At 41.2% G+C, this 576,716-nt stretch overlaps 1 protein-coding gene and 2 long non-coding RNA genes across 3 annotated transcripts; 2 read left to right on the top strand and 1 right to left on the bottom strand.

The window, feature by feature from the left end:
- Nucleotides 1-112,194: 112,194 nt before the first annotated feature.
- Nucleotides 112,195-119,369, top strand: OSR1 (odd-skipped related transcription factor 1). The gene is made up of 3 exons (XM_007183481.2): nt 112,195-112,482; nt 116,978-117,677; nt 118,426-119,369. The coding sequence occupies exons 2-3, from the start codon at nt 117,010-117,012 to the stop codon at nt 118,559-118,561; spliced, it is 804 nt and encodes a 267-aa protein (XP_007183543.1). The 5' UTR covers nt 112,195-112,482; nt 116,978-117,009; the 3' UTR covers nt 118,562-119,369.
- Nucleotides 119,202-120,490, bottom strand: LOC103014844 (uncharacterized). The gene is made up of 3 exons (XR_451110.2): nt 120,308-120,490; nt 119,575-119,657; nt 119,202-119,325 (listed from the first exon to the last, which is right to left on the bottom strand). It is a non-coding gene; the product is annotated as an uncharacterized LOC103014844 (long non-coding RNA).
- Nucleotides 120,491-122,739: 2,249 nt separating this feature from the next.
- LOC130709413 (uncharacterized) lies at nt 122,740-461,184 on the top strand. The gene is made up of 5 exons (XR_009009953.1): nt 122,740-123,815; nt 132,867-133,027; nt 172,122-172,228; nt 456,445-456,613; nt 459,680-461,184. It is a non-coding gene; the product is annotated as an uncharacterized LOC130709413 (long non-coding RNA).
- Nucleotides 461,185-576,716: the final 115,532 nt, after the last annotated feature.

The raw sequence follows: 576,716 nt of genomic DNA on the forward strand, positions 1-576,716 counted from the left end.
TGTTTTTAAAGGGTGTGGGTTTGGTGCACTCAAGATTCAGGCCACAGAGAGGATGGAGCATGAGTTTTCATTTCCAAAGATCTACACACCATGAGGAGGATTGGAAATTACCAGGACAATTGTTTATTCGTATAATGGTGATAAGTCTGGATTAAAAAATCCCCTAAAATCCAAATTATTTAATTAAGTAGCACATCATATTGTGTTAGTCTCTGTCTGGTTTGTACATGTACATGTAGCTTTGTACATCCACCTGCATGACATTTATATATGGGCAATTGATGTGGATTTAATGAAATGATTTATGATTTGTTTTCTTGGAGTTACCAAGTCATGTTTCTGTGAAACATCAGGAACTAACAATAGGAATTTCAACTTCTTAGGAGCAGTCCTACCACACACAGAGAAAAAGGGCTTATGGTATTGATTAGGAATACTTCTTTTTCTTGATCCAGTGGCCAAGTGCAAATTGGTGACCAGACATTATTTTCCAGAGATGATTAAGAAACTTATCGTTGAAAAACTAATCAGCCTTCTATTGAGAATTTAGACCACAGCAGCCACGTGTTTTATAAGCCTTTACTTTATTCAGGAAGGAGATTTCTTTATGCCACTAAGTCTAGGACTTGGTTAGGGATAATGCAGTTCAGGTTTTCCCATAATTGTATGAAAATGCCCTGGGTGAAATGTATGGGTCTGGAAAAGATCAGAACTGACAATGCTCAATGACTTCTGATTTTCTAACCCATCAGAATGCCCAGTGGTCTGTGCTGGATAGCTCCTCATCAAGCTTTAAGTTGGTAAAGTTCTTAGTAGATAAAACAATGCTTCTCACTATGGGCTGTCATTGAAATCTGAAAGGAATGTGTATTTGGTCAATGGAATTGTATTTGGTTCATAGAATCAAAGGAATGTGTATTTGGTCAATGGAATTGGCAAACAGAGCAGGCTTCTGGGGCATCTGGACATCGTTCATACTGAAACCTTTTATTTGTTCATTAGAAATGAACAATCAGGAAAGCTTCTGCATTTGGGGGATATTTGCAAAACAAGTTCTTTCAGGTTGGGTTTGGCTATGGTCCCGTGTGAAGCAGTCACACTTCTTACTCAAAAGATTTTGAGTAAACCAAGAGAGCTGGGCTCCTCAAATTGTTTGATCTTTGTTGCATTGCCCAGTTCTGCAGATTCTGACATCTGGAAGGTAAATTAGAACTACACATTTAATATTTCTGTTTAACGTTCATTATCGGTCTTCCCTGAAGATTGTTATTCAGAATTGGCCGCCCAGGGTCTGCTATTCTATTTGACAGAGTTCTAATCCAGCATTCTGGTTATTCCTCTCTCTCTCTAAGTAGACCAAGAAAGGGATAGTGCACTTCTTCAATTTTCATTGAAAACAGTAAATCATCAGAGCTGTGTAAGTTGATATTTGTGCTGAGCAGTTCATAAATGTTTGTTGAATGAGCCATTCTAGAGGCTTCTAGGACATATTTTTGTAGAAAAATTCTGATTACACTCTAGGAATTTTGGAGAATCAAACACTGTAAACCCCAAACACATCATGTTATGCACCTTGTTGCACTCAAATCTGTGAAGTTTAATCAACCAATACTACATATGTCTCCAGATGCTATTGAGAATACAAAGAAAAAGAAGGAATACCTTCTACTTGAGTAATTGTAGCATTTGCTAGGGCTGCCATAAGAAAATACCACAGATTGGGTAGCTTAAACAACAGAAATTTATTTTCTTGCAGTTTTGGAGGCTACAAGTCCAAGATCAAGGTGTTGGCTGGGTTGGTTAGTTTTTTTCTAAACCTCTTTCCTTGGCTTGCAGATCACTTCTCGCTGTGTTCTCTGGTCTTTCCTTTGTGCGGGTATGTCTCTGGTGTCCCTCTGTTTGTCCCCATCACCTCCTCTTATAAAGACACCAGTCATGTTGGATTAGGACCCACCCAATGGACTTACTTACCTCTTTAAAGGCCCTATCTCCAAATACAGTCACATTCTGAGGTACTGGGGGTTAGGCTTCAACATATGGCTTTTGGGAGGGGACACAATTTAGCCTATAACAGTACTTTTCAATAGTAGAGGAGAAGCTATACACATAATGACTATTATACAAACATAGAATCAGCCAAATGTAGGAGCAAAGTTCCATGAATCAGGTTTGAGAGAAGAGAGTAATATTTACATCTGTTTGCAAGAACTGGGGAAACTTTTATGATGAAATGGTTTTGAGATGGATATTGAAGATTTCAAAGAATGAACTATTTAAATTGAATTATGAAATTGTGATTTTTAAAATCAAAACAGTCAAATATCAGCGATTTCATGTTGTATAACAACTTATTTCTTTTCCTACTTCTGGTATAGGGCAGGGGCTGGCAGATTTTTCTATAAAGAGCCAGATGGTAAATGTTTTAGGCCTTGTGGGCTATGTGGTCTCCTTCATAGCTACTCAACTCTGCTATTGTAGTGGGAAAACATTTATAGAAAATATGTAAACAAATGAGTGTTTAAATAAAACTTTATTTACAAAAACAGGCAGCAGACGTGTTAGTAGCAGACTCAGGGCAATAATTCAAGTCCCCTGACTTCCAAACTAATGTCCTTTCCTCTTTGCCATGCTAATTTTATTTCCTAGTCACTGGGAAGTCTCTAAGTACATAGTAGAAGTTTTTTTCTTTTTCTTTTTTTTTAATGAGAAAAAAAGTCCATTTGGGAAAATAAAAACTTTAAAAACTGCTCCCCACCCCCACCCCTCAAAAAAGACCACTGGCTGGATTTAGCCTTGGGCCATAATTTGCTTACCTTTACATAGAGGAAACTTTAAATTTTCTAAAACTTATCTTCCCTGGTACTTTCACACCCGTGCGCCGGGCACAGAGTTCCTCTTCTCTGACACGCGGATCCCCTCTGTTCCAAAGTAGAGCCTTCCAGCATCCAGAGACTGGAGAGAAGAGAAAATGCCTTGGCTTCAACTCAGTGTTGTCATGTGGTAACAGACCACAAACCTAAGCCACTTCCGCCTTGTTGTTTAGCTCTTGGCACATGTGTGTCTTGTTTCTATTTTATTGGCTCTTTAGTGGAACTGCAGAAAGACTCGTGGCCCCCTTTCATCCAGCGAGGGCAAGCAAGCAACCACCTCTCTTTCCACAACCTTCTCGGTATCCCTGTTGGAGAAAGGGCTCTTTCACAATATCAGATCTTTCTAGATGACTGAGAATTTCCAGCAAATACAAACAATCCATGGTGGGTAGGAGATACACTAAATGTACATAATCACTCCTGTCTTTCTTTCATAGGGAGGAAACTGATGATACTGCAACTTCCTAGTGAGGACTCAGTGGTATCACTGGGGACCCCTCTCCTGTTAGTTCTTTCTTTTTTCTTTTTTTTTTTAATTTTTATTTTATACTGGAGTACAGTTGATTAACAATATTGTGTTAGTTTCAGGTGTACAGCAAAGTGATTCAGTTATACATGTACACGTATCTATTCTTTTTCAAATTCTTTTCCCATTTAGGTGATTACAGATTATTGAGCAGAGTTCCCTGTGCTCTGCAGTAGTATTTATAGAGTGGCTGTTTTGCACCTTTCAAGGACTGAAGGTAGAATGGTAACCAGGCAAGGCAAGATTCCTTTTCTCATGGAGCTTTCATTTAAGGGGGAGAAGACAGAAAATAAACAAGTAGAAAGGTATATAAATCATATCGTCTCAAATAGTAATTATCATTTATAAAGAAAATAAAACAGGGTAATGGAATGCAGATTGAGGATGGCTATTTAAGAAATGGAGAAGGGATTTGAACAGAGAAGGGGCGAGTGATGAGCTGCCTTGGAGTATTACAGGCAGAGGCTAGAGCGAGGCAGAGGCTCTGCGATGAGAACAGACTTGGTGTGGTCACACTACAGCAGGGCCAGTGGGGCCGGAGTGGAATGAACTGGGGGTAGGGGTGGGGAGCAGTAGAAAATGAGGTTGGAAATCCTCTAGGAGACAGTGAGGGCCTGGGACACACTGAGTAGTATAAGACTCTTTGTCCCAGATCCAAATAGCCTCACGCTGCTGCGCTTTTTAAAGTTCTTATGTCTTTTTTTTTTTTTTAAGTTGGAGTATAATTGCTTTACAATGTTGTGTTAGTTTCTGCTGTACAACGAAGTGAATCAGCTATATGTATACATATATCCCATCCCTCTTTGACCTCCCTCCCACCCCCCTCCCCCATCCCACCCATCTAGGTCATCACAGAGCACCAAGCTGAGCTCCCAGTGCTATACAGCAGGTTCCCACTAGCTATTTATTTTACACACGGTAGTGTATTTATGTCAAACCTAATCTCGCAATTCATCCCACCCTCCCCTTCCCACACTGTGTCCACACGTCCGTTCTCTATGTCTGCGTCTCTATTCCTGCCCTGCAAATAGGTTCATCTGCACCTTTTTTCTAGATTCCACATATATGCGTTAATATATGGTATTTATTTTTCTCTTTGACTTACTTCACTCTGTATGACAGACTCTAGGTCCATCCACATCTCTACAAATGACCCAAATTCTTTCCTTTTTATGGCTAAGTAATATTCCATTGTATATATGTACCACATCTTCTTTATCCATTCATCTGTTGCTGGACATTTAGGTTGTTTCCATGTCCTGGCTATTGTGAATAGTGCTGCAGGGACTTCCCTGGTGGCGCAGTGGTTAAGAATCCGCCTGCCAATGCAGGGGACATGGGTTCAAGCCCTGGTCCGGGAAGATCCCACATGCTGCTGAGCAACTAAGCCCATGTGCCACAGCTACTGAGCCTGTGCTCTAGAGCCCGCGAGCCACAACTACTGAGCCCACGTGCTGCAACTATTGAAGCCCGCACGCCTAGAGCCCGTGCTCCGCAACAAGAGAAGCCACCGCAACAAGAATCCTGTGCACTGCAACGAAGAGTAACCCTCACTGGCCGCAACTAGAGAAAGCCTGTGTGCAACAGCGAAGACCCAACGCAACCAAAAATAAATAAATAAATTTATTTAAAAAAAAAAATAGTGCTGCAGTGAATACTGGGGTACATGTGTCTTTTTGAATTATGGTTTTCTCAGGGTATATGCCCAGTAGTGGGATTGCTGGGTCATATGGTAGTTCTATTTTTAGTTTTTTAAGGAACCTCCATACTGTCCTCCATAGTGGCTGTATCAATTTACATTCCCACCAACAGTGCACGAGGGTTCCCTTTTCTCCACACCCTCTCCAGCATTTACTGTTTGTAGATTTTTTAATGATGGCCATCCTGACTGGTGTGAGGTGATACCTTGTTGTAGTTTTGATTTGCATTTCTCTAATAATTACTGATGTTGAGCATCATTTCATGTGCCTCTTGACCATCTGTGTGTCTTCTTTGGAGAAGTGTCTATTTAGGTCTTCTGCCCATTTTTTGCTAGGGTTGTTTGTTTTTTTGATATTGAGCTCCAAGAGCTGTTTGTATATCTTGGAGATTAATCCTTTGTCAGTTGCTTCATTGGCACATGTTTTCTCCCATTCTGAGGGTTGTCTTTCCGTCTTGTTTACGGTTTCCTTTGCTGTGCAAAAGCTTTTAAGTTTAACTAGGTCCCATTTTAACATGATTTTTGTCCTTTCCTTTTCTCTTAAGTGTTCTTAGCTTTTGCCCACTCTTTTAATGCTCTGCTTCTACTCTCTGGGATGAGAAACTAGATAATTACTCTTATTAAAATTTAATGTAGGGAATTCCCTGGCGGTCCAGTAGTTAGGACTCGGCACTTTTACTGCGGGGGCTCGGGTTCAATCCCTGGTTGGGGAGCTAAGATCCCGCAAGCTGGGCAGCACGGCCAAAAAAAAAAAACAAATGCGTCAATTAGAAAGACATCTGTGTTCATAGACTGGAAGACTTAGCCTTGTAAAAAAAAGAAAAAAAACCTTAACGTATACGATCCAGTTGAATGCCAAATGAGGACACAAAAGACTCTTCTGTGATAAAATGCATGGGCTGTTTTATAGCCTTTTAAAAGCTCACATGCCTTTTTCATACTGAACTCTCAGCTGTGTCTTGCTAGTGGAGGCTGCTTCATGGCCGACTTCCGGAAGAGAGTGGAGATGCTCTAGGAAGAGTCTCCTTCCTTTATCATCTTATCTCCACATCCTGTATCTTTAGAAAGAAATCTAGTAGATTTCTAAAGGAAAATACTGGTCACTTTCTAATAATTGTGCCTTTCCAGACTTCCAAATCAGCAGGAAAGACCGTGGTGACCGAGGGCAGAATTTAATGTCCATTTCACTCTTCCTTTGCTACAGCTCAACACTGGCCAGTCCATGTTTTTTGACTTGCCTCTCCTCTTTTTCTCCGTGAGTTCATATGAGAATTAGTTATAGATAGCATCTTTTCTCCCTACTCCTTCTACTGTTGTTGGTGACAAGAAGACGAACAAAATCACTTCCGCTCCTATCTCTATGGAAGAAGTTAACATTTGAACAGGGCAGGTTTTCAATCAGGATGATGAAGGAGGTGTTAAAGGCTAAAGGCACACATTCCTAGTCTGATGCTGAATGTTTCTGGGCCTTGGTTACTTCTTTGTCGTGCTTTTCTCCCTCATATTCTTGTACTATGTTGTCATACTATGGGGTCCTTTGGCCAGAGCTTGTCAATACTGTTTTTTTTTTTTTTTTTTCCTGGGCAAACCTAGTTTTTAAAGCTGTGTTTCCACTGATTTTATATTTTCGGAAACACCAGACCAGAATACTGTTTGTCAGGACCAACATTGATTTTACCACCAGGTGCAGGAGACCGCCACCACGAGTGACCTCTGGGACACATAATAACCCTGCTGCATCCTCCCCAAACCCTTCCTTGAAATTCCATCACAACAGTTACAATACTTAGATTTAACATTTTTGTCTCCCATTAAAATGTAAATGCCCAGAGGAAGAGTAGTGCCCTAAACTCTAGGTATTTGTCCCTTAGGGGGAGATAGACACTTAACTGACCTGAGGTTTGTGTAGGAGGGAGAGAGTGAGAACACTGGGATGCCCGAAACTCAGGAAGCTAGGGTTGATGTTGCAGCTAGGTTTTGGTGGTGGGGAAGGGAAGATTTGAGGGAGAAGACTCAAACGGAAGGGCTAGAAACACCAAAGACATGATTGGCTGACTTCACAATCATCTATAGCTCTGGCCTCAGGAAGTATCACTGGGCTACCTGTTCCATTCTTTGGTTTATTAATCCTGGTCTCTTCGGTTTGTATTATTGGTTTCCATCTCTCTGCTCAATCCACCATGTCATAGCCAAGCACGTCTACTCCCTGGGCAATATGATTTGCTAGGATTTCTGGGTCCAAGTTCCTGAATCATCTCAAGACTTGGTGCATTTGTTCTGTTGTTTGGCTCCACTTCAATGCTTATTATTTAAAAAAAAAAAACTATCCCAAAGCTGACTGACCATTTTCTCTTACTACTGTCCCTTCGTCCATTCAGGTAATCCCTTTCCAAGTCGCAAATCCCTCCCCTGCCTTTCATCCATCTCCCTTTCTCGAGCCAGTTTTTTTTATCTTCTGTGCTACATCACCCACGTTCAATGGCTCTTCTCCTTGACCATTAATCTCGGATGTGGAATCTTGTCAAATCTTATTTAAAATCAAAGTCCTCTTTATACAGCCACTAAATCTCCTTCATCTTTCATGACAGGGATATCTTCAAGAACTCCATCCGATTTGTTGAACATGACTTCCTCGGCCTGGGTCCTTGCAGCCTTCCTTCAATAAAGTGGGCTTTCCCAGGTGTTCTCCTACCAAATCTTTTAAGAATGTTTCCCAGAACTCCTCTACTATACACCCCTTCTATCCCTAAACAAACCAGATGTTACCCATGCTGATCTATCTGCCTGCTTGTCTTAAGAGGGATCTTAAAAGAAATATGAAGGATGGCTCTGGCTATTTTCAAATCCTTGGGAATTACTTCCTAATATATGAATTGCAGTTACTGCTTCTCTACCTCATCTGTTCTTCCCACGATTGCAAATTAAAAAAAAAAAACAAACAAAATAAACAACGGTAAAATGAATAGCCATGTGTTTTCTACTGCTTTATATGGTATACTTATATTATATCCTATTTTTTTTGAAGCTTGCCTCTAAGTCAGTTATCCTTAAATATAAACTTGGGATTTGAGGTGGCTCAATATATGATATTCCTTTCAATATGTAACATGCCTGAATTTAGAACCAATTGAGAAAGGGCATAGGGACATGAAGAATAAACCATCACCTTTAACCCTTTGAGTAAGGGGGTTTTCTGTTGTTTTAATCCTATACTAGATACTCTTTCCATCCAGTCTCTGGAACAGTTGGATAGTCACAAGCTTCCTTCCTCAGGGTAGAGCCCATTGGACAGAGTCAAACGGACTCTCTTGGCAGACAGGCAGTTCCCAAAGAGAGGAGAGAGATGCAGGGTCTGAAGCAAACACACCTATTTTACTTTTCCAAGTCCATCACTCAGGAAAGTTATTCCTCCTTACAGAGTGAATGTATAAGGCATGGGAGGAGGGACCAAGAGAAGAGTTCCTCTATATGGAAGTTCAAATTGTGGGGAATAGGCTCTCCAGTAATGTTAGGTTGCATAAGAATTAGTTGTTTGTTTTAAAATGCAGATTCCCAAGGCTCAGTCTGATTCAAGATCTGGGATTGGGTCAAAGGTATCCAAATACATAAAAGAACCCCCAAATGATTCTGGCACAGGCTGTTCATGAACCCCACTTTGAGTAATAACACTGTGCTAAAGTCTTGTAAGATGTTCTCCAAAAAAAGCATTAAGTAGTCAAATGTTTTGGAAAAACTGGGTTTTAAAAATGAAGCACATTTCATTTTTGATTTATAGCAGTATAAATGTTTGAGAGGAGGATACGTGGTATTTTCCATCTATTTTTTCAGAATATCTATTGACCACCTGAGGGACACTACTCCCTGTCTAACCCAGTTTGGAAAGTGCTGAGTTGAGTGTCTAAAAAAAAGAAGTAACAATTATAATCTGTACTGATTAGAACACACCTGAAATTCAGCTTGAGGTGCTATTACACTTTAAGAGAGTTGCTGAAAAACCTGGAGCATGTTGAAAGAAAAGCAGATAGGGTCTTTATGGGTTTGCAATCATCTCACCTGAACAATGGTTGAAAGAGACTAGAGAGCCTCCCAGGCTAAGATGGCAGCTCACATACACACATCTCAACTCACTCCCTGTCAAAGCCCCATGAAAGCCCCGGGAAAGAGTTTCAAAGGACTGGGAAATAAAGAGAGAAGACAGCAGTCCTATTGCGAAGCTGGAAAGCCTGCAGACCAACGGTAAATGAGTTAGTGGAAACCAAACAGCTGAATCCAAAGCCAAAGGGGAGCAAGAAAGCTGGGTGTCAACATGTTACCCATCGCAGACTCCTCAGAACGCACAGATGGACAGAACTAGTTTCTCTCAAAACTGGTCACAGAGGTGGCAACAAAAATAAATAGGGTAAAAGCTGGGTAAAAGCTGCTGGCAAAGCAGTCAGATCTCTGGATCTTCCAAAATCTATGCCACTGGGTAACTGACCCTCCCAACTCCACATAAGACTAGAGGTTTATCCTCTAAAGAGAGTAAAACAGAACTTTGGGTTGGGTGTTGGCTGGCACAGATGTTGGTGTAATTGAAGATGAAGGTATCCTACTGAAAACAAGGAGATAATCAAACTCTGTATGTATTAAATGTCCAATGCTGGGTTCTCCAGTCCTCTTAACCTCCAGACCAAGTCCCTTAGAATACAATTGTCCCAAACAGGAAATCCAAAGAATATACTTTAAGGAATCTGATTATCCCAAATGGAAAGACCAAAACCAAGGCTTCCCCACAATACAGCCAAGCCGATCACCCTACATGGAAGCTCAAAGTCATAAAGCCTCTTCACAAATGGCTACAACAAGATTCCCAGTCCCACAGGCAATTCCAGAACCTTGCAACCCCCCACTAACAGGCAGTATCTATTTCTCCTCTTCTGGAGACTGGGTGAGATTTTGTGACTCCTTCAATAAATGGACTGTGTTGTACAATTTTTTAGGCTAGGTCGTAAAAGGTGACACAGCTTCTGCCTGGCCCTTTGTCTGGGTTCTTGCCCTGAGAACCTTGCCATCATGCTGTGAGGAGGACCAAACTAGCCTATGTGGAGAGGCCCACTGAAGAGGATGAGGCCCTCAGCCAAAAGCTAACATCAACCGCAAGACTCGTGAGTGATAGATTCCAGCCCCCGGCCTTGGAACCTTTCCGCTGAGGCCTCTGTCAGTGTGAAGCAGAAAGGCCAACCTTGCTCTGCTCTGTCTGAATTCCTGACCCGCAGAATCCATGAACATAATGAATGGCTGTTTTAGATCACTACGCTTTGGACTAATTTGTTATAAAGTCATTAGTAACTGGAATAAGCATTAACTCAACAGTTTAAACTTTAATTATTTTGGCGGTCGTCTTCCCTAAACATTTCAAGATCCTTAGAAGAAGCAATTTGCCATCTTGGAATTTAAAAGAATTGCGTTTGTGTGTGTATGTGAGGAGCAGGGAGATCAGATTATGATGGACAGTAGATGGGTACAGTACTCCGTAAGATCCATAATTCTCTTAAATGCTTTTGTGGAATTTTAAACTATTTTCTTTTCTCTTTGATTAAAAAAAAAATCATAGAGGATGAGACATGAACTCATTACAAGAATAATAAGTTTCAGGATTTTGTAAAATGAAGAGAAAGTTTTGGATAGGCTGGATAGGAATTCAAAGACTACTTATAATACATTCCAGAGCTCAGCAACTTTATTCATATTGCCTGCTGTTTAGGATTATATTCATCACTGCTGCATTCAGTTACAGGTGGGGACATTATTTTGGAAACCTCTCTTTGTATTGTCTTTGTAACCTAGATCTATTACCCATGACATTTTAGCTATTTAATAACTCTGCTGTTCCAACAAAACCTCCCCAAGGAGCACTTCAAGCTCCCAGTGTCCACCAACCTAAGCTCTCCATAGGAGCAATGAAAAACCACAGGTGCGAGAAATCTGAGGATTCCTTCTCTGAGGGGTCGCTCTTCAGTCAGCTCTGTTTTTGTCTTAAAATAGATCTTAGGCTCTATGGAGTAGTTAATCTTAGAAATTCAGAAATGGAAGATTAACCCCCAAAGATTAAGTGATTTTCTAAAATATGTTAATTCCATGTGATTGTTAATTTATTACCTTCTATCCTTATGATGAATGACAGTGTATCCTGCAACCATCATATCGATTATTTTCATCAGGTGAGAACAAAAATTTCCTTGTGAGTAAGGAAAGTAGATGTCTTTCCTCCAAATGAACGGCAGAAAGGTAAAACCATGCTTACGTAGCTTATAAAAGGTGTGAAAGAGATTCTGAAGTTCCATGGCTCACTCGTCTGATGTGACATTTTTCATTTGAAAGAATACTGTTTCCAGCTTGTGCTTGTTATAAAAATAGGATTCCAAATATTTATAGGAATAAAAAATCTTTATCAGTGTCTCTCCTCCCAAAGAGATTTAGGGTTACCGAATCACTGGCAAAACCCTATCGATTCAGAAAATACTTACTGTATGTCATTTTTTGCTAGGCTTTTTGATTGGTTCTGGAGCGACAAAGTCAAGTTAATAAGACATGGAATGTGCCTTCAGAAAGCTTACAGTCTAATAGGCAGGTGGGCTGTTTATAAAAAACAATTCAAATATAAGGTAGAAAGTGAGATGGACCATATGGAAGGCAGAGACATACTGAGTGAGAGTTAGGAAGAGGGAGAGAAGTTTTGCAGTTGGTGGTGAGGAAGCAGGATGGTGGGGTAAAGGAAAGAGGAGTCAGAGAAAGGTGGTTTCATGGTGGAGGTAGGCTTTAAAAGCCCACAAAGGATTTGTTCGAGTGACCACTGAAGCTTCAGTTTGGCTGGAGCATCCAAACTAGACATATACCAGTGAGGATCTTCTAAAAGAGGAGATCCCTGGACCTTTCACCAGACTTAGAGACCCAGCCTCCATAGGGGCAGACCTGGGCAGTCATGTTTTTAACAGGTTCCTCTTGGGACTGTCCTTGTGGCTGGATTTGGGGATCTCTGGGCTGAAGCGCAGGGTTCGCAATGGGGAATGTTGGAGATGAAGTTGGGAAGGTTGGTTGGTGCCAAATACCGAAGGACATTGACTTCCAGAATGCATGTGGGCTTTATTCATTAGTTAGTGGGATGCCAGGAGAGACCCTTGAGTAATGAAGTAACAGATCATTGTGGTGCTTCAAGAACAGTGATCTGTGGTGTGTAGAAGATGGATTGGGAAGGAAAAGATCAGAGGCAGAGAAAATAATTAGGTGCTACCTATAATTTCCCATTTCTGTAATTTAATTACAAAGTAATTAAAGCATAAACTTTAGGAGTAGCTACGGCAGGGCTGGAAAGGAAAGCATGGGTGAACTTCTAATCTCACTCACTCTTGTCTTTTTTACTTTAGTTCTTGTAACGTGCCTTACTTTGATCTTGCCTCCCACTGAAGACAGTCTCAGTAAACCCTTAAACACTCCTGAGCCAAGTTTTTGCCTTTTGGTTAAAATACACTGTGTTTCAATGTATGGGATAGTATTTGCTGCCATTATTTTAAGAAAAAAAGTATGTTAAGACCGTTGAGTCCTCTGGACTGCAGGATACTTAAGAATGTCTCAACTCTGGATGCAACTGATTCTTTGCCAGGAATGGTGGAAGCTGTTGAATTTTTGTATCTGCCCAGTACACTGCATGAAAGCAGGCATATAGTAATTACCTAAAAATTTTTGATTATTGATTTGAGCTCCAATTCCAGTTTCTGAAACTTTGGATTCTATTCCTTGATTCTCTTGAGAAGTCAGGGAATGTTTTTCTGATACATTTCCTCTCTGATAATCTTTTTTTTTGCAGACCCCTCCCACTGCCCCACAGCCTATTCTCATAGACTTAATGGACTCTGATTATCCAGGTCTCCAGATCTCACAAAGGAGTCCCTTTAGAGGAGCAAGAAGAAGCCTGGTGACTTTTCATTGGAATCACCTCGCTTTTGAACACATTGCCCCTATTTGGGAAAAGGCTCAAATGTTTGGCATGTTACTGGCCTTTCATGTGAATCCTTGCATAGGTAGAAACAGGTATTCTTAGCTCTTCTGTATAAACGGACATAAATTAAAAGAAGAGAAAGGAAATGCTGTGTCCTTTTAAATGAAAAACATCAGAGGAAGAAAAATGATTACCTGTCTCAAAAATATATTGGTTTAATAAATTCACATTAAACTTAACCAAAAAAAGAAAAAAAGACTAAAATGCAAATTAATCTTGAGAAGAACTTAAATTTACCTACTGTGATCTCTACAGTGCCAGTTATGGGCTGAACTGTGTTTCCCCAAAATTCATATGTTGAAACTCTCACCCCCAGTACCTCAGAATATGACTATATGGGAGGTAGGACCTTTACAGAGATGATTAAGTTAAAGTGAGTCTGTTAGGGTGGGTTATAATCCAATATAATAGGAGAAGAATGTATAAGAAGAAGAAATGTAGACACACAGAGAAACACCAGGGATGCATGCAGAGAGAGGAATGACCATGAGAGGACACAGGGAGAAGGTAGCTGTCTGCAGGCCAAGGAGAGAGATCTCAGGGGAAATCAAACCTGCTGACACCTTGGTCTTGGACTTCCAGCCTCCAGAATTGTGATAATTGTGATTTCCGTTGTGTAAGCCATCCAGCCTGTGGTACTTTATTAGGGCAGCCCTAGCAGACTAGTCCAGTGCCCCAGGCCAAGGGGAAGTCTAAGGGCTCAGGCAGGTCTCATACCACCATCTGCAGCACAAGACCTAAGCAGTAGTACTTGTGGTGTGAATGGATCCACCACCTTCATCGCTGACAGCATCCCAGACCCACCAGCGAAAACCTACAGGCATAGGGATTTCCAGGGTCTCCCTCACTTTTATCAGAGGGGTCAGTGGTGATACACTAGAGATTGAAAAGACCAAAAGGAGAAGATGTTTTCAGTCTCTTTCCATTTGAACACTTGTATCCAAGTTGAGATGCAATGGAGATTGTTAAAAAGGAACACTCATCCAGGTCATAGCAGACTGTGGCCCCTCCCCCTCTGCTTGCATTCTGGGGGGTCTCCCTCAGTCAGCATTCTTGCTCTTACGCCCCGCCGCTTGACCTTAGATGTGGTCCCTTCATCCTGCATTTAGCTTTTATCACTCTGCCCTATTCAATCACTGCCTGTTTCCACCTCCACCATATCTTGTGTTTCAGAATGTCCCTTTGATCCCCAAACCGACCTTCCCCTGACACCATAGCTGTGAGCCAATTCCAGCTGCTCCCACAGCCAACTCCAACTTACTGAACCCCAGGATAGGCCAGAGCTCCGGGTCTGCCTGAGTCGGGGAGAGGAAACGGGGGTGAGCCCCAGCGCAGACACTGCCCCATTGGTTCAATTCACCAGGATTTCATCGCAAAGGGGAGCAGAGCTCTAGTTAGTTAACTTGCACCAGTAATACCATATTCCATCAAATCTAGGACACCATCAATTGGAACATGCAATATTATTTTATATACCAATAAAAAAGATTAAATACTGACAAATAAACTCTAACACACTATCAACTGTAAGATGCCTTAAATTACAGAGTAGTTCAAAAGTCAAAAAAATGTTTTGTCTTAAAGTGAATGACATGAGATTATATAAGCACGAAAATGACATCACTTAAAATAATGATCGAACTTTAAAAAAAAAACATATTGCAAAGCGTGGTAACCACCTGAGGTCTGCTGAAATCACGCTGCCCTTTAAGTTTATAATACATTCACTCATACTCCAAATATCGGGGTATGGATAAGGGCCAGGATGTTTAATGTTCTCCTCCAGATTTCTGGGACTTCAGGAGTACTTCCATCCCCATGGTGACTGCCCTCCCTTTTCTTCTGCTTCCCATTTGCATCTCATGCCCCATAGCTATTCTCTTTTCTGTGTCCCAAACTGACCACGGCCTCTTCTCCTCCATATTTTAAAATGTTTCTTGCATTTTGTGTGTATCCAATTTTATTGGAGGTTTGTGGCAACAGAGGTGGTGAATATTGCAGAACTGCAAAGTCTTTTGTCTCGTAACACAAAGAATTTCCTTCCAGCTGATATTTCCTTATTATATCCCTCATCCATTAGTTCCATTTTCTCTTCAACTCCTCTCCTCTCCTCTGTTCTTATACACCCTCCAATCTTGCTCTCTCTTTAACTCCCTGTCTGCTTCAGGGAGTTTATGCCTTTTTTAAAATCTAAAGCAGCTTGTCAATATATTTGCCCCAAAAAGAAATTATGGTACTCCCCCTTGGAGGCAAAAGGAGGCACATTCCCTTGTGTTTGTTGTTGTTGTTTGGTATAATAGACAGTAAAAGGCACAAATCTTAAGTATTTGACAATTGTGTATAGTCATGCAACAACCACATTAAACAAAATTTAGAGTAATTCCATCACTCAGAAAGTCCCCTGTGTCCCTTCCAATTAATTAACAGCCCTCCTCCCTGCCAGTAACCACTTCCTGATTTCTATCACCATAGATTAATTTTGTCTAATATTGAACTTCACATAAGTGGAATCATTGTGTGGTCTTTTGTGTCTGAACCCTTTTGCTTAACGTGCTTTTGAAATTCATTCCTGTCTGGCACATATTAGTAGTTCATTCATTTTTATTGCTGAGTATGATTCTGTTCCATGAATATAGCACTATTTGTTTCTCTTTTCTCCTACTGATGAACGTTTGGGTGGTTTTCTGTCTGTTGCTCTCATGAATAAGGCCACAATGAATATTCTCATCCAAGTCTTTTTGCAGACATATGATATTCTGCTGTGATTTTTAATTTGCAGTATTTTTTCTCTACTCCTCAAGAAATAAGTAAATTTTCCTAAGCTAGCATTAAAATCTACAACTAATTACCACATCTAGTTTCCCAGGATGTGGTAATGAAGCCATGAATTTAACGGTGATTTCTGTCCCAGGGATTTTCATGAATATCTAAACTTGTAATTATTGTGTATGAGACTGTTTCCAGAGGCTCTACTTTTTTCCTGAATGACATTTTCTTTTTTAAAGTATTTATTTACTTTATTTATTTTTTATTTTTGGCTGTGTTGGGTCTTAGTTGTGGCACGTGGGATCTTCATTGCGGCGTGAGGGCTTCTCTCTAGTTGTGGCATGCGGGTTTTTCTCTCCCTAGTTTTGGCGTGCGGGTTTTTCTCTCTCTAGTTGTGGTGTGCAGGCTTCAGAGCACATGTGCTCTGTAGTTGCGGCACGTGGGCTCTCTAGTTGAGGCGCCTGGGCTCGGGCTCAGTAGTTGTGGTGCAGCATGTGGGATCTTAGTTCCCGGACCAGGGATCGAACCCATGTCCCCTGTATTGGAAGGTGGATTCTTTACCACTGGACCACCAGGGAAGTCCTTGAATGATATTTCTTTGTTTTAGGTTGTCTGATGGCCTTTGCTGCCCAAATTCTCATTATCTGAACTCTTGCTGTCTAAACACGGGGACTGGATAGATGCAGATACTTCTTTTTTTTTTTTTTTTGGAAATGGTCCGACATCTCTTAATATCTCAACTCTCATTCCTGTCTATCAGAGACCCAGGAACACTCTGATTTAGATACTGAGTTTCACAATGAGATTACAAATTTCCAAACCTAAATGGAACTTTCCAGTGACAGAATTGCCAAGCTTCTGTTTAGGACTGTGCTTATTTAAGCTCTACCCATCACCTTCCAATAAAGGAGACTGGCGGTTCTGTCACTGCAAAGCTCCGTGGTCTAACCATGCAACCTTGAGTAAGTTACTGTGCTTTCCCAACCCTTACTTGCCCTTTGTGTAGGATGGAATTACAGCTGCGTGCATCAGAGTTCTGAGGAATACATGTGATTGATTGTATGTAAAAGCTCAAGAGTCCTCAGGACTTTGGGTGGGCCGCACTCTTGTTTCTGGCTTGTCTCTGTTTCCCGCTCTAGACCCTCCCCTCTTCTCCACCCACTGCACCTCCCAGAAGTTTTGACTTCTTCATTCTGCATCACCCAGGCTATCTTCCTCGACCTCTAGCTGCAGGTTGGTTTTGGCCGATGGGAGGCATGAGTGAAGGATTGGGGTCAGGGAGGAAACGGAAGTTGGGTTCTTATTCCCCTGGAATCCTTCCCCTTCAGCTATGGCTGGATCCCTTCTGGTCTAGAAGTCGTAATGGCTTCCTACTACATTTAGTCCCTGAGAGCTCCCATTCTTGGCGGGTTTCTTTACCTCTGCTTATACTGTGTTCAAAGGTATAAGAACACAGTCCCTTTGTTACAATCTTCTGAGCTACTCCTTTAAGTGTGCCTTTGGTTTTCTTCCAGGGCCCTGAGTGGTGCCCTCTCCCAGGCCTGCAGGTGGTGGTGTTTGCCCCCTGATGTAGTTTGCTGCTTAAGAGACCGTGTCTCCATGCAGCAGCACAAAGTCTGAGCCAGAAGAATCCACCTTTTGGAACCTGGCTCTGTGCAGGCTTAAACATTTTGTTTATGTGATGAAAATAAGGAGAACGTCATTCTTGAAAAGGGATTTCTTTTTTTTACTTTGGGCCAAGCACTCCTTCCCTCCCTCCCCTCCAATACACACACCTGAAAAAAAAAAGAAGATGACGCTCTGGCTTGTATTTATGAGGGAGTTAGGCATGCTGTTCTCCTTTCAAAGCTCTTCACATGGAGAGGAAACTGGCCTTGACATTTACACAATCCAGGAGAATTCCAAATAGAATTTGGACAGATTGGGAAGTTACCATCTTGGAGTGTGTGGGGAAAACAATCCTGGTGGGAAGATGTGGTGACATGTATGAGACAGTCCATAGATGTTAGGAATGTGCTGCTTTGTATGTGCCTCTCCACTTCAGAATCCGGTGGGACTGCCAAAAATATGCATATGTTCTTTATGATATCACATGAGGAGACCATCCAATTAAAGCACTGGACAATAAATGCAAGGAGTATAATTTCTGAGTATATTTATGATTACTTAATGTCAACAAAAGGGTCTTTTAAACACAGCACATTCCTTCCCCTGCACTAGCAGATCAGGCTAAACACATCCAAATGCATGAACTATAAAAGAAGGAAGAGGCAGTGCCGGCACTGAGCTCTTTGGTTTCTGCATCTGGCCAGCGTCCACTGGGAGAAATGTAAGTCATAGTTTACCACATGGATTACAAATGTGCTGAATTGCAAGAATGATTATTAAATGAAAATATCCATAGCACCTGCAGCTTGTCCTGGAAAATTCCCCCAGGGCATTGTGGGTGCTTTTTTATTTTTATTTTTTTTTTTGAGGAAAAGAAGTAAGACAGGGTGAGATGCAAATGGCAACTCCAGCTGCTTATAGTAGCAACTCCATCAATGTTCCTGAAGGGTTTGCAGAGGCCATTCAATCAATCTGAGCTGCTTCCATTCCCAGCATGAGTGTGGTGAGGGAGAGGCTTGGGGAATATCATTAGCCTCTTTCCTTTGAGGTTTGGATGATCAAGAAAATGAAAATAATAGTAATGTAAATGGCAAGTGCTTTTGAAAACAAAGCACATCAGTGCAGGAGGAAGCATGAGAATGGCCCAGCAGTAGTGTTTATTCTGTTACAAGGTCAGGGCTTCTTCTGGAAACAGAAACTGAGTGGCTATGTGGATTTTGTTGATTTAATACATGATTGTGTATATATATACAGAACATTCTGCACATATGTAATATTTGGCCATGTTTCAGTTAGCTTCCGTGTGTTATGTATTTGTGCATGCACATGCATGTGAAAACAAACAAAAAAATAAAGTTAGGAAAAGTTCAGTGAGGTGGAATTTGAAATCACAATACCTAGAATCAGTTACCACCCTAACCCTGTAAGTACCTGGGCAAGTCACTTCACCTTTCTGAGCCTCTGTTCCCTCATGTGTAAAATAGGGATGATGCTTAAAGCCACACTTATCCCACAGGTAGCTGTCAGGATCAAATGAGGTACTTTGTGTGAAAAAGCCTTGAATATGGTATATCGCTAACTAAATATTGGCCATTATTATGAGAAAGAATTTCCTGCTGCTAAAAATCTCACACATAAGTATAACTCTATCAGATGTGTCAACATAAATATGGTTCACACATATCTGGAGATTGGAATCTGAGCAGAACACTTCACCTTTAGGTAACCTCTTTTGGGTTTTCTCCTAGTAAAGACACTGCAGACATTTAAATTTCTTTTGAGGGTTGGAGAACCAAAGGTAAATTGATGGAATATGTGCTTGTACTTTTTTTTTTAAACTTAGCTTTCGTAGTACAGATATGACACATTATCTTTAAAGAGTTTTAAAATATTGGTGTTTGCACCCCTTTCCTGCCTCCACCCCCCTTTCCACTGCTGCCGACAAGTGCAGACTTCTAAAGGGGGTTTCTATGGTCTCCCCTGGGCCCTGGGGTCCATGGTGCTGATTGGGATAACTGGTGAGAAGAGGACCGAAATGAGCCAAAAAGCTGACTGGACCTGCCTTATAGAAAAGCCAGAGGAAAGGCAGAGATCTGGAAACGTGGGAGGAAGGTGACATTAGAAAAAGGTGAGAGCCTTTGGGAGTTGAGTTTTGGAACACTTGGGGCAGTTCTGAGATAGTAAGAAAAGAGATTTCGTGAAGACTGCTGTGCTGTGATGAGTGATATTTTGGAAAGATAACGGTTTAAAGAAACGGTTTTGAAGATTTTTTTTCCTGTACATTGTGCATTGCCACCCCCCACTTTGCCCTTTTCTCAGACTTAAGGAAATAAAGTTCTTTGCAATTTCTCTTGAATGCCAGTCTTAGATCTCTTCTGAATTCAATTTTATGTTGAGCTGGAACACTAGGTAGCTCAGCTTTATGTGGGTTACATAAGGATAATTTAAAAATGACCATTATAAGAATTTTAACATTTATTTTGATGCTGAATAGGTAATAAGTTCTATTTTCCGTTATGAAAAGATTCTGGCATATTTTGTTGAGGAATATGTGGTAAAGTGAGGAAAAACAAATGCACAAGACATGTATGAATCTATCTGTATCTTCATAGCAAAATGTGGAATGACAGAAGACTGAGAGAAAGCCAAAAACTCAGGTCTATTGAGAAGTTCTTTGTTTTTTTTTCCTCACCCTTGTGCCTCATATATTGGATGGCAATAGACTTAAAAAAAATCTTTTTTAGAGGGATACATACAGCTTTATTTTTTTAATATCTTTATTGGAGTATAATTGCTTTACAATGTTGTGTTAGCTTCTGCTGTACAACAAAGTGAGTCAGCTATATGCATACGTATATCCCCATATCCTCTTCCTCTTGAGCCTCCCTCCCACCCTCCCTATCCCACCCCTCTCGGTGGTCACAAAGCACCCAGCTGATCTCCCTGTGCTATGCGGCTGCTTCCCACTAGCTATCTAATTTACATTTGGTAGTGTATATATGTCCATGCCACTCTCTCACTTCGTCCCAGCTTACCCTTCCCCCTCCCCGTGTCCTCAAGTCCATTCTCTACCTCTGCATCTTTATTCCTGCCCTGCCACTAGGTTCTTCAGTACTGGTTTTTTTTTTTGGTTCCATATATATGTGTTAGCATATGGTATTTGTTTTTCTCTTTCTGACTTACTTCACTAAGTTCCTCATCACAGTGCAGACCCTCTACACAAGTAATCGGACACCTTTTCTGCTGCGCTGCATCTTTAACTGTCTACAGGGAGTCCTGAACCCCTGGTCTGTTCCAACTGGATGAGATTGTTGGGATCATCTACTCCTATCCCCTCATTTCATATAGAGAACATTCAGGCACAAACTGGCTTTGAAGGACTGACCCAAGGACAAATAATAAGCTAGAGGCATCTGATCCCACAGTTCAGTGTTCTTGGGACCACATCATGCTTTCCTGCAAAGGATCCTCATAAAGATACACAAGCTCAGAACTCTTCTAAAAGAGATGCCCCAGAGAGCTGGGTGATGGAGAGAAAATAGTCTTGCCACACACTGGAACCACGTGACAGAAGTGCCTGTTGTGTTGTCCACCGGGACCCTCCCCTACGCCAACAGCAGTAAGCTGCTGCAGGCAGGAAGCAAGCTGCTGCAGGATGCAGTGTGGGGGCCTCCTGCTGGGAAGGCTTCCTCCACCTGATGAATCCATCTTTAGGAAATGGCCATCCCTGTCTGTCTTACAAGGGGCCTGCAAAATTATGTTCATAATCTCCCTGGCTGTTAAACTGAGATTTCACACCTGTAACATTCACCTCTGCTTAATATGCACACTCAGCATTAGGCAGGAAGTAAGCCTAAGGCTCTTTCAGTGACTACATGTGATGATACATAGGATTCCATTTTCCTTCTTATAACAGATTGGCAAAGGCTTGAGATGATGTGAATGTAATGTGGCTGGAAAACCGTAGCTCGAAATTCCTAGACTACGTGAAATCTTTTTAAAATCTTCTTCCTATTCCTAAAAATTTGTTTTCCAAGTTCAGTGAGAAGAGCTTCACTCATGGAATTTGAAAGAAAAAGTACAAATGTACTATATTTCCTGACTATAATCAAACTGGAAACATCATGTAAACATGTAGCTCTTATATTTTAGTTCTTCTGGTTTAAATTGCAATCTTCCATCTCTGAGTTATGTGTAAACCAAAGTGAGGACTGTGGGAAGAAAATGCATGGCTTTGTTCAAGTTCTGAGTGTTTGAGTATTGGCAGGAATTAGAGATTGAGGGAGTCACAGGAAATCATGAAAAGTCATTTTGTATAATTGCCTCTCCTCCTGCACCCCCTCCCTGTTATGCCTCTTTAATTATTGAAGTTCCTTGGAAATTTCTTCTGGCTTTTACAGGGGACAGGAGACTACTCTTGCTTTTGATGACCCAGTAGAGAATCCAATAATACAGAAAGATACAGAAGTATTTTCCTTATGTCTAACCTAATTTCTAAGTACAGATTCCTGCTTCTGGCCGTGATGCTGTAGCTTGTGATGCACTTAACCTCCTGCGAGAACAACTACAAGCTTGATTTTAAAAACGTCTCCAAAGTCATGAGGGAGCTTCTGACACAACAAGGAGTTGAGGGAACAGATCCTCGAGGGGAAGGAAGTTCAGTGAGGTGAACACACTGATTTCCTACTCAGGGCACTTGGCAGTCTTGGGTGTGGGGTAAGAGCTTGAGAAGCCAATCAGAGAACCAGTTCTCATGGATAGGGAGGTGATAGAGTGTTAGGAAATATTAAGGCACAGAGAGCAAAAAATTGGAACTCTGGACCTTCAAGGCAGCTACAGCTTGAGGGCCAAGAAGAGAGGGAAGGTGCGGAGAAGTGAGCCTGATGTCTGGCTCACTGAAAAACTTCCAGTTTTTCCTCCAGGCATTTGACAATTAAGCCGTGTGAGGCAAGAGACTGCGAGGCTAAACAGAAAGCAACTGAAAAGAAGAACAGATTATATGATGCCAAGAAATAAAAAAATAGAGTTTAGAACTTGGAAGAGAGGAGGGACCCGTTGCAGACACCCAGGCTCTCAGTCGGGACCACTGGAGGGTGATATTCTACAAGTGGAGGCCAACCAGAGGTAGACCAAGACTTTCAATGATACAATCCAGTCTCAAATCATTTCAGTCTCAGATTGGATTGAGGCCATCTGTCTCCTGCTTTCCAAAAGAGAGGTTGAATCCTCTCTGAAAAATGACATCATCCAAAGCATGAACATTTTTAATACACAATAACTGACATTCAGTTAAAAATGATCAAGCATGTAGAGAAACAGAATCAATAAATAAATAGACAAGAGAAACAGGTAACCCAGATATTAGAATTATTAGATATGGTTTTAAAATAATTGTGATTAATATGTTCAAAACAATAGATGGCAATGTAGAGAATTTTATCATAGAACTTGGATCCATATAAAATAATCAGATGGAAAATCTAGAACTGAAAATTCTAATATCTGATATTGAAAAGTGAATAGATGAATTTAGCAGCAGACTAGACAGAGCTGAAGAAGAGCTCAGTAAGCTTGAAGGTAGGTTAGTAAAAAAATATTTAGAGTGAGGCATGGAGACAAAAAGAGGTAAGATTTTAGGGAAGAATATAGAAGACACAGATAGGGTAAAAATGTCTAATACAGGGTTTCTAAACTTCTGCACGATTGACATTTTGAGTCAAATAATTACTTGTTGTGGGGCATATTTGCCTTGGGGCAAATAAGTAAATTGTCCCCAGTTGAGAGTCACTGGTCTAACATAAGTATAATGTCAGAGAGAGAATGAGGCAGAGGCAATACTTGGAGAGAAATGGCAGAGAATTAATTGAAGAAGTGCTACAAATCGAACACCTAGGCATATCACAATAAAACTGCTCACAACCAAAAATAAGGAGAAAATCATAAAAGTAGCCAGAGGAAAAAAGATCCATTACTTTTGAAAGAGTAACTTTAAGACTATCAGCTCACTGCTCAAAAGAAATGAAGAAAACTATGTGACAATAGAATGGTATCTCTAAAGTGCTGAAAAAAAAAATGCCAACTTCGAATTCTATAGTCAGCAAAAATATCATTCAAAAATGAAGAAGAAATAAAGACATTTCTGACAAAAGATAAGAGATCTCATTTCCAGCAGAGAATAACTGACAGAAAATACTAAAGGGAAATGTAGGAAGCAAGAAAGAACAGTGGAAAGGTTAAATATGTGGGTAAATCTAAATGAATATTGACTCTAAAGAACTAACAATTATGTCTTATGAGATTTAAAGGTTATGTATAAATAAACATATATGGTAACAGTAACTCAAGATAAGGAGGGGTTGTACAGAAAAGAACTAACAGAGCAGGCCTGAAACTGCTCTCATTAGAAAGGCCTGCTTGCAAGATTGACCACCCATCTGGGAACTTGAATTTCCTGAAGTTTCCCCCATTCCCTGAACTGAGAAGAGTGGCTCTCTGTGCCCAGACTGTTTGTGCAAGCAATATGGTTTGTGCTGAACACCTGCTTTCCTTCTGGAAGTCTGGATTGTTGGTATGTATGAGACAGAGGATGTCTATATGGCTAGTACCCAATCAATATCATGGATGCTGAGTCTCTAATGAACTTCCCGAGTAGACAAGCATTTGATACATGTTGTCACAACTCGTTGCTGTGGGAATTCAGCAAATCCTGTGTGATTCCCCTAGGAGAGGACTCTTGGAAGTTTGCACCTGGTTTGTTCCAAACTCTGTGACATGTGCCTTTTCCCTTGCTGATTTTGTTTTGTATCCTTTCACTCTATCAATCAAAGCTATGAGTATAATAATATGTGGAGTCCTGTGAGTCCTCCTGGTGAATCTCTAAAACTGAGGATGGTCTTAGGGACCCCAGATAGAGGATCTATTAACCTTCAAGGTTCAAAGTTTCAAGATTTCCAAGGCTCTTTCAATGGTAGGGAGATTGTAAATGTACAAATTTGTATTAGTTTCTAATAAAATAAGAATGTGCATTGTAGTCTTCAAGATAACCACTGAAAAAGAGTAAATAAATGTTTACTTAATGAGCTAATGGAGGTGGGAGATGGGATAATAACAAATAATTAAGCCAAAGAAAGGCAAACAAGGAGAAAAAAAGAATATAATGAGTGGGGCAGATGAAAAAACAAACATTAATATGGCAAATGTAAACCCAAATATATTAGCAATTATGTTAAATGTAAATGGCCTATATATTCAAACTAAAAGATGTATCAGACTACATTTTATTAGAAGTCCAACTATACACTGCTTAAGGGAGATACACTTTATATATAAGGAGACAAAATAGGTCAAAGTAAAAGCATGAAAAAGATGTATTGGGCAAACCAGTGGCACATTGGAGCCATCTCATGAGGATTTACAAGAGAAGATTGTTAAACATTCAGGAATTCTGAAAGTCAGTTGTTTGCTTTGGTTGCTTGAGATTGGCTGTGGTAGGAGCATTCATGCCCTGGAAATCTGCAAATGCTGCAAATCAGGGATTTTCACTTCTCAGAGAGCCAGGACACCACTGATCCAACCTTAATCACAGGAAAGCTGATTTGGCTATGCTAATAGTCTTCTCCAAGGCAAGAAACATTATCAAGATAAAGAAATTCATTTCTTAATTATAAAATGATTAAGCCACTAGGAAGGTAATATAACAATTTCAAATTTGCTTATACCTAATAACATATCTTCAAAAAATAAATAGCAAAAATTAACAGAATTTAAAGGAGACATATGCAGATTCACAGTCATGATGGAAGATATCAGTACATCTTTCTCAATAAATTCTAAATCTATTGGAAGAATTGCCTGCCTCTGCTACCCTTATGACATGGAATGGAGGTATTAGAACTTCTCATCTGTAATCTTCAGATTTTTTTTTAAAGGGTAAGGTTTATGAATACTTGACTAATGTGGAAAGATGTTCTTTTTTTTTTTTTTTCTTCTAATTATTATTTATTTATTTGTTTTTGGCTGTGTTGGGTCTTCATTTCTGTGCGAGGGCTTTCTCTAGTTGCGGCAAGCGGGGGCCACTCCTCATCGCGGTGCACGGGCCTCTCACTATCGTGGCCTCTCTTGTTGCGGAGCACAGGCTCCAGACGCGCAGGCTCAGTAGTTGTGGCTCACGGACCTAGTTGCTCCGCGGCATGTGGGATCTTCCCAGACCAGGGCTCGAACCCGTGTCCCCTGCATTGGCAGGCAGATTCTCAACCACTGCGCCACCAGGGAAGCCCACTTCAGACTTTTTAAAGTCTGAAGCAAAGATTTCCCAAATAGAGGCCATCACCCTACCCACCTTTAATTGTTCAGCAAAAGAAATTTTGGATACTTGATATGCGTAATGGCTACTCATGAGTGTCTTCATAGTAAGTCAACATTTATTGAAAGCCAGTTTGCATCATTCCCTGATCCAGGTGCTGATTATACCAAGAGGAGAAAGATAACCTTGTCCTTACTCTCAAGAAATTCTCCCACAAGAGTGAGAATTCTGAACCCCACATTAGGCTCCCCAGCCTGGGGGTCTGGCATTGGGAGGAGGAGCTCCCTGAGCATTTGGCTTTGAAGGCAAGTGGGGCTTGATTGCAGGAGATCCACAGGACTGGGGGGAAAGCCTACCTAAGGAGGCAAAAGACCTATACTCCGATAACTATAAAGATGCCGATGAAAGAAATCAAAGATGACACAAACAGATGGAAAGACAGAGTGGATGGCTGCGCTTGAGGAAACAGGTTGAAAGAATCATCAGAACTGCTCTTAAACTATCAATGCCATTCTGTTTTCAAGGGGTCCCATTGTGTGGTTTCCCATATTTTTTTTCTTCTCTACAATGTCTTATGATAAATTTCTGTCATTTGAGGTAATCTTGTACCTCAAAAGAGTTTAACCCTTAAGGCAAGTAATGGAAAGGACTAGTGAAGTTGGTATTTTCCTGGGAAGGAGGAGGAAAGAAGATTCTATCTCTGTGAGAAGATGGAGGTTTTAAGATCAGCAGAGCCTCTCTGTCACGTTTAGGGTGCCGCCCATGCCTGGGAGGGTACCTTCAGAGGCATGTGAGTTAATATAAAGTACATAGTGGCCATCATCATCTGTACTGGGTTCTTTAAAAAAATATTTATTTATTTGTTTGTTTGTTTGTTGCCCCAGGTCTTTGTTGTGGCAGGTGGGCTCCTTAGTTGCAGCAAGCAGGCTCCTTAGTTGCGGCTCCAGGAATTCTTAGTTGTGGCACGCTGGCTCCTTAGTTGCAGCCTGCGGGCTCCTTAGTTGTGGCATGCAAACTCTTAGTTGCAGCATGCATGTGGGATTTAGTTCCCTGACCAGGGATTGAACCCGGGCCCCCTGCACTGGGAGCACAGAGTCTTATCCACTGCGCCACCAGGGAAGTCCCTGTAGTGTTTTAATACTTTTATTGCATTTATTTTTTATGAGGACTGAATGAGTTAACACAGGTACAGCACTATGCATGATATTCACTGGAGATTTCTTTTCCTCTTTCCTTTGAGAAAGAAGGTGAACAAGACTCATAAGTTGGCTAGAAAGGGTTAAATTGAGAATGAGTAATTTTTATTTTCTAGCTTAAAAAGTGATACAGTTCACACAATCAAAAAACAGGCATCTTTTTAAGGAACTGCATTCTCCACTCTTTGGTACAAATCCTCTATTACAGCTAAGTCAGTGCCTGCACTGGACTCCTAATAGCCACACACAATCCTTCCTCTACATCAGTGGTTCTCAAAGTGTGGTCCGTGGACCAGCAGGATGTACATCAACTGGGAACTTGTCAGAGATGAAAATTCTTGGAACCTCATCCCAGACTCATTGAATTAGCATCCCTGGCAGCCCAGGAATCAGTTTTAACCAGCCCTGCAGGTCACTGGTGTACACTCAAACTGGGGAACCACTGCTCAATCCCTTTACTAATGCAATTTCCCCAGTTTGAGATGCTCCACTGGCTTCTCTCTCCATATTCAGTGTCTGAAGCCAGCCTCTCACTCTGCTTTCTCTAGGAAGTCATCCTAAACTTCCCAAAGGCCAAAGGAAGTTGTGCTGTCTTGTGGAAATACCAACACACCAAAGCTAGTTCATATCCAGTTTTAAGTTGTTCTCTAAATGGTTTCATGCAGGTGAGACAATGAGCGGGAATGTTTCCTTAAGGTAGGATTTTTGAAACCTCGATTTCCACCCCTCTAGTAAATATACAGTAATTTTCTGCACTGAATTGAAATCACACAAAATTCCTTTATCTTTGCGTGGAAAACAACGATAATCCCCTTTAAAGTCAGGAGTAACATCCCAAGACAGACTGGCCTTTCGTCTTCTACCTGCCTGAGATGTGGACATCTAAGCCCTCAGTGAATGGACCTTGGAGGCCTCTCTCCCAACACTTAAAAATTCTCTCCTTCACTGGCAAACACGCCGGGGAAGCCAGCTTTCCTTTTCCTCTTAAGACATTGGGATATTATTGCAGTTTTGGAAGTGTGGCTGAATTTTTAAGAGAACCTCTGAGAAAAGGAGATAAGGCTTAAAAGTCTCCACCAATTTGCCTGCTCCCTTTAAGACCTTAAGAAACTCTTCGGGTCCATTAAGATGTTTTCCTTTAATTTTTAATTTTTGTTTTATGATAAGGCTAATTAAAGCAACACCTGTTTGGAATGATATAGTTGGTGCTGGGTCAACATTTCCATTGGTTTATAATCCAGCTGTGAAAACTCAGTTTGAACTAAAACTTGGGTGTATAATATCCAAACCCAGGGGGATTCAAAAGAAACACTAATATACCAGTGTGCATGTTAGGGGGCAAAACAAATAGAAGCAAAGTGGTTTCAGGTGCTCTTCAGCACTTGCATAGTGTGCAAACAGTCTTACGACCATGGTCTGTAGGCCTTCAGCTCCTCATGTAGGTAGGATACCTTTGGTTATTTCAAAGGAATGACAACAGATCAGTTAGTCCGCGTGAAATACTAGCTACCGTGCACGCGTGGTAATGAGGCTTCTCTCATCAGAGGGGTCTTACGAACTGAAATGACTGCTCTTGTGTTTCTCTGGATTTAAGACCACCTGGAGGTGTCCTCATGTGACAGATGACAGTGTGTCTTGAAGACCAATGGGCTGCTTTCTGTTCCTCTTCTTCTATTGGGAGGCTGAAGCAGAGATTTATTTGCATGTCCTGTAAAGAAACTAGAACTTGGCTTCAGGCTGGAAATGACACTACCGACTAGAACTTGCCCTACCATGGTTCCCAAACACTTTTTAATACCTACAGAGAGACCAATAAATAAAGCAGATAAAAGTGGAGCTGCTCAGATTGAATTAGTGGGAGAGCCTAGAGCGTCCACCTGACTCAGCTCAAAGATACTCAGAAGCCCGGGAGAGGCCTGGTGGAATCTCCAAGGCTGTGAGAAGCATAGTTGGAAAACTACTGTCCTGCCAATGATAATAACAGGTAACCTAACTCTAAGCTTTATTTTGATATGTTCATTTTGGGGCAGAAGTTTGGCCAGTTGATCACAGGAGGTAAAATAAGTGTTTAGCAGGCTTTGCTTGAAGATACCTTCAAGAAAGCTTTAAGCTCCAAAGAACTGGTGGAGACCAGGGTTCTGGTCCCAGCTGACCCTGTAAAGGTTTTTGTGTGTGAATCTTTTGTAAGTTCCTGAGCCCCAGGATTTTTTCCTGGGAAACAGGGATGGGAATTCCTGCCAGGTTCATAGTTTTTTTTTGTTGTTGTTTTTTGTTTTTGATGGAGGTGGGGAATCAAATAAAATGATGAATTTTAAATTATTCTGCTATTAAATTAAAGCCATTCAGAGGGTCTAAGATGAAGTAGAATGTGAGCTACTGTATCAGAAGTGTAAGGCCCAGAGGAAAGAGATTTTTCCTGAAACCATTTCGAGAAGTTGTACGGATCGCATATGGATAGCCTCACCAGCCCTACATGTCTTCGATTCCTTTTTTCTCCTCATTTTTCTCACATCCCAGACACTTATGCTACCGTGTCTGTCCTATGTTTCCTGTCACTCTGGAGAAATATTTGCCTAATCTAAACTAACCATAGGCCCTTCAAGCTGGGCAGGGTGTTAGAGATGATGCTCTCTGCCTTCCAATGTTACACTGGGAAATTCCAAGCTTAGAACTCAGGTCCCTGGATTCCCAGGCCAGGATCTTCTGAATAATGGTGGAGGTGCCCAATTACTCCCACTGCTGTGGACAAAGATGCTGCCACCCTGACACTGGCCATGGTCCCCTCGTGTCTCTTGCTCTCTGTCTGGGACCATGGGAAGCCAGAGGCTCTTACATTCCAAGGCTCCACTAGGGAGCAGCTGGCCATTTCTTAAAGAACGTGTGGCAGGCCGCAAGCAAGGGTCCTATGCCCACTCTCTCATCTCAGATGCATGATGACTTGCCACCTTCCAGCAAGCTCTCTCCTGACATCAAACCCTTCACCTAAAGGTGTCAATGACTGAAAACAACAATGGTTGTGTCTAGACACTCTTGGGGATTTCCTTTAATGATGGATATAAATTTGAGTCAAAGTTATGAATTTCTGCTGGCTGGATTTTAAGTATCAGGAGATATAACACTGTAGAAATGATAATATCTTAGTACCAAAACTGCATTTCCTGAACTGTCTTTACAGTCAGGAATAGCAAAAATACTCTATGTCAGGTTATGTGCCCTGATTGTTTTGGTTTCTGAAAAATATGATTCCCATAGATAGGCAGGGAGTGGGGAGCCCTCAGTTGGTTAAGGGCACGTCTTGTGCCTTGGAGGTTATGAAGCCAGGAAAAATTCAGGAGAGGAGCTGAGGACAATGAATGGCTTCTGTTTGCAGTTGACAACCCAGTGACGGCTGAGAGCCCTCTGGAGGCCCAAAGAGCCATCTGTCATGTGAGCTCAACAGCAAGCTAACTCCACTTGATAGGATGGGGCTGGAGGCAACTGAGGGCTGCCAAGTCTCCAGCCCCCTGGGGAGGAAGTATGCGCTGTCTCTAGAGCGGTTGGGAGCCTCTTCTTTCCACTGGACTTCCCCACGTTTATCTCACACTACTCACCAAGCTAGAATTTGACCTGTGCTGTCCTAATTCCTTTTCCATGTGACTCTTCGGAGATAGGGCAGTCACACTGTTCTGTGACTGTAACAGAGAAGCCCCAGAAATGAGATTGAGTGGTAGCTACTTCCTAGGGCAGCTGGGGTTGAACTGAATCCATTCTCATCAGCCCAAGCCCTTCGTTTCACCCATGTGAACTCAGGGTATGGAAGTCAGAATGGTTCACTCCATTAGTGGTGGAACAGATCCCGAAGTCCAGATCTCTTGCTTGTCCTTTCCTGAGACTGGACCCATCCTGCAAGCATCCTACAAGCAGAGTCATAGAGGAAAGAGAGAATTCTTGTTTGAACACATCTTCCTGGGGAGTTTCTGGATAAATGTCAAGAAAGGGACTTTTTATGAGCCATTTCTTCTGGCTGAGCTCTAAGCTTTCAAGCCAAAGCAGAGGCTTCTGGGCCCCAAGGTTGAACAGCAGTTGAGAAAGGCATACCGTAGGTCCACATGCTGCATTGTGCTTTCACCCTACATTCCTGTTTAACACTCTAGAATCTGGCAGTGGTACAGAGAAAGTTTTGTTCCCTTTGCTGCCCTTCTGTTTATATCAGGTGTCAGGGATGAGGATGAGTTACTACCTGGAGGGAAAGGTAAGGAACTTAGGAGTCAGTTGATCTGACAAAGTTTTGTCAGTGATCACCTGTGACCGAATTTAAGAGATGTTTAGTAGGTAAAAATGACAGGACATAGTAACTGAATGAGTTGAGGAAAGGGAGAAGTACAGTGTGCATCCCAGATTAGACACTGAGGCCTTTTGCCTAAGTCTTGAATAAGACGTCTGAAATAACAAGTGAACAAAATAAAATCTCATAGGATTAAGTGCTCTATTGTGTGCCAGAGACTAGAAATGTTGTAGTTTTAAGATAAAGGAGATAATAAGGAGGATTTGAGGCTGAACTGGGAAGGTCTTTCTCACTGTAAAAGGAAAACAAGAGATGGGGCATAATTCCCACCCTACACTCCCACCCTCACACCCCAGTGTGGGCTGGACTTAGTGAGTCACTTCTAAAGAATAGAGTCAGGTAAGGGAAAAGCAGAAGCTTTACAGTGGAGATGCTACATTATCCAGGTGATCAAAGTTAATATCATCAGTGTTGCCATACGGATTTCATGTACCCCCTGATACGAAGTGATGAGGAGAGTACCTCTGTGGTATTATTTCCCCGGATTACATAACCCCAGTCTAAGCATGAGAAAAACTCAGACCGGCAGACATTCTACAGGTTACCTGGCCTACTCCTCAACAGTGTCAAGGTCATTAAAAAAACAAGGACTGACCAGAAGATATCGGGAAGATATGGCAACTAAATGCAATGTGGTACCCTGGGTTGAATCTTGGGATTGAAAAGGACTTTGGTGGAAAAGCTGATGAAGTCCAAATAAATTCTGGAAGCTAGGTAATAGTAATACACCAATGTTGGTTTCTGAGTTTTGAGGAACGTACCATGGTAATGGAAGATGTTAGCAATGTGAACTGGACTGGTTTTGCGACTTCTCTGTAAATCTAAAATTGTTGCAAAACAATAAGGTTATTAAAAATAAAACAATAACCCACCCACCAGCCAGTAATGTCTTTTGGCCCTCTCTCTCTCCTTTCCTAGCTGAGCCTCCTGAAATACCACATTCACACATACTGTCCCTCCCCAGCCCTCTTCTTTCTGGTTCTGCTCTACAGGATGCCACTCTCTGTGGCATAGTTGACACAGCTGACTACTTTCTCCCCATGAAGCTCTGTCCTCCTTTGGTTGGTGAGTCCCTAGGGTCTCATGGCCGACCCTCCTGTCTGCTCATCCTACCCCTGCTCCCTGCGAGATCTTACCTTCCCTGTGTCTTCAGTTTCCACACACTGTGTATACCAGTGGCTCTCCTTTTTCCTGAAAATTCTCCTGCCTACTAGAAACTCCTACTACTGTCCCACAGGTGCTCACTCAAAGTATCCCCAGACTAAATTCTTTTTTCTCATTCCACTTCTCTGTAGAACTCCCTCTAGTTCCTACCTTGGTGAACAAAATTGCCATTCATCCAGTTGTCTGAGCCAGAATCTTGAGAGTTTACTCTGGTCATTGCTTCCCTCACACCTTGTGACGGCGTTAAAGATCCCTTAATCTCTCCTCTCCTCTCCTCTCTCCACTTTGCTGCCTTAGCATACATTCTTAGCTGCCCTAAGGATGCAGTCCCCAGCTGGATTCTTTCTCTTTATTTCTGCATCTCTTCAAACCAATCTCCACATTTCTGACAATGATCTCTCTAAAAACAAGACCTAAACACATGACTTCCCTTCTGAAAACCTTCAATGACTTCCTATTACTTTGAAAAAAATACCCAAACTTCTTTTACATGGTATTCACAGGCTCTGGTCATCTGACTCTTCGTGTCTGTTCAGTTTCATCCTTTTCTGCTCCTCCACGTGTTCCCTAGATTTTATCCACAAGCAGATTGCTTATAGTTCTTCTCTGACACGTCATACCTCTCCCTCTCTTTTGATCTTTGTGCACCTAGAGGGTCCTTTCTTTGCGACAGCCTGATGTCGCCCAGTCCATGTTTTATGGCTGAACTTCTTCATGCCTCATCCTCTGATAAACTGAAGCGCAGAGAGATTCAGTAGCACACTCACTCTTAACTGATGGGAGGTGGTCTTTCTCACTGAAGACCTTGAGCTGTTGGGAGTTTTCCAATGCTGGTTGGTTTGTTTGGCGATGACCTCCCAGAGAAATAAAAGGGGTTAGAGCATATGGTCTGTTGGTTACCAGAATTCTTTACAAAAGGAGGAAGGAAAAACTGGGGAGGAATTAGTGGGCCCTTTGTACATTTGAGGCATGTGAGATTAAGAGAAAAAAAGGCAAAACGCTCTGCAAAATGGGGGACTAGACCCCAAATTTAAAACGTTAACTTAGAATGATAATCCCCGAAGAAAAACATCCACTTTGGCAAGTGATTCCCTAATTGAAATGGCTGATGGATGGTGAGGGAGCGACTGCTGAGATGAGGTATGATGCTGTCCATGGGGAAGAGGGCCGGACGTGGCTGAGTTATGGGCTCTAGCTCCACCTGGGACTGTGAGTAAATAACAAAGTGCCAGCGTGAGGCTGCAGATGGTTTGCGTAGTGAGTGTGACCAGAGCGCCACAGAGGAATCGGAGCCTGGTAATTCAAACCGGGCCTGCCTTGTTATGTTGTAGCAATTCACGAACTTGCCAGAGAGTGTCTACTGGGTGTACCGGTGGCTCCTTGACAAAAACAGACTTCCTCGGAAACGGCTGATACAGAATTTGGAGGCCGTGTCACATCTGGCTAGGGCCCACTGCTTTCTGGAAGGTGATTATTGATCATTTCAGAGAAACCTCAGGCTCAGATCCCCAAGCCTATATGCATATCAACCTATCCTGTCTATCGCAGAGTGAATGTTCTGGGTCGGAGGAGGCGAAACTGGAATAAGACAGTGAAGTCACAATTCTTTTTAAACCCCACCGTCAGACCTCGTTTTCTCCCCCTCACTGCCGGGGCCGCCTTGATCAGAGAAACGAGGACGGGTTTTCACAGAACTGTGTGAGAAACACGCAGGGCCTCCAGAGGCCTGCACTTTCTGTCTGTGGGTCGCGGGTGCAGCTGTCCAGCTGAAACCCTAAGCAAGTGCCTCCGATCTGTAGGTCCAGGGGAGGAGAGGCGGTGTCAAGCACTTGGAGCAGGCAAGGTGGGACGGATGGAGCAGAGGAAGCCTGCAGGAGGCCGAGGAGGAGGTGCAACAGGCGGCAGCAGTGCCTTAGGCCAGGAGGGAGGGGACTCAAGTAGCAGATGCTGCCTGGGGACGCAGGGCATGATGGGCTGCTTAAAGACCAAACCCCAGGTTGACATCATTGTCCTTCTGATGCTCATATGTCTGAGGACAAAGTACAAGTTCTGTGAGTTGGGGAAATACAGCTTTTAAAATTTATTCTTCCCTTCACAAACTGCTTTTGAGCATCTATTACCTGGAGGATTGAAAAAAAGAATATAGCATATTTCCTGCCCGTAAGAACCATTGAATCAATTGAATACATTGCGTCACTGAACACATTCTATTCACTAGGTGCAGGGTGGAGGGACTCAGAGTGGAAAGTTACTGTTCCTGACAAACTGCTCACTAACTAGCCGGAGAGACAGATTTAAAAAAAAAAAAAAAAAAAGTATGTTGATAGAGGTCATTTTAAGAACCCAGTGGATCTTCCATGGAGGGACATTCAATACTCAGGGTTTGGAGGAGCCTAGGAGGGTTTTCTGAAGGACGTAGCATTTCTGCTGAGACGTAGGCTATTTGAAAGGGGGAAGAGGTTTTCTGAGAACAGGGAAATGCGTGTTCAATAATGCAGAGGTGAGAGAGAACCTGGGTTGTGCATGGCTTTGCGTGGCTGAAGCAGAGGATGGAGTGGGGAAGGGGCAGGAAGAAGCTGGTGGGGCCTTCTGAAAGTCCGTGGGGACCTTTATACTGAAGATTCCCAGGAGCCCTGGATAAGTCTTTGTAAGGGCATGATAGGCTCAGAGACGTGTTTTATGTCACTTGTCAGTCAAGTGGAAGATGGGTGAAGGAGGCTAGCCCAACAAACCAGGGGGAACCAGAGGATGAAGAAAATATGCCCCAGTGTTTCCTTAGCTTGTGTTCTAGACATCCCACCTCTCGCAATGACATAGATACCAGAATAAATTATGTTAATTTCCAACAACTGCCATAAACAGCTTAAAAGTAAAATTGCTTGTCCATCCTCGTAGATTTTCCAGGCTCATTTCTGCAGGATTGGAGGCCCATCTGCTTCTTTGGCTTAAAGAGAAGAGAGCAATGCACGATGAACCTTCCTGCGTTGTCCTACAGGCAATTTGTGGCCGGCTTCTTAGGTCCAGGGGAATGGCCTGGGTCACCGAGTCCACTCCAAGGAGGCAGGGAACCTGGGGGCTGGCTGCTCCTGAGCTGATGCAAGCTCTTATTTTTCTCATGCTGAATTGCTGGGGAAATGGTTGAAATCAGAAGCAAAATGCCACATTGTACGCCCACTGAAGTCTGGGCTCAAGGAAAAGGAAAATGATTGCCAGAGTGTTAGCTGTTCCCAATCCACTCCTGGACCTTAAGCTGTCTTCAACAGAGTTGCCAAACAGCTTGGGAGAGACTGGCCTTTGGGTGGGTGTGGGCAGGGGAGGGGGAAGGGAAGGGAACAGTTGGCTTATCTTAAGGACTGGTTCAGAAGCAGCTCCCTTCCCGCGAGGCTCCGTTACCGCTGGTCTACATACAGCAGGGTGAGTCTTTGACTTTGTATGAGAACTTGCTGTCAGATATGCCGATTTGACTGCATATGCAGGTAAAGGTTGTTTAAACTGATTTGGGGCTTTTCAGCTTCCATTTGTTATTTTAGTTAGGAATTTCTTGGTAAGATGAATATCCAGCGCTAAAGCCTTGGAAGGGGATGACCATATTGTGAAAGAATGATGCTGTCTTCCTGTGGATTTCTGGGTGGTGTTCTGGGGGTGCACGTGGAGGAGTCAGTGATGGGGAGGTGATAATTGAGACAGCTGGCAGTGATCAGGCACCGTGGGAAGAGCAACGTCCCGGGCTCAGTAGACTGGGGTTCGAGCCCCTGTTCTAATTCAGTGTGTTACCTCGTGCAGATCCCTTCACTTCCTCAGGCCTTGCTCACCCTGGGTGAGATGAGGGCGCTGGTCCTTCCCGTCATTCTGACTCTCAGATTTTACAATGTGAGGCCTGGAGAACTGACCATACAGGCCTCACGGTCAGTAGATGTCAGAGCTGTGAGCAAGCTCATTCCCCCACATTTTGTAATGAAAGCACTTCAGTCCACCACGGCATGCAGGTGCGCTCTGCCGTGGGGCAGTGGGAGTGGTCACACCAAGGTCACAGGTCACCATGGTTTCCCCTCTCATGAGGATGCTGAATTGAGGCCGGGCTATAGCTGAACAGGACAGAGAAGTACTGGGGAATAAAGCAGCAGCCTTCTAGCGTTTCCACCGTGTACTGTATCGCAGGGTTATGTTCAGGAGAAGGCACAGGGCAGAGCAGAGGGGACGGTAAGAGGGAGTCTTCTTTTGCCCTTGAAGAGCCAGTGAATGTTGATTCCTAGAATGTGTCTGCACGCTTCTTTCATTCACTTTTGAATCACAGAGAGCTCTGTCTGGGACCCTGGCAGGACAGCAAGTCTTTTCACAATAACCACAGTGATCTAGGATGCTTTACGACTTGTTGCCTTGAAAAGCACACGTGCAGAGTCAGGCTGGGTGCATCCTGGACTCTGATAGCGTGGTCTCCATCCTAGGGAGCGCCTAAGCGATGGTGTAGACCAGGGGTCCTCGGGTACCTGTTAGGAAGCGGGCCACACAGCAGGAGGTGAGCGGCAGGCAAGGGAGCAAAGCTTCATCTGCCACTGCCCATCACTCGCACTACCCCCTGAACCATGCCCCCCGGCCGTGGAAGAATTGTCTTCCCTGAAACCGGTCCCTGGTGCCAAAAAAGCTGGGGACCGCTGGTGTAGACCACTCCCTAGACACCCACTCGGGGGCATGGGGAGGAGTGCTGAGGTCGCACGCCCTCTCAGGAGTTTCTGTGTTCACTGACATTTTCTGTAGGGAAAGGAGGGGACAGAAATTGGTATATTTAGGGCAAAACTGAATATAAAATGCTGACCGTTACTGTCTATGAAGAAAGAAAGGACAGAGCCTTCAGAAGCAGAGCTTAAGGCGTAATTGTATACTCCTTTTTTCTATTTTAATTTTAATTAAAATAATAATATATATATATATAATCTAGTAATAACAGTAATAGTAAATGGTTGAAAACACTAAGTACTACTTTTCTAAGTGCTTTATGAACTGACTCAAGCCTTACAATAACATGAGGCAAGCATTATTATTCCAATTTGAAAGGGGACATCGAGGCACAGAGAGCTTAAGGATCTTATCCAAGTTTACACAGCAAGTGTCGGAGCTGAAATCCAAACCCAGGTCTGGGCTTGTGAGCACTGTACCACACTGCTTCTCTGAAAAGCAAAAGTCAAATGACATCATACATCTTATGATATAAAACAGCAGTTTCTTGTTCTACCCTCTTCTATCCCTGATTTTTATTCTTCAGAAGTAGCCGCTTTTAATCCTTACTGTTGTTTCCTCTGGCATTTACTTCTATATTTCTAAATATCATGTTTACACTTTTTCTCCACTTTTCAGTTTTAGACATTATCTATTGACTTTATTCTATGGAAGATGTGGATTTCATTCTCTTTACACCACCCCTCTGCCCCTGCCCCAGACACATACAAATCTCATCTCCCCATCCCCACTTTGTAGTTAGGGTGCCATTTTTTTTTTTTTTTAACATCTTTATTGACGTTTAATTGCCTTACAATAGTGTGTTAGCTTCTGCTTTATAACAAAGTGAATCAGTTATACATATACAATATGTTCCCATTTCTCTCCCCTCTTGCATCTCCCTCCCTCCCACCCTCCCCATCCCACCCCTCTAGGTGGTCACAAAGCACCGAGCTGATCTCCCTGTGCTATGCGGCTGCTTCCCACTAGTTATCTATTTTACATTTGGTAGTGTATATATGTCCATGACACTCTCTTACCCTGTCACATCTCACCCCACCCCCTCCCCATATCCTCAAGTCCATTCTCTAGTAGGTCTGTGTCTTTATTCCTGTCTTGCCACTATGTTCTTCATGGCCTTTTTTTTTTTTTTCCCCTTAGATTCCGTATATATGTGTTAGCATACTGTATTTGTTTTTCTCTTTCTGACTTACTTCACTCTGTATGACAGACTCTAACTCCATCCACCTCATTACAAATACCTCCATTTCATTTCTTTTTATGGCTGAGTAATATCCCATTGTATATATGTGCCACATCTTCTTCATCCATTCATCTGTCGATGGACATTTAGGTTGCTTCCATGTCCTGGCTATTGTAAATAGAGCTGCAATGAACATTTTGGTACATGACTCTTTTTGACCTATGGTTTTCTCAGGGTATATGCCCAGTAGTGGGATTGCTGGGTCATATGGTAGTTCTATTTGTAGTTTTTTAAGGAACCTCCATACTGTTCTCCATAGTGGCTGTATCAATTGACATTCCCACCAACAGTGCAAGAGTGTTCCCTTTCCTCCACACCCTCTCCAGCATTTATTGTTTCTAGATTTTTTGATGATGGCCATTCTGACCGGTGTGAGATGATATCTCATTGTAGTTTTGATTTGCATTTCTCTAATGATTAATGATGTTGAGCATTCTTTCATGTGTCTGTAGGCCATCTGTATATCTTCTTTGGAGAAATGTCTATTTAGATCTTCTGCCCATTTTTGGATTGGGTTGTTCGTTTTTTTGTTATTGAGCTGCATGAGCTGCTTGTAAATCTTGGAGATTAATCCTTTGTCAGTTGCTTCATTTGCAAATATTTTCTCCCATTCTGAGGGTTGTCTTTTGGTCTTGTTTATGGTTTCCTTTGCTGTGCAAAAGCTTTTAAGTTTCATTAGGTCCCATTTGTTTATTTGTGTTCTTATTTCCATTTCTCTGGGAGCTGGGTCAAAAATAATCTTGCTGTGATGTATGTCATAGAGTGTTCTGCCTATGTTTTCCTCTAAGAGTTTGATAGTGTCTGCCCTTACACTTAGGTCTTTAATCCATTTTGAGTTTATTTTTGAGCATGGTGTCAGGGAGTGTTCTAATTTCATACTTTTACATGTTCCTGTCCAATTTTCCCAGCACCACTTATTGAAGAGGCTGTCTTTTCTCCACTGTATATGCTTGCCTCCTTTATCAAAGATAAGTTGACCATATGTGTGTGGGTTTATCTCTGGGCTTTCTATCCTGTTCCATTGATCTATATTTCTGTTTTTCTGCCAGTACCAAACTGTCTTGATTACTGAAGCTTTGTAATATAGTCTGAAGTCAGGGAGCCTGATTCCTCCAGCTCCATTTTTCGTTCTCAAGATGGCTTTGGCTATTCGGGGCCTTTTGTGTTTCCATACAAATTGTGAAATTTTTTGTTCTAGTTCTGTGAAAAATGCCAGTGGTAGTTTGATAGGGATTGCATTGAATCTGTAGATTGCTTTGGGAAGTAGAGTCATTTTCACAATGTTGATTCTTCCAATCCAGGAACATGGTATATCTCTCCATCTATTTGTATCATCTTTAATTTCTTTCATCAGTGTCTTATAATTTTCTGCATACAGGTCTTTTGTCTCCTTAGGTAGGTTTATTCCTAGATATTTTATTCTTTTTGTTGCAATGGTAAATGGGAGTGTTTTCTTAATTTCACTTTCAGATTTTTCGTCATTAGTGTATAGAAATGCAAGAGATTTCTGTGCATTAATTTTGTATCCTGCTACTTTACCAAATTCATTGATTAGCTCTAGGAGTTTTCTGGTAGCATCTTTAGGATTCTCTATGTATAGTATCGTCATCTGCAAATAGTGACAGCTTTACTTCTTCTTTTCCGATTTGGATTCCTTTTATTTCTTTGTCTTCTCTGATTGCTGTGGCTAGGACTTCCAGAACTATGTTGAATAATAGTGGTGAGAGTGGGCAACCTTGTCTTGTTCCTGATCTTAGTGGAAATGGTTTCAGTTTTTCACCATTGAGGACAATGTTGGCTGTGGGTTTGTCATATATGGCCTTTATTATGTTGAGGAAAGTTCCCTCTATGCCTACTTTCTGCAGGGCTTTTATCATAAATGGGTGTTGAATTTTGTCGAAAGCTTTCTCTGCATCTATTGAGATGATCATATGGTTTTTCTCCTTCAATTTGTTAATATGGTGTATCACACTGATTGATTTGCGTATATTGAAGAATCCTTGCATTCCTGGGATAAACCCCACTTGATCATGGTGTATGATCCTTTTAATGTGCTGTTGGATTCTGTTTGCTAGTATTTTGTTGAGGATTTTTGCATCTATGTTCATCAGTGATATTGGCCTGTAGTTTTCTTTCTTTGTGACATCTTTGTCTGGTTTTGGTATCAGGGTGATGGTGGCCTCGTAGAATGAGTTGGGGAGTGTTCCTCCCTCTGCAATATTTTGGAAGAGTTTGAGAAGGATAGGTGTTAGCTCTTCTCTAAATGTTTGATAGAATTCACCTGTGAAGCCATCTGGTCCTGGGCTTTTGTTTGTTGGAAGGTTTTTAATCACAGTTTCAATTTCAGTGCTTGTGATTGGTCTGTTCATATTTTCTATTTCTTCCTGGTTCAGTCTTGGCAGTTTGTGCATTTCTAAGAATCTGTCCATTTCTTCCAGGTTGTCCATTTTATTGGCATAGAGTTGCTTGTAGTAATCTCTCATGATCTTTTGTATTTCTGCAGTGTCAGTGGTTACTTCTCCTTTTTCATTTCTAATTCTATTGATCTGGGTCTTCTCCCTTTTTTTCTTGATGAGTCTGGCTAATGGTTTATCAATTTTGTTTATCTTCTCAAAGAACCAGCTTTTAGTTTCATTGATTTTTGCTATTGTTTCCTTCATTTCTTTTTCATTTATTTCTGACCTGATCTTTATAATTTCTTTCCTTCTGCTGGCTTTGGGGTTTTTTTGTTCTTCTTTCTCTAATTGCTTTAGGTGCAAGGTTAGGTTGTTTATTCGAGATGTTTCCTGTTTCTTGAGGTAGGCTTGTATTGCTATAAACTTCCCTCTTAGCACTGCTTTTGCTGCGTCCCATAGGTTTTGGGTCGTCGTGTCTCCGTTGTCATTTGTTTCTAGGTATTTTTTGATTTCCCCTTTGATTTCTTCAGTAATCACTTCGTTATTAAATAATGTATTGTGTAGCCTCCATGTGTTTGTATTTTTTACAGATCTTTTCCTGTAATTGATATCTAGTCTCATAGCGTTGTGGTCGGAAAAGATACTTGATACGATTTCAATTTTCTTAAATTTACCAAGGCTTGATTTGTGACCCAAGATATGATCTATCCTGGAGAATGTTCCATGAGCACTTGAGAAAAATGTGTATTCTGTTGTTTTTGGGTGGAATGTCCTATAAATATCAATTAAGTCCATATTGTTTAATGTATCATTTAAAGCTTGTGTTTCCTTATTTATTTTCATTTTGGATGATCTGTCCATTGGTGAAAGTGGGGTGTTAAAGTCCCCTACTATGATTGTGTTGCTGTCAATTTCCCCTTTTATGGCTGTTAGTATTTGCCTTATGTATTGAGGTGCTCCTATGTTGGGTGCATAAATATTTACAATTGTTATACCTTCCTCTTGGATCGATCCCTTGATCATTATATAGTGTCCTTCTTTGTCTCTTGTAATAGTCTTTATTTTAAAGTCTATTTTGTCTGATATGAGAATTGCTACTCCAGCTTTCTTTTGATTTCCATTTGCATGGAATATCTTTTTCCATCCCCTCACTTTCAATCTGTATGTGTCTCTAGGTCTGAAGTGGGTCTCTTGTAGACAGCATATATATGGGTCTTGTTTTTGTATCCATTCAGCCAGCCTGTGTCTTTTGGTGGGAGCATTTAATCCATTTACATTCAAGGTAATTATCGATATGTATGTTCCTATTCCCATTTTCTTAAATGTATTGGGTTTGTTATTGTAGGTGTTTTCCTTCTCTTGTGTTTCTTGCCTAGAGAAGTTCCTTTAGCATTTGTTGTAAAGCTGGTTTGGTGGTGCTGAACTCTCTCAGCTTTTGCTTGTCTGTAAAGGTTTTAATTTCTCCATCAAATCTGAATGAGATCCTTGCTGGGTAGAGTAATCTTGGTTGTAGGTTTTTCTCCTTCATCACTTTAAGTATATCCTGCCACTCCCTTCTGGCTTGCAGAGTTTCTGCTGATAGGTCAGATGTTAACCTTATGGGGATTCCCTTGTGTGTTATTTGTTTTTTTTCCCTTGCTGCCTTTAATATGTTTTCCTTATATTTAATTTTTGACAGTTTGATTAATATGTGTCTTGGCGTGTTCCTCCTTGGGTTTATCCTGTATGGGACTCTCTGTGCTTCCAGGACTTGATTAACTATTTCCTTTCCCATATTAGGGAAGTTTTCAACTATAATCTCTTCAAAAATTTTCTCAGTCCCTTTCTTTTTCTCTTCTTCTTCTGGTACCCCTATAATTCGAATGTTGGAGCGTTTAATGTTGTCCCAGAGGTCCCTGAGACTGTCCTCAGTTCTTTTCATTCTTTTTTCTTTATCCTGCTCTGTAGTAGTTATTTCCACCATTTTATCTTCCAGGTCACTTATCCTTTCTTCTGCCTCAGTTATTCTACTATTGATCCCATCTAGAGTATTTTTAATTTCATTTATTGTGTTCTTCATCATTGCTTGGTTCCTCTTTAGTTCTTCTACATCCTTGTTAAATGTTTCTTGCATTTTGTCTATTCTATTTCCAAGATTTTGGATCATCCTTACTATCATTATTCTGAATTCTTTTTCAGGTAGACTACCTATTTCCTCTTCATTTGTTAAGTCCAGTGTGTTTTGAGCCTGCTCCTTCATCTGCTGTGTGTTTTTCTGTCGTCTCATTTTGCCTATCTTACTGTGTTTGGGGTCTCCTTTTCACAGGCTGCAGGTTCGTAGTTCCCGTTGTTTTTGGTATCTGTCCCCAGTGGCTAAGGTTGGTTCAGTGGGTTGTGTAGGCTTCCTGGTGGAGGGAACTAGTGCCTGAGTTCTGGTGGATGAGGCTAGATCTTGTCTTTCTGGTGGGCACGTCCACGTCTAGTGGTGTATTTTGGGATGTCTGTGGCCTTATTATGATTTTAGGCAGCCTCTCTGCTAATGGATGGGGTTGTGTTCCTGTCTAGCTAGTTGTTTGGCATAGGGTGTCCAGCACTGTAGCTTGCTGGTCGTTGGGTGAAGCTGGGTCTTGATGTTGAGATGGAGATCTCTGGGAGATTTTTGCCGTTTGGTATTACGTGGAGCTGGGAGGTCTCTTGTGGACCAGTGTTCTGAAGTTGGCTCTCCCACCTCAGAGGCACGGCCCTGATGCCTGGCTGGAGCACCAAGAGCCTTTTGTCCACACGGCTCAGAGTAAAAGGGAGAAAAAATAGAAAGAAAGAAAGAAAGAAAGAGGCTATAATATAGTGAAGTAAAATAAAGCTATTGTAAAGCAAAGCTATACAGACAAAATCTCACCCAGAAGCATATACATATACACTCACAAAAAAAAGGAAAAGGGGAAAAATTAATATCTCCTGCTCCCGAAGTCCACCTCCTGAATTTGGGCTGATTCGTTGTCTATTCAGGTGTTCAGCAGATGCAGGTACATCAAGTTGTCTGTGGAGCTTTAATCCGCTGCTTCTGAGGCTGCTGGGAGAGATTTCCCCTTCTCTTCCCTGTTCGCACAGCTCCTGGGGTTCAGCTTTGGATTTGGACCCGCCTCTGCGTGTAGGTCGCCTGAGGGCATCTGTTCCCCACCCAGACAGGACGGGTTAAAGGAGCAGCTGCCTCGGGGGCTCTGGCTCACCCAGGCCGCGGGGAGGGAGGGGTACAGAGGAGGCGGGGCGAGCCTGCAGCGTCAGAGGCCGGCGTGACGTTGCACCAGCCTGAGGCGCGCAGTGCGTTCTCCTGGGGATGTTGTCCCCGGATCCCGGGACCCTGGCAGTGGCAGGCTGCACAGGCTACCGGGAGGGGCGGTGTGGAGAGTGACCTGTGCTCACACACAGGCTTTTTGGAGGCGGCAGCAGCAGCCCCAGCGTCTCACGCCCGTCTCTGGGGTCCGTGCTGATAGCCGCGGCTCGCGCCCTTCTCTGGAGTTCATTTAGGCGGCGCTCTGAATCCCCTCTCCTTGCGCGCAGCGAAACTAAGAGGCAAGAAAAAGTCTCTTGCCTCTTCGGCAGCTGCAGACCTTTTCCCGGTCTCCCTCCCGGCTAGCTGTGGTGCGCCAACCCCTTCAGGCTGTGTTCACGCCGCCAGCCCCAGTCCTCTCCCTGCGATCCGACCGAAGCCGAGCCTCAGCTCCCAGCCCCGCCCACCCCGGCGGCTGAGCAGACAAGCCTCTCGGGCTGGTGAGCGCTGCTCGGCGCCGAGCCTCTGTGCGGGAGTCTCTCCGTTTTTCCCTCTGCGCCCCTGTTGCTGTGGGGTCAGCGCTGATAGCTGCGGCTCGCGCCAGTCTCTGAAGTTCGTTTAGGCGGTACTCTGAATCCCCTCTCCTCGCGCACCAGGAAACACAAAGGGAAGAAAAAGTCTCTTGCCTCTTAGGCAGCTGCAGACTTTTTCCCCGGACTCCCTCCCGGCTAGCTGTGGCGCACTAGCCCCCTTCAGGCTGTGTTCACGCCGCCAGCCCCAGTCCTCTCCCTGCGATCCGACCGAAGCCCGAGCCTCGGCTCCCAGCCCCGCCCGCCCCGGCGGGGGAGCAGACAAGCCTCTCGGGCTGGTGAGTGCTGCTGGGCGCCGAGCCTCTGTGCGGGAACCTCTCCGCTTTGCCCTCCGCACCTCTGTGGCTGCGCTCTCCTCCGTGGCTCCAAAGCTTCCCCCCTCCGCCACCCGCAGTCTCCGCCCGCGAAGGGGCTTCCTAGTGCGTGGAAACCTTTCCTCCTTCACAGCTCCCTCCCACTGGTGCAGGTGCCGTCCCTATTCTTTTGTCTCTGTTATTTCTTTTTTCTTTTGCTCTACCCAAGTACGGGGGGAGTTTCTTGCCTTTTTGGAGGTCGGACGTTTTCTGCCAGCGTTCAGTGGGTGTTCTGTAGGAGCAGTTCCACGTGTAGATGTATTTCTACTGTATCTGTGGGAAGGAAGGTGATCTCCGCGTCTTACTCTTCCGCCATCTTCTCCCTCCCCCTTAGGGTGCCATTTTTATGCAACTCAATATTTAGTGTCAGGCATTGTGTAATTATGTAAATATTATTCAAAGATGAGCCATGCAGTTATACCATTACTCTCTTTCTCTACAACTTTTTGTAGTCAATATTCCTTCTTTTGTTTCATATTGTTATTTGTATAACTAATTCTTCGCCAGCTTTTCTAACAGAGCTATAAAGCACTTCTCAGTATGAACGGAAACTTCAGGCAATCTTTCAGGTTTTGTTTTTTTCTTAGAGCTATTCCTCCTAGAGCCATCTGTCCTGTCCTTCTCTGCCAGTCAAGATTGTTGATGATCTCGGGCTGATGCATCATGGTATCCTAGGATTTGTCTTGATCATCATCCTGGGAATTTCCTTCGTCTGTCTCCTAAGTTAGATCCCTGGTTTCCTGGACCTCACGTCTTCTTTCTGAGTTTAGACCCTCATATTGGGAGATCATATTTTCCAAAAGCTTCCTAAGAAAAAGTACAAGGAAGAAAAAGTTTGTAAGACCTAGCATGTCTGAAAATATCTTTATTCCACTCTCCTATTTGATAGTAGTTTGGGTATAGATTTGTAGTCTGGATATAGTTTTCTGTTAGAATTTTAAGGCATTTCTCTATTGTCAAGTGGCTCCCAATGCTACTTTTTGAAGAGTATGAAGCAATTCTTTATATTCCTAAGTCTTTTTGTGAGAAAAATTTGATGATTTTTCTCTCGGGAAACTTTTAGGAGCTTCTCTTTATCCCAGATTTCATGATGACAAGCCTTGATGGGTCTTCTTTGAATTCAACATGCTGGGCATGTGATATTCTCTTTTGATCTAGAAAGCCATATCCCTTGGCTCAAAAATATTTTCTTATATTATTTTTTTTTTTACAGTTTCTTTCTCTGATCATTTCTTCAGGTCATCTCATCAGTTGAATGCCAGTTTTCATGAATTTATCTTTTAATTTTCTAATTTTATTGTTTTCCCTTTCTATCCATTTTTTTGTTATACTTTCCAGGAGAGTTCCTTCAATTTAGTCATCTATTGAATTTTTAAATGCTAATTTTAAGTGCTATAATATTTTCAGTATTTAAGGGTTTTTCTTGTTCACTGTTCTTTTATTAGCACTTATTCTTTTCTGCATAGATTTGATATCTTCTTTTTAAATTAATTTATTTATTAATTTTTTGGCTGTGTTGGGTCTTCATTGCTGTGCGTGGGCTTTCTCTAGTTGCGGCAAGCGGGGGCTTGCGGAGCACGGGCTCTAGGCGCACGGGCTTCAGTAGTTGTGGCTCGCGGGCTCTAGAGCACAGGCTCAGTAGTTGTGGCACATGGGCTTAGTTGCTGTGAGGCATGTGGGATCTTCCCAGACCAGGGCTCGAACCCGTGTCTCCTGCATTGGCAAGCGGATTCTTAACCACTGCGCCACCAGGGAAGACCCTAGATTTGATATGTCTTAATATCTTTTCTTATATCTGAGAGCATTCATTCTTTAAAATAATATTTTCTGATTCTTCAATTCTTCTGCTTCCTCTCAGTTACTTTTTCCTTTGTTTGTTTGTTTGTTTAGGCTGATATTAGAAATAGTGCAAATGTCTTAGTGCAATTCAATGGCATGGAGATTCATTTTTAAGTTGAGACCCTAAAAAGCTGATTTGAAACTGTATATATGTTTGGTAGCTGTGCTGGGAGTAAGGAAAGGGATTATTGGGCAAAGACCTGGCTTTTCACTGGGTTCCCAAGATAAGTAAGTCTCTCTTCCCTTGGGGCTGATTAGTGTCCCTGGAGAGGAGTTCTCCACCCTGCCACCCCTGCATCTGGGGAGCACATCTGGCTGCTGGTATTATGGCTGCTGCTGAGCAGGGAGAGATGGTGGGTTTCACCATTTCTCATGCAGTTGCTTACTTACATTCCCCTCCTTCTTTTTTTGTGCCTCACCCCTACCTTCAACTGGGCCTGGAGTCCTCAAGTCCAAAGTCTCTCCAGAGAGTATACCTTGGTCATTGTGCCTGGGTGGAGGAAGGGCAAATGTTTGGTTGCATGGGCTGAGGGAAGGTTCTGGGGTCTACTTCTTATATAAGCCAAACCACTCCTCCTGCTTTCAGGCTCAAGCCACACTCTGGCCTTTACAGATACCTGACAGCAGCCAATCTCTGTGCCTTTCCAGAGTTGTACTGGGTGAAGTAATTGTATCTCTTTGGCTCCTCAGTCCCTTTAGCAGCAGTTAGATCTTCATTACCACTTGTTTGTCTGCTTTTTGTTTCTTAAATTTTACTGAGCATCTTTCATCTGCTGTACTCCTCGCCTTGTCATTTGGGGTTCATATCTTTTATAGTCCTTTATTTTAATGATGTTGGATGAGGGAATGAAGTACCTACTTGACTTTTAGCAAATCTCTTCATCTACTTGTTGTTACGTCTAAAATGGCTGAAAATGTCAGCTCCATTTCCCGTGGGGGATCATTTCTATGATTCACTGTGGTGACTTATGCACGTGTTCATTGGAAAAGAATCCCTGATGTTCAGAGCTTTGGATGTTGTAAAGCATGTATAGGACCCAGTTTCGTTTCTGCCCTCGGTGGAGGAAGATCAGACCTGCAGGACCACTCTTGCAGAACAGAAGATTAGAAGACACACCACATGGGCAGGAAAGGGGAAAGTTCTAGGATGAGAGGTGATGAGGGGTCACAGAATAGATAGATTTTGAGACATAGCCTGAAGTTAAAGATGGGGTTTGTAGGTGAAGAGGTGAATAGAGTATTGTAAGGGGTAGGAGAGCTCAGCAAACACTTGGGGCAAGAATTCACACGACAATAGGGAAGAAGTAGGGAGGAGGTCAGCCTGGCTAGAGCAGAGGTCTCTTGTGAGCCTGCTTGGGAAGATAAGACAAGAAAAAACAATTCAAAACAGATGGCAAAGAAGCTTTTATGCCAGAAGAGCAAGTATAGACTTAAGTTTAGAGGCGTGGTCTTTTCAGTTTGGTAAGGAGGTGAAGGAGCTACTTACATTTTCTCACTGCTTCAACTCCAGAAGTTGGGAGATTTCAGTAATTCCGTCAAAAGGCTGGAGTCAAGAAGAAGCAGTTGCCCCAGCTGCTGTAACTTCCTGTTGGCCTTTCTGGATGGACCGAGGTGGGTTTATTGTCATGGGCTTATCCCAGGAGAGGAAGGTCACTTGTCAGCAAAATCCAGTGACGTGTGGGGACTCCTACTGGAGGTGAGCAGAGGGGCCCTTTGTGGGCTCTGGAGAGACTGAGTGAAGGGAAGCCTAGTAAGACTGAAAGAAGATCAATGGGCAGTACAGGTGTTGGTCAGAGAGGATGAGATGCTCTTCTGTGCCCTCACTGACTTGTTGATATGATGATAGTTTGGCAATGTATGCCTTAAGAGCTTTGTTGTTTTTTGTTAAAATTAATTAATTAATTTATTTATTTTTGGCTGCTTTGGGTCTTTGTTGTTGCACGTGGGCTTTCTCTAGTTGCGGCGAGCAGGGGCTACTCTTCATTGAGGTGTGCGGGCCTCTCATTGCAGTGGCTTCTCTTGTTGTGGAGCACGGGCTCTAGGCATGCGGGCTTCAGTAGTTGTGGCAGGAGGGCTCAATAGTTGTGGCTTGTGGGCTCTAGAGAGCAGGCTCAGTAGTTGTGGCACACAGGCTTAGCTGCTCTGCAGCATGTGGGATCTATCCGGACCAGGGATCGAACCCGTGTCCCCTGCGCTGGCAGGCAGACTCTTAACCACTGTGCCACCAGGGAAGTCCCAAGAGTTGTATTATTTTTCATCTTCTCAGACTACAACTTTGAGCAAGTTGCTTTCTTTGCAGAGGTTTGCTGAAAATCAAGGAAGAAACTTCTGGTTGCACTTGGTAGACCAGATACCTACATTTATCTGTGATCCCTCCCAAAACTCAGCCTGAAACCCTAGAACTTATCCTGCCCAACATCTCAGATTTCACCACGTCAGTGACAGGACTCCCCTTGTAATCGTGAGTTATTAACAGTTTAAATATTCCACATACTTTGGAGGAGGGTGTAATTAATGTTTATATTAATGGCAAAAGGAGAGAGAACTGGGTGATCTTTTCTTGTTCAAGGCATCCCAAGAACATTTGTGAGGTGGAGTGGACTGGATGAAGAGGATTATTTTCTGAATGTCTAATTTTCTAGCATGTCCAGATTCTCCTGGATTTCCAAATAACTGCTTGTAATGGCAGGCATTAGTGCCCCTATTTCACTGCTCCCTCCCACCCAAATCAGTTTTGAAGTATGGAAATGATGTCAGCTATGTTCTTGGCAATCACAAATATCTCTACACCATAGTTCATGTAGCAAGAGCTCAATTAAAAAATAACATTCTAAGTACATAATTATACAACCATGGTTTCAGAATTACGGTTAAAGCAATGGAAAATTGCTCAGATAAGTAAAAAAAGGAAGTCACAATAATGTAGCATTAGATTCTAATGCAAAGTATACAATAAATATCCATGAGTTTATACAGATAGAAATTAATGATTGAATAAAACACATAGGGGAGAGTAGACAAACCTCCCATGAAGAATTCCAAATAATTTATGTAGATACTCTGCCCTCAAGGGGGTATGTATAGTAACTTCCTTTCAAAGAGCATAGAATAGAAAGGGGGGAAAAGGGTAACTTTATAGTGGAGAGACCTGACAAACACTGCGTCAGCCAGGTGGTCAAGGACAACATCGACAGTAATAAAGCATGTTATAGTATATACCCTTGATATGACATGGTGAAATTGGCACTTTACTTCTGTGATCTTCCTCCCAACAACCCAGAACTCAGTTTAATCTTGAAAAAGGACATCAGACAAATCCCCGTAGAGGGACCTCTTACAAAGTATCTAACCAGTATCCCCAAATTGTCAAGATCATCAAAACAAGGAAAGTCTGAGGAACTGTCACAACCAAGAGGAGCCTAAGGAAACATGACAACTGAATACAATGTAGTGTCCTGGATGGGGTCCTGGAACAGACAAAGGGCAGTAGGTGAAAACTAAGGAGATATGAATAAAGTATAGACTTTAGTTTATAATGATTTATCAGTATTGGTTCATTAATTGTAACAAATGTACCATAGTAATGTAAGATGTTAATAAGAAAACTGGATGTGGGGTATATGGGAACGCTATTACCATTTTTTTCAGTTTTCCTGTAAATCTAAAAGTGTTTTAAAGCAAAAAAGTATATATTTTTTTAAAAAAGCAAGTCACAGAAAAAGATTTATTGTTCCTGCCCTTATGTTAAACTAATTTCAAACTCTGCACATACTGTATATAATACATGTTGATATAGACAGTTAGAAACATTTGAAAAATGAACATTAAATTATTGTCTAGGTTAGTTCTAGAGGAGGGGAATGAGATTTTGGAGAGGAACAACTAATGGGTTTTTCACTATTATTATACATAGTTATCTGTTTTGCAAATAAAGCACATGTATTCATGTATTACACATATAATTAAAATTAAATGGGAAAAAGGAAAAGAACTTAGTTAAAATGAATTATCCTTACTTTGGATCTTGCTTTTGCTCTCTGTGAGCCAGTTGTGATGCAGAAAGTGACCACGGTGATACAGAGAACAGGTAACTGCCGCTCCCCATGTGAAATGTCTGTCACAGTCCCCTTACTCACTCCACCAGCAGACACAGTCTTCTCTCTCCAGAGTTAGACTGGCATCCTCATAAGATCAGATTGTGTTAGAAGTATCCAAGAAAGGTAATGAGCTACTTGTTTTAGTTCTTTCGGGTGAGGATGTTTCAGCCTAAAGGGTTTCATTTCTTTAAATGAATTAGTTCTCATCTTTGAAATTAGCTCAAGTACCAGAAATGTTCCTGCCCTGGATTTTTGGTAACATTGTTGGCTTCTCCAGAGCCATTCCAAATTGGCGGTGACTTTGTGTAAGGGTCGCCGGGGCAGGCGGAGATGGGTTCAGTCATCCTCGGGGGCATGTTACCTTCTTATGCTTACATGTGTGAAGCCCAGGAAGCTGACTGCGTAAACCTGCAGTTACAACAGCCTTGGTCTTGGCCACCAGGTGTATCAGAGGTGCAGGAAGAAGAGGGTAAGTCAAACTTCCTGGCTGTGGGGCCGCCCAGAGGCAGCCAGTAGCCCATCACAGGATCTGAATGGGTGTAATGAACATGAATCCCATCTGGTCTGATATCCATATTGCAAGGGGTTCCCTCTGGGGAAGGAAGGTGGTCGCATGTAGGAATGGTATGGCAGCAGGAGTATGGAAGAGGGAGTTTTTAATTATGATGACTGCCTTGCTTGGAGGTGACCGTCCAGGTTGAAGCAGGAACCCACCCATCTCTGTTACATCTTTTCAGAGGACACAGGGAATACAGACAAAGTTCCCAACTGGGTATTCAAGGACTAGTTTTAATTTCTTTTTCTAATCTTCTTGTGTTCATTCCCTACAGCTGCTATAGCAAACTACCACAAACTTGGTTGCTTAAAACAGTACAAATTTATTCTCTTATGGTTCTGGAAGTCTGAAGTCTAAAATCAGTTTCACTGAGCTAATGTCAAGGTGTCAGCAGGGCTGGGGTCTTCTGGAGGCTCTAGGGAAGAATCTGTTTCCTTCCTTTTCCAGCTTCTAGAGGCCCCATATATTCCTTGGCTTGTGGCCCCTTCCTCCAGCTCAGGGGTTGTATGGATGCCCTGAGTCTCTGGCAAGACCACATCCAGACAAAACTTGCTGCTGGGAAGGGGCAAGTTTGGTTCATACCCTTTGGTTCAGGACTCAGCAGATCCGAGCCTGCAGGTTGGAGGTCTCCTACGTGGACAAGGTTGGGGAAGGCAAGTACTGACACAGGATGCTGCTGCTTTGCCAAAGAGAGCAGATGTCCTGTCTCATTTGCCTCTCCATCCCTGGCATCTGGCACAAGGCCCTGCATGCTATTTTAGTAGTTGTAGCTCACATTTTTAGCATGTCATTTCATTTAATCCCCCCAAATTCCTGTGTCTCAGGTACTATTACTTTTTCTTCTTCACAGATGAAGAAATTTAGACTTAGAGAGGGAAAATGACCTACCCAAGGTCACAGTGCAAGCAATTAGTGGTGCTGAGGCTTGCCTGAGTGGTGCTCTCAGATCTCAGAGTCATGTCAGTGCCAGGGCTCCCCTTCACCACCATAAGAGATGTCAACAATTAGAATACTCAGTGCATTTTGGAGAGAGGTGGAGTTATTGCTTATGTTAATGGCACAGGAAGAGTGAATGAGCCTTCTTTCCTGGATAAAAGAAAACCAAACAAATATGCCTGCATACAAAACACTCACACATGGTGACATGCATCCCATTTATCGTCACTGGAAGATGGTGGAAAGGCAGAAGCCCTTCTGAGTAGGGCACTTGCCCTGGATTGCAGCCCTGCTTCAGAATGGTATTCAGGGCATAAGCATCTCCTCCAAGTCCAGAGTGTGTTAGTGCATGTTTCATATAGCCAGCTACTGGGCTAATGTTCTAAGTGGCTCCAGTAAGCTACTTTTACCATATGTAAACTACTTTGAAAAAACAAAAACAAGAGTTATTAACAGTAACAACAGAAGTTGGTCACTTAACCCACAGAATTCTATTTCATTTAACAGAATTATAAGAGAGTAGTGTAAGGTTCAACAATCTGTTCATTATAAATTGTTGCCTTGGGTATTTTAAAATTCCTCATGGTGTCTAGCACAGGACTGTATAACAAAGTAAATTAAATGATCAATAACTGTTTATTTATTTGGCTAAATACAGTTCACAACACTTTCATTAGTAGAAATAGTAGCTAGCTTCCAAATGATACATCTTTCTAAATATGTATCATAATGTTACTTTTCATTGAGAATAGATCCAAATTGTTACCAGGGCATTCAAAAATCCTTTAACATTTAGCCCTGATGACCTTGCCAACATCATTTCCTATATACAGTGACTGTACAGTATTTACTGATCGCTCCACCATGCTAGAACTTTCTTGCCTCTACACGTTTGTTCATCTTTATTTTCTCTGCCCCAAACATTCTTTCTCACTTGTCTGTTAAAATTCCTCCAAAACCAAATTCAAAGCCAATTTTCTCTGTAGAGGTACATCCATTTGTCCCTATTTGGAATTAACTCTACCCTGTTTTTGGCAGAGATAAATTGTGTGTAGCCCTAACGTAGCACTTATAGTCTGATGCGGGCTCCAGATAGGTGTGTATGTCTTGCTCCACATTCCATGCTTCTTGAAGACATACCCTTCTACCTTTTGCTCTTTTGAATCTTCCGTTGCCTTACCAAGAGACTCACACATGTAAGTACTCAAGAAACATTTGTTTAACTCCGTGGTTCTAGAATTGGAATGCACAGAAGAACATGGGGTGTTTTTAAAAAATTCATAGACCCCACCCAGAGTAATGAAATCAGAACTTTGAGGAGTGAGGTCCAAGCACTGATATGCTAATAAGTTTCCTCCAGCTATTCTTTTTCTAAAAAATTTATTTTATTGAAGCATAGTTGATTTACAATGTTGTGGTAATTTCTGCTGTACAGCAAAGTGATTCAGTTATATATGTATATATACATTCTTTTTCATATTCTTTTCCATTATGGTTTATTACAGGATATTGAATATAGTTCCCTGTGCTATACAGTAGGACCTTGTTGTCTATCCATTCTCTATATATAATAGTTTGCATCTGCTAATCCCAAACTCCCAATCCATCCCTCCCCTCACCCTCCTTGGCAACCACAAGTCTGTTTTCTATGTCTGAGTCTGGTTCTGTTTCATAGATAAATTCACTTGTGCCATATTTTAGATTCCACATATAAGTGATATCATATGGTATTTGTCTTTCTCTTTCTGACTTACTTCACTTAGTATGATAATCTCTAGGTCTATCCGTGTCACTGCAAATGGCATTATTTCATTCTTTTTATGGCTGAATAGTATTCCACTGTATATAGGTACCACATCTTCTTTATCCATTCATCTGTCTATAGACATTTAGGTTGTTTCCATGTCTTGGCTATTGTAAGTAGTGCTGCTGTGCACATAGGGGTGCATATATCTTTTTGAATTATAGTTTTCTCTGGATATATACCCAGGAGTGGGTTTGCTGGATCTTATGACAACTCTATTTTTAGTTTATTTAAGGAACCTCCATCCTGTTCTCCATAGTGGCTGCATCCATTTGCATTCCCACCAACAGTGTAAGAAGGTTCCCTTTTCTCCACACCGTCTCTAGCATTTGTTATTTGTAAATTTTTCAATGATGACCATTCTGACCAGTGTGAGGTGGTACCGCATTGTAGTTTTGATTTGCATTTCTCTGATAATTAGCGATGTTGAGCATTCCTTCAGCTCTTCTAAGGTGCATCCGTGTGACGGATGTGGGCAGGGGTATCACAGAAGGCAGGGCAGCCCTCCCTAATCCACAGTTTCGCCTAGGCCTTGATCACCAACATCTCTGAAGGCTCATCAGTGCACCTGGAAAAGTTTTTGGCTTCACTATGACTTTGAAGTGAACTTTAACTTCCAAAAGAAATCTGCGATGACACAAAAGGCAGGTAAGATATATAGCTGAGAGGTCAGCCCCACATGTGGAAATGGTTTGTTACACTCTGGAATGTACCTGTGAAAAACGTAGCTTTGAAAATGTTAGTAGCAGATGCTTCTGTTCATCCCTCCGTGCAATTTACTGATTATGATGTGCAATCACTTCCTCTCAAATTCCAAGTCAGTCGTCTCCTGGGGGTGTTTGCCTCAATCAGGTCTGAGGTGCTAACATGTGGATTGGCCAGGCTACCCCTTTTATGCAGTGGTGTTCTCTGGAGGCACGCCCCAGGCTCTCCTGAATTGCTCCCTGCCCTGTCTTTACAAGCGTAATGGCTAAGGTGAGAGCTGTTTCTCTGAGATGCCAGGTTGCTTAGCTCCTACAAAGTGAGGCTGCTGGTACTAGGTCAGTGGTTCTCAGATTTGAGCAGAATCGCCTGGAGGGCTGGTTGAAACACACATTACTGGGCTCCAACCCCAGAGTTTCTGATTCAGTAGGTTTGGGATAAAACCTGTAAAATTAACACTCCTAAATTCCCAGGTGCTAGCAGTGCCTCTGGTCTGGGGACCATACTTTGAGAACCACTGTTCGAGGTAGACAACCAAAAAGGTAATCATAAAAGGAGTTGAAAAGAATAGAATTGATTAGGTTTTTCAAGTGATATGGATTAAGGTTATAAATTATTTTATAAAGGCCAAGAAGAGAGGGGAATGGCTGTGATTCTTGATGTTTTAAGTATTATTCTGTGGCTAACCTATGTTATCCTCTAGCAACAAGAAATAAGGAGGAAATATGTACATAATTTCAATAACAGGCTGCTCTGAGTTATCAGTATGTGGATGAAGTTACACCATAAGATGAGAATTTAGAGGGAGGTTATGTCTCCGCCACAGAGATTTTTTTTTTTTTTAAATCATAAGTGTGAAGCTCTATCACAGTAGAAAATAGACTATTCTAACAAGAAAACCAACTTTGCTGACCACGACACTTGCCAAACGCACAAAGCTCACAGCCTTTGCCTGAATCTCTAGCAGGGCAATCTTTTAACTGCCTCTAGAAGGATCAGTACAGTGATGAGAAGGGAGAACAGAGAAGAAAAAAATAAGTTGTTGTTTCTCTGATTTAAAATTTACATTTTTATCTGCTGTTTGTGTCAAGTCATAACTCTCTTTTAGGATATTAAATGGATACTGAAAAAGCCCAAAGACAAAAGATTAATCAACTCTGTGTTTTCTCAGTACCCCCGCAGAACTCATCACCTGCTGTGTACTCAGGAAGTCCTGTGTTAGGCTGTGATGGAGAAAATAAAAAATATGTCCAAGAGTTGACCCTATCCATCAAGAAGCTACAGACTATTTTGTGAATTCAGGAAAGACAGAGCTGACAAACCAAATGCTAATACAACACTAAGGGAGAGGAGGCGAGAGAAGTAGGGTGTTGGGGAATCTGATTCCCGTGCAGAGTAAACAGTTAAGTTGATGCCAACCGGAAAATCAGATAAATCTTGAGAGTTCTAGTAACTCTAGAGTTCTTGTAAAATCTCAGGATTTTACAAGGTTGGACTGAGTCTTCAAATTCCCTTTCCTGTTTTTTTCTTCCCAAGCTAATCCCCGTAAATATCTATCCCACCCTTTCCTACCCAGTGATAGCATAAGATGGGGTGGAAAAGGGCTGCAAGCTTTAACACCAAGCAGCCATGGGCTTTGTTTGGGAGAATGATCTCTACACCTTAGCTGGCCCCACCCATGCAGCCACTGGAAAAAAAAAAGTATGTTGGATGGGGAGGGGAAGGGCAGAGCCTATAAGGACTACAGGAGAAGCAGAATTTAGCTTAGAGTAGTCACGAGTATCACTAAATCCCTCAACCGTGCAGGAGTCTTGACTTTTTTGGAGTTTACTGCATGTCCGTGGAATTGGGACTGGTCCCCATCAGCTACCTCTCTTTCTTTTCTCTGCAGGTGAAAACACTCCCATGCAACCCCTATTTAGGAGTTCCTCCATATTTGTTTTTCACCCATGAAGGATACAAGATCTTTTTAAATTGTGTTTTTTAAATACTAGGGTGTCCTTTTGAGGACCCATTAGGGGAGATATTTAGATATTCTTTCCACTGGCACCTTATGATCCAAATTCTTGCCTGTTAAATGCAAAATAAATAAATAAATAAATAAATCGAAAGAATTGTGTCTTTAAAAGGACCCAACTTAAATACATCTGTGGAAACTGAGCATAATATATTTTAAAATTAGGTTAAAAATGTTTGCAGTGTATGCCCAAACTTTTCCAGATGTTAAGACAAGTAAACACCATTAGATCAAATTTAATTTGGTTTGGTGTTTTAATCAACTTTTACCTTGATTTTCTTTTGTGCCTATAACAAGGTTTACTCTGTGTTGGAGGTGGTCTTAAAAGTGTTAATTTTAGCTTTTCTTTATAATGCAAACACACTCACCAAGGCCTTTTCTTATTATAAAGTGACTTAGATAAACTTTCAGTGTAGCTCTGCTTTATTAAACCAGGAAGTTTATACACCCTAACAAAAAAAATATGTATTTCCATTTCATGTTGGCATCAATGGTGGTACTGTGTATAATGTCGTTAGTACTGGTAGCTGGAATTCTCCATGGGAGATTGATGAAAGACAGATGACAATAAAAAGAGCATCAAAAACCAAAAATAAAGTGTGAGATACGGCTGGAGAAGCAAGGGCACTATTTATGAGACAGAAGTGTTTCTTGGGATGTGGCCTTCAAAGCTTGGAGGAGATGGAGGTTGGGACTTCCTGTGTCAGAGAGCTGGACATGCCAGGGAGAGGAAAAGGCATTCCCATCTTCTGGATTTGCAGCGAGGAGAGATGCTTTATGGAGCGTGTGGTGCTTTATGTTGTTTTTCAAAAGCAGTTTTCTGAATTGCTTTGAATGTCATGAAAGGTACTGGTTAAGCTCCTGTTTAGGGGACTGAATGACACAAGCAATAGTTTAGCCAAGTTAAAATGGTGGGCCAAGGTGGCAGTTGACATTTGATCCTTATTATAAGAAGCTTTGTTTGAGCAAGATTCTTCTGGATTCTGGGTGTTAATGAAGGCGGATGGATGCGAGTACGTGTCTATGAGTGTATTTTTATCATGCATATCTGTGTGTAATTAAAAAATAATAGAAGGTGATGTTAATGGCTTCCATCTTCCTTTTCACACTAAAGATAATTTTGTCTTTGCCAGTGCTATTCCTGGCACAGATATGGATAAATGTGTGAGAAGGAGAAGTAAAAGGACCAAACCAATTTGTCTGATTTGCTTCAGAAAGGACAAAGAAGAACTTGCAAAAATGAATAGATTGGGAAGGTATGAGGAGGTGGGCAAGAATGACAAGGTCTAGCTCAGGACAAATTTGGGGACAGTTTTGGGGGTGTATTTTGAAAGAGAAGGAGAAAGACTGGAAGAAGTCATGCTAGGATGAGAAAGACCTTGAGGTATAAACAGCCAAGGGAATTATAAATAATTCTGTAGTGCGTTATAAATTGGTTTTAGAAAGACTCGCTCAGTGCTTCCAGTGAACCCACAATAACCAAGCACTATTCTTTCTTGTTTTTCTTATGAAACCCTTTTCTTTCCATGTTTTCCTATGGCATCATTGATCAGTCCTCAGTTTTGAATTATCTGTCCTTGGATTTCCAGAAACTCTACTAGATTGCAAGTTCATGAAAATCTGTAACAATTTCCCATTCCCATCAATTAGGATTGCATTTGGCTGCATGTAATAATGATAATCATGATAACTGCATGATAATAATCTTCAGTGGGTTTATTTTTTTCCCACATAACAGGCAGTCTGAAGATTGATGGTTTGGGGACAGTTCAGCTTCTCAAGGAAATATCCCTGTCTTTCCCATCCTTACAGTATTTTTTCAAAATGGCTATTTCACCTCCAGACATCAGAACTGTGTTCTAGGTGGAAGAAGGGTAAAGAGGGAAGGAAAAAAAGGCATGTGTCAGCTGTGGTTATCTATTCCCTATAAATTTCAACCACAATTGTGTCACTTGGTCAACCCCTAGCTGCAAGTGAGCCTGAGAAGCAAAGCATTTTTTCTATGTTTATTGTTTGCCACCTCCCCAAACAAAATTTGGGTTCTGTAAATAAGGAGGTGGAGAATGAATACTCAGAAGCCTACTAGACTTGTCTACCATATATCCAGTTTGTTCCATAAGACTGGATACACAGAGATTGGTAGCGATTTATTAACTGAGTGTATCCCACACCCACTTACATTTATAAACTTCTAGTCTGTGATCCTTGTTAATAGACTTCTCATGTTTTTCACAGTGTAGTAGATGATATTGCCAATTTTTTATATCCTGTGTTAATTAGATCAAACTGGAAAAGGCTGCTTTCCCTACCAACTGAGGCCTTTGTGCTAAACCAAGGAAGTGACGGGTGTTTTATTAGCGGTCTCCCTGTTTTATCAGAGCAAATAAATATGCTTATGGTCCATAACCCAGAGTACTGACTCTATAGGTAAAAGATTTGGAAGTAGTAAAAGAGATCACTCTCATGGCAGACAAGGGGAGAAGGGTATCAGGGTCAGAAACTCCTTGGGTTTCTCCAGTTACACCATGTAACTCACAATCTAGTCACATAGAAGTACCATACAATTTTTCTCATTTTTCTTTTTAAGATATGGTAGGTCTTTGCAAACCTACTTACACTTTTTTAATCAGAGTGAAAAATGCCACTTTTTTCTTGTGATAAGTAGATTCTAGTCTTATACACATATTTGACTACTTGCATTGTCTCCTTTTGTCCACTTAAATGGCTCAGGTTGCTTTGATTTTTAACAATTTCATTGATCTATTTTTTTATCTTTAGTTCATTCCTTTTTAGGAATTTACAAAATCAGAAAAATAAAAAGACTGGCAACTCCGTTCAACCCCAAATTAATAACTACTAAATGTCACTATGTTTTCTTCTATTATGATACTTTTTCACAAACTGTCATTTGAAGGGGGATGTAATCGGTCATGGCAGGCCTATGCTCTGACTGACAACACTTAGAAAAGCTAGATAAAATACAAACATCATATTTTGAAGACATTGGAAAGCTCTGGAAGCAATGAGGACTAGATGGACTGAATTTTCAGGCAGTGGAGAACCATTCAGGGGGAGCTGAGGTTCAGTGGTTGCTTTGTTCCCATGGAGAATGTATCCATTCTTGGTGTTGGCTAGAGGCTAAGGATCAGGGTACCACTTCTGGGGCAAAGAAAAACCAGCATAGCTTTTAGTGGTCTCATGGGGCTAAAGTGACGTCTTTAGAGGCTTTAAATATATGGCCATTTTCCCCCATAACACACTGGATGAATTTCAGGCCATGTGGAAAGTTTTTTTTTTTAATTTTTAAAGATTCTGGAAATTAGAAAGAAATGAATTGCAATCTCTAGTTCTTAAAAGCAAAGAGCTACTAAACGGAGTTTGCTGGAAAACAAAATCAGCAAGAGTGAACCCCCTAGAAGGAGTAGTAAATTAAGCATCCATAGGTGCTTTTTTCTTTGTAACTGTTGTCAATTCTGGGCCTAAAGAGAGGTTTGAAATCCAGGCTTGGCTTCTGGCAGAAGGCTGCTACAGGGGACAGAAAAGGCAACAAAGCTTTTGGTGGTCACCTGCTGTTGGAGTGTCAAAATTTGGAGATGAGCTTTCAGCACATGGTTCGTCACGCTTCAATATATTTGTAAAATTTTGAAGCATAGAGTGGGGGAAGGAAGCTACAGATTAACCTTTTGTCCTTCAGAGTAGAGGATGAAAAGAATTATAAATCTATCATGATTAAGACTGTGTCATTAGCATAAGCAAAGTCACATTCAACAATGAAACAGACTGGAGAATATTCTAGAATATTCTAGACTTTTACATACGGTCATGTGATACGTGACCCGTTTTTTTGTTCTATCCAAGATTCTAAATGTGTTTGTTAGATCAAGCTCAAAAATCATGTTATTCAAGAATCCTAGATGCTTGCGTTTTTGATCAAAATAGTTTGTGAGAGAAGTATATTAAAATCACCCTCTCTGATAGTGTTTTTGGTATTCTTTATAATTAGGTCATATTGAGTTTTATATATTTTGGAGATCTTTGGATAAGAATATATTAGTTCATAATTGTGCATTTCTTTATCCCTCTGTGTCATGCCCTGGTAGATTTTCTCAGTTCTATCTTCCAAGAAACTATTCTTTCTTCAGAATACCCTATTATTTTTCTAATTCTTTTATTTCAGTTCAAATTTTCTAATGGTTTTTAATGTCTACCTTTAATCTTTCGATGCTTCTAATTCTTCCATGATGTTAGTTCCTCCTTTGGCTCTTTGAGAATTTTAAACATCCAGTATTTATTTTAAAGTCTTTTCCAAATACCTCAATCATCTCTACATTGTCAGGAGTAAACAGTCCCATCTGTTGGTTCTCTTGACTTCCTTTCTTGGCACTGGAATCCTCATATACTTTTCTTCATTTTTCCTCCCTTCCCATCTACTATTGGAATGATCAAGTTTTCTTTAACAGTGTCTCATGCTCCCTTGGGTTAGAAGTTTTATATTACATTTTTATTTTTGAGATGGTTATACTTAAATTTTTAACATACATGATTAATTTTGAAATCCAAGTAGTGTCATCTCTACATCCATAGAAGATTTGCATCACTTCAAAGATACATGGGAACACTTACCCCTCCAGCCATGTTGGAAGCTTAAGTGGTAGCAAACTTTCCCTCACATCATAAATAACTAGAAAACTGGATAACCTACATGAAATAACTGCTTTCAGAACAGGACTGTGTTCCCTGAGAGAAACGAAAGAAACAAACGGAAACAAATGAGCATCTTGGCTTTCTCTCTGGAGACATTTTCTGTCCTGAGGCACAGGAGAGGAACCCAAGCAGAACATGGTGGGTTTACTGAATCGAGGGCCTGGGGATTGGAGTACTGCAAGGTGATGCAGCTGGAATTTGATGGGAGGAGTACAGCAGAAGATGAAACCACAGATGGGAAGAGTTGCAGAAATCTGCATAGGGGTTCTCTTAAATATTTTCCTCAACATACTAAGCTGCATAGATAGAGTAAGATGCCATGAGGACAGGCAAAGAGCAACTATTGGAGAGGTGTTGGTTGAATAATTCCCAGAGCTCACATGGATTTGGATTTGGGAGAATTTCAAGTTTCAACCAGCCAGAGAGGAGAGATCAGACTGATAACCCAACTCCTCAGTATATTTTTGTTTCAATAATAACTTTAAATAAAGTAGCCTACACTTACAACTTGCATAACTACAAAGGTTCCACTACCTCTCCTCTGTTCTTGTATACTGTTAATAAAATGGTGGCCATTGGTGAAAGGGCCAATTTCAAATACTTCCACTCCTCTGACCTCTGTTGTCATCTATATGTGATGGTTCCCAAATCTTGTATTCCTACCACCCAGATTCAACTATCTCTTGGACATCTTTGCTAAGGAGCATTTCAAATGGATGGAACACATTAAACCATGCAAGAATGAATTACATTAACTACAGTGCTATTTTATATAATTTACTAATTGTTTCATATGTTTATGTTTTATCTCTCTAGCTACACTGAAATATTTTGAAGTCACATACCTGGGTTGTATCCTGGCTTTGTCACTCCTGTGTCCCCTCTGAGCAATGTTCGGTTTTCTCACTTATATACTGAGGATATATACTTCTCAGATTTGTTTGAGGACCTAAGTTTAAATGAGCTAGTGTATGTTCAGTGCTTTGAAAATCTGTAAAGGATTATGAAAGTGTAAGATATTATTATATTCTGCATCCCCCGACAGCATTTTCCCCTCACCCCTCTGCATTCCCCCACACCCATGATGGCACTAGGCACAGAGAGGATGCTCAATAAAAGTGTGGGTACTGATGGACTATTTAGAGATGGCATGATGAGACTGGAGGGATACTAAGCCAAGAACAAGAGGACCTGCCTTCGCTGTCATCTGTGCCACTAACTTCACGTGTGAGCTCCGGCAATCTTCTCATCTTTTTGAGCTTTTTTGTTTAAACCCAAATAATCTCTAAGAATCCTTTCTCTCTCCATGTTAGTTCTGTTAGTCCTGCATTATAGATCTCAAAATCAGATACCAATGACTCTTCCAACCCCACATCCTACTTTTACCCCCAGATTGACATTCTCTTTACCTTGTCTGTTCTACTTTCTCTGCCATCTCAGATGAGGCTCTGGAGTGTGATAGTGGATTCTCCATTACAAAAGGAAAACAAATGTGTGATGCCCTATAATCCCACCTAATTCTCTGGCAATGCTAGTCCTGGCCTTTCAGTCTCCAATCCTCGAAATGGACAGTTGAGGAAGCATAGTCAGTTGGCTATTTTTTAAGCTAGTCAGCAAATTTCTTGACTTAGAAAGTTGCTTTTCTCTTCCTCTGTCAACAGGGAGGGGCTGGGACCTGTTTCTCCCCCAGGGATGGGGTGCTGCCCGTGTCTACCTTTACACACTAACCCCTCAAGGCTCGTATTTGGCTCCATCCAATCTTGGCTGTGTCCACCTAGATGGCCACTGACCAACTTCCTGTCTGACTTCTATTTGTACTGAAGGAGGAAATGAGGGTCCCACAGGCAAAGCCTCTTCCACTCCTGGGGCTGTTTCCAAAAATAAAGTTCCTGTAATACCCAAAACACCAGGCACGGGCCAGAGCGACCACAGTTGTTCAGTGGCCTTCCACCTCCTGGTGGCCAGCAGCCAACAGACTGCAGGGCCGCTTAAGGCTGTGATGAAATGTGGTCTCCAGGGTCCTCTCTCTGACATTTTTAGACTCACCATAAAATAAACTGCCTCAGGATGCCACCTCCCTTCAGCCCCTCCTCGGGCCTTCAGAGGGCACTGGTGACATACAGATGGCCCTTGAACTTTCCTCTCACAACTGCTGTTTCCTAGCAGTTCTGCTTTGGAACTTTTCCCATGGGCTTCAAAGGTATCCTCCTCTGCTCTGTTTTTAAATTCAAAGGCTAAAAAAATTGCAAACCATTTTTTTTTTTCCACTTAGAAGCAAAAAAGTTTTTCATGCATATAATTTCTCCTCCCCTGTGCTGTATCTTTATCATCTTTATTTCTACCTCTCTCTTTTCTCTCGCTCAAGCATTACCTGCATTCGGGGATGTGAAATTCTTTAAAGAAGGAATGGAAAGAGGGCGCAAAGTTGATTAAAAAAAAAAAGAGCACTGCATTTAGATCTTGGTCCCAAGATGCCAGCCCCCCAAGAAGCCCAGGTTCTTGGCTGCTGAGTGTCCTAATAATGACATTGACCCAAGAGTGTCTGCACCCAAACTAAGGGCCCTGCCATAATTTAAACCTGGCAGCAGCTTCTGTGCTATTCTTCAGGAGCAGAAACAGAATTCTCTTTGGGGATCTAGAGCTAGGAATTTAAAACACACATATTTCTGATGTCGATGGTAGGTTGGAGATGGCATGGGGTGGCAGGGGTTGTGGTGACAGGTGTGCAGAGAGATGGAAATTAACTAGAGCTTCCTGAAACAGAGTTGAATGTACCAGAATTAGCCAGAGGTCTGAGTGGTCTGGTGTGGCTGATATGCTGCATTAGTGGAGAGAGATGATGAAGAATTCATCCTGGTAGGGGCACTCTGTGTACCCACAGTACTCGCTACTCAGTTGTTGGATACTTTTGTGCATTGTGTTCTTTATTATATAAGAAAATTGTAACCAGAAGGTGAGCCCTTTCAGAGAAAGGGTTAGAGCTGTAGTCCCCCTGTATCCTCCTAAGCTAGACAGAGAAAATGTGCTTAGTCCTCAGCATATGACATTCTCAAATCACTTCATGAAAAAATTTACAGATGAAAGTTAAAGAGAGATTTTCTATTATAACCTTGCTCTGTTCCCAGACTCAGAGACTGAGGTTTGTGCTAATGATTTAAGGGGCAACTGTTCTTCCCCTACCTGAACCTGATATACGGAGTCGTTTTGTTGTTCTTGGTGTTTTAATATATAGCTCCTTGCAGAAACACTTGAAAATATTTTTAAATTAATTTATCAAAACTAACTCCAGATGAAGTAGAAAACCGAAATAGGCAGTAGCATTGTAATTAGCATAAAAAGTTGTTAACAAACTATACCACCTAAAAGGAAAATGGCCAGAGGTCCCGAGTGAATTCTAATATCAAACCTTCAAGAATAGATTTTTCATAGCCTATCTAAACTGTTCCAAAGGATAAAAATGAAGTTCTTAACACATTTTTAAAGACAGAAAACCTTGATACTAAAATCCAAATAGAAAAAAAAAAAGCTATAGATCAACCTTACTTGTGAATGTAGACTCACAAATAACAAATACAATATTAGCTAATTAAATTCAACTACATGTTAAAAGAACTACCTACCATCACTAGGTTAAATTTATTCCAGAAATGAAAGGATGTTTGCACATAAGAAATCAATTGATATAATACAATTTGTTATTAGGTGAAAGAAGAAAAGCCATGTGATCATTTCTTGAGATGTTGAAAAGGCATTTGTCAAAATTTCTATTTCTATAAAAAGAAATCTTTTAGAGAACTGAATGGTAGAGTGCTTCCTTAACACGATTTTTAGAGGTCTAAAAACAATAGGAATTACTATATTTTATAATGAAAATTAAAATAATGCATCTTAAACTCATAATTACCACCATGTCTTAATTACTAAGGCATTTAAATTATAGCTATATAATAAGTCATGTACCTTCTTCCGTGTTCTTTCTCCATGCTTTTTTTTTGGTTATTATTGTCTTTCCTCTTTCATGAAAACTCTATTTGAGTTGAATTTGATGTTATTGCACTAAATGTATAGATTAATTTGGGGAAGAATGGAAATATTTATATTATCTTCCTATGACTGAAATTATGTATTTTTCCATTTATTCAGGTATTTATTTCTTTCAAGAAGCTTTGCAATTTCCCCCATAAATTTCTTAAATGTGTACTGTAAGATTTATTCTTAAGTGCTTTGTAATTTTGTTGCAACTCTAAATGGGGTATTTTATTTCCTGTTATATTTTAATTAGACAGTGCTAATATACAAAACTCTATGAGTTTGCTAGGGCTGCCATAACAAAAAACCACATACTGGGTGGATTAAACAACAGAAATTTATTTTCTCACAGTTCTGGAGGCTGGAAGTCCAAGAACAAAGCGTTGGCAGGGTTGGTTTCTTCTGAGGCCTCTCTCCCTGGCTTAGAGATCGTCATCTTTCCCTGTGTCCTCATGTGGTCTTTGATGTGTGTGTGCATCTCCCTGGTGTCTCTTTGTGTGTATCCTAATCTCCTCTTTTTCTTAGGACACTGGTCCTGTTGAAGTAGGGTGCATTATAACAGCCTCATTTTAACTTAATTACCTCTTTAAAGGTCCTACCTCCAAATACAGTCACATTCTGGGTTACTGGAGGTTCAAGCTTCAATGCCTGAGTTGGGGGGTAGGTAGATACAATTCAGCTATAACAGTACTTTCTAGTAGTAGAGAAAAAGCTATACACCTAATGCCTGTTATATAAACATGGAATCAGCCCATAACAAAGATTATTATTTATTTCTGTATGTTAGCCTTTCTTATTAAAATTTAGTTTGTATTTCTGTTAGCTTTTTAAATGGACCATCACATTGTCTGAAAATAACACTTTCTCTCTTCCTTTCCACTTATTATTCCTTACATAAAAAAGTTTCTAGCCTCATTGCATTCACTACATGTTCCAGGGCAGTGATGAATAGAACCAGTGAAAGTGATCATCTTGATCTTTTCTTTGGCTTTCATAAGGGCAATTCTAAAGTCTCACATTAAATGTGTTCACTGTGCTTTGGAATAGATACTTTTCATCAAGTTAAGGCAGTTACCTTCTTTTCCTAGGGTAACCAGTTTATTGAACAGGCTGGATTCAGCACTATGCAGGCAGAGAAATAAATTTTCTTTTTTCTCCCCTCATCACTCTTGATTAATTTAGCTCTGTTAAATAGTTCTTTCCTACCTGGGATGAATTCATGGTCAGAATCCTTAGTTTTGCCAGTTGCCTCAAGTAATAAAATGTTCTGCAGCTACTTTAAGGTTATAAATATTCAAGTCCAGTTCCATAATAAAACTCCAGACTTTAATCCAATTTAAAACTCTCCTGCTTCACATGGGAACCATCTCAGGCTGCAAACATTGCAGCGAGAGAAAGGGACATAGCTGCTTCCTCACTATTTCCTCATTGCTCCTTTCCTCAGACTCACTAGTTGGTGTTTTAGCCTTTCCCGGATTAGCGTAGGGTGGGAGAAAGAAGAGGTAATGGTAGGAAATGTCTTCCTTGTCATTGCTAATCTCTGGATATGATGGATGTTGAAAAGCTGACTACACTTTCTTGGGGTGCTTTTGTGACTCTTTGACGTGGCACTGTCAGTGGGATTTCTTGCATTTAGTTTCCTTCACTCAGGCAAGGCCTTCTCCACCCAGTCTTTTATGACTCCACCCTCAGGATGCTGGCTTGCAGTGACCCACCACTCGGGAGAGGTATCCTCATCACTTCCATTGGTCCTTCCGGACAGGGTTCCTTTTAAGATGGCCCATGCTGGGTTTCCTTCTGTGGAACTGTGAGATGGCCCATAAGAAACACACACTCATCCCTACTGTCACCGAACTGGGGGAGCAGGACCTCCCCCTATGGAGTGCTGTCTCTGCCTCCCCAGGGTGCCTCCAGATAAAGCTCCTTGCTTTTACATTTCCCAAGACAAGCTCCCGAGACAGGTACCAATCCTCACTCCCCAAATCTAGGGGCACATTAGAATTTCCAAGTGGCTCTTTTGAAGGCCCCCTCATTTGGTTTGAGGTGGAGATGATCACCTTCATCCTCTCCCCAGTGCATGTGTATGAGATTGCCCTGTACAACTCTCTGACGTTTCAGCCTTCTCAGTGAAATTTTAATGTTCTTTTATATTGCCTTGAGATGGGTGATGCTAATGCTGACAGAATAGGAATTCGACTATCCCCTTTCTAAGTCCTGTGTGAGTGGTCGATTGAGCAACTTGCTTTAGGATGTGAAGATACTTAAAACATAGCTTTTTTCTATGCCTTTGAGACCTCATCCCTAATCCAGGGACAAGAGGAAAGATCTAATTTCACCTTCTGTTAGACCAACATTTTCTTGAATATTAGACTTTATCAAATGATTTGTCTATACTTATGAGACGGTCATGTAATTTTTCTCTTTAATCCCTTAATGGGATCATTTATATCAGCGGATTTTCTAATGCTGAATCATCTTGTATTTCTGGGAAAAACTCTATTTGTTTATAATGTATTATTTTTTCATATTGGTGCATTTGACTTAATATTTAATTCAGGACCATTACATTCAAATTCATAAGTTAGACTGGTCTATAATTTCATTTTCTGGTACTGTTCTTGTCAGATTTTTGTGTCTTGGTTATGCTAGGCTCAAAACAGGTCTTGGGGAAATATCTTTCTTTTTCTATATTCTGAAACAATTTGTATAATATAATAATTATCCTTTTCTTGAATATTTGGTAGTCTCACTTTAAAAATAGCCTTAGATTGATGTTTCAATGGAAGAGAGATTTCTTACTACTGGTTCATTTTCTTTAGTAGTTATTAGTCTATTGAAATGTTTGTTGTGTCTTTAGTAAATTATTTTCATTCATATTTTTTCAGAAAGTTGTTAATTTCATCTAAATTTTCAAATTAATGTTACAAAGTTATTCCTACAAATTCTCTAAGACTATTATATCTCTCCTGATTCTGTAGAAAGGTTCTTTTTTTTTTTCTGTTCTAAATACTGTTTATTTGTCCCTTCTTTCTTTTTTCCATATTCCATTTTGTTAGACACGTGCCATCTTTGTCTTTTAAAGATGAAAGCATTTTCTCTTGTTGATTATTTCTGTTATACTGAATTTGCTTTCTATTTGTTAAATTCTCTCTTATTTTAATATTTCTTTATTTCTAGTTTCTTTCAGTTTTCTGTTCTTTTTTATAGCTTCCACTTTTGAGCATCTATAATTTTTATTTTCTTGTTTTAATAACTCATTTGACTGTATAAATTTACATCTAAGTAAAACTTTACTGCAACCCACAGTAAAACCTGTGCTTTTTAGTTATTTAGTTCCAAATATTTCATTATTTACACTATTATTTTCCCCTTAAACCCATGAATTATTTAATAGTGTGTTTTTAAAATTTTAATGCATATAAATTTTAGAATTATCTTTTAAATAGTTTCAAATTCAACAGAATTATGAATAGAGAATGTGATCCTTTACGATCTTAAATTTTTATGTATTGGAGTACTTTTGGCATACTATGTGCTCAATCTTTATAAATATTTTGAGTGTACATCAAAATAATGTCTATTCTGTTTCTTTAGAAAACATTATTTCTGTGCAAGTTCTTTCTCTTACTCTTCTTGAGAAAGATCAATTACTTAGTACGAGCTAGGCGTTATGCTAGATATTGAGAAAGAAAGATGAAGACGATAAGAATGTCTATTCTTTATTTGCTGTTATGCATGATTCTATATGTACCTATCAGATGAAGTTTTTCATTTTATTGTTTACATTTCCTATGTTTTCACTAATCTTGTATCCAATTGATTTGTCTGAGTCTGAAAGAGATATGTTAAAATCAGCTGTTCTGAACAATTTAGATGGTTTGACATTGGTGTGCCTTAACATGGGCTTCTTCGGGTTTATGATTCTTGGTGTTCATTTAGCCTCTTGTTTCTGCACATTTCTGTCTTTCATCAAGTTTGTATGTTGCACTGTTTGATATTATCTAGGAGATCCCCAGGGCCCTGTTCTTTAAATTTTTTTTTTCTCTCTGTGCTTCACCTTGGATAATTTCTATTGCCCTGTCTTCAAGTTTACTTACACTTCCTTGCCCTGTCCTTTCAGCTGTTAAATCCATCTAGTGATTTTTTTTCTTAATTTCTGAAACCGTATTTTTCAGGCCTAGAATTTCCTTTTTTGTTTTGTGATTCTTATTTCTCTGCTGAGATTTTTATTCATGGAAAGCATTTTTTTTTTTTTACTTCATTGAGCATAGTTAAAATAACGACATTAAAATCCTTGTTTGTTAGTTCCAACATCTGGTTTATCTCAGAGTAGGACTCAATTGATTTTCTTTTCTCTTGAGAATGTATTCCATTTTTTTGGTTCCTTGTATGTTAGATTTTAAACATGATGCTTATATTTTGAATGGCATGCAACTTTGAGATCATGTGAAAGTAGAACATATTTACAGCTCTCATCTTGGGCTCCCCTAAGGCTATACATTCATAGAGAGATGGTACGAGGAATTTCCCCTCTAAGTAGATATAATCAAATTCATGTCAATTAGATAGGTTTATGATATGACTCCACTGCGTGTGTGTTTGTGTATAGTTATAATTTTAAAAAGCCATTTGTGTTGCTATCATCATTGAAGACTATACAGGACTTTCCAGTATTTATGTCAAAACCAACTTTAAGGTAAAATACATTCTCCAAATGTCAAAAACTTTTCCTCAAATAAGCCCAAGAGACTTTCTTTAAAATCATGAAGGAGTTCATACAGAAAGGCAGATTTGCTTTCAATTTTTGGAAATTCAGCTTATGACATTCAACTTCTAAATGTCAATTATGCACCAGAGAGGTGACGCCTAAGTCATTTTAACTTGCAGAGGATACCTCCAAACACTTCACTGTCATACCTAACTGAGTGGAAGAAAAGACTGTCCCCATGTCAATTCACTGCTTTTGTGATTTATCAAGAGGATTTATTTGTGATCCTTCAATATGGTACTTAGAGGTGACAATCCTTGGCAGAAGACACTACTTCTATGTGAAAAAATTCAATTTTCCTTCTCAGTAATTTCTTCCTTATACTGAAGTTGCTCCATTAGACTCTCTTATTTTCTCCCTTAGAAAAATGTTGGTAATTGTCTAAGCTGGATGATGATTACAGAAAATCCAGTATACTAATTCTCTGTACTTTTGTTTCTGTTTGAAAATTTCCATAATATAAAGTTAAAAAAATACTTCTTTGTGGTTAAGAGATAGAAGCACCTATTAAAAATTCCAATGAATTTCCATTGAGAGATGATTCTTGGTATAACTGTTCAGAACATAGCATTTTGGGCATAAGTATGAGCTTTGGAGACTAACTGCCAAATGTTGGCAATTTCTGGCTCTGTGTGGTCTTGGGAAAATTAATTAACCTCTCTGTGCCTTGGTTTCAGCTTTCTTCTTCCCTTCTTCTTCCCTAACCCTCTTCCCTTCCTCTTCCCCTTCCCTTTTGTTTTCTTCTCCTCTCCTTCTCATAAAAGTGCCAAAGAGCCAGGAATAGGTACTGGATAAAGCACGACATGTGGCATTAGGTAGCCTGAGTTCGATTTTTGACTCTAGTTTTGTCAGTCTCAGTGTATGAACTTGGTGGCTGAGGACCAGATTCAAGGCTTAGATTGAATAGCCTCTGAATCTGTTCTCTGGCATACAGATGGGGAGTCCTCTGTGGGGGCAACCAGTAGACGCCTTTCTTCCATGTCCAGATTTAAGTGAAACAAAAGAATCAAGAAAACAAAGTGAAACAAAAAGAATCAGCAGCTATAGAAACAAAACATTACCTGTAAAACTAATAAAGATTAAGTGGACGTGGATGGACCTAGAGTCTGTCATACAGAGTGAAGTAAGTCAGAAAGAGAAAAACAAATACCGCATGGTAACACATATATATGGAATCTAAAAAAAAAAAAAAAAAAATGGTACTGATGAACCTAGTTGCAGGGCAGGAATAAAGATGTAGACATAGAAAATGGACTTGAGGACACAGGGCAGGGAGGGGGAAGCTGGGGCGAAGTGAGAGTAGCAGCGACATAAATACACATAATACAATAATACATAAATATGTAAAATAGTTAGCTAGTGGGAAGCAGCAGCATAGCACAGGGAGATGAGCTCTGTGCTTTGCGATGACCTAGAGAGGTGGGATAAGGAGGGTGGGAGGCAGGCTCAAGAGGGAGGGGATATGGGGACATATGTATGCATATGGCTGATTCACTTTGTTGTACAACAGAAACTAGCACAGTATTGTGAAGCAATTATACTCCAATAAAGATCTATTTAAAAAAAGAGAGAAATTAAGTGGAAAGATACGATTTAGTGTGAGACTCCATTGGATTTGCTAATGATTTACCCATCCAGTCACAGGCTATGCTGGACCAGTGTATCCTCTCTATTTTTGTGAAGAACAGCAGAAAACATGTGCCATTTGACTGCATTCTGTCCAAAAAATGGTGAGCAGAAGTACACGTGTGGTCAGCCAGAAAGTCTCCATGAAATGGTGAAGTACACCTTCCTTTCCTTCCTACTTCTGCTATCCTGCAATGAACTAATGATGTTTGGGACTATTGAAGCTATTTTACAGTATGAAGTTTTTCATAGTATCCTCTGATTATCCTTTTAATAACTTAGGATCTGTAGTAATATTTCCCTTTTCATTTCTGACATAGAGTATTCACATTTTATCTTTTTAAAAGGTCTTGCTAGGACTTTCCAATTGTATCAATCTTTTCAAAAGACCTGATATCTTGATTGGTTGATTTTCTCCATTGTTATTTTCTATTTCATCGATTTCTGCACTTATCTTTATCATTTCACTTTTTATACTTTTGGGGATTACATTTGTTCACCTTTTTCTAGCTTCTTGAGATGAAATATTAGATCATTAATTATAAACCTTTCTTCTTTTCTAATATATGCATTAAAACTATAAGTCTTCCTAAGCACTGCCTTAGGTGTGTCCCACAAATTTGAATATATTGTATTTTCAACCTTACTGGGTCAACATATTTCCTAATCTTCTTCAACCCATGGACTGTTTAGAATTGTCTTAATTAATTTCCAAACATTTGTATATTTTCTGGATTTTTTTGGTTATTTATTTCTAATTTAATTTCAATGTGAGAGTGCATTCTGTGTATTTCTTGGTGAGACTTGCATAGTTTGGAGAATGTTTATTTCCTAGTGCTTGAGTGCAGTGTTCTATAAATGTCATCTGGGTCCCATTGATTAATAGTGTTGTTCAAATCTTCCAGACCCTCACTTATTTTTGTGGGCTTATTCTATCATTTACTTAGAGAAGTATGTTTACATCTGAAATTATGATTGTGAATTTTCTCTTTTTTGTTCTGGCAATTTTGTCTAATATAGTATGAAGCCATATGTTAAATGAATGTATATTTAGAATAGTTAGGCCTCTGTCTTAAATCAACCCTTTTATCATTATATAAAAGCCATTTGTAGCCCTATTAATGCTTCTTGTGTTTAAATCTTTTTAGGCATTCTAGCTTGCTTTTGGCTAGTGTCTGCAGAGAACATCTTTTTCCATTCTTTTGTGTTCAATCTATCTGTATTCTTATATCTACAGTATGTCTCCATATATATGTAACGGTATATAGTTGGGTCTTTTAAATTTTTATTCAGTATGACAATATTGCCATTGAATTAGGGTGTTTATTAATACATTTACTTTTAATGTAACTACTGATATAGTTGGGTTCAAGTCTACCACCTTGTCATTTTCCCCCTTTTTCCATCTGTTCTTTGTTCCTATTTTTTTGCCTGATGTTCCACTTTATTTTCTTTATTAACACTTTCATTGTATCATTGTGTTATTTAATAGCAACTTTGGAGTTTACAATTTACCTCCTTAACTTAATCCATTATAGTTTAAATTTGTTCTTTATTGCTTCCTACACAACACAAAAACTTTGCAACAATGCAACTCTACTTACCCCTTTCTTCACTTTTGTCCTGTGGTAGTCAAATACTGTATTTCTACATATACTTTAAAAACCACAAGACATTGTTAACCTTGTGGCATTGAAGAGTTAAAAGTCCTTTATTTATACCCAGGTAGGGACCCCTTGTGGAGATTTTCATTGCTTCTTACCATTCTGTGCTGCCTTCTAGGATCATTTTTCCTGCTGCCATAAGAGCTTCCTTTAATGTCTTATATTTTGGGTCTGTTGGCAGAAAATTCTGTGACCTCCGTTTGACTGAAAATATCTGATTTCTCATTTATTTTTGAAGGATTTCTTCCTGCTAATTGTTGAATTCTAGGCTGGCAGTCTTTTAGCTCTTTACATTATTTCATTGTCTGCTAATTTTTATTAATCCTCTAATTTATATGCATATTTATAGCAGTTATTTTCAAATCCGTGTCTGCTAGTTCCAACAAGTGAATCATCTGTAGGTCTACTTCTGTTATTTATTTTTTTCCTTGATTATCGGTCACATTTTTATTTCACATTTTGATCCTTCATATCTCTCAATTTTTAAGCATATTTTGGACATGTGTATGAAAGAACTATGAAAACTGAGTTAGTGTTATTTTTGTCTCAGAGAGGGCTTACCCATTCTTTGTTATGCAGATAAAGTGGGGAACTGATTATTCAATAAATAATTGATCTGGGTCAGGGCTGGTTTGGAGTTTTAATTAGAATCGATTTTTTTTTTTTTTTCATTTCAAATTTCATGAGTGTTAGACGTGTCAGAGTTTACTTCGGGCATCTCCCATGATTTGGGCTTCTAAGCTTCAAGAGACTATAGAAAATTTTATTTTGCCTTTTCAGTTCAGTCCTTCAACCTTCCTCACTAGCCTAGCACTTAGAAGGATTTTCATGGGTGAAAGTGGCTCTATGTTTGAAACTCCTGCAGATTCCAGCTCATATGTCCAGCCCATGCAGACATAAGAAGCTCTGCTGGTCTCTTTTTATCCAGCAGAATTCTTCTGTCTATCAAGCGTGATCTTCACCCTGTGCTCAGACTCAGTAAATTTCCCCAAGGTGGAAAACATCCCCCAATCTCTGCTCACCTAAGAAACCCTCACTGGAATTTAATTTTTGTAAATGTCTTTGCTTTCACAACTCTTTTATGTCCTTTTTTTTTTTTTTTTTGGCCATGCCACGCAGCTTGTGGGATCTCAGTTTTCTGACCAGGAATTGAACCCAGGCCACTAGGCCACCAGGGAAATCCCTCTTTTATGTCTTTTAAGGATGTCACTTTTGTAATTTATCCGATTTTCCTTGCTTTTATGAGGTGAGCAATGATCTGTCACTGCTTTCTACATACTAACCTAGAGTGCAAGCCCCCTGTCTTGCATTTTAAGTGGCTTTGAGAATGGAAATCATATGATGAGCTTGGAAAAATAGAAAGTGTGGGAGGCAAAAGAGTGTCACCCCTCCCCATAAGCAAAACCGTTATCCCTATCCCTGCAACCTGTGTACGTATTAAGTTACATGGCAAGAGATTTTGCAGATGTGATTAAGTACCTCGAGATGGGAGATTATTCTAGATTACTTGAGTGGGTCCAGTGTAATCACAAGTATCCTTAATCGTGGAAGAGGGAGGCAGAAGAGGAGGTCGGGGTGATAAGATCTGAGACATACTCAACCCACCATTGTTGGCTTTGAAGATGAGGAAGAGGGCCATGAGCTAAGAAATGCAGATGGCCTCTGGAAGAAACAGATTCTTCCCTAAAATCCTTCAGAAAGGAACACAGCCCTGCTGTCACCTCGATTTTATCCCAGTAAGCCCTTGCTGGACTTCCAAGATACAGCAAGCACTGTAGAATAAGAACTGTACTCTTCTATTGCCACTGAGTGTTTGATAAATACCATTACAGTAAGATAGGAGCCCAGGACCCTGATGACAGTCTTCCCTAGACCACCTAACCCTGGACTTCTTTTACAGGAGAGAGAAATCATCTTCTGTTTTGAGCCACTGGCATTTAGGATACTCTGTGTCAAACAACTAAAGCTAAGCCTAACTGAACAGTGGCCCCTCCTCCAATCTAGCCTGCTGTATCACCGACTCTACAGTCATCGTCTTACATTCAAACTCTCAAAAACTTCGTTCTCCATGCACTCTCATGTTATTCCAGTTTTGTCTATTCAACTTAATGACACTACACCTGTTATTCAACTACAATGTGACTTCCAGTCCCCTGAATAACTTTTCCCCCATCCACAGGCCTCTTCTTTCTTTACTTCCCTTTCTGTACAGCTTTACTTCAACATACAGACTTCTTTATCACCTCACAATATCTTAACTTTTTGCCATTATTTTCTTTGTTATTCCTTGGTAAAACCCCAACCATTGCTGAGTCCAAACTTCTCTGTTTGATCTGGGGCTCCAGAACATAGCTAGAGAAAAAAATCATACCTTAACAGATCGGGGTGTGGGGGGTGTGTGTGTGTGTGTGTGTGTGTCCATTTCTGTGGTCCAGAGCTGCATATCGATCTACCACTGTAGCATCTCCACTTCGATGTCTCCAGGTAACTCATACTCAAAATGCCCAAATTGAATTTGAATCTGTATCCCACAGACCTGCTTCTCTGCTATTGTTTCCTATGTTAGTAACTGGTACAACCGTCCACCCAATTGTTTATCTAGACACCTGGGAGTTAGTTACCTTGACACCTCCCTTTTCCTCCATAACTAATCAGTTCACCAAATGCTGTTGATTCTACTTGCTAATTGTCTTTTGCACGTATCCATATATTCCCCTCCTTATTGCAAAACCTTTAGTCGAAGATTTCCACATCCTTTGCCCATATTTCTGCTGTAGCCACTATTTCATATCTCAGTGTCCCCTCTTGCCACCCAACTGCAACCACTATTTACCCAGAACCTAGGTGGTTTTCCTTAACTTCTTACTACCAAAAAATTAAATATGGAGAAAATCAAAAAGAATAAGAAAATAAAATTAAAACCATGTATACAGGGGCTTCCCTGGTGGCGCAGTGGTTGAGAATCTGCCTGCCAATGCAGGGGACACGGGTTCGAGCCATGGTCTGGGAAGATCCCACGTGCTGCGGAGCAACTGGGCCCGTGAGCCACAATTACTGAGCCTGTGCGTCTGGAGCCTGTGCTCCACAACAAGAGAGGCCGCGATAGTGAGAGGCCCTTGCACCGCGATGAAGAGTGGCCCCGCTTGCCGCAACTAGAGAAAGCCCTCGCACAGAAACGAAGACCCCACACAGCCATAAATAAATAAATAAATAAACAAATACTTTAAAAAAAAAACATATATACAACACATAGGTGTATATGTATGTGTTACTTTGAAATTTCCAGAAGAAAAATTACAGACATCATGCTGTTTGGTCTCTAATTACATCTCCACATAACATCTCCAAAAAAATAAGGATATGCTCTTACATAACCACAATGCTATTTCCACACCTAAGAAAATTAAAAATAATACCCTAATATAATTTAGTCACAAGTCTATAGTAAAATTTCCCGTATGGTCTCTAAAATTTCTTTTATAGCTGCTCCTTATGAAGCCAAGGAACAAATCAAGGCTCATACTTTGCATTTGATTATGTCTCTTAACATTCTAAAAAAATCTAGAATGCTTTCCCCCATTCCTCCCAGCACATACACCTTTTTCGTGATGTTGAATTTCTAAAGAAAATAGACCAGTTGTGTAGTATAATGTTCCACATTCTAGATTTTCCTGTTTCCTCACGGGGATGATTTTTTAATGCAAATTCCATCTGCAGCACTCTTGCTCCAGAGGTTCCCAATTTCTCTCAAGAGGAAGTCCTCAAAACTTGGTGAAGTCTGCAGAACCCACAGTGACCTGGCTCAGGCCTTCTTCCTCCCCCATCCCAACCCCCCACCCTGGCCTTGTTCCCCTCTCTTCCTGTTTATTCTTTTCCAGACCCTCTGGCTTCCTCTCTCTTTTTTTGCAAATGCCCATGTCCTTCCATCCTCACTAAACCAAACCTCATTTCTCTGCCTAGAAAACTCTTACCACCCTTTGCCTGCTTGGATTCTATTCATACTTTGGGTCCCAAATTAAATAGTACTTCTTCAGACAAATCCTTTTTGACCCACCAAATGAGGATACACCTTCCTTTTAATGTGTTCTTAGAAATCTCAGAAGTTCCCCTCAATGGCACTTAGCACAGTTTCATTTAATTGTATGTTACTAATGATTTCACGACTATCTCCCTCACCAGACTGTATATTCGACCAGGGCTATTCCTAGCTCATTACCTTTGTAACCTCAACATTCATCACTGAGCTTAGCTCATAGTAGCTAATCAAAAATATGAGCAAGTTTTTACTCTCTCTATGCCTAAATTACTTTGCCTGTAAAACGTGAATAATAATAATAATAACAATATTTGCATTACAGGCTTTTAAGCAACAAATAAGATAAATCCTATAAAGCCTTTAACTCAGTACTTGGCAAACCAAAAGAGGCAAGGAACAGAAATTCATGATAATGAATTTAGTAATTCAGAAAAAAATGCCATTTTTCAGAATTACTAGAGGTTGAATATGTAGATATCATTTCCTTTTGTACATGAACAATTTGTAATTTAATAGAATGTTTACAATCTCTTACTCAAAGTTGCCCTTCAACTAAAACGTGTATTTCAATGTCTCTTGTTTGATAGGCTCAGCTGTCACACACTCTTTCTTTGGTCAGTGTTTCAGAAGAAATACCTGTAATTTGTGTTAGGAGAATAAGATAGAGACAGGAGAGTAGGAGATGGTTTTCCATGGCACAATTTAATTAATTTGTGTATTTATTTGATTGCCAGGAGGATTGTTTTCATGGCCATTCATCACTGATTGTATTAATTGATTATTTTGACATGTAGTTGACTTACCTTTTGGAGAAAGAGAATACATTTCAAACTTAATTTCCCACTGTGTCAAAACCTCTTTCAAACCTGGGTGCACAGGGACAAATTATCTACTTCTGAAGAGAGACATGCTCTATGGTACACAATTGCTTCCCTTGATTTGTCCCCTCCTCAGATCACAGTTTTGTAAGTAGCCTGATGCTATTGCTTGGCACCAGGGTACAGAATCCCAAACACATGGAACAGTTAAAAACCAACTCCCATTAATGATTTCATTGCCTCAACTACATTTGTAATGTAAATCCTTCAGAGGTGCTTTCTATTCTTAGAAGAAAAGTCACAAGCTGGAGGGTGTGTCACCTTCGCAATCAGCACCCTTTTAGCTTCTAATGTGGACCATCTGGTGGTTGAAGAGGTTACAGTGTTATAGAAATGTCATTACAGAATTTCTCTATGTTCATATGTATCATCTGTCACGTAATTGTTTGTTTTACAGCCCATACCTATAATGGGCTAAGTGGGGACTATTTATATCAGTTAACAATGAGTGCCTTTAATTAGTATTTCATGCAACTGGAACATGTTAAGAAAGCTGACACAAATCTGGCTGGGTTGGGAGATTCCATGTGAATTTCATTATGGAATTGCTAGGATATTACAGTTGCACAGGTACCAAGGTTTCTTCAGCTGTCAGAAATGCTACGTTCAACACGTGTGAAAATGACAAACCATCACATTGGGTCTCAGCTGATGGACAGGCAGAATTTGTCCACTTTGTACCCATACCCCAAATTCCTCATGATAGCTCACCCAGGGACCTGTGTAGGCATGCAGATGACATATCAGAGAGCCTGTGCAGACCTTGGGGAAGAATGCCGGAAAAAGAAACAATGGGCAAAGCCTTCGTGGTCCAAATGCTTAATGCTAAGTGAGAGGTTGGCAGTTGGATAAAGTATTTTTGTTAACTGGTGCAAATGGATTCATTGTCCCCATTCTCACTTTTAGACACTTTTATTGATTCAAAGACATCTCTTCAATATCCTAGCTGCACTAAAGCAAAACTGGCTTTAGTAGACAATGAAGACATAGTTACATGTCTAGACCCATAAGAAAGCGTCTCCAGTTAAAATATTGAAGATAGTCATGTCAGCAAACCATCCTTTAATTCCTTGGAAAACGAATCCCCACGTATGACTACAATAGAGGCTGGCAGTCCATTCTGAACAACCTCTGAGCAACTCCACGTGATGTACCCTCCCTCTCTTTTAGGGTTTTGTGAGGCATGCACAGTGTATTCAATCTGTCATCTTGGTTTACGGAATCAGACAACATTTTCACATGCTGGCCTCAACTTCAGAAAGAATACTAATTGCTTTGTCAAACCAAAATGAATTTTTTAAACAGTGAAGTTTTATAATTTTGTTGTGTGATTTATTACCTGCTGGAAAAACAATCCTGCATTTTTGACAATGTAGTCAGTGTTACAGAAGTTAGTAGTAGCGTTTACGATGTTTTCTGTGAAATCTTTAAAATACTGTTTAGTAACGATGTAGGGAAGTTCTGGTGGCTATATCTTGCCATCAGAGGCTGTTTGTGTATCTTTGCTTGATACCCCGGATCACCAAACATCTCTTTCCATCACAGAAAATCCTGGAATCTGAACCACTGGGAAATTACTAGCAGGTCTCTGCTTCATGTTACCTATGTTAACCCAAAGTGCATAGATTAGGACCATAGTTACTGGTGAACAGGCATCACTCTTGCCTGACAACAAACTTCAGGAAGGCTTACTTGTCACATTCCTCCTCAGTTTCATTTCCTTGTGGCAATAAGAGGACAAACTCTTAGTGCGCATGTTCTTACCATGTCTTTGGCCATGATTGTCTCTCTGCAAGTATTTTGCTATGGATTTTATTCATTCCCAGAGAAAACCATCAGCTTCTCTGTCTGTGTGAATAGCTGGATCTTTATGTGTAACTGTATCTACTTCCACACCTACCAGATCGACATCATCTACATGCACATAGTTATAACTGATCTCTGACCACACATTCACTTGGATTCTTTATAGGTCCCAGAACTCTAACTGTATCTCACATAAGCAATAGATGGTTGCTTGTGCGTTTTAAATACAACCAGCAACTTCCTTTTTCTTACAGAAGTCTTGTCCCAGTTATATTTGCTATTGAATTTGAATGATGGTTTTCATCTTTCAATGTTCTGTATTTGTATATGGCATGATTACTATTTTTCTCTTTTTACCTAAATAGTATCCATAGTAACTTTTACACTTTCCATTTCAATTGAAATCAGGTATGAATACAACCTTCCTTTATTTTTGTATTTTTAAAATATCTTTAGCGTGAACACTTTAACACAGATGCTTTAAGTATTTCCTCTATTGAGTCATACTGAAAGGTTAAGTCAGTTTTGAAGTCCTATTAAGGGAATGTATAGCATCTTGCTGCCTCCAAGTCAGGATACAGAATGTAGAAAAAAACAAGATAAAAATAAAAGAATATATTCAAGGTCTGTACTGAGCTGTTGGAGGCTCTGGGGTCACTTTAAGTCCCTACTGCTCATAAGAGTCTCTGCAGGGTTCATCTGTCCTCACTGGAAATAAGACCAGGTTTGCAGTCTGCACAGGATGTTATCTGAGTTTTATTGGGTTTCTGGGGACATCAAAATAAATGCCGCTGTCAAACTTGCTGACTGGATGCATGTAAAACAATCCAAATGAGGGAGAGGGAGCAAATAGTAACATCTCCGAGCTGGGAGTTCCTGTTCCAGTGGAGGAAAGCCCTTACTGGACAAGTGGACATTGGATTCGAATGGGAGCAGGATGCAGAAATGGAGGCTCATCCAGGAAGCAGGTCCAAACCACTAAACTGAATGGCTTATGGGAGATGAGAAGGGAGATGAGATACACAGTGGGGGCTATGGCTCAGGATGATGAGTGAGGCAGGCTAGGAAATAGGTCTTCTGCTACACTGAAATGGTCTTCTGACCAATTGAGTCCATTGTACCAAGCTAGCATCTTTACTGTATGCCAGCCCAACTCAATGAGAAAAATTATCAGGATGGTTTGTTGGGAATCCTTAGGCAAACTAGAGGATCATGGTACCATGAAATGGCCTTCAATAACTATTTGCTTAATTGAGTTTTACTCCATTACTAAGTTCTAACCAAATAAAATATCCTGGGAGAATGCTGATCGGGACAAAAATATATGTTTAAAAAGAATTTATAATAATTATAATGGCACACAGAATAACAGATCTTCTATCTAATATGTCATCTATATTAATAGAGTTCAAAGACCTTTAATTCTGGAATCACTAAGAGTTGGATAATGGACAAGTCTGTCTTATGTGTAAGTCAAGAAGGGATTAGGTTATGGCTAATCCCTTCAAAGTCTCTTACTGAATTAAAAAAATTGAACCAGGAAGAGTTTAAACGCTATGAAGATAAAACCACTCTAACTTGTCTCTTTTGCTTGGGTTTGCAAATGTGCATGCACATCAACTAAATCAAATTGGAAAGAAGACATTGTAGTAGATACCAATAAAATCCTCTGCCCCAAATAGTCACTAGAAATACAGTAGCTTGTAAACTAAATATGCTTAAAGTAGCGGAAAGCTATGACAACCAATGTATTATATGGGGTTGTGTGATTAAATCTAACTGTGTGGATTCAATTATAATTGCAGATGTAGGAGTCGGTACCTTGGCAGACAGACTTGCTAAGCTCAACTTGCAAAACAGAGTAACAAAAGCTGGGACCACACCATGAAAAGTCTCTCTATTTGATAGCGTGCTGCCCCAGGAGAATAGTTATTGGGAGGTGGACAGGGTCTAGAACAGATTAGAATATGGTTAGATGTAATGATTAAATGATTCCTTGTATAGTTAAAGGAGTGCATAACAAATACTTGAAATGCTGAGTACAGCAATGTCAATAAGTCAGTGTCTTGCAGCTTAGTTATTCATGTGCTGCCTTAGGACAGCAGAGCTCACCAACCCGCTGGAATAATTTATGACACTCCTGAGGGCAGGGAGGTGAGGGGATGCGTGTGTGCCGGCATTGATAAACGGATTCTTGGATGGTATGCCCTTTTTTGACTGGTAAAGCCAGGGACCAGTTTGGGTTATCGAAAAATTGGTTTACTTATTTGAAATCCAAAAATGCCCAAATAACTTAAATAGGCTATCAATGCAGCACCATTAAAACTCATTTTGTTTCTTGAAGTGTCAGTAGCCCACAGCTAACAGATTTTGAGTGCTTACTATGTGCCAGGCATTGAGTTAAATGTTTTACATTTTCAATTCATTTATTTCTTTCATCAACCTTAAGAAGTAGACACTGTTATTATGTACTTAATTTTGTAGATGAAGAAAATGAGGCTTAAACAAATTAACTTCCACAAGGTCACACAGCTAGTCAGGCAGAGTCAGGGCTCAAATCTAGGTCTATCAGACTCAAGTCTGAGTTCTTCCCTACACTCCTTTGCTTCCCAGTAGGGATCTAAACACTTTACCTAGATAGTCCAACAACCATGAAATTATAGAAAAAATTCATACAAAAAATATGGTAGACAGAATGATGGCCCCCAAAGATATCCACATTCTGATTCCCAGAACCTGTGAATATGTTTCCTTACATGGCAAAAGGAACTTTGCAGGTGTAACTAAATTAAGGATCTTGATATGAGGAGATTATGCTGGATTATCTGGGTGGACCCAGTGTAATCACCAGGGTCTTTATAACAGGGAAGCAAAAGCTTCAAAGTCAGAAATAGGAAATGTAAACACAAAACCAATGGCTGGAGTGATGGCTTTGAAGACAGAGTAAGGGGCCATGAGCCAAGGAATATAGGTGGCCTCTAGGATCTGAAAAAGGGAAAGAAGTGGGTTTTCTCCTGAAACCTCCAGAAGGAATGCAGCCCTATGGACACCTTGATCTTAGCCCAGTGAGACCCATGTTGAACTTTCTAATCTATATATAGAATACAGGAATGAATGTGTGTGGCTGTAAACCTCTAAATTGATGGTAGTTACACCAGCAATAGGAAGCCAATACAGGAAGCTTCACTGATGTTAAAATGTCAAAGAGTTCCATAGAACAAAGTGCAGGCTAAGTTTATGCTAATGACATTTTAGTACTGATGCATTGAGAAGAATACTCTTGGACTTCATATCCTCTGAGAAGCAGGTCAGATAGTATACAATCAAAGATCATAGCTTACCATCGCCACATGTGCCTTCCTCTGGGTTGTAGAGATTGATGTGACCAGGACAAATAAATGACTACTGAGCCAGTCCTGTGCCCTAACCTGGAACTCTAGCTCAATCAACTCTTTCCCCACATGGACTCAGTGATGATAATTACCAACTCATGACGTAATGGGGATGGTGTAGGATAGATCTCAGCACACTGTGTTCTGAGATGCTTTATTATCTAAAGAATTCAGTAAATTTCACATTTATAAATAATAACCAGCTACAAGATATAATGAAGGAGAAAACCCATTTATAATAACAGCAAAAAATACGAAATACTTAGAAATAGATTTGGGAAGAAGTGTTCAAATCATGTATTTAAAAAGCTGGAATAGTTTCTGAAAGATACAAAAGTAGTCTTGAGTAAATGGAAAGATATTGCTTGTTTTTGCTCATAACATCTCGACACCATCAAGATTTTAGTTCTTTCTAAATTAATCTATAAAATGGATGTAATCCCAATCAGCCTTGTCTAGAACTAGGCAAGTTGATACCAAAATTTGTGTGAAAAAACACACATGCAAAATAACTAGGAAAGCAGTGAAAAGGAAGAGTTATGAGAGGGGACTAGCCCTCCAGATATCTAAACATATTACAAAACCTTGATAATTAAAACAGTATGGTAATTGTGCATGACTAGACATAAAAATCAATGGCAAGAATAGAAAGTCCAGAAATAAATGGAACTACGTATTGTAATCTAGAATATGATAATGGTGGTTCCTGGAATCACTGGGGCAAAGATGAACTTTTTATATCATGTTGTTGGGAAAATTGGAGAGTCATTTATAAAAACGTAAAACGAGATCCATTTTCACCATATACACAAGTAGTTTCAAATGAATCAGAAACCTAAATGTAAAAAAATGAAACTATACAAGTATAGACAAAAACATGGGAGAATTCCTTTATAACTTGGGTGTAGTGTTTCTATACTGTGCTTTTATTTATCCTTTTACTTTTAATATTTCTGTAATCTGTTTTAGAGGCTTCTTTTGTATGCAATCTATGTTTGGATTTAGTTTTTGTGACCCAATCTATAAAACTTTAATAGATTGTTTTATTTACATGTATTAGTATAATATAAATATAATATACATACACACACATATATTTGTTTGTTTTAATTCTGTTATCTTATGTTTCTAGTTTTTAATGCTTCCATGATATCCATTACCTCAGTTGGCTATGGCATAGATTCAGTTGTTCTGTATCTGTTTTTCTTCACAGATAATGTGACTTCAGTCCATAGACTCAATATTTCCTCAATCCTTTGAATTTTTTATGTATTAGGACTTCAGTATATTGTTTTATTTATGGGATTCTTCATTTCAGAGACTCCAGTCATCTTTAAGTCAGACCATACCACCCCATTACTAATTGCTTTAGTATCTTAATCCTTTTTCCCCCTCCATATTCATTAAGATTATTTCAATCCTTTCCTATGTGCCAGCAATTCAGTTTTAAGTAGTCAACTCTGTTACAATCTGTTTCTAATTAATTATATTTTCTGTGATATAGAATATATAATTAATTGGTGTTAAGTAATGTTTTGGTCCTTGGTTTGTTTTAGCTCTAAAAACTCCCTTTTCATCTCATTCTGTTGTTTGAACATCTCATCTCTGAGATCATCTTGACTGTATCTTTTGTCTTTCTTTTGCATATGGTGTCACTTTTGTCTCTCATCTATTATCATCAACTTATCCTCATCTATTTCTACAGTGTATTTGCAAGCTTCTTCCAACCTTTCTCAGACTTAAAGTGGGCATCTTTTTCTAGCCCTTTTTTTCCTTTGTATTGATGCAATGTGAGTAAACTCACTTCAAGTCCCTTTCCATCTTGGCTGAGAATTGTCTTTGCCCTTGAAGGTACAGTCCAGATGGGGTTTTTTGTATCCCAAAGACCAGAGGAGGGAGAAAGGGGATCAGCCGTTTGAGAAAAGCCTCAGCCAGGACTATCTGTAGCCTTGGTTTTTGCAGTTGATGCTATTCTCTCATCTTGGATTTTGTTAAACTATCCAACAAATCCCACAGATAATTTTATATAGGAATATCCCCCCAGTGTTGTTTTAGCCATTAAGCGTTTCAATGCTCCTTGTAAAAGGTTGAAGCATGAAATTATTATTTGTATCCAAAGGACAAATAGAAAACTGAAAGATCAAAAGTAATGGTTTGTTAATGGATGTCTGGAAAATGTCACATGATGCCAAATGTTTTCATCGTTAAATTTGATATTAGTAAAAATAATCCTTGAAAGGAACTGTATGTTCAATTTTCTTATTTTGTAAGAATTCCTGAGCTTGCATGATGCTTGTGAATTAATCAGTATAATTTTTAAATGTAATAAACTACCTGAAACAAAAATAGTTTTAAAAGGAAAATTATGAAGGAATTTCCAAAAAATGTATGGGCAACACTTATATTTAATAGGGGATGCGGGTGAATTTTAATACATTTGTTACACTGAAGTGGAGATTCCAAAAATAAGAGTGTCTAGGAACTATAGGCATCATAAATGTCCCAGTATTCTTGGGCCGCAGATGTTTTCTCACTTCCAAGGGCCCTGGATCCTCTGCTTCAGAGAGTTGCCTGGCATCATTCTCTTACCCAACTTCACCTTTCTGGTGCCAGCAGTCATTTCAACATCTTCCCAAGCAAAGCAGGGAAAAGAGGTGGTCAATGTGGTTGTGGTGGATCCATGTCATATTTATGGTGGTCCTGAATCTTTTGAAAGTCTCTCTTGTAGTTTGGTATTTTTCCCACATTACGGGTCCTGCCTCCCCAAGGTAGGAGCTAGAAACTAATTTTTCTAGTCTTCATGCAGCCAGGGCACAGGAATGGGACCCCAGTTGCCGTCGATTGTACTCACCACCCAGGCTGCAAGAATTAGAGATGGACTTCTTCTTGAAATCTGTTTTTGCCCCATCTTTTGCATGCTGATGAAGAGGAAGTTCAGTGTGGAATCTCTTCCTGGGCTGGGAGGCTAGTAGAGCCCAGTGGAGACACAAGGCTTTCAGATGCAGTGATGGCAGAGGTCCTAGCAACAGCATCCCTGGTGCAGGGTCTGTGGGGTGCCCCACAGCACCTGGACACAGAGGTGATGAGATTCCCGTTGCAAGCTGTTCTGTGATGTGCTTGGGTGTCGTTCTAGGCTACAAAGCAGCTGGTCTGATTCTCTGGCTCTCCTAGAGTTGCTATGGGTTTCCTTTAGGAAAGAATGTTTGTCCTTAAACTAGCCAGAGTGACTGGCTGCACTTGGCTTTGGTGCCTATGATAAGAGACCCAGTGTGGTGAGGAGAAGCACCTCCAGGTTCTCCATGTGCCACTTTCCCTATCTGCTGCTGCGAATCTACTTTCCCTTTGTATTCTCTTTGGTTAAAATTACTTTTCATTGCTCTAGGCAATTGAATCTGGGCGAGGGCTGTCAGATGTAGAAAATAAAAATACAGGATGCACCGTGGATTATATGATTCAATTATATGAAATGTCCAGCTAGGCAAGTGTATAGAGACAAAACATAGATCAATGGTACAAAATGTAGATGAGTTTTTGCCTTGAGCTGGGCGCACGGATGTCAAGTAACTGCTAATAGGTACTCGTTTCCTTTTGGAGCGATGACAGTGGTCTAAACAGGGACTATGGTAATAATTGTATAACTCTGTGGATATACTAAAAACCCTTAAATTTTATACTTTAATTCGGTGAATTTCATGTCATATGAATTATTACTCAATAAAAAATAAAAACATTTAAGGCACCTAGTTAAAGTTGAATTTCAGATAAACAGAAAATATTTTTAGTATGTCCTATATAAGATTTGGAATACACTAAAAATATTTTCTGTTTATCTGAAATTCCCGTTTAACTGGTATCCTGTATTTTCTGTGGCAAACCTATTGTAGGTGTTGATGATGTCCTTGCTTTCCTCTCCACTTCAGGTAAGGATCACCAGAATGGCAAACCCCAGAAAATGTTTTATTTAGTTTTTATGATTTTTTTTTAAAATGTCAGGCTCTTAGCTGCACCAGACAAAACCATGTAGACGCTTGGAAACTTATGCCTTAATCTTTCAGTGGCCTCTAGTCTTCCTTTCTGTGATTGTTGTAATTCTCTGAAAACATCTGGTTTAAGCATACTCATCTTTTTTTTTGCATCTCCATCTTCCTCAGTGTGACTGTATGTAGGGCTAAAAAAAATTATGTTAGAGAAAATGTGCAGTTAACTTACAAAAAGTGACTAGTTACTATCAATCAGAATATTTTCTCAAGAAAACTTCCTTTCTATAAAATTAGCAATCTTTTTTTTTTTTAAAAATTTATTTATTTATTTATTTATTTTTGGCTGCGTTGGGTCTTCGTTGCTGTGCACGGGCTTTCTCTAGTTGCGGCGAGCGGGGGCTACTCTTTGTTGCTGTGTGCGGGCTTCTTATTGCAGTGGCTTCTCTTGTTGCAGAGCATGGGCTCTAGGCGCGCGGGCATCAGTAGTTGCGGCACATGGGCTCAGTAGTTGTGGCTCGCAGCCTCATTAATTGTGGCACACGGGCCTAGTTGCTCCACAGCATGTGGGATCCTTCCAGACCAGGGATAGAACCCATGTCCCTTGCATTGGCAGGCAGATTCTTAACCACTGCACCACCAGGGAAGTCCCCAAATTAGCTATCTTTATGCATGAAGTAGGGAACAATTGCAGTGATACTTCAATTACAGAATGAAAATCCTTCAGTGGAGGTCCATGAGGCAGTTGCAAAGGTCCACCCAAGTTCAAGGGGAGGGGACACAGGCTCCACTTCTTGATGGAGAAGTGACAAGGTCCTATTGTACAAAAGAGCATGTGGGATGGGAGATACTTTTGTGGTCATCTTTGGAAAACACAAGCTGACACAGTATATTTAGTCATCAGTCTTTTAATAGAAGGCCAAATCTTTTCAGTTAAAATATGGGTTCACTAATTGGAATTCCTATTGTTTCACTTAGATAAACCATGCCAATGCATGGCCTAAGATTTCAACTTAGGCAAAAGAGTTAACTATGTTAGATGATGGATGTGTCAATTAGCTTGATTGTGGAAATCATTCCACAATGTATGTGTATATCACATCATCCTGTTATACACTTTATACAATTTTATTTGTCAATTATTCCTCAATAAACCTGAAAAAATGAGAATCACTAAATTTTTTTTCTAGAACTAGATGAGTTGATTATAAAATTCACTTGGGGGAGTAAATAGGGAAGAATGTAAGGAAACCCCTAAAAAAAAGAAGCAATGCAGGAAGTTAGCCTACTAAATATTTGAAACATATTATGCAGTATAACTCTGGTGCATGAATAGGCAGACCAGTGGAAAGACATTAAAACTCCAGAAATATTTTTTTAAAAAATTAGTATATGATAGAGGTGGCATCTCAAATTGGGGAGGGGAAGGATGGACTCTTTAATAAGTGGTGGTAAGATAACTGGATAGCGACATGGTTAGAGATAAAATTGGATATATTCCTTACCCCGTATGCTAGGATAAATTATCAGGATAATATTTAAAATGACCAGGTATTTAAAATGTAAAAATTTTTTAAATGAAACCATGATAAGCACTAAAAGGAGAGAGGGTAAATTCCTTATACTAGGTCCATGGGGAAAACTTTGCTAGTGATGACTCAAAATCCAACAGCAATAAGCAATAAGGAAAAAGATTAGTTTGATTACTTAAAATTTTTAAAAATAATTTGCTTGACAAAAATAATAAGAAAAGTAAAAAAGACAGTAAACAAATATTGGCCACATATTACACAAGGATAATATACCTAATGCTTGGGTTCAACCATGCAAAACTCTTCACTTGTCAATATTCAAAAATGGCAATTTTATATTGATTAACATAATAGGAAGAACAGCTGAAAGAGAAAATAAAAATTTTAACAACCCTATAGAAAAATCATCTAGAAGTATGAGCACACAGTTCATAGAAAAAAAATACAAATGGTTCGTAACCCATACGGAAAAATGTTTAACCTCACTCATTGTAAGAAAATGCATACTCAAGCTACAGGGAGATATGCCATTTCTCACCTATTATATTGGCAAAAATCCCAATTACTGAAAACATACGCAGTTGTTGAGGCTGGGGAGATTGGCACTCTCATGTTGTTGATGGGGATGTAAATTAGCCCCGCGGAGAGGAGGAATTGGTGATATCCAGCATGATTACATGTGCATGAAACCTTTGATTCAGCAATCCTACTTCTAGGGACACTTGGGAGGTCATTATACTTTTCGGTTTGCTTTTGAATGCGTTTAACATTTTCCATAATTAAAGGTTGGTGAAAATTACAAATGAAAACAGGAAACGAAGGGTGTTCATTAAACTGGTCAATTGGTTAAAAGGACGTCAGTTAAGAGACCTTCCACTCCATTGTACTGCAGAGCCATCTGGATTTGCAGCTTCATGACAAATGTACTTTGCCAGGGTTCTTAACAAGCTAAGAGTAAAGAGGAAGGCCAATATGTACTTTTGATTACTGGAATGGAAACTAGGGTGGTGGATATCAGTGTCTGCAGTTGAAGAAGGGGCAGGCCAGTTTGGTGGGTAGAAGAGATTCTGCTGGCTCTGTCACCAAAACCATCTAGGCAATGTCCAAATGCAAGCCTTTTGCATCCACACTGGCTTTTTAAATTTTTTAATTTATTTTTGGCTGCGTTGGGTCTTCGTTGCTGCTCGCGGGCTTTCTCTAGTTGCAGCGAGTGGGGGCTACTCTTCGTTGCGGTGTGCGGGCTTCTCATTGCAGTGGCTTCTCTTGTTGCGGAGCACGGGCTCTAGGCGTGCAGGCCTCAGTAGTTGTGGCTCACGGGCCCTAGAGTGCAGGCTCAGTAGTTGTGGAGCACAGGCTTAGTTGCTCCTCAGCACGTGTGATCTTCCCGGACCAGGGCGTGAACCCGTGTCCCCTGCACTGGCAGGCGGATTCTTAACCACTGCGCCACCAGGGAAGTCCCCACACTTGCTTTTTTAATGCAAATTCAGTTATAAGGAAAACAAAAGAGAATTCACTAGAACAGAGAAAATGGGTAAGAGCATATTTATGCGCCTCTGCTACAAGTAGACAAGCAGACCTCTGTGACTGGGAACAAATCACAGCTGTGCATCTCCATTTATCTCCTATAAAGCAAAGGGTTTGGTTGACATGGTGTCTAAGGGTCCTTTCAACTGTAACATCTGCAAATTCCATGCAGCTGCATCTCTAGAGGCTTGGGCTCCAATGCATTAGCACTTGGCAGCTACAACAAAGAGGGACTCAGGATACCTACTGTTGAGACAATATTGGGTGACATGCTGTCCCTACCTAGACCCTCAGTCATTGCTCTGACCAGCTTTGATAGTCTGCCCCAACTTAGAAGTTGCCCCACTCTTGAGCTCTGCTCAGCATTTCTTTTTATGAAGACCATTTGAATGTTTCTGTTATACATCTTGGTTGCCATGCAAACTTGGCTCGCAGAAGCCTGAAACAAACCCCAAACACCTCCTTACATACTTGCTTTATGACATTTTATTTGAATGCCAATATAACAAGTTTATAGTAAATGGAGGATATGGCAGGAGACTAAAATAACACTGTAGTCTTTGAACACTCTAATCTGAGCTTAATAATTTTAAGATTTTTAGACATTTGTAACTCAACCTATGGGCATAATCTAGTAGTAATGGTACTTGGGTAAAGATGTTATGCTCAAAAAGATTGTACTGGATCAAATAACACAGTGGTTCCAAAGGAAACTAAATCTTTTTAAAACCCTCAAACATCAGTTTAAACTGTTAACTTTAATTTTATTTTAAATTCATGTTAAAGTAATTGCATCAAGCTGGGATTAGGTACCGTCTCTAACTCTCCTTCTACAGAGTTAACCGTTTCATGTATTAGAAATACAAATACAGTTGTTTAAAAGGGGGAGGAGGTGAAAAATAAGCTAGAGGTTTCTGCCTACTGTGGTTTTGCATAAGCAATACCTGTAGATGCTTCGCCCCCATCCTGGAGGTCAGTCATCCATCTCTCCATCTGTTGGAAGACAGAGCATCCCTCTGAGCAAATTACCTAGTGGAGAGACCACAGAACAGTTCTCAAGTCCTTGAGCAAAGGGACATTTCATCCAGTACCTTGCTCATTAAGAATGTGAATGTTCACAGTTGGTTTGATGATGCTTTTAAGGCAACAACTCTTTGAAGGTTCAGCCTTTGGAGTAGAGAGAACACTGGGCAGGGTGTCACCCAGACCAGGATTCCAGGGCCAGCTCAGCCAGTCTCTAGCATTCCAACTTTAGAAAATTTATCTCTCTTGGTTTCAGTATTCTAAATTATAAACTTGGAGAGTTAATAAAATCTCAAGAGTCCCATCAAAGCCTAATGTTCTGGGATTTTTCATTTAGCAGAGCTCTTTGGATGTGAGCAGCAAGAAGGGCACCAACCACAGGGAGTGCTGTAGAGTGTTATTTCATTTCTTTTTGTTTTCCTGTGACCACAAACTCAGCCACATCAAGAAGGGGCCAGGAAATGCCCAAGTGCACTGATGTGGGCAATCTCAGGCTGCTGTGGGGCAGTATCCATGTCATTATGCGGGGAAAATAGGGAAGCAAGGAAGGCCTTTAATTCAGCTTTTTCTTGACAAAACAGTACTCCAAATTCCCATCCATAGGGGGGCACTGCACTGTCAGGAAGGGCTAGGACCCTCCAGCAGAGGACCGCTGCTGAGGTCCTCAGAGCCTCCTAAGAGCAGACCATCCAGCAAGAAGAGTGTATGCAGACCAGCTTCAGGGTGGACTCACTGAGGTCAGCTCTGGGTGGACAGAGGGCGGCCAATAGAGAGTGAGGTCAGGACTGTAGGAGACCAGTCAGGGCTGATGGTCAAGGGACAGCCTGAGTCAGAAGAGAGGGACACTTTCTAACATTGGCCATTCGGGATCAGAGTCCCATTCTTCCCCATGCATGTCATCCATTGCCCAGTGATACAGTGTAGACATGATCCTGCTCCCAGAAGGGGGTCAGAACGTGATGTTTATACCCCATCGTTCCAAGTTCTTAGTAATGTCTACCTGCGCTGGACAAAGAACACTCCTTGGAAACCAAGTGTCTATGACTCCATTCAGAAGAATTTCCACATGACTTCCTTTTAAGCTCTTAAAATTTAAGTGCCCAGATGTGATTTTGGAGGCACTGAGTTACTCTGAGACTCATGCTTCACACAGAATCCAAAGTCTTTGATTTTCTTTTTTGAACATGAACATAAAGATTTCAGTTGGTAACTTCCCAAGCTGAGGGCCCTCAACGTCATTTTTCCAAATAATTTTTCTTCTGCTAAATACAGAGCAGAGTCACCTGTAGAGTAGCTTCAATACTTAATTTTTTGAATGTATAATATCTAAAAGGCATGGAATAGAAGTCTCATCTCAATGTCCTTGTTTTGTTTAGGGATTTTAAAATACAGCCATGTCAGAAATAAGATGAAAAAATTAAAGATATATGGTCATGATAATTTTTAAAATGGCATATATGCCATGCATCTACACATTTTTCCTTACTTCAGCAGGAAAAATGTAAAATTATTAAAATTAGGGTTTGTTTAGATTAATATTCAGTATAATCAAGTGTAATCATGTATTTTGGTTAAACTCTTCTTCCTTTGCTAAAATAGGTAATACTTATCTCACAAATTATGTATTTGAATTTCTTATGAGCTTGTTTGAATTTCTGCTCCTGGTGTAGCGATCCAGGTGTAGACACTATTCTGTATGAATCACTGTGATGAGATGTGAGACCTCATTTAAGGAAGGATTGCTTTTGTGATGGGTTTGTGGATTTGTTTAATTTTATTCCTTATTGTAGAAATCAGCTGTTTTAGGGTCTTTAAATATTTTGTACACCCTCTATAGAATAGAGTTCTAGACTATTCTAAAAGAAGGAAACTATTCTTCCTTAAAGAGCACAACAGATGTTTCAGGTAACAATGCTCCTGAGACCTAGGGGGATTGTCTGTGAATTATTCAGCATTTAGTCAGCTCAGCCTTGGGTGGATGGGGTGTGTGTGTGTTGGGCGGGGGAGGTATGGTTGGGGGGGGAGTTCTTGCCCTAAGAGAACTTTAAGTCCAATTGAGAAAATAAGAATCAATCAAGAAATAGTAAAAATTAGAAGAATTACTTGTGTTTGGGATACAAAACATCCCCAGAAGTTACCCCTGCTCCTACCCAGTCTTCACTATACCTACACTGATTGATACCATTCTTGTTAAAGGGTGAGACGGTATTCTCTGTTTCTCCAGGCCCTAAAAGACCAGTTTTACATTTTCCCTCATTTTCTTCTACCTGTTAACACTTTCCAGGAGATAAAACAAATAGGGGATGGAGTTGTGATAGTTATTTTTATGTGTGAATGTGACTGGGCTACAGGATGCCCAGACATTTGATCAAACAATATTCTGGTGTATCTGTGAGGCTGTTTCTGGATGAGATTAATGTTTGAATCCTTAGGCTGAGAAAGCAGAGTGCCCTCCCCAGTGTGGGTAGGCCTCATCCGGTTAGGTGAAGACTTGACTAGAAGAGAAAGGCTGAGTAAGAAGGAACTCCTCCTGCTTTGACTATTTGAGTTGGGACATTGGTCTTTTCCTGCCTTCAAACTTGAACTGAAACGTTGACTCTTCTTGGGTCTCCAGCCTGCCCGCTTTCAGACTGGCACTTATGCCATGTGTGCTCTGGTTCTCAGACCTTTGGACTGAAACTATACATCAGGTGTCTTGAGTCTTCACCTTGCCAACTGCAGATCTTGGGACTTCTCAGCCTCCATAATCCTGTGAGTCAATTTCTTATAGTAAACCTCTTTTCAGATAAATAGATGATAAAGATGATGATAGATAGCTAGGTAGATAGATACATACATAGATACATAGAGATAGATACATAGGTACATAGATACATAGAGATAGATAGATAGTCTGGAGAACCCTAACACAGGGGTCTTACCCTTTAGTTTATTAATGTCCAAAGCTCATTTTAGGTATTTGCCCAAAAAGAACAAAATTAGAGAGACAGAAGAGTATCTTTCTTTGCAAACAACCAGCCAATCCCAGTGTGAACTGAGCTTTACCGGCTCTGTCTCCCTCATTCTTTCCTGAGCTGTTGCTACCCTGGGTCTCCAACTCTAATTTCCTAGAGAATGTGACTGTTCCTCCCTCTGTGAGCCCACAGGCTGGTGTCAGGTGTTGTCTGCAGCCTCTCCAGGTGCTGCTCAGACCCCATTTCTCTGCCATCTGGGCGTGGTCTGAGGTTCTTCAAAGGCATCCTCTGCCTGATTTTGACAAGCATTTGCTCTTCTCCCACCCTTTGAGGTCCCATGCTGTCCCCATTCTATCCTAGGCTCCCTCTATGTTCTCCACTTCACTTGAGACACTTTGCCCAAACAGTTCTCCTGGCCACACCAGCTGGCACCCCAACCAGCCTTTTGGTATCTTCACCAACAAACCCTCCCAGTAGATAACATCCTTCCTGGGGACCCTAGGCTCCTCAGGCCTTTGAGGATTTCCCTCAGGGCTCAGTTCATGGGTTCAGGAAGCCAGGGGCTCTCAGCCAATGGGGTACAGCCTCCAGAAGAGATGCGAGCCTCGGGCACTGGTTTTGCACAACGATCAAGAAGTACAACCACTTATGGAGAAACTGTCAATTACAACAGAAATGAGTCCCACCAGTTCCAAGAATATACCCGGTCAACCAGGGTGGATCTAGGTTTGGAAAAGCCTGAAGCTTATGGGATTTGGGTTGCCCTCCTTAAAAGGAAGAATTCAAAATTACAAAAACAAAATTAGGTATGAAAGTGAATATCTATTTAGAAAGAGAAAAGAAATCACAAAAAAATCATGTATTTTAAAGAACTGACAAATATCATGTACCTCACAAAATTCTAAATCATAACTTAATATTTTTAATAATTAATTGCCTAATACACCTCTGTAATGGATTGTCCCTACATTTTTGGCTATGATGTCTTTGATGACCATTTCATGTAAAAATAAAATTTGGTATAGAGAGAATTAAAAGATAACTTAGTCTTTCCTCCAGTATGATTGATCAAAATTTATTTTTTACCATTTTTAGTTTCGGGAACTTTATTTCAGTTTTATAATTTGTTATTGGTAATGTAAATTTTTTAAGATTTAGGAAAACCTCTATCAGGTGTCTCATATAAGAGTGAGTAAAGTTGAAAGAATTTCGCATAGACTACCTGCTAGCTCCATCCATGTTTTTTTCCCCCCTCTACTCACATACGTCTGGTGGGGGCACCTCGGAACACATGCATATCCCTACATCACCTCCGATCTTCACCTTCAAGGTCATTTTGCAAGGTGATTGTAGGAGTCTTCCTGGAAGCCATGCTTACATGAAGGAAAGGATGACTGAAGGAAAGTCAGAGTAGAAAGAAAAGGCAGTCTTAAGTAATCTCAGTTAATATCTTACTTTTTCAAAATGTACAAAATCACATAACAATATTGTGCATTGTTAGAGGCCTGCCAGGATCTTGGAAAGGACCCGGACAAGTGAGGGGACCTGAAGCTTAGCTTTGTCAGTTTCACAGCAAAGCCCTCCCTGGACAGTCCAGTGAAGTGAGGCCTCAGGTCCTTGCTCTCAGCCTTCTTATTATTTATTCCTTATTTGCCATCTGCATCCCTGAGTCTGATGTCACCTCCTTGAACTCCCAAGACCAAGCCTGGTGCTCCCCCTGTGTCCTCCAGTAGCACCCTGTACTCCCCCTTTTTATACCTACCACTCTGCATTTCCAGGCCTGTCCACTAGTCTGTCTTCCCCAGTAGACTGGAAACTCTAGTGAGGACAAGGGCTGTGCCTTCTCCACCACCGCCTCTCTGGTGCCTTTCACAGTATATGGTACTCAGTGATGCTTGTTAAGTTAACTCTATTGGAATCAGCAATTGCTGTGGTTGTTCCTAGGGTTTGGCCACTGTATGGATGATCCGTCCTTTGGTTTCAGGCCCCCTTAATGAATGCTTTGTCAGTGACTACTCATTCAATTCAAACTTGGCCTCCATCTCTGGAATTCATTCTTCCCAAATTTGTTTGGCCTTTTGCAACCGGACTTTGCCTCCTGCTGCCGCCTTCCTCCTGAAGGCAGCCAGGGTCTATGAAATAAAAGCATCTACGTCCCCTTCTTTCCGATCACCACCCTTCGCTCTTATACACTCTGTAGTCTCCATCATGTGTTCACATACGTGTCAAGAGATCCTCCCCATAAAACTGGAGACATGGCATGACAGGGGTTATTTTGTCCCATCTCCTAGAAGAGGAGGAAGCAGGAGGAGGAAAAGAATACAGGGGAGAAGGAAAAGGATGAGGGAAAGAAAATATAGAAGGAGGAGAAAGAAGAAGGAGAAGGAGGGGGAGGAGGGAGACGAGAGGAGGAGGAGGAGGAGGTTAGAGGAGAAAAACTCAGAAATGTGAAGAGATTTAGCCAACATCACAAAGGGACCTGGACCCAGTATGTGAGCTTTATAAACCCCAGTCCAGGGCTCTTTACACTAAACTCTTTTTTTAAGACAATGCCGTGAAGCACTACACTGGGAGCCATTCATCTTTGGAGATTTAAGAGAGAATCCTAGAAGCCAAAATGGTTGATGAAGCTTTTTAGAGGAGGTGGGATTTAAATTGAGCCTTAAAGTTTGGAGAGGGTCTGCAAAGGACACATTCCTGGGGAAGCAGGGACAGCAAACACTTGGGGACCGTCAGAACGCCCACTGGGTGTCGTCTGCACCCAGAGCTCACAATCATATCAGTAGAGCAAACCAACCAGTGTGCAAAGTGCACTTTGGAGTAACAGGTTGTCTGAACTGTGTGCGACTTGTCTTTGCACAGAAACAGTGAGTAATAGTGCAGGGCATGCTGGTCATGAAGTGGGGCTATGACGAGCGATGAATATGCAGCTTGCTCCTTGCCCTTGACCCTTGCTTTCCTTTACATGTCAGTCCACAGCAGTCGCCTGCCTGCATATTTTAAAGGAAGATGGAGAAACACAATCTGCAAGGACAGTTGAGGCCCCCACGGGAGCATAGAATTGCCTCGAAGTACAAGGGCTCATGAACATTTTACATCCCCTTTGGAAATCCTCCTAAACTCTCTGCCTCACTGGTTTCCTGGTACAAGATCTAATAAATCTGTACACTCAGCTTAAACTTAGTGCCAGGCCTCATAATGGAATGATTACATGTGTTTTGTGTGTCAGAGACCTGACAGAAAGATTATACAGCACAGTGAAGCAATCGTTGGGGTTTTGGCAGGGGAAGAAGGAGATAAACATGTGTCCAGGGGAGAAAAATGGCAGCTCACGGATTTGCTGCATCGATGTCATTCAATCATTCAGCAAAAATGTATTAAGTTTAGGTCAACACACATTTATCAAGTCCCTCCTATGTGACAGGCATTATGTTACGTCCTGTGAGTACAGAGGTGCACAAGACACATCATTTATCCTTGGAGCTTATACAGAAGTCCATCAGAAGAGACAGGCATCTAAGAAGTGATTTCAGTATAATGTGGTAAGTGCAGCGCTAGGGTCTGTAACAGGGTGCGATGGTAGTAGAGAAGGAGGGGACTTAGCTCAGCCTGCAGTATTACAGGAAGCTTCTGCAGGAGGAGTCTGGAGGGATAAGTTGGGTGAAGGGGGCAAGAACTCCAAGCAGAGGAAGACGTGAACAGAAATATCCGGTGACATGTCTGAGTTTGGAAGGCGCGAGGGATGGATGTAAGGGGACTAGGTAGAAGAAGTTTCATGTTACTAGAGTGGAAGTAAAAAGACTGATCTGTGCTGTGAGGGCTTCAAAGATGAAGTATAGGCAGTTCTATCAAGGAACTTAGCATTTGATCAAATTGACATGTTAAGGATGCATTTAAAGTTATAGCAATATAAGATCCCATTGTAAGAGATACCAAGCCCAAGAAGAAGTGATAAAGTGCCAAAAGTGAGTCAGAGAATTACATGGAATGGGTTTGTAAGAGAGCAAAGACACTCGCTGGGGGGAAGGGTTCAAGGAGATGGTGATACTTGAGCAGAAGAGAGGATAATCCATGAGGAGTTTGAAAAGAAGGAGAATGTTATTCCAAGCGAAGAGAATACCTTCATCAAAGACTCAGAAACAGCGCTCATTCCAGTCATTTTAGGATTGCATAGGAAATGAGACCACAGTGTGAAAAAAATTTCAAAATAAAGTCTTTGTATATAAAGCCTTTTAAGTGGGACAGGTCACTTGCCTAGATTGGGCTGGGAAGGGAGCATGGAGATAGCCACTCATGGGCTAATTTGTAGAATTACAAGATAGAGGTAGCATGAGCAATGCTTTTGTAGCTCCAATACTAAGCTGTGTTCCAGAAGCCCCCCTTTTTAAACAGGCAATGGGAATGCTCTGTTCCAAAGTAGAGATGACAAATATGGCTCTAGATCAAAGAGAAACAATAGAAATCTGCAACAAGAAGCCTAATATATGCATGTGCTTCAAGCCCTTGCCATGTGGCCTGTTAAAGGGGACAACTATATCTCCAGTGATCTCATGGAAACCAAGACAATTGTGTTTGGGACAAATGCTAAACAAGACAAGATGGCAGGAAAACTAGTATAAATCAGGATAGTCTAGGCAAACTGGGACATGAGGTCCCTGTATCGATCAGTCTTGCAGGGAAAACAGAAATCATGTGAGGCATTTCAACAGAGAATTTAATAGAGAAAATGGGTTCAGTGGGCAGGGGTGTCTAAGAAAGCACAGTGGGAGCAGCGCAGGAACGCCAAGGGAATAGGGGGGAAGAAACAAAGGCAAAGGTTGGGGTTCTCAGGACCTACAGTCGGAGGATGGACCCTGTAGAGCTGGGGCTCAGCCCTCTGGGGAAGGAGCACTTCCCTTCTGCTTCTGGAAGGCTCAGGAGCTCAGAAGAGGAAGTCCATGGGGCAGGGGCTCAGCTATCTGAGGGGAGGGCACTTCACGGGGCCTGATGAGGCTGGTGCTGGGAGCGCTGGATGAAGCTGGCAACTGGAACCACCCGTGATGCTGAGGGAGGTGCAGCACTAGAGCAGCACTGAGAGCAGAGAGCAGACTGCCTTCCAGTACCCAGCCTCGCCCCGCCCCTACCTATTCACAGCATCTAACAGCTGCGAGAGGGAAGATGCAGTTCACAGGTCCCAGCCCCAGCTTCACAGAGCAGAGTGTGGAAAGGTGGGCTGGAACTGAGCACAAGTGGTGTAATAACTGGCACAGGCTTGGAAACAGTCCCGATTTTTGAGGTGGGAATTCTCCTAAAAGACATCTCAGCTCAAGAAGTGATGAAATCATAATCTGGTCCCAGCAGAAGAAGGAGATAACATTTGTTATTCCCTTTGTGTCAGGAGCTTTACAAATATTGGTTCATTAATTACAACAATCCCGTAGAACAGGCGTTCATCCTGTTTTTACAGATGAAGTGTCAAGCGATTAAGCAGCTTTGCCCAGAACAAATAACTAGTAAGAGGCAAGGTCAGGACTAGAAATCACTTCTGTGTGATCCCAAAGCCCAGTTCTTTCTATGGTGGGAGCTGTTCCTTCACAGGGCTGAGGCCCAGGATCCTGGCTGGGGGGCCAGTGGCTGGACCACTCCTGGAGACTGTGGACCAGATGAACTCTGCCACCACTGACCTCCTGAAAGCTCAGGCCCAGGAGGTCGTCCATCCTTTGAGTTCACATCTCGCCGGATTCTAGCAACACCAACATGATTTCGTCTTGCCCAGAGCTGGCCTCACTCCCATCCGGAGGAGCCAGAACTTTGAATGCGCTCGCCACCTCTTGGAGGAAGCATCACGCTGCAGCCACCCTTAGCTCCCTTGTGTGATGCCCGGAGAGTGTCTGTGTGCCTGTCCACGTATGTGCCTGTCTTATAAATTCAACTTTACCCAACAGGATGACATTCTTGGATAATAGGCTATTCAGCTCGAGAGCCAAAAATTGCAAAGGCAAGCGTTATTTTTTTGGCTGAGTCAAGTCCCCAGTCTTTGCTCAAGATGGAAGCAAATTGGGCCTGTATTTTCTGGAAACGCTGATGCTGAGATGGGACCTTATTGAGGAATTCACCAAGGCCCAAGGGAACTGAGGAGATAAATGCTACCAGGCGGCTGCAACTTGAGCGAAATTCAAAAACAATAGCATGTCAACTTAAGATCACAGAAGGCTATGGCGAGGGTGACAGAAAGCAGGGGAAACGACTTGGTCCTGAGACAAACGAGGACGTGGATAATGGGTGATGGCACTACAAACGCTGCTTTGAAAGGAAGCCGGAAGGGAAGGAGGCAGAGTCAGCTCTCCCCACCCGAGACTCCAGCTCGTCCCGAGGAGGAGGGAAGTGCAGCGGCGGTTTGGCACCCCGCCTGCCCGGACGCCCCGGTGCCAACCTCCACTGTGCTTTCCTGAGCCGCTCAGGAGGGCCAGGTATGGGTTTCTCCTGTCACGCCAGTGTTTGTGCAGCGGGGGCTTTGGGGTCTTTTGGAAAGTGACTTAGCTGGAGTCACACGTCTGCCAGCAGGGCAGCTGTTACCACTTATACCAGGAACATCTGGCCTGAAGATTGCAGTAAAAGTGACACTTGTCTACAGAGAGAAAATGTTGAAGTATACATTTTGGACATGAAGAAATAAGTAATGACATTTAATGTTTTCATAAAGCTGCTACATCATGAGCAGCAATCATCCAAACCCCAGGCCCAGGCATCCGTGGGGGCATCTTTATACCGCAGTGTGCCTGCGGGGTTTGTAGAGGGCCTCTTACCCAGAACATCATTCCCCCATACGGGCTTTGTCCTCTGAAGACATAGGACAAAGGGAGACCCTCGTAAGACCCCCTCCTTTCAAGACCTAACTCACAGGAAGGGGGAGCAGGGAGCAAAGTGTAAGGAGCTCCCCCCCCGCCAGATGTCAGGAAATCTAGCTCCAGGTTGCTGTTGTGTCACCGGGTAAATCGTATTTGGAGGTTCAGATTTCTTGTCTGTGAAATGGAGGTGTCAAAGATGATATGTTTAAGGTTCCTCCAAGAGTTTATACTCTGTGCTTTTTGGAATAGAGGCAATTCTACCATTTCTATGCCAATCCCGTAGGTTAAACATGATTCTTTCCAGACCCTGCTCTTAAAATGCACAGTTCCCTTGATGTGGTGATTCTTGCAACCCCTCCAATCTCAGAAGAAGAGAGAAAGTCAAACAGGGCCAGTGTGAAAGCCCTGGGCTCCTGGAGAAGAAGACAACACGTGGAGTGGGAGACCAGACCGCCGGCACGGCCCGACGTCCGCACGTGGCCCTGCGGATGCTTGCAGCACAGCTGGCCCCAGGCCACTGCGCCTCGACTCCGGCATCGTCTGTGTTGGATTTCAAAGAGGGGAGTTGAAGAGAAGATGAAGCATACTTGCTGAGACTGAGTTCCTTTTTGTTGGCAGAGTGTTGATGAAGATGGTACAATAACTACACTTGAGTTTGGCAGAGATCGGGATAATCAAACAAGAAGGCGTATTTAAGAACTTGATGGTTTGTGAGCAGTCAGCCCTTTGCATAATTTTAACATGCAGTCACTTATTACGGATGCCTTTTGAATTCAAAAATGTGACCTGTGCCAAACTGACCCAAGAGCAATGCACTATTAATGTATAAATATCCTGATTAATATGTACGCCACTGTGTAAGTTCGTGCCTCACCAGAGAAGATCCCAGGAGCCCCTTCTTATTTTCTCTTCTACTAGGAGGAGGGAGGCAGGTACTACCGCTCCCCAAACACCGTTAGGCTCTCCTGCATCCCTCATCCCCCATCTCCTAAAGCGGACTCTGAAGCCTACCCTTTCTTATGGAGAGGCTGTGCCCTGCTTACTCTTCTCAGTGGATTCTCTGCTCAGTCAGTCTAACCTCTGGAGCCAGGAGAGGAGAAGAAAGGAAAGACCAGAGTCAGGTTGCTGGCCAGTCCACACTGCTCACTCTTGGGCCAAAGCAGGGTTTGTGGGTCCCTGGGGCACATTATAGTTGGGTGATGCAGTTTTTCTAAGCTTTAGTCTGTGGGCCTTTGATTTTGTACATCTAGCAGCTTTTCCTGTCTATTCTAGAAGCTGAGATTAAATCCTGTGTTTAGGGCTAAGACCCTGAGCAGGGCTAGAGCCTGGGCCTGGGGATCAGAATGGGGTCTGCAGCTTCCAAGTCAGTAGGTCTGAGGCAGGGCCTGAGCTTCTGCATTTCTAACAAGTTCCAGGTGAGGCCGATGCCACCAGCAGACACACTTTGAGTACTGCCGAGGGAGGCTGCCTTCATCATGAACTTGGGCTTTGGAATCAAATGCATGTGGGGTTAAGTCGTGGTTCCAGACTTAGCTAGCTACATGACTTTGGGACAAGTAATGTGATATTTCTAAGCCAAATCTGCTCAGACAGAAAGTGAGAATAATCGTCTTGCTGACCTCTTGGGTTTGGTGTGAGGATTCAGGCCGATCAGGCAGGAGTGCGGGGCCCGCACGCTCAGGAGAGGAGAGGACCCTGGGAAGAACTGTGTGTGGCTCTGCCCTCGGAGGTTTCAGCCCATTTCCACTTCCAGGACTGCACTCGTGAGCCTCGGCCCAGCCACAGGGAGGCCCCTGACCTCACGTCTCTGTTAATAAAACAGGGGTGACAGGAATAATGCCGCTCTCCCGGAGGCGTCACACAACCGCTCCTTAAATCACTCCGAGGGTGTTAGTGATTGAAATCACCGTCCTTTCCATCAAGCCAGGGGCCCTGGGTGCACCTGACGCAAGGAAATCAGTATAGACACTTTCAAAGAGATGTTTACGTTACCTCATCTATACACCATAGGTGACTAAAATTGATCGTACTCATCTGGAACCCTTTACACTGCTTTTAAAATTAATAAGACATGTAAAGTGGCATGTTTATTTAGAGGAATGTAAATAGACATGTTTTTACCAAAACAAAATTGGAAAGCGCTGTCAAAATAAAAACATAAAAAATTCCCTATTGGCCGGCACCAAATGTCATGACCCCAGTAACACGGGGGAATAATCAGCCATCCTAAGGTTTCCGTTCAGCTGTCTACACTGCTTCTGTGTGAATAACCACCCGTCAAACCTATTACAAGATCCGGAATGTGCAGGGTGTGTGGGCAAACCCAAACTCACCATGTAGCCCATTTAGCACCTTCCTCCTTCTCGAAGCTTCCAGTAACACTCATATAATGAACTATGGATTGAAAAACAAGAGAGGCCCACCAAGTGATGTTAGAGGCCTCTGTTCCCTCCCTTTACCCCAAATGTGATCAGCTTCCCAGCACAGAAGCTAATTCCCATGTGCCTGAACCTACACATCCCTGTGGCCTCTGTTTGACCTAACTTCCGAGGGCAGCTTTGCTGGCTGGTTCCCTCCAGGGCCTCTGTATTCCCAAGGGAGTCCTGCAGAAATGACTTTTTTCCTCTGCCGGCTGAGAGGGGTATTTTTCTCAAGACCCAGGCTGACTCGCTCAGTTGGATAAACCCTACATGTTGGGAGCCTCCTACATGATGTGGGTGGAGGGAAACTCAAGCCCCACCCCCAGATCACTCATCATCCCACGGCACAAAGTGGATCCTACAGTTTTGGAACTGAGAGGCTTTTGATGATTATCCAGTCCAGACCTCGTCTCTTACAGAAAAAGAAAAGATAAAGAAGAAACACCTACTCAAGTGTATAAACTGCTTTAATGAAGAGCCTTTTCTTTGACTCTGGATAACTTTTCAATCCTCAGAATCCTCCTTAGCAAAACCCAGATACCACGGGGCAGAATCATTCTTTACCAACAGTTCTCACTCTGCATGGGTTCGAAAGACCACCGGCATCTGAATCATCTGTGGAGCTTTTAAAACAAGCAGACTCTCAGGGCCCCCTGCCAGCCTCCTAAATCAGAAACTCTGAGGACAGGGCCTGGGAATCTGCATTGTGAAAACTCTCGGGGTCATGCTGTGGCTGGGATTTTGGAAAGCGCTTCCTTAAACCATTAACCTGCTAACTGTCAGTTACCACTCCAGCAAGAACTAGCTGAGGACCAACTCTTAAGCTGAGGTGAGGGGTGTTTGTGGGTCCTCCCTTTCCTCAGTGGGTGGCCTTTGTACCCAGTGGCTTGAGATGGAAATGCCCTGAGGTTCTCCACGCTCCCCTGCACTTTGCTGCCCAGGCAGGACACTGGGCATTGAGGACCCAGCTTTTTCCATTCATATGGGCCCCGTGGCCTTCTGCAGCTCCCCCTGGCTATCTTCTCAGAATATTAAGAAAGCACAAGCCCCCCTACGCTACATGGCTTATCCTTTTTAAGATAAATCTCCTGAAATGTTTGTGACAGACAGAATGTTTGGCAAACCAAGCCATGATTCCAGAAATTCTTTATCTGGAAGACATTGATAATCATGCTCTAGTTTTAAGTTTTCTCTCCATTCCCTTATCGTTGACATGTGATATGCAAACGAATACCCAAATATACCGAAAGGACCCAACCATTAGTCATTTTGAAGTGAAAAATCATGTGCTAATATATGTCCCTTTTTTGTAGTTTGGATTTGCTCAGAGTGTTTCAGCAAATGCTTTTCTCTTCAGAGGAAAGGTTCTCATGTAGGGGATTGGAGACATGACCAGCAAATGGATTTGCCTGGAGTCACCTGGGAATAAGGGAGCTATGGTGAGAGCTGGCATTTTAAGTGCCAGCCGAGACCAGGGAGGAAGGGCACCTGGCCCTTGATGGTGGCTGAAATAGGGAGTGTGGTTTTCTGCTCTGTGCAGATGTTCAGCTATACTATGACATGGCTCAGATCCACGAATACCACTCCTTCTCCTCCCGAGCCGAACTTCACAGAAATCAGAGAAACGAAGGTTCTTCTAGCAGAGGGGTTGGTCCTCTCCTAGCTTGCTGGTTACTCTGGATTTTCCCAAGGGGCAAACATTATGCAGCATCCTCAATTCCAATCTCTCAGCCCACCTCACACCTCCTCAAAGCCAGTGCTTGGGTCGCAGTCACACCTGCTGGGTGGACACCACTCTTAGAGCTGCATCTGGATGCCTCCCAAGTTCCACGGGTGGTGGCTTCTCTCCCAGTTGGGCCACCACTTTGGGGACCTAGGACTTCTTCAGTGTGACAGTCTGAATGCAGGAAGACCCCAATCGTAAACACTAAAGAGGCAGAAGCCCCCATCCCCTTCCATCCGGTCAGTATCGTTATTCATGCATGGGGGAGGCATCCCAGGGCTTCACATCACATAGGGAGCTTCGGTGGCCTTAGTAGTTCTCTGGAATGTCTAAGTCAGGTCCCTTCCCTTTCCACTCCTCATTGCAAGCGCAGAATAAGGAACTGGGAAACCCTACCTCTTACTGGAGCAGAGAGTGATGGGTGGCAGGAAGCAGAGCCCTCCTCCGACAGCCTGGAGCAGGGGCAGGGAGCCTGTCTTCCCCTCGGTCCCTAGCTTGTTTTCCCTGCACATGATCTCAAGCCTTTGCTCCAAAGAGTGCTGTAAGAGTCTTGGAATAATTGGTCTTGGAAAGCAATTTCAGCCTCTGTTTTCTTCCTTATTAGAAATTGTGCAATTTCAGCTCTAAACTTCCCAGGGTGCCTGCAAGGAGTTTTGTAAGGAAGTTGGATAGAGGCCTGTGAGAGCAGCACAGCCGAAGCCCCCAAGGATCTCCTACACCCTGTTTTCTTCTGTATGCAAAAGACAGACCAAAGAGCATGTTAACAGGTATATATTTAGGACTTCTCCCTTCCGGTCTCTATCCCGAAAGCCGGAGCTTTGATAACAAGGAAAAGAGAGCATCAAAGATGCAGCTTTGCTGAACTTGTAAAACGGAAAGTAGAATGGTGGTTCCCAGGGGCTGGGCGCTGGGGATTGGGGGAATTGTGGAGATGGTGAGGGTACAAACGTGCAACTAGTAGGTAAGTTCTGGGTGCACAGCATAGCGATTATAGTCAACAATACTGTATTATAAACTCCAAAGTTGCTAAGAAAGTAGATGATAATTGTTCTCACCACAAAAAAAGAAATTATATTGCAATATATAAATGTATCAAACCAACTGGTTGTACACCTTAAACTTACACGATGTTATATGTCAATTACATCTCAATAAAATTTAAAACAACTTTTTTTTCTCTTTTAAGTTGCAGCTTTGATGCCAAGGAGTAGAGAGGGTCCAGCTAAAATATCCTGTAGGGAATTCCAGGAAGGAAAGGGAGCAGCAAAGGGCCTGGAATCCAGTGGCCTGCCTGGGAGGAAGGTGAGGGTAGGAGGAGGCATGGCGTGTTTCAGGGAATCCGATTCGAAGAAGCAGGCTCTCCTTCTCCATTCCTTTGGTTCTTCAGAAAGCCGGACTGGGAATCCTGGGAGGGGCCCGGGTCCAGATGCTCCTCCAAGCTGGGGAGGGAGGGAGGGAGAAAGTGGACGCCAGAGCCAGAGCCTCCGCATCTCCAAGGAGCCACCTAGGAGGCAGCGCTAACCCAGCTCGGAGAGTGCAGAAAACTTTCACAGTAGATCCTGGTTCATCGTTTTTCCCAGGACCAGAAACTAATGGTGGTAGAAAGTTGCCAAGGATTTCGGATTCTTAAAAACAAAACAAAACCAAAACTACCCTCACAAATCTGGAGCAGGGAAAACAGAATCCGTGTTTGTTCTTTGGAAGGGCAGTGTGTAGTTTTACATGAGTAAAGGCGAATTTCGTGACTCAGAAAAGAACATTTAAAGGAAAAAAAAAAAAAAAAAAACCCTCCCCGGAGACAACTGGATGTGAGACTTTTCGAGGAAGGGGCACCGGGAGATGTCACTTGCTCACCAGCAGGTGGCGCGTTTTCTTTAGGATTGCGTCCCCAAGTACGTCGATAAAACATCGCAGCCAGACTTGCTCCGAGTTCCCTCGCCGGAAATCGCTATGCAGATAATAACCCTCCAGTGTCTGGAAGTTAATTACCGCCAACGCTCATTCCTCCAGCGCCGACCGCCGCCTGTGTAGCCCGTCAACGACGTAGCGCCGCGGGTGTAGTAAGGTAATTCTGTCCGCAGGGCTTCCCCCTGACTATACGCGATTCAGTTAAAATAACTTTTTTTTTTCATCATCCACAGTTTGATTAGACACTGCGTCGTTTCTAATACATTTATTTCCACCTTTGAATAAAAGGAAAATTCAGTAATCTTAGAACGTAGATCCGTCGAAAATAATTTTGACAGCTCATAGTTGTACAAAAAGTAAAAACCCCACAATTTCTGCGCACATTTTACATTTTATCTTCACAATTTAAGGCGTGATTTTCGTTCCGTTTTACCGGTGCTAGTATGCCCAGAGTTCATGCAATTCCACATGATATTCGTGCTTCATACATCTCATAAACCAAGGATAGATATATGCATGCATGAATTGTTTTATTTATTAAGGTGACAAATAGTTACAAGATACTTATGTGCTCATAAAGCACTTAGGAAACGGGAACTGCCTGGAAAAACAGTTCAGTTTCCCTTTCAGTTTTGATACTGTAACTTGCCTGTCGCTGTCACAATAAACACCAGCTCTTGGGTTCACCTGTGATCTATTCGCCTAAGACCCTGGCGTTGCTTGTACCTTATCAGAGCCTGTTATCTGCGCAAGTGTGTGTGGATGTCGTGTTGCCTACCTCCCGTGCTTAAAAACTTTTCCCCAAAGCTGGATTTTGACCTGATTGATCGTGATGGTTCCAGAGGAACTATTGAGCCATTACAATCCATCATCTAAATGATTACAGAGGGATACCTAAATCTCCCGGTTATTTGAAAGCTCTGTACATGCTTAAAGGGGGGTCAAATGAGCAGACCCCCAATTGTCCACAAAGTAGTTACAGGAAAGCTTGCGTTGGAAGAAAAATCTCACCTAGTACTAAGTAAATTTCATTTTCTAAAAAAATGAGGTCACTTTTGTGTGGTTGGGAGGTGAGGAGAGGTGGGGTTCATTTTTTATCCCAAACCCCCCAAAGCAAAGTAAGCCACGTTCTAGTTAATTTTCTGGAAGCTGCTCAATTTTCACTCCGAAGGCAGGCTGGGGCACTATTCCTTCCGAGTGAGCAGGGGTCCGGAGAGGGTCTGGAGATGGGGTGGGGAGACCAGCAGAGGCTGTCACCACCCCATCGTGCCCAGGAAAGGCGGCGGCGGGCGGGGGCTCTCTGCGGGACTGAGCTCAGGGCGGTCCACGACCCAGCGCCACGGGCTGGCTTGGGTATCGCTTCCTGCTGGACCCCACCGGCACTGGCGGGGAGTAACCCGGACCTGGAGGCCTGGTCGCTACTGTGGGACCATTTCCCCAAGAGACTGCTCCGTCCCAGACTCGGGCACCCGCGGTTGCGCCGGGCGGGCGGTGGGTGGGCGAAGCAGAGGAGCAGCGGCGGAGTTTGCGCGGGGTCTGGTCCCTGGCTGGTGCCCGCGGGCTCTAAGCGAGCAGACGCTGCATCCACGGGGGCGGAGTGTGCGGGACGCCCAGGAATGGCAGGGGCGTCCAGACAGGAGTTTCTCCACCTTCACTGAGCTCTGGGGCCATAGGGTGGTTGGGTCCCCTATAGCGAGGCCGTTGACCATATTTGAACCATGATGTCCTTGCAAGTTTTAAACGAATTTGCCTTCGCTGTAAAGTAACTTGGTAGCCCTTACGTGTCCTGAGTCCTGCTCTGCTCAATCTATCCAAGCTGCAGTCCAGGCGCAGCGTGGCGACCTAGACCTAGTTTAGTCCGATCAATTTCTCTTAAATGGTGGGGGGGGGAGCCCCCCTTTATTCCCGTTGCACAGAGAAGCCGAGGGGTTCTTAGCTTCCAGGATTTCTTCCTGCGGTGGGTCCAGAGGGAACTAGGATCTGGTTGGTCTCCACTGGAGACTGAGGCCAGGGTTTGGCGGTCATCCCCTTGGGTGCTCAGATTGAGATGGAGGACTCTATGGCAGCTAGCCAATCTTGAATTTCATTATTCCAGCTTTCTGGGGGTGTTCATTGTCCAAGACCTAGAAAGAATGGCATTGAAGCCAGGTGTCTGAAACAGGTCCGGGGCTGGGCAATGCCTGTGCCAGTGTCCTGCACATCTCTCTTGCCTTGTCCTGTCCTACCTTGCAGACCAGCTCCAGAGGAGGCAGCTGGAGAGGCAAAGCCTGAGATGCTGGGCCAGGAGGGACCAGCTCCAGCCTTGCAGCCCCATCTTGCCCCACACCAGCTAAGTTACAGGATTTGACCTGAGTGGGGGTCAATTTTCCAGATAACCTGGCAAAAGCAGCATTAAACAACCGGGTTGCATGGCCCTTTCTTTAGGATCCCTAAAAACTTTCTTCAAGAGCTCTCTAGGGATCCTACTACCTGGAGATTTTCTAGAAGTCTTTGAGGCAGGTTGGCCAGGGGCCCTGATTCAGGAGAAAAAGGCAAGTGAAAGATGGAGGACGCACTGTTGCACTGGGTGGCGTTCTGAGCAAGAGATGTACATCCCCGGAGGCTCCATCCTACCTGAATGTCCTCTTCCTAGGGGACATTTCCTAAGTGGTCTGGACACCCAGATGGCCCACTGTGGAGGCCTCTATGGATTCTTTCACTGCTGGTGATAAAAGGTACCAAGCCTGGTCTCCTAGGAGAGCCTGAGCCTTGTGCACACATATTCCCTGGCCCAAGGTGGAAGGCGGTACAGTCCAGGAATGCCCTGCTGGACTTGCCCTCCCAGCCTTCCTTGCTCTTGGCACTTGCTGCCTTGGAATCTCAGGGGAGGGAGTGATCTCAGCTCCTGTTCCCAAGGGGCCTCCCAGGGGGCCCCCCAAGGGCCAGAATGTCCTCCATGCTGGAAGTTGCTAGGATTCCAGCTGCACAGACAAACTTCCGTGGATCCCTTACTCTAGCACTAACCTGCAGGGGGTGAATGCAGTCCCCTGGGGCAAAGACTGCACCCCTTTTTCCTCCTCCCTGCCCAAGACAAAGTTACCTAGGGGCTGGAGGCCAGGTTCTGTTCTAAAGGCCTGGGGGTAAGACCAGGGTGTCCTCCAATTATTCCTTTTTGGGGGGCATTTCCACTACCGTTTTCCTAGGTCCGGGGACCAAGAGCCTTTAAAAAAAAAAAAAAAAAAAGTCAGCTCAGACTTGCAGACTGAATCTGGACAAAGTGGCAGCTTCTTCCAGAGACACAATACCAATATACCAGAGACCCACTGAGGCCAGGATCCAGTCTCCAGACCTCAGAGGGGTCATTCAGCAGCAGTCTTGGGGCAAACCCCAGGAGTGCAGTGGTGTGAATCTGGACTCACCCAAGCCCCAGAAACCAGCCCCTCCTCCGGACCCAAGGCTGGCTGTTCCAGAGAGATGTCGGGGAGGGATCTGGGCTGGGGTCAGCTGGAGGTCAGCTCTTAGAGCCAGGCAGTGAAGAAGGTACAAGTACTCTCCTTTTTAAAGCATAAGCAGTGAAGACAGAATTTCTTGCAGCCAGAACCCTGACCCTCACTGAGATCACAAACTCCACCTGAACCAATCCCTTGGACTCAAAGGTCCTGGAGCTGAAGAACTTTTCAGCTTGAATCGCGTGCCTATGCAGCTTATCCTCCAAACTCTCATCCATCCTCCTAAAATAAATGAATACATGATTAGAGAGTGTGAATCCCAGAAGGTTTCGGGTCCTAGGGAAATAACTTTCTTGACTTCTTGCCCCATCCTCCGCCTCTAATCTTTTTAGCGAACTCCGTAACACAGGGATTGGGGTCACCCATAGGCACTGGGGTCTGGGTTACCGCCCTGGCGCTGAGCACTCTCGGATGTCCAGGAGATGCTCCACGCCAGAAGGGATTCTGGGAGAAGAGGCTAGTCAGCAGGGGCCAAGGTGCGCTGGAGCCCAAACTAAGGCGCCAGGATCCCGACGCACCGCCCCCGCCTACCCCGACCTTGCACAGGCTGTGTCCTAGGCTCCAAGGCAGGGGACTGCGAAATGCGCGGTTTCAGCCTGGTTTCATCTGCTAGAGGTTGTTTTTCCTCTAGCGCGCCTGGGGGGCCCTCGTGGGCCTAACAACGCAGAAAGGGTCGCACAGGACTGAAGAACAGGGGACGCAGCTCCCGGGAGGCCGGGGCCAAGCGAGCGCCGCTGCCACAGTCGGCTGCCCGGGTCAGCAAAACTTTCTCTCTCAGGGCGCATGCGCAGGGCAGGATGGTTGGGGGGCAGGGGAGGGAGGGGAGGAATCCTGAGGCAAGGGGAGGGGGGAGGGGGAGAGGGGAGGAGGAGGGGGGAGGGAGGGAGGAGGGAGGGTGGTGGATTAAAATAAGTAGGCGGCTCGGTGCTAAGGGGTGAGTGAGTCGGAGCTCGGTCTCTCCCCAGTACGTTCTCAGCCGCACCGGGTTCAGACCCAACGTAGGAGCCCCGCGAGAAGTTCACCATCCCTGGGCGGACAGGACTCCGGGGCCGCTGAGCGCTCCCGCGTGTCGGGCGCTCGGAGTCCCCGCAGCCGGAGAGGGGCCAGGACGCTGTGGAATCTAGCGCCTCTGGCTTCCCGGGTCCCCCGCAGCGGGAGCCCCAGAGACGCGCGCAGCGCCGGGACCGCCGAGGAATAAGGTAACTGCAGCCCCGGGCGCCCGGGCTCGGCGAGGGGAATGCGGGCAGGACTCCCGGGTCCCCTGTCACCGATCGGCGGGTGTCTCCTCTCTCTCTATGTCCCAGAAAGAAGCTCCTCTCGCCAAACGAAGGCTGCAGGACCATTGTGAAAGCGAGAGCAGCTTCAGCCCTGGGCGGTTGTGGGTGCTGGCTCAGGGGCTTCGCGTGAGGGGTTCTCGGCCTCTGACCCCGGGGGAGTGAGGGGGCGGGTCCCCACTACTGCCCCCAGCGCGGCCGGGCTTCGCGGAATCCCAGGCGAGGTGCCCGCGGACTTCGGAAGTCAGCCTGTGGCCCCCCCTCTAAGAAACCGAAGCAACTTCAGCGGGCACAGACTTTCCCGAGACGCGCGCCTAGCCCAACCTGACCTACCTTAAATGACGAAGAAGGAAGAGGGAGTGGATGGATGGCTACAGGCGCAGCCGCCCGCGCCAGGGACAGGTGCATGCCCCCGCCGGGTCGCGCTTTCGTGAGCGTTTGTCTTTTGCCGAGTTGCTCTCAGGTACGAGGCCGGCCCGACCCGAGAGCGCAGGGCCGCGTGCCTGACGCCGCCTCGCACTTGAGCTCTGCCTTCGGGGTGTTCTCTATCCGATGATTGCTCTGTGTGGTCAAGGCCTGGAGCGTAACCCGCGACTGTCCCGGTGCAGGGGAGCACGCAGGGGGCGAGAACACTACTTCTCAATCAGAGACCCGCACGCCGCAGTAGCGGAAACACTGTGGAGCCGCGGGTGTCCTCAGTTTCGGGCTTGGAAGGGAAGGATTCGTTTGCTCCTGTGCCTGTCTCCCTTCAGGAGAGAAGGTGGGAGCCGGAGGAGAGAGGGAAAGATGTGACGGATTGCCTGCTGAACTAATTTCTCCCCGAAAATTTCTCTGATAAGAGGAATGAAAACCCACATCCAGTCGTCTTTCAGCAGCTCGGCCAGTAGCGGGGTAGGCTCTTGGAGTATAGTGTAGCTGCGAGGGTTTCTTTGTTGCCACAATTTGGTAAATTTCACCGGGGTTAAGAGCTGCGCGCTGGCTCTTGGGAACAGAAACCACGTGCAAGGCTAGTTAATCTCTCAGGTTCATGGCCTCCTAGAGAAGAGAGGGGCTGGCAAGGACGCTGGGGGCGGGGGGAACGGATGGAGGGCGACCAGTGGGTAGATGTTCTATCCGAGGCTCCAAGAAGTAACTGCGATTTCAGTAAGACTGGGGAGCAGATCGCTGAGGACGCAGCAGGCGTTTAAATGCAGGGGTGAGGGCCGCGTAGCCGAAGGGTTCGTTCGATCTCGTTCGTTGGGAGAATTAAACAGAAGTGTCCCGTGCTGGTCAGTCCTTTCGCCAGGGGTCCGGACGCCGGTCACCACACGTGATGGGGATTCTGTGTCAAGGATGATTTTCTGGGGCTGATGCTAGACTCCTCCAGGCGCAGGCTCATGGAGCTCGCTCTGTCCTCATTAATGCAAGCAGTTAACTCGCTCACGCTCAATTAGCCCCGAATAAACTACTTTAATAGACTCTGCACACTTCATTAATGCCCAGCATAGGGTTGGCTGCAGACCCGGCACTGGCGCTCTACCGCACGAGGGAAACAGTGTCTGCACAGCGCGGGGATCCGGGCTGGGAAGCGCGAAAGGCGTTTGATGCGCGTGGTCAGCACCCTTACCCGCACCTTCCAGGTCCCGAGGTCCTAGCTCCTCGCCTAGTGGATGCCTGTCCTGGGGCCTGGGGAGAGGTGTTTCCTCTCGCTTTTAAAGATCTAAAGCGTTCACGCTGGGGTTCCGGTGTCAGGGCAACGGGAGCCAGCGGGGCCGGGCGTTTGCTCATCCTCTCTGGCGGGACGGGCGAGTGTGAGACTGTGTTTTTCTCTTAGCTGACTGCCTGAAACCGGATAGTGAATTCGGCCCATTCTTGGGACTACTAGTGTGGAGAGCCACGTTTCGAACGAATTTCGTCCCCGGGAAAATCGTTGACGAGGGCCTGGGGAGCCCTGCCCTCGGAATGTGGCAGAAAATAAACTGGCTGCGCCACTGAGGAAAAGAAATTGAGTGTTGGGGGAAACAAGATTGGGCAGATAGCCCGTTAAGGCTGGCTCCCAAGAGCAGTGTCGGCTGCAGGCGCCCGCTCCCCTTACCGAGCCCAAGGTCTCTGCTTCTGGGGGTGGGCGAGGAAAGGCCAGGTTGGTACACGAGGGATTGGTGGGATCCCCGACCCTGCACGGAGCCGGTCCGGGCTCGCGTGCAGCCCAGCGCTCTGTCGCCATCGCCGGGGATAGGCCGAGCACTAGGGGAGCAAGCGGAGGCCCCGGCGGCGCCCTGCGGGCCCCGGGGAGCCAGAGATAAGGATCTGATTTCCAGCGCATGGAGGGGAAGGAGAGGTGACAGCAAATCAAAGAGCGCTCACCTCGCCTAACTCTGGGCAGACCTTTGAAGTCGGCGAGTCGTCTCCTCTTTCTCCCCCCTCCCCCTTCCCAACCCAAACAGGCTCCAGCTTTCTCTCTGGCCCAATTCGTATTTTGCTTCGCCGTGTCTCAACGCTGTAGGAGGGTCTCGGGTTGTCCCTGGCGCGACCCGTGATCGACGCAACGGAGAACACTGCTGCGGAGGCCACGGCTCCGCGCTCCCACCCAGATTTGTGCCTCCCTGAGCCCCAGGCCGAATTAATTGCTGCGGTCCGACTTGGTTTTCATTCGATTTAACCTGCGCGAGAGGACATCTCTGCCGGCTCTCGGTGTTTTGCTCCCTCCACCCCCAGCAGAGCCTCTTTACTTAGGGCCCACCACACAGAGAGTGACCTTCCCAACAGCTTCCAGGGGGAAGGGCTTCTAGGTCAATATTGTCCTCAGTCCTCCTGGGAACAGCATGGCACTGCCCTCACATTAAAAGCTTCCCTGTAGTGAAAGGCAGCCTGAGCCTGAGGGGCCTGGGCTGAGGGTAAGCTAGTCTTCAGAAGCTGTCTGGGTGGTGTCTGTGTGCTGTGAAGGAGGGAACAGAGCAGGGGCCTGGGAAGCCCAGGGATGGGGACCTGCTGCAGGTTGGAAGAAAGATCTGAGGAAGAGGAGAGGGGAAATAAGGAGTAAAGGGAGAAGTGGGAGGCAGGGGATTGAGACAGGCAAGGAGAAGTGTGTCCCAAGCACCTTGCTCCCCAGTGACTTCTTGAGATGGAGTTCAGCACTTGAGCCTCCCAGGGTCTTCTGTGTAATTTCACCTTTCTTTCCCCCTGTTTTTGCTTCCACTGGACAGACCCGAGTTAGGAGTGTCTGGGAGGCACAGACATAAAAGGTCTGTCTGCCAAGTCTAGACCTGTCCACGGAGGCTAGGGACCCTGACCAAGAGTCAAGAAGGCCAGGAGACTGCTTGTCACATCAGCATGACTCCGCTCTGGCTTTGCTCAAGCTCCCTGGCCTTGCATTTGGAGGGTGCGTAGCCCACAGCAGCTGAGGCCCAGCCTCAATGCTCTTGCTCATAGGCAAACCCACCTGCCGGGGAGGGGGTGTTCACCACATGCACAAACATCCTGAGAGCCCCAAGACCCTGCCCCCCTTTCCTATGGGGTAGGGAGGGCACTGAAGCCCCCTCGTACATGACCGCAGATGTTTGAGTGAGTAAATAAATGTGGCTGTTAGGGTCCTTGCTGAAACAAAGGTGATCCCCAAGGGCTATGGAAGGGAGTCAGTCCGCAAGGAGCTGCAGAGAGGGTGGTGTCAAAAGGGCTCGTTAATAGTGATACAGAAAAGCAAATTTGAGGTCAATGTTGAGAGTTGTAAGGGGAAAGATGACATGGCTTCTAGAAGCCAAATTGACGATCAGCTAGTAGAGCTTAATGCACAGGAGCTGGGAGATGTGCAGATTTGTGGGCGTTTGTATGTGTGCTGTCTGTCTGTGGAGCTCTGTAGGTGCGGTGTGATCCTGTGTGTGTGCGCGCGAGCGCTCCTCCCTGCATTTTGTTTAGTAGCACAATACCGCTTGTCGCAGTTTATCTTTGCACCTTGTTGTCAACTCTGCTTCAGAATGTGTGAGTCTGTGTTTATCTGTCAGTGTGCATTTCTGTATTTGTTTATCTGCACATGAATGTGTAAGTGTGCTTCCAAGTTTCTGTTATCTTTACAGGAGAGTGTAATTCTCTGTTGACTCAGGCTTGCCTGGATGTAAGTCTTTACACGACAGTTTCCCTGTGCTTATGCCTTTCTCAGTGTCATGTACACTGTAGACTCATTTTAAGTTGGTCGCATTGCATAGGATTTAGTTTGGTTTCTGTATCAAGTTGTGTGTCTCTGCTGGAGGCCATTGGGAAGGAGTCCTGCAATTTTGAGGGTTCCTGTCTTCTTGGTGAGGGCAGTGAGCTCCATGGGTGGGGTCTTTTAGGTTCCCAGCTCTGGCTCTGGGGGACAGAGAAGGTGTGGCTGGGCTGGAACTCAGAAGGAGGGCACTTACCCTGAACTTGTCTGTTCTTCTCCCCTCCCCTCTTCTTTTCCTTGCAGATTGAGATTGAGAACATACTGCAACTACAGCCATGGGCAGCAAAACCTTGCCAGCACCGGTGCCCATCCACCCATCTCTGCAGCTCACCAACTACTCCTTTCTTCAGGCAGTGAACGGCCTGCCCACGGTGCCCTCGGACCACCTGCCCAATTTGTATGGTTTCAGTGCGCTGCATGCCGTGCACCTGCACCAGTGGACGCTGGGCTACCCCGCGATGCACTTGCCGCGGTCCTCTTTCTCCAAAGTGCCCGGCGCCGTGTCCAGCCTGGTGGACGCGCGCTTCCAGCTGCCTGCCTTCCCCTGGTTCCCTCACGTCATCCAGCCCAAGCCCGAGATCACCGCTGGAGGCAGCGGCCCCGCGGTGCTCAAGACCAAGCCGCGCTTTGATTTTGCCAACCTGGCCTTGGCGGCCACGCAAGAAGATCCGTCCAAGCTTGGCCGGGGAGAGGGTCCCGGGTCCCCCGCCGGTGGGCTGGGCGCCCTCCTGGATGTGACCAAGCTGTCCCCAGAAAAGAAGCCCACGAGGGGACGCCTGCCTTCCAAAACCAAGAAGGAGTTCGTCTGCAAATTCTGTGGCCGCCACTTCACTAAGTCCTACAACCTCCTCATCCATGAGCGGACGCACACGGACGAGCGGCCCTACACCTGCGACATCTGCCACAAAGCCTTCCGGAGGCAAGACCACCTACGAGACCACAGGTGCGGTACTGCGGGTGGCCCAGAAGAGAGCTGGCTGTCTGCTTCTCTCCTCACCAGCCTCCTCCCTAATGCCGAGTTTCACGAGACCCACCCCCTACCAACTCCAAGCCTCCTAAGTTTCTGGGATTCCCCCAAATCGGGAAGGAAACCAACAAAGCTCAGGGATGGGTTCCTGGAGCATGGGTGGAGAGAACATGCGAGGAATAGGACCCAAGCTCCTGACAGGCACGCACAGTTTCCTCCGTCTGCAGCGCTGTGCAATAGAAGTTCCTGCGATGATGAAAAGTGATACGTGGCACAAATGACAATCAAGCACTTGAAATGGCAACTAGTGTAGCTGAGAAACTAACTTTTCAGCTTTACCTAATTTGAATTCTAATAACCACATGTGGCTGGTGATTACCGTTTGCGACAGCACAGCTCCAGCAAATTGTCCCACCCAGGTCCCCTCGCTCACCTTCGGTGTTGACTCAGGCCTTATAAGGAGGCCATGCCGGCCCCTGGTCAGGAAGGCAGGGGTCGGCCTAGCTGGGCCTGTGCACGGCTCAGACGGAGGTGTCTCCTTCACCTCCCTACTCCATCCCCAAACTCGGCACTGCCCTGCCCCACACTAGGTACCCCCAAACCTCCTTTCTTCTGAGGGCAAGCTCCTCATTGCAGTGGGAGGGGACCTTGGATAACTCTTTATAATATTTATAACATTGCGTCATTTTGCAAGGATTAATTCTCGCTCTGTTTTTGCCCTCAGATATATTCACTCCAAAGAGAAGCCTTTCAAGTGTCAAGAGTGCGGGAAAGGATTCTGCCAGTCCAGGACTCTCGCTGTCCACAAGACGCTACACTCACAGGTGAAGGAGCTCAAAACCTCCAAGATCAAATGCTAAATAGAGCCTCCGGGGCACCCGGACCCTGGGTCACGCCGCCCCCTCCTCCAGAGGGACCAGAAGCCGAAGGCGACTCTGGCGGGCAGCGGGAGGGCCTCCCGGGACCTTCCCCCATCCCAAACGCGTCCCCCGGGGCCCGGGCGCACGCGGAACTCCAGAGCCCCGCCCCGGGCCGTGACCCCGGCCGCCCGGGCGGCTCCCCCAGGACGCGGCTAAACTCTTGGCCAAAAGGAGGTACTCACGTGGCGGAAGGGAAACTGCATTAAAAAAAAAGAACGAAAGCTTCGCGGAGCCGCAGCGGCGCCTCTCCCAGAAGTATTACTTTTTCTATTGTTATTTTATACGTTTTCTTTATTCTTTTTTTTTTTTTTTTTCCTTTGACCATATAAGCTTGTAACTCTGACTGCGGAGAGAGAGGGGAGAGGAAAAGAAGGGCTGTGCTCTCTCGCAGCCTCCAACCCCTCCTCCCGCCTCCAACCCCAACCCTGGGAGCCTGCAAAAAGTGTAATCCCTGTATCTGCTTCAGCCGCCGGGCCCCAGGATCGCGGGGCCGGGGAGCGCCCCTCCCAGCTCCTGCCGCTCAGCGGGCGGTGGGCTCCCGGACTCCGACGGCGGGGCGAGGGCCTCGGGCCCTGGGGCTGGAGGGGACCCGGCCTCCGGCTCCCCTGCTCCGCTGCCCCATCACCGCGAGCGAGAAGGCCAGGAGCAGGACGATGTATTGCGATTGGCACTTTATGCTGACCATCGGTAACGGACATTTATCACTGGAGTTTTTAAAAATATTAAATAAACGGTTATTTTACAGGCATTGCAGGATGGGTAATTTCCCTCCCAAACGCAGGGAACTGGGCGGCTCCTTTCTTTGAGAGGAGCGGGGTTTCGCTGCCCAAGCCGACCTGCCCCACTTCAGCAACTTTCCCCTAATTAGCGTCAGCGGTTTGGGATGGGTGGAGCAGCCCTCCTCTCTCCCGGTGTTGGTCAACCTCGGACCCCGCCCAGATTTATTTTCTTACTTTTCTCCTCCACTTTGGTCTTAGGGTCTCAGTCTCCCCAGTCCTCATCTCCGAAGGGCTCCGAGTTTACAAAGAAGCCGAGCCTGCGGCCAATACATCGGCCATGAGAAATCCCAACATCTCCGGGTGTCGGGGTCGCTTAGGGTCCACCAAGGGAAGAGAACGTCACCCACCTCCCCAACGAAAAGCCTCCCTCCTGGTCTCTTGCTGCTGCACTGGGGAGGGAAGGAAGCGCCCTCACGGGCTGCCTCAGACCAGTACCGTCCCCCGGGCCCCAATACGCGGCTACAAATACATAATCACCGCTGCCTCCCCAAAGCCCCAAAACTACATCCCTCCCTCCTTTAAGAGCCCCCTGACACAATTCTCTGGCTGGGGCCTGTCCCCTGCCCGGATCCCGGCTCCACGCCCGCAAAGATTCCTGCCGTTTTAAAGCCTTGTCAGGAATGGCGGGGGCGGGCGCCCTGGGAGGCCCGGGGAGTTTCGGAGGAGAAATCTGAGTCCGCCCTCCACAAGTTGAACCTTCCCTGGGGCGCCTAGTTTTCCCACAATTAGAGGCCAGGCCGCAGGGGGCTCTCCAGCTTGGGGTGGGGCGGGGCTCCCCCAGCCCCAGCATCCTGACCGCGCGGCGGCTCAGGCGGTGGCGCCCGCGGCCCTTCCCGAGCCGAGCGCAGCCTCTCGGGCTTCTGTGCCCGGCGCTCAGCGACCGCAGAGACAGCTGGGCCGAGCTTACCTGCAACAGGGACCACAAATCCTCGGTCTGAAAAAGTGTGCCGGGGCTGCAGGAGTTAAAACGCTCTAGCCTTTCGCTGCGCCATCCTCACCTCCTCTGGGAATGCCTCCCCGCCCTCGGCGGGCTTGAACTCGGCGGTGCGGGAACCCAACTTATCTCTGTGGCCTTGGCCGGGACGGCGTGGACGAGTCCTGCCCTCAGCATTCGGAGCCACGCTGCCCCCTGCTGGACAGGCCTGGAGGGGCGGCCCAGGAATCGGGGCACCTCGCTGTGTCCCGCCCGCAACCCCGAGTAACTTCCGCCGCAGGTCCTGTCTGCATCTGGTCTTGCCCTCCAAACCTTCTTGACTGGTCCCAGCACCCACTGAGAACGAGGGGCGGGGCGCTGCCGGTTCTGGACCGGCCTATGGGATCTCCGCTAGTCAAGCAAGAGCCCAAGCCTTCTTACTCCTCGGGTCCAAAAGAACTCGCCCCAGGAGAGCGGAGCCCATATCCCAGAGAACTGTGACCTCTGGGCATCTGGAGGGAGGGTTGGTCAGTGGGTTTTGGGCTTCGACGGCTTGGGCCCAGGCAGCGCAGGCTGTGGTATGGGTCGCGCTTCGCCGCGACTTGTGTTAGCGCCCCAGCGGAGAAGCCACATCTGTTCCTTTACTCGCCCGTTTAAGTGATTGTTCCAAGATGAGGACAGGGCGTGGGTACACACACACGCTCCACTACCGAGAGCTCTGATCACCTCTGAGGACCTGAGAGAGTGCCTCACTCGGTTCCTTTACTCTTTTTGGGAGTCCATTTTTCTCAGGGATTGACTGCTGCTGCCCCGTCCCTCACATTGCACCACCTCCCACCTCCCCAGGACACAAAGAACCTCTGCCCCAACTCAAGGAGTTAGTAAAGACTGTGAAATGGGGAGGTTTGCCAAGGAGGGTTTTCCTTTCTGGCCCACCCTCCTCTGATACCATGAATCCCCGCCCCTCCATCCCCAGGCCCTGCCACGGAGAGACTTTCAGTACCAAGTGTGCGTCCTTGGAAGAATGAATTCCTAAGCGCAGAGGTTTGGGGGATGGGGTGGGAGTGGGACAGGGCGCTGCCCAGAGACCTCCAGCCTGTTCTCAATGCCTCTATCATCTTGGTGGACGCAGAAGCCACTTATCGGCGTAGCTGGCTGCAGTCTATCCTCATGGCAGTGATTTCACAGACTGTGCAGTAACAGCGACTGCAAATGGAAGGGCAAGCCTGGGTCGCGGACCACCAGACCCCACACAGGCTACAATTCCCTGATCCTACTCTGTGGGTCGCATGAAAAGGCAACGAGACGGTCAGAAATGCTGGGTGGGTTTTATTGCCTGTCCACTCTATAGGTGGCCAATTTTTTTCCTGCTCCACCTCTGGAAGATTCTGAACCACCCCCCACTCCCCGTTTTCAGACATTAAGTTTCCTTTGGCCTCACATGCCCAGCGTGGCTCAGGCCGGTTTTTGGGAGGGAAGGAGATGAGAATTTGGCTGGGGCCCTTCCCAAAGTTGCTAGGCCTGCGATTCGTCTCTAGCGCAGGAGGTGGGGCAGCTACCCGGCTGGACTTCTCTACTGGGCGAGTAGAAGGCGCGAGAGACCCTCGGCGCAGCCTGGAGCTTCCTAGCGCTAGCTCTGGGAGGAGAACAGGAGCACCCTGGGGGAAAGAACAGCCCGCAGGGGCTTCTTCCTAGAGGAAGAGTTCAGGTTCCACCCCCTCCTTCCGGAATGTAGCTAGGGGTTTGGGGCGCACGAAGGGCCTTTTTCCCGCTTACCTCCTTGTCTCGGGATTCAGGGCTAGTATAGGGTCCTGGGGGGAGGGAGAAACGCAGTAAGATGGTCTAGGGCTCCTGGACGGCACCTCATCTGCAAGAACGTGGGACCTGTGATATCATCCCCACCCCCTCCCCTGGAACCTTGGCGTCCGTAGAACCCGGCTCAAAGGCGTCCCATCCCACCTCCCAGAACATTATGACACCGTGACGTCAGGGCATCCTCCCGGTGACACAGTGATGTCACACAGGCCTCTGGCAAGAGCGCAAGGGATCCGCGACGTCTACATCGGTATCTCATTTACGTACTTCCATGACGTCACAGATGGGCCACGCCTGGAGCAGTGACACTATTGCTCCCCCATTTCCCGGTCCCGCCCCTCAAATCCTGCCCACAGGTGCGCCAAGAATCGGTTCGTCCCCACCGACAGAATCCGCAGAACCGAAGCTTTGGCAGGTGCCCTTAGTGAAGGAGGGTGCCCAGCAGCTTCCGCCTCCGGGATCTGGTGGTTTAGAACAGCCTCCCTGCCCTAGGGTTTCAAAGCACCAGCTGCCGTGGGGTACTCGCCCCGCCCACCTGGCGCGGTCCCACCCGTCCGCCTCCCCGCCCATTGCGCAGGCCCGGCGCGCAGGCGCAGCCGGAGCTCACCACCCCGAGCAGTGGGCGCGGGGGCGCGGTGTCTCCAGGCGGTCGCGGGCTGCCGCTTCCGACTTCTGTGTCCCACCTTCAGGGATCACAAACTTGGGGTAACACTGGCCCGGCGGGCACATCCAGCTGTTGGCGTATGTGAGCGCCAGAGATGCCGACGAGAAGAGGGCAGCTCCGGGTTTAATGCGGGCTGGAGACCCTTGGAGTTTCTATGGCGTCTCGAATCCAGCGCAGCCGTGGTCCGACGGAGATCCCTGGGATTCGAGCCGGCAGGGATGGTGCGGCCGGACCCTGCCCTAGATCAGAAAGTCCCGTGCGTCCCCAGCCTTTTCGGGCAGGGTCTCTGAGACAAGAGGTCTCGAGTCCCCGGCGGGGCGGAGCTCTTAGAGGCGCAGGCTTGGTCACCCACCCTACGCGTCCAACCCGGCTTTTGGGGCCACCTCTAGGGCCACACTGATGGCTGGGCCCAGTTTGCGTGTTTCAGATGAAAAATTCACAAGGGACATGAGATTACTATCTCATGGGGATCAAACCTCATGACAGTGGCACAGGAGGAATTAGAAGCTGTGTTTCCTTTGAGACCTGAAGATCCAGTTCTAGGTTTTCTGCTGCTCACAAGCTTTGGGCAAAGTACCTACACTTCTCTGAGCCTCATAATGGTGATAATACTCCTCCCACTTACCTCATTCAGTTAATGTAGAGGTCAAAGTCATACATGTTTTCTCAGTCATTTATTAACTGCTTGAACCAAAAACTGGACCCTAATGTGTTGCAGAACAACTTGGGCATTTTTGAAGCACCGTGTAAAAGTATTATTAGAAAAGCTTCTCTCAGCCTCCTGAAGTAACCTGCCTCCCAAGCTGCCTTATTGCTAGGAGAATCTTCATCTTCACTTTATCATAGCCCAGGGATGCTGAAGTGGGATGGAAGAAGGGTATCTGACCTGGACTGGTGGTCTTGAAACCTTCTGGAAAACTGGAAAGAAGACTTTTTTTTTTTAAACTCCATGGAGACAAATGGATTAATCAGTTCACAGATTATCATTATGTTTGGTTGAGAGAGGAAGTCTGGTGACAAAATGTAAGTGCCCCATTCACACCACTCCTTTGAGGCATATGCTTAGGGAGAAAAAAAATCACCCCGGGGGCAGACTGAGGTGTGGGGCAGGGCAGGGGCCTATGTATGTGGCAGGTGACACTGAATAAGTAGCAGGGGGTCTTTCACTCTGCAGACACCTCCCTCTGTAGTCTCCTTTGGATCTGTGCTTCCTCTGACTTGTGCTAGAGTGTCCTAGCCCACAGAAAAGCTGGTCACACAATACTATCACATGGACATATTTGCAGGAATGTTTCTGTCACCCCCCAGCCGCCTAAGCCCTGGCATCTGCTGCCAATTTTTTTTTTTTACATTAAAAAAAATTGAACTATAGTTGATTTACAATGTTGTGTTAATTTCTGCTGTACAGCAAAGTGATTCAGTTATACATATGTATACATTTTAAAAAATATTCTTTTCTACTATGGTTTGTCATAAGATATTGAATATAGTTCCCTGTGCTATACAGTAGGACCCTGTTGTTTATCCATCCTGTATATAATAGCTTACATCTGCTGCCCCCAACCTCCCACTCCATCCTTGCCCCAACCCCCTCCCCCTTGGCAACCACAAGTCTGTTCTCTATATACGTGAGTCTGTTTCTGTTTCGTAGATAGGTTCGTTTTGTGTCATATTTTAGATTCCACGTATGCTTGATATCATATGGTATTTGCCTTTCTCTTTCTGACTTACTTCACATAGTATGATAATCTCTAGTTGCATCCATGTTGCTGCAAATGGCATTCTTTCTTTCTTTTTTTATGGCTGAGTAGTATTCCGTTGTATATATGTGCCACATCTTCTTCATCCATTCATCTGTTCTTCCATTCTTGGCCATTTTTCCTGGCCAGTGCTGGTTCCAGCTCCAGCAACAAGAATATAGAAGGACTAACCCAGAAAAGTGGGATGGTTTGAGATGGATGAAAGATGGGATGAATTGGCTGAGAGTTTTGTTTTTCCTTTCCAAACACTTAGCTGGCTCATTTAGCTCAGCAATCTCTCGGGAGGTATAAAGCATAATTAATTTATTTTTAATGATTGGTTTGATTGAACTCTTTTGCTGGGGAGATAAGATAAGGAGTTTTGTCATGACAGGTGCAGGGATGGATTGCTTTTTGTCATTCACAGCAGTGGGTACCACTTGGAGCCTATAGGTAGGTGGTGGCATGAGATGAGAAACTTTTCAGGGGACATGAAAGAAAACTAGAGGAAATGGGGCAGGAATGGCTAGATTCTTTGCCACTCCAAGGACCAGAGAGGGAAAATGAGCTTCCAGAGAATACGGGCCTTGCCTTAAATAATGAGATTTACTTGGAAGATTGGTTCACTTCTTATTGACCTGGGTCAGAAGCTGAGCGTCTTTGTGCAGTCAGAGTTCAAAATATCTTCAGTATCTCACAGCATACGTAGCTCCTTCTGTAGGTCTGCAGTAGGCCAAGGACCAGAGCAGGTGTGAGGCTGTAGCTGTCAGGAACAGTCTCCATGGTCTTGTCATTGGAGAGATCAGCTGACGCTGAATTTTTTTAAAAAAAATTTTATTGGGGGTATTTACAATGTTGTGTTAGTTTCAGGTGACACTGAAATACTTGAGCAGTTACTCTAAGGCGGGTGGGACGGCTTGAAGGGTTCTTGTCAAGTGTTATAGCGATCTATGTATCATAAAATCCATCTTTTTTGATGATAAGGTTCATATCTTCTATATTCTTTTTAATTTTTCCATTTCTTTGTCTATTAATTCCTAACTCTGGCACTTAATGTGTTATAAACTCCCACCATGATGGGAGTTGTTTTCTTATTGTAGTTCTAATATATATATTTCCCCTAAAAGTAAATATACCCCAAATATATTTTCAACATACATATATAACCCAAAATTCGTTTGGCTCTTCACCACCACCGACATGCTTCTCACTACTCCTGGGCCTCAGCTGCTCACATAAGGGGCATTAACTCCTTTAAATTTTGGGCACCTTCTGGGAAAACCAGATTATCTATAAGCCCAGCCTGGTCTTGTCCAGGTTTGTCTCTCCTTGACAATCAGCAGTACTCAGAGGAGACTTCTCAGTTTGATGGTGTGGACCATGGCACTGCCTGGGACTTTACCACTATGGGAAAAGTGTAAGGCATTGGTGGGGTTTCTCCAGCCAGGAAGCCAGGCAAGCTTTTTCCCATGACAAATGATAAGTTTTATTTTCATTATGATAAGTATGTATTTAACTGGGCCAGGGAGGATTGGGCGTGCTGGGGGAGGGCACTGGGTTTTGACATGTTCCCTCAGCTTCCCCGCCCCCGGCAGTATTTTAATTTAAACATTTCCAGGCATACAGAAAAACGGAAATATATTTATAATGAGCACCCAGTTACTCATCACCTAAACTTCACAATTAACATTTTACTATACTTGCTCTTTCACATATCTATCCATCAATCCATCCCTCCAACTTTTTAAAAATGAAAATCTACAAACATACCAAATCATTGAAAGAACAGTACAAGGAACACCCTCATGCCTTCCTCATAGAGTCAGCAATTGACAATGTTTTGTTTCTCACTGTCTTTCTCCTTGAACCATTTGGAAGTTAGTTTGATTATATTTCATCCCTAAATACTTCAGCACACATCTTTTAGGAATAAAAGCATTATTCTGTATAACTACAACATTACTATCACACTGAAGAAAACTAACAATAATTTTATCTAAAATCATAAAATATCCCATCTATATTAAAATTTCCCCAAACTTTCCAACCTTTTGAATTAAAAAAAAATCATAATCCAATCAAAGTAGATTTTTGTTGCATATATGTCTTTAGCATCTTTTTTTTTTTAATTAATTAATTTATTTATTTATTTTTGGCTGTGTTGGGTCTTCGTTGCTGCGCGCAGACTTTCTCTAGTTGCGGTGAGCCGGGGCTACTCTTCGTTGCGGTGCGTGGGCTTCTCATTGCAGTGGCTTCTCTTCTTGTGGAGCACGGGCTCCAGGCGCCTGGGCTTCAGTAGTTGTGGCTCACGGGCTCTAGAGCGCAGGCTCAGCAGTTGTGGCGCACAGGCTTAGTTGCTCTGCGGCATGTGGGATCTTCCCTGACCAGGGCTCGAACCCGTATCTCCTGCATTGGCAGGCGGATTCTTAACCACTGCGCCACCAGGGAAGCCCATCTTTAGCATCTTTTAATCTAGAACCATTTCCCATTTTAAAAGCACTTTTTATTTTGAAATAATTATAGATATACAGGTATTGCAAAGATAGTGCAGAGAGATTCCATACATCCTTCACCCTTTTTCTCTCAATGGTTACGTCTTGTGTAATGATTAATACAATATCATAATCAGAAAAATCAATGTTGGTACAATGTGTGTATATTCTTATGCTGTTTTTTCACAGACATAGCAATAGTAATGGGTAGATTCCTGTAACCACCACCACAATCAAGATATAGATTTATATCATCACCACAAATATCTACTGGTGTCATCATTTTACCACGTTGAGTGAATGTAGAAACCTTACACCCTGTTATGGACTGAATGTTTGTGACACCCCAAAATCCCTGGGTTGAAATCCTAATCCCCAGTGAGATGGTATTAGGAAATGGGGCCTTTGGGAGGTAATTAGGTCATGAGGCTAGAGCCCTCATGAATGGTATTGGTGCCCTTTTAAGAAGAGTCATGAGAGAGCTTGCTTCCTTCCTCCCTGTTCTCCACCGTGTGATGACACAGCAAGAAGACAAGACGGCCATCTGTAAAACAGGAAGACAACTGTCACCAGACACTGGATTTGCTGGCACCTTGATCTTGGACCTCCAGCCTGTTGTTTAAGCCAACAAGTCGATGGTATTCTGTTACAGCAGCCCAGACTAACTAAGACACCTCCTTTTAGGCTCCCTGTTTATGTCATAATAGTCTTAAATATTTACTCTATATACATTGAGATGCAGGCCAAACAATGCTATGCTTTTTGCTTTGACCATCAAGCATAATTTAGACAACTCAAGAGGAGAGGGAAGGTCTATTCTTTGTAGCCACATTTTTGCTTTTACCATTGTTCTTTCTTTCTTCCTGATGTTCCAAGTTTTCTTTTTTAAAATCATTTCCATTCTGTTTTGAGAACGTTTTAAAGCCATTATTTTGGAGTAGGTCTGGTAGTGGAAAATCCTCTTACTTTTCCTGTATCTGAGAATTTTTTTATTTCTCCTTCATTCCTGAAAAATAATTTCACAAGGTACAGAATTCTGGGTTAACAGTTCTTTCTTTTCAGCACTTGAAAAAGGTTGTGCTAGAACCATCCAGCTTCCATGGTTCTGATGAGAAATCTGCTGTCAACTGAATTATTTCTGCCCTTTATGTAAGGTGTCATTTCTCTCTTGCTGCTTTCAAGATATTTTCTTGGTCTTTAATTCTTTAATTGTCTGAAGTTTGATTAAGATGGTTCATGGTATGGATTTCTTTGGGTTTAGCCATTCGGGGTTTTGCCCAGATTTTTAAATCTATAGGTTTACATCTTTTTCCATATTTGAAAGAATTTCAGTTATTCTTTCTTTTCCATATTTGAAAAATGTTCAGCCATAATTTCTCCAAATACTTTTTTCAACACCGTTCTCTTTCTCCTCTATTTCTTAGACTCCAGTGACACAAATATTACATCTTTTGTTATCATCTCACAGCTTTTTGTGGTTCTGTTCACTTTTTTTCAGCCATTTTCTCTCTGTTGTTCAGCTCAGGTAGTTCCTATTGTCTCTTCCACTTCACTGATTCTCTCCTGTGTCCCCTATGTTATGCTGTTTTTAAAACGTTCAATGATTATATTTTTAAAAATTCTAAAATTTCCATGTGGGTTTTCTTCATATATTCTATTACTTTACTGAGACTTTCAGTTGTTTCAGGGGTTCATAATTGCCCACTGAAGTATTTTTATGATGGCTGCTTTAAAATTCTTGCCTAATTCCAACATCTGTGTCACCTTGGTGTTGATGTCTGTCAATTATCTTTTCTCTTTCAAGTGAAGATTTTCCTGGTTCTTGGTCTGACATGTAATTTCCAATTGTACCCTTGAAATTTCTGGTATTATGTCATGAGACTGGATCTTATCAAAATCTATTTTAGCAAGTCTCCTCTGACTTGCTGCGCTGGTTGGGGAAGAGGGAGGTTATGCTTTGCTACCATCACGTGGGGGTGAAGGTCCAGGCTCCCCACTTGGGCTCCCTTGGCACCCTGGGAGGACAGGGGTGCTTCCTTACTACTTGGTGGAGGTGGGATTTCAGGCTCCCTGCTAGGTCTCCACTGACGCCTCCTAGGCTGGGAGGAGCGAGGTCCAAGTCCCTTCTTGTTGCTTCTGCTGGGGGTAGGTAGAAGGCCTTGTTACCTCTGGGTAATGGTGTAAGTTTGGCTTCCCTCTCAGCCTTCTCTGATACACCCGGGTGGGGCAGGGAGGAGCACCTTTTTACAGCCAGACAAAGACGGAAGTCCAGGCTCCCCACTCAGTCTTTGCTGGCTGGTAATCGGTGGCTTTTTGGATATCGTGTTGCTTAAGTGAACCAACATTGGCCTTACAGAAGTATACACTAAGTGACAGATTTCTCCACAAATTTCCACTTCCTGGGATTGCTTCTCCATTTATTCTAAGATGATCCTGGGTTGCCACCCTAATATACTGTGTTGTTTTACACTTCCTAATGCAAAATTATCACCCTATGTTTTGACATAAAATGCTCTGGAGTGGTACTTTATTATAAAATTACAAAACTTTTGCCTGCTCTCAAATGTTGGTATGTAGGGTCTCTGTGGATAAAAAGAACAACTGATATTTTTAGATTAGCTGTAACCTCTTGAGTTTTGATCCAGTAAGACTGAGTGTTTTATTACATTGTTTATGAAAAGAAAAAAATCTAATGTATATAGTGGCTGGGAGCACGGATTTATTTTTTGCCCTACTCCCTTGTCTGGATTTCAGATCATAATTTTAAATATACGTTTGTCCATAGAATTTTAAGCCTCATTTAATTTTTGCCAATGGAATTTCAGGAATCCAAATTTTTCTAAAATATTAGGTTAGTTTTCTTCACTGTCAAAGTATTTCCTAAAGGGATAGGATTTTTTTTTTTTTCTCTTCCAAAATTGTGCCTTATAGATTTCTAACTGTTGCCTTGGTCAGGAAGAAAAATAATTATTAAAGCAAACACTTCTCTTCAGTTAATATTATTTATTGATTAAAGTCTATGACTTGCACTAGAGAATAGGCTAAGTGTGGACATTATACAAAATGAGATCAACAATCTGTGCTTTTTCCAGATATATGTGTTACAACCTGATGTTCACTTCAGTAAGTCTGGGAGATAACCCACATAAAAGGAACTGGGAAGCAGGAGACCTTAGTCTCAGCACAAGTTTATTGCTGAACTTTGCTGCGTTACCTTAGTCAAATCCCGTAGCATCCCATGGTCTCAATTTCCTAACCTGTCAATGAGAATAAAAATACTTATCGCTTCTAACTTCTACAGTTTTTGTCAGAGAAAATTTAAATTTGTGCCATAAATATAGATAATATTGCTAAAGATTATCTACCTCTTTTTATTTTTTCCTAAAAAAGTATCCGCAAATGCATCTAGCTTCTCAGCTGCTTCTGGTCTCGAAAATGTCTTAGAGCAAAGGGAATCAGAAAACTGCTAGGATAGATTAAAAAATTTTCAGACTTCACCTACAGGGTTGACTATGTCCATTTTTGCTAGGAGTGAGACCAAATTTATTTCTCTCTCCTGGATACTCTGATTCTTTAGCTGTTGGGCATCTAATTATGTCACCCATGCGGATTAAGGCAGAAGCCTTGCACATGGTTTGTAGAACTGTGTAGCAGACATACGTGGGTTGAAATAGTTGTAATTAGAAAATCAATCTCACCTTTAGGAAATATGCTGAAACTTGTGGATATTCTGACTTGTCCCAGAAGCACAATAAAAGTAAACCAAATGCTCTCCAAGTAAGAACAATTATAAAAATACGAAATTTGAAATAATGAACACAAAGGTTTGAATCATAAATATTTATTTCTAGAGAAACAATAAAGGCGAACTCATTTCCTGTTTCAGAGGAAGAGGGCTCGGTGGTAGTTGGACCATACCAACAGTATTGCTGTGTCGAAATGGGATTTTCTGCATGAGGCCATTTGTAGGGGGCAGGAAGCCCTGTCGCCACCCTCGTGGTGGACAGGATCTCTCTCCCTGCATCTCTGCACTGGTTCTTAGATGTGACAAGGAACTCACGAAACGACCTTGCAGAGTTCATCTTCTATTCATAACTTCAGAGTCTGGAATTAGGGAGTGAGCCAAAGCTAGGTATTACATGGACTTTAGCTGTGGATGTTAAGGTCATTTCACAATTGGCTGCAAAGCACATTTTTGACTGGTAGAAAAAATGCAAAGCAACGTTTAGAGTTTTCTTTACGTGTCTAATAGTGGTTTACTTCCCTGCCATGTAGATCACTCTGAGGAGTGCAGTAGGTACGGGCCAGGAGGCCATGGGGAGGGAGGATCCGCGAGGCTCTGCTGGTGTAGCCGCTGAGGAAGCCGGGTGAGATCATTCTGCCCTTCCCAGCTTGTAGGTTTCATTGTTGTACACAATGGGGTGATCGTCTGCCTGCTTGGCCAACGCCAGGCTCTTTGAGGTGCCCAGAAAACCCCCATGTAAATGCACAGCTAGACAGTTGGGTGTACAGCTGACTTTGTGCCTCATGCAGCCCTTGGGGCACGCTTCCCTCTGGCCCAGGAGGCTTGCCTCTAGGTTGTGCAAAGAAGCTGCCTTACTTGAAAGCATTCCCATGGGCAGGGTGATTTCAGAGACACCTGTGAGAGTCTCCCTCCCTTCGAAAACAAACAGACCCCCTCACCTGCTTCCCTTCCCTTCTCCCCTGGGACCTAGAATCCCTCACTTTCTCATGAAAACCCTTCATTCCTTAGAGCTCATGTTTAGAATGCAGGCCCAGGGGGAGGTGCTGCGATTGCTTGAGGCCTTATCACATAGAAAACCCTGTGCCAGGAGATTGGCATCCAGAGATGTTATTCTTATTTTTTTAGATGAAGAAACAGAGGCTCAGAAGTGTACCTTTGCACAAGGTGACAACGTATGTCATAGAACCAGCCTTCACACCCAGATTCTTCAGACTCCAACGTCCCTGCACTCTCTGGGCCCTCTCCTGTCTCCCTGGAACTGAGATTTACTGAAGTTCCCAGATTCCGATTCACCTTGCCTAGAAGGACACAGAGTGCTGGGCTTTAACCCCTCCTGGAGAGGGAGAGAGCGGCTAAGATTTGTGGGCTGAGAAAGCTTTGGGCCTCCCAAGGTGTGCTGAGTCCAGGCCCAGAAATGATGAAGGCTGGGGTCCTAGCTTTGACCTCCAGGCACAAGGCAGAGACCCTCCTCCTACTCCACAGGGCGACCTGCCGAGGTGTCTCATTCAGGCTGGAGCCCCTTGTGGGAGAAGGGGGAGCGGGTGTGTGTGGCTGCCTGCTCCCTGCACCGGGGCTCTCACGCCCCCGTTCCATCAGCAGGGCTGCAGCTTGCTTGAGAGGGCAGTGCGGGCATAAAAGGTTCCTGTGCGTTCTGTTGGTTTTACTAGGTTCCTGTGCATTCTGTTCATTTCACCAGCTTCCTGTGCATTCTGTTCGTTTCACCAGGTTCCTGTGCGTTTCTGTTCATTTCACTAGCTAGGGTATAAGCTGTGAGCCTGAGTAATGGTGGAGCACCGAAGCTGGGCTTGTCAAGGGCTGAGGGCAGAGTTGAGTATGAGGCCCCAGAGGGGTCTCTGGTGCTGTCTTGATGGGACACGCCTGCAGCTTTCCACTGCCCTTCAGAGGTTCATCTTGTAGTTGAGGCACTGATGATCAGTGTGGCTGACACAGCTGGGGAAGGCAGTCGGAGTAACTTAGGTCGCTCAGACTAGACTCCTCACCTTCACCGTCTGGTCCGGGGATCCCTCCCATGTGCTGCTGTAGAAACCTCAACCTTCTAACACTGTATCCTGATTATCTGTTTGCTTATTGATGGCAGGTTCCTTGAAGACAGAGGCCAGTTGTGCTGGTCTCAGCACGCCCCGTGTCTTTTGTGACACCTGAATGTGAGGAGATGTTCCTAGCTAATCTGGAACCGGACCACAGCTTTGGCCCAATTACAGGAACGAGGACAGTTTCGTGGGGAATGGGGAAAAGAAGGTAACTGGTTAACTGTGTTTCTGGAAGAAGTCTCCGTCTGCTCGGTGGGGCTGGGAGGGAGAACCGTGAGTGTAAACTGGAGTAGGAGGCACGGACCGCGGCTGCCTGGACCCTGGCTCCAGCCAGGGAGGTGGGGCTGGCTAGAGGGACCTCCCAGAAAAGGGAACAGCACCCTTGCTCTGGGACAAACCCTATAGTGCTTTTGCAGCTAAGTGTAACCTGCTAGCATGAAGGCTGTACGTATTATTTCCATTTTACCTGGTATTTAAAAAGAAACCCTTGAAAATTCAGAAGGCAAATAAAGCAATCCTGCCAATTTAATGAAGAAGAAGCTGTAAGAATGTCATCACTCACTGAGGAACCTGGCAGCCCGAGGGAAGGAGGGGCGGGGGTGTGACTCATCCCACGAGGCCAGGACTTTTTCTAGTTTTCTTTTAGCACGTAGGGTCTCTGAAGGGGGCGTGGGGAGCTCTGCTATGAAGGAACCATCCGGAAACCTCAGCCCTGTGAATTTTGCCTTCCACTTGCCTTGTTTTCTCTCTCCACGATGAGATGGGAGGCGTGACATGGCTGTCAGAAAACCGTCATCCCTCTGGGTTGGTGAATGGCTCCCTCTGGTACCTCTGAGCCAAGGGGTCCGCACTGAAGACAAGCCTCTGTCCGGTGCCCTCTGAGGCACGCAGCCTGTCTACAAAGCTAGTCAGAATGCAGGGGAGGGAGGCCTGTCTGTCCTCTCAGTAATCCGCTTGTCACCGCACCTCCAGAGGCTGCTCACCCTGACAGAGGGGATGTGATGGGCAGCCTGTCAAATAGATTGTGAGTGCATTAGCAGGATTAGTGGTGAAGGCGAATATTTCAGCCTTTGCAAGGTTCATTCACAGCCTCTGAGACTGGCCTGCTCAGCGTTTCTGTCTTTTCATTCCACAACAGAGTTTAATTTATAATATTGGTATAGAATGCTATCTGAAATTTCTTTTCCTTCTTACCGATAAACCAGCTGAAATACTTTAGCAGCCCCGCAAAACCAGATGCTTTGTTCTTGGCAGGGATTGAAGTATGACTGATTTTATTTTTGCTGGTTAAAGTAATATACCCTCATTGTGGAAAAATTGGATCAGAAAAGCATAAGGGAGAAATTTTAAATATTCAGTCCTTTCACCAGATATTACCTCTGATGCCATCTTGTGTTTTCATGCAGTTTTTCATCTATGCATAGATATTAAACAAAATTGCAATTATATTGTATATTGGATTTGGTTTCCTTTTTGAAAAAAACAAATATTATATCATCAACTTTTGCCAGTTTTCTTACACTTTTAATGAAAACACCTGTGAAATATTTTATGTGACTCTATTTGCAGTTCTCTATTGATGTGTAACAAATTACCACAAACTCAGCAACTTAAAGCAATACCCGTTTATTAGCACACAGTTCCGTAGATCAGAAGTTGGGGTGTCTGCACAGGTCTCAGAAGGTCAAAATCAAAGTGTCAGCTGGGCTAAGTTCTCCTCTGGAGGCTCTGGGGAGAATCACTTACAAGCTCATCCTTGTCAGCAGGTTTCAGTTCCTCGAGACGGTGCGGCTGAGGTCTTCATGTCCTTGCTGCTTGTTAGCTGGGGACTGCTTTTCGCAGCTGGAGGCCACCTGTCTTCCTTTGACATGAGGCTGCCTTGATCTGCAAGCCAGCAATGGCGCATTGACTCCTTATTGTGTTTTGAATCTCTGGCTTCTTCTCTGATCAACTGAGAAAACGCTTTGCTTTTAAAGGACCCATCTGATTAGGTCAGGCCCACCGGAATACTGTATCTCAAGGTTGACTGTGTCCTATAACAAGACCTAATCAGGGGAGTCAACTTCATCATATTGCTAATCGCCAGGATTATGCAGGGCATGTGTCTCTACTTACCACAATATTATAATTTACTTAGTAGTCTCCCTGTTTTAAAAAACTGAGTCATATGGCCACAATTTCATAGGTAAGTCTGCCAAAGCACTGCTTCCTGGATACACGAGATATATTGCCTCTTTGGAGCTTTGTTTGGGAATCCTGCTTTTGGTGAATCAGGTGTGAGAGTGGGGCTATTGCAGTCTTTTGCTGCATTGTAGTATAGTTGGTGTATTAGTTTTCTAGGATTGCCGTAACAAAGTATCATGAACTGAGTGGCTTAAAACAATAGAAGTTTATTGTTTCACAGTTCTGGAGGCTAGAAGCCTGAAGTCAAGGTGTCAGTAGAGCTATAGTCTCTCTGAAATCTGCAGAAGAATTCCTTCTTGCCTCTTCTTGGTCCCTGGTAGTTAGCCGGCAATCCTTGGGTTTCCTTGCTTTGTAGCTGCGTAACTGCAGTGTCTGCCTTCCCCATCAGTGCCATTGTTTCTGTGTGTCTGTGTCTCCACGTGGACATCTTCATATAGGGACACCAGTCACGTTGGATTAGGGACCCACCCTACACCAGTATAATCTCATTTTAACTTAACTAATTACATCTGTAACAATCCTATTTTAAGATAAGCTCACATTCTGAGGCTTTGGGTATTAGGACTTTAGTATATTTTTTGGGGGGTGGATACAATTCAACATTTAACAATTGGTATAGAATGTTAGGTGACTAGCTTAGTGGAAACTGAATGGACACCTAGAGTGGTAGGTCTTGAATCAGAAGCAGATGCCACAGGTGTAGTTATTTCAGCAAAGATTGGGCAAGCTGGCTGGGCTGTGGGGTAGCAGGTGGTGCTGGGCCAGGTTTGACTACTAATTCCTGCAGATAGGAATATAGTGATACCAATATCCTGGGGTTAAGGCCATGCGTGAAATTTCCTGTTGTAAAATCCTTTGCCCAAGCTTTGGCTAGTGGCCCCGAGGTTCAGTGAGCTGAGTGCTGTAGACAAAGGGCAGATACAGCTAAGGCTTCTCTGAGAAGTGGTCCTGGAAGCAGTGACTATGTATAATGTTGGAAAATGTATTTCCACCTCTCTTTCGCTTTCGCTGTTGACTTAAGTTTGCACAGATCTTTTTAGTTTGGAAAGTGATTTCACAGTTTATTATCTTTTGTAATTTTCACATCCACCCTGTGAAGTTGAAATGGCTATTTCCTTTTAGGTACAGTGAAATTAAGTATTATTATACAATAACTGCCAACACAATGAAAAGTAGATATTACTGTTTAATTTTACAGATGAGAAGCTAAGAAAGGTTAAGGGACTTGTCTCGTGGCACTTGTAAGCTGTAGAACTGGGACCGGGACTCATGTCTGTGTCCTTCCTAGTCTTGTGCGTTGTTCCCGCACTGTGCTACCAAGCTGACCACTAACTTGGACCTGCCTAGAGAATGTCAGCGCCAGCATAGCACAGGGATGCCAGAAGTCCCACTTGCAAAAGTATTCTCTGGACTCAACACTGTGTGACCTTGGAAACTTAGGTTAATTTTCCTTGGCTTCATTCATTCATTCATTCATTCACTCAACAATTTTTTCTTACAGTTTCTTTTTCTTTCCAGCTTTATTGAGATAAAATTGACATATAACATTTTGTAAGTCTAAGGTGTGCACTGTGATTATTTGACACGTGTATATATTGTGAAAATGATGACTACAGAAAGATTGGTTAACACCTCCATCAACTGACATAATTACCTTTTGTGTGTGTGTGGTAAGAAGATTTAACTCACTCTTTTGGCATCTTTCAAATATACAATACAGTATTGTTAACTATAGTCACCATGCTGTGCGTTAGATCCCCAGAACTTATTTATCATAGAACTAAAGTTTGTACCTCTGACCAACATCTCCCCACTTCCCCCACCCCCAGCTCCTAGCAACAACCATTCTACTCTGTTTCTACGAGTTCAGCTTTTTTTAGATTCCACAAATAAGTGAGATCATACAGTATTCTTTTCTTTGTATAATTTCTTTACTTATTTCACTTAGCGTAATGCTCTCAAGTTCCATGTATGTTTTTACAAGTGGCAAGATTTCCCTTTTTTTTAATTTATAAATTTGTTTATTTATTTTTGGCTGCGTTGGGTCTTCGTTGCTGCATGCGGGCCTTCTCCAGTTGCGGCGAGCGGGGGCTACTCTTCGTTGCAGTGCGCGGGCTTCTCATTGTGGTGGCCTCTCTTGCTGTGGAGCGCGGGCTCTAGGCACATGGGCCTCACCAGCCATGGCACGCTGGCTCAGCGTGTAGTTGTGGCTCACAGACTACAGAGCACAGGCTCAGCAGTTGTGGCACACGGACTTAGTTGCTCCATGGCATGTGGGATCTTCCCGGACCAGGGCTTGAACCCGTGTCCCCTGCATTGGCAGGCGGATTCCCAACCACTGTGCCACCAAGGAAGTCCCAAGATTTCCTTTTTTTAATGGCTAAGTAATATTCATATATTTACATTTTTATCTATCTAATGTATGTATATATAAAATGACATTTTATTTATCCATTCATCCATTGATGATCACTTTGGTTGTTTCCATATTTGATCATTGTGCACAATGTTGCAATGAACATGGAAGTGTAGGTATCTCTTCAAGATAGTAATTTCATTTCCTTCAGATACATATCCAGAAGTGGGATTGCTGGATCATATGGTAGTTCTATTTTTAATTTTTCAAGGAAACTCCTACTCTTTTCCATAACGGTTGTACCAATTTACATTTTCACTAACAGTGCACAAGGGTTCCCTTTTCTCCACATCCTAACCTACAATTGTTATCTCTTGTCTTTTTGATAATAGCTGTTCTCACAGGTGTGAGGTGATATCTCATTGTGGTTTTGATTTGCATTTCCCTGATGATGAGTGGTGTTGAGAGCCTTTTCATGAACTTGTTGGCCATTTGTATGTCTTCTTTGGAAAAATGTCTATTCAGGTCGTCTGCCCATATTTTTAATCAGACTATTTGTTTTTCTGCTATTGAGTTGTATGAGTTACTCCCCTTCATCCCTGACATTTTTTGTTTTTGATGTCACGATTTACATCTTTTTATACTGTGTGTCCATTAACAAATTATTTTAGCAATCGTCTCACTCTCTCCTGATGTGCAAAGTTTCTGCTGAGAAATCCTCTGATTAGCCTTATGGGGGTTCCCTTGTATGTGAAGAATTTTTTTTCTCTTGCTTCTTTTAAAATTCTTTCTTTGTCTTTGATTTTAGACAGTTTCATTATCATGTGTCTTAGAGAAGGTCTTCGGGGTTGAAATTATTTGGCGATGTATGAACTTCATGAACTTGGATGTCCAAATCTCTCCCCAGTGTTGGGAAGTTTCAGCCATTATTTCTTTAAATAAGCTTTTGCCCCTTTCTCCCTCTCTTCTACTTCTGGGACTCCAATAATACATGATTTTTTATCTTATAGTTCATATAGGCTTTCTTCAATCTTTTCATTCTGTTTTCTTTGTTCTCCCCTTACTGGATAATGTAAAAAGATCTGTCTTCTACCTCACAGATTCTTTCTTCTACTCGATCCAGTCTGACGCTGATGCTCTCGATTACATTTTTCATTTCATTCATTGTATTCTTCAACTCCAGGATTTCTGTGTTGTTGTTGTTGTTGTTTTTGATAATGATTTCTGTCTCCCTGATAGACTTCTCATTTTTAAAGTGTTTTCCTGATTTCATTGAATTGTCTGTGTTTTCTTGTAGTCACTGAGCTTCCTTAAAATGACTATTTCGTATTTTTTATTGGGCAGATCTCAGATCTTCATTTCTTTGAGGTTGGTTACTAGAAAATTATTGTGTTTCTTTGGTGGTGTCATGTTTCCTTAATTTTAAATTTTCCTTGAGGTTTTGTATTGCTATATTTGAAGAAGCAGTCACCTCCTCCAGTCTTTACTAACTGACTTTCAGAGAGAAATACCTTCCGTTTCGCTAAACATCATCCATGTTAGGAGTTCTGAGCTCTTCTCAGATCTTTTCTATTGATACTCCTGTTGCATAGTTCTTGTTCCCTCTTGGTGGGGGAGTTCTGAAGACTGTACACCTTCTCTCAATCCTGAAAAGCCACACCTGGTGTCAGCATCCTCCATTTTGCTTTCCGTGGGACCCTACTGAGTGCTCCCATTTGTGTGTTTTCTCACAGTTCTGCAGATTTGGGCTGGCTTTTTGCATGTGTGCACTAGCTTTCTGCAAGGGCTTGCTCTTGCTGCCACAGGGAGCATGCTCCAGGAGCTGACCACAGGGTGGGGCAAGGCTGTGGAGCATTGGGGGTGTCTGTACCAGTTGGGAGGATCTATGGGTGAGCCCAGTGGCTCATTGGTGGCCTTCCTGATGGAATGTACAACACAGTTAGTAGGGTCCATGTTCTTTTGATGCTGCCCAAGACCCCTAGCTGCTGTTCTCCAAGCCCACTCCCCAGTCATGCAGCACACCTCAGTATTCTGGGTGGGGTGGGAAAGAACTGGGTGTCTTTGGTGGTGTCCCACACAGCTGGGGAAGCTGGGTGCTCACTCACATGCTCACATTTTCCCTCATCAGAAAAATCACAGGCTGGGGAGGTCTCTCTTGGCACTGAGCTGTGCTGTCTTGGGGAGGGGTGATGTAGGTAAAATGAAACTGATCCTCTTACCCTCTTGATTGCATCCAATCTTGGAAAATTTTTTCCTCCAGCCATGTGGTGGAACTTCTCTACTAGACTTCTGGACTTCCACAAAGGCACCCTCATCTGTAGGTGATTATTTAAATAGTATTCTTTGAGAGGAAGATGGTAGAAAACTCTTATTCCACTGTGCTGATGCTGTCACTCTTCTTAACATTTATTTCTTGAGCACTTATGTGCCAGGCTGTATTCTAGGCCCTGGAATTATAGCAACGTAAGATAAAACGCTTGAGGAGTTTGTCTTCTAGAATTGCATCAGTTTCATTATTTGGAAAGTGGGGGTAAAAACAATTAATGCCTAATTAAGTTGTGAAGAAAATCATTCATGTAATGAGTTTAGCCCAGTGCCAGGCACATCATAATTTTCAATAAGTGTCAGCTATTTATATGGAGATCACACACAGTGGGAGGTGGGTCTAAGTCTTGACTCTTTGCGGACTTCAGTGCACATGGGGTGGGCACACTGAATAATCTGGGGGAAGGTGGAAGTTTGGATCCTTGGAAAGCACGCCTTTTCCAGATCTAGGATTGAAACACAAAGCTGGAATACAGTGTTGTTGTGAGGGCAGTGGCAGGGCCTTCCAAAGGGCAAGGTTTGGAGGACACGCACCAAGTTCATCTACTCATTCAACATATGCTTCTCCGCCCCAGTTGCCCAGCGCTGTGGCCAGAGGTGAAGGATTCCACACTGCAAAGGAAGAATCAGTGAGGACCAAAAGCAATGCAACACCAGTCACATTGTGTGGAGTGCGTTGCTGGTTTTACATTTTGTTTTGCCTAAGTGGCCCACTGTATTAGATGCCTGTCGTAAGTTCCTACACCTCAGTATGTGGTATTAACTCCAGTAGAAAACGTGTAACCTGCCCAAAGCTAACATAGTTTAAGAAATGTAATATTTTATATGCATCACATTTTAAAAAGCTGTTTTTTGTTGAGGAATGGGGTAACCACTACCGGACATTTTACTTTGCCTTGGGGATACAACTCTGAGAGTTGGAGTTTATACTATAATTTAGCTAATCTGCTCAGATTCAGCATCTGTATTCCTTTAAGTAGCATTTAATATTACAACAGGAAACCTTTACTGTTTTTCTATGGTAAAGAAACATTACTAGACTCTCCTGTATTATGTGCTCAAACTGGCTTGCCATCTCTAGTGAACTGTAGACAAAGTGGAAACAGATAGTGAGTGGAGAGGAGATGCTTGCATGATCAACCCACAAGGGTTGCATCCCACAAGGGTTATAGGTCTGCAGCATGCATGTCGGGCCCACAGAGCAGGGATCAGGTCTTTCTAGAGCCCCCTGAGAGGGAGAAAGTGATGTCTGTCTCTCAGGTTGGTTGTGATGCTTATATGAGATAGTATGTACAATAAACCTCATCCACTGTGGGCGTTCAGCAAAAACAGTTTACTCTCCTTTTTTTTAATCTTCTGCTTTATGAATTCAGTTTTCTTCTGTATTTTTTCAAAGCAGTTACAAATTAAACCACATTAATTTCTTATTCCTAGCTGGAGGATCTGGCACACAGAAGGGATCAGTGGGAGTTTGTGGGGTGAGTCGTTTGTGGTATTTGGTATAAAGGTGTTTCCTGTCCAGGTCCCTTGTTGGCAGCAGTGGGGGAGGGTTTGGAGATTCCGTACTGTCTCCCAGCTCTTGAGCAGCCCACACAGACAGGTTAGACTTAGCTGGTTAGGCTCTTTCCAGGTAAAGCTCATGGGAGAGTTATTCCTGTCTCCATATTTGAGCTATGTAATACATATGCCGGCACTACCTTTAAATCTGCCTTTCAAATACCTGGTCACATTCTATGCGCCTGGAACAGTACCAGAGTTTGAAAATTCAGGGAAGAACTAGACATCCCCTACCCTTAGGAAGTCAATGATTAAGTAGCAGAGAAAGTACTATACAGACAGACAGATATACACACAGGAACACACTCATGCGTACATATACATATGTGCTTGTGTGTGTGGTGGGGGTGTATTTTGGGAGGTAGTGTTCTAAAGTAAGGGGAAACACTCAATGTGAGAGATTCAAAGTTGTGAGTGTGGGGACCATGTTTATATGTCACAATTAGGATCCATCGTCTGATAAGAACGTAGGTCCATAGAAAGTCAAAGGAATAAGGCTTAAAGTTGAAGTAGTCCCAGAATAAGGCTGCCTCCTTAAGAGGTAGTTCTTGTTCTCAATAAATATACAGTCTAGTTAGAGAGACAGTCACGTGCACATCCCTGGATAAAAGGGAGTGCAGCTCGGTGAGATGTGTCATAGAGGCAAGAGGAGGACCCAGAGGGACCCATGGCTCCTCAGAGCTATGGGAGATGAGGAAGGAGAGGGAGAGAGGTTAGTGTCAGTGAGTGTCAAAGGGCTCTGGGAGAAGAGGGAGTGCTAGGTCTAGAAGGATGCTGTAAGAAGGCCTGGTTGCCGTCTTGTCTAAGCAGGGAGCTCAAAGAGCCTTTACTAGATTTAAGACAATGAGGCGCACATCCTTGGGGAGCCAGGTGCTTCTGTGGCCAAGGACTTTGCAGCTTGTCTGGCTGGCTCTCAGCAACATGGTTGAGAACAGACATGCGGGACTGATTAGAAAACTGCTATGCTCGGGAAAAAAATGTAGACATCAGAGACATGAAAATGAAAACATACAAGCAGTTGTTAAGTGGAATGTGCCTATCTTTGTGGTTTACGTGCCCAAAGACCTTGTGAGCAACCTGTAGATACGGCTGGGGAAAACATGTCTTTGGAGGCCCCTTCTTTCTCCCTTGTATACTGATGGCTCTCCTTGGATGGCACCTGAATGTCTATCATAGTTTCTTTTCTGAGGTAGGACCTTCCTCTCACTGATTGTTACCAGGAAGTGAACTGATAACCCACTAAACTGGGGCTTCATCAGATTCTCAGGAGGAAATCTGTGTGTGTGTGTGTGTGTGTGTGTGTGTGTGTATAAAACAAAGGGATGAAGGACCCACTCTGGAGACCTATTGTTGACATCTGGAAAGTTACCTAAGCTTTCTGAATCTTAGATTCTTCCTCAGTAAATGGAAATAATAATACCTATCTTGCCGAGTTCTTGAGAGGACTAAATATAGTAACAAATCAAATAGGTTAGTACAATGCGTGGCACATGTTAGGTACTCAGTAAACCTCACCTGTTGCTATTGCTGTTTTGGGGATACAAGGTGCTGTAATATGGGTACATTCTGGGTATCGTGAGAGCAGACTTAACAGTCGTTTTGGTGGGGGTGTGGGCACAGGCAGACACATTGCTGTCCATAGTGCTGAACCATCCTCGCCTAGGGCATGGCTGTGACTCCCAAACCCAGGCCACTGCGGATGCTGCTCCGTCTGTCCCAGGAATTCGGAGCCAGGAGCGCTGAATGGAGAGACCCAGATGGTCGAGAAGCAAACTAGCAGTGGCTTTTGGATAAGTCACTGAGAAACTTCTATGGAGAGAAAAGGAGACATTTTAATCCCTTTTAGATACTTATATGACCAAAAAAAAAAAACCAAAAAACCCATCACCCTAAACTGATATAGCTGAAAATGCTGACACTAGTAAGACATGCGTACTATGTGATGGAAAGCTGTGCACGTGTTAGTGTGAATGGTGAGTTTGGGTAGTTAGCAGAATCCGAGAGGGGTGGAGATTGTTTAAGTGAGGCATCATTAACAACTGGGTTAAAAGAACATTTTAATAGACATTTAAAAATTTTGGCTCAATAAAATATTTGTAATTTCCACAATGTCACAGAACAAATAAAACCAATATTTTATAACGTACCTTGTCAATTTCATGTAATGTTGAAAATTTAAGCACACTTCTGGGTGTAGTACATTTTTTTGGAGAGTGGGAAGTTTTGAAGGGCAGGTGTCTCCCTCACATTCCTTTCCTGGGGTACTCTGGTGATGATTCTGGGTGTATTGTTTTCTCTGGGGCCTCTTTCTCCATTTTCTTCCTCTTCTCACAGCAGTCCAAGCTGCTGGAGCTTGGTTAACCTGCCTCCTAATGTCTACCCGCTAGTCAGTTTATCCTTTCATTCATCCATCCACCGCCAGATAGTCAAATATGCAACTACTGAACTACTGAACTACTGCATATTACATATGCTGGCGCTTTGTTGTGTATTTCGCACCAAGAAAGTAGCTCAACTACTCTGCTTGTTATCATGACAAACCCTGACCTTGGACCCAGCCCCTCCAGAATCCACTGGTATTGTATTTATTCTTTCATTCAACAACACTCACTAAGCACTTATTATTAGCTAGCTACTGTTCTAGGTAGTGGTGATACAGCAAACAATAGTGCGATCCAGGGACTGGATTACTGAAATAGGCTTTTGATTGATTCCGTTTTTGCCATCGACCTCCTGCAGTTCACTGTCAGTACAGCCAGAGGTCCTTTTAAACCTAACTTTTGTCATCATTTCTCCGCTCAGAGTCTCCCAATAGCTTCTCATCTCACTTAGCTGGGGGGTAGTGGTAGAGGTGATGAGAAGAATTTGTATTCTCTCTCTCTGCTTTGAAGGCAGAGCCTATAGGACTCACTGACAGATCAGAAGTTGGGTATGAGCCGAAGAGTGAAGTTAAGAACATCTCCATCCTTAGCAAATGGGAAGACAGAGCTACCCGTTACTGAGCTAGAGAAGACTGACCGGAGCAGATTTGGAAGTGAAAATTCCAAATCATGTTTTGGACACAGGAAGTTTGATGTACCTATTTGAGGTTTAAATGGAGAATGAGCATGCAGTTGGATATAGAAGTCTGGATGGAGTTCAAGCTGGAGATACATATTCTGGAGCCATTAGCATGTAAAGGGCATTTCAAGGCACAAGTCTACGTGAGACTCACAGTATAGAGAAAAGTTCACAGGACTGAGTTCTGGAGCACTCATCATATAGAAGGTGGGAAGATGAGGAGAGACAGGATGGAGACTGAGTAGGGAAAGGTGAAGAATTTGGAAGGAAACTCAATTTGGAAGTGAGTTGTATCAAGGGAAAATATACTTCAATAAGGAAGGTGGGGTGAGGGCTAAAAATTGACTTCTGGAAATCACAGGAGGTCTTGATAAGAGCTGTTTTGGAGGAATAGTGGAGTAAAAAGCCTGACTAAATTGTGTTCACAAGAGAATAAGAAGAGAGGACATGAGAAAAAGTAATGACAACTCTTTTTAAAATAACTTGAAATATGTCAAGGTATCTCATGATTTTCAAAGGGCTAAACATGAATCAACCTTGAGTAGCTTTGTCATTGCTGTGTTGTTCTAACGTTTCCAAACACTGCATTGGTCTAAAGTGAGGAGGCATCAAGGTGTGAGTATCTCTGAAAACTAGCTGGGAAAGTGCCGAGTCAGCAAAAGGCTGCACCACCTATAGCTTCTCTAGAAGTCACTCAAGGCTTGTCATACAGAGTCACTTAAAACAATAACAACAGCACCAGCAATAATAGCACCAACTTGTAACAGTATGTTAGAGTTCTTACTCTGTGCTAAGCATTATACTAAGTATGTGTCATGGATTATCTCGTTTAATGCTCACAACCCAATGAGGTCGGTATTGCTGTCATTTCTCTCTCACAGACTTAGTGGCCTATAGGCAGAGCTGTAGTCCTTTGGAATATTTAGTAAGACCCTGATTTTTATTACTTTTTAAAATATAGGCATTATTTCAAGACTTTGCCAAAGAGCGATGATGTGAAATGATTTTTTCAGAAGCGATGTAGGGAATAAGTAAAGACTGTATTCCTCGAAGACTACTATGTGGATTCCTACTTCATTTCTTACTCACGTCTTTTGGAAATAAAGGTGCCTTTTTTTTTTGATTGATTGATTGATTGATTGATTGATTGCTATGTTGGGTCTTCATTTCTGTGCGAGGGCTTTCTCTAGTTGCGGCAAGCGGGGGCCACTCTTCATTGCGGTGCGCGGGCCTCTCACTATCGCAGCCTCTCTTGTTGTGGAGCACAGGCTCCAGACGCGCAGGCTCAGTAGTTGTGGCTCACGGGCCTAGTTGCTCCGCGGCATGTGGGATCTTCCCAGACCAGGGCTCGAACCCGTGTCCCCTGCATTGGCAGGCAGATTCTCAACCACTGCGCTACCAGGGAAGCCCCAAAGGTGCCTTTTTTAATGGATGCTGCCCGGCCATTAATAGACAAAGCGTGCCGTCTTCAGGGGCCTTGTGTGACTGTGAAAGCGGCCTGTCCTTCTTGCTCTGGTCCATCTCCTCTCTGATTCCTGTGCCTCTCCTCGCCCCGTGTAGAGTGAGGGGTTTGCTTCACTCAGAAGGAAGCAGAGTGCAAAGTGAGGTCACTGGTTCCCGCTAACTCCTAAGACCTTAACTTTCAGAAACATTTCAGAAATGTTTCCTAAACATTTACAAGAAACAAGAGGTATTTTGATAGGCTTATAAACTTTATTTAGTTTTAACAAATACTGAAGTTACTGGTTTACTATACCGATAGGAATTAAATGTTGTGCTATAAAATTAAAGGCCAAAATAGTTCAGATAGCTATGGCTCTAATTAAGATTTCAGTGCATGGTGGAGCGTGGGGAAAGTAACGTTACACAATCTATGGTCTATTTTTTTAAAAACAGTGTAACTACTCAAGTTCCATTTATTTAAAAGAGCCTTTTATGAAAAACTTAGAGAACATTAGATTCATTAACAGCACTTGTACGTTTCCATGAACAAATATGAATTGACCATGACCTCCAGAAATTAGGAGTCTGTTTGGAACCTATTAGTGTAACAGAGTTTTGTACAGTAGCTTTAATCTTTTTCTCCTTGGATAGAATTAAGTACTCAGTTTTTCCTTTTTCTTTTTTACTACCTCTTTCTCCTTGGTTTACTTGCACACACAATTACACAATTTCATATTGTATTCCCAAAGTATAATTTTCTCTTTACTCATATTTCAATGTATGTTTTTGTTTGCATATTTTTATCCTGTGATAATAATAATATATTTATATTATATTTATGTATTATAATTATATATAAATATATTATTAATATATACTATTATATATTAATAATATTATTATTAATGGAAATGCATTTGTAGATATTGTGCATTTTTCCCCAGCTTTACTGAGGTATAACTGACAAAGTGTACATATTTAAAGTGTACAATGTAATGATTTGATATACATATACATTGTGAAATGATTATCACATTCCAGCTAATTAACACATCCATTACCTCACTTAGTTACGTTTTTGTTTTTTTGCTGTAAGAACACTTAAGATCTACTCTTTTAGCAGATTTCAAGTATGCAATAACTATAGTCATGCTGTACATTAGATCTCCAGGATTTATTCATCTTATAACTGAAAGTTTGTACCCTTTGACTAACATCTCCCCATTTACCTACCCCCCAGCCTCTGGTAACCACCATTCTACCCTCTGCTTCTATGAATTCAGCTTTTTTAGATTCCACATATAAGTGAGATCAAACAGTGTTTGTCTTTCTGTGTCTGGCTTATTTCAGTATAATGTATTACAGTCTCATCCATGTTGTTGCAAATGGTAGGATTTCCTTCTTTTTGTGGCTGAATAATATTCCATTGTATGTGTGCGTAGTGTGTATATATATATGTGTATTGTGTGTATATATATGTATGTTGTCACACATATCACATTTCACACATACCACATTCTTTATCTATTCATCTGTTTATGGACACTTAGACTGTTTGCATATCTTGGTATTGTGAATAATGAATGCTATTGTGTGTTAACACTCCTCCAAATGATCTTCTCAGACTGCACAACCCTTACTAACCCCATAGGAACAAATCGGAAGTTAAGTAAGATATTTAAGGAGGATTTTCTTTACTTTCTTTCACTTTGAAGTTTTTGGAAATTAAAACAATGAAAAGCATCAAGGAAATAAATAAGCTCTGTGTGATTCTGGTTCCCCATTATGTAATCCTTAAGGGATTTTCAGGGGTTGTTAGATGTTTGTTATGAAAATTATGAAATGCATTTTATTTTAGCACCATTATTTTCTACTCCTCATTCTTTTCTCCTCTTCTTTTCCTTTTCCTCTTCTTTCTCCTCCTCTTCATCATCAGCATCATCATTATTATTTAATTAACTTATTTTAGATACAGCTATCCCACTTTTTAAGATTTATTTAGCAGGCCCCTGACTTCAAAGGGTCTTGGGTGAAAGTCTCTCCAGAGTTGTGAATGTCTTCACTCTTTCAGCACATTAGTGTCAGAAGTCGTTTTTGGCCCTTGATATTGATCAAACACATTTTCCACTGCATTTCACAACTATCTGAAGCCCCTTCAATTAAGGCTTACTATTTTGTGTGTGTGTGTGTGTGTGTGTGTCTGTGTGTGGGTGTGTGTGGGTGTCTCCCTGCCCAATTCCATTAGGAACGTGGATTTGAATCTCTTCTCTGCTACTTATTAAGTATTTGAACTTGGGTAAATCATTTAATCTTTCTGAGCATCTACTTCCTTATCTATAAAATCGGGATAATAATATCTACCTCATATATTTGTGCTGATTAAATGGGATAAATTTGACAGGAGAAAAGCTCATTGTAAACTGTGAAGTTCTATTTAATATTAATATATAAATTAGTAATAGTAATAATTTAATTGGAAAAAATTAGGGACTAGAGTTGAAGACTATAGTTTTTTTTTTACCATGACACAGACTATTTTAAGTGGTATGGTATAGTTAGACCACAGTTTACATAACCATCTTCTAAATTGGGCAATTAAATTGTTTCATACTATTTGGGCCTATAAAGAACACTACGTTTGCCATGCTTATGCACGAATTATTTATCTCCACTTCTGAATATTGCTTTGGAGTTTGGCTGCAGAAGGCTAGTCATTTTCTCGCAGGGCCGCCATTGCTCTGGTTTTCTGTCTTGTCAACACTGCTGCTCTGCTCTTTGGAGAGTTCCCTTTCCCTTGTGTTCTCTGGATCCTAGGAGCGACTCCAGAAAGGCCTGGACAAGAGTGGGTTTGCAAAAGGATGGGCTTTGTGGTTGTTGGATGCCGTGGCTGGACTAACGATGCCCCTTTACGCTGGGTGATCTTGGTGCTGGGGAAGAGTAGGCTCTGCCTGGCGACAGGGTGGGCACCGCAGAGAACAGGGAGAGTGAGGGCACACCAGGTCAGGCCCTGGGTGCATGTTCCTGCCTAGAGCCCTGTTGGGTCCCCAGAGCTCTCCCAGCTGGGCTTTATAGGATTACAACTGAATTCACAGCTCAGTCTCCGCCAGAGAGAGCAATGCTGTCTGCAGCAACCCCTCACCCTCACGATGTGGTATCCAAAGTGAGGGGCGTGGGGGAAAAGCCTCCAGGCTGCTCGCAGCTCTGCCTTTGAGTGAGTGGCTTGTGAAATGTTAGAGAAGACCTGAAACCCTCCTCCCTGGGTGGATATCACCTTCTTCCTTCGGATTTTGTGAAGAACCTGATCCTCTTTGCCTGGATGGAGCCAAATAAACGGGAGTCTCCGAGGAGGTTTGATGGCTCAGCCGTAGAAGTCCCCCAGCGACGTCTGGTTTTGATGTGTTGCTGATGGATACGATCATGCTCAGAAAAGGAGATCACTTGTGCCAGTTTGAGAGAAAGGTCATGTTTTTAATTTAACTTAATTTCCTACACCAAAGAGAATTTTCAATAGGATATTCGACTTTTGCACCTTTAATGAGACCAGATGCTCTGGGGCCTGCAGCCATGAAGAGAAAACACACTTTCTAGTTTACACTTCCACTCTGAACCTTTTCTAAATTGGGCATGTGCAGTTCCCTTAAGGGTGCCCCTCCTCACTGGGCTTTCTTTCTTTCTTTCTTTTCTTTTCTTTCTTTCTTTCTTTCTTTCTTTCCTTCTTTTTCTTTCTTTCTTTCTCATTTTTTCCCCTTTCTCCATTTCTCTCTCTCTGTCTTCTTTTTTCTCTTCCCATCCTTCCTTCCTTCCTCTCTCCCTTCTGTTCCTTCTCCTCCTTCTTAGAGTTATCTTTGAACACTTAGCGTGGGCTAAGCAATGTGCTTAGAGCCTTACAAATATATATTCAATTTCTATTTTACAGATGAAGAAACTGAGACTCAGCAAGGTTAAGTAAGGAGTCTGGAATATATGATGTAGTAGGATGATAGGCTGAATAACATAGTCATTACAAGCTCGGATACTGAAATTACATCCTCTGGGTTCAAGTCCAGGCTTGGCTGTTTATTTGTAGTTACTTGGGAAAGTTACTTAACCTTTTAACTACCAGTTTATGTTGATTGTCTTAAAGTTACAAGTTTAATTTTATTTTTAATGATGACAGTTAAACATACAAAAGGGCATATGTATAGTTTATAGGCTAATAAAACAAATACCTGAATACTTTTCAACTAGATTAAGAAATAGAGCGTCATCCATAATTTTGAAGTCTTACATGTGTACCTCCCCTATGCAGCCTGCATCCTCACTTAACCTCCAGAGCTAACCATGATCTTGGATTTTACTTTTGTTTTTCTCTACAGGTACTATATATATATACACATACACATGCCCCAATCAATAAACAATATATTGATTAGTGTTGGTTGTTTTTGTACTTCATTAAACTGAGAAATACTGTAATGTATTTTTCTTTGACTTGCTTTTTACACTTTTAAGTATATTTATGAGATTTAATCATGTGGTTATAGTTCATTGATTTTCAGTCCTAAGTGGAAAGCTGTTATGCGACTTCATCTCTATTTAGTCATTCTCTTCTCAGCGGGTATTTGGGTTGTTGCAGCTTTTCGGTATTACAAACAATTCTGTTATGCACATTATTAGACTTTTTTTCTGGAGCACATCTGCTGAAGTCTCTTTAGGGTGTAAAGCTAAGAATGGGACGACCAAAGTTATGTATGTCCAACGTTCTGCTCAACTGCTTTCTACATTTGTTCTAAAGCCATTTACTGACTCACAGAGTAGAGATTTTCCATTTCTCTACTTCTTCACCAGCTCTTGGTATCGTCAGATTTTAAATCTTTTGCCAATATGATGAGTGCAAAATATATCTTAATGTTGTTTTAACTAGCAACTTTCACTTCCAATGAAATGGAGCAACTTTACATATATTTATAATTATTTGCATTTTCTCTTAGGTAAAGTGCCTGTTTATGTTTGCTTGTTTATTTGTTTGTGTTTTTTGCCCGTTTGTCCTCTTAGTCTCATCTTCCCCATTTATTTAATGGGAGGACTATTCTGGAAGCTCTTTAGTAGCCCTTACAGCTCTCTGCTGTGATTCAAAGACTGATATTTTGTTGCTGCTAACTCTCTGTTTTCACATGTTGCACTCTCCTCTTTGAAACATGCTTGTATTGTATGTCTTAGGGATTGATGCCAGCTCATGGCCCTGTCTCCTAAGTCAAGGACAGTATAGAAAAAGTCTTCTGTATAATAGCCCAAGAGACTTTTCTTTCACTGATTATTTTAAAATTCCCATTGACAATTAAAAATAAGATTTATTTTTTCCTTGTTTATATTCCCTCAAATATTATAAGTTGGGCACATATGTATGACTGGCCAGAATCCAGATTTTTCTGTCAAAGACATAGTGGTGATGGCTTTCTCTTCTCTTTTCCTGCTATTCTTCCATGGTGGTAGAATTAAGAAGAAAAATTAAAGCCTATGAGATAAAGTCTTCCTGTTTCTACAAAGTTAAATACATAATCATAGCTTACTTTTAAGACAATTTATTGCATGCCTCTTCATTGGCTGTTTCTAACTCATGTTTTCCTACAGATCAGTAGTTTCAAAAGCAACAAAAAATCAAAACAAAACAATCCCCTCAAACCAGTGAACTAACTAACCAACAGAAACTTAAACCCAAACCACCACAAAAGAAACCCAACAAGCATTATCAAATCTAAAATTACCCTTTGGTTTAGATCAGGAACTGTACAGGAGCAGCTAAAATTTCTTGCACAATTGCCAATGTCTGCTCCTACCTCCCCTTATCTTTGACCAAATCAAGGATCTCTGAACCAAAGCAGAAAAATGGGATGTCAGCAAGGTGATACAATAGGAGGTTCCCTGCTTTTATTCCCCCAACAGCAAGGGTCCTGGCTGTGTACCCTGAGATAGCTGTGTGACTTGGTTTGAGCTGAACCCAATCATAGTCTAGGGTCAGTTCTGCCCACTCAGGGACCCACCCTGTGATGCAGCAGGAGCCGTCCTGGGGGCACACTGGGAACCATACCTTTCCACACACACCTGGTGTAATAGGCTCACTGTCTGAAGACCCAACTGCAGACCCTGAAGTGGACCCTGTCCCAGTGCCAGCCCTACTGACCAAGGTCCTGGAGGCAGTCCTGTTTTCCTAGGGACCAGGCAGGGTCCACACACACCTGCCTAGGCTCCTGGTAACTAGTCTACCAACTGCAGACCCCAGTGTGGACCCAGCAGCAGCCAAATGATGCAGCTCCAGTCCTGCTCAACTGCAAAACAAAACACAATCCCGTCACCCAGAGATCTGACAGTAGAAGATCTTTATCTGCCAAAACCAGTCTGTAAAGACTGGAAGAGGTGTTTGCTCCTTCAAATACACAAAGACATCAATGCAAGGCTACATGGATTAAGAAAAAACAGGTAAATATGACACCATCAAAGGAAACTAATAAAGCTCCAGTAACCGAAATGTAAATCTACAGATTGCCTTAAAAAATTAAAAATAATCATCTTAATGAAGCTCAACAACATGGAAGAGAATCAAGAAAACAGTATATGAACAAAATGAGAAATTCAATAAATAGAAACCATAAAAAAGAATCAAACAAATCCTAAAGCTGAAGAATACAATGACTGAACTGAAAAATTCAGTAGAGAGCTTCAAGCACATACTTGATTATGCAGAATGTAGAATTAGCTAACCTGAAGACAAGTCATTTGAAATCAGCATGGTGTCTATAGTTAATTATACTCTATTGTAATTAAATTTGGTAAGAGAATAGATCTTACATGTTCTCACCATATATAAAACATGGTAACTATGTGAAATGGTGGCTGTGTTAATTAGCTTATTTGTGGTGATCATTGCACAATGTGATATATATATAGATATATATAGATATATATATATCACCTATTACATTGTGCACTTTAAATATATACAATTTTATTTGTAAAATAAAATTATTTTACATTATAATAATTATACCTCAATAGAGCTGGGGAAAAAAACCAAGAAGGAAACATGTGATGTCATGGGAAATCAGAAGGTTCAGCGTTTGGCCACTTATTAAGCATCAGCATTTCTCTCATATTATCAGAGGCTCAGCTCAGTATAAAATTGCCAAGTGGCTGGGATGAGAACTTTTGCATTATAGGTGAATAATAGAGACTATTGCCTGATTGGGTGGCAGGTGGTGGTAGTTATAGAAGTCTCTTGAAAGCATGTTGCCTTCCTGGAGTTCCCATCTGACATCAGGTCCATGGTGTGGAGTGTCTTGCCTCTGCCTCTTGTAGGCCTTGGAACAGAGCTCAGGATCAGAGCAGAAAATTGGGCCCAATCTTCAGGTGACTGGATTATTGAGCTCTCTGTCCCAAGGAGGGATGTGAATGCACTGAAAATGGTGGCAGTACTTGTGAGGGTGCCTGGCTTTCCTAAGGAAGTTATAAGAGATGGTTAAAATGACTTTGGAACTAGTAGCCTCTATTTTATTTCCACAGGGCTGAGCAGCATGGAGCTGGGATGGGCAGGGAGTATGTGTCAGTTGGTTGAAGACAGTGAACTAGAATGTTTGAAGAGCATGTACAGGTTTCTTTAACTTCATTGTTTAAAATCCCTGAAAGTTTTGTTGAATCCTGTCAAAGCTGGAAATAGAAGGGTTTGCAGGCCCAGGGCATTTCTCAAGCAGCTTGCTTACCTGTCTACTATGCATTTTTCTTAACAAAGTTATATTAGTCTGGGTTCTCCAGAGAAGCAGAACCAATAGGATGTGTGTGTGTGTGTGTGTGTGTGTGTGTGTGTGTGTGTGTGTGTGTGTGTGTGTATTTACATATAAAAAGAGATTTATTATAGGTAACTGGCTTAAGTGATTATGGAGGCTGAGAAGTCCCAAGATTTGCAGTCTGCAAGCTGGGGACCCAGGAGAACTGATGGTTTAAGTTCTGAGTCTGAGTCTGAAAGCAGCAGAAGACACTGATATTCTAGCTCAAAGACAGGCAGAGAGAGACAATTATATCTTACTCTGCCTTTTTTTTCTGTTCAGGTCTTCAACAGATTGGATGAGACTCTGCCACATTGGGGAGGGCCATATGCTTTACTCAGCCTACCAATTCAACTGTTAATCTTCTCCAGAAATATCCAGAAATACCCTTATAGATATATCTAGAATAATGTTTAACCAAATATCTGGGTGCCCTGTGATGCAATCAAGTTGACATATAAAATTAAACATCACAAAAGCATTCCAGCATTTAAAAGCAAGAAAAAGTGAAAATCCATGGTTCGCAGCATAGTCAGATGGTAGTGAAGGTTGTGCGGATGTTGTGTAAATTGTGACCGAGGCCTTGTTGGCCAATTTTCCCAACCACACAGTGATAGTTTACCCTCTAATTGGTGAGAGGTCTTTGCATAACTTTATATATTAACAATGTCTAATGTTTTAGGAAAAGATCCTCACGCATCATCTCTGTGATTTTCCAAGACTTTATATCAATTCTTCCCTTTGCTGGTTTTTACTACTACTCACAAATCCTACCCCACTTCTACCACTGAATGTCATGACACTTTGCTACACTGCACTGGCAAGTCTGTCCTTTTTGCCTTTCTTCCCTGGCCCCATGGAAAAATCAGGTTGAGTTGTTTTGGGGAATTTATTTGCCTAGAATTGGTTTTTGGTTTTGTCTATATGTTAGATCATTGCTTCTTAAGGTATCACCTGGAAAGCTTTTAATACACGGACTCCTGGGCCGTATTCCCAGATGATAGATCAGGCACAGGGGTCATAGAATTTACATTTCTAGCAAGATACCAGGTGATGCTATTGTTGCTAGTTTGAGGACCTTAATTATGATGGTGCTGTTCCAGATGGTACTTGCAAAACCAGCAAAATTGTTTACATTTAGTGTAATGCATGATAGCCGTTTCACTGGTGTCTTTTGGTTTCCAAATACATAATTTTTTATTATTTGAATCATTTTTAATCATTGGTTACTTCTCACTAAGTTGTTGGCTCTTTGAAGACCAAGTTACTCAGATTTTGATCCATTGTAAAGTCAGTTCATACCATGCTCAACAAGTATATGTTGATTGAATTGAAAGGGAAGGAAGAAATGATCAGTTGATGGAAGTCCACAGCACGCAGGGCTCCAGGCTCACCCCTCACACGCTTACACTGCATTTCATCCAGACCCTGGAAACTGTGATCTCTGTCACTTCCCGTAGCAACTCACTGGCAGCCCCGAGACCACCCTGCCTCAGGCTGAGAAGTGAGAAATTCTGAAAGCATCGAACACTGTAAATTTTCACAGCAGTTCGGCTGGAAGCTGTTGGGCACAGATGTTTCTGTAATTGTGATATGCTGGGAACGTTCTCCGGGCTCCAGGCACACAGGGCCTCAGCTTCGTTCTTCCACCTGGGTGCCTCAGTAGGCGAGTCTCACTGTATGGAGGCTGTAATGGGAACCAGGTGGCAGCATGTATCTGTCTTAAAAGAGCTGAGCAAGATTCATGTCCCAATCCTAGTGACTCCTTCCCTCTCGCCCCAGCTCATTCCTCAGGGAGCTGGCTTTGGTGATGGCAGTCCTCTCTGCTCACTCCAAAGGGGGGTGGTTCTCAGCCCCTTGTCCAAGATGGGAGTGGAATCTCATGTTTGCTGTTGGGTGGAGCCCCAGAGGCCTTCCAGCTGCTCTTTGATACGCTGTAAGAAAAGAATCAGGAAAAGGCTTTGACGGCATGAAGGAATATGACTCTTCCAAACGACCACTCTGTGATCAGGATCACGTCCATCATTTTAAAATCCACAGAAGGATTTTGAAACTTGTGACATATTCCTTCCAAACTGAATTTGCTTTTAGCATATAGTATTCCTGCTTTTAATTAGAGATAGCTCTCATTTGCTTCAGGGTTCTTCCTGCTTGTGGAAACATGAAGAAGGCTATGAATAACACAGGGGAAACATCTGCCACTGCTTGAAATGTACCCAGCAAAACTGACAAAAGTTCAATGAACTGGGAGCATTCTTCAGGAATGTTTCCAGTTGGGATAACTTTAACCTCCGCATACTGTAGCCAAAAGTGTAAAGAGGACAGGGGATGAAGGATGTAGAACTGGAGACCTAGGAAGAGGAAAGAGACATTTCTTGGGAGGATCACATGCAGTAGTTAACCTCCTGCCCTGGTAACTCAGGCTAAGTGACTATCCTTGTGCTTACAACTGTCAGTGTTGCTATGTAACAAATGTTCTTCCGTTTCTTTTCACAAGACACTTTCTTAACACAGCTGTTGAAAGATGTGTTTTTATAAACCCTCGTATAACCTTTATGTCTTAATTTATCACATTATCTATACAACTGTTAAAAAAAACAAGTTTACCCTAAACAGTATTCTCAAATCTTCTAAGAACCAAGAGGAGTATTTACTTCCAGTTCTAACTTTTACGTAGAACATGTTCCATATTAAAATAGAGTTAGATCTTTCTTCTTGGTTCCCATTATTCACCATGTTGTTATTTCTTTAAAAAAGTAACTTGTTCAGCTTTTTAAAACTATAGTCTCCATATAGCTAAAACAAACAAACAAAAAGATTCCAAGCAGGAATATTTGCTGTAACTGTAGCTCAGTGAGGTAATTGGTAAGATAAAATTAAAAGAAGCTTCTGTAAAAAGAAAAAAAAAAAAAAACCATTAGAAGTAATAAGAAAGTTCAGTAAGTTTGCTGTCAGATCAGCTTACATATATATGACATTATTTTTCATCAGCAATAATCAACTATCAACTAAAAACATAGTAAGAAAAGAAGGTAACCTTCATAATGTCAATAAAAACTATAAGGTATCTAGGAGTTAAGAGTACACAAGATTTCTATGGGAAAATGTTAAATTTTATTGGAGTGCATGGAAGGTGGTTTATTTAAATGGAGAGACATTCCTTGTTCTTGTATGGAATGAGTCAATCTTATCAAGCTCTTTCGACCCAAATTAATTTACAAATTCAATACAATTTCATTTAAAATTCCAGTGAGATATCTTGAAGGACTTGATAAAAATATTCTAAAAATATATGGAAGGATTAAGATCCACGAATAGCTAAGTGAATTTTAAAAAAATAAAGAGGGAATATTTTTCTTGCCAGCTATTAAGACATGTTACAAAGAGTGATATTTGTATAAGTCTCATGCTCTGCTGGGGTAGTGTAGACTGGTGCAGACATTCTGGAGGGCAATCTGGCAGTATTTGGCTAAATTAAGTATACTCATACTCTATGATTCAGCACAAAAATGTTCACATAGGTCCATAGGCAACCTGAATGAGGGTGGACATTGCAGTGCTATTTATGGTCAAAGGCATTGGATGCAAGCTAGTGTCCATCCCTTGGGGAGTGGATCGTTAAAATGTGGGGCAGCATTTTGTGGGGTACTGTGCTATAAATCAGAAGCAATGGACTACATATGATGGACCTTAAAATATAGTTCATAATTAAAAATTAGAAAATAGAATGAGATTATACAAAACAATGCATATTTTACAGGGACAGAGAGAAACAAAAAGATGTGGATTAAACACGTGAGAATGATTAGGGTCAGGGTTAGCATTAGAAGGACAATGAGTCAGAAATGGGCTTTAAAGGGGAAAAACAATAAAAGGAGAGGGTGTACAGAATAATGATGATAACGTGCCCTAAACTGAGAAGCATGATTAATTTAAAAGTTTCGATCTTAAAAAATGAAGAAGGAAAAAGTAAAAAAGTTTCCATTTAAAGATGCCAACTTCTCTGCTTTTCTGTCTTTCTAGGTGATATCAGGAAAACATTTTGGAGCAGATCTTATTCTTTTCAGAAAAAACAATACAATAAAAAATAGCATTTGAGTGACGACTTTACATAAATGCAAGGCCAGCCTCGTGGCTGCACCAAGTCGGTCCCTCCCAGAACTGGTGGATAAGGCTAGGAGCTCCTTCCCTTAACCAGCCCCTTCTGTCCGGGGAACAATAGCTGAGCATGTGAGGGGAAAGCAAAGACCCTGGGAAGTCAAGCTGGGGACATCCTTGGCCAAACCCAACTCTTGAGTACGTTACGTGGGGTTGTTTCTCTGGAAGAAAACGCTACTGTTAGCATAGGGATCTGGACCAGGAAGTGTGTTATCACTGCTGTGTACCCAAATATATCTGTTTCTGACAGAAATCGATGTGTCAAAGACCTGGGGTTTTAGTTGTGGACAAACCTGATTCTCTACTTCTCACTTCACTTGGAATTTGAAAGTTAGACTAGCCCCTTTGGTTTGAATAAACATTGGACTCACAGGCAATTCTAGGCCAAGGAAATCCCAAGAAAGAGAAACTGGATATCCTGATAATTTGGCTAGAGATTTAAATGGTTAATTTGAATGTTAGGAAGAAAGGTGACAGTGTTTTGGTGAAGTGGGTAATACCAGTTACACAGTTACACAACCAGATTCTAGTACTTCAGTAAACAATTTAGAATACCCATTATGCGCCAGGCTTTATCCTAGAAAATGAGATGGTTTCGCTATGACTCACACATGACTTTCCTTGAGATCATAATGAAATGATTTTTTTTTTCATATAGCAAGCAATCAAGCTCCTTGGGGTTCATTGTGATGTTATTTGCCAAGTAAGGATAAGGAGTGTATTTACCTGTAGTTTATTGACCCTCAAGAAGGGTTAGCATGACCATACATTGTGCTGTGGATATCCTATAGGCAAATCAAGTACACTTTAGAAATAGTACAACCATTATACCCCAGCGTCTCATTTAATTGTGTCTATTGTGGAGCTCTGTGCTTGATGTTCTGAGATGCCTAGGAAGGTCATGTGGCCTGGCACTGCTTAGGTCCTGCTGTAGCACTGGGTCAGGGCAGTTGTTGGAAGAACATCTCTGACAGAATTATCTTAACCTTCTGGGAAAGAAAGGCTTCACCTCGCAGAGACCTCTGTGGTTCTTTTTCTCTCTGGTCTGTTTGTTCTCTCCTTGTCTGTCATAACCATGTTTACGTACCACCCAACCCTTTCCATTAAAAATGACAGAGATGATGGGGCCCTAATGAATCACTCTCTAAGCATCTAAGTCACAATAATCAATTACAGCTCCCTGTCACCAGGACAATGATCTCTGTGAATCGGTGATCTTTACGTAAGCTTGTTAAGAGATCCATTAGGAGGGGGTGTGGACTCTCTCTCCCCTTTGATATATTGTTCCAACAAGAAGCCACATGCCTGTGGGGCCCTTCACTCACAGGGCTTGAACCTTTGAGTCATAGATTGGCAGTGTGGGAATTAAGAGGACCTTTGGTATTCAACAAATTCTGCCTAAGAGAAGGTATCAGCCTACGTTTAAGGGTGTTGCTTTCTTGCACGTTGTGGGGAAGGCTGCAGTGTTTGGGGCTTTACTTCCTCTTCCTGAAGAATCTACCCTCTTATCTCATCTTGGCCCATATCTAATCAGGGATTAGATAGACTGACAGAGCTGTAGGGTGACTAAGGGAGTTGGCTAGCTATGGTGGTGGTAAATCACCCAGGGCAAAGGAAACATTAGGATCCTGTTTAAAGAGACCCCAGCGGGGTTGAATATAGGAAGAAAGTTCTCTAGAAATTATATTTGTGAATGGGGGCAGGCAGCTATTTTGGGAAGGGATCAAAGAACTCGGGACTTTGATGCCCAGAGCTTCCATTAATGAAGTGGTGAGCTCACGGTGTATGTGTATTCAGGGCACCGGGCTGGCGTTGGCATCTCCAAGTAGCATTGCCCTGGTGTGCCCCCTTTCTGCTTGATCTGCTGTAGAGTCTGGTATGGGTGCTGCCATCTCTCCTCTACAGACTTCTGGGAGGAAAGTGAGTAGGGGATATCTATTTGCAGAAATCTGCATGCAGAGGAATCCCAGAAGAGCGATCACTGGGGCACAAGGGTCCTCCTTGCATTTGCCGTGTTTATAGCTAGCATCTCCTGGTCTTCGTGTCCCTCAGCCTCTACCTTCTACAGCTCTTCATTTGGGCTCTATTCTGTCCCCTGTAACAATCCCCATGGAGGCGGGAGGAACCAAGTGAGCCCCCCTTCCCTCCCTCCCCTCTCCACCTGATGAAGGCCTGCTCCTGAGACCCTCCCAGGTCTGGATCAGGTTCCCAAGACAATCACCAGGCTTCTGGGTCCCCCTCCCTCAGGTCACTCTTGCTCCATCCTTGTTCCTAGTTACTGCGTGACTAAATGGTCAGGCTTGTACACACGGCATCTCATTTAATATTTGTAACAATCCAGTGAAAGAAAATTAGTATCCCAGTTGTATAGATAAGAACATTTAGGCTCAGAAGTTTTAAATAATTTCCCCAAAGTCACACAGCTAATAAATGATACATCTGGGGTTTTGTCTTGAGCCTGTCAAACTCTTAAATTTTTTTTTTTTTTTCCTGCTTCTAAGCTATTTGATGTTATGGACTAGGTAGTTTCCTTCTTCTTGCATTCTTGGGTTGTTCACCAGTTCCCCACCAGGGGCCTCTTTGGCTTCTATGTCCACTCCACACAGAAAGAAACTTTTAAAACAGGCCAGCCGGGCCATGTTTCCAGCCCACGCCAATCCATGAAATCAAGTGGCCAGTGTTAGTAGATGTTCTTGGCTGGGGATTTTTAAACCAACGGAACCTCACCTTTAGTGATTATGCAAATTTGAGTTGTTCTTCAAGATGTTTGGGCATTTTTTTGCAAATTTCAGAATAAAGCTTTTCCTTTTTCTGCCTAATTGAAGATTATCCTGTTGCAATGCAATTGGTTAAAAAAGAACTATTTATCATTTCCAACAACTTGTCTCTGTGACAGGAATTTATATTTTCCTTGGAAACTGTAGAACCAAGACAAAATACTGAAATAAATTAGATACTGCAGGTGAAATAAAACTGCCACTGTCATCCTCTGTTTCAAATTTTCACTCTAATAAAATTAATTCCATTGTTCTTATCAATTGTTATTATAATTAGTAAATGTATTAATTTACTAATAACTGTTTTTAAAAAAATTGTTTATGTGTTAGGGTTGCATAGCTTTCATTTTAAAAAGAGAGTTCATCACTCTGAGGGCAAAGGACTCAGGACACATACTTGAAACTAGTTTTATTAATATCATGGATTTAGGACTATGTTCATGCCATAATTTTATGTATATTTATATATAAACATATATTCATATACTGTAGTATATATAAATCCTTTACATATAATTTTTTATATTTATAAATTCTTTATATATAAAGTTTTTAGAGAAATTCTTAAATTTTAATTTCATTTAATTTTAGTTAATTCTTAAATTGCAAATTCTCTACAGAAACACTTAAAAGAAAACCAACTGCAAAATTCACAGAACTCTGAAGAATCTCGTAATGATTCAGTCTCATAGTTTTAATGTCTTTGTTCGCATATAATATTTATTTGGATAATGCCTTTTAGGTAGTTATCTTACCTTTTCAAAAGCAATAACCTTTAGCAGTCTTGAAACTCATAACAAACCAGACTCAAATTAGAAATACAAATTCTTTTATTCCAGAAAAAAAAAAAAAAAAAAAAGAGAGTTCATCTATTAAAAATGTTTGAAAACCACTGCATAGACAGTTGCTCTGCTAGCCCTCATTTCTACTTCACTTTCACCAAGCCCATCTTTGTAGACACCCCCTACCTGCTTGCGTGTGCTCCAGTCTTCATAGTTTAGCTTTGAGCCCTGGGTTTGGGGATTTCTTTGATTCCTTTCTTGCTATTTTGAAACTTGCATGAGGTTTTCAACTTTGCAAGTCTCAGCATCTGCCGTTTTCTCAGGTCAGGACTCTGCTTTTCAGTCCAGCCCTGCAGAAGCAGCTTCTTCCGAGGCTGATTCCTACACGTGGATCCTGAGCTGGACCCCCATTTGGAGGTGTAGACTAGTCTAGCTCTCTGCTCATTACTATCAGAGGGGCCATCTGGGAGTCCCAGAGATGAGAGCCTGAAGTTTACATTGTCCCTGCCCGCACGGCAAGTCTGCACATGGGCTGAGAAGCAGGATTCTTGGCAATGGGACCTACCACTCACTGCGCAATCATTTTGGGGGCCATTTAAATCACAAAAGTTTGCACACTTCCAATTAAGCAGCATTGGAGGAAACACAGAGTTCCTGAGTCCTTGCCATGCAATATGCTAGGCGGTTCCTTGTGCATTTTCTCTTGTTTACTTCTGGCTTGAACTAAGTGGAATAAACAAAACAAAGAGCCCATTAGAGAGCACTGTGAGATTGGATTGGAGAAGTTTGGCTTTATAGGGGAAGAAGTAAAGGGAAGTATTTGCCACCAGGGCAGGGATTTATTTATTCTGCTGGTGGTTCTCAGATTACACCTAAGGGCTCCAATGCCTTTGGAGAGCACCGAAGGATCCTGTGTACATGAGTGGGAGCATTGGCACTTTGAACAGAGCCAGAGGGATGATTTCTGAAAATGTTCAGGGCCCTCATTTGCCAAAGGACAAACAGCATGGGAAGGCATGATCTTTGTTTTCAAGGAGCTCATGAGCTGGCTGGGAAGAAAAGGCATGATATGTACAAAGTCATTAAAGATATTAACAGCATGTAGTCATGCATGACCCAAACCTTCAGGGCCCAGGAGAATGAGTGATTCCGACAACCCAGGGGTCTAGGCAACCACGTGGGACTAGGCTGATCTGGGCCACGTTTGATGGGATGCTTCTTCATGTCCTCTCCTTTTCCATGTCTCATGTGCAGTCTTTGTCTCCACAGTATTTTCTGCTCCTGTACTTACACAGAGAGGAGATCTACCTGTGTTACTTCAAGTAATGGGCGGTGGGCATAGGGGGTTAGAATGAGGGTTTCTTATAAGGAATTGAGGGGCCAAGAGGCAATGGGAGCTTATAGCATTTAACCGTTCTGTGACTCAGTTTCTTCTAATGGGACTTTAATAGTGACCACTCATTGGGTTTCTATAAAAAAATAAATTAGATAATCTATGTATTGCTTAGCTCAGAGGGTGGCGCTTAGTAGATCTTCAATATATGTAATTTTTATGATCACTAATAATTTCTGGCCTCTCAGAACTTTTACTTGCTGTGGGCTCCCGTGCTCCAATTCTATATTCCCCTCAATCACTCTGTCTTGATTTCAGGACTTTCAAACTCCTTTCAATTTCACCTCTCATTGGCCTTGCTGGATTTTCTTGTTTCCAACAATGTTCTTAACAGAGACTCGGACTGTCTTAGCTCCTGTTTTTGGTTGGGCCATGTCATGTGTTCCTGGCCATTTTATTAGCAGGCTTCCATTAAGTCTGTGTCCTCTTCTGGTCCAATCATCAGGGACTATTGGCAGGAAGAAAACATACTTAGAAGGGAGTATGGACATGGCATGTTGGGTGGGTGGGTCTTGGCGTTGTGCTGTTTACACTGCAGAGCCTAACTCTGTACAGATATCTGTCCCGTTCAGATCTATACACAATCTCATATGCTCAGTGTTGAGAGGACACACAGATGAGGAATATATAGTCCTTGTGAGATCTCCCCACTGGAGCGTGATTGGGGGTGAAGAAAACTAAAGTGCCCAGAAGACTGTAATGTATGTCAGCTTCTGAGAGCAGAGTGAGAGGACAGGCTGTGGAGGTCAGTGGTGAGAAAAGTGATCCTGGGTGAGGACTCTGGGAGTCGTGCAGGCAAATGGTAGCAAATATGCCAGATCTGGTGCTAAATGCTTTAGTTAGTCTTTACAGTGTTCCTACAAGTACTATCACTATTTAAATTACACATATTAAGAACAGATGTGCAGACAGTTTAAGTGATCTGCTGTAGGTCACACAGTGCTCGTAAAAGCATTGGAAAAGGAGTGATTCAGACCCAGGCATGGAGGTTCCCACAACAAGAACAAGGGCACAAGGGGAAGAAATAGTTTAAGCTCATTCTGTCAGGAAAGGCCCTTCAGTCTGTTTGGCTGGAGTTCATCATGCCTGCTGGGGAGTGTTGGGGAAAGACTGGAAAGGTGTGTTGGGAAAAGACTGTGACGGGTCCTGAATACTGAGTAGATGGGGGTCGGGACCAGAGTCTCAGTTGCAGCCGTTGGCCCTAGCCTTGCATGTTGTGGAAGATCAGCAGATGCTCTTTGAAGTGGAAAGGGACTTAACTGCCAAGCAGCATGGTTATTGGGACATTTTCTTGTCTTCCATCTTGGATACCCAAGCCTTGTTCCTCGGTCCTGCTTTCCTTCTCTCTTTAGTTCCTGCTTCACATGGACACCAAAGTGATCTTCCTAACATCTAGGCCTCTTCCTGTCACTTTTTGCTCTACATCCTCCAATGGCTCCATGGAGCTCTCAGAAGAAAGTTCAACTCCTTAGTCCATCATTCAATAAACTCCCAGTCTGGACTCATCCCACATCCTTGTCCTCTTCTTGATGTTCCTGAAGCTGCTACATTGAACTGCTCACCCTTCCCTAAACAGCCCATCTGTTTTGAAGACTCCATGTGATTGACAGGCTCTCACCCCTGTTCTGCCTGGAATGCCGTCTCTTACTAGCTAGCATTGTCTGCTCAGCTCCTTAACAGGAGCTCATTTGTTAACCTCCACGGCAACCCTGTCAAGTAGACTCTTACTTCCATTCTAAAGATGAGTAAACTGAGATTCAGAGAGGTTAAAATGCTTGTCCAGGGTCATAGAACTAGTAAGATCAGAGGCAGGATTTCAATCTGGCAGCTTGTACTCTTCCCACCATCTTATATGGTCTCCCTCCTCTATCTTTTCACTGTGTGGATTCTTTCTTATTCTACCTGGATCAGATCAGATGCCTCTTCTATGGCATTTTCCTTTATTACTCCCTCACCCCAAACCCCCTCTGTCAGATGAGTCACTCTACAGTTCTATAACAGCATTTATCACCTCTTACTAGAGTTATTTTTTAGAGCTCTGTGATGGACTGAATGTTTGTGTCCCTCCCAAAATTCATACGTTGAAGCGCCAACCCTCAATGTGACTGTATTTGGAGATAGGGCCTTTATGGAGGTAATTAAGCTTAAATGAGCTCATAAGGGTGGGGGCCCTGATCCAGTAGGATTAGTGTCCTTAGAAGAAGAGACACCAGAGAGCTCGCTCTCTTTCTCTCTGCCATGTGAGGATACAACGAGAAGGCAGCCATCTGCAAGCCACGATGAGAATTGTTATGACTTTGTTAACTTAACTTTTGTTAAGTGGAGCACAGAGTCCTGGATGGTGAGCCACAGTTCAACAGTCATCCACAAGGGAAAGTGAAATGGAGAAATTTATTCCTTATCAGTCCTGGAGGAAGTACCCAGTACACCTCAAGTGGCCATATGGGGAGGTGAAGCAGCATGCAGACAGAGGGTGGGGGGAGGACCACCTTGGGCACATGCCTTTATTAGGGACTGTGGGGTACAGGGCTTTGGGATTCCCAGGCTAGGGCTGGATTGGCTGATTCAAATGGAAAGAGCAAGGTTTCGGTGAGCCCCACAGGGGTGCAATAAGGCAAACAGGCACTGGGAGGCAGGGGGACTGTAGATCACAAGGGTTGCTGGGGAAGTCCTACTGGGAACTTACATTTGCTTGTGACTCTGGGCTGCTATCTAGGGCGTGTGCTTGCATGAGAGGGCTAGTGTCAGTTTAAGGTCCCCGAGGTCTGCTTGGCCAAGCAAAACGGATGCCAAGGCAGCAATTCCATGGGGTAGCTTAGCTCAGTTCTCCACAAGAGCCCTTATAAGAAAGTGCCCCTGTGGGATCTTGATGTGAGCCTTCCAGCCTCCAGAACTGTGGGGAAATTCATTTCTGTTGTTTAAGCCTCCAGTGTATGGTAGGTATTTTGTTATGGTACCTCGAGCAAACTAATAGAAGCTTTCTTCCCTAATTGGGTGTCCCTTCTGGAAAGCAAGCTACTAATTGGCAGGGGTCCTCTCTGTTAGTGTCTCTGCATTCCCAGCATCTGGTCTGGCGCTTACCGAGGGACAGCGCGGCCCGCTGGAGGCTCTGGGAAGTTGGTGGAATCCTGCTTCACTGCACCTCCTTACCTTGGTGCTCAGGATCCCATGGCTACAAGCGACTCAGAGCCCTCCCTCCTCTCCCGCCCGGTTCACCTGTGCTCGTGAGACTCTGCGGGCGGGGCCGTCCCTTGCGCGCGGAGCGTCCCCTGGCTGCTGATTTACTAGCTTCTTGCAGAGGGCTTGGCGGCCTGCTGTCTCCTCTGGCCCTCGTAAAGCAGCCCCCTCCCCTTCGCCCCGTGCCAGCGGCCGCCCTGCCGACGGCCTGGGCAGAATTTATGACGAGGATTCATCAGATTAGGAGGGACGGGGGACACGGGCCTTCTCCCACTGCGTGCAGAATGCGGTTGGACGGCATTGCAGGCCCCTCTGCCTGCCGAGCAAACCCACGCGGTAATGCTTGGCATTTTCCGACCTGAGGAGTCATTTGGAAACATTTTGATTTGACAAGAAATAACTTTAAAAATGTTCTGGAGCCGAAGAGAAATTTAACTCTTTGGGGCCCCGCTGATGCAACCTCCTGCCAGGCTCTGGGACCTCCCAGGGGTGCGCTCACCGTGCTTTGCTCTTTACCGGGACCCTGCGGCAGCCCCCAGCTTGAGCCCAAATTCCACTTCCTCTTGCAAGAACGGAACATTCTCCCCAAGTCCTGAAAGCCGCTCATCTGCCCTCTTGCTGGTAGAGCGTCTGTGAGGCAGGGGGCCCCACGGCTGCCTCCTGTCACCCCTATCATAGTTTGACTACTTTGCTTCATAGAAAGATCTTCAAAACTTAAAAAACGTTTCACCTGACCTCTTATTTTTTTGCATCCATTGATCTTCTGCCATTTGGGGCAACAACTAAATTAGTAAAAAGATCTGCTCCGTCTTCTACACAGCAGTTTTTCACCAAAAAAATGCTACACCTGTAGATAGCAATGGGTCTCATTCACCAAACATTTATCACGAGGCTGCTCTTCTGGGCACCGTAGAGGAGAGGTGAGCACGGGGCTTCCACGTGCGATTGTGCAGCCGTGACCCGCGCAGCTCCAGGGAACTCCATGCACGCAGTCCGCCATCACCTGCACGGTCATAGGGGGCTGTCCTGCATGGGCACTGCATGCTTCTTGCCCTTGAGACCCTCACAGGGATCTGTCAAGTCCTCTTTGCCCAGATGACCCTCTTTGGCTTTCTTTCAATGATTCCCTCTTTTTTTTTTTTTTCTTTTTTATATTTATTTATTTATTATGGCTGCGTTGGGTCTTCATTGCTGTGCGTGGGATTTCTCTAGTTGCGGTGAGCAGGAGCTACTCTTCGTTGCTGTGCGCGGGCTTCTCACTGCGGTGGCTTCTCTTGTTGCAGAGCACGGGCTCTAGGCACATGGGCTTCAGCAGTTGTGGTGCATCGGCTCAGTAGTTGTGACTCGTGGGCTCTAGAGCGCAGGCTCAGTTGTTGTGGCACACGGGCTTCGATGCTCCGCGGCATGTGGGATCTTCCTGGACCAGGGGTCGAACCTGTGTCTCCTGCATTGGCAGGCGGATTGTTAACCACTGAGCCACCAGGGAGGTCCCTCAATGATTCCCTCTTAATCATGACTTCGAGTTTTCTGCCACCTTGTTCTTCGTCTCCTGAATACGTTCTCATCTGTCAGGGTCCTTCTGCCAGTGCGGGGGGCCTCCAGGTATAGCCTGATCGTGTCAGAGTGATTTAGGACTATCACCTGCAGTTTGGACTTTGAACTCAGGAAGAGCTATTTGCTGAAGGTTTTGCTTTAGCGAGTGATTTCTAGAGGTCAATAAGACTTGGAGATCATTTGACATGGATTAAAGAAAGAGATATCAATCTTTCCGCCACATCTAACGTAACACGTGCCATTTAGGATTTTAATTATCTCTTCATATATTTGTCTCCCTTATTAGTTTCTTTGTAGGAGGGGCTACATTTTATTTCTCTGCATCTGTAGAGACAGCAGAGTGCTGGGCCCAGGCAGCTGCTTGGTAGAGTGGAACAGAAGACAGGTGCTGTGCTCAGGCCTCACGCTAGGTGTCCTGACAGAGAAAACATGGCTTCTGCTCTCGCAGAGGCTCCGACATAACCAGTGGCCAAGTGTTGCCTTTTGAGGAGCTGCCTTTGCGGGAGGCCGTGCTCTGAGTAGGCTCACCGTCTCCTGGGGTTTGCTGTGCCCCAGTGGAAGGCTCTGGCGTCTCAGCAGCATGAGTGCCCTTTTTGATCTCAACAGTGACACACAAGCAGGGGAGGCAAACTTGTAGCTGTTTCTGGGAAGTCCGGATTTTTAGGGATCATTCGAGGCTGTAAGAGGAAAAGCCTTTGCAGGACTCAGCTTTTGATTGAACCCCAGTGTTCCTAGGGACACCATCATCAGTTTTTTGAGGTTGTAAAGGTCTGTGGGGGGCAAGATGAAAGTGCGATTGGTCTTTCTTGGAGGCCACAAAGCCTGGTCCAGGTCACCCGCTCGAAGATATTTGTGTGGGCGCCTACGTGAAAAAAATTAAAAACACGTGAAAAATTAAAACACGTCAAAAATATCAGAATTAAATAATGAGACAGGAAAAGCATAGAGGGTGAGACTTTGCAGAGAAGGGAGGAAGGAGGGAGGGAGGATCAGCCCTTGAGTGAAGGAGGTGCCAATGCCGCCTGTCGGCCCTCTGTGGGGAAGGCTGACCAGGTCACTGGGTCCCACACGTGCTGTCATGATTTCTCAGTGTCAGCTACAAGCCGTAATCGCTCTCCCTCCTGCATTCCAGCTAATTCCTCCCTGGTGCTCCAGAGACCAGCAGAGCCAGGCCTTGACTTCAGCTCTCCTGACCCTCAGCCCTGTAGCTTCCCACAGCAACACATGTGGCTGCAGTTTTCACTCGTTCACTGGTGTCTATGCCACGATTTTATACAGCTCTAATCAGGTCTTCCTAATCATTGGGCCAAAGAAAGGCCACTAGACTCAACTTTAGTTTAAGACAACAAACTAAAGCAACCTCAGTTTTTGGTCGACCTCCACACCTCCCATCTCTCTGTTTTGTTCCAGAATGCCTGTAACTCATCGCTGTGACATTTTATAAATTTAGCTTGAGGTTGAATTCATAACAATATTTGGAAACTACCTTAATTTTATAATTAAAGATTAAGTGGCTCATTCAGCCTTCTCTTTCTCTCCCCACAAAATAGTCTAGTTGTAAAACAAATCTCTGCTGTTAAGTGGTATTTATTTAATTGCGATTTGCTGTAGAGCCGTTTAAGAGTGGGTCATTAGGTTAAAATCATTGTGCTTGTCCTCTGAGCAGAGGATGTCCTGCAGTGACTTACGTTTGGGTGTGCTTTCCCTGAAGCTGAGCTAACACAGCCGTGTTTACATTACACACATTCTCTAGTTGCTGACATTTTTTGTTCCTCCAGAAGGAAAAAGATGCAACATAAACAAATGACCTTATTTGATGTAATGCGTCAGGTCAAGCTGGACCAATGGTTGATACTTTCCACTTGCATTGAACTACATTTTCTTCCCATCCTTTCTAATCTTCCTCATCCCCAAATCAATATTGAAGAAGAAACCAGTAATTTCGGATGGTCTGAATCCTTCATGGCTTGTACCGAGAGTCCCTGAAGCTGAACAGAGTCTCGGGGGCTAATGACCCAGTGGGCTTCTTATGCCCAGACATAAGAAAAACACTTGAGCCCCTGGTTTTCTCCAAATGAATAGGAGTTTGGAAACCCACAGAGAACCTTTTCTTCTTCTTCTTTTTTTTTAAAAATGTGGAAATAAGGTAGAATTTACATACAATGAAAAGGATGTACAGGGAGGGCAAAGCTCACCACAACCAGCCCTGTCCCCCGCCCCGTCCCCAGGAGCCTTTCCTCTAATAGTTTTTCCAAAGTCCCTCATCTTCTTCGCATTCAGAGCCCTCTTGGCTTTGCATTTTCTAGGCAGATGTGAGAAATGTCACCACATTTCCTAAGAGGAATGGAACAAGATAGATGGGCTCTACCCCAGCGGGACACCTGGATGGCAGCCTTATCTAGAGCCGAAATGGGACCGCATGTGCCTGCTGTTTATTTTTCCTCCTCCTGTTTGGAGACTTTCCCTGATGAATTACTTTCTAGTAATCGAGGCTGCTAACTAATGTCTCATCTGATTAACCTGTAGTTTGGCCCGGGGTCCCAGAGGGTGGGCTGGTCATCCCGCCTGGGGAATGAAGGAGGTCATTGGCCAGGGGCCCCTGGGATGCCAGTTTGGGACTCGTTTATTTGCTCTAAGTCTTGTTTGCTATTCCTGCTGCAGTGACTGGCGACAGCTCCCCCCCCAAGTCCCATCCAATCTAATTGGCCTGCTGAAACAGCAGTGAACACAAGATTTAAGAAATGTTTTCTTTGAAAACTTCTGGTCGGACAGACACTTTGAGATCATATTTCACCCTGTTTCAATTGCACACCATTCCCTGGGACTTTCAGGAGAAATACTGTACGTGAGTCTTACAGGAGAACCGCTGCTTTGTGGTCTGGGAGGGGGGCTGATGAGCTGGAGGCTGGAGCGGAGGCTGAGCTGAGGCAGCCCGGCATCTTCAGAATCTAGAGACCCTGCCAACGTTAACACATCCGAGGAGGTATTCAGTATCAAAGTCTCTAATATTTGGCTCCATAAACACGATACCGGTTGCAAAAACAAAGCTAAGGAGCTCATGCTGATTACTTCAATAAAAGCTGTTTAATTATGAACGTTTGGGAAATGAAGTTACCAACAGGACCAGGAGGGCTTTGGTGTCCGGTGTCCCTGCTCCCAGCATCCCACTGTTACACCAGATTGTCCACTCAGCTGAAAAGCCTGACGTTGAGCAGGGCACACCCTCCGCCCTGTGGGATGCTACTTACTTGCCAGTAACGCTCCGTCTTTCTGCAGTGGCAAATTTAGGGGATTGATCAGTGAAAGAATTATCAGATGTTATCAGTACCATTTGCAGGCCATCCAAGGGTTACTTGGGGTGGTAGTCAAAGCTCCCAGAAGACCTGCATTTGTTTCTAGGTAGCAGGGTTCCAGGACCAGGCAAAGTAGAGGAGAATTCTGAGCAGGGAGCCAGTGGGTCATTGTGACAATACATTTTGGAGTTCTTAAATTAGTTTTCTTAATAACTGTTTAGGAAACGTGATCGTCTTAATGCTTCTGGATAATTCTTCTCTTTCTTTATGTGGTTATAGCCAGTTATTTTATGTCAAGTGTAATAGGTAGAAGTATCCTTGTAAAAGTTTAATGAACAAAAATGAGAGTTGAATCTGTGTTTGGGAGGAAAGAAATATGGGGAGATACACATTGTCAAGGAGTGAACTCTTCCTCAAAAGTGACTTTTCCCATATATGGATGATTATTTCTCAAAGAAAAAAACTTTTTATATTTTAAACATTTTTGGTAGAAATCTTTAAAACTTGTTCTCATTCATCCGCAGATATTGAGTACAAATTGACTGTGCCTGAGCAGTCCTGATGATTCCATGCTGTAATATACCGAAACATGCAGAAATTACTGAAAGACTCCTGGCTCTTGTGCCTGTGCACTGAAACATAATGACAATCGCTTCATTTCTTAAATGCAAAGCTGGGGCAGTTATAACTGCTTCGTGGTGTCATGATGATTAACAGACATGATGCATGTGAAAATAAATTAAAGAATATAATATGCAACACTAGCTATATATTTATTTTCTGTCTCGTGTATTTTAGTTGCTTCTATGCAGATGCTTTGGCTGCTACCCTTAGCTGCTTGCTTATTTTATGCTACACAATTTAGGGGAAGACTTGAGGACTCCAATCAGAGTGATTTATACAGATTTTAGGCCGCTGCCTGTCACTGGAGACATTGCATGAAACAGAGAAAAGAGCATGGAATTTTTATCCAGAGAATCCTGAGTTCAAATCCTAGGTCCATCTTTTATAAGTTATGTGTCCCCCAGCAGTATTGCTTAACATTCCTGAGCTTATATTTCTATCCTGTAAAGTAGGAATAACAATGCGTATAATGAAAGTTTTGTGAGGTCTATATTTTGCAGGTTAGGCACCCAGAAAAAAAGTTTTGTGAGGTCTATATTTTGCAGGTTAGGCACCCAGAAAAATGCCTGGTGCAACTGGGCATTTGATATTTTAAGGCCTTTTTCAGGAGAATTTTCCTCTGTTAGATTAATAGCTGTGCCCTGGATGGTTTGGGATTCCTGACATTCTGAATAACTATCCAGTAATTCATGTTTATGGCCACTTGTGTGTGTGTGTGTTGGGTCTTTGTATCATAAGGATGTTCTGTGCTCTTGTAATGACTGAATATGTTCTTGATTTTTATTTCTCTTTAAATAATATAGTAATAATTCTCTTCTTTCAGTGAACGAGACAAAGACAGTAAGTCAGGAGAGATTCTGCGTGTCGGGGCCAAGTTCTTGCTTTAAATTCAGAGTGCCTGAAGAAAGTCTGGAACCTCACAGGTGGCTGGTGAGATACAGTGAAGGGGAGGGGAGTTCGTGGGAGAGGGGGAGGGAGTAGGGAAGGGGTTACTGTGGTGTTTTGTTGGCTGTCCTGGAGTTAAACTTCAGGCCCTGGGGCATTCACCTGGAGAACATGTGCCAAAACTTTTCTTTTTCCCAACTTATATTCAAAAATTCAAGTGAAAGGGTAACTTTTTATGCATGGTATACAAAGTTAAAATAACACCTTAAATTCCTCTGTGTATGGGTTTGTTTTCTCTCCAAATGGTCAGAGTTACTGAAAGAAACTTAGAAAGAAGGTTATTTAAGGTTCACAAGACCCTCTGGGAAGAGCCCACTTAATCAGACCAGCCTTTGGGACTTTGAGAAAGACCAGTGTAATGTTGTTACCTGACATTAGTGAGAAAGGACCCTCACTAGTTCCCAGGAGCTGCCTGTGTTGTTATTAACTGCAAACACCAGAGTTTGTAGGGCAAAGAAAGGAGACCAGACTGGGGGTCAGGATGCCTAGCTCCTGGTCCTGCTATATGTGTGACTTGGGATAATTCTCTCAGTCTGGTTCCTCATTTGCTTTGTAAGGCTAATAACACCAATTCCTTAGAATCAAAGGTGAAGAAGATATAAACCATCTAGGTAATGAATTGTACAAGAATTTTGCAAAGATTACAATATGCTGTACAAATTCAAGGGCTAATTCATTCTGCATAATTTAGCCACATTTAAATCCTTCCAGACTCCATATGTGGTATAATGTGTTAGAGCAATGATGGTCTTAGAGATCATCTGCTTGAGTGCTCTGATTTTACATATAGGAAACTGAAGGAGAGAGGCAGAGAGAAAGGGACTTGCCCCCAACATAATATGGTATGTTAGTGCCAGGGCTGAAGCTGGAACTAGGAGATCTGTTTCCCTTTAGATGCTTCTTTAAAAACAGCGTCTCTTCTAGAGAAGCCACGTAATCAATAATGGTTAAGTTCAAATGAAACAACTTCGGGTGTTATGAAGCAATGAAATTCAAGGAGAATCAGGTGGGGTGTCAAGAGAAGCAATGGTGAAGCCATCCTGCCTTTCATGGCTTTGTCTCCAAATCATTATAAGCTCTGTCCCCTTAGGGAATAACACTCTTCACGTTTCCTTTTTCCATCTTCTAAACTCACACATGACTGTAAGGTTTGGGGACTCTCAGCACACAGCTGGTCACCTGGTCACTTGTAGGCAGATCCATGCCTTACCTCTTTGTTTGGGAGAAGGGAGTGTGCCTAAGATCAGGTCAGCACATGAGGAAGGACCGGCTTTCTAGGTGAGGGTCCTAGCCCAGGAGGGCTAGTGTACATATTATGTCTTTTTCCACAATAGCAAGGCCTCTGAAGAGCAAAGGTGGGACAATCTTGTGTTGATTGCCCTTCCTTTCACCCCAGATTTTGTTCTTCATAATGGATTGTGGGGTTAGCCAGCCCCAGCCCAAGAGTCCCAGATTCAGACATGCCATGAAATGTAATCAACAGGTACCGGGCAGTCAAGCTTTTACGGGGTAGCCATTAGATATTTTGAATTTTTGATGCTTTAAATTTCACTTTACACTGAAGCTTCTCCCCTTCCTCAACTCACTAATACCTCAGGCAGGGAAGCCTTCCATTGGAGGTGGGAAACGTCTCTGTTTCCCATCTTGTGCTACTCTTCCTCCCCTAATACCTGTCCCTAGTCAGCTCTGGGCCTTTAGGGCTGCAGAGGGTTTGTGGGAGAGAGTTAGGGAGCAAGAAAGGTGCAGCTTGATGGGGCCTATCATGATCAGTTATTGTTGCCCTGTGGGTTTGGTGGTAGCTCAACGCTCATACTGGGGATCGACTGCTGTTCCTTTAACACAGTCAGTGCCCTGGCCACTTCCGACTCTAGATATCAATATCTAGCCTTGCTTGGGGTTATCTAGCTGCCCAGCTCCCAGGAGGATTCCTGGGCAGAATTTTTCATAGCGTGATATATTCTCGTATCTTTATACAGGATCTTTATGGAACCCAAGGGAAACTCCAAACCCAGGCTGTTTGCGGTGCAGCCTGTTTCCTCCCTCTGCTTTTAGGGTGGCCCATCACTGCCCCCTCTCGTGGCTTTCTCCAAGCTTGGAGCCAGCACTAGTCTCTGTGCCTTTAGACCCCAGGTCGAGCTCTCCAAACTGTAATCCTGAAGCCTCCCACAGGTAAAAGGGATGCTTTCCCTTTCTTTTCCTCGTGGAATGTGTGTAGGGGTGGTGTAATTCTTAGCATTCTTGCCAAAGAAATCCTTTCTTCTTGGTCTCTTCCACCTCAAAGTTTTTCAGAGTGGATTTTGGACTAAGGATTGCAGATGTGATTTCTGAAACATTTCCTTCGCAAGCCCTGCATTGGTGGGTTAGCGTCTCATTTTATAGTGTGTTATTAGGGAGAATCTCATTTTAACTCCTGTTACCCTTCCACCTGCGGTGCAGGCAAATCACATTGGAACCTGCCTTGTCTGCCTTGAGGGCAGGTTTGAGGGATTTCAAAAGTGGTCATGGAAAGAAAGAAGTTTTGCAAACTCTAACATGCTGTAGAAATGTTGGGCATTACTCTTAACATTATCCTTTTTAATGTAAATCAGAAAATCCAAATGAGTAGATAAATCATGTTTCTATCCTTTAAAATAAATTTGCTGAATCTTTAGTAATATTGACTGGCATTTTTGGTCACTGAGGTGATTCATTAGCAAACAGTGCTATCCAAGATCAGCCAGGTTCAAACCACATGTCTCTCTCTTTAAAGGAGAAGCTATTTTTATTAATGCCTGTTTGTCCTCATGTCAGTGCAGTGGTGGCCTTTGGTTACGCAGAGGCACAGACCAAGCATATGTCACTGTAGCCTTTGGTATGAACTCTTGGTACCCCACAAAGAGGAAATATGTTTTTGCTGTTTGCAAAGGAATGCAAGACCTTTATGATTACCAAGAACTCATAAAACCAATGAGCCATATATTCGAAAATGATCCCTGGGTCTAGTCTTCAACAAGCCAGTGTCTGCTAATCAGTTTGGGAAACAAATACGAGCAACTAGGGCTTTCGAGTTGACAGTGCGTGGTGTGGGGGGTGAGCGGGATTTCTCCTGAAGGCATCTTGTCTTTCTGTATGCTTTCTCTATGGAAAAACATGAGTGTTTAAACAGGTTTATTTTATGTTTTCGTATGCTAAACAACAACTACAGCAAGTAAACAAGCAAACAAAAAATAGGTAGAGCAAAAGCAGAGACTCGAATGTATGTTTCCAATCCCCAATTTTTAAAGTTTATTTGAAGTTTTAAGTTGTAACCAAAGGATGCATCATAGCACTATGTACTTTCACTTGTACCTATCCCAGAGGTATAATCTCTCAGGAGGAGTGAAAAACAGAATCAGAAACTTGGATCTTTCCTGACCTTTCTAAATTATAATTTCCAGATATAATACCGTATCTTTTATTTCTTTATCTTTGCGTATATTAGCCTAGATGAGCTGATCACGAGTGTGTCTAAGTGTACGTGTGTGTGTTTGTGTGTGTATGGATATTGAGAGAGGGAGAGAGAGCGTGGGGTATGGGGTTTAATTCTATTCGAAAGTTGGCACACAGGATTTATTATGTAGCCCCCAACGTGGCTAAGTCTGACATTTAGTCTTTCAACAAGTATTTATTATCTCCCATGTTCCAGGAACTCTGATAGTTTCTGGGGGTACACAGTTAATTAAACCCTGTTCCCTCAAGGTGCTCACATTGGAGTTGGAACTCTTTCACTGAAGTATGTGGAGCACAGAGCTTGAAAATTGTTCACTGTGATACACCTTTATTCTTCATGTGGTACTCAAACAATGAGACAATCCTTGTTTAAATACGTTTTAGAACTTTAATTTGAAAGTGCTTTTTCCATAAAGCATCCTTGTGTGTAGAGATTGTAGTTTTATGAGGAGTGGGGATTTTTCTTAGGCAGATTTCCTTTATAAATTTGTAGTCATTGATGAAGTGGCGAGAGTGGGAGATTTAGTGGGTGGCAGAGAGATCCACATAACATCTTTGGAAGTTGCTAAAATCAACACGAACAAGATGTTCACTATCATAGCTTTCAGAATTTGGACCCATAAAGGTATTGTGGTTGTGTCTAGGACCAAGAGGCATTGATTTTTATTTTACTATAATATTGCAGATTCCACCACTGGCAACAGAACTTATCATAGCATTCTTTTGGCAAGATAAAACAAAGTGGTTACACTTCATTCTGTAGTAGGGTTGCCCATGGATCTGGAGAAAGTAACTCAGTTGATGGGAGTCTAGGGCCAATGATACTGAGCTGCTGTTCTGATTCCATTAGACATCAATCACCTTCACAGGAAAGAAAAGGGGATTCTTCTTTGCCTATGGCTGCCACGTAATGCCAGCTGCCAAAGCTAATCATATGATTATTAGAAGATATGGGGAGGGTGTGAAGACTTAGTTTCTCCAATCACGTCTCCCAAAGGAATAATTCAACATACATGACTTTATCAGTCCAGTTGCTAAGGTTTTGGCAAGCACCGCAGATTAATACCTACCAAAATGGAGCCCAGGTCCGTTGGCAACTTCTATCAGTGAAGTGAGCAAGTCTGCTTCCAGGGTCTAACTTTGCCTTGATTTTTCCTGGGATAAGAGGCCTTAGTTCTCATACTGCCAGAACTAGTTTACTCTTCAGCAAGATATGGTGCTAGTTAGTGTTTGATTCTCCTAGGTATCCTGTGTGAATTAGACCTCTTTATGTGGAGGACAGAACGGAAGTCTGCCTAAGAAGCAGGCCTCTGGCTTCTGCTTTTCCAAATGTTACTCAGCATCGTGGACATGCTCTCAGGCATTGTCTTGGGTTGAGAAAATGACATCACCCAACCACAACCAGCTTCTTGCCAAAATCTTCCCTAAAATGCACAACAAAGCAGCATTTTAAAGATGAAACATTTCTTGTTGATGGGGCAGTCACTGAAGGTCCGATTTTTCCAGGAGACAAGAGGGTAGTGGTCTAATGGCTGCACTGAATTGAGGTCGGTGGAAAGAACTAATAGATAGTAGAGATTTGCAAAAGGATGCAGTTGGCTGTTGGCACTGAAGAAGGAATAGGGGACAGATGAGAAGTTGGCATGGCATGTGTCCCTAGTCAAGGCAGTTCTACAGTCCAAAGCTGGGTGCCCTGGAGAAGAGGTTGAAGGGTGGTCCACGATCATGGAATATGCGTTGACTTAGCATGCGCCAGGCCTTCTAGGGGTACAGTGGATGATGGAATAGTGTCGGCCATGCCTCACTACAATGGCTTGATATATATGTATAATAAACTTTCCTCATTTTTCCAAACTAAATCACATGCTGTGCACTAAAGAGTAAATGTCCTTAGCTCAGACCTTTTCAGTATGAATTACTTTGCAGCCATTCTTCTGTAGCTGATTATAAATTTTTATCGTCTTCTAAAAAATAGCAATCATGCCCACATCCTTTTGAGACCAGGGTGCATCCATGGGTATCCTTCATACTGTTTTCCAGCCTGGGCTTGATCCAAGAGCACAAGCCACATTGACAATGGTATTGCTTAAGAATTACACTTGTCATATGGAAGCCCCCTCATTAATAGGTGTTCCCATTGCCCAGAATCTTAGCACAGGGGAATCCCCTGAAGGCTTTGGGCCCATTCTTTCTGATATGACCTCATAGATCCTGCTATGAATCCATTGCCTTCTCCTCCCTATCTATCTCACCGACAGGCCTGTAAATCACACACATTCAGAATGAAGGCTCTCAGGATTTGCTTGTACTAGATGTATGTGTGCTCTCGCTCTTGCTCTCTCTGTCTGTGTTTGTGTGTGTTTTTAAGTAGCTTACCATCTGGCTTAGCTGAGGCCACAGGAGAAGGAAAGAACATTATGAGGAAGCAGAGGTAAGGCATTGTCTAGAAGAGCTGTGGCCTCACAGGCAACCCCAGTTTGTCTCCTGGGCATCTGTGCACATACACATGCATGGATGTCATCAGTTTGTACTCTTGGGGCGTCCATCACTAGGTAGCCCAAAAAGAAGGTCTGAAAGTTTCTTGTCACCCTGAGGGCACATTTTGCCTTTAACTGTTAAGTCCCAATTAATCTGCCTCATTAGTACAATTGTGTTCACATGGGGTCCAGTAGGTCACTTAGCTCCTCAGCTGAGACTCAGCAGGCAGTGCTGGCTGGGCAGGAAGTCCCTGAAAAAGCATGGTGAACCAGTGTGATGAACCCCAGCCCTGAAGACATAGCTCTCAGTGCTCACTCTAAAGGCAATGGGAAGGGTAGTGTTATCTTAGTATTCGGAGGCCTGGACTTCTCGACTTTTATGTCCACGGTCCTTTGTAATCCACTGGGGAGAATGAGAAGGGACCAGTGGATACTAGGCCACTTTGGATGACACAGGTGTGTGAACTAACTCTTTTCCCCCTTCTTTCCTGACCTACCTGTGATCTTCTTGGGCATATTATGTAGGAAGACTCAAGAGGGTAAAGTGGAAAGTCCACTTTTATAGTTTAATTGCAGTTCTGGAACCTCTCCATTCTGCATTTGCTGTCACAGTTGGCGTGATTAAGACCCACTAGAGACTGCCAGTGGCCCAGTGTATAGTTTATAGTTTTTCTTGAAAGAATCTTTTTGCGTATATCATGGGCAAGCTCTTCTAGCATGGTTGCCTCGTTCATTGTTCAAGTGTTCTTTCCCTTTTGAACAGATACTGCCTGAAATACAGGCCAAGCTTCAGGAAGTCAACCTCCAAATTATAGGTCAACTTCTTATGTGAACAAAGTTGTGCTTAGGAAAAGGACCATCCTTGCCCGTCTTCTGCCCAGGTACCCACGGGGGAGAAATGGGGCCCAGTTCTCATGGGACCCAGCCCCGCCCTACCCATTCCACCAGAGCTGAGTCTACCGTGTGCACTGGTTGAAAGGGGGCGGCAGGAGTGAAGGCTGCGGCTGTGTCAGTGTTAACACACACCCACACACACGTGCACGGGGGATGCCTTGTGGACTCACATTCCAAATAACTGGGCCCTTCCTCACTCCTGACCCCAGCAGGAGTTTGGGGAAGTACGTCTTCTCTTCCCTTGGACTGTGACGTTAGGAAGCAGAAAGCGCTGCATCTGCGCAGTTGATCTTCCTGGGGTCAGAGCAGGGTGTGCTGCGTGGAAAGCGCTCATAGCTCTGGACTTGCAGGCGTGGAGGGTGACCTCATTGACCTCACTTTTTCACCACCTACCGTGCACAGAGCAGTGTGTGAGACACTGTGGGGGGCACATAGGTGTGAGGCCCGGGTCTGCCCTCCAATGGATCAGTCTGGAGAAGACACAAGTGAAGCAGAGACGTGGCGAATGACGGCATGGTCAGTGGAGACAGCAGTTGTCAGAGGAGGTTTCAGGCGGCAACTGGGTCTGCGGGTGGTGAAGATATGAAATAAGGGTGGTGGTTCCCGCCTTCCCGTGTGGCCAGGTGATGAAGGGGCATGCAGGGGGGCTGGGCTTCTCACCTGCAATCCCCACAGGCACCCAGATTTTCCAGGGAGAGTGTTCAGCTCAAGGCTACCTCCCTGCAGTGGCAGAAGGATAGAGTTTAAAGTAAACGTCCGCTGGGTGCTGGGTGCTCTGCCGCTGGGCCTAGTGGATTCTCGGAGATCTAAGACACAGGGGCCACTCTGGACTGCTCGCCCTGAATGGCCACTTTTTGATCTCCTCAGGGTTTTCTCTGACCATTTAAGTGACAAAAGGGAATTTCTTGGAGGGGGAGTGGGGAGGTATTTTTAGAATGAAGGGCATTTAAAAAAATAAGACAACTACTGCAAGATTTTGAAATTTGACAGAAGCAGACGACGTTTTCCATCCCCACCGTGAAACTTTGCCCAATTTCTTGGACCTTTAAATACCACAGATAAGCTTCAGTTTCTGGCTAGGAGGAAAGGGGCTCATGCAGAGATCTGTGGAGGCTCAAAATGACACCTGTGCAGGGGCTGCCAGTGACTCTGGTGTTTCAGGCCCAGATTTCCTTCTTTTCCCCTAATTATCTGGATGCTAACCCTCTATGTGTAGGATTTGGCTTCAGGGCGCCGAGTTTTAAATTCCAGCTTCAACCATTTACTGGCTGTGTGACTTTAGGTAAGTGAGTTCACCTCTCTGAGCCTTATTTGTAAAATCAGGACAATTCCATTCTAAAATCACATAGGTTTGGGGAGGCTTATTTGCTTTATGGGAGAGTATTGCAGGCCGAGTGCAGTGAGAGATGCTGGGCGTATAATGTAGGGCTTGCAGCTTAATACGAAGACAGATGATCAAAGCAATAATTCTAATATGACATGAAAAGTGTGACAACATGTTAAAAGTGATGTAATAGGTGTATGTGTGTGCAGAGGTCAGTGAAGGCTGAGAGAAAAGGGCGGTGGAGGCAGAGGTAATGGGTCAGGAAGAGCTGTGTGACTGGATATTTGACCTGAGACTGGAGGGTGGGAGCCCGGGAATCATGAGTGGGTGGGGCAAGGGCAGCCTAAAATAGATGATTCTGTCTGAGCGAGGGCACGGAAATGTGGAGGCGGCCTGTGGGCTCCTAGGAGTCACGATTGGGTGGGACTGAAGCCTGTGGCATGCGTCGGGGGCGGGCTGGCTGAGCGGAGAGAGCGTGCTGAGGAGATCCACCCCGTGGAGTCAGGTCTGACACTTTGGATGGAACGAGTGTCTTCTTAGTGGCATCTCTCACAACTGGCTTTTCTGAAATAGTGCTGTGGTCCTGCCCTCGGCCACTCTCTAGCCCACTCCTCTGCTTTCTTTTCTTCAGAACTCAGAGAGTTCTTCAGAACTCTCACTACCTGTAATTATCTGTCCACTTTAAAATTTAACTTTTAATTTAAATTAAATTCTTAACTACTCTATCTTCAGTGTTGATACATATAGTTGGCGTAAACTAGACACAATAAATATTTTTTCAAAAGATGAGTAAGCAGCAAATGATTCAATGCATCTGAAGACAGAATTAGCAGCAGCCTGCATCACAGAATCTAAGAGATGCCCTAAGAGACGTGGTCGATTTTGTGGATGAGAAAGGAAGAGGTCACCTTCTGTGCGGCAAAGTCCTCTGAGGCTGGGAAACTGAACATGCTTCCCATGTATTTGGGAAGGACGGAATGAGTGTCTGTGCCTCTTCTGGTTTCTGCAGAGAAGAGAGGCAGAAAGAGGCAGCGGCCGACTCAGAGAAGCTCAAGAATAGCAAGAAGGGATATGTCGCCTCCACGTTTCTGCCACAGATGCAGAAGTCTTTATGATCTTGGTCATAGGATAGATGTCTGCTTTGGGCTCCTGGTACGTTCTGAGGTTTGACACCCCCTCGGATACTCTGCCACACTGTAAAATACATGATGTATTGGGTTAATGTGGCTTCATAAAATGCAACCCAATTAAGCTCATTTCCATGATCATTCACAGTAGCTGCTACTATCACTTTTATGTTTCCCTTGAGAAAAGATTTTCTGAAGAAATCATGAGGCCATTTATGATCTCTGACTCCTCCTAAATTGGCAAGTAGTGATGAGATAAGAAGAGGAAGCGTTTGACATCTTTACTGCTCTGAGAAAGTTGGTTGCACATACTCTCGTTGAGAGCACCAGATTCAGACTATATATGCCTTTTATAACAACCATATTCCTGCAACACCTGTTAACTGAATCCTCATTTTTCCACTGACTTTTTTATTCAAAAATGCCAGAGATGCATTTTCTCTGGCCCTAATGACTCTTAAAGTCAGCTAGTACAGCCTAATATTGATTCCACTTCAGTCTGGCCAAATAGCTGATGGCTTGTGCATCAGTCCCAGGAGGAGTTTAGTGAGGAGATGACAGTCAGAGCAGGGGTGGGAGAGATGAGCAACAGGGACTGTGCACCCAGGGTCTAGCTACCACGAGAAGCCATTAGGCCTGAGGGGCAAGGCAAGGCAAGGGGCCAAGAGTGTTACTGGACCCTGGTGAGACCTGGGTCCCTGAGAGTCAGGCTGCAGCACAACAGCTGGGACTAACTAGAAAGCAGCTAAAGCCAGGACTGAGATGGGATGCAGCTGGGAATCCGATGGGGAGTAAGTACACACCCCAACCTCTCTTTCTTCCTGCCCTTTGCTTTCCTGCTGGTGCCTCCCATTGACCAAAATAAAATGGAAGCTCCAAGGCATAGAGCAGAGGGAAGGGCAGAAGACTATTGGAAGATGGTGGCAAACAGGCTAATCAGCATAGAACGTAAACAGACATAAATGTACCCAGAAGGTTCTTCTTCCCAGAATCTGGCAGTGAGTTCTTTTCTAAAGTGAAGAGTCCCAAATATCTAAATAGATAAATGTCTTCATTCAAGAAACATGCATCAAATGCCTTCTGTGGTTAAGCTCTGTATTTGGTGCTGGTGATTTTACTTTGAGTTTTCTTCAAGTGAGGTACTTCCCTACAGAGCTACCCTGGATAATTTACAAAAATAAGAGTCAGTGAGTCTTCTGGGATTTCTTTTAAAAAGTCTGGCCCCAGGTTTGAGGACTGTTTTTTAACTTCTTCCTACACCTCAGCTTGGGCCAGATCTGAGCGTTGTTTTGGTGAGTGACCAAAGTCTTGCTACATCCAACTGGGTCTTGAGTACTGGCTGTATTTGCATTCAGTTGGGCCAGTCTTTGGTTATCTGTAGAGACCTCTATTCTCTAACTGGGGAATCATGTGTAATTTCTGTGACACAAAATTGGGTTAGTGGAGAGCTGGGGAAAGGTCTGGCTAGAATGTTCCTAAGCCCACCCGTGGCCTGGGTGGAGTTGCTTGACCAGCTCCAAGGAACTGACTGAGAATTTTGAAGATTCCATGTCCCATATTGTGTGAGTCTGCTTTGGGTGCTTGTCATTTTAGGTTAAATAATTTTGATGCAGTTACTGGGTATTTCACACAAACTGCTTAACATTTCTCCATTGCTGGGCATAAGTTTCTGTAGTAATTGGTGAAGATTTCTTCACATTGGAGAGAGATTAGCCAAGTAGGCTAATCAAAAAAAAGTTTAAGCTGGAAGAGACAAAGGGATTATTTCAACCACTGTCTCTTTTTATAGGTGGAGAAACTGAGGACCCCAGAGGGCTGGGGATGTACTCAGGGTATACCATGAAGACAGGGACAGAGCCAGGGATACAAGGGGGCGGGTCAGGCACAGCTGAGAAGCAGGCTGGCCACGGCCAAAGGCTCAGCGGCATCCTCTGGGTGCCCTGCCCCTCTTCCTGGGACATTCTTACTGGCAGGTGAGGCTTCCCTAACGCAAGCAACCAAGGCAGTTGCTTGTGCTATTCTCACAGGTTCTTGAGGCTTTCCTTTGCCTGTTTCCTTCTCTGTGAATACTCAGAAAGAACAGAAAGTTTCTCTCATATAGTTTAGAAATTGGTGTTGGAAACTGATACCGTTTTTAAACCCTTAAAATGTGCAGAGCTTGGGACACGAGGGCCTGAGATTCATGCCTAGTTAGTCATGCTGCTGCGAGGTTTATAAACTCTGCCACCAAACTAGGATTCTTTGCTTGCAACACTGAAATAAGAGCTAACATGTAGTGGGTACTTACCACGCACGGGTCATTGTTTCAAGCAATTTACGTTATTAACTAATTTAGTTTTTATGAACACCCGATGAGGTAGATACTCTTTTTATTCCTAGTTTTAGATAAGGAGGCTGAGCTCAGAGGTCATATGACTCGCTCAAGGTCAGAGTCAGTCAGTGGCCACAACAGAATTTAAATCTCAGTGTTTTGACCGCTCAGCCCGTATTCTTGACCAGGGAGCTATAGAGCCTCTCTTTTTCAGTATCACCACTGCTACATCCATGAGATGTGGTTTGTTTTCTGAGGACCTTCCATCGCAGAGCCTCAAGTATTTCTGTCTGCTTCAAAAAACAACCAGAATAAGTTTTTGCATTACTTCTGACTGAGTATTCACGATTCCACAGCAGTCTCCACCGAAAAGGCTTCCAAGCCAATATACCGGCTTTCTCTGGCCCCCGAACTGGACAGCCTTATGCGGGAACAAACTGTGTGTCCGAACAGCCCAGTTCAAAGTACTCTGGTTCAGTGGCACAAGTAAAGATTACTCATAGTTCTTAGATTTCCAAGAATCTTTCCATGAGTTTTTAGGAAGAACATTATTTTGTTATTATTAAAGTTTTGAAAAACCACAGATAATAATTATAGCAAAGTTTTTTCTTACACAGCATTAATGTACAATGTTGCAAGACCACAGTGTTATTATTTACATTTTATAGCTGGAGAAACAGAGACCCAGGCTCATACTCTACAATGATATGGGCAGCAATGCACTGCAAGCACCCAGGTCCCTTCTTGACTCTGCCTCCACCTTGATGTGTGACTTTGGGCATGTCCTTTTCTCTCTCTGGGTCTCCTCTTACCACTTATTATATATGAGGCTAAATATGATTTCTGAGTTCTTTTCCATTTCTGAAATTCTATGACTTACTAAGATCAAAGCAAGTTGCTTGTTAATTGATGTGTTTTGTAGATGACACGGTTCACAAAAGGAGTTGAGGTGGCTTATGGGATTAAAATGCACTTAAACCAGGATGGTTGAAAATAACAAGAGAATTGAAAATAGTAAAAAGTGATGCAAAAGAGGTGCTTCAGGCACCGAGACTGAGTGAGTCACTGAGGGTCAATGTTATGTCTGGAGTCCCATAATCCAAGGATGTTGCTGCTGAAATTAACCCAAGAGACCGTGGCTTATCCGCATACATCCCGGCTTCTTAAGTTTCTCCTCCAGAGCATTCTGCTAGTAAGTGTATGTTATTTTCAAATGAAGCAGACTTGGAAATCTATCTTTCTGACCCACAGAACTGGTGAGTCCAGAGCCTCTTGGCTGTTACGACATGAAGAGATTTGGCAGCTCAACCAGGAGTGGACCCCAGGTCTCCTGACTTTTTCCCAGTGCTTTGTCTATGGCGGCTGCCACCTCCTCTAGTGACAATGACTCTTCACCATATGGTAATATAGTACAGGCAGGGATTTGTGGTATATACAGTTTTTCCAGAAACAGGATCTCTCTGATTCTCTTAATCTCCTAAAGGGTAGGCAGGAAGTGTTCTATAACTCCCATAGTATATCTGAGAGAACAGACTTAGAAATGTTGAGTATTTTTCCCAAGTTAATGGAGAACTGTACCACACCTTGTTGACTCTTTGAGTGTCCGTTTCTGGCTTTGTGCCATCACTGTGGCCGGGCTCCTGGGGCCTCCAAGCGTTCTATGTCGATGTGCCAACAGTACACGTCTCAGGAGGTAAAGTCAAAGCCGCTTGTCTAAGCCCAACCCACACATGGCCAAGCGACCATCAGGGAGAACCTTGGGAAGCAGAGGATGGGGGTCCCCAGCATTGAACCCTGGCCCCAGATGCCAGGGCTTAAGTTTGAACTCTGTCATCTCAGACGTTACTTTTAAGCTCTGTAAGTACATAAAACATTGTGCTATGTGTTGCACAGGTCTTGGGACTGAGACTGATGATATTGTGGGAAAGCCAGAGTTTGAAGCAGGTTAAACCTCTCTGAGCACAGCAGGGGCTTTTCATCAAATTCAGCTGCAGGAAACCCTTGAACTGGACCACATTGCTACTGAACGTGTCATCAATCAATCAACAAGTATTTCTTGAGACAGCAATGTGAGAATTCAATGAGATCACCTAAGTGACAGGTTAGGTGGGTAGCATGGTGCAGAGCAAAGACATGGGCTTTAGAGACATTCAGAAGTAGGTCTGAAGACTGGCCCTATATTTTATGAGCTATATAAGCCTGACCAAATCACCCGACCTCACTAAGCCTCAGTTTATCCATCTATAAAATGGGGAAAATACCTACCTCATTAGGCTTTTGGAAAAGCACTTATTTCCTATGAATTTCCTCTCCTTTGTCTAACATTTAAAAACTATGAAGTGACAAATCATTGATAGTTGCCAGTTAATTATTCCTAGGTACTTGACATTGTACAAGACAATAGGAGGGGTAGGAAACAGGGCGACATGGTCCCCTTTCTCCTTAGAGAGACAAGACTATCCAACAAATAAGGCAGGATGTGGGGAGGGGAGGTGATTGAGGGTTTCTGGGCTTAGCAAGAACTTCATGGACAAGGTGGAGATAGATCTTGTTGGGTGGATGAGAGCATGAAATAATGAGGGAGACAGGGATTCCAGGTGAGAGGGACAGCAGAAGCAAAGGCTGAGATGTTTGCAGGACAGTGTAAAGACTACCCTGACCAGAGTAGATAGGAAATAAGGAAAATAATGATAAATAGTGCTCAGTGGGTGAGGCAGCAAGAGAAGTTAACACATTTAGATCTATTACACTACCTGGCACAGAATGCTGTAAGCTTTTTCAGTAGAAGAGTGATTAGAACTGGAGGCTGGAACTGTCTTCTTTTTTGTATCAAATTTCCATGAAATTTTTAGCAAAGGGCTTGATGTTTAAGGATGCTCAGTAGTTATCTGCGAAGTAATAAACAGGTGTCTATGGAAAGTCAGTCTGGCAAAGATGTGTGTGATGTTGACAACCCTTTCAAATGTAGACCTTCACACCAGACACCAAATGACCGAACTCAGCCAATGGAAGGAACTACGAGGCCAAGTTGGATTTGCGTTTCCACATTGATTCGGGCTCACTGCAAATGACTCCGTTTATTTCATTTAGATTTTTATCTTGTGCTTTCTAGAATACAAGAAGTGTACATGCCGGTTGAAAAAATACTAACACTACAGAAAGTTCCCACTCATGCTGGCTTCTTCTAGGCTTCTGCTACTTTCAAAGCCTTCTTGTGTTCCTTATGGACCATTTCGTTGGCCTGAAAGTACATAACATCCACTATCATATACACATATAGTCCTTTTAATAAATTTTATTGAGGTATAATTTCCATAAAATAAAATGTACCAAATTTAAGTTTAGTGTTTCTTATGAGTTTTAACAAATATATATACCTCTGTTCTATATGAATGAGATCATACTGTACATACTATCCTGTAACTTGTTGAGGCATTCAACAGTGTCATGAACATTTTTTTCATGACACTGACTTCTTTTTAAATTATTGCACAGTTCTCTGGTATGGATACCTTTAATTCACTGAACTATTTCCTTATAGATTGATATTTATATTCCCTTCATATTTCACAGTTCAAATGGAGTAATGAGATCCTTTTACACTTGTCTTTGATACATTAACAGGTATTTCTATAGACCGGATTCCTAGAAGTGGAAATTTGGGGGCAAAATCTTTAAAACTGAAAAAAAAAAAAAAAAGAGAGAGAGATTGCAAGCATCCTTGGAGATATTGAGGGTTCAGTTCCAGACCACTGCACTATAGCAAATATTGCAATAAAGTGAGTCACACAAAGTTTTTGGCTTCCTAGTGCATGTAAAAGTTATGTTTAAAATATAGTCTATTAAGTAGACTATAGCATTATGTCTAAAAAAGTACATATCTTAATTAAAAAATACTTTATTGCTAAAAAATACTAACCATCATCTTAGCCTTCAGTGAATTGTAATCTTTTTGCAACAATAACGTCAAAGATCAGTGATCACAAGTCACCATAACAATTATAATAATGAAAAAGTTTGAAATATTGTGAGAATTACCAAAATGTGACACAGAGACATGAAGCGAGCAAATGCTGTTTGGAAAAATGGCACCTATAGACTTGTTCGATGCAGGGTTGCCACAAACCTTCAATTTGTAAAAAAATGCAGTATTTGTGAAATGCAGTAAAGCAAAATGCAATAAAACGAGGTGTGCCTGTATTACAATTTAAGCTCCCATAGGGTAAGAAAATGCCCCTTTTCCAAAGTGTTTTCGATTTGAAGATTATCACACGTTACAAATTTCAACAATCGGATAGATGAAAAATAATAATATGTTGCTGTTTTAATTTGCATTTCCTAAATTGCTGGAGAAGATGAGCATTTTATGTTTATGTTTATTTGCATTTCATCTGTGAATTCACTGTTCTTATATTTTGTCTTTTTTTTAACCTGTTTTTCTTTTTCATACTGATTTGTAGGAACTCTTTATATTAGGTCTTTTTCTCCCCTACTAAGCACTCAAGTTAACATGTTAAAGTGTATTCTAGAGCAATGTTGCTCAAAGTTTAGTGTGCTGAAGCATCACTTGGGGATCTTGCTTAAATAGAGTCTGATTCAGAGGGTCAGTGAATTGGCCTGAGAATGTGCATTCCTAACCAATTCCCAGGGGCTTCCAATGCTGCTGGTCCACATACCATACTTTGAGTAACAAAGTCTTTGGGTTTATGAGGTTTTATTTGGGGGGGGGGGTAAGAGTCCATCATACTCAAGGAACAATGTGTGGTAGGTTTTTCTTTTGTTAAATAAAAGCGCTAGGAATGATCTAATGAAAATGATCAGTGTGGAAAAAGGCAACTGTAATTGTGGAAATGATTGGCGTCATAGCCTTTCTAGGGAGCTGATGGGTGCTGACGTGGTGGGAGGTTGGCCTTTAAGGCCCACCTCTACTTACCTGTAGGCAAGTTGGCTTTCCGATTCTACATTGAGAATTAAAAAAGACAGTAATCCCTGCTCAGATTATTATACAGAGCTTTTTTGAAGTTCAAAGGAGAAATATTGATATGTTTTGTGACCTGTAAGAAGCCAGAACGTAATAGGCATTGTACCTGTCCAGGCAAAGCCTCTGGGAGCACATGAGCATCTAGTCTGGCCAGTGTCTACAGTGAAGGCAGAGTGCTTGGCAAAGTTTTTTTTTTTTTTTTTTTAACATCTTTATTGGAGTATAATTGCTTTACAATGTTGTGTTAGTTTCTGCTGTATAACAAAGTGAATCAGCTATATACATACGTATATCCCCATATCCCCTCCCTCTTGGGTCTCCCTCACCCCTCCCTATCCCACCCCTCTAGGTGGTCGCAAAGCACCGAGCTGATCTCCCTGTGCTATGCAGCTGCTTCCCACTAGCTACCTATTTTACATTTGGTAGTGTATATATGTCAGTGTTACTCTCTCACTTCCTCCCAGCTTACTCTTCCCTCTCCCTGTGTCCTCAAGTCCATTCTCTACGTCTGTGTCTTTATTCCTGTCCTGCCCCTAGGTTCATCAGAACGATTTTTCTTTTTTAAGATTCCATATATATGTGTTAGCATATAGTGTTTGTTTTTCTCTTTCTGACTTACTTCACTCTGTATGACAAACTCTAGGTCCATCCACCTCACTACAAATTACTCAATTTCATTTCTTTTTATGGCTGAGTAATATTCTATTGTATACACATGCCATAACTTCTTTACCTATTCATCTGTCGATGGACACTTAGGTTGCTTCCATGTCCTGGCTATTGTAACTAGTGCTGCAGTGAACATTGTGATACATGACTCTTTTTGAATTATGGTTTTCTCAGTGTATATGCCCAGTAGTGGGATTGCTGGGTCGTATGGTAGTTCTATTTTTAGTTTTTTAAGGAACCTCCATACTGTTCTCCATGGTGGCTGTATCAATTTACATTCCCACCAACAGGGCAAGAGGGTTCCCTTTTCTCCACACCCTCTCCAGCATTTATTGTTTGTAGATTTTTTGATGATGGCCATTCTGACTGGTGTGAGGTGATACTCATTGTACTTTTGATTTGCAATTCTCTAATGATTAGTGATGTTGATCATCCTTTCATGTGTTTGTTGGCAATCTGTATTTCTTCTTTGGAGAAGTGTCTATTTAGGTCGTCTGCCCATTTTTGGGTTGGGTTGTTTGTTTTTTTGATATTGAGCTGCATGAGCTGCTTGTATATTTTGGAGATTAATCCTCTGTCAGTTGCTTTGTTTGCAAATATTTTCTCCCATTCTGAGGGCTGTCTTTTCGTCTTTTTTTATGGTTTCCTTTGCTGTGCAAAAGCTTTTAAGTTTCATTAGGTCCCATTTGTTTATTTTTGTTTCCCTTTCTCTAGGAGGTTGGTCAAAAAGGATCTTGCTGTGATTTATGTCATAGCATGTTCTGCCTATGTTTTCCTCTAAGAGTTTTATAGTGTATGGCCTTATATTTAGGTCTTTAATCCATTTTGAGTTTATTTTTCTGTATGGTGTTAAGAAGTGTTCAAATTTCATTCTTTTACATGGAGCTGTCCAGTTTTCCCAGCACCACTTATTGAAGAGGCTGTCTTTTCTCCATTGTATACTCTTGCCTCCTTTATCAAAGATAAGGTGACCATATGTGCGTGGGTTTATCTCTGGGCTTTCTATCCTGTTCCATTGATCTGTATTTCTGTTTTGGGGCCAGTACCATACTGTCTTGATTACTGTAGCTTTGTAGTATAGTCTGAAGTCAGAGAGCCTGATTCCCCCAGCTCCCGTTTTTCTTTCTCAAGATTGCTTCGGCTACTTGGGGTCTTTTATGTTTCCATACAAATTGTGAAATTTTTTGTTCTAGGTCTGTGAAAAATGCCATTGGTAGTTTGATAGGGATTGCACTGAATCTGTAGATTGCTTTGGGTAGTATAGTCATTTCCACAATGTTGATTCTTCCAATTCAAGAACATGGTATATCTCTCCATCTGTTTGTATCACCTATAATTTCTTTCATCAGCGTCTTATAGTTTTCTGCATACAGGTCTTTTGTCTCCTTAGGTAGGTTTATTCCTAGGTATTTTATTCTTTGTGTTGCAGTGGTAAATGGGAGTGTTTCATTGATTTCTCTTTCAGATTTTTCATCATTAGTCTATAGGAATGCAAGAGATTTCTATGCATTAATTTTGTATCCTGCTACTCTACCAAATTCATTGATTAGCGCTAGTAGTTTTCTGGTGGCATCTTTAGGATTCTCTATGTATAGTATCATGTCTTCTGCAAGAGAGACAGCTTTACTTCTTCTTTTCAGATTTGGATTCCTTTTATTTCTTTTTCTTCTCTGATTGCTGTGGCTAAAACTTCCAAAACTATGTTGAATAATAGAGGTGAGAGTGGGCAACCCTGTCTTGTTCCTGGTCTTAGAGGAAATGGTTTCAGTTTTTCACCATTGAGAACGATGTTGGCTGTGGGTTTGTCATATATGGCCTTTATTATGTTGAGGTAGGTTCCCTCTATGCCTACTTTCTGGAGAGTTTTTATCATAAATAGGTGTTGAATTTTGTCGAAAGCTTTTTCTGCATCTATTGAGATGATCATATGGTTTTTATCCTTCAATTTGTTAACGTGGTGTATCACATTGATTTGCGTATATTGAAGAAACCTTGCATTCCTGGGATAAACCCCACTTGATCATGGTGTATGATCCTTTTAATGTGCTGTTGGATTCTGTTTGCTAGTATTTTGTTGAGGATTTTTGCGTCTATGTTCATCAGTGATATTGGCCTTTAGTTTTTTTTCTTTGTGACATCTTTGTCTGGTTTTGGTATCAGGGTGATGGTGGCCTTGTGGAATGAGTTTGGGAGTGTTCCTCCCTCTGCTATATTTTGGAAGAGTTTGAAAAGGATAAGTGTTAGCTCTTCTCTAAATGTTTGATCCTGTGAAGCCATCTGGCCCTGGGCTTTTGTTTGTTGGAAGATTTTTAATCCCAGTTTCAATTTCAGTGCTTGTGACTGGACTGTTTATATTTTCTATTTCTTCCTGGTTCAGCCTTGGAAGGTTGTGCTTTGGAATAATTTGTCCATTTCTTCCAGGTTGTCCATTTTATTGGCATATAGTTCCTTGTAGTATTCTCTCATGATCCTTTGTATTTCTGCGGTGTCAGTTGTTACTTCTCCTTTTTCATTTCTAATACTGATGATTTGAGTCTTCTCCCTTTTTTTCTTGATGAGTCTGGCTAATGGTTTATCAATTTTGTTATATTCTCAAAGAACCAGCTTTTAGTTTTATTTTTTGTTTCCTTCATTTCTTTTTCCTTTATTCTGATCTGATCTTTATGATTTCTTTCCCTCTGCTAACTTTGGGTTTTTTTTAAATTCTTCTTTCTCTAATCGCTTTAGGTGTAAGGTTAGGTTGTTTATTTGAGGTTTTTCTTGTTTCTTGAGGTAGGATTGTATTGCTATAAACTTCCCTGTTAGAAATGCTTTTGCTGCGTACCATAGGTTCTGAATCATCATGTTTTCATTGTCCTTTATTTCTAGGTATTTTTTGATTTCCTCAGTGATCTCTTGGTTATTTAGTAGCATATTGTTTAGCCTCTGTGTGTTTGTATTTTTTGACAGTTTTTTTCCTGTAATTGATATCTAGTCTCATAGCATTGTGGTCAGAAAAGATACGTGACATGATTTCAATATTCTTAAATTTACCAAAGCTTGATTTGTGACCCAAGATATGGTCTATCCTGGAGAATGTTCCATGAACACTTGAGAAGAAAATGTATTCTGTTGTTTTTGGGTGGAATGTCCTATAAATTTCAATTAAGTCCATCTTGTTTAATATGTCATTTAAAGCTTGTGTTTCCTTATTTATTTTCATTTTGGATGATCTATCCATTGGTGAAAGTGGGGTGTTAAAGTCCTCTACTATTATTGTGTTACTGTCAATTTCCCCTTTTATGGCTGTTAGCATTTGCCTTATGTATTGAGGTGCTCCTGTGTTGGGTGCATAAATGTTTACAATTGTTATACCTTCTTCTTGGATTGATCCCTTGATCGTTACGTAGTGTACCTCTTTGTCTCTTTAATAGTCTTTATTTTGAAGTCTATTTTGTCTGATATGAGAATTGCTACTCCAGCTTTCTTTTGATTTCCATTTGCATGGAATATCTTTTTCCATCCCCTCACTTTCAGTCTGTATGTGTCCCTAGGTCTGAAGTGGGTCTCTTGTAGACAGCATATGTACAGGTCTTGTTTTTGTATCCTTTCAGCCAGTCTATGTCTTTTGGTTGGAGCATTTAATCCATTTACATTCAAGGTAATTATCGATATGTATGTTCCTATTACCATTTTCTTAATTGTTTTGGGTTTGTTATTGTAGGTCTTTTCCTTCTCTTGTGTTTCCTGCCTAGAGAAGTTCCTTTAGCGTTTGTTGTAAAGCTGGTTTGTTGGTGCTGAATTCTCTTATCTTTTGCTTATCTGTAAAGGTTTTAATTTCTCCATGGAATCTGAATGAGATCCTTGCTGGGTAGAGTAATCTTGGTTGTAGGTTTTTCCCTTTCATCCCTTTAAATATGTCCTGCCACTCCCTTCTGGCTTGCAGAGTTTCTGCTGAAAGATCAGCTGTTAACCTTATGGGCATTCCCTTGTATGTTATTTGTTGCTTTTCCCTTGCTGCTTTTAATATTTTTTCATTGTATTTAATTTTTGATAGTTTGATTAATATGTATCTTGGCATGTTTCTCTTTGGGTTTATCCTGTATGGTACTCTCTGTGCTTCCTGGACTTGATTGACTATTTCCTTTCCCATGTTAGGGAAGTTTTTGATGATAATCTCTTCAAATATTGTCTCAGACCCTTTCTTTTTCTCTTCTTCTTCTGGGAAGCCTATGATTCGAATGTTGGTGCGTTTAGTGTTTTCCCAGAGGTCTCTGAGACTGTCCTCAATTCTTTTCATTCTTTTTTCTTTATTCTGCTCCCCGGCAGTTATTTCCACCATTTTATCTTCCAACTCACTTATCCGTTCTTCTGCCTCAGTTATTCTGCTATTGATTCCTTCTAGAGTATTTTTAATTTCAGTTATTGTGTTGTTCATCACTTTTTGTTTGCTCTTTACTTCTTCTGGATCCTTGTTAAATGTTTCTTGTGTTTTCTCCATTCTGTTTCCAAGATTTTGGATCATCTTTACTATCATTCATTACTCTAAATTCTTTTTCAGGTAGGTTGCCTATTTCATCTTCATTTATTTGGTCTTGTAGGTGTTTACCTTGCTCCTTCATCTGTAACATTTTTTTGTCATTTCAATTTTTATTTATTTTTTTGATGCATGGTGCTGTATTCCTGTCTCACTGGTTGCTTGGTCTGTGGCATCCAGCACTGGAATTTGCAGGCAGTTGGTTAGGGCCGGGTCTTGGTGCTGAGATGAGGACCTCTGGGATGCCTCACTCTGATTAATATTACCTGGGATCTGAGGTTCTCTGTTAGTCTAGTGGTTTGGACTTGGAGCTCCCACCACAGGAGCTTAGGCCGGATTCTGGCCTGGGAACCAAATCCTGAAAGCTTCGTGGCATGGTAAAAAAGAGAGAACGAAAGGAAAAAAGAAAGAAAAAATGGAGCAGTACAATATCAAAGAATAAAAAACAAAATAAAATCCGAAAGATAAAAAATGTATTACGAAAAATAAAACTATATTTGAAACAACTGCAACAAGGTAAAATAAAAGCACAACAGAAAAAAGAAAAAAAAAGGGGGGGCAGGCAACAAGCCAAAAGAAGAGAACAATAACAAAGTATAAAGAATAAAATTAGAAAAAAAAAAGACTTATTAGGAAAAGTAAAAATATAAAAGAATTAACAACGAATCAAGAAGGTAAAACAGAATCCCAATCTAAAAGAGGAAAAAAGAAAAAAAAAAAGCCTTGGCTATGGGGGCAGAGTTTAGGCACAGGTGGAACTTAGGCAGGGGTGGGCTTTAGGGTGGGGCAGGGCCTAGGCTTCGAACCCATGAGGCCGGAAAAGGCCCTGGGGTGGTTGGCCTAGGTGGGACGTTCAAGCACGGGGCGGGGCCTTTGCTTAGGTCCTGTGCAGAAGTGGGGAGGCAGTATGTGGAAAGGAGGCCCTCTGGAGCATGGAATTCCGGAGTTGGGAGGTAGGGCTCTGCGTGAGGGCATGTGGGTGGGGTTTAGGCCCAGCACGGTGGGGAGTGTCTCCGAGTGTAGAGGTGGGGCCCTGGGTAGGGGTGTAGGGGTGGGGCTTGGCCTCTGCACGGCAGGAGGGAGGCTCTGAGGGCAGAGGATTAGGCCCGGGAGCCCAACAGGCTTCCCGGTGCCTAACTGGACAGGGAAAGGCTGGCCACATTCCCTTCTGTTCCTTCGTGGCCCTCCCCCACCGTCTCCCCCAGGGCCTCCCCTGTCCCCGCTGGACCCCTAACCATGAGTGGGTCCCACTGGGTGTAGGAACTCCTCCCCTCCCCCAGCCGCCCCTCAGGGGTGCCGGTCCCCTAGGTCCGGCCTTTACTTTTGCTCCCCCTTCCCTCCCAGTCCCTCAGGACCCACATGGCTGGAGGGGGCCTTGGTGGGCAGAGGATCAGGCCTGGGATCTCAGCAGGTTCCTGGGGGCCCAAGTGGGCAGGGGAAACCTGGCTACACTCCCTTTTGGTCCTCTGCCCTCCCAGTGGTTCCCCAATTTCCCCCTTCGGGCGTGGGATCCCTTCCCCTCCCCCAGCCGCCCCTCAGGGGCGCCAGTCCCATCCCACCTCCACTTCTCCTCCCCCTTCACTCCCCCCATGCCCCACATCCTACCCGGTCACTGGGGGTTCCTCCCGTCCCCTTAGGTGTCCGTGGTCCCCCACCGGTGCCTGGCAGGTGCCCTAGTTGTGCAGAGCCGCGAATTCCACATCCTCCTAGTCTGCCATCTTGACTCTGCCCCCCTCGGTAAAGTTTTGTATCGCTCCCCAAATTCTTACTTAGACAACCTGTCTGCCTTAGAGTTTGGATCATCATAAGTGTATCTGAATCACTTTGGACTTCAATTTTTCAGTAGGGAACCATGTTAGGATTCCCTGAATGTTTATCTGTGGCAAGTGTCAGGTTTTGAATTTGGCTAGGTCATCATAGTCCAGTTATCTGGGTCACACACGTGTGTGTGCGCGCACGCACACACACACACCCTGAGCCAAGATATAGTTCCTAAATTACCATGATAATTAGAATACAATATATGTATAATATAACACAAATACAGTACAATAAAGTATGGATTACTAGAGTTGGATTGTTCCAGTTGGCTGCCTATGGCAGGCAGTGGCTAGCTTTTTATTAGAAGTGCTTTCTCTTCTTCTGAAGACGCAGCTAGACAATACTCTGACTGCCTTCTTTGCAGTTATGTGGTTAGTGTATCATGAGTGGGAATCACCTGTGTCATTCTGGGTTGAGGTTTTTAAGAAGTGGATTTAGCTTTTCCACACTCTGATATCCTGTCTGCTGGCTGAACACAGGGGATTCCATGGTCCTAGCAGAGAGTTGAGCATATGACAGAGAGATCATGGGTTCCTGAACCTCATGTGGAAGGCCTGCCACCAATCTGTACCATCTGTTTTGGACTTTATGTGAGCAGGTTATTTATTTATGGTGTTTGACACATAATATATTATGGGGCTTGTTCATAGTAGTAGTTGGAGTTACCTGTACTAATGCACTCTAATTCACGTAGATCATTGAGATACTTTTCAATCAATATCTAGCATAAACATTAATGATTACATAGGACAAATAAGTAAAAGAGAAAAGGTAAGTGCCATAACCTGATGATTATGGTCGGAGAGTCTTTGCAAGGTGGAGCATCTGATATATGGGGAAACTTCCGATTGTCCTTAATTTCAAAACTTCATTAACTTTTCATTGATAATTGTCATGAAGCTTAGAAATGAGACAGTGAGAAACAGTTAAATGCTCCATGTGACGATCCCCCGCCCCAGCTCCCTTTAATTCCTTTCTTGCTGCTCAGGCCTGGAACAAGATGGCTATTCTTTGGAGAGTGAAAACTGAGTGAAAGTCCTGTAATGTTTCTGTTTGATGTTTTTGGCAGTGATGATGAAAATTCTAGACTGAAACGATATTGTATGAAGTCTGGACCAATTGCCTTGCTAAAGTCAAATGGATTTCCTCTCTTTTTGCTGTCTGGATCAATTCTTGGAGGAGTTAGTCAGAGAATTTGGTCTCTCAGTTGAAGCAACATATTGTACTGATAACAGGCAAGAGCACAGTCTGATTGGGCTCCCCAGGTCTTTCCAACTCACTGCTCTTGTGAGCGCTAGAAGGGCTTTTGCAAAATAAATAGAGCTTGCTGAGGTCTGCTAAGAAGGGTTCCAGATTCTGTTGACCAAACGTGGAATGTTTCATACTCCACAGTAAAATTTTTAAAAAAAGAAAAAAAAAAAAGAATCATGGACTTCTGAGTTCCACCTGTTAAATTATTTGTCCTTCCAATAGAAGCAGGAATGAAAGGCGTATGTTCAACATCATTTTGGACTCGTTTTCTGTGGCAGGAAACCAAGGTAAACACATTTTTCCTGATGTAATTGTTGATGTTAGTTCAGCTCATATGATGCAGGCAGAGCTGTGTGAACCATTTTATTTGGACCCATCCTCAGCTGGAGTTGGACGTGCTGGTGGGAAGCCTGGAGTCTGGAGAACCCACAGTCTGGGGGCCTGGGCTTGTTTAGGGAGCGCCCAGGCCCAGGAATTGCTGCTGTGAAGGTGCCGTTTGGGCTCCTGGCCTCAGGCCTCATTTCTTTGCATGTGTTTGGGAGCATTCAGCTCCTCACCTGGGTTAGACCTGATTTCTTATTAGGATTATTTCAAAGAATTATCATTCCCCTTTTCTAGTTTTACTTAGATACATATACGTGGTTCTATTATAAATACTAGAGTTTTTTCTTGTAATTCTCCCTTTTTATCTTTGGCTTTCTCTTCTTGTCTCTTCTCTGCCCCTCACCCTTTGCCCCCCACCAATCTATGTTAACAGCCTAGCATGTTTTCTTTCCCATTTTCTTGCATGCTTGCGTACCTATATACAGACACATACATATTTTCATTTTTTTGTGTCATTTTTAACCCTCCTTTCTTTCTACTTCTGGTTTAACAGTAGTTCCCAGGGTAGCCTATGCTAAGGGGTTTTGTTCTCAGGCTAGCCTCCTCAAACACAGGTAGTCTATGATATGGTTTATTTCTACATTTGTTTTTCCCACAATCGTGTTTTTTTTTGTTTTCTTTTTTTGGGGGGGGGGCGGTAATGCTATGCGAAGTCCTGTGCTGGGCATTGCAGATAGAAATGTGAACTGGATACAGACCCTGACCTCAGGGAGTTCGTGCTATTAGAGGAGAACAGAGGGGCATCTAGACCAGCCTGGAGGGAGCAGACTCTGTGAAGACCCCTGAGCTCACTGCGTGTCTGGAAGAGCATGTTCTCCATCCCACTTTGGGATGATTCAAAACCCACATGTCTGCCCCCGGCTCGGTGTGGGCAGGAGCTCTGGCACGGGGGCAGGGGGAGTGGGGACAGAAATAGTGGGGCTCTCCTGCAGTGGGCGGGGCAATGGAGGAGGTCCTGCCCAAGGGATCTTGGACAGCTGTGAAGGTGAAAGAGGTTGGTCGGATGCGCAATGGCTGTTGCGTGTGAGTTGTTTACAAGTCTGTATTTGTAACTGAGGCACCGGTAATAAGGGTGATGCCTTGCTTGTGTGGTTCCTTAACATGTGTGACCTGGCCTTCCAACCAGACTATAAATGCACAGAGGGCACAACCGTGCCTCACGTTTCTTATGCTTTACCTGTGCACAAAACGCAAGGCTGGTCACGGAGGCGTCCATTTATTTTTATTTTATTTTATATGTTTTTATAACAAGATAGAAAATGAATTACCACAAAATGTTTATTGATGAAATTCAAAATATAATCAGAAGAACTGAGTACTGTGATTTTGGTTTTGGTTTTGGTTTTGGGTAACACAGGTCTACTGAGAAGAATGGAATTCTTTTAGGGGGATAACGTCAAAATTAGTGTTCCCTACCTTGGAAATGATTGCAAATGCTCTTCTGCAAAAACTATACTCGGCTAAGAGGTGGTGAGCCAGATATGGTCGTGTACTCAAATGTCACCTCCTCAGAGAGGCTCTCCCAGGACATCCTCTCAAAAAGTATGCCCCCCTACTCTGCCCTCTCGATCCCCCTTATCCTCTAATTTTCTCTGTAGCATTTCTCACAGTCGGAAACACTATACATCTTACTCATATATGAGGTGTCTTCCCCTTCCATGTGTAAACTTTCTGCGGACAGGGTTTCCGTCTATCTTGTCACTGCTGGCTTCCCAGCACCTGGAATGTGTCTGGCACGCGGTAGGAACTTCAGTGAACATCTCGGGTGGACGGTCTGGGCGGGCCTGAGGAACTGGGGGTGGGGTGGAGGTGGGATCCCAGGTTTTGTCCAGGGCACTGGTGGGAGGACCACCACCCAGCACCTGTCCGCTGAGCCACCCAGGGCGGTGGGCTGGGACCTGGAAACCGCCTGGGGGCAGGCAGGGCAGCCTTCGGAGCGGCTCACACCCGGCTCCAAACTCAGGCCTCGGAGGCATTAATGTAAATGCAGTGCTGCTGACCAGAGGAGTAAAAATAAAATTGTGAGTGAACATTTACACATGAAACTACATCTCCAGTGAGCTTTTAAATGTATTTTAACATCCTAGCTTCTAGTAACAAAAATGCCTCCATTTGTGCAGGTTTTGTAGTTCACAAAACATTGTCCAGTACTTCACTGGATCTTCAGAATGAACATGCAGGCAGACGTCTTTGTTAGTAACCCAGTTTTACATTAGTGCAGACACACGTGAAGTTTAAGCTTTTAATTCTTCGAGACAGCAAAGCTGCCCCTGGAAGGACCGAGGACTCAAGCTTGTTCTGCCCACTGTGACTTGCTAACTCACACAGAGGTGGCCCAGAGAATGAGGCATCTCTCATGGCCCTGATTCGGTACAGAGCCCCTTAAGCTTGCAGTACTCAGCCTGTGATCTCAGGGGAGCTATAGGCTTCACTGCAGTTTGAGGGGCCCTGGAAGGGACGGATGGCCCTGACACCACATACCAGTCTGGGGTCACAGTGCCAGAAATCCCACTATTAGCAAAAGCCGTCTGTTGGGTTAAACGTGGCTCGCCTCAGTCTTCTGTTTAAACCAGAGATGCCTGTAGGAGAGGAAGATACGAGGTTGAAGCCATCAATGAATATCACTGCAGTGTCTGGCTGGGTTATCAATTACTTGGGTTATCCATTACTTGGGAAAGGACCCAACCCTAAAGTGATGTAAATTTGTTGTGTTTGCTTGCTTGTTTTAGGAGGACTTTGGAGCCTACTGTGTGATTCAGGAGAGTAGATCAGTGGGCCGCATTGTGGGGAGAAGGTGTGGGGAGGGCACAGAGGAGCTTCTCCCTCTTAGATCCTTGTGCTTCTGGCCAGGAGGTGTGAATTCCCTCTGGTCATGGGCAGCTGTTCCTCGGGGCATCCCTCAGACATCACCTCCATATTTCTGAGGCTGCCCTGGGAGGAAGCAAAGCAGGGGACTTCCTTCCTGTTCACCCTCCTGAGAAGGGTGAGGAGGGCAGCAGGCAGGCGAGGGCATCCAGCCTGGGCACGTTCTGGAGAGAAGGAAGCTGGGCTGCATGGTGCGTGGTTACTTTGTGGGAAGCAGTCATGGGCTTTTGATCTTGGAAACAGGGCAGCCTCCCGTGCTGAAGTGACGGACCCGCGGCATGGCAAGGTCAGCCCAGAGCCAGCACGGTGGGTATGTGTGCGGTGTCCGCGGGGCAGGGCAGAGATCCTCAGCCCGCTGTGAACCCTATAGATACTCACAGGCTGCTTTTCCATTATTGCATGAAAGACAGTCATTAGTGCTGAAGTTCAAAGCCATGGTTCCTGTGTGTCCCTAACATGATACAGGTGGGCCTTCATTGGAAACATCTTCTGCTCCTCCAGCTCAGTTCTCATAAAAACAAACAACGGTGCCCTTTGCCCAAGTCGGAAGAGGAGGCTGTGAAATCCCCGTGAGCTTCCCGTGCGCGGCACGGCTTCAATCAGATCCTTCTGCAGGGGTGAGGACCTGCACACCCATCCCGAGCACAGCCTGGGCAGCGGGGCAGAGCCCCTCGGGCATCGCACTCGCACAGGCCCCCTGCTGTGGCCGTGCTGATGTGGGGTGAGGGGTCAGGGCCCCAGCGCAGGTCAGAGTGCAGCTACAACTGGGACGTCTCCTCATCTTTGCTGAGGAAACACTCTTCACGATCCGGGCTTTGAACGATTCCCTCCTTCCCTTTCATATTACGACTGCAATTGAGATGTGAGGGTTCAGCGTAGAGCCTTGGAGACAATGGAAGAAACTGAAGTCTGGAGCCTGACTGCCTGCATGTGAAAGCTCCAGCCACGCGGCTTTATGCCAGTCACTAAGCTGTTCTGCATCTTCACCTCCTCAACGGTGAAGTGCAGGTAGTACTAGTGCTTACCTTATAGGGCTCTTTTGAGGGTTAAGTGAATCAATACATATAAAGGACTTAGAGTAAGGTCTGGCACTGATTAAACACTCAGCATTGGCTGTTGTTATTATTAATAAAGATGTTCAAGGTCTTTTTACTAGGTTTTAGTTTTTTTTAAGAGACGTTCTAGGTTCACAGGAAAATTGAGGGGGAGGTACAGAGATTTCTCACATACCCGTGACTCCACCCATGCACAGCCTCCTCCAATCAACGTCCCACAGCACAGTGGTGCTTTTGTTACAACCGATGAAGCTGCACTGACACACCATTGTCACCCAAAGTCTATACGTTAGGGTTCACTCTTGGCATTGTATAGTCTGTGCATTTGGACAAATGTGTAATGACAGCTATCCATGCTTATAGTATCATACAGAGTAGTTTCACTGCCCTAAAAATCCTCTGTGCTTTGCCTACTCATCTCTCCTTTCCCCCCAGCATTAGGTTTTTTGTTTGTTTGTTTGTTTTTTGCTGCCCTGCACAGCATGCAAGGACCTCTTAGTTCCCCGACCAGGGATCAAACCTGCGCCCCCTGCAGTGCAAGTGCAGAGTCTTAACCACTGGACCTCCAGGGAAGCCCCTCTCCTTTCCCCTAACCCCTGGCAACTACCCATCCTTTTACCGTATCCATGTTACTTGCCTTTTCCAGGATGTCATATAGTTAGAATCAAACAGTGTATAGCCTTTTCATATTGGCTTTTCACATTTAGTAAATGCATTTAAGTTTCCTCCATGTCCTTCCATGGCTTGATAGCTCATTTCTTTTTATTGCTAAATTATATTCCATTGTCTGTATGTACAACAGTTTATTTATCCATTCACTTACTGACAGACATCTTGGTTTCTTCCATGTTTTGACAATTATGCATAAAGATGCTATAAACATCTGTGTGCTTGTTTTTGTATAGAGAAGCTTATTTTTTTATTACATTAAACATATACTGGAATTTACATATATGGAATTTACCTCTGCCATCCCAGGATTTATATAGATCAGGATTTATACTCAAATTTCAACTCTTGACTCTTCCACAAATGTCTGATGTAGGTATCTGTGCCCAGGCTGGCAGCAGTGCCATCTCTAGGGTACCCAGCTGTTGGCCTGTCCGTCACTCAGGGACAGGCCACAGGCCACACCTTGCATCACATCTCACTACTCTGCATTTGTGCCCTTAATGCCAAAATCTAAAAGCTCAGGCATAGATTGTCCCTAAATCTTTACTGATGCTTTTCATACTTTTTGCCATAGCCTTGAGTTTCAGAAAAAAAACCACCAAAACACCAGTATATCATTAAATGATTGCAATATAATGTTGTAGAGGGGTTACACAGAGTTTCTAAAGCATAAAAGCAATGTGCAATTGAAAGGGTGGTAAAATAGCTAAAGATAGAGAGTAGGCAGTACTGATAGAAATTAATTTAAATTTAGGAAAAAGGCAAAATTACTGAGGGAGTAAATAAAATTGCCTGATATTTATGACAGAATTGGCACTTTACTCATGATTTCACACAGGTTTAAAGAACGTGAAGTGATGATTACAAACATTCATTTTTGACAAATTTGTTTTAGATGATTCATTTGGAGAGGGAAGCTAAATTTTAAAAAAAGTATGCAAACAATGCTAAGCAAGAAGAGTAGGAATAAATGTTTAAAAATTTTAGAAAATAAAAGGAAAAAAGTAGGACAACCTTATCACCTCAAACCAAATATATTACATGTAAAATATATAATACTGTGTTAAAAAGTTGAAATTTGGGGAAATTGCCTATATGATGTACAAAAACTTCCAAGAAGGGAAAAACTAGTGATAAGGGTTGTTATTTTCTACCAATTTTCCTTTTGAACTACTTATTTTCAATTAAATTATTAGTAATTTTCAGTGGAAGTACTGAGTAACCACTCAAGGGAGTAACAGTGATGTTACACCTCCTACGCATCAGTCAGTCTTGGGGAAAATAGCTGTGATTTCTTCTGCTCACATGAGATGTGAGGCCAGCCTGACTCAGTGAACTCCTACCAGCTTTCTCCTTCACTTACTTTGACCTTGGGCTTTCTGAACTCTAATGCCTCTATCTAACAATTAGGAATGAAGGATTTGCACCATGCATACCATTTCTGAGTTCAAATACAACTATGCACCATAGACCCCAAAATACTCCCCCAAGATGTAGCCTTGTTTGACTGTGTTCCCTTCCCTCATCTGGATCAGTCAAGGATCATTTAAATCATGAAACCACTAATGCCCAAGCCACCAAAAGTGACAGTCAGGATTCTGGACAGGACACAGAGAGCCTTCTGATTGTGAGCCAAAGAGGTGGCCTTGTAATTAAGGTACTAAAAATAACAAAAACTCTATCCCTACAGTAATCCTATATCCTCTGATAACTCCCATGCCAAACCACAAAGACTGAGTTGTGCCATCCATGCCCTTTCATGCCCAGCCTTCAGGTTGCCATTTTCTGATTGTTTTAGTTTCCAAGGGTCTTTACTACAGCCAATTTTTTCTTAGTAATAACAATTTACCATTGTGGGTGTATGTGTCTTCCTATCTCTATATCTCTTTTTTCTAGGCAATGTTGAATTGTGTTTGTTCAAGTATAATATCATTTCCCTCTCAATGGTATGATTTAGAAAGAGCAATATGCTTGCCATCCATGGGTTGACCCACTTTATCCCTCTCTTAAAAGGTGCCAAGCATATTGGGTACATGGCTAACAATCACTTTTAATTATTTTTTCTTCTTTTTATGGCAGTATCTGGTGGTCTTCACCTGTCATTTTATGTTGCATGCTTGTGTCTGAGGAAGGGAGAAAGGGGAATTTGGGTCTGATGGGAGATATGGTCAGTGTGGTGCTCATGTTTGCAAAGAAGGCATTGCATTTGCTTCCCTTGTATCACATATTGAGTTGCTATTTGCCAATGATGTCTATTTATTTTACAGCTATCTTGTACAGTGAGTAGAGATCATTATCCATCTTGAACAGATGAGAAAAGAGAGGCTTAGAGGGTTAAATGAACACATCAAGGTCTTGCCTATATATCAGTTGTAGGCATGATTCACTCACTGAATAATTTGTCCTGAAGCACCCCCTTCCCAAGAAGTACTTCCTAATGTGATATATCCTGAAGGGCAGCCTCGAGGCTGAAGTAACTCGATAGCAGATGGCAGTCTTCCAAGGAGTTGCTGGTTTCCCTAGGTCTCAAGTTCCTTACTTGTGTGAATATTAAGGCGAATTGAGTGGATATTGCAACACTGGGTTATCACTCACTTGGTAACTTGCATGGGAAAATGTCTCCCCTGCACAGATTAATTAAGAACCAATCCCTTGGAATCCTGTGCCTTAGAGTGAATTATGGGTGGTTTCTATGAAGTTAAAGGGACAGAGACTGTTATTCATGGTTGTTAACTGGAAATGTAGAGGAGTGTAAGGGGGCGGAACAGCTGCATCTGTAAAAGCGCAGGTTGTTTTTAATTAATGCCACATCAAGCATCTGCCCACAGCATTCACCCCCAGTTCGATGATGTCTGTAGGCATTGTAGCCTAGAATTCTCCAAATTACTCCCATGTTGTGCTAGATTGAGGACTGTTTCCTGGGGGCAGTTGGGGTAATAGGAACCTCGTCAGTCAGCTGAGGACAGCAGATTGAGGTAAAAAGGTAAACTCTGATCCCAGGCTGGTTGCAGAGCCTACCTGGCAATAACCAGGGAGTAAGAATTTACTGTTTGCAACTCAGCTGACCAGTCCTCATGGCTTGGACAAACGAATGCTTCTGCGTTCATATGGCCCGGCGGTGCGGGAGCCTAGAGCCAACAGCACCAATCATCACTTCTCTTCCAGAGACCAGGAACCCACAAGGCGCGGGGACGTGATACCAGGTGTCTAAGCATTGGGGCCAAGACCTGCAGCTGCTGCTCTTGCCTCTAAGAGGACATCTCAGTTGTGCAGTGATAGTTTTACATGAATTTAAAGTAGAAAAGGGTAGTCGATTTCGATGTCAAGCAGAGGAGACTCACTTTGCATTTATCACTGAAAAGTAGAAGGTCAAAGAAAGAGGAATCGTTAGATAACCATTATACGCACAGTAAAGCTCACTGATTTGAATCCATAGAGTGGGATCGGTCTGATTATAAAATGTTTAACAAGAAGTGCATCTTGATTCACTTAAGATGCATTCAGGGTTGGATAGGTATAAGAAAAGTATATATTAAAAAGTAAACTAATTGAGTGTAAAAAGTCCTTCTCATTGCTTTAAAATGTTTATTTTTAAGTAGATAAAACATATGTCCCGCTAGCTAACTTATGCTATTAATTTACTTTACAGGTAGCTAATTTAAAGATAAACTCTAGGCTGGCTTCTGTCCAAATTATCAGAAGTTCCTGTTAGGGGAATCTGGATCAAGTACAATATGGTATATGAAGAAAGGAGGGTTTCATTTGAGTGGGTCCAGACATAGGGCTCTGGAATCAAGATAAGCATATGAGATTCAAATCAAATACTTACTGACAGCTCAGTGTCAGCCTATGAGTGGTGCAGAAATGAAGAAAACATAGACCGTGCCTTCATAGAGAATATATATAACTGTAATATAAGGCATCTGTGATTAGCATAGAAGCAATGGGAGATGAGGGTGATTTGGCCAGCCTTGGATGCTAAACTGAGGGGGTAATGAGGAGCCATGGGAAGTTTTTGAGCAGGGGACTAACATGACCAGAGCTATCTTTTAAGAGTAGCCATACAAGTAGTAATTTGAAGAGATAGTTAGGGAACTGCTGTATAGTTTGAATGAAAATTATGGTTCAGTAATTATAAACTATGACAGTTGACTGGATGTGAAGAAGAAAAAAAAAGTCTTGAGAGGGCCTCTGAGACTTCCAGCCTGCGAGACATGGAATAATCATAATAAGGTCAGTCTGGTGTGGGGGAACTACTTTGAAGACTGAGTTTTGGACGTGGTTTTGGACATTTGATTGTGAGTCCTTGTGGATTATGCAGTTGGAGATGTTGAGTCGGTATGTGGTCTTGAGCTTGATGAAGCTGGATTTAAATTACAAATTTGAATCAACTGTATGGAGGTAAGATCTGAACGTGAGGATTGGTAGAGAGTAGATAAAGGCAAATGATTTAAGCTGAACCTTGGGTAATGAATCCTGTGGTTTAGAAATTGGCCCAGGGAGGTCAGTGTGTTCTCTATACCTCCAATTCCAGGGAGTATAGCTCTTGCTGAAGTAGCTGAGAATAAAGATGGGACAACTGAGTTTTCTTGTAAAGAATTACACCATTACAGTGTGCAGCCAATAACTAGGTTTTTGCTGTGTTGACAGATTATCTTTAAATTATAATAAAAATGATCCTATTGGTCATTCCCAGTCTTTTCTTTTCTTTGCCTCTGTCATTAATGTACTTTTGGCTCTTGATTCACTGTTAGAAATTTCCTGTGTAGTTTGGGGCTGAGAGTTAGGGGGTCAGGTTTTTGGGACTTGAAGCCCAAACAAACCTTCCACTGCTTCCTACAGTAAACTTAAATTAATTTAGGGGTCAGAGGATATCCGGTGAAAGTATCAAGAGCAACCTAGCCTTTTATTTCTATGTGGATCCAAAAGGAAAGCACATTTGAACAGCAAGAAGTTCATTTCAGACTAGCCACATTCTGCTATGGATTGAGAACATTAATGTATCAACCTCAGAATCAATTTCTGAAACAAAAATCTGAAATAAAAAGAAATGAAAATTTCTGAAATAAAAATAAAGGATAAGCATGTTTAACTTTGCAAAAGTAGTCACAGAATATGAGATGCAGTACAGCAAAACCAAGAACCCAGATCAAGTATTAAAACATCAACAAAATGAGAAAGTCTTATTGACAACCAATCCAATTCAACTGATGTTTATCAAGTGCCTATTAGGGGAAAGAATAAAGCATGAGCAGGATGTGGGTGGGCATTCTAAAAAGTCAGATGTGGTTCCTGTTCTCAGGGAGAGTAGACACAAGTGGGGGAGCTTATTTATAACAACGATGACAACAATTGCAATGACAACAATAAAATGACTAAAACGCAAGTGAAGTCACTGATGCCATGAGACAAAGAAGCACTGGGTATGGGTGGGTGGTACGGTTAATTCTAACTAGAAGATCAGGAAAGTCTTCGCAGAAGGTGGGGCATTTGAACTGCACCTTTGAGGATGATGATTGTGAGCATTATGGTGGGTCGTGGTGGTGGTGATGAGGCTGAAGAGGGCAACTGCTAATCAATTGGATGGTAATCATTTACCAGCTCTATATTATTTACTGAACGGATTCTGTGTTAATGTTTCAAAAGGTAAAGTGGAAGAAGGGGATTTCACAAGACAAAAGAGAATGAGGAGAAACATGTGGTGTGTTGGTGTGTGTGAAATAGACATTAGATGTGTTCAAGGTCCAACATGGAGGGTGTATGATAAAATAAGATTGGAAGAGGAATAGTGACCAGATCAGCAAAAAGCTCCTAATACTCTGTGAATTACATGAGTCATACCTAGCTTTCTCTGGATACTTGTGTGGGAAGCTGACCCCATTAGGCTAAGCAGGATGGTCTTGTGGTGTGTGCATCTGTCCTCCAAAACCCTGGAAAGTGCTCTCTGGAATTGCATGGTCTGCAGCAGAACTTTCATCTGAGGTTTATGAAGGAAAGACCTTGAACCCAGGCTTTTGATGGCTACAGGAAAGATGGATTTGGTGAGGGCCCAGCGGACATCATTAACAGAGGATGGCCAATGCATCATGGACAAAGGAAAAGCTGGGTAATGCTTCTCAGAAGCTGTGGTATTCTTTTCCACTTTATTCCGTGCACTTTCTAAAGCATCTGGGCTTCCTCTATTTTTAAATAGGAATTTTACATATGCCTGAAATAACCTCCAAGCACTTCAGTGTTTTGCTAACAAATAAAACTTTTTATTGTTTTTAAAATTGACTGATTCTATAGCCTATAACACAGTGAAAATAAAATAGCCCATTCATGCTGAAGGTGTCTTTATGGGAAAAAATTCAGGGAATTCTGATAGTTCTGAAAGAGACAGAAAAACAGAGAAATAATGGCCCCTGGAAAGACATTATATTTTTTTAAATAAGTTGAAATATCTTAGAGATATCAGTTGTGGTCTTTTTTTTCTGTAAAATATGTGGTCATTTGGGGAATGAGGAGGGAATGGATGTGTGTGGCAGGAAAGTTTAATCAGCTTGATAAAGTTCATTACTTCATTCCAGTTGGGCTGAGTCCAGTTGAGATTAAGAAGGAACAGAAAGGTTTGTCTGTAGAACAATTAGTGGGTTATGAGGAATACTCAGTTCTGCTTTTTAGTTTTGGTAAATCTCAAGCAAAATAATGAAATAATAATGACAAAATAAACACAGCAAAACCTTAAAAGACCCATATCTGTGTTTTCATTAGATTTTAGAGGCAGTGACCTCAGATGGTTGGGACTCACTTCTCTGGACGAACAATGGTGCAAAGAACACTCGCTCTGAAATACTGACTTCAGATTTCTTCCCACTGTCCCTGGGCATCCTGAGAGCAGATGCACGTTCAGATTCAGGGACCAGACCAGCTTCCTGAGTTTCTAGGCATCCATGAAGTTTGGTTTTTAATGAAAAAGTTTATCTTAAAAATTCCAGAGATCTCTAGGCAAGCTGTTAACATGAGAAGCCAGTGTTTATTCCCTCTCAGATTCACCTTGGAACAATCAACAGAAAGTGCCAAAAAGGGAAAAGAAATCTTTATCGACATGAGTGAACAGTGACCAGTGCCATCCACACGCTAGACACTTGGGGGAATTTGGTTAGAGGCGATGTCTGTGGGACCACGTGTAGCCAGTATATGGTGAAATGACCACCGATTGTGAAATGATGAAATACTTTCACATTGATTTGTAGACAGCCACTTCCCGGAGCCTCTTGAGTGCTCTCGTGCTGTCCTTGTCATCTAGATGGTTCCCTCCTCTGGAAACCTTTTAGTCTCCCTGCAGTCCAGCAAATAACAGGCTAATACGTGGTACAATATAGAGAGGTCTCCAGAATCTGGTGTCAGTGGCCACTGTGATCGGCCAAGCTGTATTACTTGTTAAATATTTTGAATGTTAGTGCTGTTGATTCACCTGCTGAATTGGAGGATGAGGGAGGTATTTTTGTTTACTGTTTATCTTCTTAAAAGAGCATCCCCTTCTTGGTGGAACTGCTTCTTCCTTACACCAAACCTGTGGTTCTGAAGGGGGGATGACAAACACAGCTCCCCATTGCCTTGGCTATTGTGGTTGGTTCAAGGTCAGTCAGCTCATTTGTTTATTATTATTATCATCTTTATTATTTTTTTAATTTATTGACATATAGTTAACTTACAATATTAGTTTCAGGTATACAACATAGCGATTTGATAGTTTTATAGATTATCTACCATATAAAGTTATTATGAAATATTGACTATATTCCCCGTGCTGTATATTACATTCCTGTTATTTATTTTATAACTGGTAGTTAGTACCTCTTATTTCCTCTGTTTGTTATTATTATTTTTGTAACAAATGCAGGAGGCAGATGAGCCAGGCATCAGGGTTCAGATCAGAAGGGACTGGGGAGACCAGGACCCTGCTGTCACTGCAGGCTGGCCTCGGGGCTCTGTTCAAGCACCCTGGGAGAATGGTGACAAGCCCTAGAGGGAGCAGACAGAGAGAGTGGGTGGGAAGACGACTGTCCCAGCTTAGTAGCAGCACCAGTCAGCCATGTTGGGAACACTTGAGGCACCCGTATTTGGAGGCCTGGTCTCCAAGCATGGGCCCGCAGGAGGCGGGAAGGGCCAGCACAGAAGGCCCCTCTGTTTATCATTTTTATTTTTTTTAACTTTTTATTTTATATTGGAGAATAGTTAATTAATGATGTTGCGATAGTTTCAGGTGTACAGCAAAGTGATTCAGTTATGCATATACATGTATCTATTCTTTTTCAAATTCTTTTCCCATTTAGGTGTTACATAATATTGAGCAGAGTTGCCTGTGTTATATAGTAGGTCCTTCTAAGTTAAAAAAAAAAAAAAAATGGTCTTCCCGGGTGGTCCAGTGGTTAAGACTTCACCCTTCCACTGCAGGGGGCACGGATTCGATCCCTGGTCGGGGAACTAAGATCCCACATGCCGCGTGGCCTGGCCAAAAAATTTTTTTAAAAAGTCTGTTTATTATTTTTCAATGGGAGCTGCCACTCTTAGGTTACAGAGTAGACGATGTTGCCACAACAATGCCTCTGCCACCTGGGGGAGCTTGTCTAAGAGAAGAAAGGCGCACTCAAGAGGAGCAGAGAGACAGATGCTATGGAAGTCCTCAGGATACTGCGTCGCGAGGTCTAATTGCTTATGAAGCCCGCAGTCTATTCCCATCCTTTCCGCTCTTCACTATCCCCTTCATAGAGTGTGATTTGGATCATTGTTCCTTTCAACCAAAGAGCCTTGATTAAGACAAGATGTAAATGAGAGCTGATCCAGGTGGAGGGAGCACAGCGGCGCTGTTCCCCATCAGCAACAGAAGGAGGCCCAGAGCTTAGTTCCCGGTAGAAGTGGTAACACCCACCTGCGTCCCAGCCAAGGGACCCTGTGTCCCCGTCTGTGCTGAGATGAAGCTCCCAGCTGTCACTCGGGTGTCACTCTTTCTGCTTCCTGACACCATCTGCTCAGGATGCTAGTTCTCCCAATCGTCACTCCATTGTCGGGTTGAGTCGTTTTCCCTGTTTTGGTGTCTTTAATGTGCGTGGAGCGTCTTTTGTTAAAGTTTCCACCAGGAGGGTGCATACGGCGTTCTCCCAAATCCCACCTTCAATCCCACCTGAATGTGAGCCAACGTGAGGTGACATTATCACGCTTATTCTGTGCTAGATGCTGTACTAGGCTTACGTTGCCTCATTAAATCCATACAACAATTTTATGAGGTAGTTACTGTATTCCAACTATTCTATAGGTAGAGAAACCAAGGTAAGCAAAGGTCACAGAGCTAACAAGTGGTGGAGAAATACTTTGAACCCAGGCAGTCCGACTCCTAACTGTGTGCCACCCTAGGGATAAAGGACTAGACTGTGGTCCCGAGAGAGCCCTGGTTCTGGAGCCTAGTGATCACAGAGGTCTCCGGTCTAACCTGGTCGTTCTGCGGCATCCCCCACGACCCTCCTTAATCTGGTTTGAGCTGGATTTTTGGCCACTTTCCACTTTCAACCAAGAAGTCTTGACTAAGGAGTGAGTAGGAGGAGACCCTAGAAGACCTCTGCGAGTACTTACGTAGGAGACTGAGTGCTCGCTGCAGGAAGAGGGGAGATGCTGTGAGGCAACCAGACAGGGCAGCACTGCAGGCCCCCGAGAGCGTCCTCCACGTCAGCAAGCGGCTTGGCTGCCAAAGACCCTGACAATTCAGAACCACTTCTCTGGAATCACTTTGCTGTCAGAACACAAGAACATCTGAGAAAGTATTTGATGCATATTCGTAAACTCCGTAGGGAGCAGGGTCTGTGGACCACATCATTGACAAGGAGAAAATTAAGCTGAGTCCATACCTTATCCGGAAGAAGTATTTTATTAAAAAATTTAAAATCATGTTTGGAACAGTGAATGGCTGGCTGGATATTGTAGAAGAAATGAGGAGACAAGAGCGTGAAAAAGTCTTCCTGAACTCTAAGGAAAAATTAAAAGGGAAATGACAAGAGATTGATGAAGAGGTGTGGGAAATAGATCTTGGAGACCAAACAACACACAGTGAGAATTTCTAAAAGAGGAAACAGTAAAGATGCAGCAAGATAAAAATAAACGACCAATAGAAGAAACTCCCCGGCTGAAAGAAATGTCAAGAAAACAGAAAAAAAATAGTACAAAATAAGTTACATGACAGGAGCAAGATCAAATATAACAGATTTATATTGCAAGGAAAAAAAAAGCACTCAGATTGGTTTAAATTAAATTGAATGGTAATAAGAGACCAGTCGAGGCAAAATAACACCGAAGGATTACAAATAAAATGATGAGCAATAGTGTATTAGGGGAAAGAAAAAAACAGAAGAAATCAGGTGGCCGACACTGATATCAGATAAAGCAGAAATTAATGCAGTAAGGGGGCTCAAAGGGTCATTCTATATTGATCAAAGAATGGATTAATAATGAAAATATGGGATAAATTTGTATGTTATGAATAATATAGCATCTGCACAGGTAGTGCTAAAACTTAGGAGTCTGAGGAAAAATCATCAACAGTACCATTGTGCTAAATTTTAACATAGTTGAATTCTAATACTATATAATGTATAATAGTTTAAGTAGGCAATAATAAGAATGAAACAGGAAAAACGTGAATAAGGACCTAGAGTTCTGGGGTAAACAAGGTTGAATTTTTACATTAGTGATCCACTATATGTCCTTACGGATAAGCTTCCTTCTTTTCAAGTGTCCTTGGGACACTTACAACATTGAATTATTCATATTCTATGCCACAAAGAACATCTCAATAAAAAACACCTCCCAGGTCCCGAACAGAAAGTGCACTGACCACAGTGTCTGACCAAAAAGCCTTAATACAAAGTAACTACTAACGCATTCAGTCATTAGTGAGGCCCTACGTGAATTCCTGGTCCCTCTGTTTCAACCATCACGGTCCTGCCTTTAAGGACAGGTATTTTGTACTCTGTGCTGTTATAATGTTCACAACAAGGGGAACAGTACGAAATAATCTCCCCCAGGAGGGGAGCGTAGAAATTTACTGCAGGCAACCTCATGTTAGTTTTTGAAAAGAAAGAAATATATCAAATGATTTTAAAGAAACAGAATGATGGTGTTAGAAAGGTTCCTTAAGCCGTCATTCTGCCCGACGCTCTCATCTTACAGAGGAAGGGATGAAGACCAATGGAGGAGAGAGGATTTGTCCCAGGTCATGTAGCAGACAAAATCTGGCTGGTGCCCGCATCTCCTGGTGGGGTCCCAGCTCCATGCCTTTCTGCCGCTCTAGGACTTTATCCCGAATCAAGAACCGGTGCCTACATTGCACATTTGGATCATGAGCTGGTGTCCAGATTTGAAAGATTGCGGTGGGCTCATTTGCCTGGCAGAGCAGAGGCTGGCTGCTCTCCGGGGACTCCTTGGCAGCCAGGGTCTGCTCCTCTGCAAGGAGAGCCTAGGCAATGTGGTTGTCATTACCCAAACCACAGGCTTTCCACCTCTGCCAGGTAACCTGTGAAACAACCTCTGACATCATTAAACGCTGAAATCACTGAACTGTAAACGTGCGCTGGGGGGTGTTTTCTGGAACGCCCTTCTGACCTCTTTTTGTCGAGGCTCATTTTGTTTGTATTTTTCCCCAGGATGTGGCTGGTCTCCCCCCATCTCTCCTCCATCACTGGCGCCCGGGATGGGGCGCACCCTGTGCCTCCTTTCTTTGGATGGCGTCTCTAAGTCACACCAGGTGGGCACTGCTTTCCCACATCACTGGGCCAAGTTGTGTGTTCTCGACTGTTGTCCGGCTGGACTGCAGTCGCACATCAGGCCTTATTCACAGGGCGGAGAAAGCAGAGATGTGAAAGTTGCTCTGGCTTTTCAAGACTGCTGAACTTGCTGCTTCGGGGGGACCTTGTTTCCGGCCATGAACTTATGAACCGAGGATTTTATGAAATCCAATCCTCATTGTTATTACAGCATAATCCGCTTTCAGTTATCCACCCAATTTTTCTGTAACCATTTTACTTCTTCCTTCCTTTCCCTGTCTGGGGCTCTAGGCATTGAGGTTTGGGATACCCACCTCCTGACCCTCTCTTCCTGGGAGGATGCCAGGGACCGAAGCTTGGTGGAAGCCGGCTCAGCCTCTGAACTCTCCGTCATGCCTGGTGGGATAAGGGCAGAGCCCCCCTGGGGGGAGGTAGGAGGGTGTCTCCGGAAATAATGTCCTCTCAACTTATCACATCTTAGTTTTGCACTTTCAGATGAGCACTTTTTGTTGAGAAACAATGAGAAGCCAAGAATTTTAGGACAAGGGCTTCCTTGGTGGCGCAGTGGTTAAGAATCCACCTGCTAATGCTGGGGACACGGGTTCGAGCCCTGGTCCGGGAAGATCCCACATGCTGTGGAGCAACTAAGCCAGTGCACCACAACTACAGAGCCTGTGCTCTAGAGCCCACATGCCGCAACTACTGAGCCCACATGCCACAACTACTGAAGCCTGTGTGCCTAGAGCCTGTGCTCCACAACAAGAGAAGCCACCGCAATAAGAAGCCTGCACACCGCAACGAAGAGTAGCCCCCACTCGCCGCAACTAGAGTAAGCCCACGCACAGCAACGAAGAACCAACAGAGCCAAAAATAAATAAATTAAAAAAATAAATTAAGTAAAAAAAATAATTTTAGGACAAGAAGTGGTCATAGCAATCACCCACTACAGCCTCTCTGTTTCGTTTTTCTATTGTCACATGACAAATCTCCCCAAAATGTACTGGCTAAACAACCACCACCATTTCTTTGCTTCTGACTGTGCGATGGTGTCATGATGCGGGAGCTGGCAGAGTCATCTCTTTCTGGTTCTCCTCTGTGTGGCCATTTTCTCTCCATGCAGCCACTCATCATTCAGTTGTCACCCTGAGTGTCTTCACTCGGAAATTGGCTTCCGAGAGATAGAAAGCAGAAGCTACCTGGCCTCCTAGGGCCTGGCCCAGAACTGGTTTCCACCACATTCCATTGGTCAAAGCAAGTCACAGGGCAGCCCGGCATTTACAGGAGAAGAAGTAGAAGGAAGAGTGGCGTGAGCTCCCAGGACTGGGAGGGACTTTTGGCACTATCTCTGCAGACGATCCACCACACTCCGTGTTCTTCAGCCATCTTTGCAGACGATCCACCACACTCCGTGTTCTTCAGCCATCTTTGCAGACGATCCACCACACTCCGTGTTCTTCAGCCATCTTTGCAGACGATCCACCACACTCCGTGTTCTTCAGCCATCTTTGCAGACGATCCACCACACTCCGTGTTCTTCAGCCATCTTTGCAGACGATCCACCACACTCCGTGTTCTTCAGCCATCTTTGCAGACGATCCACCACACTCCGTGTTCTTCAGCCATCTTTGCAGACGATCCACCACACTCCGTGTTCTTCAGCCATCTTTGCAGACGATCCACCACACTCCGTGTTCTTCAGCCATCTTTGCAGACGATCCACCACACTCCGTGTTCTTCAACCATCTTTGCAGACGATCCACCACACTCCGTGTTCTTCAACCATCTTTGCAGACGATCCACCACACTCCATGTTCTTCAACCATCTTTGCAGATGATCCACCACACTCCATGTTTTTCAGAGAGCTGCAGTTGGGCCCCCACAACACTGAGTGACCCAATGAGTTGGCGGCATGGTTGGGGTGCTCCTGAGTCCCAAGAGAAAAGAACTCACTTTTCCTACTTTTGAGGAAAGAATTGAATTTCCCTCTTAGACTCATCTGAAGATATTAGCGAGTGAGAGGAGCAGTCATGGTGAGAAATTGGAGTGAGATAAGAAAGGGATGTGTATTTTGAGCTCTGCCAACCACAGCTCAGATCTATCAAGTAAGCCAAGTTCCTGTTTCTGTTTGGACTTTGCATAAACCCCCCAGGGCTGCTTTCTTTGTTTGTTGAGTGACTACTTTACATCACCTCACTAAATCTATTTTTGATCTGGAAATGTGTTGGTTACCCAACACAGGAGAAGTGAATCATTGAGGCTTTGCTGTCTCATACTGAAAGGCGAGAATATGGACACGATACTTTAACTGGAAAGAGTGGTAGAAAGATAGGAGAGGAAACCCCGCATTAAAACACGCCTGCAGCAGCGTGACAGTGAATTACATGAAATCTGAGATCAGTCAGAATGGCCTCGGAAGCTTCCTTGAGGAGGTGCTAAAAGTCTCTGGCCATTTCTCTTTCTGTTTTCTCTTTTTCATTGGAAAGAGGTTCAGTAGAAAGTCGATACAGTTGGCTTGAGAGTAATATTTTGTAGTGTGTATTGTGTTTTACATACTTCTTCAAGCTGCTTGCTTCTGATCCTGGAAAGAAAAGGCATCTGAAGCTGTGGGCTTAGCTTGGAGTAAGGAGGTGAGGTTGAGGCCCTGCCCCCTGGGTGGTAGCTCCAGGCATGGGTTCTCCCTGTTTACTCAGTCTGGGGATGAGGCTCTATCTGCTGCCTGCTTGGCGGTCTTTGGGGGTAGTAGCAATGCATAGTTTTGCACGTGTAATGAGTAGTTCTCCCAGATTAGATAAAACTGAGTTTGGGGCCCCGTTATACCTCTTATGCATATAATTGATGCTAAGACCTGAAGTCAGTATCTAGATGGACTCCTTTGATCTAAATACTACTCAGTGCAGTACCTTGAGGAATTATTTCACTTGGGGCTTTATATAGTAAGTATAAGGATTTATTCAGTTTATGTTAAATATTTAACAAAGTCCTTTTTGATTGTATTTATCACTCTCTTGTCTCAGTCTTTGAGTACATGAGCATCTGCTATGAGACCATACTGGCAAAACCCTTAAGGTGGCGTGCCCACAGTGAAAAAGTTTTATAATGCTTCTTCAGTTGAAAACTGGGAGGTGGTGATGGTAAATAGGATAGATGAGGTAATAAAGACTGATGTTGACCTTACTGTGGTGGGTTTACTGTCTGTATTAGTTTCTTATTGCTTCTGTAACAAATTACCACTAAGTTCGTGGCTTAAAACAACACAGATTTATTCTCGTACAATTCCGGAGGTCAGATGTCTAAAGTGGGCCAGCAGTTGCGTTCCAGCTTTCCATTGGAGGCCCTCGAGGAGAATCCGTTTCTTTGGCTTTTCCAGCTGGTAGAGTCTGCCTGCATCCCTTTGTGGCCCCACGTGACTCCCACATCTGATGCTGTCACTGTGTCTCTCTCTATGACTCTGGCACTCTGTCTCCCTCTTATAAGGACCTTGTGATTAGGTTGAACCCGCCTAGATAATCCAAGATAGTCTTCCCATCTTAATATCCTTAGCTTAATCACCTCTTCGAGGTTAAGTCCCTTTTGCTCTTTCCTATTCTGTCTACCACACAATTGATATTTGAAACACTCACATAGTATTAGTGCAAGTGCCTATACAGTCCATTCTGTTACATGTTTCTTTTAATAGGAAAAATGGTATCAGTATAATGGTGATTTTTCATAAAACTTTTTAATGTTTTTAGAAAGGAGGGCATGTTTGTTCTCAAGTAAAGAGAAAGCCTTTGTGATATATAAAGACCTTAAGAAAAAAGCTGAAAATCCTGCACGTACTTTACTTTAGAGCGAGAAGTGACTAATATGATGGGTTTAAGTACCAGTACACGTTCTTCTGTTTTAAACTATTTGGGGAAGCTATAAATGCAAAGGAAGGTGCTGCAAATACATTTCCCTTAGTGTAAAAAAAAATTAACTGATGAAGAGGGTTTACACCTTGGATTATATGTTTCATCTTGATGAAACTGATCTCTATTAGATGAAATGCCCTGCAGGACCTGTGTCTCAAAGGCAGAAATTAAAGGAATTAAATTAAAAATTAAAGAACTTAAAGATGTAAAGAATGGGGTGGCTTTGATGCCGGGAGTAAAGATCCGTGGTGATTTAACTACTTTGTTATTTGTATTACTAATTGTTACTATATTTGTTAGTGCTCTGGTTAAAATTTTGAGGGGGTCTGTTCTTAACTTTATTTTCCCCAAAGCCCTGCTGCTTTTAATGTGTGGTTTTACAAAATGTGAAGTTTATCAGGAACATATATGTGACATTATAACAAAAGTTACTTCATTTGAATTTCAAAGTCACAGTTAATTCCCCTCACAGTAATAGACAGAAACCATCTGAGCAACAATTGCTAATTTTGTTTTTCCTGAAAATCCCCATCAAAGGAGGATACTTACCCAAGCAGAATGGGAGAGCATTTGGGAAATTTGGGAACATTTAGAAAAGTTTTTTTTTTTGGAATTTCCCACTTAAGCAATAATATTTATTTATTTATTTTTTGACATCTTTATTGTATACTACCAAATGTAGAAAAGTTTTGTTGTAGATAACATTTGAGCTAATTGTAAAGAACGAATAGGCATTACTTTAGTAAGAAAGGATGAGAAGGTTCAGAAAGAGGGTCAAACACTCAACAAGTATCTGCGGCATTAGTTCATAAATTTCTTAGGAAGCCTAAGATGATTGTTTACACGTAACCTAATGGCTCTGATGCCGGCCTTGTATATTGTATTCTGTTTAGCATCTTGTTGAAAGGGGGCATTAGAGATCTCCAGGGTGACAGCAAGTCTGTTTCCTTGGGGAGAGTATGTACCAGGATTCTGACGAGGCCTGGGCCTCCCCATCCCCGTCTGGCTGTCTGGCACTCACCTGCTGGGTGATCAGAATTGATTTAGAAAAAGCCACCTTCAACACAAATGAGGTAGATCACTGGAGCTCACTGGGGCTGTCTGCATGAGACAAGCCCTGGCAAGGAGTTTAGGCTCTTTCCATTTGTGCAAGAGCAGTTCCTTTTAAGTTCAGAATTGTTTATTCATAAACTGAGACACACACACACACACACACACACACACACACACACACACACACACACACACACACACACACAGAAAGGGGAGTGGGGCGGGGTAGAGAGAAAGGAACTCTGACTCTGCCCACAGCTTGGGGGGTTTATTTGGGGTGAGGTCAGCATGAAGGCCATTTTTTTTTGCCTTGGGGGCTCAGCAGACAGGGCATAGGAAGCGATGTCGGGCATCCAGAGCCCCACACCTCAAGGTGGGAGCAGGCATCGACACAGTTCCTCCTGTTCGCCTTCGTTTTGAAAAGAGGAGGTAAGGGGGCAAGAGGAGGTGAACTCTGGCTATGCAGAGAGACAAGTCAGACAACGTGAGTTTTAATTGAAATCATATCCCGAGCATTTTACTTTTCAAAAGTTGTTAGCATGATCGAGGTTGCATTTTCTTGTGACTACTATTATTACTGTCACGCTGACTGCTCTGGGCAGGGGCTGAAGGTTACATGTGGGCTGGGAACGCTGGGCTGCATGGGAGGGGCTGGCAGATCGAGCCCCCCCCCCCCCCCCCCCCGTCTCGTCTCGGAATGCTCCTCGGGAGCCAGCTTCTGGCCTCCTTGCCTCTGGCTGTGCACTCGTGCTCTCTGGACACCGAATGGTCCTCTCAGGCCCACTATGGAGATGCTGTTGTTTGCTGCTTCTTCTTCTCTTCCAGCTCAGACCTCTTGGACCCTCAGTGTGTTTCTCCGCCATGGGAGCCGTATCGAGCCGTGCAGCTCGTGGAGCACACAGAGGACTCTGCCAGAGAGAGTGAATCCCCAGGGTTCAGCAGGGTCCCGTTCTGAGAGGGCGTGATAGCTTAACTAAGCTCCCCAGCCTTTCACGTGCATCTGAATCTCCTGAGACTCTTGCTGAAATGCAGGGGCTGATGCAGTGGGTTTAGTGTGGGGCTTAAAGAGTCTGTATTTTTAACAAGCTTCCAGGTGGTTCCGATGCTGCTGGTCTATGGACCACACTTTGACTGGCAAAGACTTAGACTATAGCTGGAAACCAAGTTAGCTGAGGGTCTCAGCTGTGTACTTTTTTAGAAAGAAAATCCAAGGAGAGTAAACCGTGAGGGGCCCTCTCTTTGCTAAGTGCCTGGGCTGTTGGAGCTAGGAGAGGCCAAACCAGGGAGGTGAGAAACGTGTCCCTTCCTGCCCTCGGGGGCTCATGCCCGCTTTAGGAAGACAAGACTCACACATGCAGCGACCAATCACATGTCATATTTTAGTGCTGCAGGAGTGCCGGATGAGGGATACGGACTCCTAGTGCTCTGAGGTGGGAAGTGGCAGGCTGCCTGAGGGAGTTGCAAATCTTGGTTCAGAGTGAGGTTTGTTCAGAGGCGAGGGCGGGGAACTCAAAGGAGGCCATGCAAAGGATGAGCCCTTTTCTGCCTCCTTCCCCTGGATACTTACTACTCTCTTATATCCTGGTCGCTGATCTTTCCAGTGGTTTCTTTATGTAGATTAAGTGACCGAGGGAAGGAAAGGACGTCCTCATGTTCACTTGGATGCCTGCTCAGCCCAGGGTGGTGCATATCATGGGAAAGGACCCTTGACCCAAGAATACATTCAGCGAACATTTCCCACTGTAATCCATGCCCGCTCTCTGCAGGTCCCAAGTCTGTGGAAATGAGCAGACACTGTCCCCAGCCTTAAGAGCTCAAGTCGGTGAAGATGAAATAACATGGCATCTCCGGTCGTAGAGAAACTTCTTGTGAAAAGCATGGAAGTAAGGGATTTCTGCGAATGATTTATTTAACTCTTACCATAGGCAGCAGTAGAATTTTTCCAAAACCAGCCTAGAAAAAAAAAAAAAAAAGAACAATTCTCAATCAAGGCTTGTTCTGGGTTGTTCGACAGACTCGCCGCGGCCTTCTTTCATTTCTTTTAGAGGTGGCCGTGTTGGAAAAAGGTATCATTACCGTCCTCCACGCATCACTGGTCTTAGGCTCGAGTGCAGGATCTTTAGGAAAATCAAGTGCCTTTGGCTTCTGAATTTCTAAATTACTTAGACGCTCTGCAGTGAGGTAGAACGAGGCGATGGGGTGGGATTATTTTCTCCCTTCAGGCATCCTTGTGGCCATGAGGCATCCTGGAGATCATCCCGTAAGAAGCCCCCTCTGACGTGTTCTGAAGCACAGGGGATCAGCGTGAGTCATCGTGTTCACTGAGTTGCTTTTGGTGGGGGAGGATTTTGCCTTACCTGTCCCTGGAAGAAAAATCCTGTTTTGTCACACTTTTCTTGTAAATATTTTCGTGCTGAAGTGACTTTGGATACAATTACTGAGCAGTTCAAAACGTTTAATGGGCTGTGTGGCAGTCAAGCTAAAGTGCCTGTCACTCTGTCTCTGTACTGTGCACGGAGCATTCCTGCCTGGAGTGAGAACCGGGAATGTTATTTTTTTGGCTTGGGTCTTGGCAGGTGTGTAACGTGACTCCTGATAGCAGGACAGCAGATTACATTCGGCTCTAAAACCATTTCTAAGGCTCTTGGCACCCAAACTGTTATTGCATGTCTGCAGGTGTTTAGTAATTGGATTAATGCAGAGCCGGAGGAATGTCTGCTCCCCGGCTCAGAGAAACACTGAGGAAAGACAAATTCATTTCAGAGAGTGACCTGGAATGCATGATGACAGGCCCGCGCTCACACATGAAGCCAGAGCTAAGCCTGCACGTTTAAAATGCAACGCTGTGAGCAGTCACCTTCCATAGGAAAGTTTATCCAAAGCTAAACACAATAACAATGGCCTTGTGAGTCAGGCGGGAAGGAGCTGCAGCTTGGGTTTTGATCCTCTTCCAGGACTCAGACGACTTGAGCTTAAGCCTTCCTATCATGCAGCTCATGAACCCTACAGTCCTAGGTGTTTAACAATAATAGTTTTTAAAAGACCATGGTAAACAGAAGAGGTTGATAAGCCTCCCAGTGGAAGTGCAGAGACTACAGTAGTATCCTGGATCACCATGATCTTGCCAATTAATTCCCACCTTGATTGTAAAGACTGTCTTCTCTGCGTTACAGACCTCCTAAAATGTGCTCATAAGGTGACGAGCAGTGGTCACCCCCCACTGCAGCTATGACCAGTGCATAGGAGAGGTAGCTGCTTTTGGCCTCATTTTGTCATTCTGGCTCATTGAAACTTAGGATCCTCTCCGAGAGCAAAAAGCCAAACTTCTCAGAGACTCCCATCTGAATAGATAAAACCTAATGGTTTGGCCTTACAAACCTAACCTCTTTCTCAGCTTTACAACTCAGGAGGGAGGCGGACCATTTGGAGAGAGTCCAAATCCAAGGAAGATAATGGTGAAAAGGCAAGTTTTGTGAAGAAAGGCAAAAGAATTGGTCCCGCTTAGTTTAAATCCTAGAGGGGTAACTTGCAGTTCACAAACCTTGGTACAGTAGGTAGTGAGAACAGAGCGTGGAGGAGGAGACACAGAGCCAGTCACGGGACGCAGAGCATGAGTTTGGAGGGCTCACCAGAATGAGAAATCTGCGTGTAGAGGAAGGAGCGTGGCCAAATGGCTACTCATTCATTTGTTCATCCAACAAGACTTGCTGACCACAGCTACATGCCAGGCCTGAATGTGTGGGGCGGGGGGCGTGACTGAGATACGGTTTTGATTTTCTGAGAGCTGGAGTCTAGGAAGCCCGGGCACGCGATGGTAACGCTCTGGGCTTGGTAACACAGAGGGCGTGGCCTGGGGTAGGAGCAGGGCAGGTGTGTCTGGGCAGGTGCTCCCCGCCTTTGGAGGACACCGGGCCTTCTTGGCTAGGTTGACGGGGCTCTAGCTGCCACGCCAGCTGACTTTCCAGCTCTCGGTCAGCAGGAAATTTGATTTAGGAGGGAGGATGCAGTTCTAATTGCACGCTTGGTTGTTTGGGTTTGTGGGTGAGTGGAAGCCTGGAAGGCAGCTATGGTTCCTTGTCTCTACACGAGGGTCTCCCAAGATCTGGAGGGCAAGGGGGAGCCAGCGGGGCATGTGAGGGAGAGCAGGGGATGGGTAGGTAGAGTGTGGAGAGGAAGGTAATAGAAGCCCACCAATAGAAAACAAACAAACAAACAAAATCAAATAGCAAGGACCGTAAGACTTTCAAACGAAAGGTCCCAGTCTTGAGGGGATGGGACAGCAGGGCCTATTTGGGAGGAAGGCGCTCACAGCCTTCATCCCACGGCTGTCAGTGCGGTAGGTGGGGGAGACGGAGGGGAGGGCGCCCTGGAGAAGGTCAGGTAAGACGAAGGGCAGAGGGCTTGGCTGGGGGTGACAGTCCTCCCAGGCCAGGGAGAAGGGAGCTCTGCATCAATCATGGTAGAAAGGGTTGGGGCAGGATGGGGAGTGGGGGAATGGTTCCTAGTGGACCACAGGATAGCACTTAGGACAGTAGTCTACATTTTTCCAGGGGCAGAAATGAACTTGGATAATCAAGAGGAAAATAAGAAGCCACAGAGCCTGAGACCGAAAAAACTTAATTTTAAATCTTCATTCAAAGGTCGAAAGTGAAATTATGAAACTGCAGCCTAAGGCACGAATGAATGACCATTTGAAAAGTCTAGTATCACATCAGTCCATCAGATTAAACCAGAGAGGCTCCTACAGACTATAAGCCCAGCCCCTTCAGCTTACAGGAAGGGCACTGATCCCTAATCACACGACTGACCCAGCAGGCCTGGTGCTACCCAGGATGGGCTACAGGATGGGGGACAAACGTGGAGATGAGAGGGAAGGAGGAGTAACTTCTGGGTGTTTATGTATTGAACTGAAATTATACACTTGACCAGAAAATCTTAACTAAGTGCCGGCTAAGTACAGGCATTGTGAAAGATAGTGAAATGTTTGATTGAGAGCTGCTAATTCTTTTGGGAGTGACAAGAAATCTCTGGCAGAGGAAATAATGAGTTCCTTGGTATTTTAGTTGATAATGAGTTCCTTGGTATTTTCGTTGATGGAGGGACCGCTATGGTGGGCTTGGTCCAGGAAGGTTTTGAAGAAGAGTTCGGACAATACAAACCTGCGTGTGTGTGTGTGTGTGTGTGTGTGTGTGTGTGTGTGTGTAAGGAGGAGAGAGGAGATGAGAGTCCCCCAGGCACTCAGAGGCTGGTGCTTTGCTACGTCATGGTACAAGTCCTATTTGTGATGTGTGAAGATGCACGATAGATTGTGATGCTCTGTGCGGATGTTTCTTCCACAAACGTGGAGGGCTGGCCAGGCCACGGAAAGCAGAGCAGAGTCACACAGATTCCTTCGGCTGAAGTGGCAGAAAACCTGAGTTCTCATCTTCCCAGCATGACTAACTTTCTGCTGGTCTCATCAGTGAACTGTCTTATTAGGCAGATATTTATATTTACACCAATGGTACTGGTGTTGCCCAGGTAACGTCTGGAGATCCTTTCAGCTCTGAGACCAGGCTTGTTTCCCAGGCCAGGAAGGAAAAGGGCCCTTGTCAGTCTCCCTCTGCTCTTTGTCAACATCTTCCTTCAGCACCGCCTCACCCTGGAAGCTCCTGAAAGCAGGGAGTCACTCTGCACTTAAAACCTCTCCTTATTTACAAGATATTTGGGCACAGATGGAATTACTGCCTCACAGGCCAATTTCTTCACCTCTTTTAACAGTTTTATCATGTAAAGGAGCATGCTGAAAGATCTCAACGCTACTGAATATCGTAACACCAGAGTGGAGATTCATCCGCTTTTGGAATTGCATCCAAAGACCTTTCTGTATACGTTCCATTTCCTTGCACAGTTTTATTTTTTTTTTTTCCTTGCACAGTTTTATCACCTTTCTCAGGCCAGGGTTGGTCTTGACAAACACTTCTCCAACAGGCCCTTCGCCTGAGACATTTTCCCAGGTAAAACCTCACGGACACAGATAATCTCTGGCAAGAGGGAGGCTAAAATCTGTTGTCAACAGTAACAAAACCCAAGAAAGGCATTTATGTAACCAAACTAGACTAATAAATGTTTCCTGATGAGTAGAAGGCCTTATGGAATATGTTTTAATAAGTAGATTGAATCGGATCACAGTTACCATTACTGATATATACAGTCAATAAAAATAGTTATTTCATTTAATCAGACAGAAATTCTACTTTCTCATCCTGTTTGTTTTGCTGATATTATTTAATCAAAACCCTTTTTATGTAAAGTTATGGCACAGGGAAATTTTCATCCAGACACTCAGTTATCTAAATCACTGACATTTTCCTATTCTGAGAAAAATGCTCTAGGAACACAGACTGCTTGTTCCTCTCCCACCTTGGCTGACAGAGCATGGCAGGGTAAAACCCAGAAAACTGGCAAAACTCCATTTTCAATCCATGTTAAAAACTGGGATGTCTTGCTTCTCTTTCTTGCTAAAATAGAAAGAAAGAATCCCTTCTTTATATAAAATTGCATCTTAACATTCTACTAAGTGGTGGCAGCTTCTGGATTGCATATGAAAAGAGCCCAGTTTTCCTAGAGAATAATCTGGAACAGGGAAGTTGAGGTGAAAGGTCTCCTCCCATAAGGGTAAGGACTCCCCTGCCACCTCCAAGACCACAGAAGGAGGTATCTGGGGGTCAGGGATCTGAGTCAGTGAGAAGTGGGAAGACACAACAGGCTTTTACTGCACGACCCCCTTCCCTTATGTCCTACCTAGCCTGGGGCTCAGCAAGGCTCCTGCTTTTCCTTCCATCTTCTCCAAATCCTAAGAACAAGTCAAAAGAGGAAGCACTAGGTTAAGAAGATACTGGAGAACTTCAAACTCAGAAGTATCTGTTGATACTGTTCACTCATTCTTTCATCATTCCAGAAGTATTAAGTATCCACTGTGCATCAAGCCCAAGGCCAAGGCTGGAGGTGCAGAGATAAATGATTCATAATTGCTGTCTCCCAGAGGCTCCCCAGTCAAAGGGCCCAAGAAAAAGCTGCATCTCGCCAAGAGTCTTAGAAATCTTAATTCATTTGTATTTAGTCTGCCTTACTCAACGTTAACTTACTGCGTCAATCTTTTCCAATAGATCAGGAACATCAGTATCTTACAAGCTGACAGAAACTGATCACAGGCATAACTAAGAGAATTGAGTTTAAGTTGAGGCTTGGTCTCAGGACGGGACCTAGGGGGATGCCTGGGGCACAGGATTTAAGGAGGCATGCCTCTCAGGGTTGGGCCAGTGGGGTCTACCTAACATTGACAGGTTAACAGATTTGTACCAATCATTTAAACTCTCTGAGCTTCAGTTTCTTGTCTGTAAAACAGGGACATGCCCACCTCGCAGAGTTGTTGAAAAATTAATCAAAATTAATATAATTGCAAAAGTGCCTTATAAGCTATAAATGACATATAGATACATGTTGGTTTTATCAATAGCAATAATAACGATTGTTTATGATCTTTCTCATTAACCACAATGACATTACTAATAACCATAATCAAAACAGACTCTGTGGTAAATGCAATACATTGTATTGGAAGTGGAATATAGAAATCAAAGGATCTGGTCCTATGCTTTGTAAGAGGCAGTGATGAAATATAACACAGTAGCTAAGTATAGCAAGATTCTGTGGACTCAGACACACTTGGATTTTAATCCCAGCTGTCACCTACAAATGTCTAAGCTCACCTCTGAAGTCTGAGTTTCCTTATTTGTGAAAAGGGAATAATAATAACGGATTCATAGGGTTGTTATTGAGGATTAAATGAGATAATGTGTGTTACACACTCGCCATATTGCAGGCGCTTAGAGAGCATGGCGTAGAGGTGAACTGCTTTTGTTACACGGGGGCAGCAGCAAAACGGTTGACGCTACAGACCAGAGTGTCTCCTGCGATCCTTTGCCTTTTCCAGTTTTCTTAGCTGAGATCATATTACACAACTGGAAATCACAGGGAGGTCTTTTCCTACAGGCTTACTTTTAGAAATAATGACACTAAACATTGTTTCCTTCTTTCCTAAGTTTCTCCAGAATTACAGCTATGGTGTTAAGTGCCCAAAACTAAAGATTTGAACTTCTTCTCAAAATTAGGACCTAGAAACATTAATGGAGTCAGGTTTTTATCTTCTTATTTTAGTGATTTCACTGTCTACCTTAAATATTATTTTAAATTGGTAATTTCAGTATTTATTTTAAAAAGCACTAAGAGTGTGGCATCACCATGACCTGACTCCTGACTACCACAGGCCAGCTTTCTGCTTTGTTCAGTGAGACCAAAGATGACTTTTGTTAACTCTCTTGTGAAGCTAAAAGTAAAAAAAAAGAAAGGCAAATTTTGCTGCCTCTTTCTTGCTTCTAGTGCCAGAAGCTTGAGGCATGAATGGGGCTGGTCTGGGAGTCTTTTATGCAGGGCATGGATGGTGCACAAGGACAGGAAAGCCACATGGGGCCCTGAGAGTCAGGCTTGGAAAAGAAGTGTTGTCTTAGCCCCACTAGGAGGAACAGGTTTGGTACTAAGGGGAGGACAACTTTCCAGGCCCCAGAAGGGGTCAGACAGATTATAGGCAGGCTTAGGGAAAACCTAATGAGGCAGACATCCATAGGCTCAGGGAGAGTCCTAAGAGCTCAGGAGAGGATATGAGCCCATCTCTCTGCAAGTATTTACTGAGCACCCAGTGGCACCATCAAAACTGCAGGTGACGCAGATACAACGTAGAGCCCCTGACCCTAAGGGAGCTTCTAGCTGGTGTAAAAGACGGTATTGCTTACAGGAGAGGGGAACTCACTTCTATAACTCAGAATTGCTGCTGGGCATATGGAGATTCACAGGTGAAAATGATTACATCTCATTAAATTGCCTCTTTCTGGCTGTAGCTCATTCTCTCATCTGTTATCTATTAGTTGCTGTTGGCCAATGCCTAATCCAACTTCTGGCATAAAACAGGCCCTTAGAAAAAATGTCTGTGAATGAATGAATGGGTAAGTATACTGGGCCTTGAGGCATGTCCTAGCCATGGTGTCCTAGGAAAGGGATTCTTAATGATGACAAGCCACAGGGTCCTTCTTACCCCGGGAGAAGGGGTTGTGGGCACCATGGGTCCTTACTTATCCTTGAAAGGTAGTTAATTAGATTATTGGAAGGATGATCTCAGTTTCCTAGATCCTTGAAGGGGATCAAAGTTGAAGACTTTGGGTTGTGTGCTATCAAGATCCATGTGATAATTTATCCCTTGAATTTAAGTTTAGAAATAAATGTGTCTCTAAAGATGGACTTAAATGCTTTGGCTTTGTAACTAACAACCATTATTAAACCAACGTACTTCCCCTTTACTCTTGGCAATCAGAGTGCTTAAAACTTAAATAGAGTCCAACCTTTTTGCTACACCCGCCTCAGTGCCTGATAATTCCATTCTTGTTCTAACTTTCTATCTCTATCTTGGGATCATAGGACGGTTTTTCATGAAACTTCTATATATTTTCAACAATTTCTTTGTATTTCGATTTCTGAGGAGAGAGGGCATAGATTTTTCCTCCAAGGGAAATATGATTGTTCACAAATTTCACAGCGTTAAACCAGGTTTAACTAGTTTTAATTTATTTGGCAATTCCCAGGACACACAAGCCTGTAGTGACCAGTAAAGTTGAAGCAAGAGATACCAAAGAGTCTCTGTCTAGCTCATGCTCACCATTTACCACTGGAACCCCATCTCTGTCTTTGTTTGAAGGTAGGGTTCACAAAATGCCAGTTCTAGCCAGTGGTAGGACTTGGACTGCATCCCTCTTGTCCCAGGGGGAGAGTTCACATTCTCCCACCATTTCTATAAGACCTTTGGCAGGTCAAATACCTCCAATTCTTCCATGCCAAAAGTTCTACAGGAAATGCGATTTACCTTCTCTGTTCCCCTCTGTTGCTTCAGAGACTTACGTGATAGTGGAGAAGGAGGCAGTGAGAAAAAAGCTGGAGTACAAAGACTATACTGGAAACTCGCAAGCAGGGCTGATCCTCGCCTTTTTTCTAATTGAAAAGCGGCATGGGAGAGTGGGGTTAATTGATTCCTAAGGTGCTTTCTATAACTCCTCATGACTTTTAATTGCTTTCTGCTTTATTGACACCCAGCAAATTCTGATATAGTAAATTTTTCTCACATCTTTTAACTCAATCAGAAAATAAGACCATCATCGTAAGCTAAATCCGGGGCAGGGTTTGGAATGGTTGTAGTGGGTAGGTGACCATAGCAATAGCAACAAGTTTAAGAGGAAACTGAAAGAGATTAAGCAACTTGGCCAAGGTCACAGAATAATAAGAAGAGAAGCAGAGATCCAAACCCAGGCTTACCTGACCCCCAAATCCAATCTTGGAAACACTTTGCAATACTATTAAGTGGAGAAGAGCATTGGTGAAGGTCAATTATGTGATAAGGGGCTGCTCCGAGTGATGGCATCATCCATCATTTACTTCATGACAGCGACTGAAGAGCAACCTGAAGTGCTGCCATCAGAACACAGGGGACAGAATCACCTCCAGTAAGCACGAAGCCAAGGGCATCCACTGAACAATCCTGAATGGATTTTGCAGTCGCTTAGAATGCAAGGTTAGAATACATAACAAAAATCTTAATAATAGGAAATACAAACCTTTCATTTCCATGGTCATATTTTAAAAAATGTATCCTAGGGATACAGTCAGAGATGTACACAAAGTTGTACCTGCAAGATGTTCACTTTAGGGTTATATATTATATAAAAATGATGGAATTAAACTAATGGTCAGCAAAAAGTTTGAGTAGATTACAGGACCTTAGCCACTAAATCTGTGTGGTGGAAGAATATATACTGATGGGGGAAAGGTTTCTTGCAGTATTACTAAGGGAAAAGGCAGCTTACAAAGCAGTATTTATTTTTAGTTTTAAAAAGTATATTCACAGTATGAAAAAGACTTGAGTAAAGAAAATGTTCACAATGACCAGAATGGTGGGATTACAGGTAACGTTTGTTTTCCTCTTTGTGCTTTTCCATTTTTTCTAGTCATTCTATAATGAGCCTGTATTACTTTTATAATCAGAAAAAAAAGTCTAATAAATGTTATTTATTAAAAATAAAAAGGCAAATCCTGCCATCCAGTACTCAGCCCAGGATGCCCATGAGTTATGCTGCTTTTGTGCCCTCAGTCTCATCCAGGAGCTCTGGCCATATACCTGTTTAAGGGACTAACTCTCAGCCCCTCTCCCGAGGACACTAGTACTGGCCCAGAAGAAGCTGGGCTGGAAAACAATGAGTGTCACCTCGCCAGGATACGTGTAGTTACTCTTCCCTACAAGGCCAAGCGCCTGACCTGATCTCACACACCAGACCCCTTCCCTCCTCCTGAAGAAAGTTCTTCCCCCGCCCGGTGTACTGCCTTCTGGAGGGGTGTCCAGGCCGAGGGGCTCTCACGCAGTGGGGTGTGGTGAATGTCGGCACTGGCCTTTCCAGGGGCTTCTTCCTTGGGACCTCACGCAGGAGGCTCCCGGCAGGCCGTGACATGCTTGCGCTTGTCTGGGTTTGTGCTGGGTAACACCAGCTCAAACTGCGCCATTTTCATGAATAAATAGCAGGTGATCCTTTTGGATTCAAATCACATGTTAATGACCTCATAGCCTGAGTGAGCTGTTGGCTACCTCACCGCTCTCTGCCCTGCTTTGCTCAGGATGTTAAAGGTATCCGTTAGACGGGTTCAGCGTTGCCAAGCAGGCTAGGGGCTGAATAATTTTGAAGGGCAGCCGGGCTTCACCCTGTAGAAGTGCTGTCGTTCCACTGGGACATGGCAAGTGCTTCTCCCCTAGCTGAGCCCTTTCTAGCCTGGAGTCATCACCCGGCCTCAGCAGCGCTGGTTGAAGCTCAGGCCCAGTTTGCAGCTAGTGTGGGAGCTGAGAAGACGGTGGACACCGAAGCTGGAGAAAGGCAGCTTTCACAGAGCTGTGACTGGGAGGACGGAGTCCAGGGTGGACCGAAGCCCAGCTGCTTTCACTCCTCTGAACGTGTGACCCCGAACTTAGAAAAGCGCCTCTGTGAATGCTCAGGGGGGCAGCGTTCAAAGCTCCACTGTGCATGTGTTCGCTTGGTTTCCTGGCTTTCTTTCTCCCTCTTTGAAATGAAAAATAAAGCCACCTGTCAAAGCTGGTGATGTGTTCAGACCTGTAACCCACACAGATTCAGGAAGACTTCAAAGTGGAAACTCTTCGGATCTGATTACGTTTCGTCGCAGATGGTAAATTTATGCCCTGAGCTCCCACCTTTGGTTTGACTTCTGTTCTCTAAACTGGTGAAGAGAACATACAGTGGTGTTATTTGCAGACTAATGAGTTAAATGCCACTTATTCTCTCAAACTTTATCGACTTCTGGATTTCAACAGAGATGAGTGGAGACTTTGCTTTTTTATAGACTCTGGGCCCTGAAAAACGTTTGCCCATTAGAAGATTAAACACCATTTGAGATTCCAACTTCCCTACCAGGGTGTCTGTCAACCTTCCACTTGTGCTTCAACTTGTAACAGTGGGGATAAAGACAGTATATAACTCATAGGGTGGTTGTGAGCAATAATTGAGTTCCTATGTGCAAAGCACTAAGAATATTGCCTGAGACAAATTGTTATAGATGTATGAGCTATTGTTTCCCTGAAGAAACAGATATGGAGGAGGCTGGAAAAGGGAAAGTGAGTCTGTATGCTGACTTTTCAGTCAATAACCACCTACCGTCTAGTATAAACTCCTCTGGCAGCCATTCAAGGCCTACCCTGATCTGGCCCCAACTTAGCAAAAGGAGACATGTCCAGTGGTTCTCATTCTTGGCTACTTTACTCTGGAAAAGCCACTTCCGAGAGAAGATCTACCCAATCATTGCTCTCTCTGAAATGCTCCAACGCATGTGTTCTGGGCTATGGAACTTGGTCCTGACTGATGACAAAGGTGGTGTGTTTTGGACTTATTCTGTGAGACTCTCTTTACTGCTACCCACATGGCTTCTCTGTTGTTGTGCACATCTGTCAACCTCTGGTTTGTGTTCACGGTCCCAGCCAAGAAGCATTAGTAAAGGTTAAGAGTCACCATGGCTTGGAAGAGAAGTGGAGTTCATTCCAGGGTATCTCCCCCAGACTTCAGACAGTGCCTTCCAGGTGAGCAGAACACCGGCCAGGTGAGTAGAACAGTAGACCTGGGGAGAGCTTCCCCATACAGGCAAGGCAAGATGTGTTATCTCATGTGGACAGAACACTCCTTTGCTTTCCAGATTGGTGACAGCTGAGCTAGTAGGTAAGCACATTTCCCCATGGTCCAAGGATGCTGCTTTGTTTCCTGCTGTGGGGCTGTGAGGTTCAGGCAGAGATCGGGCCTCCACTCACTCTCAGGGCATGGGGCTCCTGGGTGGGGTGCTCAAGACCCTTTGCCTCTTGCTCATGACCTGGTCCTGTCCGGTCCCTCCTTTAGAGGAGAAAGGATCCAGATGGAGTCTGGTTTGATATTAAGTAGGTCGCTAGTTGGCTACTGGTTAAAAGTATCCCTAGAGAGGACAAAACCCCACATATTTTATTATATAAAAAGTATTTTTTTCTCCACCAGACTTAAATGGAAAAGAGGAAAAATCAACTATTTGCACCAAAATGTTTTGTTTGGTTGTGACATAGGAAAATAACCAAGCACAATATTATATTCCATCCTTTTAATCATTTTTTAAAATTAATTAATTAATTTATTTATTTATTTTTGGCTGTGTTGGGTCTTTATTTCTGTGCGAGGGCTTTCTCTCGTTGCGGCAAGCGGGGGCCACTCTTCATCGTGGTGCACGGGCCTCTCACTATCGCGGCATCTCTTGTTGTGGAGCACAGGCTCCAGACGCACAGGCTCAGTAGTTGTGGCTCACGGGTCCAGTTGCTCCGCGGCATGTGGGATCTTCCCAGACCAGGGCTCGAACCCGTGTCCCTTGCATTAGCAGGCAGACTCTCAACCACTGCGCCACCAGGGAAGCCCCTTTTAATCATTTTTTTCTATCTGTTCCATCTTCTGTCATTTCTCCAGTCTTATGTCCACCTTGATGTGGGAGTGGGGGGGTAGGGACAGGGGATAATCTTGTCAAAATATACACAGATGCATGTGTATTTGCTAGCTCATGTGTCCATGAAAATATTTTATGAAATTAAAGAAAATCTTTTTGGGGGAAAAAAAAAAACCAGGCTGCACTCTTAGACTATTGAAGGAGGTGTGGGAGACTTTAATTCATCATCCCAAGTGGACGTTAGGACTCCCTTTCTGTCCTCCTTCTTTTCCTCTTTTCAAATGACACTTTCAACACAGATGAGAATCTTGTAAACACTTCATTTTGACAACTGTCGTTACCACTGGCCTCTCAGCCAAGAACAGACCATTCAACAGACATCCCTGGACTGCTGACTCTGTCCATGACCTTAGGGAAGCAGAGAGAAAATAATTTCCGTGCTCAAGGAGCTCATAGCCTTGGGGCAGCAAGTCTGTAGATCAAGAGAGAATTGCCAGCAGTGCAGAGGCTGTGGCCGTGAAGGGATATATGAGGTGTGCGGCTGGAGGGCTGTGTCCTTGATAGCTGCTTCGTGCATTCTTCCTTTCTCATGGAAAACAGCCACGGTCAGGGCCACGTTGGACACAGATCTTCATCACGGGTAGAACATTTTTTCCTTCGGGGACTAATACTGATATTAATCACAGCATTCTCAGACTTTCAGAGAGCTTTGGAGAGGCCTTGTGTCTCTATACAGAAACTGAGCCTGGTTCTCAATTTCTCAGGTCCTTTCTTCTGACATCACGGCCTCATTCCTCAAGCTGTTCAGCAGTGTCAACTACCTGGTTGACTTAAATATCAGATGCTCCTGAGTTTCCTTCTCCTGACCCGCCCACCCCACTTTCTTATAGTCACTCAATCCCAACTTGCACGAAGTCTTCATAACCTACCCAACCATTCTCAACCTTTTCTTGACTTTCAGGAGTCACTGCCAACACCCTTCACGTGGAAACTGACACTTGCACTCCAGGTGTAGCTCTGGTGTTGTGCTTTCATATGGCCATTGATTTAAAATGATGCTGGGATTGTCAACACATGCTTTGGAGCTCCCTCATTGATTATAAATGCTTTGGATCATAGATTCCCTCTGTTGTCCCTTACAAAACCTGGAATAGTGGATTATACATGGTAGTTATTCAGTATGTTTCTGTCTTTCATACTTTTTTTTTCAAACCTGTCAATACATACTACTTGACTGTATTGCTCTTTCAAAAGTAAAAACCAACTTCTCACGCACTTGTGCACATGATAACTATAATGCTTCTATTTATTGAGTACGGGCTGTGCACCAGGCTGTAGATGATTTGTATGCATCATTTTATTTTAATCCTCGTGATAACTTTGCGAAGTAAATGTTGTTATGCTTGTGTTAGAGATGAGGGAACTCTGATGACTGTTGTAGGAGTCTGGAGGGAAGAAGGATGGTGAGTGTCTGTGCTGACCTTTAATTCAGTAGCGATCTCTACCCATTGTAGTGTGTTAACTCCTCTGCCCGTGAAGCCGTGGATTGGAGAAGAGGGGATGGTGTGTGAGTGTGAGAAGACAGTAATCTTAGGACTGATGAATCCCCCTGAATTGCGAAGTTATCTTTTTTTACTTTGTCAGTGTTATGCTTTAGATAAAACTTACTTCAAATCAAGTGACTGACAAAAAGAGGGTCATTTGGGCTTTTTTACTCATCATGTGACTTGGGTCCACAATATGGATTTGACACAGCTGTGTTTTTAATGATCTAAGCCAGATTAAAGGGATCCATATTCCAAATGTGTGTGTTATTTAACAGTGTGTTACTTGTAGCACTTCAGACACACGTGGGCTTCTAAGTTTCTGTCGAAGAAGCCACACAAATGTTCAGGGAGCAACAGTTTTCACAAGATTTGTCTCCTCCAAATCTTATAAAAAAATAAGCTTTAGTAGCTCCTGTGTCTCTCAAATAAATGAGCACTAATCAACTCACATAGTTCAGTTCATTTGGTTTTTAAAAGAGCTCGACGCTGTTTTACTTTAAAAATCTTAAGAGATTTCCTAAATAGATCATTACCACCAAGTTGGCACTGACTTGTGGAGGCAATAAAACAAATAAAGTCATTAAAAATAATGTGAACAAAAGGAGTAACTTGATATTAGGCCATCTACATTTGGTTAAAATGACATTTTAAAGTTCTCTTTCATCTTACTAAACAGATCTCTAAAAGAAAAAAAATGTGATTAATAAATTATCCTCCATAAATCTTATGATAACTATTATAGCCTTTCGAGAATTATGAATCCACATCTGGAAAAAGTATTTTATATGCTACTGCCTGTAAAACAGCACGCCATGCATTTTACAAGTGCACGTTAGTAAGTAAAAATACGGTATTTTTTTGTATTCATCCTTTTCCCCTCCAAAAGAAGTGTAAGCCTAGTTTATTTCATAATAAAGTGCTAATAAAGTTTATATGATGCTTGTTTTCCCCCCTTACTTTGGTGCTGATGCAGTTTCACTGGGTTATTGGGAACGAGCTTTCTATCAGAACTCAAGGAAGCCTTCATTATGAGCTGAGATGGTCGGTCCCCTTAGAATCACGGCATGGGCAGAAGCCAGCTGGTCAAGGAGTGGCAGAACATCATAGGAGTAAGCTGAAGCCCTGGGAGCCACATACTTCACTCTTTTTTTGGCTCTTGAATTTGATTCCTTTTATATTCTTTTAAATGTAGACGTCTCACAAGCTAGTGATTCAAAATGCAAGGTCGGCTCATTTTTGGAATTAGAAATTTGATTAAACTTAAACATTTGTTAAATAAAATGGGCAAAGTACTTTGAGCGCCAACAATGTCCCTTGGAAATAGAAAATGTTTTCTCGTTTCCAAGCAGCTGTTTGCAATAAGAAGTGGCTGGTGAGTGAAAGGGAAGGACGCCATTAAGGGAAGGTAACCCCTCCAGAGTTTTATGGAGCTCTGCAGTCACATGAGCGCCATCAGTGATAAATATCACAAGAGAGGCTGCAATGTGCCTGGTTTTATTTTCATGTGGATCCTTGCATATACTTTAACTCAAGTCATGGAGTACGTTTAATGACCATGGAAAAGCACAATCTTAATGTGCACAAAAGCAGCCTCCGAAAAATAACCCTACAATCACCCGTAACGATAACACCTGTAAACCAAATTTTCTTTTGTTTGGATCTTGGAAAATCAGCAGGGTGGACTCTACTAAAGTAGGTACCAGGTTTTCAGTCTCCAGAGAGTTTTAATGCATTTATCTTTGGGATCTTGTTTCCAAGAATATGAGTGACCAGATTAAGGCCTTGAGGTGCTGTGGGAATGGTGAGGGCCATAAAGTTCACTGAGTCCAGCACCCTTACCTCACAGAAGAAGAATCTGAAGAGAAGAATGGGATGGGGACTTGTCCAAGGGCCAGTAACCAGCACAGACGGCACTAGGACCCATGTCTCCTGGACTTAGGTCTCCTGACTCCTACCTACTCCAGTAGACTGACAGGCATTGAATACATTTCTAACTTAAAATAGGGGCAGCTTGGCATGTGAGGAGTGGGGTTTCTGTTCCTTTAATCAGATCATCAAAAAACATCTCCTAGAGTCTCATTTATTCCACAGAGGTAATTGATAGTGCCACATACAGTGTCATAAAAACACCACTTAATCTCTATGAAATAGTAAACAAAGGTAATTTTGGTGCACTCAGGGCACAGAGAGAAATAATTCTACCATTCTAGGTTTCTAGACTTATTTCTTCTAGTAATTAGATATGTGAGCTTGCGTATTCTCACAACAGCTATGTCTTTGTAACCTCTTCAACTTTAAAATAAAATCAGAAACTGTGATATCGAAGCTTCCTTTTAGATAAAAGAATATGTTAAGGAATTATTCCAAGATTGGTTTCAGAGCTTTAAGTGACAAGATTTGCCAATATCTGTTCCAAATTCTATCCAATGCCTATAGATGTGACTGTATTAGTTAGGTCTTCCTGTGTAACAAACCACCCCCAAAACTTAGAGGCTTAAAGCAATATCCATCTATCTAGCCAGAGACTCTTGGGGTTGGTGATTTGGGCTCGGTGCCCTCATATGTATGTTGGATGACTGCTTTCGGGGTTAACTGGCTGTTGGTTGCTGGCGTGCTAGGAACATCGGGGTACATGGTTCCTCTTTCCCTACAGGCTAGCCTGGATTGTTCATATGGTGGTTGCAGGTTCCAAGAGACTGAGTAGAAGTGATCAAATCCCTTGAGGCTTAGACTTGGAACTGGCACACCGTTATTTCCATGGCATTGTGTTGCCAAGTCATAAGGCCAAGCAGGTTCATGGGGGAGGGGCAATAGCCTCTGTCCCTCTATGGGAGGAGTTGCAAAATCACAGTGCAAAGTCAAAGTGACATGGATACAGAGATGAATGGACAATTTTAGCCATTTTTGCAATCTGCTATAGTGCTTAACTCTTGTTAGTTAGAACACTATGTGTTCCATGAATCAGTGATGCTAAGACTTTTGGATTTCATGAACCAGTTTAAAAAATAATATTAAATAGTTTGGGAAGTACACATAAATATTCAAAAATTGGCAATTTTTGATTGTAATAAGTAAGAACATTTAAAACCAAATGCCATCCTCATTATTCTGTATATATAAATAGCATGGTTTACCACCAAAAAGTATAGGAAGAATAAAAATCTCAGACTAAAGGAATGGCCATCTTATGCTGATAGTCTATGTGCCTAATTTATTGTACTGGTTCTTAACATTGCTGCTGACTGATGAAGACTTCGTCAAGAGGGGCAATACCCCCTGTGGTGGGATTCAGGAATCTCTATCCTGGAGAGGGTTTACGCTAGTGGCAGGGAGGGAAACAGCTCCTTGTTTATGGCTTTACATAGCCTTCAGTGTGAATCTGCTTTCCAGACACATCTTACCTGCAGATGAGTTGAAGTAAAACAGTGAAATATTATCTGAAAGATCTGGCCCCAGTGGGTCCCGTATTTAATTTGTTAAAATATCAAAGAATGCACGCATCTCTAGTTTAGTGGCGTAACATCGAGGCTTAGAGACCTGGCTCTGGTCTTATCTGGACTGTGGGTAGGAGGAGTTGACCCTCAGGGAACATGGTTCTTACCTCGGCACTGAAGTCACCAGCTGGGAATCCTTGATTAGACCATTTACTTGGCCAAACTTGAGTTTCCCGTCTGTAAAATGACATAGTAGTAACACTTTTCATTATATATTTGTGAGTATTAAATGAAATAACTTTATGTAAAGTGCTTGATGCTACGCCAGGCTCATAGTAAGCACTCAATATAAGACAGTTGATTACTGGATGGTTGGTTTAGTATTTTTTAAAAACGTTGTTTTTTGCACACACCCCTTTCCACTGCTGGGTTGAGTAGGAAATGCCACAGACCTCTTTTTGTTTTAACTCTGATTGAATTGTATTAGGAAAAGCATAACAATAAAACAAGTAGGAAATTATAGCCACATTTCATGAAAATGAGAACATGTAGTTATAATTGTAGAACTTTCTCACAGATATTCTTACAGAATCATGTAACTTTTCTCGTTGGTGTTCAACTATATCAGTATTTCCATAACTTAAAATCTTGGTTCTTTGGGTACCACTTACCTATCATGGATATTTTATCTTGGGATAAGTAGTTTCCTAAGGCTTCTCTGATACCCTAGGAACTTTGGCGGGAATTAATTTACTTGTCTTTCTTTTGCTACCAGCTTTTGTGACCAGTACCCTCTACTCCTTCCTCCAAAAACTAATAGATAAAGAACCACTTATAACTTTGCAAAGAAAAGACTCCATTTCTCCCTGAAAAATGATCTTATTCTTAAATTTCTCAGGAAAAAGAGACAAAGAAACATAACAGAATAATGTGATGACTTTGGTTTGTGTGAAGCTGCTACTAAGGGGTCTGGTAGGAAGTAGCTCCATTTAACCCCTTCTACCAATTGTCCTTGAAGCTATACCTTTTTAATTCATAATTTTCATTAAATAGTCCCTTTGGGGACTCCCTGGCGGTCCAGTGGTTGAGACTTCGCCTTCCAATGCAGGGGGTCCGGGTTCGATCCCTGATTCCGGAGCTAAGATCCCACATGCCTCAGGGCCAAAAAACCAAAACTTAAGAAGCAACATTGTAACAAATTCAATAAAGACTTTAAAAATGGTCCACATCAAAAAATAAAAAAATCTAAAAAAAAAAAAATAATCCCTTCATAGCTATAGTTAAGACAAGATTACATGCAGAAGTCCTACTTGGTTACCCATTGGGGTTATAAAAATTTCAATATACTAGAACTAACAAGGCTTTAAAACTAAGACAAATGATTTTTCAACAAGTCTATTTACATTGTAGACTGTCACCAAATTGTTCTCCACTGCTCTTCTTATCTAGTTGGCTTCCCCAGTCTAAATCCGAGTGGTCTCCATTTGAGAGAGAGAATAAAGAACAATTGTCACTATTGCCATTGCTGCAAATGGCCATCATGGGGCCTTATTTACACTGGTGACTTAACACCATGCCTTTCTCCTCATCGACTGGAGGAGCTGGTTTCCTCACCTCTGCAGTCTCCCTCCATTCCTAATCCTGTGATGTGCTGTATTAGTCCACCACTCAGAGAAGGCTTCCAAAGCACTGGAAGAGTTAATTCTTCCTGTAGCGATCTTACTGTTTTCTTAGCCTCCCTAAAGATGTAATTCTTGCCAAAAAAATTCGTCTTAGACTTTGCCGAAGCCAAAGAAACCACCTCAGCAGCTTTCTTAATTCTGTCAGCATTCATGAATCCTTCTCACTCCTCCATACATACCTTTATACCTTCATGTTGAAAAATTCTGAGTGTGTACCCACACGTGTGCCATTTCATCCTCATATTCATTTGGAATCTGGTGTTCAAGCTTTTTATTCAAAGTGATTGCTAATGCTATTTTTTGTAACCACTATTGGTCTGGAAAAATGAAGTAACAGTAGACCAATAGATACACCTGAGAAAACAAAGGGTAGGAGGATGTTATGAATAACAGTAATAAAATTAACTTTCCCATATTAAACTGTTAAATCCCTGGACTAATTTTAAAAGCCTATGATTGGGAATGTAAAAATTTACCTCTCTCTGTATATTCCTCTCTCTCTCTCTCTCTATTGGATTGAGAGAAACCTGTTGATTATAGCAATCATATATATCTGACCCTTCATTTGGATTTTTAAGCTTTGTTTGGCAAGTGTATGTTGGTATCATTTTATTTTTTACTTTACTCATAAAGATAAATACCTTTGTGATGAGGTGGCATGCAAATCCTTTACCATACAGCAAACCAACCTTAAATACTATTCTCTTTGAAATGGAACTGACCTCCGTGGAGTAGAAGGAAGGCAATAAGAAAACAAAAAATGCCTCCCTGAAACAGAACCGAGGATCTAAAACCAGTCATTCTCTTGAGGGTTGAAACTGTTTCCCTTCAAATTAAGTTAGACTTGTGTTTCTACCATTATGGTTTTTAGCAATGGAAACTTGATAAGGATGGCCATTTCTCTGTTTCCAGATGGTCCAGAAGACCAGGATGCTTCCCAAGCAAACTGCCCAAGTTCTGAGTAGTAATTCTCTAATAAAATTAGGTTCATTTCTTCTAGTGACACAAATGATGGCTTGTTCAGACTGAACCTATACATCTCCTGAGGTTAAATAGCACAACTCTAGATATAAATTCTACCCCCCACCCCAAGTTAAAGTGTTTACATGTATACGATAACTGACAGCTTTTGAAACACACATCCAGAGTTGTGGGTAGAATTTGACAGGAAGCAGAAACAAGGAAGATCCCTGTAGGTAGGACAACAGTCTGGCAGAGGTACAAGTTATGTTGGGTGCCAGTTAAGGGATCTCAAGGCTGCACTGAGTGTTCATGTTGGAAAAACAGAGAAGGCAGGTTGGATGGGTGGGGTAGGCACCTCTTAAGTTGACACAGAAAATTAACCATCACAGATGTGAAGCCACATCTTAAAGATGCCTTTTTAAAAAGTTAGAATCAATATCGTGGGCAAGAGAGAGCTCTTTAGCAGGATGTAGTATGAAAGAAGTAGCATTTTGGGAAAGTCTGACGTGGTGGGGTGAAGCCTCTGACCCCAGCATCTGAGGAGCTATGGTCCTATGACTACTCTAAGAAGAGTTTCCCCAGCCCTGTTGGACACTATCTGAGGAGTGACAAGATTCAGGTCACTCAGTTCTCCTTTCAGTTATAAATTTAGTTAGATCTCAGCTCTCCAGCCGTGGTAGATAATTTTGAGGATTTGGGAACAGTTAATTACATGTACATTGTAACCAATTGTTAGAGAGCAAATACCCATGTGGTGCCCACCTAGATTACAAAAGAGCACAGTACTGGCATCCCTGAAATCCCAGTGGGGCCCCACTGGGTCATAACTCTCTATCCTCCATAAGTTTTTATTATATATTCCATAATCAAAGAAATTTGGAAAATGTTAACTAAACTTATAATTATGAATATCAGCGGAACACAGAATATGTACTGATTGCTCAAGGTATATTAAGATTTTCCTTCTCAACTAGATTAATTCTCTTAAGAGCAGGGGTCTTGTCTTACACTCCTCTTGGGGACGTATAGCTTTAAGCCCAGGAATGATCACCTCATAGTTGCTATGATGGTGCCCACTTCTGGCTATTTGACAAGTAGACAATAGGAGCAGCCTCAACACCCAGATGGAACTTGTCAAGAGGTAAGATGTTTGGATGAGAAAGTACATGGCTAGTTGAGCCCAAGCATTCCTTGTAGCCTTTAGTCTTTAGGGAAAAATTGTTTATCGGTAAAGAAAGAGCTGAGAGTAGCCAGCTTAAGCTCTATCTCGTATAGACAGAGTTGAAATAATTGGGCCTCTGAGTCTTTCATAATTGTTTAAAAATAACAGCTGTTTTTCCATGCTAAAAATTTCAGCTAGGCTGTGACTGCATTGTGAACGTTAATAGACGTCTATACCAGAATTTACTTAATTAGTTATGTGTGTGTTGTGGGGTGGGGGGGGAGAGAGAGAGAGAGAGAGAGAGAGAGAGAGAGATTCAAATATCAGAGGCAGTTCTGAAGTTCACATAAGTGCAGTAGAAGCCCACTGTCCTGCCTGCAGTATTTTACCAGGTGACGAAACTTCTAGACTCCATGGAAAATATATTCTGAATTTCTTCTATAAATTATAAGTGTTTGTTTCATTGTGGTCTGTCAAGGGTATAATAAAAATGGACATAATGCTTTGAAATGCCAAGAAAAACAAAAGCTAAACAGAAGCCTGAGCAGGCTGAAATATGCAAACAAGCCTAGGGATCTTATCCCAGCAGCAGGATGGGGAGCTTGGGGTGTGCAGGAAAGGGGGAGCCCCGTGGAGTGGAGTAAGTTGTAGGATTGCAGTGTGCGGGGTGAGAACACTTGCACACCAGGCAGTGGGGCTTTTGATGCATGTGTCCAGCTGCAGGTTTAGTTGAGATTAATGTGCTTTGATGACCAGTCCTATCCTAAAGTTTCCAAGAGGAATCAGATTCTGATGCCAAGTTGCCTCAAAACAGATGGGCAAGATTTTCCATGGAGAAAGAGCACCAAGGTGAAATGCCACATGTCAGGAGAAGGTATTTCAAACTTAATTCACAACAGGCAGAAACAATGTAGAAGAATAAACTAGCCTCCAGAAATTTCTGGTGTGAACATCGAGAAGGAACCCAAAGCCCTGTTCTTAGAAAGGCTGCCCTTTCCGGCTTCTCTCTCCGATTTCCAAAGTTCACCTGTTGTGAAATACTAGAATTTATTGTGGGAAGAGGACACCAAATAATGTGTTTTCACCCTCTGCAAAAAAAGTCTCTGGTTTCATGAATTCAGCGTGAGACCAAATATGTCATCACTTTTCCTCAGTGTTACAAAAGGGGGAATTCTTTCAGCTGTCTTTATTGGAACAGAGCATGTTTTCACACTACTTTATGTCAGTGTCTCCCATTTTAAGCTCTTGTTTTTATTGGACACTGGATTTTTCAGCCCAAATTGCACATGTCCAAAACCCACTAGATTGTAGGCCAGATGACTGGGCCAGGGAATAGCCACTTCTTCTCAGATTTATGTCAAAACTGATTGAAGTGGAGATCCAGACATTCCACCTGCGTCATCTTCACTCTTAACTCCCCAGAAACTCCACTCTGTCCCAAGATGACGATGGTTGCTTATGACTATAGGCTCCATTTTGACTAAGTCCCAAATTTGTGTTATTTAGAACTTAAAAAAAAGATATCCCACTGCACCCCAAATATGTGTGACTCACCACCACTGAGGATGCAAACCTGTCCCGTGGGCTGCAGCTGAGAGGAGGAAATGGTAGAGTCCATACCTGCCGTGGGAGGAGGGGTTACAACGCATGGAAAGCATGGAAAGCACCTGACTCTAGATGTCTAAGAAGAAGCAACGTCAGAGATGCTGCTAGGACAAACGAGTAACTGGCAAAGTACAAAACGGAAACAACAGCAAAGTTCCATATGTACTCTAAACACTAAAGTCATTACACATATATTAATAAATTAAATGTAATACATAAAACCATAGAGGTCTTCCCTCCCGTGGGATTTATAGTTCACAAGTATTATTCATAACTTTGAATTCATAAGCATTATTATACACTTGTTAAAGGCAAGTGTGGTCCAATGAAAGGAACACTGGTCTTAGCTTCAGTAAGTATGGATTTTAATCTAACTTTGTTATTTGCTGTGTGACTTGGGTAAGTGACTTAACTTCTCTGTGTTTAAGTTTCTTCAGGGTAAAAATGGAGGTAAAGATAGTTATCTTTATGGCGATAAAGATAGTTATCTTTATAAAGATAAAGATAGTGCTAAATGATACAAAATATGAGAAAGCATTTAGCACTGTGCCAGGCACATAGAAGGCACTTAATAAATGATTGTTATATGAAGGAACAACAACGTGCACTTGGCATTTACATATGAGGTATATATGTGCTACGTGCACACAAATGATAAAAGAACAGATTTGAAAGAGGCATGTTAGGGTTGGGAATGTAGGCACAATAATGGCTGAAGGTAAACGAGGCACTTGGCTTCTCAGAAGGGCTGTAGTTTTCATTCATTTATTTATTTATTTATTTATTAGCATCTTTATTGGAGTATAATTGCTACGGCTGTAGTTTCTGAGGGTGGAGATTACAACGACTGCTCCTTGTCCTCTTGTCCTTACGGGCTGTTCCTCCATCCCCGTCCCCATTGTGATAAACAGGTGAATCACCCCAGCTCATTGCGGAGGAGTCTTCCAAAGCCAGCACATAGCTGAGTTAAAGCAGAACGACTTTTCAGTGGGGTTGGAGTCAGTTGTTTTGCATGTATTCTCATGGGGGTGTCTGGACATAGGCAAAGGGAAGGTGGAAAGGTGGTGTGGACGTGACGGGCAGCCACGGTCTCCCTTCCTGGCCTCCCGTTAGTAACCTTCCTAACCTGCCCTGCACAGCACAGTGCCAGGAGCACCTTTGTCCTGTACGACTGAGGCCCACAGGGGTCGGAGGAGAGCAGCACCCGTTCTGTGTTGCCCTGTGAGCTGAGGCTGATATTTAACAGCAGGGGCTCTGCCTCATGCCAGCCTTTTCCTTGTCAGTAAGTGCTTCTTTTCCTGGTTCCGCCCTACCCGCTTTTCCATTTGGGGGGTTCAGTATTTATTCCTTTTGCCTCGGGTCTATAGATTTTATTCAACAGGTATTTACTGAGCACCTTCTGTGTGCAAGACCCATGGTTCTAACGGAGGGAAGTCCATCCATTGTTCGTTTCTGACAGCGGTTCTCACACAAGCTGCTCCTCCCCCTGATCATTCTGCCACTTTCTTTAGAGGCTAACGAGTCTTACCCTCTTTTATTACGTGGCCAGCTTGTGGACGGCTCTGCAATCAGCAGGGTCGGGGGTGAAGAGGAGGCCCCAAGCTGAGCTCAGCTTCCTCCTCGGGCCCCCGGGGTCTCCCTGCAGGCGTCTGGGCCCTTTCTGAGCCAGCTTCGTGGAAACACGTTGTTCCATGGGGTGGAGTCAGGGCAGAGGAGCTACCAAGGAGGAAACTGGAAAAGAAAACAAGAGAAGAGGCAAAGTCATGGCCAGAAAAAGAATGCTGGCCACTATTTCAGACATGGAAGCAAGACCAAGAGAGGAGGACCTGGCAACAAGCTCCGGAGTGCGAAGGCAAGGACGAAATGAGCTAGAAATCCCTTTTGTGTCATGTTTGATGTATGTTCCAGGGGGATGCTAGGTGGCTGAATGGAGAATGTAATATATTTTACTTGTAAAATGTTAAGTAACCTTATTTTAAGACAGCAATAGATAAATCATCCGGAAGTCGTATTTTTATACTCATAATTACTATATGATTTATACAGACCAAAATTCTTATAGAAATTTTAGAAAGGGGGTAGGTTTCTCATTGTTCCAGAGTTGAGGGAAGGCTTTCCGGGAAAGGTTAAATTTGAACTTGGTCTTGAAAGAGGAGTGAGACTTGGAGAATTAGAGAGAAAGCTGGCTGCCAGGCGCTGCATTCCACCCTCGGGCAACCCCCTCTCCGGCTTGTTTTCCTAAACGCTGCAGCATGGAGTTTCCATTGACAGCTGCTCAGCTGAGAAACCTCCTGGGTGGGGACCATGCCCGTCTCCCCACCCTCTGGCCCCTCGTCAGCCCAGCTGGTATCCGCTCACGATCCCCTCTGCATATCAGGCCCCTCTTTCCTCACCTCTCCTTAAAGCTCCCTTTCATCAGCACCGCAGAGACAACCACTGAGCACCTTCCGGAGCCCAGAGGTCTGCTTTTTTCATCACTCCTGCTCCTCCAGCTCTTTTGCAACAGGTAACACCTAAAGCCCTTCCTAGATCCCAGATCTTTCTGCGGTAGCCCAAACACACACCTTCTGCGTTCTGTGGACTTTCTCCTCCCAGGGAGCCTGCCAAATTGTAAACCTCATCTAAGAAGCCTCTTCCCTTCTCAGCCCACAATTCCTAATCTTCCTCTCAGAAAGCACAGACGCAATTTAGTCCACAGGCTTTTATTGAGCACTGAGTGTTTGCCTAGGCCTGCACTGGGACCGGGCCATAGACCTACAGGTGCACAGATGTGAAAGTCACGTGTTGGTGTTTGATCTCTACAACAGCACCTGGATGCTAATAGGCGGGGCATGTGCTGTGACGTTTACCAAAGGGAGGAGTGAGCTGCAGGGAGGTTTAGTGACTTATATGATTCACACTCACCATGGCAAAGCCAGGACAAAGCACCGAGTCTTCTGACATATGGCTCAGTACTCCTTCTCTGCTGTGTGATCCCACCACCACTGTACCTCCTAAAGGCAAACCAGACTTTTAGGAGAGAACCTACTACCATGCTCATATTTCAGATGAATTGAGGGCTGGAGAACTTACGTAACTTACCCACAGTTAAGTAAGTGGTGGAGTTAGAACAGCCTCAGGTTGAGTGCAAAACCCATGCTGATAACCATCATGTAATCCAGCCATGGGTAAAGGAAGGGAATTGTTCTTTATGACTCTGAGGCAGAACTGACACGTGTCAATGGAAGACAGAGGGTCTTGTGCTTCCATATCAGTGGAAGGAGGAACTTGGTCACAGAGGAGTTTTGAATAAGGAAATGGGTAACCTTGTCAAGCAGTGGGCACCGCATTAATCGGTGCCTAGGTTGTTGGAGGTGCCGCAGAGCAGCGTCCTGCGTTATGTAGGAAGTTGGAATGGTAGCTTCTGAGGACTTTTCTAGTCATGGTCTTTTAAAGTTCCATGAAGTCAGTGCTTACCGTGGAATTTGCCACAAGTAGAAAAGTCATGTTCAGAAGCTCCATACACGTGTCCTGGAGCTGGGAGATAGAAAAGTGATCTTCACTTTCAGGACATTTCCTTGAAGGTTTAAGGAGTTGTGACAAGTCACATAGCTTATGAATGCCATTGGTCGCACCGATGATGCCCAATGCGTCCCCTACTTCTCTCTCTCCCCCCTTTCTTCTCCCTTTGGGGCCCCACGTGAGGCTCTTTCAAAGCTGACCCTTTTCTCCTGTTCCCCACGTGAATTTTTGTGAAAACTCCTTCAGAAAAGAATAGAAGAGAAGTAAATTTGACTCTTTGTCCTTAAGACTGTGGTACCTGAGCCGTTGCTCATTTTCGTACTTGGTTTAGGATCTGATCCAAAGTGATTTTTAATCTCTGTATTGTAGGAATTTAATTCCTAATATGTCAGCTCCATCCCGCAGAGTGTTCCATCAACACCCTTAACCCAGTTATCTGCAGGGACTTTGACCCCAGACGGGGAGTCCCGGATGGAAGTCAGGACATTGCTTTAGGACAGACTATGAAAAATGCATGTAAGATAGAAAAATGTGAATTATGTGTGAAACAAACAAAAGCACCAGGCAACATGGAATTCATGTCAACAAAAGCTTGCTGCAAGCTGTTGCTTGCTTTCTAAGGGGGAAACAGACTCTGGCGCCCGAGGAACAGTAGCAGGGAAGGACTTTTTGCACTAGAGTTGCAGAAACAAAAGAGATGACCTGTTTTGACTGTAATTGCTTTCAAATTCTTCAGCTCTCCTTTTTCCCTGCATCCGCCTCCCCCAGCCTTTGTTGTGCAGCTGGGGAAGTAACTGATTATTGAGCCCATCTGAGCCACGAGGCTGGGAGTAACTGACATTTCTAATATTTTGACATATTCAAGAGAAAAGAAAAAAACAGTCCAAAGGGTGGGGCCTCCAGCTGACCTTCTTGTTGACCATCAACCAACTCCATGACTGGATGACTTGTGTGAACAAGGGGATGGTGAGGTTCTCAGGAGGATTCGTGTGCTGGAATGTCTAGCTCACATTCCAATTAAAATATTAAATCTGGTGATATTAAACTACATAGACTTTTGGTGCCACCAACTGAATATGTTGTAAGTACTAGTTTTCAAGCGAGCTGCAGAAATAAAATTAACATTCCCTCACCGAGAGATATTTCTAGGTAAGAGACAACCAATACACACGTTTTTTTAAAGCAAATTATTTGCAGTTATTTAAAATGATCACCCTGTTCCTCTCTGGATCACTGCTGGAGACCCAGGCATCCAAGCGCCATAGGCTTCTATGTCAAATATAATAAATAGCATTGTAATTGTCTTCTAGGAGGGCTGCACACAGCTCCAATTGGCTCAGAGCCACCCTTGCTACCACCAGAGCTGCCTTCCTAAGGTATTCTGGGAGAAGGAGCCCTGTGCAGTCCAACTGGCAAGGCTTCTGCGTAACTACACCTCCCTTTACAAGGCTGATGAGATTCTGTGGCCCACAAGCCACAGCCTCAGCTCAAATCCATCGCACACTTTTGTGAATGTGGGAGGTGCCACTCCTTGCTCTCACTTTTCCAAATGGCTCCAGGGGGCTCCCTGCAGCCTTTTAAAGAGAGATTGAGGGTGGCCGTCTGCCCGGTCTGCTGAAAGGAGGCACCCTAAAATAAAATTTGCCTTTGTGGACAGACAATATTCAACTGAATTCCATTTAATTCAATCCATAGTCATTGAGTGTCAATTATAAACCAGGTTCTATGGACCCCCCTGGAGCCTGGGCTCATTTCTACCTTTTCTCATCCCCTTTCTAAGTCTTGGTTTCTTCACTTGTTAAATTGTTATAGATGATAATACCGTTCCCTGTGGATTCCTGTGAGCTTAAATAAGAATGTTTGTGTAGCGCACGTAGCCTGCTGCCTGGCGTGTGGTGGGCACACAGTAAACGCAGCGTCTTGTCCTCCTCCGCTTTCTCCAAGTGATCGGAAACACCAGTCCGGGAATCACTCCAGGCAGGGGCAGGGGATCTGTAGAGAGTGTCTTTGATGAAGATTTCCTTCTCAGGACCACATTCCTGCATTGAAGCGGTTGGGTTATACTGTGGACTTCATATGGTCATAGGGGAATTAAATGAGATAATGTCTGAAAAATGCTTAACACATCTTTATTGACTCATATATGTCAGGCAATGTTATTATCTATCTATCTATCTATCTACTGTCTATCATCTGTCTGTCTATCAATATCTATCTAACTATGAATTTATTTTGTCATTACTGTTTATTTTCTTGGCTTGAAACCTCTTGGATCCTGGAAATCCAGTTGCCCCTCTCCACTTCTGTTGTGACCTCCTGGATCCTTAAAGTTTGGCTATCCCTTCATTCATTCCAGAAACATTTACCGAGCACCTGCTAACTGCCAGATAGTTTGCCAAGTCCGTGGGTCACCAAGGCAGGTTGGGTCCCCGAAACTGGTCGTACAGGCAGCACCCCTGGCCTCTAACAGCGTTTGGCTTGTTGAGGAGGCCACAGAAGTAGGCACATCATTTCAATATCGTGTATAAACGCAGGGGCAGAGGTCAACCTGGAGTGACGTGGGAGTAGGAGTAGGCCCTGCTGTGGGGCTGAGGGGAGGGTGGCCAGGGACCACGGCTGGGACAGCTCAGCAACTGCATGTTCAAGGACAAGTGTCCTCAGTTCTCACGACCTGAGAATTACTACTCACATCTGTGTCCTTGAAGCATCACGGCCCACAGCTAGTAACCAAAACGTCTAAATTCTGCCACTAGACCCCACTTGAAAGGCAACACAGTGGGTTGGGACTTCTGGGGGAGTTTCATCCCCAGGGGGCAGAAGCAGAACCTTCTTTGTCCCCTTGACCCCAGAGCAGCACTTTCTGAGCACCTGTGCCTATTCCCACGCCCTCCGCAGGGTTTTCTGTAGTAGGTCTCCCCTGCCGGCCCCCGCAACAGTGGTGTCCCCAGGGTGGCTTGAGGTAAACCTAGCCAGGCAGGGCCAGGAAGCACACTCATAAAAGCAGAGACAGTGCTCACAGGAAGACTCACAAGGGAAAGAGGCCAAGACCACCCTCGTCCCTAATGTCCATCTGCTGCTCTTGCGTCCAGCCATGGAGAGACAGAACAGCAAGGCTCATGCCAAGGTGATGAGGCAAGAAAGTTCACGAAGCACTGGGCGGGAAGTGATAACCAAAGATACAGAAAGTCCATGGCCCTCCATTACTGGAGGGCCCGTGGCTGAGCTGGGATCTGGGCACGCCCTGGGCTGTATTCCTCATGTCCATTCCCTCCTAGTGTGTCCTCCTCTGGTCCTTAACGTCCTTGCTAATTTCCTGTCCCACTTTGCTCTCCCTCAGGAAGCCCTGAAAGTGGCCCCAAATCTTATGAAAAGCCAAACAGCTAGGTCAGCTTTCAGGATTCCCAAAGAAGCAAATATTAGTTTCTTTTATGAGGCACATATTCCCTTTTTAAAAAAGATTCTTTTAGAGCAGTGTTAGGTTCACAGCAAAGTTGAAATGTACAGAATTTCCCCTTAAATCCCTTGTCCCCACACAGGCACAGCCTCCCTCGTCACCAACATCCCACACCAGAGCGGTCCATTTGTTACAGCGGATAAGCCTATGTTGACACATCATAATCACCCAAAGTCCACAGTCTACATGACCGTTCACTCGTGGTGTTGTACAGTCTATGGATCTGGACATATGTATAATGACATGTATCTATCATTATGATATCATACACAGTATTTCCACTGCTCTAAAAATCCTCTGGGCTCTGGCTCTTCATCCCTCCCCCTTAAGCCCTGGCAACCACTGATCTTTTTACTGTCTCCATAGTTCTGCCTTTTCCAGGATGTCATAATGTTGGGATCATAGAGTATGTAGCCTTTTCACGCTGGCTTCCTTCACTTGGTGATAATATGCATTCATGTTTCCCCCATGTCTTTTCACGGCACATTCAGTTGTTTTTTTGTTTTTTTTAATTTAGGCTTACATTTTTTTTATATAAATTTATTTATTTTTATTTACTTATTATTTTTGGCTGTGTTGGGTCTTCGTTGCCGCGCATGGGCTTTCTCTAGTTGCGGCGAGCGGGGGGCTACTCTTCATTGCGGTGCGCGGGCTTCTCATTGCGGTGGCTTCTCTTGTTGCAGAACGTGGGCTCTAGGCCCGCGGGCATCAGTAGATATGGCACGTGGGCTCAGTAGTTGTGGCTCGTGGGCTCTAGAGCTCAGGCTCGGTAGTTGTGGCGCATGGGCTTAGTTGCTCCACGACATGTGGGATCTTCCCGGACCAGGGCTCGAACCCATGTCCCCTGCGTTGGCAGGTGGATTCTTAACCACTGCGCCACCAGGGAAGCCCCACATTCAGTTTTTAAACTTTTGTGCATACCATGTTAGATCCCAGGAAGGTGGTCTCTGCCCACTTTGAGAGATCAGGAACTCCTGAGGTTATGAGAGCACACAGATCAGACCAGTGTGTCAATACATTTGGGGTGGATGGGTGGGGAGGGGTTGACCCAAACTCCTCAGTTTTCCACCTGAGGGATCTCCTCTCCCCTCCTCTACTCTGTGCTGGAACTGACCTCAAGAGGAGAATAAATGAAATTAATTCCTTTTAGAAAAAATTATTGAGTAATTGAAATGAACTTCTTCAGAAGGGTCCTCCTTCCAGTATCCATTATTAATAGTAATAAACCTTGGAGTAATAATAATGGAAGTAGTAAAAGCACAGCAATTATAATGTCAGTTTACTTGCGTACTGGGTTGTACAACTGATATAGCGCTTTAACATCTGATTTCTTATTTGAGCCCATAAAAGTGATGGTGTAGAGGGCAGGGATGAGACCAGCGATTCCATTTTTCAGTGAGGAGGCCAAGTTTTCCTGTGGCTGTGGGACACAGTCAAGGTTACACAGCTGGTGTGAATGGCAGAGCCAGGGTCCCAATTCAGGTCTCTGACACCAAGCCCATTAATGCTTCTAGTTTGTGATTGATCAGGCTCACATTTATTGAGCAACTACTGTGCTGTGGGCCCTGGGCTGGGGCACAGGAGAGAGGATCCCTGAGGGGGATGCAGAGGCGTTCACGAGCTCCTCAGCCACAGGGTACCATGCATGCAAGCCCAGCTGTGGAGCCCAGAGGCAGCGGTGACCACCTTGCAGTGGGTATCAGAGTAGGCTTCAAAGGAGAGGCGTCCCTGGACCCACGCCCTGAGGATGGTCGTAGTGGTTATTACCTAGCAGGACATTTAGGCAAGCTCGTTACTACAGGGGCATCTTTCATGTGACACCGTAAGATGCCAGCAGGCTAAGATGTTCAGATGGATGAGAAGGGGGTTCAAGAGAGCTGTGGTCATGAGGCTCCTACTCAAGTCTCACCCATGCCCCTTCTTAGCCCCCTTCTCAGCCTCCTTCGCAGCCTTGGCCTCTCTGTCTCTGGCTTGAGGTGGTTTGTGCTGCAGACAAGACACATTTTCAGCGTCAGCGGAGGTGGCTGTGAGCTTGATAGGGAACTGCTCCTTCCAGGGCTCTCAGCACGGGCCTCCCAGCTGGGTACCTTGAGAGGAGGCTATCGACCAGTTCCTGGGCCTCGGTGCAGTTGTCAGGATGAGCACCGACTCCTTAGCTGCTCGCCTAGGCTCCTTTCATCTGGCCATTCTCAGATGTGAAGGGCACAGAACAGAAGTTGTTGGAAAGCCTGGTGAGCTGGGGTGGTGGGCGGTGAGGGGGAGGAGGTGGGAGGAATCAAAATTCAAAGCCAAGGCCCTACACACACTGCTCTGCAGCACCTCATCAGTTTTCCCTCTTCTCGCCCGCGAGGGAACCCATGTGCTCCTGCACTTGCCTGGCTGTGTCCTGGCCGCATCTATTAGCAATGAATAAAGACGGGGTGGCGGAGGCAGGGCTGGAGGCGGGGGCAGGAGGAAGGTCTACTTAAACAAAACGTGTTTGCTCACACACATAAAACCACAGGCCTCCTGGAGGCAAGCACCCCATCCGGACCCCCTCATTCTTGAATTTGTAATCAGGAGCATGTGATTGAAGGATTGGTGCCTTTATATCTACCCAGAGGGCCTCCGTGTTGTGTCCTCGTTTCTGACATACGAGGGGCTTGGGCAGGGAGGGTTCTCAGGGCCTTCCCAGCACGGACATCCTGTGTCCAGCAGCGACAGGGTCGGCGGTCTAGCTGTGGGAGCCCGCCAGTTCTCATGCAGGCTTGGAGCGGAGTAGGACGCGTGGTGTCTCTGGCCCAAGAAGGAAGGAGGCTGGGTCTTCTCTAGCTCCCAAAGGGTGAAGCAGACACTTTGGAAAAGGGCTGTCTACAGCCCACTGGGTAACATCTGACCTTCACCTTAGCATTTAAGGTCTCCAGGATCTGAGGTCTGCTTTTCCATTATCCCCATCAAACTGCATTGTGTTTACTTCAAAGTCAGAACTTCCAAGGAAATAAGAGGTAAGAAAGTGCCAGGGAGGCACATGCCAGAACTCAGGGTTATCGATACTAAAATACTTCTGGAAGGCTGGACAGGTGAAGGCACGCTTTTATACAGAAAGAAAAAAGGTTCTGAGTTTTCTCTTTAGCAAATATCCTCTGAGGAAATCACTGGGAGTGAGCAAGGCGCTGGAGGCTCCCCTCAGGTCCCTTAAGGACACACAATGGGAAAACCAAGTGCCACCCTCCTCCCTTCTTCCTTCTGTGGGCCCGAGGAGGTGGCATCCTTGCGTGGGCCCTGTGGCTCCTGTACCTGCCCCATCTGTGGCAGGGCTTGTGGCTGGTTTAAGGCCCCCCGCTGGCTCGCACCAATGAGGAGAATCAAGAAACCCCATCACCTTGGACTTCCCACCCTCTGATGCGCTGGGGAGCATCATGTTCTGAGAGACTCTAGCCAATGTTTCTATTTTTAAGACCTTCCGTTGCCTTAGATGGTGGGAAGGTAGGAGATAGGAGGGAAGAGAAGGGGAAGAGTGTTAGATAAGAGGAGGGATTTAGCATCTGGAAGTCTTCCATACATGCTTTAGACTAAGGGGACAAATCCACTGGAAGGTAGAGTACACTCAGGCGGGGGTAGGCACACGGCACAGGATAGGCGTCCTGGTGGTAGGGGAGGTCCCACAAGGGTTGGGAAGGGACGTGTCTACATCCCATTGCTTCTGGGCCACCCTTGACCACGCGCTCTAGGCACAGCTAAAGGGTCGTCTTCGGGGAGCATCTGGATGACTGGTATCCCTGTTATAAACTCTGTGAGTTTGGCCAGCACTGACCCACTGTGTGACCCTGGGAATTAGCCTGTTGGTTCCCAAGTTTCCTGCATATCTGTGACCTGGGAATTCTATTGCCTGGACTCCTCAGCAGCCTTGGGGATTAATGAAAGCCTTGTTCACAAATCTCTCAGAATCCATAAAGGTTTAGATCGATAATTAACAAGAAAAAGAAAGCATAAACATTTCAAAAATATATCAACTCCCAAATCTATAACAGCCAATAAGTCTAAAAATGGAGTGGCCGCAATTGCCCTCAGTGACAGGTAGCCCATGCACTTTGAAAAGTAATTCTTCAATAAGCATAAATTACCATTTGGGGAAACCTTCCATGTATGCCATGGCTATGGATTTATTAAGTGAAAGTGAAACTTTTAAATAAATATCTGGAACAGAAAATGTATTTCCCAATCTCATTGGGCCACAGAGGCAGAAGTTTTTAAAGTGCTATGTAGGCTGTACTCTGAGAGGATAAAGCTGAGAACATGTCTTTAGAAGTCCTTTTGCTGAGTCAGTCAGTGCCACACAACCTTCCTCCCCAGCTCTTTGAACACCTGGATTCTCCTGATCTTGGCCAAGGGCAACAAGGGCACAAAAGTCCCCAGGGCTCTTTCCCAACCCCTCGGAGAATCTGACAGATTCTGAGGTATCACATTCCTTAAGAAGATCTGAATCTGGAATTTCCTCTCAGATTCTGAAGCTCCATGCTTCATTTATTCACCTTCGAAAGCAAGTGTCCCTGCCACGTTGTCTTCCCTTGAAAGGCAGGATAGGCCAGTGCCACTTTCTGCTTCTGGTTAGTTTTGTTGCTACTAAAAAATCCTTGCAAGACAACAGTGGAAAACAAAATATAAAATGGAAGGCACACATCAAAAAACTAACCAGCCCAGCAAATGCTTGACAGCATTTCTTTTAGTGTAGACAGCACTACTCCGTGAGCACTGTTTGTTTATCCAGCAAGCATTCTAGCGCTTCCTTTGTGGAGCTTCTCTGCTCCAGGTTTGGGCTCTTGGTGACATTAAATCAGTCATAGCTATTCCTTCTCTTGTTGCCAAAGAATAATGTGGGAGCTCAGGCCTAAGCTAATCACCATGTGGCATTCCCTGTTGGAAAAAAAAAATTGTTTATAAATGAGCAGGAATTATACATTCAAGAAATGAGATATAAGATGATATTTTTTAGGTTTTTTTTTTTAACATCTTTTTTGGAGTATAATTGCTTTACAATGTTGTGTTAGTTTCTGCTGTGTAACAAAGTGAATCAGCTATACATATACATATATCCCCATATCCCCTCCCTCTTCCGTCTCCCTCCCACCCTCCCTATCCCACCCCTCTAGGTGGTCACAAAGCACCGAGCTGTTCTCCCTGTGCTATGTGGCTGCTTCCCACTAGCTATCTGTTTTACATTTGGTAGTGTATATATGTCAGTGTTACTCTCTCACTTCATCCCAGCTTACCCTCCCCATCCCCGTGTCCTCAAGTCCATTCTCTACGTCTGTGTCTTTATCCCTGTCCTGCCCATAGGTTCATCAGAACCTTTTTTTTTTTTTAGATTCCATATATATGTGTTAGTATACGGTGTTTGTTTTTCTCTTTATGACTTACTTCACTCTGTATGACAGACTCTAGGTCCATCCAACTCACTACAAGTAGTTCACTTTCATTTCTTATTATGACTGAGTAATATTCCATTGCATATATGTGCCACATCTTCTTGATACATTCATCTTTGACGGACATTTACGTTGCTTCCATGTCCTGGCTATTGTAACTAGTGCTACAATAAACATTGTGGTACATGACTCTTTTTGAATTATGGTTTTCTCAGGGTACATGCCCAGTAGTGGGATTGCTGGGTCGTATGGTAGTTCTATTTTTAGTTTTTTAAGGAACCTCCATACTGTTATCCATAGTGGCTGTATCAATTTACATTCCCACCAACAGGGCAAGAGGGTTCCCTTTTCTCCACACCCTGTCCAGCATTTATTGTTTGTAGATTTTTGATGATGGCCATTCTGACTGGTGTGACGTGATACCTCATTGTAGTTTTGATTTGCATTTCTCTGATGATTAGTGATGTTGAGCATCTTTGCATGTGTTTGTTGGCAATCTGTATATCTTTGGAGAAATGTCTATTTAGGTCTTCTGCCCACTTTGGGGTTGGGTTGTTTGTTTTTTTGATATTGAGCTGCACGAGCTGCTTGTATATTTTGGAGATTAATCCTTTGTCAGTTGCTTCATTTGCAAAAATTTTCTCCCATTCTGAGGATTGTCTTTTCGTCTTGATTATGGTTTCATTTGCTATGCAAAAAGCTTTTAAGTTTCATTAGGTGCCACTTGTTTATTTTTGTTTTTATTTCCATTTCTCTAGGAGGTGGGTCAAAAAGGATCTTGCTGTGATTTATGTCATAGCATGTTCTGCCTATGTTTTCCTCTAAGAGTTTTATAGTACCTGGCCTTCCATTTAGGTCTTTAATACATTCTGAGTTTTTTTGTGTGCATGGTGTTAGGAAGTGTTCTAATTTCATTCTTTTACATGTAGTTGGCCAGTTTTCCCACCACCACTTATTGAAGAGGCTGTCTTTTCTCCATTGTATACTCTTGCCTCCTTTATCAAAGATAAGGTGACCATATGTGCATGGGTTTATTTCTGGACTTTCTATCCTGTTCCATTGATTTATATTTCTGTTCTTGTGCCAGTACCCTACTCTCTTGATTAGTGTAGCTTTGTAGTGTAGTCTGAAGTCAGAAAGTCTGATTCCTCCAGCTCCGCTTTTCTTTCTCAAGATTGCTTTGGCTACTTGGGTTCTTTTGTGTTTCCATACAAATTGTGAAATTTTTTGTTCTAGGTCTGTGAAAAATGCCATTGGTAGTTTGGTAGGGATTGCACTGAATCTGTAGATTGCTTTGGGTAGCATAGTCATTTTCACAATGTTGATTCTTCCAATCCAAGAACAGGGTATATCTCTCCATCTGTTTGTATCATCTTTAATTTCTTTCTTCAGTGTCTTATAGTTTTCTGCATACAGGTCTTTCATCACCTTAGGTAGGTTTATTCCTAGGTATTTTATTCTTTTTGTTGCAAAGGTAAATGGGACTGTGTCCTTAATTTCTCTTTCAGATTTTTCATCATTAGTGTATAGGAATGCAAGAGATTTCTGTGCATTAGTTTTGTATCCTGCTACTCTACCAAATTCATTGATTAGCTCTAGTAGTTTTCTGGTAGCATCATTAGGATTATCTATGTATGGTATCATGTCATCTGCAAACAGTGACAGTTTTACTTCTTTTCCAATTTGGATTCCGTTTATTTCTTTTTCTTCTCTGATTGTTGTGGCTAAAACTTCCAAAACTATGTTGAATAATAGTGGTGAGAGTGGGCAACCTTGTCTTCTTCCTGATCTTAGAGGAAGTGGTTTCAGTTTTTCACCATTGAGAACGATGTTGGCTGTGGGTTTGTCATATATGGCCTTTATTATGTTGAGGTAGGTTCACTCTATGCCTACTTTCTGGAGAATTTTTATCATAAATGGGTGTTGAATTTTGTCAAAAGCTTTTTCTGCATCTATTGAGATGATCATATGGTTTTTATCCTTCAATTTGTTAATATGGTGTATCACATTGATTGATTTGCATATATTGAAGAATCCTTGCGTTCCTGGGATAAACCCCACTTGATCATGATGTATGATCCTTTTAATGTGCTGTTGGATTCTGTTTGCTAGTATTTTGTTGAGGTTTTTTGCATCTATGTTCATGAGAGATCTTGCCCTGTAGTTTTCTTTTTTTATGGTATCTTTGTCTGGTTTTGGTATCAGGTTGGTGGTGGCCTCCTAGAATGAGTTTGGGAGTGTTCCTCCCTCTGCTATGTTTTGGAAGAGTTTGAGAAGGATAGGTGTTAGCTCTTCTCTAAATGTTTGATAGAATTCACCTGTGAAACCATCTGGTCCTGGGCTTTTGTTTGTTGGAAGGTTTTAATCACAGTTTCAATTTCAGTGCTTGTGATTGCTCTGTTTATATTTTCTATATCTTACTGGTTCAGTCTCAGAAGGTTGTGCTTTTCTAAGAATTTGTCCATTTCTTCCAGGTTTTCCATTTTATTGACATATGGTTACTTGTAGTAATCTCTCATGATCCTTTGTATTTCTGCAATGTCAGTTGTTACTTCTCATTTTTCATTTATAATTCTGTTGATTTGAGTCTTCTTCCATTTTTTCTTGATGAGTCTGGCTAATGGTTTATCAATTTTATCTTCTCAAAGAACCAGCTTTTTGTTTTATTGATCTTTGCCATCATTTCCTTCAATTATTTCTGATCTGATCTTTATGATTTCTTTCCTTCTGCTAACGTTGGGGTTTTTTTATTCTTCTTTCTGTAATTGCTTTAGGTATAAGGTTAGGTTGTTTATTTGAGATTTTTCTTGTTTCTTGAGATAGGGTTGTATTGCTATATACTTCCCTCTTAGAACTGCTCTTGCTGCATCCCATAGGTTTGGGGTCGTCGTGTTTTCATTGTCATTTGTTTCTAGGTATTTTTTGATTTCCTCTTTGATTTCCTTGGTGATCTCTTGGTTATTTAGTAGTGTATTGTTTAGTCTCCATGTTTTTGTATTTTTTACAATTTTTTTCCTGTAATTGATATGTAGTCTCATAGCATTGTGGTCGGAAAAGATACTTGATATGATTTCAATTTTCTTAAATTTACCAGGCTTGATTTGTGACACAAGATATGGTCTATCCTGGAGAATGTTCCATGAGCACTTGAGAAGAAATTGTATTCTGTTGCTTTTGGATGGAATGTCCTATAAATATCAATGAAGTCTGTCTTGTTTAATGTGTCATTTAAAGCTTGTGTTTCCTTATTTATTTTCACTTTGGATGATCCGTCCATTGGTGAAAGTGGGGTGTTAAGCTCCCTTACTATTATTGTGTTACTGTCGATTTCCCCTTTTATGGCTGTTAGCATTTGCCTTATGTATTGAGGTGCTCCTGTGTTGGGTGCATAAATATTTACAATTGTTATATCTTCTTCTTGGATTGATCTCTTGATCATTATGTAGTATCCTTCTTTGTCTCTTGTAATAGTCTTTATTTTAATCTATTTTGTCTGATATGAGAATTGCTACTCCAGCTTTCTTTTGATTTCCATTTGCATGGAATCTCTTTTTCCATCCCCTCACTTTCAATCTGTATGTGTCCGTAGGTCTGAAGTGTGTCTCTTGTAGACAGCATATGTACAGGTCTTGTTTTTGTATGCATTCAGCCAGTCTGTGTCTTTTGGTTGGAGCATTTAACCCATTTACATTTAAGGTAATTATCGATATGTATGTTCCTGTTACCATTGTCTTAATTGTTTTGGGTTTGTTATTGTAGGTCTTTTCCTTCTCTTGTGTTTCCTGCCTAGAGAAGTTCCTTTAGCATTTGTTGTAAAAAGCTGGTTTTGTGGTGCTGAATTCCCTTAACTTTCACTTGTCTGTAAAGGTTTTAATTTCTCTGTTGAATCTGAATGAGATCCTTGCTGGGTAAAGTAATCTTGGTTGTAGGTTTTTCCCTTTCATCACTTTAAATATGTCCTGTCACTCCCTTCTGGCTTGCAGAGTTTCTGCTGAAAGATCAGCTGTTAACCTTATGGGCATTCCCTTGTATGTTATTTGTTGCTTTTCCCTTGCTGCTTTTAATATTTTTTGTTTGTATTTAATCTTTGATAGTTTGATTAATATGTGTCTTGGCGTGTTTCTCTTTGGGTTTATCCTTTATGGTACTCTCTGTGCTTCCTGGACTTAATTGACTATTTCCTTTCCCATGTTAGAGAAGTTTTTGACTATAATCTCTTCAAATATTTTCTCAGACCCTTCTTTTTCTCTTCTTCTGCTGGAACCCCTATAATTTGAATGCTGGTGCATTTAATGGTGTCTCAGTGGTCTCTGAGACTGTCCTCATTTCTTTTCATTCGTTTTTCTTTATTCTGCTCCCTCGCAGTTATTTCCACCTTTTTATCTTCCAGCTCACTTATACGTTCTTCTTCCTCAGTTATTCTGCTATTGATTCCTTCTAGACTATTTTTAATTTCAGTTATTGTGTTGTTCATCACTTTTTGTTTGCTCTTTAGTTCTTCTAGATCCTTGTTAAATGTTTCTTGTATTTTCGCCATTCTGTTTCCATGATTTTGGATCATCTTTACTATCATTACTCTGAATTCTTTTTCAGGTAGATTGCCTCTTTTGTCTTCATTTATTTGGTCTTGTAGGTTTTTACCTTGCTCCTTCGTCTGTAACATATTTCTTTGTCATTCCATTTTTTTTTTTTTTTGACTGGTGGTGCTATATTCCTGTCTTACTGGTTGTTTGGCCTGAGTTCTCCAACACTGGAGTTTGCAGGTAGTTGGATAGAGCTGGGTCTTGGTGCTGAGATGTGGCCCTCCGGCCGGCCTTACTGCAATTGATATTCCCTGGGGTCTGAGGTTCTCTGTTAGTCCAGTGGTTTGGACTCAGAGCTCCCACCAAAGGAGCTCGGACCCCACCTCCAACCTGGGAACCAAGATCCCACAAGCTGGCCCAAGGTGGCCATCCCTGGTTTCACATCAACATGATCTCAGGCACAAACCTTGTGTTTCTGTTTTGTCTTTAAGCTACTTATTGAAACAACTGGCCCATGGTCCCCAAGAGGGTCACAGCTTCAGCCAGTGGGGCCCCTCCAGAGCCGGCAGCACAGTGAGGCCACCCTGCCCTGGGGCTGCAGGACAGCTCAGTGACAGTGGATGGGAGGGACCCCAAGCCAGGAGTTCCAGCTCTACCCAAACGCGGGCTCCGTTCTGGGTGCCAGGTGTGGGGCCACTCTGGCCTGAATCTCTGGGGCAGCTTGGTGATGGTGGAGGGGAGGGATCCCAAGCCAGGAGTTCCAGTTTTTTTTTTTACAGGTTTTTGGTAAAATTTTTTTGATTAGAAGAAAAACCTCAAGAGATGGTCTGTCTCGCCTGTTGGCAAGAATGAAGAAAGATACCTATTGGTAGGTATCCTATGATAGCAAAAGGAACCAGCCTTAGGATAAAACTCAATCTTTGGAAGGGAGAACAGAGATGAAAAATGAATTGGTCTTTGGTTACCTCCTAGAGGGACTGGGTTAATTTATTTCCCCTTGGTAAGTTCAAGTTCTAAGGTGAGCCTTTTGAGTACTGTGAGAATTGGGGTATCTCACAGATTGTTGACACTTCCAGCCTATGCCCAGACAGAGATTTTAGGGCTGGGAATAATGTCAAATGCAGTACAAATCAGCTTTTAACCTGGGACTGGGAATGAGAGGCCCAGAATCATTAAAAGAAAAAAAAAGGTTGTCTCTCCCAGGCAAAATTCTTTTTAAACTCCTGCCTAGAATTCTCCTGAGCAGTCTCCTAGGAAATAGAAAAGAATTTTCTTGTAAGAGGAAGCCGATCAAAAAACTTTCGTAGTGCTGAAACCTTAATGTATTTTCAAAATTGTAAATCTTATCTGGGTTGAAATAGACCATGGTACAGTTTATTTTTCTCACATTCTCTTCTTATAATAATGGTGATAGTTGATCATTTCCTTTCTTTGTTTGGAGTAGTTCTCAAAATACCAAAGACTGGAATACTTCATTGTGTCCATTTTCTTTACAATTGTCAAAGAAAATGCACTCTTGAAACTTCTGATTTTCAGAGTAATGGGTTATTCTGGACTCATTCTAGTCCATCCAAATTTCTTTCTTTCTTTTTTTTTTTAAATAAATTTATTTATTTATTTAATTTTGGCTGTGTTGGGTCTTCTTAGCTGCACGCAGGTTTTCTCTAGTTGCAGTGAGCAGGGGCTACTCTTCATTGTGGTGTGTGGGCTTCTCATTGCGGTGGTTTCTCTTGTTTTGGAGCACAGGCTCTAGGTGAGCGGGCTTCAGTAGTTGTGGCATGTGGGCTCCGTAGTTGTGGCTCATGGGCTCTAGAGTGCAGCTCAGTAGTTGTGGCACATGGGCTTAGTTGCTCCGTGGCATGTAGGATCTTCCTGGGCCAGGGCTCAAACCCATGTCCCCTGCATTGGCAGGTGGATTCTTAACCACTGCACCACCAGGGAAGCCCGAAATTTCTTGAGGAGTGAAAATGCTCACAGTGGACTCGGCTCTCAAGAAAGGAGGCAAATATATTGGAAGAAAACCTTTTGTGGTTGTCCTATAAAAACACCATTACCACATCTGAGGGTAATGTTTACTCCTTTGCAGGCAGCAGGTAACACTAGCACTAAATCTTCTTGGCCCTCCTTGGTCTTCCCTTGAGTGGCAGACTTTGATTTTCCTTTTCCCTGACATTGCTCTCTGTTAGCAATCAGTTTTTGTTTATGGCCATATCTACAATACCCTTAGTTAAATCATTAATGGAAAACTCTGAAGCAGGCTGTAACTTTTATTTTAGTTCAGTGAATATTTTGGAATCCTTCCTGTATGTAAGATCTAGTGCTAGATACTGAAGCTCCAGCGGGAATAAGGTGTAGTCTTTGTCCTATCAGTCTAGTAGGACAAATATGTAAATGTATAAGTTGAATATGTGTCGTGTGTGCTAGGATAGAGAATACACAATGTGTTATGGAAGCACAGAATATAGTTAAACCAAATGGGGTTTTGGTACAACTTCACAAAGGATAAGGTGTTAAAGGAAAAATTTACATTGGTCAGGAAGGAAAATGAGTAAAGTGTACTGTCCAGAGTTCTGCGCATGCAGAGCCTGTCTCAGATGCTATTACGGAGTATCAGTAATCAAACCACCCTCAAACTTAATGGCTTAATTCTTCTGAAAACAACAGTAATCATTTATTTTGATAATGAATCTGCAAATTGGACAGGACTCAGCAGGGGTGGCTCATCTCTGTTCCATATGCCATCAGCTGGGAAACCTCAACTAGGACCTGGAGGATCCATTTCCAAGATGGTTCACCCATATGGATGACAGTTTGGTGGTGACTGTTGGTTAAGAGCTCAGCCATGGCTGTAAGCTGGGATCCTTGGTTCCTCACTGTGGACCTCTCCACAGGCTGCTTGGGCTTCCTTACAGCATGGTTGCTGGGTTTCAAGCATGAGCATCCCCAGAGAATAAGGCAAAAGTGAAGGACATTTTTATGACCTAGCCTTGCAAGTTGCATAATTTCTTCCACTGTACTTTATTAATCAAAGCTGTCAGAGGACCTTCCCAATTTCAAGGGAAGGGGATATAAACCCCAGTGAAAGATGGGAGAATTGTCAGTCACATAATAAAAATATGTGGATGGGAGATATTATTGTAGCTTCTTAAAATATATATGTACAACCTGTTACAAAGTCCCTGTCCTCAGTCCCATGTTTCTAGAGAGCCCTGCTCTGGGCTTACTGCTGCCATGTTCCTTACCATAATGTGAAGAGTGTGCAGCCTAGAACATGTGGTCTCTCTACCTCCACTTCTAGAGCATATGCTTAGTACTCAGGACTCAAATTCCCTATTCAAAAAGATAGTAATGAACCTACATCGAAAGATAGTATGGGACTCTTCCCTGAGTCAGGTCTCTTGTGGGTGGGATGGCACAACTGCTACATGCACACTAGACTGTACATCCCTAAGCTGGAGATGTGACGGAATGGTGGGGTCTTGGACATAGCTTGGATGTCTATCAACATGAAGATCTTCTCAGTGTGGGATAAGAAAGGGTGTGAAACAAGAAGGAGAATGTGATATAAATCTGTGTGTGAAACAAGAAGGGGTTGTAGAAGAAGGGGGTAGGCCATGGGATGCAGGTCTAGAGCCAGGGACTGATTTTCTCTGCTTCATCATGTTCCAGAGTGAAACTCCAAGGAATCTGAGGGTTATAGATCAGTCTACACCTACCAATATACTCACTAACTAGATTTTATTATTCACATTTTACTATTCTGGCTTTATTATCTATACATCTATCTATCTCTATCCATTCGTGAGCTATCCCACTTGTTTAATGAAAAGCAAGGTAAATTACAGATATCAAGACTAATACAGTGGGCGGAGTCAAGATCGCGGACTAGGAGGACACGGAATTCGTGTCTCCGCACAACTAGGGCACCTACCAGACACCAGTGGGGGACCACGGACACCTAAGGGGAAGGGAGGAACCCCCAGCGACCGATTGTTTTAATTATATTTTTATTTTTCCTAGTATATTTTTTATCTTTCTAATTGTATTTTGTTTTTTATTCTTTGATATTGTACTGCTCCTTTTCTTCTTTTTTTCTTTTTTTTTGCCATGCCATGCAGCTTGCGGGATCTTGGTCCCCAGGCTGGAGGGCAGGCCCAAGTTTGTGTGGTGGGAGCTCTGAGTCCAAACCACTGGACTAACAGAGAACCTCAGACCCCAGGGAATATTAATCGGAGTGAGGCCTCCTGGAGGTCCTAATCTCAGCACCAAGACCCGGCTTTATCCAACTGCCTGCAAACTCCAGTGCTGGACGCCTCAGGCCAAACAACTAGTAAGACAGGAATACAGCTTCACCCCTCAAAAAAAAAAAAAAAAAAAAGAAATAACAAAAAAATGTTACAGATGAAGAAGCAAGGTAAAAACCTACAAGACCATGTAAATGAAGACGAATAGGCAACTTACCTGAAAAAGAATTCAGAGTAATGATAGTAAAGATGATCCAAAATCTCAGAAACAGAATCAAGAAAATACAAGAAACATTTAACAAGGATCTAGGAGAACTAAAGAGCAAACAAACAGTGATGTCAACATAATAACTGAAATTAAAAATAGTCTAGAAGGAATCAATAGCAGAATAACTGAGGCAGAAGAACGTATAAGTGAGCTGGAAGATAAAAAGGTGGAAATAACTGCGAGGGAGCAGAATAAAGAAAAAAGAATGAAAATAATTGAGGACAGTCTCAGAGACCTCTGGGACAACATTAAACACACCAACATTCGAATTATAGGGGCCCCAGAAGAAGAAGAGAAAAAGAAACGGTCTGAGAAAATATTTGAAGAGATTATAGTCAAAAACTTCCCTAACATGGGAAAGGAAATAGTCAATCAAGTCCAGGAAGCACAGAGAGTCCCATACAGGATAAACCCAAAGGAAAACATGCCGAGACCCATATTAATCAAACTATCAAAAATTAAATACAAAGAAAAAATATTAAAGCAGCAAGGGAAAAGCAACAAATAACAAAAGGGAATCCTCATAAGGTTGCAGCAGAAACTCTGCAAGCCAGAAGGGAGTGGCAGGACATATTTAAAGTGATGAAAGGGAAGAACTTACAACCAAGATTACTCTACCCAGCAAGGATCTCATTCAGATTTGACAGAGAAATTAAAATCTTTACAGACAAGCAAAAGTTAAGGGAATTCAGCACCACAAAACCAGCTTTACAACAAATGCTAAAGGAACTTCTCTAGGCAAGAAACACAAGAGAAGGAAAAGACCTACAATAACAAACCCAAAACAATTAAGACAATGGCAATAGGAACATACATATCGATAATTACCTTAAATGTAAATGGGTTAAATGCTCCAACCAAAAGACATAGACTGACTGAATGGATACAAAAACAAGACCCACATATATTCTGTCTACAAGACACCTACTTAAGACCTAGGGACACATACAGACTGAAAGTGAGGGGATGGAAAAAGATATTCCATATGAATGGAAATCTAAACAATCTGGAGTAGGAATTCTCATATCAGACAAAATACACTTTAAAATACAGACTATTACAAGAGATAAGGAAGGACACTACATAACGATCAAGAGATCAATCCAAGAAGATATAACAATTGCAAATATTTATGCACCCAACACAGGAACACCTCCATACATAAGGCACATGCTAACAGCCATAAAAGGGGAAATCAACAGCAACACAATAACAGTAGGGGAGTTTAACACTCCACTTTCACCAATGGACAGATCATCCAAAATGAAAATAAATAAGGAAACACAAACTTTAAATGACACATTAAAGAAGATGGACTTCATTGATATTTATAGGACATTCCATCCAAAAACAACAGAATACACTTTCTTCTCAAGTGCTCATGGAATTCTCCAAGATAGACCATATCTTGTGTCACAAATCAAGCCTTGGTAAATTTAAGAAAATTGAAATCGTATCAAGTATCTTTTCCAACCACAACGTTATGAGACTAGATATCAATTACAGGAAAAAACACTGTAAAAAATACAAACACATGGAGGTTAAACAATACGCTACTAAAGAACCAAGAGATCACCAAGGAAATCAAAGAGGAAATCAAAAAATACCTAGAAACAAATGACAATGAAAACACGATGACCTGAAACCTATAGGATTTAGCAAAAGCAGTTCTAAGAGGGAAGTTTATAGGAATACAATCCTACCTTAAGAAACAAAAAAAATCTCAAACAATCTAATCTTACACCTAAAGGAACTAGAGAAAGAACAAACAAAACCCAAAGTTAGCAGAAGGAAAGAAATCATAAAGATCAGATCAGAAATAAATGAAAAAGAAATGAAGGAAATGATAGCAAAGATTAATAAAACTAAAAGTGGGTTCTTTGAGAAGATAAACAAAATTGATAAACTATTAGCCAGACTCATCAAGAAAAAAAGGGAGAAGACTCAAATCAACAGAATTAGAAATGGAAAAGGAGAAATAACAACTGACATTGCAGAAATACAAAGGATTATGAGAGATTACTACAAGCAACTATATGCCAATAAAATGGACAACCTGGAAGAAATGGACAAATTCTTAGAAAAGCACAACCTTCTGAGACTGAACCAGGAAGATATAGAAAATATAAACAGACCAATCACAAGCCCTGAAATTGAAACCGTGATTAAAAATCTTCCAACAAACGAAAGCCCAGGACCAGATGGCTTCACAGGTGAATTCTATCAAACAATTAGAGAAGAGCTAACACCTATCCTTCTCAAACTCTTCCAAAATATAGCAGAAGGTGGGACACTTCCAAACTCATTCTACTAGGCCATTATCACCCTGATACTGAAACCAGGCAAAGATGTCACAAAAAAAGAAAACTACAGGCCAATATCTCTGATGAACATAGATGCAAAAATTCTCAACAAAATACTAGCAAACAGAATCCAACAGCATATTAAAAGGATCATACATCATGATCAAGTGGGGTTTATGCCAGGAATGCAAGGATTCTTCAATATATGCAAAGCAATCAGTGTGGTACACCATATGAACAAACCGAAGGATAAAATCCATATGATCATCTCCATAGATGCAGAGAAAGCTTTTGACAAAATTCAACACCCATTTATAATAAAATCTCTCCAGAAAGTAGGCATAGAGTGAACCTACCTCAACATAATCAAGGCCATATATGACAAACCCACAGCCAACATTGTTCTCAATGGTGAAAAACTGAAACCACTTCCTCTAAGATCAGGAAGAAGACAAGGTTGCCCACTCTCACCACTATTATTCAACATAGTTTTGGAAGTTTTAGCCACAACAATCAGAGAAGAAAAAGAAATAAACGGAATCCAAATTGGAAAAGAAGTAAAACTGTCACTGTTTGCAGATGACATGATACCATACATAGATAATCCTAATGATGCTACCAGAAAACTAGTAGAGCTAATCATTGAATTTGGGAGAGTAGCAGGATACAAATTAATGCACAGAAATCTCGTGCATTCCTATACACTAATGATGAAAAATCTGAAAGAGAAATTAAGGACACAGTCCCATTTACCCTTGCAACAAAAAGAATAAAATACCTAGGAATAAACCTACCTAAGGTGATAAAAGACCTGTATGCAGAAAACTATAAGACACTGAAGAAAGAAATTAAAGATGATACAAACAGATGGAGAGATATACCCTGTTCTTGGACTGGAAGAATCAACATTGTGAAAATGACTATGCTACCCAAAGCAATCTACATATTCAGTGCAATCCCTATCAAACTACCAATGGCATTTTTCACAGACCTAGAACAAAAAATTTCACAGTTTGTATGGAAATACAAACAACCCCAAATAGCCAAAGCAATCTTGAGAAAGAATACAAGAGCTGTAGGAATCAGGCTCTCTGACTTCAGACTATACTACAAAGCTACAGTAATCAAGACAGTATGGTACTGGCACAAAAACAGAAATATAGATCAATGGAACAGGGTATAAAGCCCAGAAATAAACCCATGCACATATGGTCACCTTATCTTTTATAAAAGAGGCAAGAGTATACAATGGAGAAAAGACAGCCTCTTCAATAAGTGGTGGTGGGAAAACTGGCCAACTACATGTAAAAGAATGAAATTAGAACACTTCCTAACACCATGCAGAAAAATAAACTCAGAATGGATTATAGACCTAAAACTAAGGGCAGACACTATAAAACTCTTAGAGGAAAACATAGGCAGAACATGCTATGACATAAATCACAGCAAGATCCTTTTTGACCCACCTCCTAGAGAAATGGAAATAAAAACAAAAATAAACAAGTGGAACCTAATGAAACTTAAAAGCTTTTGCACAGCAAAGGAAACCATAAACAAGACAGAATGACAACCCTCCGAATGGGAGAAAATATTTGCAAACAAAGCAACTTACAAAGGATTAATCTCCAAAATATACAAGCAACTCAATATCAAAAAAACAAACAACCCAATCCAAAAATGGGCAGAAGACCTAAACAGACTTTTCTCCAAAGAAGATATACAGATTGCCAATAAACACATGAAAAGATACTCAACATCAGTAATCATTAGAGAATTGCAAGTCAAAACTACAATGAGGTATCACGTCACACCAGTCAGAATGGCCATCATCAAAAAATCTACAAACAATAAATGCTGGACAGGGTGTGGAGAAAAGGGAACCCTCTTGCCCTGTTGGTGGGAATGTAAATTGATATAGCCACTATGGAGAACAGTATGGAGATTCCTTAAAAACCTAAAAATAGAACTACCATACAACTCAGCAATCCCACTACTGGGCATATATCCTGAGAAAACCATAATTCAAAAAGTGTCATGTACCACAATGTTCATTGCAGCTCTATTTACAATAGCCAGAACATGGAAGCAAACTAAGTGTCCATCAACAGATGAATGGATAAAGAAGATGTGGCACATATATACAGTGGAATATTACTCAGCCATAAAAAGAAACGAAACTGAACTATTTGTAGTGAGGTGGATGGACCTAGAGTCTGTCATACAGAGTGAAGTAAGTCAGAAAGAGAAAAACAAATACCGTATGCTATCACATATATATGGAATATGAAAAAAAAATGTTTTGATGATCCTAGGGGCAGGACAGGAATAAAGATTGCAGACGTAGAGAATGGACTTGAGGAGACTGGGATGAGGAAGGGTAAGCTGGGACGAAGTGAGACAGTAGCATTGACATATATACACTACCAAATGTAAAACAGATAGCTAATGGGAAGCAGCTGAATCTCACAGGGAGGTCAGCTAGGTGCCTTGTGACCACCTAGAAGGGTGGGATAGGGATGGGGGAGGGAGACGGAAGAGGGAGGGGATATGGGGATATAAGTATGCATATAGCTGATTCACTTTGTTATACAGCAAAAACTAACACAACATTGTAAAGCAAGTATACTCCAATAAAGATGTTAAAAATAAAAAGATCAATACACCTCCACCAAATACTTTAGCCTCCATGTTCCTAACTAAAGTTCAATGTTTATTTAAAATATTTTATTTTGATGTGAAATGTAAATTCAATAAAATGCACAAATCATAAGAATAAATATTTTGAGTTTAATTCACAAGCGTATATAAACAAAACCTCTGTCAAATTATGAAACATGATCATTATTCCAAAAAATTCCCTCGTTTCCTTCACATACAACCTTTTTACAAATTTTCCAGAAGCAATCACTCTTCTCATTTTTTTCCACCACAGAGTAATTTTGCTCGTTTTAGTATTCATACAAATGGGATTATACATTGTGCATTCTTTTGTGTAAGGCTTCTTTTTACTCAGTATAAATTTTTTCAGATTCATCAATGCTGTTACATGTATCAGTAGTTCAGTCGCTTTATTGTGGAATAGTATTCCATTGTATGAATATACAGTAGTTTGTTCACCCATTCTTTTATTAATGAATCTTTTGTTTATTCACAGTTTGTACTATTATGAATATAATAATATAATAATGTTGACATTTTACAAGGTTTTTTTGTGAATTTATGTTTTCAGATATCTTGGTAAATACTTAGGAGTGGAATTTCTGTTTCATAGCATGGTGTATGTTTAATTTTAAAAGAAACTGCTAAGATTGTTTTCCAGAGTGTTTGAACCATTTCATATCCTCACTAACAACGTGAGAATTTCAGTTTTATAACGTCCCCAAATTTTGTTTTTATCAATCTTTTGCCTATTTTTCTTTGGGTTGTTTCTTTTCATTGTTGAATTGTTGGATTACTTTATATATTCTGGAGACAAGTCTTTAGTCAGACGTAAGTTCTGTAAATGTTTTCAAGTCTGTGCTTGCTTATTTATTTTCTTCATGGTGGTGTCTTTCAATGAACTGAAGTTTTAAAGTTTGTTTGCAGTTAAATCATCATTTATTTTTTTCTTTATGGTTTACTGCTTTCTGTGACCTAAGAACTCTTTGCCTAGCCCAAAGTGAATAATATATTCTCCTATGATTTTTTCTGAAAGTTTATGGTTTTAGCTTTTATATTGAGGTCAATGATCTATATTAAATTAATTTTTGTATATAGTGTGAGGTAGAGTTCAAAGTTAATTTTTCCCTGTGTGAATATTTAATTATTCCAGCATCATTTATTGAAAGGATCTCCTCTCCTATTCAATTGTTTTGGCACTTTTGTCAAAAATCAAGTAACTCTGTAATTGGGAATTTTTTTTCTGGATCTATTCTGGTCTATTTTTTGATTCCTTTGTCAGTACCACATACCTCAATTACTGAACCTTTGGCCTTTGTTTCAAGATTGCTTTGGATATTCAAAATTCTTTGCACTTTAATAAAAGTTTTAGAATCATCTAGTCAATTTCTTGAGATTTTGATTGGAGTGCATTAAATATATAGATAAGTTTGGGAAAGACTGATATTTTGCCAATATTGAGTCTTTCAATCCATGAATATTGCTATGAGCTGAATATTTGTATCCTCCTCAAATTCACATGTTGAAATCCTAACACTCAAGGTGATGTTATTAAGAGATAGGGCCTTTGGGAAATGATTAGGTTATAATATTGGAGCCTTCATGAATACAATTCGTGCCTTTATGAAACAGACCCCAGAGAATTTGCTTGCCCCCTTCCACTGTGTAAGGACAGAACTAGAAATGCAATCCAGAGGAGGGAACCTCTCCTGACCATGCTGGTACCCTGATCTTGGACTTCCAGCTTCCAGAACTGTGAGAAATAAATTTCTGGTGTTTATAAGCTGCTCAGTTTATGGTATTTTGTTACAGCAGCCCAAATGGACTGAGACATATATGGTATGCTTTTTCATTTACTTAGATTGTCTTCAATTTATTTAAGCATTTTCTTTACTGCTTTCAATGTAGCTGTCTTGTTCATCCTTTGTTAAAATGATAATATACCTCCTCTTTGGTTATTTCCTTTTTGGAAATTTCCCTTTACTTCTTAACTCTATAGTTGCCCAAATTCTTTCCTCTAGTTCTTCAGGCCAGGAAGACTTTAGATTTTTCACTAGGGTTTACCCTGTAGCTAAAAGCTGTAATAACAGGGAATGTGCACAGTGTCATTCCTTCTTCTAAGTGTTAATCTGTCTCCAGAATCTTGCTACTTTTGCTTGGCTCCGGTAATGTTAGGTTGTTGTTGTTATTGTTGCTGTGTGTTTTGCCCAGAATTTATAGTTTTTATTTGCATGAGAGACCAGTGTACTAGGAGATACTAAACTATACTGACAGCAAAAACCCTACTTTCATTTTGGAAGGATATTTTTATTATATATATGTTGATTAAAAGGATATCTTTTAAAAATTTCAGTACTTTCAAGATATTGTTACTTTGTCATTTGACTTCCATGGTTTCTGTTGTGTAACCTGTTGTCATTCTTATTACTATTCTACTGTATTTATTGCATTTTTTTCACCCAGGTATTTTTAACATTTCTTCTTTGGTTTTATCAATCTTACTATAATATTCCTAAGTGATTTTTAAATATTATTTATTTTTCTATCTATTTAGTAGTAGATATTTTTCAAGGAATCTGTCCCCTTTATATAGTGTGTGGAATTTATATGTATATAAATAATACATACATATAATTATCTATATTATTATCTTTTTATCCTTTTAATCTATAGACTCTTTAGTGATGTCTCTCTTTCATTACTGACATTGGTAATTTGGTTTTTTTCCTTGTTTAATCTGGCTAGAGATTTTTGAATTTGATTATTTCAACAAAGCAGACTTCGATTTCACTGATAATCTGCATTGCTTTGTTTTTGTGACATTAACATTTCATCAATTTTTGCTCTCTCTCTCTGTGTATAATTTAATCCTTCAAAAATTCTCATAGGGCCCATGGATGTTAAACTCTTCTATTTTTGGTATATGTGTACATGTCTTTATTTTGTTCCTATTCCCCCAAATTTTTGAGCTGTATGTAAAATTCTAGATTTTGGATATTTTCCTGCAGCACTTTGAATATATTAACCCATTATTTTCTGCTTTCTATTGAGAAGTCTGCTTTAAGTCCTATTGTTAAAACTTTGTGGTAGCCTATCTTCTTTCTCCAGCTGTTTTTATAATTTTTCTCCTTATTCTTATTTTATATGATATTCACACATGACTATATTTTTATTATTCAGTAGTTGATATGTATTTCTACCTGCAAACTCATGTCTTCCTCCAATTCTGTAAAATTGTTGGTTCTTTCCATTTTCTTACTTTTCCATTCTCTTTATTTAAAAATACATACTTGATAAATTTTTTTCTAACTCTAGCTTTTATATCTCTTAACTGATATCCTAATTAAATTCCTCTGCACTATTTTCCAATCCACTAATTCCTCTTCTACTGTGTCCTGTCTGGATGTTCTTATATTTTTTCTCCTTTTAGTGACTCTATTTTCCAATTCCTGTTCTTGTCCAATTTCTGCCAACTTTTGTTTCATATTTTTTCTTCATTTTCATAGAAATTCTTTATCTCTCAGATGTTCCTACACAAATTTATTTTGTAGTTTTTCTCACACTGTCCTGTAAAATTAATTTCATCTGAAAAGAGCAGCTTTTCAATCTATTAATAATTTTTGTCTGCCTTCTTTACCCTAAGACTTATGTGTGCATTTTCAATTTTATTCTCATTGATTTTAAAGTTTCTTTTCCACATTTTCCCCTCTGTATGTATCCTTCTTATTTTATAAAGTTTGTAGATGCCACCTTGTAACTCTCCTGAACTTGTAGGCTAGCCCACATCTTCTAATGGCATTTTAGCTCTTCTTTCCTGTGGCAGTTTTGTGGAAATGTCAAATCCTGTTACTAGACCAGCAGGTAGCTTGGTTCTATTTCTGATTTCTGTGCTCTCCTGCTCCCCTTTGACCACAATCTCCCATAGCAAAAACTCTAGTTAGAAGCAACAACAGCTTCTTTTGGCCTTGTGTCACAGTTGGGAATTTCCCCTGTAGCACTTTAATTCAGGTGCTGAACCTAGCTTTAATCTGCCAGTTTTCAGGGAGGACTTTTTGTCCATTTTACCCCATGGGAACTGGGTTACTGGCTACCACTGCTTTGGTTTGGACTGTGACCCAGAAACCTTGTGGCTTCAGCTCTATTCACTGCTTTGCATTTAACTTATATTTCAGTCCATGGTGATATTTGTTATGACTATGTGCCCAACTCTGTCTTTTGGATTTCTCTTTTTATATTTAATTTATCATTGCTATATGTTTAAAGCTGACAGAGTGTACCAGACACAAACTTAACATGTCATCTTTACCAGAACTCTTCTCATTTTATAAATGGTGAACTGAGGCTCAGAAAGTGGAAGTGTCTTGTCTAAGGCCTTAGAGTGAGCTTATACCAGAGCCTGAGCAGATACTCAGGTCTCCAGACTCTAAGCCTTGGGATTTTTCATTGTCCCCAGGTGCTCAGAAACTGACCCGAAGGGCAGGTCTCAGCATTGAGCTGCTTCCTGCTTTCTTGCAGGAATGAACTAGGAGACAGAGACAGCTGCTGGGGAGGATCACCTGATGTTTCCTGATAAGGTAGAGGAGATGTTTAACAGATTTCATCACTGCCAAATTCATGTCTGATTCAAAATCCTTTCTTTCAGCAAGCTCTCGCAGTCTGAGTGAAGCACCTCACCCCACAGTGTGTGGTGTCACATGCAGCCAATGACCTGTACATTCACCACAACAATTGAAGCTCTAGAAGCATTACCCTTTGGAGGTAATGTAGCTTCCTTATAAAGAAGAGATAAAGGAGGAAAATTGATTTTCAATTTGAAATTGGCAAACATTCCATTGTATGTTGTACAAATAAGTCTGATACAATTGTCAAGAAGTGTCACTCAGCTTAAGGAAAAAACGTTCCATGTGGTATGTGGATGTGCAAGAAAACAATTTTTAAAAATTTCTGGTTGCTGAGAACTGTCACCTGATCAAACATCCATTACTCATAATATTGCATAACTATGCAATTAAGGGCTATCAGACTAAACTATTTAATTGCTTAAAAGTCTGTAAAGATAAAATTATAAAGCAAATTGCTGATTGAAATAAATCAAGATTTAAAAAACTAAAATGTGAAGGTAGATATTTTTCTACCTTTTGATTACTTAAAAAAAGTAGCTAAAAATACTTTTCTCTCTAGCCATAGCAAACACACTGCAGGCTGATAATGATGTTAGATTTTCTTCATGCTCCAGCTGGGCTACCTTAATGCACTGAGGCCTCTCTTACTTCTGCAGCTATGTGGCTTGTTCTGTATCCATGTGACCACTTTTGCCCTAATCTCTGTAATTCAAAGTTCCAAATGAAAAAATATACACTCAGCAAGGTACTTTTACTTACACAAAATTTGCATTGGAAGATGATTTGTTAAGCTCTGTGCATACGACCCTTCAGCATCTCTCACCACCCAGCAGTGCTATAAATTGTTGTTCAGTAGGCGGAATGCCGGAAGGAAGGTAGCTGCAGATAAAGGCCAGCCACAGCCTCAGAAGATTGTCATTACTGATCATACCTACAGGAAGGGGGTATTTCCCTTGCTATGTTCTAAGATTAACATGTATAGCAATTGGCCGATGTAAATAGGCCAAGCAGAGGGTGTTTAAAGGATCAAGTCAGTGTTTGTCTAATGCTTTGAAGATAAAGGTGAAGACAATGAGCAAATTCCTATTATTGGAAATGATCTAGTAATTACTTTAATAATTATTCTCATCCAACCATAAACCAACAGTAGGTCTATTTGAGTACATTGAATTTCATGAAGTATTGTACGTGCTTCAACTGCAGTAGGGCTCATTGTGAGTGATAATGCTGATCAAATAACCATTAAGGATAAAGCCACTCTACTCATTCATCAGGTCTCACATTGGCTACCTCTCTCACACCTTGCAATCAAGTAACATAGAACAGCAAATGCATTAGAAGTGGCTGGAGGGAGGCCAGGGATGGGAGAGGGCAGTCCAGCTCCCAGTTTTTCTACCTCCACAGTGTCAAGCAGTAAGTGAGTGTCTCCAATGAACCAGCTCATATCTTTGTGTTGAACTGACAGGTTGTTTTGACATCATTAGACACAGCCAAACAAAGAATGAAAACAAATTGGTAGCCACGTTTCACAGTTCCTGATAGTAGGTACAAAGTGATCAAACACACCTGCAAGAAATCCTGAACTGCAGGCTTGGATCCTGGCTTTGTTCAAGGTCTCCACCAACCCTCCCCTCCTTCATGTTTTTCCGGCTAAAGTAACCATGGGACGTGTCCTAGCACTGCCAGATCACAGAGTGAGACTTATCTCTTATGCTTACCCTCAGAAACAGGTGCTCAGCTACAGCTGGGATGCTCTGCCACAATTAGGCGGGTACCATAGAATGATGGGATTCCTAGGCATGGAACATGCTAGAACTTAGAGACCAGGCCTGTAAGTAGGAAGAGATGATCAGATAATTAGGAGCCTTGATGCTCTGTGTTCAACCTAGTTTCCACATCCCAGAGCTTGAAAACCTTGAAGTTTAAAGGTCAAAGAGAGTATTGTGGCAGACAAAGAGGTACTACCTCACATAACGGGGAATAAAGTTTGAAAAACTGGTGTTATAGAGCTGAGTCCAAAAGAGTTTTGAATTGATTCAGAGACTATGCGTCCATTATATGTTAAGAAGGAAGCTATTATGTTCAGGGATCTAGCCTTAATTCAGTTTTCCTCCAGATGGGCTTCTTGGGGTCCCAATTAGAGAAAGAATCCAGGGTGGAAGGATTCTGGTCCTCGTGTCAGGGGTCTCTTCTCTGATGTGGCAGGAAAATTCATGGTTGGCATGTGTTATCCCTGTCTGAGAAACAAGATCCTCTCTACTTTCAGCCTTCCTGGGACACTCTTAACCATGCCAGAGGTTCATTCATTCGTTCGTTTATTCACTCATTCCTTCTTTCTATCTTTCCTTCTTTCTGCTATTGCAATTAATTATCTTTTAGGTTTGTCTATTATCCCTATGATTTTCTTTGTTTTATTTTATACATTTTTCTCTTATCTCTATTATTGACTTCCCAACACTATCTCTCGATTTACTACTTTCTTTTTCAGCTTAAAAACCCTATTTTATTAATTTACAGTCTTTAGTTTTTTCTGATGTATAAATGCAAGACCTTAAATTTTCCTTTGAGAACTCTTTAGACGCCAGATGTCCAATAGAAACAGTCATATAATCATGACTGCAACCATAACAACAATGTGTGGTATATGTAGAAATAAATTGCTTTTATTGTAATTTGGTCCTAAATATGTAAATTTCTAATTTGATATTTTTCATCAATATTGTGTTTTCAATTTGCCATGCTATTTTCTGTTCACATTTTCTTCCTTTTCTGCTTTTATTGGATAGGTTATTTTATTTTTTTCTATTTCTTCCTCTAGTATGTTGAAAATTATACACAATTCTTTTAGCGGTTACTCTAATTCTTTTTTTTTTACCATTCATGCTTCAGTCAACATAGTCCACGTCAACTCAGTATCCTTGTCTTCCTTCTGAACATCTTTCTTGTTATTGGTATTTAGTCATTTAATCTACTTGATTTTAAATAATTCCCCAAATAGATTATTATTTTTTGGGGTATTTTTAACAGTTAATGCTAATTTAAATTTATCAAAATTGTTTGTCCTTTCTCCTCCTCTGATTTTATACCAGCTGTTTTAAATATATCACATCAAATAAGGTTACAAGGTTGATTTCTGGAGGAGTGTGCAGAATTTTACACTTGTACTTGATATTCCTTTTATTTTTTTTAAATTAATTTTTACTGGAGTATAGTTGCTTTACAATGTTGTGTTAGTATCTACTGTACAGCAAAATGAATCAGCTATACATATACACATTCCTTTTAAGACTACTTTTATCACGCAGAATGCAGTGGGGCAAGTTAGCTTACAAAACATGTGTTTGTCTTACATCTGCTCAATCAGTGTCAAACCTCAAAAATCCCAAGTAACTTTGAAAAAGTCCATCAGAATTACATTCCATTTAGGAAAGAAATATCATTCTGTTACCTTTCAAGTGCTCATGCCCCCTTCTTTGGCTCCTGGCGTGACATCAAATGTCTGCCAGTAGAAGCCTCAGGATTTAACAGAATTAAGAAGAATGATATGCAAATACTATACACTGAGTAAACATGCTGCTTCTAAATTGTTTGAAGCTTTTTTTCCTGTTGACTCTTGCCGCAGACATTGGGGTTTTTCAGTTTTCAGGATCAGATTTGATGTGTGGTATAAGCTGGCAATAAATTTGAGGATTTTAGTATTTTTCACATTCAAACCTAATACATCAGCCATGTTAATTTTTTTTTTTTTTTTGGTATTAGGCATCTCTATTTCCCTCAATATTGGGCAGTTCTTTTAATATACTGTGCTTCCGATATGTTGTACCTCTAATTTGAGGAAAAAGAGAAACATTCTGAAGTTTGATTTTTACAACAATGTGTTTTACTGACACTCCAATATCTGAATAATTTGGAAGTGGTGGCCTTATAATTCAATACAACTCCAAATCTAAGTATGTATGTTAATGTATAGGACCATGGGTTTAATGCTAGCTCTATACACAGAAGTTAACACAAAAAACACTTTACTGCAAAATGTTCTAGAAATATTAGTTATGATGATCTGAGCATATATGGTCATGTGATAATATTTCTGTTGAACATCAGACAAAATATCTGATTTAAACTTTCAGTTTTTCATTCAAGTTGCCATTTTTGTAAAATTGGTACAGTTATATAATGAATACTCTGGCTGCTCCTTCAAAAATGACCCATTGATAGTGCATTTAATACAGATTACATAATAAACACTGGGCTCTTTTAATAACCTTGACTCATCTTTTACATCCCTTTGTATCTGATGTTAGAGTAATATGTGTCCCCCTTTAGATCATGAGCTCCCTGGAGACAAGGATTGATCTTATTCATTTCTGTATTTCTTACAGAATCTTACACAGGGTTTTCTAGGCAATGGGAATGCCATTAGGTGAATGAATGAATGGGCACTCTTGTCCTTTGTAACCCTGGTACTTTGTCTCAGGATCTAGGGATGATGGAAGGTGTGCTTGTGGGACAATTACTGCAGGTGGTTCCCAGCATCACAGGTGACCCAGAGCAGATCTCTGAAGGCACCTGCCTTCCCATTCTCTCCATCCCTGCTAGGATTAGTCAAGTAAAAGAAAGGTTGGTGGCAAATTTGCTTGTCGAATGAATTTATAAACAGAATATATGTAAAGAAACCTCTCATTACTTCTGTGTCTGGGCATCACATGCCATTTCCCACCCCATTACATTGAATAAACCTGTGGATGAAAAAAATTGATTGAATCTTTACAATTTCTCAGATTCTGCGTATTTATTCACCACTGTATTTTATGTCAGCCACACTCTTTTTCTTGGCCATGCGTCTACATTTCTGTGTGCTGACTGTCTGAACGCACTCATTCTTAATATTTAAACAAAGGCCTAGACAGCTGTACATGCAGACACAGTATTAATGGGAGAAAAGTAGGAGCCATTTACAGCGGGCACACGTCCAGGAGACAGACACAGTCATGCCAGTGACAAGAGGAAATGCAGTCCTCTCTGCTTTAAACTCTGAATGCGTAAGGAAAAGGGGATAGAGGAAGAGGACATTGCCAAGGCAGAGAACCAGATAAGGTGGCAGGACCGTTCCCAACCTTGCCTCTGCCACACACCTCGTAAACTGATAACTCAGGGTAGAATTTCCCAACCAGCAACTGGAAAAGAAGTGGGTTTTATAGCAAATTGAGGCAGGCTGACAGCTCCCAATAAACAGAGCATAGGTATTCTCTGTGAACTGGATAGGAAGTCGCTGTCTGATTGCCCGTATCTTGTCTTTAGCACCGATCCTCTCCTGGTATGTCAGAAGTTGACTCGGACTGCAGAGAAAATAATAATGATGAAATGAACGAAGAGGTCACATTTATTGAACGCTTACCAGATGCCAGCAACTGCGCTAAGTGCTTTATAAATATGATCTTATTTCATCTTCTGAAACAGTCCATTAAAATTATTTTGATTTCACAGATAATAAAGCTAAAGCTCAGACAGGTTAAGTAATTTTCTTAACATCTCACAGCTAATAACGGGCAGAGGCAGGGCTATGATTCAAGCTTAGTTGTATCTGATGACAGTGCCTTCTCTTCAGTCCTTCCCGCCTCCCATGCTCAGCTCTAACCCGGCCACTCTCCCAGGATCCCAAGGCACCCTGCACAGACGATTAGCATAGCTCATCTGACATAATACGCTTCCTTGCTTAGCTGTCTGTCACCCTGCTGGGCTGTGAACTCCAAGAAGGCCGGAGTCTGTTCATCTCTGTATCCCCAGTGCCTAGCACGGTATCTGGTACAAAGTAAGAACACAGGAAATGTATGATGAACAAATGAATAAGTAAATGAAACAAACATTTAATAAGGAGCTGCTTTGCCAAAGACCCTTTATTGTTGCTTTCCTGGTAATTTCTGCCCCTGTGTGGAAAAACGTGTCGCATAATAGGATTTGAATTTGTCGTTAGATGTAGATGTCAAATCCGTTTTCTTGTAAAACAGTCAAGAAATAAAAGTATCAGCAGAAGAAAACAGAAGGTTCTCTTCGGGAATAGTGATGCAGAAGGAGGGTGCAAGTTCAAGGTTAGGATCTTAAAGAACAGGTAGTCCGTCCACTAGGGTCAAACTCAAAAAGGCTTGCTTCTCTCATGTGTCAGAGCCTAGAGTGAGCTCTTTCAATGCAAACTAACAGCCACCTCTGAGGGTAAATGATTGCTGCCCACTGGCTGGGTTAGGGCTGTTTCCAAATCTAGGTCTCATTTTTTCTGGGAGAGGACCAGGCAACAGATCTGGTCTTGGCGTGCTCTCTTAGAACTACAGCCATAACTTTGCAGAACACGTTGGAGGAAAGCTATACCCCTATTGAATCAACAGATGTAGTCTGAGTTTTCAAATACTGAGCTCGGAGAAAGGAGCAAACAACTCCAGGCTGACTTTGTGAAACTCCAGCACAGACCACACACAAGAGGACTGCACACACCTGGACCTCCAGCCACCCTGGTTAAAAGTTCTCACCATCTCCTTGGAGAGGGGCCACTAGGGACTGAGGCTGTATGTACAGTGTGACTTTCACCCTCTGTCACCCATAAGGACCCAGGGTAAATTATCAAGTTCTCATGCAAGAGCATAGGCCCAATTATTCTCAACTGATCCTTGAATTAAAGAGCTAAAAGCTTTTCCAGATATGGACTGAATGGAGTCCATCAGTTTACTGGGGAGACCAAGCCACGTAAGCAGCTCTTTTTGCAGAATGCTGCCTGAATGCCTTATATACTGATCAAAGACTTGAGACTATAGAGAGCTTGTTTTTTGTTTGTTTGTTTTTCCTGATTGCTAAGAGGTCCAGTATTTTAGGAACATAGGGGGCTTATGTAGAAACAACGGGGCACAGGGCTGCAGAGAGAGGCATACAAAAGTTACCCCCCAGCCAAGTTATTCATTTCTGTGGAAAGGCTATTGTATATCTTCCCTATATACTGGCTGATGTCTGAAATCTCCCAGTGAAAACTGGTATTCTGATCTCTTTTTATAAAGAAAATTTCCTAGACGGGCATGTAATATTACAGGGGAAGCCTCCTTTGCTGCTATGGAATGCTATAAAAGTACCAATTTCTAGAATAGTATTAGTCACTGACAGGCACAGATTGGTTTTAAGGAAGGTGAGACATTTTTAGATGAGATCACTGAGAAAGTATACGATTTGAGTTCAGCCAGGGATGGAAATAAGGATTCTGCTTGTTCTCCTTTCCTGGTGAGTACAGATTTAGTAGTCATTCACCTCCATCCATCCATCCCCCCTTCTCCCGCCCCCCCCTCCACACACACATGTGCACACACACTGCTGTGCACACTTGGGCCCAAGCCTGGTGCAGACATTGTTTCCCCGTGTCCAGCCCAGAGGTTTCCCACAGCTGGAGTGGGGAGCACCTGTGTGGCTCTGCTTTGTGTCTGTTGCACTCACTCACAGGCAGGCCTGGTTACCATCTGCATAGGTAAGGCGCCTGCCTAGCGTGAGCTACCAGCCCAGCTCCTGCAGGCATAGAGTAAACCTGGACATAAAGCAGGCATCCTGCCATACCTGAGGGGGCCTGTTTCGTGTCCCTGGTTCTTTCACACAGATACTTATTTATGCTTCCCTCTCTCTTTCTTGATATTCACATCTTTGTTTTCAGTAGCTGAGTCATTCTGGAAACTGAAGGCATGAGCTGAGGAGGACTCAAAACTTAGTGTCTCTGTCACTGATTTCTTTCATTCATTCATTCATTCATTCATTCAAGAAACTGCTGTGTGCCAGGATCTGTGGAGACAAACCTGCAGAGAACTTTACCACTGTACTTGAAGACCTCGAAGTCTGGTGGAGGGAGACAAATTTGTTAACTCATAATTACAACCCAGTATGACAAGAACTCTTAGAAGAGTTCATGGAAAGGACTTTGCAGGCGCAAAAGAGAAAGCTGGAGACTTCATCTGGCAGAGTTTGGGAAGGTTTTACAGAGGACATCATATCTGAGTTGGACATTGAAGAATGCATAGGAGTTTGCTGGCTAGAGAAGTGGGAAGAAGTATAAAGTTGCAAGTAAGAAATCACAGTTTTTAAAAATAAATGCCAGGGTCAGTAATAAAAAGCAAGAGTAAATGATTCCACAGTGGAATTAAATTAGAGATCAATAATGAAAAGATCTCAGGAAAATCCCAAAATATTTGGAAATTAAATAACAGATTTATAAATAACGTGTGAATCAAAGAAGCAATCGAAAGGGAAAAGGAAGTATTTTGAACTGAATCCAAATGTATATAAAACATATTAAAATTTGTGAGAGGCTGTGTAAGCAGTAATTAGGGGGAAATTTATAGCAGTAAGTGCCTATATCAAAGAGAAGAAGGGTCTCGAATGACCTCAGTTTCTAAGAAACTAGAAAAAGAAGAAAAAATTAAATCCAAGTAAGTAGAACAAAGGAAATAGTAAAGAGCAGAAGTCAATGATATTAATATCAGAAAAAAAAAATAGAGAAAATCAGTAAGACCAAAAATTGATTCTTTGTGAAGGTTAATTAAATAAATAAACCTCTAGTCAGACTGATAAGGGAGGAAAAAAAGACACAAATTACAAATATAAGGAATGAAAAAAGTGGTATCACTATAGATTCTACAGATATTAAAAAGATAATTAGGGAGTAGTATGAACAGGTTTATGTCAGTAAGTTCAACAACTTCAATGAAATGAACAAATTCTTATAAAAACACAAACTACCATAGCTCACTCGAGGAAGATTTGATACCTAAATAGCCCTGTATCTATTTTTAAAAATTGAATTCATAGTTAAAAATATTCCCTCAGAGAAAACTCCAGGGCAAGTTGGTTTCACTTGTGAATTCTACCAAACATTTAGGGAAAAAAGTATTGCCAATTCGGCATATACTCTTCTAGAAAATGAAAAGGTGAGACTATTACCCAACTCATTCTATGAGTCAGCATTACCTTGATATCACAGCTAGACAGAAACATTACAAGAAAATAAAACTAGAGACCAATCATAAACATGTGTAAGAATTCTAAACAAAAACATAATTGATTGAATACATCATGACTAAATTAATTTACCCAAGAAATGTAGGGTTGGCTTAACAATAAAAAAAATCAGTGTAATTTATCTCATTACCAAACTAGAAAAGATAAAAACATGATAATCTCAATAAAAACCAAAAAAGCATTTAAAAATGAAACTCAACATCCATTCCTGATTAAAAACTCTCAGTAAACTAGGAACAGGAAGGAACTTTTTCAGTTTGATAAAGGGCATTAATGAAATAACCTACAGCTAACATCATACTTGTGAAAGACTGAATGCTTTCTCTTTAACATCAGGAAGAAGATAAGGATGACTGCTCTAATCACTTCGATTAAACTCTGTACTAGAGATTCTAGTCAATGCAATAAGGCATAAATAAATAAATATATATAGAAAGATAAATGTATGTATGTATGTCATACAGATTAGAAAGGAAAAAGCAATTCTGTTATTATTCTCAGATGACATGATCATCTATGTAGAAAATTTGATGTAATCTACAAAAAAACTAGTAGAACTAATTGAGTTTACTAAGTTTGCAGGAGAAGAGATCAATATACAAAAGTCAGTTGTATTTCTATATCCTAGCAGCAAACAATCATAAATTTAATTAAAAATCTATAAGAGCATAAAAATATGAAATGCATAGGGATAAATCTGACAAAAAATGTGCAAGATCTATACACTGAAAACTATAAAACACTGCTGAGAAAAATTAGAGAAGACCTCAATAAATAGAAATATCCATTGATTGGTCAGAAAACTCAATATTGTTAAGATACAAATTATCTGTGAATTGATCTACTGATTTAATGCAATCTCAATCAAAATAGCAAGTGTTTCTGTAGAAATTTACAAGTAGCTTCTAAAATTTATGTGACAGTGCAAAGGACTTCAAATAGCCAAAACAGGTTTTGAAAAAGAAGAACAAAGTTTGAGGGAGAAAGCCTTTTTTATAGAAAAAATATAGAGATATTTGTTAATACCAGACCATGGAAAGTCTTGAATTATATTTGAATCATTTAAAAGTAGGAAATCAACGCAAAAACTTGCACACAAATGTTTGTAGCAGCTTTATTCATAATTATCAAACCTTGGAAGCAACCAGGAGGTCCTTCAGTAGATGAATGGATAAACAAATTGAAGTACATGCAGACAACAAAATACCATTTAATGATAAAAAGAAATTAGCTATCAAGCCAATAATACATGGAAGAACCTTAAATGCATATTATTAAGTGAATGAAGCAAGTGTGAAAAGACTGCATACTGTATGAATCCAACCATTTGACATTCTGGAAAAAGCACAACTATAGAGACAGTAAATAGATAAGTGGTTGCCAAGCGTTTCGGGGAAAAGAGAGGTTGGAATAAATAGGTAGAGAACAAGTGATTTTAGGGTAGTGAAACTATTCTCTATGATACCGTAATGGTAGATACATTGCATTATGCATTTGCCGAAACCTGTAGAACTGTCCAACACAAAGAGTGAGCCCTTATGTAAACTATATAATATTGCAATATCAATAGTGGCTCATAATTGTAACAGATGTGCCCCACCAATGCAAGGTGTTAATGGGGGTAACCAAGAGGTGGGTGGAGAGGGTATATGGGAACTCTTTGTACTTTCTACTTAGTTTTTTCTGTAACCTAACACTGCTCTAAAAATTAAAACCTATTTAAAAAGATAGGAACTCATTGTTTTCAGCAGTGGACTTGTTTTAATCAGAGCTGTGCTAAGTTCAGGTTTTGCCAGAGGCTGGAAGGGGAGACCAAAAGCCAGCACATTAATTAGGAGGTTACTACAAGCAAGGCCAGAGTCGGGTGGCATCCAGAGCGGAGAGAAAGAGTGTGAGAGTGCGCTGAAGGAAGAGAGCCCGCTGATGATTTAGCTGTGACGATGGAGAGAGAAATCAACATCGATTGTGCTGGAAAGAAGACTTGATTAGCTCTGAGAGACTTCTGATTTAGTCTTGGCTCTGACTCCAGCACGTCGTGTGACCTCTGGCAAGTGACTTGGTATTTCTGGACCTTGATTACTGCAGGAATGCCCAGGAGGCATTACTGTGATGCACAGGCTTGAGATCAGTCCAGAAGTGTGCTGTCCGATATGTTAGCCATTCAACAATCGTGCCTGTTACCCACTAGAAGTGTGATTAGCCCAAACTGAGATGTGCGGTTTGTGTAAAATTGACTACAAAAGACTTAGGAAATAAAGAATGTAAAATAGTATTAATAATTTTTATACTGATTATGTATTTGAATTTCACCTGTTTCATTTTACATTTTTTTAATGTGGCAACTAGAAAATTTAAGATTACATATGTGGCTCGCATTATATATCTATTGGGCAGTACTGGTCTTGAGCTTCACCGGATGCTTTGTGTTCAGAACCATCTAAACTTGACCGAGAAAATAGTCCCTGCCCACACAGATCCATGCGCCACTCCAGGATGCAAGTGGGGTAGAGCAAGGCAGAGGAGTCAGGCAAGATTCCTGGGGTCATCTCCACACAACCTGCGTCTTTCTAGGAGTCATTTACACCAACCCCTTGTGGGTGTAACCTGGGGAGATACATCCAAGCAAAAACCCTGCTTGAAATTCCCCACAGTATCTATATGAAAAGCCCAGGTATTAGGGATCACTCCTTCCCCAAGACCAGAGAGATCCCTAATAGCTTCTCTCTTCCTCTGCCTTCAAGCAGTGATTAGCGATTTAAATCTGGACCTGACCCAGGTGACAGCATCTCCCAACCTCATCCTGCCCTGTGACATGGCAGCAAGAAAACCGTGACAGGTGATCACCATGTCCTCTGGATGCAAGACTGACACCAGGGTGGAGAGGAAACCCTCCCCCCTCAGGGGGGATTGAGCCTGAGCCCCAACTTGTTCCTACTGCCCCTCGGACTCTGACATTTTTTGACCTTTTTCTCCAAGCACCTCCGCTGTGCAGTCTCCAAGACAATACACCTGGTAGCTCTGACTTACTACAGGGACAGCACCCTGTGCATATATCTTGCCCATACCTGTTCCAAGGTGGCCTTTGTTACGTTGTCATATTCACCCCTGGCCTTCAGGTAGAGATCCACATACTGTCATCCACAGGTGAGACTCAGAAATGCAGCCATCTGCCTGGTCCCATGGGTCCCTGCTCAGCTCACAGATACTCAGTCCCATACCTCCTCCTCCAGTATCATCAGTGAAACCTAATATCCTCAGTCTGGCATTTAATCTTTCATGTAATGACTCAAACCGACTTTCCTGATGCATATCTCTTTTTCTTGGCAGAGCAGGGTTTCTTCCTTCCTGTAAACACGTTCTTCAACATACAGAAATGAGAATGTGTTGTGGTGGCAGTCATGGAGAAGGTGTGGCTGTAGAGGCCTAAGTGATCCGACACAGACAAGGCATGTCTTTGAAGTTTTCTGTTAGAAAATATTCATATAAACTTTACTTTCTATTCCAAACACACACACACACACACACACACACACACACACACACACACACACTCGTACGTCTTAAATCACCATTTCGTAACATTGTTACCCCAGGAAGATGTTTTATTATTTTACCGTGGGTTCTTATACTCCTGGCACCTCCACCAAGTACTCCCAAGGGTAAATATTCCTCAGTTTAAGAAAAAACTATACAACAGAAACCTTCTACTTCAGTTAGGAAATTTTTCTCAACTTTCTCTGGCCCCTAGGAACTACTTAGTCTTTCAGAAGATCCTATGTATCTGAAGTCCTTGTACTTATTGCAGCTGTATTCAAATTTCACTGCTTCCTTGCACCATCTCTGCCCATGCGGGCAGGACACTGGGTCTCATTTCACTGAGTTGCAGCTGCAGCATCTGCCTTTATCCCCTGCTTTGTCCTTAGCTGCTTATTATGTGCTCTGTCACTCTCTTCTGTCTCCTCTGCTACACCATGAGGTTTGAGAAAGTAGGACTCATGTCCATCTTGTTTATGGCTTATTCCCAGAATTTAGCATAGTGCCTGGCATATGATTAGGGCTCACTGAGGATTCAGTAAGTCAATGAATGTTTAAATGAAAGAAAATTGGTGCGTTTTACCTTAAGAGACTATCAATATTTTGAGGACAGTATGTGCTATCTCTGCCCTTGTGTTTCCTTCGTGCCCATGACTCATGCTCATTTGTTATCTGTGGAAGGGTTGGATGGATGTGTGGGGATGATGATGGAGAGTTTGGATATTTGATAGAATTACCAACGAGCTCAACTTATTTTCTTTCTTTCTTTTTTTAAAATTTATTTATTTATTTATTTATGGCTGTGTTGGGTCTTCGTTTCTGTGCGAGGGCTTTCTCTAGTTGCGGCAAGCGGGGGCCACTCTTCATCGCGGTGTGCGGGCCTCTCACTATCGCGGCCTCTCTTGTTGCGGAGCACAGGCTCCAGACGCGCAGGCTCAGTAATTGTGGCTCACGGGCCCAGTTGCTCCGCGGCATGTGGGATCTTCCCAGACGAGGGCTCGAACCTGTGTCCCCTGCATTGGCAGGCAGACTCTCAACCACTGCGCCACCAGGGAAACCCCTCAACTTATTTTCTTTACAAACACATTATTAGAGTGAGCTATTCTGTATTTGATATTTTATATGGGGATGTGTTTTAAAGTACCTCTATGCTTTGGTACAACATGCTATTAGACTTGGATATAGGGCCAGTTGTTGAGGGCCATTGAGAGCTGGGAAGAAGAGGAGTCTTTGGAGGTCTTTCTGAGAAGGGATCATGGGTGGCAAAGGGACAACTAGATGGTAATTGCCTACAAGAAGAGACAAGTGCTCCTCTCATCTGATCAACAGTGAACATTCCGTGCCTGTCCTGCCTCCAGGATTTCCATGCCTTTGATGGAAAGTGTGTCAAATGGCACAGTTACCCCCAGGCTTCATAATAAAGTGATTAGAGCGATGATATAACCATAGAGTAGAAATGGAATTTCCCGTCCCTTTGAATTTAGTGCACATGGTGGAGAACTGAGAGTTGTTAGAAAGCAGAACGGAGAAGCATGAGCAACACATGCCCTCCTGAGAGAAATAATTTAATGACGGGTGTGAATGAGGATGACTTTTACAAGCGATGTCTCATCAGGAACCTCATGTTTGTGCTTACCGTCATTTAAAGCTCTTTGCAGACTTTGGATTCCAGTGTTCCTATCCCATATTCAGATATTTCCAGAAGTGGTGGGAAAAGTGATTTGGGAGATGGAGGAGGGGCATAGAGTGTCTTAGTCTGTGTGAGCTGCTATAATAAAATACCACAAACTGGTGGCTTATAAACAACATAAGTTTATTTCTCACAGTTCTGGAGGCAGGAAAGTCCAAGACCATGGCGCCTGGTGAGGGCCCACTTCTAAGATGGTAGTCTTTTTGCTGTGTCCTCACATGTCGAAAAGGGCAAAGAAGCTTTCTCAGGTCTCTTTTATAAGGGTAGCGATTCCATGTGTGAGGGCTTTGCCTTCATGATCTAATCACATCTCAAAGGCCCCACCTCCTAATACTATCACCTTGGGGATTAGGATTTCAACGTATGCATTTTGGGGAAACATAAACATTCAGATCATAGCAGAACGGATGTATGGCAACACAACACTATTCTTGAATAAATTTATAAAAGATGGTAGAAATTATGGCACTCCAAAATGTATTTGTCCCTTTGGCTATACGAGAATGGAATGGATGGCTGAATTCATAATGTTAGTCCTGGAGGATATCTACCCACTGTATACTGCAAGTCAGGAGCACACGAGGGTGAGACCCAGGACTCCGGTTCTTCCCATGGCCTCCTGGCAGGTGGGCCATACACATTTAGACGCTACCAGCCTGTCTTCCTGCGTTAGTCTCATCTGGCATGACTGTTCTCCCCTAATCATTGTCTTTTACCATCACAGAATATCAGTTGACTCCATTAAACAACCCACTGCCCTATAACCTTGGTTTTCCAAGTGTGGTCTGAGGACCAGCGGCCTGGTGTCACCTGGGAATCTCAGGCTTCACCCAGAACTCACAAGTCAGAATTTGAATTTAACAAGATTCCCCAGTGATTTATATGCACTTTACAATTTGGAAGCACTGCCCTATAACACCCTTCACTGGTCTGCTTCTTTATAAGGGACATTCTAGTCTCCTAAATTCAGCTTATTCTGTCTCAAATTACGTTCCTACATCTGGTCATCAAACTTTCTTTTTTTTTCCATCTGAGAGATGGCTTTTCCAGGCCCACTGCTGACAGCTGCTGCTTTACTACCTGGAGATGAGCCTTTCAAGGCTGTGTGTATTCAAAGAGAGAGGAAAAAGGAAATAGCTTCAGGTCAGTTTAATTTCTCTGTCCACTTAATTCCACATAGGATACACGTGGCTTGTTTTTATTTTCTTAAAGACAATCAGTTTCTGATTTCCTGAAGCTATAAGTTGTTAAAGAATCGTTTGCACGTCTTCTTGAAGTTGAATGTGTTAGATAAAATTATAGTTTCGATCTTTGATGTTAAGAAAGCACCTTCCCAAACACCATCAATGCTAATATTTGTGATATTAGGCTGGTCACAAAACACCTATGGGTCTGTTGGTGAGTTAGTTTGTAACCAAAAAGATTAGAATAGGAGTCTCCTCCACTCACTCCCCCCGCAGACCCCTGCACAGCAAAGTGTAACATACAGTAGGCTGAGGTGAGCTGGTCTGTACACTGGGAAAAGGGGAATATGGGAAAAATGAACAAACCTATCAGGCCATTAGGGGGTCTTGGTTGAGGATTTTAGTTTGTAATGTAACATTGTTATAATAAACAGAAGGGGGTGAAGAGGTGCTTGATTTGACCTTCTATAGTTTCCAAATGTTCATGAAAGGCAGTGTACCTTTAGTTGTAGAGAACTTGTGGCTTTTCAAACTATCCAGTATGCTGGTAAATTTCTTTAAAATCATCCATCTTATAATAAAAGCCTGCAGGCTTCAGATTGAGACGGATCTTAATTCAAATGCCAGCCTCAGGGTTTACTAGTTCTGTGACCTTGGGCAACTTAGTTTCCTCATCTGTAAGATGTAGAATTTCACAACTAATGTGGAGAGTTGTGAACTTTAGTGAAAATGGATGCAAAATATCTGGCACATAGTTGGGATTCAATAGTTTGTGGCTTTTATTCTGTAGCTTCTATGGTAACGCTTAGCGGAGTAAACATGTAAGAAACACTTGTCGAATTTGCTTTTTCCCTGAACTCATCTTCTTATGTTGAGGGATAGAGGTAGTAATAATCTGGGGAAAAGGTCTTCTCTTGATAACTTGACTTAGAAGTTAACTTATATAAGCAGTCCCCAGTTGAAAAATTAATCTTGTTAACCAGCTCTGTTATTAAGACAGATTTTAGGGTGACATTTCAGGAATATAATGAGTCAAGTTGACATCCATGGACATCCTTGATATAGCCTCGGTGTTTCTCTGTGATGATTCTTGCTTCCAACCTAATAGAACTCAGGAGGAGAAACAGATCTCAGTTTCCATGCTATGAATACAGTAGCTATTAGCTCAGGTCAAATTTCTTTCTTTTTTTTTTTTTTATACTGCAGGTTCTTATTAGTCATCAATTTTATACACATCAGTGTATACATGTCAATCCCAATCGCCCAATTCAGCATACCACCATCCCCACCCCACCACAGTTTTCCCCCCTTGGTGTCCATATGTCTGTTCTCTACAACTGTGTCTCAACTTCTGCCCTGCAAACCGGCTCATCTGTACCATTTTTCTAGGTTCCACATACATGCGTTAATATACGATACTTGTTTTTCTCTTTCTGACTTACTTCACCCTGTATGACAGTCTCTAGATCCATCCACATCTCAACAAATGACTCAATTTCGTTCCTTTTTATGGCTGAGTATATGTACAACAACTTCTTTATCCATTCGTCTGTTGATGGGCATTTAGGTTGCTTCCATGACCTAGCTCAGGTCAAATTTCTTGCTCATCAGGGTTTGAGGGAAAGTACCTTTCACCTCGGCAGGGGACGGGTCAGACATTCACATGCACTGGGTGTTTGCATGATAGGTGTTCCTATTTGAGCTGAGTTGCTGAAGAGCAGAAGAGTGTGGCACTTGGAGGTTGGATGTGACACACATGGAAGGACTTGGGATGAAGAACCAGGAAAGAAATATACCATGTTATGCCCTTAACCATGAGTAATGACCTTGAGTACACACTTAATATTTACTTTATGCTCTTATATATTTTATTAATTAGACCTTTGGTAACCTTATGTAAATAGTGCTCATAATTAAGGGACAGGACATTGACTGATGTACTTTAGGTGCCTTAAATGGTAAAGGCAATTTGTGAAGTTCAGGTTCATGGTGGTTGGATCTGAGTGGGCTTCGGGCAGGGAAAAGAAGCACACTAAAATCCTTGACCCAGTTCTTATAGGTTGCACTAAAAATGAGGTTCACGATTGAAAAGATATATTTCTAAATTGGCTGAATAATCCCCATTATCTCACGCTACAGTGATAAAATGGAAACATGATCCAAAGTGTTGATGTTTATCCCTAAGAAACTACTCATCATATTTTTGATTTTTCTTATTCAGTCCTTTATAATGGACATTTTTTTTTTTCTCCTTGGGTAGTTTTGCTCTTCTTTTTGAAAAGATGAGTGATATCAGAAAATTTTTAAATGTATTTTTCACAGCTGTTTTTATATGATCAAAAAGCAGTTTCTTCAAATTGAAGAAGCATTTACAAATCTCATTACTTTCCAACTTCATAGTTTAAGGATTTTAGTTTGGTTTTAGAGAAGCCTTTTAGGAATTAAACTAGAATTTTTTTCTACCAATGCACCCATCATCCAATGTGGAAACTAGAATATTGACAAAAACATGCTATGTGATTTTCCCATTATATCTCCTTTTCTCTCCCCAGTTAAGGTGGCAATCATCCTTAATACTGTGTTTACTATACTTTTCTAAAACTTTATTAAACCTTCATATTTTTTTTGAACTTACACAAAGAGGTTAGGAAATCAGTCTCTATCTCTTAGGAACATGTGATTCTTTCAGAAACATTCAGTGTAATGTAAAACAAAACTCAGATTGGAGATGTTAGTCCTTGTTTTTTTGTTTAAATACTACAATTTAATGTTCGACAAGGAATAGCACAAATCAAATTTTATGACACTCTAAAAGCAGTTCTACATATTACATGAGGAACCTTCTGTCAAATAAGAACACTATGTCATTTGTCATCGAGAACTGTGGTAACTAGCAAGGGTTAAAGAGTACAGAGTTAATAATGAGTTTCATGTGTAAGTAAGTCTTCCTATTTGTACTGTACACAGTGAAATTATGCCAGTTTTGAGAGACAAAACATGGTCCTTCTAACTTATCATTGGTTTTTGCCATCGAATGGTTCTAAAATGTTATCTCACTGTGATCTTGATTTGCATTTCTCTCATCTCTAATGAAATCAAATGGTTTTTCATATATTAATTGGTCATATGTAATTCCTCTTTTTTTCTTTTATTTACTTATTAATAATATTTATTTATTTATTTATTTATTTATTTATTTATTTATTTATTTTGGCTGTGCTGGGTCTTCATTGCAGCACGCAGGATCTTCATTGCGGCACGCGGGATCTTTAGTTGCGGCACGCGGGATCTTTATTTGCAGCATGCGAACTCTTAGTTGCGGCATGCATGCGGGATCTAGTTCCCCAACCAGGGATGGAACCTGGGCCCCCTGCATTGGGGGAGTGGAGTCTTACCCACTGGGCCACCAGGGAAGTCCCTATAATTCCTCTTTTATAAAATAACTATTTATGTCTTTTGTCTATTTGTCTTCTTTTTGATTTGTAGAAGTATTATATTTTTTATGCTTTTGCTGATGTCAGTTACATATGTGATAACATATCACACAACCTCTACCTTAACAATTTGATTTTTTAAGAGTGTTTTATCATAACAGATATTTTGATTTTAGTATGAACAAGTTTTCAGTTTTTGTATTACTAGTTCCTTTGTCATTTTAAGAAACCCTTGTCTACCCAATGATTAGAATGATAGTTTTCTGCCATGCCAGTTATATTAACTAATGTCTTAATTCATTAATTGTTATGTTACACACGTGAGCCATAAAAAAATGTGTGAGGTACTGTCCTCACAAGAAATAAGCCCATGGACAGATATGTAGAACATGGTAAGTGCTACTACAACATTTAGTACACTTGGGCAGAAAAACACTTCCTTAAAACAGGATTCTGTAAAGTGGAAAACTTACATAGTTTTGTTCACATCTACCCTTAAAACTTGATTGAAACAGGCAGGAACATCTAGTCTCATTTATCTATAATAATATTTGAAGACCATAGCAGAATTTGTTAAGAATGAGTCATATACAGCTGATTATAAAACAAATTTTATGTGTCAATTTTTTGTGTGTGAGTTTGAAAATCCTCACCCTTACCTCCCACTAGGATTCTAGTGTGAATTATAAAACTGCAATGTTTGAATTACAAAGCTGCAACTGATTATGATCCAAACTGGATCATCTTTGGTATTTGCTATGTTTGCTCTCGTTCCAGTTAAATGTGTGTTTGGATGTCTACTTCTTGCCTCATCTTGGGACCCTTGTTACTAGTCACACTGAATCCTTAGCTTTGGCCAATACACTTGATCAGATTGTAGAGTCTGAGTATGTAGCAGTTATCCATACAGATGGCTTTGATTACATCAAGTATGCTCTGCGAAATGCAAGTTGCCTTCTTTCTTAGTTCGATGACTATGATCCTCTCTATCTTTTCTCCTCTCTAATCTCAGAGTTCTTGAAACTATTTGAATTCTCTTTGGTGGCTTCTGGAGAATTGATCTCATGTGTGCTGTCTTGGGAAGGAGAATGCTTCAAATCACCTATCGTGGGATGTTCCAATTCTTGCTTGAAGTTTCATATGAAAATTGATACCCATGGCAGGGAAAAAATACACGTGATGATACAGCTTTGAAACATCATTACACTTCCTCCAGTCAGCAAGAAAGCTCTAGCCACATCATATCCGAATATCCTTCATGTTATACTAGGAGAGGGATAAGAACATGGTAAAAGGAACAAAGAGAGGAGTTATTTAACCCACATGGCATGGCCAAAGAAAGCATCTAAGAAGAGTCAGTAAGCATGAGCTCGATGAAGAAGAAAGAGGAGGAAGGCAGTGCAATATGCAGCAACTACAGTGGAGAACGGCTGTGGAGGTTTTAAAAGATGGCTCATTTCCTTCTGTGGCTTAGGAGACATTGATATCATCACCCAGTTCAAATCCTCAGTCTGGCCGTATGGGGATCCACCATCACCGTCACCACCAGAAACCACACGAGTGGTTAGCATATGTAAATATGACCTCATACACATTTATTCAAAGTGACATTCATATCAAAATAGATCATTTCGCACAAGGGACACAGGGCAAACCTTGGCTACAAATTGTGTGCCAAGAGGGTGGTTTTCCAAAAAAAGTCCCTAAGGTCTTTTTCCTTACCAAGGGCAAAATGTTCAAGTGCAAGATCCTGCCACATGTTTCCCTTCGAGCAGATGGCAGAAAGGTTTGTCTGCAATGTGGAACTTGTTAAGGGGGGAAGGCCTTCCTGATAGAGATCAAGAAGACTGCTTAAATTTACTTAGTGGTAGAATGGTTTGTAATCCATTCATGCTTGTGAGTTTAATGCCTTTATAATTGCTTGTAAGTAGATTGAGAGAATCAGCTCAAGGGAAAAGACTGTTTATCTGATGCTTAAACTTCTGCTGAACACTCCAGACAATATATCCATTCCTTGTCTATGTCATTGAATTATGTTTTACAAAGACATCATTTTAATTTTGCTCCTTTGATAGTGAGAATATTTTGCCTGTCTATGAAAGAGAGGCCAAGGACCATAAAGGGGTTGTTTTGGGAAATGGCCTGATGGTCTTTACAGACAGTAACATCAAGACCAACCACCACTAAAATATGACCACTCTCACTACAACCCTAGATGCTATGTTGTGTAGATGAGGATGCATTAGGTTTTGCTATGGTAACAAACAACCCCCAACTATCAGTGGTTGAAGACAAGTTTATCTCTCTCATACAAAGTTCACTCTGCAAAACTTTCCAAGGCAGCTGTCCTCCATGTGTTGGCTCAGCATTCCAGGGTATTTGAAAATTATGGCACTTGCATACACACACTTCCATAATCTCCCAGGCAGAATGAGAACCGAATGATCTTATACTGACAATTAAATTTTCCATCCCCCAAGCGGCACAAGCCTGTTCTGTCCATAACCCATCAGAAAGGACTAATCATAAGACACCCCCCACCCTGCAACTGCAAGTTGGGTTAGGAAATTTAATCCTCTCATACAATGAGAAAGGGAGGGAATTGAATAACGACAAGTATTTACAATCTACTTTAACATGAATTGTTCCAAATTTGCAAAGCAACTGTATGCAGTAAGAATGAATGTGCTCATTTTAAATACAAGAGGCATTATAGATTAAGTGCCTGAGAGCATGGGTTTGGAGTCAGAAAATCTTAACTCTCTAGCATATGCTTTATGGGGGCTCAGGCAAGACATAGTCTCTGTTTCATTTTTTGATAAATTGGGATGAGATTATCTACTTCATAGAGATGTTTTGAGGTTTAAATGCAGTAAATAAAATGGATTTCAGGGTCTGATACATAGATGCTCAAAAAACTTTAGCTCATATTATTAAAAGGACACTGATTAATCAGAGTTAAGAAGTACATAGCTAATGAGTGAGAGACTAATCTTCTCAAATACTTTAGGGGAACACATTGACTCAGAAGACAAAATTTTTTAAAGCTAGCCAAACTGGATTCAGAACTCACATTTATCTAATTTCCTACTGTACCACAATGCCTTTTGTTTTGACATGGGATGGTAATGTGTTATCAGGTTCTCCCAAACCTTCTTTATGAATAGCCTCTTTCCCTAACCCAACCTCTCTACCGTGGCTCTACCATATCCACAGAGAGGACTTGGGTTTAGCCATAGTTGCTCAAGCATTTAAGTAAGGAAAGCAGGAGATACCATGTTTTGTGTCAGGAGACTTGGGCTCCAGTCCTAACTTTGTTGCTCAATATTTATGTGGCATTAGGCAAGTCACTTAAATTCTCAACTATGAATATGGGATAGTAGAAGTTTGTGCGTCAAACAAAACACAACAAAGCAAAACAAAGCAATAGACATTTAATTCCTACTTCACAGGGCTGTAGCGATCAAATACATTAAAATATTTAAAAACACTTTGTAATATCCAATATCCATAGAGGACTTAAGGACAGAAAATATTCTATCTAGCAGAAGAACAGAGAGCATGAAGACTCAGATCAGTGTAGGTTACATGGGTCTGGTTTCACTGCAAAGGCCTATGGTGAGAACAGTGTATTTGTCCAGAAGTCCTGAACCCCTAAACACCTACACACTCCATTTATCACCCAGCCTAACTTGCTGCCTTCCTACTACTCAGCCACCCAGACTGTCTCCTTTTGAAAAGAGATGATGTGTATTTCACTAGCATTAGGACTGCTCCTTCTTAGGCAAACATTTCTTAATACACCAAAAGCACAGATAAAATAAAGACCTCTGTTCTTCAAAATATGTAAGACTGTAAGAAAAGACACTGTTAGGAAAATTAAATAATAAGCCACAGACTGGGAGAAAAAATTTGAGAGAGAACTTGTACCTGTAAGATATAAAGAACTCATACAACAAAAAAAAGAAGGAAAAGAAAATCTAAAAATTTTTTAAAAGGACAAAGAATCTAAGCAGACATTACATCAAAGAAGATGTATGAATGGCCAATAACACCTGAAAACATGTTCAATGTCATTGTTATCAAAGGAATGCAAATTAAAACCACAATGAAATATACTGCACACCTATTAGAATGGCTAAATTAAAAAAAATACCAAGCGGTATTGAAACTGGAACTCTCATATATTGCAAGTGGAAATGAAAATGTTGTAGCCACTTTGGAAAACATTTTGGTATTTTCTTATAAAGTTATCATACACGTACCATATGTCCCAATATTCCTACTCTAAAATTTATCCAAGGGAAATGAAAACATATGCATACACAATTTTGTTTGGGAATGCTTATAGTACCTTTACTCATAATCAAACTAAATGGGAAACAACCCAAATATCCATCAACTGGTGAATAGATTAAAATTTTTGTGGTATATACATATAAAGGAAAACTACTTATCAATTAAAAGGAACAAAATGTTGCTCCATGTATTCATGATTGAATCTCAGAAGCATTAAGCTTAGTGACAAAAGACAGACACAAAATACTACGTACTGTAGTCTATTTGTATGAAGTGCCAGAAAAGGCAAGTATAGTGACAGAAAGAGAGCAATTGCCTTTCTAGGTTTGAGAGGAGGATTACCTATAAAGGGGATTGAGAAAACTTGCTGACTTGATGGAAATGTTCCATATAGTTTGTGGGTAGTCACACAACTGTATACTTTTGTCAAAATTTATTGAACAGGGATGTTGACCAAAGTTCCACAAGTCCTTGGCTGCCTTCAAATAGGTAGAGGTAGAATGAATGCTCTTGTTGTAATAGGTTTAAACAATTTATTCATCTTTTCTAGGTGTTCTTGGCAGGATTAGTTTGATATAAGATAATCCATCAGAAACATGTCTTTTCATTTTTCCCTTTTAAATGTATATTCATGTTTATTAGTGAAGTTGAATTAATTTTTATTAATAATTTACTGGACAGTCTATTTACTTCTTTTCTGATTTTAAAAATAATCTATCAATTTTAGAGTAGTATTAAATTTGCAAAAAATTTATGAATATAGTACAGAGCATTCCCATATATACCCCTATACAGTTATCCCTATAATTAACATTTTATATTAATATGGTACATACGTCACAATAAATAAATCAGTATTGATACATTATTATTAACTAAAGTCCACGCTTTATTCAGATTTCCTTAGTTTTTACCTAATGTACTTTTCTCCTGTTCTAGAATCCTACCCAGGATACTACATCCGACTTTCATCACGTCTTCTTATGGTCCTCTTGGCTATGACAGTTTCCTCAGGTTTTACTTATTTTTTATTACCTTGAGTTTTAGGGAGTCCTGGTCAGATTTTTGTGGAATGTCCTCAACTGGGATTTGTCTGATGTTTTTCTCATGATTAGACTATTTATGGACTTTGAGGAGGAAGACCCACAGAGGTAACTGCCATTCTCATCACATCAGATCAAGGGCACATACTATGAACATGACTCATCACAGTAGAGGTTCATGTTGATCACCTGGTTGAGGTGGTGTCTGTTAGGTTCTTTCACTGTACTCTTTTTTCCTCTTTCCGTTCTGTACTTTTTGGAATTAAGTGACTAGACACAGGAGTGAGGAGTTATGCCTCACCTCCTTGAAGACAGAATATATACATAAATAAATTATTTGGAGTTCTTCTTCATGGGATATTTTTCTATTCCCCCTATTTATTTATTTATTAATTTATTCATTTACTAATTTTGTACTTTGGGTTATAACCAAAACCACTTTATTTTTTTGCTGCTCAAATTGTTCCAGCTTTGGCACTGGGGACTCTTTCAGTTAGATCCTGTGCCTCTTTGACATACTCTCATCATTATGGGTTTTTTTGTTTGTGTGTTTGATTTTTAGTACTTCCTCACTTTCTGACAGTACAAGATGTTCCAGGCTCATATTTTATATTTCTCCATCCCTTCCCTGGAATGCCCAGCCATTTCTCCAAGGGGCCCTTGTTCCTTTTATTGCAGAAGGGTATTAGAAACCAAGATCTAGGTGCTAGATGTGCACATTGCTACTAGGGTGTCTTTGCTTCTAGGCCCTTTCAGCTGACAGAGCAAGAAAATATATGAAGGACTACTAACCCACATATATAAACATATCTATAAATATTTCCATATGTGTCCATCTACATCTATATTAACCCAAGATCTTTCCAACTCTAATCCATTACTATGTGAATCATTCCAGCCCTCTCCCCTTGCTCGTCTGTAACCTCCCACTCCAGAAGTGAGAAGTCTGGTTCCCACCATTGCCATCCATTACTTTGTTGTTCAGTTCCAGCATAGATGTATAGTGGTGTCAGAGTTGTTAACTCATATTCCTGTGGGAAACAAGTTTGTCAGCTAGAGTACAGTGCTTGTGTGCAGTTCTTTTTGCTTTAATCCTATAGATGCCACTCATTTCCATAGTTACTGAGGTTAGCACCTTTTTTTCTCACACTCTCTTCAGTGAGATAAAGTTACATCTTTTGTCTCAGTCTGCATCCTGACCTGGTATCGCCTCTGACCCCCCAATAAATGTTTTTTAATTTACATGCATTCAGGCTCACTATTTGTGCTGTAAATTTCTGTGGGTTTTGAAAAATGCATAATGGCATGTATCCATCATTGCAACTATCATACAGATTAGTTTCACTGCTCTAAAAAAATCTCTTATGCTGTTCCTTCCCAAACACCTGGCCACCGCTGATCTGTTTACCATCTTTATAGGTTTGTCTTTTCCAAAATGTCATATAATTGGAATCATGGAGTAAGTAATCTTCAGATTGGTTTCTTTCACTTAGCAGTATGCATCTGTGCTTTTGCATTGCTTGATATCTCATTCTCTTTCATCGCTGAAGAGCATTCCACTGCTTGGATGTGCGGTTTGTACATTCACCTATTGAAGGACGTCTTGGTTACTTCCAGGTTTGGTGATTATGAATAAAGCTGCTGTAACCATTTATATGAAGATTTTTTTGTGTAAACATAAGTTTTAAATCACTTTGGTAAATACCTAGTACCTTGATTGCTGGATTGTATGGAAAGACTATGCTTAGCTTTGTGAGAAACTGTCAAACTATTTTCCGAAGTGTCTTATCATTTTCATTCCCACTAGCAATGAATAAGAGTTTGTATTGTTCTGAATGCTCACCAGAAATTAGTGTTGTCAATTTTTGTGTTGTAGTCGTCCAATAGATGTGTAGAGTTACTCACTGTTTTAATTATTTTTCAATTTCACTGATAACAAATTATGTTGAGCATCTTTCCACGTTTATTTGATATATATACTATTTTCTTCTGTGAGCTGTCTGTTTAAATATTTTGCTTATTTTTTTAAAATTAATTAATTAATTAATTTCTTTTTGGCTGCGTTGGGTCTTCAATGCTGCACATGGGCTTTCTTTAGTTGCGTTGAGCAGGGGCTACTCTTTGTTGTGGTGTGCGGGCTTCTCATTGCTGTGGCTTCTCTTGTTGCAGACCACGGGCTCCAGGCGCACGGGCTTCAGTAGTTGTGACACATGGGCTCATTAGTTGTGGCACACAGGCTCTAGAGTGCAGGCTCAGTAGTTGTGGAGCAACGGGCTTAGTTGCTTAGTTGCATGTGGGATCTTCCTGGACCAGGGCTTGAACCCATGTCCCCTGCATTGGCAGGCGGATTCTTAACCACTGCGCCATCAGGGAAGCCCCTCTTTTGCTTATTTTTAAAAATTAAAATTGTTTTTTAATTGTTGAAGTTTAAGAGTTCTTTGTATATTTTAGGTGCAAGTCTTTTATCAGATACGTGATATTTTCTTCCATTGTGTGGCTTTTGATTCTTTTAACATCATTTTTTGCAGAGTAGGTTTTAATTTTAATAAAGTTGAACATCTATTTTTTCTTTCATGAATTATGATTTTGGTGTTGTATCTCATCACTGAACCCAAAGGCACAGATTTTCAAAAATGTTTTCTTTTAGAAGTTTTATAGTTTTGCATTTTTACATTTGGCCAATGATCAATTTTGAGTTAATTTTTGTGTAAAGTGTAAGATGTGTGTCTAGATTTATGTATTCTTTTCTTGCTCTGTGATTTTTTAAAAATTATTTATTTATTTGGCTGCATCGGGTCTCAGTTGCCACACGCGGGATCTTTGTTGTGGCATGTGGGATCTTTCATTGCGTCATGCAGGCTTCTCTCTAGTTGTGGCATGGGCTCTAGAGCATGTGGGCTTAGTTGCCCCTCTTCTTGTGGGATCTTAGTTCCCCAACCAGGGATTGAACCCACATCCCCTGCATTGGAAGGCAGATTCTTAACCACTGGACCACCAGGGAAGTCTCTGCTCTGTGATTTTTAAAAAGCCATCCATTTTTCCACTTTTCTATTGAGTTATTTGACTTCATATTGTCGAATGAGAGAGCTCTTGATATATTCTCAGTATTGTTCTTTTATCAGTTGCATATTTTATAAATATATTCTCCCAACCTATGGTCTGTGGCTTGCTTTGAAGTTTTTTCTTGGTTTCTTTATTGAATATATACATTACCACAGTACTATTCATATACATAACTTCAGACATTCACATTGCATTTTATTGAACATGGTAACCCTGCACACACACAAAAAAAATGAAGTTTAATTTTTGGGCTGACAAACTATCAATCTTTTCCATTATGGTTAGACTTTTATTTTGTTTGTAAAATTCTTTCCTATTTTGAGAAAAAAATATATATTTATATATATATTTTATTCTATTATCTCCTAAATTTAAATATTTGAACTTAAATTTAGAATATTATTACACATAAATTTATTTCTAAATATGAGACAGAGATACAGTTCAATTTTTTTCCATATGAGTAAGCATTTGTCCCCGAAGCATTTATTGCCTAGTTCCTGACTTTCTTACTGATTTATTTTGTCATCTCTGACGTATATGAAGTTCCCCTATATGTGTTTGACTAGGATTTCTTTCCTGTTTCTTTGGTCTATTTGTCTATCCTTTCACCAATAAACTAACCTTGTGTTTATATTAAATTCAAATTTTGAAAGCTTAGTAGGGTGAATTTCTGCTTATTTTTCTTCAAATTTGTCTTAGCTCTTCTTGGTATTTTAAAATCCCATATTGATTTTTGCTTATCAAATTCCATTAAAAAACATGTTAGAATGTTTTTAGAATTGCATTGAATCTATAAATTAATTTGGGTAGAATTGCCATATTTTAGAATTTGAATATTACTGCCGATAAATTTGGTATATCTACCCATGTATTTTGAAATTTTAATATTCCTTAATAATGTTTTTTTATTCTTTCTGTGAAATTTAGCATGTACTTTGTTAAGTCAATTCCTGGGTATCTGATAAAGCTTGTTGCTGTTATGAATGGTATCTATATATTTTTAATGTCACTTCTAAATTAATTGTTTCTGGCATACAAGAAATAAATCAATTTTTATGTATTTCTCTTATAACTAGCTAACTTGATTTACTCTTTCATCAGTCAGTTCTAATACTCTACATTTCTCTATGCAATCATACTATTGTTCAACAATGATGTTTTTTATTCAATAATCTTTATTTTTTAAATGTAGTGTTTGCTAGGACCACCAGTACAATGTTGGATAGAAGGAGTGACAACAAGCCTTTTTCTCTTGATAAAAAAGAGTACTTCTAAAATGTACTAGTTTCATAGGTTTTGTTAGAAACACTGATCAAATTAAGGTAATTTGTTCTGTTCCTAGTTCTCTAAAACATTTGTGCTAAAAATCAGGTGTTAACTTTTCAAATACTTATTTTTTGCTTGTGTTGCAGTAATCAGTAATCTTTTTACCTGATAATGAAATGAATTACATTCAAATTGTCCATAAACATTGAGTGTCTATGGTTGGAATCACGGTATTAGGAAGAAAGAACTAGGAAAATAGAAGTGATGGTCAGAGAATGGAATGCATGCAACTGAAATTATATAGAGACTGCAAGTTATAGAAGTGTTATAGAAATGTAAGTTCTGGTATATAACCATGAGAATGAGTGCCTAGAACAATATTATCTGAAGAGAGGTGTTCGAGAAATTAATAGGTGTTGGAAGAATCATCTTTATGCACTGTGAAATCACCAAGAATGAAGATAGGAATAATGGTACAAGCAGTGAGCCAAGAGCTATGAACATTGAGACTTGAAGGGGAACAGGTGGATGATACCAGCAAGTAATGGTAGCAGTGATATAATCTGATGCCATGCAACTTAAAGCTGGGGTTTTAAGTGAGGAGTAAGGGAGAATGATTTAGAAGTGGCAATTAGGGGCACAGAGGATACTTGCCCCTTTTGCAATTAAGAGGGCTAGCTGTGTAGAAGCAGCGTTTCAGAGGAGAGTCACATTGCTGTAAGAACAAGAGGATAAAGGATGTTTAGAGACGATTTTGAGTACACAGTAAATATTACAATTAATTGACAACGAGCTCCAGAGATCATGGTAGACCGAATTTAAAAATTGAGGTGGTGTTAGGAGATGAGAATGGAATAAAGCACATTCATAGAAATTCAAGGTTAGAATGATGGAGTTGAGAGGTAACTCAAAAGTCTGTGTCTTGTAGTGATAACTGGGTATAATGAACATAGTAAAATTAGGCTCCATAGATACAGCGTGGGTAATAGGGGTGAGGCTGTGTGAACTAGTGGGGTAGGGAGGGGATGTCTGGGTTCTATTTTTTTAAGAGTTAATTTTTTAGAGCAGTTTTAGGTACACGGCAACATTGAAAGGAGGTACAGATTTCCTATATACCTCCTGACCCCACACATGCATAGCCTCCCTAATTATCAACATCCCCCATCAGAGTGGTATATTAGTTACATTTGCTAAACCTATATTGAAATATCATAATCACCCAAAGTCCATATTTCACATTATGATTCACTCTTGGTGTAGTACATTCTATGAGTTTGGACAGATGTATAATGACATGTATCCATCATTATAGTACCATACAGAGTAGTTTCACTGCCCTAAAATCCTCTGTGCTCTACCTATTTGTCCCTCTTCACCCCATCCAGCCCCTAGCAACCATTGATCTTATTACTGTCTTCCTAGTTTTGCCTTTTTCAGAATGTCATATAATTAGAATCATACAGTGTGTAACCTTTTCAGATTAACTTCTTTCACTTAGTAATGTGCATTAAAGTTCCTCTTTGTATTTTTATGGCTTGATAGATCATTTATTTTTATTGCTGATTAATATTCCGTTGTCTGTATATACCACAGTTTATTCACCTACTGAAGGAAATCTTGGTTGCTTCCAAGTTTTGGCAATTATGGAAAAAGAAAGCTGCTATAAACATCTGTGTGCAGACTTTTATGTGGACCTAAGTTTTCAGCTCCTTTGGATAAATACCAAGTTTTGTAAGAAACCATCATACTGTCTTCCAAAATGACTGTGCCATTTTACATTCCCACCAGCGATGAGCAAGAGTTCTAGTTACTCCACATGCTCTCCAGAATTTGGTGTTGTCAGATTTTGGCCATTCTAATAGGTGTGTAGTGATATCTCATTGTTTTTATAATTTGCATTGCCCTGATGACATGTGATGTGGAGCATTTTTTCACATACTATCTGCCATTTATATATCTTCTTTGCTAAGTTGTCTGTTAAGGTCTTATGCCCATTTTAAAATCAAGTTGTTTGCTTTTCTACTGTTGAGTTTTAAGAGTTCTTTGTATATTTTGAATAACATTCCTTAATCAGATGTATTGTTTGCAAATATTTTCTCCCGGTCTGTGGCTTGCCTTTTCATTCTCTTGGCACTGTTTTTACAGAGCAGAAGTTTCTAATTTTAATGAAGTCCAGGTTGTCCATTATTTTTTTTTTTTTAGTGGATTGTGCTTTTGTTTTGCCTCTAAAGATCATTGCCATATACAAGGTTGTTTATGTTTTCTCCTATGTTATTTTCTAAGAGTCTTATAGTTTTGTGTTTTACATTTAAAACTATGGTCCATTTTGAGTTAATTTTTGTGAAATGTGTTAAGGTCTGTATCTAGATACTTTTTTTTTTGCATATGAATTACCAGCTTCTCCATTGTATTGCCTTTGCTCCTTTGTCAAAGATCAGTTGACTGTATTTATATGGGTCTATTTCTGGGCTCTCTAGTCTGTTCCACTGATCTATTTGTCTGTTATTTTGACAACACCACACTGTCTTGATTACTGGAGATTTACAGTAAGTCTTGATGTCTGGTAATGTCAGTTATTCAACTTTACTTTCCTACTTGCAATATTTATTTGGGTATTTTGAAACTTTTGCCTCGCCATATAAACCTCAGAATCAGTTTGTCAATATCCACCAAATAACATGCTGAGATTTTGATTGGAATTTCACTGAATCTATAGGTCATGTTGAGAAGAACTGACATCTTGACAATATTGAGTCTTTTTATCCATGAACATGAAATCTCTCTCCATCTATTTATTTCTTTAATTTCATTCATCAGAATCTTGTAATTTTCTTCATATAGGTCATGTACATATTTTGTTAGATTTATACCTAGGTGCTAATATAAATAATACTGTGTTTTTAATTTCAAATCCCCTTTTGTTCATTGCTGAATGTAAGAAAGCACTTAATTTTTATAAACTAATCTTGTATCCTGCAACCTTGTGATAATCACTTATTAGTTCCAGGAGATTCTCTGTCATTTCTTTTGGATTTTATACATAGATGACCATTTCACCTGTGAAAAGACAGTTTTATTTCTTCCTTCCCAATTTGCATACCTTTTATTTCCTTGATTTGTCTTGTTACATTAGCTAGTACTTCCAGTATGATGTTGAAAAGGAGTGGTGAGAGGGTCACCCTTGCCTTGTTTCTGATCTTAGTAGGAGAGCTTCTAGTTTTCTACTAGAAAAGTAGAGTTTCATACGTCATTAATTATGATGTTAGCTGTAGGGGTTTTTGTTTGTTTGTTTCAGGTTTTTTGGTACATATTTCTTATCAGTTTGAGGAAGTCTCCCTTTATTCCTAGTTTACTGAGAATTTTTCTTTTTATCATGAATGGATGTTGGATTTTGTCAAATCCCTTTTTTTAAATCTATTGATATGATCATGTGGATTTTTCTTTTTTAGCTTGTTGATGTGATGATTTATAATCATTGATTTTCAAATGTTGAAACAACCTTCTATACCTGGGATATATCCCACTCGGTCATGGTATATAATTCATTTTATACATTGTTGGATTTGATGTTTTAATATTTTGTTGAGGAGTTTTACATCTATGTTCATTAGAAAGATTGATCTGTATTTTTCTTTACTTGTAATATCTTTGCCTGGTTTTGGTATAAAAGTTAATATTAGCCTCACAGAACAAGTTAAGAAGTATTCCTTCTGCTTCTATCCTCTGAAAGAGATTGTAAAGAATTGTCATAATTTATACTTTTAATGTTTGGTAGAATTCACCAGTGAACCCATCTGGGCCCGATGCTTTATGTTTTAGAAGACCATTAATTACTGATTCAGTTTCTTTAATAGACATGGGCTTATTCACATTGTCTATTTCTTCTTGTGTAAGTTTTGGGAAATCGTGTCTTCAAAGAATTGGTCCATTTCATCTAGGTGACCAAATTTGTGGGCATGGAATTGTTCATAGTATTCCTTAATTATTCTTTTAATGTCCTTGGTATCTGTAGTGGTGTGCCCTCTTTCATTTCTGATATTAGTAATTTGTGTCCTCTCTTTTTTTCTCTTAGCTTGTCTAGGAACTTATTAATTATATTGATTTTTTCTTCAAAGAACCAGCTTTTGGTTTCTTTATTTTCCTTACTGATTTCCTGTTTTTAATTTTATTGATTTTTGTTCTAATCCTTATTATTTCCTTTCTTCTACTTATTTTGTATTTAATTTGCCCCTCTGTTTTTAGTTTCCCAGGGTGAAAACTTAGATTAGTGATTTTAGATCTTTTTCGTTTCTAATATATGCATTCAACGTTATAAGTCTCCTGCTAAGCACTGCTTTGGCTCTATCTCACAAATTTGTACAGGTTGCGTTTTCACCTTTATTGAGTTCAAAACATTTTAAAATTTATCTTAAGATTCCTTCTTTGTTTACAAGTGTGTTGTTTAAGGAATTCCCTGGCTGTCCACTGGTAACCACTAGTTTGTTCTCTGTTTCTGTTTTGTTAGATTCATTAGTTTGTTTTATTTTTTTAGATATCACATATAAGTAAAAGCATACAGTATTTGTCTTTTTCTGTCTGACTTATTTCACTAAGCATAGTTCCCTCCAGGTCCATCCATGTTGTTGCAAATGGCAAAATTTCATTCTTTTTATGGCTGATATTCCATTAAATATATATATATAATTATATTTATATATATGGTGTATATATATATATATATATATATATATATATACACACCATATCTTCTTTATCCATTCATCTGTTGGCGGACACCTAGGTTGCTTCCATACCTTGGCTATTGTAAATAATGCTGCTATGAATGGTATCTGCCTTGGTTAGAGGCAGGATCTGGCCCAAGGCGTTGGAACCACACTTTTGAGCTGTCTCTTCTTTTTCTCCAGTGTGTGCATGTGTGTGTGTGGTGGGGGGCGGACTTTAACTCTTCTCTCCTTAGGAGGTATTCCCAAGCCTGTGGTATCCTAATTCTCTTTTGAGTGACCCACTAGGGGTGTGAATCCCTACTTCTCCTCCCCTCCTACCAGACTCTGTGTGGTTCTTTCTTTACAGCTTCGGTTGAAAAAGAGCCGTTCTACTAGTCTTCAGATTGTTCTCAGTAAGAGCTGCTCTATATGTAGTTGTAGTTTTGATGTGTTTATGGGGGGAGGTGAGCTCAGAGTCTTCCTACCCTGCCATCTTGATCCTGCCCCCTTCTACTTACTTCTAATGTACATGTGTCTTTATATCTAAAATGACATTCTTGTGGACAGCATCGAGTTGGACCTAATTTTTTGGTTCCCTCTGTCAATTTCTGTTTTTTAATTGGTGCAGTTAGAATATTGATATTCAAAGTGATTACTGATAATCAGGTTAATATATACCATATTTGTTAGCTTTTTCTTTATGTTGCCTTTGTTTTTTGTCCTATTTTTGCCTTCCACTCTTATTCTGCCTTTTGTGGTTTTACTTTAGCATTTCGTATAATTCTATCTTCTCTCTTAGCATATCAGTTATACTTCTTTTATTACTTTTTAGATGTTTGCCCTAGAGTTTACAATATACATTTACAACAAATCCAAGTCCACTTCCACTTTCAAGTAATACTACATTACTTCATGGGTAGTGTGACTGCCTTATAATAACAAAATAATCCTAATTCCTCCCTCTCCTGTCCCTTGTATCATCGCTGTCCCTTGTATCATTGCTGTCATTTGTTTTACACATATATAAGCATACTTAAGCACATATATTAATATGTATGTGCATATATATGTATACATATACATATGTGTATACACAAGTATATATACATATATGTATAGATGCATGATATATATTGATACATAAGCATATATAATTGAATACATTGTTTCTATTATTTGGAACAAGTAATATCTGTTATATCTGTTAGATCAATTAAGAATAATAAAAAAATTTTTTAATTTTACCTTCACTTATTCCTTCTTTGATGCTTTTTCTTTCTTTATGTAGATCTGAGTAACTTATCCATGTTATTTTTCTTCTCTCTAAAAAATATTCTTTTAACGTTTCTTGCAAGACAGGTCTACAAGAAGCAAACTCCCTCAATTTTTGTTTGTCTGAGAAAGTATTTCTCCTTTATTTTAAAAAGATAATTTCTCAGAATTCTAGGTTGGTGCTTTCTTTTGTTTTTTTTTTTTTTCCAACACTTTAAATATTCCACACCACTCTCTTCTTGCATGCGTGGTTTCTGAGGAGAAGGCAGATGTGATTCTTATCTTTGTACCTCTAAGGTGTTTTCCTCCTCTGGCTTCTTTCAGCATCTTTTTCTTTCTCTTTGCTTTTTTGTTATTTGAAAATGATATGGCTAGGTGAATTTTTTTTTTTAAGATATTTTTTGATGTGGACCATTTTTAAAGTCTTTATTGAATTTGTTAAAGTATTGCTTCTGTTTTGTGATTTGGTTTTTTGGCCCTGAGGCATGTGGGATCTTAGCTCCCTGATCAGGGATTGAACCTGCACCCCCTGCATTGGAAGGTGAAGTCTTAACCACTGGACCACCAAGGAAGTCCCTAGGTGAATTTTTTTCTTGGCATCCTGCTTGGTGTTTTCTGAGGTTCCTAGATCTGTGACTTGATGTCTGACATTATTTGGGAGGAAATTCTTAGTCTTTATTGTTTCAAGTATTTCTTCTGTTCCTTTCTTTCTTTCCTTCTGGCATTCCCATTATGTACATGTTATACCTTTTGTAGTTGTCCCATAGTCCTTGAATATTCTGTTCTATTTTTTCAGTCTTTGTTTCTTTGCTTTTCAGAGTTGAAGGTTTCTATTGATATAGCCTCTAACTTAGAAATTCTTTCCTCAGACTTGTCTAGTCTACTAATAAGCCCATCAAAGGCATTCTTCATTTATGATATACTGTTCTTGATCTCTAGCATTTTTTTTTTCTTTCTTTCTTTCTTAGGATTTCCATTTCTCTACTTTGGTTGCCTGTCTGTTCTTGCATGTTGTTTAGTTTATCCATTAGAGCCCTTAGCATATTAATCACAGTCTTTTTAAATCCCCAGACTGACAATTTCAACATTTCTACCATGTCTATTTCTGATACTTGTTCTGTCTCTTCAAACTGTGTTTTTTTGCTGTTTGGTATGCCATGTAATTTTTTTTTTTTTTCTTGATAACCAGACATGATATACCAGGTCAAAGGAACTACTGTTAATAGGCCTTTAACAGGATGGTGGTAGGATGTGGGAGGAGGGGAAGTGTTCCATAGTCCTACAATTAGGTCTCAGTCTTTTAACAAAAGACTCTGGGCTGTGAACTTCACAACTGTCTCTCAGTTTTTCTCTCCCCCCTTATATGGTACAGGATGGCTAGAGTGAGCTGGAGTTGGGTAGTTCGCTTCTCCCACGTGGAAGGCTAAAGAGGACTGGAGTTAGGTATTTCCTTTCCCCCAGATCAGTTAGGCTCTGATAATACCTCATCAGGTTACCTCTGGTTAACTGATTTTTCCTGTGGACAGGTTTTATTAAGAACAGAGTGATCTGGTGTATTTCAAAATGGTTTCTTTTCCCTTCTCCTGCCAGAAGCACAAGGGGCTTTTTCTCCAACATTTACTGTGAAAACCTGGTCGAGCTCCTGAAGGTAAATCTCCAAAAATTCTTGGACCCCCCAGTGAGAGGTTCTCTGTGGAGTTTTTAACTCTCAGAGTTGTCTACACTGAGCTTACAGCGGTTCATCAGTTACGGTTCAAGTTTTCCTACCTTACATTGGTTCCCACTGCAGTTTCTGCTCATGAGTCTCTCTTCTGCTGAGCCATGACCTCTTGCATTTTCCTGTCTGTCTCTCCAGTTTTGGGGGCCATACTCTGCCCTGTGTCCTTCTCTCTCTTATGGATCCAAGAAATGTTGATTCAGTCTGTTCAGTTTTTACTTTTTGTTAAGATGGAGTGGTGACTTCTGAGCTCATTACATGTAGAACCCTATGGGTTCCCTTTTGACCCTGTTCAAAGAGGCCCAAAGGTCTGGGGGGCATAGACTTAGTTCCACTAGGAATCCTTCTTCAGTGCTGGTAAGCCCTCTCCTGATTCCTGATGGTACAGGAGGAGGTTGAAGCCCTGAGGGTGGAGGGTGTGGTCATAGATCCAGCGAGGGGCTCCCACTTCATCTCTTCGGGAGAGAGTAGCCAGTACTCCACATTCTTGACTGATGATAAAGGATGACTGGGGAAGGCTGGTTTACATCTATTATAAGTATCTCCTCTTGGTCTCTGATAACTGTGGGAAGAAGAAGGTGGAAAGATTTTGTTTATTCTATGTGGAGGATATTAGCATTTATGTTAGTACGTGAAATCTGTCTATAATTTTCCTCCGTTGTCATGTATTGGAATCAAGGTCATCCTAGCCTCATAAAACGAGTTTGGGAGAATTCTTTCTTTTATTATTCTCTGGAACAGTTTGCATAAGACAGAGCTTTTCTGTTCCTTGAAGGTTTAGTAAAAGTTGTCTGTAAAACTGTCTGAGTCTGATGGTGTTGATGTTTGGGTTTGTGGGAAGACAAGGGTTATGAAAAGGTGGGGGTAATGAGATGAATTTTTTTTAACTCTCAATTTAATTTCTGTAATAGATACTCAGTTTATCTATTTTTCTTAGATCAGTATTGATAATTTACCACTTCTTTTCTGTAAAAATTTTGTCGCATCCTAGTTTTCAAATTTACTGACATAAAATGATTTCCAACATTCTATAAAGAATGGAAAAAGTCTCCACTGTACCTGTAGTTATATCCCATTTAAAATTTTTTTCTTGACTAGTTTTGTGATGAATTTGACTATTTTTTAGCCTTTCAAAGAATAAGTTTTGAATTTGTTGTTTTTCTCTATTTTATTTTGCTCTTTAATACTATTTCCTTCCTCCAACTTTCTTTAGAGCACCTTAAGTTACACATTTAGCTTATAGGTTTCCATATGTATATATGTTTGCCGATGTATATACCCCTGTAAGTACTGGTGTAGTTGCGTTCCGCAAGTTTTATACGTTATTATTTCAGCCTCTGTCTTTCAATTAGCTTTTTATTTCTGACAGCTGGGCATTTCTCTTGTGAGCCCTTTTATGTATTTTAAACACTTTTCTGTTGGTAATATTTTATTTGTGGAAAAAGGGACTCCACTTTAGGTCAGTCTACCATGTTGCTGGAATTGGAAGACAAATATACCTCTTGGAGCTGATAATGATTTTTTGTTTTTTTACTAAGATGGGGGAAATAATGCAACACTAATATTGAAATTTCTGAAAAAGTAAAAATAAGATCTGTAAGTCAAAGAGTAGAAGTAAATGAATTTATAAGCATGGGTATGTATACGTTTTCTTAAGGATCATTCTAAGTAATAATTCAACTTGGTGGTAGCATTTTAGTTTCTTCATCTATAAACTGAGAATAAGAAAGTCTTTACTACTTCACAGTCTGAGGGTAAAATGAGAATAGTGGGGGAAACACTTTACAAAGTAGACACAGTGTTAGAACACAGCATATGAAAGTTCTAGTTCCCAAGTGTTTGGAGACTGATATCATGGGATGTATGTGAATGTGTTTTGTAGACCTTACAGCACTACATACACATCACTATTATTTTTAAGTACTTATTTATAGGAAAACTATATAAATCCTCTAGGCTTTTATAATCTAAATTAGCACATTTATAACGTGCTGAGCAAATCAAATACTCAGTTAGGTGACAACAAAGGGTAAATACCTGTGAATGCATTCAGGTAGAAGGGAATAAAGAGCTTGGTGAGTGAAAGGCAGCTATGAGATTTCAATCTTATCCCTTCTATCTAAGTATTGTTTCAAGGCACCACTTTTTAAAGACTCTACCACACCCTTCTTTGTATGTGCTTTCTGGTATTCAATTTATTGTCTTTTTAACTATTATATCAAATAATTGTTTTCCTTGGAAATAGGCAGGTTATAAATGATTCATAAAATTTTTAATAAAACCCAACATATATACACATAGAATAATAGAATGTAGACTTTAAAATTTTTTCTTCTTAAACTGAGAAACATATCACCAGATATTAGGTGTTTTAACCATATTCTAAATTATAACTTTGCTTTTTGAGTTCAAAGTTCTAGTGATAAAGCATCTTAAAACTGAATTCCTTTCACATGGGTGATCCAAGTTATGACAGCTAATTAGTCTTTTTTGTTGCTTAGAATTTATTCTCTCCAAAGTCAGATGTGGACTTACCATTTCCAATATAGTAATACACTGGTAATTTGCTTCCTTGACAGTAACTCACAAATAAATCACATATATAGAATAAAATTAAATATCTATTTATTCTACTCTGTTCCTAGATCTGGGCCCAAGTTATTAAGGACTTCAGACGGCATTTCTCATGGCTTCATAGCTTTTATTAAGAGATACACAAAGTACATTTTTAGAGTACCAGCAGTCTAAATATTCATGCATTCATCCAGTAGGTCAACAAATAAGCATAGAGAAGTTGTGATCCTTCAAGGTCTGTGTCTAATCTGCATCCTACATAAAGCCTGTTCTGGACAGTCTAACTTACAGAAACCTCTCTTTTGATACCTGATGTGTCTCCTTGGCACTGAGCACATCCATCCTATGCCCTTTCCTGTATTACTAGGCAATCTCCACACTCATGTGCTGTGACCCACATCGACTGGTAAAAAGGAAGCTTGAAAATCTCAGGTTGAGGCCTCCCTGAGAGACCTGAAATATCAATATATTTGCAAATATAGACTAGCAAGATCTCCCTACTGTCTCTGAGACTTAGACACTGTCGCTATGAGCCTTCTTCCTGAATTCCGTGTCCCATGGGGAATGGCCTGTCCACATGGGTTTGCAGGTGCTCAAGCCCTCGTGTTTCTACCAGTGACCTCTCACTCCAGTTACCTGCTGATACTCAGTTCTCATTTTCCACGTTTTACCTTTTTGCCCTGGTTTTTTCTTTTTATTTCATGTTAGTATTCAACTAAACAGGAACCCCAGTCTTTTCCCCCTGATAACATTCCCTAAATCCTGTCACCTGTCTGCCTCTCCATCAGCATCCTCCTTATATACAAACTGAAAGACATGATTTTGGTAATAATATAATGATGAACTAGATTTTCTTACACTTTTGTTGATTAGATAATTTCAAAGGAATATAAACAGTCCTATTCCAAAACATTTCCCTTGATCATTTCTGCCAACTTAGACTCCAGCTTCCTGCTAAATTCTTCTGTCCTTTCTCCACCCCTTCCCTACCATCACAACCCTCCAGCACCTCTCCACTTTCCCCTCCATCATTTAGGGCCCATTCGGCATTCCGCTGCCTGCCACCTAGCCTCAGTTCCTGACCTCTCTGTACTGAGCATTCACGTGCCCAGGTCTACATCTGTAAGGGTTATGCTTTTTCTCCGTTCCTGACCAATCTCTTCCAGGGGCAAGGACCAGAGCGAAGGGTTATTGCCGCCACAATATGAATTATGCTGCTTCTCCTTCAGCAAAACAGAGTCTCTCTCCCAAACTGGGAGATGGGCAGAAAGTGGATGTTCCTTCTGCAATAGTATCTGCAGATGGTCAGGACCATATATTTATGAGAGTTCTTGCTTCGCATACTGGAGCGACACTTCCTGATCTTTGTGTCCTAATTCCAGGTATATATATATATGTGTATGTACACACGTGTGTGTATATACATATACGTGTATGTATACATATATGTATATATATGTAAATGTAAATGTCATAATCGTAACTCCATAATTTCTCATGATCAGTACAGTCTTGACCTCCTCTTTCTTTCCTATACTGATTGTGAGAAGTTATGGAGTTACAATCATGACATTTATACATGAGTTTCCTGGCAACCACAGCAGTAAGGAAAACCTGATATACCTCCTCAACAGAATAGAGGAAATACACTCATTCTGGCCTTTAATCACAAAAATAACTTGCAATCAGATATGATTATGTTCTTGACAATAGTTTTACAATAAATTCAGAGTGGTTTTCTTATAGCTTGTGCTTTATTGAACCCCTCATGAAAGCCAAAGGCATGGCATTATAGCACATCTTGGTGAAAGGTATTCTGTTGTGTCTAAGGTAATTGGTTCAAAAAGCCCTCTGGATACACCAAAGAAGGTGAACATGGATTCAGATTTAGTACCACTGAGACATTACTCTCTGATCGAGGCTGTCGGGCACTGCAGCCTCATTCTATTCACTAGAACGTACACTTGACCCTGAAGTATATCCAACTTGTGGCTTATTTTACAAAGTTTAAATCCTTGGGCCGTGAGATGATTCAGCCCAACAAATTCAGTTCCAGAATTTCGGGATTCTGAGGATAGTGTCATATTGGTGTGACAGGTACTTGGTTAGAAACTCTGATAGCCAAACTTGTAAAACTCAACATGCATACATCGTTAGTATTGTTTTTTATTATAACACAGATATTCTTTGGGGTTCCTGACCAACAAGTTTAGGCCTGGAGGACACTTAAATGCATATAACAAGAGCTACTCAGGCCGTGGGATCAGTCCTGTGTGGCCCACGCGATGGTGGAGCTCTGTTTCTGCATAGCTCAAGGCTGAGCTCAAGTGCACAGTCGGCTAGCTCGGTGGGCTTGCTCGGAGCCTCACCGGCTGGGGAGCCCCTGGTGGGAGCAGACTGCCTCAGCGCTTACACAGCTGTAAGTCTCCTCACGTTCTTGGGCTGGCCCATTACATGTGTGGCTTCAACATGTTCAAAACTCAGGCCTCAAATAATCTTTTGTTCCGCTTGCCTGCTTTGTATGTTTGACTCAGTAGCTTTGTTTATTTTCTTAAAATATTTCCTTTTGGTTTGTGTTTCTTGGCATGGCTTGGCTATGGTTTTTCTAAACGCAATCCTCTTCAGACCCCTTTGCCATGCACAGTGCCACATCCCCAGAAGGACGGGAAGCTGTTTAGGTGACCTCCACCTCCCGAGGCTGGCAGGGCACTCAGGACCATGGTGTCAGCTCTGCTTCACCTGAAGGCCGAGGGCTCGTGAGACTGCTGTGTAGGGTCTGGGTTTCTATCACTTACAGTCCAAGTCATGTACCCAAGCCAAAGAAATCCCATATTCTCATCTTCCAACCAAGCTTTTATACCATTGATATCAGCAGTACTGCTTTTCTGAAATTAAAAGTTTCTTGACCTCATCTTTGGGGTTCTGCAACTGGGAAACCTTTAAAAGAAATACTTCAATTAAAAAGAAAAAAATGTCAGGCGGAAGGACAGTTTCTCTGCGGCAGCCCAGGCTTTCTTTACATAGATCTATGAAGTATTTTTTTCTCCCCTGAGGAAAGACATAAAACCATTTCCCTAAGACTGTCAACATTCCAAAGCAACTAGTCCTGCAGGTTTCCTGTGTGCAAATGGCTATTACCCTACCCTGGAGTTGAGCTCCAAGCTGGAAGCTCTTGGCTCCCTGAGTATCCCCTTCAAAGAGGAAAATACCAGGCCCTCCTGAACCAACAATGAGACATGTTTGACTAGTAGTGATGAAATGTGTTCTATAAACACTCCCTACCTTACCCACCTCCCATTTTCAGGACTGATTCACCACTGAAATATTTGTGTCACCCAAGTTCAAGTACATGAAACCAAACCCTTCGGTGTCGGCAGTTCTCAAGTGCCATAGAAAGCAGCACGAATGTCACCAGCTAGGGAGGTAGTTAAATTAGCCAAAGCAAGCTGCTGGTCTCCAGCAGGGCTGCCAGAACTGCAAATGGGAGCTGGGCCTGGGCCTTTCTGGGTCAGATCAGCAGTGCCTGCTGAAATCCATGTTGCTGAAATCCCCCCAACATTTCCTGGCCTTGCTCAGCCAGAATACAAATTTCCAGCACCAGAAGGGACGGGACTTTTCACTGCCTAATGTGTTGTACCATCAGCAGACTATGAAATCTCAATTCAGGACCCTCTCCCTCAGAGCTTGGGACCCTAACTCAAGTTTATTTTTATGCTCTTACACAGGGACAGGGCTTTTTATATACATATTCAGAATAAGGAAGACTGTGAAGAGCCTGGACCAATTATTTCCTTGGGGAAAGAAGAAGAAAATAATATTGAAAGCCCTGGAAGCAGACAATTTATCTATGTATTGGAGAAACTATTTTTCAGCAGCAAGACTGTCAGATAACACCCCTGCTTACAAGCGAACACTGAACCCAAGCTCCCCTGTGAGCAAATTCTCCTGTGGGTACCTAGTCACTGGGGAAGATGTTATCCTGAAAGTCATGGTTTAAACTTCAGAGATAGAAGGAAGAAGGGTTACGTTCTCTTTCCACAGAACAGTGAATTTTATTTTCCCCTGAATATTCTGTTAGGTATAATCATTACCTTCTAAAGACAGACAGTCTGTAAAAATTCAAGTTCACTGTGATACAGCTATAGTATATTGTTTTCAATATGACAGTACCGAATGTAACTGACCGTGTATGCAATGGGCTGTTATTCTCCCGTGAGTTTTATGCAACACATACACTATTGGGTGGAAATAAGTAGATTGGTATTTTCCAAGCTAGTGTCTTACTGAACACTATTCTCAGGATTTTAATTGGGGTAATATAAAACAAAAACTTGTTACTTATTGAAATTAAGTTCAATGACAGCTGATGATACGAAGTTTAAAAGGTTTCCTTAGCTTAGAATGTTTAATAACTGAACGTGCATGGTGAATCTTCAAGGGGGGGGGTTTAGTGTACTACATTGCCCAAATTTATTTTACAAAGTACCTTTTCTTTATTTTGCTATTCACTGAGCTATGGAACACAGTTTGGTAAATTTGGAGCTATGGAACACTGTTTGGTAAATTTGGGGTTAAGCAGTATTTCCTGTGATATAACTAAGCAAATGCAGCCAATATGAACTAGAAGGTACCAGAAGATCCATAGAAGCAACCTATGTTGTTTTAATAATATTCTTTATGGCCATTAAGTACTGTTTTAAAAACAGTTACCTGAAGAGAATTCAACTTTATATGGACTATCTAAAAAGCAAGCAAGCAAGCAAAAAAAAAAAAAAAGAACAGTCAGGCTATAGAACACGGCTTCATTGGGTTTAATGTTGTTTGCCTGTGGCACTTGTCACACTATGCTCTTTGGATTAGAAATACTTGTGTGGCCCACCTGGGAAGCTGATCACCTGATCACTGAATATAAATTTACCTTTATAAGGAAATCTGCTCTGAATTATAAAGGGCTAACTTACCACTTCGCCTTTGAAAAAATGACTTATTTATTAGATGACACTAACCTGTCGTGGAAACTTAAACTTCCTACCTCATCCAAGTTTAAGCCCATGTTCTCTCATTCAGACTTTTCAATCCCTATTTGTGTTGCTTTGAATTAGTGAATTAGAGTCCATCCTCAGAGCTGTGATGTGAATATAGTGTGAAGAGAAAAGCCTTCCTTCTCAAGCATTTCTGTCCCTTTTGCATTTCTAATCACACCTCCCCAGGTTACTGCTAAATTAGCCAAGCAGCTGGCATTAGTTTGCTACCCAGAGCAAGGCAACTTGTCCTTTGTTGAGTTGAGGGGCAGCCTCTAGGCTGCTTTTAATCTGATTATTTAAATTCAGTTGAATCTGCCCAGTAAATATTTTCTTCAGCTGCAGAAATGTGTAAATCAACTAAGTACTTCATAATCTATTTATACAGTTAACGAGCTCATGCTGACCAATGCCATGGGACTTGATATGAGTTTGCTTTTGCTAACCAGTCACCACAGCTACCCAGAAGGAAAAGCAAATCATATGAGAGTGATAACAAAAAAAACGATATCTTATCCCAGTAGCAACTACCATTCTTTGGATATTTGTAATGTGCTGGTAACTTTTGATCGTCTTTATTATACTTGGCCTTGTTGTTCCCGTTTTACAGATGAGTTAAGTGAGGTACACAAAGGTAGAGTGATGTGCCCAAGGCCTCCTACTTACTAGTTGGTGAAGCCAGCATTCAAACCCATGTATTTGGGGGGCCAATACGTTTGCTCTTGCTATTAGACTATTAACGTTCTGCCTCTGTAAAAGTGACTGACATAATTTTAACCTTTTCAGTTTTATGGCCTTAGAGCCTAGATTTGACTCAATGGATTTAGCTAGAAACCTTTTTTTTTTTTTTAATGCCAAGCATCTCAAAATCAAGATCCAATTGGATCTTTCAAATTTCCTCTAAAATTCCCACAGAGACACAATAGAAGATGAAATCTCACACCTCCACCGACATTTAGGACTAACATCCATACTTTATCTAAAACTGGGAGTCACTCAACAACCACGAAACCATTAGTCTGTATGGAGAAACCTCATCTAGCCCTGCTCATGTGATGTCGCCAAGAACAGCGCGGAAACCTGCTCCCACTAAATCAAGGAGAAATTGTATTTCCTTCTTCCACTATCTGCCAGTCAATTCAGAATTGTCAAATTTTTAGGAGGACTCAGGCTCCTTTGCTTTACAGGATTTTTTTTTTCCTTTCAGTTTTATTGAGATATAATTGACAGACTGCACTAAGTTTAAGGTGTACAGCGTAGTGACTTGACAAATATATTGTAAAATGATGACCTCAGTAAGTTTAGTTAATATCCATCATCTCATATAGATACAAAAAACATAGAAAAAATGTATTTTTTTTCTTGTGAACAGAACTCTTAGGATCTACTCTCTTAATGACTTTCAAATATACTGTACAGCAGTGTTAACTATAGTCATCATGTTTTACATTACCTCCAAGGTTAGTGTTTGGGAAAAAGCAAAAAAACAAAAGGCATGTTTCTGGCCAAGTTCTTTGCTATCTCTAAAAATTTGGCTAGCGCCCAGGAGGGGCACTATCTTCCCAGCCATAAGCTGTCAAAACATCATAATATACAAAAAATAAGAAACATGACTAATATAATATGATCCTTACAAAAAAAAAATCCACAATATATGTAGTAATAGTTGCTAATCTTTATTCAATAATATAATATTGGATATATAAAGGAAAATCAATTAGAAATACAAAGAAAAATGGGAGTGCAAAAGGACACACGTAATCATAAACTAGCTAATCAAAAAAAAGTCTCAATAAATTCCAAAACATACAAAAGAAATTTTATAGGGGTAATTCTCAGACCGGGCAATAAAACTGTAATCATTATTGTCCTACAATTATTTAATTGCAAATAATTTTTTCAATTAAAACAAAAATAAAACACTTATCAGATAATAGTTTACTCTAAAATAACTTTGGAAAATAAAGAAATTTAGATTATTACATATCAAAATCTACACTCATGGAAAACTACATAAGTTTCATTTTTCATAATTGTTAAAAATAATTATGAACATAAAAATTTGAATTGAAGAATTAAAATATATAATAATAAAATAAATCTAAGTAAATTAGGAGAAAATATTTTTTAAATTACCTGAAAGTGTAAGCAGGCAAAATTATTAAGAAAATATAGAAAAGTAGAGGAATATCAGGGGAAAATTTCTCATCATGTATTAAATAATACACATTTCTGGAAGTTGACTTGCTGTGTTAAAAGTTATGCCATTTTAAATTATAATGGTTACAGAAATTACTCATCAACAGTTTTTTTTTTTTTTTTTTTTTTTTTGAGCTGTGCTGCCTGGCTTGCAGGATCTTAGTTCCCAACCAGGGATTGAACCTGCGCCCTCTGCAATGAAAGCACAGAGTCCTAACCACTGGACCTCCAGGGAATTCAACAGTTTTTTATGAGACTCTATTCTTCCATATATTTACTAAGTAGATATTTTAAAACTTTTTCTTGTTGGCTGAATTAATAATCTCATACATTTTTTTATTGAAACATAGTTGATGTACAATATGTTAGTTTCAGGTGTACCACATAAAGATTTGACATTTGCAGATGTTATGAAATGTTCATCATGATAAGTCTAGTAACTATCTGTCCCCTTAAAAAGTTATTACACTATTATTGACCATATTCCTTATGCTGTATGTTACATCCCTGTGACATTTATTATATAACTGGAAGTTTGTACCTCTTAATCCCCTTCACCTATTTTGCACCTCCCCCACCCCATCTGGTCCTGGAGTTTTGTTTGTTGGGAGATTTTTAAAATAACTGATTCAATTTCATTACTGGTAATTAGTATGTTCATATTTTGTATTTCTTCCTGATTCAGTGTTGGGAGATTTTATGTTTCTGGTTTATTCATTTCTTCTAGGTTGTCCATTTTATTGATGTATAATTGTTTGTAATTTTTTATGACTCTTTGTATTTCTGTTGTGTCATTTGTAACTTCTCCACTTTCATTTCTGAATTTCTGATTTTATTAACTTGGGCCCTTTCTCTCTCTCTTTTTTCTTTTTCTTGATGAGTCTGGCTAAAGGTTTATTGATTTTGTTTATCTTTCCAAAGAACCAGCTCTAGTTTCATTTATCTTTTCTATTGTGTTTTTTTTAGTCTCTATATCATTTATTTCTGGTCTGATCTTTATTATTTCTTTCCTTCTACTAATTTTAGGTTTTGTTTGTTCTTATTTTTCTAGTTCCTTTAGGTGTAAAGTTAAATTGTTTATTTGAGATTTTTTGTTTGTTTCCTAATGTAGGATTGTATCACTATCAACTTCCCTCCTAGAACTGCTTTCGTTGTGTCCCAAAGATTTTCGATTGTTGTGCTTCCATTTTCATATGTCTGGGTGTTTTTTATTTCCTCTTTGATTTCTTCAATGACACAACTGTTGTTTAGTAGCATATTGTTTAGCCTCCACTTGTTTGTGTTTTTTCCAGTTTCCTTTTTGTAGTTGATCTCTAGTCTCATACAATTATTGTCAGAAAAAAATACTTGATATAATTTCAGTCTTCTTAAATTTATTGAAACTTGTTTTATGGCCTGGGGCTGGTGCTGGCCCACTCGTGGATGGGGCCGGGTCCCAGGGCACCTGTCTGCAGGGCCTGTGGGGACCTCAGTCTGGCCTCACTGGCCTGCTGGTGGGCAAGGCCAGGTCCTGGGGTGGCTGATGGGTGGTCCTGGGACTGGTGCCTGCCTGCTGGTGGGCTGGTAAGCCTCCAACACTAACAGGTGAGAGGGAGGATCCAAAATGGCACTTTCCAACACCAGTGGCCTCATGGTACAGTGAGCTCCCTGAAATGGCTGCCACCACTGTCTGTGTCCCCAGCGGAGTCCCAGTTGCCTCTTGCCTCTCCAGGAGGCTCTCCAAGATCATCAAGTGGATGTGACCCAAGCTTCTTTCAAATGACTGTTTCCGTGCAGTGTCTTGGAGAATCTGAAATTTTATGTGCACCCTTTGAGAGCAGAGTCTCTCCAGCTCTACTGTATGCAAGCAAGCCTCACTGGCCTTCAAAGCCAGATGTTCTGGGGCTCATCTTCCTAGTGCAGGACCCCTGGGCTGGGGAGCCCAGTGTGGGGCTTGGACCCTTCACTCCTTAGGGAGGACCTCTGGAACTGTGATTATCCTCCTGTTTGTGGGTCACCGACTTGGTGGTGTGGGTCTTCACTATATTGTGTCTCTGCTCCTCCTACTCATCTCACTGTGGTTCCTTCTTTATACTCTTAGTTGTGAAAAATCTTCTCTGCTAGTCTTCGGGTGGTTCTCATAGTTAGTTGCTCTGTAAATAGTTGTAGTTTTGTTGTGCCCATGGGAGTGGGTGAGCTCAGGGTCCTCCTACTCCAGCATCTCACTTGTCATTTGTCTTTTAATGTTCTCATAAAAGGTCTAAAATTGCTATGGACAAGATTGTTTATTGCAACTTGTTTTTTAAAAGAAACCTGAAAAACAATTTTCTATGGGAATATTTGGGTTGACTTGCTTTTTTTCACCAAAATCTTTTTGGATGTATTAAAGGAATTGTATGTAATCATTGGATTCAGTTTACAGAGAATTGACGTATATTTTATTGAGTTTTCTTATCCGTGGACACAGTATAGCTTTATTATTTATTTCTCAATATTTGTAATATCTATTATGACTTGTCCTTAGAATCATGGACTATTTAGAATTGCTTTTGAAAAAAATTCCAAATTTATGGGACTTTGAGGAGCATATTTTATCATTTCTAATTTTATTAAATTTTAGTCAGAGATAGTGGTCTATGTTTTATAAATTATTTGAGATCTGTTGGGATTTCCTGATGGACTGATACTGTATTAGTTTTCCATTGCTTCATAGCAAGTCATCTTAAATTTAGAGACTTAAAATGGCAGCCATTTGTTAACCCATAGTTCTGTAGCTCAGAAGTCTGGGTACTCTGCTCAGGTTCTCACAATGTAGAAAGAACTCAAAATAGCTGAGTTGAGTTCTTGTCTGGAGGAACTGGGGCAGAATATGCTTCTGAGGTCATTCTTCTTGTTGGTAGCATTCAGTTTCTTGTGGGTGTAGGACTGAGGTTCCCATTAGTTTGCCAGCTCTCAGCTCCTAGAGGCCACCTATACTTGGTACTTCCTCCATCTTCAAAGCCAGCAACAGAAAATATCTCTTGGATCAAATCTTCCTCATGCTTTTGAATCTCTGATTTTCTTTGTCTCTGACCTCTAGACTCATGGAATTAGGTTAAATCCAATTGGATAATTTCCCTATCTTAAGGTCAACTGATTTGAGATCTTAATTACATCTGTAAAATCCTTTTACAGTAGTACATAGATCAGTGTTTGATTGAATAACTGGGAGAAGCAGTGTGTATACCAGGTGCCAGGCTCTTGGGAGCCATCTTAAAAGTCTGCCTACTACATATACCTGTTAAGTATATGTGCTTGAAAAGAATATATATTATTGTTTGGTGTGTTCAGTATTCTGTATATCCCTGTTTGATTAAACTTACTAATTAAGCTCTTCAGATTCTTCAGATCTACTATATCTTTACTAATTGTTTAGGTTTCAATGCATCCAGATCAGTGTTCATTAATAGCTTGACATTTGTAAAAATTGTGTAATTCAAGTAGTGAACTTTAAGACTTAGGAAAGTAGGGTCATTTAAGATTTCATCATCCACAAGATGGACTAACAATTTTTTACTCTACTGATTTTAATTTTTCTACTCAGTATCTAAGAACTTAGCAAGAGTAAACTCTTTTTTATTCTGCAGACACACCAGGTTATGCATGCCTCTGTTGTTTGCTAATACTCTCCTCTGGCATGGGAAGCGTGTTGTCTCACCAATTCCATTCCTCACTTCAAAAACTCTAAAGCATTCTTTAAGATCCTCTTCAGTTATCTTCTCATGTAATTCCTGACTCCTCAAACAGCATTATCTTACAGTTCTTTCATTTATTATGGTTAATACTTACTTCATTCATTCATTAAATATTCCCATAATAAGCTCTCACAATATTATGTGTGTGTGTGTGTGTGTATATATATATATATATATCCATATATATACATATATATGTAAATCTTTATATCTGTCTTCTTTATATTATACTGTTCATGGTTAGGTGTGAAGATTGGGGAAGGTAGGTGTTTTAGTATTCAAGACAATTCTTGGTTCATAATACAGCTCAAATATTTGTTGAATAAAGAAATTGATGAATATATAAACATTTATAAGTATCTACTATGAAGCAAGGCTTTCATTAAATTATACTTAAAATGTCAGTGTAGCTCTGTTTTCCCCACTAGTCTATAGAATCTCTCAACTGATGCAGTCATCCTAGTCTACAACATCACCCTCGCTTACCTGGTCTATTGCAATAGACCTGCCCCTTAGTGCTTTCCCTGAATCCCTGCAATCCATTCCCTACACAGCAGTTAGAGTGAAATTCTAGAAGCTTACACCACATCACTTCACCACTATGTTTAAAATACTTCTTTAATAAAATATATATCTTTAAATTAATTTATAAGGGGGTAAACATACATTTCACTTTGCCTAGGACAGTTCTATTTTTGCCTATTGTCCCAGCAAAAATCTCACTCCTACTGCCAAGATGCCAGTCCATGCTCTGGGAGAAGATGCCCTGTCCCTGAAGTCATCCTAAAACAGTGCCTTAAAAACTGCAAGGACTTGGCCACCTCACATGTGCTTGTTATTGACATGAGTGAATTAGAGTTGATTGGGGCACTGTATACCCTAGAACTCCTTTTGGGTATCTTGGTCGCTTTTCAGCCTCACATTTGCAAGAGACTTTGTATCTGAGTAACTGAATGATAGTGACATCCTCTTGATTCTTTGAGCTGACCCTACAGTCGTCTTTGTTGACACACAGGGTGGACGTCATGTGTTACATTTGAGACACTCAACTCAGCCTTGGCAATGTTTCTACATTTTTCCCTATGTGTTGGTCTAAAAGTTAAAAATGCTATTTTTGACATGATTCCTGACTATCCTGATCATTAAGACTGATGGCTACTACTCATAGAACACTGGCATAAGTGCAAAATACATTTCACATTTTATTTTATTTACTTCTCATATTAACAGTGTAAGCATTTTTTTTTTCTGTTTATAAATAAAGAAATTGAGACACTGACTTTTCCCAGGCATATAACTTGAAATATCCATTGCTTCCTGCATTCAAGGCTGGTACTTGGAAGCACGACTACTTAGGCTTACTATGGCTAGTTATCTAGTAGGTAGGTAAACAATTATCAAATAAACAATGATCAGTTTGGGTTGAACCTACGGAGTGCAGTGTATTAATTTGTTTATTGTAAATATAATTTCTGAGCAAAGTAACCATTTAACCTGCTTTGGGCATTTGGGGTTTTAAGATCTAAATGACAAATTTCCTGACTTCATAAGCCCTACTGTTTTGTTAGAGAGAAAATTTTCATAGACAAACATTGCAGTATTCTGGGAAAAGTGGCTTGCATGGTGTTTGGCATACAGGTGGCATTAAAATATATACTATTTGAATAAATGAAATAAGGCATGCAGGAGAAAAAGAACAAATGAAAGTACAAAGACCAAGGGAAAGAGAGGAAAGAACTTTCTGCCTGGGAAGTTGGCAAAACCATCAACGAAGTGGTTACATTGAAACTGACTCCTGGAGGGTATGTATGAGTTTTTTATGTGAAGGCTAGAGAGGGCATTCAGAGCTGATGGAATAGCTTGGCAAACGTATCAGCTATACTAAAAACAAAAACCATGACGTGTTCAGGAAGTGGGTTGAACGATCTGGAAAGGGTTTCAGAATTTCATGGGCAGTGTCTTATTTGTGTGAAGAGAAATATCAGCCTTGATAGCACTGCTATTCGTGACTCAAATTGATTCATTTTGCAAAAAGTACAGTCTTAATATCTCAGACCAACTTCTGAGTGTTTGTGGGTTGGGAGTTGGAAGAGACCAGAGCTGAGATGGATGGATACGTAGTCTGCTGCCGTAAGCCCAGTTCTTCGGAGACTTTCACGAGATGTCAGTCATTAAGGCCAAAGTCTCTTTGAGCGAGCACAGCCCCCTCTCTAGGGAGCATTCTATTTGCCCACTGTGTTCCAGCAAACAATGTCAAACTCAGACCGTGGGGGCCAGTTCTCCCTGATCGCATTGATCTCAGGAAGGTCAGAGTCTGCTAACTATTGTGTCCTCAGAGATTATTTAATATGGACGCTTCAAGGCCTGTGTAAGGGCCCAGCAAGCTGCAGCCTTCCTGTGAGGGAAAAAGCAGGGGCCACAGGGCTGCAGCCCCATATCTAATGGAAGAATTTTCTGGGTGCGGTGCTGTGTAGGAGGATTCGTTTCTGTGGAGGAGCCTTGTGAAAGGACACACCGACCAAACAAACAAACAAAAAAGAGACAGACGTGAATGCACTTTCTGCCAGTTTTTTCTAAAAGATGAAGGTTGATTTTGAGAACACAAGATACTACAATAAAACTCTTGTCCCTGTAATAATAAGGGTGAGAAAACCATTAAAGTTCTGTGTGTGTGTGTGTGTGTGTGTGTGTGTGTGTGTGTGTGTGTGTGATCTGGCTACTGTAGTTTAACAGTAATTCCTCTTGACATTATACAAGGTCAGCAAGTCACCTCAAGACCACCCTGCTTGAGGATTTGCTCTCCACACAGGGCTGTATGGACTCTCTCAGCTGAGAAATGTCACCCAGCACCTTTCATATTTATGGTGACTCATAAACAGGAAACCAGTCCTGTCCATGACATTGGAACTTTTTCATATCTCAAATCCTTTTATGAAAATGAAAAAAAAAAAAAACCCACACCAAACAAACCAAAAGAATTTAGCTGCCTTATGCTTTCTGGGCCAAAATAAATATTGCCAAATTAGTAAGGCATACTGAACAAATTAAGCACTAAATGCAAATTTATTGACTGAAGTCCAATGGCAGACTCACCAAAGAGCATACAGTGGTGGAGTGCAGCCCTGTAAGTGGGTGTTTGTATTGGCGAGTCTCTGCAGAAAGGCATGGGAACAGTAATATAAAAAAGAGAGCATTTCTGTTACACCCAAGATGAACAGTTTGTTTTAGAAAGTTCAAGTAAACAGTGTCTAACATATATTTACTGAATTCAGAACCTCGGTTGCTACCAAGAGGGAGATGAAAAAAAATAAACTGGCAACATTTCTTTAAAAAAAAATCTCATTTGGAAATGTTCAAGTCAGCCTTGTAAATCATTGGATGGGATAGAGATATCCTTCCTCATCTCTGAGCCGTGAATAAACCTCTGCAGTGCTTCACCAAGGCAAACAAGAAGTTTTCCCTTAAGGATATTCAAAACCTTATAAAACAAGAAGATTTATCTTAATGATTTCTAATGTCCCAAATGGAATATATATGATGTATCCTTTAAGTTATGGGCATCATTTATGATGCCTAAGTTTTAAAAGTTGCATGTGTATCGCCTTAGTTCAATGATTGATTTTAGGGGGAGGGTTGTGGTAGAGAGTGGATATATTTCTAACTGCTTCATTGTTTTCCTCCTGACCATGGACTCAATGACCTCCCTTCCTACTTTGGTCAGGTTCTCTCTTCCCATTTAACATGAAAGATACTAAGATGCAGATTTCTGTTTGCATTGGATGTTGCTTCTTCTTTTAGCGAAAAGTTCCACGAGCTTTCTGGGGCTTCCCACAATGCCTTGTCTCTTCTTTGACAATAGACAGTGGAAGAAACCATGAAACAGAAAAGTCATTTTATCATACACTACAAATTGGGAATAGAATGTGAACACCATAGTATTCCAAGCCTGGATGGATATTTAGAAAGCTTTATTTTATAGATGGAAAACTTAGAGGCCCAGAGTGAGGTTGTAACCTGCCCAAAGTAACTCAGTGAATCGGTGCCAGAGAAATGAGATTTAGAAGATCAGATATTCTTTATCTGCTGACTCTTAGTCAAAGTTCTTTGTACACATCACCCTCCCCCCTCCATAATTATTATTTAGAGGTATTTTTTAATAGGTAATATTCTCATTCTGCACCCAGCAGCTTAGAGTTACAGAGTTAAATACCTCCTTCTCCATGCCCCTCGCTTGCTCAAAAAAATCCAGTGGCTTTCCACTGCAGAGGAGATCAAGCAATTTGGGATGAGGATAATCTTGTCCTTGGCTGGCCAAAACAAAGGACAAGCTGAAAATCAGCTTGTGCCAGGAAGATGGTGAGAGGGTTGCAAAGAAGAAATAGGCCGAGCTATGACCTCCGAAGGAAGGGAAATGTATTAATATTTAGTGGGTAGAAATGGAAGTGGCTTAATTATTTTTCCCTATATGACATTCCCTAAGAAATCAGCCAGGATTACATTTTTTTTTTTTTTTTTTTTTTTTTTTTTTTTTTTTTTTAAAAACTGTTTCTCTTTTTTCCAATTAAGAGCTCTTGTGGAAACCCTAGTGACATTTTTTTTTTTTTTTTTTTTAAAGGATTTTCTTATTTATTTATTTATTTATTTTTGGCTGTGTTGGGTCTTCGGTTCGTGCGAGGGCTTTCTCCAGTTGCGGCAAGCGGGGGCCACTCTTCATCGCGGTGCGGGGACCGCTCTTCATCGCGGTGCGCGGGCCTCTCTCTATCGCGGCCCCTCCCGTCGCGGGGCACAGGCTCCAGACGCGCAGGCTCAGCAATTGTGGCTCACGGGCCCAGCTGCTCCGCGGCATGTGGGATCTTCCCAGACCAGGGCTCGAACCCGTGTCCCCTGCATTAGCAGGCAGATTCTCAACCACTGCGCCACCAGGGAAGCCCCAGGATTACATTTTTTTATAAGTATCTAGGTAGTCAAAGAAGTGAGCATCAACTTGATTTATTTGCCTAGCACAATTTCAACTCACTAGAAACCAACTACGTATAACACACAACAGCCGGCAGCACCTTCAGTCCAGAGGCCTGCACAGCATCATTGACAACCTCAGAAATGCGGCTTAGTCTACCTGGGACACTCTGGATTCATCTTAAATTCCTTTCTAGGGTCACAAGTTTAGGTCCTTGAGCATTCACACTCATACTCAGAAACATGTCCCTGGGATACAGGAAAACCTGGAATAGTTAAAAAACAAACAAACAAACAACAAACAAAAAACACAACTCTTTTCGCCTTATTTTATCCAGAAGTGATATAAAAATAAGTCTAGTAATTTCAGGACATTAACAATATATACATATCTTGATGAAAGTAACCGAAGGTTACTGTTATTACAGTTCGGTTCTTAGTGACCGCTCCCTTGACTGAGTATTAGAATAGGCCCTCCCATGGCCTTGGCTCTTGGCACAAGCATCCCTAGCCCCCAGCTTAGCTACTCTCTGCTTGAGCAAGGCAGTTCAGAGTGATGGTCTGCTCCGGAGGCTACGTGCCCAACTGTCAAGGGACTGAGTGATCCCGTAATGTAGACGATAACAGTGTGTTATCATGTGTTGGCTTTTGGGCCAGTCCTAAGCAGTAGATGACTTCTAATACGTAGATGTTTTGGCAATTACTAGCAAGTAATTTTACTCTTTTCACCTAGGTTGATCTGCCCTGTGATGCTCTTGGCTTAACTAATTCTGCCTGCTCCCAGGGGTGACTGTTGTTCAGATTAATCAAACTGTGGATGTGAAAGCGCTCCACATCAACTAGAGAGACCCCTACAAATCTGAGGAAACACAGTGTGGACATTAGTGTGGTTATCAGTGTGGATACGGATGAAGGTGCTGTGGCCGGCTTATCATCTGTGCTTCCTCTGAAAGCTGCCCCCTAGGGAAGCCTTTATAAGACAGTGGGGTGTGTGTTTCTGGACGAGTTTTTCTGAAGCAGTGGTCTGGGAGTAGGATGGCTGGTGATTGAATAGCTATCTTGGCCACAAGGCTGACGAACAATCCTTGAGGAGTGACCTCCTCTTCAGTCTCACACAATTAAGAACAGAGCCCTGAGGCTCAAGGGAAGGCTTAGACCCCCCGGAGGGCTCCAAGTTCCTGTGGGAAAAAGCCGGGTCCGCACACCCACTGCTCTTTCTGCCAGGTCTCCGCTGGGTCTCCTTTCAGACTTCTCCTTCATCGGAGGTCTTGTCAGAGTTCCCCGCTGCACTTAGATGGGATCCAAATTCATCTTGTAAATCTACGTAAATCACTTCCCACAGCACCCAGATTATTTAAGAACTTAGCATCTCTCGTTAATCTTGTTGTAGTAACTTCATCATCATCATTATCCCCGTCATCATTTATTTAATCCTTACAACATCCTTGTCAGTCCCTTACTGAGAAAAAATCAAAAGCCCCTCTCACGCTTCTAACTGGTAAATGTATTATTTATAGTTTGTCTTACAAGACAAAGTCTAAAGTAACTGTACATAAAAAAGAACCTCAGTTACCTTTCAGAGAATTCACTCGGTGTGTTGGAAATATTCCTGTTTGTTGCCTTCATAAATTTTATAGTTAAAGACAATTGGGAGATTGGGATTGACATACATACACTATTGATACTATGTATAAAATAGATAACTAATGAGAGCCTACTGTATAGCACAGGGAACTGTACTCAGTGATCTGTGGTGACCTAAATGGGAAGGAAATACAAAAAAGGGGGATATATGTATATGTATAGCTGACTCACTTTGCTGTAGAGTAGAAACTAACACAACATTGTAAAGCAACTCTACTCCAATAAAAATTTTAAAAAAATAGAGACACCCTTGGATGAGGTACCAGACAGGTATTTGAGCACCGATCAGGTAACACTGACTGGACCAGGCTCCCTTCTGCTCAGGGGTGTTCTACCTCTCAGGTATATACACCTCATCTTTCATATTATGTGGTGACTTCTTTGAGGACATAAGCCTCGTGTTCTCTCCTTTTTTTCACCTTTATTACAGGGTCTGACGTAGGACTTGGCATACAGTAGGCATTTGGGAAAACTCTGCAGTGAATGGACAAGTCTGAGAGCCACTGGGGTTTGGGCTGGACCAGAGGTGTCTTCACTGAGTTGAATGTGAAGGCTGATGATGATTCTGTGGGCTAGGCCACAGTCACACATTTCTACAAAAGCCCACTTCATCACCCACAAGACACATTTGCTGTAAGTGAGCTTGCACGCAGGTACCTGCACACTCACAGCTGTGCCTGCGTGTGCATCCCAGTACCCTTAAGTGCTGACATTCACCTCTTTTGCACCAAAAACTAGCACTGCCGGCAACCCCCCCTTCACCAATCCATGCTCACAGCCAGGCACGCTGCACACAGACACACACACCGGCACAGACACACGAGCCGCTACAGGACAGCACCTATACACATGCGTGCTGCGCACAAACACACACTTGCATGCGCTCCAGATACCTTTGAAACTGGGACTGAGAGTCAGGAAGCACCCCGCATCCTGGCCTGTGTGGCAGTCACAACGCATCACATACCAAAAAAAAAATTCACTCTATCCTCTGGAGGCTGCAGTTCGACTTTAATGTTTTAAAAGCCCTCAAATACTGACTCTTCTCTGACTTTGCTCGGGGCTAGTTACTGAACAATACATAAATTGTCAGATCAATGGGAAGAGTTCTCTAAGTGCCTTTAGGAGCAGCTTCTCAAACTCCCAAGACAGTATTACTATTGTCTCCCGAAGCTTGAGCCTGTTGTTTTATCTTTGAGGAAGTTTATTCCTAGATAGAGATCTTCATAACACCCTCTGAAAATGGAGGCATTGATAGACTGGTTCGCATTTATTGCTGCTGTATAAGAGAACCATTTAAAAGCTCGGTCAGTTTTCTCCTCAGCAAATACAGCCGTTTACCCTGGTCAGGGCATCTTCCTTTCTAGAAAGCTCAAGCCTTAGGAATCAGCCCGGTTACTGGCAGAATCCACAGAGCTATAAAGGCCAATGGGAAGGGAGAGAGTTTAAACTTTAACTTCTTCAGACATCGTGGGACCATCACAGAAATGAATCAGAGACACCCACTGAGAGCATTTTTCACAGTCACCATGCAGATGACAGAAGATAAGAAATGTCAGTAAAGGTGGAAAGTTCTATACTGATTGCATCTTAGACTCGTGTGGATGCAGACACTGTTTCTCAGGAGTTCGCTGGGGAGTTCACATCACTGGTTTCTTCCTGACCTACAGAAACAGAAAGAAAAACGCATCCAAAAATCACTGTTAGGAAACATTCTCCCCCATCCCCCCATCCTGGCTCTGGAATGCTGAACCCAAAGGGCCCCAACCCAATACCTCTTTTACAGAAGAAGAACCAAGAAAGTGAAAAGAGAGGGACTTACAGTGACTATATAACGTAAGGGCCAACTTTTGCATCCAAAGTCTCAGACCCTCACTTAAGGGTTTTTATTTCTACGTTTCCTCACCAGGCTGTATTTCTCTCTCGCATTTAATCCTCCCCCCATGACCGATGGAAATTAGGCATCTTTCCAGTGAAAAAAATTGCTAACTCAGTCTCGTTTTGCACCTTAAGTTTTAATTTATTCTCACTTTTACTCTAATGATTTGTGTAGGATTTTAACTAACTCAAATTAATTTGGTGGGGGAGTAATTAAAAATGAACTGGATTATAATATAGAAAAAGGTCATTTATCCTAGAGACCGGAGGACTTTTAGAACAGGATTTTTAAGACAGCAAGAAAGGGGATCATCTTTTGACTTCTCTTTGCTCCACGTGTAGATGGGTCAACTTCCTGGCATCTCTTCCAGGTCAGGTGGCTGCAGAGCCATGAGCAGAAGCAGGTGTGGCTGGGAATACTCTGGGGTTTTCCATGAACCTGTCACTGAGTTGCCCTAGCAACCTGGCAAAGAAGCTCCACTCTTTGAGGTAGTGGACCCATTTTCTGACATCCCCCCAACACCCAGACAAGTCAGTTCATCTCCCCAGTTTTCATTTTCCAGGATGCTGAGGAAACACCAATGCCAGATATCATTTGACACTCATAGAGTGGTTCCAAAAATCTGTCCTGGGCTCATGCAAATCTCTGGTCGTTCAAATTGAAGATAAGCATGAATGAAGTTCTCTCACCAGCTCCTGGTTCTCGGTACCATTGGATTGACCTGGAGGTATGGGCTGTTTTGGAGAAGATAGTCTTTTGTTTTCTGGACTCTCCTGTTTTCTGCTGTGGTCCATACCCATGACTCCTGCAGGGGCCTTTGGTGGCTCCCGGAGTTTCTCAGACCCTGAGAAAATGATAGGGCTCGTTCTCCTCATCCCTTTGGTCTGGAGGTTGGGGGGCTCTTTTTGCCCCCCAGATCCTTCCCTTTACCTCTGTGGATGTAGCTCCTACTCAGGGGGTAAAGTGTATGGCTAATCTCCATCACCAGAAGCTACTCTAGATATTGGTGAGTTAGGAGCTCAAATCTTGCGTTGGTATGTCCTCTTTACAGATATTTATTTCCATTTTACAGATAAAAAACAATTCAGCATAAAAATAATTCACAGTGTTTGCAGGCTTTTGAAATGCCTGGCAAAGGGAAGAAAACATGTGTACAGCTCCTGAAACCAAAGAGTTTATTTCTTGGTGGGGGTGAGGGGGAACGGGGTCCATGAAATCTCCTTCTTCCTGGGGACATGTCTAAAGCAGCTATTTCCCCAACTGCATTCTTTAATATATCACTTGAGAACTCAACATTTTGGAGAACCTTGTGAAAAGGGGTTCAATGGTCAGGTGAGCTTAAAAAGAGCAGCCTTTTATGTCTCTCGGAAATTTACAACACACCCTGAGAGATCCCACAGGACAGAAACCTATTTAAATTAGTTTAACTCAATTTCCTGCATATTTCCTCATGAAAACTTTTCCCCACAGAATACCTGTTACCATGTCACATGATCAGTGTTCTGCATCTCGCGGACTCTGAAGCCTCACATTTTTGTGGAGCCTTCTCAGGGCTCCTTGGAGAGGTGTAGACTGTGAATGTTTTTGTTTGTTTGTTTGTTTTTAATTTATTTTTATACAGCAGGTTCTTATTATTTTATACATATTATTGTATATATGTCAATCCCAATCTCCCAATTCATCCCACCACCACCATAAATTGTGCATGTTTATCATTTATGAGGCAAGGGTCACAGATACCATTTCAGTGAATCCTCACAGCACTTGGAGGTAGGTACTAGTCGTGCACCAGTAGTCAGTTAAAAATTAGTAATTATGAGTTACCTACTATGGGCATGACTCCAGGACAGGTTTCTTATTCTCCCCATTTTAGAGATGGGGAAAGTGAGGCCCAGAAAAGTTAAATAATATATCAGAGTCACACGACCTGCAGGTAGCAGAACCAGAAACAAAACTCAGTCTCTTTGATTCCCAGTCCTCAGTTGTGTCCACTTTTCCAGGCTGCAGATAAGTTACAACTGTCACCACTGCACCATAGTCACTCTGGAAGTTCAGAACAGGGTTGCTAAAAATGTCTTTGTTATGAACCTCATCGAGATTCTTGCCTTTCCTCGTCTTCCACCCTATGCTCTCCCCACTTCCAGGTCTGAGGTAGGGGAGCGAGGTTGGTGAGTTACCTCCTAGGTAGAGGGGCCCCCTCCAACATGGGGAAATGAAATCACGTCCACACGGGATTCAGAGCCCCAGTCACCTTTGCATCTGCGTATTCCAAAGATGGAAAACAAGATTTCTCAACTCAAGACCTTTGAATCCCCCTGCCCTTGTCTGCTTTGTAGGAGATCCTCCCCCAGACACAAAGCTTCAGGGCAATCATTCTAAATGGGTGCCCAAGCCAGTGGGTGCGGGTGGGAGACCTTCAGACTCTGGGTTTCCGGTGCTGCGGTCTAAAACCTGTTCAATCAAGTCTAATTGTACTGGAATTCTGGGGATTGTGTAGGGAGCCCACGGCCAGCTGTTTATTATTTTAAGAACTCTCGGTTGCTGCCCTTAGACATTGGGGGTGGAGAGGAGCCAGCCTACTGTGCAAGGCGGCTGCCACGTTCTTCTGGGAACGACAGCGTTGCTCTGTATTCTCCACATGGTGCCCCGGGCACAGCTACTGCATTCCAGGCTCTACCCAGCCAGATGAATAGAAACGATTTCATCTCATCATTATTAACACAAAGAGTCTCGGCTTTGGCAGTTGTGTTCCTCTCTGTCATGCAGCCTGTAGGTGGGGAAGACCCTACTAAGAACTTGAGATCGGGACACACAGCTTCCTCAGAGCAACGGGTCAGCTCACTTACACTCGGCTTTGTGAAGCACACTCATGCCTTCTTCACCTTTCAAAATGTGTCCCTGCTGGGTGCCCCCCACGCTAAGGATGTCTCAGTGTCCCACTGGAACATCTGTTATTGCCCAATCCAGCTCAACACCCCTTCCAGCCATGTCCCAAGAAGCCAGCGCTGAGTACTTTCAATAAAACAGAGTAATGTCCTGAAGCTGTAAATGCCTCCCAAAGACGATCGGACAGAACTTCATTGTTTCAGGGAAGAAGGCGCTTCACATAGTGGTCACGTTGTGGTTCCCGGGGGCCTGGTGATTAATCCACCGAGAGGATGTGCAGGAGAGAGGAGCTGGCATCATTCCTGTAGACGAAGATTCCTTAAAATTTCACGTCTCCGACCAAACATGTGCACCAGCCACACAAGATTTCCATTGTGAAGGTTTCATTTTCCCAGTTTTGGGTTGGCATTCAAGTAACTACCTTTTCTCTCTGCACAGGGATACTGTGTTCCTGCAACTTATACGTTTCACACTTTAAAATATATTTTGTGGCAGCTTAGACTCGTACTTCTGAAGGTGTGCACTTCCTGAGCTTTATGACATTTCTCAGTTAGAAATGGGAGATTGAGCAACTGGTGCCTGGAGAAATTAACACATTCAGATATTGATCAGTATGTATATATCTGGTATCAATAAATGAGTTATTTTTAGAATCAATTTTTCAAAGGCTCTGTTTTAAGATATTTTAAATCCACGCCAGGAGATTCTAACAATAGCCACCACAGCTCCTGCCTTCCACGTGGTCACCACTGGAGGAGGAGGGCTTTCACGAAAGGCTATCGCAAAGGCAAGCACCCTATGGGAAGGGCTGAAGCAGGGTAGCATGATGGTGCCGATGGGCCAGAATCCACAGCTCCGCCACTTCCTGGTACTTGACCTTAAACAACTTCTCTCAGTTTCTGTTTCCTTATGCAGGTAAGTTTGAGAGAGTAATCCTAAGATGTACACATAAGATGCTCTTGCTCATCCAGCTGCTTGGAATAACTTGTTAAATATAAATTCAGTTCAGGATGGCATTCTGATTTCAGCCGTTGTGAAATTCTTCCAGACGTGGTCTCAGTGACTGTGCCTCTCAGGTCCCTTCAGAACCCAGGGAGTAAACTGACAGACAGCTCAGTGGGGATGGAGATGGAAGTGGTGTAAAAAGTAACTGGGGATTTTTTAATGGATTGGATATCAGAACGAGGGAGAGAGATCAGTCTCGGAAAGTTCTTAGGTCTGTGTTGGGCCACTGGGTCTTTTATTTATTTATTTATTTATTTAACATCTTTATTGGAGTATAATTGCTTTACAATGGTGTGTTAGTTTCTGCTGTATCATAAAGTGAATCAGCCATACGTATACATATATCCCCATATCTCCTCCCTCTTGCGCCTCCCTCCCTCCCACCCTTCCTTTCCCACCCCTCTAGGGCCACTGGGTCTTTAATCCAGATCCTTCACTGTGCAGATTAAATGTACGCTTGAGCCTTTAAGAAAATCCAGGTCGGAGGCCACTGCCTCCGGGTCTGTGTCCAGAAGCAAGCCTTCTGCCAAGGCAGAGTGGGATAAGCTGTGGCGTGTTTTCATAACCCGCCGTCACACAGGAGAGGCCTTAAAGTTTAGAAGACAAGGCAGGGAAAGTTGTGTCCCTTTGTTCTGAGCTCAAGGCCTTTTAATGCCATCAAATGTCTCCTTGTTCCCTTGTTGTGCAACAGGGCACACAGCTCTGAATGGGACCATTTATAACTGGAAATCCCACAGTTCCAGTTGCCCCTGACTCTCCTCTATGCCAAACGACATTCTCAGAGACTTTGAAGTTACACAGTTGCCCCGCGCACGCCTCTTGCCCCCTGTGCCTACCCGCAGCATCAGCCCAGGCTCCAGGAGAGCAACGGGACCAGCTTCTGGCTACCAAGTGGTAGTTGCTGGAGTGAGGGGGCTGGCGCAGCCCCACCATTCAGTCCTCCCGCAGCTGCCCAGGCCGGTGCTTCCAGGAGCTCTGTGTGCAAGGAGAGGCTGGGCTCATGTTGAAGAGAATCCATCCAAGTCTCCTCTGCATCCTGGTTCCAGAAGGCATGTTCACAAAAGAGGCCGCTTTACCTAGTGTAGACCCAAGTAGCCCCAGTCATGTCCTGCCCGGAGGCAGATATGCAGATTGACTCTGCCTTGCCAGTAGCTCCTGTTCTCCTGATTTGTGTGTGCATAGCTTCCTGAACAAGTATCCACCTACAGAGACATGTGGATTAGAAGTGCATCTGAACCCTGGGATTGCTTTGTACCTTAGGAGAGAAGGGTGACAACATTTATCGAGTACATGCAATCTAACTGGTTATTTGGTATTTCATTTAATCATCACAAAAAATACTATGAGGCCATCTCCATTGTATAAAGGAGAAAACTGAAGATCAGAGGCTTTGAGGATTTGCCCACATTTTTATAGCTACTAAGTGGGGAGATGAGATTCAAACTCACGTCTATTTGACCCCAAGCTGGGCTCTTGCTTTCAGAGCATGCTTATTTTCACATCCCTTTCCCACTGAGTCCAATTATTGATAAGCCTTCTCCTTTGGTCAGCTCCTTGAGACATGTGTCTTGGGCAGACTCATTCTGATTTGACCTCCTCCAGCAGTTTCCTTTCCTTGTGGGTGATGTATCATTTCCTCTGCCCTCCACAGATGCTCCCGGTTTTTCCTCTTTTCTCGCTCAGTTCCCCAGCCAAGAAGTATCTGAGGTCTTTCATTCATGTTACAAAGGCATAGGGATACTTAGAGAAGGGCCTCCTGTGCATGCCCTGTGTGAGCTCAGCAGGGGTTTAGAACCATCAGCCGGAGGAAGGCTGTTGCAGATTAGGGGTCAGGTCTGATTTGTTTTAAAATCCCGGAACCCAGCATAGAGTTGGACTCATACATAGACAAATAGATGAGTGGAGCTCTAAGGTATTAGCTCACTGGTGGAAGAGCTTTTGAGAATATCAGACATTTTTCCTTGCATCTGTGAAATCATACCATGTTAGCAGACACCTCACAAGCTTGTGCACAATGCCAGTACCCACTACATTAAATTCATTTTTTATCTATAATTTCATTCAGTAATTACTGAGCACCAATTCTCTGTTAGGTTATGCTGGGGGAGATAGTAAAGTGGAGGAACTTAGGCCCTACCCTCAAAGGGCTCACAGTACAGGTGGGAGACAGACTTGATTTTCATGTAAAAAATGAGACAGAAAGGAGTGGACACCTATCTCATTCTGAGAAATACGCCTGAGAAGATTTCCTGGATGAGATGGCCTTGAATTGGTGCTTGAAGAATCTAGGAAGAAGTAAAAATTGGGAAAGGCCTTTAAAAGAAAACACACTGCTTTTCTGTACACTCACACCACTACTTCGGATACGAGATGTGTGGGGTTTTCCACAGCAAGTGATTCTTCAATTCTCAGCAGAGAGCAACTGGGTGTCCTGCAGTTTAACTCAGTTCTGACACTAACTGCCTGGGTTAGAGCAGACTAGGCAGGTTAAGGGCTCAGTCCCACGAGACTGCCCCCCACTTCAGATGCCAATTTTAAGACTTATATTGTCGCTTGTACTTCTGACTGACTGGCTATAAATTGGGGGTTCCCACAACCCATCGTCTGGTTGGATAATTTGCTAAAATAGGTCATACAACTCAAGAAAACAGTTTACTTACTAGATTACCAGTTTATTATAAAAGGATACAACTCAGGAACAACCAGATGGAAGAGATGCACAGGACAAGGTGGGGAGGGCCTCGGAACTTCCATGCCTTCTCTGGGCTCACCACCCTCCCAGCACCTCGATGTGTTCACCAAGCCAAAACCTCTCCAAACCCTGTTGTTTAGGGTATTTATGGAGGCTTCATTACATAGGCATGATTGATTAAGTCATTGGCCATACAGTGGTGATTGAACCCAGTTTCCAGGCCCTCTCCCTTTCCTGAGGAAGCTGGGGGAGGTGAGGCTGAAAGATACAATCCTCTAATCCCGTGGTTGGTTTCCTTGAAACCAGCTCTTCATCCTTAGGAACTTCCCAAAAATCACCTCAATAGTATAAATAGGATGTTTGAAAACGACTTATAAATAATAAAAGATGCCCCTCTCACCCCTATAACCCGGGAAATTCCTAGGGTTTTGGAAGCTCTGTGCCAGGAACTGGGAATGAAGTATATTTCTTATTTCTTATTAATGTCACAACATCACAGAGTTCCACACAGAGGAAACAGAGCAATTAAAGCAGAGCAAGTATGAAAAAACAAGTCTGAGGTGTGCCTGTAACAAAGAATTTTTGTGAGAAGGTGGGAATAAGCCTGAACAACTAGTAGCAGCCTTGAAACGTTAACAAGTTTGAAACTGTATTATTCTCATGTGGGAGCCCAGATAATAATTATACTTTACACATGTAGAAGCTTCTATGAGCAGCAACTAAGTGCTTTAGTGAATGATCTCATTAAATCTTTGCTACCGCTCTGAGTTCGGTACTCTTATTATTCCCAGCTGATATATCAAGAAACTGAAGTCCAAAGGCACACGGATGGTCCAGGTCAGAACTGGGACTGTAGGCCAGATAGTCTCTGAGCCTCCAGAGACGTGACAGAGTGATCTCTCTGGAGACTGGGGCTACTCTCTCTGAGGACAAAAAGCTCATGGATGTAGAGGGCAAAGTATAATCTCAAGCCAGCCTTGATTCTTGGACTCACACACAATAATTCCAGCTCCAGATGACCCTGCCAGGATGGCAAGCGCCATTGCATGGGCCTGGATGGCTCATCATATGGGTTCAGATTTTGTGTGTTCAGCATTTTTGAGACACTGAATCTAGTGGAAACAAAGAATACATGGAAAATGACCTCACCGGCTAAGGGCTGAAGTTGAAATGCCTGGCTTGAATTTTGGCCTCACCCACCCTTTCCTCCTTTCCGGCTGCTCCTGTGGCCATGTGGCCCGATCCCAAGGCCGCTGTAGAGTAGGCTTCTGTGCACAGGGTTGTAGCTCCTGGCAGCCCTGTGTATCTACTTTGCTCCATGGAGGAACTCAACAATTTCAGTAGCAATCTGCAAGATTATCCAAGGAGACCAAGGTAGAGACATTTATAATGTGTGACCATGTTTCCTTGCTGTGAAAAAAACTGGAAGAAAATGGTGTGACTCACTGAAAATTTTCACTGAAAGGCCCAAATAATCACATGAGATGCGGCATTTCCACCTCAATACAGTAACGTATTTTGTGCAGAAAACTCATATGCCTTCTTTTTTCCTACCAGCCCCATGAACGAGGCAAGTATTCTTTTACTTTTTTGCACATGAGAAACCCGAAACTTAGAGAGTGAATAAGAGGCAGAGCCAAGCTTTCCAACTCGGATCTTTTTGACTTTTGTTTCAGTACTTCTTATCCTCATTAATGTTGCTTTTCCTGGTTCTCTGAATCACAGTCAAGTGCTCTCTCTTACACCTGAGCCTATGCTATTTAATTTATTTGCCAACAAAGGTGATAAAACTTGCTTGCACCAGTTTGGCATTTTTTCTTTGTTAATGGATAGCACTTTTCTGACTGGTCAATCACCCTTCCATAGTAGTTTTTAAATATTTTGATTATTGCTTCTGCTTTTATATAAATATTTAATATTGCTGCTACATTACTTCATTTATTTTCATTTTGGATGATCTGTCCATTGGTGAAAGTGGGGCGTTAAAGTCCCCTACTATGATTGTGTTACTGTCGACTTCCTCTTTTATGGCTGTTAGCATTTGCCTTATGTATTGAGGTGCTCCTATGTTGGGTTCATAAATATTTACAATTGTTATATCTTCTTGGATTGATCTCTTGATCATTATGTAGTGTCCTTCTTTGTCTCTTGTAATAGTCTTTATTTTGAAGTCTATTTTGTCTGATATGAGAATTGCTACTCCAGCTTTCTTTTGATTTCCATTTGCATGGAATAACTTTTTCCATCCCCTCACTTTCAGTCTGTATGTGTCCCTAGGTCTGAAGTGGGTCTCTTGTAGACAGCATATATACGGGTCTTGTTTTTGTATCCATTCAGCCAGTCTATGTCTTTTGGTTGGACCATTTAATCCATTTACATTTAAGGTAGTTATCCATATGTATGTTCCTATTACCATTTTCTTAATTGTTTTGGTTTGTTATTGTAGGTCTTTTCCTTCTCTTGTGTTTCCTGCCTAGAGAAGTTCCTTTAGCATTTGTTGTAAAGCTGGTTCGGTGGTGCTGAATTCTCTTTGCTTTTGCTTGTCTGTAAAGGTTTTAGTTTCTCTGTCGAATCTGAATGAGATCCTTGCTGGGTAAAGTAATCGTGGTTCTAGGTTTTTCCCTTTCATCACTTTAAATATGTCCTGCCACTCCCTTCTGGCTTGCAGAGTTTCTGCTGAAAAATCAGCTGTTAACCTTATGGGCATTCCCTTGTATGTTAGTTGTTATTTTTCCCTTGCAGCTTTTAATATTTTTTCTTTGTATTTAATTTTTGATAGTTTGATTAGTATGTGTCTTGGCGTGTTTCTCCTTGGATTTATCCTGTGTGGGACTCTCTGTGCTTCCTCGACTTGATTGACTATTTCCTTTCCCATATTAGGGAAGTTTTCAACTATAATCTCTTCAAATATTTTCTCAGTCCCTTTCTTTTTCTCTTCTTCTTCTGAGACCACTATAATTCGAATGTTGGTGCATTTAATGTTGTCCCAGAGGTCTCTGAGACTGTCCTCAATTCTTTTCATTCTTTTTTCTTTATTCTGCTCTGTGGTAGTTATTTCCACTATTTTATCTTCCAGATCACTTATCCATTCTTCTGCCTCAGTTATTCTGCTATTGATCCCTTCTAGAGAATTTTTAATTTGATTTATTGTGTTGTTCATCATTGTTTGTATGCTCTTTAGTTCTTCTAGGTCCTTGTTAAACGTTTCTTGTATTTTCTCCATTCTATTTCCAAGATTTTGGATCGCCTTTACTGTCATTACTCTGAATGCGTTTTCAGGAAGACTGCCTATTTCCTCTTCATTTGTTTGGTCTGGTGGGTTTTTACCTTGCTCCTTCATCTGCTGTGTGTTTCTCTGTCTTCTCATTTTGCTTAACTTACTGTGTTTGGGGTCTCCTTTTCTCAGGTTGCAGGTTTGTAGTTCCTGTTTTTTTTGGTGTCTGACCCCAGTGGCTAAGGTTGGTTCAATGGGTTGTATAGACTTCTTGGTGGAGGGACTGGTGCCTGTGTTCCAGTGGATGAATCTGTATCTTGTCTTTCTGGTGGGCAGGACTGCATCCAGTGGTGTGTTTTGGGGTGTCTATGACCTTATTATGATTTTAGGCAGCCTCTCTGCTAATGGGTAGGGTTGTGTTCCTGTCTTGCTAGTTGTTTGGCATAGGGTGTCCAGCACTGGAGCTTACTGGTCGTTGAGTGGAGCTGGGTCTTAGCGTTGAGATGGAGATCTCCGGGAGAGCTTTCGCTGTTTGATATTATGTGGAGCCAGGAGGTCTCCAGTGGACCAATGTCCTGAATTTGGCTCTCCCACCTCAGGGGCACAGGCCTGACACCTGGCCAGAGCACCAAGACCCTGTCAGCCACATGGCTCAGAAGAAAAGGGAGAGAAAAAGAAAGAATAAAATAAAAGTTATTAAAATAAAAAATTATTAAAAATAAAAAATTAAAAAGTAATAAAAAAAAGAAAGAAAGAAGAAAGCAACCAAACCAAAAAATAAATCCACCAATGATAACAAGTGCTAAAAACTATACTAAAAATAAAAAAACCAAAAAACAAAACAAAACAGACAGACAGAACCCTAGGACAAATGGTAAAAGCAAAGCTATACAGACAAAATCACACAAAGAAGCATACATATACACAGTCACAAAAAGAGAAAAAGGAAAAATATATCTATCTATCTATCTATATATATATATAAAGGAAGAGAGCAACAAATCAATAAACAAATTACCAATGATAATAAACTTTAAGTACTAAACTAAGATAAACATAAAACCAGAAACAAATTAGATGCAGAAAGCAAACCCCAAGTCTACAGTTGCTCCCAATGTCCACCACCTCAATTTTGGGATGTTTCGTTGTCTATTCAGGTATTCCACAGATGCAGGATGCATCAAGTTGATTGTAGAGCTTTAATCCGCTGCTCCTGAGGCTGCTGGGAGAGATTTCCCTTTCTCTTCTTTGTTTGTACAGCTCCTGGGGTTCAGCTTTGGATTTGGCCCCGCCTCTGCGTGTAGGTCGCCTGAGGGCGTCTGTTCTGTGCTCAGACAGGACGGGGTTAAAGGAGCAGCTGATTCGGGGGCTCTGGCTCACTCAGGCTGGGGGGAGGGACGGGTACAGATGCGGGGCGAGCCTGCGGCGGCAGAGGCCAACGTGACGTTGCAGCAGCCTGAGGCGCACTGTGTGTTCTCCCGGGGAAGTTGTCCCTGGATCACGGGACCCTGGCAGTGGCGGGCTGCACAGGCTCCCTGGAGGGGAGGTGTGGATAGTGACCTGTGCTCGTACACAGGCATTTTGGTGGCTGCAGCAGCAGCCTTAGCATTTCATGACCATCTCTGAGGTCCGCACTGATAGCCGCAGCTCGCGCCCTTCTGTGGAGCTGGTTTAGGTGTTGCTCTGAATCCCCTCTCCTCGCTCACCCCGAAACAGTGGTCCCTTGCCTCTTAGGAAGGTCTGACTTTTTCCTGGACTCCCTCCCGGCTAGCTGTTGTTCCACGTGTAGATGTATTTCTGATGTATTTGTGGGGAGGAAGGTGATCTCCACGTCTTATTCCTCTGCCATCTTGAAGGTCTCTCCCCATTACTTCAAAACATGTATGGCAGTTTGTAAAAAATGCCACAAACTAATAAAATAACATCTATTAGAAGTAGGTAAAAAAGCAAAAAGAAATACAAGGGTAGAAAGATAAATTTGGGCAGGACTGAGAGCAAAACAGAAGTGTAAATTGTTAGTCAAAAGACTTGCTGGAAATGAGCTGCTTGTTGGATTCCAAACCTGACAGGAGCCAATGGCAGAAGAAAAGCTGATGGTTATATGATATACTGTGTCTTCAAGAGAAGCAAAATCAAATGAATGTCTGATATAAAATCATCTTCCTGAGATTCTCTCAAAGAGAGAGCACTGTAATTTAATTACTACTATTCCCATGACATCTATAAAATGGTCAGGACAGTAATGAAATAGGCTGCTTTAAATCAAGAGGCACCATGTCTAGTATTTGCCTTGAGTTTTCATTTTTGTGACCTTCTGAGGGTATTTGCCTATTGTCTCCCTAGTTAGATAATCATTTCTCTGATATGTGATGCTTGATTCAAAGTGTTCCTGGAAAATTACCAAAAATAATAACTTTTTAAAACTAGAAAAATAAAAGAGTTGAACTACAGTTGAGGAGGTGGGGACATAAGGTCCTGCTCCAAGATATTACATTTCTTAACTGACTGAGCTCCTTCTCCTTATTATGCTCCTTTGTTCACAAGACAAAGAAAGCCAAGTGCTTTCCGTTGCCCTCTGACGTAACAGGTGGAAAAATCTTACCAATGTTCCTGGAATTCTTGTCAACTTCAGGCAGAAAGTAGTCAGTGAAATAATTATGCCCATTCATTTGTCACTCATTCATTCATCCTTTTATTAGAAATGTATAGATGATCACTATGTTCCTGGCCCTGCAGACACAGAGATGGGTAAGACACAGTGCTACCCCAGAAGAACTTGTGGATCAAAGGGGGAGACAGAAATGTCCACAGGCAATCACAGGACAACATGAGAAGCACTGTCACAGAGATATGTTCAATGTGGTGGGGCAAGAGGAGGGAGAACCATAATCACTGTCTGGGAAGCTATGGATGGGTTCCCGGTGGAGCTGATGCTGGATTCCAGTCCTGACAGGGATCCCTCAAGGAGTTAGCATGGAAGGAGATTACTAATGGAGAGAAAAGTATAGTAATGACATAGCAGTGAACAAAAATGGAGGGTATGTTTGAGCACCAAAGAAAATTTGAGAGGCTCAGAACAAAGTTGATCAGACTACCTCACCCACAAACCAGTTAAGAATTTATGATGCTGGTTATTACACTCTAAAAGAAAAAATGCCCTAAATACATGACTTGTTGAAATTTTGAGAGGGAGTTTTATGGACCAAACCTTCTTCCATTTGCATTCATTGAGGCTCTGACACAGTTGGGTTGCTGAGAGAAGAGCGAATGGAAGCATAGTGCTGTGTGCTGGGTACATGCGGGACTGTCTGATGGTTGTACCTCAGAGACTCAAATTAGAGACCCACTTCCTCTCAGACATAACACATTACTATTTTTTTTTTTTAATTTTTGGCTGTATTGGGTCTTCGTTTCTGTGCGAGGGCTTTCTCTAGCTGTGGCAAGCGGGGGCCACTCTTCATCGCGGTGCGCGGGCCTCTTCACTATTGCGGCCTCTCTTGTTGCGGAGCACAGGCTCCAGACGCGCAGGCTCAGTAGTTGTGGCTCACGGGCCTAGTTGCTCCGCGGCATGTGGGATCTTCCCAGACCAGGGCTCGAACCCATGTCCCCTGCATTAGCAGGCATATTCTCAACTACTGCACCACCAGGGAAGCCCCTATTTTTTTTTTTTTAATTCAAGCAACATCATATGATGTTACGTCTTCCATGATGTACTTCTCTCCTTCTTGGTAAGAAGTGTTGGGCTTTGGCATCATGTTTGGGTCTTGTAAACTCCAGTCTGTATGATTAATATGCAGCTCACATGGCCAAGAAAGAATGTGCTGCCTCTACCTCAGTTGCCTAGGCACTAATCCCAAAGCCATAGATTTGCAAAAATTGTACCACGAGTTAATTATTTTTAGAAGGAGGATCATGTTGCCAGAAGAATGAAGTGCCTTTGCAGTTGTCAAGTGCCAGGTTCAAGATTAGTTTTGTGATTCTATGAGCTGTCCTCAAAGTGGGGAACAAAATGAGTCTTTACAGATATTAATAAGTGGTGGTGGGTACTGTTGAGTTAAAAAAATTAAAATCCATATTGGAAATTAATAACCTCTGAAGATTTAGAACACATCATTCAACATTTTAAATTTCATCAGTAGCAATGGAACCAATGTAAATATCAGGAGATTTGCTATACAAATTTAATAGACTTGGAAATTAAAAATTCCAAATGAATGGATTATAAATGTTCTATTAACACAAACAATTGGCCAAATATATAAATTTAATTCTCCTTAAAAATTTGTGGTAAAATCCTTCTCATTTTCATTAGAAGGCAATTTTTTTTTTTTTTTTTTTTGGAGAAAAGAAGGTAGAATCTTTGACTTAACTTCACAAGAGTTCCTCGATGCAGGATCTCTCCTCCCCTCTCTGGTTTGCTGTGATTGGAGTCACCCAACCCAATCGGTAGATCTAATATTAAGTTTCAGTCAGTTGCCTGAGTTCGCCAGATCGCCAAAAGGACTCTGCCACAAGCTAACGCTCATTAGCCAGCTTCCCTACTGCAATAGTAATTTTTTCTCATTCTATTTAAAGCAACCCTCCCTCATACCGTGGTAAATGATTTTACACTGCACAAAATGTGCTGAAGCATTCACATTTTGGCGGATCACAAACCACACAGGAATAGGGCTTTACTCTTAAAGAATAGTTTGTGCCTCTGCCCCGGGTCTTTGTTGCTTTACTTTCGACACTCGCTGCCAACTCAACATTCTCCAAGAAAGTGTAAATCCTACCACAGGAAAACGACGTGTGGAATATGTGCCTCGGTTGATGACATCCCCTTCTGCTTAGGGCTGTAAATTGTGTGAGACCGTGCATACAGATACTGGCTCCCAAGTGCTGGGTTTTATAGCTGTATATTCTGAGCTTGAAAATACATCATTTGAGGAATGGAGAGCATCCCTTCTGCCTTGCTGAGTGTCATTCCAGGATCTTAAGGGAGTGCACTGGCCCAGAAGTCCAATGAATAGGAGGTTTTACACCTGAAACTGCTACTGCTTGGGGCCAAAAGCTTGTGATTGGTTTATTACAGGTCTTGATTATGTAATTCTGATAAACCAGCTAATGACTATATGGGCTACTTTAATAGCAGGAAGGGGCTGCCTTCATTAAGTGACTTCAGGGTCAACCAAGAAGATCATTAAGCTGGTGAATGCCTGAACTTCCATCATTATTAGACAGTCTCTGTAGCATATCGACAATTCTCTGGGAAGGGATCATTGCTGAAGTCCCTCTGAGAGCAACAGTTATCAACCTAGGGTGATGGTGTCTCCAAAGGGACATTTGTCAAAGTCTGAAGATATTTTTCATTGTTATATAGAAAGAGAAGGTGCTTCTGGCATCTAATGGTTGAGGCCAGGGATGTTGCTAAGCACCTTACAGTGCCCAGGGCAACCTCCCACAACAAGAATTATCCAGCCCCAAATGTCAATAGTGCCGGGATGGAGAAACCCTGTCCTGGTGTGAATAAAAGGGGCTTAACTAAAGTGGGAGAGGAAGCAGTGTGGACAATCTGGCCCCTCGTGTGGGAAGTTAGGAACCATAAGCACAGAGAAGGCCATGTAATGGAAAACTCCTTCTTATTTTGTTGAGGGTTAGCCCTGAATGCTAGAAAAGCATGGTTCCCAGGATTTTGTTTTGTTAAAAGCTCAGAAAGGATAAAATGCGACAAAGAAGTAGAGTGTCCTCAGGCCTTACTCTTGGTTGGTGGAAAGAACATGAAAAGAGGAGACTCCCTAGAAGACAGAACGTGGGACCCAGGTGAACAGCCTGCACCGACCTCAAGGGGGCTCTGGCAGATTCCATGGAGAAAGATGGACACACTAAGCTGCTTCCCCTGATCAGTTGGGTTTTCTGTCTTTGTGGCAAACACAATTATCAGGATTATGGAGTCAGTTGTATGTGAAATTTCAAACCAGCAGAAAGCAGTTGGTCCCTCTCCTTCCTGGTTTGTGGATGATAGGTTCGAAACCCTCATAAGTTCACAGACAGGCCTCTCCAAAAAGTGACGGTGGGCAAAGCATGGAGAGCAGCCGTGTCCCCAAGCACAGTCTCCAAAAGAGGTGCATATTCAATAATTTTCAACAAAAGCTTCACCTGACAGCTTTTTATCAGACTAGGATAAAAGATATTAGTGAAGCTGTGGAAATCGAGACTGTGAGACATGGAGGGAAAGTGTTGAAAGGGTGGTACGTTATTTTGCAGGCTTTATCTTTCCCCCATCAACCAACACCACACGCCCCCTCCCACACTCGCTCTGTTGATATTTTTACCTTGTGTACATCCTTACGGTCTCTGCAAATTCTATCAGCGAGGCGTCCACAGCGACTCACCAACTTCTTCTTAAACTAGACCATGCCACAGCTCTCGCTTTGCTTCCTGTTTGCTCATAAAGAAACTGTCCAGACTTCTCTGGTGTTTTCTTTGCTCAGATGTCAGCAAAATGAAGTCACATTGTAACCACAAGGAGACTTTTTGCTTGTGTTGCTGCCTGGTGTTAACAGCACTAATGTTGCTTGGCGTGAAGAAGGCTAGTTATTGTGGCCAAACTTGTGAGAAGTTGCAAGAGGCCAATGTGAGACTGCCAATCAGGCAGCAAGGTGGAAAATGCCTGCCTTTCTTTTGGCTCAGTGAGTTGGTTGGGGGAAAAGTTAAAACCAAGCAGGCATTAAGAAGAAAGATTTCATTTTTTAATGTACTTGAGCAGTGGGAAGGGTTGTGCTACCATTATGTCCCATGGATAACCCCACGTCAGATTCATCTCACACACAGACACACGCACAGGTATACAACAGAAGGACTCCAAGCAATTGTCCCTTTGGCTTCAATTGCCAGAGCCCCTAGCTGGGCAGATCTACATAACAGGAAAAGCCCACTTGCACCCCAAGTTAAATTTCAATCTCTGCCCACATGGCCCTATTAAAACAATCAGTCCATCTTCAAGGATACAAATAAGTTATGGGATGTCCATTATTAGTAATTGTAATAATCATACATTTATGTAGTGCTTTAAGTGTTATAGAGCATATGCACATGCACTATCTTGTTTGATCTGCATGATACCCTTCATTTTCTCATTCATTAACAGCCTAGTATGTGATGCACTGTGCTTGTCCGATTAACTGGGAAGTGAGATTAACTTGCCCAGGATCATACAACTTCTAAGTGACACAACTTGGGCTTAAACCCAGGTCTTGTGACTCACAGTCACAGACTTTACCAACGAGCTACACTTTCCACTCCCCTTGTTATTGGCATTTAGCTCATTTGGGGTTAATAGGTGGGCCCCCGATTTAATGATGAGTTAGTGGTGGTTTTTGTTTATCTCATTAAAATATTCCTCGGAGGAGAGGTGGGTTCAACCCACTAACTGGCATATCTGGATTGTGTCTATGATGAGAAAGCCCCTTATTACCATGTGTAGCCCGGTGACAGTCCTGCAGGTTTCTCCCAATGCACGTTTTCTTCAGAGCTACTGCCTGCGGTTCTCAACATTGCAAGGATATGCGTAAGGAGTGTGAGTGGGGGATTTTACTGTATTTTACAGATGGCTAGATTGTGTCATAGGGACATAAAATGACTTGCTTAAAACCACATGCAACATTCCATAGCTCCACAGGCAGATTTCTTGGTACATTTGTTACATGTAGGCTTTGCAAAAGAGAGCTTTTTTTTTTTCTTTTAAAGGAAAATTGAATGCATCACAAAGATGTTATAGACATTTTGGCTCTGTAGCCTTTTGATTTTACTTGGAGTTGCTAGTTTAAGGCCATGCTGACTCCAGGTTGCTCCTTTCATATATACACATCGCCCTTTCTCCAAAGAATTGAAGTTTCCTCTTGAGCCAAACTAAAGACCCATTGAAGGGGAAGCTTGGCTCACATTCCACTCCTCTGACTCCTAGTTCTAGAGTCAGTGATTAACGTTTCTCTCTCTGTGTCTCTGTGTGTGTGTCTCTCTCTGTCTTTTCCTCCTTCCTTCTGTCTCTCTTTCTCTCTTTCTCCCACTGATTCATTCATCTATTAACTTATTTCATGAGTTTTCTGAGTATGTAGAGTACAGTTCTGTGCCAAGTGCTGTAGCAGTCCCTTAGGGATTCATCAGTAAGTAAAAGACCCACTGCTCGTGTGTGTGGGGTGTGTGTGTGTGTGTGTTTGTGTGTGTGTGTGTGTCAGGGGTGGGTATGTGCAGATGTGTATGTGAATGCATATTGTGAACTGAACCACCTATATCACTACTATAATTCATATACGAAAATTCTCAGTTTTGATGCCTCTTAGACCAAACAAAGGTGTAAAAGAAAAACAATTCCTAAGGATATCTTTGGTTCCAGATTTCTCTACAACTTTCCCATGATCTGCCCACAATGCAGTTTAACCTGGGAAGGACTTTTCCTTTCAGGCTCACCTCTTCTGTCCTCTAACTTGGATGTTTCAGTGGAGGTTGTGCACACTTCTCTTGCTGTTGGAACCACAATGTTGATTAAACCACTAACCCCCTGCATCATAAATGTTACCACTTCATATTTTCCTGCTACCCCAATATCCCCACAAACACGCTGTGAGCACCCCGCTCAGGTGACCAGGTGCACCAGTGTGATAAGGCTGGTCCTTGCCACAGGTCCCCTTCTTGCCCTCCCCTGACGGTGACCTAGTGACAATCATATACACAAGTAAAGTCCCCTCATGCCTTTTACTGGTGTGCTCCACCCTGACCCCCATAAAGGCACTGATCCATGGCCCTCACTCTCTCTCTCAGCTCCCCACCTGCTTGGCTAAGCCCCCTCCCTTGATGTTCCCTGCTGTCTGTTTCCCCCCGTGGCTTGCGGTGACTCTGTCTCTCTAGGGCCCGTGAGTAACGATGAACTTTGTTTTCACGCGCCTCTCCTGCGACCCCTCTTGCGGCTGACCGACCACCTCTTGAAGAATACAAAACATCCCCAAATATTCAACCTCTCTTACTCCTCTCCTCCCAAGAGATTAACCTACACTTGCGTCTTAAAACAAACAAAAAACTGTCCTGCAAAACACAAAACCAAACCATGATCTGCCTGGCGGGGGACTTCCTGACGGCTTTCTCTCTGCTGCGTGGTGCTGTAGGGACATGGTCTGGGAAAACCAGAGCCTTCCCACACTTCACGTCAGTTCTCCATGTAGCCTCCCAACACCAGTTTATCCTGGCACCCTAAGTAGGTTCTGGCCAATGTGGGTATCTTCCAGTTGCTCTGTTAAGGGGGCTGAGGAGCCCATCACATGCCATCCTCTACGATCCCTTCCATCCAGCTCCAGGCAGACAGCTGGACTAGTTTTGAGAACACACCCCTGTAGTTGGCTTTCTGGCTTCCGCAGTCATACTTTAACAACGATTTGATTTTAGTAATTTTCTGGAGCCATTTTATTAGTACATTCTCTCTAGAGTCATCTCCCTCAACATTATTCTCCTTTTACTGCTCTTTCAGCGCCTTCAGGTACCATCTTATCCATCAAATGGTCATACACCATCTGTTTATTATGAGTAGTGCTACCTGACATGTAGAGAACTTTTACATACGTTATTCTGTTTAATACAGGAAATGCTCCTTTGAGGTAAGCGTTGGTCTTACACATATTTTTAAAAAGGAGTAAACTAGGGAGCAGGAAAGTAAAGCCCTCCAGTGAAGTGGGTTCTAGACTCTTCTGTACCAGACTCAGCTAGATCCTTCACCCAGCTGCAACAAAGATGGAGGGCGGGCACTGCTGTGCACTGAGGACATGGGGGTTCTATGCGTGTTGTACTTCTTTTTAAGTCCTATATCTGCTCCTGGAGCCATCACTTCTTCTGGCTCAAAGTGCATGTTCCCTCAAAACATGGCAACCAAAGGAATTATTGCCTAGTGTTATATATAGCTTATATACTGGTGGCTGTACTGCTGTATATACTGCTGGCTCCAATTCACTGAGTAACTCTGTCAGGATAAACTTTCCATACAGTATACCATTTAGTTCTTACAAAAAATGTCAGAAAAATATCATCATCCTGGTTCAAGAGGCTCAAGGATTGGGTGATTTTTCCAAGTCATAGCTGAATGAAGACAGGAACCCTCATTCAACCATCCCCCAAACTTTCTCTTCCTACTACGCCAGTTCACCTTCTTTAAGTCATGGAGGATGTAAATACAAATTATGCTTCTGCTTCTGCTTGAATTTCTATGACTAAAAAAAGGCAGAAGCTGCGACATGGCCATACGTTTGCTTTTGTGATGGGTCAGACGGGTATCGGTGAGAGGAACCGCAGGTCAAGAGAGGATGTCATTCGGCTTGCGATGAATCTCTGCGGGGGCAGCAAGTAGCAGGGGAATAATGGAGCTCTCCCCACCTCCGTGGATGCAGTGGCCCCCAGGGAGCAGTACCAGGTAGGGCGCTGGGTAGACAGGGGATGCAGGACCTGGCGCCTTGAATGTCATCACCTTCCTGCTGTGTAACTTTCTCAAGTTGCTTTCCCTCTCTCTGCCTCTGTTTCCTGATTTCTGGGAGGCTTTTCCAGCTCCTTTGCTCAATCTCACCAAGAAATGTATGGATCTATTTTTTTACACCAACCTTTAAGTACTTACACAGTGATCTGTAGGAACGTTTTCCTGGAAAATGTTTGCACGGATTTTCCACTGCCTACTGCCCTCACTAGCACTTGGGAAACTGCTATTTTTTCTTCCTGGTTGCATTTGCCACTTACCCTACTGAAAACAGGAATTAAGACTTTAGACAGCTGCTGACCACATGAAATTTTCAACTAAAATATTCCTATTACATTTTCTTAGCAAAAAAGTTCATTCGACTAGATTAGCAAAACTAATGTAAATATGAAGTAATGCCAGTGGCTGCCTGCAGAAGATGTTTTTAACTTTCCATTTTGACTTAAGGGCCCAGCGCATTGAGGTGTCTGACACTCTGCTCTGTGTCACATTTTTGAGTAGGATGATGTTGTAATGCTCCCATAATGGCTAATATTATGTTGATGGTGATTGATGCCAACGTGTACTAATATATATTTAGTCAGGTGGAGGCATTCCCAACTGGTAATGTAACCTGTGTGGTTAAATAATTTACCCATATAAATAGAACAAGGAGGATTCAACTCTTACTCTGGACACTGCCTTTACCCTTGCATGAATACAAGATACTATTCTCTAACGTCTAAAGTCAATTTTATTTTATTTTCTAACATCTAAAGTCTATTTTCACTCTCATGAAGAGAATATAAAAATATCCTGATCAAATTATTCAATGAATGGAACTCTGGTTCAGTCTTTCAAAAGGCCTAGGATGGAGCTGGGAAACTAAGGCACTTTGGGCAAGAACTGGCAGGTCACGTTGTCCTGCATGCGGTCCCCTTGGTCACAGCCACATGGTATTGAGCAAAGGGGGTAAATGGGACAGTTGCCAGGACAATTCAGGAGGTTAAACTACCACCCTCATTCACGTGTATAAGCAAAAACAGAAAGATCAAGGGATCAGGGGTTAAATTCTTCCCCCCACTATTAACTCCCTAGGTAGCTTGGAAGAAACCACTTAACTTCTCAATTCTCTCATCTGTCAAAAAGCTTAGGACACCCAATATTGCTTTCCTCCAAGTTTTTCAAATAAAATGATTCTGTTAAAGTTCAAGGGAGCAATGAAACACTTTGCAAAGTGATGAAATTGTGTAAAACAGTGTGCGTTCTGTGGACAACCAGAGTTCTGCAGAGCGTTCTCAGACTCCGGGCCCGATGTCTCTGGAGCCTCTCCCTGAGTCAGCAGACCTTTCCCACAATTCCTCTGCAGTTGGGATCACAAAGCACTACCTTTGCTGTCTTAACTCTGTCCACAGCTCTTCTCCCAGCCGCTCTTGCCATGTCTAACACATTTAAGGCACAGGCACCTCTTACCAGGAACTCTCTCAGAATGTTATGGGTACATAAGTTAAAATAACTGAAAATGGAATACAAGAATATTTATAGTCAATAAGTCACATGAAATTCCCCCGATGTACCAAAAAACCAGTCTCTGAAGGTCCCTCTTCCTGTGTCACTCCCAGGGTTGACACAGGAGTCTTCTTCGCTAAGTTTTTCCTCTTCCTGTGTGGCATGCCTTCATGCCTGATGATCCTGACTTGGGTCTTCCAAAGCCTCACAAGTGGACACCATATCTAGAACTTCTGGGATCTGCAAGTAGTGTTTATATTTTGTATCACGAAGATGATAGACTTTTTGTTTCGTCTGACTCTGCCCTTCACAGCCGTATGACTGGGTAGGACCTGCCCAGCCCAGTTCTGCTCTGTGCCAGGGGATTTCATACTAATCTGGAGAGTAAAGGAGAAGATGACATCCTGCCACAAGTTCTACAGATATCTGAGGGTGTACTTTGACCAAGATAGCCTGTGCATCTGACAAAAGAATCAGGAGTGTTTTCTGTCTGAATGACTGAGAATCACAAAGTGTTTTATATCTGAATTTCTACTGGCCCTCTCTTTCACTTTGTCGTAAGTGCCTGCCCATGTGAGTGAGAGCATCTAGGAGAGGAGATACAGTGAGATGGAGCCAAGAAAGAAGCTTTATCTTGAAGGTGAAAGAACTACCAACAATGAGAACTCTGTGAAATTTCATGGTCTACATGGAAGGCAGAGCTCACTTTTCCACTGGGAGAATTCAATCAGAACTATATGACCAGCTGGCAAATGTAAATTTTCATCGGGGTAGAGAATGGTGGAGTAGAGTTGGATCAGACATTTAGAAAGTTGCTTGCAATGCTAAGATATTTGGATTCTATAAATCCATGGCCAGTGAAGTAGTTCTCCCTGAACACACACACACACACACACACACACACACACACACACACAAGCATTCATAGGTGTTCTAAAACTGCAAGCGTCCCCATAGAGATCAGGTCCATGCTCAAGAAAGTAGAGGACAATGGTAGGTGCTCAAGAGAATTTTGCTTATAGGTAAGTAGCTGACTTGTGTGTTAGAAAAGCGGGAACCCATGGAGGAAAGGAGACATCTCAGCAGGAGGAGGAGGGGCAGGAGAAAAGATAGGAGAAAATAACCAGGAGGCAAAGTTTACCTTTTGGCCTCCTCAAAATACTGTGCAGTGGGCCCCAGGAATCGAGTTCTGGAGCAAGTCCATAAAGTAAGCCTTCAGAAAGTTTGCACAAAAGATTCTCAAGTCAGCTCATAAATGTGACACCAAGCAAATACTTGGCAAAATTCAGCTAAATCATAAACGGAGTTTCTGGGACCATGCAGCACTGTTACCTGTGCTGGCAAAAGCTAGGGTGCAGCGCTTCGCCACTCCTAATTAGGGATCAGGTAAGCAACAGAGATTTTGAGTTTTATTTACATTTGGTCCTAGGCCAGTTCTTCCTGGTCTTGGGACTCTTGTCATAAAGGGGAACCAATATAAAGTAGGACAAGACCAGAGAAAACATGTGAACTTTTTATTGTAGAAATGTGGACTTTTTAAGGGAGAAGGAGGCCTGATGTGACCCATGTTGCTGCTGGGGAAGTTGGTTACTGAGAAAATGTTCCCAGTCATGGTCTATACTTGGAATCATCCTGACTGCATTCTTCTCTCAATGATTTTATTTTTAATTAAATCACTAGAATCTTCTATGCAGGCCCTGATCAGAAATGTTCATCACCAGGTGAAGTTGAATTGGAGGATCCCCTGGCCTGAAAAAATATAACAACAGGTGTATTAATTTGCTGGGGCTGCCTTAACAAAGTGCCACAAGCTGAATGGCTTAAACAACAGAAATTTATCATCTAACAGGTCTGGATGCTGGAAGTCTGAGATCAAGGTGTCACTAGGCTTGGTTCCTCCTGAGGGGTATCAGGGAGAATGTGTTCTTTTCTGGTGGTTTGCTGGCCGTCTTTGGCATCCATTCCTTGGCTTATAGGAGTATCATTCTGGTCTCTGGCTTCATCTTCACGTGGCATTCTCCCTGTGTGTGCCTATGTTCAGTTTCTCCTTCTTCTCAGGACGCTGTCATGTTGGATTAAGGCCCATAGTAATGACCTTATTTTAATGCGATTAACTCTGGAAAAACCCTATCTCCAAATAAGGTCACATTCTGAAGTCCTGAGGATTAGCATTTCAATACATGAATTTGGCAGGGGAGGGTACAGTTTAACCAAAAACAACCTGATTTCCAAAACCAGGAGGAAAGGAGTTCTTGTAAATTTAATTTTCTTTAAAAACTCAAGAATAAAAGAATCTTCAAAGCTTTGATGAAAACTGTGATTCCAGCTCTTCAGAAGTACCACTTTAAATAACTTATTTCTGCATGTTGATTTGCTTGCTGTTCATTGCCCCCTGTATAAGGACTCATTTGAGAGATTTAGATTATGGTTAAGTATCAAGAAAAACATAGGCCCACTTGTTCCTTTCAAATAATAAGAACCACATAATTCACTATGTTTCACTTTTTACTTGAATTGCCAGAAATCTCAGAGCCACACGTGATGCTCAGTCTGCTTCTTGGTTGGACCTGATTTTCTGTTTCAGTTTCTCTGCTTTCTTCCCGTGGTCTTCGTATATCTCAGCCCAGTTGCTTCACAGCCTTTCTGGAGAGATGTAGGATGCACTTTGATGGAGCAAAAAGACGAACTTCCAGTGTCATTGCTGCGGCTTCTGCCCCAACTCCTGAAGCCACTGTCCATCATGATCTTCTCAGGGGGTTGCCCCAAGCATTCCTAGGTTATCTTGTTAGCCTTACCTCCAAGATTCCCCCTCTATGTTGACCAGAGCTTTTGAAAATAGTGGTTTAACCCTGCTTACAGCATGGAACTATTCATTCCTTTCAGTCAGATATTTACTTTGAAGGAAATTCAGCCTTAAAAATTCAATTGAAAAAAATACCAAAGCATCTCCTTTGTATGACGAACAACAAAGAAGTGGCAGAAAGTTCTGTTTGTGCTTACGGTCTTTGGAGAAGACAGTTGTCATTTCTCCCAATAGGAGGAATCCAAAATAGGGGGAACACACACACACACACACACACACACACACACACACACATACATCCATACACAAACAACCACCAACAAACTACTAACTCATGCTTCAATGTTCATTTTTGTCATTTCATATCACATTAATGGATTTTAAAATAAAATATTTGACTAAAGTATGTTATTTGTGAATACCTTATTAGGCATCTGAAGCTGGGATGTACCTCAAGAATCTTACATGGGGTTTGATATCCTTTGAGACATGACATGGGGTTGTGAATCTTAGTCATGGTTGCTTCAGTTTTACAAGCAGCAATAATACAGAGATTGGCAAATTGAGTTAAGGTTTTCAATCTCTTTGAGTGTTTGCTCTGTATTGTGACTAATTCTTCCATTGGATCTTTCAGATCTAAACTGGTACTTAGCTATGCCTGTGTCCTTTTCAGTTTATCTACTCAAAAGCTTAAATCATGTATTTTTTTTCAGTTCCAGAAAGCCTTTTATTGGTCTCTTAATGACTTACTTACTATAGTATTTATTATTTTTATAGTTCTCTTCGAGCTCTTTCATCTATTCAATATCAACAGAAGTTGTTTCTTCTAGATGCATATCCTTCTCCCTGAGAATTCTGAAGTGTGTTGTTATAGGTATTTTGCCTGCTTCTCCTTTTTTTGTAACTTTAGCAAAGCTGTCTGTCAAGCAGAAGGTCTGTAGAACAGCGGAGAGCAAGGGAGGGATGAAGGGCACAATAGTGTTTAATCCTGTGCCCATGCCGGGCAATCTCCCAAAAGCCAGTCTCAGACCAACAGAGTCATTCCTGAGGAGGGAGGACCAGTCAGGCCTGCTCCCATCCCGGGGAAATTGGCAACCTCTACATCTAGCTGTCCCTCCATCCTCCGGACAGGATGGTGGGAGAGATTGGGAATCAGGGAAACACTCTCAAGTTGATGTAATTTTAATCTCTGTCCAGATTTTGATAAGTTTTAGGAAGACAAAGTCAACAGGGCATCAAAAGCATTTTGCACCATTTCAAAGTAGAGTTCATCTAGAGAGATGTAGGGATAGTTCAACATCAGGATGTCTATTAGCATAATACCTCATATCAAAAAATTAAAAGAGAAAATGCCCATGATTGTATCTATAGGTGCAGGAAAGTCCTTTGTAAAATTTAGGAGCAGCAATTCCTAATAAGAATTCTAAGTAAAGTAGGAATAAAGGATGAAGATTAGCTACAGATAAAGTTATATATGTAAATATGTACAGTTATAGTTACATATAAACTATATATTAGTTAATTAGTCATAACTTATCAAATATTGAAATGCTAAAGTTATTTTCCATAAAATCAAAAACAAAACAGAGATGCCAGCTATGTCTATCATAAGAAAAAATATATCCAAATAAAAACTTGGAAGTGAATATTCACAGCAGCGTTATTCCAATTGGCCAAATGTGGAGATACCGCAATGTCCATTATCTGATGATTAGACAAACAAAATGTGGTATGTCTATACAATTGAAATAGTATTCAACCTAAAAAAAGTTTGAAGTATACTGTTACATACACAAATGAAACTTAAAAACATTATGCTAAGAATCCAATCACAAAAGACCATATATTGTATGAGCCCATTTCTATGAAATGTCCAGAATAGGCAAACCCATAGAGATGGGAACTATATTAGCAGTCAAGAGGGATAGGGGGAGTTTTCCTGACTGCTAATAGGTATGGAGTTTCTTTTTGGGGTGATGGGAATGTTCTGGAAGTAGTGTTGGTGGTTGTACAATGTAGTGAAAATGCTAAAAACCACTGAATTGTTTGTACATCTTAAAATGGTAAATGTTATGTTGTGTGAATTCTATCTCAATTTAAAAAATACTCTAAACCTTGTACATTCTTTTTTTTTTAATTTTTAATTTATTATTTATTTATTATTTTTATTTTTGGCTGTGTTGGGTCTTTGTTTCTGTGTGAGGGCTTTCTCCAGTTGTGGCAAGCGGGGGCCACTCTTCATCGCGGTGCGCGGGCTTCTCACTATCGCGGCCTCTCTTGTTGCGGAGCACAGGCTCCAGACGCGCAGGCTCAGTAGTTGTGGCTCACGGGCCCAGTTTCTCCGCGGCATGTGGGATCTTCCCAGACCATGGCTCGAACCCGTGTCCCCTGCATTGGCAGGCAGATTCTCAACCACTGCGCCACCAGGGAAGCCCCAACCTTGCACATTCTTAAATAAAGTACATATACACAAAAAAAATTTTTTCTGTAATAGCAATAACCAATTAGAAATAAGGGTAAATTATATTGACAATAGCAATAAAAATTGTAATTATATAGGAATCATTTAAACAAGAAAGATATGGAGGGAGTCTATGAAGAATACTAGAGGAAGAATGGCATCAAATATCAGTATTTCTAAAAGTAATGTATAATGTAACATAATAATGATCATACTCCTAACGTACTTTTTAAACTAAATAAATGTTTTTAAAGCTTGCATGGAAGAATCAATGTCTAAAAATAGCTAGGAAAATTACAATAAAGAATATCTTCCCAGATAGTAAAACTGAAAAAAAAAAAGTCATCCTTAAATAAAAGAATGTGATCTTGACCCAGAAATAGGAAAATGAATCAGTGGAGCAGAATTAAAAGCCTTGGGAAATAGATCCAGGTAAATATGAGACGTTAATATGGTATTTTGTTTCAGTGGATAAAGAACATTCACTTTGGAAATGATTCTGATGTACAGGCAACATTGAAGCAAATCTAGGCCCTTTACCTCACATACGTATCCATAGCTGGTAGATTAAGTATACCAGAAAAGAAATCAAGAGGATGCTTAGAAAAGCTGGGGGAAATATCTTATTATTCAAGGAAAGAAAAACTCAGAAGTAAAAACAATAGCAGATACTTCTAACCACAATAGGTTAAATATATATCATGAGAGATACATGCAATAACTATTATATGGTGACAGTATACATTAAGTATACACACATATATGTAATATGTTATATAGTATATAATATATATAGTATATATACTTATATATAAACTTAATGTACATATATAATATTTATAACATATAGTTTACATATGAATGTGTGTGTTTAAAAAATAGATAGATAGGGAAAAGATTTCTCAACCTCAAGAATGGGAGGATTTACTACCCCTACAATCCTTAGAGTTTTACAAATTGATCAGGAAAGGACACAAACTCACAGAAAAATGGGCAGATGCGAACAGAAAAGCCAAAGAAGAGAAATCTAAGCAGATCATACCCATATTAAACGAAGTCCATGTAGTATTCAGAGAAAGGCAGATGAATGCAGTAACAAAGATCATATTTTTCACTCATTAGATTGCCAAAAATTAAACTGTCAAAAATTAAAGTGATAATACCCAGTGGTGGTATTTATGAGAAACTGACACTTTTGTATGTAGCTGCTCAGCCAGTGAATTGCTGTAGCTTTTTATAAAGTAATCTGGTAACATCTATTAAAAAATCATATTTTTTTGATTTAGCAATCCTACTTTGACACTGTCTTCTATAAAAATGGAAGCATCATATTGAAGGAGGTTCATTGCCGCATCGTTTTAGTAGCAAAATATTGGAAATGAAATTAACACCCATCAGTAGTTACGCTTGCACAAATTATGTAATACCGATCAGGTAGAACATTATGCAGTTATCCAAAAGAATGAGTTAGATACCATAGTCCTGAAGGGATGCCTGTAATGCATTGTTTAATGAAATAAGCAAGTTGTCCAGTAATATCGTAAATTTTTTTATAAAAGTCAAAGACACCGTAACGACCATTCTGAATCCTTTTATGTGTGAATGAATGGTCTATATTTGTCTTCCTTGGCCATAAGGAAGGATGAAGATTATACCTAAAAGATTATATTTAAGAGGTATATAATCCTAAAAGGATTCTACCTAACGGGTTGATATTGGTTACCTTAAGTTTATAAGAAAGATTTAAGGAGGAGGAAGGAAGCTGGTTATCTCATTTTTTTCTGTCAGTTACAATGAGTTTGTGTTATTTTGCAGTGCAGAGAAAATAGAGGAAAATCTAAAAGAACAATACCTTTGATCTGCTGATGTTTCCTTTTCTAAATTACCAGTTTATTTATGCACTTATTCGCATTCTGTACTTTTTATTGGGTTTAGATGTATTTTCAAGATGCAGCAGAGATAAATGTGAATTTGTTTTTTCATTTAAACCAGAAGCCTGGATTTTGTTTTGAATAATCATTCTGGTAAAACGTCCATTATCTCCCACTTGTAAGGACGGAGTTCCTATAAACAAAGATTGTCCACGTATTCTCAGAGTTGGGCTGGCCTGGCAGTACTGACAGGGGGTGGAGGAAAGGGATCACACTGGGAAAAGACCTTTCAAGGACAAAGCAAAATTGAAGCTGGAGCAGGGAAAATCTGTTTGGTTTTCCCAAATCTGCTTGGAAAAGGAGAGGTGTCTTCCAGCCCTGGTCCTGGGCAGGGCTTCTGTTTCACTCTGCAAGAGTTTCCTCACAAGTTGAGAGGACGTCAAGGTCTCTTTCCAACCTATGAAGTATGGAGAGAAAATAATAGTTTAGACTAAAGGCTTGGAGTATGTTGCTGGAATACCTTATGTAGTATGAGACGTAATCTTTCTCTCTAAATACATGAAATACTTTTCCAATAAAACCATTCAAGCTTAGAGTTTGTTATGATTATTTGCATGTTTTGGGGTAGTGTAAATTTTTCTCCTTAGGCACTCTATTCCAAGTTGAGCTTATCTTGTTAATAAACAGTGTTTGTTTTTCATCAGGATTTCATATGTATTAGAAAAATATGTATATATACTTACTATTTTTTATAATTTCGTCCTTTGTCTCTCCATCTTAGTTCTAATTTTGTCATATTTGCCTAATTTTCTGAAAGTTTATACAATTAATTGGTTAGTTTCAGAGAACTGTCTATTGTATTATTAACTCTTTCTTTGTTTTTAATTTGTACATTTATGGTTAACTTTATTTTCCAAGTACAGGTCTTTACCTCCTTAATTAGATTTATTCCTAACACAGTATTGAGAGAATTACTTTTTCATTTTTTCTCACCTTTGCTTCTTGTGTCTCACTGTGATGGATAAATGGAATTCTTTTCCTAATTTTTATTTCTGTTAGTTCGTTGTTACTGTATAGAGATGCAACACATTTCTGTATATTTGTTTTGTATCCTGCAACTTTACCCAATTTATTGATGAGCTCTAGTAGTTTTTTGGTGGCATTCTGAGAGGTTTCCTCAGATCTAGATTCTTTCTTTTTTTTTTTTTTAAAGTGTAGTTGGTTTACAATGTTGTGTTAGTTTCTGGTGTACAGTAAAGTGATTCAGGTACATTTATATATATATATTTATATATATTCAGATTCTTTTCCATTATAGCTTATTATAAGATATTGAATATAGTTCCCTGTGCTGTACAGTAGGACCTCGTTGTTTATCTATTTTATATATAGTAGTGTGTATCTGTTAATCCCAAGCTCCTAATTTATCCCTCCCCCCAGGTAGATTCTATTTTTAAGTTCAATTTCAAATTCAAATGCAGTGATGCAGTGTCAAATTCAGTTTTTTCTAAGTATACCATTATACCTGTTGATTGAGATTTTTTTTAAAAATTCGGTGACGGAGTATAATTTTCCGATTTAGAATTTATATTTGTTTCTTTTCAATTCTGCTTACTCTTTTCCCGCCTAAAACATCCAATACTTCTCTCAGGAATTCTATTTCTTCTTTTATCTTTTCTAGTATTCTGAACATTCTAATTTCAATGTCTCTTTCTGACTTATTTGTTATATATAGATTTTGGGGTGTGAATTATCACATTTGTTTTGTCTGCTGATTTACTCTCAGGGTGTTGGTGAAGAGCGAGGACTCAGAAATCGGATTGCCTTAATTAAATTATGATTCTACTGTTGTGTGAGCTTGGATAAGTCAGTTATGTGTGCTTCAGTTTCCTCATTTGTAAAATAGAGATAATAGTTTCTTCCTCAAGGAGTTGCTGTCATGATGAAAAAAGTTAATACAGTTGACCCTTGAACACCACGGATCTGACCTGCATGTGTCCACTTATACATGGATTCTTTTTCAATAACTACATACAGTAGTACATGATCCGTGGTCGACTGAATCTGTGCATGTGGAACCACGGCTATGTAGGGCCAACTATGGGACTTGAGCATCTGCGGATTGGTATCCTGGTGGGTCCTGGAACCAATGCCTCACAGATATGGAGGAAAACTACGTATGTAAATCACTTTTCAGATGCTTTGAGTATGATAAATTATATTTATTTTCCATTGCATATGAACAAAAATTCAAGTAGGTACAGATTTGGGGGCTCACATCATTTCCCCTCACCCTCTTCAGAGGCCTTTTCATTATTTCCTGTCAGCTTTACAAAAGGCTGATTTGTATTCTTTGGTATGTAACACTTGTTTGCTTATTTACTTTTCCCCAATAGTTAGAATACTTTCACTGTCCTGAAAAAAAAATCTAGGTAAGGATTTCTTTTCATGAATTTTCCTTATTAACATCTCCCACTGTCTTAACTTAGGTCTTTTTCAAATAAGGAAAGTTTCTTTTTGTTATGTACTTTTGGGGGGACATTTGTGTCCCCCCAGAATTCATATATTGAAGATTAATCCCCAATGTAATGGTATCTGGAAATGGGTAATTAAGTCATGATGGTAGAGCCCACTGCCTTTGTAAGAAGACACTGGAGAGAGCTTGCTCTCTTTCTCTCTCTCTCTGCCTTGTGATGATACAAAGAAAAGACAAGACCAACATCTGCACACCAGGAAGTGGGTTGTCACCAGACCCAGGATCTGCCAGCACCTTGATCTTGGACTTACCAGGCTACAAAACTGTGGGAAATAAATCTTTGTTTAAGCTACCCAATCTATGGTGATTTGTTATAGCACCCCAAGCTGACTAAGACGCTGCCTACTTACCATATTTTCTTAATTTCTGTAAGCCCGTTTCCTCATCTATAAAATGAGAAAAAGAATACCTACCTCATAGGATTGTTCTGAGAATTAGTCATGATAAAGTATGTAATGAGTCCAGCCCTGTACTACATTAATAAATCGTACTGCCTCATTAACAATGCAACAGAAAAGTGTGACAGGAAAATGCTTCAAGGAGTACTTGCTATTTGTATTTCAAATATTTTCTTATCCTAAATTCTGTCACATTTTGAGTTCTTAAACAACAGCAGAAAAGAACCTCGCAGAGGAATGGGCACATGGCAGACACTCAGTAAATGGTGGTTTGTTTCGTCCATTTTTTTTGAGCTTGAATTCATACATTGTCTTTTTAGCCTCTTTCCCCATATATGTCATTACGATTCTTCTTATTTATTTCTCTTCCTCTTCTCCATGTGATGCCACTTTTCAGTTTTGCCTTTTGTGGTATTAATTCAGTTTGATTATGATGTGTGTGTGTGTGTGTGTGTGTGTGTGTGTGTGTAATATGGTCATCACATTAAAAAACAACACCTCCAGGCCATCTCTTTTCTTCTCCATCTGTTTTGTCACGTAAGACTCTCCCCCCTCGGAGCAGTATTTGATTTCAGAAGCTGTGTGCTCTTGTACCTCACCAAGCACACAGGGAGTCTGAACATTGTTTTTTTCAGTGATTTTTGCTTGAGAAGGAGATTTCTCCTTATCTGTATGATCTTTTCATGTATAGGGGATTTCATTCTTATAACTTCCCCTTTTCTGCTTGCAACTTTCTAATCAATAGCTTTGATTTTAATGCAACTTATCAAGCATTGCTTTCCGTAGTACACCAGGCTACCAGAGTGGGCTGAGTATGGAGCTCTTTGGAAAGGCAGGTGGGGTTTTGGTTTTGGAGTTTGATTTTTCAAGGTTTTGTAATTTGCTGATAAAAAGAAATTTAAACTCTCATAATGTGAAATATTCTAAAGTATGGTTTGTCTGTAATTTTTGTGTGATATGGATTCTATGATAGTTGTCTTTGGCTGATTTATGTGAAGGGATACCCTGTTGCTAGCAGAGATTTTCTCTGTTGCATCAAAATACTAAATACTTAATGGCAAGACTCTGCGCATGCCTAAAATGTATGTTCAAAGGAAACCAGGCTCAAAAAAATTGCCTGCATTTTCTATACACCAACATTGGTGTGCTATTGTTAAAATTACCTGTAGACTCTTACAAGGACATCAAACACCCAAACCAAAACAGGCATATCCTTTTATCTCACATTTGTAGTTATAAAGTCGGGAGACATTTTAGAAGCTTCATCTGTATGATAAACTTCGGGATACGTTTTCGTTAGTTATTGAGGCTATTAACGGTAAAAGGGCATGATTATTTTTCCTGGATATGGAAATGAAATTCTTGAGCTTGGAAAGTGTTTCTCATTTAACTAAAGAGAAAATGGACAACAATATATTCCTGAGAAGAGTAGGAATTCATGAGTGTTTGGTTTGAGAAGATAAGCTCTAAATCTCAAGGAAACCAAATAAAAGGCTCTAGGCTTGACCTACCCTAGTTGTCTGTGGTGCTTCTATACTGTGGAATTGGAAAATGACTTTTATATAAAGTCATTTTTTTTTAAAGGTTACCATTTTCTATATGGGTTAATTCATCTTTTATACTGCCAAGAGGTAAGTTCTATGGCAGAAACTCATACCTGGCATGTGTGACCGTTCAACATCACACCAGGTTTTACATATATGGGAAGGTGGTGTAGCATCAGCATTGAGCATGGCAAGAATGAATGATGCTTAGAGATATGGCTCCAAGGGGTAATAACCTGGTAAGAAGGAAATTACTAAACTTTTATTGGGGGCCAATCTCTGTTGGCCAATCTCTGTTACATAGATGTTGATCCATTTAATCATGACAGGTATTCGGCCAGACAAGTATTGCTGTTCCTTTTTTTTATAAATGAGGAAGCCAAGGGACCTTGGTGCAATAGAAGAACCCTGGGGCCAGAGCTAGTAGGCCAGGTCCTTAGTCCCAGATTTGCCACTTAATGGTTGAGTGGTCTTGGAAAAGTTGCTTATTCTCTGTCATCCTTGTGGCTTTGGCCCTTGTGATGCTGAAGTCCCTTCCAGCTCTGACACCCACAGCTTAGTCTATTCCATTGCTTGCTAGTCTATTCCATACACAGGCCAGAGACACTGCTGGCAGACATTGTGTTTTCCTTCACATTGATGTGATTGTGATTTACAAATATACTCATTCTTTGAGTATGCCAACTGCTTTTTTCAGAATACACCAGAGCCCGATACCCCACCAGAAGCTGGCTCAGAAAATGCTCCAGAGGCTGTTCATGGCTGGCTTGGAAACCTATTCTCTGCAATAAGCCAGAGAAAGATGCCAACTGACTCTGCAGGGGAGAGAAGGCCTCATATAGAGTGGGACACAGGCCTCCTGTGCTCCTCATTCTTTAGGACCAAAGATAATTATCAACATGCCATATTTGGTGCCAACTATGGGCACTGGCATTAATAATCATTAACACTATGAATGCAACCTTCAGATTATTGCCCAGAGGGATTAAAAGCAGCCAGTATAGCCACAAATGCCCACTGTGTAGCTCAGGCTGCAGCAGGAGGCTTGCGTTCCATGGAGGAAGGGCCAGCCTTCTCCCTTCATAGAGACCCTCACCCAGCCAGGAGGCATCCTATCGGCACTTCGGGGCCTTCGCAGTATTCACATAAGACAATTTATCTCATTCATCAGCAGAATGTGATTTCTAAAACATCAGACTTAGCAGTTATCAGCGCCGCAAGAACTATTTCCCAGGGACTAGTTTGTGAGCCCTATCTATATATGTACAGTTTAAATGTTAAATAGACTCAAATGGAAGCTCTTGTAGAGGACATATTTGTATGATAGGTTCAAAGAGATCTATTAACTCTCTGATGAAGCTATTTATTTGTTTATTTTAAAAAATGTGAGGAAGAACAAATGCTTGGAAGAGTTTTAAGAGCGTGCAAATCCCACCATTCCTAGTGTTATCTTAGTGGATCAAATGAGGTAGCTAATCAGGATTTCTCACCCAATTATTCTTATGGGACAGAGTTTATGAGCACCTTTCTATGGACAATCATATAAAAACAACATGCAAATATCTGCATTTGCTGCATGTCTTTTTACTGACAGTAAGTTTGCAGGGCACTTGTAAAACAGTCTTATAGGAGCCCTGATAAAAATGCCAATATATGGCTTACAATATTTAGAGTGAAATAGTGTGCTCATGCTTGGTTTAGAAAATAAGATGCTTTCCATGATGAACAACCAAGGTAGAGGTGTTAACATTTCAAACACAAAAACACTCTTAACTTTAGGTACATCGCCTGTATCTTATTGGTACCTTCTCCTATACTATAGGGATGCTGTCCAGTATTCCTAGCTCTACTGATCAAGGGGCCTGATGAATTTCCCAAGTGCAAATATCAACAGTTAATAAATCAATTTTCTCTTTAAAGGGATTGAGGAGGTAATCGTTCCGGTGGAGTAGTAAAACCTGGGTAAAGGCATTATCCAAACTCCCTTCTATGTGCTCGTCAAGACAAAGTTTACTCCAAGTCTTCTTTTGTGTGTGTGAAAAATAGGCATGCACAGTGTTGTTTTTGCAATTTAATATCCATTTCGGTTCAAATTTATGGCAGAAAGAACTATAAAGTTGCAAATAAAAAGCGTTCAAAAGCAAAACATATCCAATCTCCATATCCCTCTATAAAAGTCTGGAATTCTCGTCAGGCATTCTTTAGAAATGCTATCTAGACTTCAAAGTCTCCTTTCAATCCTCCCATCGAATGCTAGCCTCAGTCTTCAGCCTGCCCTCATTTCCGATGTGACAGCCACCCTACACCCCAATCTTGACAGGGAGATGGCCTCACTGCCGGGTCCCTCTTCCTCCCTCACCTCAGCTGGACTTTCCTCACCAGCTGGAAAGACTTTGTTATCTTTCAGACAATAGTCAGAGCCCATGGTTGTGACATTTTAAATCTCACATATGATTCTTACACATTTACCAACCCTCCCCGTGCCCCCCACCACGCCAAGCTTCCCTTCTCTACCTTTCTGTAGAGACTTTGACTTCCTGTTATCATTTCAGTAATTAAGACAATTGCTCCCAGGCAAGATTACTTCACCATATCTGCACTCAACAAAGGCTGAAAGAGGAAATCCCATTCTATGTTCCAGAAAAGAAAAACAGAGTCTGGCCTTTCAGAATGAAGATGAATGCATGGGAGAAGGAAACGTTACTCCAGTGAAAAGGTGACACGCTTTCCCATTCAACTGGTCCTGGTGTCAAATCCTTGCTCAACTATTTAGAAGTTGTGAGACTTTGGAGAGGTGATTTAATTTTTCTGGGACTTAGGCTCCACATAGGCAAAACAAGATTAAAATACCTTCTTCATAGGGTTCTAGTGAAGATGAGGGGTTGTAAGTGTCAGGTGTCTTGTTTACTGTAGGTGCTGTTGTAGTCATAGCCCTGGTGGTTATGGTGGTGGAATTGTCATTGGAGATGGTGTTAATGGAGTTGTTGGTAACTGGTGGTGATGGTGATGGTGGAGGTTGTGGGCATGGTGAAGATGGGATGGAGGAAGTGAAGATGGAGGTATTATTGGTAGTTAGAGTTGGTGGATTGGTGATGGTGCAGGTGATGGTGGTGGTGGAGGTGAGGGTGGAGGTGTCGGTGGTGAACTTGTTTGTGGTAGTGACGGTGAAAGTGATCGAGGTGGTGGTGTTAGCAGAGCGGTAGTGGTTTTGAAGTCCCTAAGTCACACATAGAGGAACCCCAAACTTCCAGGGAGAGTTTGACAACAGATTTCAGTTAGCATAGGCTAACTGAAAACAGATTTTCTTTAATTTTCTAGGTGAGTAAGCCTTGAACAATGGTGCAGACTTAACATGCAAAGTGAAGAGTGAAATCAGTTTTGGATACATGAGATTTAAGTGTGCATATAATCTTGTGACATCAGGAAAGCTGAAAAAATAGTTTTTCAAGGACAGAAAAACCAAAACCATCTGTCTTGAATGCTAAGTTCACATCACTTGATATTGCGAGAGACACAGGCCAAGGAATTAGAGAGACATATACCACACCCACACACACGTGTGTGCGCACGCACACACACACACCTCCTTTTGTTCAATCAACAATCTTGGGAAAGAAGTATTATTATTTCCATTTTTATAGATTTGAAAGCTGAGGCTCAGAGAAGGCAGGAAGCGCTGTAGGGAGTTCATGGGCTTCAAGATGAGACAGATCTTGTACCAACCCTAGGTTGCCCGTGCACCGGACGTTTGACTTTTTCTTTCATCCTCTTCAAACTGCAATTTCTTTATCCTTGATAATTATGCTAATAACTATCTAGGTATGCTTTTGATCTAATGGCAATTTTATATGAAAGATCTAGTGTGGCACTTAACATATAGAAAGTGTTCAATAAAAATACCTGCCTTCTATTCATTCATTCACTTTTTTATTCATCCATCCATCTATCTAATCTGTATGACAAGTCAGGATAAGTTTTAGTCCATGTTAAACCTCCAAGAATTGTATCAGTTGGAAATTTGGGGTTTCAAGGAATAGAAAACCTGATCCAAAATCACGAAGAGAATTTATTGCTCAAGGTAACTGAAAAGTCCAACTTCAGGCATGGTTGGACCATGGGCTTGATTGATGTCTCTATGACTCAGTTTCTTTTGCCCCATTCAGCATAACTCCCTACGAGCTATGGGTTAGACTCTCCTCTAGTGATTGTAAGATCAGTATCTTCTAAATGTACACACTCACTTTTAAGTCCAGCACAAGGACAAAGTGTCCCTCATAACCATCCATAGTCCAGGGCCTAATTTCCAGGCAGGAGGATGGATCCAAGTCCAGAACCAATCACTTTTCCCAGTGAGATCAGTTATTCTGTTCAGCTTCAACCAATTGGTACCTGCCCCTGGAGTATTTGAGGCAGTTTCCCAAAACACTGGAGGGGAAGAAATGCACTGGAGGGGAAGAAATCCATTTCCCCAAAGAAAATGCAGGTTATCATGTTACTAGAGGAAGGTTGAATTGACTCTGGATGGTAAAGCAACACATTACCACTACAGTAAATAACACTGTTCTTCTTAAACCTGGTCTTTTTCCCACTTTTCCCTTTCCATGATCCATCCTTTCCACAGCCTGAAACCCAGGAGTCATCCTTGACACCTCCCTTGTGCTTCCTGTCTCCCACTGCTAACGCATGGCCAGCTTCTATGAACTGTACCTCTTCTCTCTCTGGGCCTCAATAAGCTATTGTTTTATCAATCTGAAATGCTATTTCTCCATGCTTTCTCCTGTTAGTGTAAGGAATCAGTTCATATGTCATGTTTTTTGGGGGAAGACTTTCCTGATCCCCTGCTATATGTAAGTTTCCTCTGCTCTATATTTTCAAATCCCTGACCACAGATTGTAATTGTAAATGAAAATGGGTGGCCAATGCAAAGCTGAGGCTCACAATGGCATGGTCTGTTTTACTCACCATTGTGCCCCCAGTGACGATCACAATGATGACATGGAGGTGATGCTCCGTGAATAATTTGAGTGGATGAGTGAATCCGCGCATCTTGTCCTGTATCATGGAGGTGGCAAGTGACCGCTAGGTCAGGGCTGAGTCTTCTGACCACATGTCTAGTGCCCTCTTTTCTCCCCTGGGAGGAAGCTTGGTAAAACGGGGCAACGTAAAACAGCTAGTCTGTTGGAGCTTCCTGAGGTGACGGGAAGGAAGTGGGGAGACAGAAGCAGATGGCTGGATAAGGAGGGACACTGTGATCCTGAAAAGACGGCACAGCGGAGCAGAAAGGGAGCTTAAGACCTCGGAAAAGCCAATGAACCTGGGCGTGAGGGATACACAGAAAGGTACAGAGCATTAAGAAGTGAAGGACAATAGATATTAAGGTGGGCATACAGTGCAGCCATCATGGCTGAAGCCCCCATTCCTTCTTTCTGTGACTAAATCCCTGTAAAACTGCTAGTGACAGGCTGGGATTAGCCACCTTCAGGTCCTGGGACTCCCAGGAGTATTCTGGCCAGGACCCATAAGAAGGGCTCTTCCTCTTCAAGTCTATCTGCAGAACCCTGTCCTAGTCTAGGATCCCCAAACACTTCCCATTTGCTCTGGAGTTCTGTCAGGGACAGAGCCAACAAAAATCACCTTGTCTGTATCAGTCAGTGTTCTCCAGAGAAACAGAACCAGTGGGATGTGTGTGTGTGTGTGTGTGTGTGTGTGTGTGTGTGTGTAGAGAGAGACAGAGAGGAGATTCATTTTAATGAACTGGCTCATGTGATTATGGAGGCTGGTAAGTTCAAAATCTGCAGGGTGGATCATCCAGCTGGTGACTTAGGAAATAGTCCACGTTGCAGTTCAAGTTTGAAGGCTGTCTGCAAACAGGATTCCTTCTTGCTCAAGGCTAGGTCAGTCTTTGTTCTCGTCAGGCCTTCAACTGATTGGATGAGGCCCACCACATTATGGAGGGTAATCTGCTTTAATCAAAGCCCACCAATTTAAATGTTAATCTCATCCAAAAACTACTCATGCAGTAACAGCCAGAATAATGTTTGATTAAATATTTGGGCACCATTGTATCTGACAGTAACCATCACATTATCTAATCCTTTGATCTTGGCCCAAGTTAAAGAAAAGTGTTAGGGAAAACTGCCTCTGTGCTATAAATAATGAGAACTAGCAAGATCTCTTATCAAATATTGTCATTCCTACTGCCTGCCACTTGTGTAAATTTCCAGCATATGAGATCCATTCCTTGGGATATATAAGCATTTTCATGTTCAAGAGCCCCTCTTAAAATTTAATACCTCATGGGGGTTCTGTATTTATCTTCCCACACTTTATTGGCAAATTTTATAATTTAGCTATAGTAAATAAAGCAGGATAAATATAAGAAGGCAGTTGTAAGGCCTAAATGAGATTAAAGTTTCATCCAGTTTCTTTACGTTTTAAGCACTAAGTAACCAGCACTATCTTTGTCATTAGCCATATTGCTATCATGTACAGAATCTAGTACGGTTCTCACAGAACCTGTGTTAAATAGATTTTCCCATTTTAGAGCTGAGAAAAAAACAGAGGCTTAGCGAGCCTTAGGGTAACTTTCCAAAGTGCCTCATCTAGTCAGAGATGGAGACAGAAGTTGATGCCTAGTCTGTTTGAAGTCCAGACTAGGACTACTTGTTATTTTTGCTCTTTTACTACTCTGACTTCTGGACTCCCCAAGCCAACTGTGAACCCCAGGAAGAAGTCCCGCTTTGACTCTTCTGCTGCCGCCAGCACCTAGCACGAAGCCAGCCACGTGGCAAGGGGCCTCTGAGTGCTTGTGACATGAACCTGTGAAAATAGCTCACACCATTGATGAATAACCTGCCGGAGCCAAGACGCGGATGCCTGAGGGTGTTACCGGGATTTACACGGGTGGAATCTGATCTGTTTGCCGACGAGACAAATGGTGCTAAAGTAACCAGGACCCACAATCGTCCCCGGAGCACCTGCTCGGAAGTGAGCAGCCCCAGCTTCCGGGGCTCCCGGCAGTGAAGCAGACGGAGCCTGCCTTCAGGGTCAGGCCTGACACAACCTTGAGGTATATTCCCAGGAGCCTCTGTCCAAGGCAGGAACACCGAGGCCCCTTCTCTGAAGCCCAGAGGGAAGCACAGATGCCTGTTCCTGCTGGTGGGGAGGGGGGCAGGCAGGTGTGGTCAGCAGGGGTGCAAGGCCACTTCAGGGCAGCTAAGCTGAAGGAACCCAAGTGTGGCCGGGCCGGAGTCACCCTGAACTCGGGGAGCTCCCTCTCAGGTGGGGACCGACACCTGAACCCACCTGCCGCCTCGCCCTGGCTGGCCCTGCCCTGCCCTGCCTTGTCCAGCCCGGCTCAGCCCAGCCAGGCCAGGCCCCGCTGGGTTCCAGCCCAAAGGAATTGAGCCCCAACCGCAGAGCCAGGAGCCCTGAGCAAGGGCAGTGGTGTCAGAGAGGGTGGGTGTGGTGCGGGCCCAGCCCCATGCAGCATCTGCTCCTGCATCCCCGAGTCTGAGTGTGATCGGCTGCCTTGGGTGTGTCTGAACGCTATGCCCTGGGCACCTATGTATACGTCTGTGTTAATGCCTGTGTGTTTTGTTGGCTCGTGCGTCTTGGGATGTTGTCCCTGGAAAATGAAAACATAATTGACTTTGTTGTAAAATTTGGTTGGTCAAAGAGCAGCGATCCTTAGGGGTTTAAAAAATTCCCCTTCTGTGCAAGGCCTCGTGCTACGGGCTGAAGGGATTTAGGACACTGAACAGAACCAGCCTTTAAACTCAGGGAGTGTGCGGTCAGCCAGGAGAACACGCTTTCCCGTGAGAGCCGAGCTTGCGGCCCAGGAGTATTTGCGGGGTGCCTGGGACGGGCGCAGAGGCGCCGTGGTCCCTGCAGCATGATGGCCTGAGATCTCGGCATCGGGCAGGTGCGGGGTGCACAAGAGTTGTGTGGCAGGACTTGCCACTTTCTTCAAGCATTTCACCCCTCAGATAAATACAGAAACTGTGTCTTTTTTTTTTTCATGATTTCAAAATTCAAAATATTTATCAAAATGATAAGGGCGAAATGCCACTTTCTGGCTTCGTTTCTCCAGAACCCTCCAGACTCCCAACAGAGATTGGAAGTCCAGCCATGGTCACCATAGCCCAACCTGGGGTCTCCTCCTCCTCATGAGGTGATGATTGCTGGTGTCTGATCATGGAGCTTGGACTAAAGGTGCCATGGAGTCAGGCAGAGATGCTGCAAAGGGAATCCAGTTGGGCTAAACCATCACTGGTCTGGAAAAGGGGGGCATTCCATTTCAGAGGAAGCAACTCAACTGTGAATGAGAAACTCAGGACTCTGAGGCTGGGAGTGTCTGAGGGTTTAACAGGACGCTAGAGGAAAAAATGAGACATTTGTGAGGGTTCCTTAAAGAGAAGAGAAAAAGAGGGAGAAAGGGAGAGGGAGAGAAAGAAGAGGGAGGGAGAGGGAGAGAACAAAACAGGAGATAAATACCCTGATGACAAATCCAGAGACGATGCTTGGAGCTTCTTCTCACATTTCAAGTTGCTCTGTGGGCTCCTGGACAAAATCGCCTTGCACAACCCATGGTGGTTCATCCCTTGTATAACACACAACCCACTAACGTAAATGCAGCAACAGGGCAGCCCCAGCCTGCGCCCACGCGCCCTCTGCTGTCCTCTGACAAATACCAATGTCAGGCCTGTGCCTATGAGCTTAGCCGCCAGGTCAAGAAAATTTGAGAAATGCCCTCTGGGTCTACCACTTAGCATTTTGCTGGCATTTCACCTTGCCACTGCTGAGAGAGCTTCTGGAGAAGGTATCCCCCTGCTGGGGTTCCCTACCAGACACAGAGCCTTGGATACTGAATGTACTCAATAAATACTTAACAAGTACCTGGCCACTTAAGTCGTTCCACATGGGGAATTGTTATGTGAGTCTCCAATAAAACTCAGAAGGTTTTGCCACGAGGTTGACTCTGGCATGGAGGGGGCCTCACCCTGGCATCCTTCTGACTATCACGTCACTAACGTACCTGATATAAGCTTCAGGGTGTGTGTTTAGGGAATGGGTGCCTGAAGAAACAGAGGGATTCTGCTCACCCTTTCCCACAGCGTAGTTGGTCATCTGCCCGAGGCCATTCTATTCTACTCCCAGTTTGGTTTAAAAGGTATGAAGGGAATACAGCTGGGCATAGGGTCCTCGTGAGGGTCTTATGATACCCAGTGCCACCTTGGATTTGGCGTGGGCAGGCCATTAAACATTTCAGGAAGACTGAATCTCATGTGGGCTCCATCAGTTTGGTGAGGAAAGGTCTCTCATTTACTAGGGATGGCTACATGACACTCACAGAAAATCCAGGGAACACTTATTCTTGGGATCAGCTGAATAGCAACCGACTCACTTGACCAATCTCATTCACTGCCTGATGAGTGAGGCAGAGACAGTCTTGGGGTCCTCTGGCCACCATGCTTTACACAGGAACTTCCCTGAGAATATGGACCAAGCCTCCAGCCACCGGACGGAACAAGATGGTGTCAAGAACTTAGCAAAGACGGACTGCGTGAAGTTCCCTAGCTTCTTAGACAGCAAAGCGCCCATCTCCATCTATCACCACAAATGGCTGGCCTGAACGGCTAGTGTCTTCAGTCTGTGCCGTAATATTTCATTCAACGACCCATTCGTTACGCACATCCTGAAAGCCAATAACGTTAATGTAAATAATTGGGGAAGCATTGTTCCATCTGTTGAAAATGTGCAGTAGTTGCTTTGCCCCTTGTCTAAACTGGGGCGGCTACTTTCAGGCAAGTTTGGGAGGTAAATGAACTGTCTGGATGCTTTTCTTGGCAGTCTCTCTTATTAGTGGGAGGTGGCAGTAACGAGAACACGAGGAAGACAGAAAGTGTTTACTTAAAGTCGTGGCCAAATGGCGAGGGAGAGTTAAGATAAATCATAAGCTGTCAATGATGACAACTTCAGACTGCTACTAGTTCCCTCCTGTTTATGGAGTTTCAGATGCTACATTTAAAATGTGAAGGAGTTTGTTAAAGCGTTATGGGTAGAAGTTGCTGGTTGTTTAGATGTCAGTGTTTGAGGCAAGAGATAGCAGCCACCCAGACCGGGAACCATGAAGGCATGAAGCCCATTCTGAGTGAGTCTCTGCCCAGTGAACAGGCACCACCGACTCAGAACACCCTTCAAGACTCAGCCCATGGATCAGCTGAGACTTGTGACACTTTTGTCACATGACAAGGCATAGTAGAGTATTATACTGAAGGGCCAAATGGATAAATGAGCTGGGTTCTTTGCTTTTCAAGAAAGCAAGATAACTTTGCTTGGGTGTTGACTTTTAAATTGCAGCTTAGAGCTTGGTTCACATGAACAAAAGACCAGAAACCTTTGAGGGTAACCAATGTCCTTAACAGTTTCTCCCCAAACTCCTCTCTGAATGTGTATCCATTTAAAAAATTAGCTCTTGTGAGTCTTCAGTGTTTATTTTACTGAACTGCAATGTCTTCCTCCACCCTGGAGCTCACGCATGGCAAGAGTGACTGCATTGGGGGCAAGTTTCAGAGAATGAATACGTTCCATTCTTGCACACAAGGCTTGTGAAGATCTGTAAAGAGCTCTTCTGTGACTTACTTATGCATCCCTTCTCTGTATATGTCTCTCAAATATTTATGAAGTGCCAGCCAGGGTCCAGATACAATGGCAAGTGTGACCATACTGGCCAGCGGTATGGTGTAATTAGGAAGGACTGTTATGTCAACAATTCACCTCAGAAAATGGCCAAACTGTGGGGATGGAAGCTTGTATAAATTATTGTGAAGGGGAAAGAAAGGATAGAGTTCAAATCCCTGAGGAAGTTGGAGAAGATGACACTTAATCCAGGTCTTGAACGTTCAGTAGGAGTTTTCCAGATGAGCAAGTGGGGCCAGGTTACTCTAGGCAGAGGAAACAGCAGGTTAGAAGACAAAGCATGTCCTGGTTGGAGAATTGCTGAGTAGCTCTGTGTGGCTCAGCATGATTTACAAGGGATGGTGGCTGAAGGTTGAATAGGATGATTGTAAATTTTATAAAGATGGGATAAGTCCCGTACATACAAACCTTCAAGTTTTGAACTTTCAAAGATGCGAACGTGCTTTCCATCAACGTCAGGCACGAGTGAAATTGCAGCTTGCACTCCGTCTCCTATTGCTGATGATCCTTCAGCTCTACCATCTCCCACCTCCTCTTCCCTTGTCCAGTCAGTAACTCTTCTTGCCTGTTCACTCGATGCCAGCCCCTGTATGCCAGCTGTTGTAATGTTCTACTGTACTTTTCAAGGTACTGTACTGTAAGATTTAAAATGTTTTCTTTATTTTTTGTTTGTTTTTTATGTATTATTTGTGTGAAAGGTATTATAAACCTACTACAGTACAGTACTTTGTAGCCAATTGTGTTAGTTGGGTACCTAGGCTAACTTTGTTGGACTTATGAACAAATTGGACTACAAACACGCTCTCGGAACGGAACTCGTTCGTACGTAGGGGACTTACTGTAATTGCTAAAAGAAAAAACAAAGCAGCAACATTGAAAACAAAATAAATTCCCACCTTAGTCTTTCATCTGTGCTTTAACACTGCCTTTTGTTGAAAGTTTTTGAAAGAGACAAAATCACCCAGAATTTCTAACGGAATGTTTGTTGAGAGAAGGTTGATTTCATTTTCAGAGGAAAGTCAAACTAAGATTATCTGAGGTGTTTTATCCACGCAGTTAAAATTCTGGGTTTTGAGGTAGGAGAGAGAGAGTTTGAGAAGGAAAGAGGACATCTCAGGCATGACCAGTAGCCTGAGAAATTAACTTCAGAAATCGTTATGAGGGTGGTAGGAAGGGGCAGTGGTACATTCAGGCATAATCTTCTCCCCACGCTCCTCATTCCCCTCACTCCACCTCTTATGGGTTGAATTGTATCCCTCCAAAAGATATTATAGTCCTAACCTCCAGAACCTGTGGATGTGGCCGTATTTGGAAATAGAGTCTTTACAGATGATGAAGTTAAGATGAGGTCGTTAGGATGTTCCCTAGTCCAATATGACCTTGACATAAAAAGGGAAAATTTCTAAACAGACATGCACACAGTGAGAACACCATGTGAACATGAAGGCAGAGATTGGGGTGATGTGTCTACAAACCAAAAAATGCCAAAGATTGCCAGCAACCACCAGAACCTAGGAGAGAAGCATGGGACAGATTCTCTTTCACAGTCCTCAGAACCAAATATGCTGACACCTTGATTTCACATGTCTGGCCTCCAGAACTGGGAGAGAATAAATTTCTGTTGTTTAACCCACTCAGTTTGTAGTACTTTGTTATGCAGCCCCAGAAAACTAGTATGGCGCTGGACTATGGAATCAGCTTTGAAGCAGCCTAAGATAGATGGGAAGAAGGGAAAGGGCATGAGAGTAGGATGTCTGACTGATGGGGGAGAATTTAAGATAGACTGGAAATATCCATGAAACAGCCCAGAGTAATGGCACTCCAGATGGTTCTGAGCTGCATAAGATGACTCTCCAGGCCACGCCTGGCTATTTGGTACTTTTCGAATGAAAATTGATTTTATGACAATAAACCTGAAAGGATTTTAGATTGTAGAGTCTGTAGAACTCAAATAAGTGCTTCATCAGGAATCAAAATCAGAGGCTTGTGGGAGCTCATGCTCCAACCAGGGGGCACGAATCGAACCCATGCCCCATGCATTGGAAGTGTGGAGCCCTACCCAGTGGACCACCAGGCAATTACCAAAATCAGTTCATTCTTGATGGAGGGCATATGTGTGCGATGTAGCTATCCAAGGAAACCATGTGACGTGGACTTTCAAAGCATGTGCTTCAAAAAAGAAAGGAATGATTATCCATTTCAAAAAACAGTTTAGTAGTTGACACTTGTTAACATGGAGAAGACACTGTAGGGTGGATTTAAACAGATGTGCTGTGGGTCATATGGCAGCAGCCTCACAAAACATGGATGCAAAATAGGGTAATATTTCCTCAGTACTCATGTTATTAAAGCATGACCCCCTGACTGGCCCATCTGTCAGAAACTGCCCCCTCCCCTCCAAATAGCCCCAGGCATTTCTCAGACTTTCACCTTCTCTAAAACACTTTTCTTCCTTCCGCTTCAACCCTCTGTCTTGCTGATATTTTCTTAGTGTCTTTCCTGCTAGGAATCCCCCAATGAGATCTTTGTTCTGCTGGCACTGTTGTCTTCTTGCATGTCCACCCTGTGAAGACCCCTCCTCCACTCCAGGCTCAGAGAGTGAGTCCTCCTCTGATTCTTGCAGTTGATAGCAGGCTAAGACTTTAGCAAGACTTTACCAAAGGCCTGAGGGGAACCCACAGAGTAATGTCTGTGCCCAAACCCAAACCTCATCCTGATAGGCCTCCCTGAGGCAGGATTGAATCTTCACATCCAAGACTCTAAGCCAAACCCCTCCCTGGCTCTATATGGAAGCATCCACCCTCCTTCTCAGTCCTATTCCAGGTTGATGTGTGGGGCTGCTTCCCCAGGGGAAATCCTGCTCCCCACTCACAAGTGATGGTTTGACCCTAATGGAATAGACATTGCAAAAAGCATACTTAACCACGTACTAGACATGATTCAGGCATTCAGCAAATATTTATTGGATCCTGACAACAACGAACGAGATAGACAACCTTTCTGCTCTTGTGGAATTTACATTCTAGTGGGGGAAGAAAAACCATGAGGAAACAAAGGGAAAACATCAGGGAATATGATAAGTGGTGTGAAGAAACTGAAAAGGTTGATGGGTAAAGATACAGGATCTAGCACCTGACAGGACAGGGGAAGATGAATAATGTTTCCTGGATTAGCAGGATGATGATATTACACATTAGAATAACAAGTATCACAAGAAAGGTACCGATGGGAATGTAAAGGAGGAAGATTTTCTTCTGGTGTTTAATTTCACAGCTTTCAGAAGTTGTGATTCTATGCAGACTTATTCCCACTGGTCTTTTTTTCAGTCCCTCATGAGATTTTGTGCTCATTTAAGAGATGGATTTGTGTTCCATGAGCCAGGATGCCTGGCTACGATGATAAAAAGTAAAGCTTCTTAAATTTAGGAGCTTTCAAAAGTTCGAAAGTTTGTCACAGATGGAAGCTGTTATTGAGACCAGATATTCTAACTTCTTATTTTGTAGCACTTGCCATTTACATTATTTTCCATTTCCAAAAGTACAACAGAGGAGGCAAAAAGAGTACGATGACCATCCTTAGAAGTCATCCCAATATGAAATGTCTCTCTATGGAGATTTGTTGAAAATCAATATGAACTCAGCTGTGACCTACTGGATACTAACTTGAAAAGGCTATTAAAAAGCCAGCTCTGTCATTAGCCATGTGTAATGACATAATAACTTGGGTAATGTTGTTCAAACTCTGTCTATTTTCCTCAAGTGTAAAATGAGTTTAATAATACTTAGAGCGTTGTTGTGAGTAGTATACATGATACATGGGAAAATGGATGGAACAGTTCCTGACAATATTGGATGTTGGAAAAGTTATTGTTTGCACATTACATGATACAGGCATTGTTTTTTTGCCCTAGAGACTGGTTTATTGAATGAATGAGGGAATGACTGAAATCTGTGCTTATACAGAATTGTAAGAGCAGAACAGATGATAACTCAGCAACTAAACTCTAGACCAAATTAAATGTCAACAGACAGTGATGGTCTTCACCTCACATTGGTCTCAAATAAAGGAGTTGTTTCAACAGGAAACATTCACGGGTCCAGATGCACATTTCTAAGTGTGCAAATGATGCTGTGGTGACAGCATGTCCTACTGCACATACTAAATGGAATCAAGGTGCGTGAGCAGACGGCCAAGAAAGGCCATCAAATGATGCTAGGAAGCCAAGAAGAGTTATGATATAACCCAATATAATCCTGAGGTCCAAAAGGGTTTGGAATAGTGGGATCTAACGTATAATTTTATTCATTTTAAGAAGACAGTCCTTGTCTTTAAGAAAACGCTTGGGATTGGGTTTACAATAAATAATGAGTAAGTACATGTGAAATAAATGGATACTGGTATTCCTGGAAGACCCTTAATAGTTTTTAGGAACTTTATTGAGTAAAGGATGCTTTAGTTTAACTTGGACTTTCCTAGTTTTACAGACTGCAATATCCTATAGAAACATCACAGTTTGGCAGCTTGAAAATCATCAATAGGGACCTCTAGCTATTTCTTAAATTCCCTTTCAGATGGTCTCAACATCTGCGTCATATCTGAGTCTGCTTCTATTGACTGATTTATCTCTTAGCATCATGTTGTTTTCTCTTACTTTTTCAAATACTTTGTAAGTTTTTGTTTAAAACCAAACACCTTGTGTAGGACAGTAGATACTGAGGTAACTAATTTTATTTTTAATCATAGGAGTGAATGTACATTTCTTTCCACCACTTTTTTTTTTTTTGGTCATCTCAATAAAGGCTTTTTTTTATTTTTAATTTTTTTTACATCTTCATTAGAGTATAATTGCTTTACAATGTTGTGTTACTTTCTGCTGTACAACAAAGTGAATCAGCTGTATGCATACATATATCCCCATACCCCCTCCATCTTGTGTCTCCCTCCCACCCTCCCTATCCGTCATCACAAAGCACTGAACTGATCTCCCTGTGCTATGCAGCAGCTTCCTGCTAGCTATATGTTTTACATTTGGTAATGTATATATGTCATTGCTACTCTCTTACTTTGTCCCAGCTTACCCTTCCCTCCCTCTGCCAAGTTTTTAATGTGGGAGTTTGAGTTAATCCAGTCAGGAGTAAGGCTGGGTCTGAGATTTATTGTTGCTATAGTTACCATCAGTGCACCAGAGACTTCAAATTCCTTCAGTCATTTTTTTAAAACATCTTTATTGGAGTATAACTGCTTTACAATAGTGTGTTACTTTCTGCTTTATAACAAAGTGAATCAGCTATACATATATATATCTCCTCATATTTCTTCCCTCTTGCATCTCCCTCCCACCCTCTCTATCCCATCCCTCTATGTGGTCACAAAGCACCGAGCTGATCTCCCTGTGCTATGTGGCTGCTTCCCACTAGCTATCTATTTTACATTTGGTAGTGTATATATGTCCATGCCACTCTCTCACTTCGTCCCAGCTTTCCCTTCCCCTCCCTGGGTCCTCAAATCCATTCTCTACGTCTTCGTCTTTATTCCCATCCTGCCCCGAGGTTCGTCAAAAACTTTTTTTTTTTTTTAGATTCCATGTATAGGTGTTAGCATACGGTATTTATTTTTCTCTTTCTGACTTACTTCACTCTGTATGACAGACTCTAGGTCCATCCACCTGACTACAAATAACTCAATTTCATTTCTTTTTATTGCTGAGTAATATTCCATTGTATGTATGTGCCACATCTTCTTTATCCATTCATCTGTTGATGGACACTTAGGTTGCTTCCATGTCCTGGCTATTGTAAATAGAGCTGCAGTGAACATTGTGGTACATGACTCTTTTTGAATTATAGTATTCTCAGGGTATATGCCCAGTAGTAGGATTGCTGGGACATATGGTCGTTCTATTTTTACTTTTTTAAGGAACCCCCATACTGTTCTCCATAGTAGCTGTATCAAATTACATTCCAACCAACAATGCAAGAGGGTTCCCTTTTCTCCACACCCTCTCCAGCATTTATTGTGTGTAGTTTTTTTTATGATGGCCATTCTGACTGGTGTGAGGTGATACCTCATTGTAGTTTTGATTTGCATTTCTCTAATGATTAGTGATGTTGAGCATCCTTTCATGTGCTTGTTGGCAATCTGTATATCTTCTTTGGAGAAATGTCTATTTAGGTCTTCTGCCCATTTTTGGATAGGGTCATTTGTTTTTTTGATATTGAGCTGCATGAGCTGCATGTAAATTTTGGAGATTAATCCTTTGTCAGTTGCTTCATTTGCAAATATTTTCTCCCATTCTGAGGGTTGTCTTTTCATCTTGTTTATGTTTTCCTTTGCTGTGCAAAACCTTTTAAGTTTCATTAGGTCCCATTTGTTTATTTATGTTTTTATTTCCATTTCTCTAGGAGGTGGGTCAAAAGGATCTTGCTGTGATTTATGTCATAGCATGTTCTGCCTATAGTTTCCTCTAAGAGTTTTATAGTGTCTGGCCTTACATTTAGGTCTTTAATCCATTTTGAGTTTCTTTTTTTTGTATGGTGCTAGGGAGTGTTCTAATTTCATTCTTTTATATGTAGCTGTCCAGTTTTCCCAGCACCACTTATTGAAGAGGCTGTCTTTTCTCCATTGTATATTCTTGCCTCCTTTATCAAAGATAAGGTGACCATATGTGCGTGAATTTATCTCTGGGATTTCTATCCTATTCCATTGATCTATATTTCTGTTTTTGTATTACTACCATACTGTCTTGATTACTGTAGCTTTGTAGTATAGTCTGAAGTCAGAGAGCCTGATTCCTCCACCTCCGTTTTTCTTTCTCAGGACTGCTTTGGCTATTTGGGGACTTTTGTGTTTCCATACAAATTGTGAAATTTTTTGTTCTAGTTCATGAAAAATGCCATTGGTAGTTTGATAGGGATTGTATTGAATCTGTGGATTGCTTTGGGTAGTATAGTCATTTTCACAATGTTGATTCTTCCAATCCACAAACATTGTATATCTCTCCATCTGTTTGTATCATCTTTAATTTCTTTCATCAGTGTGTTATAGTTTTCTGCATACAGGTCTTTTGTCTCCTTAGGTAGGTTTATTCCTAGGTATTTTATTCTTTGTGTTGCAATGGTGAATGGGAGTGTTTCCTTAATTTCTCTTTCAGAGTTTTCATCATTAATGTATAGGAACACAAGAGATTTCTATACATTAATTTTGTATCCTGCTACTTTACCAAATTCATTGATTAGCTCTATTAGTTTTCTGGTAGCATCTTTAGGATTCTCTATGTATAGTATTATGTCTTCTGCAAGAGAGACAGCTTTACTTCTTCTTTTCCAATTTGGATTCCGTTTATTTCTTTTTCTTCTCTGATTGCTGTGGCTAGAACTTCCAAAACTATGTTCAAAAATAGTGGTGAGAGTGGACAACCTTTTCTTCTTTCTGATCTTAGAGGAAATGTTTTCAGTTTTTCACCATTGAGAATGATGTTGACTGTGGGTTTGTCATATATGGCCTTTATTATTTTAGGTTAAGTTCACTCTATGCCTATTTTCTGGAGGGTTTTTATCATAAATGGGTGTTGAATTTTGTCGAAAGCTTTTTCTGCATCTGTTGAGATGATCATATGGTTTTTCTCCTTCAATTTGTTAATATGGTGTATCACATTGATTGATTTGTGTATATTGAAGAATCCTTGCATTCCTGGGATAAACCTCACTTGATCATGGTGTATGATCCTTTTAATGTGCTGTTGGATTCTGTTTGCTAGTATTTTGTTGAGGATTTTTGCATCTATGTTCATCAGCGATATTGGCCTGTAGTTTTCTTTCTTTGTGACATCTTTGTCTGGTTTTGGTATCAGGGTGATGGTGGCCTTGTAGAATGAGTTTGGGAGTATTCCTCCCTCTGCTATATTTTGGAAGAATTTGAGAAGGATAGGTGTTAGCTCTTCTCTAAATGTTTGATCCTGTGAAGCCATCTGGTCCTGGGCTTTTGTTTGTTGGAAGATTTTTAATCACAGTTTCAATTTCAGTGCTTGTGACTGGTCTGTTTATATTTTCTATTTCTTTCTGGTTCAGTCTCGGAATGTTGTGCTTTTTGAAGAATTTGTCCATTTCTTCCAGGTTGTCCATTTTATTGGCATACAGTTCCTTGAAGTAATCTCTCATGATCCTTTGTATTTCTGCAGTGTCAGTAATTTCTTCTCATTTTTCATTTCTAATTCTGTTGATTTGAGTCTTCTCCCTTTTTTTCTTCATGAGTCTGGCTAATGGTTTATCAATTTTGTTTATCTTCTCAAAGACCCAGCTTTTAGTTTTATTGATGTTTGCTATGTTTCCTTCATTTCTTTTTCATTTATTTCTGATCTGATCTTTATGATCTCTTTTCTTCTGCTGGCTTTGGGGTTTTTTTGCTCTTCTTTCTCTAATTGCATCAGGTGCAAGGTTAGGTTGTTTATTCGAGATGTTTCCTGTTTCTTGAGGTAGGCTTGTAATTGCTATAAACTTCTCTCTTAGCACTGCTTTTGCTGCGTCCCATAGGTTTTGGGTCGTCGTGTCTCCATTGTCATTTGTTTCTAGGTATTTTTTGATTTCCCCTTTGATTTCTTCAGTGATCACTTCGTTATTAAGTAGTGTATTGTGTAGCCTCCATGTGTTTGTATTTTTTACAGATCTTTTCCTGTAATTGATATCTAGTCTCATAGCGTTGTGGTCGGAAAAGATACTTGATACGATTTCAATTTTCTTAAATTTACCAAGGCTTGATTTGTGACCCAAGATATGATCTATCCTGGAGAATGTTCCATAAGCACTTGAGAAGAAATTGTATTCTGTTGTTTTTGGATGGAATGTCCTATAAATATCAATTATGTCCATCTTGTTTAATGTATCATTTAAAGCTTGTGTTTCCTTATTTATTTTCATTTTGGATGATCTGTCTATTGGTGAAAGTGGGGTGTTAAAATCCCTTACTCTTATTGTGTCACTCTTGATTTCCCCTTTTCTGGCTGTTAGCATTTGCCTTATGTATTGAGGTGCTCCTATGTTGGGTGCATAAATATTTACAATTGTTACATCTTCTTGGATCGATCCCTTGATCATTATGTAGTGTCCTTCTTTGTCTCTTGTAATAGTATTTAGTTTAAAGTCTATTTTGTCTGATATGAGAATTGCTACTCCAGCTTTCTTTTGATTTCCATTTACATGGAATAACTTTTTCCATCCCTTCACTTTCAGTCTGTATGTGTCCCTAGGTCTGAAGTGGGTCTCTTGTAGACAGCACATATATGGGTCTTGTTTTGTATCCATTCAGCCAGTCTATGTCTTTTGGTTGGACCATTTAATCCATTTACATTTAAGGTAGTTATCCATATGTATGTTCCTATTACCATTTTCTTAATTGTTTTGGTTTGTTATTGTAGGTCTTTTCCTTCTCTTGTGTTTCCTGCCTAGAGAAGTTCCTTTAACATTTGTTGTAAAGCTGGTTTGGTGGTGCTGAATTCTCTTAGCTTTTGCTTATCTGTAAAGGTTTTAGTTTCTCTGTTGAATCTGAATGAGATCCTTGCTGCATAAGAGTAATCTTCGTTGTAGTTTTTTCCCTTTCATCCCTTTAAATATGTCCTGTCACTCCCTTCTGGCTTGCAGAGTTTCTACTGAAAGATCAGCTGTTAACCTTATGGGGATTCCCTTGTATGTTAGTTGTTATTTTTCCCTTGCAGCTTTTAATATTTTTTCCTTGTATTTAATTTTTCATAGTTTGATTAATATGTGTCTTGGAATGTTTCTCCTTGGATTTATCCTGTATGGGACTCTCTGTGCTTCCAGGACTTGATTAACTATTTCCTTTCCCATATTAGGGAAGTTTTCAACTATAATCTCTTCAAATATTTTCTCAGTCCCTTTCTTTTTCTCTTCTTCTTCTGGGACCCCTATAATTCGAATGTTGGTGTGTTTAATGTTGTCCCAGAGGTCTCTGAGACTGTCCGCAATTCTTTTCATTCTTTTTTCCTTATTCTGCTCTGTGGTAGTTATTTCCACTATTTTATCTTCCAGGTCACTTATCCGTTCTTCTGCCTCAGTTATTGTGCTATTGATTCCTTCTAGAGAATTTTTAATTTCATTTATTGTGTTGTTCATCATTGTTTGTTTGCTCTTTAGTTCTTCTAGGTCCCTGTTAAACATTTCTTGTATTTTCTCCATTCTATTTCCAAGATTTTGGAACATCTTTACTATCATTACTCTGAATTCTTTTTCGGGTAGACTGCCTATTTCCTCATCATTTATTTGGTCTGGTGGGTTTTTACCTTGCTCCTTCAACTGCTGTGTGTTTCTCTGTCTTCTCATTTTCCTTAACTTACTGTTTTTGGGGTCTCCTTTTCACAGGCTGCAGTTTCGTAGTTACCATTGTTTTTGGTGTCTGCCCCCAGTGGCTAAGGTTGGTTCAGTGGGTTGTGTAGGCTTCCTGGTGTAGGGGACTGCTGCCTGTATTCTGGTGGATGAGGCTGGATCTTGTCTTTCTGGTGGGCAGGACCATGTCCAGTGATGTGTTGTGGGGTGTCTGTGACCCTATTATGATTTTATGCAGCCTCTCTGCTGATGGGTGGTGTTGTGTTCCTGTCTTGGTAGTGTTTTGCATAGCGTGTCCAGCACTGTAGCTTGCTGGTCATTAAGTGGAGCTGGGTCTTAGCGTTGAGATGGAGACCTCTGGGAGAGCTTTTGCTGTTTGATATTACATGAAGCCAGGAGATCCCTGGTGGACCAATGTCCTGAACTTGGCTATCCCACCTCAGAGGCACAGGCCTGACACCTGGCTGGAGCACCAAGACCCTGTCAGCCACATGGCTCAGAAGAAAAGGGAGAAGAAAAGAAAGAAAGAAAAAATAAAATAAAATAAAGTTTTAAAAATAAAAAATAAAAAAATTTATTAAGAATAAAAAAAATTAAAAAGTATTTAAAATAAGAAAAAAGAAAAAAAAAGCAGAGAGCAACCAAACCAAGAAACATATCCTCCAACGACAACAAGCACTTAAAACTATACTAAAAAAAAAAAAAAAAAAGTACCGTAGGACAAATGGTAAAAGCAAAGCTATACAGACAACATCACACAAAGAAACATACACATACACACTCACAAAAAGAGAAAAAGGAAAAAAAAAATCTACATATAAACAAAGGAAGAGAGCAACCAAATCAATAAACAAATCTACCAGTGATAATAAAGTCTAAATACTAAACTAAGCTAAACATGAGACCAGAAACCAATTAGATTCAGAAAGCAAACCCCAAGTCTACAGTTGCTGCCAAACTCCACCTTCTCAATTTGGGCTGATTCGTTGTCTGTTCAGGTATTCCGCAGATGCAGGCACATCCAGTTGTTTGTGGAGCTTTAATCCGCTGCTCCTGGGGCTGCTGGGAGAGATTTCCCTTTCTCTTCTTTGTTCGCACAGCTCCCGGGGTTCAGCTTTGGATTTAGCCCCACCTCTGTGTGTAGGTCACCTGAGAGCGTCTGTTCCCCACCCAGACAGGACGGGGTTAAAGGATCAGCTGATTCGGGGGCTCTGGCTCACTCACGCTGGGGGGAGGGAGGGGTGCGGATGTGGGGCGAGCCTTTGGCGACAGAGGCCAGTGTGACGTTGCACCAGCCTAAGCGCGCCATGCTTTCTCCCAGGGAAGTTGTCCCTGGATCACGGGACCCTGGCAGTGGTGGGCTGCACAGGCTCCCGGGAGGGGCGGTGTGGAGAGTGACCTGTGCTCGCACACAGGCTTCTTGGTGGCGGCAGCAGCAGCCTTAGCGTCTCATGCCCATCTCTGGGGTCCGCGCTGATAGCCGCGGCTCGCCCCGTCTCTGGAGCTCCTTTAAGTGGCGCTCTGAATCCCTTCTCCTCGCGCACCCGGAAACAATGGTCTCTTGCCTCTTCAGCAGCTGCAGACTTTTCCCGGTCTCCCTCCCGGCTAGCTGTGGCGCACTAACCCCTTCAGGCTGTGTTCACGCCGACAACCCCAGTCCTCTCCCTGGGATCCAACCGAAGCCCGAGCCTCAGCTCCCAGCCCCGCCCGCCCCAGCGGGGGAGCAGACAAGCCTCTCAGGCTGCTGAGTGCTGCTCGGCGCCGATCCTCCGTGCGGGAATCTCTCCACGTTGCCCTCCGCACCCCTGTGGCTGCGCTCTCCTCCGTGGTCCCGAAGCTTCCCCCCTCCGCCCCCGGCAGTCTCCACCAGTGAAGGGGCTCCTAGTGTGTGGAAACCTTTCCTCCTTCACGGCTCCCTCCCACTGGTGCAGGTCCCGTCCCTATTCTTTTGTCTCTGTTGTTTCTTTTTTCTTTTGCCCTACCCAGGGGAGTTTCTTGCCTTTTGGGGAGGTCTGAGGTCTTCTGCCAGCGTTCAGTAGGTGTTCTCTAGGAGCAGTTCCACATGTAGATGTATTTCTGATGTGTTTGTGGGGAGGAAGGTGATCTCCGCATCTTACTCCTCCGCCATCTTGAAGCTCTCTCGCGTGTTCTTTTTTTTTAATGCGTTCCCGAAGAACTGTGGGTTTGAAGTGTTTGGTGATGATCTCTGGTTGCTTGTCAAGCAGAATTTCTGACCAGTCGTTCTCCAAATTGTCAAGGTCTTGATAAACAAGGAAAGCCTGAGAAACTGTCACAGCCAAGAGAAGCCCAAGGGGACAGGATAATCCACTGTAATGTGGACTCCTGGAAGGGATCAGTTGTGGAGGCTGCAATTCCCAAATAAAGGGGCCATCGGGGTCGGTTTCTGATGAAAGCTCTCTTCCTGGTGTGCAGATGGCCGCCTTGCTGCGTTCTCACATGGTGGAGAGGGCCAGTCATCCTTTGTACGTCGGTGCTCCTGATCCTCCCTCAGCTGTAGTTCTGGGCCCTGAAAGTAATATTTGCTCCTGCCCCAGGAGCAGAGGTTTTCTTCTGATTTCTTTTGTCCAGATGCAATGGGTTTTCATCAGGGCCCTAAGGGGTGTGTTTGTTGCACAACTGCCCTTCCTGCCTTACAGATTAAGGATTGTGTCCCTTTGTCAGCAGGAAGAGAAAAGGGTCCAGGCTGCACCATGAGGGATGCTTTCTCAGGATACTGCCCAATCATTTTGCCAATACTCTGTGTGTCTGTGCGGGTCTAAAAAGCGCCACACTCTCTTGCCATCTCACACTTGCTGCCACCAATTCCCTGACTGTACTGCATGGCATTTCCTAACTGGGGTCTGACTGTGTCTGCCCCAGCTAAGCCACAGTTCCTGTCCCATCTCTCCCTGCAACCTCAGTTCTCTGATGCAGTCAAGAAAAGTTGTGAACTGGGAGATTGTCTGGCCTTTTTTGTTGTTGTAAGGATGGAAGTGACATTTCTTACAGCTCTTTACATTCCAAGCAGAAACCAGATGTCTCTACCTGTTTCTCAATAATAAATACAATAATATCCATATTGTGTGTGCTATGTGAATGTGGATGTATATATACGCACTTATATATGTGAATATTTAGATGGTGAAATTATGTAAAAGCTAGAAAGGATGTTCATATACATTTGTGCATAGATCAGGAAACTCTCATGTCTCTGCAACCTGTTAATGAAGCCAGTCATACCTCCCTTAGTGGGAAGTAAAGATGTTATACATTTAATGCAATATATGTGTACATATTCCTACAATTGTTTCCACTATGTAATTGTTCTAACTCAGGTTTCTAGATACTTGGGTGTGAATAGCATAGGAATAAGTGATTATGAATACTTTGAAGAAAGAATGTTTTCTTTTGAAGGACGTAGAAGTGCTCAGTGTGAAGAAGCACGGTCAGTCTGTTCTTGACAATATCAAGACCCCATTTAGAGAACACTGAAAGGGCATGGTGAGCGATGCCTGCTTTGTGTCCCTTGTGCACAGAAAATATAACTCAGTATCTACTTGGAATATTTTCATACAGGCCAAATTGCAATGACTAATAAGAAAAAAAAAATCAAGTGATTTCCAAAACCTGTTAATACTGCAAATCATGCATAATAACCTCAGATTAAAAGAAAATAATGATAGCATAGGCTCTGGATTCAGATAACTAAATATCACACTTACTAGCTATGAGATCTTGGTCAAAATAATCTTTCGGAGGCCCATTTTCCTCATCTACATAGTGAGGATTGGATTATCTAGCTTCGTTGGTAGGTAACTGAGTTTACAGGAGTTCCTACATAAATCCCCCTGCAAAGAGCGAGAGGCTCATAATGGCAGTATTGACCATAACAATAAAACAACAACCTTAACATAAGTAACAGCCCTTCTTTCTTTCTTTCCCAACCAATCCCAGAGTTGTGGGTGCTTGGCAAAGCTGTCCCTTCATTCTCTTGTCCCAATTCTCACTGTTTCTAACAGAAGAAGGTACTAAACTAACTCTGCCAGATGCCCTGCTGCTATTTGGGCCATATTCACTAGCGGACAGGTCATGATATACTAAAATTTTCTTTCTCCTCCAGTCACATAGCGGGATTAGTGAAGGGGGCTGAGGTCACCCGTCTCTTCTCTTTTTCTTCTTCTCGGGGTTGATGTTGAAATGACCCACAATCCCTCTATGTTTATAACTTAGGAATTAGATCCAGGATACCTATCTGCCTGATGATGAGAACTTGCTTTTTAAGATAGAGCTGTTTTTTATGGTTGAGTACTTTTCATTTGTTTGTTGTTTTGTTTAATAAAAGATTCTGTTTCTGAAACTTCTCCAGGTTAATTTTATTTCTTTTTCCATGCAGTACTTTCCTTATTTATGACTTGTGTCTCCTGTTCCATGTGAGCAGCCCAAGGATGTTAAGATTCCAAGATAAAATATTCAGCTTAGAGTTTGGGGATCTGGATTGGGATCTAAGAGTATGCCATGTGTCCTATGCATGTTACCAGAAAGTTCTGCATTTGTTTATTTGGCATTGGCCAGGCTAATAATAAAGTGTACTTTAATTTCCCATATGCTCTAGCCCCTTGTTTTTATGATCACTTTGGGGACTTTAGGAAAGGAGCTGTGAGATTTGGGCAGGATTCAAATGTTCCCGGCACCCTTTCCCCAGGAGGATACCATTTAATATTACCAACACTTCACCCCTCTTTCTAAAACATCACTTTCCTTTTGAGGATACAGCCATCTGAAAGTTTTCTAGATTTGAAGGCAATAAATAATTATTTTCTGAACCTTATCTTCCTTAACTTTCCAATACAGATGAAAGTTGAATCATAGGAAGATAATGATACAGTTGGGAAGTGCTCAGTTATGATACAAGATTCCAGAGCAAAGAGACCAAAACTGCAAAAAGTGACATAAGGGTCAGGCTTTCTGAGTGATGACATGGTCAGGCATGTGTCTTATGTGGCCTGTTTTAGAGGGGCAGAAGCAGGGTTTCCTGAACAACCTTAATGTCCATCGACAGATGGATAAAGAAGATATGGTACATATATACAATGGAATATTACTCAGCCATAAAAAAGAATGAAATAATGCCATTTGCAGCAACATGGATGGATCTAAAGATTATCATACTTAGCAAAGTAAGTCAGAAAAAGACAAATACCATATGATATCACTTACATGTGGAATCTAAAATATGACGCAAATATACTCATTTACAAAAGAGAAACAGACTCATAGACATAGAGAACAGACTTGTGGTTGCCAAGGTAGAGAGGGGCAGGGGAGGGATGGATTGGGAGATTGGCATTAGCATATGCCAACTATTACATATAGAATGGATAAACAACAATATCCTACTGTATAGCACAGGGAAATATATTCAATACCCTGTAATAAACCATAATGGAAAATAATTTTTTTAAAAAAGAAGCAGGGTTTCCTGTTCCACATACTTGAATTTATACAGAAGAATCATTTCCATCACATAGGAAATGGAGGAGACACTCCCAGGAACCATGAAGAGGAAGATTATCCATCAATCACTACTCTTTGTTCAGTCCTACAGTGAACATGGCTCCTCTTGTTCAGGCAGGCAGCTCTGCTCTGCATCCCTGCTCTACATCCCTCTGTGGTGCAGCACAGAGGAAGCCCCTTCAGTCCTGTCTCTCATAAGATGCTGAGCTCCCTCCTGAGATGTCCTCGTTCGTCTTTGCACCACACACACTAGCCTGCCTCAGCAGCTCAGGGAGACACACCGAGGCCAGTCACACAGTAATGACCTGGAGCTTCTGAGATTCAAATCCCAATTTCCTCCAAATTCTAAAGAATCTTTTCTAATTAACTACAATTAGCCAAGACGAGCCAAGCAAGTGTAGATTTTCCCATCACTGTTTTATCAGGGCTCTTAACTTTCTTTTTTTCCCCCCTACCTGAGAACTTTGATAAGTTTATGGATCTTAGAATATTCTTAGAAGCCAGAAGTAAACAGATGGCAAAAGCCTGAGGCCAATCCATTTAAAATCTCGGTTTATCAGGGAAAGAGAAAAACAAACAGACTAGGTTTTAATGAAATGTGAGACTATTATTCAAGTCTGTCATCTAATTCTTTCTTTTTCCCAGAAGGTCTATATAGAAAATAGCTCTTTTTGCTGACCAAGTTATAAAGCAGCTGATCTTTCTCCTGACACTTCAACCCTGAAAGAAGGGACCGCATCTTAATCCCTGATAGATCTCTGGTACCCATCCTGTCGTCTAACACCTGGCAGGCAATTAACAAATGCTTTTAGAATGAATGAAAGGACCAACAGGCTGACCTAGATTTCTCAATCCTCGGCTAATTATTTTAAATATATTTGGATCTGAAGCATGCCTGCTTATCACAGGTGTGTCCATGGCCCCCTCTTATTTAATTACATCTTATTGTCTTCTCCTTCAGCCTCCATCCCTCCATTTACAGTTGCCTGCACCCATCTGTCATCAACTACCTTATCTGGAATATCTGCATTAGTATCTCTGTTTATCTCATAAACCTGAAATCTCAGTGGCTTAACAAAAAATAAGTTTATTTCTTGTGTGTGTGTGTGTGTCTGTGTGTGTGTGTGCGCACATTGGAGGGACTACCTCACTGTCTCTCTCGTTCTGTTTCTCTGTTTCTCTCTCTATATATGTATATATATTGTATATTATATATATGTATACTGAGAGAGAGAGAGATACAGAGAAACAGAGAGAGACACAGAGAGAGAGAGAATTATATAAAGACATGTAAAGAAGACACATGAGTGAGAGAGAATGAATGGAAAGATGCACATTAAAAAGTAGACAGTGGTCAATCCTGGATGCTAGGATTATATGTAGCTTTTATTTTCCTTTTTACTTTTTTTGCACTTCCAAAGTTTCTAAAATAATTGTACTAGCAAGAAAAAAAGCCAAATTAGTTTTATCATTTTGTTGAAAAGAGACTCTAGCATGGAAATGTCCTCCAGAGGAGGCTGTGAGAAGGAAGGCCCCTGGAGGCTCCAGTGAGCAATAGGAAGTGACTGTAGTCAGGAACGGAAAAGCACCAGAGAGAAAATGAGAAGCAAGGTAGTGACAGTGGCAGCATCAAGTAATTTCCTTCCCCTCTGAAAACTTTGCTGAGTGTTTGCATGGCATGTGTGTCTCTGGCTGCAAGTTGCCTAAATGGACAACAAATCCTGTGATCTCACGGGAAATGGAAAGTCAAGAGACTGCCGTTTCAGCAGCCATGGAAGGGCCAGTGGTGCTGGAAAGCCCAGATGACAGGTCGACTGAGACGGAACACAGAGTTTTCCTATCACTTCTGCATCTCAGGGCAAGCAGTGGCATCCTGAAAGGCCAGCAATGTTTGTGGGTGAGATGAAAGAGTTTCTGACATCAAAACCATCTCAGATCTGACATCTACAGTTCAATATGTGAATTTATGGTTGATATACTTGTCCCAAAATAGAATCTACTATTTAATTTTCTCATTATAATTTCATTTTAAGAGTGATCCCTGTGTAATTTAGATATTTCTAGGCATGTCTGCTTATTTTATAACAAGCAGAGGGATAATCTCCTCCTTCCATATGTTTATAGAGTGTTTCAAACTCATGATAGTTCTTCATAAAAGTAAAGTTTTTAATAAATTTCCACTCTGCTTTATGATTTCTTTTTTAACTGGTACCACTTGAGAGAAAACATTTCCTTTCTCTATAAAACTGCTCCTGGAATAACTCTTCCTTTTCCTTTTCATAGTTGCCTCTTTCCACTGTCACAGGTTCTTCTGTCTTCAAACATCTTTTCCTCTTCCCAAACTTCCTTGGTGCTTTTACCCATAAAGATTTTACATACCCCACCACCTAGGAAATCTTGCTCTGGCCATTGTCATGCAGAAAACACAGGAGATTGGTTTCAGCTCCCATAAGCTGAAGTTCTGAATATGACTATAGAGACGTGTTCTAAAGCATGACTGAATTCTATAACCTGTCTGTCATAGTTTTATGAAGTCTTTGGGGGGCTTTAACCATCATTTTAAACAATAATATTAAAAACGTATTTTACCCTTAGAAACAAGTGGTTTAATTCTAAATGTTAGAATACAAGTTATTTGTAAGTGTGTATTCTAGGTATCCTAAAGAAAACACTATACAAATTAAAAAGAGCATACTAAAAGAGGAAACATAAAGCAAAAAATAAATATTTGAAAAAACAACTTCATTAATAACCAGAGAAGCATAAATTAAGAACAAAACATTTACATTAAAAAATTAGAATTATTTCTATTTTCCACTGAAAGAATTCAAGTGTTTAAATGGCCAGTCCCAGAATGAGAGCAGGGTAACAGTGAGAGCAACTCTGGAATGTCTTTTTGGGGGGAGGAGGTACAGAATATAAGGAAGGACTAAAAGAATATGTTGGAGATATGTTTAAAGAATTCAGAGACAATCTTTCATGAGATTCTATTAAACAAATCAGGGACTGTTACAGTATCAAAATGAATAATATCTGTAATGGATTATAACATACTGAATGTAAAAAGAATCCATGTATCTATACTGTTATAAAAAAATACAAATGAACAAATAACTGAATGTTACAAATACATTCATACATATAAAATAGCAAGAAAAAGAGAAAGCTTTTTGTAACAGTAAAATGACAATAAATGCAGAAGGAATTGTAGAGTTAGAAAAATCATTATTTTGCAACAATCATAGTAATAGTGATTTCAGACACATATCAAAATGGATGCTAAAACCCAAGAGGGATAGTTTGTTGAGGGACAGAATATTTACACAGTCTCAAGTATCTTCCCGTAGATTACTTATTACTTACAAAAGGGAAAAGTTACCTTTACAGCAGAGAAACATGGTAGGACCACTTTAACAAAGTGATCAAAGTTAACGTCACCAAAAATAGGACAAAATTACATCATGATGTAACCCACTGAGAACAACACAGCATCACTTCTGTGACATTCTTTTCAAAAATGTATAACCTGAATCTAATTATGAAGAAACTCAGAAAAACCCAGATGGAGGGACATTTTACAAAACAACCTGTCTGTATTCTTTAAATGTGTCAATGTCATGAAAAATAAAGATGGAGAAACTGTTTCAGATTAAAGAGATTAAAAAGACATAACAACAAAACACGATATGTCATCTTGGATTGGATTCTAGATCAGAAAACAAAATGCTATGAAGGACAGTATTAGGACAATTTAAGTATAGGACCGTGCATTGAATAATAATGTTTTATCAATGTTAAATGTGCTTCATTTGAAAATATGATAACATAAGAGAGTGTTCTTAGAGTATAAAAATTGAAATATATAGGGATAAAGGGTCTGCAACTTATTCTTAAATCATTCAGCAAATAATAATAATGATTGTATTAATAATAATAATGTATAGTTAGTATTGATAATAAGAATATATAGTTAGTGAGATTATTCATGCACACAAACATGACAAAATAATAATTGGTGAATATAGGCAAAGAACAAATAGGAGTTTATTGTGCTGTTCTTGTATCTTTTCTGTAGATCTGAATTTTTTCATCATGAAAATTCTAAAAACTTAGAATAACTAATGCTCATGCCTGGCTAATGAGCTAGTTGCTTTCATGTGTCCCTGGAGGAAATATAAATTGGCACAAGCTATCAGTAAAAAAATTGTCAATAAATACCAAGGCCTTAGAATATCCTTACTCTTAATCCAGACCTTTGGGAATTTATCCTAAGAGTTAATCATGAAATAGAGGGGAAAAACATTTGTAGAGAGATAGTCACTGTTACATTGTTTAAAGTATTAAAAACTCTAGAAAATCTAGGCAGTTAGTTGAAATATGATATATTTGTTAATACATCAGATGACCTTCAAAAATAATACTAGAGTTTTTACTCATGCTGGAAAATACTTGTGTTGTATTGTTATGTGTAAAAAAGAAGGAATACCAAATTATATATGATTCAAATTATGTAAAATAAATTTTTCATAATAGAAATTGACATTCCCCAAGACATGAACAATACTTATCCATGGTGTGAATTATGAGTTACCATTATCATTTTCTCTATATTTTCTAATGTTTTCCACTCTGTTGTGTTTTCTACCATAAGGGGGAGGAGCTCTGAGCTTAAGTCCAAGGGGCCCCCGACTACCATATGATTGTTGCCAAGGCCCTTTCTGTCTCCTTGTCTTCCACATCTTTGCTGTGAGGGACTTGGAAAAGGGCACTTCTACTTTGTTTCCTAAAGAGAAGACAGAGCAAACAACTCCAGAGCTTCTGGGGTGAGAGACTGAAGTAGATAATCTATGTCTCGAAGATATTTTTGAAGTCTTGGTCTAGCTGCAAAATGAACGTGAACTTATTCTATTCCCTAAGATTAATATTGGTCTTAATATAAGAATAATACTGTTGTGCGGACCCTGGAAACAGACCACTTTAAGAAACAAAGATCTCAAAAGATTTCCAAGTTAATAATCCGAGAGTCTCTAAACCCAAGTGGTAACAAAATGAAGCGGTCCTCAAATAAAGGCAGAACTGGCAATTGCATTATTTCCTACCTTGAACGACTTTATTTTAAACAGAAATAAAAGAACAAGTGAAGTATGTGCACTTTCCATGGAAAGAAGTATTCTAGGAGAAGCAGTCCCGGAAGATTAGTGTTTAAGAAGGAAGATGCTAAGGGGCATATGCAGGAAAGAAATGAAAGTCTTTCACATGAGAAAAGGACCCTATTTTAATGGAGGACCATGAGATGTTCCTGGAGGTCACATGACAAATTGGACCCTATGTAATAATCTATTTGGATGTTGAGCAGATGTTAAAAAAAATCCCACTGTGAATTTCAGATGAAAAGAAATTTTGCTAGTATCCAGAGTGCATGGGAGGAGATGATGGACTGATAGAAAAACAAAGCCCGAGGAGTGTCTTTAATTGTGCACTGTGAGATTTACTGGGGCCCGACAGGGGTCAGATTTGAGGTCCTCCCTGTTCAAAATCTATAAGAAAAAAAATGGTATAGACTGGTTAATTCTGCTGACAACACAGAGTTGAGGGAGGCATAGCCATTCAACAAAAAGTCAGCAAAATTCAGAAGGGTTTGGGGGTTATTCCCTCGCCTTGAAAATTCTCGGAAATCAGTTGATGCTAGTTCATCAATGTTCACATTTGGAGGAGAATGTATGACCTACAAAGTACGTGTAGAAGACCCAATCAAAAGTTGTTTTTGGCACAGGAAGGAAGATTACATTAGTGTAACTTGAATTCCTGGATTGCTTTGGACAATGCCAAGATCTGGGGCTCGACTCTAGATAAGGCAAGTTTCCCAGCCTCCTATTTTAGACATGTCAGAATCTGGAACAGTGCACACACATTTTCAGTAGGATGGAACACTTCACCTTTAGTTGGCCTTTGGTGGGCGGCCATGAAGCAGGGGCTGAGTAGACTAGTCCCTGACAGCCTGGTACAAGGTGGGTTCTTCACCACGAACGAACCAAGAAATCATGACATAGGAATATTTCATTTTCTCCATCCTTGCAACTTTATGGAGGGCTAGCAAAAATGCTATCTTCTCCTGAAGAAGAAGTGAAATGTATCCAATTTATTTGCTCTTAAGTGCTGAATTAGTCTCCCCAGTACAGAGGGTATAGGCATTTCTTATAAGAGGAAAGGTCATCAACACTCTTTTTGTTTTCTTCTGTCCTTCCCAGAAAGTTTTGTTTGGAGCTAACTACAGTGTTTGTTTCCATTTTGATGTCTGGATACACCACCTGAATTTGGAAGATCTCATTCTCTATTAAACCATATTTTTGAACAAAACTAGAAGGGTGGCGGGTTCCAAAGGTGATATTTTGGTGGGAGTCAGGGCACTTAAAAAGATGAAGAGTTCCAGGGTCTTGCTTGTGGCATTTGCAGTGAATTGGTTAGATGGTGAGGACAGTTTGAGGCCATTCAAATTAGCAAAGGTTTAGGACTGTGGCTAGTGAAGTCACCACTGCATTTCGGTATGTAAGGTGGACAGGAAAATGTCCTGCCTGCTTACGAAGAGGTGCTAAATGTGAAGCAATGACCTACGCAGAGGCTGGCAGATGACAGACAGACATATGAGGAGAGCAGGCTAGTGGCCTGAGTCTCAAAGGAGAGGGTTTTCTCAAGGTGGGTGGGAAAGCAGTGGCCTAAAAGCTGTCGTGTAGGTCTATAAAAATGTATCTAGACCCCCTAGAACCAGTATCGAGGGGCCACATGCACACAAGCAGCAACCATGCACACAACCATCACCAGGGGTCTTCAGGGTTTCTGAGACCACGGGTGGCAGGAAGGACACTTTGTGAGGAGTTTGAGGACTTCGGGGGAAGACAGAATAAAATGGAGTGGTCTTTCCTGGGAACACAGGGGGAGGTATTGGGAGCTAGTTAGTGAAAGGGTGAGTCTAAAGGAGTCTGGCAAGGTCCACATTCTGAGCAGATAACAATTCAGAAGGGACTGCAGCTCTGAGTGGTGCTAGAAAACACCAGGAATTAGAGAAGCAGAACCATGGGAGCCAGACAGAAACAACGGAATTTAGAGAAATTTAGAGAACACTGTTAGCAGGTAATAATCTTAGTGCTGTACAAACCCGAGAAGTGAGATTTCCATTTCTGATGAAGAGGTAGATTCTTACATATGTCCTCGTTTAGATCATTAATCCTTGGGTGAATCGGTCCTGCCATGTGAACCTCAAAGCAAAGTTGAGGAGGTTCACGCCAGCGACTCAAACCCAAGCCTTGCCTAATTTCGAGAATATACCCCTTTTTGTCAAAGTGCTCTTCCTTTTCAAGCCATTCTGGGTCCTGACAACATGCTAGGGATGACGGCAAGGAAGTTGTAGCACTTGGAAGGCCTCAGAAGAGAGGGAAGAAGCTGACTCCAAGAGTAAAAGGTTGAATGATTGTCAGGCAGGGGGCCAAGGAACAGGGGAGCAATTCTGCCAGATCTCCACTCCCCCTCCGAGCGCTCCAACTTCCCATCCACCGCCAAGACACATTTCATTTTTCTGACATGAAATATGTATATAATCCTAGCCTGATTTTTTAAAGCACAAGAGGGTTGATTCTGTTTATGCCTCCCCGTAACTCCCACCCAGTACAAACATTGGCCTCTAGCCTGGTAGTGACGACAGAAGCTAACAAAACAGAATCCCAGAGCCAGGAAGTATGTGGCTAAGTAAATATGCCCCCGAACGCTGACATTTTTAACCACATAGGGGCAGTGGTGGAGGACTTGGGCAGGGAGGCACAGGCAAGATAACTGGGTGAGAAAACAACAGCAGACACTTAATGACTGACTTGTTGCTCGGATGCTGGTGCTGTTTGTCTGGTCCTGGCATTGTGACTTTAGGCGTCATCTTCTGGATTTAGATCTTGGTGGCTGAAGCAGGGAAAGGGTATCCTCAATGAAATGAGATCTGTTTCAGGACATTTCATGTGCATCCCCAAAATACATAGCTTGACATAAGCAAATATGACTCATGTAAGAATAATCGTAAAGGAAATAATCGTAAAGGAAAGGGATCGGGCAATTGAAATACGTGAGTCCATGAATTAATGGACTAATATCATCAGGCATTTGTGGCGTGCCAAAGCACACCCACTTGATAGCGAGAGCCACCGTGCTATGCACCTTGTAGCTCTTATTTCACAAAAACATCATTCCCACTGTAGTAGGCAGGGATCCATGGCATCAGAGATCTTGTATCGTTTCTCATTTATTGAGGTTCCTAAAAACATCACTAGATTTCATCCTTTGTTTTTTCATCCTTTGTTTTAACACTTTTATGAGCAGAATGGTTCTATTCTCTAATATTGTGTTCATTCCCAGCAACTAGCTCATAATATATGCATTTTTGATTATATTCACTTTTGGATGAGTAAATGATAATGAATGAAGGACTCATTGTCCCTTTAGAGGTGCTGAGAAACTTAAAAGAAAAAATGTATAAATTCAGCTTAATTTCTGATAATGGTTTTATGATCTCAAAGAGCCATAGAAAGGATCTTTCTCAAGACTAAATCAAGATCTTCCTACTTACATCTGGCAGCTGTGCTGTGTTCTCCTTTACACCCATGTACAGGAATGCAACAGGGGCCATTTTTGTTGGTCAGTGGTCAGTAGTTTTAGAGTGGGAATGATGCCTTCCCCTCTGGTGGCCCAGGTTAGAACTTGTCTAGGCAGATTTTTGACATCTGCGGAGCTACAGGGGCTGAAATGTATGGATCATCTTGGTCTGAGAGTCAAGCTAAAGCTGATTCCCTAACTTGACAATCACTAAAGTTTCCTATTTGATTATTTCTTCTAAAACTAGAGAATATTAAAAAATAAATCTGCAAAAAGATTCTTGCAACGTTTGATCTGGATTTCTCTTTCTCTTTCTTTCTCTTAATCCATACTCTCTGTATTAATATCCTTTCCTGTCTTGAAATAGAGACCTCAAATATCTGCCACTACTATCTTGATTGCCCAAGGTAAGTTCAAAAATTGAAAAAAAAATCTGTCTCAGATTATAACTCAAAGCAGTGTTAGTCATTATAGGAATCAATATTAAAGGACATGCACATGTGGGGATGTGCCTTTAACTCAAGTTCTTTTCAGTTGGAAAATGTTATTCTTAATAAAATTGGCTGGATTAATTTTGAGCATTTTTAATTCTTGGTTTTTGTCACCATGCCTACAGGATATACAGCGTTTCCACTGGCCTGCTCCCTGCGTAATCTCCTCCTCAATTTTTGGCTTCTCTTCTATCTATGTGTAGACATCTGAGCTCATCACTAAATTCTGCTTTCCCCAACTGTTGTTGGGCTCTTTCCCATGCCCCTGACTGCAAGCTGGACAGTTATCCAGCAGTATTCTCACTAAATTAAGATGGTATCTCAATAGCAAGCGGGTTCTTCTCAGTCAGAACAAAATGAGTATCTTCTAGCCTTCTCAGCCAACACTACGAGATTAATGGAGAGTCGTAGCCAAAAGTGAGATGATTCTTTATCAGGCTGTGTGCACTAATACTAATACTATCTTCCATTTTTTATAATGTTCCCTTTTGAGATGCATTCTTCCTGTATAGCACCCTCTGTAACATCACAGATTTCTGAAATTGCAGGGGGCGCCGTTCAAACAGAATGGGGTGAGATTGGCACTTCCTAAAGTTTGCCATGCACAGCCCAGCAACCATCCATGTGGCACTTAGATGTTTAGACTCATTTTCTATTCACACTAAAAGGGAGAGTATAAATAATCTACTCCTACTTCTGCCTTTCACAGATGAGGAACTGAGGTCCAACAATGAAAGGTCTTAGGTATTTTCATATGGCTAGGTGTTCATTGAGCGGCTGTGTGAATTCATGTAAAGAACCCACATCTCCTTCCTATTATCCACATTTCATGCCAATAGCACTTGATGGAAAAGAAACTTTTCTTTAACCTGTAAAATTATATAAAGTACTTTTGTTTGTTTGATAAAATTATGAGACCTACCTTGACCAACACAGAAATCTTCATCAATTGAAGAACCTAGGGGCAAGATGGGAATAAAGACACAGACATACTAGAGAATGGACGTGAGGACATGGGGAGGGGGAAGGGGAAGCTGGGACAAAGTGAGAGAGTGGTAGTGTATATATGGACATATATGCACTACCAAATGTGGGATGGGTAGCTGGTGGGAGGCAGTCGCATGGCACAGGGAGATCAGCTCGGTGCTTTGTGACCAGCTAGAAGGGTGCGATAGGGAGGGTGGGAGGGAGGGAGATGCAAGAGGGAAGAGATATGGGGATATATGTATATGTATAACTGATTCACTTTGTTATAAAGCAGAAACTAACACACCATTGTAAAGCAATTATACTCCAATAAAAATGTTAAAAAAAAAAGCCATTGACAGTAGAAGTAAAATCAAAATTTAATTTCCCAATTCCTTGCATGAAAAAATACATGCTATTCCTAAGGACAAATGGGGGTTGCATGGAACAAAGAAGTATATAAAGGCTTTTTTAAAAGTCCTGAAAGGAGACCCACAATGATTATTTAGAGTATCCAACCCTGGGCAAAACCTACATTTTCGCTGCTATTTACTAAACAGCATAATATTTATCTTTGGATGCTAGCTTATCTATTAAAAGAGAGAACAACAGCTCCCTGTGCCAGAACAATGGGCTGGGAAGCAGAGGGCTAGTATCCCTAGAATTAACTCTTCTTGAGGTTCATTCTTTCACCCAGACATGTTTAGTTTCCTCTCTTGTCCTAGATTTACCAGGTTGTAAAAAAAGGTTAGACTGGACGATCCCTAAGGATTCGCGTGATCTTTAATAGTTTACAATTCATTTTCCTAGAATTAGGTAGAAGGTAAAGACATATAATTGTTGTAATAGTACCGGAATCTCTGAAGAGTAAAAGATACCTAGCCTATATATTTTCTAATGTTCAGCCTGCTGCCTCTATTTCCTTATAATGGATCGTTTGGCTGTACTACTCATAGCTAATATATGATCCCCTTCTTACAATCTACTGGATCCACCTACAGTGAAATGTCTGGATTCCTCTCTACCACCACCATCTCCGTTTTCTAAATCTTGGAAATTCTCAGCCTTGAAGCAGCTTGTTGGCTCTGAGCTGGGTATCTGTTTACTTGGTGTTTTTCATCATCTGGGAATTCTCATTTGGGACTCTCTGTTCTGTGTTCAATGGCTCCCTGGTCTCTGTGTTCTCGGCCTCCTCGCTGATTATTCGATTGCACGGTTTCCCTTCATGGCTCATCTTTTTTCATTTGTTTCATGTTGTTCATGTCAGTATATTTAAGCTCAGGCCTGGTATTTCTGGCTCCTTTCTAACAAAACTCTGTTTATTTTTTCCTTTCTTCCTTCTCTCCTTGTTAGATCATCTGTCCCACAGTTTCATTCCACTGGCAATTGCAGAGAATTTATCAATGCAGTTTAAAAATTTTCGCATTTGTTTACTGGAAACTTCCTTCCTACTCGAGGTCTTCTTATTCTCAGGAGGTGTCATCGTCTATATCATATCTCTTTGTTTCTGAAGCTTCCTCATAAAATGGAAAAATAAATGCCTTGGTGTGGTAAGCAGAATTTCTAAAATGACCTCCTCCTCCTTGAGATGTTCTGACCTAATTCTCCAAACTTGTGAATATGATGGTGTATCACACTTGTGATTTTGTGTTTTGCTATATGACACAGTTGCCCTTAAAATAGGAAGATGATCCAGGTGGGCTTGACATAATCATGTAAAAGCCAAAGGGGAAGTCAGAGAGATTTGAAGCATGAGGACTGGACACACCGCTGCTGCTGTGAAGATGGAGGGGTCCGTTTGGAAAGTAGGAGGAGGAATGAGGGTGGCCATAGGACAGACAGCAACCTCTGGCCAACAGCCAACAAGGAAATGGGGACCTTCATCCAGCAACCAGTCAGGAGAAAGTAAATTTAGTCAACAGTCTGAATGAGTTCAGATTCTTCCCCAGAGCCTGCAGATATGAGCCTCACCTTGACTTTGTCCTGTGGGACCCTAGGCAGAGAACCCAATTCCACGGGGCCCAGGTCTCTGACCTGCTGAAACTGTGACATAATACTTTAGTCTTCTTTCAAGCTGGTAAGGTTGTGGTGTTTTGTTACACAACTGTAAGAAACTAATATTCCCAGCTATTGTGCTCTTTTGGTGCTTCTGTCCTCCTGCCTCTGGATTCTGTACCTACAGAAGTGGGATCTCTGCGTTCATTGAGTTAAAGTCCTTTTGGATCACAGGATCTCCCAAATACTGAGGTTAGGAGAAGCTTCCAGCTAACGTTTTAAATAAATCTAATTTAGAATTGCAGTATTGCTTTATTTGAAGAGAACTGGGAATGGCCTGGCACAGTCACCCCTACTCAGGTACCAGCAGCTGAAATCTCTGAACTAGCAAATTATACCCTCAATTCAGTGACACAGTAGGGGGCGGGCAGTGGGGGGAGTATGGAAAGTGGGTGTGAATGATGTTGGACCAATCACGTGAAAAACGTGAGTTAATGCGATTTTAAAAGTAAATTAAAAAAGAGTAAGAACAATTTGCAAAGGTAGAAAGAGACTAGATTAGAATGGAATCAAAACTATTGTAGACAAGTCGATGGGTAAATTCTGAGAATTGATCAAACTACTTACAAAATAACCATTGCTTGTAGAGGTGAGGGAAATCGCGTGTGAGAGAAAAAAAATTAAATATTTAGGCAAACTCCAGGCCTCTTCTTAGTTGTGTCTTTTCTTTCTGCCTCACTACAAAGTAAAGAATCAACTAAGGAACTGTAGAACTGTAGGAAAATTGTATTTTTACTCTGATAATATGAATCTGTGAATATTAAATGCAAGTTAACAGAAGAATAAGATTAAAGATAGTTGTAAGAGAATTCCACAGCAAATGGCTCTGAAGCTTTGAAACTCTCAAAAGGGATTTAATCTTAAAAGAAGTCAATAAAATATAAGTTCGAAATCCCTGTTTATGAATAAAGTTGAAAATACTCAATTCGGGAAGCATCTTCTGTGAAAAAGAAGATCTAAAGATGTCAGAAATCAAGATTTAAATTTAGCAATTTGGAGATCTTTACCTAAGTGTTTTCATTTCTATAGGTCTCAGAATTGCATATCACTTGCATATCCAAACTTGTCATTATGTAAACAAACTTGTTTTTATAGAAATAAAAATATAATAATGTGCTAGTCTAGCAATATCTGTGGCCCATGTCTAGCAAATACCAAGAAGAGTAGAAGCCATATCAGAAACCAGGGACTTGAAAATCTCAGACTGTGAGAGAGCAGAAAGATTGTGTTCAAAAATTTCCCGAAGTTCCCTGCTATTGGGCAAAGTCAAGTTGTGACTGCTCCTAAGCTCATCCTAAAGGAAATCTCTGGCTAGGCGTCCCCAGGTGGACTGTGTCCATTTCATGTCAATTCATGGGGTTTCCAATGAATGAGAGCGAGGGAGAGGGCTGACATGGACTCAGCTCATGACCTGAGCTGAGTGGCTCAGGGAGGGGATGAGAGCAGTAACTGAGACCTGAAATATGAATACTAGTGAGTTAGGTGAGGTGGGAAAGTGCGGGGGAAGAGAGCGTTCCGGGTAGAGAAAACAGAGAGGGGTTGTTGACAGCTCACGTTAACTTCTTTCCCGGTTGGCCGTATTGCCAACTACGACGAAAACGATACCTTACATTTTCACACATTTCATAGTTACAATTTTCATATCTCTTCCCTTAAGGTATCTTTAAACAGCTTGTTGGGATATACACGACAGGAATTTATTACCCCGGTGTTAAAGATGAAGAAATCGAGGTCCTGCGCGAATGAAGTAGCTCTCCCTCAGTTAGTGACAGCTACTGATCTGACACAGCTGCAGTCAGAAATGTTGCTATGAAAGATTCTAAGTGTCATTTACACCCATTTTACAATTTGTTTGCATTTTTACCTGCATTTTTTAAAACTTATTTAATTGACATTGTTAGGTATTATCATTAGGATCATCTCCATTTGGAAGAAACTGAATGTCAGAGAATTTACATAATTTATCCAAAATCACTCCACTGTGAGAACTAACCCTAAAATATCTCCATTGCCTAGCCCGCCCTTTACTTGAAATGATGGAAGACCTATTAGGGTGATTAGATCAAGCCCCCAATAATTCTTATCCTCCTGACTTAGTCCTATACATGGGCAAATCAAGACAACTTAATTCTGTTCCACTGAAGGCTTTCTTCCCACATCACCATGTCCAACAATGGAAGCTGACTTTGATTTTTGCTGCGGTAAAGATCAAGGTATTAGCACATCTGTCCTGTGTGTATTTCACTGGTCAAACAGCCACGGGCCAGCATTTGCTAACAGAAGATTAAATATACATCTGTTGATTGTGTCAAAGGAGAGTTTCTTCAAATTTTTTTTAGGGTTAGGGAAGATAAGAGGAATAAGAGAAAGCTTGACAGATGATGGGGGAAATGGGGGAAGGGGAGAGTGAGGGATGATGGTTCCAGGAATATGGAGAAACTTGGAGGAATGCCCAGAATTTGGAGTGGGAGCTAGGGAGGGAGACACAGGGCAAATAGGGAGGCGATAAAGACAGACTCAAAGTGTAAGGAGGCCTTGAATGTCAGGACAGGAAGTTTGAAATTGATGGTGGAGGCATGGAGGAGACAAGAGAGACATACAGGGAAGCGAGGAGTAATGCTGTCACAGGAGCCCTGGAGGCCTGTCACGGGCACAGGGAGTCTGGCTGGCTGGGGCTTTGGGGAAGAAAAGATTGCAAGGGAAGGGAGAACTTCCAACTCTCATGTGCCTCACAGATATATAAATAAAGCACAATAAGGACTATAATGAGGAAATAAATGTCATAAAAATGTTTGATAGCAGATGGGACATAGAAATGTGAAGAGATGCCAATAGTCTCTAGCCAAGAGCAATAAGGGAAAGTTTGTTCTAGATGACCTTTGAAGCTTTGTTCCAACCTTGCAGATTCTGTAATTCTCTGCTCTGGTTCAATGTATTGAATTCCACTAGGAGCATTTATTTGCCCACTACCACCTATGTAGAAAACATGATGCAGGGTGCTGTGGTGGAGTGCGGGGGTGGGAAGGGGTGTGTATTTGGATATCATCTAGTTCCCTGCTCCGAAGATCTGTGCATCCTGGGAGGAAGATCTTGCAAATTCGAATGCATTCCAGAACGAGTAAATGACTCTAGAGAATTATACATGCAATGGAAGCCTAGAAGGGAGGGTGGGCATGCTTAAAAGTCATCTAGGAATGTGATGGTTTTAGGGGTAGGCAGAGAAAGATGATGACCCTTACTAGGCAGAGGAATGTCAAAAACGGGTAAGAAAAGTGCTCTGAGAATGATAATTTTGGAGGCAGAATTCTAAGATGATCCCCAGTGATTCACGCCCTGGTATAACTCCCCCTCCTTGAGTGCAAGTGGGACCTGTGACTTTTTCTAGCTGATAGACGATGTCAGAGGTGGTGGATGCCACTCCACTGATTAGCTTATGTTAGATGGTAAAGGTAACATGATAACAGTGCATTAGAAGAAGTGAGTTGCCATTCTACTTGGCAGGGAACTGTGGGGTCTCTAGGAGCTGAGAGCATTCCCCAGCTGACAGCTAGTAAGAAGCCAGGACCTCAGTCCTACAACTGCAAGAGACTGCATCCCACCAACAAACAGGTGAGCTTGGGAAAGGACCCAGAAATGAGAGTAGTGTGGAGGACACCCAGACTGTAGTCTTACGAGACCCTGAGCAGAGGGTCCAGCTAAGGCATGCCTGCACTCCAGACCAACAAAAACAATGAGATAATGAAGGGATGATTTTTAAGCTACTAAGTGTGTGGTAATTTGTTACACTGCAATAGAAGACTAATACTACAAGCTATCAAGTCTGGCTGAAGCTCTGAGTACATGTTGAAGGTCAGTGGGAGATAAGGCTCGAAATATTGTTTGGGGTGAGACGACTTAGTCCAGTCCAATGTAAAATCTATGTAATGAATGGAGTCTGGTTCATATTAGAACTAAATAAAATTCCAGTGGGTGGGACAATATTGGGGGACACCACAAGAGCTGCCATGTTCTGTGGTAATGGCAGGGGTGTGGTTTGGGGATTAAGAGAAGGAGTGACTCTACAGAATCAGCACCATAGCCATCAGCACCATACTACCTTTCTAGCACTTGCCTAGAATAGTGGCTGCCAGTTTGCAGCTATTGTGATGGTTACCTCTGGGGCTACGCCACTCCCATCAAAGTTGTTAAAGGCTGGGCAAGTGTTATTAGAAGGCACAAGACAGAACTGCCATGGAATCCTGGAAGTAGGAAGTAATAGCGTGCATTCTCCTAACTCTACTAGTAGATGGTTCACTACCATGGAAAGACTGGATGTTCAGACCTTGTCAACCATGAGAAGACTTTCTTAGTATGAGCTGGAATTTCGTGGAATCACAATTGTCAGAGATGAGAAGTACCTTTAAAATTATCATTTGAAAAGATGAGAAAACAAAGACCCCATGACGGGAAGGTCACTGTTCAAGCTCCCATAGTCACACCTTGACCGGCCAGGTAGGACCTGCACCCCTTCTACCACAGCCTCTCAGGTCTGGGACAGACAAACAAAGGAGGAAGGATTCGTTTAAAGGTGTCAACTATTAGGAATGTAGAGTGGCTGAGTGCCTTTTGAATTTATAAACAAACCTAATAATTGCCCAAGCTTTGCCTTGGCTGCTAGAGATTCCCCCTCGTGTAGAGTGTGTACAGTCATGTATCTGCCATCTCTGCTTCTTGACTACTTCTACTCCCATTTGTTTGTTTAATGTGAGTTTATTACATAACTTTGTACCTTTCCCTTTCGAAAAGCATTGCTAATTACCGGCTCAAATTTCTTTCTAGGGGTTGGACTCTGTTAAAATTGGGAGGTGCCACCCCTTTTTCTCCATCAAGCCTACTCTCTTCTCTCTGAGCGTACGTAGCTCCTGTGGTCTTCCTCCCAATTTCAAGTAGATGTTGGAAACAATAATCTTCCAAGCACCTGGATTATAATAGCTCTCCAGAGCCAGAAATGCAGAGCAATATTGCTCGAGTGACAAATATTTGAGATGGCAATTGGGAAAATGACACATAGGCACTAACTCTAAGACAAGCTCTCTCTGTAACTTGCTCTGAAATTCTTCCATAGGGAGAACAGGGAGGAAGGGAGAAGGAGGAGAGAAGAAAGAGAAGCATGATAGAAAAGGAGACATTGAGGAAGAGAGACACAGATGATAAAAGTATTGGTAGAAGAATGAAAATTTTATATTTAGTGACTGACTCTACTCTCTAAGATGCAAAAGTTGGGCCAGACATTAGGTATATAGCACTACAGATCCACAAATGTAGTTGAATGCTCTCACAAAGACATGGAAGAAAGACAATGTTGAACCTATAGCTTGTAGTTTTACTTCCACACATATGGAACCCCCAATTTTAGTTTTGGAGAGTCATCTCTGGTGATAGATATCTGCTTCCACCCTAGCACCCTGTTCCATTCTAAATTTCCTTCTTCCTGATAAAAGGGGACATAAATTAATCAACAGAAGGAAGAGGTGAAGGCATTCAAAAGGTACAAACTTCCAGTTATAAGATAAATACCAGGGATGTAATGCACAGCACGGTAAATATAATCAGCACTGCTGAAAGTTACATGTGAAAGTTAAGAGAGCAAATCCTAAGAGTCCTCATCACGAGGAAAAATTTTTTTCGATTTCTTTAATTTTGTATCTATGTGAAATGATGGATGTGCACTAAACTTACTATGGTCAACCTTTCATGACGTATGTAAGTCAAACCATTATGTTGTACACTTTAAACTTATATAGTGCAGTATGTCAATTACCACTCAATAAAACTGGAAGAAAAAGAACAGAAGGAGTGTCAGGAGAAGAGACTAGAAAGGGAACATATAATGTCAGACCTAACATCTTCCCCTGATTCAGCACATTAAAACAATTTCTCAAACTGTGTGTGCACCCCCAGACATATCTCCCTGGATTGGAATGCTGTGGCAAAAAGACCAGCCCTACAACCACCCACCTATTAAACACAGATTAGTGTCCTGGAAATTTGGGTGGAGGTCAGTGACTATCTCAGAATGAAGTCCCTTAGCCAGGATGGCTGAGCAAAGCCCTTTGCATCCTACTATAGTGTCTGTTGGAGGCCTCATCTGATAGGAAATGATTAACAGCCACTCTGCAATAGAAGAATTGCCCCTGAGAAGCATTCCTGGGAAAGAGCATAAAACCACAACCAAATGACCACGCCGCATCCCACGTTAAGTGCACAGTGAGTGGTTCATGTGTGGGCTTTGGACAGAAGTCTAAAGCTCAGATAGGCTATTGGACTGCAAGTGCTCCTAATGACTTCACTGGCCTTGACATGTGAGTAAGCAGGACATGTACCCATTAGAGGCAAATTTTTATTAGAGTGACCATTCCAGGGGTTATTAGCAACTTGTAAAGAATGCAATTACCACTTAAGCTGTATTCAGCTGAATACATTTTAACTGTAATTGGAAACAAATGTATGCTTAACTGTATGGTTGGTTAAGCCTCATGCCTGTGACCGTTATCATATTATTTTCCATTAAGTAAAACTGCATGTGTTGGGATTTATTTGCAATTATGAAGTTGCAATTTGATGAAGGCTCAAAACAGACTTCTTTATTTAGTGTTTGCTCTACAAACCCAGCTCAACGTGGGCCACTTTGATTTTTGTCACGAACTTTTCAGATTCCCTGAAATGGTGAGTAGGAGTATAGATGTACTTTTATTTGCATTATTTTAAAAGAATATTTTTAAACTCAGCAAACTTCGTTACTCTTATGTAACAGGAAGGTCATTGATGGTATGGCCACCTGAACATTTTAATCTTGATAACTTTCAGAAGAAATCAGTTTCCAAATTCTGTTGATAATTAAGAGGCTTGTTTAGGGTTTATGAGCTGCAGTGTATGTCTGTTTTTAACCACCTGCAGTTGTCAAGGATCTCATGGTATTCTTTCCTCAGACTGGATGTTTCATCCCAATGAACTAGGAAAATTTGATTTTAGGGGAATTTGCTATAATTACATAACTTGCTTTCTGAGAACAGTTTCAAAGCTTAGATTTGGGAGTAAGAGAACTGGCTCTAACTCCCTAGTTTGAAGTGATATCAGGAAGTGACTTCATATCTCTGGACCTTAGTTTTGCCATCTGTAAAACTGGGATAACAAACCTGATCTTATCTACCTAGCAGAGATATTTTGAAACCACAGGAGATGACAGCAGCAGAAGGGTTTTGAAATCTGTAATGAATATTCCAGACGTCAGGATCATGATGACAACAGCTTTCTTCTCTCCCTGGACCCATGAGGTTTGTCTCCACTGAATGCAGCAAGGTCTGGACACATCAAGATGCTCCATAAATGTTTGCTGGAATGTGACCGTGGTTTCATGGGGTGCATCTCTAATGGTCATCATGATGCCTTTAGGACAGGCACACAGAAATGCATCTCAACCACAAATGGGGGGATTTAAGTAGTTTGAAAGGAAGTGCCCAGTCTTTGAGATGAAGAGCAGCTGGAATGCCTCTTGCAGAGTCCTCTCCAAGTGTCTTTTTCTACTTGCTCTCCCACTGGTTTTCCTTGATCCTCTTATCATGACCAGCTAAGGGTTTCTCTTTGGACATTGCCCTGTTTCATCTCACCTGTGATCATCATCCTCATTGTCAATTTAAGGTACATCTCTGAGCTACCAGATGCTTAGCTAAACCCAAACATGAACCATATATTGCGTCTTCCAGCAACCAGACAACGTGACAATGGGAGATGTGAACCCCAGGGGAAGTGCCTGGAAGAATGACAAGCTAAGCTACAGAGAGGACGGCAACTCTGGATTCTAAATTTTATAATAAGACTGTATAATAAGGTTCTGAGAAAGATAGGGCAAAATGGTACTTGATTTCAAGAAAAAACATATGAGGAAATCAAAACTAGTTAAAGATCAAGTTGTAGAAGAATTAGCCTTTCTAAAACAGCTACCAAATAAGCATGGCATACAAGAGCCCATCCAGTCTTGCCCTTGCCTATCTTCTCTCTTTAGTTGACCAGTCATTCTCACCATTTTTTTTTACTCACTGGACACATTTACTCTATATGTGAACAACATAAAGTTTCCCCCTTCTCTGAACGTGCAGTGTTTTTAGGTCTCTTTGCCTTTTTCCATGCTGTTGTCTCTGCTTGGAATAGCTCCCCCTGTCTCCACCTCAGGAGCTCAGACTACTGTGATGGTATCATTCTATGCTTGCCTCTTCCACAACCTGTGAGCCCCTTGAGAGCAAGAACTTGTTCACTTCTACATTTTCAAAACTCACACATGTGCTGGCACAGAGTGTGTATCTACTGAACACATTGTATAGATCGCTGGTGTCCAATAGGACTTTCTGGGATGATGGACATGTTCTATATCTGTGCCATACAGTCCAATAGCTATGAGCCGTATGTAGTGACTGAGCACCTGAAAGGTGGCTAGTGCCACTGAGGAGCTCTATTTTTAATTTAAGCAGTGAATGTGAATAGTGGCTGCTGCATTGGACGCACAGATATACATAATGATGGGAGAATGGCCACAAGTGATTCTAAGAAAAAGTCCTCAGGTTCCATGCTGAGGGAGCTGCTATAAACCTGAAGGAGTGAGACTTGGGATGAGAAAGGACATCTTGCCCCATACCCGCAATCTCCTGTTACACAACGTTGGTCATATAGTTCCATAACCGGCTTGGAAGCTTGAAGGCACAGCATCCATAAGTGATGCGTTCTCTCTCTGACTTGCCTCCCCACCCGAGTGGTTGACCCATGCCCGTAAAAAGAATCCTTTCTCAAAAGTATGAAGAGTCCTTTAGGAAGAGAATCAAATCCAGGAGGAGGGAAGGGACGTCTTAGAGTCAGCTGAAGGAGCTGTCCTAGTAGGAGACAATGCTGTAAGGCCCCTCTCCTGGGTGGAGTCATCTTTGCCTTTGGCACAATCATTTTTATAAGGCCAGGGAAGGTACAGGGCAGCCATGGAGACAGAGCATGTCTGGGTCAGGGAGAAAAAAGAGCACCGCAGGGTCACCGGTTGGAACAAACTGAAACCGAACACAGCTGGAGGTCATGCTACATGCTTTCCAGATGCCTCCCTGGAACCGGTTCCTATTGTATCTCTGCAAAGGAGGTGCTTGAAATAAAAGTGAGATCATCACAGCTCCATGACCGTGTAGCCAGGACTCTCTAGAACTGCAGTGTCCCTGCAGAGGGGGGTACTCCAGTCTCCAGAAGATCTACGTGTCCCCTGAATTATAGGTAAACATTGTGCATATAAGTATTTTCCAGAAAGACGGCTCTTAGCGTTCATAAAAATTTCAATGATGTGTATAAATCAAAAAGGATTCAGAACTGCTGTTCTATTTCACATCTCTTCTACCATGTCCCGTATGAAGAACCCGACGCTCAGAGAGCAAAAGTGGCATTTCCCATGCAAATTAAAACCACAATAAGATATCGCCTCGCAGCTGTTAGAAAGGTTATCATCAAAAAGATAAGAGGTAACAAAAGTTGGTGTGGATGTGGAGAAAAGTGAACCCTTGTCCTGCTGGTGAAGTTGTAAACTGGCACAGCCACTGTGGAAAGCAGAGTGGAAGAGCCTCAAAAAATTGAAAATAGAACTACCATATGATCCAGCAATTCCACTTCTGGAAACATATCCAAAGGAAATGAAAACACTAACTTGAAAAGATATCTGCACCCCCATGTTCACAGCAGCTTTATTAATAATAGCCAAGACATAGAAACAACCTAAGTGTCCAGTGGATGAATGGATAAAGCAGTTGTGGTATATATACAAATGGAATATTGTTCAGCCATAAAAAAAAACAAGGAAATCCTACCATTTACAACAACATGGATGGACCTTGAAGGCATTACGCTAAGAGAATTTTATGCTAAGTGAAATAAGACAGACAGAGCAAGACAAATACTGTATGATCTCATATGTGGAATCTAAGAACAAAACAAAGCAAAACAGAAAACAAACAACAAAAAAACCCCAAACTCACAGGAAAAGAGATCAGACTTGTGGTTACTAGAGGTGGAGGGCAGGGGGAGAGGGAATTGGAAGAAGATGGTCAAAATGTACAAATTTCCAGTTACAAGACAAATAAGTACTAGGGTTGGAATTTACAACATGATGACTATAACTAACACTGCCGTATGATACATAGGAAAGTTGTCAGGAGGATAAATCCTAAGAGCTCTCATCATAAGGAGAATTTTTTTCCTTTTTTCTCTCTTTCTTTTTTTATTGTATCTGTATGAGAAGATGCGTGTTAGCTGAAGATACTGTGGTAATCATTTCACAATAAATATAGATCAAACCATCATGCTGTACCTCCTAAACTTACACAGTGATGTATGCCGAATATTTCTTAATAAAACTGGAAAAAAAGACATTTCCTTGGTCATGCCTTGAGTCAGTGGCAGATCAACGATGGAAGAGAAGGAAACCAGGGTAGAGCTTACAGTTACTCATTAGAGACCCTATCCCGTTTGCCCCAGTTATGATCAGCACCTTTGGAAGTCGTTGATTCGCCTAAGAGTCACCTGTCATGTCAAAATCAACCTTTATTTCTCCGATCTTCACAATGTATCATGAGACACCTTGTTATGCCTGATTGAAGACCAGAGCTAACGTCTGGTCTTCATGATTCCCAGTGGCCACTAGGAACTGTAGAATTAACACGGATGTCTGTGCATTCTCACACGAACCAAACATCCTCTGTAGACTAAATAAATTATGTTTTCCACGTATGTACGAGCACCTTAAAATACGTGTAGACACTCTTGGGCTAAACAAAATGCCAATTTATCTAAAATTCATTTCCGAAGCAAAGCACAAAAAATACAACAACTGCGATTGTGGTCGTAAGCTTTGAAATATTTTGATGCTACGAGGAGCCCTCCTCACAGTCACGAAAGTATGAACCATTGAAGCACCTCTGCTGCATTTACCTGGTTTGGCAATCCTGAGAAATGAAATAAGTTCAAATTGATATGTCTTTAATAAAAATATTGCTTCAGATGCTTTCTCTATTCCCCAAATCAAGGTAAGCTATTGCCATTTCTCAAGTGAAGGCACCCCATCCGACAATGGGGATCTCTGATTCTGCCCAGCACCTTCAACTGAGGCCGCTGCTACTTAGGAAGCACCTGGGTTTCTGACTTTTAGGATGGCAGGGTGTAGGTACGGACTTTCCTAGGAATATCGGCCTCATCATTGGGCAGATGGGCTAGGGTTACAGTACCTTCATCAAAATTGGGGACAATTGGTAAAACTATGTACTCTGATGGGAAGGTGTCCAGGGGTTGATTGGATCAGAGCGGCAGACACGCCATCTCATCCAAGGTCCCAGAAGGAAACAAAGAGCCAGTGCAGTTGGCCTGGTTTACTTAAAATGAAGCTCCCATTTATTATGCCCTCTGCTCAGTTTATTTTCATTGGGGCTTTTCATAAATAAAAACTAACTTGGGATTGTACAGTTATGAACGTTTAAAACGTATGCTTTGGGACACACCAGTTGTTTCACTTCCTGGTTTTCTTCCTAAAGACCTTGATTAAATTCTAGGCCAAGAAAGACCCAAGGGAACGGGACCACACACTGTACTTTAAACTGTGTTTTAGGAGATGATGAATTGTGCTCCCATGAGTAGCCAGATTCTTAAGGAACACCCCTTGCCCCACCCCCAAGACCTTTCCACTCAGTGCTGTTTGTTTAGACATCTACAGACAGGCACCCCGGTCAGCACGCAGACCGCTGAGGGCCTCCTTCTGCCTGAGTATCTCAGGGGCAGATGGACCCGCGGCCCTAGTCCTCCCCTAGGAGGAACACATCACATCTCCTCGTGAAGGCTGTGGGCTGGCTTGCCGGAAGGATTGTCCCTCTGGAAGCCGGCACCGGCGGGAGCTCTTTGATTGCGCTCTGTTGCAAGAGAGTAACCTCACTGGAGGAACACATTGAGACCTTGCTGAGGGCTTGTTAACAGAACCGAATGGCTCAGGTACACCGGCCCTCCTCCTCAGCCAAGCTTGGCACAGTCTGATCCCCCAGTGGTTCACATCCTCCCAGAGTTACTGTAGGCTGCGTGCTCTCTGCCCTTCCCTCTGCCGAAGGCCACTGTCTGTAACTTCGCGGTCCCTTTAGCTGAAGGCTGTTTTCTCTACTCTGGTGCCACCCAATCCCATATCTCATTTTAAGATGCTTTCAGTCATCCATCATTTCTCATAACTGGGTTTACAGAATGTTTTTCCAGAAAGTAGTTTTGACAATGCTTTGTGGGCATCATCTTGTGTATTTGCTGATGAGAAGAGAGAGAAGGTTATCCTGCCGAGGTGAGGCAGAACAATGGGAAATGAAGAAGAACTCTCTCTGCATCAGCCGACTTTAAAATTTGTAAGCAGGGCTCCCTACTTGTCTGTTGGGAGTTGAGTTCCCAGTGTGAGAAGATACTAGGCCCACACATACACGACTGGAGTTGGAAATGAGTGCTGCAAGCCAATAGCACTTCACAACATGGGCGTCTCTGGGAAGGTGTCTTGCTCTTTTAGCTGCTAATCAGAGGCATTAGGAACTGACTTCACTCCTATCTAAGGCTGGATTTCACAATACCTTGATTTCAAATATACCCTGTATGTGATACACTCCTGGGATCACTGCACTCCCAGAGACAGAGGAAAGGAGCTTACAAGATTTACCCAATTTCCTAAGAAAGAGACTGGTCTCGGAGGTCTGGAATGATGTGGTTTGGATGAAAAGATGTGATTGAAGAATATCACAAATGCCGGGAATACATGGAAGATGAGACTTTTACCATCGATACCCTAAAGATCTCCCAGCCCAGCAAAGCTCGTTGATAACTGGTATCTCCTTATCAACAGTGGAGGTCCTCCTGGAACTAATTCAGAAAACAGTTCATAGTGGACCAGTTGCTTTTAACCACAGGATACGGAGGAGTTTTCAGTATAGACTGAACTTTTGGAGAGAACATTGCTCAATGTTGGTTTTAAGAGAAGGGCGATTATTTTAGTTAGCAAGTGTTTAATGAATACCTACTCTAAACGGATCAGTAACCCAAACATGAAAACAGACTTAGCTTTGAGGGCCAGGCCCACCCAGGCTCAATGGCTTCTAGAGAGCAAAACTGGTAATTGGACTGAAAGGAAATCCAGCACAACAGTATCCTTCTGAACAAAATCCCTGAAAAGAAATGAGGAAATAAGCCAGAATATGAACGATGGAAACAAAAATTTTAGGTTCTATAAAGAAATCATTTTTGTAAAGATCCAAGAAGGTGAGAAAAGAAAAAATAAACCAAACTGGATTTGTATGCTTGATTTTCTTTATTTTGTAATGAAAGAAATGTAGGCTCAGAGAAGGTAAGGGACTTTTTTGAAGTAGCAGAGTGAAAAATTGGGTGAGTTCCCAACTTCTTAATTCTAAGTCTAGTGCTTCTTCGCTTCCCCTACAAACTTCACTTCCTTCCCATCACCTTCCAGAGCGACCCTTAACAATTTTTAATTTATTGTGAAAAACCTCTGAAGAGGCCAGGATAAGGCATACAGGAAGTTATCATTTGGCTGCACATAGGCAACCTGGCTTCTTATTCCCTCAGCTGGAAACGCAGGCTGTTATTGATTGGGTGGCATGCATGATAGCAAGAACAAAGAGTTTCTAGATGACTAAAAACTTCTGGTCGAATCTGGTCACCTCCTCTGAGGGTTACATTTCCAACATGGATTGTTCCGCAGAAGCAATAAGCGAGCTGCGGTTTGATCTCCCCCCACTCCAGGTGGCTACATCTCTCCTGACACGTCTCTCCTGACACGCATGTCTCCTGACATGCCCTTTCAAAGAGAGGGCACCCTGTGATGTGCTGGTACCTGGTGCCCAGGCAGAGAGGCCATGCTGCCTCAGGGAATCCTGGGAGAGAGGCTTGGCAGAAGAGACCAGGAAGTGCAAGGTGAAGGGCAGGGATAAAGGGGCAACCTTGGGCTGTGCCAGGGTTTTCGGTGTCAGGCTGAGAAATCATGGGAAACTCCTCTTCGTAACCCTCTTTTCTGAGCTGTCAGAGTCATGGGATTTTATTATCATGTTGGACCCTGAGAAAAAACTCTTCTCTCAGGAAGAGAGAGATTAACAAATTTATCAGTCATTAATTTTGGTGAGTACTTTTGGGTTGTATTCCTAAAAACTGAATGGAAAAACAGCTGGTAAGTGGGCAGATAGGTAGATCGATGACAGATAGATAGATAGATAGATTTTTTTTTTAATCAGCAGACTGATATATGCTGCCAGGTCTTCTCAGTTTTCTGTCCCCACATCAGTGTAGAATTTATGTTGAGCTCTGCAAAAGACAGACCTTCCCCCTCAAGGATTTTGCTCACTCTGAGGTTTAATAGAGCTATAAACTACCAATCCAAGGCCAGCCTGGACAAACGGGCAAAATGGAATGCGCTAATACGGACAATGTGTCGGGAGGCGTTGCTGTGGATGGTTCTCGGATTGGAAGCCCTTCAGGGAGCTCTGGCAGCAGTTGGTCTTGAATACCCTCAGCGGCTCCCACAATGACTTACATCTCAGCACTCACCCTGGTCCCAGCAGTGAGGTCTAAAAATACTCACATTTTCTAGGACTCTCTACAATCAGAACAAAGAAAATCTGTCCTGCTCTCACTCACTCACGTGTTCCTTCTTATTTGATCCCTTGTCAAGGCGTCCAGATAGTTCTGGCCATTGTAGCCTACCTCAGAATGTGGCTGTTTTCTGTTTGGTTTCTGGGTCACAACTGGGTCATCTTTATGGAGGACACTTTGCATCTTCATCCTGGGCAATTGTGGAGTTCACAAACTGGGAATGCCTGGGTTCTAACAAAGTCATGTCAAGGAAAGGAGGAACTGTATTGGTATTCATTGGCCAACTATTTATTTACTGGAATAGGGGTAGGTGTTGGAAATAGAAAGAACTAGACAGTCCTTCCTGTGGAGAGGCCCACAGTGTGGTGGGAAAGCAGACATATAAACAGATAACCATAAGGCTGATGTGTGTTAATAGATAGTTAAGTGTGAAGTATAATGGTAGCACAGAGGATAAAGTCATTCCTGTGTGAGAAGGAGTCATAAAACAGGTGAGACCTTGAGTTGACCTACAGAGAATGATCCAGGGTTCACCAAGATGGGAAAGGGATACAAAACTTTAGACAAAATACAGCATATACAACATTGCAGAAATGGATATTGTGGCTAATCTGATACTCTGACTCAAACACAATAAGATGTAGATTGTATTTCCCTCTATGAGAGAGAAATAAATAAATATGGGGGTGTGGGGAGAGAGGGAGAGAGAGGAAGATATTGAGAAACAAGAATAAAGGCCAATTTGGTAAACCATTTCTTGTATTAGCATCACATGGAAAAAAGATGGGAAGAATCTCTTTCAAAATTATTGATTCATTTGTGCCAATAACTAGTAACTTCCTATTGCTGAAATTGTGAAATTGAGCCAGGAATGGAACATTCTACACCACACCTTAGTCACTGAGCCCACTGAATCAGAAGAACAGTGCTTTATGGAATCCAGCAGACTGCTTAGCTCAGGATTCATTCTTTTATTGCCTCCAGGCCAATGAAGCATCTTGAAGTGTAGCCCTCTGATCTGAAGATCATTTGAGCATCATGTTTTTCCCAGAGTTACAAGATGCTCCCTCAGGGGTGGATGCCATTAACTCCATAAGGTTCCCAAGGGAGGTGAACTTCATGGTCCATGGAGTTTGGTGAAGGACCCTAGTCTGTCAGCAACTGTCCACAAAAGGACTGCCCCTGAAGAAGCAGCCCCTGGGCAATATATAACTTATGGAAAGTGAAGCAATACCAAGGAAGGACCTGGCCTCTTCCTGGATCCTGGGCTCGGAGTAACTCCCCTGGGAAGCCTACCTGACCAGGGCTGTCAGAGGTGGTACCCAAGTTCTGATCTAAGAGAGCAGCAGACAGCCAACTGCAGGTGTGGGCATGGCCCTTCCTTCACCCACAGACCTTCTGGGGAAAGCGATGGTTTCTGAGAAGGGCCTAATGAAAAAGATCAAGCTTATGCAGAGGCCCTGCTGTGCAGGAAGATTGCTTCCAAGAAGTGATTCATTTTTAGTTTAACAACCGTGCATTTGGTCCCCACACAATTTATCTTCATGCAGAATCACATACCTGTGTGCCAGATGTGCACAGCTGTATGTGAGCAACTGCTGATCTATCTGGATCACATGCCAAGTGCCTGTTTCTTTAAATTAGGGTGGGTTGAGATTTGGGCCGTGTGAAAATTTCATTTTGAAACCAGAAACCAAGTGTGCCCTGGCTACGGGGGTTTGAGTATAGCAGGATGATGAACCGAGGTGAAATGAGTCTTTTCCAGGACCCCCCAGAACCTCCCCCTTTCACGACCCCTGAAATTCAGCGGCACTCTGGGTCTGTAGAGGTTAGGCTATCTGGAGACTCAGTCCTGCCAAAGTGCGCGGCCCTTGTAAATGCTTGTGGTGAAACTGCAAACCCTCTGCCCAGCCCTCGGGAGCTCTTGGAGCAGAATCGAACTTGACATTTTTAGTTTGTGTTTCAGTTTTTACCCTCTGGACTCAGAAGCAGCAAGACCACAAAACACTCAATGAGGCCTACCTCCCCAGCAGCCAGGGTATGGCCATCCACAGAAGGGCAGGGAACCGAGGTGATGAGAGGCCTTCCCCCTAGAAACCCACAGCTTGGCCTGCACCGGGGACCCCCAGCACCAGCGTGTGGGCGCTTCCCCTCTGTTCTTGCCGTCTTTCTTTTCATGGCCAAGGACAGTCAACATTGAAAGAGATTCAGTCATCATTTTGTCATTCCACAGCTGACTCACTGAGTATCCACTGATGCCAGGTGTGTGCTTGGCATCAGTAGTGGTAAAGCGCTGGACACATCGTAAATGTTCAATATGTGTTAGTGGCTGATGAGATTATTGAAGACTTACCATTTTTCTACTTCTCGTTGACCTACCAAATGCCAGGTCCTATGCATAAAGTCTCCCATTATTTCTCACAACTCCATAACGCAAGCACTATTGTTACTATTTTACCAGGAGGAAAACTGAGGCTCCGAGTGGTCACAAAACTTACTCAGAAATCATCTGTCTCCTCCACAGTGGAGCCATGATTAAGATTCAGCTATGATTTCAAATTCCGTCTTCTTTCCACCATGCTGCTCTCATTCTGTCTCCCTCCTGGCTGTTGTCAGGGCCCTAAGAGAAGGCTTCTCTGTCCAGGAGTGCATTGCATTCGCCCCTTCTGGCCCCAGAGCCATGCCACTTTAATATGTACCTGGCCTGCAGCACAAATTCTTAGTTGTCACGGCTCCCAGTTCCATCCTGGTTCTCATATGGGCAGGCGCTGCTAAATCAGCTCACAATACACAGGCTCAGTTTGAATTTCAGCAAAGTTCTCTAAAAACAATAACCAGATGCAATTCAACTCACATTGCATCCACATAAGGAATCCATTCCAAGAAAAGTCAGAGGATGCACTGTTATTCTCAGTCAGATGAATGACTTCTAATCTTCCCTGGGCTTGTTTTAGAACTCAAAGAAGAAATAACATCTAGATTAATTTTAGAGTTCAGCCTTTGAATCCGGTCTCAGGAAGAATGCTCATATAATTTAGCCTTATAATGATGACCCCTTAGATCACAGATCACTCATGGGTAGTGGCTCCTTCTAGACACACTCAAGGCAATTTCCTCTTTTCAGTTTCAAGAACAATTTCAGACTTTGCTTTCTTATAAGCTACTTAGAAAAACCAGGACACCATCCTGGGAGTAAAACAGGATCTTCCAGGAATTACATCATTTGTTTTTCAACAAAGATTAATTTAATTTGGTTTAACAAGAGTGTATGATCATAGATTTGATAACCAAACAGATGTCTTAACATAAATTTCAGTCTTGGTTTAGCTCTCTTCCAGTGAGAAAAACAAAGACTCTCAAAGGTAATTGGTGTATCACCCCTCAAAGGGGGAAAAAAGTGTAGGCTTTCAATTTTCTTAAACATAAAACTTAAAATCCACATATAATAATAAACAAATGGTTTAAGGCATTTTATGCCATAAATGTGCTGCCATTATTTAGTTATGAATTTTCAGGTTCAGGAATTATGCTAAAACCCAAGGGTTATTATGGAATGTCTGTGTATTTGATTTCTAAAGTTCCAGATAGGTTTTAATGTGTTCAATGTTATACCACTGCATTCCCTAAGTTATTTCTATATCCTCAGAGACATGTCCTAATAACAGGCCTCTGTGTCTTCTGCTTAGTGAAAAGTGTGAATAATAGCTCCAAAAATTAAGTATGTACGTATGTATGTGAGTGTGTGTGTGTGTGTGTGTGTGTGTGTGTGTATATATTTTTTTGTTTGTTTGTTTGTTTTTTTTAAGTTTAACATATGTTCCCACATGGCCAAGTGATTGAACCCAATACAGTTAACAACTTAGGAAGGGATTCATTGAATTTTCCAAGTCTCTTCATGGCCAGAGTTACATTGTAAGGAGACCCTAAATGTGGAATAATCAACATGTTAAAGTAATCTAGATGTTTATGATTTGATAACTCTTGGGTGCATTGTTTAAAAACATGTTTTCAATTTACTTTCCTTCAAATAGCTCCAAATAACCCCATGATTTTAGATGATTGATTATGGGAATGCTGCTTTTACTGTACATCCAAGGTAATTTTAAAATTACATCTTCTTTTCATTGTTAAGGGGGAAAATCATTTGCAGGTCTTGACATGATTTATCAGAAAAAGGGGGACAAAAGGTCGGTCTCGGCCTCACTCTATTAGAACATTATTATGTGATCCCAGAAGTAAAGCATTCGACTTGGTGGAAGCTGGGTTCTAGTCCCAACATGCTGAATAATCAGTTCTGTGGCTTTAGGAATGTCATTAATCTCTTGTGACTCACTTTCCTTCCATATAAAAACCAACAAAACAATCGCGATCAAAACCTCCCCTAGAGATTGTGATTCATTATAACCGGGGGCAAGACCTAGAAATCTGTGTTTCTCCTAAGAACCTGAGGTTTATAATCAAACAAGTTTGAAAAGCACTAGATTAAATGACTTCGAAGTCCAGGTCTAAAGTTCTACAACTCTGGAACCAAGGTTTCCTGTCCTCCAGAGATGTTTCTTTCAATGTAACCATTTTTTTACATAATGGCAACCTTACTTTACCATATGGCTAATGTATATTTCTCTCAAACACTGTGCTCAAGCTTGTGTTTAAATGTTCTGTTTAATCCCCCTAGTAGCCTTACACTGTCAGCGTATTAGACATGGTTATTAATCCTACTGGCTACAACAAACTCCCCAATCTCAGTGGCTTAACCCATTGAAGTTTTATTTCACACTCATGTAAAATCTTCCTCCATTTTGTAACTATGTCATCTGGAACAGGTGTCCCTCATGGGAAGACAAAGATATGAGACACTGTATCTTATCTATCATGACAGGAGGTGACTCATGTCACTTCTGTACACAGCCTATTGGTTAAAATAAGTCACATGGTGCTGATCTAATTAGAAGATAGAAATATAAAGGAGCACACACAGGTCTAATAAATAAAACACTCTCTGCCATAGTAGGGGATCTAAATGTTACAACTTTAAGAGACTGAGGCTCATGAAGGCCAAGCAACAGGGGGGTTGCATTTGAAGAACGTCACTGATGAAGAACGTCACCTGGTATTTCATTCAGGAAAAGGAGGCATGCATTATTCACAACAGCCAAGATGTGGCAACAACCTAAATGTCCCTCAATGAAGAAAATGTGGTATATACATACAATGGATATTATTCAGCCTTAAAAAAAATAAAAGGAAATCTTGCCATATGTGACTGCATGGAGGAACCTAGAAGGCATTATGCTACATGAAATAAGCCAGTCACAGTAGGACAAATAGTGTGTGATTCCACTTATATGAGGAATCTAAAATAGTCACACTCATAGAAGAGAGTAGAATGGTAGTTGCCAGGGGCTGGGGGAAGGGGGATATTGGGAGGTGTTATTCAATGGGTATAAAGTTTTTCTATTTAAATGCCCCCCCAAAAAACCCATAAAATTAATTTTACTGATGTAAAGGATGTCAAGCACAAATTTACAAACAAAATACTCTTCTATGCAAAAAAAGCATGACTTCCAAGAATAAGACTTATGTTTTCCCTTAGAGAGAAGAGCATTTTCTTCCAAATATATACCTAGAGAAATGATTCTTTTTGAAGCTGTCCTTGCTGCTCTGTCCTTACATGCTGAATCTGAAGAAAACCCCCTTCCCTCAAGCAGACAAGTGTGCCCACGAAGGGAACATGAGGTCCAGGAGGACTTTCCTGTGATCCACTTTGAACCTGACTTGCTCACTGCAGTAAAATAGGAATCTCAGGATGTCAAAGAATCATCCTTTTCACTTAGTCTTTTTTCTTTTCTTAGCATCTTTATTGGAGTATAATTGCTTTACAATGGTGTGTTAGTTTCTGCTTTATAACATAGTGAATCAGCTATACATTTACATATATCCCCATAGCTCCTCCCTCTTGTGTCTCCCTCCCACCCTCCCTATCCCACCCCTCTAGGTGGTCACAAAGCACCGAGCTGATCTCCCTGTTCTATGCGGCTGCTTCCCACTAGCTATCTATTTTACATTTGGTCGTGTATATATGTCCCTGCCACTCTCTAAGCACAGGTTATTTCTTCACAACTGAACCTGTGAAATACCAGCTTTGTCCATTCAAAGCACACCTGTTGTATATAGATACTTTTTCTTTCTTTCTACTTTTTGGCCCTGAGAAACCTCTCAATAATTCAACAAATAATTTTAAGGTTGTGGAGAGATTCCAAGATCTGTGAAAACAGAATATCAGGAAAATAGACCCTGTTTTGGAGGGGCTTCCAGTCCCTAGCAAAAACAAAGCAAAACAAAACCAAAACAACACCAACAAAAACCAGATAAGTCTCAGTTAAGACATGAGGTTAAGTGCCATGATTGACATACATGCAGGTTAATGAAAGCTTAGAGAAGGGAACAGTTACTTCTGCTGGGCTGGAGGAGTCACAGGAAGGGCATCAGCGAGAGGAAATGACAACTTCACTAGGTCTACAAGGATGAGGCATTGTTTGTCAGATACAGGAGGGAGTGGCTGCAGGGGTACAATCTGGGTGAGGGGAGAGTTTGAGCAGGAACACTGAGGTGGTAGAGTCTTAGCATTTGGGAGAATGCGGTGGGCAGAGAATGGATGGAAATCTGGGCTTGGGCCAAATGTTCAAGAACCTAAATATCCTTATGAAGGAGTTTGGACTTTGTGCGTTAAGGAGACATCTGAAGTTTTTAATCACAGGTCAAGTATGTGTTGTGGAAATTTCATTTTGATGCCCAAGAGAGATGGAATCCCATACTTGCACAGTGTCTCTGTGTAGCACAGACAGATAGTAAATTGCTGACCAATATCTATTTTTCTCTACTTCTACAGAATAATAGAAATGTTAACTGGGTGTGTGACGCTCAGAATGAAGATGATGTTTCTCGAGTTTCCTTACAGTTCGTATGGCCATGTGACTAAGTTCTGGCCAGTGGGGCATAGATGAAGACCCAAGGGAAGCTCCTAGATATTTTTCTTAAAAGACAGTGGGCACGCATGGTAGCTTCTCATGTCTTCTTGCTGCTGCTTAGAATGTTGATGTGATGACAAGCTTCTTGGGCCATTTTTTAAAAAGGTCATTTGAATCGAAAAGGCCAATTGGATTTTCCTCCATTTGAATTGCTTCCCCACTTTTGTAAAAAAAATCGGTTGGGCACACCTATGGAGGTCCGTTTCAGGAGTCTCTATTTTGTTCCGCTGATACATGCATCTAACTGTCTGCAAATACCACGCTGTATTAATTACTGTATCTACATAGTAAGCTTTAATGCCAGGTAGAGTGATTCCTCCTGCGTTATTCTTCCTTTTCACGATTCACAACCCATTTTAAGAAATATATTTTACTTTATAACATAGAATACACATACATGAACACACCCACATATATGAAATCCATTTCATGAAAATACATATTAATTATTTGTGATGCACCCTGATTTTCCCTAACCTATTCTATTTTATCCTTTCATTAAAATGTGCTGGAAAAAAAAATGTGCTGGTCATGACCCACTAAATTGATTTCACAACCCACCAATGGATCTCTCAACTTGCAGGTTAAAAACATATGGCAGTAGAAGGGAATGGGAAATGGATATTTACCACTAATCCACAGTATCCCCCGCAGAGGAAAAGTACAGAGGGAGTGAAACCTCTTTCATTGGAGGCAGAATGGCCAGTAGGGTTGCCCACTTCGAGTTCTCTTTCTTCTCTAGTTGGGAGAAGGGCTTGTAAAGAACGTGCAGCCCACTTTGGGGGACGGTCTCACTAGGACAAAATCACCAGTCTCTAAACATGGGACTAGTTTTCTTCGAAAACAGAAAAACCTCTCAGCAGGAAATTTAAAAGCTCTGTAAAATGGTATCTGTTATCATGCTAATCGGTGGGCCAGTTCTTTTACATATGTTATCTTCTTTTATACTCACACTGCTCTAAGATATATAATTTCCATTATGTATATGAGAAAACATACATAGATTATACATAACCTCATAGAGGTTAAGGGATTTGTTCACATGTGCACATCCGGTAGGCAAGCACAGCCAGACTCAAGCCTGTGTTGGTCTCACCCCAGAGCCCCAAATCTCCTGTCTGCAGTTGAACTGAGGCCCCCTGTTGTGATCAGAAGCTTATAAAGGAGGCAGATGAGCTCTTTTGGATGGTTCATGCTAATGTTCTTTTTTTTTTTTTTTTTTTTTTTTTAATGAGGATCTTGAATCAGATGCGTATGATTGATTGATTGATTGATTTTGGCTGTGTTGGGTCTTCGTTTCTGTGCGAGGGCTTTCTCCAGTTGTGGCAAGCGGGGGCCACTCTTCATCGCGATGCGCGGGCCTCTCACCGCCGCGGCCTCTCTCGCCGCGGAGCACAGGCTCCAGACGCGCAGGCTCAGCAGTTGTGGCTCACGGGCCCAGCCGCTTCGCGGCATGTGGGATCTTCCCAGGCCAGGGCTCGAACCTGTGTCCCCTGCATTAGCAGGCAGACTCTCAACCACTGCGCCACCAGGGAAGCCCATGCTAATGTTCTTGAGATGACAATATAACTACCTACTTGGACCATGAAGCTGAGGGCCACACCCTCAGCTGTACAGGGGCCGGGATTGCGAGGAAGACTTCATGGAACTGAGCCAGCATCCCAGCCCTGGACGGCTACAGCCGGTCTTCTACATGAACAAGGAAAAACTTTTATCAGGTTTAAGCCACTGTTATTTCGGGTTTATGTTACTGACAGTTGAATCTAATCCTAACTGATACAACCACCATCCCACAAGAACAGTGGCAGAAAAATATATATCACGTATCCATCACATAAATCCACTTTTATAAGGGAATGAAGTCAGATTACTACCCCCAATAAAAAGGTGTTTCACAACATGACCCAGGAATTTAGAAGTATGGTTTATTCCCTGTTTCTCCCTGTCTCATGGCCTCACAGAAACAGCTCCCTCTGGCCTCAGTGGACATCCGTGAGAGCATGCTTTTCATGGTGTCAGGATATGAAAGTCCAGGGAATGAAGAGCCTCCAAGGACAGTGCCTGGATTATCAAGCTTTGGCCAGCAGTGCACTTTCTCCAACTCTGCAGTCAAAAGTGAAATGAAGAGCTCTCACGTTTGCTCCTTTGCTGAGTAAGTTTTCCAAGGGAAGGAAGAAAAAAAGACAATGGCAGATGAGTAGAATAGAAGAAAAATGAAATCTAAACAAACTAAACTCTTCACTGAACAGAAAAGTTCAATTAAAAAAAAAAAGGAGGAGAGAAATGTAAGATACTAATTTGAACCATAGCCCCATGTCTAATGCTTTTAGCCAAGGAAAGGAGAGAAAAGCAAAAGAAATCTGAGTCAGAGGGAAGATGTCATGGTGAGTTTCAATGGGATGAATTCCTTATTAATTCTAAAGAACACGATACAACATGGATTTAATTATACAAGTCAACCCACCCACATTCCTCTGTTGCTTTTCACACACATGGGCTTCTGAGGATGATGAAAGGTGGGTGGGGAGAAAGGGGAAAGGAGGAAACACACGGGGAAGCTAAGGCCATAGAGGAGGCGGCCCTCCTCCAGGGCCCAGCCGCTCGCAGCCTCCCCTTTCTAAACATGAAAGCCACGGAGCCCCACTGAAGCCGCAGCAATAGCGCCCAGTCTCACCCATTCCAGGTGGTCCATTCACCTGGCCTGCAAGCACACGTCCATTTTGTTCTATTTACTGTGGAGGGGAGATTCTTAAAATTTTAAGGGATGGAGAGAAGGACTATCACAAGGGCCATAGATAGGAGCTTAAAAAACCCTCTCAGCTGCTTTTAATTTCCTGTGGGATGCACGACACAATTGCACTAAGATTTTCACCAAGAGAACAAACAAATTTCTAAAACTCTGAAGAGTTTGAATGTATTCAAAATTTTTTTAATTTATATTTTTAATAATAATTGTATTATATATTGAAGAAGTAAAGCATCATGGTTTGAGATACACAGTGAAATGATTGCTGCAGTCAAGCTAATTAACGTATCTATCTCCTCTCACTTTTATCTTTTTTTTTTTTTTTTTGTGGGTAAGAGCACCTAAAATCTACTATCTAAGCAAATTCCCTGTGTATAATACCGTGTTACTAACTGTAGTCATCATGCTGTACATTAGGTATGAAGATTTATTCATTCTGCATTATCGTAATTTTATTGAAACAGCATCCAGTATTCCCTAAGATCTCTCTGGGACTTTTCACCTGTGCTACCATCCATGATACCCCCATCTCCGTAGAGGTGAAAACATCAAAAATTTCCCAGAACCAAGACCCCATTGTTTCCTCCTGCTTTTTCTTCTCACTTTCAGATAACACCCCAGAGAATTCTAGCTGTTAGAAAGTCCCATTGACTGTTCTATGACTTTAGCTAACTGTCTGTATACATTTTTAGACTGGTACACTGAGGCTATCTCATTTGGAAGGGAATCCAGTGGTAGAATGATGGGCTTATAAAGTCCCAGGGCATCAGCATCAGAGTTCAGCTGAAGGTTAAAAACAAAAACAAAAAAGGCAAACAAAAAACCCTCTAGCTAGAAACCTCTAGCTTCTCTAAACATAAGAGATGTCCTGAAGAGAAGTGCATGCTTAGGGAACACTTGGAAGTCTTCAGGTAGGTCTCCAGGCATGAATCCCAGAGCGACACCACTGAAGTGGGCCATCAGGGTCATTGCCACCTCTCTCACCATCGAGAAAACAGAGAATTGGCAAAATACACTGGAGTATGGCCCTAGGAACACCCAGTCTTAGTCATAATTCAAGAATCCAGAAACTATCTTCAGAACTGCTACATTTAGAGTGACACCATGTCTGCTCCCTGTGCGCTGACAAAAATGACTGATGCTCATGCAGTGCCTCTTGATACTGCAAAGCTAGTGTTTGGGTACCGGAATACCTGCCCTAACCACCCTAACCAGGGGTGGGGGTGGGGGGAGGGGGGGAGGGGGGGAGGGCCTAACCAGACACCTCCATGACCATATTCACCATATTCTATTCAATACCTTCTTAACATCCCCAGAGTGCATCTACACCCTATATCACATTTGGAGCCCTAGTCTCAAGGGACTATGCCTTTCACTCTCCAGTCTCTACTGTATAGGAAAGCATATGAGAAAGATAGCTTTCAGACATTTTTCAATCATGATCCATGGACCCATTTTTTTAAAAAAATGAAACATTTTGAAATCATTGTAGATTCACATTCAGTTGTAAGAAATAAAACAGAGACCCTATGCACTCTTTACTCAGTTTCCCCAAATGGCAGTGTCTTGCAAAACCATAGTAGAACATCGCAACTAGGTTTTATAGATGTTAGTACAATCCTCTGGTCTTATTCAGATTTCTCAGGTTTACGTGTGTGTGTGTGTGTGTGTTAGGTTCTCTGCAATTTTATCACATGCACCAATCTGCTTCTGTCACCATGGTCAAGATATAAAATACAAGATACCTTGTTGTGCTCGAAAGCCAGGAATGACTATGAAGGAAGGCTATGTGCTGTCTTGGATGGTTCTTGAGATGGTGTTGAAGATGATTTCTCCCGCAATTCTGGAAGAGATTTTCCTTTGGTAATTTCTTGTGATAACTGTATGGACCTCCACGAGCCAGGTATGCAAACTGGGAACTTGGGGCGCAGAGTGCACACTCCCACGCCCTAGGCTTGCACGGGGTGTGCGTCGAGATCGCAGAGTGCTGGCACAGAGTAGCCACTTAAAATGCTAGCTGTGATTATTATTCCTGCCACAGCAAAACTTCCCTTCCCCGATCCCTCCTTTCTCTTGAATTCAAACTTTTTATCTTCCTTCCAGAGCAAGCTCAAAACTGCATTATCTAAGAATCTTTCTTCTATTTGTCCCATCCAAATGCTCTCTCATTTCATCCTCGACAATCGTTGTTAGCCTCTACAAAATGCCCTTCTCAATTACACATTCCTTATGTCCGCTGTCTTGCTTAAAACCTATTGATTAATTTCCTACTGCTTATAAGAAAAAGACTCCCTCATTATTACACATTCAAGGCTTTCAAGGCTCTTCAGTGTGTCTTCAATGATGCTTTGTAGGCTCATCCCATTAACTTCTCTGCAAACATCCTGTGTTCTTTCATTAGAAGGACCACTTGCCGCATCCTAGAACAGACTATTCGGTTTCACATCACGTGGACCCCTAAGCCTGAAAATATCTGCACACCTCTTTGGCCAATCAAAATCTCACCTGAAGCCTTCTCAAATGTCTTCTATCCTGTGAGGTCTTTCCTGAACCACGATTGGCCTTTCTCATCCCAGTACCTCTTGAGAACCTGGAATAACCTGTGCTATGGTACGTGTCACCAGCCAATTGTACTATAGTTTGGTGAGTTTTTGATGCCCCGACCAAATAGTGAGCAGAAAGACAGAGCCTGAGGATGACTTGTGTTTCTACGTCTAGCACCTCCCACAAGCACTGAGGGTCATAGTAGCAGGGAAGAGGGAATATTCTGTTTAAGCCAGAAGGACACTGGGACACACTGCATGCTGCTAGAGTCTTTATTAAGATTTAAGTCCTGTGGAAGAAATGGAGGTGTCTGAGGATTGAAGGTTGGAAATCGAGGTCGCCTGAAACATAAAAGAGATAAAGTCTGCTTTAGGGTCTTTGAAAAGAGATTTCAGTAACAGTTGAAAGCAATTATAATTCCACATAAGCCTCAGACTACATTCTATAACTTGGTGTCCAGTGTGTTACTTCTCTTCATATATGCAAATTTGATTGAGAAAAAATTAATTTTAAAACATTAATAATTTGGTGACATTTGAGTATTGACTCTCAGGTAAAGATAGCTATTCTAAAATAAACTGAATATAATATTGAGTTGCATTTCCAGGCAAGTGATAAAAAAAAAATATCCTTATGTTGGTGAATTGTCAAAATTTTGTCAGAGCTGTCTTCATTTTTAGATATTTCATCATATTTTATCTTACTTTTTTCATTTTCTAAGTTGCAATATATCATTTTGTTCCTGGAACAACTATTAAAGGCCTAATCCCAATTGGCAATCCAAATAAAGTGTGGTTAAGGGCTTGTAAGGGCATCTGAACAGGGTGCTATATGAAAATAAAGAGAGAAATGAATACATGTAATTCTTAGTTTCATTTTGTATTTTATCTTAAGTATGTCCAGTGTGTAAGGTTTGTTACATGTTCCATCAAGTACCTGAGTACTTACTATGTGCTTGGCATTGTACTAGGCTTATTGGGAGTAATAAAAGAAATATAAAAAGTAGAAAAAAATCTTGGGTAAATAATATACTGGCTTTGAACAGGAAGAGAATTAAGTTCCAGAGGCCCTATTTTTGGAAGAAATATGCTTGAGATGAAACAAAGCAATTTTACTTGACTGCCTTTCAAGTAGCTTCCTGGTAACTCGTTTCAAGTTTTTCTCTTATGGGATGACAATACCCCAAAGTCCAGATTAGCTTTTGAAAAGTCTTGTGAACAGCTATAATTACTGGGGAAACTATTCCCATAATTGGGGGACCTTTGGATGGTGGCAAAAGAAACAGGAATAATGGTAGTCCTGATGACAAGGACAGTTTCAGGGACAGCGAGAGCAGTGAGAAGCAGGGTTGGGGGCCCACAGGGAAACTGATGACAATAATAGGCACCATTGATTGAGCACCTACTCTGATCCTGGCAGGTTGCCATTTGCTTTATCTGCACGATAGTTAACCTTCACAGCTATGATCTAAAATAGATCCCATCCACATTTTGCAAATGTAAACACTGAGGCTCAGGGTGATGGGGTAGCTTTCTCATAGTTATGCTGCTAGGTAGTAGCAGAATCCGGATTTGCCTCTGAAGCCCATGGTCTTCCTGCCACACCCTGATGCCTCTCGAAAGTGAGGATACTTGGAAGGACAGGTGTTCCAGGAACTTTTCGGAGCATGGAGGCACGGAAGGAAAGACTGTTCTTGTTATTCATGTCAGAATCATCTTAAGGCTGGCACGGTCTGGGGATACTGGTGGGTATGCAGTGAGTGTTGGTTGAATTAAATTGAAAAGAGTTTATACTAGTGGCACAGTCTAAGCCTAATATCTCACCCTCTAGGAACCTTCTCTGTCCCCTCTAACATTTATTGCCAACATCCTCCAGCTGGTGGGTGAAGTTCTCAGAGTCACCTCTGAAGAAGAAAGGTATCCACGAAATGTCTCCCTGATATTTTGGGGGGTTGGAGGGAGGCTAACAGGGCCTATCAGAGGTGTAAAATCAGCCTTATCAAGAAGAGGAGAGTGAGTGCAGTTATTGACGTGCTTTAGACAAGCCTGGCTCGGCAGGCTGGGAATCTGACGTTAAAACCACCACCACCACTCCCACCGATAACAAACACACGGCTACTACTGCCACTTCTTCCTCCTCTTCTCTGGGAACGCTCACATATCACCAAGAAAACCACTTACATCTTCCCTATATTTATACCAACCCCAGCAAGCAGCTCTTCAACCACTCCGTTGACCTGGTCCCCTCCACCAAGACCCTCTCTGCGGGGTTTCCTGCCGCACACCTCTCAGTCCCTCCATGGGTATCCATGCCCGCTGGGCTTTCTCTGTCTCCCCTGGAATTGGGGACTGTCCTTAACTGAAGACATCAGAGTCCACAGTCTAACCCTTAGGTGTCCCCCAGGAGCCATTCTCTAAAAGCAGCTTGGATTTTAGGCTTACAATTCCCATGTTGTTCCAGAGTTGACATTTTAAAAAAATTTACAAGCCCTTTCAAATAACAAATGTTTGTGACCACAATATAGGGTAAAATAAACTTTTAGAGTCTTTGTCGTGAGTTGGTGCTAGGTCATGGGAGCCGATGGTCTAAGCGTCCAAGGATGGTGTCTCCTCTCTAGCCGTCATGCCAATCTATCCATGGGGGACATTCTGAAAAGAAGAAAACTCAGCTGTAAATCCTCAGACATTTCAATATTTTAAACACTAACAAAGTGAGAGGCTACAAGTTTCCTTGTGAACATGCCTTAGTATCGGGCTGGATATTTCTAGGATTTTGGACAAAAGAGGTTTGAATTCCAGAAGCTCCGGTGGGTTGTGAGTCACTGGAAGCAAATTTGACCCTTTTTTTCTTTTTTTCTTTCTTTTTTTTTTTTTTAATTTTTTTTTTTTTAACTTTGGGTTTATTTATTTATTTATGGCTGTGTTGGGTCTTCGTTTCTGTGCGAGGGCTTTCTCTAGTTGCGGCAAGTGGGGACCACTCTTCATCGCGGTGCGCGGGCTTCTCATTATCGCGGCCTCTCTTGTTGCGGAGCACAGGCTCCAGACGCGCAGGCTCAGTAGTTGTGGCGCACGGGCCTAGTTGCTCCGCGGCATGTGGGATCTTCCCAGACCAGGGCTCGAACCCGTGTCCCCTGCATTGTCAGGCAGATTCTCAACCACTGCGCCACCAGGGAAGCCCGACCCTTTTTTTCTTGATTCTAAGCGTTACTGGGTACGTGGGGCATGAGGAGAGAACCCATCACGCCGATGCGTCTTCTCCCCGTCTTTACCACCCCCATCCCCTCAGTCTCTCCAATTCTCATCCCTTTCCCACTACAATAATTTGCTGTTTAATGCATCCCCTGAGCTTTTAATTTTAACAATTTCATTTTTACTTCTAACAACGGGCTGTCCTTTAAAATGGCTTCCTAACATTCACTCTCTACTATACGAAGTGGGTCCTCTAGCTGGCTTCAGTCTTAGGCAGTTTAAAGGGATGACTGGTTGTAGTGTTTGGTTTTCCCTAATCCAGGCTTACTGAGTTAGCATGTGATCATACTCACTGTGGTCTGCAGGATTTCATGGACTTCAATCCTAGAAATGAAGGTGCTTTGGTTTTCCAAGGAGAAGATACCTTCTGTGGTAGTATATCCTCCCGGATATTTATGGGAGGGAGGCAAGAAATGAGAAATAAACAGGGAAGAGGGGCTCTCACCTTCTGCTGGCAACGTCTACTTGCCCCTCTCCTTGTCTTGCTTGCCATACAAAAGTCTGACTTCTCTTGTACCAGCCCCACTCTGCTCCTTCATGTATTTACAGTGAACACACTTTCTCAACCTAACTCTCCTGTTTTCTATCATTTCACTCAGTCATCACTTCCACTCTTCAACTGAAAGACTTTCTGTTTACTTTTACCAAATCACATGATGTGAGATAAATGTTCAAATCCCTCTTTATGGGCATTTAAAGATTGCAACACTACTTTTACAAGGCAGCTATTTGATTCCAAAATGGATAAGCTACAAAGCTACAGTTGGCCTCCATCACGGCTGCAAAGGGACAGAGGGCTAAAGTTAGTTTTGCTCATAAAAAGGTAATCAATGACACACAGAAATGAAAACAAACAGAACCAGAGTGTACCCCGCAGAATGCTAGTGGTGTCCATTGGACTGGTGTCACTGTAATGGAACAGTGACCTTCAGAGACCAAGTATAGATTCCCAAGTGCTAAGAGTTATTGGCCAATTATATTGCATAATCAAGCCTGTCTACAGTAAGTAACAACAGGGGAAACAAGTGCTAACATTTATCAAACATGTAGTAGATGTTTAGTATGGTTCTAGTGCTATACATGAGTTTTTAATCTAATTCTCACAACAGCCATTAGGACCTGTTCCATTTTTCAGATGAGAATGCTGAAGCACAGAGAGGCTCTACCACTTGCCCCAGATCATACAACCAGAACATGGCAAAGCTGGGATTAAAACCCCAACCCTCTGACTGCAGAGCCCCCGCTCTCAGCTGCTGTGCTCTGCCCCTTCTCTCAGGATAGGTGGTCACCCTGCTCCCCACAAATGCCCTCGGCAAGCCAGCGCTCACTGTTATTCAAGAGAGCTATTTCTGTTTCCTCCTAGACCTCAGGACACTTTTCCTCATGTGGAGCTAAATCTGTCTGTCCCTCACCCCTTAATTTAATCTTCTTTCCACCTCCGGAGCCATCCAGAACATGGTTTTATATCCTTTTTTTCTCCTAATAGCCTCCAGAGAATTGAAGCCATCATTTGATCCTATCCACTGCACCTGAATATTATCTTCATGGTGAGCAGAAGCAATCCTATCCTAATAGAAAAACTGTAGCATTGGATAATTAAATAACTCTCCACCTCTCCAGGCTCTAGTAGAAAGCATAAGTAAGTCTAAATTTGGGTATAAAGAGCATTAGGAACAATCTCAAGGAAATAGTAAGATATGCTGACAAATATTTATATTTATGTAGCTATCCAGTGTCATTTATAGTATCCACAAATTAGAAATAACCTAAGAGTCTAAGATAAGGGAATTAATGAAGTATAAATTAACCAGGTGACATAACATGCATTCATTAAAAGTAATGTTTTCAAATAATAAGGATAGGAAATTCTCATAATAATGCTCTTTTTTTTTTTTTTTTTTTTAGGTTTTGTTAAATTTGTTAAATTTCCCCCAAGGATTGTATCTTCGTTAGTGTTGAAAATGGGATTTTTCTTCTAACTGGTTATGTTTGTGTTTATGAAGACTTTTCATTTCTGTGTTTTAGTCTTTTTATTCTGCTACTTTACTGACATTTTTTATTGTTTGAGTTAGTTTTTTTTTTTTTAACATTTTTATCGGAGTATAATTGCTTTACAATGGTGTGTTAGTTTCTGCTTTATAACAAAGTGAATCAGTTATACATATACATATTTCCCCATATCTCTTCCCTCTTGTGTCTCCCTCCCTCCCACCCTCCGTATCCCACCCTTCTAGGTGGTCACAAAGCACCGAGCTGATCTCCCTGTGCTATGTGGCTGCTTCCCACTAGCTATCGATATTACATTTGGTAGTGTATATATGTCCATATATACACTACCACTCTCTCACTTTGTCCCAGCTTACCCTTCCCCCTCCCCATGTCCTCAAGTCCATTCTCTAGTAGGTCTGCATCTTTATTCCCGTCTTGCCCCTAGGTTCTTCATGACCATTTTTTTTTAGATTCCATATATATGTGTTAGCATACGATATTTGTTTTTCTCTTACTGACTTACTTCACTCTGTATGACAGACTCTAGGTCCATCCACCTCACTACAAATAACTCAATTTAGTTTCTTTTTATGGCTGAGTAATATTCCACTGCATATATGTGCCACATCTTCTTTATCCATTCATCTGTCAATGGACAGTTAGGTTGCTTCCATGTCCTGGCTATTGTAAATAGAGCCGCAATGAACATTGTGGTACATGACTCTTTTTGAGTTATGGTTTTCTCAGGGTATATGCCCAGTAGTGGGATTGCTGGGTCATATGGTAGTTCTATTTTTAGTTTTTTAAGGAACCTCCATACTGTTCTCCATAGGAGCTGTATCAATTTACATTCCCACCAACAGTGTATGAGGGTTCCCTTTTCTCCACACCCTCTCCAGCATTTATTGTTTGTAAATATTTTGATGATGGCCACTCTGACCGGTGTGAGGTGATACCTCATTGTAGTTTTGATTTGCATTTCTCTAATGATTAATGATGTTGAGCATTCTTTCATGTGTTTGTTGGCAATCTGTATATCTTCTTTGGAGAAATGTCCATTTAGGTCTTCTGCCCATTTTTGGACTGGGTTGTTTGTTTTTTTGTTATTGAGCTGCATGAGCTGCTTGTAAATTTTGGAGATTAATCCTTTGTCAGTTGTCTCATTTGCAAATATTTTCTCCCATTCTGAGGGCTGTCTTCGTCTTGTTTATGGTTTCCTTTGCTGTGCGAAAGCTTTTAAGTTTCATTAGGTCCCATGTGTTTATTTTTGTTTTTATTTCCATTTCTCTAGGAGCTGGGTCAAAAGGGATCTTGCTGTGATTTATGTCATAGAGTGTTCTGCCTATGTTTTCCTCTAAGAGTTTTATGGTGTCTGGCCTTACATTTAGGTTTTTAATCCATTTTGAGTTTATTTTTGTGTATGGTGTTAGGGAGTGTTCTAATTTCATTCTTTTACATGTAGCTGTCCAGTTTTCCCAGCACCACTTATTGAAGAGGCTGTCTTTTCTCCATTGTATATTCTTGCCTCCTTTATCACAGATAAGGTGGCCATATGTGCGTGGGCTTATCTCTGGGCTTTCTATCCTGTTCCATTGATCTATATTTCTGTTTTTGTGCCAGTACCATACTGTCTTGATTACTGTAGCTTTGTAGTATAGTCTGAAGTCCAGGAGCCTGTTTCCTCCAGCTCCATTTTTCTTTCTCAATACTGCTTTGGCTATTCAGGGTCTTTTGTGTTTCCATACAAATTGTGAATTTTTTTGTTCTAGTTCTGTGAAAAATGCCAGTGGTAGTTTGATAGTGATTGCATTGAATCTGTAGATTGCTTTGGGTAGTATAGTCATTTCCACAATGTTGATTATTCCAGTCCAAGAACATGGTATATCTCTTCATCTATTCATATCATCTGAAATTTCTTTCATCAGTGCCTTATAGTTTTCTGCATACAGATATTTTTTTCTCCTTAGGTAGGTTTATTCCTAGGTATTTTATTCTTTTTGTTGCAATGGTAAATGGGAGTGTTTTCTTAATTCCACTTTCAGATTTTTCATCATTAGTGTATAGGAATGCAAGAGATTTCTGTGCATTAATTTAATAATGCTCATTTTTAAAAAGCAGAGTATAGTCTCAATTTTGAAAAAAACATGTGAGAAGAAAACAAAACCTCATAATTATGTATACCCAGAAAAAGAGCTGGAAGAAATGTGCCATTCTACTAATAATGGATTATCTTTCATCTCTTCTTCTAAATACCCTATGTATTTTCCAAATTTTCTAAAATGGGAGTTCATTACTGTTGAAATCAGAGGGAATAGATTGTCATCCCGTGTGTGTGTGTGTGTGTGTGTGTGTGTGTGTGTGTGTGTATTTTTTTTTTTTTTTAAGATCAAATGTGTCCAAGCATCACCTCCAGCTAGAGTTGGATTTGAAGACTTGGGAGAAGGGCAATGGCCTTAAAATGGGGTGTTTCTACTATCCATTTTGATCCCAATGCTTTGGCCCCCAAATTGCATTTCAGAACTCAGCACCCAGGGAGTGAGGGCAGTGGGGCCTTCCCCTCCACACTCTGTCTTGTAGTGGACAGTGTCAGGGCTCCACCCATATAGGACTGTCAGGTAAAATACAGGACACCCAGTTAAATTCAAAGCTTAGATAAACAACGAATATTGCATGGGATATACTTACATTAAAAAATTATTCCTTGTTCATCTGAAATTCTGAGTCAGCTGGGCGTCTTGTATTTTAGCTGCTAAATCTGGCAACCCTGCATTCAAATCCCTTCAGATTTCCTCTTTACCGTTTTTGTAAAAGTAAAAATATCCCCCTTCTCCTTTACCAGTCCCCCCAGGAGCCCTTCCTTATTAAATCACTCACCCAGGGATCCTGCTCAGGATGTATTTCTGGGGAAGCTGGATTGCAGAGAAGCTCTCTCACCCATTTTTGCCGCCGTATCTCTTTTTCTGTCTCTCCATCTGTCTCCTTTGTTAGTTATCTCTCTGTCTCTCTCCCCGCATCTATTTCTCAAAAATTGCTCTCCTTTACTTTTTTTATGGATTATCTAAAAAATAAATATCTTCAGGATTTTTTCCAATGCCTAAAAGTATTACTAGTACAAATAGTAATCACAGCACAGAACTTTCCCACTGGAGGCCCACTAAGAGGCAGCCTGAGCCCCGTCAGCCTCTTGGTAGCAAGGCACGCCCACATCTCTGGGAGGAAGGTGAAGAAGATAGATTTGATGCTCAGATTTATATGGGAAGCTCTAGTCTCCCTAATAATCCTCCCTTAAGAGCTAACCCACGGGGAGTGGACGGGGCCCAGCCATAGACCAATATCTGAACTGTTGACTTCCCCGAACTCTCCTTTCCTCTCCCAACTGGTGGGTTTCCAGATTGTCTGAGGTTAAGTGTGGAGGACAGGAGATCCCAATAGCTATAAACACATTTGGTTTCTAAATCTTTCTGTCTTAATCATAACATCAAGATTGTTAAATTTAACTGTTCAGAATTAGCTCCTCTAGTCTCTGATTCTAGTCTGACAAATAGTCCCTGTGGCAAATAGCTTTAACTGGGCAAGTGGATGGTGCAAGAGGGGATAGGAAGAAAAAATATGTTGGTGAATATCTTGCATTAGGATAAGTCAGCAGGTATAGCAGAGGCAGCATAAAAAGAATTCAGCTGGAAAATCAGCCCAAACTAAATCAAATCTAATTCAAGCTCTTTATTTTTTTTTTCTTAGCGTAACTTCTGAAAATTGCTGTAGGTCAGAGGGCAGAGTAGTGTAGAAAGACGTATTTTCCTAACCTGGAGCTGATCATTATCCAGGTTGGGAATAAATCTGAAGCCTTCAATAGCAAGAAAGGACAAAACCCGCTCAAGCAGGCAGGCAGTATGTGCTGATAATGAATTAGGCAGCCCAGAGAGAAGGAACCATCAGGAGGCAGAAGGGAAGAGATGGGAAATATGCGGCCACCAGTTTCTGGGTTTGCAGTAGGGATGGACAGAGCAGGAGTGACAACCCCTTCTGCACACGATGCCTTGGGGAGCTGTGAGTCAGTGAAGAGGAGATGCAAGTCTATTTTAAAATGTTGTCATCTTTAATTTTCTCCATGTCACTCATGCTTGCATTGAACTGTTTGCTGTAAATGGAAACGTCATTCGAGTTAATTTGCTTTCAGTACCCTCCCCCCCCCCCAAATTTTAAATGATAAAGAGCTGGTTCCATTGGCTGAGGAGTTATGAACAATTTCATGTCTAAGCATTTTGCAGTAAGCTTAGAGAGACTGAAACAGTGCAGAGGCATGAGATACAATCATTCACTTACTCAGTTTACTGACTAATTCATGTGGCAAATAATTTTTGAGCCTCTACATTGTTTGAGACCTGTGCTAAGCCACAGAATGCGGAGAGATGAATAAAAATCAGTATATGGCATCACGATGTCACCGTGAGGTAGAGGAGGTGCATGGTGACTAGCCGTATTATACCGGTTGGCGCCATGGCTGAGATGCATCGTGGGAGGAGACCAGCTTTACCTGGGGAGGCTGGGGGTGGCTTCACAAAGGAGATGCTTCTTCAGGAATCAAGAGATCATCAAATGTATCCTTTGAAAGGAAGAGCATCCCAGAAAATGAAAACAGAGTTTGATAAGGACCAGAAGCCAGAGAAAGCACAGCATGTTTAAGAAATAACCAGACTTAAGTGTAGGAGGACTTCAGAGGACTTGGGCAGAGAAAATAAGAATGAGTCTGAAAGCAGGCAGGGGCCAGATCACAAGCCTCCTTAGCTTGTGATATAAAATTTGGACATTTTTTTTTTTTTTTTGGCCGCACCATGCGGCACGTGGGATCTTAGTGTCTCGACCAGGGGTCGAACCCGTGCCCCCTGCAGTGGAAGCCAGAGTCTTAACCACTGGACTGCCAGGGAAGTCCCGGGACATTATTCTTTGAAGATGCAAGTCACTGAATGGTTTTAGCAGGGAAAGAATGACCAAACTTATCACATTTTAGAAAGATCACTCCTGTATTATTGTCTTAAGAATGAGGAGGCCAGGGTGCAAGCTGGAAGTCTGGTACATACTCTAGGGAAACTAATATAGGGTCAGAACTAAACCAGTAGGAATGGGGCTGGGAGGAAGGGAAGCTTCAAGAGGTTGTGTGGGTGCAGAAGTGAGGAATTAGACTATGTACAAATGAAAGGGGGGAGAAGATGATGTCCAAGTTTTGGGGTTGGATGCAGAATAATAAGCGTACAGGATAGACAGGAGGCTTCCAGGGGATTAGAGAAGAGAAATTCAGCTTTAGATATGGCAAATTTGAGATGCCTGTGGGACATCCAAATGGAGACGTCTTTGTGCTGTTTGATGTGAAGCTCAGTAGAGAGGTCTGGGCTGATTTATTATTTGCGAATCGTTTCTCTGCTGTGAATCAACACTGTCCTGAATAGTAATATTTAAGGGGTGGGAAAGAAGAAGACTAGCCAGTGAAAGAGACTGAAAAGAATCAGCCAGAGGTATAGGAGAAGAACCCTGGAGCCTGATTGCCAGGAGACAGGGAAGTCAGAGTATCAAGAAGAAGAAGGGAATGGTTAACTTTGCCAAATTCCTTAGCAAAGAAATCACACTGGGCAGTTGGAGTCAAGTCTGACTGCAAGATGGCCACCAGCCACAGGGCGTCAGATCGTGTTCCAAACCATGGGAGAGCTTCCCAACAATCAATACACCTAATGCCCTGCACACAGTAGGCTGTTCATAAATATTAAAGTCAGAGATGTTTAACAACAGAATTATTTGTCTGATGAGGGCTACACGGGAGCTCGTTGGGTAGAGGTGGGCCGCCTACCATACAGGGATGTTATAAAGGGGAATCTGCAGTGGATGGGAGATCTGTACAAAGAGGGACATTCTAACATTTGGATGGCAAGTATTTGGGGTGAGCAGTTTTAGCTTTTGTTTTCCTTTAAATTTTAAAATGAAATTGGGCAAATGGATAGTGAGACCGCAGGCCACCTCTTACTCACCATGCTGTTTGAGGTAATTCCTGTAACCCTGTGTCACATTTCTCCATCTAAAACTAATCTATCCCATCTACTTCACAGAGAACAAATGTTGTGCTTGTTAAGTGTTTGGGAACATTCAGAGAAAGAGATGGGTAATGGAACAGCTCCGACCTGGGAGATCTCAGCCTGGCTTTGCTACTATTTTACTAGGTCAGCTTAAGCACGCTAGTTTGTTACAAAATGCAGGCGATAGACAAGAGGCGGTCTAAGATCACAGCCACCTTCCGTTTCTTTCAGGCTGTGATGATCGATTCTTCAGCACAATCACCACTGTCCTCTGCCTGGTGCAGGGTGCATGCAGTATGGAAAGAGCTTTTCAAATACACGCTGACTCAGTTGGTCCTCAGTATAGTCCAGTGGTGGGGCTGCGGGAGGGATTCCATTATTGCCGGTAGTTTTCAGATGACACTGAGCCTCCAAAAGGCCGGCTGTGACAGGTCTGAAGTCACAGAACTGACGAAGGGCGAGTTCTCTTGTCTCCAGAATCCATGCTCTTCCTACCCCCCTACAGCATCGTGTGCTTATGCTGGGCCTGGTCATTATTAGGCAGAAACCCTCGATCGCTAAGGAAGCGGGTGGAACCGGCCTGCAGAAGGCCTGAGTTAGAGGCGCAAGCTGTCTGTGGTGCACAAACGCGAGAAGGCCGTCTCCCCTTTTCGGGGGAGGTGCTCAGCCTCGGCACGCACAAGGGGAGAGCCATCCCATCCTGGAGGTTCACAGGCTGGTGAAGGGGACGAAAGGAGATGGGGGAGGCAGGCTGGGAAGCTCTGGGCACACGCCAGCCTGCCCCTTCTGCCAGCCAGCTGGTCGCACAGCAATGCCGTTGCTCTCCAGTGCCGTAGGGGCCAGCATGCCTGTGCTGCGAGCTGCTTCTCTCCTCATGGCCTGGGTAAAATACCCCTCAGAGGCACTGGACTCTCCCTCCCATTCAATCCAAATATTTAGCTTCGAGCCTGCCTCAGCTGGGCTTTGGCAAGAAGTGTTTGGAGGAGGAGGCCGCTGTGAGGGGCCCTCCTTTGAAGCCCCGGGTGTCCTCCAGTGATGTAGGGCCTGAGCCAAGCGGGTTGAACTTTGAGGCCAGCAGCAGGTTTGGGACGCTCGGGGGCTGCCGACTTGAGCTGAGGGGGCCCAGGGCCCAGATGCCAGCACGGACGCGGGCTCTCTCAGCTGGGAGTAGAGCCCTGCGCACCTTGTCGACCAGCCCGGGCACTGGAAAGTGCAGGGGGGACGTTGGCTCTCTCCAAAGAGAAAGGAACTCTGATTATTGAGCCCTGTCGTGAATTTCTTTGGGTGCCTGCTTACTATGATTGCCAGTGAACCACCTGGAGAATATAGGCTTCTGGTCCCTGAAACTTTAGATTCTGGGTGCTGTTGCTACCGGGAAACACAGGACTTGTAATAACTTAAAGCTATGACAGGTCCCAGGTCACTTGGGGTCCACTGCACCACTAGACCATCAGGCAAAGAAAGGAGTTACCGCACCAGCAGCTGTAATTAACTCTGATCGCAAGGAGGAAGGGCTGCTGTTTCCCAGCGAAGACGCAGAGTGTGTGTGGCCTCAGGTCATCCACTAACCTCTTCTGCTCTGCCCAGCACTTACTAAATGTACAAGCTTAAAGGTGTGGTGACCCGGGCCACAGACCCTCAGAGATGGGTTAACACACAAAGCAAGCCATCTAGTGAGATGCTGACAAGAGAAGGGGGAGATGGACCTGGAAGCGTGGAGGACCAGGAGATGATGAGTCTCATACTTTCAGGGCCAATTGCAGTGTCAGACCCGGAGTGAGTCCCACAAAACCTCTCTAGTATGTTTCCCCAGGAGTTGTGATCAACCAGAATCTCGGAGAAGCTGTGCTTGGATGAACTGACCTGGTGAGAAGCCTGGGCGTCTGAGCAGGACACAGTGTGCAGGTTACAGATGCTGTTAGTGCCCCCAGCGTCCTCTTTCCTGGGCCTGTCCTGTTTCTCACAGCTTCTCCCTTCCCTAGAGAATTATGTTCTATTGATTGAGAACCCCATTAAGGACGTTATGCACCTCCCCCAGCTGCCCTCTCCCCTACCCCATCCCCTTTCCTCCACTTGTCGTACCTCAGTCAATGACTCCCTGATACAGAATTGTAAAAGCATCGAGCTCCACTGTTAAGGTAGGAATCAAGGGTGTGTGTGATTCACGCTCCAGAGTCCTCTGTGGGATCAGGCTGAAGGTGGGCTCCAGCTGAGACCACAGACTGGCTTAGCTCCTCTCTTGTCAAATCCCTTTCACCTCATTCCTTTTCTCCTATAAGGAATCTAATCCCCATTTCAGTCTCTGGTTCTAGGTACCAGCCTTAGGTCAATCCCATACTTGCCAGGCTGAGCATCCTGCAAGGCCCTTTATGTGCATTATCTCACACGGTCTTCAGTTAAACATGTGAGATAATATTCCCATTTATCTTTATTATTAAGCTGAGGAAACCAAGGGTCAGAGTAGTGAAGTAACTTGGTTAAAGTTGCACAGTTCATATTCAAGTCTAAGTCTATCGCCAAAGCCCCTGGCTCTCACCCTTATTCTTTCCTGCAGAAGAAATAGAAATAGTATAGTTTAATATTATAGAAGTAGTAGTAAACCCTGTCACTGAGGGAATGGCCTGGATAAGGAAATTGGGTAAGGAGATTTAGAGAAGAAAAGGCTCTGGAGAAGCTCCAGAGAGGCAAGACTAAGGTCTGTAAACCCCTGATATGCTCTCAATTAAGAGAACATCTCAGTTAGGTAACCTCCTAATCCCTGAAAGTGCCCACACCGAGGCCAGAGCGTAAACACCAAGACGGAGCACGGAAAGTTCCTACAACTGGAGGCGAGTAGCACAAAATGATCCTTGAGTTTCCATCCGACCCAACACCTTGATGATCATGAGAAGAATTCTATGGCTATGCCTATATTGCTTAACCCCATATGTATTGGTCTGACAGCCTTGAGTCTGAGTAACCCTAGGACCACTTGTCCAAACCTAGGCCAGCATTTACAAATGAAAGGCCCCAAGTGCTCTGTCTCAGTGGGAGATCACAGAAGACAGAAGGAGAGGAATGTGGCTTCCCTTTAGGTGCAGTGCATATAGGTGTTGCGTGTTCTTCCATCTAGACTTGGAGGGTGACCCCAAAAGTCCTGCCTCATTCAGGGGGTGGCTCAGCAGAGTAAATGCTAGTAACCATGGTGTTGATGAGAATAACGTTCTTACTACCACGTGCCAGGTATTGTTCCAAGCACCTTACATGACAAGCTCATTGAATTCTTCTCTCAGATAAGTAGTTACTATTATTATATCCATTTTAACGGTGAAGAAACTGAGGCACAGATAGGTTAGTGATGCATGGTCTTTCATGAATGTACAGTAGAGTTTTCCAGGGGCTACATGATGTGTGATATTATAATAGATTGAATGCAGAAGCAGGCATGAGAATCAGCCTTCTTCCGTTAAACCAAACATTAAATGAATTTATTTTTTCTAACTGCTTTTTATTTTTTAATTAACTTTTAATTGTTTTTCTTCTGTTAGTTTTTTTTCTAGTTTTTTAAAAAATTTGAATAGGAGTAGAGTTGCTTTACCATGCTGTGTTAGTTTCAGGTGTACAGCAAAGTGAATCAGTTATACATATACCTATATCCACTCTTTTTAAGATTCTTTTCCCATATAGGCCATTACAGAGTATTGAGTAGAGTTCCCTGTGCTTGACAGTAGGTCCTTATTAGTTATCTATTTTATACTTAGTAGTGTGTATACGTCAGTCCCAATCTCCCAATTTATCCCTCTCCCCCTCTTACTCCCTGGTAACCATAAGTTTGTTTTCTGCAGCTGTAACTCTATTTCTGTTTTGTAGATAAGTTCATTTGTACCCTTTTTTTTAGATTCCACATATATGCTTTTTAAAAAATTATAGTTACTTTCATAAAATTGTTATTTATATCAAAATGTAATGAGTTCATTCCTGTTATTTTTAAATGAACTAATAAATATTTAAAAATTGTCCTTAGTTTAGGCTCTAATATGCTAAATATTGAAAGATATAATCTGTACATAAAGTTCTGAGTTTCTCTATAGTTCTCAGAGTGTAAACGGGTTCTGACACCAAAAAGTTTGAGAACCTTTAATTGATTCCATTCTTTAATCCAGAATACCTCCCACGCTTTCATCTTGGCAAAATGAAATTTGATGAATAAAACCTGTGGCATGTTCACTGGGGCTCGGTCAAATGTAACTACAGTTTTGTCCTGTTTATTAATTATCTCACTGGTCACTGGTCCTTCACAAATAATATTTCCTTTTGCCTCTGGAGATCCCCTCCTCCCTAAATGACTAAATACTTATTGAAGGTATCAAGGGAAGTTGGCACGTACATGTTAAGGATGATACCTGCTGTACTGGAATCAGACTTTGGGGGAAAATAGGAGTGAGAGGAAGAGAGGTTGGACAGTGAGCTCAATGGGCTACATACGGACAAGGAGGGTCTCTCCCCCATTGGCCCAGGGGTGACCTTGGCTACTCTAAGGGCAGGAAGCAGAGGAAGCTGGACATTCTTCTCCGGAATAGCCCTGCTCCCCTCATCTGTCTCAGAATTAGTTGTGAGGGAAAAATGCTGTCACTACACACCATCTCCTCGTTTGAAGTAACCAAGATTTAGGTGAACCTCAACGCAAGATCATGGTTGAGAGAAAACGGGGAATCATTTGGGGAAACAAAAACCCTTTAAGAAAAGAAAAGTGATTTGACCCACTGATTAATAGAAGGGGTGTTTTTAAAATTTTTTTCTGTAGCTGAACATTTTCTCAAATCTTTCTGTTGAGATGAATACCTTGAACAGATGATCTTGGGGAAGAGTATCCACCTCAATGTCTGCATACTTAGAAGGATAATTAAATGATTAAATTTGGAATCATGTGGTTAGTGTTTTCCAGAGATATATTTACCACCGTATCTGCATAGGCTAGAGCAATTCCTGGCACATGTAGGTACTCAGAAAATACTTGTCGAGTGGAAATCAGGAAAGAAGGGAAGGAAGGAGGGAAGGAAGAAAGGAAAGAAGGAAGGAAGGAAGGAAGGGAGGGAGGAAGGAAGCTTTTCTTCATTCTGACTGATCGGTTTTAGAAGTTATACTTGTGATACTATTCCATGAAAAAGGATTTGGCCTAATTGGAGATAAGAAAAATCTATTTTTCCCACTAAACTTATAAAACCCAAAGCATTTACCTTATGAGTTGTGTTTATGGAAAGTGTTTCTAAGGAAAAATGATGCCATGTGCAAAAGCATGCACCCATTTGTTGACTAAGGGGAATAAGACTTACTATGGCAAGTTCAGAAAAAGGGAATTCTCTGACTGCCTCTCTGAGTCTGGTAGATGCCTGCCACTCTTGCATCACAATTGAGGCACTTAGTATTTTGGCTCCTCCTCTTCTAAAACAGTTTACTCCTGCCTGATCCTTAAAAACAGGAGTTGCAAGGAAATGTGTGGATTCAGAAAAAAAAATACACCCCATAGCCACCTTTAAATGCATTTTTCCAAGGCATATCAAAATATCCTTGGAATTTGTTGTGAAAATTTGACCACCTCCTAGTTAGCATGAAGTTAAAATTAACTATAACATGTGTTTTAGGGATCTCAATTTGCAAGATATTAATAGAGTTCATGGGCAGTTAACTGCAATAAAGGGAGGAAATGAAGTTTATAGTGCAAGGCCCTGGGGATTACAGCCTTCCCTACCCCTGAGCACATTCATATCCCAGAACTTGACGGGAGGTGAAGGAGGAGGCCATAAAGGGAACACAGGGGTAAATCTCAAGCCTAACGTAATGGATCTCCTTCTCTTCCCTCCTGGGAGGGGTGCAGTACCTTAGAGGTGGCCTCACCCAGGCCTGCTTCTTCCTGCTTATTCAAGAACCTCATGATTCAGCCAGAGCTGCAAAAGCAGGGACCTTCACAAAACTCATAGCTACTGGAACATCAGGAGAGAGCTCTGACCCATCCCTTATACATTCTCTGAAAACGTGAAATATAAATTATAAATGTGCTGAGTCTGGCTCTCCAGTTGAATTGCTGAGGCAAGAGAAAGTCATGGAAGACATCCTGGGTTGAGAGTCAGGGGATAGGAATTTTTCTTTCCCCTGCTGTCGATTCTCCTGTGACCTTGAGAAAGTCACTTCTCCCTTCTGGACCTCTGCCTGCTCACCTGAACAGGGAAATGGTGGGGCTAGGTGGTCTGTAGGGGCTCTTCCTACACTTTAATCTATTGTTTAATGTGAATCCGACCTTTTTCCATGGGCTTTCTAGGAAAACCTACTAAATAATGATTACTTAATACATAATTCAGATATTAGAGCCAGAAAAAGTCAATGTAAACTAAAGTAAGGTTGATAGGGAGGAAGGTGGGCTTTAGTTCAAAGTCCCAAGAGGAGTAGAATGATTACAGAGGAAAGAGGGCATTTCAGGCAAAGAGGAGGCTCTGGGTAAAGGCCTGGAGTGTGGAGAAACGGCCACTGAGTTGAGTCAGTGGGGAGAGTGAAGTAGTTGGAGCAGACTGAAACACAAGAAGAGAACCACCGTGGTTTTCCCAGGACTTCGTGTGGGAAGGGAGGAGTCTTCTGAGGCTGTCTCTGGGGGCAACTGCAGGGACATACTTCCATGTAGTGTGTGGAAGCCTTTGTGGACTTGGAAGGTCAAAATCCATGGCTGGTCTAGACCCTTTCTGACGAGGGGCCCATCAGTCTTGCCTGCCCACGAGTGCATTAGAGCTGAGATTTGACCCTCTCACTCCATTGGCCCACGTCCTTACGTTAGTTCTTTTCACTCTAGCTCCTTCACAGGCCCGTGTGATGCTCACCTTCTGCTTGCAGAATGGGGTCGTTCTCCTTTCGGGAGAGCCTCCAATGAAAGGATCTGGGATTGTTGACTTTCCAGGGTGCTGGTGTAGGAAGTCTTTCACCCTCTAGTTGGCTCCCCTCTTCAGATCATTAGGGCTCAATCCTCTGAACCTCTAGGGGGCTTAAGAGTACCCAGGACCCAAAGCAGTCCTGCTCACGACAAAGGTTATCAGGAGCCTTGAACCACTTCTGTCTTCCGGCCAGTGGAGCTTAGAATATCACACATCCTTGTTGAGATGCATTGACTGGGTTTGATGGCCAGACACTCTCATTAGCTTCTAATCACTTAGGCCACAAAGAGGGCTGAGGCTTGGTGCTCCCCAGGTGACCCTGCTCATATCTCTACACCCCCGGTCTTGTTCAGAGGACAGAGATCTACCCTTACATATTTCTTAGTCATGAACCCCTACTTCGTTCAGTGTCCAGGGCACCTACAGGATCACAGCTCTGTGAAGAATTCAGCCCATTTATCTGGGTATATCCTGTGTTACGTTTACAGAGCCTGGATTCTTTGCCTGACTGATAGATGCTGTAGCAGAGATCACCTTCTGAATGACGACCAAGGCTCTCAGACAGCCTCTCACACCTATTTCCTTAGGTCCACTCATGTTGCAGGCTCCTCTCCCCCGCAGAATTCATCACACATTCTTCCTGCTTGAACTTGATTTCTGGCCCTTGATTTGCAAAGGGTTACAGCAATAGTGGCCACACAGAAACACCAGAAACTGTTTGTTATTATTAAGACCTCATTTTACTCTCGTTAAAGATCTTCTTGAGAAAGAATCTTCTGATGCTAACTCATGTTCTTTATGGGAATTATTTGATAACTACCTGATAAAATTTTTTAGGCTTATAATCAGTTGCTGTGGATCTTCAGAACACTGAGAAATGAAAGGAAATATGTAAGGTTTGTTTGTCCCTTTAGATGCTTGTTTTAATTAAAGTCAGTATTTGCACAAATGTAGTCTTTTGAATTGTGCACACTTTATGCCTTAGTTTATCTACATACAGTCCCTGGCCAGAGGTAATTTGTTTTCTAAAGAGAATGTCCACGTGTCTGAAGCATCAGAGCTACAGGCTATGCCCTTCCTGCCCCCCCAAACCCCCCACACCCTGCAGACTTTGTCCTTCTCAGTCCAAGGCAAGGGAACTGTCAGCTGGCTCAGACCCACCATGCATGGAACCTGGAATCTATCCTTGCCTACAAGTCCCGGGCCCCAAGGAAACTGCAGTAGATCTTAAGTATCTAGGAGTCTATTGAATGGTAGGCCTTTCAACCCCCAGAATTGTGCCAGTCACAGGCAGAGGCCAGCTGCCATGCCTTGCCAAGCAAAATGGATACTCTTAATATCACTGAACTAGTCAGTACTGAGTTAATGGAACCCCTTTGAAACCTATGAACTGGACTCCGGACCACATCCATTGAGGGCCTCCACATTATATCTTCACTCAAGACACACCTCCTTTTGTTCCTCCAGTGGGCCCATGCAACAGTGTCCTAGAATGCTTTCAATGCCTGAAAAATAGCTGATTGAGTCTTACAGTTTTGGGTTTCTTGTTGAGTTTGTTATGATCAAGGTGAGGTTCTTATCCTTCCCATTCCTTCACAGTCCAATGAGAGAGGATGTCCATGAGACCTGATGCATCTAGGGGAAATCACCTACAACCCTAAATAATTCAGGCCTGATCTCCCTCATACAAGTGAGAATGTGGGCAAAATTCTTTCTGCTTCTAATCCCTGAGTCCTTCACACTTTCTGCTCTTCTAGAAGATTCCCATAAGCAGCCCAAATTCATCTGAAGGGTTCCACATGCACCAAGGTCCTGAAGGCTTTGGGGAAAGCCAGCTTTGGAGCTGCAGGGGTTGTTCATACACTGAGCAGAGGCACTGTTCTAAGTAGCATTTTCAGAACAAGGAGAGACTCTGATTCTTCTCATTTGGGACCAGAAGAATTGCTGGTTTAACTCAGAGGATCACGATAATAGAGCCTTTTGAATGACCGGGTAAGGAGTAAATCACATTGGTTTTGCAGTAGGCAGCTTAGGGTTCTAATTCCTGTGCAGCCATCTACCAACTCTGAGGCCATGAGCCCTTTATTTCTCTTCCCCCTGGTAGCTTCATCAATTAAATGGGAATAACAAATGTACCGCAAGGAGTTACTGAGAGAATTATGGCCATGGTTATAAAATACCTAAACAGAGTCTGGTACACAGGAAGTGCTCAATACATAGAAGCTATTCACTACCATAAAGGAGAGTTAAGGCAGGTTGCCGGATTTACTTTATCATTCTCTCTGGGTCTGAGAGATTCCAAGGGAGCTGATGTAACCAGGGAGATGGCCTAGTTAGCTCTAGGAAAATCTACAACAAAAACTTACTTTTCTCATAAACTTCAGCAGAGCTAAGAGGAATAACTCTCCCAAAGTTTGAACAAGAGCAAAAGGCTGAATTCAGGTTCTAGTTGTCTTGCAGACAAGTAAATCTCCTTCCCACCCATCCCCACCACATATGTGCACGAAGGTGCACAGTGCTTGCGAATGCACACATGCGTGAGGACACATGTGCACACACTCACATATTCACATGCAAAGCATCTCCCACTCTAAGCCAAAGCCCCCTCCTGTGACCCCTGCGCCCCTGTTCTTAAGCTCCTGGACTGTGCCGAAGGAGAAGAAACTGATGTTTCAAGCTTGGTGAAGTCTAACTCATCAAAATAGTTCGGATTACCCCCTGCACTACTTTACAAGGCATTTTAGGCATTTTTTCATGGGGTTGGGAAATCATGTTTCACCAGTAATAAACAGAGTTGAAGCCCAAAAGACTAGAGCTTAATTTCAAACTCAGAACTGAGGAGGTCAGAGTGGGTCCTATCACGGAAAATCATCAACTCCCCTTCCTCAGCAGAGCAAGACATATTCTGGAAGAAAGAGAGAAGGCTAAAAATCAAGCACAGCAGTTTCTAATATTTTTCCTCGTGACTTTTCTTAATTAGTGTTGACTAGCTTAACGAAGCAATTAAGGGGCTTATTTGCTTTTTAAATCACATGTGAAATTTAAGAAACCTTGAAATAGAAGAAATATTTGTCCCCAAGATCTTATCCCACGAGGGATATCAGTTTGAATATTCTCCAACAACTAGAAAGTAAGGATAACTGGCCCTGCTCTCCAAATGAGGCCCAAGCAAAACAGACATCGCAGTAGCCAGCTCTGCAGGGAGAAGTCCTCATAGGTAACGGGCTGCTTCTTGAGTGTATTTCTAAGACTTACATTGAAAACAATGATAATTAGCTTTTAATAATAATTAACTTGAACAATAATATGAATAATGATATCCTTCATTTATTGATTACTTATGTGCTGGTAGTTGTGTTGTTCACTGTTCATATATTATTTCGATTTAAGTCTGCAAGTTTCCCCCCCCCCCTTCTTTCTAATAGAGTAAGGAAATAGGGACTCAGGGAGGTTAATTGGCATGCCCAGATTCCCACACCTGGTATGGACTGGATTTAAGCTTTTTTTAGTCTGAGACACATGGTCTTTCCCTGGTATTTTACTACCTCTCCTTGTGGCAATTCTTAACCATGAGAACTGTGGCCCAAGTACACTAGAGATTATTAAATAATTACATTCGTGTATGTATGTTTACATTTATGCTTATGTAACAGCATATATAAATAGAATATTATTAAAATTTGTTTTTTTTAATGTTAATAATCATATAATCAAATTATCTATATTACAACATAATATACATTATACTATGTATAATATACTAATCATATAATTATTGTATCATTCTTATACTACTTATTTAATGAATGATAAAATGATAAAATTACATATAAATATATACAATTTATATAAACAAATAATTAATATGTATTAATATGGTATATAAAACATGATACAGGGCATATAAATGATACAGACTCATATAATATGAACCATAATATAATAATATGTAAGGATCTATAAAACATAAAATAATACATATGTGTGATATATGTAATGTTTATATAAATATATATATTTATATATCATGTAATGATATACATGATACAGACTCATATAATAATACATAATATATAATGTATTATATATTATAATATATAATATATAATATAAAATATAATAATACATAAGTGTGGCAATTATATCTTTTTTTTTTTTTATTTTGGCTGCATTGGGTCTTTGTTGCTGTACGCGGGTTTTCTCTAGTTGCAGCGAGCGGGGGCTGCTCTTCGTTGCGGTGTGAGGGCGTCTCATTGCAGTGGCTTCTCTTGCTGCGGAGCATGGGCTCTAGAGCGCAGGCTCAGTAGTTGTGGCGCACAGGCTTAGTTTCCCTGTGGCATGTGGGATCTTCCCGGACCAGGGCTCGAACCCGTGTCGCCTGTATTGGCAGGCGGATTCTTAACTGCTGCACCACCAGGGAAGTCCAGCAATTATATCTTAAATAAGTACATATAATTGTTTATAAAATTATCATATAACTTGATAGAGGATTAATATTTATTTTAATAAGTAGACACATAGGGTAGAATTCTATATCACTATCTAATATAATGATAAATGAATTAGATTAGTAAATAACAAGATGAATAAATCATTAATCAATTGGCATAGCCATAGTCTAATGTAGTGCCTCTAGCTATGGCAAGTTAATATTGCCTATCATGTTCTAGAACCGGTGCTAGGCTCTTATATCACCTCTGCTAAACCTCACAGCAAACCAGCAAGGTAGGCGCCATTAGTGGAAAATAAGTTGAGGCTTAGATGAGTTAAATGTTTTGTTTTGTTTTACCTTCAGAGACACAGAGCTAGTAAAAAGCTAGATGTAACCCTGATTTTGTCTGATTCCATATCCTATGGTCTTTGCACTCTACCAGGTTAGATGAGTAGGTGGAGGAGAGAAAGTGACAAAACAAAGGAAGGAAAAGGAAACTGTGTCTTGATGCTTGCCCAGTCCTTATAGGGGAGGACAGTATGGCATATGCCAAGTTTCTCTGATACAATAGGAAGGCCGAAGAAGCTGACCCTGGCATCAATCCAGCCATTCCCTCAGACACTTGCTTATTCAACACGCTGCTCCCCAGGGTACTGGGGAGGAGGGAAGGACATTGGGGTGGCAGCTCATGGCCCGTGTCTTGAGGCTGGCAGGCGCAGGCTAGTTGCCAGGCCCCTCCCAGTGTGACACCCTTGTGACCAGAGTCTGCACACTCGATGGCACGCCCTTGGACTTGGTCTATTTTCCCCACTTCTGGGATTGCAGCCTACATACTTGGCATTGGAAAGGTTGGCAGCTTCAAGTCAGATTGGGAGGATGTCCCAGATGGGCACTGAATCAACAGTGCCAACAAGAGGAAAAAAACACATGTGAGCCCAGGGAGATTTCTTAACTATTTACCGAATAGGGGGAATTGTTTATTTCCCCATATCTCCCAAAGAGTCCATTTATGAGCTCCATTTATGACTTCAAACAGGCAAGTTGGCAGAGATATGGCAGTGAAGATAAGATGATGACTAATTAATGGTCTTGCAACAGGTTTCAACACCCAGATCTACAACTACTTATATTTTTTTGCTTAACCACTAACATTTATTTTCAAATACAAACATGCTTTTAAGTATTTTTGTTAATACAGCTAATAGTTTTATCTTGTTCCTGGCACTATTTCCTCTTCTTGATAGGGTTATAAATAGGGTATTCCACTTGGCAAGGATCTTGCCCATGGCATTGAAGAGATGGTTCTATACTTACTGTAGCAAAAAACAGCACATAGTTGGCATACTTTCCTCCAAACTCTCCTAACATTTACACTGCCATCTACATACTTTTCAGTTGACTTCACTCTGAAAATTGCCTGTTCCTCTGATACATACCAGAGACTTGGCTACTTGGACATTTGGAAAGAAAGAAAAAAATAAAGAGCAGAACATGAACGAGCATTCTTCCCATTTCTGCTCCCAGGCATTTAATACCTGCAATAGTACAGTCATTTGTAAGAATGATTTAAAGTGGCTTCTTTACAGTCAATTTCAGTTTTAAGATCTCAGCATTTTTAAGATCTCAACAATTTCAGCATTGACTAACATTGCTATTGATAACTTCACTGTTTTCCTTAGGTTTATATAGTCAGTTGCCTAAATTCAGGTAATACATAGAAAAAGATACAATTCCACATCATGGCTTTTATTTATTTATTTATTTTTTGGTAAGGAAACTCAAACAATAAAATCATAACTGAGGATTCAGAACTAAAACCCTTTCAAAGTCCTGCTGCCATTATTTCAAAGAAATGTTATACAATTTGGATGAGATTAAGATGCTAGAAAACAGTATCTCTAGAAATTTGAAGATTTTCACTGTTGTGAGCAAAGAAGACATAGGAGTACAAATCTCTAGAGTTCCATCTCCAAGATACTCCAGTGGCTGTTGAGCTTATCTTCACTTTCCCTTCAGGTCTAAAAAACGGGGAGGGGGGATGATTTTGGCAATAGCCACAGAGGTTATTGATGAATTGCAAAAAATATCTCCAAAGTAAGACTTTTGGGGAGTTAGAACACAGATAGCTTTTGCTTGGAGAAATGGATAACCCACTCCATCTACATTAGGTGTGGTTAGCCAAGGTACAATTTGAATAAATGTTAAGGAAAAACTAACTGACTTCCCAATCCTTCTTTCCTAAATCCTGCATATTTTTCTCATATCCTTAGATAGAAGAAGAGAGGCCAGGTCATCTGGTAAACGTTGGCCTGTAACACAGTGCATGGAAGGCTATTTGGTGCCCATTCATCCTCAAGACATCCACACATGAGAATTCACCAGTACAAAAATGTTTAAGACTTATTTGAGAAGCTATCCAAATGATGAGTCCATTTGCAGGTAAAAAAAAATAATTAGCGGTTGAGCTTGTGGGAATGGGGCCAAGGTGTTGCACTGCTGTTGCTGCTGTGGTTTTATTCTTTTCTGCAAAGTATTGCAGGAAAACCATTTACTGAGTTCAGTACCAGTGTTTACTTGTGGTTTTGATACCATGATCTTAAACCTTGGGAGATCAATTCCTTACAGTCTGGGGGAACCCAATTTTCTGTTTTGGTTTTAATAATCCTTTCGATCAATTCCTTACAGTCTGGGGGAACCCAATTTTCTGTTTTGGTTTTAATAATCCTTTCAGCCTTAGAATGAGGAGTGGGCACTAGGTAGTTTTACAGAATACCTTATCCACAATTTAAGAATCTAATAAAGCTGAAACAAGAATATTATTTCTTCTGGGTTTAAAAGAATACAGATAATGTGTCTGATAAACCATACTGGAGTTTTTTTTTTTTTTTTTTTTTTTAATTTTATTTATTTATTTATTTATGGCTGTGTTGGGTCTTCGTTTCTGTGCGAGGGCTTTCTCTAGTTGTGGCAAGTGGGGGCCACTCTTCATCGCGGTGCGCGGGCCTCTCACTATCACGGTCTCTCTTGTTGTGGAGCACAGGCTCCAGACGCGCAGGCTCAGTAATTGTGGCTCACGGGCCCAGCTGCTCCGTGGCATGTGGGATCTTCCCAGACCAGGGCTCGAACCTGTGTCCCCTGCATTGGCAGGCAGATTCTCAACCACTGCGCCACCAGGGAAGCCCCATACTGGAGTTTTTAAATTCCAAGTACTTTAGAGATAGAGAAAGATTTGGGTGAGGGCTTCCCTGGTGGTGCAGTGGTTGAGAATCTGCCTGCCAATGCAGGGGACACGGGTTCAAGCCCTGGTCTGGGAAGATCCCACATGCCACGGAGCAACTAAGCCCGTGTGCCACAACTACTGAGCCTGCGTGTCTGGAGCCTGTGCTCCGCAACAAGAGAGGCCGTGATAGTGAGAGGCCCGTGCACCGTGATGAAGAGTGGCCCCTGCTTGCCGCAACTAGAGAAAGCCCTTGCACAGAAACAAAGACCCAACACAGCCAAAAATAAATAAATAAATTAATTAATTAAAAAAAAAAAAAGATTTGGGTGAAACAAACTAACACACACACACACACTCACAAGCCAATACATTTTTTAAGACTTACCTGGTTATATATGTTGTGTTTAAATGACTGAAAATTAACTATCTCCACTCATTAGTTCCATCCGGTTTAGATAATGGACATTTTAATGTAACACATAAATGCACAACTGTGGTTGAATTTGTCAAAATAGTCATATGCACAACATATTTTGTGGAAGACATGGGGCTGGCTACTAGATATTGAGAGATGAAAGAATGGACATCATTCTGACATTGGAGGAGTTCACAAATTTGGTGAAGAACAAACTTTTCTTACACAAATGAGTGCAAGCAGTTGCATTTTGAATCCCGTGGTTCACAGATTCAGCGATTATAACCGGATGTCTCCTTTTATCCCAACTTCCCATTCTTCCAGCCCTTATTTTTCTTATCTCAGCCTCTCCAAAGTCTCTCAGGTCATTTCTCTCCTCAGTCAGCAAGTATCTCTTTCCCCCCGGGTAACCGTAGAATTCTGTGATTGCCTCAGTCTATCATCCAAGGCCCCTAGAATCACTCTAAAATGGTGGGCTCTAGTCACATGTGATTTTACATTAAAAATAAAAGTAAATTAAACAAAGTTTTCAGTTTCTTAGTCACACCAACCACTTTTCAAGTGCTCAGTAGCCACATGTGGCCCATGGCTACTGCTTTGGACAATGCCTATTAGAAAACATTTCCCTGGGACTTCCTTAGAGGTCCAGTGGTTAAGACTTCGCCTTCCAATTCAGGAGGTGCAGGTTCAATCCCTGGCCGGGGAGCTAAGATCCCACATGCCTTACAGCCAAAAAGACAAAACATAAAACAGAAGCAGTATTGTAACAAATTCAAAAAAGACTTTAAAAAAAAAAAGGTAGAGAAAACATTTCCCTGATCTCGGACAGAGCCGCTCTAGACCTGGTTAAAAGCTTGTTTGCCAGCCTGTTCTCCCTGTGGTCCTGCTCAGGAAGCGATCCTCCAATAAACTGAATATTCATTGTTTTCTGCAAATGCCCTGAGCTTTGCCGACTTTGTCTTTACTATTTCCAAAGCTTAGGGTGCTCTTTTGGAATCTTGCTGTCTTTCAAGACCTAAAGAAAGGCATTGTTTTCCTAAGAAACCCTACCTTATCTTTCCAATTAGTTCTTCCTAATTGGAAAGGTTCTTCCACACACCACACCTTACTCATGGCTCTACTTCATGGTGCTTCATACTATCGTCTCCACAGGACATTTTTAGCTCCCCTACCAGGTTATGCTTTTTCTTTTTCCAACAGCAAAGGAGGTGTGTGTGTGTCCTTATTTTATATTTCATGCCCTCTGGTTTTTGTTGTTTATGGGTTTTATTTTTATTTAAAATTTGAAGACATTAACAAGGAAAGATACATGTGACGAAGTCTGAAGGAAGAAGGGAAGAAATATGGTTATGTTAACTGTACAAAAGAAGAAGAATGGGGTTGCTGCCCTATATACTAGGAAAAAGTCTTATAATTAAAATCTGATTCTGCCACTTAAACTTATAGATCTGAGTGAAATAGTTATCCTCATTAAACCTGTTTTTTTTTTTTTTCATCTAGAGAATAGGAATAGTAATGCTTACTATACAGGTTTTGTGAATATCACTTGAGAGACAATATATGTAAAAGTGTGACTTAAAAAAAAAGAGAGAAGTCTCATACAAATGTGAGGTGTTATGCTTACAGCAAGCTTCCAGAAAAGAAGGGTATGGAATAGGGAGAAACACATGTTGCCCTGGCCCCCTCACAAACCTGCTTTACTCTGACAAAGCCCAGTCAACTGATAAAGTTCCAGTAGGCTCTTTGTGAGTTATCCACAGGGTTCTCTTTTAATCTCACAGAAATATTTATATATCTATAAGTATCTATAATTTTTTTTATTCCACACTCCTTGGGATGCAGTTATGGCTGTTGAATGTTTACTTTTCAGGCATTCCTTCTCCCTTTGAAGAAATCCACAAAAGAAAGAGCAAAATGCTGACAAGTTTTCAAAGCCGTGATTTACAGGAATGATTTCTGAAAAGCAAGTGGACAACATCCGAGTTCATCATCAAATAATATTTCTAAAGCACCCTCTAGTGCCTGGCCCCAAGCCAGATGATTCAATGCCTGGAGAGGCTGCGAACTTTTTTTTTTTTTTAAAGGAAAATGGACTGTCATGTTGGCTCCTGAAAAACAAGTCTGCACCATTTACGATTCTTTAGGATTCTCTCTCTAAATAAGTATTAAGAATGGATTGCTTCAGAAAAAAATCAATGCAGTTAGAAACCCTAATACTATTAAATATAATTCAAATCGCAGTTTAAAATAGACATTAAGACTTAAAAGACCAAGTCAAAAATTACACTGGGAATCTGAAGAATTTGAAACCTAAATAAATCACAGAGCAGAAAAATCTGCTCTGTAAGTGAAAAAGTTTTGAGCCCGAGGAAAGGTAAGAACTGCATGAATAGATAGCTGTCATCTAGTAGGAATGCTAGGCCCATCTGCCATCTGATTATGCTGTGACTGTACTAGCCTATAGTCTTCACTCAGCAGATTCTCAAGTGGTGTAGTGGCAAGAGTGCAGTATGTAGAATCAGAAGACTTGTGGTCCAGGGTCAACTCTACCACATACTTGGCTATGTGATTTGGAACATGTCACTTAAAATTTATGACCCTAGTTTCTTCACATGTAAGATAATTCTGCCAACTTCGTGGAATTGTCTAGACTTTACAGATTAAATAAGATACCACTGACCAGTTCCTTGAACACAGTACTTGCCAACAAAATGTCAATATTTTTTCTAGTTGTCTGATCGATTTTGTATTCAGCAGTTGTACAATATGTGTTCAGTATGACTCTTGCACATATCCCCTCAAAGGAAGTTTCACTCTTCTCCCTTATCACTCCCACATTTTTGAGAATAGGATCACATTTTATATTACGATACTGAAGTAGGGGAGTCAATTCTTGCACAGGCTAGTTGACCTTCAAGATAAATGCTTAGTTATTGATTGGATGACTGATTAATCAATTCTTTCATTCATTCATTCAATTCCCAACTCTAAATTTAGAATGGTCCCTTTACTACCTGAGGCCTTATTAACAAGATGGACCAGACGTTTCATCACATACAAAAGATCTTTGTAGGCATGGGAATAAAGAATACTGAGTCATTTTAAGAAGTCACTTTGAAAATGACTTTTCAACATAGAAGAACTGGGCTTGTTCAAGCAAATTATATTTCAAAGTTTTATTTGCAAGGTTATTTATTACTATGTGGAATCTCAGTCCTGTGGCTAGGGTCAAGGAAAATGAGGACACAGGTGTCTGCCTATTTGCACAGGCATTAAAGAGTGTTGTAAAATGAGCTTCGGCCTCTTAAGTTACTGTCTTTTCCTTTATAATAATAATCTCTTCAATTTTACAAGGTCTATATTATTTTTAGGTAAGAAAACACTGTAGAGTTCATGTTTTATTGTTCCTTGCAGTTATATAAATTATATTTGGCCAAAACAAATGTAATTCCTACTGTGTGAACTGGGAACCCAAAATGTTGATTTTCCTCAAGTTATAAACAATGTGAAGATATGTTATACTGGGTCACAATTTTCCAGAGCAGAGCAAAATATATAACTCAGTTTTAATAACAAAACTGCATATATCATTAAAGTTTCCTACTCCACACAGAATGTATTATATTACTCTGCCCAGCAAGAGACATCCTTTGTGTAGACCACAATTTCTAAAATACCATTTGATTGAATGGAAAACATTTTAGCCATTTGTTAGTTTTAAAAAAATGTAATGGTTAAATACTCATGGAAATTCTGCTTTGTCTTTGCTGGATAAATATTACATTTCTTTTCACTAAATTGAATGCCATGGATTTTGTAAACACCAAGGTCTGGGGGACAACTATTATGAGCTTTTTCCCACTATTAGATGAGTCTTCACATTTTTAGCATCTTAGAAGCAGATGTCTGCTTCTTTGTAACACCAATGAACCTTATTTTTACATGTATTATATCAGCTTCAAGTTGCATTGTAATTATTTACTTATAAGCTTGCCTCTCCAAATAGACTTGTAACTTAACAAGGCAGGGTCCAGACTGCATTATCTTTGTATTCTTGGCCCCTGGTCTAATGCTTTCTACAGAGCTGGAGCACTGAAAATGTTAAATGAAGAAGAAATTCTGAAAAAACTACGACCAAATCATCAGTTTACCCATTCACCTGTTCTCAGACTCATTCCAAAATTTAGGAGATTTATAAATGTAACTACTTACACAACACTGAAGAAAATGAGGAAAGATTATTTCCTTTATTAAAAAGAGGTCATGGGCTTCCCTGGTGGCGCAGTGGTTGAGAATCTGCTTGCCAATTCAGGGGACACGGGTTCGAGCCCTGGTCTGGGAAGATCCCACATGCCACGGAGCAACTAGGCCCGTGAGCCACAACTACTGGGCCTGCGAGTCTGGAGCCTGTGCTCTGCAACAAGAGAGGCCGCGACAGTGAGAGGCCCGTGCACCGCGATGAAGAGTGGCCCCCGCTCGCCGCAACAAGAGAAAGCCCTTGCACAGAAACGAAGACCCAACACAGCCAAAAATAAATAAATAAATAAATAAATTTTAAAAATCTATAAAAAGAAGTCATATGTGGGATTAGCTAGTCTAGTCTCCTTATTTCACAAATGGGGATTTGGGGACCTAGAAAAAGAAAGCTTTTTTGCTCTTGCTAATGTCACAAAACTGGAGGCAAAACTGATCCTAATTGTGTTCATAGTGTTTTGTTTGTTTGATACAAAAGTAATACATGTTAATGATAAATACTTTGACATGTTCAGAAATACATAAAGAGCCAACAAGTGTATGAAAAGATACTTAACATCAAAAGTTGTTAGAGAAATGCAAATCAAGACCACAATGAGATGCCACCTCACATCTGTTAGGATGAGAGAAAAGAAAAGAACAAGTGTTGGCAAAGATGTGGAGAAATTTGAACCCTTGTGCATTGTTGGTGGGACTGTGAAATGGTACAACTGGTATGGAAGCAGTATCGTGGTTCCTTAAAAAAATTAAAAATAGAACTACCATGTGATCCATCAATCCCACTTCTGGGTGTATATATCCAAAAGAATTGAAAGCAGAGTCTTGAAGAGATACTTGAACACCCATGTTCATGAAAGCATTATTCACAGTAGCCAATAAGTAGAAGCAACCCAAATGTCCCTTGATGGATGGACAAATAAAACGTGGTCTATAAGTACAATGCAATAATATTCAACCTTATAAAGGAAGGAAATCCTGTCACATACTCAACATGGATGGACCTTGAGGACATTATATAAGTGAAATAAGTCAGTCACAAAAAGACAAATACTGTATGATTCCACTTAAATGAGGTATCTAAAATAGTCAATCAGAAAGTAGAATGCTGGTTATCAGAGGCTGGGAGGAGAGGGAAGTGAGGAGTTGTTAAATGGGTATAGCGTTTCAGTTTTGAAAAATGAATTAGTTCTGGTGATCTGCTACACAACAATGTAAATATGCTTAACATTTTTGACCTGTTCATGTAAAAATGCTTAAGCTGATAAATTTCATGTTACATGGGTTTTTTGGTCACAGTTAAAAATTTAAAAATACATAAAGAAACAGAATTTTTATTTATTTATTTATTATTTTGGCCACACTGTGTGGCAAGTGGGGATCTTAGTTCCCCAACCAGGGAATGAACCCGTGCCCCCCTGCAGTGGAAGTGTGGAGTCCTAATCACTGGACTGCCAGAAAATTCCAGAAAGAGAATTTTTAAATATATGTAACAGCAGAAGAGGTGTTAAGGTTAACACATTTAGTTGTTTTTTTCTATAATATTTACATGCTTACAACAGTACTGTCTAAATGATACGGCACCTTATTGTTACAACAAAATATGACAAACGTACGTCTAAAACTCTCTCAATACCATTTGAAAGGCTGCATAATATCCGTTTATATAAATAAACCACAGTTTATTTAACAATATCCCTCATTCATATTCTTTCCATGTCTGTAAATAATGCTTTCTTTTCTATTTTTGTACGTTCCTTGTCATCTACATTTCTGATTCTTCCCTTAGAGTCTCAGAAGTAAAATTAGTAGAGTGGACATTTAAAAATATTTTAAAATTGTTTAAAAATTATATAAAATAATAAACATATAAAAATTAATACGTTGTTAAAAATTTAGTATTGCTCCAATATCTGTTCGTAGAAGGACACGAGTGCCTCTAATTTATCACACCCTCGTCTACACTGAGTCCCCTCATCTTTCTCCTCTTATTCACTATTATTATTGTTATTAGTATTACAATTATGTTGATTTGCAAGAAAGGAAATAGGATTATTTGTTAATTTACATTTCTTTGCTTGTTCGTAAAACTGATACAATTAAAAATACTCTTCAGTCACCTGTATTTTCTCTTCTGTGAATTATATTTTTACATTTTAAGATAAGCTGAATGAGTTCTTTATAAAGAAATTTAATTATTTATCTGTCATATTTGATTGCAAATATTTTTCCTAGTTGTACATTTATTGTAAATTCTGTGTTCTAAGTACACAATTATTAATATTTAGGGAATACTATTTAACTCATTTTCATTTAAATTTTTATAGTTTGATTATCTACTCTTTTGTCAGTCAATGATTATGATGTAGTCAATGATTTCAGAATTTAAGTAGATATTTTGTAAAATTTTCAGTAATATTTCTTGAAAAATCCTGCTAGAGCTTTGCATAGGACAGTATAAAGTGTATACACAAAGTTTGGAATAATTGTTGTAACAACATCAGTAGCAGTCATAATGACAAACAAAACTCTACTTACAGCTCTTCAAGTGCCTGCTATCTGCCAGGTCTTGCATTTACTGTTCACATTAATTTAATCCATATAACAACCTTATGAGGCATGTGCTATTTTTATGGCCATTTTACAGAGAATCCAGTTAAGGCAAAGAAAAGTTACATAATTGCCCATGATCACTCAGCAGTAAGTTGATGGAACCATGTTTTGACCTCAGGCCACATGGCTTCAGAACCCTTGCTTCTAAAGATCATTAAGCTGCCTCAAATATCTTCATAGGATGAATTTGTCCCTTCTAAGGAGTTACTAAAATTGCCTTTATGTTGCTAAGATACTTTTAATCTTTGTTCTAAGTTAATATCCCATACTTTTTTATTATTTGTTTTTCAATTTGGCTGCACTAACAACAATAGTTTAGAAAAACTGAATTATACCATTACGGTGGAGATGGTCTCTGCTAAAGCCTGGCATGCTGGAGGAAGAGCAATGAGACCAGGGGTCTCTGCAGCAGAGCAGGACAAGGAAGGTGAGATGCTGAGGGATAATGCAATAATAATCCCCTTGAGTCAGTAAGCTATGGCTGTATAATAAACGATTCAAAAGTGCAATGGCTTGAAACAATAGCGTTGGTTCTTAAGGACCTGCAGGTCATCTAGGAGTTTGCTGACCCAAGCTGGGCTGGGCTTGACCGCTCCGTTCAAGCTGCAGGGTCTGACTGTGATGGGCATCTCCCTCAGGTCTGCTCCATGATGCTGTTCTGCACCTCAGGTAAGAGTGTACCAATGAGCCTGAGGAAACTCTTCTTGATGTGGCAGCAAAGACCAGAAAGAAAGCTCCACTGACAGGCGCATTTCAAGCTCGTGCTTTCTTTCTTGGAGGGCACACAATGGAGCTCAAAGTCAAGGGGCAGGGTAGTAGACTTTGCCCATCAGAACACCATGGCGAAAGTGTGTACACAGAGAGAAGTGATGACTTGGGGCCAGTGATTTCATCTACTGTATCAGTTGGCTTGGGCTATGAAAGGAACAGAGAAGAGGCGGGGAGTGGTCAAGTTGTGCATAAATTGTGCACATAAAGCTCACAGGATTTGTAAGTATATCAGACATGAGGTCAGAGAGACAAGGAGACCTTGAGGATGACATTCCTTATCCACATGCCCAGAAATATCTTTTTCTAGAATTTTACTTTAGATTGATATTTAGCTCACTTGCTCTATTTCTAGTATTTTGGTACTTCTTTTGACTTCCACAATCTCCTTAAAGACATCTCAGTTTCATATTGTTTTATTACTAGGAGACATAACTGATCTGAATCAGGTGAGGTGATGTGTATATATATTCAGCAGCACCGGCATTCTCCAGCTGCTGCCCCCTCCACAATAAGGCTGCAGTTTCTCCCCAGCAGTGTCCAAACTACCCCTTCAGTCCACCAATGACTCCTCTCAAAATGCAAAGAAGACGAAGTTTAGAAGCCCTTTGTTTCTCCCTGATTAGTCATCAGCATTAAAACATTAGATCTAATGGTGTGTCTGTCCATTCCTTCTTCCATTTTTTTTTCTCCAAACATTTCTAAGGTCAAGCTATATTCTGAGTACAGTCTTTAAGACAGTAGGGAATGTTTAGAGGATTTTCATCATACTTGGTTAACATTTTTAAAAGTTTTGGCACTTAAAGTCATAGGCTTCAGTTATTTGGAATATTTATCTATAATAAATAGTCCATTCCCCAGCGTTGGTAAATAAATGAGGCATCGCTCCATTGCGCTTTTGTTGATTTATGCATCGACATGGGGAGCGTGCTCCATTGAGCAATGCAAAGAGTGTACACATTCAGTTTGTTTTGTTGCTATGTGTACTGTTTAGTCCCAGGATACCTTGAACTGGAAAGAAGCCCTGTTGAGTGACAGGGTTACATAATTCTACCTTCTTGGTAAACTGTCTTGGGCCTCAGCGCCCCCAGCTCAGATATCTGTCTATCAGGAGACATGTGGGTCTTGAATTGTTCATTCTGGTTTGACCCTAAGCCAAAAACTTTTGCAGAAGCCTGAGTCCTGGGCCTCCTTCCCAAGCAACCACCAGTGTCATAGAAGTAACCAGTTCCTGCCTGTTACTGCAGCTCCTGTTGACAGGAAATGCCTTTTCAAAAGAAAGACAATGAAAAACGGTTCCCTTGCAGGTGGAGTTTTCTGGCTCATGTAAGGATTAGAAATGAAATTAGCCATTGGAAATTTCATTCAGATCAATCCAAACATTGCAAAGTACAACAAACGCAGACCTTTCCTCATTGGGTAATCAAGTTCAATTTCTCTCCATGTCTTTTCTCCCAAGCAGACAGCTGTGAAACCCTTATTAACTGTTTTTCATGGACCCAGTTGCTGCTAGAGTCTACAGAGATAGAACATTCCAGAATGAGCTCTGAGCCCTGACCTTGAAGGGCTTGGTGATCTAGTCTGGAATACCAGAGTCACCCCCACAAACTGCTCGGTGAATTAGGCAGCCCATGATCCAGTAGCCAGCCATGTGGGTCAGACAATAAGGAGTTCAGAGCCAACAGCAATGGCTAAGTGCATTGTGGAACCAACTGCAGGAGAAATGGGAATGTGACAAAATAGTATAAATAAGATGCCTGATTTGGACATTTCAACCTCTACTGTTTCCTTTCTTCAAACTCCAATTTCCCTGTTACAGATCAAACCCACTTTGTAGCAGTAATCACTTTAAAATAAATTTTAAACTAATATGCCCCCACTTTAAAACAATATTCTTATTTTGGATGGACCTACCATCCATCCATCACCCTGGCCCACTCCAGCAAAAGGATGCATAATCCATCACAGGGCTTTCTGCACATTGTTCCCCTGTTCAAACACATAAATGGCTTCCTACGGCCAACATCAATCAGCCTTTCTTGGAGTCCCATAGTCTCCCCAGCAGGGTCCTGCCTCACCTACCCATATGTGAGTTACGGCACAAGGGCTTATCCTTGAGAGCATCGTCAATAAGGTCTCCCATTTTCCACCGTCCTGAATCTGACATCTGTGGCCTCACACGGGACCATGGTATTTTACAGAGTCAACAACATATCTGATTTGACTGTTTCCCATGTGTAAGTCTTATCTTTCTAGTTGGATAACATTTTCTTCCAGTACAAGCTGATCCAATATAATTGGAAAAGTTTTCACTTTTTCCTCAATCTATAGCACATAATAAATATTTAATAAACCACTCATTGATTGGTTTTAATTTCTGTGGAACTAGAGTAAGGTGACCAGCATATGACAATTGCTGCCTGCAGGGGCAGGACTCGGAGGAAGCAAGTGAGGTGCTGGGGGAAAAACTTTAAGGAGGCGTTTACTCTCAGGTGTGAGTCTTGCACTTGTAGCACCCCAAGAGTGCATGCCTCCTTAAACTTTGTGCCCTAGATGCTTTTCTTGCCTCATCCTAGAAGCTGCCCTGACTGTATGGTATTATGAAGTATTTTTGCAGGATCTGTCTTTATATAGTAAAAGTAGATACTGACTTTCTTTTTCCTCATAGCTCTTCATAAACAGGACCCACATGTTTGTATGCATACAAAGGGGTTAATTCCACCAGAATGGCTTCCCTACAATAGCTACAAAAACATTATGGGTTAAACCTCAGAGATGTATGGTTTTGGTGAAAAGAGCTTGAGTGAATCAGACCTACCTGATTCAAGGCCTAAATTCACTCTTCACCACCTAAGTAATTTTAACCTCTAAATATTATTTGGCAAAATTGTAAGATAATAAGAATGAGAAGAAAGAGGAGAAGAAAAAGGAAGAAAAGGAGAAGGAGAAGGGAAGAAAAAGGGAGAATAATCATAAATATTTCATGAGAACTGATTGGAAATAAATATGTAAACACACAAAGCCCTAAATAAATACAACTTAGTCATTATTTTTACTTTTTTTGTTAATAATGATCTTGGTTTGCTTTTATGAGTGTGTTTATAATTCACAGCAATTGTTAAAGTATAGAATTCCATACATGTATATCTCTATATGTACACATACAATCATAATATATGTTAAAGTTCCTGCACATGCATTGCTTACCTCATAGTGCTAGTGAGAGATTAATTCCTCCTCAGTTGTTCCAGCTAATAAGGAAAGCGGAATATTGAAAGTATATTTGGATTCAAGGCAATAGAGACGATTTGTTCACTTTCAAATTGGGAAATATGGAAGTTAGTAGTATCTTTGTACCGTTAACAAAAAACTGAGGACTCAGGAGGAACGGCGGATATGGGGACAAAATGACCCATTCAAGTTTGAATTCCTAGTGGAACCCATGGGAGACTGTGGATTCCTCTGGAAAACAGAAAGCACTTCAAAACTAAAGGGACCATTTCCTAAGAATTTATACCCAAGTAGTGAAATATATACCAAATATGGTATGATACAAAGCACTTATGTACTTTCTGAAACTGTTCCATTTAAATATTATAAGCATGTGTGTGGTGATGAACTGGGTAAATTCAGTAAAATGGTCTCCCAGTTGAGGCCATTTCTATCATTAGGCATGATGTTTCCATGACTTACTCTGGCAAGAGAAGACTGGCATTGAATCAACGAATACATATATGCCTTGCTCTGAAGCACAGGTGATGTTACCTAAATTAATTAGGCAATTGTGACTGTCTAAACCTCGTTCAAAAAATAATTCATGATACTAAAATGAATAAAAATGTAAAACATTTATTTCTGGGCAGCATATTCAGGTACATATGCTACCAAATCAGGTGGCTTCTCAGGGCCTTATGAACTATCAACAGTAATGCTAGTATTTGAATACAAAAGTTTTTTTACCACTTCAGTTTGAGTAATGAACAAATTCATTTTTCCCAACCTAACTTAAAAAGAATGGGTTAGTTTTGGGTCTTTGTTACTTTGGTAATTCTTTTGCTTGAGTCCCCTGAAGATTTTTACATATGCCAAATTCCGAAAGAAACTAGGAGAGAGTTTTAAACCTTATTCTAAGGGAAGTGGTCTCTAAATATGATTTTAAGGAGAAAAAAAATGAACCAATGAAACGGTCTAATATTAATAGTCCATTAATAATTTAATATTTAGGACAAGTAAGCAAAGCCAGATGTTAACCGAAATGTCTCCCGGTTGGGTCACAGTCTGAACATTCCCCTCCAGTGTAAACACTCCAGTCCTGTGCCCAGGAGTCAGAGCCTGGGCCAACGACCAAGTCACACAGCTTTCACTGCCCAATCAGAGTGCACTTAATACAACTAAAGCAACATGAAAATAAAGACACGTTAAAAAACAAACTCTTATAGACACACACACACACACACAGAAAAAAAAAAAGCCTGGTATTAACAACCTCAAATTCTCTTGTATTAATAGCCCAATTCTGTTGGTAGCCCACCAAACTGATGGCTTAAACCCTTCCAGGACTTATTTAGGTGTCTGGGGAGTCAGATTTACTTCTCAATGGCCCATTCATCCTTTGAACGTTTACTCTGTAGCCCTGTGCAGTTATAACCTAAGCTGGATTTCATACATGAAAACTGACCTCCAGCACCCACGGCTTTTGCCAAGTCCCAGTGAAGCCTCTTGGAATAATTTAGAGTCTGCCATAGTGACAAGTTTAAGATTCAATTATTGAGCGTAGTAAATTTATTTTTACTATGTTTGTAAAATGGCTTTCGCCCAACTCGTTTCACTCCCCTTCACAGCCAAAAGGCCTAAGATAGCAACGGCCATCCTCACAGAACAGGGCCGCTCGCTCTCCATTGTTTAATGCCACGTCAAACAGAAGGATTTCTATGGGACTCAGATGGAGATGTTTCTCTTTTGCCTTAGTTTGGGCAAAAAATTGATTTCCTTCAGATAGCTGTAATGGGTGGTGAGGACGGCAGAGAGTAATCAGGCCCAGCTCGAGGCAAATGCCAAAAGTTTCCCAGAAGGATAAATCTTGTTTCCTGCCTTACTTCACAGAATTAAGCCTTAAACAAGTCATGTTCTGTGGCTTGGATGCTGTGTTTATATCAGCTTTGGTTCCCTGGCTCATGGCTGGGAACATTGTATTGGTCTGTAACCCAGGACGGTTTTCCTGAAGCAAGAAATCACTATCCTGGTATCTTTATCTCCCATTCCATTTTATTTGTTCTATTAATACTAGCAAACGAGCTCTGAATGGTAAGTGGATCATGGGAGACAGTTACATTGACCAGGTGCAGCCCGCAAAGCCAATGATTTAGCGCTCTGCTTTGGTAACTGTCTTTCCCAGGAGTTGTATGAAAGATGCCTCTTCGTAAAGGATTTTGTTTTGGAAAATAATAACAGCACCTCATCTGTGCGTGACCCATTCTCAGTAGATTCAGGAGAAAATCTTTTCTGTGGAGTTCAGGGTAGGCTGAGAACTTGTGGTCTCTCGGTGTCTTAAATGAAACCAAATCCTCTGGGGATTGCATTCGTTTATGGTTAGTAACAGGCAACTTCCTGTTTCGAAGCAAAATGGGCTTGAAGAGGCTTATAAAAAAGACTCAAAAGGTTTCTTGGACATCAAATGACTCTAGTAAAACATTTTGATGAGTTAAGTGTAAATGCATCAGCAGCATACGGATTAAATTCCCTTCTAAATAAACATTAACAGAGAACATGTTTGGCAAAATGCATTTTGAGTTTTGCAAAACTGAAAACATTTGAAAAAGGAGTGTGAGATATTTGATGAACTCAGAAAGCAGCCAGATTGCCCATCCCGTACTTGAATATTTTCTTTGGATGTTCTGCAGATGTCCAATAAATTAGGACATAGATATTAAAGCCAACGACTGCTGCAGAAGTGATCAGCTGCCCTCCAGTTAGGAGGGTGTTTCTGCAGATACCCAGTTCACGTATGTGTGCATGAAGAGAGCCCCAGGGGACCTGTAGCCCTTTCCTCACTCACAGGCATCATCTCTTTTCTGGATTCAGCCCTGCAAGACTTGCCATTATTCACAGCTCCTGTGTCTGTTTTTCTGCCTTTGAAATATTTTGACTCCCAAAGGGGATTCCTGCTTTGCTACAGACCAGCAATGAAGCCTTTGGTGCCACCAGGAAGATGCCAGCTTTGGCGCTGCTTGGGCCAAGACCTTTTATCCACTGCCCTTGTCAACACTCTCATTGTCTCTCACCATCTCTTTTTTCTGACAAACAAAATTTATTAATCCTTTGGCATGGCAGAAGTGACAATGAAAAAGAAAGACTAAATCTGAGATACAGTTTGAACAGAGCCTCAACTGGACTTGGTAACTAGATATAGAAAGAGAAGAGCCCAATGTCAACTCCTAGAGTTGAATCTGAGGGATCCATTCTATGGTGAAGCCACTGAATGAGAAAACTGCCTTTAGAAATCTCCTGGATTATAAATTCTTACAGGGCAGGGGGAATACATGATTGGCATACTTTTTGTAAAGTAGTTGGTCCAGAGCGACAAATAAGCAGGTCATGGGAGAAATCTCACCTATGTGAATGCCACAACCTTGCAGTCTGTAATCACACTGACTGATAATGATCATTTTGCTTTTGAACTATACATGTAGAAAGCAGATTCTAAGAAAATTAACGGGCAAATAAATAGCAGGTATTGTGTTTAAATACTTGAAAGACTCAAGGTTTAGCCCAGTGCATTTAAGCAAATGATGATGTAATTTACAGATAACTGACATCCCACTGCCATAGCAAAAATTATACTGAAAGTTAATATGCTATTAATTAAAAATATTTAAAGCCTGTACGGGGAGTATCTGCATCTCATTTTGGGTTTATTCAATAGTCTCCCCTCCTGCCATCTTCATGCATTCATTAAATGGTTTCCCACTAAGGCCATGAAGAGGCTAAGGCTGTTGGCCTCGGTTCTCTCTACTTTCAATTTACTCTACATATGGTTGCCAGAGTTTTCTTTCAAAAGGACTAGCCTTGTCATTCACCTGTTCAATAATCTTTGATGCCTACCAGGTGTCTCCAGAATAAAGTCCAAATTCCTTAACTTGGTGTTCAAGCTCTTCTGGTCTGGCCTTAATTCACCTTTCAGTTCATGTCCCCCCACCTCATAATCCAGTCAAATTCCCTGTTCCCATATTCCACATGTTCATATGCTCTCCTCCTACTTGGTATTTCTCAGCAGTTTGCACAACTGTAAATATTTACTAAATTATTTGTTGAAACGAGAGTTTTCCCATTTGGCTGTCAGTACATGAGGGTGAGGGTTGTTGTCTGTTCCGTTGTATCGTATATCCATCCCTGAGTCTAACAAACATAGTAAGTGCCTGGTGCTGGTGATATCTGTGAACTGATGGAGTCACCTGTCTGTGTCTCGTGGCACTGGCTGTATTTTTCTATCACAGCATTTGCTAGTTCCATGTTTGTCTACCTGATCTTCCTATTGCTAGTCTTTGAGCCTAGAGGGCAGAGGATATGACCTAATTTATTTCTGAGTCCTTGGCACCTGGGGTAGTGCTTAGCATACCCTGGGTACTCAATAAATATTTGCTAAATTTAAATGAAGAGCATGTGTTGCAGTAAGAGGTTCTAGAAAATCATGTCAATTCTTATGGTAAACGTATAGACATGATGGCATTTTGAGATGTGGCTTCCACTCTTGCATATGTGGCCATGCTCTAGGGTAGGCACTCTACAGCCCACAAGCCAAATCTGTGCCATGACCTGTTTTTGTAAATAGCTTTATTGGACTATTCATTCTCATATTTTCTTTCTGCTTTCACTCTACAATAGCAAAGAGTTGAGTAATTGCAGAGACTGATAATTCTTAAGACCTAAAATATTTACTGTTTGGCTCTTTACAGGTAAAGTTTGCTGATCACTCTACTAGAGGACACACATAAATAATAATAATAATAGTATCTACTACATAAAATGGTTATGAGGATTAAATGAGGTAACATCTGTAACATGCTTATCACAGTCTTTGGCACATTGTCTAGTAATTGTTAGGTATTATTATCATTATTATAATATTAGAATTATTTTCTAACAGTCAAAAATATTAAATAGCAAGCCAGCATGAATTTGATACAGACCACGTTAGAGGCAGGCACAGGGATGGGAGGAGCATAATCTAAGAACCTGACATTGAGGGAGAAGCAAACGACAAAGCAGACAAAGTACTTATAGAAACGCCATTGGATATACACTATGACTGTTTTATTATCATGCCCATTTTACAGATGAGGAATGTAAGGCATCAAATGCTTGTTCATTTGTCTTAGAATATCAAGCCAGAAGTGGCAGGACTGAGACCACAAACCAGAACTTGAAAGGACTGTTACATACGACAAGGAACTAAAAGGAGTCTGTTCACTGTCATAAATGACCAACAAGGCCAGGACAACTTTTGAAAAGAAATCACCAAACATCCGAAAACTCTGAAAATGGTGGGAATCTTGAGAGGAAGTGTTAACACAAAAATGGATCTCCTGACCAATAAATGTATGAAGAGGTAACCAATGTCATTAGTGATTAGGGGAATGCAATTCAAGGCTGCATGAGGTATCATTTAACAACCAGATACATTTTATAATTGGTACTTTTTAAAAAATATGACATTTCCAAGTGTTTGAAAGGATGACTCGATAGAATTTTCTTAACTTTGCTGATGGGATTATAAATTGATGAAACCACTTTGGAAAACAGCTTTTCATTTCTTTCGAAATTTGTGCCTTCATATATCCTATGACCCAACAAAGGCAGTCTTAAATGTGCACCCAACAACACTCTTGCACACATACAAAAGGTGATGTGTACGTGAATGCTCACAGAAGCCTTATTTTTACTAGTGAAAGCCATCAACAGAAGAATAATGATACCCATCAACAGAAGAATTAACAAAGCGTGAACAAAGCACTTTTCTACAATAGTCCAAAAAGGTGAGCTACAACAAAATACAATAGGGATTCACCTTGGTAATATAATATAATACTAAGTAAGAACAAACGAAGTCACTGCATATTCCATATAGTATGGCATGATACATTTCTTTTTTTGACTATTTTTTTTTTTGGCTGTGTTGGGTCTTTGTTGCTGTGCATGGGCTTTCTCTAGTTTCAGTGAGCGGCGGCTACTCTTCATTGCGATGTGCAGGCTTCTTATTGCTGTGGCTTCTTTTGTTGTGGAGCACAGGCTCTAGGCATGTGGGCTCAGTAGTTGTGGCACATGGGCTTAGTTGCTCCACGACATGTGGGATCTTCCTGGACCAGGGCTCGAAACCTGTGTCCCCTGCATTGGCAGGTGGATTCTTAACCACTGTGCCACCAGGCAAGTCCCTTGACCATTTTTTAAAATTAAAGTATAGCTAGTTTCTTCTAGATGCTAGGGAATGCAGCTGGATCTGGATCCAAAGCAGGCTCTCCATTTCGACAAGGCCTGGAGGACAATGCCTGGCTGGAAGACCGAGCGGAGCGCAGAAGGCCAGCCACCCTGTGCCTTTGGATTGGAGAATTTAACCCATTTACATGTAAGCCATGTGGCTGACAGGGTCTTGGTGCTCTGGCTGGGTGTCAGGCCTGAGCCTCTGAGGTGGGAGACTGAGTTCAGGACATTGGACCACCAGAGAACTCCCGGCCCCATGTAATATCAATCAGTGAGAGCTCTCCCAGAGATCTTCGTCTCAATGCTAAGACCCAGCTCCACTCAATGACCAGCAAGCTCCAGGGCTGGACACCCCATGCCAAACAACTAGCAAGACAGGAACACAATACCACCCATTAGCAGAGAGGCTGCCTAAAATCATAATAAGTTCACAGACACCCCAAAACACACTACTGGATGTGATCCTGCCCACCAGAAAGCCAAGATCCAGCCTCATCCACCAGAACACAGGCACCAGTCCACTCCACCAGGAAGCCTACACAACCCACTGAACCAACCTTACCCACTGGGGGCAGACAACAAAAACAATGGGAACTATGAACTTGCAGCCTGCGAAAAAGAGACCCCAAACATAGTAAGTAAGCAAAATGAGAAGACAGAGAGATATGCAGCAGATTAAGGAGCAAAGTAAAACCCCACCAGACCAAACAAATGAAGAGGAAATAGGCAGTCTACCTGAAAAAGAATTCAGAGTAATGATAGTAAAGATGATCCAAAATCTTGGAAACAGAATGGAGAAAATACAAGAAACGTTTAACAAGGACCGAGAAGAACTAAAGAGCAAACAAAGAATGATGAACAACCCAATAAATGAAATTAAAAATTCTCTAGAAGGAATAAATAGCAGAATAACTGAGGCAGAAGAACGGATAAGTGCTGTGGAAGATAAAAGAGTGGAAATAACTACTGCAGAGCACAATAAAGAAAAACGAATGAAAAGAATTGAGGACAGTCTCAGAGACCTCTGGGACAACATTCAATGCACCAACATTTGAATTATATGGGTCCCAGAAGAAGAAGAGAAAAAGAAAGGGACTGAGAAAATATTTGAAGAGATTATAGTTGAAAACTTCCCTAATATGGGAAAGGAAATAGTCAATCAAGTCCAGGAAGCACAGGGAGTCCCATACAGGATAAATCCAAGGAGAAACACGCCAAGACACATATTAATCAAACTATCAAAAATTAAATACAAAGAAAAAATATTAAAAGCAGCAAGGGAAAAATAACAACTAACATACAAGGGAATACCCATAAGGTTAACAGCTGATCTTTCAGCAGAAACTCTGCAAGCCAGAAGGAAGCGGCAGGACATATTTAAAGTGATGAAAGGGAAAAACCTACAACCAAGATTACTCTACCCAGCAGGGATCTCATTCAGATTCCATGGAGAAATTAAAACCTTTACAGACAAGCAAAACTAAGAGAATTCAGCACCACAAAACCAGCTTTACAACAAATGCTAAAGGAACTTCTCTAGGCAGGAAACACAAGAGAAGGAAAAGACCTACAATAACAAGCCCAAAACAATTAAGAAAATGGTAATAGGAACATACATATTGATAATTACCTTAAATGTAAATGGATTAAGTGCTCCCACCAAAAGACATAGACTGGCTGAATGGATACAAAAACAAGATCCGTATATATGCTGTCTACAAGAGACCCACTTCAGACCTAGGGACACATACAGACTGAAAGTGAGGGGATGGAAAAAGATATTCCATGCGAATGGAAATCTAAAGAATCTGGAGTAGCAATTCTCATATCAGACAAAATACACTTTAAAATAAAGACTATTACAAGAGACAAAGAAGGACTCTACATAATGATCAAGGGATCAATCTAAGAAGAAGATATAACAATTGTAAATATTTATGCACTCAACATAGGAGCACCTCAATACATAAGGCAAATGCTAACAAAAGGGGAAATTTCCCCATAAAAGGGGAAATTGAAAATAACACAATAATAGTAGGGGACTTTAACACCCCACTTTCACCAATGGACAGATTATCCAAAATGAAAATAAATAAGGAAACACAGCTTTAAATGACACATTAAACAAGATGGACTTAATTGATATTTATAGGACATTCCATCCAAAAACAACAGAATGCACTTTCTTCTCAAGTGCTCCTGAAATATTCTCAAGGATAGACCATATCTTGGGTCACAAGCCTTGGTAAATTTAATAAAATTGAAATCATATCAAGTATCTTTTCTGACCACAACACTATGAGACTAGATATCAATTACAAGAAAAAAACTGTAAAAAATACAAACATATGGAGGCTAAACAATACACTACCAAATAACCAAGAGGTGACTGAAGAAATCAAAGAGGAAATTAAAAAATACCTAGAAACAAATGACAGTGAAAACACAACGACCCAAACCTATGGGATGTAGCAAAAGCAGTTCTAAGAGGGAAGTTTATAGCAATACAATCCTACCTCAAGAAACAAGAAAAATCTCAAATAAACAACCTAACCTTACACCTAAAGCAGTTAGAGAAAGAAGAACAAAAAAACCCCCAAAGTTAGCAGAAGGAAAAAAATCATAAAGATTAGATCAGAAATAAATGAAAAAGAAATGAAGAAAATGATAGCAAAGATCAATGAAACTAAAAGCTGGTTCTTTGACATAAAAAAATAAACCATTAGCCAGATTGATGAAGAAAAAAAGGGAGAAGACTCAAATCAACAGAATTAGAAATGAAAAAGGAGAAGTAACAACTGACCCTGCAGAAATACAAAGGATCATGAGAGATTACTACAAGGAACTGTATACCAGTAAAATGGACAACCTGGAAGAAATGGACAGATTCTTCAAAAAGCACAACCTTCCAAGACTGAACCAAGAAGAAATAGAAAATATAAAAAGACCAGTCACAAGCACTGAAATTGAAACTGTGATTAAAAATCTTCCAACAAACAAAAGCCCAGGACCAGATGGCTTCACAGGCAAATTCTACGAAAAATTTAGAGAAGAACTAACACCTATCCTTCTCATACTCTTCCAAAATATAGCAGAGGGAGGAACACTCTCACACTCATTCTATGAGGCCACCATCACCCTGATACCAAAACTAGAAAAAGATGTCACAAAGAAAGAAAACTACAGGCCAATATCACTGATGAACATAGATGCAAAAATCCTCAACAAAATGCTAGCAAACAGAATCCAACAGCACATTAAAAGGATCATACACCATGATCAAGTGGGGTTTATCCCAGGAATGCAAGGATTCTTCAATATACGCAAATCAATCAATGTGATACACCATATTAACAAATTGAAGGAGAAAAACTATATGATTATCTCAATAGATGCAGAAAAAGCTATCAACAAAATTCAACACCCATTTATGATAAAAACTCTCCAGAAAGTAGGCATAGAGGGAACTTACCTCAACATAATAAAGGCCATATATGACAAACCCACAGCCAACATCGTTCTCAATGGTGAAAAACTGAAACCATTTCCACTAAGATCAGGAACAAGACAAGGTTGTCCACTCTCACCACTATTATTCAACATAGTTTTGGAAGTTTTAGCCACAGCAATCAGAGAAGAAAAAGAAATAAAAGGAATTCAAATCAGAAAGGAAGTAAAACTGTCACTGTTTGCTGATGACATGGTACTATACATAGAGAATCCTAATGACGCTACCAGAAAACTACTAGAGCTAATCAATGAATTTGGTAGAGTAGCAGGATACAAAATTAATGCACAGAAATCTCTTGCATTCCTATACACTAATGATGAAAAATCTGAAAGTGAAATTCAAGAAACACTCCCATTTACCATTGCAACACAAAGAATAAAATAACTAGGAATAAACCTACCTAAGGAGAAAAAATATCTGTATGCAGAAAACTATAAGGCACTGATGAAAGAAATTACACATGATACAGACAGAAGGAGAGACATACCATGTTCTTGGAAGAATCAACATTGTGAAAATGACTATACTGCTCAAAGCAATCTACAGATTCAGTGCAATCCCTATCAAACTACCAATGGCATTTTTCACAGAACTAGAACAAAAAATTTCACAATTTGTATGGAAACACAAATGAACCCGAATAGCCAAAGCATTCTTGAGAAAGAAAAACAGAGCTGGAGGAATCAGGCTCCTGGACTTCAGACTATACAACAAAGCTACAGTAACCAAGACAGTAAGGTACTGACACAAAAACAGATATCGATCAATGCAACAGGATAGAAAGCCCAGAGATAAACCCACGCACATATGGTCACCTTATCTTTGATAAAGGAGGCAAGAGTATACAATGGAGAAAAGACAGCCTCTTCAATAAGTGGTGCTGGGAAAACTGGACAGCTACATGTAAAAGAATGAAATTAGAACACTTCCTAACACCATACATAAAAGTATACTCAGAATGGATTAAAGACCTAAATGTAAGGCCAGACACTATAAAACTCTTAGAGGCAAACATAGGCAGAACACTCTATGACATAAATTACAGCAAGATCCTTTTTGACCCACCTCCTAGAGAAATGGAAATAAAAACAAAAATAAACAAATGGGACCTAATGAAACTTAAAAGCTTTTGCACAGCAAAGGAAACCATAAACAAGACGAAAAGACAGCCCTCAGAATGGGAGAAAATATTTGCAAATGAAGCAACTGACAAAAGATAAATCTCCATAATATACAAGCAGCTCATACAGCTCAATATCAAAAAAACAAACAACCCAATCTAAAAATGGGCAGAAGACCTAAATATGCATTTCTCCAAAGAAGATATACAGATTGCCAACAAACACATGAAAGGATGCTTAACATCACTAATCATTACAGAAATGCAAATCAAAACTACAATGAGGTATTACCTCACACCGGTCAGAATGGCCATCATCAAAAAATCTACAAACAATAAATGCTGGAGAGGGTGTGGAGAAAAGGGAACCCTCTTGCACTGTTGGTGGGAATGTAAACTGATACAGCCACTATGGAGAACAGTACGGAGGTCCCTTAAAAAACTAAAAACAGAACTACCATACGACCCAGCAATCCCACTACTGGGCATATACCCTGAGAAAACCATAATTCAAAAAGAGTCGTGTACCACAATGTTCATTGCAGCTCTATTTACAATAGCCAAGACATGGAAGCAACCTAAGTGTCCATCAACAGATGAATGGATAAAGAGGATGTGGCACATACATACAATGGAATATTAGCCGTAAAAATAAACGAAATTGAGTTATTTGTAGTGAGGTGGTTGGACCTAGAGTCTGTCATACCGAGTGAAGTAAGTCAGAAAGAGAAAAACAAATACTGTACGCTGACACATATATATGGAATCTAAAAAAAAATTGGTTCTGATGAACCTAGGGGCAAGACAGGAATAAAGACGCAGATGTAGAGAATGGACTTGAGGACACAGGGAGTGGGAAGGATAAGCTGGGACGAAGTGAGAGAGTGGCATGGACTTATATACACTACCAAATATAAAATAGATAGCTAGTGGGAAGCAGCCACATAGCACAGGGAGATCAGCTCGGTGCTTTGTGACCACCTACAGGGGTGGGATAGGGAGGGTGGGAGGCAGATGCAAGAGGGAGGGGATATGGGGATGTATGTATATATTAGCTGATTCACTTTGTGATACAGCAGAAACTAACACACCATTGTAAAGCAATTATAGTCCAGTAAAGATGTTAAAAAAAATAAATAGGGGCTTCCCTGTTGGCACAGTGGTTGAGAGTCTGCCTGCCGATGCAGGGGACACGGGTTCGAGCCCTGGTCTGGGAGGATCCCACGTGCCACGGAGCAACTAGGCCTGTGAGCCACAATTGCTGAGCCTGCACGTCTGGAGCCTGTGCTCTGCAACGGGAGAGGCCGCGATGGTGAGAGGCCCGCACACCGTGATGAAGAGGGGCCCCCGCTTGCCGCGAGTAGGGAAGGTCCTCGCACAGAAACGAAGACCCAACACAGCCATGAATAAATAAATAAATAAATAAATAAATAAATAAATAAATAAAGTACTTAAAAAAAAAGCCTTCTGTGTGGCTGTACAGTAGAAACTAACACAACACTGTAAAACAACTATACTCCAAAAAAAAAAAATCAAAAATAAATAAATAAATAAAAATAAAGTATAGCTAATTTACAATGTTATATATGTTGGGGTATACAGCAATGTGATTAGACATATATATTATATATATATATATATAATATATATATATATTCTTTTTCAGATTCTTTTCCATTGTAGTTTATTGCAAGATATTGAATATAGTTCCCTGTGCTATACAGTAGGTCCTTACTGTTTATTTTATATATAGTGACACATTTATTTAAAGTTAAAAATTATTAAACTAAATAAATACTTTCAAAGAATATATAGAGATACCATAAAAATATAGTAAGGAAATGATGAACATAGGATATAGGATGACAATTTCTTTTTCTTTTTTTTTAAAAATTATTTATTTATTTAGTTAGTTTTTTCACACACACACACAGACACACACACACACACACACACTGTATTTTATTTTTACAAGAGATAAGTAGACTGACACCAAGCATTGTAAATGGATGACCACAACAAAAGCAACAATGATTGCAATTACCAAACACGAAACACACTCATACTATGTCATACTATTGACATTCAGTCCAGTAATCCTCCAGTGTAACAGCTCCTTTACTTTGCAGTGAAAATTGATTTGTATATTCTTTGCCTCTGAGTCCTTGTGGGATTTTTTTTTTTTAATTCAAACAGAAAGTCACGAAAATTATAATCATCCTCATCAGTTCACTCAGTCCCATGTAATTAATGTTTTTTTTTCATCTTGATCTTTTGTTAGCACTTTTATGAGTTCATCAGTTTTTCATTAGAGTTCTGAAAATGCTTATTCATTCAGTTCAGCACTACAGTCAGTTACCAGAAACCTGTACTTGTCAGAGTCTTTTCCATGAATTCCTTGAAGATGAAACCCTTTTATAGGAACATATTTGCAAAAGCATCAGAGTATACCCAGAACTGTCTGTAAATGACTTAAAGACTGTAAATCTGTCCGTAATGTAAATCTCTAAATCTGTCTGTCTGTAAATCTCTAAAAGACTTAAAAATGACCATGTTTAAAGATTTGATGAAAGTTCATAATAATGCAATTGACAAGGAAATTTAGTTATTACTGAGATATATATTTTAAAGTAATAACTAGAATTATGACTTATAACATTATACCAGAACATATAAGATTTTTAGAAATTTCATGTAATGTCTAAAACATTTATATTAACATATTTCCATACAAATAACCCAATGAAAGTTTAGTATTAGTTGTTTTGTTTGTTTGTTTGTTTGTTTGTTTTATACTGCAGGTTCTTATTAGTCATCAATTTTATACACATCAGTGTATACATGTCAATCCCAATCTCCCAATTCAGCACACCACCAGCCCCTCCCCACCGCAGTTTTCCCCCTTGGTGTCCATATGTCTGTTCTCTACATCTGTGTCTCAACTTCTGCCCTGCAAACCGGATCATCTGTACCATTTTTCTAGGTTCCACATACATGCGTTAATATACGATATTTGTTTTTCTCTTTCTGACTTACTTCACTCTATATGACAGTCTCTAGATACATCCATGTCTCAACAAATGACTCAATTTCATTCCTTTTTATGGCTGAGTAATATTCCATTGTATATATGTACCACAATAGGATGACAATTTCTTAACGTGTAGGGAAGTAGTCTCAAATACTCAATTGAGATGTGCTTGACAAAGGTGTTGATTCATTTATTCCTTATTCATTCAACAAATTATATTAAATATATGAATTGCTGTTAAATTATAAAAATTATCAAGTACTTATTTGGTGCAAAACACTAGGATAAGTACATGACAGAATAATGGAAAACACAGACGTAACTCTTGCTTTCATAGGCCTTACATTCTAATGGGAGAAGAGTCCTAGAGACCAAGATTTAGAATCTTTTTCCATCTGAATTAGAAAGATGACTCATCCATGGAAATGGAAAGGAAGAGACTTCCAGAATTTCTTCCTGTAGGTAACTTGTAAGTTGAGAAAGACCATCTATAATGCAAGTCCAAGTTGTCAGTAATGATTATAAATTCACAGACACCTGAGTGTAGGAGGTCCAACCATTTTAGGGCCATTATAGGAAGAAAGTAGAAAGAAAAATACATAAAGACACTAGTGACTACCCTACAACGCTTACACATGGCTCCTCTTCTAGCACAAGAAAATTATTTTAATTGATGAATTCATTCAATTAATACTTCTTGCGTCCCCAATGTATATGAATCACTTGTGCTTGATTCTGAATGGTCATAAATGGCCATTACTCAGAATTAACTACATGCCCAGCAGCAATGACTAGAGCAGAGATTTGTTCTCGAATGCTGCAGAACTGTGGGTTCACATGAAACTCTACAGCTGGCACAATCGACACACAACATTTTCGTAATGACTCATGAAGGTGACAGGTTTTCACAAAGCATGAGTCCTTGAAATTTATTTGGGAAGTTGCTGATGGCTGCATTTTAGGAGCTCAAAAAGCTAACTCTTGTTAATGAAAAGGTCAGAGCTGCTCGGTCTGACATTAAAGACTCAGGAGCTACCCAGGGAACAGGCTTCCTCATCTTTTCCTGTGTCTGACTCAGAGACCTCTGCAGTTAGTTCTCACACTTCTTCCTTCAAACTTCCTTTCTTACATTTCTACTTTCAGTATCGCTAGCTCCTGATCTCTTTCTCCCCAGATTTAATGCCAATATTCATGACTTCAATTTGTTTTGTTTTGTTTTTCATGAACAAACTAACTGCTGAAAGGAACCAGCTAATGCATCTCCCAATGATCTGTTTCCTAGGACTCACAAAGCAAGACTTGATTTATTGACAAAATAGACAAACTGGTTTCCAAAGGCCACACTCCTCTTGAGAAACTGCATCAGAATAGGAACTGCTATTTCAAGTCTCCATTAATCTGAACCTCCCTCTGGCGGACAGACTCAAGAAATTTTTCTCACTGCCCAGGATGCAGAATGCTGCCCCAGGATGAAGTACCTGGGGTTTGTTAGTTAGTGAGTGGACCTACTCAGTGAGAACCTTTTTTAGGTCTAATTTCAACCAGTTGTCAGCACATCAGACAGGAGGGAATCTGAACTAAACTTTGGTTATAAGAATGGATGTTCCGCAGAAACCCCTTGATGGGGGTTTCTATCAGGCAAGGAAAACTAGTGCCGCTGAATGGGGAGAGCCAAGGATTGTCTGTCCAAACTGCAAGCAGCAGTTTATTTGTTTTGTGGGTGTTTTTCTCCTCTGTAAACACGACCTGAAGCCAAGTGATTGGTACATGTTTTATAAACTGGAAATATAAACACAGACATTCTCTTCCAAAAATGGATCTTTAGGACTGCTCTAGGGAACTTGTTCTTGCTGTTTGTTCTGAATTCTGAACTAGCATTAGTGAAAATGTTACACCTCTAATATTTGGAGTGTTAATCCCAACATCAAAGAGCAAAAATGTTGAAAAGGTTTTGAGGCACCCTGTTAGATTTCCAAAACCATTTTTGCTTCTGCTGAGAATAATACACTTATGTGCCACGTCTTAATGCAGGAGGTGGGGAAAAGAGATCAATGGGTGTTTCAAAATCAATTTAAATGTCATTGCTTTGTAAAGCCTTCTCTGACATCATGCTGCCAGGTTTAACCTTGCCTTCCCTCAACTTCTTCTTCTTTCTTTTTTTTTATATTAGCTGTACCACATGGCTTGTGGGGTCTTAGTTCCCCCATCAAGGATTGAACCTGGGCCCTCAGCAGTGAGAGCACAGAGTCCTAACCGCTGGACCGCCAAGGATTTCCCACTTTCCCTCAACTTCTCACAGTACTTTAACGCTTTTGTACAGTTTATAGCACTTCCTTCTCAGCATAATAAGTTTATCCCTTTGCTTGACTGTTTGGAAATAAAGATTGAATTTTCATATTAGATGCAAACAATACTTATCCAAAAGTATTGTATAGACTAGGTATTCACTGAAGATTTTTCTAATAAAATATCTATTGTTATTCATCACTACAGATCCAGATTATTGAAACTTTCTCAAATATAAACATTTTTATTTTCCAGTTAAAAAAAGCTAAATGATACTAAATAGGACTAAATTTTGTTCAACTAAGTCAAGTCCATGGACCTCGATTACTTTGTTTTCACTGCAAACAGTGGTGAGATTGTTAAATGATCTGACATATGACTCTGTCCTATGAGATCCTTGAGGGTAAGAACGTATTTCACGTCCTTCAAGTCTTTGCTCAAATGACAGCTTCTCATTGAGGTCTACTCCGATCACCTTATTTAAAATCATAGCCCCTCCCAAAGCAGTTTCTGATTCACTTTCTCTGCTTTATTCATTTTCCAGAGCAGTTATCACTTCCTAACATATTATATAATTTGCTTTGCTATTTTATTTATTGTTTACTTTTCTTTGCTAAATAATAAGCTTAACTAAGACAGACATTTTGTCTGTTTTGCTCATTGCTGTATCTGTAGCCCTAAAACAATGCCTGGTACATAGTAGCTGCTTACCATTTGTCATTGTCAAGAATATTGTGGTCAGTGGCATACCTTCTGTATTTGATACAGAAGATAACTTTTTACACCCATTATCTCTACATGACAAAATTATTTTCATTTATAGCCAGATAATAAAACAAATAATAATAAGGACAGAAAAATACCAGCGACAAATCTTATTCATGTATATAATCATATTCAGAAAAATAAAGTTAATAATATAGTTCAAAAATGAAAAACACAACTACTTAATAGTTATTAAATTTACCTAACGGTTTGATTTTTGATTCTTTGATTATAGCATGAAAATCAATTTTGTGTAAATAACTGTCCAGTAACTAGTAAATGAATTTTAACAAAAAAGATCTCAAAAGGCATAATTACTATGTCATACCACTGTTGTAATGTTTTATTTTATTGATTTATTCTTTAGTTTTGAAAGAATTAACTATTTTAAAAAATAAATTTCAATCTGAATTATTCAGATTCAGTAAAATATTCATGAGTGAACCAAAATGTGCACTTACCTAATGAAAAGATCATACCTCACCTTATAGTCTGCACTCTGATATTCTGATTTACATTTTTAAAATAAATAAAACTTGGAGTCACAGAGATCACTCAAATTCTTTCTTTGTCTTCAAAAATCATGATGTAATCATTGTTTATTTCAAATCTACTGTTAAACACAAGAATATCTATTATCACAGAGGCTGGACACAAATGAGCTCCAACAATTCTGAACCACAAAGCATGTGTTTTCAAAATATAGACGTGTAGGTGAATGTATGTGTGTCAAGGGTTTCCTCTGAATTAACTATGTAGAATGTTTATTAAAGGAAAAGTAATAAAAATGTACATATCTGAAGCTCACATATGTGGGATTTCATATTATATATATTTTATATATTAAATATAATATTTTATATTATATATTAACTATATACTTAAAATTGTTATAATAAACATTTATTTATAGAATATATTATATATAATATAAACAGTTACATAAGTATATAGAATTATATAAATATATTATATAAATACAATAATATACTTATGAATAAATAAATAATAAATCACTATAAATATATACTTTCATATGTACCATATAAAGATATAATTAAAATCCTATAGTAGTTGCAAAAATTGTTTGAAATTTAAAGCAACAAAAGATTTTTTCAGGGAAGGGTATTTTGTCACCAATATTACTTAGAATTACTGGTACATGGTGATAATAAAAAGTGGACCCATTTTTAATCTATTTTACTATTGTATTTAAATTCTCTACAATAGATAAGCAACAAGGTCTTGCTGTAAGGCACAGGGAACCATATTCAATATTTTGTAATAAACTAATGGAAAAGAATATACAAAGAATATGCATATATATATATATACACGCATAACTGAATCAGTTTGCTGTATACCAGAAACTAACACAACACTGTAAAGGAACTATACTTCAATAAAAACAAATTCTCTACAGACAATGCCCACTTTTATTGCCGTCACCTCCCTGCTCTTGTTGCACCACTGATTGTTTTGACTTGTCTTTTATTCCCAGTGCCCAGCAGAGCCTCCTATTTGGCAGGTGGTCCATGAATGTTGAACACATCCCACTGCCTACAGAGAATTTACGTGGAGAGCAGTCTTTAGGAATGCATCTCAATGCAGTGAACTTTTCCTCTTTAGAGGCCCAGGAGGTGGAGTCAGAAGTGAGATGGTCATCGATGATTCAGTTCAACCTCTGCAGGGATGTGAGCGTGTACAGCCCTCACCCGCTAGAACCCGAGAAGCGCCTCCTCTGTTCCAGGCCACCCGGGAGCATCCTTCTCAGGGAGGACTTGTGGCCGCTCAGAGTTCTCACTGGGCACAGGCCTCTGGGTTCCACAGGACAGCGCTCTGGGTTTCTCTGCCAGGGCAGGGGCAGCCAGAGTTCTGAAGGTCCAGGACTATATTAGGAAATATATGCACCAGGAGAGCAACAAACACGTTTGTTTTCTTCCAGCACAGTCTGCCCTGCTTATCTCAGACACCTCCTTTTCTTCAGCAGAAATCACAGCCCTGGGAGGAATGTTCCGCTGGGCTTTGGGAAGTTTTTGCTCTGTCTAAATGAGGTCTTGCCCTTGGTATTTGTGAAATCATTTCAAAAGAAATCATTTCTCTGAGACCAACACATAGTTTTTAAAAAAATCACATGAGAACAGCCGTGTAAAGGAGGCATTCCTGAAGGTGCCTGCGATGGGTTTATTGCCTGCCGCGCATTTGCTGAAGGAGAGTCAGCAGATATCTTCTTCACGATGCTGCTAACCGACCTTGCTTGCTGTTAACCATTGAGCTTCGGGTTGTGAGAGCTGCGCCACGGGGGAGAAATAAGACAGGAGCATTTGCGTCAATATCCTTGGTGCTGCTCGCCATTTACAGCGCTCGGTGCTTAAAGCATTGCTTTGCACCAGTGGGACGGCAGCGTACAATCAGAAAACCACCCTGTTTCTCACTGCCTTGTCACACCTGCTCTGCAGGGTTAATTCTTCCTCATACATTTGTGAAATATGACACAGCTCATGACTTTTCTGGGCACTTGCTATGAGTGAAATTTCCTTAATTTTTTGCTAGTCACAAAACTGTAATATTTCATTAATTAAAATGTCCAATCATATATAGTAGTCAAAACTCTTCCTTTCATTTCACTTAAAATTAAATCTCTCCCTTCCCCAGCTTGGGCCTGTTCCAGGCAGGGCCTTGCAGTGAAAAAAGGGAGGTATGGTGGGCTCCTCCTCTACTTCTCTATTTTGCATTTGCACCGTTCCTCCCCCAGCTTGAGCAAGGCTTTTGATCCCTTCAGAAATGGAGAGTGGAGAGGGACGTGAGGTAAATGGCAGGAAAGGCCTTATTTGATTGGCCCTCTTGCATACGCTGTCAGTACTCTCTGGGTTCTTTCTCTTCTGGATGCTTCTGTGGGTTCTTTGGAGAACCATCCCCCATCATTGGTGATCTCTCCTTGCAGTTCACTCTGGCTGGTCACTAAGAATGACTTTCGGCCTGAGGGCACCTGTAAGAAAACCTCCGGTCTCTGTGGGCTGAGCCTCTCACTCCCCAGGTGGCCTCTTGGGGCCAGACTTAAGGCCAGGGTAACACTCATGTACCCCACAGGGAGTCCTGTTTATGTTGCTTCACATCGTCCTTCAGAATGGGGGTGGCGCCTTTTGTCTTAAGGTCTTGGATGCAACAGAGACAGGGTCTAATTTTAAATTATACTAACAATGCAGTTCATACTTGTCTACTGAATTTTAACCTACAATGTGCTTTTGAAGGCTAAGTACACATGGAGATTAAAAGGTTAAATGAGGCAACAAGGAGATATAATGGAAGGAGCATTCATCTGATTCTATGACATTAGATGCAACTCTAGAATGGAAGGCTTTTGAGTTGAGAGGGTCCTAGGGGTTCCTGAGACCTCTTCTTTCCTTCTAATCAAAATGCATGGAGGCCAATAAAACCCCGGCCCCATGAGCCAGGCTGCCCATTCAAATACCACTGCAGCACTACTGCATGAGTGAAGTATAACCCTAACTGTAACCTTAACGCTAGCACTACAAACCTGCATTTGTAGGTTCTATGAGGGTAATGTACCAGAAAGGGAACAAAAATATTTTTAGAAATATAGGTAATGAGGCTACACTTGAAAGAATCGACGCGGCGCGATTACAAACAAAATTATGGACAACGGCTAATTGATCAATTAGTTCAAATAAAATCATCCAGATTGATAGGAATAGTCATGAACAATAAAGTAACTAGCATGGAAAAGTATTAATATCTCTAGGTGTTAAAGAAGTACTCAGTAATAGAAAATGAAAATCTGCATGAGAATTAGGACACTAACACAACTGAAGCCTTTTTTCCTAAAAACTTCATTTCTGTTTGGTGTGAGGGGTTGGTTCTTAACATCACCCCGTGGCCTCGAGATAGCTGAATAATATCTCTAAGTGTGGTATATACACCTTTTTTTCCTATAGAGATTGCTTCCATGATTCTTGGGACACATTCCACAACAGGGTTCTGGATCTTCGCGAACCATCCTTTGGTGATCTTTGGAAAGTCTAAGCTGATAAATGTTATGGAGAGGAGCTTGGCCAATATTTGCAAGTCAACAAAATAAAGGGAACCTTTAATGAAAATGCATCTGAAAGTGTCCTAATCTTGTTTCCTTATGTCACACCTGTCACAAAATTATTTCATTTCACCCTTAAAATAACTTTAGGGTGGTAAATATTAATATTCCAGGTAAAAGAACAAAACTTATAAAGGTTAAATTATTTGCTCAAGGTCACACTGTTAAGTAGTAAAGATGAGTATTTTGCCCTTCATTAATAATAATACTTGTCTATGATGTTATAAAAAATTTCAAAGTAGAGACTTTCCCATCAACTATCTACTGATATGTACAAATTTGTAAATCAGTCAGAGATCCCTGCATCACAGATGAAACCATGTGAGGTCATACAGTTTGTAAGTGTCAGATTCCTAACTCAGTCCAAGGTTTTCTCTACAATAGCATGTTGCATCTGTATGTTTCCCTTTCTAAAAATGTGTACCTCTCTTTATTCAATTTCTATGTAATTTATAATTACACTTACTAAGAAATGCATACATGTGGCTGTTACTTATTCCTAATCTCTTCCCTCTTATTTCCTCATTTAAACAGCCAGCAGCTTGAACCACAAGATAGAATGAATTAAAAATCCAGTGTAAGTACTTTTTGTTTATATCAATTTCAGTGCTGGCCCCCAAAATACAAACCAGTATCAACAGTTTGAAATTACTGTGTTAACATTTTCCGTTTCTAGGCTAAGCTAAACATTGGAGCAAATTGTATTGCAACACATATTTGTTTTAACTCCAATACAACTGATATTCTTATCCAAGACATGTTAACAAACTTTCCCATAGTTACCCATATAGTGATGGAATGGAGTTAATGGAGTATTTTGGTTCACAAATTTGAGTAGAAATAAAATTTTTACAATTTTTTTACAACTCAAAATTTGCATTTTTTCCTATTAAATTACTTTGCTCTGTGTCAGATATAAAAATCCTTATGCTTCATCCAGTAAACATTCCATTTTAACCTACAATTTGCACCAACAGTTCCTCCATGGAAATATGTTAAAAGAGGATTGTTATGAAATTGATTTTTTCTCATCTTACCAGTAAATTTTATGGGAAAACAAAGAATAATCCCCTGCCTGTACTCTACTCTTGTGCAGATGAACAAGAAAAATCTGATCATTTAAATTTTATTTCATATTTCATTATCTGGTAACCAAAGTTCTCCTTAGAATACAAGTTTATATTATCAGCACTGATGCATTTACTCAGGAATCATTTGGCTTTCTCCCGGTATAAAATCATACCCTTGGAAGGACAATTAGCTTAAAAATTAGACAAATTATCTTTTGATCAAGTCCACTTCTAAGCATATAATTATAAATGCAAAATCCAATGCTAAAAATGCTTATCAGTGTATCATATATAATAGTAAAAATTGAAAGCAAAATAAAATTTTAATAGACAATACTGATTAAATAAGTTTGGATAGACCCTTATGATGAAATATTAGACACCTTTAAAATAATATGCCTATAAATATTTTTTATGACCTGGGAAATTGCTCATGAAATAGGATTAATTTTGTAAAAGCCTGTTATAAAAAAATTACATGTTACCAGCTCCAAGATACATATTTTTCACCTTTTAACATTTGTAAAATCAGAATGCATCTTAAAATTTATGGTGTCTTATAATTGTTGTAGGTTGGGTAGCAGTGATGGCAGTTGTCCTTACTGGCTCATGTATGAACTTAGCTGTTATTCCTATTGAAGTCTGGACAACTGCCACTCCTCATTTTTTTACTCATGAAACCATTTAAGGACAACATTCAGAAGAAATAAAAATCCTGGTTGTTGCTTGAAATTCTTATATAATCTCCTTATAACAAAATGGTGCTAGCAACAAAACTCACTTAGTGTGAAAGATTGAAAGATTTCCCCACTAAAATTGAAAGGAAGCAATTCAAGGATGCTTACTCTCACCATTTGTATTGAAAATAGTCCTGGAAGTCCTAGCTGGTGTAATAAGTCAAGAAAAAAGGAATAAAATTTTCCACAAAGAAAAACCCAAGGAATATACCAAAAAAATACTGGTTTCTAGAACTAATAGGTTGCTACGACAAGTCATGGAGCAAAGGACAGCACACAAAAATCAATCTTGTTTCTATATACTAGCAGTGGATAATTGGGATTCAACATCAAAAATATAATACCATTTATAATAGCCCCCCTCCAAAAAAAGGTAGGTATAACTTTAACAGAACTTTAACATGTATATGATCTACATGCTGAGAATTGCAGAACGCTACTGAAAGCAATCAAAGATCAAAATAATTGGAAGACTTAAGTATTCATGGGTTGTAAGACTCAGTATTGTTAAGATGTCAATTCTCCTCAAATTTAGCAATAGTTTTACAACTATTTCAAACAAATGAGAAAGATTTTTTTTGTATAGACAAGCTGATTCTAAAATTTATATGATAAGGCACAATCATTAGAATAGCCAAAACAAAAAAAGAAGAAGAAATTTGGAGTATTCATGTTATTCAATTATAAGATTGACTCTAATGCTATAATAATCTAAACTTGTAAAAGTATAGACTTATAAATCAATAGAATAGAATAAAGAGTCCAGAAATAGACCCACACCAATAATGTTTAGTCAATTTTTGCCCAAGAGAAAACAATAAAAGCTCAATTAAATGGAACAAGATTATCTTTTCAGCAAATGGTGTTGGAACAATTAACATCCATATGCAAAAAAAAAAAAACCTCAACATCATTTTTATATAAAAATTAACTCAAAATGAACCATGGATAAATATAAAATATGCAGCTATGAAACTTTTAGATAAAATATAAGCAAAAATCTTAGAGACCTGAAGTTGGGTGAAGATCTTTTAGACATGATAAAAAAAAAAATCAAGAAAATAAACAATTGATCAAATTGGACTTCATAAAAATTAAAACTTTTGTTCTGAGAAAGACTGTTAGGAGAATGAAATATGAAGCTACAGACTAGGAGAAAATACTAGGAAATCATATATCCAACCAATGACTTATATCCAGATTACATAAAGAACTCTCAAAACTCAATACTAACAAACAATCCAACTAAAAAATGGGCAAAACACTTCACAAAGTAGATTATATCAATGGGAAATAAACATGTGAATGAAAAGCTACTTATCATCACCAGCCATTAGTATTGATAAAATGCAAATTAAAACTGAGATGAGATACATATCTATGAGAGTGTCTGAAATAGTAAAAAGTGCCACCAAAGTGGTGGCAAGTATGGGGAGTAGCTAGAATTTTATATCTTGCTCATGGGAACACAAAATTGTTCACGTACTCTGGACAACAGTTTGGCAGTTTCTTATGAACAGGCACTTGTACAAACTAGCAATCTTAATCCAGGGCATTCACACTAGACAACCAACAACTTATGTCACACAAAGACCTGCATATAATGTTTACAGTAGTTCTCTTCATCATCCCAGAAAGCTGGAAACAGCCCAAATGTCCTTCATGGTGAATGGATAACAAACTATTTGTATATCCAAACAATGGAATATTGCTCATCAATATTTTGAGGGAGGCATTCTAATAGAAGAGAAAACATTTTGTTGTATTAAATAATTATTTTAAATTACCCAGGAAGTGCCTTCTTTGGCATATCCTGGTTCTGCCTCCTGTATGCCTACGTCAGAGTCCCCTGTGTTCTGGATTGTTCTCCGTCAGCATTCTCCTTGGTGCCTAGGTCATTTATTGATTGTTCTCTGCTGACAAAAATCAGTTTCTGGAAACAGCGGACCAGCTCATGCTATAGAACTAAAGGGATTGTTTTAAAAAGCACATGATTTCAAGCCTCACTACCATCTAGAATTTCTAGTCTAACAGCTTCCAGCTATCAGAGCAGCTGAATGAGACTGAGAAACACAGGGACATTGGTAGGTGATTGGAATAAGCAAAGTAAAACAGAGCTCTCCCCAGCAAGACGGGCTCCAAGTACCATAGCAAGCAGCTTCACACAGGCCTACGGCTGTTGTTGTCCCTTCTCTCTTAGAAGCATGGGGTCAGGACCTCTGAGTAGCTTATGCAGATGCCAGGCTTTTTGCTGAGTCGGGTCAGGCATCCACCATCTTCAAAGGACCCCCAACCCATTTGTCCCTTTGAAGAACTTGCTTTGCTCAGGAGAAAATGTCACAATTCTTGCTGTTTAATTTTTACAGGAAGCCACGGCACTGATAAATGAGAGCTCATCCATACATGTTTTCACTCTGTTACCTAAGAAACTATCTTCAAAACAGAAGTCCCCATAAATACTCTGGAGATGCATCAGACACTCTCCGGCGCTGTGCGACACTGTGTATATTGTTTGGCAGGCGTTCATTGGGGGAAGATAAACTAGCACATTTTGCCAGGATTCTATTACTCTTGACCCTGACCTTGGCTGGAGGCTGTTTCCAGTTACACTCCGTCTTAAAGAAAGACAGCAACTCCTCTTTCCCTGAGGTTCCTTTCCCCCTTCTCTTTTCCGCTGCCCCAAGCACAGCGCTCTATGGGCTGCCTCACTGTGGAGGGAACACGTGCTATTCCCCGCCCCCCCCCCCCCCCACTTAGAGTTTTCCTTTGAACCCAGCATTCAAGGGCACCAAGAAATCCTCTTCTTTAAGCAATGGAGTTTTGCTCTTAGAAAGTACTTGATCTTGAAGTTCACCACACCATGTGATAGGGTGTTGTTAGCTGTAGGTACTCTGTTGTACAGCAGCTCTCTAGAACTTACTCATCTAGCATAGCTGGAGCCTTTACCCCAGTGAACAACTCCACATTTCTCTCATCTCCCAGGCCCTGGCAACCACTCTTGGACTCTCTGCTTCTGTGAGTCTGACTGGTTTAGATGCCTCATATAAGTGGAATCAGGCAGCATTTATCCTGCTGTGACCAGCTTGTTTCACTTAGCATTACGTCCTCCAGCTTCCGTCATGTTGTCACAAATGACAGGACTTCCTTCTTTTTTTTTTTAAAGGCTGCTTAATATTCCATTATGTATATATTTATCCATCCTTTATCCATTCATCTGTCAATGGACACTTGGATTGTTTCCATAGCTTGGCTATTGTGAATGATGCTGCAATGAACATGGGAATTCAGCTATTTCTTCTAGATCTTGATTTCAATTATTTTTGATATGTCTACTCCCTTGATTGTGGTGATGGTATCATGGGTGTTTGCATGTATCCAAACTCATCAGATTGTATACACTAAACGTGTGCAGTTCTTTGTATATCAATTATACTTCAATAAAGCTGTTTTTTCAAAAGTACTTGATCTCACACAGTATTGCTCACTACAATATTTTTTCCTCCCGATAGTAATGGCCCAACTCATCAGCACCCCATCTGCAACATGAAGTTCCCAAGATTCCACATCCAATGTGTGGTCTACGGGATAAGGTGCCCTGCGCCATCCATGATTCCCACCAGCTTGGACTGGGCTCACTTCAAATATCTTGAAGAAAAACCAAAAAAAGTTTCCAACTGAGGTGGTGTCATAAACCATGAAACTCATGCAGCCCAAACAGCTGCGGCACCTCATGCTGGGGCGTAGCCAAAGGCTCAATGAATAAATTTATACGATGTAGTAATTATAACCGAAGCTGAATGTAGTGTAATTACACAGTTTTGAGCTGTTCAGTTTTCATAGTACCCTTAAAAGTGAAAATAATGGTTAATATTTGTTGAACACTTGCAATCTGTTCTTCACATATATTATCTCACGTTATCCTTAAAATAATCCCATGTGGTAGGTGTTATTATCCCAATTCTGCTTATGAGAAAACAAAAGGTTGGTGAGAATAAGTAATTTTCCTATGGGCAATGAAATGGTACCTGGCAGGGACAAGGTTTCAGCCCAGTTTGTTTCAGTCCAAAGGCCAGCTCCCTGCCTCTGCTATAAGGTAGAGCACTGAGAGATCTGAGATAGTGCAAGAAAAAGGGAAAATCAATATGAATAAAATATCCTCGCACAGCTGACTAATGGGTGAGATACATTTAATTCTTACAGAAAAATACAGACCCTCCAAGTTGTTAGAAACTATTTTAAAATGATCTTGAGCCCAATTCTGCCATATAGGGATCCTATTATTTCACTATATAAAGATATAAAAATCCAGTGTAATTTTAGGATGTAGAGGCAACAGTTACATTTTATCTGTTAACTTTTCAGGTTTTCTTTTCTTAAGAAAACCTGATGTTCTAGACAAATATTGAGAACATACGGATAGTATAAAAAATAAAAATCCCTCATAATCCCATCTCACAGCAATGAAAGTTGCTATTGTTTTCCTAAATGTTGTTTCCATCTAATGCAGACATCCTGCGTTGTAGAGTGCTTTAATAAAATTGTACAAAGCTCTTTTGTTCCATGATTCTTAAAACCAGGAGTATATTACATTTTATGATATTTCAAAATTTATTTAACTATTGTTTTCTTCTTGGGCATTTAGATTTTTGCTTGCTTTTCAGGTAATAATCAAACATATATCTATATATTTCTGATTATTTGTCAGTACACATTTTTTTCCAGTGGAATTTCTAGGGCAATTCTAAAAAAGCTTAAGGCTTTATATGAACTCTGCCAATTTGCCCCCAAATAAACTATTTTCGACTTATTTAGGTGATTTACAAGAGTCTTTATTTGCTCACATGTTCACCCCACCAGGTGTTTTTAATCTCTACTAATATGACAGGCAAAGAATGGTATCTTTAAATTTTTTATACTTTTTGTGTGGGATTAAATTTGTTTTCATAAGTATTTTGGATATTTTAAAATTTGTTCTTAATTTCCATTTTTTTCCCCATTGTGATCCAAGAAACTTTTAACATTTAGTTCTAAGGATATATAAAATATTAAGTTATTAACCTTAATATTTGTTCCAAACATTTTCCCAGATTTTTTGCTTGTAGATTTTGTCTATAAGATATGTTGATGAACATAATTTTTGTGATAAAATATTTCAATTTCATTATTATTCTTTTCTTTATCTTATTGTTGTTTACTGACTCTTTGGGTGCCATTTTATTTTGTTTATTTTTTTACACATAAGCCCTCATGTACCTCAAGATCAGGTACCTATGAACTTATTTCTTTTTATGATTCCTTCAGAGTTTCTCTTTTTATATCTAATTTTATATTAATTTAGAATTAATTGTGGCATATAAAATGAGTCAGGATTTTAACTATGTATATTTTTTCAAACTAGTTGTCATGTTTATTATTCCTGGTGAATAAAAATTATAAAAAGAATGGACATCCATAAAACCCAATATTCCCATCTAGGGACAGAGATGACTTTCCTTTTTTTCATTTTAAAATTTCTTATTAAAGTTTTCTTATGTTCTTACGTGTACTTTGAACATTCTTGTTGGGCTGGATATTTTATGGATATTTTTATTATCAGTATGAATAGAGTATATCCCAGATCACCTTCAAACTGAGTTGTGTATCTACATGAAGAAACTGATTTTGTTTTTTTTTGTTGTTCCAATAACCTAATTTTAAGTTATTAATTATAAGAAAAATTTAGTTGATTAACTCCTGAGTTTTTGTTAATATTTTGGCAGCTGTAAACCTAGATTATTGGTGTGTGTGTGTGTGTGTGTGTGTGTGTGTGTGTGTGTGTTGTATGTACTCTCAAGAGTAAATCTAGGTATTCGCTTTCTATATTGTCACCAAATTTACAATTATTATTTAGGTGATATGCGCTTCAGCTTCCAACACTTAATATCATTACCTTAATACTATATTATCTCCAATCTTGAATTATTAAATTTTAATGATCTTTTGGTCTATTTTAAAAGAAGGGTATTTGAGAAACATATTTTCTAAACCCTGATGTATCAAAAGAGAGATAACCTCTGCTGTTTGTGTTCATCCATGACATGAACCAAAGCCTACTCCTTCCTTCTATAACCCCTGATCCATATATATGAGAGTACAAATTCAATACAAAATAGCACAAAACTGGGTTAAGTATTTAATGGCAGACATTTCAAGGCTAGTCAGACATACCAAAAGTGTTCAGTTGCACAGAGATGATAAGACAAGTTATTTGTTATCTAGTCAATAAATCCAGTAGACTTCCTACATTGCTGCTGTAAAGCAATTTTAAACATTAGAGCAGTAGCAATACTGGCTACATTTTAGAATATCTACTAATCCCCCGTTCTCTGGAGTTAGCTAATCCTAAACTGTGCAAGTCTCCAAGGGTATGTCAACATAATACTTTAATTATCGTGGCATCTCTAGAACAAGATTTGCCCACAGTCAGCAGTAGCAGATTTCTCAGCCAGGATAGAATCCTTTTATATGTCTCTCTAAAAAACCTTATTATTTGATAAGTGTTGTTGCATTATCCCAAGTTTTCAGAAGACAGGCAATAAAATATGTGTATTTCTAGGAACAACCTTAGTTGTTAAATAAAGTGCTATTTTTAAGTGTCTTGCAATCCATAGCCCAATCATGAGCAATTGGAAATAGATTTGGAAGTTGGAAATACTTTTACTTATCTTTAAGATACTATAGAATTGCTGCCTCCTAAATGGAAACTCTATTAAAGTGCCATGCTCTTGGTACAGAGGAAAATCCTTTAGTTTATTAACTTTTTCCTATTGTCATGTTTATATAAGCCAAGGAAATTAAGAATTGTGAAGAGTTTTGCAAAGTAAACATTGTCATTTTTCTTCCTTCACCTGACACTGTAACTCTGCAATATTTTTCTGTCAAACAGGAAGGGTGGAGGGGGAGATAATAAGAATTATGGAAAGATACAACAAGAAATTTCATGTCTTTAAGAGAAAAGTCACTAAGTGTTGAAAGAAAAACTGGAAAATGTTTAAGTACAAATTGATCCTGAGGGAGAGAAATCCATATAACCTCATTTTGAATTTGATTCCAGAATGGGATATATTAGGAGATAATTAATTTAAGGAATTTAAAGGAAAAAACTGGGACTGGATCACCTTTTGATTTACAGCCATTACAGCTGAGGAATAAAGGAATGGGACTGTGCCTTAATGTATAAACATTAAGGCAGGCAAAACAATGTAGTATTAAGAAAGTCCACACATATATGCCACTTTGCCTATTCTGAAGCTGGCAGTAGTAGCAGTAATTTCCCAATTCAATAAGTGGCTCTCAGATAATAAAAGAATCTATGAACTGGTCTCACTCTACTTTAGCCCAAGTCTTTCTCTTTAATTCTGCAAAGCATCCTGTAGGTCAGATGATATTTTGCAATAAATCCTCTTCTCTTTAAACTTGGGAGAGTGGGTTAGCTTATCTGCACCTTAATTCATTTGAGGTGTTGTCAGATAAATAAGTGGAGAGATGGATATATTTAGATATTCATATATATATATATATATATATATATATAAACAACTATGCAATACATGGATGGAAGTTATCAAATATGAATCTCTAGTAATATACTCTTATGGTTTACTAAAGTATATGCAATTGAGTCACTGTTGCCAACTTTTAGAGATGACTCTTAATGACAAATTTGGGAATTTTTTTTTTAGTTGTGCTTAAATCTTTCAATATATTGAAGTTCTTGTGGCTTATGTGATATGCACCTGCAAAACAGCTACCTATCAGAAAAAGTATTCTAAAATATCCACAAATGGTATCATCTTTTAATGGAGCACTAGAGTTTGTATTCAGATGCATGTTTCTTCCTTATAGAATCAGAAATAATAGTTGTGGCATATTTTTATATCATAGCACTTGTTTTATAATCTATACCATTCTGAGAAAATGATTGGCAACTGTGGATTTAAGAACTGCAAGATGCAAGAGATGTTTGATTCTCTGTGGAAGCTCATTAGGCAAAAATATTTTGAATTTAATGGATTTACCACTGGACAAATAACATGTGGAGAAAAATGTGCAGGGGCTTCTTGTTTTCTTACTCCTAAAAAAGGGTCAAAGGAAAAAATTCTTTTTCCCCCTGAAGTTGTCAGCTTTCCTCAACTGGGTTTCCTCTTTGGAACCACTGAACAAAGAAAATGATATAGGTGGCGATTTTCTTAATTCTCTCAAGGGTGGTTCTAATAGTACCATTCTAGATGCATAGGAGAAAAGTTGATTCATTATACTCAGTAGATGACTTAGGGCATTAGGGCTAAATTCTCTGGAGATCCAGTTGAGAAAGACTGTATGATGAGGGAGATAATGTATACACTGTATTCTGGATTTCTTCTTATGAGGAAGAATATATTTCCTTATTATTTAAGGTAATTAGAGGTGTGATTTTCTGAAACTTGCAGCTGAAAGCAATTTAACTTATATACCTTACCATAAGACATGGTAAATTTCAGTTTACCTCTGTTTCCTCATTGATGGACATGGGGTCATTAAGTTAATGTAAAGTCAGTAAGTATGTATTAGTTAGCAAAGAAGTTTGGTATCTGTAAACAAATAATTATTCTTAAAGTTATAAATCATGCCTCTGCTGTGAGTTCCTTTCAGAAGAGTGATAATTTGTTAGCTTTGTAAGATCTTGTGGTTTCCAGACATTTTATTCATCCTTGGAAAAATAAAATTGAATTGTACTGAGCACAGTTTGGATGAATAAACCTTTGACACTTAATGATTTAATAACTAGCAATAAAAATTCAGTCTCAACAATTTGCTGACTGTTGACAGCAGATGTGTAAACCTGACCTCAATTCATGCATTTGTTGACAGTCCTTCAGAAGCTTAAAGATATGGTTGACAAGTGTGTATCAAGCATGGGGCAATTTATTTAAGGTAGTCATGCCCTTGGAGGAAGGGCAGGGACAGTGCTTTCTCAGCATAGTTTCTCACTTGCCTAACTGTGGTGACGACAAGTGAAAGCTATTCCTTGTGGACTGGGCCAGGGCAGGCTGAGAGGTTGGGTAGGGTTTGTTACAAAGACTTTTTTAAAAGAGGCATTCAATTGACAAGTAATTGCACACAATGCTGGTCTTATTTCTACTGAGTCAGCTGTAGAATGACATATTTCTACATTTCATTTTGAAGACTTTCTGAAAATCGAAATCTCGGGTTTTATTTAAGGCAGAATTTTGGTAAAGGTTTTATTGTTTCGGTTATCTATCTACCTATCATCTATCTACTGTCTACCTATCTCTATTGATCTATCACCTTCAAAGTAAAATCTGAAGTATCATTTCAATATATACTATAGATATAAATGTTGTACTGATTGAAGTAGGGGTAGAGTCACAGATTTTCACTCTCTTGCACCTTTTCAAGCCTTCTAATGGTAACTGAGTAAACTTCAAGGAATATTTATCTAGCCTCTTAAAGGATAAATAAAAATCTAAGCATACTCATACAAATATACACTCATCTGATGTAAACCTTTCTTTAACTTCAACTTGTTTGTTGCAATATGGGCACAACCCCTGGCTAAAAGAGATGGGTGTAAACAGTGACTTCCATATTATCCTTATAGAGTTCTGATGCCATCATTGAGAGCATGGGGCTATGGGCAACAGATGACTCAACCACAGAGTCATATAGGTGATGATGGAAACTGAGGAAAGGTCTTCCATTACAAGTTTTGAATTCAGAGATTTCATCTAAATCCTGGTTCCATCACTGCTATTGAGTCTGTTAATACTTAACCTCTGTAGTGACCTATTTTCTCATTTGGGAAATAGAGATAGTAACACAAATATTCATTCATCTCTTAAGTGAATATTTTAAGAGTAATGAAGAGGCTTTAGGCACCATGCTTGGTGGTAGGCACAGTGTAAGTTGTCTCCCTATATAGCTGTTTTGAAGATGACAGGGCATAATATGCATAGGTTGCCTAACCGAAAACCTGGCACAGAAGCAGGCACTTAATGAGAGCTATTATGTTCACCTTATTGACAAATACAGAACCTGGGCCTTAGAATGAATACTTAGAAAGTAGGAACCGGGAGACTTTATAAAAGCTAAGTTGATGAGATCACTGAAAGAGCTCTCAGTGTTACTCAGAACTTTCGTCACTTTTATCCAATACTGTACTAAAAATTCTATCCAGTGAAGTCAGGCAACAGAAAGAAATAAACGGCATCCAGATTGGAAAAGAAGTAAAACTTTTAAAATTCATAGACATCATGACCATCTATGTAAAACATTTGATGAAATATACCCCCAAAAAAGCTACTAGAATGAGTGAGATTAGTAAAGTTTCAAGATTGAAGATCAGTGTACAAATATTCTTTGTGTTTCTATGCACAAGCAATGAACAAACAGAAACTGAAGTAAAAGCACACAATACCATCAAAATATAAAAAACTTAGGGATAAATCTGACAAAAGGTTTGCAAGTTCTGTATACCGAAGCTTCAAAACATTGCTGAGAGAGAATTTAGAGAAATTAAAAGACCAAAAAAAAATCCAGAGATATATTGAGTTCATAATTGGAAAACTGAATATTCTTAAAATGTCAGTTTTCAACAAGTTGATCTATAGATTCAATGCAATCTCGATTTAAAACAGCCAGGGGTTTTGTTTGTTTGTTTGTTTGTTTTTAACTTTTTTCTTGGTTTTTAAATGGAGAAGATGATTCTAAAGTTCAGTAAAAATGCAAAGGACCTAGAAGAGCCAAAACAACTTCAAAAAATTAACGAAGTAGGACTAACAATATCCAGTGTAAAAACTTATTATAAAACTAAAGTTATCAAAACAGTGTAATATCGATGTAAAGATAGACAAATAGATTAACAGAGTAGAAGAGAGGGTCCAATAATAGACCCATGCATATATGGATAACTAATTTTTCCACAAAGGTACAAAAGCAATTCAGTGGAAAAAGAATATTTTTTCAAGAAATTGGAAAACTACAAACAAAAAAAACTAAGCTTCAATCAATACATCTCACCATGTATAAAAATTAACTCAAAAAGTATTTTATACCTTAAATTTAAAAACTAAAACTAAAAAACTTTTAGATTAAAACAGGAGAATGTCTTTATGTTCATAGGTTGATTACAAACTTCTTAAACATTACAACAAAAGCATGATTCCTAAAAGGAAAAAAAAAATCAATAAAATGGGCTTCATCAAAATGAAAATCTTCTCTTTTTGAGACACTATTAAAATAATTTTAAAAAGTTACAAACTGGAAGAAAATATTTGCAAATCATATATCTAATAAAGGGCTTATATCCAAAATATATAAAGGGGATAAGCAACTCAATAAAAAATCTGGACAAATTATTTGAACAGACATTTTACCAAAGAAGATGTATGAATCCAAGTTAGCCCATGAAAAGATGCTCAATATCAATAGTCATTAGGGAAATGGAAATTAAAACCACAGTGGAATGCCTAAATTGAAAAAGACTAGTCATATCGAGTGTTGGAAAGGTTATGGGGTAACTTGAACTCTCCTGCAAAGCTGGTGTGAATGTAAAATGGGACAATTACTTTGTAAAAGAGTTTGGCAGGTTCTTAGTTAAATATGCAGTTATTGTATAATTCAGCTATTCTACTCTTATGTATTTACTGAATAGAAGTGAAACCATATGTCCATAAAAAGACTTGTACACAAGTATTCACAGAAACCTTATTTGTAGAAGCCAAATGTAGGAAACAACCCAGATGCCCATCAATAGGTAAATGAATACACACACAAGTTGTAGCATATCCATGCAATGAAGTAAATGAAGTACTACTTACAAACAAAAGAATGAACTATTGATATACTTAACAACATAGATACACTCTCAAAATATTCTAAATGTAAAAAGACAGACCAAAAAGAGCACATACTGTATGATTTCATGTATATAAAATATTAGAATATGCAAACTAACCTATAGTGACAGAAAGCCTACCAGGATTTGCCTGGGGATGGGAGCAGGAGAGATAGATTACAAAGGAGTACAAACAAATTTTTGTAGGCGATGGATATGTCTTTATCTTGATTATACATATACATATGTCAAAGATATCAAATTATACTATTTATGTCCAGGTTATTTATGTCAATTATACCTCAACGAAGCTGTTAAAATAGTTTGTAGGTGGGCTTCCCTGGTGGCGCAGTGGTTGAGAATCTGCCTGCTAATGCAGGGGACACGGGTTCGAGCCCTGGTCTGGGAAGATCCCACATGCCGCGGAGCAACTAGGCCCGTGAGCCACAACTACTGAGCCTGCGCGTCTGGAGCCTGTGCTCCACAACAAGAGAGGCTGCGATAGTGAGAGGCCCGCGCACCGCGATGAAGAGTGGCCCCCACTTGCCGCAACTAGAGGAAGCCCTAGCACAGAAACGAAGACCCAACATAGCAATCAATCAATCAATCAATCTTAAAAAAAAAAATAGTTTGTAGGTGTGATGCGTCTTAATAAGTGGGAAGGTCAGGGTGCTATGGGATCATAGGATGTAGCCATGTCCTCTAGCTTCCTTCCTAGGACATCTGTCTAGACTGATAAGGCCAGATATGATCTTGGGGGATTTTTGAAAAACAAGGAATTCACAGCAAGGAAACCAAATGCCAGTGCAATGATGGGAGATAACTCAGAAGAATCTAGAAGAAGCAATGCAGCATATATTTTTTCAGATTTAACGAAAGTTATGTAACCAGTAAGGTAGAGAAACCATATTCTTTTTAGCACATTTATTGTTATTATCAACAGAAAAAAATCTCAGCTCCTATTATGTACTGAGCCTTTTTATAAGCTTTGGAAATATAGATATGAATGAGACATATATCTAGGAACGATGATATGTACACATAAGAAGAAGATATTAGTAAATATTATTTAAACTGCATTAAAAGTTGTGCTCCATTATCCTTAGCATTGAGGAAACAAGGTGACTATACCATCCGAGTCGTATGGGGGGATGTGACACACCCAGAAAATTGTTCCAGCCATTGACCCTTAGAGATACTGAGCTCAGAAGGATTGTTTTACCTTAACTCAAGTTCACAGGCTAGACAATGACATTAATTTACACTGAGAATTAACATTCCAGAATGGATAAGAATGCTTATGCCATCAGTCAGCTGTGCTCTCCGCTACTGGGAACACTAAAATAGTTTCCAGAATTTTGTTTCATAAGCATAGGGTCAGAACTGGGAGCAGGAGAAAGATCATCCTTCATCTCTACCTTAGAAATCGACCTGTCAATGCTAAGCCAAGTCTATCTGAGCACTCTTTCCCCTGGACTGTGCAGGAGTAACAGACACGTCCTTTTGTTCCCCTTTTTCAAATCTCCAAGTGAAGCTTCCTTTCTCTGTGGGTTCGTCTTGCTATGGGTTGAATTGTGTCCTCTCAAAATTCCTATGTTGAACTCCTAACACCAGTACTTTAGAATATGACTTTATTCTAGGGTCTTTGCAGATTATCAAGTTAAGATGAGGTCATCAGGGCAGGCCCTAACCCAGTATGACACATACATAGGGAGAACACCATTGAAGAAGAAGGCAGAAATCTAGGTGATGCTTCTACAAGCCAAAGAACATCAAAGGTTTTGAGCATGCCACTAGAAACTAGGAGAGAGTCATGGTACAGATTCTGCCCTAGAGCCCTCAAAAAGAACCAATCCTGCTGACACATTAATCTCAGACTTCTAGTCTCCAGAACCATGAGACAATAAATTTCTGTTGTATCAGTCACCCAGTTTGTAGTACTTTGTTAGTACATCCCTAGGTAATTAATACACATATTTTCTTCCATGATGTTTGCGCAATTTGTATGTCTAATTTTTCTTTCCATGCCCTAGACCACACAGATCTAACATCAGTTAGATTTCTATTCTTTCTGCTTTGGTTTGGAAGACACTCTGTAACCTAAAGGGACCTCTGCAGAAATCCTATCTTATCCACTGAGATTTAATTTTACCAGTTCAGCTCTTAGAGGTGGTGGTGTTTTTCATGTAAAAGTTCTATTCTCTCACACTGTTATAGTGTATTTGTATAAGGTACTATGTAAGTAACTATCTTATTTTTAACTTGGTTACCCAACTACCCTGTGAGATAGAAAGAATCCTATCATTGTCATATTATATCAAAATTGCAGGCATCCTCATTTTAACTGGCTACAATGACCAAGACTGAAGGTTTGATTTTCAAAAACAAACCATAAAACACAAACCCTAAAAATTATACAACACAGTAACCCAGTGACATAACCCAGTATGTTAAATTTGAATGACTTATCCATCCATAAGCACCAGTAGTCTAAATCCTTGGGCTTTGAGAACTACTCCCATACCCTTACCTAATTTAATTTTTATGGACGTTATTGAAAGTTCATTATTGCTTTCAATAATTAAAATAACTTGGATATCTAGTGTAGTTTTTATACTCACTCATTCACTCATGCACTGATATTTATTAAATGCTTACTCTGTTCTAAGCATGATGCTAGGTGCTGTGTATTCAGTAGTGAGCCAAACAGACATGGTCCCCACTTTCATATTATACACAGTCTAATGGGGAAATAACATTTAATAAATACATAATTACAAATTCTGAAAGATATTAGAAGGAAAAAAAAGCCCTGAGTGCTATAAGAAAGAGTAGTATTAAGCCAGGTGCCTAAGTAGTTAATATTTTTACTAAATGTATTAGTCAGAACCCCTTTAGTTATAAATAAGAGAAATCTTTCACAAGGGGGAAAACACAACAATAACATAGGGGAAAGGGGCGGGATTTTAGAAAGAACTCTGTGTGCCAACTTCTTTTGCTTCTATTATAAACTTCCTTTCTCCATTCTGGTACTTCTGGGTTTCCATCTTTACAGATTGGAAGTAGTGCAGGAAAGGGCCTTCCTTGTTAGTTCTGGTTCCTTGGTAGAAAAGGTCCCTAGGATATACTCCAGTTAGCCCAGCACGAGTGTTTTATTCGAGGGGTGGACAATACTAGAGGAAATGCACACAGTCACCACTTAGCTTAAACAGCTTTCACTTATGTATTTCCTTCAACAAGCTAAGTAGCAACTGTGAGCAAGCAAGAAAGGATAGAGCTATAAGGTACATCCCATCTGTGCAGGAATTGGTTAGTCTCTCATTGCTTTGGCCTCTACTCACTCCCGGCCAATGTTCCTTGGTCTCTGTTGCCTTATGGTCAGTGTGTGCAAAGCTGATGGCAGCTGTGGAGCAGTGCAGGGGTTAATGCTCCTGCTGGTCTGCTGGGAGTTGGGCATGTATGCTAATTAGGAGCCTGGGTACTCTGGGTGCCTCACGTTCCAATGATTGGCAGTGGAAACCCTCTTATTTTGATTGCTGACAACCAAGGGTACATTAACTGTTACATCATTGGGTATATATGCTGCTTACCACTCCTTATCAACACGTTCATCAATTTCTGTACATTCTAAAATATGTTTATAACATTGGGGTATAGTAAGTGTTTATCTCATTTAAAAGAAATAGCCATTAACTTACCCGTAACAGAGTAAACATGTTTAAACCTTTACGTTTGTGGAAAATGTGTTTACAGGTACAAGCCCATGTTGGCAAGAAAAGGCTATTTACCACTTTTAAGCATCGAATGCAAATTTTTATTCACTCCTATTAAAATGTGGGATGAGAACTGTCACAGCCAAGAGGAGCCTATGGAGACATGACAATTAAATGACATGTGGTTTCCTCAGTGGGATCCTGGGATAAAAAACTGATAATGAGTCAAAAACTAAGGAAATCTGAATATAGTATGGACATTGGTTAACACTAATGTGTCAACATTGTCAATTGATTGTAACCATACCAACATAAAATGTTAATAATGGGGAAGAGTAGGCAAGGGTATATGGGAACTCACTGTACTATCTTTCAAACTTCCTGTAAATCTAAAACCATTCTAAATCTTTTAAAGTTTACTTAACTAGAATGAGGCATTCTTTATGAAATTTCATTTTACGTATCACAATGAATATTGTGCCCATTCCTGCCGAATCATCACAGTCAGAAGGATTGGATATTATAAAAACCAGAAAAATATGGGAGAGGTGTTCTGGACCCCACAAAGGAGCAGCAATTGCATTTGGTTAGAGTCATTGGTATTTGAAGACTGAATTTACCAATACTCTTGATGTATTTTGCTATTAATTGATCATGGTGCATGGCTAAAACATAATTTCTCAGTGATGAACTGATGAACAGAATTTGAGATTTTAAAAGAAGCCATTCAATAAATATAAAATGTCTTTATTTTTTAATCTCTGACCACATCGGTTTGCAGAATGCTTTATTACTCTCCTTTTCCTTATGTAAAAACTCAAAACTGGAAATCGCCTTTCCCCATGGTCCTCTCACTCTCTCTTCCTCCCCTCCCATCATTCCTCCTCCCCTTTCTCCCACCCTTCCTTCCACATTTATCGAGCATCCACTCTGTTCCAGACACTATGCTGAGGCACAGCCAAGTAACACACCCCCTAGTGGAAGACATATGTGCAAATGTCACAGACTGAATTTTCTATGCAAGAATAAATAGGCAGCTGTCTTTCTCTTTTTCAGAAGATCTTGACAGGTTTGTCCCCTGGAAAATTCACCTTTCAATGGCTCAAGATTAGCAAGGAGAGATTGGCACGAGTTGGCCATTCGCAGAGAAAGCCCGCTATGGGGTGGGGAAAGTCAGGAGGCTCACGTCTGTACTGAGGGTATGTGAGACCCTGGGCAAGTCCATCCACTCCCGTGACCCCCGCTTTCTTGGGGGGCCATGGGATGAAGGTGCTTCCAGCTCAACGTTGTGGTCTTTGATTGCAAGGGCGTGGGGCTCTTTAAGAAACATTTGCTCCAGATGATATTTAAAGGCTTCTGATTCTCCAAGGATTGTCCAAGGAGGGTTTTCCTGTTTTTCCAAGCTGCCCTGCAAAACATATTACACTGTCCAGAAATGATGTTTAAAGTTTCAATAGCTTCTGGTTCTCTGGGCCACATCACCTTGCAGTTGCCCTCAAATTGTTTCTGAATCACGTTTCCTCTGGCGCGAAGCAGGAGCCCTCGGTTCACATTACGCCTTACAATGTACAGCGCTCTCACCCTGCTGCAGAGAAGCTTTAATGTCAGAATGAAAAATGATAAAGCATAAATGAAATAGCAACCACATGTTCTCTGTAGCACGGCCCTGGGTCTGCGTGGCCTTTCGAAGCAGGGAGCAAACCACCTTTGCAGCACTCAGTTACAAAGATACCGTCTGCCAAGGTTGGCAGCTGGGGGTGGGGTGGGGGGCGGGCTCTGCCTTCACAGTCCCCAACCTGGGTTGACCTGAGGCCAGGAAGCGCTGCCGAGCTGGCCAGAGCCACCCCAGAAATGGCCGCTGTATGCAGAGAACGGTACACTAAGAGAGAAGAGGGCTTAATGGGATGGACCCAGAGGATTGGGCTCCAGTATCTGTTCTACCAGTCTGCCCAGTTGATTCTACTTGATTATCAAACCCTTCTTTCCTCTTCATTTCTAGCCCTTTTTATTCTCAACTGAATTCCTATGGCATCCTCTGTCTTATCACCGCAAGTCTCGTCACCTTTAAATCTATTCACCATTCTGCAGGCAAAGTGATGTATTAAAAAAAACAAAACAAACAAAACTACTTTCAGTTATGTAAGATGAGTAAGTTCTGGAGATTTAATGCACAGTGTGGTGACTATAGTTAACGATACTGTATTTTATACTTGAAATTTGCTAAAAGTGTAGATCTTATGTGCTCTTACCACACACACACACACACACACACACACACACACACACAATGGGTACGTTAACTAACTTGATCATGATCATTTCACAATGGATACATATATGGAAACATCAAACTGTATACCTTCAACTTACACAATTCCTATTTGTCAATTATAATTCAATGAAGCCAAAAATGTATATAAAACCCCTCTTTCAGTTCCTGCATGATAAAGCAAGTCCAACTTTCTTAACACAATTCGAAGTTTCCTTTGTGATGTTGCTTCTCATCTCCTGAGACACTCTCAGGACACATCCACTTTATGTCTCAACGAACTACTCACAGCTCCTGGCACACACCATGCTCACGGACACTTGCCCTCGCCCATGACCTTCTCCCAGCCTGTGAAGCCCTTACCTCACATTGACTACTTGAGGAATTAATACTCATTCTTCAAGACTCAATTCAGACATCATCTTCTCCGTTAAGTCTGTCTGATAACCATTCTAGGAAAATTAGGACTCCTACAGGTCCTTGTATATACCTTTATTACATCATTTATAAAATTTCATGTTGTAAATATTTATTTACAATTCTGCCCCTTGCCTAATCCTATGAACAGCTCAAATATAGAAACTCTCTTCTATACCTTATTGTTATAGACTGAATGTTTGTGCCCTCTCAAAATTCGTATGTTAAATCCTAATGCCCAATGTGATAGTATTTGGTGGTGAGGGCTTTGGGAGATGACTAGGTCATGTGTGTGGAGCCCTCATGAATGAAATTAGTCCCCTCGTAAGGGACCCCAGACAGCCTTTCCCCTGCCCCTACTGCCAGGTGAGGTTACAGCATGAAGATGGCTATCTATGGACTAGGAAGTGGACCCTCACAAGACACTGAATGTTCCAGCACCTTAATCTTGGAGTTTCCAGTCTCCAAAACTATGAGAAATAAACTTCTGTTGTTTATAAGCCACCCAGTCTGTGGTACTTTGTTACAGCAGCCCAAATAGACTAAGACAGTTGTTCTGTGGTGTACTGGAGCCAGCCATACTGCTTGTAAGAGCAAATTATACACATCTTTCCCCACATCTGAGTTCAATGATGTTATACTGGTAGTTAGAAATCAGTCATGGTGGGAGTATTTATACCACAAAATTGTCAAACACTACAAATTACCCCCTCCCCCGACTCAGAGCTACTTGCTAAACATTTATTAGCATACCACTGTTTGTATTCATCCTCAAAACCTAGCACAGGCTCTGAGATATAGTCTCTACAAAAAAATCTGAATGACTAAATCTATGAATGAATGATCTAGATAATGAATCAATAAACTAACAAGTGGAGGGACAAGAATCCACTTAATCTCTCCAATCCTTTCACAACAAATTTCATCCGTAACATGAGGCTATCACATTCTACCTACCTGTAGGGAGAATAACAAGGTGATATAGATGGGAAAGTGTTAACATGCATAAATCACATCACATATACAAATTACAAGAAGTTTGAATTAATTTTTTTAACCCAATACTTATCTAGAAATAAGTGACTGAGTAAAATGGGTGAGTAAAAGAAGGGCTAAAGAGCAGCCTGAATCCTTCCTATAGGTCACGTAATCTAACTTTCTTCCATTTGTAAGTTTCAGTGCCATCCTCAGTCATTTTAAGACCCTTATAAATATGAATCAAATTGCATGGGGTATATCTCATTATCTACTTTTAAGTAGATAAATTCTTACTAAAGAATTATATGAAATTCAGGTTTCAAATGGCATCTGGTTAGCAGTCCCTGAATATCACTGAATTCTCGTTGTCGCCAAGGTGTGAGTTTGGTGGGCCATCCCCAGTAACTTTCACCACCGCCCCCCCCCCCCCACATCAGCTTCCAAAACTAGAACTGGAGCTATTGCCAAAATCTGGGAGGAATTTCCACTTACATTAAGTCTTGCAAAAATGTTTTGAGAAAGATAATTTGGGATCTATTCTTGCTATGCTTCTGGAGTAGAGTGAGCTTCCTGGCATGAAAAAAAAGTAGAATGCTCTTTTGTCCCTTCACCTGTATTTGTAACTTGGCTCAGAGATGAAAGTTCTGGAGAATATAAACGCTGTCCCTCTCCTAAAATGGTGTCTGTTTTTGGAGCCCTTTCATACTCTCTCCACCTCTTCTCCACCACCTTTATTAGGCTTTCCCTCTCTGAAACCATTTGGAGATTGCAACTCCCCTCACACAGTTGGCAAGGACTGTTCACGAGTATGAGTGGAGATGGTCGTGTGGGCAGAAAGGGGCAGAGAGTGAGATAAGGGGTGGATAAAATAAGGTCCAATGTTATCATTGGACCTGGAGGCCCTGGAAGTGTAGGGATCTAAACTGAACTCAAGATGGACCTGGGAACTGGGATGCCATATATGCAGGGAGTTCAACTATTTTTTTTTTTTCAGAATTTATCTTAAACAAAAAATGGGGGGCTTCCCTGGTGGCGCAGTGGTTGAGAATCTGCCTGCTAATGCAGGGGACACGGGTTCGAGCTCTGGTCTGGGAAGATCCCACATGCCGCGGAGCAACTAGGCCCGTGAGCCACAGCTACTGAGCCTGCGTGTCTGGAGCCTGTGCTCCGCAACAAGAGAGGCCGCGATAGTGAGAGGCCCGCGCACCGCGATGAAGAGTGGCCCCCGCTTGCTGCAACTGGAGAAAGCCCTCGCACAGAAACGAAGACCCAACACAGCCAAAAAAAAAAAAAAATGGAAGGAAAGATGATATCTTGACAAGATTCCTGGTAGGATTTCTGTTTTCTCCCTTAACATTTAACAATTTCTCTTATTTTCAATATTTAAGATGCATTCTTAAAATATAAAACAGACATTTTTAAACTTTGAGATAGGAGGAAAATTATTCTGGTACATTTGTGTTGGGGGAGGGCTTTCCAGCTATTCGCCAGCAGGAAGAGGAGTTCTGGACTGGTCTTCTTGGTAAGTCAGAGGCAAAGTCAAAGCTTTGGGAACTCAGGAGCTCATTTCTTCTTGGCAAGTCGACAGGGCATCTATGTCAGCAGATAGAGATGCACGCAACTCCTGGTCTTCTGGCCTCTACTGTGCTCAGTTCAGAGGCCAGAGGTCAGAGTCAGAGTTGAAGGAGAAGTTAGCTTCCCCAGAGTTGTAGCAACTCCTCTCCCTCTGACTCTACCCACAGACCTCTTCATGCCTTAAAGGTCTCAGAGCCTCAAAATAAAGCCCAGGACTTGTATTTGTCAAAGAAGGTAAGACTTTAGCTGAATGAGCAGCTAAACAGAAACTGTAGTATATTTTTCTTTATCTAAGGGCAAAAGAAAATGTCAGAGGCTTTTCGTCTCACAGCCACAGAATATACTACAGTTCCAGGCATCTGGAAGTTTCTAAATTGAAATACAAAAAAAGTATGTTCAATTGTGTGAAAATAAACAGACTATAGCCCAGAGCACGTCTCTGCGGCACCTCTGAAAGTTGCTAATTGAAATAACACTGTAAAGACACTGAACCACAATTTAAGGGCTGGGTCTGTGAAGGGCAGAATGGAGTGAGGGATGCAAAAGATATGATCTTGATTATGTGCCCAGTAAGGTTTAGAAACAGGAAACTTAGACCTAGACAGTTAACATAATGCCAAGCACCGAGCAAGTAGATATTTGGTTGGTGACTGTAAATGGCATCCTGTGACTCTTCATGCTACTGATGAGAAATATGATGAACATTCTGAAGATGGAAGTGGAATAACTGGCCATTCTGTTGGAAAGCCACTTAGTGATGGCTAATCCAGACAGCCAAGCAGGTTGGTGGGTGGCTGTATTTCTTTAGCTCCTATATTTCCATTTGACTTCTGTCTTTAGCACCCTGGTCAGAGGGCTCACAATACACACAGCTGAGGCTGGAACTTGTACCCTGAACTACTGGACAGATGCAAATGTGCAGAAACTCTGGAGTTTACTATTTCATTTTTTTCACAGGCTCCTGTGTCTTCCTTGGAATCCATATTTGGGGCTGGAAGCAAGATAATTTCTTTGCAGAAGCAAGACAAAACTCTTCTGAGGATATTCTAGGCCCACAGTTCCCAAACTGTGTGCTGAGGTGCCCTAGCATGCTGCAGCAAATGCACAGGGGTCCCATGGGTTTTTACAGTTTTTAATTAAAAAATTAATGTCACGGGAGGCATAGTGACACTGGACATCTGTCACACAGCATGAGAACTACTGCCTCAACATTAGATTGTACCACATTCCTTTTAATAATGTCATATTTTTGCAAAGCTAGGTTTTTGGTGCTTGTAGATAAAAAATGAGCACTGCATGAAAATCAGCGTGGAGCAGGAAATGAGAGTTGTGGCATCCAATCTGATGCCAAGTTTTGTGAGGTTGCACAGGGCTCAACAAGTACACATACCTCACTAGTGAGTAACTGTGCTTTTTAAATGAATAAAATGTTTTTCCTTCTTTCTGTTAAGTTTTATACAGTACAATATGTAATATATTTTCAAATGGCTATTAAATTGTTAGGACATAAAATGTATATTAAGTTATTTGGACCTACTTACTTAATAAATGGAGATAATGGGTATTTCTTTTGGTTTAGGGATACCCTGAAAAAATTATTGAGTCACTAAGGGTACTGTGATTCAAGAAAGTTTGGAACCCTCTGCCCTAGGCAAAGATGGTTGGAGATTTTGCGAAAGTACAATACAACCCACAAGCTTCCTATTCTAGCTTAGGCTTATAGACCTGAGGGGATGGAGGAGGTAACTTATTCCAGTAAGCACCCACTCAATATTTGTTGATGAATATTTTCTCCTAACATTTACTGAGCTAGGCAGTAAAAACAAAACAAAACAACAACAAAAAAACCCAAACAAACTAAAAAATCATTTTAAGTATATTATCTTATATAATTCTGATGACGCCCCAATGAAGTGGGCATTCTATCATTGTATTTTACAGATGAGGAAACCAAAGCTCAGAGAAGTTAAGTTTGTAAGTCACACAGCTAGTATATGTTATCTGAACCTGAACCTGAATCTGAATGGTTTGATTTGAAGCTCGTGCTCTTTCCACCACACCACACTTCCCCTAACTGGATAGATGGACGGATGGGTGGATGCCTGGACAAATCAAAGATCTAACATTTCTAAACAGGGGGGAAAAGGGAGGAATCTCCAAATGCCATGGGATGGTGAAGAGAGCTGGACAGCATAAGTTCTTGTGTGAAATCAAATATATCAATTAATCACTCTTCATTAGAGACTGAATAAATAAACCCAGAATTCCAGATAAATCTACACTGAGTCCTGCAAATTCATCTTTTCTTTTGCATTTTGAAAGACTATGTTCTCTCTTACCATACAGTTAATTCCTAATGACTTAGTAAAGTCATAGGCTGATTCAAGTTCAAAGAGGACAATCCCTTAGGTTCTGCATCCCCTTCACCTATCTACTATGTCCATAATCCACTAGCCTAAATACTTAGGATGTTTGAGATAGTTCTGCCTCAACCGAGAATATATATTTGCATAAAATATTTAGATATTAAATTTCTAATGCTTAAAAAGAACCTTCAGAGCAGAAGAATGTTTTCCTTAACCTCATTTGTTTTAAAGGAGAAAGAATGAAAGAGAAATGCATCATGTTTTACATAAAGGAAACAGCTCCAGGCAAACCTTGCTAAATATTTTAATGGTTTAAACATTCATTTTAGCAAGTTTTCTTTAATTTTCTTAACTTTGTTCCTTTTGAACTGGCTCAACCTTCATGTTTAATCCTTGGAGCTTTCAAGGAACAGCTCACAGAAAGTTATATACACAAATATAACAAACATTTCAAATAAAGCACAGTGCATAAAACAGAGAACAGGAGAACTCTGACAACAGCTGCTAGATTTAACACTAATAGTTTTGAAAGATTTTGGCTTGAAGGTTAAGAGTATCTTATGACAATAAGCAGGCTTTGTATATAATGTCAACAGTCTTTTTGCAACATGTCCAGTTTTAATTTATTCTTTTTCATTTGTATAAGACAAATAATATAATTATGGATGTCTGGTTTACGACATTGAAGTTAAAAAAAAAAGTCCAAAATCAATCATGTTTTTCAAGAATAACAACTTTTAAAAACCTCTGGTCTAGATGCCTGGTAATAGCTACAGTTTCATCTAAACGTGATAATATGCTTCATATCTTTATGCATTTATTTAATTCATGTTAGCGTTTAGTGCACTGCTGCTTCTGCATGTGCGAAGTGATTTAACTTTCCATCCAATTTGCTTCTCCAGGGGGTACTGTGACTGATACTGAATCTAGAGATGGGAGGGGGTGGGTAGAAGAACCTTCCTCCTGCCCCACAGACCAGGGACACAAGAAAGTTTTCAGAATCAGACACTGGCCTGCCCTAGCGAAGGCTCTGGAACCATCCCAGGCAGATCAAAGAGTGTTTTATACCATGCATACATCCATGGAAACAAACGTGTACATAACACACACATATGCATAGACAATTTTGTAGATAATGCCATTTACCAGGCTTTGCTTAAGATGCCAAGTCAGAAACCTCAGGAGAAAGATGCTACGTAATGGAGCACATGTGTAGAAGACACAAAATGAAAAGCACAAGGCCAGATTTCTGTGTGGGAGGCACATGAAGCTGGAGTGTGGCTTTCAGAAGGGGGAAGGGTTCAACAGTGTTGGTGATAAGCCCCCTCTCCTCAAGAACACACAAGTCGCCAGCAAAGGCCCAGGCCAGGCAGTTAGTGGCAGGAGCTGGCTTCCTTGTGTACTTATGTTAAAGGTCACCACCTCTCTTTCCACACCTAGGTTGGCTTAGGCTATAGACCTCAGGTCTGGTTTCTGTAGCTCAGGGTCCAGGTCTAGTGAGGAGACAAGGCAAACTCACCATTCTTGGATCCTGTTCCCAAGGGCATGCCTTGGCCTTGAGCACTGTTCTCTAAAAGAATTTCCACAGTGAACATAATAATAACAACAACAACAATAATATTACTGAGTACTTACTATGTAACAGGCACTGTAATAGCTGGTTTACTGATAACATCCTTTTTACTGGTTTACTGATAACATCCTTCCTGATTCCTCTCCACCATTTTATGAAATAGGTATTCTTCCCCCCATTTTGCACATACAAAAACTGAATTAATTTTCCCAAACATGGCAAATTTGGGACTCAAAATCCAGACTTTTTCATTAAAGAAAATGTGCGATAACCTATCTTTCTTCCCTACAGCAAAAATGCTGAGGATTGAACAAATGATCTCGTGCTGACAATGGTGTGACTTTTTTCCTAGGTTGCAGTGCCCTCCTCTGTCCCTCCCTTCTGAATGCTTGAAAGCCCCATACTCACCTTTTCATGTATCATTCTATCCCATGGTGCTTTCTGCACGTGATCTAGAAGTAACCCCCTGGCCTTAACCTTGAAACCCTTGGAAGCTGTGTTTTCAAAGGCACTGGATGATTACTTGAGCCCTCACCCTGGCACATACAGGTACACACACACACACATGCACAGATGCCCCGGTCCATGCTAATCTCTCGTACCTCATTAAACCACTGAACATCAGCGTGGAGTGCAAACTGGAGACATCATAAGACTCAACCCCCTCATTTTACTGCTAAGTACAGTGAGGTCCAGGGACTGATGGAAGGTTAAAGAAGACATGAAAGGCAACTGTCTTTGTTCCGCAGATATTCTGAGAGTCCTTTATTTTTTTGTGCAGGACCATGTTTGCTCCAGGAAATGAAAAGAACAAATATAAGATCCATGTTCTCCTGGGTTAACAGTGGAGGTTAGGAGGTAGCCAGGAGAACTGGCAATGGCAGCTCAGTGTGAAAAGGACTTTTCCTTGGATAAGCACCATGGGCTGCAGGAGGCGGAGGAGGGACGCTGGCACCTGTAAACGCCTGTTACCCAAATCTCCTGCTCCCCAGTCTTTAGGTTAAAATGTAATAAAATGGCTGGTAGCCATGATCAGTTCTTGCAGAAATGGATGCTATGTGCTTTTTTATTTCTCCAGCAGATAAAGATGAGAGTTAAAGTATCTGAAGCCTAAGAATTGAGAAGTACACGTTTTCACAGCACGGAGGGATCCCCTGTTTTACATGGAACTTATCCTTTTGTCACGAGGAGCTTAGTGAGGATGGGGTCATTTCTTTTGTATCGTATGCCCAGTTTCAGCACAGGGCCTGGTACATAGAAAGTGCTCGACGTAAGTGTGTCTAAGGAGCAAAGGCCAGACTTAGATGAGAAAACTCAACACTGGCAGGAGCTCTGTCTCTTTAATCACACTGTGGCCCTAGAGTGACGCCCACCGCACCGCACGCAGGCCTGGCCTCCCACCGACGGTGCCCTCCGTGAACCTGTGCAGCTACAGCCTCAGCCAGCTAGGACTCTGTGGTCTCAGGCGCGGGGGTCTCCCTAAACCCAGCCTCCCACTACAGTTCCAAGTACAGACAAGGCACTACATCACCAAGACCTTACCCCAGTCTCAGGATGGGCTTCAGTGTGGAGCAAAATTCCACCAAGCTCAGACGTCCTTAGGTGGTCGGTGTGTGGTACGTGGAGAGAAACCGGCGTCACGACGTTTGGGTTGTCAGCCCCAGCCCTGCCACTAACCGTGTGTGGGACACACTCCCTTGATGCCCAAGAGCAGTAAGATGAAACTGTGCCGAAGACGGTGCCTTTAGCCTCATTGCACTCTAACATCCCATGGTCACACCCTAGACCACACAGGAGGCTCCTGCTCCTTGGAGATGGAGAGTAGCATGAAAATCCACACAAGAAACCCCAAGCTTTCACCCTGAGCTATGAGTGCCTTAGGGTATTTCAGTGTGTGGGAATTTAGGAAATACACCCTTGCAAGAGAGACCCCCCCCCACACACACACAGGTGAGGGGACAATTATGGTGAGAATAACATCCAGGAGAAAAATGCGAGAAATGTCAGAACTCTTCTGAAGTCAACTGAAGGGAGACACTTCAAGCCTAAAGAGTCACACCAGACCCTATCTAGGGATCTGCCTCCCGTAATTCCAGACTCTAGGAGATTTGGTCTGCCCCCTGCAAGAGGGCATGTTACAGCCAAACGGATGCAGAAATGCCTAACTGCTCAGCCCTCCCTTACCCCAAACAGGACTGATTCAATACCAGGAAGAGCTTGGTCTTTGGAACTGAGCAGATATGGGGACGATTCCCAGAAAATTTAGATGTCTCGTACAAGACCAAATAGCTGAAAGGACAGTAACATTTATTGATTGTAACCAAGCACCTTCAGAGATCTGCATCACACAGGTGACACCTTAGGTCAGGGAAAGGTGCAGTGCAATGTCCTGCTTACAGATTACCCTTTCTGCCAGGCACTATCTCCAAGCCCCGAGTGGCTTGTTTTGTATAACCTTCCTCAGGATGCCTCGAGGCGAGCATCTGGGGGAGTTTATCTCTTTCAAGGATCTGCACCTGTGTTCCATCTTACCTCCTTCCTTTTCAACTACACTGTTATGTTTTGGAAAACCTGGGCTCTGTAGTTCCTCTTCGTGTCGTAGAGAGATTGCCACATCTAAAAGTCACTGACACCACCAAGGTTATTTGAAATGAGTCTTCTCTGCTGCTTTTTCTGACAGCACTGCTTTTCTTTATGCAAACTGATGTGCTCGTCAGAAAAGCTCTTGGGTACAAATGACGAAAACTGGATTCCAACTTGCTTGAACACATGTTCATTGTAAGAATAGATGAAAGCTCATAAAGTTAATGGAAGAGTTGCAGTAACTGGAAACCTCTGGAACAAGGGACTCACCCTTTCCAGGCTGATGCTTCTGCAATTTGTCCTTAGGTGTCGGTTTTACTCTCTCTGGTATCTTGATAGTGTAGAGGACAAGGTCACCACTAGGTCGGCAGTCATCAAGTCCATGATGCTCCTTTCTCAGAGAGGAGAAGGCATTTTCTCTACTTGCTTCACTTAAGAGGATCATGGGGAAAACTCGGATTGCTGTAGCTTGGGTCACATTCCCATTCTCAGATCAGTCACTGTCACCAGAGGCTGGGACATTATTATTATCTGGATCTGGGCCATGTGCTCATGCTGTGTCTTGGAGATGGGGTCATGGGATTGGCAGCATGCAGAAACCCACAGTTTGAGTAGGAGAGGAGCAGGTCCCCAAAGAAAGTGTTTCTATTGTTAAAATAAGGGCACACAGATGCTAGGCATATAGAAGTAATAATTATATATTGCAGATAATAATGATTATAGCATAATTTGTGAAAAGCTCGATGTGTGTCATGTTTTTACATACAGTTGCATTTCAGGTAGTTCTCATAACAAATACACATGAGAAGGTACTTCCCCCATGCATTAATGAAGAAATTAAAGATCAAAGAGTTAGGCTATATAGATGGTGTCATGGCCAGGGAGGAAGGCTGGACAGGCATCCACAGTTTGAGAAATATTTCTGGATGTCTTACTTTGGTACAATCTAAGTCATTTATCTGGATGTAGATAAAATATAAGAAAGATACAAGTCAATAAATCTTATTGATTATGCATCAAATAAACATCAGAGAGATATGGATAGAATTGAAATCATGCCTTTTGAAGGAATATTTAAACTTCAAATGTGGCCTATAGTGCTAGAGCTGCAAAAGACTTTGATATGTAACTAAGCCTTGAATAGTCACTCTAATAAAAATTCTGAATTGGAAAAATTACACAATTTGAAAATGGCAATTTAATGAATGGAATCCTAATTTCAATTCTTTCTTTAGCTTTACAGAACTTGAATCTTTGTTATTATTTAAAGAAACTGACAAAGTAACTATATAAGAGAAGTGAAAGATACAGAAATAAAGATGATAAAATATTTGAAAAAAACCAATGTATTATTCCAAGAGAAATAGCTATTAAATTGTTTAATATATGAAAATGTAACCGTGATTTGATGACAAAAAATTGAAAGATATAATGAATTTGTATGTATGATTAAACTTGACCAGAGAAAGCTTGCAAATCTCTGAGGAATAAAGGTGAACAAAACATAATAAGGTCAAGTTTACAAGTATACTATTCTAAGAAATGATTTTAGATTTCATGACCTCCTTCATAGTAGAGATATTTATTATGTTAGTATCTCAGACAGAAATATATGGACTGAAAATAATTTAATGTAATTACATAAACTTACCTAAAGATGGTAAAGGATTTAGTACTATGAATAATAAAATTGATGTTAAGAGAAATTCTCTACATAGTGAACCGAACCACCTAATGACTGTCTATCTAATGAAAATTTATTGGAAACCTGTGCATATCCCTGTCAAAATTGCAAACAGTGTCCTTATTTAATTAGTGACACTTGTATGAAAGGGATGCCCATGCCAACAATGTGTTAATATCAATAAATGACTGGAAATTATAAGAATAATTTTGTGAATAATTTGGACCACACTTTATATCTCTTGGTAAAGAGTCCTATAATATAATACATAGTTTAGCTTATCTATGGAATAAAAAGAACATTTAATTTTTTTTTGTTGTATACTTTGATTTGTTTCGCCCCATTAGTAGTAAAATATGGAACTCTCCCCTCAGTATTTATGGGGAAGGAGTGAAGAGGACACAGAGAGGGTTCTCATGCCATGGGCCAGCTAAGAGTATTTCCTATAGAAGGAATCATTCAGATGACTGGAAGTTGGATCAATTCAACAGACAGAGCAGATAAGAGAGAATATTTCTGAGGGAGCAAAATTGTGGGATTCTGAATACACAAACTGATGACTGTTACCTGATCCATTGATTTAGTAGTAGAAGGACTTAAAGACAGGCGTGGGAAATAGGTCTAAATAGGTAGATAAGGTGAGATTGTGGGTATCTTGAGGACTAGATGGAACAATAATATTCAATAAAATTCTTCTGGCTCTTGTGAATCACTTATTCAAAGAAAATCAGAATAGATACATTGGGGCTTTAGTTTCCTTATCTGTAAAATGGGATAAACAATGCTTCAAGAGTTAGAACTGAATTATGTACATGAACGGACCTGCATAGGACAGGGTGTATTGTAGATAACTGAAAAATGTATTCTGGTGTGTAAAAGGACTCTGTCTAGGTAAAATATGTACATTTTTTCCCCAAGCTCATACACTAATATGAGGGTTAAAGAGTAACAGAAAAGTAATATAATTTCTCTAAAGAACGTATACTGTCTTTAATCCATTCATTAAATTATTTTTAGCACTTTAAAGAAAAGAATAACAAAAGAATCCCCCCAAATTTATTATAGTGCATTTTATTAATAAGAATGCAAATTGCTCAGTTCACCTTATTTTTGCATGACATGTTACTCGCAGCTTTGCTTCTGTCTAGTCATGAAATTTTCCTGAGGTTCAGAGCACTTAGTTGGTTGTATATTTTTTGGCTCATATGAAATCCAAGGTAATGAGCTTTAACACTACAAAGGCTCTGGAATGCTTTCAAAAACATTTGCTTCCCACAAGACAAATTAGCTGAACCAAGCAATAAAACGTGACATTAAGCATTCAATACTCCCATTTTTATGTAGTCCCAGGTCAACAAAAATGACCCCATTGGGGGCATTTCTCTAATGCCCTTGTTCAGAGTTCTACTAAAAACCTGTCTCTAGGAAGCTAATCAATAGTTATTTATGCATTATAGACTCCTAAAGAAAGACTACTCATAAATTGAACTCAAGGCATTCTGGAAGCTTCTGAACCTAATGTGGTTTGTAAGGACCCTCTGTCAAGTGGACCACCCTGTGTGTACACATATGTCTACATCTGTATATGTACATTTGCAATTTATCACTTTTACTCATTTGGTATTGTATCTTAAGGTCTTAAAGAAATTTCTGAAGTTGTCTAATGATCAGTGAAATCCTACCTTTTTTGCCATTTTTAAACATTCATATTTAGACTTTGTAGTTGTTGAATATCCAGTTTTTAGAATAAGGGATGTGTTCAACTCACCTGGAGTATTGTGTTTTTTCTGAGGGAAAACATTTCTCTAGGCAAATTATAATTGGTCTAAAGAAGGGAGACCAGGAGAGTGAAGACAGATCTGACATGGAACAGTTGTGAGGACTGGGCGTGCCTGGCCTAGAGAAGATGAGAGCTGAGGAGTGGAAAAGGGAGAAGGCAGTGTCTGCATGTCCCTAAAAGACTGTTAAATAGAAGAGACCCCAGGAAGTTTAGAAGAGAAGCAAAGGGACAGAGTGATAGGGAGGCAGAGTTTAGGTCAGTATGAGGAAGAACTTTCTAAAACAATGGTCCAAAAAAAAATGAACTATGCAGAAATTGGATAAGAGAGAATCCAATCGGTGGTGTTTCAGACCCTTTCCAGCCCTGGGTGAAACGCCTCAATGATCCTCACAACCCACAATTCTTTCCTGCCTCGGTTGTGTTTCAGGAGATCCCAGGCAAGCCAGCATCTTGTTTCCCAAACAGAAGCCTTCCTTGAGTTAGGCGGCACATTCCCTGAGGATCCTAAGTTTGTTTTCACTCCAAGGCCAGCTTTTTAAATTTGTGTAAAGAGAAAGTAGACAAACAGGATATTTATTTTTGCAAATTCAGATTAATCTTAAGAAATTTTGCCTTGACTATTTGTGAGACTTAAAAATAAATCTACTAGGAATACTGAGACATTTGCTCAATCAGGTTGGTGAATTGCTGCCTGTTTTATCATCAAAATATGTTTTATCTGTCAAAATGATGGGTGCTTCCTCCCTCTAGGCGACTCTATACCTTAATTAATTGATAGCAAGTAGAGGAAGCTTCGAGACACCAAGGAACTGACTGACCTATTGACTGACAGATCAGCTTTGTGTGTCCTTCATTTCTTTAGAAATGTAATATTCTTACAATTACAGATGGTCCCTGAGCTACTTTTAGCCTCAGCTTGGAGTGATCCAAATAGTCCTGGGTCATCAAGATGGCATTTGTCACTTGGTGTCTGGGGGTGGGGGTCAAAACAGAGGGGAGCCAAATTCTGGTGGAGAATGTAGAGGCTACCATCCTGTCAAGGACACTCGTCTGTTCTATCACAATCCCGAGAACTACAACTTAATTATGACTTCTCCTGAAGAAATTCAATGATGAATTCCATTCACTGTGCAACTCTCTTTATAGTATAATTTTGCTTTTTGAGAGTTGCAAAGGGACACGTTTCCCTCATCTATGTGGGGAGCCTCAAAGACAGATTTGAACATATTAAGTGCAGTCCGTCTCTTCCTTAAGAGTAGCAATCATAACCTCACCTGTTCTGGTGAAAAGGAAAAACAATTATAGGGCAGTTCTACAGAGTCTCAAATGGTTTTTGACACTACCCTGGGGATTCCTCTGCAAAAATCTAACGGTCACAGTCAAAATCAGGGCAATGGTACAGATAAGAATTAAGGAGTGAATAAGAAAAATTGCCAAGAGGCTAGAAGAACTGCCAGGAGAGCTGGAATAGCAGCCAGTGTGGAGGTGACTCATGGGTGAGCAGGATTAGAAGCTGTGTGCCCTGCTATTTCTGTCATGAGGTGCTGTGGAGTTTCTGGCTGTACAGCCCTCAGTCTTCTAAGTCAGGGCATCTTTTAAAGTCTATCCTGGTTCCAAGAGTCTACTTTCTCCACCAGCTTTAGGTTCTATATCACCCCATAGAAATTCTAAATTCATGAACCAACAAGTCAACCGAAAACTCAGTCTATGTTGGCCATACTTGAAGGAAGTTTAAAGCAGAGTTTCCTCTTTTGGCCTAGTCTAAAAAGAAAACTAGGCATGCACGTGTAGAAAGACAGTGGCTGAGACTCACTCTAGCATTGAAAGAAATTGCTATGTGGGCAGTAAACATGCCCATTCCACCCGTGTCTTGGCCTAGGCTGGGCCAGAACGAAAGAGGATATTTGATGGGATAACTATTTGAACCAGGATTCAATTAATTCAGTGGTTCTCAAACTTGTTTCAGTAGCAGAATACCTGGCAATCACTGCCTTCTGTGAAATATTATAGAATGATTATATATATATATATATATATATATATTTTATATATATATATATATTAGCCATCCCCAAAGATATAAGAAAAATCATGTACCAGAAATAAACCAAGTAAGTGGCAGCCTCTTAGGGCCAGCACAATGCAGGTCAATGTTAGTTTTCTGAAACCACATAATTTAAGAACTAATGATTAAGTCAAATTCTGAAATTTGGGAGGAAACTGAGCATAAAATGATTCATTCTTTGAATTTGCTTGGGAGAGCAACTTTGGAGAAGTTTTAAAAATATATCCATCTCCAGCCCCTCTTTGCTTCCATTAGGATAAGTTTTGGGGAGCCTGTAAGGGCCCTACCAGATTGTGTATGAGTGTTGCCTTATCCTTCATCTTCTCAGCCCATGTCCAAACACAATTTCCACGTCCTATTCTTCTGCTGACATTAATAATGCTCCCTTAACCCCATTAGGGCACAGTCTTGTCTCAGCAAAACATGAAGCCAGTGTTGGGAGGTAATAACCTGTTTCCTCATCTTATTATTTCCCTCCACTTGAGGGTCATGCCAGCTGACAAGGTGAGGTCAAAGAGTTTGCTGCACACATGATGAAGGGGGAGCTTTTGAGGATGAGGGTTGAGGCTTTCCCCAAGATGCAGGGACCATTTCATATCGCCCTTGGCAGAGCAAAGAAAGCGGGGGTCAAAGATGTGAGGACCTTAAGTAACACATTATTCCCTCTCATCTTGAGAACTTGAGGTGGTGTTGGCCATAAGTTATATCTGTTAGCACTCACAGGTGATAGAATGTGTCACCAAAGTTGCCTCATGATATTCACATATATATTCATCAACACTCTGGTTCTTATTCTGATCTAGGCTCACCTCACCCTTCCCCTCCCTCAGTCCCTGCATCAACACACACTCACGTACACACACACTCACACACACACCGGGTTACAAAAAACATTTGTTGATGTGATTTATTGAATAATTAACCAACTGTAAATTACCCTCATCATATTAACTTAATTACTTCCAAAACGTTTTCTGGCAGGTAAAAATTCATAGAGGGTAACAATAGTATCCAATATGATTAATGTAGGTACTATGAGTTTTTCTATTCAAAGAAAACTAAGCCGATGTATCAAACCAATAATATTCATAATATCTTTAAAATTTTCATAATACTGTTTCTCTCATTGTGTTAATAAAAGCTAAAGTTGCTTAAAATTATTTTGTCTCTCTTTTCTTTCTCATCCTATTATACTTTTCTTATTGTAATATATCAAGTATAAATACTAACACCTACTCATCCGAAATCACTTAACTGACAACTCTGACTTTATGGAATATGGCCATGTTTTTGCCTTGGGAAATGTAGGCACCTGGTAAATTTCTTTTAAGAATAAAGTAATTACATGCATGTCCTTCTATAGCATTTATTATTCCATGTCAGAGTTAATTGTTCCATTATACTGTAAGCAACTTGTTGGTGTAAAATATCTCAGCTTCTTTTCCATCCCTTGGCCTTTGGCTTGCCTGTGGCATTGCAATGAGGAATCAGTTTCTGAGGGATAAAATACATTTCAAAAATATGCTTTGAAGGTAAGCCTACCTAAAGGAATTGGCAAATACTGTTCAGAAAGTCCAAAATATTCCACCAAGTTCAACAAATGGGCGGCTTAAGTCTTCTCCCCTCTGAAGCTCAGTTTCTCCACAGGTAGAGTGAAAGATTTGGAGGACACCATCTTTAAGCTCCCTTCCAATCCTGACCTTCTGTTTCACTCTATCATCCATTCCTCTGTATGCTGTAAAGAAAGCATTCACTTTCACTCAAACTTTGCTATTGCATGGAAGGGCCATGAAATTTCAAGGCTCCTGTGTCAGAGGTTCCTGATAAATGAGGGAGGTGCCTGTACTTACCTGGCATCACAAGACAACCATTGTTGTCTTGGGGTCCCATGCAGTATCCATCAGGGAGAAGTGCCTCCCACATTGGCCTTGCCCAACTCTGCACCAGAGGTGGACAAGCCATTCAGCCACTCCTGAGGGAGGCCAGCCCCTGCAGAGGGTCTCTGCCAGGTTGACAGGCAGATGCCACCTCTGGACAAAGAGTTTCTGAGGCCAGTAAGAGGAAGCCAGGTTCCAGACACCTTGCTTCTGTTGCTGCGCTCTGTCCCGCCAGTCAGGATTTCCTGCTTCAGGACCTATGGGCAGGTCTCTTTTCAGAAAGAGCTTTCTTTCTCCTTGCCTCTTTCCTCCTGGTTTATACTAACTTAATTCCTCATGAAGCAGATTTTTGTATTCACTTTTTGTTTCTATGCATCCTCAGCAATTTCAACTCAGCTACTTATTCAGTAAAGATTTTGGGTTCTGATCAGCCTCTATTCAGAACACAGGGAGACAGGTATCCGAAAGAGGCCTCAGCCTCAATCTTAGGGAAGGATATATACACTTAGAGTGCACAGGTGGGTGGACTACATTTTCCTCGTCCCTGGCTCTGATATTCAAAATAAAGGCAGGAGGGTCCTCATCTCCCCGAACATGTGATGGTTTACAGGTATTATCTGTGCAGCTACACCCCCCACTGCAGCATCCGCCAGGCTGGAACACAGACTTCCCGGTCTGCATCCCACATGTGCCCTCTATCAAGGCGGTAGGGCTCATAACACTCAGCAATGTCTTATGAGGCTTTTTCTAAAGACCTTCCACATCCCAGAAATTAGCAGAGGCCAATCTGCTTCTCATTATCCTGATAGTCAATGATTTATACCTTCTAACTTGGGGGAGGGGAGAGTGCCAAAGAAGGTGAACCATTTGGCAAGTTATTAACCCTTCCAGGACTCCTCTGGAATCAGTTAGGTCACCATTCCTGGTCCTTCCACCCTAATGGACTGTCCCCTTTCCTGAGTAACAAACATAGCTCATTTTCTTGAATGCCTCACATTCTGTCTATCAGTAGAGATGGAAACAAATTCCTCAACCTACCCCTTTGTAACCCAAACCATCTTCCTCCACTGAGTCCCCAGTATATGAGCTCTGCTTTCTTCCAGTTACCCTAAAAATCCTTAGGGGTTTCCTCTTTTCATCCACACATTCATCAGTCAGTCAGTCAAGCAACACATGTATTGATGGCTATTTGATAAGGAGGACTTTTTCACAAAAAGAATCTGCCATTTAAAAATTCCACTTATCTCCACATATTGAAAAATGTTTCTCATTATGAAATAGCTCGCAAGTTACATAAATATAAATACAAGGTTGTACGAGAATTTTTCCGTCAGGTGTTGATGCGCGCGTGCGCCTGCGTGTGTGTGCGCATGCGCGCGCCTGTGAGGCAGGGGGATGGGGGGCAGTCTGTGTCCTCAAGTGTGCATTAGAAGGCAGAGTCTGGGGAGGATTGTGCATAAGGAACTCAGGGTCTTGCGGAAAGGAGGAAATGGAGACCTTAGCTTTATTTCAGATTCAAAGTTAGGGAGACAGTGTGGGGTAGATCAAGAAAGAACAGTGAGCTTTATTTTCCTTGGAAATAAATAAAGAACTTTATTTATAAATAAATTATTTATAAAATAATAAAATTATTTTATAAATAAAATCTATAAATAAAATTTATAAATAAGATTTATAAATAAATTTATAAATAAATAAATTTTATTTATTTATAAATAAAATTATTTATAAAATTATATAAATAAAATAAAGAACTTTATTTTCCTTGGAAAATAAAGTTACTCTGAGGATGTCTGACTAGTCCCTGCACTGACTTTGGGGGAGGAAAAATGGAATGTTGACCTGGAATGTTAGGTATGGGTCTTGAAGCCCAGGATACTGGAGCCCGTTCTGGTACAGCCCTTTGTGTGCCGGCTGGTATCTGGGAGAAACAGCTGTGTGAGTGAAGCCTCAGGAGGCTGATGAGAGTGGGGTTCAGTGATCTGACCCCACTCTAGGCTTGTGGAATGACCCCCACCCCTTGGGCAACCACTAGAGTGGGGGGCTGGGGTCTGCAGAAACTTTACCAACACCCAGGAGCCTTAGCTGTGGAGCTTCAAATGGGACCCTTGCTGATGACACTGCCTCAGGACAGGAACCTGACAGCACTATTACTCGAGAGTCCCTGACTTTGGTTAGGTGTGACCCAGGAAATTCCTCTAAAAGAATCAGTGGCTTGGGCAGCTGTCCACCCTGACATGTGTGGTAGTAGCCGGAGCAAAATGTCAGCCTGGCCACATCCTTGCAGACGCAGTGGTTCTGCCTTTGACTCTTTCTTCCATAGAACATGTCTTTATCGAGGTCAACCATGAAAGAACAGGTGCAGCCTTTTGCAAAGACATTATGGCACCTGGTGGCATTAATACGCTTTCTGATGGCAATTGCATCATCGTCCAGTCCCAAAGTGCATGCCATTAAATTCTGATCACTGCAAAATCAAAGAGATACAGCAGGACTCGTTGTTCAGACACTGGTAACCACTTGTGAATTCCTGGATAAATAAGTGAGAGGGACCTGGGAGGCTGGACTTTATGCTCATCTGGACATGTGTGAGCTTGAGGATTTCTTTCTGGGATGTCATTGCACAGGCCCAGTATTCATACCCCAAATGGTAAATTTGGAGGTCCCAGTTGCATTTATTGTATAACAAATTATCACAAATTAGCCTCTTAAAATAACACAAAGTTGTTACCTTATAGTGCTATAGGTCAGAAGTCTGGCATGAGTCTCATTGTGCTAAGATCAATATGCCTGCAGTGCTGTGTTCTCTTCTGGAGGCTCTAGGGGAGAATCCATTTCCTTGCCTTTTCCAGCTTCTAGAGGCTGCCTGCATTCCTCAGCTCATGGCCTCCTTCCTCCATCTTCCGAGTCAGCAATGGAGGGTCAAGTCCTTCTCACACTGCATAACTCTGACCTCCTCTTCTGCCCCCTCTTCCACTTTTAAGACCCTTGTGATTACACTGGGCCCTCCCAGATAATGCGTGGTAATCTTGCTAATTTAGGGTCAGCTGATTAGCAACATTAATTACCCTTTGTTATGTAACCTAACATATTCACAGCTTCCAGGGATGAAGACATGGGCATCTTTAGGGGCTCAAGGGTGAAGGTCGATATTATTCTGCTTGCACTACTTAAGCACTTAAGCACAAAGAGTCAGCCATTGGATTAGCTCTTGCGTTTACAAAGAGGAATAAATCTCAAGAGTTTCCCAGTCTAGGAGACAGGCAAAAAATAATAAAATAAAGTGGGGCAGCGATAAATAATCATAGAATACTAATCATACAACCAGAGGCTAATATTAGAGTATCTATCCTAGCCTCTGTGGCATAGTAGAAGGTTTTCTGGAGAAGGAGATGCCTGAGCTTAGTTCCTGATGGATTAATAGCCATTTGGTAGGGGAAGAGGATGACATTCTAGTCACCCACATCCCTAATGTAACCCAAATATGGCAACTTTCCTTCCTCTATAATTTGGCTGATGAAATCTAAGGCTAATGGCAACTGAATGGGGGATTCGTTGAAGATTTATTCATTTGATGAATGTATATTAAGGACCTATGATATACCAGCATATATGCTGGCTATCAAACCTGCAAAGGTGGGTAAAACATATGAAGCCTCTGCCTTTTTGGTGCTTACAGGACCATAGATGAAGAATGGAAGTGTTCATGTGAAAAACTACTTATGAGCTAGGCTTGTGAATCTGTCCAGAGAGGTGATGCTTTTCAGATCCCAAGGCTTAAAGGAAAAGAACAAATCTTCAGTCTCCCCAAATTCCTGATGAACAACAGATGCTACCCCGAAGTTTTTCATTGCAAACTAAAGCAATGGAAAGTCTGGGGCTCAATGAATTAGCTCTAGTTCTGGCTGAAGAGCTCCCATGCCTATGGTAGAGCCGTGTAATCCACAGAAGCCACTGTCATACACCGTTCATGTTCCCAGTTATTCCCATGGCACTGCCCCATGAAGTGACCAGCTACCAGCCCTGCCCCTAATTCCAGAATTATTCCCCATTCCCAACTTACAAGGTTTTATGGATTAGCCCAGAAGCCTATCATTTCCATGTTATTTCTATGGAAAGAATGCACTGCTATTGACACCTACCTGAATTATAATAAACTTCTAGAGCATAACCATCCACAGGTTAGGCAAGGGCTCTAGGACTTACATTTTTGCCTGAAAACTGTATCTAATTAAGCTCCCTTTAACCAGGTCTGAATATCATTCATGTGGCTGCATCACTTTTATTGACTTATGCCCAATAACCGAATAGTGCTTGCAGCAAGCAGAATGACAAAAGGAAATAGCATGCACTTTGAAGGCTCCCTGTTTTCTGATCTGTGCTCAAATCCAGCTCTGCCACTTACTAGCTGGTGACTTTGGACGAGTTTTTTCACCTCACTAAATACCAGTATCATGACTATAAAATCAGCTGAATACTGTTAAACTGTCAGGATAATTAAGAAGATGAAATGACTGAAGAGACATAAACCACTGGGCACCAAGACTGGGACAGAATAGGCACTAAACCAGCCTTGGCATCAGCAGTCTCTGCGTTTACGTTTCCACACCACTATCGGTTTGATATGTCCATTATTACTGGGCATTGGCTTATTCCCCAAATCCAGAACATCCTTGTACAAATGGCATTTAAATATCTGTGTGTGTGTGTGTGTGTGTGTGTGTGTTGCACTGTTGAATGCACAGAAGTGGAAACTGGCTCTGAGTGCTTCCATTGAGTAAGTGGGGAGGCGAGGAGGTAGTGAAAGAGATAGAACTTCAGTAACGTTTTATCTCTGGGACACTGCTGACCCCTGAGAGGCTTTTGCCCTGACCCTGAGGAAGCAAAAGCTTTTTCTCATAGCAAAGGTGCACAAGCATGCCAATTACTGCAGAACATTTTAGAAATAGTCCTTGCTATGAATTAGAATCATGAAAATGCTACATTCATACAAACGGGCTAGTCTGCTAAACAGAAATTCACGTTTGTCCAGCACAGAATTTTAAGTCATCTGAACATGAAGAGAGCAGTGCCCGGGGCAGATTTATGTGCTTTGGGCTTGACATTCCACCTCTCCTGCTGGTGGCTTCAGTGATCTTGAGCAAGACCCCTCCGTAGCTATTTCTAGATCATGATCTGTGAGATTCTAGAACCTCTGGGCCCCTGCTCTTTTTTCTGCTCTCAGTCCTTCAGAGTCTTCCAGAGTAAAATTTCTAAATTGGCACAGAAGGACTTCTTTGGCATCAAATCGCTCTTATGAAACAGCACACTGATGAATTAAATGAAACGATTCAGAAAAATACCGATTAAATTTCCCTTTAAATACCCAGGGGCTTAGAAATTAAGCAAAACTGCTTGGCACTACGCAGTCTGGATTTTAACAAACTCAAAATGTTTGAAAAATTGTTCAAGATGTTTTGACAAACAGAGAGTGCCCCTATGTTCTTCCCTTTCTCCTGACATCACTCTTGATCTGCCAAAGGAAAAGCAGAATCAGGGTGTCCAGGGGGTAGAGATTAGTTAGTTTCCCAGGAAAGGCTTTTGCCCATCAAATGGAATAATCCATAGTTCTTATTTTAATACTCACTAGCGTCTTTGTTCTGTTGTAAAGTAATAGAGCTAGTTTGCTTTATTTTAAAATGAAACAAAATAAAACTGAGTAACTATGAATGGTACAAAGTGATGACCTTAAACACTGAAATCATATTTTTAAAGGGAAAAAAATAATTCCAGTTATGTGAATTGAATTGGTAATGTTGCCTGGCCTGAGGAGTGAACACAATAAATGTGAAACGCCACCCCATCAGACCTACCAATACCACTACCACCAGCAGACTGGGACTTTGACCCTCCCTCTCCTGCTCAAGGAGGGTTGTGATGTTTGTCAGGAAATAGAAAGACTCCTGAGAGGGCATGTGGTTGAGTAAAAAGAGTCCTGGATAAGAAGTCAGAGGCCTGGGCTTCATCCCCAAACCACTGCTGCCTGGACGTATCATCAGGAACAAGTCAGGATTTACACAGAAAGCAGTCTCCCTCAGTGACCCCTCCTAAAAATTATGTGGGGTTACAGAGTCTTTGAGATAACCTCCAGCTCTGAAACATTCTAAAATATAGTCAGGTTTTAATATTTGTATCTCTACAGATGAATATAGTTTTAAAACTTGTATGAATGGATAAATGTGGGTTACTCGTTTTCTAGTGTAATATAATTCTTCCAACAAACATAATCCCCTGTCTCAAGTGAGGAATATATATCTAGATCGGGAGGGAGGGAGGGAGGGAAAGAGAGAGAGAGACATAGATATAGATTGTTAGATTTAAAGATATATCTATATCTGTGTCTATAACTATGTCTATATCTGTTTAATATAGTCTTTTTCTTCAACAGAAAGATATTACTATTACTCAGCCCACCCATCCATTCATCTAATTTTCTCAGCATCTTGCAGTTTACAAAGTATATTCATTATCTCTTCTGCCTGAAATGGATCAATTATCTATGTCCCCAAATAAAGCTCAAAGAAACTGATACTTCTCAAGGTGAATTCCTCAAGGTGACCAAACTGATAAGTGACAAAGCTGGGGCTAAGTCTGAGTCTACTCGTCCCAAAATATTTTCCTTGTAACATGGCTGGGCTCATCCAGCCACCATTCTATTCTCTGCAGGGGGATTAAAAAAAAAAAAAATGGATCATAGCTTTGTAGCCATGGAGCAGCTGCAAGCCAGTAGGCTCTTTCCTGTGGTTTTCATGACCCAGAGTCACTTGGATAATTACCAGGCTGAGACTGGTAAGACCCTGCCATTCTTTGGCAACTCAGTAAAATGATACAGGAGAAACAGTTTCCATTGTCTACTCCCAATTCCCCAATCATGTCAGCAACCAAGCTGGTCTGGTTCAGGTTTTCTCATGGCAATCAGAGTCAATTTTGAGATTTAAAAGCCAAGTTCATGCTAGAGAACAAGTAGCCACACCTTTTCCCTTGTCATTTTATATGTTCTGTAAACTCTTTCTGTAATCGCGAATCAGGAAGCTGTAAGGCACCCAAGTGATATTATCACAGAGCTAAGGTTGGTGTTTTACAACACATAGGGATTGATGACAAAGCCGTAGATATGAACATGTCATAATAATAACTATGAACAATCACTTTGTAGCCCAGATATTGATCATACTTTACAGTCTCCAAAACCCTTTTATATTTATTACATTACTTGGTCATCAGAACAGGTTTGTGAGGTAGGAAAGGTAAAAATTTTGTTCCCGCTTTACAGATGAGGAAAGCGAGAATGGCATGGTCTTGGTAAATAGCATCTACTCAGTTGCCTGGAAAGGGAAGCTGGATGGAATCCTTTCACTCCATCTCCCTCATTTGTCATAGCTCATTCATCACCAATTGCTGGTCTTCCCTCCACCCAAGTAAACATCAAATCCATCCACTTCTCTGCATATCCTCCACCACATGTCTAGTCAAACCACCATGCACCCTTGTCTGAACCTTTGCCGCAAAGTCCTTACTGATCTCTCTGTGCTCTTCCCTGCTGACACTCAGATCTGACCTGGAGTCCTCAGCAGTGCGGCACGGACGTCAGTGTAAATCCGGACTCTCAGACTTGACCTGACTCCCCCCTCAGCCTGTGCTCTCACTCTCCTCACCAAGTCTCTTTCCTTTGCTTCCTGTGCTCCAGCCACACTGAACTTCTTTGCTCTCAAGTTCCCATGCTCTCTCTTGCCTTAGGGTCTTTCTACAGGACATTCCCTCTTCTGGAATGCCTTTCCAGTCCCCTCCCCCACTCGCTCCCATTTTCCTTTGCCGTCCCTTTACTTATCTTACTGTCTGATTTTAATGTTGCTTTCTGTAAGATTTCCCTCCCACAAGACTGGACTCTACATAGTCCAAGCTTCACTCAGGGTCTGACACGCATATAATAAGTGCTCAATAGCATATTTTTTCAGTGAATAAGTGAATGGATTAAGTCTCACCAAAGGCCTCAAGCCCAGGTCTTTACATCTTCAGTTTAAGTTTTGCCCCAACAAATATCTATTTATGCTGAATAGCCATAAATACCACCTCTCTGTTTAAAACTGTTAGATCACCTGATGGTGCAGAAATGAAGTCAAACTTTCCATTTTTCTTCTCAGACAGAGCAGCTGCCCTGAGTCCTGAGTCCTTTTCTGCCTCACTGAAATTGGCCTATATTCTGGAAGAGAACTGGGTAGTCCCCTGTCCTCTTTCCCTTGAGCCAAGAGCCAGTGTAAAGGAGCCAGCTTTGTGGCCATTCCTCAGCCAAATCCCCTTGGGAGAAAGGGAGTGAAAAATCTCTTTCGATTGAGACCACCGGTTTAACAGCACTTAGCACCTTGGGCAGTTACATAATGCTTCCGATCTAATTTTCCTCACTAACCAAAACAAACCAACATAAAAACAAACACTAAAAAATGTTTTAAATATTTTACAAGGATTAAAGGAAATATTACATGTACGGTATCTAGTCTAGTGCTGGTGCAAGGTAGGAGCTCACAAAATATGGCTGAGTGAACACATTCTTGCCCACGAAAGAAAATAAATGAGAATCCTTGGGGAGAAGTGCTGCCCAAGGTCAGCTCCTCTGACCTTGTTACTGGAAACCGGCTGCCCCTAAGCCAGGTGGGCAGCGACAGAGACTCCAAATGAGGGCAGGAGCATGAGAACACTTAGTTAAAGCCAAAGAAAGTTGCAAATACCAACTGATTTTGGAACACAGCCAGGTCTCTTCTGGGGTGTTCTTTTCACCTGGCATCCAGAAAAGATCATTTTCTTATGTGTGGTGTATGTAGTGGGTGCAACTTTGGACCATGTGGAAGCTGTCCCAGAAGGAGGTCAAGGTTGGGTCTCACCTGAGAAAGGCAGCAGCCTTTGCCACATACAGAAAAGGTAATGCGAGGGGGTCTCAGAGGAAGGCAGAGGTGGGTACGGGTCTCAGTCCTGCTACTCGCAATGTGACCTTTGGAAGTTAACCACCCTGAGCTTCACTCGCTTCATTACAGGGATTCCATTAAGGAGCACATGGAATAATGTAGGCAAATTACTGGGCACAGTGCTGGCAAGTAGGAATCACACAATAAATGTAAGCATTGATAACAGTAACTATTACTGCATTAACTTTTACTATGAGTGTTCCTATTATCGTTATCACTATCATCATTATTGGCCAGAGTAGTTGAAAGAGCATTACCTTTATTAACTTCAGATCTGCCCCCTCCTGGAGACAGCAGGGCCACGAGTCTATCTCCTGGATTCAGAAGGCCTGGGAAGCAGGCAGGTCATTTGAGCCCAATTCTCTCTGAAAAGGGATTGAGGTCCATTTCGGGTAAAAATCTGTGTAGTCTCTGGTCCCAAGACATCAAAGTGGCTTTATCTCTCTTGGCAGGTTAGGTTACTAGGAATACTGAACATTTTTCTGTCACACCCATTGCCAAGGGTGCAATTTGGGAAAACAAATAGGGATTTACAGATAGTAACTTTCCTCTTCTTCTATTGATAGCCTGAGATAATTCATGGCTAGGCTTGGACAAATGCAAAAATGTGCATTTAGTTTGAATTTGGATTCATTCCTCATGAATATTAGTCATCTCAGTCTAAAATGCAAGCACTTCTCTGTTTCAACAGATGGGAGGATGTACTGTGAAATCATACTACAGCACAGGGGGGAAAACAAGAAGGTTGAAATTAAATTTAAGGATAAGTCTTGGCACAGTGGGACAAAGTGTGCATCGCCATATATTTCCCTACAAGATAAGGCATGTGCTTTTAGGTGTGGCTTACATTCTTGCAAAAATGATGGGATGGGAATATTTATAAACTAAATTGCTTGATGATTTAATTCACTGTAGGAATGTTTTTTGCAGATAACTCTTCATGCAGAATTTCCATTTACTGAATGCCTAAATTAGACACTGGCTCAGGATATGTCATGTTCCATTGTCAATGATGAGAATATGATTCTGGGGCCTTGCTGCCTTCTGTATTCTCTTCTGCCTGTTGATATTCTGCTGCTTCCTGAGGCCACTGCTGGTGGTTCCTATAACATGGCAGAAAAGAGATGTGCTGGACAAGCTGATGACTGGGGGAGGAAAAGAAAGAGGTGGGAGAGAAATAGGAGGAAAAGGAAAGAAAAGAAAATGAAAAGGAAGAAAAGAATTGGAGCAGGAGAACTTCAAATTAATGCTTTTTCCACTACATCACACCAATTAATGGAACTCAATAGAAAATGCACTTGTTAATTCCTTTGATTTGTTGAGCACCAACTATATACCAGACACTGTGATTCGGACTGGGGCAAAATTAAACTTTTATAATAATGAAGCCAGGATCCATCTAGCACTGAATAGATAAATAGAGAACTCTAGTTTTCAAATTTTTTCTCTGAAAATTTCTATTACCTTGATGTGTCAACATGCCAATAGCACGATAATTCTAGTCTTACAAGAATAAACAAAAGGCCATACAAGATCTTGAAGTTCCTTTTATATCAAAGAAAGAATGGCATATACCACTTTTCAGTTTAATGTATTTTTATTAACATTGTAATTCCCTAAACACAAGTAAGTCCTATGTACTAGAGCTAATAAATCTTTTATTGTGTTATTGATTATCTAGGGATTCTCACTGACTTTTCAATAACCAATACAATTTCTCAGAAGTAGTTCTGGCTAACTAACTAGAGTCACACAGAAAACCTTTCTAGAATAATAAAAATACAGAACTCTAGTTTTGTAAGTGAGTCTCGCCTCGAATCATTCTGTCCAAACAAACGTCTATTTATGGATAAGAAAATGAAGAGAAACAACTGAAGAACCATTTCACTGCAAACGTTTTTTAAAAAGTAGATCAGGGCTTCCCTGGTGGTGCAGTGGTTGAGAATCTGCCTGCCAATGCAGGGGACACAGGTTCGAACCCTGGTCTGGGAAGATCCCGCATGCCGCGGAGCAACTAGGCCCGTGAGCCACAATTGTTGAGCCTGCGCGTCTGGAGCCTGTGCTCCGCAACAAGAGAGGCCGCGATAGTGAGAGGCCCACGCACCACGATGAAGAGCGGCCCCCGCTTGCCGCAACTAGAGAAAGCCCTCGCACAGAAACGAAGACACAACACAGACATAAATAAATAAATAAAATTTAAAAAAAAGGTCAGCAGCCTGGTGGGAAGGTGAGAGTGTCCCAGGCTGCCCTGTGTTAAAAAAAAAAAAAAAAAAAGTAGATCAGACACAGCTAAATTTTATTGAGTGCCATTTATGTACTTGATTTAGTTGCAGACACCTACATCCATATAGTCTCTCCTAATACTTTCTTGGATACTATGAGGCAGATACAATGTTTCATATTTAACATATGAGGACAGAGAAGCTCAGAGAAGGTAAATATCTCATCCTGAGTCATGCAGTTAATCTCCTGATGTCAAGGCAAAAGTTTCACTATATGTTATTACACTTAGTAAGACAGAAGAATTTATACTATCCAAATTCTCAAAGTTTCTTGTAATACATTTAATAAAATGTCTTGTATAAAACTACTTTGCCATTTGCTCTTTTATGCTATAGAATTCAAGAGGACGTTTCCATTTATGAGATGTTTTAAGTGAGAAATTTAAATATAAAATTGTATTTATTTATCAGGTTCCCAAAATCTATATCAAGTGATTGGCTAGATTAATTAAACCTCCTAATTATTCTTAAAAGAAAGATTTTTTTAAATTGTTAAAAGTAAATTTTGGATAGTAATTGCAAAAAAAAAATTGTCAGAGAAAACAGGAGTGAGAACAGGGTCACTTTTATAGCCTATTAAAGGGGAAACTCAAAGTTTTTATAGCCAAGCTTAGCTCTAACTGGGTGAATAATTAGGGTCGATAACACGGTCTTACTGTGTAGATGCCTGTGTGGAATAAAGCAATTGTACCCAGATGACTTGGCCCCCACTGCAAAGCAACTGTCTCAAAATTACTGAAGGTGAATTTTTAAATACAGGTTGCTGCTCCCCAGCCTCAGAGAACTTTGATTCAGTAAGTTTGGAGTGGCTCAGAAATCTTTATTTTGTTTAAAGCTCCCTCCAATGATTCTGTTGTTCAGCCATGTAGAACCATCAATTATGTAAACGGTGTTTTATTTGTACCCGATATTCTGTCCAACTCTGAGCTTTGTTATCTCATTAGTTGTGGAAGCTTGGGCAAATCAAGTAAAATTTCTGAGCTTCATATTCTATCCCATAGATTGAGGGGAAATCAAACCTCAGTGATGCCTTGGCCACCCCATGGGATCACAATTCACTTAAGATCATGTGCAATAAAGGTGTTAAACTCTAGAGTTGTTTACATAGTCCTCAACTTTAGTTGACTCCAGAACAACTCTGTAGGTAAGAGACGGATTTTGAGTGTCTGCTCCATATCAGGCACTGTCCTTTGTTACTTTACCTTCTCAACCATCAATTTTTATGGTCGCCTGGACCAGTCAGGTACAAAACTTTCTCCCTGTTGCATCTGCCAGCCTTTCAGGTGCCCCATTACCACCCATTAGCTCTAGTTTACCTTTCTTTGATTGCTAACTTTTGGATCTAGTTCTTATGCTCTGTTTCCCTCCTTGGATATGGTACTTAGCTTGGTTATGCCCACATTCCCCTCTCTTCACTCTGCATCCTGCAAAAAAAGATCATCCCTCTCTCTTTCAAGGGATTCTCAGAATCTCATTCCAGACACAGGTGCTAAGATTCTGGTTTCTTGGAATAGACCGTCAGACAACAACCATTCTGCAAGTTAAATGTTGTATGAGAAAACTGAGCCTCCATGATAAGTAACACATTCAAGCTCCACCACTAGTAAGTAGCAGATCTGGGATTTGCAGCCAGGGACTATGTAGCCCTGAATCCTGAAACTGTTCTACCAAATCAATCTATCTCCCAAGGTTTCCAAGAAAATGGAAGCTTCGAAGGAGAAAGGGCAAGACAAAGACTTTCATCTTTTTCACCTTGCCAGGCATTTTGTTCTACTTCGTAATTAGATTGATTACACTATGACTTTGAGAACCTCTCCCCATTCTGAGGAGCGCTTTTGAATGCTCAGATCAACTGACCCACTCCCCTAGTCTATGAGGTCTCTGTCCCTAAAAGGAAAGCCCTTCTACTTTTCTGGCTACTATCCACATCACAGACCACAGACTTCCCTTAGGATGACTTTTCTGGGCTTGCTTACACAGTACTCTACCTAGTTCTTTCCCCAAGTCACCTTCCGGCTGCTCTACTAAAAGTAGAGCATGCTTCAAGAAATCTGAAGAAACACCATACAGGTAACAGGAATCATTTTATTTCTCTTTATATCCATTTTTACATTGACTGTATGATTATTTCATTATGTCTGTCACTCACATGTGCCTACAAGTTTATCGACAAAATCTAGGACAGAGCCTGGAATAAAACTCTTGTTCAATTAATAAATGAATGAATGGAAGGATGAATTCTTTTAAGTTTCTATACCAATGATAAAATTATAAGGGGAATTGAATTTGGAAAGCACACTGGAAAACTATTTGTCATGTGACATAAGTTTGAGTAGAAAAATATCATAATTTCCAAGTGTAGTCCATCAGTCATCCAACCAAACAAATAAGGAACTTACAGGGCACATACATCATTGGTTAGGAGATTGGATTGTACCTAAAAACCACCAACATCAGAAGTAGTGCACTAGGTCCCAGAGGAGAGGCGGTGGACAAAAAAAAAATAAGACTTGCAATTAGGAGGCTAGTGGGAGTGGAGATCAATGTTAACTAGAGAGGCTAGGGAAGGCTTTGCTCTCAGAAAGAATGTACACAGACTTGGTGGTAGGAATATGCTTTGTACATACCAGGATAAGAAGACCTGTCTTGCCTATATAATAAGTTCTGGTGGAAAAAAACAAAACAAAACTGTGAGATACTATTTGGGATATGATTGAAGCTGGATTGTGAAAGGTAGGTTTTTTCCTGTTTGTTTTCTGCTTTTTTGTTTTTGTTTGTTTGTTGTTTGTTTTTTAATAATTCACGGACCATGTAATTTGCTCATTTAAAGGGTATAATTGAGTGCCAGGCATTTGTTTGTATTTTTAACGCAGGGCTAAAGTCCTGACTTTTGGAACTCAAAGTCAATGATTCTCTCCCCTAAGAAGGAGGTGGCCTCATTGTAGTGGGAACAAAGCTAAGTTAGCCACACGTAATATTCCCTCTGTTTAAAAGGCCTCCATGTTTCTTTCAACTCCTTAAATTTTCAAAAGGAGGGGGAAAAGCATATTTAGTTGCTTAATATTTCTGTATATCTTAAAGGACCCTTCATATTTATCATCAGAGACACACCAAAGCACATTACAAGTAATGTAAGCCAGCTGGTGTTTTGCAGGCCAAAGTCAGTTGATGGTTTAATAGTAAAAACCATCTTTTTGTTAACATTTTTCTGGAGCACATGACCAAAGAATGCATGGCCCTTTTCTACATTTTTCAGAAAAGAACTGTCTTATTAGCTCTTTTCTTAGATTTCTGAATACTTCTAGGAGAAGAGGGATTGGTCTGGTTTCTTTTGAGGACTCTTTCAGAGCTGTCTAAACCATCTTCTGAACATCAATAAAATTCTTTTTAGTGTGAATTTGTGTATTCTCCAAACGTACCCACTTAGATCATGTCTAATAAACTTGTATAAGGGTAGCAAAACCTTCTTGTCTAGGACATAAACTAATCTGTATCCTCTGTGCTGGTCCAAGCACCGGTGATTGAAAAAATAACTCAGAATAACTGATAGAGATTTGCCACTTTCACTGTTTCCTTCCATCTCAAAACCCAGATTTAGTCACAATTCATGGGTCTCTACGTCAAATTTGAGAATGGCCACTGAAATTTAAAAATAAAAGCCAAAAGGGTAGATGCTCTGTGTATCCAGCCAGTTACCAATTCCCTGAATAGTGCATGATCCTTCCTAATCCATAGCTTTAAATTTATTTATTTATTTATTTATTTATTTTGGTTGTGTTGGGTCTTCGTTTCTGTGAGAGGGCTTTCTCTAGTTGCGGCAAGCGGGGGCCGCTCTTCATCGCGGTGCGCGGGCCTCTCACTATCGCGGCCTCTCTTGTTGCGGAGCACAGGCTCCAGAAGCACAGACTCAGTAGTCGTGGCTCACGGGCCTAGTTGCTCTGCGGCAGGCGGGATCTTCCCAGACCAGGGCTCGAACCCGTGTCGCCTGCATTGGCAGGCAGATTCTCAACCACTGCGCCACCAGGGAAGCCCCCTAATCCATATCGTTATACATAATGTACTGAATATAATTCAAGGCCCATCCTAAAGACTACCTTCTCCAGGGAGTCTATTCTATGCCGCTTCACCTTTTCCCTCCACCTTACTCCAGGTTAGTTTATAGGGAATTGCACATTGTTTTAGTATATCATATTAGTAAACTGTGAGCTGCTGAAAGGCAAGGATTGTGCCTAATTAACTGCTCCATAGTCCAGTCTTGTGGGCATCACAGTATCTAGAGCATAGTTTTGAAACGTCATGATATCTACCCCGGGTATGTCATGGGAAGTTGTTACATGCTTGCATAAGGAAAGATGAGTAAAGAAATAGCTCTAGGTAGAATTTTTGTTAGATACAGAGATCTATCTTTGGAGCAACATACTATACAAAAAAGAAAATGTTACTATCATGGATAGAACAGTCAAGTTCAGTGCATGTAAAATTTTCCCACCAAAGTTCTGCTGGAGGTAATCCTTAGATTGAAAATCTTGGATCCAAGTCTTACCTCCAGAAGAACTTTGGTGGGAAAAATTTTCATGCACTAAACTCAATTATCTAATTTCATCTTCTCAACAAGCCTGAGGAAGTGGTTACTATTCACATGTTACAGATCTGTAAACTGAAACGCAAAGTAGTTAAAATGCTGACTTGGGGCTCTATCAGAACTCATGAATTTCAATGCTATACTTTTTTTTTCCTTAAAAGAGTTAAGCTGAAAGGAACAGGGTAAATTATATCACAGAAAGTGTGTAAAACAAAACTCCAAACCATTACCTACCCCACTATCCTGTCCCTGATGTAAGAGAACTCCTTTGATCACAGAGGACCATGGTATGATCCGGTCTTAACCTCTAAGGATTTAGTTCCCATAGCTTTTCCTTTGAGTTGGGGTCCCTCAAACTCAAAATCATAAGCTCCCAGGGGCCCTAGGATTCCTCCTGCTCCTAGTCACCAGGCATGGCTTTGAGCAGAAAAGATGGTATACAAAATCCCACTGGCCAAGGAAAAAATATGAGTCACTGTAATGTGATGATTTCCATTGGTGCAGCTGGGGAGAGACATGGCTCCTGCCAACATCCAGTGATGTCTCTTTGTGCCAAGCCCCCAAAATAGAAACCCTTGAAAAAAACCAGAAGCATCCCTCAGAAACACAAGAAGTCTGTCTGGCGTTTAGTTACATGTAAAGATTATACAATGAGCATCTAGGCTTCTGCTGGTTTTGCCCCCGTGCTGAATTTTCACCAAGCCTCCCCTCTTTCTGCCTCCTGAGTCATTCAGAAGCCAGCAATGCTCTTCATGAGTTGTCTCTTGGGAGCTCTTTCTATTCTAGGGAAATAAATCACCACAAGTACAAAATTCATATTTTGGCAAGTAGTGTCATTTGCTATCCTTTATCTTCCCACAGATTTCATTTTATTTAAATAATATCTTCCTGGTGAATTGGGACTGTGTAGACCCACTAAAGGCAAAATCTCAGGCAGAAAGGATGTCTTTGCTAGCTTGTTTGCTATTCCAAGTGACATTTCCTCAGATGTTTGCTGCCCTGCTGTGCAAACATAGTTACGCATGAAATAAAGTAAAAACAAAAAAAATTAAACAGCAGTTAGTGGTTGGATGTTATTTCCAGTTTGGAACCACTGACGAGGCTGCTATAGAAAACTCTTCCCTCTGTTATTACAAAATAACAGTTTGTGGATGGTGAAAAGAAAACACAACTGAATTTTCTTTTAACTTCAAATACAGAAGCTAGTGCATCTATCATTACCACCACATCACAATACATTATGGGAGAAGGTCATCGTAACTTTAGAGGGGTTATTTCCATCCACGTCTCTCATCCTCTCAAAATTGTTATACAGGCACCAGGCTGATGCCAAATGCTCTGCTAAAGAAAACACACCAAGTTGAAGTGAGTTAGTTAGAGAGAATGAAACAGAACCAAAAGGTCAAGGCATGGGACCCAACATCGAAGCAGGTTTTGTTACAATGCACCCTGATATGCCAGCATCAAAAACAGCCCTGTTCTCCTCTTTCCCTTTTGCCTTTATGTCCACTGCTGCTTTTCCAAATAGGCTATTCTTTATCCAAAGACCACAAATGCAGTCCTTGTCAATATCCATGGAGTCAATCTAGAATTGTTCCATCTCCTTCCTTCACAGAATTTTGTCATTAGCCCTTCCTTACTGATAATGATTATGATAAAAGCAACAGCAATAAAATAGCTAATATGTATTGAAAATTTACTATATGCCATGTAATATTCTTTTTTAAACCACATAAAAATCCTGTGAGGTGGTGATTAGAGACGTATTTTATATTTTAGTTATGTGTCCAACTGAGGTATTTTCACATGGAACCTTCTTGACAGAGGGGTCTGAGCTTATTTAATCACCATATTCTTCAACCTCAGTCCCTAGTGAGTCCTAAGTCAATGCATGTGGAACAACTGTCCACAGGAGAACCACATATCTCAGAATACTTGGAAGTATGGTGATCATGTCTACTCTAAATAACTAATAAAGATTATACTGGAATAATAAGAATGCCGAAGCAAAAGAGAGGTCAGTATATTAAAATGTTGCTCAAGCTCACCATCTGACTTGGTCTAGTATCTTCAATGGAAAGGCAAGTAAACTAACATTTTCAAATGTGTATATCTTCATGATTTGTGTTTAATTTACAAATGTGGTTCTTGGGTAAAAGATACATGAATAATTGCACTGAGTGAGGAACATGGTTTAAAGAGCTCTTTGGTGTAACATTTATCTCCATTTAATGTTTCTCAACAGTTGGAAGACAGGGCCTTGAGTCAGGGACCTGAAGTTGGCTTTGCTCTTAAATGGGCTACCCTGCATCATGGCACTCAGCTGTTCACAGCCATAGAACTTGACATCACCATTTAGAAAATTTCTTAGGTTCTTTCAGTTTTCAGGTGGAAAAGTAAAAATAATTTCTTCTCTCCAAAATGAACTAAAAAAAAAAAAAAAAAGGAGAACATGAACTAGGAAAGGAATATGCTATCTTTGATGAGTCTATGGGATATATAATTTAAAACTACAATATATAAAGAAAGGCCATTGGGAGAAATGAAATGAGTGTGGTAAGAGAGGACACCAAGAAAAGGCACCTGTCTTTAAAGATCTTGGGCCAGAGCCACATGAATACAGTACCTTCTTGTTTTGGATGATACAAGAGTATGTGTAGACTCACTGTATGAGCCTCTTTGAATCCAGTTTGCCTCTATGGAATGGCAGGGAATAGCAAATAAGCAGCACTTTTGAAGAAGCAGATGACGGTAGAGAAAGAATGGGAATCAAACAGCCTTGAAACTTAAATAAGATTACATCACCCCCCCTTTCTCTTTCACACACACACACACAAACTCACTCATACTCTCACACACCTTCATCGTATGGCATCATGTAGTTTTATGGTAAGCAAAAGAGTTTTTCTGTTCTCCTGGCTCTTATTTTATCAAGTTTTTGTAGACAGACTCTCAAATTCCCTGTTTCCCGGCCACTCAAATTGCTCCCAACCGCAGCTTTCTCCCCTGGTCCCATGTCTGCAAAATCTGTTCATAAATGTCTTGTCCAGGAAGAAATCCCTCCACTCAAAGATAACAAAACAATAAGAATATTACTACTACTAAATCATGGTTTTTGTAGCAAGAAAAATAAAATAATAGTAAAACTTAACACCAAATCTATGGAACATAATTTTTAATCAAAAACTGAGAAATTGAACAATACAAATAAAGCAGATAAAGAACCACACCAGAAAAAGTATACTGTAAAGCAGCAGAATGTTTTACCAAATATTGCTCACAACATCGAAGAATTTAAAGGGAATGTGACCCTTATAGGAAAACCCAATATGGAGCAAGAGGGGGTCAATGAATAAAAGATTAGAACATCAAAATGGCAAAGCTCAGGAAAGAAGTGTAAGGGTAAATAAAAACCGTCAGAGGGAAGCAGAAAAAAAAAAAATATAGAAAAACATTACTAAAAAATTAGGAATAAGAAAGGCAGGCTCGAAAACCTTGAATAAAAGGACACATTTTTTAAAGAGTTTAAAGGATTAATGGAAAGATGATGGATGCAGAAAACATATGAAGGAGTGCCAATATATGTATAACTGGTGTCCCTGAAGAAAAGAACAAATACAGGACAGGAATAAAATATTCAAATATATACTTATGGAAAGCTTTTCTGACATTTAGAAATACCTTAATCTTCACATTTAATAGGCACATCATGTTTCAGAAGAAAAATAATATAGATCGATCAACATCAATATATCAATATATTCTAGTATGTTAATAGACAGAGTATATAAAAAATAATCTGAGACATGTCCAACAAAATAATCAAATAATTCTTAAATAGATAAAAATGAATATTCGGCATTCATTTTGGCCATCCATCTTCTGAATACTTCACCACATCTAGGCAATTCTTCCCCAAATTATCAGCCTTTGTAAATTGTAGTGACCAACCCTAATTTTAGTAATGAAAATGCTGGATACTCCCTTTCCCAGCCTTCCTGGTATTTAGGGTACAGGGTTGTGACGTGGGATTCACCAATCAGTCACAGTTATGTCATATTTTGACCCAGGAGCTAGTAATGTAAGTGGGGAGAGGTGAGGGAACTCTCTATCCTTGGCATTGACAGTAAGTGGTGGCTGGAAGGTCAAGTTTCTGCCACTGATGCTTGAATGAAGTCTAGAAGTATCAGTGATGAAAACTGTAGTGTCTAGTGCTTGGTAGCAGCAAAAAGTTTATTTTTCTGTTTGTCTTAATTTGTTGTTATTTTTGGTCTTCAGGTACAGAGAGTTGAGATAATTATGCACCTCAGTTTATTTGCTCTATTGTGATCGGTTCAAATATGGTAACTCTCTTGTTTTAATTTTGCATTTTCCCCTTTATCTCCCAAACTTCCCTTTATTCTATAAGTAACATTTTTCCCAACCCCTGCTCCCATTGGCAGACAGCCACTGATATAATTTCTAGAATTATAAATTAAGTTTGTATTTTCTAAATTTTGTATACTACATGGAAACACACTGTATGTACTCTTTTATCTGACTTTTTCCAGAAAGCATAATTATTTTGAAATTGATCCATGTTATTGTATGTATTCATTTATTATATTCATGAGTAATAATCCACTACATGATATGCTGCAATTTGATTATCCATTAATCTATTGATGGACATTTGGGTTATTTACTGAGTTTAGCTATTAAAATTTAAATTGCTATGAATATTTATATACCAGTCTTTATACGGTCATATTATTTCAATTCTCATAGGCTAATACCTAAGAGTGGAATGAGTGGATCATATAGCAAGTATATAGCTAACATTCCAGGAAATGCCAAACTATTTACCAATGGTTGTACCACTGTACATTCTTACCAAGAGAGTATGAGAGTTTCAGTTTCTGTATATTCTAAACAACACTTGATATAGTCATTCTTTCTAATTTTAAGCATTCTAATAGGCATGTAAATGTATTTCATTGTGGTTTCAATGAGCATGTACCTAATGATTAAGGATGTTAACAATCCTTTTATTTTCATATTGGTATTTGTATATCTTATCTGTTCAAATATTTTTCATATTTTCAAAAAAATTAGTTGTTTTCTTACCAGTTTTGAGAATTTTTAAACATATATTCTAGATACAGATTTTTATCTGACATATGACTGGCAATTATTTTCTCCCAGTTTGCAGTCTATCTTTTCAATCTTTGTCTTTCAAAGGGCAGATGTTTAAAATTTTGAGGAAATTTAATTTATCATATTTTTTTCATTTATAGACCATGCTTTTACTGTTGTATCTAGGAACTCTTTGTCTAACCCAAGGTTATAAAGATTTCCTTTTCTGTTTTCTACTAGAAGGTTTATAGTTTTAGGTTTTACATGTAGATTTAAAATACATTTTAAGTTAATTGTTTTTATGTGGTGGAAAATATTAATTGAAGTTCATTTTGTTTTTTGTATAAGTATACCCAATTAATCCAGCACCATTTGTTTAAAAAAAGAGAGACTATCATTTTCACACTGAATGCCTTTGCACTTTTATGAAAAATAAGTTGTTCATACATATGTCATTCTATTTCTGGACTCTATTCTTTTCAATTGATCTATTTGTTTATCTTTATGCTAATACCACAGAACCTTGATTAATATAGTTTTTAATAAGTCTTAAAATCAGGCAGTGTTATTCTTCCAACTTAGGTTCTTCTTTTTCAAAGGTTTTCATTGCTCTAGGTCCTTTGGGCTTACTTGAATTTCAGGATCAGCTTATCAATTTTACAAAAATGGCACTGAGATTTTAAATGGGTTTGCCTTGAAATTGTAGATTAATTTGGGGAAGCCTGAAATTTTAATAAATTTGTCTTCTGACCCACCAACACAGTGTATCATGCCATTTATTAGATCTTAATTTCAATTAGCAGTGTTTGTAGTTTTTAGTTTACATGGCTTTTGTAAGACTTATCTCTAGTATTCCACATTTGTGAGGCTTTTGTAAATGGTATTATTTTTAATTTTTATTTTTATTGTCCATTGCTAGTATATAGAAATACAACTAATAGTTGTATATTGAGCTTGCATCTCACAACTTTGTTGAACCCACATATTCGTTCTAGTAGCTGTTTGTGGAAGCCATAGGATTTTCTACAGAGATAATCACATTGTCTACAAACAAAAATGATTTTACTTCTTCTTTCCTAATCTGGATGTCTTCTTTCTTATTACTTTATTGTACTGGCTAGAACCTCCAATTGAATAGAAAGAATAAGAACAGACATTCTTGTCTTGTTCTTGATACTGGTGAAAGAACGTTGAGCCTTTCACCATTAAGAATGATGATAGCTGTAGGTTTTTCTCAGAGCCCTTTATTAGGTTGAAGAAGTTCCATTTTATCACTGGTGGCTGACAGTGTTTTTTGTTTGTTTATTTTTTAGTCAGGAATGGATGTTGGGTTTTGTCAAAAGCTTTCCCCGAATGATCTTCATTCAGTAAACAAAATCCCTGTTTCAAGATGTCAAGTCCATGATCTTATACAGAGCACTAGGTGGTAGAGTGTATATGTGTATGTATGTGTATATTTTTAGCCCAGTCTGTCTTTCATTTAGTCTTTCATTTAGTGAGATTAACCAATTTACAATTAGTGTACATCCTATTCTCTCAGTAAATATTTTTTTCCACATTATTTCAGATTTCTAAATTTCTGTATTTTCTTTTTAATTTTTTTCCGAATTCCTGTGGATAATTAAAATTGTTTTTCTGATTTAAAAAAAAACTACATTGTAATTTTATTCTTATTGTTATTGGACTTAAATTATGGTATTTATGGATACATATGTGTTATTATGCCTTTTCATTGTTTCAACTTATCAAAAATCTGTTTTCTCTCCATTAAAAAGACAAGTCTCTCACATTCTTTCAGGTTTCTTTGACCTATTGCATAAGCCATTTTCTAAAGTATCTGGAATACAACAATAAAAGTGGCATTTCAATTTAGTAAGGAAAGAATGGTGTGCTTAATAAGTCACATTGGCATAATTATCTTCTCATTGGGAAAAATATAAAATTAATCCCTATTTACGCTCCATGTAAAGTAAAATTTCATATGGGTTAGAAATCTAAATGTAAAGGACATAAAAATACAAATTTTTAAACTAAATCATTTAGGAGGATATTGACATAACTTCAAGGTAGGGAATGCCTTTTCAGCCAAACAGGAAACCAGAAAACATAAATGAAATCATGGCAGATTTTTTACATTCCATGAAATTTCTTTAAACAATGACACATTTTTCCCATTCTCCCATTTCACCCCACCCTGATTGACATATATACACTACTGTTGATATGTATAAAATAGATAACTAATGAGAACCTACTGTATAGCACAAGGAACTCTACTCAGTGCTCTGTGGTAACCTAAATGGGAAGGAAATCCAAAAAAGAGGGGATATATGTATACGTATAGCTGATTCACTTTGCTGTTCAGCAGAAACTAACACAACATTGTAAAGCAACTATACTCCAATAAAAATTAACAAAAAAAGACATTTTTATTTGCTTCATACCTTTACCATGATTAGTATATACATTTTTATAAGGAATTGCTAATTATATTTTTCATCCTTGCTGAGAAAAATATATGACTGTTTTTGCCATATATCTAAAATCTTCTGGCTTATTCCATCTGTCAATTTAAAAGAATCTATTCTTGTTTTCTTGAAAAAAATTTTTTTGAAGCCTACCAACTTCCTGTAGTAGGCCAGCTGTCATCATGGGATTTATTTTCATTTTATTTCTCAGCTAATTCCAATGTATCTTGTACCTCATGTTTTCTATTTATCACTCAATTTTTTTTAACTTTTTTTTTTATATGTCAACTAGAAACTTCCTGAGACTAGTACATGGGAAATTTCTATAGATGTTTTTATTTTTTTCTCACATATTCTTATAACTTAGTTGTGTATAGAATTCTAGATTCAAACTAATTTATTCTTAGTGTTTGGAAGGAAGACAGTTTCATTGTCTTCAAGCATCCATTATTGTTGTTGAGAATTCTGATGCCAGTATGATTTCCACTCTCTGAAGTTATGCAATGTTGCCTTTTAAGGATTTTCTCTTCATCTTTTGTGTTCTGAAATGTTGGAGAAAGAATGAAATAATTCAAGTGCATGCACGTGCGTGTGTGTGTTTGTGTTACCTTGAGATCATTGGAATATTCCTTTTGAATTAAAAAAACTTTCTCTAAACCTATGGTAAATTGTTTTCTATCATTTATTTGCTTAAATTCCCTCCATTTTTCCTCTCTTTCTAGAATTTTATTAAATGTCATTTTTTCCCAGTATTCCATATAGCTTATCTCTTCTATCATGTTTATCTTTTTTTACTCTTTTCTGGGAAAGGTTTTCAATTTTTGCTCCTAGCCCTTCTATCGGACTTCAAATTTAGACAAATAATCTTTAATTTCCAATAGGACTTTCACAGTTTTTTTTTTCAATTTTTCTTTTTGTTATCACAGTCTATTCTTGTTTTATAGAGGCAAGAATATCTTTCTGAATCTTTCTAGTATTCGTGGATTTTTAGAAGTTCACTTGTATTCCATGAATTATTATTGTTTTATGTTTAGTTGATTGGACGTTAATTTTTTCTTCATTAGTAGTATTTATTTTCCTTATACTTCTGGTAAAATCTTGGTTATCCATAATATTTAAGCATGAAGGACACTGTTGATTTTTTTAGGTGGTTGGAATAACATTCTTCTTATAGTCCTTCCTTTTGATGAGCTTACTGGGAACTCTATGTCTGGTGTAAAAATTGTCAACTAGAGGGTCTTACTTTAAAGTCTGGTGGTAAAGTTAAGACAGCCATTAGACTAGAAGTGATACAGCCTTTAGAAGCCTTAGTCTTTCTCAGGAGGTAAATTGAATACTGTCAAAGGAGAACACTCTTCGTTTTTCCCTCTTTTGTTTGCCAGGCAGCCTTTGTATGAAGGTGGAGGTGAGGATGAGGAGATCCAACAGGGCTACTGATGTCCAGACCATCTTTAATTAGTTCCTCTGTTTTGGGCCCCTACTTTGTACATGCTAATTCTAAGTAGACCCTCTCCTATATTATCCCATGTAGATTGGATTTACCTCTTTCTGTGAGCTTACACGCTAGTGTGGAGAGGCAGAAAATACATGAGGTCAATAAGCGCTGTAATTTCAAACAGTGATTACTACTATTAGAGAAATAAAATAGGGTGATAATTATGAGGAGAGACAGTGAGAGGTAGTGTACTTTTTGCTTTGAAAAATAAAGATTCATTTTCAGAGTAAATATTTGGATAGAAAGAGCATGGAGATTCTGAATTCTTTGCTTTTGTCAATGTTTCATATATTTCCTACACTAGTGAAGATAGAAACCAAATGCAGGCAACCTTCATTCTCTGAGGTCCACTGACTTGGACGGTTGTTTTTGAGGCAGGACTTGTAATAAAGTATATGCTTATCTAGAAATACAGTTTAAAGCAAATTAAAGTGGTTTTATAATCATTGTAAAGCGGGGGGAGGAAGGGACACTTAAACTTAATACAAAACCTTATTTTAAGTTCAATTAATACAAATCATTGACGTCATTCTATAAAATAGTTACTCTGTATATGTCCATAATCAGTTTCTGGCATAATGGGCTTTAGAAAATAATGAAACTAAAACTACATTACTTTTAAAATATCCTATAAAACAGGCTTCTTACCAAATTAGATTGACTTTTTCCTTTGTTAGTCCAAATCAGCGGGGTTTGACTAAACGCCTAGAAATGTATAGAAAGGACCAGACGTCTAAAAGTCAGGAAACTAGCAAAACCCTAATTTCTATATAATTTCTGACTCAACTGTGGAGACTCAAAGACAGCAGAAATCTATCTCTAAGTATCTGAAGAAAGGGCTTGCTGAGAAGGTAGGATTGTTTGGAAAGGCAGGTGGAAGGATGAAAGAGGGCTGGGGGAAGGCAAGGTTTCATGTTAGAATACCAGTCTGAATGGAATCAACATATTACTCGGGTATGATTATAAAGTATGTACACTATCCATTTCTTTCCTTTAACATCATCTACTGCCACATGATTCTTTTTCTTTTCAGCACTCACTCAGGTGTCCAGTTATTTATAAACAGAATTCATGTCCATGGAACATGATTTTCATAGGAAGCTAATATGTGCTAAGGTGCTATAGAATACAAGGAGCTCTGTGAACAAGTTTAAGTTTGAAAAACTCTGTTAAACTGACACTTTTTGTTTATTGCAACACTCCTCAGAATCTTTAGGGCATTAACATGCATTGTGAATCTCTCAGAGCACAGCATATGCACTGTTTCTCAAACGTATCTGTCCCTGGATATGTTGGCAGAACAGCTTTAAGGGACTAGTGTTCCAATGGTGACACTTTATGCTATGTGTTATTAAGCATTCAGCTATCAAAGAAGCTAGAGATCTGAGATTAAAATATAGAAAATGAGCCCAAATGTTAGGCAAAGTCTTAGTCCATTCCGTGGATTGCTGTAACATTTCAATTAGGCCACTGCTTCTCAAACTATCTGTGACAGAAGACCAGTTTTGTTTGTTTTGTTTAAGTTACTAATTCATGTTGATTCAAACTTTCATAAAATGCAATAACATAGCACTCAGAAAAATGAGAAAACAAAGACATAAAACACGACACTACAACACTTTTTTTTCTTAGTAGATTCAACAGATATAAAATTACTCTGTTAAATTGCTGTCAAATTTTCTAAACTCAGACTCTCAATTTCTAGACTTCTGTCATTGCAAACCAGAAACAAAGCATTTTCTTACTGGCACCAGTTCACACTTTGAGTAGCCCTGCGTTAGCATATGTACATGTAAGCAGCATCTATACTGTAAGCTGCTGTTCTGAGTTTAGATGAAATGGATTCTCTCAAGTCGCCCTGCTCATTGATAAGTATATGAGAATTGTGGCAATGCTTTTGTGATGCAGTATATTTTTATCTGAAAATTGGAACCAATAGTGACCTCATAAGGCTATCACAAAATAAAGTTTACCTTCCTACTTCCCCTTGTTCCATACACTAACAGATCACCACAAAGACATGTAGAAACTTTAGAGCTGGATGCAGGCTCTTTCTTCTATTTGTTGTCCCAGTCACAAGATTCCCTTCTCTGGTCACTGCAGTAGATTATCTTGTCAGCATTGATTTCCAGATCTCCGGATACCCGAGTGGGAATCAGTACTGGTTACATGATTTGGCCACCCTGAAAATAACTCTATGCTAAGTGTGAACAGCTGGAGTTCAAAATTGCAATCAGATTTTTTCCCAGAAATCTGTTATTGTGTTGTGTATATTGTGTGTGCGTGTGTCTGTGTGTGTATCGGCGGGGGTACATACATGTTCATGTGTATATGAATGTTTATGAATGTCTTTGGGGGGATACTTTGCAGCACTGTAACCTAATTTCCTTACACCTTTCCTCTCTCCTTTTCTCTTGTGAGTCCCTCTGCAAGAACCTGTAGACTCTCCCCTGTTTCATAATCAGAGATCTAGGGTGCCCCCAGTTCTCTTTCTTTCCAAATGCTTTTGCACCTCTATATCTCTGAGAAGACCTGATCCAATACTTTATTGTGTTCCCTTTATTGGATGAGAACATCGATAGAGTGTGATTCTTAGATTTTGCCCTTTACTATACCTCCTTCACACTCTACCTCCTGTTTCTATTTATTTATATTTTATTTTTTTATTAGTTATCTGTTTTATACATATTAGTGTATATATGTCAATCCCAAGCTCCCAGTTCATCCCACTACCACCACCCACCCCCGCTTTCCCCCCTTGGTGTCCATACGTTTGTTCTCTACATATGTGTCTCTATTTCTGCCTTGCAAACTGGTTCATCTGTACCGTTTTTCTTGATTCCAAATATATGTGTTAATATACTATATTTGTTTTTCTCTTTCTGACTTATTTCACTCTGTATGATAGTCTCTAGGTCCATCCACATCTCTGCAAATGACCCAATTTCATTCCTTTTTATGGCTGAGTAATATTCCACTGTATATATGTACCACATCTTCTTTATCCATTCGTCTGTCGATGGGCATTTAGGTTGCTTCCATGACCTGGCTATTGTAAATAGTGCTGCAATGAACATTGGGGTGCATGTGTCTTTTTGAATTATGGTTTTCTCTGGGGCCTGTTTCTATTTATTCTTTTTTTTTTTTTTTTTTATAAATTTATTTATTTATTTTTGGCTGTGTTGGGTCTTCGTTTCTGTGCAAGGGCTTTCTCCAGTTGCGGCGAGCGGGGGCCACTCTTCATCGCGGTGCACGGGCCTCTCACTGTCGTGGCCTCTCCCGTTGTGGAGCACAGGCTCCAGACGCGCAGGCTCAGTAGTTGCGGCTCACGGGCCTAGCCGCTCCGCGGCATGTGGGATCTTCCCGGACCGGGGCACGAACCCGTGTCCCCTGCATTGGCAGGCGGATTCCTAACCACTGCGCCACCAGGGAAGCCCTCTATTTATTCTTAATTCAAATTATCTTCAGTTGCAGAACTTAATTTCTGTGTGATAGGGCCAAGAGAGGCAACAGATCTGCTAAGGGCTGTTTAATTAATGGCTTTTGGTGAAGAAATTTTAGCCTTTATATGTCACTACATGACAATTTAAGTTAAAGAACTAGAGGGCCTCAAGAGCTAGGAAGAGGCAATTTCCTATACTCTCTTACTTTTAATTAGCTCATGTTACTGGAAAGAAATAATCTGTTTATTAAAAAAAATTTATCAGCACATGGAATGTTGATGCTCTGATTCCTAAAAGTAATACAAAATCTTCTTCTTTTTTTTTTTTTTTAGTTGGATTCCTCACTTTGTACCCAGTTACTATCAGACATCAAGAGGAATTTAAATATTCTTAAGAAATCAGTCCACTTGCTGCCTTCTTTCCATCATGAAAGGGTGCCATTTCACATTTTCAAAATAATCTTGATATATATCACCTCCAAAAACAGCATTTCTACCTTATTTGCAGGGAGAAGGGAGAAAAACAAATAATCATATATCAAATGCTGGCCAGAGCCACATTTCTTTTACACAGTTATGAGAAATGGTCTGTTATTCTTTGTTCACATTTTATGCCTCAACTCCCCCCGAAAGCTGCAAATAGCACTCACATTGGTCATTACACTAAAATAACAATGGCAAAGAGGAGGCAATTCCTAAGGATGAAGGTGGGAGGTAGGTTGACAGTTTATCAATATAAAAATAGGGGCAAGACATTTTTGTTTTTTAGAAAAGCTCACAGATTTTTTTCAAGTGAGATACAGCCATCTAGTCTACTGAGAACATGAAATCCTCGAGGAGTGAAGCTCTTTTTTTCTTTTGCTCTACCAGTTTCCTTGCTCTTTGGAAGTCTGGTTGAGTTACACAGTATGGCCTCATTAGGATGCACAAAACAACAGGAATCGAAGTCTCCTAAACTGTCACCAACCAGGGGACCAAAGACTCTAGATTCTTTGCCCACCCAATGAACCATGCACAACCTTTAAGTAAAAAAACAGCATTTTACTGTCAACAAAAGTATACCAGTTCAACTTCTCGGTCCTGATATGGTTGGTAATCAGTGCTACTTGCTTAGCAGAACATTGTAAATAAACATATATGACACGGTATCTAATGTTGTCTACATATAATTGTTTCCTGCTACCTGAGTATAGAATGCCAGAGCAGCAATGGATAAGGGAATGCTAAAATCTAGCCAAACCATGTATTTTAAATAGAGGACACCCTGATCCTTGGGCCTTTTGTAACCACTGTATTTCACCTCCTGAAAAACAAATAAAAATCCTCTAGCAGTTCAATGGAAAAGAGATATTTATCTTAGCCCAAACATTTCCTGACTAAGATACATTAATTCATCTTATAATTCCCGTAAAATCAATGAAACCAGTGCTCCACACTTGAGGACAAGGTCCAAGAAGCCAATTAGTACTTGAGTACTTGCACAATGACTAACAGTACTTTGTATGTGTGTGCATGGGGTGGGCTGGGTCAAATAATGGGGTTACCAGGTTGGTTTGTATTTCTCAGTGAATTGGGGCCAGCTACCCAGCAGTCTGACCAACTAATGTGCATCTCATTTAATGTAATAATATACATTAAGACCTGTCAGGCCCTATTGTGGGAAATGAAGAACTACACATTGTACCACTTCATATGGAATTCTGCATATGGAACCCTTTAAGGGTTCTTAAGAGACCCATTGGGGTTTCTAATTATTGTGAAACATCTCCTGGAATCCAGAGAGAGAAGGCTCTTGGCAGAATTGCTTCTGCCATTTCAAATGTTCACTGCGAAAATAATTAGATGATGAGATTTAGACAGAAACCGCTAACGAATATATTTTTTTTAAAGTCTCCTTTGCTTTTTAATGTACAGAAAATGAAAATCTGAAATCGGCAAGCACAAAAGGAAAACAATATGGTGCAGTTCATTCTGGGGGTGGGATTGGGGGTTTCTTTTTTCTGACTTTAATGCTTGGCTTCCTGTGGTTACAAGTGGGGGGGATTTTTTTCATTTTTTGAACATTATACAATCCTGTTGAAAATTGGACCAAGGGTTGTTTTTTTAAACTTCTGTTCTAACTTTCTAAATGCAAGCAAGCCTCCATTGTTGCTCCAGGATTATGTCTATGTCTTTAGAGGGAACCCTGACGTTAGAGAAACTTGCTTTAATCAAGCTTTAAAGTTATCTCCCCCTTTACACGCCCAGCCTAAACCAGAAAAACCCCATCCTCTGAAACTGTGAGCCAAGCTAGCATGTAACCAATTAGGAGCCAGCACTTGTACCCAGGACACAGAACATATTTGTTCAATTAAAACAAACAAATATGATTAGGAGTTTACAAAGCCATGCTTAGGGAAAGATGGACATTTCAAAAGAAATGCTGGGTTAAGAAGGATGTGGCGGTGATAAGAGTAAGTTGCATGAAATCAGAAAGGTGAACTTAACAAATGGGGACATAGGAGTCAAACCTCGTACACAGCAACTGGGGTCGCTGGACTGAACACATCAAGGCTCACACTCTACTTCCTGGAACACACAGACATCATTCACATGCTTAAGAAACTCAAGCTTGAAGACTTAATCCTCTTACCCACCCACAACATTCTGATTCACAGAATGCGAGTCAAGGAAAAGCTGATTTAACACCATTTTTTCCTATTTCAAGCTAAACAAATCTGAAAGCCTTTGTGTTTCCTCCACTGTATACGAGGCTGAGGCAGATCTCCATTTATCCTGAGATCTGTCAGCACTGGACTGGGGGTGGCGGCCACTGTGTCCCACCAACCCACAAATATACCCTCCAGTTGCTTCCAGTTTATGATTGGTCATCAGGTAATAGATGAACTCTCCTCACTGTAACAGAATCAAAACAGAACTCACTATGAGATTTGCTTGATCCAACATTGGTCAAACGTCCCCTCCCCTTCTCTGTTTTTTGACACTGGGTTAAAGTCTAATGCAGTTCAGATTTCCAAATCTCTCTTTTTGCTCTCTGTGGATTTCTACCAAGTCCATAAACATTAACCAGTAAGACTTTTTTTTTCTTCAGATGTCCAATAAGCAGTGTTTCAGGTGTCATATATAAGTCAGAACACAGGATATGATACAATTCCTGCCCACAAGGGATTTATTTCAAGGTGAGGAGGGTGATTAAGAAATATAAATATTAATACACATTTATTGAATGCTTATAATCTGTACATTGATTGCACAGCTCTTAAGAAATTACAATATTCTATCAGTCGTATAGGTATTTAGTCTTTGTACTACTGAAATATCATTTTTTTTGACATTCTAAACTTATGGAGTGTGTGAAAATTGAGAATTCCAGCAAAGCTACCACCAGTGTTCTTCCTGTTTCTGTCCCACCTGCCAACTAAAGGATGATATCCTCAGGATGCAATGCATCATGGTTTTTCTCACCCCACATTTCCTGACCAGATGTCTTCAGCGAGTTGCTGTTTCTGGTGGAATTGTCAAGAGATCAACAAATATATATTAAACATTTACAATATGCCAGGCTCTGTTACAGGTGCCGGGCAAAGAGTAGGAAACAAAATAGACAACATCCTTGCCTTCACGGGAATTATATTCTACTGGAGAGAATGAGACAAGAAGATAGAAAGATAGATAGATAGACAGATAGATAGTAAGATGGTGGCAAGGGCTATGAGAAAAAAATAAAGCAGAAAAGAGGTATAGTGAGTGCATGAGAAGTTCAATAGTTCAATTTCAAATGTTCATTGAACACTTACTATATGCTACATGCTCTTCTAGGCTGCTCATACAATATTGAATAAAGCAAAGAAAAATGGACAGAAATCCAAATTGTTAAAGAGCTTATGTTCTACTAGGAGACAAAAAATAGATAAATAAGTAAAATATATGGTATATTAGATGATAATGAGTGCTAAGGAAAAAAGTAAGATAAGGCAAGGCCATAGGGAGTGTTAAGGTGGGGGCACCTTGGGTAGGTCTCCTTAAGAAGGTGACATTTGTACAAAGATTGAAAGAGATAAGTTATGAAATATTTGGCAGAAGTACACGAGGAGTGTCTTTTGATGGCTGCAGACATCAACCTTGGAATGGGAGAGGGATGTCTGTTTTTTTCCTGTTGATACAGACCTTGGGTGTTTGCATCAGGAGAAAAGAATGACGGGATTAAGTATTTTCTTATCTTTTTCCATGTAGTCTTTTTTTTTCAAAAGAATGGCAAAGTATTTTTTTGTTTGTTTTTTTCTTTCCTTAATATCATATATGCTTTACAATTAGTGGAAAGCCCCTTCAGATTTTGACATTTTTGTCAATGTCTTTACTCTTTATCATTGTACATGTCTTTGAAGTATTTTGTTAGAAAGTCAGAAAAACAAAACAACCAGCAACAGGAGTTGCTCACCAAACACTACAGTAAACTGTGAGGCATCTTATTTAATCCTGAAGACAATTCTGCAAGATTGTCACCATAAACTCCAGTTTTACAGGTGAGAAAACTGAGAAGCAGAACTGTTAAATGAATCATCCAACATTGGTCGAATAATTCCATAGTTTAACTTAGTAAATGCTGGCATTTATCTGACAGCTAAGTCTATATTTTTCTCTTTATCCCAGACTGCCTTGTGGCAGGGACTGCTAACTACATCCTTAATATTCATCTTCTTCAATCTTTCTTAGTAGCAGAATTTCTATATTATTGGCTGTAGCAATGTGACCAGCTATGGGACATTTCCCAAGTCTTCTTGCACCTAGAGGATAGTCAACCAGAAGTTGTTGGGTGGGGCTTGCAGAAAAGCTCTTTAAGGGGTTTGACTCAGTTGGGAGATGTACTGTTTTGTTCACTCCCCCTTCCTTCTTTTTTCTTCCTGCAACATGGATGTAACAGCAAGACTTCCCAGCTGCCATCTTGTGATCTTGAGGATGGATACCATGTGTTAAGGATAATGGGGCAGAAAGATAAAAGGGACCCAAAACATTGATGATAGCATACATCCATCACACTCTCTCTGGACTGTTTCCCTCCTGATTTCTTTTACTCAAGAGAAAAGTAATCTCCCAATTGGCTTAAGACACTGTTATTTCACATCGTTCTTATCAACAGTCAGATGAAAGTTTTAACTCATACAGTCTTCTCTATTGTAGAATATGTTATGATGGGAAGTGACAGACTCATTTTACCAGGCCACATTTATGTAATAATTATTAAAAAGCTCTTTGCTTTAAAAGCAAAGAAACTTTTATATGGAATGCAGTGCTTGGCACATGGAACATATTTTTAGAAAACCATGTTGAATAAATGGAGTAGTAATATTTTACAGAAACAGATTTCCAAATGATAAGTTCCAGTATGTGAGGAGGGCCCCACTTGAGAACTACTGAGCCCTGACTGACAAGTGCAATGAAGAAAGCTTTCTTGGACACAACCAAGATCCCTTGGCTAGAGGTGAGGGTTAGCCATACTCTTCTGTGTTAACCTCAGATTTTCTACAACCTTCATATTCTTCCTTTTTCTACCCACCCAATCCCTGCTCTAGCAAAAGAAACATCTCTGTGATGGAAATGTGTCAGCAATTTTAGTACTGCTGAAACATTTTAGAAGCAGATCAATTCTAAGACAATGTGGGGTTTTTTTTTTTTCATTTTTGCTTTTTAAGAATCATAAAACCTTGATGATTTGAACCTCTGTTCACACAAAGGAAATTAACCCAGTAAGACGTTTTGCCATTTGGTTCCAAATCGATAGGTAACTACTAGTAATGTGTCTGCCATGTGGTCTACAGCTCCATCTGAATGCCCCAGTAAATTTAACCCAGCTGACATGACCTCAATGATATAAAGCAGAGGCTGACATGGCATCACTGCTGGGAGTGGAGAGTCTTCTCAAAGACTTTAAAACCAGAGCTCCATTCAACCTCTGGATAACAGGCATTCTCAGCAAAGGTCTATAGTTCAGCGCAGTTTGTCCAAAAGTAACTGCTCTTATATTTGTCAGCTCTGTTATCTGTATGCCTCAAATTAATACTACAGGCGTACCAGATCTCTGAGCAGATGCAGGTGGAAGACAGCCTTATTTTCAGCCCAAAGAATCAACAATACATTCTACGAAGACCCAAAGCCTCGGAGTGCCTGAGGGATGAATATCAGCTAACACTTGGGACCTTAGGCTTATAGGTGAGGAGGGAAGGAGAAAGCAAAGAGAAGGAAGGAGAGATGCCTCTTTGTGTTTCTACCTATAAACTTTTATTTGCAAAGATTCCTTCCCTGGATTCCCCCTCTACTCAAATTCAATCCAGTTCAAAAAACATATTGAAAAACACTGTCCTAGGTGCCATGGGTGCTATACAAAACTAAATCAGACATGGACCTTACCCATTCCTCAAGATATACTTTAAACCCCTTTTTTCCACCCAAACCTAATGTGGTCACTCATACCTCTAAACTAAGATACTACTCTAGTACTGTATTCCTGTAATTCTATAATTCAATATGTTTCACTCAAGGCACTTAACTTAATGCAATTCAATGGAACATTCAACAACATTTATGTTTTAGGCCCTGTGGTAAATTTTATAATAGAAGAAGAAAATAAGACACAGTTCCTGCCCTCCAGGAGCTACTAGTTAATTGGAAGAGAAAAACACGTAAGCAATTGATTATAAATCTATGGGGTATCTACTCAGCTACTTAAAGCAAATGACTTAGAAGGACACACAAGAGTGTGACACATATTGATAATGGCTGCACAACACCCATGCTACCTTTATTCTTTGATAGCAGATGCCCACATTTATTCAGAGCAGTAATGTGCTGAGACCCAAGTGATGGGTTATGATTGATTTAGGCCAATTATGATATTCCTGTTTCCTTGTTTCCAAGCCTTGTTTGGAAGACTTCCTATGTAATCCAGATGCAACCAGTGAGCCCAAAGAGAAAGTCTGTGTCTTTCAAAGATTTGGTTGGCACAGGTCCTTTCTCCTTTCATCCTTTTTCAGCACAAGTCTGAAGGTGGAGCAGCTACAATGTAGACATGAGATATGGGGCTATTTGGCTGAAATCAAACATCCATCAGCATGTGGCATATGTGATCATCTCATAAGTGATCCATTTCACCATTCCTCAGTTGACTGTCACTCTAATGTCATCCCAGAGGAGGAGTATCTTCTCAAAAGCATACAGGTTCTTTCTTGATCTCTTTTGAAATGCAGACCCTAACATTTTATCTCTGTGGGACAAGGGAATCAAAGAGAAATTGGCCCTAACATTATCAAAACACTGAACTAAGGCCAATGGTTGCCTATCTCAGGCTTCTTGGTTCATTAGAAAAATAAACTCCGTTTGGTTTAAGCTGCTGCTGTTCATAAGCTCTTTACTTGCAGCAGAATATCTTCCTAACTAGTACAATATGCCTGAATTGTTCTGTCTGGTAATCTGGGAAGAGGAGACTTGTTCAACATAGTTTCCAACAATTATTTACTGTCTGAAATGTCATTCATATCACTACTTATATGCATATGCTTCAACTGTCTTCTGAAATTGAATGAGAAACAATGCCTCTTTATATCCCCTCACAGTGCCTAGGATGGTTCCCTGTTTGTAATAGATTTATATACATTTCAGATTAGAAAAAGGAAATCAAGGGGCCCATTTCACTAAAGAGTTCCTGTTCAGACTCCAAAAGAATCAGTTTCTTTTTTTCTGACTTCCACTCAGGGCCAGGTGAGAAGTCTTGCCTGTACATTCAGGCTATGAGCCACCCACCACCCCTAACATCCCAGTGCTCTAGGGTTCCAGAGCACTACTCAGAAAGGGCCAGGGCCATTGGACAAGGAGAGACATTAGCACTCAATACCTCACACCAAAGAAATTGAGAGTAAAAAATGCTGACTCCATTAAAAAATGCTAGGAATGCAAAAAGTTGTATTAAAAATCATGCATTTCATATTTCTCCCTAGTGACATAGATTTGTTCCATGGGCTCTCATGGTTGTCGGACTAACCATCCTCTGAGAAAATGGCACTTTGAGCTGAGTGTCACCACAGCCTGCATGAGCCCTTCTGGTAGCTGGGGGCAGGGGAGAGTATGTGAAATGACTTCATGGAGAAGTTCTCCACCTGCAGGAAGGTCGTGCTTGTGAAGTCCCATTGGGCACATGTCAGTATCTGGCACTAATATGAACTTCAGGGAATCTGACAGTGATAGATCAAAATTAACCCCAAATCAAAGCCCACATGTTGTGCCCACTAGAGGGAGATATTTTTGATTACCCAAGCGCTCTTTTATATTTTCATTTTCTGCTTGTAACTGTCACATGCATTTTATTGTTTAGTTCTCAGTCAGAATCTGGGGACCTGGGTTCTAGAACAACTTCAGCTGCTGACTAGCTGCGTGGCCTTGGGTTTAAAGTCCTCTCAAGCTTTAAAATTCAATAACTCTACCGTGTATGTACATATTATTTCATATGGTTTAAAAAAATCAGACAACTTGGACATGTTTAGTCTGCAGAAATGAATACTGGAAGAAGCACTGCAGCTTTTTCATTTCATGTCAAGCACTCAGATCAAGAGGTTAGTCAGTAAAGACAGAGGTAGGAGTAATAGCTTTAAATTCATAAGTAAGGTAACGGCTGAATTGAGAAAATGACTTAAAAGGTTAAGAGCAATGATAACTATGGAAAATGCTTATATATTCAACCCCATGAGACATATAATACCAAAGACTGAGGAAAACATTCTTATTATGGAGGTGAGTTGTGATAGTAATATATTGTTGTTATTATTGTTATTATTATTATTGTTAATACCTAACTATAAGCATATTACCTACCTTTATGCTACAGTTACTATGGCCCAGACACTGGGCTCTAAGTTTCATACGCATTAAGTCTCTACTACAACTATACAAGTTATATATGGCTGTCATTTTCACATGAGAAAATTGAGAAAATCTGCCTTAGGGCACTCAGAACAGATGAATTTCAAATTCAGAAATTTGGACACCAAAATCCACTTCTATGCCACGCTGGCTTTCAAGTAAGAACACAGAGGACTAACAGCTGTTAATGTACTCATCAGAGGTGTTCTCAGACTAAAATCTTAAAATCTAGTTCTTTAGGCCCCTGAGGTGACCTTATGAAATGCTGAGCTTTGGGCTCCTTGTATATGTGTGGAGACAGCTACCGGAGCCCCCCTTTGGACTCTGGCAGCCATTTACTGTTTGTCTGTCCCCACTTTCCTGTAATCTATACTGCCTCCTATACAAGAACAACAAACACAAAGAACTACATCAGCCCACATCCTATACCTAGTAAACTCCAAAAGGTTAGGGACTTTATTTTATTCCTTGCTGGATTTCCCATGCATGGAACAGTGCCAGGCTCATACTAGGCATTCAAAAACAACAGCACTACGTGAATGAATAAATGGATGACTCTAATAAAAGCTATTCTGGCCAGTACACCTTAACAGACATGTAAGTTTCTTCCTTAGCAGTCACATAGGTTCCTTCCTTGCTTTTATGATAATATCCTATTTTGGAGATGCTAGATAAAGAAATAAGAGCATCCTTCCCTAACAAAACAACTTTTACACCTTTTATATCTGCTTTACAAATGGCAGGACCAGAGCTTCTTATGGCAAAGTGAAGACAGAGGTAGGAATAAAAGCTTTACATTCGTAAGTAAGGTAATGACTGGATATTAGAAACTGACATAAAAGATTTCTAAGAGCAACGATAATTTTGGAAATGATTATATGGTTAATTCCATGACACATATCATAAAAATAACAACATTCTCAAGGTATGTGAGAATCTCAGGGTCTACTCTTCCTTCTGGATGAGAGAAGATGAAGTATGGCATAGGAATTAAGAGCATGGGATCTGAAGCCCCTGGGTTCCAGGACACTCTGAACTTGCCATATGATCACTGTTTCCTTTGATAATGGATACATTACTGTCTTGATTTGTTTCTCTCAGGTCTATTCAATTTACTTTCAGAAAGCACAGGTTGAATCTTCAAGCAAACCTCAGTTAAATTCATGCCCTATTATTTGCTGTATGGGTTTCTTTATATTTAGCATGTATATAAAACATAATGAGAAAACTTGACATTGTCCTCGACACTGATTTCTTGGATTTGACATGAAAATCACAGGTAAACAAAACCAAAAATAGACAAGTGTGACTACATAAAACTAGAAAGCTTCTGCACATTAAAGGAACAATCAACAAAGTGAAAAGGCTTCCTATGGAATGAGAAAAAATATTTGCAATCTGTCTACTAAGTAGTTAATAAATAAAATATGTAAGAATCTCTTACAAATCAGTAGCAAAAAACCCCACCAACAACAGGTAACTCAGTTAAAAACAGGCAAAGGACTTGAATAGACATTTCTCCAAAGAAAACATACAAATGGCTAAAGGCATATGAAAAGGTGCTCAATGGCACTAATCATCAGGGAAATTCAAATCAAAACCACAAATCATCACCTCACACCTGTTAAGATGACTACTATCATAAAACAAAAGGTAAGTATCAGTGCGGATGTAAAAAATATTGGAGCCTTTATACACTATTGGTGGGAATGTTGACTGGTGCATCCACTACGGAAAACAGTATTGACGTTCCCCAAAATTAAAAATAGAACTACTATATGATCCAGCAATCCTACTTCTGGATTTATATCCAAAAGAAATGAAATCAAGACCTCCAAGAGACTTCACCTCTATGTTCATTGCGGCATTTCACAATAGTTAAGACATGGAAACAACCCAAATATCCACTGACAGATACATGGATAAAGAAAATGTGTTATATACATACAATGGAAGAAAAAGCCTTAAACAAGAAAGTCCTGCCATTTGTGACATGGATGAAACTAGACATAATGCTAAGTGAAATAAGCCAGTCACATAAGGACAAATAGTGTGTGATTCCACTTATATGAGATATCTAAAACAGTTAAATTCATAGAAACAGACAATAGAATTGTGTTTGCCAGGGGCTGGAGAGAAAGGGAAATGGGAAATTGTTTTTCAATGTGTAAAAAGTTTCTGTTATGCAAGATGAGTAAGTTCTAGAGATCTGCTATACAACATAGCGCCTATAATTAATATGACACTGTGTACATTTAAACACGTTAAAAGGATAGATCTCATATTAAGTGTCTTACCAAAACAACAACAACAACAACAAAAACAAACCCACAAAAGGACACAAATAAAGTTTTAGAGGTGATGGATATATTTAGTACCTTGGTTGTGGTGATGGTGTCACAGGTGTATGCCTATGTCCAAACTCATCAAGATGTATATGTTAAATGTGTGCAATTTTTTGTACATTAATTATATTTCAGTAAAGGTAAAAAATGGAGATAACCTCAGATGATTAGAGGATTAAATTAAACCAACCTCAGATGATTAGAGGATTAAATTAAACATTATATATAATATGTCTGGGGCACAGCAGGTGTTTGATAGTATTAAACAATAACCTTGTCATGTTATTGACACTGAGCTGTAAATGTGTATGCATACCCAAATACTTTTTCCTGCTAAGAATATACAGGCTTGAATTACAAAAATTAATTAAAGGAAATATGTCTTTTTGAGTGATTTAAATTATTCTACAATGAAAGATTCTTCCAAATTCAATAAACACTAAAAAAATGAGAGTCCTGGATCCTAAAGGATATAGTGTGGTCTCTTCTTTGCTACTAGAAATGTATGGGTGTATGTACTACAATTATGTTGAAAACTTGCTTGGTGACCTTTTTAAACATGTTTATGTTTATAAAATTATATATATATATATATACACACACTCACACACATAGAGTTTATAATGTGAAAAGTATAAAATGTATGTGTATTGTGATGTGTGTATATATACGCTATCTATATATGTAAATGTAGATATATATGTATGTATATAAATATACACTTACATTTGTATATATATAGACTTGGTAATCTACATTTCCTTCCTCAGTCCACAACTCACCCTCTCCCTGGGCCCTCTCACTTTCAAACTTAGAACTGCTCCTTCAGGCAGTTACCTCACATGTTTAACAACATACATATAATTGGTCTCTTGACTCATCTGTCATAAATATTATCGCTCATCTTCTTGTCATGCATGAGGAGAATTTTAGCTCTCTTACTCCTCCCTCCCCATTCCCACTCCCTTGTTAAATTGTAACCTTAGGGTTGTACTTATTGACTTAATTATTGTCTCTTAAGTCCCTGGTTCACATATTGTCTATGAATACTTGCAGGGCTTATACATAGATTGACTTACTCTGATAGTTAATTGTGTGGAGTTACTTTGAATAGATTTGACTTCATGTTGTTCCTAGTCACAGAGGGTGTAAACGACACTGTATTTTGTAATCATATATAAAATAAAAAGGCAAAAACAGCATGAATGTATTTATTAATAAATATATATTGAGGTTTTTAGAATTTTTTTTCACTGTTATATTCCAGGTGGACAAAGTCACTCTTGATCTAACCATTTTGCAAATGATTGCAGTAACATTGCTGGATCATATGGCACTTGTATTTTTAATTTTTTGAGAAACCTCCATACTGTTTTCCATAGTTTCTGTACCAATTTACATTTTCACCAGCACTGCACAAGGGTTCCCTTTTCTCCATAACCTCACCAAACCTTGTTATTTGCTGTCTTTTTGATAACAGCCATTCTGACAGTTTGAGGTAATATTTCATTGTGGTTTTAATTTGAATTTCCCTGATGATTAATGATGTTGAGCATATTTTATTATGCCTGTTGGAAATCTGTATGTCTTCTTTGGAAAAATGTCTGTTTAGGTCATCTGCCCATTTTTTAATTGGGTTGTTTGTTCTTTTGATGTCGACTTGTATAACTTCTTTGTATATTTTGGATATTAGCCCCTTATCAGATATATCATTTGAGAATATCTTTTCCCATTAAGTAGGCTGCTGTTTTGTTTTGTTGATAGTTTCTTGTGCTGTTCAAAAGCATTTTAGTTTGATGTAATTCCACTTGTTTATTTTTGCTTTTTTCCCCCTTGCCTGAGGAGACATATCCAAAAAATAGTGCTAAGACAAATGTCAAAGAGTGTACTGTCTATATTTTCTCTTATAAGTTTTATGGTTTCAGGTTTATATTTAAGTCCTTAATCCATTATGAGTTTATTTTTATACATGTGGTGAAAAGTAGTCCAGTTTGATGTTTTTGCATGTAGCTGTCCAGTTCTCCCAGCACCATTTATTGAACAGGCTGTCTTTTCCTCCGTGTATATCCTTGCCTCTTTTGTTGTAGATTAATTGCCCATATAAGTGTGAGTTCATTTCTGGGCCTTCTATTCTGTTCCATTGATCTATGGGTCTGTTTTTGTACCAATACCCTATTGTTTTGATTACTGTAGCTTTGTAGCATAGTTTGAAATCAGGGAGCATGATACCTCAAGATTGTTTTGGCTATTAGGGGTCTTTTGTGTTTCCATACAAATTTTAGAATTATTTGCTCTAGTTTTGTGAAAAATTCTGTTGGTACTTTGGTAGAGATTGCAATGAATGTGTAGATTGCCTTGGGAAGTATGGTCATTTTAACAATATTAATTCTTCCAATCCATGAGCATTTCTTTGTGTTGTCTTCAATTTATTTCATCAGTGTTTTATAGCTTTCTCAGTATAGATATTTTACCTCCTTAGATTTATTCCTAAGAATTTTATTCTTTTAGATGCAATTTTAAAAGAAATTGTTTTCTTAACTTGGATAGTTTGTTTTTAGTTTATAGAAACAAATCAGATTTCTGTAGGCTAATTTTGTATCCTACAACTTTACTGAATTCATTGATGAGTTCTAATAGTTTCTTGTGGTGTCTTCTATACTTAGTATCATATAACCTGCAAACGGTGACTGTTTAATTCTTCCTTTCCAATTTGGATTTCTTTTTATTGTCTGATTTCTGTGGCTAGGACTTCCAAACTATGTTGAATAAAAGTTGTGAGAGTAGGCATTCTTTTCTTATTCCTGATCTTAGAAGAAATGCTTTCAGCTTTTCTCCATTCAATATGATGTTAACTGTGGCCTTTTCATATATGGCATTATTATATTGAGGTATGCTCCCTCTATACCAACTTTGTTGAGAGTTTTTATCATAAATGAATGCTGAATTTTGTCAAAAGCTTTTTTGTGTACCTATCAAGATACTCATATGATTTTTATTCTCCAGTTTGTTAATGTGATGTATCAGATTGATTGATTTGTGGATATTGAATCATCCTTGCAATCCCTGGGAAAAATTTCACTTGATCTTGGTGTATGATACTTTTAATGTATTGCCAAATTTGGTTTGTTAATATTTTGTTGAAGATTTTTGCATCTATGTTCATCAGTGGCATAAGCCTGATCTTTTCTTGTGGTATCTTTGGTTTTGGTATCAGGGTGAAGCTGGCCTCATAGAATGTGTTCAGAAATGTTTTTTCCTCTTCAATTTTCTGAAACAGTTTGAGAAGGATAGGTGCTGACTCTTCTTTCAATGTTTGAATTCACCTGTGAAGCAAAATTCCTGGAATTTTGTTTGTTGGGAGCCAATCGACCCATTTCTTCTAGGTTGTCCATTTTATTGGCAAATAATTGTTCATAGTAATTCTTTATGATCCTCTGTATTTCTGTGGTATCAGCTGTAACTTCTCCTTTTTCATTCTGATTTTATTTATTTGGTTCCTCTCTCTTTTTTTCTTGATAAGTATGGCTAAAGATTTATCAATTTTGTTTTTCTTTTCAGAGAACCAGCTCTTCGGTTCATTTATTTATTTCTATTGTTTTTAGTCTCTATTTAATTTATTTCTGTTCAGATTTTTATTATTTCCTTCTACTTAATTTGGGTTTTACTTGTTCTTATTCTAGTTCCTTTAGTTATAAGGATGGTTGTTTGATATTTTTCTTGTTTCTCGTTGTAGGCTTGTATTGCTATAAACTTCCCCTATGGATCTGTTTTTGCTGTGGTTCCACAGAGTTTGGATAACTGTGTTTTTGTTTTCATTTGTCTCCAGGTAATTTTTCAATTTCCTCTTTGATTTCTTCAGTGACCCATTGGTTATTTAGTAGCATATTGTTTAGCCTCCACATGTTAATGTGTTTTTTCCAGTTTTGCAATTCCACTCCTGTATTCACCCCAAGAAAGAAATGATGACACTAATTAAAAAGATACAGGCACCTCTATGTTCATTGCAGCATTATGTACAATAGCCAAAATATAGAAGCAACTAAAGTGCCCATTGATAGATGAATGTATAAAGAAGATATAGTATATAAATACAATGGAATATTACTCAGCCATAAAAAGGAATGAAATTTTGCCATTTGCAACAATATGAAACAACATGGACTTAGAGAATATTATGCTAAGTGAAATAGGTCAGACAGAGAAGGACAAATACAGTATGATAACACTTACATGTGGAATCCAAAAAACAAAACAAATGAACAAACATAACAAAACAGACACAGAGTCATAGATACAGAGAATAAACTGGTGGTTGCCAGAAGAAAGGGAGTGCAGGGAGGAGAGAAATAGGTGAAGGATATTAAGAAATACAAATTTTCAGTTACAAAATAAGTGAGTCACAAGTATGAAATGCAAAGCATGGGGAATGTAGGACTTCCCTGGTGGCACAGTGGTTAAGAATCCACCTGCCAATGCAGGGGACACGGGTTCGAGCCCTGGTCTGGGAAGATTCCACATGCCGTGGAGCAACTAAGCCCGTGTGCCACAACTACTGAGCCTGTGAGCCACAACTACTGAGCCCACGTGCCACAACTACTGAAGCCCGCGTACCTAGAGCCTGTGCTCCACAGCAAGAGAAGCCACCACAATGAGAAGCCTGTGCACCACAACCAAGAGTAGACCCCACTCGCCGCAACTAGAGAAAGCCTGCATGCAGCAACAAAGACCCAATGCAGCCAAATAAATTAATAATAAAAAAAAATAATAATGTAGTATCTTTGTATGGTGATAGATGGTAACTAGACTTATCATGGTGATCATTTTGTTATATATAGAAATATCGATTAACTTTGTTGTGCACTAGAAACTAACATAGTATTGAAGGTCAATTACAGTTCAACAACAAACAAACAATAAAACATAGAAGAAGAGATCAGGTTTGTGGTTACCAGAGGCAGGGGGTGAGAGGAGGGGGAATTGGATAAAGGTAGTCGAAAGATACAAATTTCCAGTTGTAAGATAAATGAGTACCAGAGATGTAATGTACAACATGATAAATATAATTAACACTGCTGCATGTTATATATATATATATGTTAAGAGAGTAAATCCCAAGAATTCTCATCACAAGGAAAAAAATGTTTTATTTTTCTTTTATTTTTTAACTCTGTGAGATGATGGATGCTCACTAAACTTAGAGTGGTCATCATTTCATGATGGATGTGGATCAAATCATTATGCACGTACCTTAAATTTATACAGTGCTGTGTGTCAATTATATCTCAATAAAACCGAAAAGAAAACATAAGTAATGTATTTCCCTACAATAACATTAAAAACCAAGTGTATAATAGGATGATTTTTTTTTTTTTTAATTAATTTATTTATTTATTTATTTATTTTTGGCTGTGTTGGGTCTTCGGTTCGTGCGAGGGCTTTCTCCAGTTGCGGCAAGCGGGGGCCACTCTTCATCGCGGTGCGGGGACCGCTCTTCATCGCGGTGCGCGGGCCTTTCTCTATCGCGGCCCCTCCCATCGCAGGGCACAGGCTCCAGACGCGCAGGCTCAGCAATTGTGGCTCACGGGCCCAGCTGCTCCGCGGCATGTGGGATCTTCCCAGACCAGGGCTCGAACCCGTGTCCCCTGCATTAGCAGGCAGATTCTCAACCACTGCGCCACCAGGGAAGCCCAATAGGATGATTTTTAAAATCTCTTATTATATTGACTACCCTGGTAACAAAAGTTCTAAAGCATCCACACATATTTGAGTGCATATTATCTGGCAGATGCTTTCACTCATATTTTTCATTCAGTACTTAAAAGAGCTCTTTAAGCTTGGTGTCATCTCCGTTTTACAGAAGAAGAACCAAAGGCAAAGCGATGGTAACTAATTTCCTAAGGGCACAGTAAATCTCAGACCTAGGATTTGGATGGACTTCTGTTTCCTGGGCCAGTGCTTAATCCACTCTATCAGAGTTGACTTCTGTGGATTCTGCTTAAAATCCTGAGGTCATCATGACAACGTGACTCCTGTGTGAGACAGTCCAGCTTACCCCACAGAGTGGGGAGTGCAGCAAGAAACTACAAACAAAAGTGATCGCATTTTAGGCACCATGACAAGCTGATTTACCTCATCTTTCCCTGGTTACTCCACACTTTAGATGTGAAAGGTCATATATGCTCAGGGTCTATTGTCAAAAGTGCTCTTCTAAAGCCATCGCACTACCCACCCAACCTCACCATAAGGGAAACTTCTTCCATTTGGTTAAAGTAATTCTTCTTCCTCTTGCCATATCCTCAGAGGCAGAAGAAATGACAGCTCATATTATCAACGACAGAATAACTTAGAGGATCTACATTTACTATCTCATAACATTTCTAAAACCTCTAGGACACTATACTCATCTTTACTTATGCCACTTCAGAGGTTTTTTTGTTCACAAGTGCTGCTTCTTCTCGTTCCCTGACTGCCTGGATTCCATAATTTTGCCTGCCTTGGCATTCCACCCACAGTTTATTACCTTTTTACTGAGCATAAGCCATGTCCCAAACACTGTGCTAAACACTGAGCGGTAATATGATAGAAGAGAAATGGACTTTTCACTCAAGAAGCTCATAGTCACATGGAAGAGGAAAGTGCACAAATAAAACAAACACTTTTATGAAAAATGCTAACTGTATTGACATAGGTATGGGATAACTGTGGAGGCACTTAGGTCAGCCTGGGGCCTGGCACAGAAGTTAACTAATGTTAAATCTTGCAGAACAGGTAGGCATTGACCATGTGAAGAAGCAAGTGGTGTCTCTTCTAAAGGTAGAGACAACGGTAACCATGATGACCAGAGATGCTGGTGTTCAATCCATTCCTTCCAGCCTTCTCCACCCACTTGGACTTCTGGCTCCCAACCTTGTTAGAGCTGGGGCCGTTTGGGGTCTAAGTTGATCCTGAATCTGTTCTGAATCATGTATATCTTGGAGTTTCTCTCAGTTTTAACGGTTCACAATCACTTATTTGTAATACAAAAAAATCAAAGATGCTCTTCAAACCCAAGTGTTTTCGCAAGTTTGAGCAAATTCACTTGACCACAGAGCTGAATGTGAATTGATGTGAGAACTTAGTGTAAATACTAAAATGTTCTGTCGCACAAATATTAGTGAGTTTGATTATGTAGTGTTGGCCCAGACCCTTCTGGGGGTATATGCTCTGTATCACCATTCTGAAAACCCCAAATCTCTGAATGTGGCTAATGGGGCTGCTAATCAGGATTGTAGACCTCTGTCTGCATTTTCCCTCATGCCTATGATGTAGAATCAATGACTGTGGCCAACGTTTTCAGTATGTACCGATATGATTGAGTCTCTTTCTCTATTTCCCTAATTCAGTTGTGCTGTGAGCGCTCCTTTATATGCAATTTTAAAACTCCATCAAGGAAATCCACTGAGACAGCAGCTGTTCCATTTAAAATGTTCAGAAATATCTCTGCTAGTTTAAAAATATATGATTTCGAAGACCTATTTAACCTTTGCACTGATTTTTCAAAGCAACAGTTTATTCAATTAAAAAGAAACATTTAAAAACAGATAATATTTTTTGCAGTATCTTAGCAACAGGTGATTGAACCCATGCCTAGAACTAGGAGTTGAGATTTTGCCAAAAGGGCCACATACTAGTGATATCTTCCTTTTAACAAATGGAATAAATCTAATATTGTTTTGGACAAGTTGTGCTGAGTTACATCATAATATGAAATTCTGACAACAGAGCCACACTACAGGGAGGACAAGCTAAGAGTAAAGGTTAGGTCCTATAGAACCTCACAGCTTTTAAGAGAGAAAAGCAAATACCGTGATCTCCTTCATGCCTAAGCTTCAACTCAGGTGCCTAAAGGGAGTGTGATTAGGCAAGTTTATCCTGGGGCCCCTGGTCATTCAGAATTCAACTGACCAGCAGTGACCTCTGAGGCAGAGAGCTCTGCCCCACTCTTGATAGCCTATCCCAAACTGGAGGTTCACATAGAACTAGAAACAGTGATTCTTAACTCATTTGAGAATTTGATATAAGCCTCACTATAGAAAATTGCACCTTTGAAATATACATGCAAAATATTTGTACGATTTCTAAGGGTTTCTGCAACAGGTTAAAACCAACTTTGAATCCCAAATTTTTCACTGTGCCCTGGTAATAGACCCCTCTGTTACATCTTGCTAACTTCCATAACCTCAGTGGAAACAGGGAGAAACAGGGTGAGTGAGATGACTAGTTCTATGGTCCTGAGCATACGTCACAATATAACCTGCCCACTTATACGGACAAAAAGTGGAGTAAGGGAGTTGGGGTATAAAGTCCCATTAATGTTAATTAAGGATGAAGTGAGGTTTTTTTAAAGCTGTCCTGCCTTTGGACATTTATGTGCTGATTGGTAAATGTTGGTAGATGCAGTGTTAACCACTAAGGAAAACCCCCTTTGAAAAACTAATTACAACAACCTTTAATATATGCTCAAGAATGTCTTCAGTCAAGGCCAGTGGTCCAGCTACATTTACAAAAAGCCCAAAGTATATAATAACAACCTAATATGTGTGCTGCAATAATGAGATGATATATGTGAAATATCTAATAGCCTGGTAACATACAGGTGCCAAGCACATTGTAGTAATTATTATCATAATTATTGGATATAATTATAATCGTGTAGTGTGATGCAATTGCTAGCATAATCTCTGACTCAATTTGGGCGTAGCCAAAAGAGACCACACACTGAAACAGCAAACCACTGAAAATATTCTGTAGGTCTGTTGGAATCTCTTTCTGATCAGAGGAAATCTAGATCTCTTCCTTAGTCAGTTATCCAGCAAATATTTACTATTTTCAGATTTCTAATTTATGCCAGGCACTGTGCTAGGGGCCAGAGATTCAAAGATAAGTACACAGTGGTCTCTGCCTTCAAGAGGTATGTAATCCAGAAGGAGAAGGACACATATAAATATATGATCGCGATACTGTGTGGAAAGCGAGAGAGATGTGCCCACGGTATTCTGAGAGCACAAAGGGGGTCAGTCTAACCTGGGTCGGCAAGGGAGGTGGCTTAGCCCAGGTTTCATCAAAAACAGAGACTTGGGCAAAAGCTTACCTGCTAACACTTGGGAGTGCAACACAGAGAACCAGGACAGAAGTAAAATGGAAAGTCGGGGGAGAAACAAAAGATGAGGGGTGCACTGCCCATGCGGCCACAGCTTCATGACAAACATGGTTGGTTGTTCTTTTTCTCACATCATTCTGAGAAAGACCACGTGAACTGCCTCTTCTCAGAACAATACATGGGGTTGCGGAGGAAGGGAGAATAATTTTTCTAATGACTTTCTTCTGTCTTCCATCTCCCACTGGTAAAAGTCGATAAACTCTTGGATGGTACCATCTGGTTCCCTGGGCCAGAGCCCCCAGGGGCCAGTCAACCTGGTCTGGTCAGTTGGCATAGCGCACAAGGTTCCTCAGGCCATAGTGGAGACCACCAGCTGCAACAACATGGCACCAAAACTAAAGGACTAGCTCAACCTCTGGCTCAGGCTTTTTAGTCTAGAAAGTACAAACGGCCAAGACTGAGAGGGAGGGGTGGCGGAGCTGCACAGATCTAGGGGAGTTAAGAGCTGCATCTGTAGAGAAAGGAACGAAAGGGCTTAGTACAGATTGTCAGAAGCTGGCAGGCATCATGAGTTGAGAGGGAACAGAGCACTTACTAGTAAGAAATTTCATGCTCTAACAAAGGTTGAGGCGAACAGGGCTTGAACCACAAGCACTGACTGGAGAACATATAAATCTGAGAGGGAAGGAAACTTAACAATGAAAAGAGCAGATTTCTTCCTCCAACTGTATACATGATGGAAAGAATGGGGGCAGACAGAAGACCAGGAGACATTTCCTCCTGCAGAAATAGCCCTGTAGCCAAAGGAAATGATTTCCCCTCCAAAGATGCAGAGCATTCTTTATCCCCTTCATCTACCTGTTCTCTCCTGCATTCATTCATTCATCCAACATCTATTCAGCGATGCCTGTCATAATAGTCACCTGGGGAACGGAGTGACTAGGTGGCCCTTCAGGTGCTCACATCTAGCAGTGACACATAAACAATCCCTGGAGGTGAACACTCCAACAGAAATGTGTAACAGTGGGAGCATGGAGGAAGGGAGGGGTTACTCTTTTAAGGGAGTGAGAAAACGCTCACTGCCTCAGAAAGGAGGCACATATAAACCGAGCCTTGGGGACAAAGTTTCAGTTTGTCCTGCAGGGAAGACAGAAAAAAATATCCCCATCCACGAGGGCATCATGTGTAATCAGAATTGGGAGGGGCTGTGCTCTGTGTGACTGGAGCTTGGGTCTCATGCCGAGTCAAAAAGCAGACCGGTGGCAAACTTAGGATAATAATTCAGAGCATCTTACTTCCACCGGGATAATCTTTCTATAAACGGATGTTTCTTTCCATGTCAATCAGAAACCAGTTTCAAAGTATTCAATGCTTTTAAGGCTACCCAAACCCGTACTGGGGCTACCCAAAAGGAAGAGATAGAGCCTTTGCTCTTAGAATGCCACCCTGCAAGAGCTCACACCCAGACGGCCATCCACTGGAGAACTCTTTCCCACCCCAGCTCACCTTGGGGTCAGCCCACCAGAAATGTGCTTGGAGTGGCAGCGCAGCTGGCAGAAGATAACGCCTCCCTCTGCCTTTGATCTGCGGGCATGGTAATTGTCAGACTGTACATTTCTGCTAGTGATGAAAACACTAACAATA

Source organism: Balaenoptera acutorostrata, chromosome 12 (assembly GCF_949987535.1).
Source record: "Balaenoptera acutorostrata chromosome 12, mBalAcu1.1, whole genome shotgun sequence".
NCBI lineage: Eukaryota > Metazoa > Chordata > Mammalia > Artiodactyla > Balaenopteridae > Balaenoptera > Balaenoptera acutorostrata.

Excerpts from the sequence above, each read along its gene's own strand:
- OSR1 (XM_007183481.2), top strand. The coding sequence starts at position 117,010 with ATGGGCAGCAAAACCTTGCCAGCACCGGTGCCCATCCACCCATCTCTG. Across the intron at positions 117,678-118,425 it reads GACCACCTACGAGACCACAG|ATATATTCACTCCAAAGAGA; the intron begins GTGCGGTACTGC and ends TTTTGCCCTCAG.